Source organism: Eschrichtius robustus, chromosome 1 (assembly GCF_028021215.1).
Source record: "Eschrichtius robustus isolate mEscRob2 chromosome 1, mEscRob2.pri, whole genome shotgun sequence".
NCBI classification, from domain to species: domain Eukaryota; kingdom Metazoa; phylum Chordata; class Mammalia; order Artiodactyla; family Eschrichtiidae; genus Eschrichtius; species Eschrichtius robustus.
In genome coordinates this window covers 171,508,361-172,085,076 of record NC_090824.1, presented here as the reverse complement: position 1 = coordinate 172,085,076, position 576,716 = coordinate 171,508,361, and the positions used below count along the sequence as shown (strand labels likewise).

At 46.8% G+C, this 576,716-nt stretch overlaps 4 protein-coding genes and 1 long non-coding RNA gene across 9 annotated transcripts; 3 read left to right on the top strand and 2 right to left on the bottom strand.

Annotated features, from left to right (window-relative positions):
* Positions 1-100,405: 100,405 nt before the first annotated feature.
* Positions 100,406-473,071, top strand: ADARB2 (adenosine deaminase RNA specific B2 (inactive)). The gene is made up of 10 exons (XM_068538263.1): positions 100,406-100,505; positions 368,007-368,093; positions 376,777-377,660; positions 440,083-440,197; positions 450,316-450,484; positions 452,235-452,386; positions 459,990-460,158; positions 468,338-468,519; positions 471,565-471,743; positions 472,895-473,071. Exons 1-10 carry the CDS (start codon positions 100,406-100,408, stop codon positions 473,069-473,071), a joined length of 2,214 nt encoding a protein of 737 aa, XP_068394364.1.
* A 16,839-nt stretch (positions 473,072-489,910) lies between these two features.
* On the bottom strand, positions 489,911-546,995 carry WDR37 (WD repeat domain 37). 3 transcript variants are annotated; one of them, XM_068559569.1, is made up of 14 exons: positions 546,825-546,995; positions 535,965-536,142; positions 532,154-532,250; positions 528,581-528,676; positions 528,218-528,282; positions 524,766-524,901; positions 523,771-523,842; positions 519,329-519,373; positions 517,066-517,142; positions 508,242-508,482; positions 506,947-507,088; positions 495,884-496,018; positions 495,315-495,429; positions 489,911-492,405 (listed from the first exon to the last, which is right to left on the bottom strand). In XM_068559569.1, exons 2-14 carry the CDS (start codon positions 536,100-536,102, stop codon positions 492,274-492,276), a joined length of 1,491 nt encoding a protein of 496 aa, XP_068415670.1. In that variant the 5' UTR covers positions 536,103-536,142; positions 546,825-546,995; the 3' UTR covers positions 489,911-492,273. The 3 variants fall into 3 exon arrangements, with proteins under 3 accessions (XP_068415670.1, XP_068415669.1, XP_068415671.1); XM_068559568.1 differs by lacking the exon at positions 546,825-546,995 and adding an exon at positions 546,375-546,484; XM_068559570.1 differs by lacking the exon at positions 546,825-546,995 and adding an exon at positions 546,375-546,484 and having other exon boundaries at positions 508,242-508,479.
* LOC137774341 (uncharacterized) lies at positions 546,643-547,359 on the top strand. The gene is made up of 2 exons (XR_011075867.1): positions 546,643-546,752; positions 547,124-547,359. It is a non-coding gene; the product is annotated as an uncharacterized lncRNA (long non-coding RNA).
* A 2,940-nt stretch (positions 547,360-550,299) lies between these two features.
* On the top strand, positions 550,300-553,211 carry IDI1 (isopentenyl-diphosphate delta isomerase 1). Of its 3 annotated transcripts, none has more exons than XM_068559559.1 (5): positions 550,300-550,679; positions 550,993-551,165; positions 551,291-551,383; positions 551,828-551,958; positions 552,630-553,211. In XM_068559559.1, the coding sequence occupies exons 1-5, from the start codon at positions 550,531-550,533 to the stop codon at positions 552,945-552,947; spliced, it is 864 nt and encodes a 287-aa protein (XP_068415660.1). In that variant the 5' UTR covers positions 550,300-550,530; the 3' UTR covers positions 552,948-553,211. The 3 variants fall into 3 exon arrangements, with proteins under 3 accessions (XP_068415660.1, XP_068415668.1, XP_068415667.1); XM_068559567.1 differs by lacking the exon at positions 550,300-550,679 and adding an exon at positions 550,697-550,792; XM_068559566.1 differs by lacking the exon at positions 550,300-550,679 and adding an exon at positions 550,822-550,881.
* A 2,546-nt stretch (positions 553,212-555,757) lies between these two features.
* Positions 555,758-574,508, bottom strand: GTPBP4 (GTP binding protein 4). Its single transcript, XM_068559544.1, has 17 exons — positions 574,410-574,508; positions 573,341-573,511; positions 571,325-571,428; positions 571,104-571,240; positions 569,960-570,060; positions 568,709-568,801; positions 567,899-568,090; positions 567,753-567,818; positions 564,998-565,087; positions 564,389-564,499; positions 562,722-562,799; positions 562,389-562,440; positions 561,832-561,932; positions 559,835-560,032; positions 558,807-558,872; positions 557,284-557,427; positions 555,758-556,388 (listed from the first exon to the last, which is right to left on the bottom strand). Exons 1-17 carry the CDS (start codon positions 574,464-574,466, stop codon positions 556,236-556,238), a joined length of 1,914 nt encoding a protein of 637 aa, XP_068415645.1. The 5' UTR covers positions 574,467-574,508; the 3' UTR covers positions 555,758-556,235.
* Between the last annotated feature and the right edge of the window lie 2,208 nt (positions 574,509-576,716).

Here is a 576,716-nt window from a genome sequence, read left to right as displayed (position 1 = left end):
AGACGGTGAAAGACAAAGGTAGCGTGTGGCTCATGGAGCGTCCCAGGTGAGAGCAACGCAGTGAGGTCTGGTTGACCCCTTCATTTTACACACAAAGAAATTGTCAAAAAAACAAATTATTTTGCACAAATGCTCAAATTTGAATCCTTGAAAGTGAAAACTGGATCCCAATGCTTCAATATTTTTGTAGAATGTTAATTCTGCTACTTTTGAGGGCCACATGGAAGAAAGAGGACGGAAGAAACAAAACCACAGGATAAGTAACTTTAGTTGAAATTCCTGATGTTTATTTACTCAGCATTAGATAATGAATTGAGATACATGGAGGTTTTGCCCTTCTTCTTCACCAGAGAATCTCAGTGCCTGACACAGTGTGTAGGAAATAGTTTTGAATGAATGAACAAGAGCCAACGAATGGGAAGTAAGAAAGCTTGCTGCATGTGGAATGAAATAGTAGAATGTCGTTCAGCTCCTAGGAAAGATCTGTTGAAGAGTTTGCTGGTAGCAAGAACACTGGGAGATTTGTGCACACTGATTAATTGAACATTTAAAAGCTTGTTTTCATGTACAGTTTACTCAATTTATAGATGCAATTACCGAATTTGCATGTACAAATGGATGCAGCTGCAAAGCCTAAGGTATTTTTTTTTTCATTAGATCTACTAAATTTGAATCAGAAAATAGGTTTAAAAGTCGCATAGCTCTCTCTGCTAATGATAAACACAGCCCAGCATCCTGTACTTGAGAAAGGTAATTGGGAAGGTCACTTATATCAAATAAACTAATAGGATTGAAATGCATGAAATCCTGTTTTACAGTTAAAATGCAAGAAGAGAACAAATCTTAATTACTTCCTACCTTGATCAACTTCTAACGCCTGCCTCAACTGTTTTAAATCAGTTATGTAGAAACAGGCCAGAGGAGTTCAGACAGCAACCTGGTGAAATATGTTCACAGCAATGATAATAAAACACAGTTCAAGTTATTATACAAAGTTGATGCTATTTTCTTTTCCATTTTTTTTCTTGATTTCACACGAGAATTTAAAGGATGGACAAGACATTTTAACGCTGTGGTAGGTAACACCATCAAAATTTGATTAGACTCATACTGAGAAATTTTGACTATATTTCCCTAATTTTTCTGAGCTCTTTCTCTGGCACTGACATTTTGCACTGCATAAAAGTGGCTTTATGTGTAAATAAGAAAAAGATGTTATTTTTAAGTACTAATTGCTTCCAGGCAAAGAGAATTTTGTGGCAGATGGGTATGGTCACCTCCAAAATCTTGACCAGGTATTGAATGTACAGGAAGTTTATTAGTAAATTCACATTCTTGGGAGTTTCTTCATGTTTTAAATAGTAAACTAATTCAAGAAGGATCTGTCTGATAAATTTTAATATCATTTGTATACAGACAGGAGTGATGATTTTGGTTTTCATCTGAGGTTTTCTAAATCAAACTGAAATGCTCCAACATTCATATATTTTAAATCATGTCAGTGCATTGTAAGCTGAAAGGCTTGCATCTTCCCGGTTGTAAATCTGACAGAGCCCTTCCATCCCAGATATTTCCGACCTTTTTATCTTCATTAAAGTAGAAGATAACGCTTCAGAAAGTGTTGAGGTGACAATCAGAGACTCCTGAATAGATTAAACAAATCCAATAAATTTCAGCTTGTTTGAGGCATTGCCACAGAACCCAAGCTTCCCACATGAGAATCTATATAAATTGATTTGTTCCTGCAAGCTAACATGGAGGTTCTTGGTTTTCTCGATTTATAAATTTCCTTGGAAATCTTTGACCATGGAGTCCTGCAACCTTGCCTTTAGGACTTCACGAGTTCCATGTTTCCCTTTGATGGCAGCATTTCATATTTAGTGGAATTCAGTGACAACCTACATGCACAGACTGATTTGACATCTCCTGGTAGTCTATCAGTAGACATAATGTTAGTAAGGCTAAATTGATTTCCTTGTGGAAGCACACACTCATACTCTGTGTGTGTGTTAGTATTTCAGTTATGTCACTCAGAATTCTCACTGCCGTTGTTTTTCATAATAGTGGCTAACTGTTTATGGGTGCTCACAGGTGTGCCTGGCTTGTGTGTATTCTCTTCATATAACCTGCAGTACAGCTCTGCAGTATAGGTATTATTATTATCCCCACTTTACAGATGAGAAAATGCAAGTCACTTGCAGGACTCACATCTAATAAATGGCAGATTGACTATCTAGGAAACAGGATTGAAACCCACTTAGCTCAGTGGCATAACTAAAAACAGCTAAGGATTACATTCAGGACTGCTGGGTGTTAAGTCCAACTATTACTGTTAATTAGGTTTCTGGGGTTCGCTTCTGGTTTGTATAGTTTCTTGTATATTAATGTAAAAGTTGGGCTTTTTAACTGCTAAGGTGTGTTCCAACTGAAAAATTATAAATAGAATCTAATAAAAACAATAAAATCGATTAAAAAATTATTTAGGGACTTTATCATTCTGAATTTTAAATCTTACCTTTATTTAGATTAAGAATATGTAACAGATTGGCTTGTATATGATCTATATCGCTCTAAATCTTCTGAAAGTTATGTTGGTTTTAAAAGTGTATATTCTAGGTCTTAATTTACCTTATCAAAAGATTCTCAATTCCATTATTCATAATTAAAATAATCAGTTGAATTCTACGACACAATACCCATACCTGGATTCCAACCACGTATTTTAAAGTCCTTATCTTGTCTTTGCTACACCTCTGTGTAATGAAAGTTGTATCCCAAGGGTCCCTGGGCACCGAGCATCTAGTCAGCAGCCTGGGACAAATGCAGGAAGCTGCAGCCTGTGGGTCCCCTCTGAGGCAGCTCCTGATTTTAGACACAATGTATGTCTGGGATCTACATCCCAACATGTTTTTTAAAATCTTTACTTATTTACTACTGCTTTCGTTTACTTATACCTAGTTTGGCATAAGTAGTCTTGTCATTAGTCTCTTAAAAAAAAAAAGAAAGAAAGAGCAGGATTGTATTAGGCAGTTTAGAAAAAATGAAGGGCTGACATTTGGAACTAAACAATGTGAGGACTATTTGAATATAACTACCTATGACTCTATCCTACCTGTTTCTTCCCTGAAAACCATGGCCTGTGGCTATATCCCTGACCTCAGTCTGACACAATGTCATGATTTTCTTTGCTCCCTGTGGCCACCAAGATGGTTTGCCTAGACTATATCGCAGGTCAGCCACCACTGCTAACTGATGCTGTCCAATAGCAACTCACAAAGTGTTAAGCCTCTGGGAACTAAAACAAGATTTTCCGTGATTCTCCTGATCTTTTGAACCAAATTCCCCTTTGGAAGCAATCTCACCAACTATCCCTGTGATGACTGTGTGTAGAAATGAGCCAGGACCAAGCTTCGTGGAGCCCATCCATTAAATCAGGCATTGAGCAGATAGAGCCATTTCTTCTCTATTGCCTGCAATAGAATATATTCAGAGCACTTCATATTTCACTATAATTATCAGCAAAATGATTTTCATTGAATTTCATTTCTTCTCTTAATAAAAAGAGCCTTCAAAATGAATAATACAAAAATTTCTGCTCATTCTTTATACTTATAATCCACAAAGCATTCACCAGAAAAGAAATGACCCCCAAAAGGAATCACAAAGTTCATTCACTCTAGGGTTAAGATACTTTTTTTCTATTTCTACAAAGGTTTGTGAATTCTTCTATGGATTAAACTGTTCAGACCCCCACAAATTGTTAGTCAGTGCATGAAATGTGGTATCGGTTTTTTTGTTTACAGACCTTTGTGCTGCTTTTGAAGTACAGTTTAGAAAGCTCCGTCATATTTAGTTCATTCGCTTATAAGAAGTCTGTTAAAGTCTTCTCAAGAAGCTTTGTATAAATTGTCAAGTTTGTGTGTTTTCAAAAGCTGTTTGGAGAAGTGAAAGCTGTGACAATTAGATTATTTTAATATGATGTGGTCAATGTGTTTACTCAAATTATATCTGTGAAAGAAAGATTTAAATAATCTCAGAAATATATACAGACACACACACATTGTGTGTGTGTGTGTGTGTGTGTGTGTGTGTGTACACACAGAGAAATAAGCCCCATTTTAGCTGTTCTGACCTGAAATTCTGATTTATATTTTGGGTCATCAACTTCCTGCCATTCCCCTCTCCATTTCTAGTTCCATCAGTAGTTTACTCCTCCCCACTTTCCCAGGTGAGTCCTGGTTCCTTCCCAAGCCGACTCTGTCCTCTGGAGATGCTGGGACTTTAACTTTCTCCTCCAGGTGACTGACAGCTGAATTATTGAAGGTCATGGGGCCTCCATGAGACTGGTAACTAAGTGTATTTCATCACTTGGTTAAGTACTTTATCCCATCATGATTTAATATAGAATACCATTTTATAACTATCAGTTACTGATATGTATACACGTGATTTGATAGTTGGAATTCACTAACTTAAGGATTTTGCTTTGTTTCATTTTCCATTCACATAAAACATCCAGGCTCTACAGTTAGATTGACTGGATTCAAATAAGACTCCCACCACTAGTGCTTTGTGAACCTCGAGAATTTGCTTTCTCTCTGTGCCTCAAATTACACCCATAAATCCAGGATACTGAGAACCTACATGCATGGTTTGAATATTTAAAGATAGGTAGGTAGGTAGGTAGGTAGGTAGATAGATGTTAGGTGACAATGCAGAGAGATAGATAGATAGATCATAATGATGATGAAGATAGATATAAAGATATACTGAATTGTACCAAAGCCATCAATAAATATTAGCTCTTATTATTGTTGCTGTTATCATCATTATCATCATGATAAGCATTTAATTCCAGGTATTCTGAAGAACAAAGTGTTAGACTATTATTCCCTAAATTTGAAGAATGTATTTCAGATCAACTGAACAAGGAAATATATATATATTTATATTAATATATACCATATTATAATGTATCTATTTATTATCTATTTATTATATACACACACATATATATATAAGTTTAATTGAGTTTTTCAAGCCCCTCATTCCTAGGGAAGTCTCCCACCTTTATTTTCGAAGCATCCACCCCTCATGGCCTGCCACATGGATGACCACTCTCAGGGAGCCCTCTGAGGGTGGCACTTCACAGGAGCGCTCTGCTTGCTACCATGGTGTTAAAGTACTTATAAACCAAGGACACCATTTCCCAATACTCCTAAATCTGACAAATCATCAGTGTATAAATATGGCCTTGATTCCCTGAGGTTCACATAGAAAAAGGTAAAATGTCCCTTTTTCCACATTCTTGTGGTCACTAGAGTTGGAATAAGTATGCTCCCGTGTGTCACGAAATCTTTCAGGATCAGAGCTCTCTATCCAGCTCGCGTGACCTTCCTCACGGGCTCAGAAGAAAAGAGGATGCCCAGACCAGCATCCAAGTGAGGCCTTCCTTCTCACCAAACCCAAACCACTCTGCAGTTCTATGCCGGAATTTCATTAATTTCATCAAATGTACTCAAACGTGCTTCATCAGCTGTGTGCAAACATATCAAAATCCTAACTTCAAATCAATTCACCGTTTTCTGCACATTTGAAATACAGCAGATGCTGACTGGGTGCTTTGTGTTATCTTATTATGATTATCTTATTAATCATTCATTCACTTATTCAACAAATGTTTGTTAAGTTGGTGGAGAAGCCAAGTACTGTTTTGAGCACCATGATTCTGGGCACTAGGATAGTGGGGAACTCAGCAAATATGTTACCTGCCATCATGGACTGTCTGATCCCCCTTAGAGACGTGGAGACAAAGGCTGACAGACAGTAAGAAACTGGTGAAGGTGTCACGGTTTCTATCCACACATCTAGGATAGTAGTCGATGCCCAGGCTTTTTAGCCAGGAAAATCTTCTCTGACAAACAAACCAAAATGCACTTGTTTCCTACTGGGACATGGAAACATCTCCAAGGAAGACACCTCTAGTGAAATTCTCATCTTTGTGTCATCTGGGTCTTTTCCCCTAAAATACTGAATATATGAATCATGCTTATCTTAAAGTCTTTATTTTGGAGAGAGAGGGTCTATTGTGGGATTGTTTTGTGTCATCTTTCTTGATCCAGGTCACATGCCTCGCATTGTGTATAAAAACATGATGGCATCTTCCTCCAGCTGGCAGGATTTATCACCTTGACGCAGTAGAAGTGACATGAGTCAGGAAGGCTCACCACTTCCTAGGTCAGAGATGTAGCCCTCCAAACACTTCAACAGTGATCAAGGGGAGGCTTCACATGATCAGGGCAAGGCAGAACCTGAACTCTGAGCTTTATCTCCTCCACAGTTCAAGAATGTGAAAAAAAGGCCATTTTGCTTTTCAAAGCTTTTGGTTTTGTGTTTTAGTCTCCTACCCAATGAAGCTCCAGAATTTAACAAACATCTTGAAAGGAAATCCAGCTGTGTGTACATTTTAATATTTTTTAATCTCTTGAAGGGCCAATATAAAAAAATGAGTGAAAGAAGAACTTCAGACCAAGCATAAAGGATTATGAACAGCAGAGAAAAACATTTCAGTATGAAAACACTTCTCTACTGTATTGTTACGTCAGCTGCAATTAATACTGATATTTACTATGGACTTTAATTCAGTTAATCAAAGATTGACCCAAGCCTTCACCAAAGAGGATGGTCTTCTTTCCTAAAATGGGAAACATATTAGACTGTTATCATCTTTAAGAAACACACAGACTTTTCCAGCTGCAGCATGTGAGGGCACAGAAGACGTGACACCTGTCCTGAAAAGAAGAAGAAGCTGGAAGAACTGAAAGTCATCAGGGCACTGAAGCTGCAGGACAGCCCACCCACCGAGACCAGGGAGACGCAGCCTAGAGCAGCTGCCTGAGCAACAGTCACTATGGACTAGTATAAACACTACTAGTGGATTTTTTGGAGGAGGTCTCAAAACACAACCGCCACCATAGGTTGTCGTCTTGCTTCCCTTTGATTTCTTTGTGCACGCACACCCCTCGCTGGTCTGTCAGCGGGAGCCAAGGACCCCAGGGAAGGAGCCCCAGTGACTGCTTCTCTCTGAGGAGCAGGAAGACTTCGGGGCCAGGGCAGTGTTCACGTGTCTGCGGGTCCCGTGCCCAAAATGTCATCATCTTAATACCAACTCTTATGGCCTCCTCACTTCAAAGCCCCCAAATGAGAGTAAGTGGTTTTTACATTAATGCGTTTTCCCCTGGCAGTAACTTGTAGGGACAGGTTCCAGGTTCACTGCTGAGACCCTCATCATGGCCGTGCTCCCTTCTGTGACAGAGCGCCATCCACGTGAGGCCTTCCAGCACTTCAGTGAGTCTTCGCTCCCTGCACAGAGACGCCTGGCCCTGGCCTCATGTGCCCAGACCTTTGTGTGTGATAGGCGGTGAGTGCACTGAGTGGATTACAGTCATTATGTGCTGACCACGTGTCACCAGCACTGGACAATGAGGTGTCACTTGTTGGACCACATGTAGCCAGCGCTCTGACCATCAGGAGACCATGTTCATCACCGGCTTCCCTATACATCAGCAGTTCCCCACCAGGACATTTCTTATGTAATTTCCTCCAAGAAAGGAGGTGACAGAGGACAGAGAGCCCTTCTAGACCCTTGCTTGTCTCCTCCCTTCCCAGTTTTTCTCAGGAGGCTTCCCTTTTGGGGAAAAGTAGTTCCAGAGCCACTCATTTAGAACATGACAAATTAAGTATGAACTAACCTTGATATTCTCATATTCCTCCTTCAAGTAGACATTGTTGTCCTTCTTCCCTCAAAAAAAAAAAAAAGGAAAAATTCAAAATTGTTTTTATCCCCCAGAAATTGCTTAGTGTCAGTCATTCCAGACTGAAAGCACAGGAGCTCTGCTTCTTGATGCCGGTTGCAGTGGGCATGATGATGGTGATGGAGGTGGTGATGACAGAAGCCAGCTTCACTGAGCACTCATCAGACGCCAAGCACCGCATTCAGAGCGGTATTTTCATTAAGTGGTTTATTCCGTTCAACAACTCTGACACGACTACAACACACTTCTTATGTTACGAATGGAAGAGCCGAAGGCGGAGAGTCTGAGTAAGAAGGACCAGCTCAGGCAGCCAAAAGCCAGGGAGCTAGGACTTGCATTCTTACAGCGTGATTCAGAGGCAGCTCCTGGGGCACAGCCCTTGGACAATGATGATGACATTTTCTGTGAAAAATAAGATGTTATAAATGCAACAGCATTAATGTGGGAGTCTTCCCTATTTAGTTCTCCCTTGGAATCAGAATATTGACTAAAATTCTCAGGCTTTAGGCAGCCCAGAAATCTCTGTCCAATTAACTGGATTCTAGTTTCGAGACTCTTTACACACACAGACAAATCAACACATAACATGAATCACTGGAGAATGATTATGCCTTTGCCAAGAGTTGAAAGCAATATGCTTGAGTGTAAGATGCTCTTTATTCTCCAGCTAGCTCATGTACACTTCGTGGAACAAAGAATAAATGATGTAAAATCAGATTCTGTTTTCATTTCCTCTTCACTAAAGAACTGGTGGAAATTCTTAGGGTTCTTTTGTGTTTTTCTTCCTTTCTGTATGCAGGATGTCTTGCTGTTCCATACTGTTTCATCCTGTTGGATCTACGTTAGGGTGTCACTTCCTTGGTTTCCAGGCTCTTACTCTCAGCCTCAGTTTATGAATTTTCTGAAAGTTTATCTTAAGTACGAGCTTATCAGAGGGTCTCTGTAGAGATTTGCTTTATACAATGCCTTACATTCCTTTGTTATTACTCTGGAAAATGGCCTGATTTTTCTGCTAGATGGTGTCTGATCCCTTCCGCCACCTTTTCCCCCCTTTGTTTTATTCCTGTCCGTTAGGGAGGACAGGAATTCTTCTGCTTCAGCAGAACCTCTCCCCCTCATGTGGACCTGATGCTCCATTTAGGTAGACATTTAGTCCTCATGAAAGCTGCCTGTACATAGTGTATTGAACATCTCATAGGATATGAGGATATAGAGGACTTAGTACTTACCATTTTATGCCCAGTAAATATCATGCAGACCACACTCCTCCAAATGACTGTACCTCGTCCACCACAAACCTGCAGGATTCAGTCACTGTGATTGACAACCGAGTATACGTCCTTACACGTGCATTCCCACCAATAAATACTTCTGAATTATCTAGACTCACTCTGCCAGTTAACAGCTGTTTTTACAGGTCCTAATGTATGTTGGGCACTATTCTGTTGTAGATCCTTAAAATGTTCGTGAAACCGAGTCTTTTGGCTAATACGATTTTCTGATTAACTGAGGTTTACATAGAAATCGTTCCTTGACTTTCATTTACTAGACCATAAACTAATAGAATCATAGAAGTGGAAGGGATTTCAAAGCCCATTCAGTTTGGTGCCCTTAGAAACCTTTGATCAAGGTGCAATGTCAGAGAGCCAACTTGAATTTGGCTGGACTGCAGTGGGTCTTCCAAGATTAAATGGGGAAAAGACAGGATGGACTTTCCCTCAGTAGGGGCTGGAATCTAGGACTTTGTCCATGGTTTCTGCTTCTTTCAGTGGTGAGTTTCTCCCCCTTAGCCGAACTTTTACTTGAGATGGGGAGCTGGCCCTTAAAATCCTGGGCTCCGGGGCTTCCCTGGTGGCACAGTGGTTAAGAATCCGCCTGCCAATGCAGGGGACATGGGTTCAATCCCTGGTCCGGGAAGATCCCACATGCTGGGGAGCAACTAAGCCCGTGAGCCACAATTACTGAGCCTGCGCTCTAGAGCCCACGAACCACAACTACTGAGCCAGCGTGCCACAACTACTGAAGTCTGCGCACCTAGAGCCCGTGCTCCGCAACAAGAGAAGCCACTGAAATGAGATGCCAGCGCACCACAACGAAGAGGAGCCCCACTCGCCGCAACTAGAGAAAGCCCACGCACAGCAACGAAGACACAACACAGCCAAAAATTAAAATAAATGAAATAAATTAATTTTTAAAAAAATCCTGGCCTCCTAATCTTAAGACCTCATGAGCATTAAATAAGAGTCTTTTCCCAGCTCCAGTTTAAAAGAAATCAACCTAGATGAGACCTGGGTCAAGTGCCCACCCTCACACTAGCTTAGGGGGTCGTGATGAATGGGTGCCCAGGAGCTGGTAGCACCCATCTAAACTCTGTGGCCAAAGCAAGGGCAGGATATGTTTCCCCAAAGGAGAAACTGTTGGGTTTAAAAAAAAAGAAACTCCGTTGTTCATTTTTCAATTTGCAGTTGACAGTACTGTGCACAGATATTTAAGAGCCATCTTCTGGGTTTGGCCATTGGTTGCAAAGCTAAGATTAGAATCTAGAGGTCTCCAAGCTCCAGGAAAAATGTGTGTTTCTTGACAAAAATATTTCTACAAGTTCTGACTCCCGTGGGAAGAATTTAAAACGTGTTTGATGACTGGCTGTCATATGTGACCTCAACTGCCCCCATGTAGCCACTTCATAATGGCACATAAGTTAAAGTGTCAAGTTCTTCCACTAATTGAATAGGGCGTGTTCTTTGACATTTAGTAATCTTAGCTACCCAAATGAAATGGAGCTGTTTTTCTATCATTTTATTTCTTCTGTAAAATAATCAGTAGGGGAAAAAAATCAGTTTTATTGTGGATTCTAGTTAGACATTTTAAAAACTTTTTGAAGATCTATAGACCTCATTTGAACTTGGAAGCTCTTTAATAAACAGATGGCATTCTGTTACCTAATAAATAAACTTCGCTTCATCACTTTTCAGCTAATAAGCCTGTAATAGTTTGTCCCTTGTATGAAGAGGAAGACAGGAATAAATAAACACCTAGTGAAAGATGTGTGCTTTTGATGAGTTGATTCGTGTCATCATCTTATTTTTAATGAGAACATTTTAAAGAAGCTAAAAATAAGTCCATAAATGTAATACTATGCATGGTATACACAAATCACTTCCATTCTGGCTAATATCTAACCCCTGTCTTTGAAATGCTAATTATTGGTTCTTAAAAGCAGTTGAGGAGAAATGTACAAAAAGCATCCTTGGGATCTAATATAGGGGATCTAACTGCAAAGCTCAAGCCCCTAAAAATCTTGAAGGCTGTGTAAGTAAAGGCATGTCTGTGCAAGGCTGCTGGAGGGAAACGGGGATGGGGAGCAGCTGTCTGCTTATATCTGGGCGTTCCGTTGCCTTTCTTTTATTCCTAGTCTTTTCTGCCTGTATCAACCAAGTGGTCTTGTCTAGTGCTCCCTAATGACGGCTCTGAATCAAAACCAGCTTTCAGGATAAACTGCCATGTCTATCTCTATATGTGTACATACATGTGTATCATCAGCATTCACTGTACCTCTAGCAGCTGAATAAAACTGCCTTTCTCTGACCTCCCCGCCCAGTCAGGACCCTGGGTCACTGAACCCAGGCTGGGGATTGACATCATGAGACCTGGGCTGGGACAAAAACATATTATACACAATTAATATATTTCTGGTACTTGATACATATATGCAATATAGAATCACTAGAAACATCTAGTGTTGTTCAAATGTGCTCTGAGTAACCAACACGTCCTTCAACATACAGTGTAGGCAGGATATGAGAGAGATGAGGAAGGAGTCGACCCACCTGGCTGGCTGTGTGGGTCAGAGGTCAGCTAGGTATTGCTTCAAAGATAGCAGATACCTCACCAAGCCGTTTGAAAAGAGGACTGCTCTATAAAAAGTAATTGAGGGACTCCCCTGGTGGCACAGTGGTTAAGAATCCGCCTGCCAATGCAGGGGACATGGGTTCGAGCCCTGGTCCGGGAAGATCCCACATGCTGGGGAGCAACTAAGCCCGTGCTCCACAACTACTGAGCCTGCGCTCTAGAGCCCGTGAGCCACAACTACTGAGCCAGCATACCACAACTACTGAAGCCCAAGCACCTAGACCCCGTGCTCTGCAACAAGAAGACCCCGCACCGCAACGAAGACTAGCCCCCACTCACCACAACTAGAGAAAGCCCACGCGCAGCAACAAAGACCAAACACAGCCAAAAATAAAAAAAATTTAAAAATTAAAAACAAATTTTTTTTTTAATTTTAAAAAAAGTAATTGAGATTGCTCTTTTTCATTGCAATCAAGTTGGTAATAATTCCAAACAATGTATAGAAGTTGCTATGAGATCATTGCATATCAACCACATGATAAAACCTGATCTCCTCATTATTTTTTTCCTCTGGAATGTTCCATCAGAACTTTTAAATATGCCCACTCTCTGAAGTTCTCCCTCATACAGCAGCAGACATCTGTCTCCTGAAAGAAGTGTAGCTAAAACATCCATAATGGTTTTAGGAACCACTAGAACAGTCAATGAGGTTTATGTTTTATCCCAAAGTTCTTTACAAAATGCCCCCTGTGTTCTAGAATGTTCCATGTTGTACCAAATATTCCAATCCAGGAAAGAGCAGTTTGTCAATAATCACTGCATCGTACTGGACCCTGCTCATTTGGGCATCTCTAGTATGTACAGTAGAAAAGCCAGGGCTCGGAATCAGACAAAACTCAAATTCCGTTCTTCTAGTTAGTAGTTTTGCAACCATATTAGAGTAACTTAATCTTTCTGTTGTTTCATTTTCTGAACTTTAAAATTTATGTGGGGCAAGATTAACTCTTGTAGTTTGCGTGAAGCACGGCATCCCCCTTGGGTGTTCCATAGACATCAGCCCCTCTCTTCACTGGCCCTGCACCCGCTTCCCTTCATATCCATGGGGCTCCTCCCCTGCAGGCTCCCTGACAGCTGACTTCCAGGAAAGGGAAGCACGGGAGGGAGGTGGAGGGACTCTGGCCTCTGCAGGGACTTCAGCTCATAGGCTCTGAGCACTGCTTCCAGCCTGGGTGTAAGAGCCTCCCTTTGCCTTGCGAGGTCCCAGTTACCTCCACACCCTATTTCTGGCTTGTCAGCCTGTTCTATCACCTGCTTAATCAATGTCTGGCTCAAGTCTCTCCATTACAAAGACCCAGAGTTGCTTCTGTGTTCTTGGCCTATTATCATCTGTTTCTTGTTGTGCCGTACAATTAACATTTGCAGAAGTCCATCCAGCTTCCCAGGGTGTACTGGGCGGGCTCAGTCCGGGTGCCCCTGCCTCCAGAAGCTCCGTGATCTTTCTGGACACAATGGCCTTCCACCCTGGCCTTCACCCTAGAACACTCCTTATCTTCACCACCCCTGGGACATTCAATTTTATACCCTCTACACACTGCCATTTGACTCTTTCATTTATTTTTGTCATTTCTCAAAAACAGTTCCTAGAGGCTACAAATTGTGTTTTACAGTTTTTTCTCCCTCAAAACTACCACAGGCACCTTAATACAATATTAGGGCTTAGCAATGTTGAAAAAGTCTCAGCACCTTGTATTTTAATTGCCGGGATATTAGTAGTAACAACACAAAGAGCCTTATTTAAAGAGGTAGATGGAAAAATGTATAAAATCTTCCAGCTGAAAGAGGCACTATAGGTAATATCATTATGGGAAAGTGGAGATCAAGAAAGGCTAATGAGTGGTGTAACTGATACAAATCTCTTAGGAGAGACTTCCTGCTTCCTAACCTGGTACACATTCCAGCAAAAGAGTGGTGTGTGTCTAGGACTTTACAACGAGGCTGGACATTCAGAAGGAATGATGTTTAGTTATTTGTTTTCATTCTTAAAAGTGAAAATTTATTAATTACTAAAGCAAGCCAGTAGGGCATTAAAATATCTTAATTATATATTATTTCAAAATATCTGACTATCATACTATTTCTGGTAAATGACTGAGAAATAACTAGACAAATTTGAAACATGATTTTGTGTCCTCTGTTCTGTTATTGTTTGAATATTTATATTTTCAAGATAGGTAATTCTGCTGTGTCATATACCTGGTTAATACACTACCATTATTGTTGAAACACTGATTATTGGGAGGGGAAAGTTTCATGACGAGAAATGGGAAAAAAATAAAAACAAAATCACCGGGACCTCTTGGAGTGCTGGCTGTGAATGGGCTACAAGGGCATTCTCAGAGCAAGAGGAATCCTCGAACCTCCACCTTCAGCACAATTGGTGGTGGTATGGGAGAGGGCCAGACTGAGGTGAGCAGACCTAGGATCACTTCCAAGGTGATTCTGCAGTTATGATGGTCCCAGACGGAAGTAAGATGTTGGCATTTTAAAGAAGACATAGGAATCTCAGCTACAGTGTTGAGTACTGATTCCTCTGAAGCACTTCAAGTGTAGCAGGCACAGTACACTTGGGCTCAGAAAACCAGCAGGAGCAGTGCCCTCCCCCTGGACGTGAGGTCCTCGTAGGAGAGGAGAGGAGGAAAGCACTAGGGCGACCAGGGACATCAGTGATACCAGCTGTAACACAGAGCGGGGGCCAGGACCCCCGGTGGGGCAGGGGCTCGCTCGGCATCCTCACGATGCCCTTCAGCTGGCACAGAACCGTGTTTAGGGAGAATAGACGCCCCTCTAGGGCCAGATGGCAGGGGCACGCACTGTCAGCGCTCCATCCAGGACTAGAGGAAGGAGGGTCTCTCAGCTCTTTGTCCAGCCAATCTCCTTTCCATCTAAAAGAGTGAATTTACACAGAAAGAAATATATTTAGTTGTTTAAAAAAAGAGCAGTCCCATTGGTATCACTTCAGATCACAGACAAGCAGATGACTAGCCCTACCAGAGCCCCCGGCAGGCAGACTGCAGCCCAGCACATCAGACTGAGGTGGACAGTGGGCCTTCTTCCCACGCACTAGGGACCCCACCCAACCCTTAAAGCAATTTGTCGGGGCATCTTTTTCCTAGGCAAGAAATGGGACCTGGTCCCCCATGTTGGATTTTAGGAAAATGTTGAAATTATCAACTTTACAATAAGGAAAATGAAAGGAAAACAAAACAAAACATGACTCTAGCCATTTAATTTCTACTGAGGACACTAAAGGCACGAAGCAGAATTCTGTCTCTGAGTAGAAAGAATGTGTTAAAATGAAATCAGCGTTTAGAAGTTTGTCGAGTACAGATATCACTCTGATAGCTTTGGATGTCACTTTTTAATTAGCTGTTGCAACGAGATACCTGTGGAAGCAACTGTTATTTGTGCTCAAAATAGATACTTATTTAACAGTCCACAGATAAAGTAATATCAACATGCCATGTGTAATATAAACAATAAAAGGGATTTTCAAGAAATACCAGGGAAACATGAAAGTTAAAAAATAAAATACTTCACCCATAAAGTTTGTAGGTCTCCTGTGAGGGGACCCGACATAAGAAAGATCTTAGGGAAAATAGCTAATTAAAGTGCAAACTTTAAAAATTTAAGGAGTGGTCGCTGAGCAAATTTTCCATAACACAATCACCCTGTGGTATGTTTCGGTTACACAGAAAACGGGACATTCATTGTATTCTATAGAACTGGTGTGGGAAACAAAGCCCTCCGGGATTGTTTCACTCATGTCTCGACGCAGCTGCCTGGCATGTTCACACCTGTCAGCTGCGACACTCATTGCACCACGCCTCACTCGGAATCACAGCTGCAGGACAGGGTCTAATCCCCTTTCCATAGCTCTGGGTTCCTCAAAACTCGAATTCTCAAAATCGGATGTAGCAAGATGTGACCAGAGCCGAGTGAGAATGGTCCATCTCTTTCACTGCAGTTCTGTCGTGTAAGGAATTACAGGTGTCGTCATAGACCCCAGGGGGATTGTGGAATAACCAGAATATGCAGAGCATTACCTTCCTAACTTATTGCTAAATATGTCTTCTAATTAGAGAACTACCTTTAAAAACATTCATTAACTTTATACAAATCTGGGGAACTTTGAGTTCCGAAACACTCTGGAACCTCTCAGTTTCAGGCAGGTGATTAAGGGCTTGTACACGCAGTGACCCACAGAGCCCTGAAGATGAGACTCACCTCCCACCTGACCTGCTTTTCTCCTCCTCATGAGTCCTCCCTCTTCCTCCAGCTCGCCAGATGTCCTTCTGCCGCAGGGACTTTGCACTTGCTCTTCCCACTACCGGAAAACCACCTTCATCAGATATTTGCATCACTCCCTTCCTCACCACTTAAAGTACTCCCCTAAAACCCAGCTTTCTCAGTAAAGGCTCCCCCCAGTCACACTACTTAAAATTGAAAATATCTTTTTAAAATTTTCTTTCTTTGTGGCATTTATCACTCCTTCACATGCTGTACATTTTACTTGTTTAGTTTCTCCCACACCAGATCTAGGCACCAGATCTAGGCTCCACAAGGACAAGGATTTTTATGATGTCTGTCCCATGACAGGTACTTGATAAATATTTGGTTAATTTCTGTGTGGAACATGCTTGTGTCTGTGTGTGTGTGTGTGTGTGTGTGTGTGTGTGTGTGTAGCGTGTGCTTTCCTTCAATTTCTTCTAAATAGTACATGTAAGTACCACTTTGAGGCATTCCGAACCCAACTTTTTAAGAAAAAGTCATATATCAGGAACTGAATAAGCTAGCTTGTGATTCTTCCTGCTATCTTCCACATTCAGAGGTGAAAATTTGATTCTAGTATAGGATATAGTTACTTTCTCTAGGACAGAAGGCTATCAAATTCCTACTGCTTTCATCTTTTGATTTTCTTTGAGGTGTTGTATTGTTTAAGCTGTAAAAGACCTTGATTTCCAGGAGAGTTTAGAACTTTCAATAGATCATCTCTCAACTCCAGTCACCTGGGATTTGGGGACATGTCAGGAGAGTCACAAGGGACTTATTCAAGGTTCAGCATCCGCTCCTTTTTCATTTTTTTGGACACAATTTGACAGATGTTTACTGAGTGCTGCACATGAGGCTGAAGATACAGCAGTGGGCACGACAGAAGTAATCACTCCTCAGGGAGGGTGCAGGCCATGGGGGAGAAGATGAAAATATATAATCACCACTTCTTATAAACGCAGCGAATTAGAAGAATGGGCTGTGACAAGGCGGGGGGCTTCAGGGAGAGGTGGGCAGGAGCCCGTGTGCATATGGTCCTTGAGCTAACCCTAAGGACGAAATGGCTCCTCGGTCACAAGCCTGGACAAACCCCATGGCTGTGGCCCTGTCGAATCCTATTAGCCTTTGCTTTGTTGACACTCAGCTGTTCAGAGGTGAACCAGCTTTGCTAGGACACCTCTGCAGAAATGGAGGTGCTTCCCTGAAGCTCAAGGGCAGAAAGCGGGTTATGGGTGTTGGACTGTTTGTCGGTGTGGACGCCCACATGTCTCCTCCCCATCTTGTGGCTCCATGTGCTGGGCACCAGCTCTCCAGTCTCCCTGCCCATCTCCACCAGAACGGTCCACTGATGGCCTTTCCCAGAGCCTCTGTCCCTCCAAAAAATGGTTCATAGTTTCAGGTTCCAGGGCTCCCAATCCAGGTTGTTGTGAAGTTTCAAAAAGTGGAAGCTCCATGATGAGTCCAGGAAAGCTGCAGGCACGTAAATGATGAGCAGGAGTGGGTGCGCTAGTGAGGTGGTCTGTGACGTGTGTCCGTCCCTTTTCCAAGGTCGTGACCTACTGTGCATACTCAGAACAAGCCTAAATAATTAAGTTATGTTTTTGTTAGCCTCTCATCTATTCACACCACGTGCAGCCTTCTGTAGCCGTATAACTTAGCCCAGGGATTAGCTGGATGCCCAGTACCTAGCAAAGACTCAGAAAATGCTGGGGTTGTAAATGAGTTAATTTCACACCAGCTGCTCTGTGAGCTCTTCCCTCATTATTGCATCCTAAATTCCATACTTCCACATATAAATACTTCTCTTATTTGTTACTGCCGCCTGTGGGTTTATCTTCCACCTTCAATTAGATTTTAAATTTCTTTGACAGGAACAAATGCACTTTACATTTATGTGATGCCCATAATGTTACTCATCATGCCCAGTGTAGAGTAAGAGTGAAAATACACTACTTTCCATTATCTCAGCTTTTGATTACAAGCGATAGAGCTTATTCTTTCCCAGAGAGAGACTGCATGACATGCAATTGCTGCAAAGCTACGTGAACCACATGTGGCTATTTATATTTAAATTTATTACATTAAATAAAATTAAAAATTCAGTTACTCAGTTACATTGGCCACTTTTCAACCACACAATAGCCACGTGTAACTACCAGCTACTGTCCTGGGTGGAGCTGAGAACCTTTCTACTGTCATAGAGAGTCCTATGGGCAGCACTGCTGGAGGATCCAAAGAAAACCCCTGTAACGTTCTGTGCACTGTAAATGACAAAAGATGTTTCTTTGTCCGTATATTTGGGCCACTTTTCAAGTGCATGTTTCTGGTGTGGCCATTTACAAGCCGCGCCATCCTTTATGCCCCGTTCAAAAAACACAATTCATTGAGGAGGTGGAGCTCCATGTGGGAATTGAATGCAAGATAAGACTAGGAAATCAGAGAGGGATGGGCAGTCCGCAGGCACAAAGGCAAGGATGCGCTGGTTACCTGGGCTCCACATGGTGGAATATCCTTGTGGATCTGGTGTTTTGTGTGAGGAATGGTGAAAGCTAAAGCTGGGAGGGAGCTTGAGGCCAGATAACGAAATGCCTTCAGTACCAGACAGTTACTGGCACTAGAAGCTGTGAGTGTGTGTATTTATGCATGTATTTATGTGTGTCTACTTATGGTCATGTGAATGTGTGTTTATGCATGTGTGTATGTCTGCATGTTTGTGTACATGTGCATGTATGTGTTTATGTATGTGTTTATGCATGTGTATACTTTGTGTGTGTTTACACATGTGTGTTTATTTGCTCATCTCCTCTAGTAAGTGGTAAGCTCTCTGAAGCCTGGGAACGACTTCTGAAAAGCACCTGGCTTCTTGTAGACACACCAATGTATGCTTGCTGGTGAATGTATTCACATTATTGAAGTAGCCCATGCTTAAAGTCATGGAAATCTCATCTTGGAGAATGGAATGGGGGAAAAACAGATGCAAGAAGCTTTATAAAAGAAATGTTGAGTGGGGTTGATGTCACAAGGACCTTTGATGAATAATTTAAAAAATGGTCAGTGGGTGAAAATGCCGCATCTAACAAATGACAAACAGCAAAGGTAGAAAATCAACCAGATTACTGAATAATGAAGGATCATTAAGGAATTTCGTTCCTTGTGACCTTCTCAATATCCTAATTTTGGGGTCAGAGATTAAAAATGATATGGAAATGAAAAATATCATGTATTTCAAAGAATGGTAATGGCTACATCTAAAATAATGTAGCTGCACTTCTTCCAGTGCATCTTTTAATATGTAAACATTTGCAGGTAGTGATTAGCCTGTGTCCTCGCTGTGCGGCCCGTAATTACCACCCTGACAGACCGCGTTCTAGAGGAGCACAGAATGCTGATCTTGAAAGAAATACATCATTCCTCGCAAGTGTTCTAAGTATCATTTTCTGGAAATGCAAGAGCATTTCCAGAAAATTATTGATATATATGTATACTGTCTTTGGACACATTTTCTGTTCTTTATTTCATATTCTTAAGGAAAAGGAGCAAAATTAATTTTGCATATTATTCTTACTTTCAGGTTAACTCATTGCCCCTTTGTTTAGAAAAAATCATATAATTTTGTTGTAAAAACAATATTATAACATGACTTCACTTCCTGTCTTTGGCCCCTACTTACTGTACTAATTATAATGTTGCCTATGCAAATATGAAAAAAATAGTTTTATTGTTTTATAGCAAACCAAAGACACAGCTTTCTGTTCTCTATTGAATTAACAGTACATTTATTTCCTGAGATATGTCTGCTTGTTTTCTTATGAGATTTCCAGTAGAAATCAAGTCATCAGAATTCGATTTGAGATGGCACAATTTACTCATTTTAAAGCTCTTCATTAAAATGTTAACTCTCCAGGGATTATACAGTCAAATGTGCCAGTTAGTATAGACACATTCAAATATATGTGACATAGTTCAGGACCGTTTTCACAGAAAGAGAAGATTTTGGATAATCTCTCCCCAAATGGTTGTTTAAAACAGGCAGGTCCTCACAAAGCTGCACGTTTCCTCATATCAGCTGAGACCATCAGCTCAGAAACTAAGACTTCGAGACAAGCAGCGCCCTCACAGGAGACATACATTTCTTTTGCTTTAATCTGCATTTGTTCTAAAGGGATTTTCTATGCTAACTTTAAATCAGTTATGAATTTAATGACAAATTTTTTAAAGATCCATTAAAGTATATTATGTGAAAAACCAATAGCCGACCATTAGGTGCACACACACAAACACTCAATGAACTGAATGTGTTAATGATAGGACGGATCAGGAATAGCTAATAAATTACCATCAGTAAGACCTCATGGTTGAGAACATGAATATAGCATTGGATATCTTACTTTCTACTCCAGGATTCACCGCTTTCTAGCTGTGTGATCACAGGGCAGCTACCCAACTTCTCTGTTCTTCAGTTTCTTCATAAAAAATGGGCATAATAATTGTATCTATATCACAGAGTTCTTGTGAAAATTATATGGAGATAATGCTTAAAACACAGCAGAATTCCTAGCACCTATTAAGCACTAGCTAAGTATTAGCTATTATTATTGATTAACTCAGCCAAAAATTTGCAAATCATTATTAACCCAAGAAAAATCAAAAACCATATCTCTACAATTATTCAAGAGTAAAGAACATGACAAAGCATTTGTAACTTTTTTGGGAGTCTGGAGACTTAACATGGAATATGTAATTCCTGAGAGTGTTTACATTATTTCCTCTGAATTAACTGTATTTTGAAGTCTACCATGTTCACAGAGTGTCCGTGTGATTTTACGAGTCATCAACCAAAGAGGAACAATATCATCTCCATGGTAACTTTCTCATCCTAACCCTCACCACCACCTCTGGACTGTTGGGACCTCTAGAATGACCTAGAAAAGACAAAGACCAAGCCAGTCATGAGTCATTAGGGAAACTTTCATATCCTAATAAAATAAATATACATCCCAGGAAAGAGCAAAAGGACATTTAAATGGGTTGTGGAAGACTAACGCTGAACTAGGAATGGAGCTCTGAGAAATTCCTTCCCCTCAGCATATAGAAGGAAGGAACATCTGTTGTCCATCAGAAGTTCAAATCCATATTTCCTCTTCCATATTCATGGGGAAAAGTCATCTAGGCATCAACAGTCAAGACTTTCTGGAGCCAAGACCTGCATATGGCACTGATGATTAGTCAGGGAAGGAAAACTGCTTTTACACCGGGGCTGAAAGAGCTCCAGGAGTTTGGAAAGTGACTAGAATAAAATGACATCATGTACCCAGGTGCATGGGCATTCCAATCACTATCAGAAAACAAAGGAGGCCCTCCAAAGATTCCTCTGATGGTAGAAAGTTGTATACCACCATGTTTAAATGGTAAATATTTATAAATGTGATTGATGCTTATCAACATGGATTGTTAAAAAAATTTCCCTTGCTGACTTCTCTGGTTTTAGTCTTTCCTAAACCACACTCCCAGCCTATCAACCCCTTGGTTTCTGTTAAAGTCCCAACTCAAATGCCCCCGTAATATGATCTTAGCAAACGGTGATTCTGACTTTAATTGGCAGTCCCTGGGTAGCAGTGCCACCCACACGGTGCTTATTACATCCCACTGGGTAATAAAGGTATTTGAGTTTCTGTATACAAATGAATGTCTTGACCTCTGTGGTGGACAGTTAATGGCTTGGGAGCAGAAATGTCTGACTTACAGATGTAAACTTCACAACTCCAGCGTAGCATCTGATGTAGACACTGCAGAGTCATGTAAATGCCCTCGTTAGAAGTAGTATATGTATTACTAATTCCCTGAATTTCAGCTGAAAGTGAAGCTCAGGGCTGTTTATGAAAGAGAGAGAAATATTTGATGCCTCATGTTTAGCTGATGATGTGACAAAGTAACAATTTTGGCCAGAACAGAGAAATTGATACAAAGCATTAGACAAAAGTGAAGATGAAATGATACATAGGATGGGGCTGATGAGAATCAAGTAAGAGATTCATTGCTGAAAGAGGCACTCAGTTGATGGTAGGTGAGCTCCACCTCATCACTGTGAACAAGTACCCGGCATGAAATAAAGAATCAGAGTTATTAACAAGGCAGTGAGCTAACAAGCAGAGAAAAATTATGTGCAATGCTTGAGGGGATAATAGGATTGGAAAAGAGAAACTTAAAGTGAATGAGGCTGTGAGGAGCTGTATAAAAATTGTATCTGGAACAGTGTAAGAGGTAACTTTTGCATGTATGCAAGGCAAAAATAGCACGAGGGATTTGGTCTAAACTTTCAAAAGCCGATTCACCTATCAGATTGTCTCTTCAGAGTTGCCTTTTGGGATCTGCACTCGGGCATAGATCAGAGATACAACAGGGAGTAGAGGCACAAGGTCCTATTTAATTTATCTCCTCTGGGAATGAGAACCATCCCACAGGGTCGGGGTTCTGGGCCAAAAATAAACCATGTTACCGAGATGCAAAAAAAAGTGCAGAAGAAGACCAGAGATTACCAATTTTACTTGGAGTTTGGACATTTTCAAGTTTCTGGGCTGTTAAGGACTGAATATTTCCAGATCACCTGGACCCTGACAGCAGGCGGGGCTGGTCCCCCACCCCCTCCCATTGCCCTGCCAGCCGTCCCCGGGGCCCTGACGCTTTCATCCGGCCCTGTGCTCTGGGCACTCAGGTTTTCACACCCTCGGATCTAAAACCAAATCCATCTTTATTTCTGATGATTTGCCTTTTGTTTCTCAGGATTGGGGTCGCCTTGAGCACCCCTCTGTGTAGACATTCGGATCTCCCTGCTTCACCTCAAGCCCGTTGCTTGATGCTCCTCTTTCATGTGCCTAGAGGATCAGCTTGAGGTCACCTCATCTTCCACCCGCTCCTCAGTGGGTCCAGTTTTAGCTGTCAACTGTTCAGACTGAGGGCAGGTTCAGTCCATTCCTGCCCAGATGCGCTCGGAGTTCTCAGCTGGTTAGATTGGTATTTGTAGGGGCTTCAAGGGGTGCTGTACACACCCCCAGCCGTGGGGAGGCAGCAACCATCGTCCAGATTGCTTGTGGCATGAGAGAGCTGCTAATTTCTGAGGTGCCCACAGCCCCTGAGTCCCTCAAAGTCTTCAGGAGGCTTCTGTGCCTCAGCTCCTTCTCCCTGTCTTACAAGGACTGAGTAACCCAGGACGATCTCATCTCAGAATCCTTAATCTAATTACACCTTCAAAGACTTCGTCCACATGAGATAACATTTTTATGTTCCAGGGGTTAGGATGTGGACACATCTTTTTGGGAGGAAGGGTGATGGGATGTATCTTTTCCTCAGCCTACCACACAGTCGATGTTTATTTAAATCTCTTCCATATTTACAAATATCTTCGCTCATACTCATTTTTGGAATCCTAGACTTAGGTTCTAGGGGTAGTTTTCCTTTTCTTGGAGAATATCCTCTATTTGATCTTTTAGTGTAAGTGGTCACTTCTCTCGGATTTAAACCCCTTGATTTTCCCACACTGTTGAAAAACAGCATCACTGAGAATAGAATCCCAGGTTGACAGTGCCTTTTGCCATCTGCCGTGGTCTGTTGTCAGGCTTAGAACACCACTCTTTGGCATCCTGAAGTTTCAGCACACCATTTAGGTATAGTTCCTTTTTATTTACCCTATTTTGGGTTCCTTGTGAACCTTAAATGTGAGGACATTTTTCATTCCCTCTTTCTAGAAAAATAATCATCTCTCTTCCCCCACCTTACCAATTTTCCCCTTCTTAAAATTCTGTTAAAATTCTGTTGGAATCTATTATTATAGCCTCATTACTCTTAATTTCCCTCTAATATTTTTTTTATTTTGTCATTTTTCTTTAAACAATTCTGATAAATTTGCACAGTTCCCACAAATTGCAAATAATCTACTTCCAGTTTAAGAAACAAGAAAAAGAAGAGAAAACTAAATTCAAAGCAATAAGAAGAAAAGGAATAATAAATATTAGAAGGCAATAAAATAATGGAGAATAGAAAAGCAGTAGAGAAAATAAATGAAACCCACTGTTATTTCTTTGAAAATACCAATAAAATGGACAAAACTTTAAGTATTCTGACCAAGAGAAAAGAGAGAGAACTCAAATTAGTAAAATCAAGAATGAAAGAGGATACATTACTACCAACATTACAGAAATACAAAGCATTATATAGGAATACTATGAACCTCTCAATGCCGACAAGTTAGATAATTATAGATAATAGATGAAATGAAAGAACTACCAAACCTGTTTCAGAAGAAATGTAAAAATCATATTAGACCTGTAATACCTAAGAGAAAAATTAATAATCAAAAAGCTACCCACAAAGGAAAATGCAGCTCCAGTTGGCTTCTTTGATGAATTCTACCAAACGCTTAATGAAGAATTAATACCGATTCGTTTCAATCTCTTCAAAAAAAAGAGAATGGATGACATCAACTCATGCTTTGATGCCATTATTATGCTGTTTCCAAAGGTCATCAAAGACATCACAAGAAAACTACAGACCAATATTCCTTATGATTTGGATGAAAAAATTATTGAAAAAATATGGGCAAACCAAATACATCAGCATATAAAAAGGGTTATATACATTATGACTAAAGAGGAATTTGTTGCCAAGTTGGGCCCACATTTGAAAATCAATCACTGTAACACATTAGTATAATTAAGTAAAAAAAAAACACATTATCATCTCAATGGATAAAGAAAAAACATTTGACAAAATTCAACACCACTTTATGATAAAACACTCAACAAACTAGGAATAAAGGTAACTTTTCCAGTCTGCTAAAATGACATTTATGAAAATCTTACAGCTAATGTCCTACTTCATAGTGTAGGACTGAAGGCTTTCCCCTTAAGAACAGCAACAGGAGTAACAGGGTGTGTGCTCCCATCACTCTACCCAAAATGGCTCTGGAGCTTCTGGCCAGAACAGCTAGGAAAGTAAAAGAAATAAAACAGGTCCAGGTTGGAAAGGAAGAAGAAAAATAATCTTTATTTGCAGATGTGATGATCTCATATATGTATAAAAAATCCTGACAGAAAGGGAGGAAATTTAGAATTTATAGATGAGTCAGGAATGTTCAGAGTACAAGATCCACTTACAAAATTTAGTTGTATATTTTATACACTAGCAATAAACCATCTGAAGTAAAATTAAGGAAACAATTCCATTTACAACAGCATCAAAAATCACAAAATACCTGGGAATAAGTATAACCAAAGAAGAGCAAGACTTGTACACTGAAAACTACAGAACATTGATAAGAAAAATTAAAGAATATCCAAACAAATGGAAAGATACTCCATTTCATGGGTTGGAAAACTTAATATGTTAAGATTGCAATACTCTCCCAATTAATGTATAGTTTCAATGCAATCTCTGCTGCCTTATTTTAGAAATGGAGCTGATTCTAAAATGCACATGTAAAGTCAAAGGACCCAAAAATATCAAAGCAGTCTTGAAAAAGAAAACAAAAGTGGAGAATTTACACTTCCCAATTTCAAAATTTAATACAGAGCTACAGTAATTCAGAAAATGTGGCATAAAGATAGACATACAGATTGATGGAATAAAACTAAGAGACAAGATATAAACCCATACATTTTTAATCAATTGATTTTTAGCATGGGAGCCAAGATCTTTAGAAGAGAAAAATAGTCTTTCAACAAATGGTACAGGGACAATTAGATCTACACATACAAAAGAATTAATTTGGACTCCTACCTCACACTGTATACAAAAATTAACTCAAAATGGATGAGAGATTTAAATGTGAGAGCTGAAACTGCAAAACTTTTAGAAGAAAGATAGGTATAAATCTGTTAGTTCCTGAATTAGGCAACAATTTCTTAGTAAAGACTCCAAATATACAAGCAACAAAAGAAAAAAATAAATTGTACTTCATCAAAAAAATTTTTAACAACTCTGTTAAAGGATACTATCAAGAACATAAAAAGAAAAACAACTTACAGAATAGGAAAAAATATTTGCAAATCACATATCTGATAAAAGTCTAGTATCTGGAATATGACAAATACAATAAATTTACAACTCAACAATAAAAGAAAAATAACTCAATTAAAAAATTGCCGTTTCTCCCAAAAAGATACACAAATGGCCAATTAGCACATGAAAAGATGCCAAACGTGATTAGCCATTAGAGAAATGCAAATCAAAACCACAGTGAGATACACTTCACACCAACTAGGATGGCTGTGGTCAGAATAAAATATAAAGATAGTAACCATTGTTGGTGAGGATGTGTAGAAACTGGAACCCTCATATCACTGATGGGAATGTAAAATGGTGCAGCCACTGCAGAAAAGTCTGGCAGCTCCTCAGAAAAGTACACAGAATTATATTGCTGATCAATTCTGGTCTGAGGTATCTGTCCTAAGAATCAGAAACATATGTTCACCCAAAAACTTGTACATAAATGTTAATAACACCACTGTTCATAAATAGCCAAAAAGTGGAAACAATCCAAATTTCCATCAACTGATGAATGGATAAGCAGCAGTTGGACAGCCGGTCCTTGTTATTTACGTTAGTTGTGTCCATACAGAATCACCACGAACAGTGGGTGAGGGAGTAAGGAACCATGGTCCGGGGAGGCCAGGGTCAGGTTCCTTCCAGCCTTTCCTCACTCTTCCATCAATGGGTCCATGCATATTCTTCTTTTATGTGTGTTTCCACTTAAAGACACATTATTTAACATATTTGTCTTACAGATAATTAATTGCACTGTTTTTGAATGGTTTAAACCTGGAGACTTTGGAAGCCATTTGCATTATTCAGGTTCAGTTTCCACCATCCTTTTAAATCAAGTCCATCTCATCAGTGTTGCAAACCCGCTCTTCCACATAAACTTTTCTTGCATCACACTCAGCAGGTATTTTATAGGTTATTCCACATACTTGTGATCTGGCTCAACTGCAGATTTAACATTTTTCTCTATAGCCTTTTGAAAGCATGGGAGCCTGCCAGCACTAGCTGAGAAGGGTTTGGCATTTTCCTGACCCCGGGTAACGTGACCATAAATTTCTTGGACTTTCAGTCTCACAACAGTGCTGTCCACTACACTTTTTATCTGTTGTCATCTCATGGATCCATGAATTTAGTTACTTTTCTATCTTTTCCAGTTTCATCATACACTACAGATGTTTCCAGAGTGGATTCATGCACAGGTCAGCAAACGTCCTCTTCCTTTTTATGTGTGCACCATACTATTGGGTCACTAGCATTGAACTCACTGGCCACAGCACCATAAGTCATGTCTGAACAAAGCTGATCTAACACACATTCTTTCTCCATATGCCCATCACAGCCTCCTTACCTTTAGGAATACTAGATAGGACTCTGTGCATGGGGCCCACTTTAAACGCAAAATCACCAAGAAAAAGCACAAAAACCCAAAAAACTAGGACACTAAATAGGACACTTGTTTGTAGTTTAAGACATGAAAGAAGAAACAGAGCACTGCCTTATTCAACTTCAGATGAGGACATGAGTGCGGTGTGACACAAATTTTTTGCCCCTCTGCATATGTTCACAAATGACCACAAAATCACCACCAGTCTTTTAATTTGGGGATTGCAAATAAAATTCAGTGAGTAGGGGAATTCACAAATAAGAAATCCACAAGTGAAAGTGGCGGGGGGGTGGTGGTGATGGTGGGATGAATTGGGAGATTGGGATTGACATATATACACTAATTTGTATAAAATAGATAACTAATAAGAGCCTGCTGTATAAAAAAATTAATAAAATAAAATTCAAAAAAAAATCCACAAGTAATGAAGATCTACTGTATATCAATACAATGGAATATCATTTGGCCATAAAAAGGATTGAAATGCTGTCACATGCTATAACGTGGATGAGTCTTGAAAACATGATAATTGTGAGAAGCCAGACACAAAAGGACAAATATGAATCTTCTTAGATGTCCAGAATAGGCAAATCCTTTTTTGAGTGTTTTATAGATGACATTTATCAGTTTGAGAAAGTTCCTTTTCATTATTATTTTAACTGTTTTATCTTGAAGTGTGCTGAATTTTGTTAAATGCTTTTTTGTGTCTATTGAGATGATTCTGAGGTTTTTATTTATCTTTTATTCTGTTGATAGCGTGTGCCATATTAATTGATTTTAGGATGCTAATCAAATCTTACATTGCTAAAATAAATCCTTCTAGGTCATGTTATATAATCCATTTATATGCCTCTGGTTGTTTTGTTTGCTATTTTATTAAGGATTTTTGTGTCTATATTCATAAGATATATTGCTCTGTGGTTTGATTTTCTTATTATATGTTTTTCTGGTTCTTGTGATGAGAGTAATACTGGCTTCATAGAATGAACTGTGAAGTGTTTCCTCCTCTTCTGTTTTTTCAAAGAGTTTGAGAAAAATTGGTATTCTTTATTAAATATTTGGTAGAATTTATCAGTGAAGCCAGCTGGGTCTGGGTTTTTCTTTTTTGGTAGCTTTTGATTACTAATTCAATTTCTTTGTTATGTCCATTCAGATTTTCTATTTCCTCTTGAGTCAGTTTCAGTAGTTTGCATCTTTCTTAAAACTTGTCCCATCATCTAAGTTATCTAATTTGTTGGTGTGCAGTTGTTCATAGTAGTCCCTTATGATATGTGTTATTTCTGTAAGATGGGCAAGAAGTTCTCCTCTTTCATTTCTGATTTTAGTAATGAATTTTCTCTCTTTTTTTGCTCCTTCAGTCTAGCTAAAAAGCTATCAATTTTGTTGTTCCTTTCAAATAATTAACTTTTGGTTTGTTGGCTCTCTGTTGTTTTTCTATTCTCTGTTTCATTAATCCCCACTCTAATTTTCACTGTTCTCCTCCTTTGGATTGCCTTGGGTTGAGTTCACTCTCCATTGCCCTGTGTCTTAAGGTAAAACTTTAGGTTATCCATTTAAGATCTTTCTTTTTTTAATGTAAGCATTTATCTATAAATTTCTGTTTACATACTGTTTTGGTTGTATCCTATAATTTTTAGGATGTTGTGCCCTCATTTCATTAATTTCATAGTAATTTGAAGCCATTAGTTTTAAAGTATTTAGAAATTTTTCTAGTGATTTCTTGTTTTATCCATTGGTTATTTAAGAATGTGTTGTTTAATATTCATATATGTGTGAATTTCCCAAAGTTCTTTTTGTTATTAACTTCTGATTTCATGCCATTATGGTCAGAGAAAATACTTTTAAAAATTTCAATATTTTTAATTTATTGAGGCTGGTTTTATGTCCTCCTATGGTCTATCGCTGAGGCTAATGCATATTCTGATGTTGTCAGGTGGAGTTTTCTATAGGTGTCTGCTAGGTAGAGTTGGTAATCAATAAGTTATTATTATTTAATTATTAAGGTCTGTGTATCTCTGGGGGATAATAATGGTGAAGACTGGATCCAAGCTGCAAAGAACTTGTAGTCTAACTGCAGAAGTAAAACATATGAGAAATTGATATACAATAAAGAGTAATATTTGTGTTATAAATTGTGAGTATAGAAAATATTGTTCAGAAGTGTCTGATAAACTGAGAAATATGATATTTGAAGCACGAAAGATTTTAGGGGAAGTGGGGCTTGAGGTGTGGGCATCAAAGATGAGTAGGGCTTGTCTGAGGTATAACCAAAAAAGAAATTGGATGTAAGCCATTAAAAATAATAGGACTAGAAACTGTGTGGTTAGTACAAATCAAACTTGAGAATTATAGACTAATGGAGTTGACAGATGGATTGTGAATAAAAGATAAAAGTGATGGAGAGAGGGTAAGCAGGTAATTTAGAGACAGAGTGAAAATTGTGTGTGTGGTCGGTACTTCAGTCATTTGATGAGCCTACACATCTACCAATCACTTCTTGCTTTGTGGTGCCACATTTTGTTTCATATCTTCTCCCTCATGCCCTCATTTACACCTGTTTGAATAATGCTTAGTTTATTACTTAAAACCTCTGTTACCCACCCAACCTCAAAAGTTACCTGTTTTTAAATAGCGCTATTAAAAAACCCAAGTCCCAACTTCCAGTCTGAGGGAGCATCCACATCCTTTCTCCTATTCCCTTAAATCCATTGACACTGATTTTATTGAATAGCTAGGAAACCACCAATAATTGATCGTTTTGGACTTGTAAACACATTAATTTCACATGGCTCAATTTAATATGCCCTTTTCTTGGGCAATTCCAAAACACAAAGCCCTAAAATGTTCATCCTTGTTGGGGACTGAGCCTTTCCCTGCATTTCTTTACTCATTAGATGGGGAATGCCAAGACACTGCCTGAAGGAACTGTGAAATTTTATTAGTTAAAGGAAATAAAGGCCACACAATCTTGGGTTCTCCTTTCATCCGCATGCCCTGATTTACATTATAGATTCATTCCAAATTGTTTCTATTTGTCTCTCAACACAGCATGCTCCATATGGAGGCCTAATGAACACATTAACGAAACCTGTGGTGATCCATTTGTAAAGGACAAATTGGTTCCTCACTGAAAGAATCATTCCACACATGTATCTACAAGTTCAGATATGCACAGCCCTGTGGATGAATGTGGGCCTTACCCATTTTAGACAGATTTAATGTCTTAAAATCCAAGTTAATATTTTATTTCTCCTTTGATTCTGAATTTACTTACACTTGAAGTAAAGAAGAAAAACTGTTTCTAAAATGTTAGATTCATTACATTGCTTTAGGAACTCCAGTAATTCTAGATATCCCAGGATCCTTTTATGCCATATTATTTATATGTATTATATAATGTATGTATATAATATATACATACTATTTCTTAGATTTCCTCCTGTTGTATATGGTAAGAAAATTTCAACCTATAAATTTGAATGCATGTGCACAGCTACATTTGAATGAATATGTTATCAAAAATGGAATGCTGAGACAGAAATGTATTTTAATGAATGGTCTAACCTAAACTCTTTCTGAAATGACAAGGTAGACAAATCATTTGGCCTGCTCTTAAATTTCTATATACTGAAACCGACAGTACCATTCTAGTCACAAAAACATTATGATTATCCTAGTGTTAAGGGAAAAACAAGAAAACCAGGTTTTAAATCATGCAAAACTAGAGAAAAGTGACTGTCTTTTGCATATTTCCTCAAGGTTACCTCATAGTTTAGAAATTATTCAGCTGCTGTATTGTGAATATATATTACTTAAAATTGTTTTTTTCTATTTGAGCTGCTATGGATGAGTCTAAAAAAGTATCTTGTGTGTAACTTAGGAAAAGTTAGTGAATCTCCACCTTCTACAGAGCTAGTTAACAACAGAGCTGCCTCTAGAATTCTAGGGTCTTCACAGAGCCCTCTCTATCTCTCTCTGTGCCCTCATCAACCCATAGCTATAGCTCTCCCTATACCAGCATCTATATATGGAGATATGAAATGGTGGTTAATTTTCTTGGTCAATTTGATTGGGCCATAGGGTGCCCAGACGTTTGGTCAGACATTATTCTAGGTGTGTCTGGGAGGGTGGTTGTGGGTGAGATGAACAGTTGAATCAGTGGACTGAGTAGAGCAGAGGGCCCTGCTCAGCGTGGGTGGGCCTCATCCAATCTACTGAAGGAAGGCCTGAAGAAAACAAAAAGATTGAGTGAGCAAGAGCTCTGTTTCTGCCTATCTTTGAGCTGAGGTGTTGGTCTTCTTGCCTTTGACTCAGACTCAGACTGAAACTGAAGCGTAGGCTCTCCTGTGCTCCAGCTCACAGAGTGCAGACCCTGGGACTCCCCGCCTCCATGATCACTGAGCCAATTCCGTGTAGTAAATACATTCGATATCTTTGCGTGTGTACCTAATAGGTGTGTCTATAGTGTGTAGGTACGTATGTAAATATTCATACTGTGTGTGCACATGCGTGCGCACACAAACACACACACACAAACACACACAAACACAGAGCCCCTGGGAGTGGTTTAGGATACAGCTGCCTCCATCTTTGCTGGTTCGAGAAGGAAAGCTGTTGGTCGTTATCCACAGGGACCTGGGAGCAATAAATGTGATGGTGAGAGTGTGTCACCCAAGCCTAGAATGTGACACGTGTACTGCTGGCTGGTTTGGGCCTCTGAGCTTTTATAGCAAACATAACTTGAAAGTTAATCTCATATTTTTTCCTTTAAAAAAAAGTCAGCATTTATGACACTCATTTATGCAGTGTTTTCTCTTCGCTGTTGTCACAAATTCTGCCACTCTTCCTGAATCCTGTCTCTGCGCTGTGTTGCTAGGCAATTCCTGACACAGCTGGATTTCAAGAAACATATGGACGAGTGCATGTAATCGCATCCTCCAGAAAAAGCCAGCACCCTTCCACTCACTGTTCACTCCTCACACCATACTGAGGCAACAAAGACCCTTCATTTAGTCACAGCTACTTTGACATATTTGGAGAAGTTATTTTAAAGAATTATATATAGAAACAGTGGTAAGGTTAAAAAAAACGTAAAATATAAAAAAATATATTTCTAATAAAAAATTGAAATTTTGCTAATAGTGATGGCTCATCATATCCCATTCCAAGAAAAATTTTAATGCTGAATCTTCTTTATTAAATTTTATTTACTTTTTTAAATAAAACTGATGTTAATACCTTTAATTGACATTCATCTATTTTAGTAATATTTCATGGGAATGAAATTTCTTACAGTGAATAATATCTAATGTCTTTAGATCTCAGAATTGATTGTTCAAAAATATTTACTAGAGGTGTATGTGAAAGAACTCAGCTAGACATTTTATGGAATACAAAGATAGAGAAAATATAGTTCTTGCTCCAGAAAATTACCGTTGAATCTTGTTATGAATACCATTCTTATTTCACAGAGAACGTAGCTTCATTTTGTGTTTTTTTTTTCTGATTATCTAAATGACATATGCTTGTAATAAAAAGAAAATAAGAAATAGAAATAACGTATAAGGAAGAAAATACTAATCCATAAAAAAATCTGACCCCTGACAGGTCCATCTTTGACTGATGCTTCCATGTCTACGCACACACACATCCATCTAAACGGGTTCACACCATCACACCATTGCATCAAATATGCCTTCCCGCTTTCAGCCCTCTGCTCTCCTCCAGTTACTCTGCCTTCTGTAACCAGTTCACAGACACCTCTACCACGTTGGGTGTCTTTCCAACCTTTCTACTTTTCACTTCCAATAAAGAGACACACAAGTGGATAAAAGAAATAGCAGAGCATAGTTCATGTTTCAAAATACTGTTAAATTTCTCCAGGTCACAAACACCAAGTAAACGTTTAAATTTTTTATAAGTAGAAGTAACATACGGTGCCTTTACCTTGATGTCATAGATCCCCAGAGCAGAATTGCCCGGTAAAAAGAGAGGCATCCTTTCAGCATTTTGGTCTTGCTGACATTGTTGTGGAAGGTGGCTTCTCAGGATGTAACTGATGGTTGTTGTTAAAGTTGTCCTTTGTGGGCTCCAGTCCTCTTTCACTGGAATCATCATTTCTGAGGGTCCAGGTACACTGCTGCCGAGAGCTAACTGGTGGGCAGACAGGCACCTAGAAGAAAGAGTGGATAGAAATGTGTTTGTCCAGGCCTCCATCGTCCGAGCATGGTATCACTTCTTGGTGTTGTTAAAATGTGATCTGAATCCATATCTACACTGGAGATTGTCTTCGACTTCCTTTGCTGTTAGGCCACTGGCTGAGTTTATGGAAGAGGTCATTGTGCCAGCAGTCACCTGAGCCCCTTAGAGTTTGATGCTCAAAGTCTGCTTTGCAAAGGTTATGAGGGTTAGAACCCTGTAAACTGAAAGCTCTCTGCCCCATTTGTTGTGCTGGGGAATGCCCTTAGTGGCAGCTGTCTTATTTGTCAAAGTCTATCCATACATATTGGAAATATTGTTGGTAACAATTCCATTAGTGTAGAAATGAAGAAAATAAAGTGGACGAAAAAGGCCAATATGAAGATAATGAGTGACCTTATATTTTGTCATCACCAACCTGGATCGCAGTCCTTCATAAATGGTTGCTACTTAAACTACCACTGAGACTATGTAGGACCATCAGAGAGGACTATTCTAACAATAAAGGAGGTGAGGGATCGTGTCTCTTGGGAGTCATTCAGTTCTGCCTGGAAGTGGGGTCTCTCTTGCAGGTTTCTCCCAGGCTCTGATGGCAGAGTGTTGTCTAAGGTCAAATCAACTTGATGAATAAGATAAAATAAGAACTCCTTGTATTTTTAAGTGCTGTGCATGTTTCGCAGTGCTTTACTGTACATTAGCTTGTTTAAAAACACAACAGCTCTCCGAAATTGGAACCCTGGAGAGTCTCAACAGGAGCAGAAGTGGAGCCCAACGCCCTCCCTCCTGCTTAGGGAGGCCCATTTCTGGTTTCACTCACCCATGTGCTGTCACAGAGCAGGGAGCTCGGCACTCAGTGACCCTCAAGGAATGTTTGGTGGAGGAGGGACAGATGGAGTGAATGGAAACAATATGATGAACGTCAAGATGTGTATAGACTCAGTCTCACCATCCCTACCCCCAGATACCCACACCCTCCAATTTCTCCAGAAAAGTGTAAGATACTAAGCAATATAAAAACAGTGGCATTCATAAATTTTCATGAGTGGGTGAAATCAAGTTAAAGAAGGAGGAGGCCGCCCTGTGCCCTGGTTATGCCTGTGATAACAGAGATCACACACGATCACAAACAGCCTCCTTTCACTGTCCTGGGGAGGTGGGGGGGAGATGATGTACTATTGTCACACAGCCCACAGGAGAATCCCCTTCTTGGCTTCAGGGGACTCATCCTGGAGTCTGCTCTGGAAGCCTCCTGTGTTTGTCTAGCACCTTAACTTTACTGATCATGGCCTATTGGAAGCATTGGGGGCAGGATGCTTATTCTTTTAGAAGAACACCATAGAAACAAAATACTGTTTGTGACCAGGATAGGTTCACTCGACTCCTACAGAATAGTGTGCAGCACTTCATTGGCGCAGCATGAGGTCTTAGTTATTAGGAGAAAGGTCAATGGAAAAAGATTTTAATCATGAAGTAAAGCCTTTTTTTTCTTTTGGGTTTGTCGTTTCCAAAAAGGAAGTGCACAACAAACTTAGGAAGAATTTATGGGGCATTTCCCACATCATATTTTATGCAAATCGTAATCATTCCATATGTTGTTTGGCTTGTTTATGAAGTTTGAGGGTAACTATGTAGAAAAATGCATGCCTAATGGGATCTGAAAAAACTTATGTTTTTAAAGAGAAACCCATATGTCACTGCTAACAGATACATTTTTCCAAGGTATAGATTCTCTCTGTAAGTAATTTCTTCCTCCATAAATTAATTCTCCTTACCCACCTTGGCTTTGGTTTTATATTAAAAAGGCAAACTATTTCATCGTTTGAAATGGGAGTTAGATTGAGTAGTACATTTGGTTATTCCTTCCTCTCCAAGTTTTTTACAAAAAAATTCTTAGATTGTTTTACCAGTGTTTATCACCAGTTATACTAACATAGGAAATGTTGTGACTTTTAAAGAAAAGCCGACTCTTTATGTATCTGATGTGCCAAACAGCCAAATGTATAGTGAGAATCATAGTGAGACACCCCAGACTCCATCTGCTTTCCAAAGTTGGAAGTGTCTTTTATCATAAATTCATACATTTAGGAGTTGGCAGCCTAGAGGAACAGAGGAGAAATGGTGAAAAGACCGTGAGAACCCCCTTTTGTTCAGTTTCACCATGAGCAGGTCCGTGGGCCTGTGTGGGTTTTGGGCTGATTTAAGGCAGGAACAGGTTGGGGCTGAAGTCATGAAGACCTGAAAATCAAAGATTACATGGTAGAACAATGTCGTTTCTTTGGATGCAGAAGCTGGCAGTCTTGAGGGCTGAGTTGTGTCCCCACACAATTCATATATTTTGTGCTAACCCCCAGGACTCAGAATGTGACTGTGTTTGGAGATGGGTCTTCAAAGAGGTGATGAAGGTAAAATGGGGTCTCTAGAGTGGGCCCTGATCCCACAGGACTGGTGTTCTTATAAGAGGAGGAGATGAGGACCCAGATGTGCACAAAGGGACTACCACATGAAGACACAGGGAGGAGACATGTCTACACGCCCAGGAGAGAGGCCTTGAGAGGAAACAGCCCTTCAGACATCTCAACCATGGACTTCCAGCCTCCAGGACTGGGAGACAATGAATGTCTATTGTCTAAGTTGCCACTCTGGGGAATTTTGCTATGGGAGCCTGAGCTCACTAATACAGGCTTTGAGGGGGTTCTGTGGGCTCAGAGAGATCCTAGTAGGATCAGTCCCATGCAAGGGGTGGCTGGGAGCAGCTTCCTGGTGGGTGACCCACACCCCAGCCTCCAGAGGACCAGCAAGTCCCTCTCTTCTTGGTCCTAGAGAGAGGTTTGCAAACGCGCATGGAGCATAATGCAGGAAGTTCTACTTTCTTTTTAACCTGCACTACCTACTAAACCATAAGAGATGACGTGTCCACAGGAACAGAGAGGAGAACGCTGTGACCGCAACTACAAAGCTGTAATACACCCCTACTGATGCCAGTGTATCTATTTAGAACAAAAATATAGCCTTCCCATGGGGCTCAAAGGTTTTAGTTGTGGCATTGACCGGAAAATAGAAAATATAAATAAATTAGGATTACTATTTTGGGGGTAAATTTTATGCATATTTTTCCCAGGTTGACACTGAACAGACCAATTTTTTCAGTCATAAGCTTTGAAAACATCTTTCGGGATGCCAAGAAGAAGGCAACATTTTATTCTCAGGTGTCAATTAAAATTGCTCCAACTTTTTAGGTATTTTGACTAATATCACAAATATTTTCTAGGCATAGAAAAATATCTCTACACCTCTAGATAGCAACTTTAAGAGCTTCTATAAATGACAGACAAGAAATATGTATTTACCTTCAAATAAATTTTTACAAATGTGAAGCTTTGGTTCTGAGTTTACCTTTTCTTTATTCTAGTGATGAAGAAAGAGAAATAAAGGTTTATGCAATAAATGAGGACCTTCAGCCATGGGATTGCTTATAAAAATGAGTAAGGAGAAGGAATAACATAGAACTTTCAAAATACTTCGTATTTTGAGCAAACGTATTGTTTTCCAATGCTGAGTCACAGTTTCTAAAATCTTGGCAGCTAAAAACAACGTATATTTATTATCTCAAAGTTTCCATGATCAGGAGCCTGCTCGGGGTCTCACGGGACTGCAGCGGAGATGTTGGATAGTCTGTAATTTCACCTGGAACTCGGGATTTTCTTCCAGGCTCACAGGGCTGTCGGCCGAATTCAGTTTCTTGCAGCTGTGGAGATGGAGGCCCTGTTTTTTGCTGGCTGTCACTGGGGAGCTCTCAGCAACGCACGACAGTGACATCCGTCCCCTTTGCTAGAGGCCACGTGGCAGGTCCCACCTGTGCTCATGGGAGTGGACTCCATGAGTACCACCATGATGTCACCTCAACAGGGAAAGGGAATACTGAGGGTTGTGAAAACATATAACACAGCTGAAGGTGAGTTACTGAAGGAACCAGAGGTCATTTAAAAAGAATGTGTTAACTGGACATAACAAGGTGAGGTCTTCGTAAACTAAGGGTGAGAGAGATGTTGACACTTCAGGTACGTGAAGGAGAGAAAGCAGAAGTGAGGGAGAAGAGAAGTAAAAACCTGAAAGATGCAATAGTAACTAAAATCCCTCTGAAATTCGTTACAATGCAGAAGTCATTAAAATGCAAAATTCAATAAGTGACATGAAAAACCATCTTAGAAGAGAAAAAGTACAAAGAGAAGAAAGTATCATGAGGCGATGATAAAAGTGGAAGGCAGAGAGAAAGACCTAATTTGAATATTTAAGACACCTGTGGAAGAACGTGGAAAAACTGGAACAGAGGCCAAGACTAAGGACACAAGATAAAATCCAGAAGTGAAAAAACAACACGGTATACAGATTATTTTTTATTTAAATAAAATAACTACAGAAAAGTAGGGCAAATTTTCACTATAAAACTAAAAAAATGTTGTACAAGCATATTGTTAATTTTAAAAATTCCAAAGAATAAATAAAGATCACAGTAGCCTCCTAATTCCCTCTAGTTCTAATTTCCAAAGGACAATGATGAATCATTTTAGAGTACTTTTAGTAAAAATGAGAACTTGAGAATTTTATAACCAGCCAAGTTTTCATTGACATGTCATGGTACCAAAAATAAAAGTATCAGAAAAAATTTTACGCAAATTATAAATTATTCTCTTGTGTTTCTTGAAAAAAAAAAGAATTTAAACACAATTTCAACTACAAATTTATCAGACAGTAAACATTTTAAAGGTAAACTAATGTGATTTAGGACTAAACTAGGGTGAAAAACATGGAATACAGTAACTGATGATGAACATTGAAAACTGGTAAGCATAAACCTGGGTCACATATTCTAAATGTGATAAATAGGGGTCAATAAATTTTAAATTAGATGATTGTTAAATAAAAATTTTAAAAAGACTAGGTATTCGTCAGTGTGGACATAAGAAGTGGTGTGTGTAATATACATGTATAAGTCCCTCCCCTCCCAGAAGCCAAAATATGTTTTGATAATTAGATAAGTAAAAACAAAAATAATTAAAAGGAATAGTTTTGTATTTTTCCTTCCAAATTACTGACATATACAAATAGAAAGAAAAAAAAAAGGAAGATCGGGGAAAAAATGAAATAAAAACGTAGCGGAAGAAAACAGTAGCTTCCTAAAAGACAGTGAATCTCATACTGAGCCTTAAAAACATTTGAAACAATATCACCAAAATACATGAAACAAACAATTGATAAAAAAAAAACAGAAATTTATAAGGAGTGGAGTATATAGAACCACATCAGCCTTGATATAACAAAGACATAAAAGAGCTTAAAGCACATAAAATTAATATGCAATTAATAAAAATATAAATGTCTCCAGTTGTATTATATACTAAAAACAGACTATCTTTTGAGTGCCCATATTCAAAATTAAGCCTGTATACTAGATCATTCACAAATTCCCGAGTGTAGAAAAATACCAGCCATATTTGTTCGACATAATGTGACACAATAGCAGAATTTTAAACTTATCCCTTGCACATGTGTGGGTATATTTTTTCTTAAATGATAAGTGTCGTTTAGAACATTTGTTTGGGATTTAGCTTTAATTCAGAAGTTCATATCTAATTCACTAAACCGCTGAGCTCTTTGCTTCCATGTCCATGATCAGTTCTGATTGCTGCAGCTGAGCCAATATTCATCAAATTCTGCTCATGAGCAGTCCTTTTTTTTAAATAAACAAGATAATGAATGGTCAAAAGTTGTTCAGTGTTCTAGCCCCAGAAAGTACATCTGGAGTGTTAGTCATGGATTCATTTCTCAAAAGTTAATATATGCCTATTGATAATATCAAAGCCCTGCTCCTTTAGAAAATAAAGTAACTATTAAAGCAGGCAGGCAGAGCATCCCCCAGTACTCCCAGGCTGATCTCTTTGGATGCAAAAGAAACATTTTTCTAAATATTATACAGAATGGCTGTTAAGAAATTTCCATATAAAGGAAACTCTGTCGGGTTCTTCTTCCAGAAGATGAATCGGTTGTCTCCTCCAGATAGGAGTTTCACAGGTATTTTTGAGAATCAGACACTCACTCCTAACTCTACCACAGCTGCCTGATCCACAGAAAAAGCAGTCCTTCTACAAGACGTCTACTTGGTAACTCAACCCTTTCCTTTCCTATCCCACACATTTCCATTTCAAGGTCCAGCCCGCCTCCCAGTGCACTCAGCCAGTACCCGCAGAAGCTGCACAAGGCAGTAGGGCTGAACACTCACTCCTGGGGCCCTCAGACACCACCCTGAAAATAGCTGGGGAAATGCAACGCTGTAGAGGCAGAAAATTATACTTTATCAATTATGCCCAAAGAAAACGCATTTGCAGATACAGATGATAGCTATACTGTTTTTCTTTTGTGGCTTTTAATTCCTATATAGCCCCAACTCTTCAGTGTATTTGTTTAGAATAATGAGAGGACGTATAAATGTGTACATTCATTTACAAGCTTCAAACACAGAAAGAGTAGCTGTGTCGTGCATAAAAAATCATTTGAGTTTGTATAGCATCTTTTACTTAAGTATCAATAAAAAATGTTAACCATTTAACTGATTCTATCTGTAACAAAATATCTTTGGACTTAGGAATGGATTCTGGAATGCATTAACCTTTTCCTTACAGATTGGTCAGTTCAGACTCAAAAATGCCCAGGTTGGCCAAGGATGAAGCTGTCTCTCCACCCCAGCAGATTGCTTAAGGAGCTGTTATCTATCTCTGTTTCTAAAGAGCTTGCTCAGAAGGCTCCTCATTCATGAAGCATATTGACTGAGGGAATCTGTGTGCCAGGAGCTGTTCGGGGTGCTGAAGCCAGAGCAGTAAACTGAGCAGGGGAATCTCCCCTCCCCCAGGGAGTGTTGCTGTGAGAAAAGGCTGAACATGAGCCAACCAGCACAGTGTGCACATGCAGAGTGGTGACAGGTGACAGGAGAGATGGAGAGAAATGCATCAGGAAAGGGGCTGACTCACAGAGAGGATGACTCAGATGGCCTTGCCAAGAAGGGGAGAGGGGGCCAGGCCCAGGCTGGGGGATGTTCCAGGTGGATGTGACAGGGATCAGGGGCTGAAATGTGTGGGGGAGGACAGAGGAACCACAAGGAGAGATGCTGCATGAATGAGTGGCTCAGACCCATTCAGGACATTCAGAGATTATAGGGGAAATGGAGATGGAACTGGGTGGACACAACAGTGAGAAGAAGGGTGGACCCTCGCCTGGCACTGGGAGGGGTTTGGGGGAGGAACCAGCCCCCAGAGGAGCTGTGCCCTTGAGCAGACCCGGTTTCAGCCAGCCTAGAAGAGCAAATAAAGAACAGGCCTGAGAATCGGAGATTTTGCTAATCTTTGACTCGCAGTTCCGGAGGCCAAAGTGGCAGGATTGTAGGAATTGAGGAGTGTGAATTGGGGTCAGGAAAGAGGTCGATGAGAGCATGGGAGGAGGCATGGCCTCAGGTCCTGGTTACTCAGGTACCGGGACTCTAAATGATGGCATTTTACTGACAGCTGGTTATGACTGTTGTGTCACATTTCTGTGGTGCATCCACGGCACAACTCCCTGGTTTATTTATATCCCTTCCCCCTAGAAACCAAGCCCATTCCCTTTTTTTATTCTCAACTTCTGCAAAGAAATCTTCCCCTAGTTCTATCCCAAAGTGATCGCTCTCTTGTATTTTCACAGCGCTCTCTCATATTTTAACTCAATCACATTTCTCCCTTATCTAGTTTCTGTACATGGGTGCATTGTGTCTCTTCCAAGCTCATTGACATCCTCCCTAAAGCTTGCCGTGGTGCCTTTCCAATAGCAAGTGTTTACTGAATTGATTAAATATTGATACTAAAACCTGTCATATGTTTAAATAGGATAATATTGTTAGTATTAAGATGCCATGAAAATGCAACTTGAATTTAGGTTGTCCTCTGCCATAGAGGTTGCCTGGATCCCCCATTTCTCGGCCAGGGGAAACTCGACGGCCCCCTGTCCCCCCCAGTCCCTACTTCTGCATGTTCTCCAAGATTCCTCAGCGTGTCCATACCTGCTTCATGTGGTCCATGGAGTTGACCTAAAGAAAGCATTTGGAGGACTATGCTGACAGCCACGGGGATCTGAGTGTGGTCACGATTCCTACAAGGAACCAATCCATGCCGGACTTTCCTAGTTTCTAAGTTCATACTGGCCACTCCACTTCCTCTCTTTGCCTGCCTGCAGGCAATGCCCGTCACCCATCACACATGCTTTTGCTTGCTCCATGGTCTAACCACCCTCCTCTCTTACCCTTTTCTTCTTTCTGCAGAGCAGTAAGTACATTCAAGTTGGCTGGTCATGCCAAGAAGCATCCCTTTTCCCTGACACCTTGGGGGACCCCAACACCCAGGGTCTTGACTTGATCTGCACTGAGGGTAGAAAATATTTTTCCAAACAATGATTTCCCCCCATCTGATGCCTGATGTGGAACCCCTTCACAAATAAGTGTGAAAGTTGGAGAATGTCAGGGTCACAAAAGTTTTATGTATTTGGTTTAAAGGTGTGATGTAATTCTTAGTATTTCAGTGGTATCTGCACTGAGCAAAATAAAGAAAAATGAAAAACTCATTCTTTCAGATTTTCTGCATTCAAAATTCCAAACAATTATCCTGCATGCTTGCATGATTTTTTAACTGATTTGGTAGAATATGTAAGTTGCTCAGGTATCACATAGAGGCAGTCTGAGACACTCATCTTGATTTCCTTATTCCCCCAGGTACCATTTCCTAATAAATATGTGCACTCCTTAAAATCGATGTCATAAATATAGACAGCTGACTCATAATGCTAACTAACAGGATTTCAGTCTTTTCTCCAAAGAATGTGCAAAGCAATTCAGCTCCAGTCCAAGTGGAAAAAAATTCTCTGAAACTTGTATTTTTAGCAGGCATCTTAACTTCATTATATAAGAATGCTGAGAAAAAGTGTAAACCCATACCTGGTATAGGAAAACCATCCAGGGGGCATGCCCTGCCCTTTTCCCCCGGGTGCTCTGGTTGTACTCATGCTTCTCAAAGAGGTCCTGAAATATTAGTCACAATCAGTAGATTAAGAAACAATTACTGGGGACCTATTCTGTACAGAGCCCTGTACTTGATGCCCTGGGACAAATAATGGGACATAAGACATAGTCTCACGAAGAAATTATGTAATGTTGTTGCAGTCCTAAAATTGACATCAACTTCACAGTGGACTCTGAGGTTATGAGTGGTTTGCAGCAGATTGCATTACAGAAGCTCAGAGAGAGACCAATAGTGAGTTTGTGTGCACCGAGAAGGTAGGGTATGTGCACGTGGGTGTGCATGTGTGCATGCATGTGTGTATGTGTGTTCTGTGCATGTGTGAGGACCAGAAGTCTTCGAGGAAGAAATAGTGCAAGACACATACATTAGCTAATCCAGGGAGCTCATGAAACGGCCATGATAAAGGGCAATGAGCTTGTGGGGAATTATGCTCTGATTTCTAGTAAAAGAGTGAGCTACAAGAGTGATGTAGAATCACCTTGTTTTCATTGGTGGTGGTACTTATGGCAAGGACTGTAGCCCCCCATACAGAGGTTAGTGACTTGTCTGGCCTCTGCATTAGTGGGGTGAATGCAGCAAAATGAAGACAGGGTTGTTTAATCTTGCTTTGATAAATTATTCATCAGAGCAGTGTTTTTTTCCATAGTCTTCCAAGCCCCACAATTATAAACTTCTTCCTTAACCTCCGTTCTTCTTTGTGAAGGCCAGTCTTTCCAGTGACCCTGATTCCGGGTTTTGCATACTCAGAAGTTGATGACATTCAGTGATGCCAATCACGGGGGTGGGAGTTCCTCCAGCCTTGCTCCCAGGAAAGCCTCCCTCAAGCTGGCCACAGTCTGAATTCCCTGCACATTCACTGAATCCTGCACCAACAGTCAGCTCTCTTGCAGGGAACTCCTAGGGAGGAAGAAGGGAAGAGCCCCAGAGTTTCACCTTCTCAGGGGGCTCCCACTGTGGCTGACCCCCTGCCAGCATGTGGGACAGAAGACTCCCCTCCCAGGAAAACACATGGGATGGAGCCCTCCCAGGGAATGAAGGCACTGCCAGGCTCAGATGAGGCTCTAGGAAAACCATACAGTGGCTCCCAGTGGTCAGCAAAGCCACATACGTCATACTGACTGATTACCCTGAACATCTACCCAGGAGTGTAATGAGGTAACAGAAGCATCAGCACCTCCAAAACCAAGAATCAAATTTACTAAAAAGTAGATGCAACTAAAGGAATGTTTACAGGAATATGATTCTGAAAACATACCTCCTATACATACTCAAGCTGTATATAAGTCAAACAAGCAAAACCTAAGAATAATAAACATTAAAAAGAAGAAATTATACAGTAGAAAAAATAGTGATAATCATTAACTCTAGTAAAATTCAGAGTTAGGTCAAAATAATTGTTGATAATATGTCTTATAAAATTTAATTCAGTGGTTTAAATTTTAAGTTAAAGATGCTTAATATCAAAAAACAAAACTAAAAGACCATTAAAAGAAAAACCTCAGATATTTGTAGTAGAGTGGAATTAGGAGAGAAATAAAGGCATATTTATATCAGTGGGAGCCATAGAAATGTTTCTATTCTATAGATGTTGATAAAGACACAAAAGTTTAAATGTATTTATAAAAATTTAGAGGGCTACGACTATTAGGATTATGATATGAGAAACAGTAACATTTCATTAATCAGTATCAGTTAGCAATGGGATATAAGAAAACAACAAAAGTGTATAATAAAGAGAAAATGTAATATATTGTTGCTAGATTAATATAAATAATTTCCATTTTAACAATAAATGTAAATGGGTTATATTCTCCTAATAAAATAATATCAGATTAATGTAAAAAGTATCTCTCAGTCATATACTCATTCAAGGATAAACGTATTTTCAAATAACACAGAAATATTGAGAAAAATGGAACAGCTATGCTTTACTAGCTCATTACAAAGAAAAATAAAAAGGGAGTGAGAATATTGATAACTAAGTTACAAAGAGATATGTACACATGAAAGGACTGAGCTATGTAAAGGATAAGAAGTTATGGGCAAAAGAAAAAGGGAAAGAAAAGAAGCAATTTATCAGTAAATCTAACTGGGAAACAAAGGACTATGGATTATCAAAATTTGAATTCAACAAATATGTGTGTGTGCACTGTAAGCAAGAATGGAACCAAGCATGAAAAAACACTGAAATGAATTTCTTCTTACATTTCTATATTTGACTATGATATACATTGCCAGTTTTTCTCCCTCAAAACAGAAAACTTTGTTGCACAGCAAGGCACATTAAAATAATTATTTTCACCATCCACAAAGTAGAATTCAAGTGACCTATCTTCACTGAAAACCCTTACAGTATGATGGAAAAGAGTAGGGTATATTTATTTTTTTATTGAAGTATAGCTAGTTTACAATGTTCTGTTTCTGTTGTACAGCAAAGTGATTCAGAGATATATATATATTTTTTTCAGATTCTTTTCCACTATAGGTTATTATAAGATACTGAATACAGTTCCTTATCTATTTTATATATAGTAGTGTGTATCTGCTAATCCCAAACTCTTAATTTATCCTTTCCCCTTTGGTAACCATAAGTTTGTTCTCTATTTCCGTGAGTCTGTTTCTGTTCTGTAAATAAGTTCATTTGTATCATATTTTATATTCCACATATAAGTAATATCATATGGTATTTGTCTTTCTCTGTCTGAAAAAGAGTGGGATATAAATCCTTACTCATAAATAGTAAGCATCCCGCCTCTGACTCCAAATGCTATACTAATCTACGTCTCTTTGCTTTATTTAGAGTAGATATAAACTCCATGTACATTCAGTGTTGATGCTCTAGGATTCCAAGTCACTGCATAATTAGGAAAAGCCAAGATTAGGAATGATTTCCAGAATGGTTTTGTGTTTATAATAGGAACTTAATTCATCCTGAATGAAGGGATTGATTTTCATAAAAGAACGTCTTTACGAGAACTCTTGCTCCTACTTAATTTAATTCAGTAAGAAGGTTTCTCTGATTGTCTCCTCATTGCCTGTACACATCCCCCTATGCATTGCTTCTCTCCCACTCTTTATTCCTACACGGTCTCTCCCTCCTTCATCCTGTCTGTCCCCACGTCCTTTTTCAAGTCTGAATTCACATTCCTATAACCTTCTGAGGAGTATATTTTGCACACCAGCCTTGGACTCTATTGATACTTCACCAGAGTACTTAGAGCTATAACATATTTTTGTTTAAAAAATGAACACAAATAGTAAAGAATGACTTGGGGCTATGAGACATGCCTTGGAGGAAATAGCATTGGTTTTAGTGTTTTATAACCAACTGAGTCAGTTCCAAAAGGATGTTCAGAAGATTTAAAAGAACAAGGCCTGGCAAAGTATATGAAAAAAATCAACCCAGTGGAATATCTAGTTACCAAGAAAAGGGGCTAACCAACCCAGAATCCACTATTTGATATTTGATCCTAATTATATCTAAGTAAAATGTGAACATGAGGAGATTTTGATGGAAAAAAAGTCAACCTATTTATAATTAAAATTGGATTTCTTAGTGACTCGGCAGTCAAAGGGCTTAGGAAGCCACTTTGCACCCTGAGTTTATATCTACAACTTTAATATGTGAAACTTCTATTTGAAAAATCTTCAAAGAAAAACATCAGGCTATCTTTCTCTGTTTTTATTTCTGAGCAGACAAATCAACATATACTAGAAACATCATATTGCCTTTTTCTGACATACTGAAAAAGCCATCAACTAATTTTCCAATAATTATATTTTTGGTTTTTATGTTAACATCTGCCAACCAGACCTTCAACGTCTAGCAAAGTCAACCTCCAAGAGCCTTGTCAAAGAGAACAGATGCTGCCTGGCATTGCCATGCTCTGCAGTTTGGAACAAGCAATCAGCTAGGCAGTGCATGTTCACCTGTTTTTAGACTGCAAAGTAAAAGAGTGAAACGGAAATGCGGCAAAAGAGGAAAACCCAATACTTTGCAGAACAAGCTCTTCCCAGGATCACTGATTCTCAAAACAAAATCTGTGTTATAAACAGTTGAGTCTGTCCTGAAACAAAGAAAGGAAACTATTTAACAAAATTAAAAGTGAGTAAATTGGAAGAAATAATAGAAATTGTTACCTGGGGATAAGGGGTTAGGGAGACAGGAAATTTTGGAGGGTGGTGTATATATTTATTATCTTGATTGCAGTAATAGTTTCTTAGGTATATACATATGTCAAAACTCATCAAATTCTACGTTTTAAAATATGTAGATAAATGCATGTCAATTATACCTGAATCAAGTTGTAAAAAAAAAAGTGACAGGAATTATAGCTAAGCAATTCGTGGCAAATGAGTACATTTTTTAAAAAATATATATTTATTTATTTATTTTTGGCTGCGTTGGGTCTTCATTGCAGCACCCGGGACCTTCTCTAGTTGCGGTGAGCAGGGGCTACTCTTTGTTGTGGTGCGTGGGCTTCTCACCGCGGTGGCTTCTCTTGTTGCAGACCACGGGCTCTAGACACGCGGGCTTCAGTAGTTGTGGCATGCAGGCTCTAGAGCACAGGCTCAGTAGTTGTGGCACACGGGCTTAGTTGCTCTGCAGCATGTGGGATCCTCCCAGACCAGGGATCGAACCCATGTCCCCTGCATTGGCAAGCGGATTCTTAACCACTGTGCCACCAGGGAGGTCCCTAATGAGTACATTTTGATGAAGAATCTTTAAAGTAACTTACCCAACAAGGATGAGGTGTGATCCTCAGTGGATGGACCATCATAGCACAGGGAGCATTAAACTGCATGCCCCATTACCAAGCATGAGGTCAGAGAAATAACTTTATCCAGTGAATTATTCATGAGTTCCCTGAAACTTGATTTCTTTGCCTTAATTAGTATAAAACTTTGGACTGTCCCTTTCACCAACACAAACTGATGGGAGTGACAAGATTGACATGAAAAGTTAGTTCTACCAAATATTGAATAAACTGATGTTCTCTTCTTACGAAAATCTTCCCAGGAAGAGCTGAAAGAACATTTCCAATGCATTTCTTTTATGAGGCAAACATAATCTTGAAACCAGTTTCTATTGAAGACTAAAAAAATAAAGGAATATTAAAAGTCAATAATCACTCAGAAAATAAAAGTAAAATGTTAACAAAGTAAAGCATATATATATAATATACTTTATATGTGTATATATATTATATATTCATTTAATATTATATATGTATGTGTATATGCATATATATAAATAATACTTCATTACCAAATCATATTGATCTCAGGAGTGCAAGATTAGTTTGACATTTGGGGGCTAAAATATTACTCAATTATTAATCCCTTCACTGCATAGAACTTATTTTCCAATATAAAAAATTCTCAACTGATGTTAGTATAAAAAATATGTTTACCTTTCCAATTTCAACCCCTCATTTTAATAACATACAGGAGATGTGTTAAATTATATTTTAAATAAATTGGGAGAATATCACACCATTGTAAATAGTGTACAAATCTTGCTGAGTACCAACAAAGGGCTGTGCTTTTTAGATGTTTTCTTGTGCATTATAGCATCATATTCAGTGTAGTCCTTCTGTGACACTTGTCCTGAATGTGCTTCCATATCACCTTTCAAATTTATCATTTATGTGTTTTCCCCTAGAACTGTATGGGTTCAAAAAACACTGAGAAAACATTGAAGAAACAAGTTTACCAAGCTGAATAGTCAGCAGGTGGTTCCACCGCTCTAGGTGTCCAGTGCCCCAGGTGAGGCGATGAGCCCAAGGAGAGAACAGCACATTCTGCATCCTTAGTCTGTTGGTACACATATTTCTCCTTTAAACGGGTCTCTGTGTTAGAGGTAAAGTTGTGTGAATTACTAACTCTGTTGGTCAGGCAATTTTGGCCTCAGGTGTTGCAATGGCTAAGGTATTCCCGGCAGGGAAGGTACACCCACACCTGTAGCATGTGCAATCCCAGTGGGATATATGGCTGCTCCCTCTTATGCAGGTGTAACTGTCCTGCTCTCTCTTGTATGACTTACCCCCCTGCCCCATCAAGGAATGGTGCCATACCCAGAGCTAAGCATCATCTCTGATGCTGGAGTGCTGGACGTTGAGCACTGGCAGTAGCTGGGTACCTGCAGGACCCAGTAGCAGCTAGTGGACAATGCTCTCCAAATGGGGAGTGTTCTCTGCCTCGGAGGGTGTGGTCGTGCCCTACATTCTGGGCAAGGTGTCTCCTGCTGAAGTAGCGCTCACACTTTCCTGCTGAGCGGAAAGCTGAGGTAGTGGGCAGTTCACCCCCCAGTTTCCAGTCTGCAGATCTGCCTTTGAGGGCAAATCACAGTAGCGGTTTTCCTAGTTCTCTCTGCTCCCTAGAAAAGAGAGGGCCAGGCACAGTTTTCACACTAAGACTTGATTAGGAAGTGCAGTTCCAACACGGAAAGACTACAGGGGGTAAAGGGGGTGAAGGTGAGACAAGAAAGGAGAGAAAACATGCAAGGCTGTAAATTGCAGAGGTTGACACAATCTCAGGGAAAACAGCTGCTGCTCAGTCCCCCAGGCAGGTCCCTCTGAGCCTCCCCACCCCTCAGAACAGAGCCCCGGAGGGAGAAGGGAGATGAATGTTTACAACCTCCTTTCTGTCACCCGTGGGCCCGAGGTGTGGCCCTCGGTGTGGATTCCGCCACACTCCCAGATTCCACCGCACGGCTCTGAGTAGGATGTTCAGACCCCACTCCCGTTTCATGACAACTCGTCTGCATTAGGAAGAGGTGGGCGCCCTGATTCCAGGTGGCCCTCAGCATGGCAGGCATGAAGGCTGGGCCTCACCCCGGGGAAGCTGAGACAGTCACACTGTTGGGAGGCAGTGAAGGTGACAGCCTCAGGCTCCACCAGCAGACAGCTGGGCCTGTGGGCAGTTAAGAGCAAGAGCCTGCAAAGGCCTATAATCGAGGTCCATAAAAGCAATACAATCGGGCTTCCCTGGTGACGCAGTGGTTGAGAATCTGCCTGCCAATGCAGGGGACACGGGTTCAAGCCCTGGTCTGGGAAGATCCCACGTGCCGCGGAGCAACTAGGCCAGTGAGCCACAACTACTGAGCCTGCACGTCTGGAGCCTGTGCTCCGCAACAAGAGAGGCCGCGACAGTGAGAGGTCCGCACACCGCGATGGAGAGTGGCCCCCGCTTGCCACAACTAGAGGAAGCCCTCGCACAGAAACGAAGACCCAACACACCCAAAAATAAATAAATAAACAATTAAATTTAAAAAAAAAAAGCAATACAATCATAAAACCCATTTATGAACATTATAAACCATTTTAAATCCATGTTCTGACCGTCAGGCTTACGCTTCTCATTAGGCAAGCCAACATTTTTCCATCTCTGTTTCCATCTGGAACCATAACAGCAGGAAAGAATCATTGCAGGAAAGAATCATGGAAGGAATTTCTTAAAAAGGACAAGGGAGATGGGGCAAGAGTGAGCAGAGTTTGTTGCTGCAGGTCTGCTGTGCACCAGCGATGAGAGGGGAGGGTCTTTCATATACATTACCTCACTTTGCAAGGCATGTGTCTGTATCACTATCGATATTTGCAAATGAAGAAATCAGTGTTGATAGGGATCAAGTGTTACCCGAGTTAAGTTGTACAGCTGACAGTTAACGCTGTTAGCGGCTCCTGTGTCTCTGTGCCATTGGATTGCACCAACCAATCTGAAATTTGGACACCCTCCACTAGGACTGTCACTCTTCCTTCCCTGGACTGTTTTATAGCATATATAAGCATAGTAACGTACCAAATATTGTGGTTGCTTGTTATAGTTTGAGACAGTAAGAACTTTTCAGGGACTGTAAGAGTAAGAATCAGCTAGACTGAAAAGAAGAAAACAAAAAATAGCCCTGTCATCAATCGGGCTTGGAGGATAGACCTAGATCAAGCCAGCTGAAGATTTGAAGAAGGTGGTCTTCCTCCCCGAGTCCTGCAGCAGCTGTAAAATGACCCCTCCTTTGAGTGACTGTTGCTTCTTTCCAATAACCCCCGAGAGCCCCTTGGCTCTTCCCACCCGGAAACTGGATACTTGATTCCTGCACCGCCCTTGCCTCATGGCAGCACCTGATCCCTATGTAATCCTCTTTTCATCAGTCCCCTCAGAAGGGGGGGCCTAGGATCACATCACAGAGACTCAGAAAGGTTGGCTTTCATCCCGACACCCAGAGCCAGGACTAGACACGTGACACGCGGCTTCCAATCCAGTGCCTTTCTGTGAACATATCCGATATCTGGTGTTGGAAGACTTACATGAATCATAAAGATCATTTTAGAATTTCATAAAAGGTAGAATCATATTATCTTTATATTCTGAATAAAAATATGAAGCTGTAGTTTTTAAGCATGATTTAAAGATAGTAAAAAATGTTTGAAAAAGTTCTATATTAAAAATATCTAGTCTCTATTGTGTAATTATCAGGAATGTAACATTGTAAACATAGGAAGATATAGTTTCTTTTGTATTCTTGTTAATCTGAAATTTTCTTGCACTTAACACATCTATCGCATTGTCTATAAAGTTTAATGTAAGATTTTTCTAACATTCATTCTATGAATATAGTGAAATCACAGAACTGTAGATACTGGTAAAAAGTAATACTAAAGGGTCATTTTAATTTTCGTTATTATTAGATTGAAAAAATATGTCTGCTGAAGTCTAATCACTATGAAAAAAAGGCTAGAACTTCATCTATTCAATGGTTATCTTGTTAAACTGAGTCATGAATTAGTGAGGAGCTTTGTCACTTTTCATGATATAAATTAATTTTTAAGCACAGATTAAATATTAAGAAAATGAAAACTTGAAACAGATGGCTAAAGCTTATCATATGAAAGAATCACAATAGAGTTTCTCTGGGTTTTCACAGAACATATTAATTTATATTTTACCTGCTGAGGACTTCCTCTAAGACTTAAGAGTAAAAGTGCAGTGAGAGAATTTCTTCCATAATTTCCAAATGGCAGCTACATTTTCAAGTCCACCCCATTCAACACTTCATGTTCAGAAGGACGTCTGTGTACTCATTTCTCTCTGAAGAACAGTAGTTCTCTGTTTTCTTCCAAAATCTAAACTGTATACCTGCTCATGTGAACTGGAAAAGTTTGACAGAAGACTCCCTGGTCTCTAACTGTGCGGCAGACCCATCCTATCCCTGGGATTTTTTTTCTTTGTTTGTTTCAGGTGTACAGCAAAGTGATTCAGTTCTGTATATATATATATATATATATATATATATATATATATATATACACACACACACATACACACACATATATATATTATATTGTAATATATTTTAGTTTATACTTTATTACAAGATATTGAATATAGTTCCCTGTGCTATACAGTAGATCCTTGTTGTTTATCCATCCTAATAACAGTTTGCGTCTGCTAACTCCAAACTCCCAATTCATCCCTCCCCAACTCCCCTCCCCAGGGCAACCACAAGTCTTTTCTCTATGTCTGTGAGTCTGTTTTTGTTTCATAGATATGTTCATTTGTGTCATATTTTAGATTCCACATGTAAGTGTTATTATATGATATTTGTCTTTGTCTGGATTAGTTCACTTAGTATATAATCTCTAGGTCTCTCCATGTTGCTGCAAATGGAATTATTTCATTCATTTTTATGGCTGAGTAATATTCCATTGTATATATGTACCACAACTTCTTTATCCATTCATCTGTTGGTGGACATTTAGGTTGCATCCATGTCTTGGCTATTGTAAATAGTGCTGTATTGAACATTAGGGTGCATGTATCTTTTCAAATTAGCGTTTTCTCCAGATAGATGCCCAGGAGAGGGATTGCTGGATCGTATGGTAGCTCTATTTTTACCCCTGGAGTCTTACTCCCTCACAGCTCTCATAACCACACATGCACCCACATACATGCATCCACATGCATACTCACACATGCACACATGCATAAACACATGAACACTCATGGATACACACTCATACATGCACATTATATGTGTGCGTACATGCCTGCATGCATGGACACACATGCACACTTGTACATGCATGCACACACAAACACAGACATACATGAATACACATGCACACACTCACACATGCACTCACAGCCTGTGCTCACACCCCACCACACACAGCCCCGATGCACTTGCTCTTCACACCTCTGGCTCCCTCCCCATCTCCACTGGCCATGCAGCCACTTTCTTTTATCCTTTAGCTCAGAAGCCAACTCGCCTGTTAAATGCACAACTCCTTAAACGCACAGAGTGGCTCTCTTTTCTAGGCTCTGGCTAGCTTTTTGAAATTCCTCTAATAACCATACTGATGAGATATGTTATGATTTTCTCTGTATGTCTTTCTTCACTAGAATATCAGCTCTTCCAGAGGCAGGATGACCAGGTCTGAACAATATGATGTTATTCTATGCTGATTTGACGCAACGGGTGTTGCTAAAGTTTCTAAGTGTCTCACCATCTTAAGAACCCTCTCCTCCTGAAATGTTCGTATAGGTCTTCTAAGCCTCTGCTCTCAGACCTTAGATTAGCTTCAAAGGAACACTTCTCTGAAATCTCAAAACTGTATGCACCTTTTGTTTATGTTTTGTTTGCCCTTTTTGACATAATAATTACCCAAGAAGTTAAAGACATCTCCATTGTGATTCTGGATGAGTTCTAATTTTCCGAGTCCTTGGATTTTTCCGTAATACTCTGTGTTGAGCCCTCACATCACCTCCTGTTCATTTAGCGCCCTGTCCATAGTGCTGCCTGGATTTCTCAGAGAGAGCATACATTCCTTAGAAAGAAGAAGCAGAACAAACAGGTGGTAACGTGAGATTTCATCTTCACAGATTTGCAAAGTTTTGGGAAAATAAATAGATTTTCATGCATAACTGTTCCCTTACTAAGTACCTCTTTAGTAGATGCAATCTATAAACTGGTTTTGTCAGTAAATCATTCCACACATCCAAAAAAAAAGGATTGATACAGTCTGCCTTTTTGTAGCATGATGAGAAATACCCACATTGAATCTTCGAATAGATTATTAGATACAGGTAAACAACTATAAAACAGTTTTTTTTAATGTAACCATTTATGGCCCTTAATTAAATAACCAACATCTAAAGAACAAACTAAAACACCGGGTAAACATGATAAAATTATCCACTCTGAATAAGTACATTTAAAATAGGGCCTATTGGACACTGGCCAATGTGTAAGTCCATTAGGAAACAAATCAAAGAAAGGAAAACAATATTAAGTCCCTCTGACTCTCTCACACACACGCACAAAACAAACTCAACAAACTCAGAAAGTTATCTGCTTCAAGAATTACAGAGTTAAGAACCTTAACGTATACTCTTACAAATAAATGATAAAATATGAACAGAAACATAGGAATAAATGCAAATATCTAAAGAGAAAAAAGCTCAATACATATATAAAATGTGTGCAACATTACTAATAAGCAACAAAATGCAAAAATATACTAGATGCCATAATTTACATTTCAAAAGGCCTAAAATGTATCTAAATTAGAGTACTAAATTTTGGCAAAAGCACAGTGAAAAGAGAGCTGTCATGCACTGCTTATGGGAATATTGGTGTTAGAATACTGTAAATTGCTTTGGGATTGTCGATAGAGATCTTTTGGAGTTCAGATCCATTTACTCGTTATTTCTGTATTAGGAATCAGCTTCACCTTCCTAATCAGAGATTCATGCTAAGATCTGTGGAGGTATGTCTGTGATGGCATCATTTATGAAGATGTAAGTTGGAAACAGCCTAAATACGCAACAGGAGAAAAGTGCTTAGCTGAATTACGATACATCCTAAGAATGGACATTCTGGGACAGCCTAGTAAAGTTCCTCTAATGTGTCCTAATCTTCCTCATGAATGTTCCTTTCTGTGGAAAGCAGGTGAATTAGACTATGGACCTTGTCTATATATCTTAAGTTTCATCAAGATCTGTGTATCATTTTATGAAAATATAGATTATACTGTGTAAATTTTTTTAAAGTTCCTCTTTTATTTAAAGTCTCTTTGTTTGAAGATCGTGTGTGCTTGATACTCAGGCTACCGGTTGAGAATTTCAAAACTGTCCTCTCAATGTTTTTAGATGATTGATGATAGATGATAGATAAATACATATACTAGAATGAATTTACCAAATTAAGAAATTCTCATACATAACCCTTGAATCAACAATTAAAAATTAAGTCTCCCCCCCCCCCCCCCGCAAATACCTCAACTTTTCATTTTGTATTGCAATTACGGACTGACTACGCACATTTTCAAGTTCTGTCCAGACTTTATAATTCTTTTGTGATGTTCAACATCTTCATGAATAGAAGTGCAGCAACCTTTATTTTTTCTACTAAGAAAGACAAAGCCATGACAAGATATTTTTAGAGAACTCGACAGAGCACAAGAGTTGAGAGTCTACCCAGATGCTCAGGATGTACTTCTGTTATTTTTTTCTTATTATAAATAAAAACTATATTTATGAATTATTTTCTTAAAATTTCTAAATAAGTATCAAACAACGGAAGTCATTTCTCTAGTTGTAACTATCTCAGATTTATTAAAAATAAGTACACTTTCTACAACAGACCTTCTTTCCGGTTGTGATTTTCCCCTTTCTGAAGCCCGTTTGTTACAGGCTCCTTTGGTGTAGATCTGCTGGAGAAAAACTCTCAGTGTCTGTTTATCAGAAGATATCTGTATTTACTCTTCTTCTTGAAAGATGTTTTTGCTGGTACACAAACCTAAGTTTCGTTCATTTTCTCTCAACATTTTGAAGACCTTTTCTCTCCGTCTTCTGATTTCTACTTTTTTGTAGTTGGGAAGTTCCTTAGCGGACAGTGTGCCTTTCTGTCTGTATTTAAGATCCTTATGTTTTCTTTATTCTGCAGTATCATTATGACATACTGGGATATCTATTTCCTTTTATTTTTTCTCCCAGGTGGTTCTTGTGCTCTCTGTACATGTGATCAGTGTTCCTCTGCAGTTTCACTGACACTTCTGTCCCCTTGGGCTCACTGCTTCCACTGGGAACTGTCTTTACTTCTTGTTAAATACTCTTACTAAAGCCTTCATATCCCTTAACTTCTATCCAGTTTTTTCTGTCACACATTCTGAGTAATTTCCTCAGATTTATCTTGTACTTCATGAATTCTCCCTTCATGTGAGTCAGATCTGATTCTTAATTTGTTCATTGACTTTTAAAATTCAGCCTTTGTAATTTTCATTTCTATTTGTTCCATTTGTTTTCAAACCTGCCTGGCTCTCCTTAATTGTCTTTTGCTGCTTGCTCACTTTTCTGTGGTAATATTTATTTATTTAAATATTTCATACTTAGTTATTTTATAGCCTAGAATTGATAATTCCCGTTTCTGAAATCTTTCAGTGTCTAAATCCGTCACATAATTGCTGCTGTGCAACCCAGACTCTGTTTGAGGTACAGAACCTTGCCACTGCCCGAGAAACTTTCCTCCCAAGTCCACCGGGCTCTCACCACCATGACCACCACCAAAGTAAATGTTCAGATCTTTTATCTCAACATAGAAAGTATTGCCTGCAATATGTAATCTTTTTTATTAATGCACATTTCATTCAGCTCATTTGTTTTTTGAAATTCATTTATGCTATTGCATGTATCAGTAGTTTTTATTTAGTTGCTAATTAGTATCCATTGTAGGGCTGTAAACAGTTTGTTCATATATCCTTGTATTAATTGTCACCTGAGCTATCTGCAGGTTTTGTTTATTACAAATAGAGCTTCATGAATATCCTTGTACAAGTCTTTTTGTGAACTTGCATTTTCACTTCTCGGGTAATATACCCCAGGAGTAGAATTATTGGGCCCTAGACTCTAGGGTTGCATATTTATTTTTATAAGAAACTACTATGTGTTATTTCAAAATGCCTTTAACATTTTTACACTCCGACCAAAAATATATGAGTTCTGGGTGCTTCTCATCCCCACCAATATTCTGTATTTCAGGCTTTTCCACTGCAGCGGTCTAGTCAGCATGCAGCGGTTGCTCATTTTCCTATGGTTACTCTCCACCTGCATGTCTTCCTGTGGGAGGTGTCTCATGCCATCTTTTACCCATTTTTATTGGGCTGCTTGTAATTTTGTTATTGAGTTATAGGAGACCTTTGTACATGCTGGATGCCACTGTTCTTTCAAATATATTTGTTCTTTCAAATATTTGTTCTGTGAACATTCATCCCCACTATGGACCCTCCTTTTCATTTTCTTAATGATGTCTTTTGGAAGAGATTTAAAAACTTTGATGACAACTAATTTATCACTTAACTCTTCTATGGTTATTGCTTGGGTGATCTGTCTAGGGAACATCTGCTCACCCCTGTTGTGAAGATACTCATTTATGTTATTTTCTGAAGATTTATAGTTTTACCTTTTACGTTTATATCCATAATGCATCCCAAACTGATTTCTGTGTATAACATGAGGTCCAGAAGGTGAAGTCTATTTTGAGGTCCATGAAAATAACATTGTTCCAACACCATTTATTGAGGAGATTTCACTTTGCCTGCTGCACGGTTTTGGTGGCGTTTGTTGAAAATCTGTTGTTTATTCAAGTGCAGGTCTGTCTCTGGGTTCTCTGTTCTGTGACTTTATCCATTTGCCAATATTTGTGCCCGTTCTACACTGTCTTGACTACAGTAACATGTGGTGAGTCCTGACAACAGGTAGAATAAGTACTCCACGTTTGTTGTTATTTTTCATGGCTGTTTTTGAAAAGTCTCTGTCCTTTGCACTTTCATATAGATTTTACAGTCAGTTTGTTCATTCTTCAAAACACTCTTCTGAGATTTTGATTTGAAGCACAGTGAACCTATTGTGGGGAACTGACACCTTCAAAATTACTCTTCTGATTCCTGAACATGGTACATCTACCATTTATTCAGGTCTTTAATTCCTCTCAATACTTTACGATTTTCAGTATAAAGATCTTGCACATCTTTTGCTAAACATATTCCCAAGTATTTTGTCTTTTTAGAAAACATTGTAAATGGAATGTTCTGTTTAATTTCATTTATCAAGTTTTGGTGCTCATATGTAAAAATACAATTGACTCTTTTATACTGACCTGGTATTCTGAAGTCTTCTGAATTCAATTATTTGATTATCAAGTTTCTTGTGGATTATTTAGGATTTTCTCTCTGCTTAAAAAAATTCTCTGAAAATAGAGTTAATTCTTCCATTCAAATACTTACGCCCCTTATGGACTTTTCATTATTTATTGTAATGTCATCTAGGACACCTGGTATAATGACTAATAAAAGTGGTAGGAGTAGATATCTTCCTTGTTCCTGGTCTTAGGGAGAAATAACTCATATTTCACATAAAATGTGAGAGTAGCTGCAAATTTTTCATAGATAGCCTTTACCAGGTTAAGTAAATTCCCTGAGAATTTGTTGAGATTCTTATTTTCAACATCAGTGGGTGTTACATTTTGTCAATTTTCTTTGCATCTATTGAAATGATTGTATGTCTTTCCCCCTTCATTTTTTAATATAGTAAATTATATTATTTTATTTCAAAATGTTAAAACAAATGTATTCCTGGATTAACTCCATTAGGTTATGGTATGTTATCTTTTTCATCTATTGATGGATTTGGTTTGGTAATAAATCATTAATGATATTTGCATCTATGCCCATGAGTAATTTTGGTTTTTAGGTCAATGTTCATGAGGAATATACTTCTTAAATTTTCCTTTTTTTGTCTGATTAGGAAGTGTTCCTTTCTGCTCTAATTTTTGAAATACGTAAGATTGTGTTACTCCTCTCTTAGAAAATTCATAGTGAACCCACTTGGGCCTGGAGTTTTCTTTGTGGGAAGGTTTTTGATAATTAATTAAATTACTTTAATTAACATAGGGCTCTTTATATTTGCTATTTCATCTGCATTCAGTTTTGGTTAATTTTACTTTTCTATGAATGTGTCCCTTTTATCTAAGTTGCCTTATCTGTTGACATTAACTTGTTCAGAATGTCATCTCTTTTTCCCCTTAATGTTTATTAAACCTGTAGTAAAATTTTCTTTCATTTCTGGTGCTGGTGGTATAATACAATGCTTACGCAGGAAACACAAATGAATGAGAATATTCTAGAGAGATTAAAGGTAAATAATGAATATAGTTATGCCAGGTGAATGCAAATGAAAACGAAGCAGCTGTCACACCTTGATACGTGACAAATGCTGGCAAGAAGGCAGAGAAGCCCAGACGGTAGAGCATTTAATAGCAAAGAAGGGTCCGCACTTCATAATGCTGAAGGATACAATTAACAATAAAGATCTAGCAGTCATTGAGAAATATAACCAGATAAAACAGCAACATTGTTTATAATGCAGAAACTACAAGCAACACAGAGTTATATAGACAGAGACATAATAATAAGAGACCTTCATATACTTGTCTCACTACAAAACATAGCAAAGATACGAAAAGAATGGTGAGGACATAAACAACAAATCAAGAAGGCATATTGTATTGCTGTAAATCATACTCTAAACCCAGCTAGGTAGTACTGCATTGTATTTGAAGAGCATTTAAGTGCATTTGGAACATTCTCAAAACTTGGAAAAACTTAGGTTATGACCAGAACTTCAGTGTCGGAAAGAAAAATAATAAAACCAACACTCTCTGATCATTATGCAAAAATATTGAAAATTAAAATGGATATCAGGATCTAAAGCAAAAAGACCTTCCTTTAGCTTCTTTTAACTGTGAAGTTAAACCATGGCTGGGAGAGAGGGAGAACTGAACACACACACACAAGCGTGCACACACACACACACACACACACACACACTTGAGTAAGACAAGAAAGTCAAAGCAAAATTTCAGAAACTCTTGAAAGTAATAATGAAAATATATAAGAACTCATGGAATCCAACTAAAACCAAATAGAAGAAAATGTATAGTATACAATAACATTTTAAATAGAAATGACAAAAAGAAGGTAAATGAGTTTATCACCCAACTACAAAAACTAAAAAAGGGCAAGACAAATAAAAAGCAAAAGGAAGGAATTAAGATAAAAGAAGACTTACTGCTTGAGAAAAAGAAGAAAAAATCAATAGAATTTCCAAATAAAACAATGTAATAAATAAGTGAAAAATTCAATAAAATTGGAAAAAAAAAAAAACACCCAGCTAACCTTAAAGAGGGGAAAGGGAGAAAGCACTAATTATCAAGAACAGAAAATACACCTAAAGAAGTAACCATTAAAATAGATTCTTTAAATTATGAGATTAATGTGCACTAAAAAAAATATTTGAAAACCTAATTGAAAAACATAACTTTTCCAAAAAATACAATTTAACAAAATTAATCCCATTAGAGAAAGTCTAACAGATAAACTACCATAAGAAAGAGAAAAATGAAAATTTAAAAAGCACCAGGCCTAGATAGTTTTACAAAGGAATTCTACCATGTTTTTAAGTGTCAGAAAATCACTATGTCACTTAAATTATTTCAGAGCATAGAAAAAGTAAGACCTCGAATTTTTTTCTATGAAGAAAGTAAAATATTGATTCCCCAAGCCTGACAAAATGCTGACAAAAAAAAAACCTACATGCCATTTTCACTTATTAATGTATTGGGTTGGCCAAAAAGTTCATTTGGTTTCAAGTAAAAATAAAAGACACATTTTTCATTTTCACCAAGAACTTTATGGAACAACATATTCATTAACTGAACGAACTTTTTAGCCAACGCAATAAACACATATATCTTATATAACATACAAGCAAACTGAATCTAATGTCCCATTAAGAACTAATACAGCTGAGCAAGGAAGCTTTATTTTAGGGATGCAGGAGTGCTTTAATAATAGGAAATCTATTAACTTTTAACTTACAACTTTTTAGCTCTTAAGAATTAACTCTTTTAACTTAATGTATTATATATCTCATATTAATACAGTTAAGGAGAAATCATATGGTCATCCCTAAGAATTCAGAAAATGTATTTTGCAAAATCAACACATATCACTTATTCAAGTTAAAAACAGTACATTAGAAAGTGACAGCACTTCAAGAATACCTATAGAATCCATATATATGTAAGAAACTTTTTTTTCAATAATTATATTTTGGTTATAGTTTTGCCGTTGTTAATCTCAGATGATTTCTCATTGTTATATATTTTTTCAGTCCAAACGCAAAAACGTTGTACATCCCCTTTTCTTTAGCATTGTGTGGAGATATCCAACAGTGCAGTCACACAATTACACAAGAGAAAGAGTTGGAAAGAAAGATAAAGTCATTCTTACTTGCAGGTGGTATAATTATGTATCAGATACAACCAGAGGAATTGATAGAGGTCCACTACCAAAAAATAAGATAATTTATCAGTAGCATGTTGAAAAATCAACACACAGAACTAATAGCCTTTATATATGCAAATAAATACCACTTACAAGATATAATGGAAGCGAGTAAACTATGATGAATGGATGGAAGGAAGGAAGGGAGGGAGGGAGGGAGATTCAGCAGTGAGCAGAAGTCTTATTACATCAATGCAGTAAAGTAATTGTCAGCCTCATAATAGAAAAACATGGGTGCACTTTGCTGTTATAATTGTTCTGCCAGTTGTTTGTTTCTAGTTTTGTTTTTTGTTTGTGATTCAGTCAGTGGTTTTACTGTGAGCCAGTGCACGCAGCCCCAGACCTGCCTTTGTTGCACTGTTGGGACTCTTGCAGCAGTGAAAGGGTGTTTGAGAGGGACCCCTTCTAGTGGATCCTGCCCACCGAGGACCCTCCCCCTTTGTCTCAGGATCACGCTGCCTGGAGCAGAGCTTGGGCTCAAAGGAAGTGCTGAGTGTGGTGCCCACGGGATTGAACTGAAACGCAGCCTGCTTTTTGCTCTAACATTCGGCTCCCAGTAACATCACGACGGATCTGGCCTGATTAACCACTTATCAGATGTCGGGAAAATCACCAAATACATTTCTTGTGCAAGATTGCTCTATTTGAAAACTCTCAACCTCCCATTACCATGGAAACCACAAAGATTCTACCATGAATTATAGTTTGAGATTTTTTTTTTACTTGGCTGGTTGTGTGTAATTAACTTTTGTTATATCATATTTTTTTGAGACGCCAAGAAAGGCTGCTGTAATACTTGCTGTAATACCAACAAGCCCAAATCTAAGCTTGATTTTGAAAGGAGTAAGCCCTGGATGGGAGACCAGGTTCCTGTTCTAGCTCTACTATGGGCTGTTATTAGCTGCCTGACTTTGAAAAATGTACTTTTTCTTGGCCTAAGTATCCTCACCACATGGTGGCTGGAGCGGGGGCTGGGAGGGTAGGTGAGTGGGTTCAACAATTATTCAGCGTCCTTCCCAGCAGAAAAATTCTGTGATTCTGCAATTGCTTCTCTTTCAGATTAAAACATGGTCAACATTACTGTCTGAGTGCTTGAAATAAATGACCCCACCTCCGCATCCTAAATAGTCTTCTCAGTGAGGTTAACTTGATATTCTAACCAGGGAATATTAAAGGAGTTATTAAAGTAGCTAGTGTTGGACCAGTAGACAAGCCAAAGTCAACAACAATCAGCCTCTTACCCAGTGTAATGATAGTAATAGCAACAATATCTATGATAATAAAAAGCTCGCTACCACTTATGAACATCTGTGTGAGCCAGGCACTGAGCTAGGCTCATCACAGTATTTGATGCAAATAACTCTTGAAAGGTGATTATTACCATCAGTTCTCATAAGGAAAGTTCAAAAAATTAAATAGCCAGCCCACGGCCTCTGAGTTTGTAAATGATAGAACCAGGTCTGAATTCATGTTCGTTCGCCCCATTACTTCCTGTGGAGTCTTTGCAGTGTATTTACCAAGCAGAGTCAGGCATTAGTTCCACCGACATTTTCTAAAATTACTGCCCCACAATTTTCAGATAACCACAACTACATGCAGCCATTTAATTTCTGACCAAAAATTTAGGAATGACATTAAAAGCATACATTTCCACATTTCCAACTTTTTTTCGGTGGTTGCTAATGGCAAAAAAAAATTCCATAGTAAAGTATCTCCCTCCAAAAAAGCTTTGCAAAAAGTCAGTTTTTGTCTGGGAAATATGACATTATCACAAATTTTCAAAGGTATCAAAGATGCTATGAGTAAAATAACCTTTCCATGTATGGTCGCGTGCACCTGTACATATACCTATACATGTGCATGTAGTCAGAGGTTTGTTTCATTTTTTTTTTCATTTTTTTTCTTCCATAATAGAATGGTCTTGGGAGGATTTCATTACACTATTTCAGATTGTGTATAACTGTGTGCTGATTAATACATAACACTCAAAGGCAGTTCTCTCGATCACAAGTTCTGTGGCTTGAACACAATAGAGCAAGAATAGCCAGTAATTGAAAAGCACTATGGCCTTAAATATCCACACACATAGCCCAGCTGAAAACTAAGCTTTTGGTTTAGTTTAAAAGATAACCATATATGACCTAGTTCCCTTTTTTATTATACTTTTTAATTTTAAAATTTAGCTGAATGTCTGTTGGGATCACCCTGTCCTTTGAGTTTTAAGTAAAATTGAATAAAGCCTTCTACCCAAAGTGAATGGGAAGCTTTGTCCCCCGCCCACCAGTGTCCTGAAATCCTCCCTAACTCTTGTCCCTGTGGGATTCCTCAGCTTCCCTGATATCTGACCTCCCTCTTTTCTTGGCAATGATGTCGGGGTACCAAGCACGTGGGACGTTGCAAACTTTAATGAAGTTCTGGAAGCGGGACGGGAGGTGGCATCTCAAGGCAAAGAGCTCAGAGGTCCCAGGAAAACAGTGAAGACTATTTCTCTGGGAGTTTCTCTCTGGCTGATTCCAGCCCTCGGCCACCAAGCTCCTATGAGTCCTTCGCTGCCTCCAGGGCCATCTCAGTCCCTGGTGCCCTGGACCCACCCAGTAACCATTTTCTGTTATTTTGCCACGTGGAGCTGCTTAGCAACTTTTAAATGTTTGCTCTCTCTCTTCCTTTATAAGCTCTTATCTGAAGTGTAATTAACAGTAGATTGATGAAAACAGAAGACAGTTTAGGCCAGGAGTGCCTTAGGTACAGGATCATTTGTAGTTGAATCATTTGCAGTTTTAAATAGCCCTTTTTTCTCTTTCTCTATTTTCTCTCACATCTATTTATATTTTCATGGCTGGAGTCGACCGTCTTCTGAATGGACTAATACACAGGAAGTTATGATTTGCAGTATTTTGGAAATGCCCATAGACATCTGAGTACAAGCATCTAAAACTAACCCGACCCGCTGCTTGCTGTGTTGTAAGCAGCACCATCCAGGCACAAGTAAGTCAAGGAAGACCACCCTGAGGAGCAAGCGAAGGCTGTCTGTCCTGGGCTGTGACGGCAAGAGACCAAAGGCAGGCAGGGCAAGGGGAGAGCACTCCCGGCACGAGAGAAGGGTCCAGGTGTGCCCTGCTGGGGCGGCATCCCACCAGACAGCTTCGGGAGCAGCTTTGACTTTCTCTGCTTGGGCCTGGGTTGGAAGCAGGAGCAGAAATCAGAGGAGCTGCCAGTTATTGGTCCATATCGGCCAGTTGCTGGAGAGGTTGTGGTTCGCCTCCTCCAGCTGGTGGCTGCAGCCCGAGGGTCTGAGTCCGATTGTCTAGGTGGTCTGGCTGTTGTCCGTTTGCATATTAAGCCTCTCGCAGGTGAGGAAGGTCCTATTGCTGTCCACACTTTATAGAGGAGGAGGGCACTGCGGCAGCAAGGGATCCAGCAGCTACTCTCTACTCAACCAGTAAGGGCAGCATCTGAACACCAACAGCCTCTCCAGAGCCCGTCCTCCAGCTGCTACATGACCCTGCCAAACAGGGAACTGATTTGATGTAAAGACTCCACCAAGCAAAGTGTGGAGACTGTGAGAGCAGGGGCCTTAAACAGAGCCAGACACAAATGCGATGTTAGACAAAGACTCACAGAATGAAGGAAGGCCCGGTCCATCTTTTCAGGAGTTCCCTTCAGGGCTTCAGAGCCTCTCTAACCAGCTCCCGCTTCTTCCCACCTCCTCCTTGATAAGATCTGTAAGCATCTGCATTTGTTTTATTTCAAACCCAAAAGCCAGAAGTGAGATTTGCTTTTGACAAGGACTCAGTTGTGATCAGGACTCAGTTGTGACCCCCACGCTCCCCACCCAGAGCCACTCATGGGGGGCCGTGGGGGGGAGGGGCGGGCAGGCCGGTGACATTCCTGGTTTTATCACCACCATCAAATGGCTTAATACCCGGTCTCTCCGTCACCTGTCCACAGGCTCTCCCAGTCTGCTTCCTAATGTCCTATCTTCTTATTATTATTACTTCCATTTATTTTGCAAAGAGCTGTGGATTTTTCTCTTCCTGTTTTTCCCTGATAAGCGTTCTGCTAAATGAAATGCAATGAGGCTATTGGTGCATATTACTGAGTAGATAATGTTGCCTGACATCACGGTCAATGGTGTTGTTAGCAGTGGAAGGTGGTTACATTTAAACAAAAGATTGTTCAAATGAGGGAGCCCACAAGTTACTGGCTGGTCACAGAGGCTAAAATTATAAATATGCTAATATGTCTGGCTCTCATAATATGACTCTGTTGTTAATAAAATATTGAAAAATTATAATTATATCTAAATACAGTAGACACAGTGCTGTTCAAATTCTTATCTGATATTTGACCATATTTTAAATTTTTATTCTGACAGCCATAATTTAGAGAAAAGAAAAAAGAACTCCACAAATAGGACTGATTTTGCTGTCATCTCTTTTAAAGTACAAAACACCTCCTTTTTCAACTTGGGATCTTTTAAGAAAAAACTTTTGAATTCATGACGAAAATCACTCTGGGGTCAGCAAGAGTTTCTCTGTTCATTTTTTTTACTTGATTTTGACTGTAGAATGTACATCCAATTTACAAAGAGGAGAATAGTCTGTATTTTAGAGGTTTATTCATAGGTGGCTGAGATATTATTTACACACTATTTGTATTGGCTAAATATGGTTATTACTCTAAAATACATTAAGTTTTTCTGCTTAATGTCTAAAATTCACAGATTCAACATTTTACACATCACTTTATTTTTTTAAGAGGCTGAGAATTAAAATCCCTGGAGCATATTACCATCCGGTTGTTTCTTAGCCAATTGCCAGGAAAAGGGAGGAGTTGCATGGATCAGGCAATTCACATGGTAAGTGTGACACCTGATTACAGCTATACCTGCAGCTGAAATTGCTTCCTCTCAGTCAATCAAGAAAATTTTATGAAGGGCGAGTGTGAAGGGCCATATATCCATAGCATGGATTGTGACTTTCAAATATTTATAATTAAGAGGGGAGAAGGGATCATCACACTCAAGACAACAGACTACATCGTACAATCAAGTACCAAGCTGTGTGAGGACATCGCAAGTCCTGTGAGCATTCAAAGAGAGGGATGCTTGTGGTGGATCAGCCAGGAGGCTTCTGGGAGAGGGACACCTGGTCTGAAGGGCAAGTACGCTCTAGACAGACAGGAAATGTGTGTTCTGGTTAAGGAAATGGTACCAGTAACGGCAGTGATAGCCACCCTGTCTGGCACCTGCTGTGTGGTAGACACTTGCTTACACACGTCAACTCATTTAACTGCCACAGCAGTTTCTCTCCCAGTTTAATGTGTGGAGATTCAAGGGAGTTAACGGACTTGCCGACTGTCAAACAGCAGTGCCAGAGCCAGGGTCTGAACCTCCATCTGACTTCAAAACCTCTCCTGAAATGAATGGCCCTTGAAGGGAACGCTGATGCAGCATGACTTACAAAAAAAAAGGTTTAGCAGACATGGGGAACAATCTGGGGACATGAACTGAAGGTTTTACTGATCTATAAGCAGGTCTACTCCTGGTGTCCTAACAGCACAGTACAATTTCCATTTTTCAGAAACACTGTTGAATATGCTGTACATGCTCACCTCTCTGCATCAAGTTGGGAATTAATTACCTAATTAAAGAAGAGAAGTCCAAGTAATGTAATAATTATTCAACCTGAATATTGCTGCCAACATATTTGCCAAAGAGAGACCCTGGGGGAGCTGGATCCCCGTGCACATGTTCTTACCTGGGCAGGTGAGCCAGCCCCCCTCTCCCCTCGCTCTGACTGTGAGCTGGTAATGACTCTGCTGCCCCCTTCTCAGACGCCCTTGGCCAACAGAAGCCACCTCTCCAGGGGTGGCCCATAGGCAGGGAAGCCCAGTTGGAAGGGCAAACGCCAGCTGCCTTCTCCCAAGATGGAAACTCCGCAGTTCCCTACACCCCAGAGTCCCTCCTCCTGCCTCAGGCCAGAGCTGGACCCACCTGAGACACATCCTAGCCGCCCCTGCCCCCGCCGACCTGCATGCTTGGACTCCGAGTAGGTTTGCCCCATGGGCAGCACCCCCCCAGCCCCAGACATCACAACCTGTCTCAGCCTCTAGGACCCCACCTGGGGCCTGACCTCCCCTGGAGCTCACGTGCTCAGGGTGGTCCTGGCGCCAGGACAAGGCTTGGGCTTCTCAGAAGTGGATTCAGAGTTCTCACTCTCCATCTCTACTGTCAGTGCTGAACTTGGGCTTCTGGAAACAGCGACATGGAAAGCTCCCACCACTCTGGGTTAACCCCACAGGACTTAGATAAGACTCGCGGTGACCCCGTCTGACCCTGGGACAAAGCCAGGCACAGACCCCCAAACCCTGCTCTCTGCCTCATCGAGGATCAGCTCTGGACAACTTGAACTGAGCCCACCTCAGCCAGGCTTCTCTCCCCCAGGCCCTTGGCCTTGGTTTGAGCTACATCAGAACACAGAAGACCCCTCCAGCAGCCCCTCCAGAATCAGCACCGGCAGACGGAAGCCTGGGCTGCTCCTGCGTGTAGACACCCCGTGGTCACCGATCGCGCTCACTCCTCCCTATTATGGAGAAGTCTGATCTGCTTGACTTTGAGATCCTTAGAGGTGCTAAGGTGGGACCCTGCTCCCCACCGCTTACCTGGGCCCAGGTTTGTTTGTTGTTTGGCACTATTACTCCTTTTAGAGTGGAATAGAAGGAAACAAGGTAGGGGCCTTCAAGTGTCCTCACTCAGATGGGATTAATTAAACAGCCAGAATCCTCTTCTCCCAGCCTCTCCGGACCACAGACAACATGAAAAAAAGGTGTGTGGGGCTTCCCTGGTGGCGCAGTGGTTGAGAGTCTGCCTGCTAATGCAGGGGACACGGGTTCGAGCCCTGGTCTGGGGGGATCCCACATGCCGCGGAGCAACTAGGCCCGTGAGCCACAACTACTGAGCCTGCGCGTCTGGAGCCTGTGCTCCGCAACAAGAGAGGCCGCGATAGTGAGAGGCCCGCGCACCGCGATGAAGAGTGGCCCCCGCTTGCCGCTACTAAAGAAAGCCCTCGCGCAGAAACGAAGACCTAACACAGCCAAAAATAAATAAATAAATAAGTAAATTAAAAAAAAAAAAAAGAATTAAAAAAGGTGTGTGACAAGCTCAGAAGTTCTCTCCAAAGGGCCGTGAGATTAAGTCTAAAAAACTCAGGTCAAATTTGTGCTCATTTCTGTGAACTGGCCCAGGTTAAGTAAAGCTCTGTCTCCACAATTACCTGCGTTTTTCATTTGTTCAGTAGAGCGATGGGTTCAATAAATGCTGGGCGGCCAGGTGCACGTTCAGGAGACATTATAGCTGGGAGGATCCGCTAAGAGATCATTTAGCAAACTTCGCACATTTTATAGCAAAGGACAAAACCTGAGGCCTTAATCATATAATCAGGGGCTGTCAGCAAGTTGGTGGTAGAGGGCAGTCTGAAGCTCTGACTCCAAACAGTATTTTCTTTACCTACCTGGTCATTTACCTGGGACTGCAGGGCTTTGAAGGGACGCTGAGAGCCCAGCTTTATGCAGAAACGCACCTGCAGGAAGACGCCTGGCCCTGCCTGGGGGCGTGGGCAGAGGAGCTCCTCACAAAAGCACTCGTTTCCACTTTCACCTCCCTGCTCAAACCTCTACCCTCTGCGCTCCTGCATGGAACACAAGGGATTTATACTCACAAAATAGGCCCAAGTAGATGGACAAAGAATCATCTTTTTTCAGCAACGCATGGGTCAGTATTCAGTGACAAAAACCGTCTCTGGTATTTCAAGGAAATTTGGATTTATGCAAGCTTTGAAAGGACTGAGAAAGCATGACTTGGAGAAATTCCAGAATTCAGGGATCGACGCTGACTCTAGTCACTGGTTCTCAGGCCCACTGCCAGCCCCCCACCGCTGCCACCAGAGAATCCCTGGCTGGCAAGGAGATGGGGCACATGTAATCCCAGGCTTCCGACGTATCCGGAGGGAGGAGCCGTGCTGGTTTTCCTCCAGAGCAAACAACCCACTTGTATTCTTCACCTCCTCCCAAGAAATCCCCCTCCTGGAGAGCTGGTCCCCTTAATTAAGAAAGTCTTGAATTTATACCCAAATTGGCTCCTTTTGAATGTTTAAACCTTCCTCTCATTCCAGTCTTCTGGAACCACATGGAGCAAAGTGCAGCATCCCCCCTGGGACTGAAAGCAGTTTTCAGGACTGTCCTTTGTGCTTCTTTAGGATGAACCAGACAAGGCCCCTCAGCCACTCTCAGTGGATTGAGCACAGTCCAGCCGACAAGAGCAGTTACTGATTGATTATCCCGCTCGTTCTTCTCTGGATAGATTATAAGTTATCAGTGTCCCTTCCTCAAAGTGTCCCAGACACACCCCCTGTGGTTCCCTTTCACTGGCCCCGCGAACATTCAGCACGTCGCTGTTGATTCCCGTTGAGCTTACTGCCCACTAAAGCTCGCAACTTTCACGCGCGGGTATTGGGCCCAAAGAGGTCTCTCCAGATCTAGATTCAGCAATTGATTTTTTGTTGTTTTCTCTAAATGTGAGCCTTTGCAAAGAGCCCTGTCACTTTCCTTTTCTTGGCCTTGGTCCAGCATTACCGCCCGCTGGATTTCTGAGGGAGGGGAGAGAGACAGATTATGGTATAAAAAATACAGAGGAGACTGTAAGGAAATGCAAGTGAAGTGAGCGCAAAATGAAAAGGTCCCAAATAAATGGGAAACAGTCATTGATTTCAAGGACAGGGTCAAGAGTGAAAGTCACGTGAAACAAAACAGTTCCTGGGATATATAGGGGGATGTTTTCTTCAGCTCTGTTCAGTTGTAAGACGGGTGACGTGTCCACTGAAGTCTTCACTGTAAAAGGCAGAAACACTCACTGTAAAAAGCAGAATATCTCTCAGCAAAGCCATTTGTCTCACGCCTCCAATATAGATTTTTCCGTCGCTTTAGACATGCCAGTCAAGTAGAGGGGACATAAAAATAAACCGATCTTAACGCGTTCTCTGTCCCATATTAGACACTAAAACTGAATTATGTGTCCACATATTCCCAGCTGGCCGATAATCACTTTCAAGCCCTTTATTTATGACATGCATCTAGGAAAGGAGTACAAAATACATAAAGTTCTTAAACAGCAGTAAATAGACTAAAAATTATTAGATTTGCATCATTATTATTACTATAAATTTTTATGTTTCTATTTTAAAGTTTCACGTAAGTCCAAGGGGATTTTTCATTTAATGAATGATCCTGCCCAATAAAGTAATGGGAAAAAAAATCCTCATTCCGAGACATGAATTCTATCCTTTTCTCCTTAGTAACTCAATCTGTGATAGCAGGACCCTCTTGTGACATCCCAGAACTGAAGACTCTCGTATACAAATCCTGATAAGTAAGCATACAAAATCGTTTCATCTCTGACCATAAGTCAACTGTCAATGTAATCAGTACAGTCTCTTCTAAATGCAATGCTCCAAAATGTCGTTATTTATGGGCAGAATGTGTGTGTTTATTTAGTGCCTATCAGCTGTCAGAAACAGCTCTAAGTTCCACAGAATTTGGGTCACGGTGATGGACAAATACCAAGACCTACTTTCTAAGATCTTTCATGTTAATAAATATATTGCACGGATCAATATGATTTTGACATTAACACACTTGAGTAAAAACAGAATTTTAAATAAAAAGCACATTAAATACTCTCTAGTTTCCTTCTCATCAATCATTAAGCAGAACAGTATTAAAATCCATTTGGCTGGGACAGTTCCTACTTACACTCATCAGAAACTGGCTCCTGCTTGACTTGTACTTGAAAACACCAAGATCTGGAGACAAGGGTTTTATGTAGAAGAAATGTGATGGGTATCCTCGTGTGCCAGCTTTCAACATGGTTTTACATTTGATACAAAACTTCTCCAAAGTAACTTCCTGCTCTTTCCCACTATACAGATAGATTTCTGGCGCTTTTACTTTGGGCAGTTAACATTTTACTTCTTCACAGAGTCAGTGCACATTTGTTATTTGATAATTTTTGGTTATGAGCTGTTTTAAAAGCAGCAAATGCCCACCATCCAGTTTTACTAGAGTTGACTGAGCTGACATGGGTAATCAAGTAGATGCTTTCCTTTCTCCCTTACACGGGCATCTCTCCCAGAGCTGTGAGCTTGGTTCCAAAGGAGTGAAGGATCCCTCCTGGGGTCAGGGGGTATGAGAAGGCATGCTGCCCTGGAGGGACACCAAAAAGGTCACAAATGACGCAGCAGAGTTCAGAAGAGCAGTGTCCCTATTTCAGATCCTGTTCCAAAATCTAACCCTCAAGAGTCTGAGTTAACATCCCTCAGGGACTAAGGGTCCTTACTGAAAAATGAAGGCTTGGTTTGCATTCTCTTAAATGTCCCTTCTAGCTCTAAAATTGCATGCACTTAACCTGTGAGGTGACTTAGCTTCCTCACAGCCATGGCTATACCCCAAGACGGAGCGGGGGACAGACACAGCCTGGCACCAGCGCTTGTCTGGTATGTGAGGCAGTCCCGTAACAATGTGGACATGTGGGTGAAGCCAAAAGAAAGATTCATAAGGCTTAGGGAAGATGGTCAAGTATTATAATGTGGACAATAAGTAAAATAACCTCAGAACACTGTTTCATCTATAGCCATCCATATCATTTTATTAGAATTATTGATTTTTGCCCATGATCTTGGTGAATGAAGATGGATTACTAGGTAACAAATTTATAGATAGTAAGTCTTACAGGAAATCACTCAATACACAGAATACATACATAGTCAGAAGGAAGTCGAATCCTGTAAAATACAGTCTAACTTGATGGCGTAGGTATATAAGTAAAGAATAGATCTAATGTAAGCCATTTACATGAAGAAAGAGGAACATCATATTATATATATTATGTATATAATATATCGTATATATTATGTATGTGTACAAATACATATAATGTGTGCATGGATATAAATACATATTTTTAACATAATATAATTTATATAACAGTCAGTCCAGCTGAAGAAGGGAAAGTACCCTTCCTGATGGAGGAATCTGAGGCTCTGGAATCAGACAGAATGGCTTCAAATTCTAGCTCTGTGTCTCTCTCTCTGTGGGACCACAGATGGGTCATTCAACCTGTTTCCTTCCCTGTATATCTATGATAATGTATATCCTTAAATGGATAGCATGCATGGTGATTTGCCCAAGGAAGCTACTTAATGGACAAGTCTTACCATTCAAATAATCAGGTGCCCTGGATAGGTCTCACACTCCTAGACTTTAAAGGGATGGAAGGGACCAGCTGATGCCAACAGTCTGCTCCCAAATGAACTATGAAGATTCATTGAAAACATATCAAAGAGAGGAAAGGGCTCCTCACTTTAGTCTATGGTTGGGGACAAGAGAAGAGAGATTAGTTACAGCTGGTCCCATTGGAGTGGAGGTACTGAGAGAAATACAGTTATCTCTTCTCCAATTAAGAAATAATATTTGTTTCAGGCACTCATCAAATAAAAGCCAATGTATAATTATTAACTTAGGTCTGTAATAGGTTAGCGATCTACCAGAAATAAATATGACCAAAGACTGTCCATGAGAACGCCCTGTCTGTGAAGAGTTAGACATATAATCAAATAAATATGCAATGATACAGATATTTACATAAAGATGAATTACATTAAAAAGTCAGACACACATTTTCCCTCAATTTAGATTTCACATTTCTTTCAGGTTGTGAGTTGGACTTCAATCTTGACAGATTTAAGCACTAATCTGTTATAGTATGAGATGGCATGAAATGTATTTATTGACATTTCAAATTACAGCGTTTTCAATGAGAAAGGTATCTAATTTTGAGCTACTGAAAACAGCATGGTGTAGTCATATATTTCATGTTGAATAGTAATCACCTAGAGATACAGGATTCTTATTTACAACAGGTATCTAGGATGGGAGTGCCATGTACAAAAAAATGATGTTAAGTAGATGAAAAGTTGTCATCATGATTATTAACATGCTGCATTTCTATTTTAAAATGCTAAAGAATCCTATGATATTTCTGCATTTAATAATTGTGCCAGCTCAATAAAAAGAAAAAACACGAAATCACTATTTCCTGACATTAATGAAGTCAACTTTTCCAGCACAATTTGAATAGGCAGTTGAACAACGGGACTCAAAAATGCATTAAAACCAGGTCAGCTGTTCGACATTTCCAACAATATGTCCACAATTCCATGAAGGGTAATCTTAAACCATTTTTCAGAACAGCCTGTACATCTTTATCTTAAAATTCCAAATGTTTCAACAATAGACGATTGTTAGAACTAGACAATTATTTTTCAGCACCCATTGATTAATGACTTAGTCTGTGACACAGGGAGAAACTGTAGAACAAAGGAGTCCATTATAATAATGCACAGGCATTAAACCATCTTCATTAATAGAATCTTCTGAATTCAGTTTAGCATAAAACCAAATATGCCATAAAGAAAGTAGAGAGGTGAGAATTTTAAATATATTTTGGAAACTCACTTGATATAAAAGAAGATTAAATAATGTTACCACCCTCTATTAAAATTCTGTCTCTCTCTGTCCCTCTCTCTCTCTCTTTCTCTCTCTCTCTCTCACACACACACACACACACACACACACACACACAGATTTAATTGGTAACAACTGTCTTAAAACTGCATTTTTAACCCTATAAAAAATTGATAATACTTTTAAATTCATATGCTCACAGTGGTTATTGGCATTACAGAGACCAGTATTTTATGTAACTATAATCTCTTGAATAGCAAATGCAATAATAGAAATAGAGTAGTGATTCTGGCTCTCCTTTCAGAAACCTTATGAGTTATGTAATCAAAGCAGGGAAGACATGGTTTTAGAAAACAAGCTTTTTTTTACATGCTGTTTTGGGGCTAAACTTTGTCAATAAATTTTCTGTTCACAACAACAGTTGCAACAGCTCTGATTATTATCATATCATTTAACTTTTTCTAGTGCCTCTAGGTCAATAGCTCAGCTCACCATCAAGCTGATTCATTCAGGAGCCAGTTGCTTTGCTTCTCACAGTGACCACAAGGGCCAAATCCATAGTGAATCCAAAGACAGCAGCTCAGTCCTCTTCATACCGCACCTTTGGGGAACTCACTGCGTCTGGGTGCTTCCCCTGACAGCTCTATTCAGTCTCCACAGTGGCCCTAGGAAGAGGGCTGCAGATTCTCCCACTTACGGGCAGAGATGCTGGGACTCAGAGAGCTTGAAATTTTCTGTGTGGCTCACATTTGTGACTTGCGTTCTTTCTATTGGGCAGCACTGGTCTAGGCTGTGGTCATTTTGAACTTCTTATTATCACTGGATCAACTTAGTTGATGTTTCTTATTACTTCAAATGAATTAATTATTGTTGCAACTAAGTATCTTTTGAGGACTGTGGTAGGCAGCCTCCAAGATGGTCCTCAAAGACATCTACCTCCTGGTGCTCACACCTGTACCAGGTGTGACCAGGAGCATCTCGAGCAGATGGCAGGGGTTATGGAATGTTACCTCAGAGACTGTTACAAAATATTCAAACTACTGCTGCTTCCATCTTGGGCTCCTGCTCCCTCTCTCTGTCTGTGTCTCTCTCTGTCTGTGTCTCTCTCTCTGTCTCTCTCTGTGACTCTCTCCCTCTCTCTGTCTCTCCCTCTTCCATCACCTGCTCTGGGGAGTCCCACTGCCATGTTGCAGGGACACTAGGGCAGCCTATGGAGAGGTCCACATGGTGATAAACTGAAGTCTCCTCTGGACAGCCACCAAGGACCTGAGGTCGGCCAACACCACCTCAGTGAGTTTGGAAACAGGTCCTCCACCAGTCAGGCCTTTACACAAGGCGGCATCCCTGGCCAAGACCATGAGCCCAGCCCTGAGGCAGAACCAGCCAGTGGAGTGCCTCTGGATGCCTCACCTCAGAGTCTGGGTGAGACAAGGAGTATGTACTATTTTGGGGTGGTTAGTCACTTCCAGTATATGACCAGATGAGGAGGAATGGAGGGGCCGTGCTTCTGAAGGTGAATGCCCAGCACCGTTTGAGAAACACAGACTCCTGGAATCATCTCTGTGAAGCTGGTGTTACCCTCGCCATTCACAGGCCCACCAAGCCCCAGCCCTGAGGAGCCCAGCCTGGGGCCGGGGGCACATTCCAAAAGGCACAGCAGTGTAGTCGGCCCTCCGTATTTTCAGGTTTCACTTCCTCAGATTCAGCCAATCAGGGGTCAAAAATATTTGGAAAAAAAGCTCCAGAAAGTTCCAAAAAGCAAATCTTGTATTTACCATGTGCTGGCAACTATTCACATAGCGTTTACATTGCATTGGGTTTTATAAGTAACCTAGTGGTGATTTAAAGTGTTCAAGAAGCTGTGGGTGGGTTATATGCAAATGCTCCAGCCATTTTATATGAGGGACTTGAGTATGTGTGGATTTTGGTATCTTTGGGGGCTCCTGGAACCAATTCCCCCTGGACACCGAGGGGCAACTATATTTGCCACGGTAAGTCAGTTAGAGATGAACTCAGCTGCAAAGAACAATTTACGTACATATAAAATATATTGAAATAGTTTATATACATATGAAACAAAAACACTTCATTATTATAAATAACAAGGAGACTCCAGGTATGCACTGCTCAGTGTGCTGTCTTCACATCTTTCCACTCTGCTGTGCTTGGTGTTGTTGGTTTTCTACTGTCCCTCCTCCTTATAAAATCTTAAAGCTGCCCGAGTTCCCTGTACTGAAGCCAGGAGGATGGGTATAGGCAGTGCTGGCAGTCTCTCCTGTGTTCCTTTTATCAGGATGTAGAATCCCTTTCCAGAAGCCCCTCTTCCCCTGAGCAGAATTTGTTCATATCTCCTTGGACAGAATTGATATGGGAGCACATTTTGTTGCAAAGGAGGCTGTAGAGATGATCGTCCATCTGTCCTGCTGCCATACGGGGATTCCTTAAGGGGCAGGGGTTGGACATGGACCAGCCGTGTGCCACAGGCAGTACCTTAAAAGTGCACGGTGCTGCTTTGCATGGTGCTGCTTGAAGACTCGTGTGATGATGGTGCAGGTTTCACACTTTAGCAGGAGAGTTCTGAGCGCGTGTGCGCACGGAATTTCTAGTCCAACCATGTAAGTAAATGCCATTTTCTGTACTGCAGGTTTGTTTGAGGAACAATTATAGTGAGGCACCCTAAAACAAGACAACTCTGGAACTGCAGGTGAAGCTGGGGCTGTGGGTGGACTGAAATAGAGGGCCAGCTCATGGATAAGGAGAGTTTGGGGAGAGAAGGGTTGAGGAGACAGGGCATCCTTTGCCCCAGTGCAGGATACGGTGCCTCTACTCAAACAGCAGAAGGTACGTACTCCTGCAGCTCCCCTCACTTTGTCAGAATTGGCCGATTCCTGAGGCTTCCTCAGAGCACACGGCCAGCGCCCACTGCTCTGAGGCCAGCGTCCCTCTGTGTGGGGCACTGCCCCCCTGCAGAGCAGTAGGAGAAGCAAGTCAGGCTGTTTGCTCTGCAGCTGAAGTTGGAAGTGACCAGTGCACACAGAGAATCAGTCTGCGAGCAGAGGGTTTCCTATGGAGCAATTTGGGAAATCCACTTCCATTCACAGTGAGCTCTGAGGTCGGCCACCGAGACTCAATTTTTGTACAAAGAATTGGCAGTTTTAGGGTTTTGTGACATCACACATGCACTGATTTACTGGAGTTGTACAAACATTTGTAACTTATACTACTGTCTAACTAAAAACAAACCAATAAAAGAACAAACAGCAATTATCAATAACAGCAATGAAAGAATCTCACCACTGCAGTAAATTGAATGAACTTCTGAAAGTAACTTTTTACAAGCAGAAGGTTGAAATGTGTGTGTGTACAAGTATATATAAATATATGTGTATACCTACATATACATATGTGAACTTATACAGATATGAAGATATTTCTAAAGAGATCAGGTCTCTGGATGTTTTTAAAGTACCAGGGTGTTTTGGGTTTTTTTTTGGCGGGGGAGCTGGGTAAAGTGGCAGTAATGTAAGTTTTCTGTAGTATCCTGGACCACTTTCTTACCCATTTCAATCTTTTGGACATCAGCTTTTACCAGAGCTGACCTATTCTGACCTCAGGATTAATCATACAGAGTGCAATTAATTAATGAAGTTTTCTGGGCATTTAACCCTGGCAGGCATGAGGCTGCCTTTCTAGGTCTGTTTAAGATGAGTGTCAATCCTGGTTTTCTGGGAACAGAGGAATTAAGATTTCAGGGCAGGCTCGGGCAAGGAGAAGGTTCTTGCTCCCCCCATAAAATAAGAAAACAATACTCAGCTGAAAAGCCACCGTGTTGAAGGTTAGGTGGGGAGAGACGGGGGTGGAGGAAGGATGTGGGTGAAGGGACAGAGGAATGAGTGTATCGGGGGTTTCAGTCAAAAGCTTCTGCATCCCATCCGCAGGCGGCCAGCACTGCCTGGGGTGAATGTGGGATCTTCTGCAAGTTGCTTCTCTTCCTTAGTCTCTGCTTCCTGAAATAGGGGCAGTGATCCCTAACCCCTCCGTCCAGCAACCGTGTGTTCTACTAACAGAACCTTAGGAAAGGCAATGTTTCTCTGGCCTCAGGGCTTTTCAGTGATCCCTCACCCCTCCCTCCAGCAGCCGTGTGTTCTACGAACAGAACCTTAGGAAAGGCAATGTTTCTCTGGCCTCAGGGCTTTTCAATAGCACCCCCTCTTTTGGGGTGCTCCTTGCCCCCATTCCCTCCTTGGTAAGGATCCGTGAGGTCCCTGAAGGGTTGCCTTGCTAAGCGTGTGGTACGGTCTTCACTGAAAACGCAGAAGGAAGGGCTGCGTCTGCCCTGGTCCAGCGACAGCCCCACCTCAGAGCGCAGTGTCAGGCACTCAAGAGGCATTAAAATGGGGTAGCTAAATAAGACAGTTTGCAGATTAAAGAAAGTGATTCTCATTATTCATGGTGGTCATGTTCTATAAATTCGTCGTGAACCCTGAATCAGTGAATATTGAGCCACTGCTTGTAGGGGAAATACAGGGTTAGGTTTCTGCAAGCTTCTGGTCACATTTTACTCAACCAATCAACACCTAACTTTGTTTTCTGTGTGTTTCTGTTTAAAGATAGTTTATTCAATGTGTACTGTTGATCTATTAACATTGAACTCACTGCCAACAGCGTTGTCATTCATGCCTGAAAAAACCTTAGCAAATGGGTGTTTTCTCCATGTAAGCCTTCTTGAGCTTAGGAACAGTGGGCAGCACTTCAGCACTAGGCTGGAGCCACTTTAACAGGAAAATCACCAACAAAAAGCATGAAAATGCAAAAAAGACCTTTACTTGTCATCTGAAACAAGAAGGCAGAGCATTGCCCTGTGGACCCGCAACTGGGAACGTCTGTGATGGGCGACTCAAACTTTGTTGGCTGTGCACATATCCAAGGACAGCCTCCACAGAAGCCTGCCGGTGTTGATTTAGGGATGACTAATACATTTTACCCAGTGGGTGGATTCACAAATAGGAAAACTAAGAGTAATGAGGATAAACATAAATGCTACATTTTAAAATTTTAGCATATGGATCAATAAAGAAATGCTAGTAATACTGTATTATCATTGGAAGATAATAATAGTTCCCAGGGAGGGTGCAGTGAGGTGGAGAAAAGAACCTCTTCCTGCTGAAACAGATAGCTTATTAGACAGCTCGTGCTCTTTCACAGACTTCATAAGAATCTGGGGATGCGTATTGGGGTTTGGAAATAATTCATGCAGGGTTTCCAATAATCATGTTACATCCTTCACCTTAGTCAAGAAAAGCAAGCAAACTAAAAAAACACTGTTTTTCATGAAATATTTCTTTTAATTTTTCATAACATTTAAAAATGTGTATAAGATACAAAACTTGCTTATAGATTATCTGACAAGGACCTATATGGTCCAATGCACAGGAATCACTATGCAACTTGTACATATTTCATCATGCTAATTTGTTGGTCAATGTTTAATAGCAAAATGCTCCAGCATCTCATGATGTTGACTGTACATTGATAAGCAAACCCTACAGCTTCTAAACATATGAAAACTTCCTTTATTATTGGACTCTTCACCCTGAATCAAAACAGAATTAATCAAAATGTATGGCTATAGCAGAACAACCAATTATCTTTGACATTTGTAAAATTTAAAACCATTTTGGCATAAAATTTTTGTTTTTTTCTGGGTATGACTGGTCGCCAATGCAGCCAAGAAACTGCTGTAAAAAGGATACGATAATTCCAGTAGGTCTTATATTCCATCATCAGCATTATTATATTTGAAGACATACCGTAAGTTTCTCTTCATAGCTTAGATTTCAGGCTGTATTTACCACCTTAAGGAACATGAATTCCAACACTTACTATCGTTAAGTTATGGACTTCTACTTACTTTCCTCTGAATTTTCAGATTTCCTCTGGGCTGAGCAGTAAACTCAGAGGCCTCCCTTCAGGCATCATGTCCATAGCATCTTGAATGAAGCAGGGAGAGGGGACGCAAGTCAGAAATCAGAGAATGAAGGGCAGCTGTGGTTTATGGAAAACTGGAGAGCACAGGGCCCCATTTGGAAGGCAATCAAGTTCAAGGTTCTCGAACACCATGAACCACCCCGACAAGATGCTGGCTGATGGGCTCTGACACTGTGTGTTCCCCAATTCCCAACAGAAGAAGACACTTTCCTCCCTACAACCTCCCCACTGCCCAAGCCACAGGAAAGACAAGAAGAAGATAAAGAAAAATCTGGGGAAAGAATCTAATTCACGAAGCAACCCTTCTGTCCAGGTAGGTGGATGTCCATTCTGCTGCCATTATCCACTGCCCCTTCCTGTGATAGGATCATGCTTCTCGTCTCATTGACTTCAGGCTTGGCCATGTTACTTGCTCTGGCCACAGGAGGAGACTGGACGTGATGGATGCCACATCTAGACCAGGCTTTGAAAGCTGTTGGTTCATGGTTCTGCCATTGTTCTTTTCCCTCTACCATGAGCACAGCCATGTCCTTGATTGGAGAAGGCAGAAGACCTTCTGGAGAAGACTCACATCAAGAAGGGACCCTTAGTATTGTAAGCTCTTTAGATTCGGGACTTTGTTACTGCAGTATAACCTACAAAAGATGACCAACACAGTGGCTTACCAGCTTGGGCCAAGTGTTTGCTCTTCAACTCCTCATCAGTTCTGGGAAGCTTCCACTGGGGTGCATTAGAGCCAGGAAAATAGGAGGCGAGTAGAAAAAGATTCCTAAAGATAAAATGAGTACCGCAGAGAGAGTTTTGATGCAGGAGGTCATGACTGTGTTCACAACAGCCAGCCATTCCTTCACTGAAATGTTTTCCATGGCTTCTGTGCAAAATGAAATTCAAAATCTTTATCTTCCTATTAAAAGCCTTTCAGTGACTCTTCTCAGTTTGTCTAGCCATATCTCCTACTATTTCTTATATTCTGTGTAAGCCAGAATGATTTCCTCAGAGTCCCTGGGGGGAAAAAAAAAATCGAGACCATCCCTGTCCCTTTCTGCCTGAAATATCTCTCCAGTCTTCAAATCCATAAATCTGCAATGCCAAGGAAAGCCATTTTTCTACAGCAAGGTTATTATGTGCTCAATAATGTGTACTGGATTAATAAGAACTCACCTACTAAATGAACATTTCTCAGACTGCTAGCATGATGTCTATTCTTAAACCATAATCTCCTCTTGTTTATGTCAAAACTCCCAGAACTTACTTTAAGGTTATTGTGAGTTATTAGTTAGCTTTCGTATCTCAGGATCTTACCCTCTTGCACACTAGACTAAGCAGCTCCCATTGAGCGATCATGATGCACACATCCCACGAAACATCTTGTGGTGCCTTATCTATAGCGGGCGCTCCGGGATCCTTGACTGACTGTCCTTCTGTCCATCACTAATCCAAATTTACATGATTGATAACTCATTCTTGGTAACTGAAAACTCTCAGAAACCTATCTCACCTTTCGGGCCCACGGTGAACCTTCTCTCTCTCTTACTTTAAATAAGAATTAACATGTGCATGTGTTCTCTCCTTCGGGAATGCGGCTGCCCAAGATTAGATATACCCATCAAATTGGTGAACTCTACCCATTCCTTTTGACTCAGTAGATTATACCAGAGAATGAAATAAGACACAATCTTCTCTCACACTTTAGGTTTTAGATTCAGCATGTCAAAATTTTCAATTTCCTTTTACTAAACCAGGCACAATAGTTATTATTATGCTCTTCAAATTTATCCTCTAAACACTATGGCATTATATCCATCCATTGCTGTGGGCTTTTTTTTTTTTTTTTAACTATTCCCTTAGCAATAAAACTTCTTTTTTAAATTCTAAGGTCTAATCCTTTGGCACTTTTTTCTCAGCTCTTTTCTGAGATCTCAACATCTGGGCACTTAGCCACCAAAACTGCTGTTGTACAGCAGCCTCTGTAGAGAAGGAATCTTCACAAGATGATTTATCTGTAAATCTTGTTCCCCTTTATTAAATCCTTGGGAATAGATTCCCCTCAAATATTCTCGCTTCACTAAAAAATCCTATTCTTTATAAAATCATTCTAAGGCAGAGCAAGAGTGTTCCTGACGACTTCGATGCTCTATGACCACAGAAAGACAGGAGGAGGGCTTCCTCTCCTGAGCAGGGACCTGGGCTGCTCTGCAGTGCCCCCCGGTGGCTGCTCGGGGAGACTCGGCTCCGTGTCCCAGTGTCCTGGGGGCTCAGGTTGCTGGTGTGTCTGTGTGTGTCTGAGTGTGTGCATGTGCCTATATGTGTGTGAATGAGTTGGAGAGAACAGGTAGACAGATTTTATGATGAGTTACATTAACCTGAAAGTGTGGCTCTTTGAAAATTGACTCCTACTTCTCAGAACCCAGTAACAGAAAACAGGCAACCTTTGGGACATAGGCTCAGATGATCATGAACATTTAGCATTGAAAATCGTCAGCAAACTGAGGCGCCTTGAGGGGTGAGCTGTGCTGGGGGGACACTGCAGGTGTTACTCCAAGGACACAGAAGAGAACGTGTGTCTTGGCCATGAGGACACATTAGTTATGAAGCACAGGGAAGCAGCTAGCTCACCACATGCACATGATAGGTAACTGCAAACGGACCCTTTTTGTTTCTTCTCTCTTCGTCTCCTCATGTTGTTTTCGGCTGTGTTTGTTTTATTGTGTTGTGCCCTTCTTCCTTGAAATGCTGCCATCTGACTCAAACCCGAAGGCTGCAGCCTCCTTAAATCCAGGCCAGCCTCTGGAGGAGCAGGGTGATTAACCCCCTGTGCACTGGGAGACTGACGTGCGGGAGGAGAGGGGGAACAGAAGCAGAGATCAGAGGAATTCTGGCTTCTTCGCTGCTTGCTCGAGGTTCCAGGAAAGTCTGTGTTTCAGAGGTGAAAGACGCATTCCTCTCCCTCTTCCACGAATATGGAGATAGCATATACTGAGGGTCATTACAACCTCTGTACAGCCACCGGAAGTCGCTCGGTGCTGGTGGAAGCCCTTTCCTCACATCCCAGGACATCTGGTAACAGGATGACCATGTTTGACCCCGCAGCTGGCCCTGGCCCCGCACAGGCAAGCAGGGCTTGAATTATCGCTCTCCTGCAGCATAACGAGGCCATCGTCATGACCCTGTGCTCTGGAAGTGCAGGGGAGCTGTAACTGTCCCTGCTTCTCGCCCGTGGATTATACTTGGCAGACGTCAGCATCAGCAGCATGGCCTCTGCCTCGAACTCCACAAGGGAATCTCTCTTCTCCAGCTCCGCTGATGAAATGTTAAAAGAGTGTCCATGCGGGCCAGGCGTTGGTGACACGGAAAAGAAAATCATCTTTACACTGTGACTTTGTTTTTAGCTGAGGTGACTAGCCCTGCACACCCTCTGCTGACCAAGAGACCCACTTAAAATACCAAAAAATTATTTCTCTTGTAAAAGAGCTTGGTTCCTGCCAACTTACCTTGTGATTCATTTCATGAGACACAGATGATGCAAGAATCCCAAAAAAGCCTTACCTAACTGTCCATGGGGTGTGAAAATTGGAAAGTGTATTTGAATATCTTCACTTTAACACATGTGAAGACACACATGAAGTGCAGCTTTGATGGGATCATTCTTTATTACAGCTTTGATGGCAGATAGACACAAAATCCTTGTGCAATGAGATATCTCTAGCCAAGAAAAACAACAACAAAAATAGAAAAGAGAACCAAAATTTTACATACCTCAAGTAAACACTTAGGAAGCACAGAGCAAAATTTACAGACATCATTTCCTTAAGTTTGAAGATGTGAACTAATGTTAAACACGGAAAGATTTGAAAGTTTTCTTTCATACCTTTTTTCCCACTTTTATCAAAAAAAAAATTTAAAGACAGAGTAGGTAAAAGTAAAAGCATCACATAAATGTGAAATAAACCACTGGGGAATTGAACATTTGGATGTTAATTGAGCTTTAAAAGTCAGCCAGATCCTATTACATGTGCAAGTTGTGAAAATTTCCATCTTGAGTTTTGGGAAAACTATTTAGACTAATGTGCTTAGTAGCCATACCCATGTATAGTTGGAACCAAATCCTATGGGAGCTTTTCCACAAACTGTAGAAATTGTCATATATAATAGTATTGGTTGGAAGCATCTGGTTTTTGTAGAGATGTGGATTTACTATTTTTCCTCACTGCCATTTTTAGACAGCTACCTCCTCTCCTAGCTCTCTGGGACGTCATGTCAAGAGGGATTGTGGCTGTCACATCCTGAACCTTCCCATAAGAAAAAGGCTCCAGTGCGTTTGAAAGCACAGCCGAGGGGGTGGGAGTTCAATGACCTGCTCAGTGGCCACAGCGTTTCTCTTAACGATCTGTGTCCCAGTGGTAACCTGATGACATCATCTGTCCTCAGGGTCTCTCTTAGTAGACACTTAAGTAAATACACAGTGTTTTCCTCTTTCATATCAATAATTTAAGCATGCTCCCCACACACAAATGTTTCAAGGCTGGTAGTAAAGAGAATTGTGTGCGGAAGGATTTTCTTTTTTGGGTGCCTGATGCTTTCAGAGCTCCCCTTCCACTTAATACGTTCTACAAAAATCATTATTTGCCTTCGTTACTGAACATGACTTAAAGGTAAAGACCAGTTAAGTCAAGTTTATATAGAGTATCCAGTGATTAAGAGAGTGTCTATCCCTTAAAATTTACTAAATGCATACCGGTGAACGAATGAGTGACCATCATGGTGACAGTACATGGTGTGGGGCAGGGGTCCTCACTTCCCCTGTAGATGGTGTAGGGCAGAGGTCCTCAAACTTGACTAGACATTCACTGACTTGTGGAGCCTTAAAGATACTAATTCTTGACTCTACCTTTAGAAATCCAATTCCTGTCATATGTGGAGACTTTAACATCTGTTTTTTATTTAACATTATAGTAAGTAACCAAGGTTAAGAATCACTGTGTGAATGTGGATCTATGTAGTGACCTCAGGAAATTTTCTAAAAGATGCTTTGAATTTTTATAAATCTTTGATACTGATTTGTTTTTTCTTTTTTCCCATTTTCTGTGGTTTCCAATTGTTAAGTACTGAAAATTATTGTATCTGACTGAATGCTCTTGTGGTTAGAGCTCCTAGTAAACTTTACTAGTTTAGGGTGCTATGGAAAATGCTATTCCTTGGGTGGCTAGTGTCACCTACCAGCAGTCAAGATAATTAGTGTTACCTAATATTTTTAAATATGTGCCTAATTAGAAATACTTTCATTTTCAAGAGGACTTGATGTCCAATATCATTAAATAATTGGCCTCATCTTAAGCAGAATGACTCTCCTTATAAGAGAGCTTAGAGAATTATGTCCTTTGTCATATAACATTGGTCTATGTTGAAAAAATATCCCTTTCTATAAAGATGTCCTAATTTTTAATCCCATGTGATTTACTCACATATTTTACCTTCTTTTTAGTATCTCTAAAACAGGAACAGTCATTGTACTTGAATATACATTTATCAAATGATCTGGAGTAAGAGATATTTTTAGCTTTTTTATATGATTATAATTAATTGATTTATATTTTAGAGCAGTTTTTTTTCTTTTGGCTCCATCGGGTCTTAGTTGCAGTACGAGGGATCTCTGTTGCGGCATGCGAGATCCTCCACCGTGGCGTGCAGGCTCCTCATTGCAGTGTGCAGGCTTCTCTCTAGTTGCGGCACTCAGGCTCTGTAGTTGTGGCACATGGGCTTAGTTGCCCCGTAGCATGTGGGATCTTAGTTCCCCGACCACGGATCAAACCTGCATACCCTGCACTGGGAGGCGGATTCTTAACCCTTGGACCACCAGGGAAGTCCCGGGAGCAGGTTTATATTTACAGAAAAATTTTGCTGAGAGTTCCTATATAATCACTCCCCTACCCCAGTTTCCCTTATGATTAACATCTTGCATTAGGGTGGTACACAGTTACAATTGAGGAGCCAATATTATTAATTAATTAATAGTTAATTATCATTAACTAAAGCCCATAATTTGCTTTAGGATCCTCTCTTGATGTTGTACATTCTGTGGGTTTGGGAAAATATAACATGACTTATACCACTATTACAGTATCATAGAGAGTAGTTTCACTGCTCTAAAAATCCTCTATGCTCCACCTATTCTTCCCTCCCTCTCCCCAACCTCTAGAAACTACTGATCTTTTTACAGTCTTTAGTCTATAGTTTTTTTTTTCTCCAGAATGTCATATAGTTGGAATCACATAGTATGTATCTTTTTCTCATTGGGTTTTTTTCTTTTAGCAACATGAGATTAAGTTCCCTCTGTGTCTTTTTCATGGCTTGATGGCTCATTTCTTTTTATTGCTGAGTGATATTTCATTGTCTGGATGTACCACAGTTATTTATTTATTATTTACTGAAGCACATCTTGGCTGCTTCCAAGTTCTGGTGATTATGGATAAAGCTGCTATAAATGTCCATGTGCAGGTTTAGGTTTTTGTGTGGACAGAAGTTTTCAGTCCATCTGAGTAAATACCAAGAAGCATGATTGCTGGATGTATGGTGAGAGTATGTTTAATTTGTAAGAAATCACCAAACTGTCTTCCAAATTTGCTGCACCATTTGTGTTCCCACCACTAATGAATGGGAGTTCCTGTTGCTCCACAACCTCACCAGCATCTGGTGATGTCAGTGTTCTCGATTTTGCCCAATCCAGTAGGTGTATAGCGGTATCTCGTTGTTTTAATTTGCAATTCCCTGATGACATGGGACGTTGAACATCTTTTCTTATGCTTATCTGCTATCTGTATATCTTCTCTGGTCAGGTGTCTGTTCAGATATTTTGCCAACTTTTTAGTTAGGTCATTTTCTTATCATGGAGTTTTAAAGTTCTTTGTATATTTCATATACCTATTCTTTATTAGATAAGTGTTTTGCAAATACTTTCTCCCAGTCTGTGGTTTGTCTTCTCATTCTCTTTTTTTTAAAAAATAATTTCTAGTTTGCCTTTATTCCTGGAGGATATTATTATCAGGGGTCCCAAGTGAACACTTGAAGTCTTTTTTTTTTTTTTAATTTTTATTTATTTATTTATGGCTGTGTTGGGTCTTCGTTCCTGTGCAAGGGCTTTCTCTAGTTGCTGTAGGTGGGGGCCACTCTTCATCGTGGTGCGCGGGCCTCTCATTATCGCGGCCTCTCTTGTTGCGGAGCACAGGCTCCAGATGCGCAGGCTCAGTAATTGTGGCTCACGGGTCCAGCTGCTCCGCGGCATGTGGGATCTTCCCAGACCAGGGCTTGAACCCGTGTCCCCTGCATTGGCAGGCAGATTCTCAACCACTGCGCCACCAGAGAAGCCCCTCATTCTCTTTTGAAGGATAATTTTGTTGGATACAGAATTCTAGGTTGGTGAGGTTTTTTTCTTTCTACACTTTAAATATTTCACTTTATTCTCTACTTGTTCACATGGTTTCTGAAAAGAAGTCTAACGTAATTCATGCCTTTGTGCCTCTGTACATAAGGCTTTTTTTTTCTCAGTTTCTTTTAAAACTTTCCGTTTGTCTTTGATTTTCTGAAGTTTAAATATGAGCCTGTGTGTAGATTTTTTGATATTTATGCTAATTGGTGTTCTCTGAGATTCCTGGATCTGTGGTTAGTGTCTGCCATTACTGTGGAAAATTTTGTCAGTATTGTTACAAATATTTCTTCTGTTTATTTCCTTTCCTCCCAGTATTCCTATTACACCTTTTATAATTGTCCAATAGTTCTTAGATATTCTATTGTGTCTTTTTCCTTTTTTTCTCTCTCTCTGTATTTCAGTTTTGGAAGTTTCTCTTAACATTTCTTCAAGCTCACTGATTCTTTCCTCAGCCACAGTCCACTGAAGGCTCATCAAAGGTGCTCTTCATTCAGTTACAGTTTTACTAGCCTTTCCTTCTGGTTCTTTCTTAGAGTTTCCATCTCTCTGTTTACATTACTCATCTGTTCCTGAACATTATCCATGTTCTTCATTACAGCCTTTAGCATATTAATCATAGTTATTTTAAATTCCCCATCTGATAATTCCATCATCTCTGCCAAATCTGAGTCTGGTTCTGATGCTTGGTCTGTCTCTTCAAACTGTGTGGGGTTTTTTTTTGTTGTTTTATTTTTGTCTTTAAGTGTGTGCTTTGTTGTTTAAAGCTGAACATGATGTACTGAATAGAAGGAAATGAGGTGAATAGACTTTTAGTGTGAGGGTTTATGTTTATCTGGCTAGGAGTTAAGCCAGGCTTACTGTTTGCTGTAACTACAGGTATCAGAGGCTAAAGTTAACTGGCTCAGGTTAACTGGTTTCCCGCGAGGCAGGTCTTGTTAAGAAGAACAGAGTGCTCTGTCCCATTTCAGAATGGTTCCTTTCCCGTCCCCCTGCTGGAGCCTCTGGGGACTTTTCTCCAACACCCACTATGAGAACCTAATAGGGCTCCAGGGGGTAAAACTCTCAAGAAGCATGGGACCCCCTATGGCTGGGTCCCCCTGGAGGTTTTAACTCTCAGGCTTGTCTGTACTGAGCCTCCAGCAATTCATCAGCTGTAGTTCTGGTCTCCCAGGGAGGCTCTCCTTGTGGGTTTCTGCTCCTGTGGGTTGTGATGCTCTCTGTCTGCTTGTCTGTCTCTCCAGTTTTCGAGGCAGCAGTTTTCCCTGTGACCTCACTTCTCTGACGGATCCAAGAAGACTTGCTGATTTTCAGTAGGTTCAGCTTTCTTCTGGTAGTAAAAATGAGAGTGAAGATTTTCTTTACATGCCCTGCTGGAAACTGGAAGTCTTATCATTCAAATAGAAAATCAGTATTCTTTTGCTTGATGATCAGGAATTCAAACCGAATTCTCACTTCTGAAAATAAAGGTATTTTAAAATAAAGGTCACCTATCACCTTCCTGTTTCCTGTGGGTGGAGGGAGCTGTGATCCCACGTGATTAACAAACTTCAGCAGCAGGTCCGCTGGAGTGTGCCACCTAGGTTGCGAGGGCATGAAGTGAAGCTTCATAAAAGAAGTTTCAAGTTAATTTTGATAGAAAAATAGATGAATATTTTAGAAACAAGACCATTAGGTGTATCTTCTTGGATGAACTGCTTAGGATCACACAATGAAGGAAATCCCTGGGCTCATTTACTTGACCTTAAGGCCTCAGTTTCCCCATCTGGAAAATGAAGTGGGGTGGAGCAGATTAGTGATGATCACACTGCTCCTCGCAGAGCCTGAGCGTGGCTGTGCCTCCAGGGGCTCCTGGAGAGTGGGGGTGTCCGCTGGTAGAACTCAAGCTGCCCCGAACAGACAGCCCCCTTCTCAGGGACCCCACACACTGACGTCCACAGTCCTATGTGAACAGCAGTGCCCTGGGCTAGAAGAGCTTTGAAACTTCTTACTCAGGTCGGTCACTTAAGGTTTCCCTTCATTCTAACTTTCTATAAAATCCACGGAATGCCAGGATGAGGAAGATCAAATTATTTGGAGAAGAGAGGGAGAAGCAAAATTTACTTAAAATTTTAAATCTGACTTTCCTTTAAAATTGTGCCCAAGGTGGATGGTGTTAATGATGGGCCATGAGCCTGTGCCACCCTTTCCCCAACACCATCTTCCATTCCCGGGGTTACCTTACCTGGATTTATTCTTCTGGATGAACCACAAAATGCCTTCTGAGTCCTGCTTACCTCTGGAAAACTTGGGCCCACACAGGGGCTAATCCTGACAAAACAGATGCTTTTCAACAGGATGCTGATACCACTCAGCTGAAAGTTACATGATGCGTAAACATCATGATGGTCATGACCGATGGATGCAAGACTATTAACCACACTTGTTATTTGAAAAGCAAAGACAAATGGCTGAATAAGTATGTGGATTAAATGTCACGGTCGTTGAAAAAGGACGAGAATGAGAGGGATCTTCCTACTTCCTACACACCCTCACCAGCCACACGTGCTGAGACTCTGAGACTCGGTGCCATGGAGGTTCCTCTTCTTCTAGAGCTAAGGGGCCCCACTTTCTGAAGTGGGAAGCTTGTGTTTGATCTCCATTTACCACTGCAATTATGTATCATGAGAATGTGACCAACCTGAGTGTAGGGACCTCACCCATTTATTTTATTTAAAAAAATTTGTTTTGAAGCATGGTTGATTTATATCATTAGTTTCAGGTGTACAACATAATGATTCAATATTTTTGTAAATTATACTCCACTTATTTTCCTGTGCTATACAATATATCCTGGTTGCTTATTTATTTTATACATAGTAGTTTGTATCTGTTCACCCCCTACCCCTACCTCGCCCCCCCTTCCCTCTCCCCACTGGTAACCACTAGATTGTTCTCTTATCTTTGAGTCTGTTTCTGTTTTGTAACATATATTCGTTTGTTTTATTTTTTTAGATTCCACATGTAAGTGATAACATAGAGTATTTGTCTTTCTCTGACTTATTTCACTAAGCATAATGCTCTCCAAGTCCATCCATGTTGTTGCAAATGCAATATTTCATTCTTTTTTTATGCCTGAGTAGTATTCCATTGTATATATCCACCACATCTTCTTTATCCATTCATCTGTTGATGGGCACTGGGGTTGCTTGCATATCTTGGCTACTGTAAATAATGCTGCTATGAACATTGGGTTGCATGTATTTTTTCAAATTCGTGTTTTTGTTTCCTTCAGATATATACCCAGGAGTGGAATTGCTGGATCACATGGTAGCTCTATTTTTAGTTTTTTGAGGAACCTCCATACTGTTTCCCACTGTGGCTGCACCCGTTTACATTCCCACTAACAGTGCACATGGGTTCCCTTTTCTCTTCATCCTTGCCAACATGTGTTATTCCTTGTCTTTTGGAGTTTGGCCACTCTGACCGGTGTGAGGTGGTACCTCATTGTGGTTTTGATTTGCATTTCTCTAATAATTAGGGATGTTGAGCATCTTTTCATGTGTCTGTTGGCCATCTGTATGTCTTCTTTGGGAAAATGTCTATTCAGGTCTTCTGCCCATTTAATTGGGTTGTTTGCTTTTTTGATATTGAGTTGTATGAGCTGTTTATATATTTCGAAGATTAATCCCTTGTCAGTCACATCATTGCCAAATATTTTCTCCCATTCAGTAGCCACACCCATTTGTTTTGGTGTTTTTAATTTTTTAATACACATATTACTTTTATGACTCAATTAGCAAATGATTTTATTTTTCCATTGCATTTAAAAATTTAAAGAATCTAAAAAGCAATATATTTAATTATCAATACAGCAATTTTCAGAGACATAAATGATCAATTCAGTCATAAAACTGTGAGTCCCTTGTAAAAGTGCAATTATGGCAGCACCTAGTAATATTTTACTATAATTTTTTCAAAAAAACATAGTTTTAGGGAAATAGAAATATATTCACAAATCATAGAATTCAAAAAAACTCACATTTCAAAATTATTAAAATTCAATACTAAAATTATTGAAATACCATTGTACATATGGATTGTAGATGTAAGATTAAATTTTTCAAATTGCATCTCTCAAATTTTCCCTTTTTAAAAGAAATACCATATTAGCATATTTCCCTTCATTTATCACAAACTGTTTCCTGGATACAGAAGAAACTGAAAACATTTTAGTAATAGTCCAAAGTGATTTTCCATTCCAGTCCTTTCCAGGAGAGCCCCGGAATTCATTATTGCTTTAATGATGGGCTTCTTGACTCTGGCCGAGGAGGCTTGATATTTTCTGTGGTGTCTTGTCCACTGGGAGGTGGTCACTGACAGGACAGATAAGCAGCCTGCGCTGCATTGAGATGCAGAACAAATGGGGCTGAGTCCCTCCCCTGCTGCTCTGCGGGCTCTGCTGCCACTAACAATTACCAGGGACAGGGGCACAGACGCACAGCAGGAAGCCTGACCCCAGCGCCGCAGCTCATTTTGCACCCCACTTATCCAATGCTCCCTGCCCTGTAATCTCCCCTGCATTGCTATCTGTGCATTTACACAGTCACACCTTCATTATGTCCCCAGGACCAGCACTGGCTGTTTGTCACATCTATTGATTGCCCTGAAACTGCAGTTTGCGGAGATCGCTTTCCAAGGTCCTGAGAAAGTCCCATTCCCCCTCTGATAGGCTGGCGGCTAGTTGGTAAGGACCAGAGGCCATCACTAGTGTCTGATGGAAACCACCGTGACTTGAAACAGCCCTGTGTCACTTTTGGGACAAAAATGCCAAAGTGCCCTTAGGACTGGACGCTGCTTCAGACAACTGAATTTCACCAAAGCTAGGAAGTATGCTGTATTGAACGTCCTGTTTGCCATGAATCACCAGAACTACGCACAGGAAAAGAACCAAGGCCGTGGATAGCACCGCCCTGTTTTTGTGTAACATGCAGAGATCCCGTAAGTAGTCACAGTGAGCACCTGTTAGTGTGACACTATGGCGAAGTGTCCTCATCGCGAAGCCGTGAAATCGAGATTCATGGGCCCATTTTGCAGATGAGGAAACTGAGGCCAACAGACTTCATGTGATTTGCCCAGATTCCCACAGCCAAACTGTGACTCAAGTAAGATTTGAACTTAGGTCCACTTAGCTTGAAAAACCAGCCCCTTGCCCGTGTTCTGTATGTACCCCCGTGAACCCCTCAGGTACAGCGTCTTAGGGGAGCTGGTTTGGTTTCACTTGTCTTCCCAGCTCTTAGCTTCCCTCACACTCAACCTGTTTCTCCTGGGATGCTTCTGCACTGTCTCCTTCCTGCATCCTGTCTTCTTCAAAGACTGCAATCCTTCTCCCATTACTTCTCCAAAATATCTTTTAAGGATGCTTTGTGGTAAAGAGAAGGATCCTATAAGAGAAGCAGAAATTGAGGAAGTAATGAAGTCAGCATGTTCCCTTAAAGCCCCACCTTATTCTGGATCACAGCTTACCTAGGAAGAGGGAAAGGAGTCCAGGCATCTGCCATCTGTGATACGCAGTGAAGGGCGGGATCTGGAAGGTGGAAGAAAGACGCTTACCTTCCCAAGGCTACAAACCTGGTGTGAAAGTGACCCTCCCACACTGATGTCAGAGTGATGCCAGGAGTGCCCTGGAACTCCCACCGTTATTAACAAGTGCCTGTGCCAGGTGCTGGCCTACTTGCTCTACAGAGTTGATTAGTTCAACTTTACCACAGCCGTAGCGGTGGGCACTGATGGGCTTTGCCTCCTGCCAGGGACGAAAGTGAAGCTGGGCAGGAGGGGAGTCAGGCCAGCTCTGCCGACTGTGCTGTGGACACCATGCCCAGCACTGCCCGGTCCTGGTGGTCCAGGTGCCACAGGTCTGTGGACCAGTGAGGAGTTTGGTGAAACAATACTGGCTTGTGTCAATAACAACACTGTCTTGTATTTGCACACAGCTTTCCACCATTCCAACAACTTTTACAAATCTTAGCCCCTCTCATCTCCACGGTGCTTCCCTGGCACAGAGGTGGCCCCGTCCAGGGGATTGCGCTCCGCAGTGCAGAATGCCCCTCGGGGAATGTCCCTGGGCAGAATGTGGAAAGCAGGATTGCTGTGTAAATAACTTGGTGGGCACTAGAAGTCCGAAGAAGAAAACGTGGGCACAGTTCCTGGAAAGGCAGCTTCGTGCTCAGACGATGTCAGGGCATCCCCAAGACGACCTGTATAGTTGTGAAGCTCAGGGCCAGGATGAAGGCCCAGGTTTTCCAGAGTCAGGCTGAGAAGAATGGCTTCCCTGGAAGAAGGCTTTGATAAGCTTTTTCTCTTTCACTTTGGACCAAGAGGGACCCAGGGAAGGTGTCCATCATCCATGCACTCGGCCGACGGTCTCTGTGGGCACACTCGCAGGGCAATTCCTCACTGTCTTCGGTTCTTCCCGCATCTCTTTTGTGATAGAGTGGGGAGGTGCTGCTGTTCTCCATGGAAGTGAGTGGGGATGAGTGATCTTCCCAGCACCTAGTAGTCCTAAGAGCAAGGGCTGTTCTGTTTGGGCCCAGAGTTTTGATTAATAAAAGAATAATGCTGCGTTTTGTGGAATGTAGCCACGGGACCTTCAAACACATATCTTGCATTGACAGGTGACAACAAAGCTGGCTGGCTGAGGGCGTCAGCTTTGTCACATTCTTGTTTGCTCAGATCTCCTCTAACCAAATTACATTTCTTGCCAATATGTCTAGTCCCCTTTCACAGGGACCATGTCTACTCAGTGATGGGATTATATTAAGTGGTTTCTGCTCATGGTGACACCCCCATCCCTGCCAAGCCGTCGGCTATGACTGCCAACGCTCCTCATATGTAGGCTCAGGAGGGCTCAGAAAGGAGGAGGGGCCTGGGCTGAGGGTCTTCATGATCTTCCGCAGAGCCAGGGCAGGGGTGTCCAGTGTCCTGCGAAATGGCCACCCAGAGCCGTCCATCTCCCCCGTGCCCATCCCTGTTCTAAACCCAATAAGGAGCCCACATTATCTTCCTTCTAGTGTTTTCCTAACTCTTCCTTTCCCTGCCTTGACCAAAAGTAGGGAATTATAGAGCAAGTGTTTAAAAAATACTTCCATAAATGGTCCAAAGATCCTGGTTCAAACCATCTGAAGCATGGGATAGGTCGATGTCCTTTCATTTCTCTGCTTGTGACTATTGTGGGCAGAGGTAAGGAAAAGACCAGGTAAACAGCAAATTAAGATCCGTAATATATGAACAGCCTATGTCCCAGGCACGGGAAGAATCCAGGAAACCAGAGGAGGAAATGAAGTGTTTAGACTTTAAGCATCGGGAAGAGAATCAAAATAAAGCCACAGCATCAGCCCACCCCAATTCAAACACCAGAAATGTATTCCTGACAGGCTCCCTTCCCTTCCTTTCAATTTCTTACATTGATTAACACCCCAAACCATTAATTCCATCTGTGTTTCCTTTTCTTCCTGTCTTCATGCTGTCAAACACAGCACTCTGGGGATATGACATTGTTCGTTCTGAAAATCACTGGTTCCAAGACAAGATTTGGAACATTAAAAAAAAAATTAACTCTTTGAACTGTATTGGTTTAAGACACAAGGGAAAATCTAGGATAGGGTGTGCATTAAGGAAGCTTTAAATAGTGGTAATTCTTTATGATTCAATAAAATATTAAGGTTTCACATTTCTGAAACTAGCAACCAAGGGCATTTTAAATGTAAATGTAAGTTATTGAATCTATCCATAATGTTGAAGAGGATTATTTCAGGTCATTATTTCTCATATCCTGCACAAACATTTAGTGGTAAGATACCATACTTTATCCCAAAGGTCACAGAGATCATAAAACACTGATTCTGGATGCTGTCTTGCAGCTGGCAGCCTGCATCCTAGGAAGAAATGGAATCAACGCTACAGTTAGACCACAGGAAAGATTCATGCCTCAAGGTCACTTGTATGGCATCATAGACAGGGCCTGGGGTGCCCTCGGGACCCACGCAGTGGCAGACCATCTTCTTTTATTGCAAAGACCATCTTGATTTGAATACTTTTCCTGGTCTTGGGAAGTCAGTGGTTAAAATCAATGCACTGTGTGTTGAAAGACAATAAGCGCCTGAAGTGACTTTAGTGTTTCAGGATCCCTTTACAAAGAACTTGGCGTGCTTGTTCTTAATTCGGTGTTCCCAGCAGCTCTGCGGTGTCATTTCCCCTCATTTGACAGAAGAGGCTCAGGAGGGTTAAATGCCTTTTCCAGAAGTAGGCATAGTGCACAGATAAGTAGAATGTGAAGTCTGGTCTGGTGGTAGCAAATTTAGGATCTTTTTTTCTCTTTACCAGTATTTTCCAAGTATCCTTTAAACATTAATACAGAACTCAGGTAAGTTTTAGCTGGAAGATATACTTTGGTAAATTAAAATTTGTGATATTGACCAAGAAAGAAAACTCTGTATGCCAAAATTATTTGACCTAGGAGCTCACATAGAAATAATCAGCAATCAGCAGCACATGGAACTTGGAAAAAGTATCTTTGCAAATCTGCTCTATACCAGGTTCCTTCCGGAAACTGAAAAGAATGCATTTGGTGTTCTCTCAAACCACAGGCATGCCTGGGAGCGAGAAAAAGAACAAAGGAAATGATAATTCTAGTAGCAACATTGTATAAAGAGCATTCTCACATTCAGAGCTCTCTTCTGTGCCCAACCTCTCCACACCCCTCCCCTTCTTGCCAAGTTGCTTCCACACCTTGGATGAGAATAAGTCACAGCAAGTCATCCCGATGTGTTCTTTCCTAGTACTTGCAGGTCTCATGCCCAGCTTCTTTAATGTGAGTTATTTAAATTGAAGAACAATGGCTGAAGATGAAAGAGTAAGAAAGCCCTCTTATGCTATTTCTCTGTTTGTGAAAAGTAATGATTTAGTGTTGTAGATGACGATGTTGTGAGTCAGCAAACATAGATCCCTCCAGGGAACACTTTGTCCTGCTATTTTCTACCTGGGGGAAATTGTCTGATGGGGGAGGGGAGATTAACTGAAATTTGGATTCTAAATAAGTCCAGTTTGTTTCTGTGGGAGTTATTTGTTTTTGGAAACCTGTAAGAAACCAAGTTAACAATACTTTTAACTGACTGGAAATGCAGACGTTGTGATGTATTAAGGAGAGAAGTCATATGTTGGTATCAACTACAGATGCTGAGTCCAGGAGTCTAGAGGGGACGCACAGGAAGGGAAAGAGGACTTGCCTTTAGGTGAGAAGGTGCAGTTACTGTGACCCTGTGTCCTGGCGCAGGCCTCAGGTTCCTCTCCTGCAGAAATGGAAAGTCAGATTGTCCATGTGAGTGTGAGATTTCTGATCTATGTTCTTCCTGGAATACGTTGGAACATTCTAGACGTCTTGAGTCTGCCTCTGTCTAGTGATACAACACTGGCCCAGACTCTGCCGCATGCTGAGCCTCCATGACCTCAGGGGGACACTAGGATGATAAGGTCTTCCATGTCCACACCCCAGGTTTGTTCTGAGAAGGAAAGGTAAACAGGGCCCTTGAGAGCCATCAACACACTCACAGGCCCCTGCGGCTGTACTCAGCACCAGTGGATGTCCCAGGGCCGCCAGCTCCTCACTCACACCCGTGCACATCTGTGTCTGGATGCCCATCTAGAAAGAGGTGTCCAGATACAGATGTAAAGATACACGTATAGAGAGAGAGAGCTGAGTTATTTCTGTATTTATGTATTTATAAATCACACACACATATATGCTCACTGAAGCTCAGAATCACTATTTAACATATTTTCAGCTCTCTCCAAGAAGGCTTGCAGAAGTTCACAAAGTTACTGGGTCTCCAACTCTAGCATAAAAATGAGCAGAGAAAAGTGGTAAAAATCACAGTTGGAATGATCCCATTTAGAGCCTCCTTCTAACCTCGGTTAATTTGGGCAAATTTCCTAAATTTTCTGAGCCTCAGCTTCCTCCTGGGTAAAAGGAGGATTTGCAAAAATCTAACCAGACTCAGTATAAACTCAGTAACGTGTCTTGAACTAGCGGCAGATCCGATCTGGGCTGGCTCCATGTCCCCTACATGTGCTTGGACCACAGACCCGGCACGGGGGTCCCCTCACAGCTCTTAGGGCCTAAGGAGGGAGAGACATTTGAGGAACGAACAAAACCGCCACCCAGAATAGCTATGCAATTACAGTCCTGATAGGACCCAGGATGGAAATCCTGGGGTGCTGGGAACAGCCCACGGGGACCCCATCCAGCCTTGACTGAAGCCACACCTTCCTCGGCACAAAGGCAGTGTCGGCATGAGGATACCGCTTCCCTCCAGGCTCTGTCAGCCCTCCCTTCTGTCCTTGTCCAGCTCCCCCGCAACAGATACATGTGGGTCACATGTGACTGTCTGGGCAGCCCCGAGCCTGCTGGGGCCCCCCACTCCCAGCTCTTTGTTCTGGCTCAGACGGGCTGAAGACACACACCAGCAACATCTCCTGATAGCCAGTAGGGTGACTTGGGCGCCTGATCCTCTTCCAACTTCTGTGCAGCGTTTTAAGCTGCCAAGCTGTGCTGAAGTGATCTAGAAACAGATAAAAGGCAAAAAGGCTCATGGGAAGACTGTGAGCACTGATCACTTCCTGCCATCCTGCGTCAAAAAGTGTGTGATCCTGAGCCTCTTGTTCAAAAGCCTTTCCTCCAAGGAGATACAACTTCATTGCTGCTGCTGGGCCGTAGTGTACCCTGCCTTACCTATTATGCATGATCTTATGCAAAATAAATAAAAAACAGAAAATAGCACCTATTTATGCAAAAATGACGTTTGCATAAATTATACCCCCAAAATAACCAAATTGGAGGGAACTTTAAGAAAGGTAAAGATTAGCCAAGATTTTGATCTTGACCAAGTTTCAAATCAGGATTTAAACTAAGTGCTGAAGTCCAGTTTTAGATTTTGCTGCCTTGACCATCCCCCTCCCCAAGGTTGGAAGCTGGATTCTCCGATAACCACATCCACTCTCCAATAAAGGGGATTCAGTACACCAGAGCCTCGTAGGCAGCATCTTTGATGATGGGATGCGAGGGGACCCTGACCAATGCAGACAGGCTGGAAGGTGCAGCTGTTTGTATTTCTCCCCAAAGCATCTTCCCTTGGCTTCTGAACTCAGGGACTGGTTTTTGGCAAAAGCCTATATAGGGAAACTCTGGGTTAGTACAGGTGTATTGTGGAAGCTCAGAGGTTCCACAGGGGGAGTCCTACAACTGTGTTTCCAGATAACAGTTGATGCTCTCAGATATCTTTTATGCTACAGAGAGTAAGTAGGCGGGCAGTGCACTTTTCCAGCATTCTCTAGAAATTAGCAGCAGCACTGAGCTGTGTTGTCGGTGGAAGGAAACGGCTGAACCTGGCAAATAGAGGGACCCTGGTGTGACTGCATTTAGCAGCCTGAAATGAGCCAGACAGTTAAACTCCTAAATGGAAAATACACAAGCCCCTGCTTTCTGAGCCCGACCTGTAATAATGTGCTCATTCTTTCAAAATTATTTATTGGATTGATTTACTAAATAATCATAAAGTGATTAGTATGCACCAGTCACTGTTTATACTGATTCTCAAGCACGAATGAACCTGTGAGGCAGCTTTGTGATTACCCCCATTTCACAGATGAAGAAACTGAGGCATAGTTTACATCACTTGCCCAAAGTCAGAGCAGTGGGGTTAGGACTTGAAATCAGATGCCCTCCTTTCTCCCTCTCTTCAGTGACAACTGAGCCAGGATCCAGCAGCTCACCACATAGCAACATATCCCAACATCCTGATTGCTTCCAGCGTTCCTTAGAGAGAGTATTGTTACCTCATAGAAAATTATCTGGAAATTTCTAGGTCCATAAGGAGCTTGAAAATGGTGTATGTAAAGTAGGAAATAGAAGTATTTGTGTGTCATTGTCACATCATCGTGTTAATGCTAATGACTTTTAGAGTGGATTTTTTCCCAAACCATTACTATTATAATTAATAGCTTATGTGATTTAAATGCAGAATGCAATGACGATGGCTGGATTATTTTCCTTTTTATATTTTACTTTAGATGTTTAAGGTTGCATAAGCATAGTCTTGAAAAAATAGGATAACCCTGAAAAAACTGTTCAAAACCAGTTCAATTTGCAATCCATCTCCTTGTAAATATTACTTTCTTCCGAATGTTACATTTGGCAATAAAACTATTAGATGAAAGCCCTTTCTGCCTTTCATTTCATTGTTCCCTAAATAGAGCAACCTACTGAAATCCCTCGCTTTAAAAATCAGACTCAGATCCGAACACCTCCGTCTTTATGCAGTATTTCTCTTGTGCAGAGGTAACAGCCAAGGGATATGAAGGAAGAAACAAAACAAGCAAACAGACAAACATGCAGTTTCTGAAAAATGAATACCCCTAAGAGGCTGTCTCCTGGGGAATTGCAAATCTTAGCCCCTTTCTGAGGAAGTGAGAGCTTGGTATTTCTTAGAGAGATATTTCCCCCTTGACACACAAGCATTATAACGGATTAACTAGTTAAAAACTGGTTGGAGATAACAGTCTCTGCATCTTTCTGAGCGCGCAGAGGCGTAATGCCCTGTCCCTTTGGTCTGAGCAGGAAGCCTGGATCCGGGGTAGATTCCTCTGCAAGCTGCCCCTCAGGCTTCTCCCTGAGAAGCTGGCTCGGCCTGCCTGTTCCCTCCCTCCTGTGCAATCTCCTTCCCTCTCCGCGGGTCCTGGGCAGCTCCATCCGTCCAAATGGGAGCTGAGTTTGCAAGCTGACAGGGCATGCACAGGGCTGGTGGTGCTGATGTCAGAGCCAGCAGACAGTTGTGATTGGATCTAATTAGACTTTGCAGCAGCAAATAGACAAGCTCCCTGCGTGATTGGCTTCAAAGTGGCTGGTGCCAAACAACTAGCAGAGGTGCCAAAGTAGAACCCTGCGTTTGGAGCCCAGATCAAGAGAGGCTGCCGGGGCAGGAGGAGGGGGAAGAGGAGGAGGGGGGCCTGGGCCGGGCGCACCTTTCCTTCGCGGTCCCTCCGGCCCTAGAGCGCTTTGGTGCTGGAGCTCAGATCGCGGCTCTCAGCCCAGCTGGAAACAAGTGACAGAGAACAATTAGAGAGGAGGGCGGGCGGGAGAGCGCTTGAGTGCTCAGTCCTAAAAAGTGAACCTGCTCCCTGATTTGCAGGCGCATTTACCGGCGGCGGCGGCGGCGGGCGACAAGAGCAGGCAAGGTGAAATTGTTTAAGAAGGATTCCTGCCCTGTTCCACTTACCGGGTCCCAGCCATGGCGTCGGTCTTGGGGACCAGCAGAGGGTCCGGAGGGCTGAGCAGTCAACTGAAATGCAAGTCCAAGCGGAGGAGGAGGAGGAGGTCCAAGCGGAAAGGTAAGGAGCCGGCTTTCTGCGCTGTCTCCCGCGAACTCTCCGCGCTGCGCCGCCTCCTCTTGTCTGTGGGCTTTGCCTGTTTCCAGCAGCTTCACTTCAGGATGCTGGTGGGATGTCGGTCGGTACAAAGCAGAGCGCTCGGCTCTGGAGTTCAGATCCCTTTGTAAATGCCGGGGCTTCCGCAAGCCCAGAGAGGGTGGCGAACCAACGGAGCAGAGGGCTCCGCAAAAGGCAGAGGAGAGGGGCGGAGGACGGGGCTGTTCCTTTGACCGGAGTACGGGCCTCCCTGGACTCGCACTCCCTGGCCGCTGGCCACCGGCACTGCCTCCGACCCTCGCAGAGGCAACGTTAGCTCGGGGGCCAAAGGAAACCCTCTCTTAAGCCAGCATCCCTAAGAACGAGGGACGGGACCTCGTGCCAGCTTTTCCATCCAAACTGTCTTGGAGGAAGGAGTGGGCAAAACCCGGGAAACAGCGTCCCTTCGTTGGCTGACAGTTTCTATTTAGAGTGGTACCCGTTGTTTTGTAAGCACGGGGACCTGCAGAGAGACCAGGGCTTATCTGGGGGGAATAAGCAGAAATTAATACCTGAAAAGAGAAACAGGCATTACAGCTTGTCAGAGGTGAGAAAAACTGCAAACCAGAAAAGGAGAAAAAGCAGCCGATGACAGGCTGCTCCTGACTCACCGTCGTGTCTGTGCCTGGTTACCGATCTGTTTGGAGAGGAGCCACCTGAAGTTAGTCAGTCCCATCAGTAACCCGGGGCTCCCACAGGGGCTGGTGCACAGCCTGCCGCTGCTCCACGGAGGAGGCCGGTCTTGAAATGCCATCCTAGCCGGTGTCCCTTCCACGGGAGGGTGGAATGAGTCTTCCAGGGCTGCCGGCTCTTCCCCAGAGAGGAACTTGTTATCAGCAGCTCCTTATCATGAGTCTGCAGGAGAAAGTTCAGTTCTTATTATTTGAAATGCGTCGTTTTTGTTTTTTTTTTAAAGTGACCAGAGAGCCATAAAGAACAGTTGAAAAGACACAACTAAAATGTACCAGATTTTCCGGTTTCTCTGCCGGAGGGTGCCAAGTTAGATGTGGTTGAAGTTTTAAGTCCTCTCCCAAGAGGACTTCTGCCCCATCTTTTCCTAACTGCTCTCAAACAGTCCCCGAGTCCTTCCCGACTTCTTCCAATAATAGAAATTAGCCGGGCGGTTTGAAGACATAAATGCCAGTAGCACACAGTCATTAATTATGATTGTATGTCAGGGTGGCAGGGAGCAAGGCGACAACTTCCCAGGAAGGTTTCAGAGCCTTCGGTGTCAAAGGGGGTGATTCTGTAATTCTAGTTTAACTCTTGAGCTGCTAAAATGAATACCAGCTATTCACTTTGTTACCTGAAAATTTCACTCTGAAACAGATCTGTTAATGTCTTCCAAAAATAGCGCTAACAGAAAGTGACAATGATATTGAAAAAAAATCACAGAATTTAATAATGAATATAACTTTTAAAAGAGATAAAAAGGAAACGTTGTCTTGTGTACTTAAAGAGTTCGTGTTTTCCAGTATCTTTATTTAGTATATTTAAATATTTAAAATTGAAAAGCATGGAATAATATTTTACAATAAAGCAAAACCTATAGAAGAAAATATAAGCTGATGAACATTTGTGCCTTTCTCCAAATTCATTTTTTGTACCTTTAAATGTCAGTCATGCCAGCTTATAAGGCATTCGATTTCGGAAAGGAAGACAAGAAATCTGAAGGAGGGCTTCATTGGCTATATACTTAACTATGACAATTCAAAATAAATTTTATATGAAATATTTATAAGCTTTGTTTTCAATATACCAAGTCTCTTAATTTTTATAGCCAAAAGCTGAAGTGGGAAAGGGTAATCAGGATGTGTGTGCTAATTCCTGTTATGCGTAAATTTATCCGTGGGGTGAAATTTCCTATGGCATCTGCCGACAGCTTATCATGGTCTATGAGTCAAATCAAACTGCTAAGTATTCACTTCTAAGGGGAAAGTTAACAGTGTAAGTGTGTGTGGTCAAACGAAAAGAAAACAGCAATGACAGAGCACTTTAAATCTTTATTTGCGTTTTTCTGGGGATAGATCAGTTTGTATATAACTCCCAGTTATTACAGATGCTTTTTTTCCCTCTTCTATCAGGACAATAGTGAATTTAAATTATGTTCTAATATTCATGAATCTTAATAACAGTAATTGAATAGCATAGCCTCAGCTTTTAAGCTTATCTAATAATAAAGCTCTGTATTTGTCACAATTTAAAATCCACATGTGTATGGGTGGCTGTTAAGGAATTTTGGTAAGGCTCTACTTAGTACTAACTAAAGCCACTGATTATGAGCACAAAGAAGGAGTTCTTTCTGTATGTGAATAAATAAATTAAAGTAAATGTTCATTTTTTTGGCCAATAATAAGTGTATTTCCACCTATTCTAATGAACAAGAGTCATTTTGAAGCTGCATCATAACTTTTAGTTTCCTGGAGCTGTCAGCCGAAGTGCTACCGGCTTGCTATAGGTATTCTCTAAAAGTGGCTTTGTTATGATTTCTTTATTATGCTTTTTATTGTCAAAATAATCTATGGGCTCTGAAATAAAAACTCTGTCGCTACAGTATAAGTGTGGAATTGATACCATACTCCCATTGTTATTAACTATGATCCAGAGTCTCGGAAATAAAATTTTTTCCTGTAGGAGGTATTTTTTAGTCACCATACCACACAGAAAGTAGTTTATATCGTTAAAAGTCCAAAAAAACTAAAAATAAAAATAAAACTTAGTCACAGAATATGACTTTGGGTATTACCTAGCCGAGACCTGCATTTGTCTCTCAGATAAACTTTTAAAAGGATACTGAGCAAACCTCCCCACCCACCAATCCTCCTGTTATTTTATTAGGACCCAGTGCTGTCCATTTCTCTCTGTGTGTTATTTTTTAGTTGGGACTTTACCTTAGAAATTATTTATGAATGTTTTACATTTTCTGTACAAACAAGAAATGTCAAATTTTGACGTTTTTATGGGAAAAAAACAGGCAGTTAAAAAAAATCTGTGAAAAGGACACTTTTTTTTTTTTTAACACATGTGGCTAAGGAGTGTTCACCTCCCCTGTAACATGTGAGACCCGTCAGTTTATTCTGCTTCTATTTCATGCAAAGACTTTCAGAAAACCCTGGCAGCTCTTGTAGTTTAGGAGAGTTGACTGCTGCCTGCCCACACAAAATACCCACTTAGCTCATTTCTCTCGGAGAATTCTAGGAGACTGTGCTCTGCTTTACAGTTCTGGGTAAAATTATGTGGGGTGATTGCACACAACCGCGTCTGTTATGTGGTTGTATTAGAGAAATGTCTGCCTGTATTACAAAAGAATTGAATGTGTGAATATTGTAAAAGGTATATATTTTAATCCTAAATAATAAAGGCAAAGGTTGAAGGTTTCTTAAATTAGTATCAGCTCAAGCAGGTAGCACAAGAGGCAGAATCACCAAAACAGTGTAGTATATAAAGATAAGTCACTTAAATTTTTATCAGTTAATCTCTGGACCATTGGATACCTCCAGGGTAATATGCCTGCGGAATTTCATAGGTATATTTTTAATTATTAAAATAGTATATGTATTCTCTTTTGTTTCTCTTGATCTTTCTTTGGTGAGAGTAGTTTTCCAAAAAGAAGCTGTGTATTGGCATGAAATGAATTTTGTAAATAAAATGTTTTTAACATTTGACCCATGAGTATATACAATGTATAAAATGACTGAAATCTCTGGAAATAAAAAAAGATTGCTCTTTCAATACAAACATATTAGGAAATGGATTGGGAACCGATACAAATTCAGTTGGTTCCAGGAGGTAAACAGGAAGACAGGGTTTTAAGTGAAGTGCCTCAATCATTAAAACAGAGAAAGGGAGGGAACTTTGGAGAACTGTTTTAAATGCTGTAGAAACAATCATTTGGTAACTCGGTCCCCTTGAATTCAGCATCAACACACCACCTGTCTTTTTGAGGCATTTGACGGCAAACTAAGTTAATGCTTGAATTTCACGTATTGTTCCAGGGGGATAAGTTACACAGAGTTTTAGAAAATTGAGGGTGAATTTTGGAAGCTAACACACGGGTAAAGCTCTGCAGAAGTAAGCTGATGAATCACGAGGAGGTTGGAGTGGCCGGTTGCTGAACGTGGGGAAATGCAGATAAAAAGTTGGCAAAAGGAACAGGATAAGTAGAGCATATGGACTGCAGACACAGGCTTGTTGTGAAATGGAATTCCGTGCAAAGCTAATGAAATAGAAAGATGGGCCAAGGATGAAGGTGGGAGGCCTGCGGCTGTCAGCCCCCGCAGCGGCAGAGTAGCCGGCGGGGCTCATCCTGGCTGCTGGGGACTTACTCCTGCATCACAGCCGAGCATCCATGCTTGCCGCTTACCTCGCTCGCCCACAGCTCCAGAGGAAGGGCTGGATTTAGTGATAAAATTAAATTGATGAAACTGTTCGCCATCCTCTAATTATGTGAGGGCTTTTTCTTCCTTTCTGTTTTTAAAATTTGTATTAGTAACTCTGGTTTCTAGTGACCCGTGTAATAGCAGTAATTTGAGATTGCTTCAAGGGCATTAGATATGATGAGTGAACTTGAATTTAGAATAAAAATATGAGATTCATGTATCCATAGCTAAATAGTGGTGATTCGGTTACTGCAGAAGTGCTGTCCCAGAAGAACATTATGTAAGGAAATGCAGAATAAGGAAATTGCATTTTTCTTTTCTTGAGGCATGGAGAGACAACTTATGCTTTGAAAGCATTCAATGTTCAATTTAAAAACCATAGGTGCTTGTAGTTGTGTGTGTATACCTATATACATATATACACAGTGAAGACAGCGGAAACATTTGAGCATTTTTTATGTCTGCCTGCTTCTTTTTCTAAAATGCTAAAAATGAAAGCATTGTTTTTGTAATATGGACAGTTTTGAACAACTCATAAACCCAAAAATAATTATACTACTCTGCTCTTCATCATTTAAAAATATTATCTCTAAATGCTGCATTGGTAAATGGAGCTCTTAATTACTAGCAAACAAGATTTCTAAAAGGATAAATTTTCACATGATAAGCAAGATTTTAAAAGCACTTATTTTAGCCATTACTAAACTGAGTAAAGAAAACAAGGTGAATGTCAAGTGAAATATGAAAAGCACGATGTGCTTCACAAAATAGTCAAACTATTGAGTGTTAGCATATCCATGAGCTTATACATCACGAGAAAAAGCCACACAGCCATGTACTGCCTGAGCGCAGCAAAGACCTGTTTCATGTTGTCGAGTCTCTGTAAATAGTGAAGCCAAAACCCGTCTTTTCAGTTAAATGGTTCTCCTGCACTGAAATACAGAAATACATGCTGTGAAATACTGGATTATGCAAAGAGAATTGTTTATTCCTCGCTATTAATATATTATAATTCCCTTAAGAATGTATCACTATCAAAGAAAGGGACATTACTTTCAGAAAGAGGGGAAAACGCCTGCTTAATTCTTGATCCACATGTGAATCTGATACCCTCCTGTGGGACTCCCAGAAACAGAACGGGAGGGCACACTGAGAAATTTAAAACCTAGACTCTTGTACTTGCATATGTGACTGCCTTGGTTCCAAACATCCCTCTTGGGTGATTAAAATTTTATTTCCCTGTTTATTTTATTTAAAAGGAATGGGGGACGGGGGCTATTGCCTCTGATTTCCTGATGTTTAAGCAACATCACAGCAAATGTAGCTCTGAGAGCCCTAAACCTCCATCCACAGATTTGTGAGTGAATCCATTTTCCCAGGAACCATATCCAAGAAATGGCAACCTAGAAGTGGAAATGTTTGCTTTTTAAGATATCAGTAATTTTCCCCAAAATAAACTTGGCCACTTGCAAAGACAGCTGATTTTTTTCTGAAGAATGATAAATATTTGAAAATAAAGAGTTAATCTGAGTGCCTGAGTTCCCTCCATACACTGTGGACATTTAGTCATCTTTTATTATAGTTACAGGTATTAACTATGAAGAGTAGCAAAATAATTTCATTTTATTATTTCATGGATGGGGAATGAATACAACTAGTATCTGGTTTCTGGTAAGAAAGCAGCTAGTAAGTGTCCCTTTGTGTCATAAAACACACACACACACACACAAATTCACTATCATCTGTTTTAAATTATGAAAATTATCAAGTTAATGTTAAAATTTTTTTTAATCTCAAAAAATAGCAAGCAGGTAATATAAATTTTATATTCATACTAAAGAGGGCATTTTATGCTTGATTAGGAAATAGTGTCCAATAAATGGGACACTTATAACGAATGAAGAGTAGCATTTAAGATGGAAGCGACATATCAGGTGACTTTTAGATTTTAAGACCATTTTTTTTGAATCCCTAAGAGATGAAATTTTAAAAGCTTTTTTTAAGCTGTGTTCACGTAAAATCACAGGACTGGAGGTGGCTTCATGTGGCCGCTTTGATGCAGAGAAGGCAGACAGATCAGTCCTGCTTGTATACCTACTAACACAGCCCCAACGTGAATAGTCACAGGGGCTGCCCTGCAGCTAAAATGTTCCAGCTCATGTCCACACCGGCTACCATCAAAACCTCCCACGACTGGAGAGAGAAGCTGGGGTGTAGACAAAAGGTAGAATAAGACAGTTATCATTTCCAGTGTAATTACCTGTTCACTTTAGCTAAAATCTGGTTACATCCGTTCCACCAAGCGCTTTTATAACGGTGCCCACAGAGAACTTTCTCACAAAAGAGATCGAGGCTTCTTTCTGCTGCTGTTTCTCCATTTGAATGATAAATACAGTTAATATTGCTCAGAATATATTAGCCAACCTTCCTTTCTGGACTCTCTACTATATAGAGGTGACTCTTACATCCAAATGTTAGCTCAGGGCTGCCAGGTGATCACACATAATAGAAAGTGTTCCTTTAAATACTTCAACTAGGGTGTGCTTTGGAGACTTTTACAGATTTAATTAATCTTTGCCGCTCCATTTATTTGAGGTGAAATCTCTAATTCTTGTTTCCTACCACCGATAGACAGAAGATCTGCCTCATCATTGTATAATGTCTTAGGTGATTTCTCAAATATGGCATGAAAATAGGACAGAGGGGGACCCAGTTCTCTGAAACTGGAGCCCAAGTCAAATCCTTTCTCTGTTAAAATCAGACAAAAAGTGGGGCGGTTCTGTTTCTCAGAAGCAGGACTTCGGAATCATGATAAAGTAGCTCACAGCGTACACCTAGGACACCAATAATTGATTTAAAAACTATTTTATCTAAGTCCATCGGAAGTACACAGATGTCCTCTCTTAAAAATTAACGCAATATTTCCTAAAAGTTTAATTGCTTTTGGAAAAGTCCAATTTAATAAACGTGACAGAAACGTCAGCAAAATAGATTTTGACCTCCTCTACCCCCAAGTCTGGCTGCGCTCCCTCATCCCTGTCTGGAACAGATGCTCCTCCTGCATTTGGCTTATGGCTGTGGAATCTATGTGTCCTTAAAGGAAACATGCTCTCTTTCTAGTACACTGTGCTCGGACTGAAACATAAAGGTGCACAAGCTCAGAGACTGCCAGTCATGTACAATTTTAAAAGATTTTCTTATGAATTTGGATGTTGTGCAAAACAATATTGCCTTTTACTATTCCTTAGGTGAATAAAATCATGGAAGGCCTACTTTAACCACAGACATAAAGATATTTTATTTGTGTTTTAACTCTAAATATTCACACTGTGGATGAAAGTTTGTAAAGGACCATCCAGATTCTAACAGAATTCTAACAGAAAGTGATTTTTTTAATTCAAAACATATGGTTCAAGGAGAAATTTTTTTAATTCAAATGAGTCCATGCTGCTAATTTTCTTTCTAAAGAAGAAGAGAATTTGAAATAAAAATCATTGCTTTGTCCCTAGGTTAAATAATAGCTTTAAAAATACTCTAAGACAGTAGAACAGGGAATATAGTAACTTTGACAGCCCTTGAACGATACTGAACTGAGAGCAAATACTGTCCGCCTGACGGTGGCTTTGGTGGCAGCAAGTGTGTCACTGCACCAGCCCTTCTCAGAGCTGCAGGGGGGTCTATTCAGGGCTGGTTGAAATCCAGGGAGATATTTTCTTCTTAAGCATTTAGTATGATAAGTTTATTCATTTTAGACCTAAAAAATGTGGAGTTCATGTCATTTTAATTGTTATCACTTGAGAAACAAGTATTTTTTAGTGAAGTTAAATTTATTTGGGACTTTTGTATATAGATAATGAATAGAGTTCAAGTTATTAAAAACTGCACTTTCTGTAGACTGTTAATATATATGTATAATATATACAGATGACAGACTCAAAATTTAAAATACATATAAGCATTTATTGAAATAATGATTTCATTATTTTGAAATATTGAATAATATTGAAATATTAAAAGATTCTCCATCAGCTGTCTGGAACAGCAGAAGTCTAATACTCATTTTTAGAAGAACATTTTAAAAATTAAGTATAGAAAAAATCCTGAGAGCATGAACTCCTTGAGAAATAGTGAAGAAATGAACTTGGTTGATGATCATGCTTTTTAGTGTTGAGAAAAACATCATTTTTTAAATTTTAAAATTTCATAAAGATGTGAAATAAATCTTTTTTGTCTTTTCCTCTAATAAGACTTAATCTATCCCCTTACATCATAAAATGAGAGAAACAGAAACCATGGTGGTATGAAGGGATTTGAACAGAAGGAGAGGGGACAGGAGAGAGAGAATAACTTACAGATCTCTTTCTTCCTGTGCTCTAATCAGAGTTCATCTTCCTGCATATTTTCTGTATCTTCCAAAACAGAGGGCTCTTGATTGAAAAGTAGGGGACGTGAGATCCAGTTCTGCTCTGTTTGCAGTTTGCCTTAAACATTGCATATGTATTCAAACAAGGGCTGTATTGGACCTGTGTGAGTACCTTTTATTCATTTGCAATTGTGTCTCCTCGGGTGCTTACTCTGGACTGGGCAAAGAACTAGGAACTAAAAAGACGCAAGAAAAAAAGTCGACAGGGTCCTCCTTCTCTCTGAGCTTGTATTGGATTTGGGGATATAGACACACAAATGTAAAATCAGGGAACAAAAACAGACCACCAGGACCCCAACATAGTATTAGGTCCTACGGGAATTTTTTTTAATACCCAATACTAGCATATATTTTACAAAATTGAATTTCTCAAGGGGCCAGATGTACTCGGTGTGGTCCCAGAAATTAGCACACAGGCTCTCTCATTGTACACCATCAATAAATGGTTGTTGCAGAGTCGATTTATAAAGGGCACTGACTGACTTATTTTTAAGCCATTGCTAGGGAAATTTGAATGTATTCATTCAACAAACATCTATGGGGCATCTTTATGTGTCAGCCATCGTGCTAAATGGCAGGGATTAAGCAGTCACAGAAGCTCTGGAAAATGTTCTGAAAGAGCCAGACGGCACATCTCAACACGGCCCTGGCTTCTCCATAGTCCATGCTGAAGAGATAGTGCACAGTCCCCCCACCGGAAGCTGGGGAGGCACATTCTGCCATTTGCCAAACCAGCCCCGCCGATGATCGTCACGCTCGTGGGTGTTTGTGTGGATGGGATGAGGTGCAACCCTCAGACCCAGACAAATTCCCAAGGTGCTTCTCAGTGAGACTGGTACCCCCCCACCCTTGACCCTGAGGAGTTCTTCTCCGCCTCTCTGTCCTCTGCCTGCAGCTTGGGCACAGAGGCACACCCCCTCCTGCCTCGTGGGTGCACACGTGTCCTTGAATCGATCCTACCTGCAACCAGCGCCCGGACTCCCCCTTCGAGACAGGACCAGGCACCACCCCAAACTCAGCCACCATCCTGCTTCTCATTTCACAAAATTCCACTCTGTCCTCATGGTTGAGGGTAAACATTGTGTGCATCTGTGTAGTTCAGAAGTCTAGAACCAAGCCTGAGAAAGTGAGTAAACCAGGCGTCTAACTTGTGGGATGGTTGGCATCTCTCTACCTGGAGGTGATGCAAAGTAGGTACAGGGCTCATCCCAGCAGCCATAGGAGGCGTTCCCACCATGTCCACTCAATACTGTGGACACAGGATATGTTGTGGAAAAGATGAGCCATTGATCCTGTCCCTTGTTTTTGTGTAGATAGCATGTTTCTTGGTCTTTCTTATCTCTTACCTATTAGATGACCTTGGAATGATCTCTCTCTCTCTCTATTTCACATACATTAATTAAGCAGGTGACGTGTATATAGCACTAGGAGATAAAATTCTTTAGTGCATGACTTACGTGGTCTGCTCACTTTGGCTACAGGGATGCTGGCTGCACGAGTTAGGACTTGATATTTATCTATAACGATACTTAGGAAAGTCTCCAAACTTGAACATCAGGGAAACAATAAAAAATGCAAGTTGATAAAATTGAAACCATACAATGGATTGAATGCTACATCCCGTTTGTATATATTTGTAATAAAATAAATAGGAACTTGGTGTGAGACACTCCCAGTGTGACATCACTGGACTCCCTGGTCCAGGAGTGGGGGATGTTGAGTTTACCCACATCCCAGGCAAAGTGTATGAACTAAACATTCATGAGCCTGGATGTGTCTATTTTACAGAAAGTTAGCCTCACCCAAAAAGTTAACAAAACACAAGGGAGGACAAGTCCTGAAAGATTCATGTAGTTGATACTCTGCTCTTGAGTTTTCAACAAGATTGTCTTGATTAGTCACTTGTAAATTAGCTCTGCTGAAGCCATTCAACCGACTGTCCATTTGGCCCATAGACAATAAGAACTAAAAATTAGTCACTAATATTTATTGCGCACTTAACACTGTTCTACTCCAGAAATTTCTCTCTGCTGCACCATTTCCTTATCTATAAAGTAGGAACAGTATTTGAACCATAAGATTGTGAGATATATAAATATATATTTCACATACATTCACGTACATATATGTGTGCATATATATACACAGTCATTCAGTGATTAGCAAAACATCCTCATATTTAGGTGACCTATAAATGAACCTTTAAGATAAAATGTAGAATAGAGGAGTTTTTTTGTACTTATTAGTCTAAGTTAACCATACAAAAAAGTCTACATAGAGAGTATATTAGTCAGCTAGGGCTGCTGTAACCAACAGCACAACAGAAATTTATTCTCTCCCAGTGCTAGTGTCTGGAGATGGAGGTCAGGGTGTCATCAGGGCTGGATTGTCCTGAGGCCTGCCTCGCGCTGTGTCTGCACACGGTCTCCCTCTGTGTGTGTCTGTGTCCTCATCTCCTCTTCTTATCAGGACATCAGTCATATGGGATTAGGACCCACTCCAATGACCTCATTTTACTGTAATCACCTCGTTAAAGACCCGTCTCCAAACACAGTCACATTCTGAGTCCTGGGGATTGGGGGCTTCAACGTGTGAATGTGTGGGGGACAGGACTCAGCCCGTAACAGCAGAAAGCACTGTTCTTTTTACATTTAGAGACATTTCCTGAAACTAAAGCACACTGTTGGCTTATCAGTGCCCTCTTTCCAGAAACATTACCTCCACCTCAATAAGGGCCAGAAAATTCATGTTCCATTTTCATCACCATGATATCTCTAGTATATAAACCATAAAATCTCTAGTGGCTGAGAAATGCTTGTAGAATGGGACTAACGTTAGACTTGATTAAATAATGTCCATAATATTTTTTCTTGATTATTTTGTCATGAGTGTTGCCATCTGATCTGATGATGTAAACCTACGTGGATTTTATTTTATTCGGCCTCTTGTGTCGTCCTTTCCTGCCCCGTGAAGATTCCCATTTCTACTTAAAGGTAGCGTGAACCGTGATGTTCTGAGGAGGGTTCTCTTCCACAGTGTAAGTGGTGGGAGGATCACACAGACGCGCGCGCACACACACACCCCACGGAGGACTCTTTCTCCTGCTTGACTAGAATCGTCCTATGCCTTTCTTACTGAGAGGTTAACTAAAAATCCTCTTATTTCTGGATGAGGGGAGTAAGACTCCGAGACAAGTGGCTACTGCCGAGAGCTGGGTCGTGAGAGAACCTGAATTGGATCCTGTGGTTTTCAATCAGATGCTCTTGGTGAGGACCTGCCGTCCTGCTGTGGAGTTGAGCATGCAGGTCCCTGGAAGGACGGGACTTGGAGGGTGAGGTGACGTGGTTTCTGGGAAAGAGGGGCTCATTGCCACTTGGGGACCCCTGAGCAAACATCTCGGAGAACGTCACCAGTGCCCGTGAGTGCCGCGGCACGGAGCGTGACGTGGAGCATGACGTGAGGCACTTGTGGGGTCTGTGCTTCCCGTTTTCACAAAGATGCTGAAGAGCATGAAGCCAGCTCATGATACCGTCGTGTGTGTGAGTGTGTGTGTAAGAACATGTGTTTGTGGGTATGTATTTGCATATATGTAAATACATATAGAGAGAGAAATATTTATACACAACTGTACTTTTATTTGCTTAAATAGCCTCAGCAACACAATTATCTGATTTGAAGGTTAAAGAAACCCTTAGAGATGGTTCAACCAACTCAGACATTTTTCATTTTTATCTTCATTTTTCAGATATCTAAATAATACACATTTGCTCCACAATAAATATTAATTGTTGCACAAGGTAAAAATATTCAACAACTACAATGAATTAATATTAGAGGTGAGGAAATTTTAAATTCTATTTTTAAAAATCAAATACAAAAATAGAAGGCCCGAGTGCCATACATACACAACACCTGCATACACAACCACTGCCTACACAACACCTGCATACACAACCACTGCCTACAGAAAACCTGCCTACACATCTGCATACACACCTGTATACACATCTGCCTACACACTACCTGCATACACAACCTCTGCATACACAACACACACAAAAAAAGTGTATCTAGATGAGCACACAGTTTATAGTGATACTCAAATTAGTTAATATTTTGCAGTGAAAATGAAGCCTATTCTTCACTCAGTGTAACCCTGGAACTAAATCTGAATGCTCTAAAATGTTCTCATCATACTTAAATACGCTTTTTGTTTACTGTGCACCTGGATTTAAAAGGAGAACATCCTGAACTACCTTGTGTGTGTCTGTGCTTGCGCACAGGATATTTTTCATAAACTTTCATGCATAAAGGATACATTTAATGTTCCCATTTCCTGGATTAAACAGCTCAGAGTGTGTGCTGTCTGTACAAAGTCAAAATCAGCTTGAAGCCACAGGTAAACATATAGGTTCTGTTTCAAATTCACTGAGTAAATGGATGAAAAGTGGATTACAAAACAAATTTGGGTAGAGAATAGTCAAATGGGACATCTGAACTCAGCATATGACTACTGATCCTGGAAGTATCAACTTTGAAACAAAGCAGTTAAATAACAGTGACCCTCATAAGTAAACAGACTGTTCCCACAGTGTAACAAAGGAATATTAGCATTAAGGGAATATATGCAACTCCACTGACACAAATGGACTGAAATTGCTCTTCCCATCTGTTCAATGTCTTATTTATAAAATCATTTTACATAAACACACACAGGTAGATTTCTGGGCTTGTAAAATTTCTTTGTAAACAAACCACCAGTTCTTGGTGACATTGTGTTTATAACTGGAGAATGAATCTGGATCCCTTACCTTCAGCAGTGAGAATGAGAGGCTGCCTCGTGCCACTGACCTTGAGAGGAGAGTGACCTGAGCGGATTTCTTTAGACCCCTCCCCGATCATTTTGTGGAACTGACGGAGGCTCCAGACCCCGAGCTGGGTCAAGGGAGGAGCTGAGGGTGGATAAAAGTACAGGCTGTGTCCAATGGAAGGACCTCTGAGCCCCTGGCCCAGAGCAGGTCTGACACGGATGCAGCATTTCAACAGCATCATACATGGGACTCAGGTTACGTGTGGCAGGCAGTGTATGCGGCTTAAACAGGCTTCTGTGAACTTCCCTGCTGATGTACCAACCATGCATAAAGTTCCCTGTTTGCAAAAATATCTTCCAACTCCCAACTGACTTACAATAGAAGTTGTCCCTAATCTGAGTGTCTCCACGTGTGTGCATGTGTGTGTGTGTGAGAGACAGGGTGGGTGCAGTGGTGTGCCTTTGCACACCATGTCACAGATATGGAAAAAGAAAAACCAGGTCACTTAGTATAAGTAGAAGCTTTACAGATAAAAAAATGCATGGGCAGATTTAGAAAGTACTCTGATAATGAGCTTATATTTTCAAAGTTTATTTTCAATACTTGTTCTTTCCTAATTCTTTTACATCAACATTAACATTTGTTGGTCTTAAAACACACAGTAAACTTTCGCCTCTTGCAGTATTTTGATTCCTTTTCTTCTCTTGGTTGCCTTATTTTTTTAAGTGACTTTGCCTTTTTACGCAAGTTGAATGATAATAAATCAGTTACCCTGGACTGGTCAGTCTTGAAGCTGAGGCCCCTCTGAGCTGAAGAAGGTAGAAAACTTGAGCTTGAAATTTAGGTTTGTTCATTAACATCTTCCTGCATTTCATTCATATGGGTGCTGATTTTTCTTCCAGTTATGTTCATTGTTTTCCTTATCAAGTTTCACAAAGGTACTACGCTTTTGGAATCACTTTCACTAAATCAATGGGAAGATCAAATGGATAATGTTCAATGTAGACTCGTTTAAGGAAAATAATGGATGCCTTAAACTTTCTGATAACCTTGCAAATGGAAGCATCCACGGTGAGCAAGTGTTGCCAAGAGACCAGGCACACGTGAGCCAAAAAAGAGCAATCTATAAACTGTTCATCACTCCTCTTCTTTTCATTGCTGTGTTAGCTGCTCTCAAAATGTGTTTTCAGTGGACTGTCAAGCCTTCGCCAACTGTTTGTTAAGGAGGGCACTCGTGTGCCCAGGTGTGCCCAGGTGTTGCCTGTGTACACCTGAGTGTAGGACTGACTAGACATGGTTCCCTGTTTCACTCTTGTAATAAGCATCCCGACTTAAGACGGCTAACCACGCAATCACATGCCCCGTAACTTATGAAACAATGCTAAGTGTTATTATTATCCCACTGATACTCAAAGACCCCCTCAAGACATCCTTCCCTCCTTTGTTACATTTTCCTGAGCTATATATCACCATACATTTGTGGGTGTAATGTTCCTGCTTTATATTTGTCTAATTCTCACTAAACTACAGTGTTTCTCGCACATCACCCTGAATCTGCATCCATGTCAGGAGAGACTGGAACCATTTCTAAGCAGGACTTCAGAGCCGGGGTGCAAGCAGAGAGCCAGTGCAGTGAGCCAAAGTCCCTGGTGGAGGAGAGGAGCGCAAGGCGGGGGGACCACATCCATGACGCCCGCGGTCAGGCGGGTCCACTGCTGGATGCTCAGCTGCCCCTGGTCCGAGAGCTGCCCCTTGTCATACCCCTCGGCAGCCTGACTCAAGGGGCTCCAGTGGCTGGACATCAGGCCCCCACATGTACATGCTGTTGTGGTTTCTGCCCCAAAATCACTGAGAAATGAGACAAATCTTAAATGCAAATGAGAAGAGCTCGGAGATTTTCCAAATAAAAAACCAAAAACAAAACGAATGCAGAAAAGCACACCAAACCCAGGTGGAGGCACAGGAAATGTTGCTGTGTAACACCTGTGTAGTGAGGCCATAAGTAAAGGGTATGAACAGAATCAAAGGAACATGTTTGACAAAACACACACAGTAGGGAATTTTAGGTGTGCTCTCAATTCCGTATGTCCCAGTGTGAGTTTAAAAGACTTGGGTATAGCTTACTGTTATCCAAGGCACACGTGAACTTTGAGGTTATTTTCTAGACTTTAAAAAGTGATTATCATTTTATTATAATATTCTCTACATTTAGATCCTTGACATCCATAAGAGATATATACTCAGAGATTTGTGAATCTTAAGTCTGCCAAAGCAGGTCCTTTCTCCCATGACGCAAAGTAAAATCTCCAAGTGAAGTTCCTTACAACGTGTGAGATGTGTTTTTTTTTTTTTAAGTTTGGGATATTTTGATTTATATAAATGTAGCAGGTTGGTTTGCTGTGAGACTTCTCAGAGTCCAGTGCATTTTGAGAACATCCCAGGCAAGGAGAAGCATACAGTGTTTTCTAAACTTATTTCAACCTTGAAAACTTTGGGGGACAAAACATTAATATCTCACCTAACACCAGCACTCAGTGGGATAAAGCTTAGGGAATGCCCAGATGACTGAACATTACTGAACGTTTCACAGGCACCTTCACAACGGACTCCGCCACTAAGTAATCTGTGTAATGATTTTGAATTTATCTAAAATTTCTATTTTCTTCCTAAGAGCCATACATTTCACGCCTTTATTACTGTCACCAGCCATATTGGACGTATGCTGACCAGATTTAGTGTTCTTGTCTGTACTCCAGCGGGATCTAAGTCGCCTTCCTGGCAGGGAAGCCTGCCTATTTCCGGGACCCTGGCAACAGGACTAGCCTGTGCGCTGGGATGTGACACAGCTCCCAGAACCATGGATCTGCGGCGGCTTCTGCAAAGCAGAATTGGCAGCTGGCCTCCTTGGTGGCCATGTGACTGTCCAGGAAGGTGCCCAGAGCTTGGTCCAGCAGCTGGAGGAGGAGGGAGGGCAGTGGTGAGGGGGGCCTCGACCCAATGTCCAGCCTCCCAGTTCTGAGCCTTCCTGAGCAGTGCCTGGCTTTCTCAGCCCCTGGCCCCGTCCGTTCACTTGTAATAAAGGCTCTTTTTTCTTAAAACTAATGGGTTTAGTTTCAACAGCTTATAAATAAGTACTAGCACATTATTTTCTTTTCAGGACCTTTTTAGAATAATAGAGCAAAGCAAAAATGGAACCCACACTGATGAGAAGTGGCTGTTAAGTCATTGGCCGGGTCGCCTCCAGCTCAGTTGTTTTACTCCTGGTCAGCATTCTTTAGGAGACGATTGAATTTCAACATCGTGATACTTGCATGTTCCTACATTTCCTAGAACTTCGGGGTCAATTTTCACCCACAATTTAAAAAGAATTCCATTATTACATTTACTATGAAATAACCTTGAATGTTTCTCAACCAAGTAATCAAAATCTATTATTCATACAGTAAAAGACACTAAAGTGTATTTAGTGGCTTTAATTTTATTCTTAAACCCTACTTACTTTCAAAAAGAATATTACACAGTCACCATAAAACACAGAGGTACAGTGGACCTTTGCAGATAAAAATATACTTTCAGATTGAAAAGAACAGTCTTGGGAGACAGTATGACTACTTCAACTGAGCATGAGATAAAGTGCTGAGCTTCCTGGTAGCCAAGGCAAAAAGGGAAACAAAGAGTTAGAGACTTCTTTTCTAACAGAAGCAATCAGCTCAGGATGACAAACCACACGAAGAAAAAAAATTAGGTTATTTGACTTGGGAAAAAATGAGAGAAGATATAACATGAAAGTTTCAATGAAGCATCTGGTTTTTAAGTAGCTGATTCCGATGGACTGTCCAGGCAGAGCCAGCTCTAAACATGCACCCAGCATCACTTCATAGGTTTCAGGCTGATAGGGTTGTGTCAGGACCAGAAAAGCAAGAGAGTAAGTACCCAATTGAATAAAATCCAACTCAAGTTATTTAAATAAAAAACATAAAAAGTGGGTTAGGACTCAGACCTAGCTTTTGCATGTAAAGCTGAATTTTGAGGATCCCATTTTACATTCTGAACTGGATGCCCACCCAATAAGCCAGCAATGAGAATCAAAGGCCCAGCAGACTACAAATGCTCATTAGGTGAATTATCTTACTTTTGGTTTTTAAAATGAAACAAAATTAGCAATTTGCTTTTAAAAAATTGTGCCTCAATTCTGTTTGCTCCTCATGCCCATTTCTAGATTGAGGGGCTCACACCTTGCTTATGGAGGTGCTTCATGGTGTCGATCATAAACTCGGCCTGAATTGTGTGACCCCCTCCTCCCAGAGCAAAAGTGACCTGGACCCTGACCTCTGATGCTCTCAAATTCTGGCCTCCAATTGTATATAGAAACTGCTTAAATTTTCATTTTTTTAAAAACTACCGTGATAGCCCAAGGAGAACTTTCCTTCTCTTAAATTTCGTACACACATACTGCTTAGCCATGTCATGTAGTTTTTTAAAGCAGTGGAATATTTTTACATTGAAATCATGTGGATCTCCTTACGCAAAAGAAAGTGCTCAGGTCTGTAAACTCTTAGACGTCTAGGAAACACATTTTGTAAACCACTGGTTGACCAAGCTTTGGACCCTGATGCAACTTGTAAAGTAGTTACCTTTCATAGTGTGTTCCCGTGCTGCATCCCCCAGCTAAGCTGTCTCTATTTTCTTACGGAAGCAAGTAAATATAATATGATGATGGCCAGCTTGAAAATGACAAAGAGCATGACTCTTATCTCTCCTTGTTCCCCACGAGATCTGGAGCCCGGAACTTCACCGATGGGGGGGTGTTCAGTTAATGTGCGTACATTGAATTCTGGTCCACCTCCTTGTGGAACAGACTTCTGCACATAAGATGCTTAGGTTGACCTACAGTCTCTTCACATAAAGCCTCACCTGAAACACTTCATTCTCATTTCTTTTTGGCCAAACAAAAGAGCATTTTTGGCCTTAAAAATGATCTTTTAAACCTGCTAGAAACTGAAGAAAACCTTGTAACACGGTCTCGCTGTGAATATTTACACACATGCAGGACTTGCATGCCTGTGTTTGTATCCATCACTTCTAAGTGCTCTGTTCCTTCACAAGCTTCGTGCTCTGCTACCCACTCGTCAAACTGTAGACATCCCAAGAGCAACGTGGCCTGATGTGATTTTCTTCCCTAATTCTGCACACAGCCAGGAGAGGTCTGTAAGTAGGTGAGTGCTGGTCAGGACCCTGGATATTTTGCTGGGACTCTGTGCTGTTCAGCTCAAAGCTGCTGTGAAACGGATCAGCCAGTGTTGACCTGCATCACCACCTGAGTGACCTGCGACCTCTGCGTGTGTGTCCTCCTCCCAGGTCCCCAGGGTCCGCATGGCCCCCAGATGAGACTCTCACCTGCCTCCTTCAGCTACACATTTTCCTCCAAAGGCCGCTTTCAAAATCTGATGTCACCCAGTTGACACTGGAAATGATGTGATAGACTCTTACAGGGAGTATAAATGAAAAAAAAAGTACAAACAGAAAATGCATTGTCACAAGTAGGGGGCTTGAGTGTTAGCAGGAAGACAGTTTTTGCCCAGTGCACATAGTAATGGTGGTTCTCAGCAGCAGCAGCGGCAAGACTGAGCGAGATCTTTCTGGAAAGGGTGAAGGGGAGCCTTCCCAGTCACACTGGTAGGCAGCCACCAGCTCTGCAGGCAGGAGCCACACGGCATGCTTCCACCAAGGGCTTCTCATGCCCACTTCTTCATGCAAAACATGCACAGAAAATGAAAGGAATGAATCATGTAATACACCTGGTAATTTCTTACCTTTGTATATAGCAGAGTCCATCAAACATATGTAATTTTTGCTTGTATAAGAGCTGTGTGAATTCTTTCCAAATATATTAATTTTTACAAGAGGAGAAAGGGTTGCATTTCTGCTTGGAAAATGGCCAGTTTGCATAAATCAACAGTTTTGAGCACGTGTTGTGTGTCAGGAGCTGTGCAAAGAGTCAGTTACAAATAAGAAGGTAGTCGCTGTCACTTAGGGCTCTGTCCTGGAGGAACTTGGGTGCATGAATTTTAAACATCTGCTTTAAATACGGCTTATAACACTATTGTTCTGTGAATTTTCTTAATGGATCTTAGGCATACATAATTTGGAAATTTCTTTTCTTTTTTTAATGGGTGTATTTTGAGCAACAAAAATCATGGGCAGTTTGAGAATCCTGGGAACCCAGAACTAAACATCAGTCTGACATGAATGGGGGCACCCAGAGAAGGTCTCTAAGCTGGAATTTCTTTTCAGGATGCTTTTGGAGGCACAAAGCACAGCTCAGAGTTGTATGAAATTCTAGGCGGCTGTAAGCAGTCTACCACCACCTGGAATCACCCAGAAATGCCAGAACCACCACTCCTATTCCTTACAAAGGTGGAATCTACACATGTAAATCTGCAATAACCTGGGCAGAGAGGAAGCAGTTATTTTCATGAAAAGAGGATCACACTCATCGGTTTCAGAGCCCTAGCAATTAATGGTCACAGCCCCCAATTATTGGAACCTATAATACAAGACAGAACTGAGTTACTGAGAAATTAAGTAACTTGATTAAGATGATAAACTGGTAAATTAGCTCTAAACGTCTCCAGACTTCTTATCGCTGGCACCTTTCTCCTCTGTCAAGTGTGGGCGGGCACCCTAGTGAAGACTCCCTGTGACGAGGCGTCCTCCATCAGAGAGCAGAGTGACACACACCTGCCGCTTAGCAGTGCTGACAGGTGCTCCCACCACTCCTATGACCTCCCCGGCGATGCCGGCCGGGCCTGGGCTGAGTCCTCTCCAGGGGACCGAGTGTGGCCCCTTCCTGGTGTGAGACCTTGGTGCATCCTTGGCTTCTCACGTTGACAGTGGCAGTGCCAGCTCCCATGGAAAGAACAGGAAGCGGGACAGGCAGATGCAGCTACAGCTCTAAGACGGGAGCCATTTCAGGGACCTGGTGAGCCCTGGACTGGCCAAGGCTCAGATGAGCACACTGCCTCACAGCCGCTGGCTGAAATCTCCCCGAGAGTTTGCGAGAACTGACTTCCAACACCCTGAGATGCTGCACGGAACACAGACATCTTTCCACACTTGGGCCGAGCGTGGTGGTTCCCGACACCGCAGCCTCCCCGGGCCGTCAGTGGAAGAGTCTCGGGAGCGCGTTGAGAGCCCTGCTCTTCTCCACGTGGTCTGAACAGGTTGAGAAACGGTATCAGGAGCAAAGCTGAAGCCCCGATACTCTCCTTATGGCAGAAAAAACAAGGCTGGAGGGAGGAGCAGGTGTGACTGCCAGAGTGGACGGCTGGGGACCGAGGAGGAGGTGGTCGGTGGGCTCGGGTTCTCCTGGGGTCCGGCCCCTGGAAGTGAGGCAGACGATCTCATCACCCCCGAATTCACTGGCTGTGCAGGTCTCCCCTCGTCCCCAGGGCTGGAGTGAATCAGGCTGAAGGGACCTCTCCTACACCCACGTGAAGGTGAAATTTTCTAAATATCATCTTATTTGTACTGATCCAACCTCTCGTCTGCATGCCAATCACAGATACAGTGTTCATGTGATCAGCACCAAACACAGAGATTCATATGTATTTTTCTTCTGAATAGTAACTTTTTAGGAGAAAGGGTGATAATTATCCAAGACCCAGGACGCCCTTGGTGCCTAATTCAGTGCCTTGGGACACTGTCGTGGACAAAGATGCTTAAGACTTATTATTAAGATTCAGAGATGATGAGGAGAAATACAGATGTACGCTTCTGGTCTGAGTACAAAGGACAATAAATACGGTTGACATGGGACAAGTTAATAACTAGTATAAATCAGGGATGACAAAGACACGGACTGCCCAGAAGCCCTCCTGTCTTCCTTCATTTTCTGATGGACGATAAACCTCCATACTCAGGGTGTGAAGGCCCAGGACGTGCTGTCCTCCACCAGACACCTTGGAGGGGAGACGCTCTCAGGAGAGCGGCACGTACATAAAATGACCGGGGAAGGAGAAGGCCGCAACTTCTCAAATTAGCATAATTAGTAATTATCTCTTAATAGCCCCACTTGGCTTCAGAGACTTGGCACTTGAAATTCTGCTTAAAGTTCAGTGAGAAAAAACAAATTTCTTGCTGAAATGTCTCAATAACATAGCTGAGCTGCCAAGGTAATTGTCTGCTTGAGGTAAAGGGAAGGAGATGAACAGGTGCACACCTGGGTCCTCCCCTGTAAGAACCAGGTATGCAATCACACCTTTTTGACAGAAAATACCAAATCCTCAGAATGCCCCCCAGCCTCTCTTCCTGTCTTTGAAGATACTTTCAGAATTTTCTCTCCCCGGGGAGCCCATGTCACCAGCCAGGTGCGAAGAGCCATTCCATCTAATGAAACATAATATCGCTTCGCTTAGATCAAAAGTCTGTCCAAAATACAGCATGGAAAAGAACAAAAAATATGAAGAAAGAAGAAACAAACACATCAATGTCATAGTCAGCAGCTAACAAATCTTACACCTTTCTATTTGCCTGTTGGAACTCAAGTCCAAATAAGAGCTAATAACCCTGAAAGTTAATGTGTCTACAGCAAGGAAACAGATGGATTGTTTCTAATTCTATGAAGACATGTTTGGCAGGAGATAGAAAAGAAATATTTACAGTTTTTCACGGCTAAATAGCATCTTTCTTCAGTCTGGGCAAGGAACACTTTGTGACTTGTCAAAGCAATCTTTTGTTATTAATTAGTTGTAGTCATTTGTAGAAAGTCCACACTGTCACCTTATGAGGTTTGATTGATAAACCACTGGACAGAGGGTTCAGATAGGAAGGTAAGTGGGTCTCCGGTTTGCAGCTGTGGCCGACACTGGTTCAGTACAGGAGCAAGAACCGCCCAAGGGATGCCATTCTTAGGTTAAGAGATCAGTGGTGTCAGGAGGTTGAGGGTGAAAATGATCATCAGGATCTGAGACTGCTTTTTCTCGTTCCTCCATGGTTAACACGTTCCCCTTGACGAGTCCTCCTTCGATAACCTCAGTTCTTTCCTCCATCCACTATTACATGCTCCTTACTCTTATTTTCATGCAACACCCCAGGTCCCGTTCCCAGATTAGCCCACTGTGCTGGGTGTTCTTGCATGTGGCTCACAGGCTGGTGACTTGATTGGACAGGTGACTGTCAAAAGAAGAAAGAAGGAAGGAAGAATTTGATATCTGATGATCACTTACTGCATAGAACATGCTTTCACAGATATCTTCTCATTGAATCCTCACAATGACTCAGTGAGGTAGATATTCTTATTTCTGTTTTGCAGGAAAGGAAAATCAGGTCCTAAAATGATATGGAATATGGCAAAAAGAGGACTTGAACCTAAACTTTTCCCAGGATACCAGACCGCCTCTCAAAGCTCACACCTTCTTCATGAAACACCAAGCAGCTCTATTTTTTGAGGCACCTCCATACTGTTTTCCATAGTGGCTGCACCATTTTGCATTCCCACCAACAGTGTACCACGGCTACCTTTTCTCCACACTTTCACCAACACTTGCTATTCTTTGTTTTTTGTTTTTGTGAAAATAGCCATTCTAACATGAGTGAGGTGATATCTCGTTGTAATTTTGATTTGCTGATAACTAGTGATGTTGAGCACCTTTTCATGTACATGTTGGCCATTTGTATATCTTCTTTGGAGAAATGTCTGTTCAAGTCATTTACCCATTTTTAATCAGTTATTTGGGTTTTGCTATTGAATTGTAAGAGTTGCTTATTATTTTGGAAATTAAGCCCGTCTCAGATATGTGGTTTGTAAATATTTTCTCCCATTCTGTAGGCTATGTTTTCACTTTTGTTGATGGTTTCCTTTGCTGTAGAGAAGCTTTTTAGTTTGATGTAGTCCCACTTGTTTATTTTCACATTTGTAACTTGTGCTTTTGGTATAAATAAGGATTCAAGTTCATTCTTGTTTGTGGGGGTATGTAGTGTTCCCAGCACTGTTTGTTGAACATGGTACTTTGCCTATTGTATTTTCTTGGTGCCCTTGTCAGAGACCAGTTGACCGTATATGCATGAGGGTTTTTCTGTTTGTTTGTTTGTTTTTGTGGGTCTCTCTTCTGTCTCATTGGTCTGTATATCTGTCTTTATGCCAGTGCCCTATCGTTTTAATTACTGTAGTTTTGTGATATATTTTGAAATCTGGATGTCTGATGCCTCCAGCTTTGTTCATTTTTCTCAAAATTGACATGGTTTTAGGGAGTATTTTATGGTTCCACGTGAATTTTAGGATTGTTAAAAATGCTATTGCGATTTTGATGGAGATAGCATTGACTCGGCAGATTGTTTTGGTTTGGACATTTTAACAAATGTTAAAAATGTTAACGTTAAGTCGTTCAATCCATGAACATGGGATGTCTTTCCATTTGTTTATATCTCCTTTAATTTCCTTCATCAATGTTTAGTAGTTTTCAGTGTACAAGTCTTTCAACTCCTTGGTTAAGTTTATTTCTAAATATTTTATTCTTTTTGATGTTATAGTAAATGGGATTGTTTTCTTAATTTCCTTTTCATATGGTTCCGTGCTTGTCTACAGAAGTACAACTGATCTTTGTATGTTGATTTTGTATCCTACAACTTTACTGAATTTGTTTATTAAGTCCAATAATATTTTTGTGGAGTCTTTAAGGTTTTCTAAACATAGGATCATATCATCTGCAAATATAGATCATTTTACTTCTTCCTCTCTAATTTAGATTCCTTTTCATTCTTCTTCTTGCCCAATTTATCTGGCTAAGACTTCCAGTACTGTGTTGAGTACAAGTGGTGACAGTGGGCATCCTTGCCTCGTTCCTGATATTTGAGGAAAAGCTTTTAATTTTTCATCATTCAGTATGTTAGCAATCCTGCTTCTGGGTATTTATCCAAAAGAAATGAAGCCAGGATCTGGAAGAGATATCTGCACTCCCATGTCCATTCCAGCACTGCTCACAGTGACCAAGATATGGAAATTACCCATATCTCAGAATGAGTTGGAATATTATTCAGTCTTAAAAACAGGGAAATCCACCATTTTTGATACCATGGATAATCCTGGAGGACATTATGCTAAGTGAGATGAGTCAGTCACAGAAGGACAAATGCTGCCTGATGCCACATATCTGAGTATCTAGAATAGTCAGACTCTTAGAAGCGGAGATTACAATAATGGTGGCCAGGGGCCGGGGGCATGGGAAATGGGGGGGTGTTTCACAGGTATAAGATTTGTTATTGCAGGAGGAGTAAGTTCTAGAGACCTGCTGTGCAATGTGCCGACATTAACAATGTGTTGTTTTGCACGCAAAAATTGTTAGGAGGGTAAAACTCATGTCGTGTTCTTACCACACACACACACACACACACACACACACACACACCAGAAGGGCACAAGGAAACTTTGGGAGGTGTTGGATGTCTCTTACCCGACTCTGGTGATGCCACCACGGTGTCAGCGCACGTTCACACTCATCAGATTCCACACGTTGAGGATGTGCAGTGGATCAATTATATCTCAGGAAAGCTGTGAAAAACCATCTTGGAAGCCCAGGGAGAAGTACAGTAGAATCCTGCAATCCTTACACATTCTTGGTCACATCTTAAATAAATGAGTCCTTATTCTCAGTGTTTGTGAGCACAGTGCCTCCTGGAGGGTCTGCACAGGAAGGGTTAACACATCCATGCTGCCCTTTTCATATGAAATGAACACTCCTGCAGTCCAGGCCCATTGCTATCACCACTGACCACTGAAATGAACACAGCATTTCATCAGCTTTGAGGGTCTCACTGTGCTTTTCAGACCAAAGCCTGGTTTGGGTAAATTGCAAATCAGTGGTTTGGTTTTGGGATCCAAGTTCCCTTTTCTTCGCCACTTTTTACTTTGTCACTTCACCTCTAACACACAGGATTTTCCCCAGGTTTCTCTAGTCTTCCTCTTTGTACAAGGCTCTGGATGATATGAGTTAAATCAGAATCTCTGCCATCGAGAAGCAGAAATCCCCAGGGTCCCAGGAAGCCCAGACAGAATGGCTGCCAGCCATGTGGTTTCCAGATCATGTATCTGCGGTTCCTTCCCTAATGTGAGCATGAGTCAGTGACACTCCCCTAAAAAGACCCAAGTCTTAAGCTGTAGCGCACTGTGGAATATCGGAGACACTCAATACAGCATTTATCGTGATCAGAAAGGATCTTGGTCGCTAACTCTTTAGAGTCCCTGCCCGTCCTGTGTGTAGACCAGTCTTGGTTCCCACCACAGGTAGAGAATAAATCAGGGAAAAACCTGAATTCCCACTGCTGTAGAAACCAGACCTTTAATCCTAAACTTTAACATGACAGTATCCTGAGTCAAGTGTCTATTTAATTTATAACCAAAAGAGAAGATAAAATGTTTCTTTTGGAAAATTCTGGGGAGGCCAAAACAAGTCCACTGTGCTTCTGTGTGTACTGGCTGGCTCCGTCCATCATTCTCCGGTGACACGTGGCCCTGGGCCTCTGTTCGGCTCCGCTAGCAGGCCAAGCCCGGAACAGGGTTCAAATGCCACTTTAATAAAATAACAAAGTTCACGTCCCAAGTAATCAGAGGTTTGAAGACTGAAGAAAACAGTGTTATGAAACTGAGTCAAAACGATGGTATTTAAAAACAAAACAAAACAAAACAAAGCATGGATACAAGGAGAGCACTATAGTACTCAACAAATTTCTAATCTGAGGTTAAACTGAGACATTGCTGGGTAATGCAAATGTCTACAGAAAGAAGATTCTATGAAATGGGGTCAGTGAGAATTTGAAGACTCCTAGTGCACATCTACATCTTCCTCCCCTTGGGGTCTCCCCTCGGCCCCTCAGAGGAGTAGATATGAAGGGGAAGCAGGAAAGGAGCATCGTGGGGGGAGGTGGACGGCCAGCCAGGGTCGAGCGTGCTGACCTGTGAAATTGTGGAGGAATCTGGGAGTCCTAGAGAAGGCAGCTGTGAGAAAGGGATCCTGCGAGGGAGCACGTCTTTGGAAACAACTTTTGTTTTGATGGAAATAATGTGTATGTCCATTTCATGAAATAAGGACAGCCCTGGCCAGTTTACTGCTTGGTGTCGTTTGTTTGGGGCTGGGTGTGTGCAGAGAAGAGCATGTCAAGAGGCCGCGGTGGGAGCTTTCCCACCTGCCGTCTTAATGCTGCTTCCTCTGGAGGAGAGGGGTTTTTGTCCTGTCTTTGAAGTGGCGACGCTCTGGTTCTGTGCCTGAAGATTTCAGTTTAATAATCTTCCTCATTACAAGTGTCCCTTTAAACTGTCTCTCTCCCTTTCTTGACTCCTCCTGGCCCCTCTTTCCTCGGGAGACCTCACCCTCCCCGCCCCCCTCTCCTTGGCAACCGTGTGTGGCTGGCACCGCCCTTTCCCAACCCCCCACCCCTCCCTCCCAGCGGCTGGTGTTCCTGATCCCCAGCCTGGGCCTTCCTGCAGTGCTGAAGCGAGGACCCTTCCTGTCCAACCGGCCAGCCCTGCCCGCACCTCCTCACCTCAACCATCCCACCAGCAGCTCTTCCAAACCCCGTCCACCCTCCGCAGTCACGGAATCAGCCCAGGACGCGGGCCCCGCGCTTCACAGCACAGCCACTCCCTGGGCCAAAAAGCTTTGAAATCGCCAATTTATTACATCAAGGTGATGGTCATGTCGAAGCCATGCTAACGCTCTAAGTTTGGGACATGAAATTTTAATTAAATAATGGAAAACCCAATCTAATTTTGTCTCTTGATTTTAATGAAATTATGAGATTTTAAGTATAATTTTTCACACCAAATGAAACGATTCAAAAGGATTTCTACCTGCCCTTTTGCCGATGGACGCATGCTCATGGACTGGACACCTCTGCAATTAGGGCTTAGTTGCTGCACACTCAGCTCTCCATTTGTTCTCTTCCCACTCAGACCATGAACCAGTAAGTTAAATAGAAGTGAAAAAAGAGAGGAGATGTGTCAGAACTGGACACGTGAAGGCTGCAGTGTCTGACCAGCTCCCAAAGTGACTGGCCGGTCAGTACCCAAGGGAGTGGGAAGGGCACGTGGGTGTCATCACCAGCTGCTCAGTTGTCTACACGAGAAATCGCAAGCTCCATAAATCCCTTTCTCAGAATTCCCATCGCCAACTTGCTGCTAGGCCCTATCCCTCGAATCCCAAATTACCTGTCAAGCCCGTCCTCCCCACCAGTCCAGTTGCCACTGCTGTGGCCGAGGGTCTCGTTAGTGTCTCACCAGGAGGCCACAGTAGGAAAGACTGTGGATCCCAGGGTCACAGGCTCAGCTCTGAGACCTGCTAGCTGTTTGACCTTGTGAACCTGCTCTTCAGCTGTCAAAGGACCTTGTGGTTGAGATTAAAATAGCACAACACATAAAGGGCTTATGGCCATGCTTACTTCAAATTACAGGAAATGAGGATCAGTCGTTACTATTATTGTATCTGTATCATTGCATCACTTCCTAAATGGAATTCCCACCTAAATAGACACTTTTCCCAAAAGAGCTTGTCCTCTGCACTGTTCATAAGCTTAACCTATTAAAGAGCACAGTTAATCATGTCACTCTGTGGATTCAGAATCCTCAGTGGGTTCCCCTTGCCAACTGATCTGACTCAAACCCTTGTTGGTGGGTCCAGGGCTGCACGATCTGACCCAACCATCCTTCCCCAAGGACATCTCGTCCCCATGTCACCCTTCCTCCATCATACTCAGGCTCTTGGTGCCTAGCGCACTGGTATATTTATCAAATAGATAAGTTTTCAAATGTCCAGTATGTGGCCAGGTTTAGTGGATGCATCAGTGAATAAAACAGAAAAAAAAAAAAATAATCCCAACCCTTTGGTAGTGTTCTGCCTTTTGGAAAATTCTCTTTTCTACCATCTCTTGCCTGACAATCTTGTACCCTCCTCTTGGGGTTTAATCTAATTACTGATTCTTGGTTTAAATATTCCATTGACTCTCCAAGGCCACACATTTAACTAGGACACTGGCTTTATGGGATTAACCACCTTGTGTTCTAATTATTCTTCTGTGTGTGGTCTCCCCACTGGGCTGGGAGTTCCTTCGGATGCTGTATTCTTTCATCACGGTGTTCTCAACGCCCAGCATGGTGCCTGGCAAGGAAGAGACATCTGTACCAATTTCACTTCTTTGTTGGCAAGCAACAGAAATCAAATCTAAGTAACTTAAATGAAGAATTTGTTAGAAATGTTCTGGGCGGGTAGTGAGATCAAAGCTGGAGGCAAACAATCGGAGCTCAATAATAATGACAGCTACCTAAGGCAGCTCCTGGGATGGACCACCAGCCGTCAATTTTGAGTTTCCATCAAGGGCTCTAGATGCTTCCCATTTTTTGGAGAAAGAGTCAGGTTGGTTTAGTGGGATGAAGTACCTACAGAACAAAGGAGTAAGAGCTTGCTGAGGGACGGATGGTGTTCCACCCAGGAAGGAGGGCGCAGAGCAGGCATGAGTCCGGCTCTTCCTACCCCTGAAAATGGCGTTGTCCCACAAAACAGCGTGTGTTGTATTTAGCTCACCAGATAGTATGCTCAGAATAAAAGTCAAAATTATATTATAGTGATTGGGTACTCATCTGTGTTTTAATGTTTCCTTTCTCTCTGCATCAGATATCCATAGCAAAGAGTGGAGCAAAACACAGTCATACACTGCACTGAAAGGTGAAGGATGAGTTACTAAACGTGTGTTACCAAAACACATTTAGATGAAATGTGTTGTAACACCCTCCCCCGCTCACAGCACGCCTTGAGTGTTGGCTGGATGGACCTAGTGACTCCCTCCTACTGGACAGGATGCGATGGAAACCATGGGGGAGGCCTCTTTGAGAGTAGGTGACGAAGCAACTGAGACTCCCACCCCCATGGCCCTCTCAGTCCCGCTCTTTGGCAGATTGGCAGTGGACACAGGAGTGACTTTGGAAGTGGATCTTTCTCGGTCAGGTCTTCAGATAAGCCCTGAGGCAGAGGCCGAGCTGAGCTGCCCTGGGCTGCTGACCTGTGGGAAATGAGACAGGATGAGTGTCCTGCCAGCCCCCGGCCCCCACCATCCTACTGTCTGCCTATGTGGGTTTGACAACCCTAAGTACCTCATCTGAGTGGAATCTTATGGTACTTGTCTTTTTTTTGACCGGCTTCTTTCACTCAGCATAATGTCCTCAAGGTTCATCCATGTTGTAGCCTGTGTCAGAATGTCCTTCATTTTTAAGACTCAATCATATTCTATTGTATGTATGTATCCCATTTTGCTTATCCATTTGTCCGTCAGGGGACACTTGGGTTGCTTCCATGTTTTAGCTGAATAATGCTGCTATGAACACTGGTGTAAAAATATCTCTTCAAGACCCTGCTCTCAGTTCTTTCGGACATTTACCCAGAAGTGGAATTGCTGGATCGTATGGTAATTCTGTGTTTAATTTTTTGAAGAACCGCTATACTGTTTTTCATAATGGCTGTACTATTTTACATTCCCACCAGCAGTATACAAGGGTTCCAGTTTCTCCACATTTTCATCAACACTTGTTATTTTCTGAGGTTTTTTTTTTTTTTTTTTTTTTTGGTAGTAGCCATCCTAATGGATGTGAGGTGGTTTCTCATTGTGGTTTTGATTTGTGTTCCCTTGACGATCAGTGATGTTGAGCATCTTTTCATGTGCTTGTTGGCCATTTGTGTATCTTCTTTGGAGAAACGTCTGTTCAAGTCCTTTGCTTATTTTTTAATCAGTGTTTATTTTTTGTTTTGTTTTTGAGTTGTAGGAGTTCTTTATGTATTCTAGATATTAACTCCTTATTAGCTATGTGATTTGCAAATATTTTCTCCCATTCTGTGGTCTTTTCATTCTCTTGATTGTGTCCTTTGATGCAAAGAAGTTTTTTTTTTTCCTTTGCTCACACCTACTCTTTTATTTTCTTTTTTCCTTTTTTAATATATCCTTATTGGAGTATAATTACTTCACAATACTGTGTTAGTTTCTGTTGCACAACAAAGCGAATCAGCTATATGCATGCACATGTCCCCATATACCCTCCCTCTTGAGCCTCCTTCCCATGCTCCCCATCCCACCCCTCTAGGTAACTGCAAAGCACCGAGCTGATCTCCCTGTGCTATGCTGCTGCTTCCCACCAGCCAACTATTTTGCATTCGGTAGTGTATGTATGTCAATGCTACTCTCATTTCTCCCCAGCTTCACCCTCCCACCCCATGTCCTCAAGTCCATTTTCTATGTCTATCTCTTTATTCCTTTCCTGCAACTAGGTTCATCAGTACCATTTCTTTTTTTTAGATTCCATATATATGTGTTAGCATATGGTATTTGTTTTTCTCTTTCTGACTTACTTCACGCTGTATGACAGACTCTAGGTCTATCCCCCTCACAACAAATAAGTCAATATTGTTTCTTTTTATGGCTGAGTAATATTCCACTGTGTATATATATGCCACATCTTCTTTATCCATTCATCTGTCGATGGACATTTAGGTTGTTTCCATGTCCTAGCTGTAAATAGTGGTACATGTCTCTTTTTGAATTATGGTTTTCTCAAGGTATATGCCCACTAGTGGGTTTGCTGGTTCATATGGTAGTTCTATTTTTAGTTTTTTAAGGAACCTCCCTAATGTTTTCCATAGTGGTTTTATCAATTTACATTCCCACCAACAGTGCAGGAGGGTTCCCTTTTCACCACACCCTTTCCAGCATTTATTGTTTCTAGATTTTTTGATAATGGCCATTCTGACTGGCATGAGGTGATACCTCATTGTAGTTTTGATTTACATTTCTCTAATAATTACTGATGTTGAGCATCTTTTCATGTGCCTCTTGGCCATCTGTATGTCTTCCTTGGTCACATGTCTATTTAGGTCTTCCAGCCATTTTTTAACTGGATTGTTTGTTTTTTTGATATTGAGCTCCATGAGCTGTTTGTATATTTTGGAGAGTAATCCCTTGTCTGTTGTTTCATTTGCAAATATTTTCTCCCATTCTGAGGGTTGTCTTTTTGTCTTGTTTATGGTTTCCTTTGCTGTGCAAAAGCTTTTAAGTTTAATTAAGTCCCATTTGTTTATTTATGTTTTTATTTCTGTTACTCTAGGAGTTGGGTCAAAAAAGATCTTGCTGTGGTTTACATCAAAGAGTGTTTTTCCTATGTTTTCCTCTAAGAGTTTTATAGTGTCTGGTCTTACATTTAAGTCCTTAATCCATTTGGAGTTTATTTTTGTGTACGGTGTTAGGTAGTGTTCTAATTTCATTCTTTTATGTGTGGCTGTCCAGTTTTCCCAGCACCACTTATTGAAGAGGCTGTCTTTTCTCCATTGTATGTCCTTGCCTCCTTTGTCGTAAATTAGGTGCCCATATGTGTGTGGCTTTATCTTTGGGTATTCTATCTTGTACCATTGATCTATATTTCTGTTTTTGTGCCAGTACCATACTGTCTTGATTACTGTAGCTTTGTGGTATAGTTTGAAGTCAAGGAGCCTGATTCCTCCAACTCTGTTCTTCTTTCTCAAGGTTGCTTTGGCTATCCAGGGTCTTTCGTGTTTCCATATGAATTGTAAAATTTTTTGTTCTAATTCTGTGAAGAATGCCATTGATAGTTTGATAGGGATTGCATTGAATCTGTAGATTGCTTTGGGTAGTATAGTCATTTTCACAGTATTGATTTTTCCAGTCCAAAAACATGGCATATTTCTCCATCTGTTTATGTCATCTTTGATTTCTTTCATCAGTGTTTTATAGTTTCCTGAGTACAAGTCTTTTGCCTCCACAGGCAGGTTTATTCCTAGGAATTTTATTCTTTTTGTTGCAATGGTAAATGGGAGTGTTTCCTTCATTTCTCTTTCTGATTTTTTGTTGTTGGTGTATAGGAATGCCAGAGATTTCTGTGCATTAATTTTGTGTCATGCAACCTTACCAAATTCATTGATTAGTTCTAGTAGTTTTCTGGTGGCATCTTTAGGTTTTACTATGTATAGTATCATGTCATCTGCAAACAGTGACAGTTTTACTTCCTCTTTTCCAATTTGTATTCCTTTTATTTATTTTTCTTCTCTGATTGTCGTGGCTAGGACTTCCAAAACTATGTTGAATAAGAGTGGTGAGAGTAGACATCCTTGTCTTGTTCCTGATCTTAGTGGAAATGCTTTCAGTTTTTCACCATTGAGTATGATACTTGCTGTGGGTTTGTCATATATGGCCTTTATTATGTTGAGGTAGGTTCCTTCTATGCCCATTTCTGAGAGTTTTTATCATAAATAGTTGTTGAATTTGGTCAAAAGCTTTTTCTGCATCTACTGAGATGATCATATTGTTTCTGTTCCTTAATTTGTTAACATGGTGTATCACATTGATTGATTTGCGTATATTGAAGAATCCTTCCATCCCTGGGATAAATCCCACTTGATCATGGTGTATGATCCTTTTAATGTGCTGGTGGATTCTGTTTACTAGTATTTTGGTCAGGATTTTTGCATCCATGCTCATCAGTGATATTGGCCGATAATTTTCTTTTTTTGTGATATCTTTTTCTGGTTTTGGTATCAGGGTGATGGTGGCCTCATAGAATGAGTTTGGGAGTGTTCCTTCCTCTGCAATTTTTTGGAAGAGTTTGAGAAGCATGGGTGTTAGCTCTTCTCTGAATGTTTGATAGAATTCACCTGTGAAGCCATCTGGTCCTGGACTTTTGTTTGTTGGAAGATTTTTAATTACGGTTTCAATTTCATTACTTGTGATAGGTCTGTTTATATTTCCTAATTCTTCCTGGTTCAGTCCTGGAAAATTGTACCTTTCCAAGAATATGGCCATTTCTTTGTGGTTGTCCATTTTATTGGCATATAGTTGTTTGTAGTAGTCTCTTATAATGCTTTGTATTTCTGAAGTGTCAGTTGTGATTTCTCCTTTTTCATTTCTAATTTTATTGATTTGCATCCTCTCCCTTTTTTTCTTGATGAGTCTGGCTAAGGGTTTATCAATTTTGTTTATCTTCTCAAAGAACCAGCTTTTAGTTTTATTTATCTTTGCTATTGTTTTCTTCATTTCTATTTCATTTATTTCTGCTCTGATCTTTCTGATTTCTTTCCTTCCACTGACTTTGGGTTTTCTTTGTTCTTCATTCTCTAGTTGTTTTAAGTGTAGGGTTAGATTGTTTATTTGAGATTTTTCTTGTTTCTTGAGGTTAGATTGTATTGCTATAAACTTCCCTCTTAGAACTGCTTTTGCTGTGTCCCGTAGATTTTGGGTCATCGTGTTTTCATTGTCATTTGTTTCTATGTATTTTTTAATTTCTTCTTTGATTTCTTCAGTGATCTCTTGGTTATTTAGTAGTGCACTGTTTAGCCTCCATGTATTTGTGTTTTTTACAATTTTTTTCTGTAATTGATTTCCAGTCTCATAGCGTTGTGGTCAGAAAAGATGCTTGATACAATTTCAGTTTTCTTAAATTTTCCGAGGCTTGATTTGTGACTGAAGATGTGATCTATCCTGGAGAATGTTCCATGTGCACTTGAGAAAAAAGTGTATTCTGCCACTTCTGGGTGGAATGTTCTCTAAATATCAGTTAGTTCTATCTGGTCTGTTGTGTCATTTAAAGCTTGTGTTTCCTTATTTGTTTTCTGTTTGTATGATCTGTCCAGTGGTGTAAGTGGGGTGTTAAAGTCCCCTACTATTATTTTGTTACTGTTGATTTCTCCTTTCATGGTTGTTAGCATTTGCCTTATATATTGAGGTGCTTCTGTGTTGGGTGCATAAACATTTATAATTGTTATATCTTCTTCTTGGATTCATCCTATGATCATTATGTAGTGTCCCTCCTTATCTTCTGTGACAGTCTTTATTTTAAAGTCTATTTTATCTGATACGAGTATTGCTACTCCAGCTTTCTTTTGATTTCCATTTGCATGGAATATCTTTTTCCATCCCTTCACTTTCAGTCTGTATGTGTCTCTAGGTCTGAAGTAGGTCTCTTGTAGACAGCATATATATGGGTCTTGTTTCTGTATCCATTCAGCCAGTCTGTGTCTTTTGGTTGGGCCATTTAATCCATTTACATTCAAGGTTATTATCGATATGTTTGCTCCTATTACCATTTTCTTAATTGTTTTGCATTTGTTTTTGTGGGTCTTTTTCTTCTCTTGTGTTTCCCGCTTAGAGAAGTTTCTTTAGCATTTGTTGTAAACTTGGTTTGGTGGTGCTGAATTCTCTTAGCTTTTGCTTGTCTGAAAAGCTTTTGACTTCTCCATCAAATCTGAATGAGATCTTGCTGGGTAGAGTAATCTTGATTGTAGGTTTTTGTCTTTCATCACTTTAAGTATATCCTACCACTCCCTTCTGGCCTGCATAGTTTCCACTGAAAAATCAGCTGATAACCTTACGGGGATTCTTTTGTATGTTATTTTTTGATTTTCCCTTGCTGCTTTTAATATTTTTTTCTTTGAATTTAATTTTTGTTAGTTTGATTAATATGTGTCTTGGTGTGTTTTTCCTTGGGTTTATCCTGTATGCACTCTCTGTGCTTCCTGGACTTGGGTGACTATTTCCTTTCCCATGTTAGGGAAGCTTTCAACTATAATCTCCTCAAATATTTTCTCAGACTCTTTCTTTTTCTCTTCTTCTCCTGGGACCCCTTTAATTTGAATGTTGGTACGTTTAGTGTTGTCCCAGAGGTCTCTGAGATTGTCTTCAATTCTTTTCATTCTTTTTTCTTTATTCTGATCCTCAGAAGTTATTTCCACCATTTTGTCTTCCACCTCACTTATTTGTTCTTCTGCCTCAGTTATTCTGTTATTGATTCCTTCTAGTGTATTTTTCATTTCAGTTATTGTGTTGTTCATCTCTGTTTGTTTGCTCTTTTAGTTCTTCTAGATCTTTGTTAAACATTTCTTGTATTTTCTCAATCCATGCATCCATTCTATTTCTGAGATTCTGGATCATCTTTACTATCATTACTCTGAATTCTTTTTCAGGTAGATTGCCTATTTCCTCTTCACTTATTTGGTCTTGTATGTTTTTACCTTGCTCCTTCATCTGTGATGTATTTTTTTTGCCATCTCAATTTTTTTTTTTTTTTTTATGAGTGAGACTGTGTTCCTGTCTTACTGGTTGTTTGGTCTGAGATTTCCGACTCTGGGGTTTGTAGGCTATTGGGTAGAGCTGGGTCTTGATGCTGAGATGAGGAACTCCGTGAGACCTCACTCCAGTGAATATTCCTTGGGGCCTGAGGTTCTCTGTTAGCCCAGTGGTTCGGACTTGGAGCTCCCACCGCAGGAGCTTCAGCCTGACCCTGGGCTCATGAACCAAGATCCTGCAAGCTGCTGTTTCACCTTGGGGTTCCTCCCATCTCCTTGGGTGTCAGAGTCCCTCACCAGTGGCCGGCACGCACCCTAGTTGTGGGGAGACGCTAACTCCACATGTTCCCACACCGCCATCTTGGCTCTGCCTCCCCAAAGAAGTTTTTAAGTAGTTCAATTTGTGTAATTTTACTTCTGTTGCCTGCACTTTTGGTGTCATATCCAAGAAATCATTGCCAAATTCAGTGTCCTAAAGTTTTCCCCTATGCTTTCTTCCAAGATTTTTATAGTTTTAGGTCTCATGTTTGGGTCTCTGATCCATTTTGAGTTAATTTTTGCATAAGGCATAAAGTAAGGGTCCAGCTTCATTCTTTCACATGTGGACATCTAATTTTCCCAGCTTCATTTCTTGAAGAGATTGTCCTTTCCCCACTAAGTATTCTTGGCTCCCTTGTTGAAAATCATTTGACCATATATGTGAGGGTTTATTTCTGGGCTCTCTACTTTTTTCCATTGGTCCATATGTCTGTCTTTACGCCGGTACCATACTTCTAGGATTACTGTACCTTTGTAATAGTGTTCGTTTTTAGGCTGCTACATAATTAGTAACACAGGTTATTAGTCACACAGCAGTAGACAGTAAAAAACAAGCAAAATTAATGATGGTTTACTGAGTCCTACCCCCTGGCTGGACACTGCTTCTTGTGGTTGAGTGCCATATGAGATTTCCACTAATGACCCATGCTTGGCCCCACTTAGCAAACTTTGGATCCAGTTGTACACTAGCAAATAACAAACAGTGGTCAAATGATTTTGGTGGACTTAATCTGTCCAAATGCTGCTTTAAATCTAATGCCCCTGGAAACCCTAGCTCGGCCTGCAGCCCTGACCCTTCTTTACTTATCCCTGTGCCTTCAGGGTCTATCCCTGCTCTCCACCCCCTGAAAATTTACCACTCAGACAGGAGGGTTTATCTCTTTTCCTTTTAATTCATGTATCTCAAGAACCTAGAGCGGGTCCTGGCATACAGCAAGTGCTTAATAAATAAGTATAATGAATCAATGAATATATCTGCTTTGCCATGCATTTCACCATCTCATATTCAAAATCACTCTGTATCTGTTTTTTGTTTTATTTTCTCCTTGTTAAAAAATTACTGAAGGTTCTTTGCAGAAATTTATGAAGATACAGAAAAGTACTGAAAAGAAAATTAAAATTAGTTGTCACCCTGACATGTGAAGATAACAGCAGCTAATATTTTACCAAATCTCCTCCCAGTCTTTATTCAAAGCTTATGACTTTGTAACAAGTGTCTCACACCTTGTGGCCTGCATTCAGTCTGCTTTTCAAAATTAACCTTATGTACATTGTCATGATCATGAAATACTCTTCTGAAGGAGCGACAGTCAGAGTGAGTTGAAGTTCAAGCAGATCCTATGGGCGGAGGGAGGGAGGATCAACCAGAACACCACAGGACCAAGTGTTTACTCCCAAGTACAAGCCTGAGGCTAGAGGGAGCCCCGGCAGAATATCTTACAGGGCTTTAGCAGGAGAGGGGTCACCGGTGTTCAGAGAGGTTGGGAATAGAGGAACTGTCTTTGTGGATTAGCAGCCTCTGTTAGGCCAATCTGGATTTTAGTCAAGAGGGCTGGAGAGAGACAAGGAAGGGGTGGCAGCACAGAGGACATTTCTGGGTCCCTCTGGGTCCCACCAACCCCAGGGCCTCAAGAGAGGAAAGAGGTCAGGGTCCCAGGGTCTCCTTCGCTCATTCCCCTGCCCCTGCAGCCTTCGTGTCAGAGAAGAGTTAGAAAACCTGCATGACACTCCAAATCAGGAGACTGATTTATCATCCACTACTGTCCGTAATTCAGTGGACTTCAAACATGCTGCTTTTACAGAGTGCGCTGCAGTAATTAACCACCCATGCTTAGGTCCTTGTGTGTAAAAGCTTGGCTGCTCTTCCAACTCTGGATAGCAGGCAGGTTTATTCTATTAGGTGTTGGATTCTCAGGTCTGATTACCTGGGTGATACCATCTCTCATTCTCAGTTAGAGGAGGGGTGTTCACGGCCGGGTGATGCCTGAGCCCGACGTCTGCTCCCCTCCTCCCTCTCTCCGTCTCTTCCACAGCTTCTTCCTTTCCCCCAGCCGCACACATCCCACTTCACACGATAGAACGTATTAGGAAGTGACTGGTCTTTCAGAGGAATGGGGTCCTTGCATGTTGCAGGTGGCGGTGTATAGATCCCTGACTGATGACATTTCTTGTTTGAAGTTACTCCAGTATCATCCTTGACCAAATGAGGTGTTAAAAAAAGGAAATTTGAGAGGGAGAGAAAGGTCATTTGCCCCTTAAACAATTTTAAACTCCCTCTCTAATTACAATTAAACAAATTTCCTGCTCCACTTTTAACCCTTTCACAGTTGTGCCTTTTTCCAACATTAGAAATTGCTTTATAAATCAAGTTTTTCCTCATACATATAACCATTCCTAACTGCAGTGTTAGCCAGTGGCTGCTCTAGGGCTTTAGGGGGAGAATGTTTGAATCCTGCCACGTTCCACGTTGTGATTCTGACAGGAAATGGGATCCGCACTCCCTGGGAACTGGGAGGGTGAAGCTTGTCTGTTTGCCAAGTGGGCAGCTTCCCCTGAGGCTGGAGGATCACCCAGCCTGCTGGGGAGAAGGTGGCGTCACTGTCGGGCTTCCCTGGGCGCCCCGCCCTCGCTAGGGTGGCCCTGCTCAGAGGAGGGAACCCGGGGGAGGGCCAGCTGCCCCCAGGTAGGTGGGTCCCGCAGACCCTGCTCTTTCAGGGGACAGTGGATTCACGCTCCCCCTGCAGGACTGCTGGCGCCTCCCTTTGCTGATGCAGAGATGGAGGCTCAGGCTCGGGCAGTCGGTAACTCTTCCCAGGGTCCCAGCTTGCTGGAGCTGCCTCCTGACCAGATCTGGTTTTCAGTCTGTGGCACAGAATCCCAGAGGTGCTTTAGCTGACACCCAAAGTCTGTGACCCCGAAAATCCCCTTTGCCCTCACTGCCCTGAGAGTGGAGTGGGCCAGCCGCCCTCCATGTCGCCCCCCATCCCAGCAGCTCACCTGAGAGGGGCCCCCCACGCACACGCTGGTCTGCTGTCCAGCCGCCAGGGGCACATCTGCTGCTTCACCCCCGACTTCACCATCCAGAAGCCCGCTGACCCTCCCCTCACTCTGCCAGACCCCCTCCCGCCAGGGCCGCATCTGCTTTCCAAGATGGGCTGCAGTGTGTGTGCTTGGCCCATTTTTCTGATTGTCCAACACACACCTTTTTTTCAAAATATCCTCAGCAGGACTGGTGGATCTGAGCGTTGATCAAGGTTCTGTACCCTGCAGCCCCACCAGGTAGCACCTCTGCATTCGCCCCCCTGTGCTCTGCAGGCAGGTGAACCCTCCAGGACAGGAAAGTGCAGTAGCCACTGAGGGTGGTCTGTGTGCAGAGTTCATAGGCCACTCGTGTCCAATTAGAGAACAAACAAAAATCAGCGTCCAGGAGACAAAAGAAGCATATACAGCGTTTATACTCCATTGACCCTGCGAAAGATGAATTCTGTATTCCACCTGACAGTTTGCAAGACAGTGAATCAGCTAAATACCATGTTACTCTCATTAATATATGAAACGGTTTGCTATTCACAAGTATGGATTTCAAAAGCTTCATATTTCATACCAAGAAGTGAACCTTATCAATGCTTCCTTGTAGCTAATACCTGCAAGAAAACTGTACAGAATATGGAGAAACACTTACTCTTTGGATTAAATCTGAACAAAAATATAACTGCTCTAAGAATAATCAAATAAATACGGGGAATTTGCATGCTGTGTACCCCTACAAGATGTCCATTAAAGTAAAGGCTCTGAGAAGTCCTTCAGTGAAGAAGGACTTCATCTTCCCAAGGCTCTTTGGCTGAAGAGTCATTTCCCTGTGCAGCTCTGGCTGCCACCATGGATGGGAGCCCCAGGGTATACACCTTGGGAACCATCTAGAGTGGGTGGGTACTACTGCGTCACCAGCCTGCTGAGAGCAGAGCCTCAGCTGATGATCGACTGTTTGAAAATAATTTTGGAAGAATAGAGACACTACACATGCAAGAATTCATTCTTCAAAGGGAATTTCCAAAAATGTATTATTTTAATATTTTATCAATAAAACTAAACATTTGATATGACTTTTAATTTAAGCTTTTACTATTTTTCCTCTGCAGTGATGGTCTCGGGTCAGTATTGCCCAAGGGCCATCATATTAGCACTTTGGCTTTTATCACACGTATGTTCCATGGTACAAAAGTCAAGTACGTTAGTGAATGAATGAATTTCACTCTAATTTATAAGAATTTTATCACCTGTGATTCTGCCAGTATTTCTTACTTGAAAACAATACTGCAGATCGTTCTAAAGTGAAGTAATTCCAAATGGTTTCCAGTAAGAACAATATCTTAAATTATTTGGTTTGCTGGCTTATTGTTTTGAGTTATATTTGTATCCTTTTACTAAATGGGAAAGATGACAAAAGGGAGGGAAGAGAGAATAGGAGGAATTTATGGGAGCAGTTCAGTGGCTTGCAGGTCTTCCTTTGGTGCCCACTTTGCACCATCACGATAGCCGAGCATTTGCCCTGGACCCTGGGCACAGCAGCCTTGAGGAGCCACTATCTCCCCAGACCACAGCTTCTTCATCTGGAAAAGGAAGAGCGGGCATAGGGCACACAGTGTTTCCAAGGCCCCTCGCAGGTTAGAAATCCAAGGCTTTCCTGCTCTCAGGCTCTCCACAGCCTTCAATAGGAGACAAAGCCATTTGCTCTCTAATTAGAGATAAAAGGCTTAGCAAATCCCTGAAGAGCTCGCCCTCGGTGCTGGTGAGTTTCAGCTGAGTCAGCAGTGACACCCAACCCTGCTTCACTAACAGGGGACCTTCCAGAGACTGAGGGCTCTGGGACTCTGACTCCATAGGGTCAGAATGAATGAGAAAGAAAGAGGGGAAATGTACTGACAAGCAGCTTGGTCAGCTCAAGAAGCTGTGGGTGCCTATGTCTTTGGTCTCAACCAACGTACTAACTAAAATATAACTCAGCTGTTTGGGGTGGGCAACTAGAAACTGGAGATAAAATGCTTCAGTTCTGTGACTGCTGTACTTGGGATGTATTTTGGACATTCTTGTCCCAATAGTCCGTTTCATTGTTCTCCATTTCATGTATTTGTTTGTTTGTGTATTTATTTATAGTTTTAAGGGGGGGGGGGGAGAAAAAACTGCGTAGCCCCCAGCAGCCAAGCAGAGGAGCATTTGCTTTAGAGAAGCCTCAGTAGAAAGTCAGATAACTGTGGACACATAAAGTATCTGAGGCGTAGATTTGTCCCAAACCTCTCCCCCTGTCCCCCGCCACCTTTAATTGCTCTCGTGATGTTGAATACATGCTCAGAAGCTGTCAGTGTTTTTATCAAGATCTTCCTACTGGGTCCAAAACCATCCCCACTGGATTTGGGGATCTGGACACAGTCGTGGGGAGTACCTGCTGGCCCAACTCAGAGGTTGTCCGAACGCAAATCCAAGGCCAGGGGACTCAGTAACCCAGCAGATCTGAGCACTCGCCCACCAGCCAGACCTGGCTCGTCTGTGCCAAGGGATTCCCTACTCTGAGTGTTTTGGGGGTCGTGAAAACCAGTGTGGGGGAAATGATCATACAAAGTCATCCCACGTCGCAGATTTAATCGTTCCAGTGGAAAGAGCCGAGTCTCTGCTATTAATCCTAAAAACTGGCACAGAGCTTCACGTGATGCTTTAGAATTCTAACTCTCAGTGGAGTCACTCTTATGCGTTGCCCACCGCTGCCCTCCAGTTACGAAGGCCTTGGCTGCTGAGATCAAAGGGTCAGTCACCGAAAGCTAATGGGGCTCGATTCATTCCTAAGAATATTCTCCTCACAGAGCCTCACTGTCTGCGGGGCCATCTGCGCACTGGGGGTGCAGTCGTGACTGCAAGGTTTCCAGCAGCTGCATTAAGAGGAAGAAGAAAAAAGGAAACTAGTTTCAACAGTACATTTTCTCTAGCCCAATATATACAAAGATTATCCTTTCAACATGCAGTCAATATAAAACATTATAAATGTGATGTTTTATGTTATTTTTCTCATATTAGTCCGTGAGAGCTGTAAGAACAAAGGGTCCGAGGCAGAGACACAGTGAGTTCCAGGACTAAAAGGCCAGTGTCTTAGTGAGCTCGGTGAACATAGCAAATGCCACAGAAGGGGCGTAAATAAGAGAAACGCATTGTCTTCGAGTCCTGGAGGCTGGGGTCTGAGATCAAGGTGTGGGCAGGGCTGGTTCCTCTGAGGCCTCTCTCCTCGGTGTGTAGACACCAACTTCTCCCTGTGTCCTCAAGTGGTCGTTACTCTGTGTGTGTCTGTGTCCTCATCTCCTCTTGTAAGGACACCAGCCGTATGGGATTAGGGTCCATTCTAGTGGGCTCTCAATTTAACTTCATTACCTCCATAAAGGTTCTATCTCCAAATGGTCACCTTCTGAGGTCCTGAAGGTTAGGGCTTCACATATGAACAGGGGATGGGGGGGTGGAGATGCACACAATTCAGCCATAACAGCCAGAGTGTCTGGGGCACATGTACCCGGATGGGAGGGGAGGTAGACGGGGGCCACACGTGCCAGGTTTCATCCGAGAATGTTGAGCAGCCAGGGTCAGATCTGCAGGAAAAGATCCTCTGGCTGCTGCGTGGAGAAAGGCTGATGAAGGTGGGGACTGAGAGGAGGCCGTGGGAGAGACCCCGGAGAGGACGTACCTCTGTGTGTTTGTGGGGGAAGGAGGGATGGCATGTCCAGGAGTGTGGCCGGCGGGCCTGGGTGGCGCCGCAGGTGTGGGGCGTGAGCAATCGGGGTGACGGTCGACGTACGGGGGCAGGACGAGGCACCAGCAGGTGCGCTGCTCCATCCCTCTCCCTCTCCCTTCTGCTTTTCTCTTTCCATTCGTCTCCCACTAGCACTCAGGAAACCCTTGCCTGTTAGAGGGACAGGAAACAAGAAACCATCTCCGATATTCTGACACTCGAGATTGAATCCTGGCATGGGGGCCCTGCAGCTTTCCTCAGGACCCCCAATTTCCACCCCATCTGCACCCACATCCAGGGCCTCTGTGTCTAACACCAAAGCCTTGGATCAGCTGTACCCACCACCCCAGACAAGTTGTGTTTACTGTCCTGAAGCAGACATGTTGTCAGTTGCCAACATCCAAAACAGCTTGTTGGCATTTAATTGGATCTCAAAACAAGGCTTTCCGGTGCTGTTTCTTCTGCAGGAATCACCCCTGTGCTGAGACTCCAGCACTGCTTGTGCGTCCGGGGGCTGGGCCTCATGCTGCAGCGTGGCCCCGTGTGGCGTTCCTGCAACTTCCCAATGGGAGTTAGTCTCTCATTTGGTTTTGCATTTTTGTGGTGCCTTTTGTCCAAGAATAACTAGCATACTCGCATGCAGTGTTTTGTTTCCCTCTCACAGCCACCAACTCCTTGTATCAGTCTTAGGTGAGCAGGCTTTGTAAAGGAAGTTTGTTTCTTCCTAAAATCATTGTTTCTTTAGTAGTGGAGTTTCCAATTGCATTTTTCAAAAAGACACTTCAAAGATGTTAGGAAGGGAGACAAGTACCTAATTGCTGTGAATGTTACTCAGGGGTCAGTTCAACTACAGCAAAACCCCAAATCCACTTAACCTATGACTCAGTCCATCTTGACATGTATGAGCCGTATTTGCACACATGCACATATATGCAACAAAAGGTTTCGAATGAGTGTTTATGGCAGCATTTCTAGTGAGGGCAAAATGCTGCTGAAGACGGCCTGAATGCTGTCAAGAGGAGATTTTGGTGCACCCATAACATGGATTCTGATATACATAGGCCATTATAGCCATATCGTGGATTTTGGTATACACATCCCATTGCGGTACAGCCATACCATAGATTTGGGAAACATATGCCGTTATGGTCTAGTCATACCCTGGATATACATATGCCATTATAGCCATATTGTGGATTTGGGATACATACCCCATTACGGTACAGCCATACCCTGGATTACGACGTGTGTCCCTGAAAACAGCAGGGCAGGTCTACCCATGCTGATGTGGAACATTCTCGTAATGCGTTGTTGAGTGTCTTGTAGGGATGCCTCTTTGTATCACATGTCATGTGACTCTAGATGACCCTGTGTCCTAAAGGACTCCAGGGAGGGGACACGAGACACTGTGGGCATTAGTTCTAGGGTGAGGGGTGCTGAGGATGTGAGGCGCTTACTCTTCTATGTATAGAGATACTTTGATTCTTTGTGAATATGTTTTCAGTTTGCAACTAATACATTTTTTACTTTAAAATAATTTTAAAGAGTTATCCATCCCTCCACGTTGGTAACAGGAGTAGAAATAGCACGAAAGCTTAGAAGAACATTCTGTGATGTGGGAAAGGGCTTGGGAGCCCACGCAGCGAGGTTAAAGTAGAGGCAGTTTCCCTCTCGAGTTGAACCGGTAAATTGGAAGCTGCAGCTTCTCTCCAGCCCGCGTCATCTAATGAGAAATCACCCTCAGTTCTTTTCCATTTGTTCTCCTTGCAGGAGGGGGAAGACTGAGGGAGAAGGGCTGACGGGGAGCCAGCATCGGGGGGAAGGGGGGAGGGTGTGGAAGGTCCCAGCTGCGTCCCTGGCTTTCACACCCCCTGGTCTTCTCGAAGCCCCCAGAACATGCTTCTTCCGAAGGGCATGTGCCTACGAGCCGGGCCCAGGGCTCAGCACCTACGTGTCACCTCAGGGGAGGCTCGGCCTTCAGGGTGCGGAGCGGTTCTGCTGCTCACCCGTCTCCAGCTCAGAACCAGACCCCGCCGGACTGAGCAGCGGGCAGGGCCGAGCGAAGGCGGCAAGGCCACTGGGAGGACCCCGCGGGGTCGCTAGTGGGGAGCCCAGACCAGACCGTGCAGAGGGCGAGCAGGACAGGGCCTTCTGTGGCCAGAGCGCCAACCCCACCGGCCTGCAGCTTCCCCACGGCCGTGTCACCCCAGAATCCCGCATCCTCACATCCTCCCGGCCTCACAGTCGGACAGCCCGGCACCTTAGGGCTTCGTGGCAGTGGGAGTAAGTTACATTGTTCCACTTAAAGTAGGTTTGGCTTTGAGATATTCTTCTACCGCATCTTAGAATCATGACACTAGGAGCAAAGTGCCATCTGCTCAGAGCCTTTTTAAAGCAGGCTGTGAATCTAAATGACACATGTGACATGCAGGCATTTAAACCGTTCCATTTACAACCGTCACTTCATACCCACTAGGAACTTTAATATTTTCTTATTCCAACGTCATTAATCTGGAAAACAGTAGGGGCTGGCTTTTCTGTCACCAAGTGTCACCCACACCCAGGCCCCGAGGCCTCCCATCTCAACTCCCCACCGCCTGGCCACTCATCAACTCCAGGTCCAGCGTGGACCCTGGGGTCTTTACACTCTTGACTGGAGTATCCTTATCACACACAAAAAAATCTTCTTTGACAAAGAGAATGATATTATTATTTAAATTAAAACTTTATACATGTTATGTTGATTATTATAAATTCATTTTATGGCTCAAACCTATAACTTTGCTGTCATAAAAAAATCTATCAAAAAGAATGATACAAATGTTTTGTAGCACCAAAGTTTAAAGCTGAGAACTTTAGCAACTTTATTTTAGTATTATTTATTTTATTTTTATTATTACTTTTTTATCAGCTTTACTCTCATGCAAGCGTTGGCGCCCACTGCATTTTGCTAACTTGTTTCAGCCTCCACCGTGGAGAGAATCCTGAGTCTGTGATACAGAGAGGCAGGTGATGGTGGTGGTTTTGTAGATAACCCAGCCTTCCCGGGACTCTCCCTTTAAACAGATATGGGAGGACCCCTCCTTCTGGAGCCCAAACAGCAGCAGTTCAGGTGGCATTCAGGTGACCAGGCTGGGGGGAGGCGGGGACCCCACCTTGGGTTCAGGTGTGTCAAATGTACATGAAAAGTAGGCAGTAGGGTATTAATGCACATAAAAAATGATAATTTCTTCACTTTAGACTTCGATCATGATGAATTAGCTGGAACTTTCAAATGTCGAAGTCCAGCATATTTATTGTTTTGGATGATCATTGCGAGCTTGAGCAACAATAGCGTGTGTTAATGTTAACATTATATGAATAATGGCATTCTTAATCATCATAATTAATACACAATATTGTCGTGTGCCCACCACATAGAACGGTCTCAGGTAGAACCTCCAACCTTCACGAGGCACAACTCAATTACGGAAATAATCTACCTGCAGAGAGGCTGTGGTGCCCAGGCTTCTGCTCCTAGCGTGGAGCCATGGGACCAGCCACAGGTCGAGCCACGGGCTATTCCCAGGACATGGATGGGCCATCAGCCCCTGCAGCTTTTGTGCCTCAACACTCCGACTCCATCAGACCCTTTCGTGGTTTCGTGCATATTAACTGCTCATCAATCCCGTGATTGCAGAAGCTCGTGCAGCTGCACCTCTCAGACCATCATTTCGTTGAACCTCTTTGGTCCTAACTTCCTGGCATGTGATCCTCCCTTTGTTTGACTCAGTTGAGTCCTTCCCACCAGTTTGTAACCACCCCATTCACCTCACTTAACTCTGTGCCCAGCCCCCGCCGTCTCTGCTGCCCTGTCTCCCACACCTGGGGACCGATGGTGACACAGCATCACTCCAGCTGTGGTCCTGACTGCCTGGCTTCCCTTGTGTCTGTTTGTATTTCTGTAGAGACTATTTTCAGAGGCAGATGAGAAGTCCAGTAGCTAAATGCCAGGTTGATTTCACTTACGAGTGTTTCTCCCTCTCGCCTGATTCTATTAAAATGGAAGAAAGCTGGAGCGGAAACTCCGTGAAGGCTGAGCCGCCTTGAGTGGGTCTGGGGATGTCAGAGCCCACAGGTCCCATGCTGAGGCCACCAGGCTCCTGCCAGCAGTCACGGGGGCCAGCACCCCACGTGCCCCCGGCCAGCCAGTCTCCGGGGTGCAGGGAGGCCCAAGTTGTTTCCTCTGACAATCCCATCAGGAGCCTCGCCCTGGGAAGCAGAGGGCTGTGGGACTTTTACTAAGGAGGTGCAATTGGACTTCCCTGGTGGCGCAGTGGTTAAGAATCTGCCTGCCAACGTAGGGGACACAGGTTCGAGCCCTGGTCCAGGAAGATCCCACATGCCGCGGAACAACTAAGCCCGTGCACCACAACTACTGAGCCTGCGCTCTAGAGCCCGCGAGCCACAACTGCTGAACCCGCACGCCTAGAGCCCGTGCTTCGCAACAAGAGAAGCCACCGCAATGAGAAACCCACGCACCGCAAGGAAGAGTAGCCCCCGCTCGCCGCAACTGGAGAAAGCCCGCGCCCAGCAACAAGAACCCTACACAGCCAAAAAATAAGAAAGAAATTTATTAAAAAAAAAAATTAAAGAGGTGCTGATATTTATAGTTTAAACAACTCAAATCTTCCTCCTGAGTCGCCGCCCTTTCCTCTGCCAAATTCCTGCTGTAGACAGAGGTGAGAAGGTTAGTGCACATTGTAAAATAGAAAGCAAGCCTATAGCAAGCACTTTGAGTTATATATTGGGTTTGGTTTTATAAGGAAATGAGAATGTATTGAAATTCGTTCCAGGTAAAATTTTAAATTTTCTCGAGGATTAGGCACTTTAAGATAAACCTATTCTTTCATTCTAGGGTCTCTTCAGTACATGCGTGTTGTTGAGAAGGATTCTGGGTCCCTAAACTGCAGCATTTTGTCCCCGAGGCTGATGCCGTTTTCTCCCTGTTGTCCTCACGGCCCCACCCGCCTGTCAGCGCAGGAAAGGAGCCTGACTGAGACGCAGAGAGACCTGCTTTCCGGGTCAGCTCTGCTGCTCCTTCACAAAGAATCTCTGTCTGAACTTCCCAGATTGGAAAACCTTTTGGAGAAATCAACCTTTAGTGTTTGCCAAAACCTGACCAGTCCCAACACCATTTAATACCTAAAAACAAAACAAAACAACAGCTTAGGGTTTATAGAGTAATCAGGAGTGTTTGCCATAGGAGTGGTTAGAAGGGGTAAAAAGCTATTCCCATTTGGACAGATACATAAACCTTCAGTTATGGGGCCAAGAGAAATAGGAGATGTAGAACTTTCTTTCTGCAATCAGTTCTGAGTTCTCAAGCTCATTCTTGGTGATTTCACCCAAAGTGTCTTAAGGAAACTGTCCTTATATTCCATTCACTCTTTCCATTGAGGTACACGCGCACACACACACACATGCACGCATACGTGTACGTATATGTATATGCATATGAACACACGTATGTTTTTTCAGCACAAAATTCTACTTTGAATCTTATGACAAATGCTTTGCACTTACTGCTTCTCTGAATCTGGCAAATATTTTTAAGGTTTCTTAGAGCTTCCGGAAGCTTTTTTTTTAAAGCCTTTCCGTAGCTGAGAAGGATGGCTTCAGTTTTTCACTTTCTTCTCAAAAAATATCTTGAGAAGAAGCCTATTTTTCTGTCATAGATTTCAGAGGGACATTCTCTTAGATTCAAGACCTTAGAACAGCACAGAGGGATCTGACCTCTTTGCTTTGAAGAATCATTGAGAAGTTTACTTCTCTATTTAAAGTCATTAAATTACACTCTTCAGGGTCTTAAAATGCTCTTGTTCTCCCTAAAGAGTTGCTTGATTATCAGCTCCTCTTTTTGAGCACAGCCCACGGAGTTCTGGGATTTTGACACGTGGACAGAGGAGCTTCACAGACCTAACTCACTCTGCCTGATCCCTGTAACACAGCCTAGGTCAGAGCAGGGTCCCCTCCCGGGGCAGCAGCCGCCTGCCGCCCTGCAACGCCCCCACGTGCTCCGACAGCCCTGTTCGCCTCCCCCATTTCTCTGCTCGCCCAAACCGAGTCCTCGCCTCCACGCTGCAGTTTCATTAGGGATGGTGTCTTTTTCTCTCTTTTCTCTCCTCCTCTATTTCAAAAAAATGATAGTTGTGTAAAGTTAACCCATCAAAATGTGTTGTTATGCTCTGTCTTGACTCCATGCTTTAAATTGGTGAAGCTTTTCCCCCAACATCTGTGGATCTGAGAACAGACGATCCCCTTCTCGCTTCTGGTCCTGCTGGTCCCACGTGTTGCAGCCAACACCAAGGAGCATCCTGGAGCTGGGGGCCTCTCGGCACTGCATGACCAAAAACAGGTGTCGCCACACTCCAGTGAGGAGGCAAGCTCTGGGTCCAGATGAATGCTCACTCCTTTCCCTTCTTTGCAAACAAATTAGATATCATTAGTGGGGGTCAAGGTACGTTTTCCCTCTTTTGTGTCCTGCTTCTTTCTTCTGGAATCACAACCCAAAGTGCCACCAGCCAGGTCAGTTTGGGTTCCATATGAGAAACAACTTTAATGTTCTCACAAGTAAGTTTAGTTTAGACCCAAGAGATGCATGAGTCATAGTGTAAAAGTGAGTTGTACTTGGGATCAGACGTGCCTCCGTAGGAATTCTCGGGCTGCCTGTCTTGTTATGCGACCCTGAGCAATATCCACTGTCTTCATCTGTGAACTAGGATCTAGTGAAAAACACACAAAATTAAGTATATAGAGTTAATCATCTCTGTTTCCACTCCGATAAACCGACGATTAATTGCAACATTCAATGCTTCTGAGATCCAATTCCGTGGTCCTTTTCCACCCTAAACTGTTGGGCCCACATTTCAAAGAGATGTGCCCATCACTGGCCTCTTCCTCCACTCTCTTTGGAAGGTAATTCTGAGTGCAGAGAAGTCAGTCAGCCTCAAGGCTCCTTCACTGCCCATCGCTCTGAATATCCTTACGTTTTAGTCAACACGTGCAAGTTAGTTTCCAGAATCACGTCTAACGCCCTCAAGCCCTCGGGAGATGCTCTTGGCGGCTGGAGTTGGGAGGTCCCACCTGCCTCCTCCCCGTCAGGCAGGCACGTTCTGAACCCGGAGAAGCAGCCAACTGAAGTGGCTAGGGCTAGGGACCGTGTCGTATTCAAAAATCATGCCTGAGCGTCAACTCCAGACCAGATGGGAGGGGTGACCAGCCTAGACTACCTCATACTGAATGCTTTTTTGGCTTTGGGTCACTTTTTTTGTTTGTGTGATTGGTTGCTTTTTAAGACAGACCTTCAGGTGACACCTTCTGTGTATACTTTCCTCTTGAAAATAGTAATTTCTTGCTGGGCTGCTTCCTTCATTTACTGCTCATTCGGAAAATTCCCTGACTGTCACTTAGCGGCTCTGGGGAAACCCTGAAGGGAAGCCAGGCCCCTTGGCCCTCTTCTCGTGGCTGAGTCTCTGCCGCCTGGCGTGCTCTGAGCTTCGTGCTGGCGTCTGTCCATCTGTGAGGCCCCGTGCTCTTTTTTTAAATTTAATTTAATTTTATTGTGGTAAGAATACTCAACCTGAGACCTACCGTCTTAAATTCCTAAGTGCAGGACCCAGTGCTGGGCAGAGATGACAAAGCTTGCTGGTCTGAGGGGGACCGTGAGCCCGTTGGTTAGAGGACGACCTGTGTTCCTCCGTGCTTCTCCCTCTTCCCACGGTTCCCATCCACTTTTCCACACCTGACTCACCCCCACTCTTCCTTCATGAGTCAGGTGGTCTGGGAGAAGCCTCCGTGAAATCCATTTAAATATCTCTGTACACAAGCACCAGGGTGCCACACGGCACAGAGCCTTTTCTCTGTTGAGAGGAGAGTGAGAGCTTGGTGCCACCACCTCCTGTCCCAAGAAGATCCTGGGGAAACCCGTGCCCCTGGGACGTCCCCACGTGCTCTCACCTGCTGCCCTCTCCCTGGGGTTCGGTGGCGGGGAGGGGTGTTTGCAGGGAAGGCCTCACCCCCAGGCCCTGTGGGTGGGGTTCCTTGCACTGAACATGAGATAAGTGTGATCAGGCACGGTATGAAGGTGGCAGGTGGCCTTTTGAGGTAACAGAAGGCCCTCGTGGAGCCAGGGGGTCTTGGGAGAGGTGACCTCCCTGGAGAACTGCAGGACTGCAGAGCTCGCGGAAACCTTAGGACCACTGGATTCCATCACCTCATTTTGCAGGTGCAGATACGATGACCCTGGGGCCAAACAATTTGCCCAAAGACACAGATAATTTATCATGGTGCAGACCGAGGACTAGAATCTGTGCCCTAAGTCCCTGTCTAAAGGCTGTTGTGGTTTTTGAATTCTGCTACTCTGCCTTTTTAAGTTCTGGACTTTCCTATAGGAGAGAGACATGAAGTAATGACCGTCGTAATGAGATTTCTCGGGGCATTTTCTCGTGCAGGTTGTTGGGGAAAGAACATGAAAAAGTCACAGAATGTGTTTTGTTGTAGGACAGACGGCACTGGGGCGGTGGATGGTGGGGAGATGGGTCTGGTCTGCAGGACTTGGACATGAAGTTCGTTTCATTGCTCGTGTGGGGGGAGGCTTTTCCTCCCTGAGCAAAGCCAAGCAGGGGATTTATTTTTGTAAGTCTGGATGATCAGAAGACCACCCTTCTTACGAGAGGGGGCTGCCAGAGCTTCACAATTTTCCCAGTCAGGTGATGCCATGACATCTGACATTTTCCACTTTCTCTTACGGCATTTTTAAGTCATGATTCCAGAAGGGTCCCTAACCCCTAGTAAATAGACAGCCATCACCGTTTGCATGGGGATACCTTGTTCTTCTAGCAAAAAAAAATAAGATTATTGTATGATCGATGCAGGTACAATCCTCTGTTGTGGAGTTTATGGAGTAGAAAAGTTTTTATTTTTTAAATATATTTGTGTATCCTGAAAACTTGCCCACTGCCTGGTATAACCCAGAAGCACTTGTCATTTTGAGTTACGTCTAGCAAAGCACCCATATTAGTCACTGTACCCTGGCCTGCTCCTCTGGAAGTGCGATGGTCCTGGAGCTGTGGGGGAGGTGATAGGTGGAAGGTGGGCTTTTCTCTAATACAGAGGGGAGGCCTTCACTCGTTCAGTGTGCCTTATGGGGAACCTTTGGCACGGAATGCTGGTGGGAAAATACAGTTGTCTCTGTCCTTGCTTTAGAAAGCGCAGGTACACACACACGGCACAGCGTGTGTAAAGGAAATGGCCTAGGAGTCCTGGCTGGGAAACAGGACCAGCCCTGGTTAAGATTTCAATAGGCAGAGATGGAAATGGGAGGAGGTGGATGAAGGAAAAGCAAGCAGAGTCGGGAGAAGAGCACGGAGACGCGGGTTTTGGAAATGACCCAGCACCAACCACTTTGTCAGATTTATGGATTCCGCACAGGAAAGAAAGCGTAGGTGAATGAGTTTCATGAAAACAGAGAGCGGGGCAGACTGTGGAGGGTCTGCAGAGCTGGGCTCAGCATTTGGGCTGAATGTGGTGTGTTTACTGGATGCCAAGTAGCCCCGTACTCATCGGCCCCTGTGGTGGTTGACAAGGGTGCGGAGGGGGTTCCCACCTTCGAATACCTGAAAGTGGGAGAAAAGTGAAGCTGGGAAAAGAACTGTCCAGCAGAGAATAAAAGTGATAACATTTGAGTAAAGAGAATGCTGCCCTCCTGGGTCTGATTCCCGGGCTGAGCCCAGGTGATAGAGCCGTGCAGGCATTTCTTAAATAATAGATAATCTTAGTGTGACTTACATGCTGCACGTGAGCTAGAGCAATCTGTGGCTCTAAAATCAGCAATTCAGAGTGGCCGGGGTGGAGCGTGAGCCAAGTATTGTAACTGAAACTCTCCCCTCAGTGGCCATAATGAGGCATTAAGATGAAAACGCTGCAATTAACCGGGTCACACAAGATGAGAGTTTAAGGGTCCAGGAGCTGCACTGGGTGATACCCCATCACCTCGACTGTAATCAGCCACTTTGGTCAGGACAGATTTCAAGGAAAAATAATAGCACACGGGTAAATCTCTCATCAGTAATTCCATTTATGCAAAATTCTAATTAGCTCTGCCTGAAAAGACATGTGTGCAGTGATAGGTCGGGGAAGGAAATAAAGCCTCCTTCCTTGCCTGTGGTGACACATGGCACAGGCCTCCTCGGAACAGGGGCTGATGTAATTTATCATCCAAACCAGGACACCCTTGAAAGCGAAGGAGGCCGCTATTAACACTGGTGCCGGAACTACAGGCACAAACGGGGCCCGTCCCAGGCAGCCTGGCCATGCGGTCACCCTGCCTCCCAGGGTCAGCCGCAGCACCTTTCATTTTCCAACGGCCTGAGTTCTCTTTGGGAAGATGAAACAGCAAGTGCCCCATATTTGTTGTTGGGAGCAGCCTCTCTGGAAATGGAGCACAGGACGACCGTTTGCTATTGTTAGACTCGCCCGGATCGTGACTCACAGATGCTCATGGGAGGGTGAGGAGAAGGTAACTGTGTTCAAGCTCAGCGGGTGTAGGAGCGGGAGCCCCACTGGGGCCCTGAGAGGATGTGGGCTCAGTAGGGCCAGGACCAGGGCCAGTGCTGGAGGGGAGGGGTGGGTGGAGAAGACCAGGAGGGAACTGGAGTCCTGGAACACCCAGGGCTGTGGGACCCTGCAGGGAGCAGGTGAGGACGGACAGACGGACACCCACTCTCGGCACTGGAAGCCTCGCCGCCCACAGTTGGATTTTCCTACAGCTGAAGATGCCGCTTAAAAAGAAATGACCCCCCACACACACACCGTGATATGTGTGAATTTGAGAACGTGCAGGAGCCCTTGGGAGGAATTCCAGTGGGGAGAGACCCCCGGGGTGTGCTGTAGGCTCCGAGCCTACAGGGGCTGCAGAGGACAGAAAGGGAGACGCAGAGGAAGAGAGGGAGGCTGGCATCCCCACACCCTCTGCAGTAGCTTCACAAAGAGCTGTGTGGTCTGTGCCTCCGCTCGACTCACGTCACACCTCCCAGGTCACCAGCACTGACCCTGAGACCCCCTGGCCTGCGGTGTCCTCACACCGTCCACCAGCTTGTCCCCTCCCCCGGGTTTCCTGGCTGCCCTTGTCAGAGGCACTTACAGGAGAAAGTGGAGGAAGAGGCAGCCACATTTATAACCACTTGATAGGTACCTGCTGTCTGTGAAAAAACAGACCTGCTTCCTGGAAGCAAAACGTTACATAGAAGTAACAAGTGCCTCTGAGCTGGGACCGCCAGGGAGACCCAGGGAGCTGGTGCACTGGCCACCGGATGAATCTGGGGTATGAGAGAGGCCAGCGGGGGGCCGTGTGGTGGAGAAGGCTGTGGCCCAAGGGCATCCGTGTCCCGTGTGCAGGCACATGGCGACTGTGTGACCCAGAGGCCCCTGAGCACCAGGTGGGCTTCGGGAGTGAGAAATCCACCAGTCACACAGCACTGGCCAAAGCCAGCGCTGTGCCCGGGCATCCCCTGATGTACATCTGGGTCTAATCGGCCGATCATTAGACTCCAAGAAGGCGCATTTGATTCGAGTCTATGGGGACTAAGCTGTCTGAACGCAGCAAAGCGGGAGCTGCTCGGCGCCTGAGCCGCCACTCAAGGTTGTCAGGATGCCTATGCCTTTGATGCCCCTCCTCGGGGAGCGCGGTGGGGGCAGCCTCTCAGCGCAGACACGGGTTGCTGAGGTCAGTGGTCCTTTCCTGATTAATGAGTGCCTATGGCGTGCAAGGACTTGTATCACACGCTGCCGCACGGTCCCTGGACTTAGTGTCACGATGCTCTGGCTGTTACAGACGGGGAAGCAGCTCAGAGCGCGAGGGTGACCAGCCCTGGGCCTGGGTTCTGAGTGGGAGTCACCACGCGTCCCTGAATCCAAACCCAGCGCCTGATGCCAAGGATACCATAGCACAGACGGTTTCGGGGAGCCTTTCTGATTTGAAGGTTCAAGTCACCTTTCCCCAGATCGTTCTAACTGTTGGACTCTCTGGGTCTGTGTTTTGTCTCCTTTACACTGGTCCTGACTTGACCAGTGAGTAGATTGACCTCAGGGACCCATCACGCCCAGGAGCAGTGTCACGGAGCCGCCTGCAGACTGGAGATCAAAACACACGGCCAAGTGCTCGGCACAAATAACTTGAGGCTTTGGGCTACGATTTGGGGGCCCTTTACCAAATCCAAATGTCACCGTTTCACATTAGGTTGTAGCAGCTTTGGGCTCTGACTTTCCACTGCAGGCCACGCAGTCTTGGTGAAACCCACCTGATGCCAGGTGCCACCACTGTAAAGTGGGAGCCACTAAAACCCTCCCAAACCCAGCCACGGGGGCCAGGACCAAGGCAGCAGGCAAATGCTGCGGCCGAATCTAGAGGCTCAGCTTAGCAGCCGCTCTCAGGGAGAACTCAAGGACCCCACCCCGGCAGACATCTAATGATTTTCTGTTACAAATGGGGGAAGGAAGGCCCAGGGAGGTAAGATACCACCTAAGATCACAGCCCTGGACGCAGAGCCGGGGCGCCGTGAGCGCTGCTCCCAGCTCTGCACAGCCAGCTCGGCGAGCGGCAGCAGGTCTGGGCGCACAGGCTTCGACGTTTCTGTTCATATTCTCTGCGGCATGGACGCCGCCTTCTCCCTGTGCAGCTCATCTTACTATCAAGTCAGGCGTCTCCGATGCAGCTTGTGCGGCCAGAGACCTTGCTGCTTCCTTTCTTTGCTGCTAAAACGTCAAGAAATTACTTAGAAATAGTCATCATTTCATGCTTTTTCATGCTGTTGGTTTCACAAATATTTCCCTTAAGAAAAAAATTTATGAACCCTCCCTTGGAATGTTCTAAGTCTCAGATTTTGATAGGGAATTGCTGCTTACAAAGTAGCCATATATATATACACACACTATAAATATATATATATATATTTTTTAAACTAAATACTTTGTAAGTAGCAATTCACTGTATCTACTTCATATATTTTATTTATTAGATATAATAAATATATATTTAAATATATAACATATATAAAATAAATACATGTATGTTTTTAAGCCAAAACATCAACAAATCACTTGTTCTTTATCTGATACATATTCACTGAAAAATATTCACTTTTTCTTTCTAATAGAATTAACGCTTTTAGAATTTAGTTGGGGGCTTCCAGTGCCAAGATGACAGTCCTCTGAAAGTGGCTGGTGGGTGGACTCCTGGCTGGGGATCCTGAGCCCTGGAGAAGCTCCGCCAACAGGAAGCTGCAGTGGCGGCTGCAGGGAGTCCCCGGGTGGGTCTGGCCCCCTCCCTGCAGCTGGTAGCAGCTCTGGACGGTCAGCCGGCACCAAGGGCTGAGCGGCGGGAGGGGAGCCCAAGGTTAAAAGTGGTTCCCCTCCCTGCCTGGTGACCTCCTGGAGTAATCGCTCTGCATTGCTAGCCCTGAGTTTTCTCATTTGTAAAATGATTTGTCTTCAGCAACTTACTTATTTCGTCAAGAAAACCAGACTGGGGCGTGGCTGGATCTGCACCAGCGGGAGGGCAGGGAGGGCCTGGCGCAGAGTCCAGAGGGAGAGACAGGGCCGCGGGCACCCGAGTCCCATCAGAGGCAAGCCCTCCTGGCCGGCAGGGTCTGATTCTCCTCTCAGTTACCTGCTCAGACAGGCCGTCAGTGTAGTCGTAGACCGTTCATTCTAGAAATATTTCTTAAGAGCCTGCGTATCACTTGGGGTGATCTCACTGGGTGCTACAGAACCAGATAGAAGTGACGTGAACGGGAAGGAAGGAAATTTCCCGCTCACATCCAAGTGTGAGGGGGGCGCGGTCAGACCTGGGGGCTCTGGGACGTCATTCAGAGCAAGCCCCCATCTTCCTGCTGCATCAGCTCCTGAGTCAGGCTTCCGTCCTCAAAGTTGGAGCCCCAGCCCTTATGTCAGAGTCCAGGCCTGAGGCCGGGTGCACAGGGAGGCCTGAGACGCCCTCCTGGGTCACTCGGTCCCCTTCAGCATCCTTCACCCGGATCCCAGGTGACGTGCTCCAGTGTCACGTAGGCCATGGGAACGCCGGCTCACAGGAGGCGAAGGCAGTGCACGTGGGGGGCTGAGGAGCGGAGGGCGTGGACGAGGGCCACCACATGCCGTCCCAGCCCGCCCCACCCCGCCAGCGCCACACATGGAGAAAACGCAGAGGCCTCGCCCAAGACCCCGTCCAGTGAAAACAGTTCTAGAGATACCACCACTCCTCTCTGTGCAGCAGAGAGGGAATGAAAACACACTAAGCGTTTCCGTACACGCTTTGGCATCGTAGTACAAAATAACATTAATATTTCGGCAGACGAGCTGCGTTCCTTCCAGTGGGACACCGATTCTTGTGCTTCCCTGATTGCAGGGCACCACTGGGCGCTAATGCGGCTGCAAAGGCTAAATGTATCCTCTGGCCAAGGGCTGTAGTGAGTACCTAAGAACGTGGTTTGACGGTGCACTGATGGCTGCGGCGAAGGTGACAGTGACACCGAGAAGGGCACGGTGATGGGGCAACTGGGCCAGCGAGGCCCTGGGGGCAGGTTCCCACTGCGTGTGGTGAGAGGACCAGGCCAGGTGCAGTGGGCGGCTCATCCCAGCGTTCCCAGTGTGATGACAGACTCACCCAGGCTGGGTTCAACCAGTACTATCAGCTTCATAAACAAGAAGACCCCAAAGCACACCTATACCCTCCCCCAGGGCAAGTGGAGGTGACGCCCCTGGTGGGATTCAGGCGATGGAAGGTCCTTAGGAGGGAGAGAAACAGACACAGACCCCCAGGACCTAAACGTGGGCCTTCCCAGGGCCCTCGTCACCCGGGGCAGGCTGAGTACACAGCAGAGGAGGAAGAGGGAGACATGAGAACCATCTGCTGGCGTGAAAATCGTTTCTGAAATGTGGGTACACGGCAGGAAGATGACATTACCTGGGTGTGACCTTTCTGTTTCTTCCCATATAAAGAACTTGAAATTCCATTTAAGAATCAAAATAAGAAGAAGGCTGAGGTGTGTGGCTGACTCACTCAGCTGCGGGGTAGTAAATGTGGCTCACGTTTATCTGAGGCCCTGACGTCCCCCCCTCCCCATGTCTGTCTCCCATTGTCCGAAAATTGGGTTTTTGCCTCGGCTCCTGCAGGGACACCCCAATTGCCTGCCCGTAGTCATTCTCTTACAGAATCAGACAGGAAGGGTCAGGAAGCAGACATACTGGACAATTTGGGAAAACTGAAATCTGATCCCAGCTCCACTGGGGACCTGGGGACCTGGGGGGTGTCTCCCAGGCATGGAACTTCCCCAAGGGCTGCAACTCAGGCATTACAGGCACTGGACAAATTACAGACGTGGGTGAACCAGGACAGGCGTAGGCGACAGGATGGGAGGGGCTGCAGCAGAGCAGGGCAGGGCGACATGGATCCAGGGCACCAGACCCTCTGGTCTTCCAAGGGACGCCAGTGACCCCAATCTTAACCTAAAAATTCCTGGTTTCCAAACTGACAAAGAAGTTAAATTTTTAAAAATATTGTGGCATAAGCAAAATCCATCTCCTGCCAGATTCAGCCCTCTGATGACCTGGATCAACCTCTGGGAAAGATAGTAAATGTTACGTTACTTCTGAAAGCCCACGTGCTATCAAAGGAGCCTTGATGAACAACCAGTTATGCAAAACCTTCCACATGTCACTGTTGTAACCAAAACGATGTGACCAACACAAGGATGACACCCAAATGTACTGGGTGCTAACAGAAGAAAAAAGCAAGTTTGATGTGGACTGGACCACAGAGACGTTTCCCATCTGTTCTGCGTCTTTAGGGCTGAGGGTTCCCCGTGGCCACACCATCCCTGCTGGAATCCCACAGACGTGCTGGACTCTGAGCCTCTGGGGCTGAACACTGCAGACCCCGTGCTCCTTGCTTCTGTCTGTGCATCTGTGGACTGTGTGTGCCCCCTCCGCATGAGGTGGCGGGTGACGGAGGCCTCCAGGCAGCCTGCCTTAGCAAGTCCTCGGCCTTGGGAGCGGGACCCCCTTTCCCTACTGGAATCCTCTCCAAGGACGCATGTGGCAACCACCCAGAGGGCCTCCCTGGGCCTCCGCATGGTCCCTCATGGGATGAGGAGTTGTCTAGGGACCCAAAGAGGAAGCTGGCTTGTAAGTCACAGAGGGGCTGGCCGACCACACTGAACAGACCTCTGACCCGTGGAGGATGGTCACTCTGGAAGCTTCCTCTCTGGAGCCTGGCTGGTATCATCTAGACCCAGAATACAAGGGCCCGACGGTGGTGCAGCACTCAGGATCCATCCCCCCGCCGGTGGAAGACTGCAGGCAGGCCTGGACTTGCCTCCTCAAAACCCGTCCCCCTCCCACCCCAGAACCTTGCTCAGGATCCACTTCCCTCCAGACTGACACCAAGACAGCAAATAAGCGGGACCCCAGAACAAAGCGAGAGGTGGGCACAGCAAGCAGGTGCTTCCGTGGTTGCGAGGCCCACCCGGGCTTAGAACGCGGTCCGAGGGGAGACAGAACCCCGAGTGTGGGGCCTCTTGTCCATCAGGTCCTGGGAGGGTCACGCCCAGCCCCCCACCACCTCCTGAGACAGTCCTGCTGCCTCACTTTCCTTCCTCACTGTGTTGCCGGGACCGCGCACATCTGGATCTGGGGGCAGAGGACCCCTCTTCCTGTCCCAGTTCCTCCCGGCTGCACTCCAGAGCCATGGGATGGGGGTGGTACTCCCCCGCCACCGCCCGCTACAGTCCCGTCACACGCACCAGACCTGGGCTGCCAGGACCTCTCAGAGATGCGTCTTCCTGAACGTAACAGAACTGTCCCGTTACATCAGAGCTTCCCTCTGTAAACAGCAAAATGGGAGACATCTTCTGACTTTAAAAAATTTAAGAGATTAAAATGCCTTTTGCCCGATGAAAAAGTCTCAGAGACATAAATCAGTCTTTTCTTAGAGAGTCCAAGGTTCATCCTTGGAAAATCAGCTAACAGAAGATGCCGCAGGACCACAGACACTGAACCTCTTAAAGTTTATGATCTTTGTCTCTTTGTCGTGTGGCCCAAATTGCAGTTTGTTATCTGAGTTCTCATCCTGGTTTTTCCTATGCTTTCTGTAACTTTTTTCAACTGTAAATAATCAATCGACACATTTCCCTACTATTAATGTGCCTTGTAGTCTCTGCTGCTTCTAATCAGCAAATTTGAATATACTGAGAGCCTGGAAACCAATAATTCAAGACTTTTCAATGTCTACCTAAAATACAGGTAACTTGTCTCCAGATGTGTATATGAGAGGCTTTCTATTGAACTAACTGAGAAGTTTATTTTAATGTTCTTAATGCCTCATTCAGGATAAATTAAGTCATCATCGTGCAGCTGAATTCTAAAAGCTAGTGTTTTAAGTGTGAAAGGAAATCACACCTGGCCAGCTAAACAGGCAGCAAAGGCTTTATTCAGGACCATCGCAACGGAGAGAGAGATGAACTCACCCCAGTAGGACCGGCCGGTGGGAAGGGGGGCTTTCACGGCGGCTGGGGGATTCTCTATAAACTGGCTCAGCGGGATTCGTGGTAAAGCTGGGCAGGCTTGGCAGGACAAGGCCTGGTCCTGAAGGGGCCCTGAGGAGCTGGAGCGAAGTGTGGGCAAGGGAACCTCGTCCCTCACGAGTCCAGCACACTGCCCACGGCCACAGGGGAGGCCCCAGTCTACTGTGCGGCTTCCGGTTGTCTGTTGAGAGTTTTAGGATTGTTTTTATGAAAGGTCATTAAGCTGGAAAGATGGCTCTTGTGAAGTTCAAGAAGAGGATACAAATGACACTCAGAATTCTATTGTCACATCAGAAGTCACTTGGGATAGCCCAGTGCCTCTAATTGGTGGCTTTTGAAGACAATTGAGCAGCTCTCTCCCTTGTTTATCTAAAGGGCTTGCAACAAATAATTTAGGACCTATTTTGAAGCCTGCTAAATGCGGGCTACTTAAACTGTCAAGTATCTTCCAATTATGGTAAACAACCCTTTGAATATTCAGCGGTGAAAACAAGGATCCCTTGGTTCCAGTGGAGATCAGAAAATTGCTTAGTTGGCTTCTTTTAAGTACTCGCTGTTTATAAATGCATGATTTATTTGCCTGGGACTATCTCCAGCATTATCTACAAAATGAAAACGTTTTTATTAGCTAAGATGTTTACAAAGAATCCCATTTGTAATTTGGCGTGCAGTTTTACTTACCCTGTATGATATATGAGTTCTACTTAAACATACCAAATTTGAATGTCTGTATAGTCCTTAAAAGATAGCTAAATGAAATGTTCACTTGTTTTATAACCCTCATAAAACATGTGCTTCAGCCCTGATTACCTAAAGAAAAGAGAGAGAGTCAGATAGATCTTAGGTCTGAGCTCACAGCACCTGACTAATTATCATGTGACATTTAATTTAATGTCATCATCCTGAACTTTCCAATGAGACAAGATCATGAAACCTCTGGTTTCAAATTAAACTCTGTTTGGGACAGTCTATGCAAATAGTTTTTCACACAAATGTACCTCCTATAAATGCAATAGCACTTCCTGAATTCAGCTGCTAGTACAGATGTTAATTCTATGGTAATAATTGAAAAAAAACCCAAACCCTATGTTTTTAGTAGAGTGCATTAGGGGTCTTTTCAGAGTCCACAGAAATTCTGAAGGTGTGTAAACTCACACATCTTTGCCAAAAATACCCATGTGAGCCTTGAGCAAATGGGTCTTAGCAAAGCTTGAGCATCTCTGAGTCTCAGAGGCTTGAGATATTCCATCAGAACGGTTGATGTTTATTGATAGAACCTGTCTGCCTGTGGATTCATACACTTCCAGTGCTCGGGCGTCTTTGCAGAACAGCAAGCTAAAGAGCAGATTTGGAATGAACGTCAGAAAACGGGGTGTTGTTGAGACTGTTTCCCAAGAAAGAGGGGACAGGTAGGGAAACCCCGAGCATTTCAGGAGGATGATGGTGTGTGGCCCCCTCTGCACATCGGGAAACCTAAGCCATCACTGTTATGTTCCAAGGTTTCAGCAGGTCCCCCCAACTGTCCATCGGCCCAGAACTCACCCTGGACATGGCCTGCCTGGGGTCATCCCTCCCAGGAAACGCCTCACCCCACCACCTCGATCATCTCCTGGGACGCGGTATGTCCCTCCTCCTGTGTGTCCCACAGGTGTGACGCCTGTAACTTGACATCCGCTTTTGCTCTGTCCTGAGTTGTTCTCGTCCTCTCCCCTCCCTGAGTCTGAGTCTGGGGTCTGGGTCATGCCTGGGATTCTGCCAATCTGAGAAGCCCCGAGCGTCAGCGCTGCTGGTCTGAGGCTTCCCTTTCTCTTTGGGAAGCAGAGCCACACACAACAGTATCCTCTTGGGGGACCTTCCCCGAAGAAGGCCCCTCCATCCTGCCCCGCCCCTCTCATCACTCCGCAAGATTCTGCCCTGGATTTCCTCAGCACCAAGGAGTTCAGTTCATCTGTGCTGTTCCAAAGCTGCTGACGCTCTGCTCCATCATGATATGGTCACATGGCACGGGGTGTTCAGGGGGCAGGGGGTGGCATGGACCCAGCCACTCTCCGTGGAGGGGCTGGCCATGCCACGCAGCCTCAGGTGGCTCGTGTGAGGGTGACTCCTGGAGGTCTGCTCCCGCTCCAACAGGGCAGGGAGGTCTGCAGTGTTCCCCTGCCCCCAGGAGCCCCACATCCAAGCCTCATGCTGCTTCGCTGCCCCATCCCCACGGTGATCAGCTGCAGCCCCTGCACGCCACCTCCCTCCGTGTGCTTTGTGAAGTAGCTGGAAACAGCTGTGAAGCTTTTATGTGGACCCTTATGCAGAGTTTTAAATATTAAGGAAAGATCTGGGGCAGTGAGGGAAGAGCCAGGGGAAATCACCAAGGTTAGAGATGCTCAAGCAGTAGTTACAACAACCTAAGCTTTTCCTTGTTTAAATTATGATTCCACTGCTTCCTGTGGAAGACAGGGAGCTCTTAATATGAGTTCTGGCACCTCCAGGGCTTTTCATGACAAAACACCGGGGCTCCTCCCACCGTGCCCATCGAGGTACTCGATGAACCTTGGGTTCCATGACTGCTTTCCCTTTGGCTCTGTGCCCTCCCGAGCGTATCTATTGTCTTCATTTTTCCTCCCCTTCTTCTCCCATCTCATTCTAAGCAGTTAAGCCTACACAGCCCAACTGGGCACAGCACTGCCCTGGACAGTGATGCAGAGGCATTTATGGACATGCTTGTAATGCTGATGTGGGTGGAGAGATCGTCTGGGCGGGAAGAGCCCGGGCTCCAGAGTCAGCAAACCTGAGTCTCAGCTTCCCACCGCTGCTTGCTGGTTGTGATCTTTGTAAAGTTCTGTGGCCTCCCCAGTCTTCAGTTTCTTATCAGCAAAGGACAGAGCATAGAAGGTATGTGCCCAATGGCCCACTGAGATGACTAAAAGAGGTGATGGCTATGGAAATGCCCCGCACAAGGCAGGCACTGAATAGACAGTGACCACTTTTAGTAACTGATTGAAATTCATTAGTAAACGCAGTTCTCTGAGCATGAGCCGTCTTACAGGGAAGCCCTGAGATCAGCTGTGTGCAGGTGCTTAAGCTGGGTCTTTGAAGGATGTGGAGCAACAGGGACTCTCATTCCTGGCTAGTGGGATGCAAAATGGTACAGCCACTTAGGAAGACAGTTTCGTGGTTTCTTACGAAGCTAAACATACTCTTACCATATGATCCAGCAATTATACTCTTTGATATTTACCTGAATAAGCTGAAAATATATCCATACAAAAACCTGCATGCAAATGTTCATAGCATAAACATAACTGCCAAAACTGGGAGGCAATCAAGATGTCCTTCAGTAGGTGGTGGATAAATAAACTGTTGTCCATCCAGACAATGGAATGTTTTTCAGTGCTAAAAAGAAATGAGCCATCAAGCCATGAAGGACATAGAGGAAGTTTAAATGCATGTTACTAAGTGAGAAAGCTGCCTACTGTGTGATTCCAGTCACATGACATCCCGGCAAAACTATGGAGACAGTGAACAGATCAGTGGTTGCCAGGGGCTGGGGCTGGAGAGGGCTTAATAGAGCACAGAGGATTTTTAGGGCCGTGGGAATACTCTGGGTGGTACTCTCATAGCAGACGTGTATTTATCAAATCCCAGGAGACTGTGTAACACAAAGAGTGAGCCCAAATGTAAATTTAGTCGATAATAATGCATCAATATTGCTTCATCCATTGGCACACTGACAAGATGTAAAGAATGGGGGAAAGCGTGTGGGAGGGGAGAGGGAGCATACAGGAACTGTCTGTTCTTCCTGCTCAGTTTTTCCTTAAACCTAAGCTGGCTGCTCGAAAGATAACCTATTGGTTTAAAAATGTCTGATTGCCCACTATAATAATCTATTAACTGAATTGCTCCAGTGTTAAATTGAACATACAACTAATCATGTGCACACTACATGGACGTAATCTCGGCTCTGCCCCAGTACTTCCTGATGCAGAGATGCTGACTGTTCCTCGTGCATCACAGGCCACTCCGTCCAACTGGACCAGCAGTTCCCAGGTCATCGCCAGGGTCCTGCTGACGCTGTCCTTACCTGAACAAAATACCCACCCAGCCGACAGCCAGGACACCTCTATGCCCGGCGAGGGCAAAGGCAGCTGTCCGTCCATTGAGAAAAGCATTGTCTCCTCCCAAACGGAGTGTCTGCTGGGAGGGGGCTGTGCGGCCAGGACCCAGTTCCAGCCCCGGGAATCCCCGTGGTCGTGTGGCTACTCATGGGCAGAAAACGAGCAGAATGATGTGAAGCCCCTCGAGGCTGGGGTCTTCAGAAGAATTTTCTTTCTTCCTTGACCAGCTGGAAGCAATGGATTTCAAGGGGCCATAGGTGACCACACAGCTCAAATCACCGTGAGGAGCTGCCACCCGGATTTGACAGCTTCTTGAGCAAGAAATTGACTTGTTTTAGTCTCAACAGCTGTGGTGAAACTACCACCACTTAGCAGCTTTAAACAAGCCATTCATCACCTCCTGGCTCCATGGTCAGACATCCGGCTCAGTGAGATGGGCTCTGGGCCTCCGTCCCCTTCCCGGCTCATGGGTCTGTGGCTGAATTCAGCTCCTTGAGGCTGTAGGACTGAGCCCCATCCCAGGCTGTCAGCAGGAGGGGGCAGTCTTTGCTCGCAGAGGCTGGGGATGAACCCCTTCTCATGACCCTGTGACCCCTGTAGCGTGCATCTCTCTGCTTCTGTGGGAGAAAGTTCTCTGCTTTGCTGTTACAGGTGGTAGATTGGGCCCAGGTGATCCAGACCTGGGGAGATGAGCTGAGAGGATCTTAGGGCCAGGAAGGAGGGGACAGCCCCCAGGACCTAGGCCGTCTGTGAATACTGGAAATCCACCTGCTCTATAGTGCTGCTGGGGAGCCGGAGGGGAGGTGCCACACTGACCGAGGGGGGACCTGGGTGGGCCGGTGAGACGCAGCTATACCAGGATCCCAAGTTCAAAGCAAAAGTGCCGAGATCAGGAAGCCAGGCAGCCTGGCTGGAGGATGGGGCTGCTGGGTTCCCCCCTCGGGGTCTGCCGTTCCCTGCATGCTCTCATCCGGTAAATTGGATCCAAATGATGGATCTGGGAATCTTGGGGAAAAGCTGTCCTGAGACACCAGCCCCGTCTCGGGCCGCGGCATCAAGCCCCGGAAGAACTTGTCAGGAGGGCTTTGCTGCCATGCCCGTCACACGTAGATCTGTGTGTTGTCCCCCCGGGCTGTGCACCATGTGAGGACAGGACTTTTCCTCTGGGAAGCAGTGGACACTCTTGAGTGCGCTGTGGGAAGGCCAGGAAGCGGGTGGGAGTGAGAGCGTCGTGACGGGGCGGCGGGGACCAGGGTTAGGGTCAGAGAAGGATGGCCCCACCCTCGGAAGGTCTCGAGACCCTGGCACCCAGGTGAAGTGAGAATATGACCCAGTGCAGGGCCGGGCCCTGTGCAGTTGCAGATCTGGTTTCAGTGGGTGAGCTTGCAGAGGACAGAGTGGGGGTCGTACAGAATTTAGAGACCGAGGGCGCCATCCTCCAACCTCCTGTGTCCGCAGGATCTAGCAGGCGGTGACACTGTGGACAAGTGGGAGTTCGGACCAGAAGCAGCAAGTGATGAGCCTCAGGGCTCCAGGATTCTTTCTGGAAAAGAGAGACCTTCCGCTTTTACCGTCTGGATGCGCGTGTCTGTGTGCGTTCAGGTTTCTGCTTTTCTTTTTAATTTTTTTTTTTAAAATTTATTTTTTTATTTTTATTTTGGCTGTGTTGGGTCCTCGTTTCTGTGCGAGGGCTTTCTCTAGTTGCGGCAAGCGGGGGCCACTCTTCATCGCGGTGCACGGGCCTCTCACTATCGTGGCCTCTCTTGTTGCGGAGCACAGGCTCCAGACGCGCAGGCTCAGTAATTGTGGCTCACGGGCCTAGTTGCTCCGCGGCACGTGGGATCTTCCCAGACCAGGGCTCGAACCCGTGTCCTCTGCATTAGCAGGCAGATTCTCAACCATTGCGCCACCAGGGAAGCCCTCTTTTTAATTTTGCGTAGCACCGGGTGTTAAATGTTTTTCTTTAGCCGAGTTGCAGGGGCCTCTGCTCTCTGATGACTGGGGCCAGCTCTCTGTCGAAGGCTCCTCCTCCAGCAGATCTGTCCTGAGTGCTGGCTCTTGCCTTTCACTCTAGACACGATGGGATTTGATAAGCAGGGACACCCTGAGGCCAGCCAGTGACGATGGCCATTATCATTTATTAAGCAGGTGTTGAATGAATTGATCTTTTTATCGCAATGCAGATTTACAGTGCAATAGGCAGGCGATCTGTGCTTCAATGCGCTGTGCTGCGCTGATAAATTAACAGATGTCGATTGATTTTTTCCCTCCAGTCCCCTGTTTACACCTGACGGGCCGTACTTTATAGCTGAGCAGTTATTTGAAGTTATAAACATTATAATTAGCAATTTTTTAATTAGGCTGACAATTAACAGGAGATTTGCAAAGCTGCTAATTTGACATGTCTTACTCTCCGTAGTGTTTATGTTAACCACAACTCGAGTGAATTCAATTGAACAAAACCGTGGTGTCTGGAAAAAAATCAATCTCAGAAGAACCTTTTCTCCCCACTTGGTTGGTATCATGGCACTTCAGACAGAAAAGTGGGAATTCAGTGTGATTTCATAAGATAACAATACAAAGACTACACTGAACATGGAACGGTGGTTGCTCCGTGATGAGCTGAAGGCCAGGGTACCCAGTACAGAAGAGTCCATGTCAGTCCCAGGACCCTCGTCACCGCTGTGTGCTGTGTTGAACTGTCGGAGCCAGAGAGAGACACAGAGAGACAGAGACAGAGACAGAGAGACAGAGTGCGGGGGAGGGGTTGCACCTCTGGGCCCCCTGGGAACTCCCAGGTTCTCTGTCTTTCCATCAATATCTTCCAACCAAAGGGAGCTTTCCTGACTGCGCTCTGATTCTGGAATGCTGAATATTCCACTCAGCGTCAAGCATAAAGTGCACTACATCCTCGGAAGTCTTCTGAGATCTGTCACTGGGTGACCACTTCCAGCCAAGGAGACGTCACCTGCTGTTGGGCCCCTCAACAGACTTTAGAGAAAGGAGCTATATGCCCTGGATGTTGTAGTTTTGGAGGAGACAGGAGAGGCCAGGAGCTGAGGAGCAGGAATTCCTTGAGAATTTTCAGTAAGGTGAAGTGAAAGTGTTGTTTCTATTGTTATTTTAAAAGGAGGAAGGAAATTTTAAGCACAAAAGAATATGAATTTTTCAAGTTCCATGAGTTATTCTTGCTTTCCTTTCCCAGGGCTGAGTCTTACTGCCTATTAGCAATGAGTGCGCCATTAATTAGAATCGGCAGTGCCACCAGAAACGATTTATGGAGGCTGAGAGACACTGTCAGAGTCTGATTAATAGCATTTCACTGCTTTCATGTTTTCTTGAAAGTCTAGATCTGAAGAGACATGCCACCTGGAGACCCCTTTGGATCTCTCGCCGACACTTTACATGGCGCATGGGCTGGAGAATATCACGCGTGGGGCATGGGGCGTGGAGCTGCCCCGTAAGACCCCAGCTTCACCTGCACCTTCGCTCAAAGCAGATTGGATAGAAAGCACTGCTTCAGGGGCACGGGGTTTCTAAATTCTTTCTCCTACAGCATCTTGCTTGTAGCAGGTTGGCTTTGCTTTTCTCTGCCTGACCTGATGCTTGCATGTGGGAGAAACCCCAGTGTCCCTGGGCCAAAGGAGAGCTCTGCCCCAAGCATAATAATACCCCATATGACAAGTGCATTACTTTAAAATTACTAGTTATAATTACTACAATTAACTTGATACCAGAGAGCATATTTGCCTAAAGGAATTTAGTTCTAGTAAAATTCTACACTGATCCCACATTCGGTACTGTCCAGTCCAGATCTCAGGGTCCCAATATCAGGTGTAAAGGCCATTCACAAAGCCAAGTATTTATAATATAGGGAAACAGTTCTGTACAATTGCGCTTGCTCTGTTTCTCTCTCTCCCTCTCTCTCTGTCTCTCTCTGGATCCATGGAGGGGAGGCAGGAGGTGAGCTGAGAGTGATGTCTGCAGAATCCCAGGGTCTGAGACTGACCTTCTGGGACCCTCAGATAAGCATAGATTGTCCTGAACACTCCATTAACCCAAAGGAAATTATTTTAAAATGACTTTCCAAGATATTGATACCCATATGGATGATCACTTGCCTTAAAAATGGCTGAACCACTGTGTGTATTCTCCTTCGAAGGGCAGGCAGTGAGTAAGACATCCCAGAAATATATGAATAAAAATGCTTAAAATTTTCTACAGACCTTACTCTTGCGTGGGCTCATTACAGTTATCTGAAAAAGTAAATCTGTGCTTTATTTTATGGGAGGCAGTAGATTTCACACCTCACAACAAGTGTTCCTGAAACCCACTAATTCATAAGCTCGTATGTAATGTAAACATGAAAAACAGGTCTCTTCCCTCCCCGGAGAGGTCATTCGACACCCACAGGACAACTTAGGAGCGGAGATGCTGCCTACGACACTCGGGACAGGACGAGCCACCCGGGCGCTGACCACGTGAATTCCCTGCTCCGGTCGGCCACGCCTGGGGGAGCATCCGATGAAAAATGCGTCCTCCAGCTTTCACTCTTCTTTAATTTCACTAGTGTTGTTTTCCACATCTGCTCTACAGTTGGTCAAAATGCTGATCTCTCACCCAGAGGACGGAGTATTTGAAAATACAGAGGATTTCGGTGCTCCTCCGTTTTGATGGTTAAACAAGCAGGGCATTCTTGCTGTGGTTTCCTGAGCACAAATGGCTAATCGATAGTGAATTAGTTATAATTAAATGTGCACTGCAGAGGTGTCGGACGCTCACGATGAAGCGCTCACTTCTGATGGGCCCGGTGATCCCCACAAACCAGCCCGTCCACTGTCCCCTGCTACACCCACCCCGTCGGTGCAGGAAGGGGCACTGACAGGCGCCTGCTCTTGCAGGCTGCACCTCGCTTTGGTTTGGAAACCACCCCCCAGTTGCTCTAGGGGGTCCCTCTCAGGACGAGGTGGTCGGATGGAGCAGACAGCCGACGGACGCCCCTGGAGGGAGCCCGTCCCCTGGCCCTCCCACCGCCCACAGTCCCCTCCTGCCACCCATCCTGGTCTTGACCCTCCAGGGATGGAGCCCACTCCGGAGCCCCCTGCCCCCCTCCCCACCCTGGGCGGAGCCCCACACTGAGACTGAATCGGGTCCACGGCTGTCTCGGATCTACCAACACCGTGACATGACATGGGTGATGGCCGTGGACCAGCAAGAGGCCCCAAAGTCGCGGGGTGGAGTTGGACGGCCCTGGGGATGCGGGCGTGTGCACTTGGGGGAGGAAGCAATGAAACAGCATCCTGTTTCAGGAAGCTGAAACAGCCCAGGGCGGCTGGAGAAAGCCGTGTGGAGGGCAATGGGGTCACCTGGGAGGACTGCAGGCCCTGGCCTGGGCACGTCTGACCCAGGTTTCTAAAGGATCCAGTGGCCTTTGTGCTAAGATACAGGGCGGGGGTCAGTGGCTCCAGGGCATGAGGGGCTTGACGTGCAGGGCGCTCTGGATAGGTCTGGAGCTGGGTCCACTTGGCCTTCCCGGTGGGTCTGGGGTGGGGCGTGGAGGGAAGGCGGCCACTGGGGGGAACCCAAGGTCTTGGTGAAGCAGTGGGAGGGTCGGGCCTCCTGAGCGGGGAGGCCGGCACGTGGGCTGATTGGGGGTCGGCTGGTCGGGTTCTCTGAGCACCAGGCACCAGGTAGAGCTTTTTTGTGCAAGGATTTGGGGAGGGGACCACCTGAGGGAGGGGGTCTGCTTCTCCCCGGTAACCACCATCTGCTCCCTGTTACTAGGGAGCTGACTATTCTAGATTCCACATACAAGTGAGATCCAACACCGTTTCCTTTAGACGAGTGTGGACCTGGGCCCGGGGAGCTCAGGAAGAGATGCCCCCAGTGCCCCGGGAGCATCATCGGGGCTGCGGAGGGCGCCCGCCGTCCTGCTTAGCATCTCTGCGAGCCTTGCCGATGCAGACCCACGCACCCACACCCCAGGGCGAGCCTGGAAAGGCCCCTGCCGGCTGCCTGTGGGAGCCTCGTAATGGAGCCGTCACACTCTCCCACGGCCGGGAGTTCAGTCAGGCCCATCTGGAGGGGCCGCAGAGGGGCTGGCGCAGCTCCAGCAGGCAGAGAGGCAATTTGTCATCCTGCGGCGGTGACTGCACAGGCCGCCCCGAGGCCGAGCAGCCAAGCAGCCTGTTCCAAGTGTGACTGTCTGAAAGCCTGGGTCACCTCGGCAGGAGGGAGAAGGGCACGGCTCCCTGATGTCCTTGAGGTGACCTCAACTGGGGGTGGGGGGGCGGGTTCTGAAAGTCAGGCTGGGACTGTCCTGCCGCCCGTCCTGACACGGCGGCACATGCCTGCCCCCATGCACAGCACGTGGGATCTAAGTGGCTGCGTGTCAGCCTTTGCTGGAGGCGTCCCGTGTAAAGGAATACGCCCGTGGTCACTGAACCTTGAACCGCGTGCGTCTTTTCAAGCACGTCGGGTTTTTCCCTCCCTATGGAACAAATGCCAGGCGTGTCTCACTGCAGAGGACAAACAGGGACTAGATATCCCACCTCTGGAAGGGTCTTTGCTGATGGTCAGGGTCGGGAAGGTGCCAGTTTAATTCAGGAGAGTGAAGGACAGAGCAGACTGGACGTGTTATGGGCCAGCAGCACGGATTTGAAACAGGTGGACCAGCAGTCGACTCTTTTATGTTGGGAGGTGATGAAGTCCACAAAGAAGAGACTTGGGGAAACTTCCATTTTCACATTGTTGGTTTTTTCAAATCTGTGCTTCGAGTCTGCTTTCCTGGCTTATCTACAGGGCTGCCTCTGTCCTTCTCCTCCTGGCGTGTCTTTTCCTGCATCGCGACCGCGAAAGCCCTCAGCTTGTCAACATGTGCTCACGGTGTTTCACCCTCTCCTCTCGTGGATGCCGGCTGGAGGAAAAGCCAGCTCCCAGGCACCCCCAGCGTCCTCCTCCCTGAGGGGCCTGGACGGAGGGCGAGTAGACATGTGATCCAGCTGACAGGCCCCCTCTGTGTCCATCTGTCACTTAACCCCGTGCCTCAAAGAATGTGATGGGAAGTGGTGACCGTGGAGGGTCCCTAAGGTATCACAATGCGGGACGCCAGCACATAACTTGGCTTTCATTGTCCACCCACGTTTGATATTGTGAAGATGCTCAGGGAGTCTGTAATTGTGTTTTAACTATGAAAAGGAACAGTATTTCATGGGCAGTTCCCATCCACGTGGGCCCTTGACGCCCTGAGGATTGATGAGAAACACCTCCAGGCCGAGCCCTTAATGCGGGGGTGACCACCACCCCTCAGGACCTCAGCATCCACACGATTTCAGACACTGTCTCAGGTGATTTGGAGAGTAATTATGTGCAAATCACAGATGCAAGAACTTCAGCAGAACCTAATGGGCTATCCTGTCTGTGTCAATATATACTTTTTACGAAGATACAACTGATCCCCAGCAAAACAGTGGCTCAGGGAGCTGGAAAGTGGAGGGGAAACCGGACCCCGGTGACCAGCCACCTCGTCCAGGGGCATCCGACTTCGTCACGCCTGGCTGCCCCAGGGAGCCCAGGCCTCCACGCCATCTGGCAGGCTGACCCTTGTTACAGGATTATTTCTTGCAAAGTAATCAACAAATTAGAATTCCTCCTGCGGGCCTAAGCATGTGAGACACCCACACCACGTGTAAAGAAGCACTTGTAGCTGTAAAATAAATGTAAACGGTACCTGTGGGCGCACGTTAGCCAGCAAGTAAACACTGGAGACAACAGAGAGAGAAGTCATTGTAGATTAGAACAGTCAAGAAAGAGTCAAATGTGGAAGAGGATCGGGGTAGATATGTAGGGGAGGCTAGAAAAGGCTATCTTCTGGAAAAAATTGTGAAACCCAACGCTGGAGAGAGCAAATTAGGAGTCATATAGGACTCAACAAATCTGTAAGTAGCACCAATTTGTAATATGATCTCAAACTAGATACATACTGGGGATGTTTCAAAGACTATAAGAAGAATTCCCCTTTCTCTGAAATGTGTTGCATACAAGCCGGTTAGCTTGATTCAATCAAACATGGATCAAAGGTTCAAGTCGATGTGGTTTGGTTTCAGTCTGAGATTCGGGCCTGTGACTTAGTCGCCGTGTGTCTGGGTGCCGTGTTCAGACTCTCTGAGCTTCATCTGGGCACCTATATTCTCAACATTGCTCTAAGCATCAAATAAAATAATATCCGTGTGAAATGCTGCAGAAAGTCAAACCATGGAGACCTAACCCAGCCTGGGAGAAGAGGTGAAGAGCTGTCTGACGCCTCACAACCTGTTCAGGCTTTCTGAGCCCAAGTCCCTCTGCAGATAGGGTCGCAGCAGTGCCCTCCATGGCACACGGCGCTGACTATATGCCCAATGCATGGAAGATGCTTTTAACACAGAAGGCATGTAAAAAGCACTCAGTGAATGGTTGTCTCTTTTGCACTGAGATACTGGTTTCATTATTACTACTTTGTGAGTGGTTATAACTCTAGACATATCTTCTGAATGTGATGTAAACTTGAAAGGCAACTGAAACAGCATCAGAGGCTGGTCGTGTGGACAGACGCTCCTATCAGGGCTCGAATCTCTAGATTGAAGATCAGTGTGGACCCATTCTTGGGCACACATGTTTTTTCTAGGTTAATAGCTCTCCAGGGAATGCAGCAGTGATTTTAGGCACAGTGTGTTTATTTTGTAAAACTAGAGAAGTAGCATGAGAAAAAGTGGAACAAATATTTCCTAGAAAATAGACTTTTAAAGTAAACTATTCACCAATTCCTAATGTGTCTCTAGGCAAGTGTGAATTAATTCAGTTTATGCAGAGTCCTGGGGTGGCTGGGGAACAGGCTGAAAATAGAGCCTGCTGTGTGGCCCACCCCACGTCCGGGAGCTTCTGGTTGAAGAAAGTCACTTTGTGCCTGGTTTTGTGCAAAAGGGTTAGAGATAAATCCTGCTTTCAAGAGGTCGTTACTGAGGAAGAGGGATTATTTTAGGAAGCAAAGGAAAGAGTGCAGGACAGACAGGATATAAACCTCATATCATAATCTTCAGAAGCTCAAAAGGCCAGAGAAATTTTACACTTTAAAAAAAAAAAAGCAGCAGAAGCTTTTTAAAACTGTAAAAAATATTTTTGTCAGTGTCCTAAGCTTTCTGCTAAAGTGCCTGTGTGTCTTTAAACCCAATCTTGTTGGATTTCCCTAAATTATTCCTTGGAGAGAAGGTATGCACATACTCATTTAGAATTTCCTGCATCAACTTAGTGGAATTTCAGGCTCATATATTAGAACTTCCAGATCTGGATACACCCTAAGTAAATAAAACGAAATATCTTTTTTTTGTTTTCTCCTGGGGCCAGTGGTAGAAGGAACCACAGATAAAGGACGGCAGGTAGCAGCTCCTGCGACCTTGCAGCCCTTTTCTGGGAAGTTTCTACAGACAGCTCCAAAGCACTTCCCTTCTTTCTAATGTTCCTGAAAAGGCAACGAAATGAAAAGGCCTCAAACTATTCATTTATCTTGGCGAGGGTCTCTCCAGTTATTTATCTTTTTTAATTATGCCTCAAAAGGAACGTGGAGCTGCAATAAATAACATTAGTGGTGACAACAGAGGCCACGGGGCGCTGGTGGAACTTGGGTGCAGTTTCCCCTCTGGATTTGCTCCCCCGACATTTTCAGGCACTTTGCATTTCCCCGCCGGCTGTCACTGTGCTTCTAGAATCAGGGCACAGCAGCTTGTCTAAGCCAGCCTGGCGCTGACAGAGGCTGACCACGTGGACTTGGGTGCCCATCGCCACTCAGGGCCCCGTGCAGAACCCTCGCCCTTCACGCACCCCTAGGTCTACACTGAGCCTGGAGCACCTCAAAGGACGCGGCACAGCCCCTCCCAGATATTGAAACAAATGAAGAGGAGGGTGGGGCTGCCTGGAGATGCCAGGCTGATGTGAGCAGAGAATTTAGGAACGGAAAGGACTGCGGCTGGAATTGGGAGGAGTCCAGGGACACGGCCGCCTGGATCCCAGGGCTCTGTTCCCCAGGACTGGAAAGTTCATGTTTCTCTGCCGTGTCTCTCTAAGCTCTGTTGGCCGGCGGGCATCCCCCACCTGAGCCATCTCACCCCCAAGTGGGGACCTACTGTAGGTTCAGAGCCCGTCCAGTCGACTAGGCCAGATGAAGAGCCAGGCGGGCAGGGCATCCACTCAGCGATGAGTCTGTCCTTCTACTGGTCATCTTCTTTAGCATCCGCAAGCATCCAGATTCCATGTGTTGAGATTTTCGCCAAAATACCCGTTTCTTCTACATCCGCTAGGCAGTTGAGGCTCCTACTCGACCAGCAACTGGCGTGTATTCTCCGATCTCGTTTAGGTGTGTTTGCAGGGACGTTATGTGCATTTTCTAAAGTGCCTGTGAAAATTAGTGTGACAGAGTCACACCTGAAGACTCTGGGCATCATCTTTTTGAGAGTGAAGCCGTATGTCCTAAATGTAAATAATAATGAAACAAAATGAAAAATCCCAGACCCCAGAAAGAAGCTTCGATGCCAGCGCAAACTGTCACTTTATCTGAGAGTCTGAAAGGCCTCCTGCTTCTGGAAAGTGTGAGCTGCCGGGCAGGGGACTCCACGGAGCTCCGCTGCTGCGGACAAGAAACCCTGCAGGCTCCCCAGCGCTGCCACCGACTGTCCGCTCCGCGCTGGCACCGGCAGGATGAGACAGAGCTCATGGAACAGCACGTGGGCCGGCCTGCGCGTTTCTCTGTCACTGCCCGCATGTGCTCCTCCTGCATTTTCAAGGAGAAGCCGGTACCTTCCACTCCTCTGCCCTCGCCCCCTGCTCCCTACCAAGCCCACAGCCAGGCCAGGTGATAGATGGAGACAGCTAAAAAGAGTTTGTTTTGCATGTACCATACAAGCAAGTGAATAATTTCCTCTGTAAGCAAGCTGCCCGGGGACAGGCAGAGCTGGTGGCAGCGGCAGCCGGGGGACAGTGATGGAGTGCTGCTCCCCACGCAGTAAATCAGCAGTGGCGTCGTGTGGCACCGCGTGGCATCGTGTGTTGTCACGTGGCTCCCCAAGGCTGCTGCAGCCCAGGAGAGGTACTCAGAGCCCTGGAGAAGTGCCGCCTGCATTTGAAAATTGTGCCGAGCTCCTTGTGGTCGACTCGGAGCTTTGATCCTTGGTCCTCAGCCCGTGTGAGGGGCGTGGTGAATGCTGCCCCACCCCTACCTTTGCAGCGACCTGGCGGGTGGGGTCCCCTGAGCCGCGCCTCTGGTCTCACGTGGTTGGGCCGGTGTGGCCAGTCCGTGGACGGGTTTCCAGACCGCACTGTCTCCCCTGAGTTCCTGGTCATTCTCAGAACAGGGCTGGGATCTGAGTCGGGTTTCTGAAGACCTGGCAAGTTAGCCAAGCGCCTCTCCTCAGCAGAAACTGGGAGACAAGAAAGAGGGTCTCTAAGAGGCCCCAGGGCCTCCCTCCCCAACCTCGTTCACGCACTTCCTCACCTTCTGTGAAGCGGAAGTCACTGGTGCTTTGGAAATAAACTCACAAGGTAAACCAAGGCCCCACTGTGAGCCACCATCCCGGTGACCTGGCTGTGGGGATGACCTGTGGTTTCCGGTCTGGGAATCAGCATGTGGAGCACAAGACCGTTGTAGAGTGAGTGTGTGTGTGTGCGCGCGCGCGTGTGTGTGTGTGCGTGCGGTGGGGTAACAGGATCATTCCCCTTCCATCTCCAGACGGTAACATTTATAGGTTCAAGTGCTTTGTATTAAAATTCTGCAAAGAATACATATATATGTATAACTGAATCACTTTGCGGTACACCTGCAACATTGTAGATCAACTATACTTCCATTAAAAAAAAAAAAAAACTCTGCAAAAGAGAGAGTTTCAAAAACTACTTTTCAAAAATCTTTAATGTCCTGCCTGCAAGATTTTGTTATTTGCTGTTTCCTAGGGCTTATTTTACTTAAGATGTAGTGCATTGGTTAAAGCACACGAGCCAGAGTTTGTCAGGGCTGAGTTTCGAGTTCCAGCTCTGTGGCCTTGGGGTCTGACACCCCAGTCTCCCCATCTGTAAATGGAGATGATGTCCTGGGGTCAGTGCTGCAGCCCGTCTGCCTCTCACGTTTCTCCCAGAAGGTCCGTGAGGCCGCCGGCCACGGGGCTGCGGGTGTGGGAGTGTGTGTCTGTTGGGGATGCCCCTGAGGGGACCTGATGGTTTGAAAACCCAGAGGTAGGAGGCCAACTCTGAGAGATAGCTTTTCCTCTTGCGTTTGTTTATTTTGTATAACTTTTATCAGTGTGGTAGTTTGACTCTGATCAAAAGATCCAATTGGCAAGAATGTACAGTTTGAGAAATGAGAGCTGGGAAAGGCTTAATTGTAACAAATAAATCCTTGAATGCATTGGCCAAAGTAGCCATGTGTGACCTGGAGCCGTTGACCAGTTTCGCCAATATTTAGTCACTCCCCACACACGGAAACTGAAGGAGGCCTGAAATCCTGTGCTCAGGGCCAAGAAGACTCAAAGCTAGAGGGTGTGGGTTCATGGTCCCCATCACTTGCCACATGCCAAGCATTGCTTGGGTGTGTTTGAAACAATATAGACAAAATCCGTGTCCTTTGGGAATTTATGATCTCACGTATGTTCTGACTTTGATTTCCGAGCTTTAGGGCCAGATTCTCAAAAGTGGTCATTAATGACACAAATATGGGGAATGAGAACTTTTGATCTAAAAAATCAAAAACAAACCATAATAAATGTCACATCCACATGGAGGTAAAGTATATAATGATTTACAACCATCTGGAGCAGATTTTTTAAAGATTTATAGAAAAATCACCTTGGCAGGCTGACTGGGGATGCAAAGTGCGGCGGGGTCCTTGGCTGACCACTAGCAGGACGTGTTTGGGTCTGGAGTCTCCCGGCAGCTCTTTCAAAACAGAGATGAGGGAGACACAGGAAACTGCCTGCAAGACGTAGCTCGTGCAGCTCTGCTGACTGTAGACCGTTTCCAGGGTGTAAAACCCAATAGCTTCTATGCTCCAGAAGGAAATGCAGACCTTTTCTTTCCTTTAAAAAAACACAGTGGTTTAAACAACGCTCTGCGTGGGTTTTCAGAACTGATGTCGGGCCGTTTCATCATTTTCTATGAAGTTACAGGAATGGCAGGTCCACATGGGAACAGACCCATTTCCTGGTGTTGCTTTGAGTGAAATCTGCTGGCTTCTTCACCCTTTTGGAGATATTTCATTCCTTGCCAATGCCAACTTAGATTTAAATGCTCCAAGATTATTTTATTGAGCTATTTTATATCAGGCACTAAATAATATAATGAGTTGTTACGTTGGTAACATATGGCTTCCATATTAACTACATGTATTTTTTCCTTTGAATATGTATTTACGATTTATTGAAACTTCTCTTGGATATAGCTAATTCTTATCTTTCAGCAAGAATACCTCAGCATAAGGATAAAAACAATTAGAAACAATCTTTTTTTCCCTAAAAGCCTAACTCTTTCTGGGTTCATAGTATACATTAACTGTAGCCAGGAATAGATTTTAGAATCTTGCTATTTTTTTTTTTTTTTTTTTTGAATCTTGCTATTTTTGCCAGGCAGGAATAAAGGGCAGCTTTTTCCCTGTCAGTGTAAGCTGGGTTTACCAGGCTTTTCATTTGGATATTTCTTCTTTATTCCTTACTTTCTATTACTAAAGTTAGTCTCCCTTTAAAAAAGTAATTTTCTCACTGATACATTTTTCAACTGACATAGACAAGGCAGAAAATAAGAAAGTATTTCTTTTTATAGTTGACTTGTGTTTCAGATCTCCCATAAAAATACATATTGAAAGTACGTTAAGTGTGTGTGTGTGTGTGTGTGTGTGTATGCACATATAAAATAGGCATACACAGAATATTTCGCACAGCTGTATAAGTGTCCCAGGCAACAACAGAATCCACTCTAGGTTGGTCCTTTATCTATAATTTTTGGTTTAGAGCCTCCACAGATTTTTGCTTTTCTCTGTCAAGTGTTTGCCTCACACTTCAAGTCAAAATGCTGATGGTCCACTTGAGTCCCTTTAGCTGTGATAAACTTCGAGGTCTGACACCTGCTTTTAACCTTTACTAAAAGGTAGAATTTTTTGCTCATTTGTCACTTTTCACCCACTTTCTTTTAAACATCTCTAGTGATTATCATACTGAAAGGGAAAAATAATATTCCACCTCTCCCTTCCAGCTTGCCCCCATTAAAGAACTGAGCATTTAGGAGTGAGCTTAGATTTAACCCTGTCAATCTGAGGAGTTAAACTGTGATCATCAACTGTAAATTAGGGAGACAGTAAAGCTGAGAGTCTACAAAAAAAAGTCTCTAACGAATTACCTACAGATAGAATAGAGTTCCTCAGGAGGAACTGGAAACCTGCTTGTTAGGTAGTGAGTTCCCCATCACCAGAGGTGTGTAAGTGTAGCTAATGTGGCCCCTCGGCCAGTGGCATCCGAACATTTGTGAGCAGTGGGGTTCGACCAGTCTTCTGACCCTGCCAACACTGGTGCCCAGTGGGGTCCCAGGTTTCACTCTGAGGTAGAGTTGCGTTGAAGGCCCTGTGTTCCAAGGGCACGTCTGAGGATTTGAGGTGGTGCCGGGGCCCCTAATGTTATGATGTGGGACCTGGACAGAGTCGGTGTGGCAGCTACGGCTTCCTGTTATTAGTGTGGAGCAAATACTTCCTCATCAGCCTCCTCTCAGATGGTCCAGGGAGAAGAGGGGGAGACACAGCTGATAAAAGGTAGCCTGGACCAAAGCTGACGGGTTCCCAGGGGCTCCCCTGTAGCTGGGGGATGGCTCTACAGCCAGTGGCATCCACGGCACAGGCTCTGAGCCCAGCTCCCAAATGGCCAACACGGGCAGAGGGGAGGGAAAGCAGGTTGTTTGTAAGACCACAGTCTTACAAATGGGCTCCTCCCATTCTTCTAGAACTTTCTGACACTATCAGATGTTTTTGGTGTCACTGCTACCTACCCCAGCTGCAAAACCCCTTTGACCCTAATGAGGGATAACAGCCCCGATGTCCCAAAATAGAAACTTACTGAGACTGTCCCTTCCCACCTGGCACACTCTGATCTCAGGGCAGGTGGTGAAAACAAGGACCCAACACTCCCTGCCAGGTGGGTGCAGGCACTGGGAACACAGGAGAACCTGGTGACTGAGTTAACACGTGGAATATGCTCAGACAATGACTGCTTGTCCTGCCTCTCGGCTTAGGGCAGGGCTGAGTGCCACGGCTTGTGGATGCTGAGTCCAGAGAGGAATGCAGCTCCTGGGAGAACTGGGCACCTTCCAGGAAAACCGGCTAGACCAGGAGACACTTGTTTATGGATGTGTCCCCCCAGAAAAAATACTTAATCCAAAAGCTCACTTGCTCCCCTGGAAAAGGATGATAGCACAATGAGCTGCCTCCTGGGGTTGTTGTGAGAACTAGATGATGCACCCAGGGCATAAAAAACAGTGTTTGTCCTGTAGTCGATGCTCGGCAAATGTTAACTTGAAATAGATATCCTTTACTATAATTGGGCTGAAAAAAAAAACACACTAATGAAAGTGGAACAATAGACTGAAGCTTTGTAAGGTCTCAATTGAGTAAAACTGTTTAAGAAAGCGTGCCTTTAGCTACATTCATTATAGCTTTTATAAATGCCATTTTTATATTAATGCTAAAAGATTTGACATCATGTTACTCAAATATATGTACTTTTGGCATTTAAATTAACTTCTTGTCCCAAACTCTAAATGGGGAAATATGTCACCTCTTCTCAAACAATCAAGGCTCATTGTTAATTCAAAAGTTAATGACATTTTGAGGCTATTTCCATATATTGAAGTGTAATATCTACATCTGTCACGCGTCTCTCCTGGAATGATTAAAAGTTGTTTCATTTATATTGCGTGTTGAACTTGACAGGGTAATTCAGGAAATATACTGGGGACTGGTGGGGGCTGGAGAGGAGACTTTTCATTGCTGTAAAGTTTCCTCCAGGTTAAAAACAACCTCCCGTGCAGAGGAGTAGAAACATAATGTTTATTCGTGAAACCTACCACATTATAAACCAGTGTTACTCCAATAAAAAATTTTGAAAATACCCGTTCCCTGCCCAAACCTCAAAGGCTTTGTCCGCTGGTGGGAGGACCCCTGTTTGTCCCTGCTCACACAAAATATTTACTGGTATTCTTTCAAAGCCAGACCCAAACGTTTGTCATTTTAATCTCTATTTTCCCACCTGGCACCCCTGATACAAATATCTTTGGAGAAATGGCCAAAGAGCATCTGGACGCATCCTCACAGAAGGGGTCCTGCTTTGCTTATAGGAAGGTGATCATTTTAAGGGAGAAAATAGTCATTATTGAGAATTTCTGTGACACAATAAGCTTCCAAAATAACTACAATAATCTGATTAAATTCTCACAATTGCTCTTACAGATCGCCATTTAAAATTACATATTCCTCTTTATAAAGGTGTATAAGTAGAGTCACATTTTCCTAGATGGAGTAGCTAGAGGAGAATGGAAAATACTTGCTGTTCCATATTCTCATGTAGTGTTACATTTTACCCAAAACCTCCACCTGGTCAGGAGGTGGGTGACTCACTGAGAGGAGTTACAGCACAGCACCGCTTGGAAACGTAACTCGAGAATGACAGCAAAGTTACATGGTACCCCGTTCTAGGAGGGGGCTGTGAGCTTATCCTAAGGGTCCTCTGGTAGTGGACAGAGGTTATCTTATCGCAATATTTTCCATCCTGCATGGATCCTGTTTAGTTTTTTAGTGTCAAGGAACAAATGAATTAGTTGATGTAAAAGTACTTGAAAACTTTAAATTCTAAGTTGAGTGTAATTACGTAAGAAAAACTCTTCCCCATCTACTCTAGGAAAGCACATTTGGTTTTCAAGAATATGTCGGCTTTCGTTTAGACTTGAGTTTTTCTCCAGGAACCGGGATCCAGGAAGCACTGTGATTACAGCTCTGGCCAGGGAAGAGTGCCGTCCTTAAAGGACGATGCTGTGAGGGCTGCCCAGGTGGAGGTGCCACTCGTGACTCCTCTTTCTTCCTGCTCTGAAACTGGCAAGACATAGAACCTGAAGGTTTCCACAGGAGCAGGGTTTATGTGTCTGATGTTGTCTACAGCAGAGCCATTTGTGAAGGAACCTCAGTATTTTTAAATAAGACGGCTTACTCCGCAGGGACCTGCTCTGCCCAGTCATGTCAGGGACACCTTCTATGAGATTTCAAGCAATAGCCTCTCAATAATGAAAGAGTATTAAGTCATAATGTCATTTTTCAGAAGAAAAAGACCTATTCCTTTAAGTGCCAAAAGTTAAACAAAAGCGACTAAAAATTGTTGGTTGGAAATTCTTTTAAAATATTATATACATGATACACATAATATATGTATATTCAAATTGAACAAGTTCAAATGCTGTGTCTTTAAAGTTTTCTTCGACTGCTTTGATGATCTTCACTCCTCCTAGCACTGTGGATGTGAGCGGAATGTCGCCACGTGAAATAGGCATCGTTTTCTCCTTTGCTTTTTAAGCCACTGAGTCCGCTTTCACCAACTTCTTTTTCAGTTTTTCCCCCAGCCCTGCCGTCACTCGGGCCCCTGGCCCAGCTTCTGATGAGCGTTTCCAGTATGATTTGTGCTGGAAAGTCATCACCTAACGTAAAATTACACCTGAGAAAGGACCGCAATGCTCCAAGCCCGTGTCTCAGAGCCCCCCCGCAGAAGGGCGTGAATTCCACCCGTGAACCTGGAGCAGTTGCCTTTGCACCACCGGGCAGCCTCTGTCTAGTTTTTACTGACTCAGGAGTCTTCACAATGTTCGTGGTCACCCTGTTTGCCAGGCGAGAGGCCTCCCCTGTGGGAAGTAGAGCAGTGCTTTAATAACAGCCCCAGGAATGGTCTAGAGATGAACACAGAGAGGCTTGGAGAGAAGCCGAAGCTGGGTTTGAGGGATGTTTTAGGGAAGATAAGGGGGCCACGATCACCCCACATGACACAGAGGGACCTGGAGAGTCACTTAATGATGGTTTTCAATTCTGGGGGAGGAGTGTGGCCAGCTGATTCTGCCTCCGGAGGACACGTACGTGCACACACTGGGTGGCTCTGAGCTCAAGGTGAGGACTTCCCGAAAGAGGGGATGCCCAGGGTGGGAAGGGTCACAGCAGACCATGTAGGGAGGCTTTTATTTGGAGGTTTTTACAAACTGTGGGCAGAGTCATGTCTGACTTGGACATTTCAGGTTGGGTGCTGTCCACGGGTGAGTCTGACAAGAGGACTTCCTGAGAGGCCGTCCTAGGTGAGGGCCCTTCAGATGCTGCACAGGTTACATGTGACACCCACGAAACGTGCACAGAATGGACCACACTCCCAGGCACCACGCCTGCCAGGGACCACCCCATCCAGAGCTTTGCAAACAGAAGGACTCCAAAATCTCCTAGTGAGTGAATTCACATACGAACATTTCATCTTGAGAAGTGGTTTAAATAATGAATGGAGATGATCCTTCTCAAGATAACCTATTAAAATTATGCATATTTTAACCTTAACGAGCACAGGTGATAGAAGCATTGGTGTACATATAAGATAAACAAAAAACTGTAAAGATTCCATAAATTCTCAGTGTACCTTATGATCTTTTCAGTTTCACAAATACACTTATTTTAGTTAATATGTATTGAATCCGGAGAAATGTTTAAGTTTATACCCGCCTTCAAGGGTTTAAAAAAAATTGACTTCTATAAATACAGATTGGTTTGCTTAACTGCATCCAGCTGTGACAGCAAATTGTCTAGAATGAAAATTGGCCAGAAAAATTAACAAGTGTTTGTTCTGGAAAGTAACTACTGGTTTTTATGAAAAGCTTCTTAGAGCTAGTTAAAGCTGGATTATTAATGAATATTTGCACACTTATATTGCTTTCAGTTAACCAGTATTGGCTGTTCTGGTAATGAAACAAATTCAATTCAAAGTGTTTTTGTTACACGTACATGTACATCTTTAATTGTATCAACTGGAAGAATAGTGTGGGTATTGTGTTGCTTCTAAAGCTCGGAAGTGACCTGAAATGTTACAGGAAACACAAATGAGTGCAGGAATGTCCCTGAGTGTGTGACAGAATTTGGCAGATTCATCTTTTACAACTGGAGTGAGTATAGCCTGCAAACTTCAGAAGAGAGAATGTCTTTCCGGGGTGGGGGACTCAGCCAGGGGAAGAACCTACTAGTTTGGGATCAGGGGCTATGCACTGTCTGATCGTGGGTGGTAACTGGGGGTCCAGCTTAAAGAGTCAGTGTTGAGAACAACCAGATCTCTGAGGTCACTTCTGTGACCTGCTTAAATTAGATGGGGACACAGAGAATTTCAGAGGAGTGGCCCTGTTGTGGTTTGGTTTGGTTTGGTTTTTACCAAACAGCATCTCCATGTGCTGTGTCCGTGCCCTGGTTTCAAAATAAAACATGCTGAAGTCGAATCTTGTCATTATTTGGGTTGAAATTTAAACCGTGCGCATGTGTGTGCACATGTGTGCGTCTGCACACATGTGCGCGTACGTGTCCACTTTTGTGTGCGTTTATGCGGTTGGAAAGCTCTACGTTGTGTTTCTTCATATTTATCATCCAAGTTTATGGCCTGGCCCTAGGAGAAGTGTAGAAGATATTTGCTAAAAATCATTACGTTTCTACGATTTATAACTTTGAAAATCAGTAGCACTTCATTAAAATGCCTTTCAGTCCTACTACTGCAATCTCACTTCTCTCTGCAAAGGGCAGGTGTGTTCCTGGGAGCACACGGGCCGAGACCCTCCCTCGATCACGCTAACCGACCTTTTGGTAGCAGTTTCCGAAGAGGAAAGTGATCATTTTAAGGGAGAAAATAGTCGTTATTTAGAATTTCTGTGACACAATATGCTTCCAAAATAACTACAATAATCTGATTAAATTCTCACAATTGCTCTTACAGATCGCCATTTAAAATTACATATTCCTCTTTATAAAGGTGTATAAGTAGAGTCACATTTTCCTAGATGGAGTAGCTAGAGGAGAATGGAAAATACTTGCTGTTCCATATCCTTGCGTAGCGTTAACATTTTACCGAAAATCCCCGCTAAAACGATATCAAATAACCAGATCTGTCTATCCTTATCTCTCTTCCCATCCATCCATCCATCCTTCGGTCTATAAGCCTATGCATCTGTCTATCCATCCCCCACCTTCCAGCCCAGCTTTGTGCGATTGTTCACTGGAGTTCTGTGCTGAGCAGACGTTGCTGCGTCCTAACACACACATTGACACTGGGATGAGAGGAGCTGGCTCTGAGTCCAGGCCACAAGGTCACTAGGACTGTGGCTCATGGTGGTGTAAGAGCAGCCGAGCATGCAAGGCATCGGAGGCAGGGACCTTGGGTGGTTTGCCCCCTGCTGGGCCCTCAGATTCTGTCTCAGAGGCAGCGGGTGCTCAACAAGCCTGCAGAATAGAGGAAGGAAGAAAGGAAAGAACGGAGTGAGGGAAGAAAGGGTGGATCTGTATGGCACAGCCTGGGACTTATTCTCGAGCTCTGGGTATAGGGTTACGTGCGTCACAAATCTTAGTTTCTTCGTTCTCGGGAATCAAGGTGTCCCTGGGTGGTGTGTGGGTTTACAGACCTTCCTCTTGCTGTGTTTTACAGTGGGAGGTGCCCCCACGGAGGCACAGGCATTTCCCTCGTTTCCTGCACATGCAATTCCCGCAGCGGCCTGTGGAAACACGGGCTGACACGTGCCTTAGAGCATCACCTCCTCTGCCTGAAACCGCAGCTTCTGGATGGCACCCAACACCACCTCCACCGCCAGCTCAGACTTGCTGTCAGCAAGTAAGACCCAGATAGTGAACCTATTTGAGGTAAAGACCAAGGTCGCTTCTTAGGATCCAAAATGTAAATGATCCAGCTCTTCAGGTTGAGGGTCTGCTTTAGCCAAAGCAGAGAGTAAAATGCTCACCTCTGCCAGCTCTCCCACGACACGCGGTGCAGAGGTGAACGATGTCACCAGCAGAGCCGAGCAGCCACCCCAGGCCCCCCATCTTCATTCTCTGTCACTACTTTAGGCCAGGAACATGGAGCTATTTCTGTATCCGCATGTGTATTCGCCCCGCCCTCACCAGAAATGGGCTCCATCAAGGCAGAGCCCTTGTCTGTCTTATTCGAAGACCTGCAATGGCCCTTTGTGAATATTTGCTAAATGCGTGAAGAAAACGGTATCTCCTCTTTCTGGGTTGAAATACTTAATGCCAAACTACCTGGTGATCGGTCATCTCTTATAAATGGACTGAAACTCCAACCAGTAAAACTTAGGACCTCGGCTGTGTGACCCTGGGCATAAAAGTGCCAATAGAAAGGCCGGGAGCTCCGGGGCAGGAGGGTTGGCACAAGAGGCTTCCTTGGGGACGGGTGTAGATCAAATGCACAAAGGAAGGGGTGAGTGAGTGAGGTCAGCTGCTTGTCGCCCACCTCCCTCCCCTCATTCTCTGTGTCTCGCCTCAGTGTCTCTTCCACCCCAGCCTCTCAGGTGAATTTGCTTTATTTTGGTGCTGTTTCATTCGGTGGATTCTCAGTGGGTGCCGTGAGCAGGGCTGCTGTGCTGACCGTGGATTTCAACCCAGTCTTGTCCTGTGGATGCAGCTCCTCTGTCTGCCTTCCTGGGGTTTCCACAAGCACAAGCAGACGAACATCGCCGGGCAGGGTTTCCCCATCTCCTCTCCTGAAGTCACTGAAAAGACAAAACTCTCTGCTGTTTCGTGCTAAGTTGTGTATCTCAGATCACAAGCCTAGAGGGGTTTAGCAAACAGACGGCAACTGGGGACAGAAGAGCTTGAGGAAGATTTGCAGAGGAGGCGGGGTTGAGCCGGCCTTGCGTGGGGTCCGGAAATGCAGGAGGGGACAGGGTAGAAACATCTAGACGTCTGCACAGCTCGTGGAGACAGCGGGGCTACATGGGGTTGGGTTGAATGGGGGCGGAGACGAAGTTGAAGAAAATAAATGCGGATCCAAATGTGGACATCGGAACGCCGTGATGAAGAGATTCCTGTCAATTCTAAGGGAATAGCATTATAAGGAATAAACCCACAGTTGTTTAAGATTTTTAAAAAATGGCAAAACACCATGGGAAGAACTCCAACGTGGGAGATAGAAATCCAAGTTCCAGGCCTGGGGTCCCTGTGGACAAGGCTCTGGAGTCGAGGTCTCAGAGCTCGGTTTTCTTATGTAAATAAAGGGGAAAGGGTTAATCAGGTAACCTCAAAGATCTACACAGAAGCCAAAAATAAAAACGAAAACTAGACTTGCTGAATATAAAGGAACACGTTACTCTTGGACTCTTCGTATGTTTAAGAGACATTTGAAAGAAAATGCTCATGAATAGCTCGAGCCAGTTCTAATTATGTTTCCTTGTGAAGGAACTTCTCCGTTTCAGTGATGACAACTTCCACTGGGTTCATTGTGAAGACTCAGAACATGTAGATTCTGCACTTTTGTCCTGTACTTTGTACTAATCCGAGTCTCCAAGTCCCTCATGAAACAAAATAAAATCCCAGCTCTTTGCCCAGTGCTCGCATGAAACAAAGAAGCACAGGTTGATCTTGAATTAAAGCCCCAGCCTCCAGAAATACCAGTGCAGCACCTTGAACCGTGGACAGCAACACCTGGGTACCTGGGAAGGGGGCACCGGGGCCTGGTGGGAAAGAACTGAGAAAAAAGTCATGGACGTAATTTCATTTTCTCCATATTTATAGAAAGAAACAGACTCACCAATAAACACTCTCTATAACCACCCCAACTCAAGGAAGGGCCAGCAATGAGTGTTTGATTGAGAATGTAAAGATCATGCTGCAGTATCTCAGGATTTGAATCCCTCCCCTTCATTCTGACTTTACTTCATAGGCCCTGAGGGATTCTGTCCCACTTACGTGCAGATTAAAACTGGAATCCAAGGTGAGAGTCATTGCTGACATGCAGTGCAATGTTAGAAACACATTTTTTTGCCAGCAATGGCCTGGGAAGAAAAAACCATAACTAAATTATTTTCATGTTTTAAAATATCTGTTTGTCTTTCTTATGTACAACAGTGGCTTATTAAATCCCTCCCTGTGCCATCACTGTAGTAGAATTCTAAAATGTTTTGAAAACATTCCTTAGAGCCACACAACAATAATTAACAGCCTAGCAAGTGCTGAACAGCAAGCAGCTGATAATAATGCAGCCTAATGTGGACAGAACGCAATTAATCATGGAACTACCCATGGTGCAGAGGATTTACACTTGGCTATCATAAAGCACTGACGAGGCCCCACTGGTCCTTTACGATGTATGTGTTAAGTGCATATTTTCCCCCTAAGCATATCAGGAAAAGCAGAAGGAAGGCTCTGGGAACTCGATTTCCTGGGATGTTTACTCACATCCCATTACGGCCCTGCTCACCAGCGTTCTCCGAGGATGACCATCTCATGGAGAATCAGCAGTGCCTCTGTCTTCCCGCGGCCGTGGCAGCAGATCCAACCCAATCGCAGCGGGACTGACAAACGCCTTCCCAGACCCAGAGCCCCACAGGAGAAAGGGTCCCTGCTGATGCAGGAAGGTGATCAGTCTGCTGGCAGTGTTGCTAGGAAGCTCTGGGCGGGCCGCCAGGCAGTGGGATTTGCTCCTTCTACATAAAGTTTTCTCAGTGTGTGGTTTTATACTTTGGAATCAGGTCTGTGCAAAGACTGAGATTTAAGTGTAAAGTCAAACTGGTGTGTTAGACACTGGGCTCTGCCCTTTAACCTCCAGCAGATGTAAGAAGGAGGTGAGATAGAAAAAAATAATTAAGACACAAAAGCAATCAAGAGAAAGAACAGGGAGGCATTTCTGTCCTTAACTCAATACAACCCTGGACACGCAGACCAGCCCTGCTCTCCAAACGGAATCAAGTGCCTCATGATCTCCAGGGTCCTTTCATGGCTCAGATTCTATGATCCAATCTCCCCAGACTCTAATCTTCAGTAACTTGGGCTAGAACAGCAACCTCTGAATCAATAAATCAATCCACAGCTCAGCTCGTCAACCCCTTCTTGTGCACGTCGAGCTGTTAAAATGTATAAGCTCAGCCTGAGTCCTTGAGGGGCTAACAGTTTACTTGAGAGGTTGCCTGCAGGGCAAGAGGGGAGCCAGTCAGGCGCACACAGCCCGGGCCAGTGAGCACGCACTCGGAGAGGGCACGCGGACAGGACACGGGAGCTGAGCCGTGGTGATGGGAGGAGTGGGCAAGGAGAGAGGAGCAGGGCAGGCAGCGGAAGAGGCGCACGGTGGATTGCGATGAATGAGAACGGACGTAGACAACCAGGGCAGACACTTGAATCTGGTTACACAAAATACATAATCGGGCACATTCAGAATATGTAGGTTAGTTCATGAGCGACTTTCAATCGGTCATAGGAAAGACAGACGTCTAGGATGACCATGGCCACCCCCACCTTACCTGTGGCCCCAGCAAGTCATTCCCATTATTCTTCCCTGTTGAGCCCAGGTGTGGCCTCAAAATACCACGAAAGACAGGCAGTCACTGTTGGTTTTGAGTTGAAGTCAGTCCTCCATATATGGATGGCCGCAAACTCCTGTCTCTGGAGCCAGCTCCATGCAATACACAGAGGAGAACTCCCAGGTGGAAGAGAAGGTCAGGTGGTGAAGGGTCAAGACAGACTGAAGACAGCAGGCCAGGTGCAGAATCTTGTTGGAAGTCCAGTCCAGACCAATATCCACACAAGAGAAAGAACAGGAAAGAGGCATCCAAGACTGAGGGGGGCCGGCATCCCAAGGAGGGGGGCAGGGAACAGCCAGCCAGCTTTGCGGGGACGAGGAGGAAGGCAGCTGGCAGCTAGAGACGAGACGGGGTGGACAGACAGCGGGACGAGACGTTTGACCTGGGCCGTCTGGGCCCCAGGTTCTGAAGGCCATCATCCAAGATTGAGTCTGTTGTCTGCTTTTGACATTTCTTAGTCCCCTGTCCACTGCCAGCCTACTCTTGCTAAATGCCAACTTGATTATGCTGTGAAACTCTCACTGGCTCCCCGATTCCTAAAGAACATAAGCTTAGACTCGTCAGAACACAAACCTGGCACCGACCCCTGTTTCCTTACTGATGCTTGACCCCTGCTGCCAGTGGTCCCTCCAACCCAACAACGGCCAGCAGTCCAGACCACAGTCCCCATAAGCTCATCCCTGCTGGCCCCACCTGCCCTAAACCACCTCACCCACCTGTGAGGGGTCATTTGGTATGGCTTTACATTTACTTCCTATGTCCCAGTTACCCATGGAGAAGGCTCTCTTCGAATGAGGGTAGAGAGGTGACTGAGGTCTCAGTGTAACACTCAGCCCAGCACCTGGAGCCGGGCCTGAGTTAAGTCAGTGCCAAACTCCTTGTCATGTCACAGAAAACAAGCTGTAAAAATGTCTCTTGGGATTGGCTCTCAGGACTCATTAATTCTGAATAACTTATAGAAGTGTTTTGCCAATTCCAAACAGACACAGATAAAGTCACATTTTCCCAGAGAGCTCAAAAAAATAATCTAGCTAAAACAACAGTGGGAATAAAAGAGTTAGAAACCCCTCTACGTGTACATTTTTTAAATCTATTTTTATTGAATTATACATGTGTTTTTAAATTAGTCACTTGCCTCTCCTTAAATAAATATAGCGTGACATCATCTGTCATTTCCGCTTTAGATTTTTTTAAAATTTCAAGTCAAGAAAGATCTCAAGTGCTTACAAAAACCATCCTCTCTTCCTAGCTTACTTCCTCTTAAAGTACTTTTTTACCTTCAAAGACTCTGAGGATGAAATTAGAAGTCATTTTGCTCCTGCATTTTGGTAATGAATAATTATGCTGTCATGCGGTGCATAACTATTAATTACACGACTGCCTTTTTATTTCAAGGAGTTATTTAATAATTTTTTAATAAAGAGTTACATATGTCAGTCTCTTAAAAACATATCAATCAATGTTATTTTCCAAGGTGGAGAATTGGCATAACCTTGTGAGGATATACTGGGTTTGTGATTATAGTCTTCACAGGTATGTGTGCTTTGCTGCTCCAAGAACTGTCAGCTGTGCCTGGAAAAACAGCAATTCCCAGACTATCCTGGGCCTGCATTTGGAAATGGCAAGGACAGGACAGCATGACAACTCATGATTGGCATGATTCAAATCGCCTGTTGAAAAGCCACTGCAGAAAAGCTAGTGGTGCCTGTAATTCCATGAGGAATTATGGGAAGAATCTGAAATAGTCTTTAATGGTTTAAAGTGGAGGCTGTCTGGGTTCTTACCCGTTTCTGACTAGCTGAGTTACCTGGGCAAATCATCTTAACCTTGTTGTCCTTCATTTGCATCGTGCATAGGACGAGCTGAACTGTAGTGTCAATCCCGTGGGGCTGCTTGAGGATTAAATGCTACGTTCATCTAATAGGCTCCGTGAGTATTAGTGAGGGTTAGGACCAGGCTTCATCCTCATGATGGATATGCTATACTCAAGGGGACCTTCCATCTCCCCGAGGAGACGCAGGATCCATACACAAAGCAGGAGACACTTCTCTAAAACGGCACATTATTTAATGACAAGGAAGAGCAAAACAGTACAGACTGCAAGTCCTGGGGGAGACCACTGGCTGTGCACTAGCTCTGCTGGTGGAGAAGCCCGGGAGGGAGAGGGATTTGATGCCAAAGATGGAACTCTTTGGTTAGTAGCAAAAATACAGGCTCAAGTGGGCTTTGTGAAATCTGGTTTTGTAACAAAAATGTTCCCCAAATCACAGTTTATATTCTTTCTGAAGTGAAATAGAGTAAGTGGTACTCCAGCAGTAGACTAGAAACAACCAAATGCAATTCATTTGTTACAGAGTTACTGGATATCATTTATGTATCATGGAAATTCACCCATATTAAGTGTACAGCTCAATGATTTTAGGAAATTTGAAGAGTTGAGCAACCATCACCACCCAATTTTGGAACATTTCCACCACCTCAACAAGTTCCTGCATGCCCACCCTCGGCCCTAAGCAACCACTAACCCACTTTCTGTCTCTGTATTTGCCTCTATGGAAGATTTCATGTAAATAAAATCAGGCGGTAAGGGGTGTTTTGCTTCTAGCTTCTTTCCCTCAGCACATTTTTGGGACTCATCCATGTGTAGCATGTATCAGAAGTCCATCCTTTCGATGGCTGCCTGCTGTTTCGTGGGATAGATAGACATTCCACTTTTGTTTATCCCTCACTGTTGATGGACATCTGTGTTGACCCAGCTCCCATCTGCATGAGTAATGCCAATGAACAGTCCCTTTGGTGCCTGTATGTGGCCCTGTGCTTTCATTCCTCTAGGCAGACCCCTGGGTATGGAATTACTGTGTCATGTGGCAAATGTATGTTTAATGATTTGAGAAACTACTGAACTATTTTCCAGAGTAGCTGTACCATTTTGATTCCCAACAGCAATGTGTGAGAATTCCAGTTTCTCCATATTCTATCAAACACTTGGAATTTTATGTCCTTTGAATTAGAGTTATTCTAGTGGGAGTATAATTATATCTTACTGTGGTTTTATTTGCATTTCCCTAATGACAAATGATGTTAAGCATCTTTTCATGTTCTTATTTGCTTTCTGTGTATCATCTTTGGTGCCATGAATATTCAAAATTTTACTCATTTTTTAACTGGATTTATGTCTTCTTATTATTGAGTTAAAAGATTATAAATTCTGGATACAAGTCTTTTATCAGATGTATAATTTGAAAATATTTTTCCAGTTTGAAGCATATCTTATTTCCTTAATGGTGTTTTTTTTTTTTTTTTAAAGTTATCAAGTTGCACGCTTTTTTTTTTTTTTTTAATTTTATTTATTTATTTATGGCTGTGTTGGGTCTTCGTTTCTGTGCGAGGGCTTTCTCTAGTTGCGGCAAGTGGGGGCCTCTCTTCATCGCGGTGCGCGGGCCTCTCACCATCGCGGCCTCTCTCGTTGCAGAGCACAGGCTCCAGATGCGCAGGCTCAGTAATTGTGGCTCACGGGCCCAGCCGCTCCGCGGCATGTGGGATCTTCCCAGACCAGGGCTCGAACCCGTGTCCCCTGCATTGGCAGGCAGATTCTCAACCACTGCGCCACCAGGGAAGCCCTTAATGGTGTTTTTTGAAGATCAAAAGTTTCAAAATTTGATGAAATATAATTTTTTGATTTTTTTATATATAGTGCTTTTGTGTTGTATTTAAGAATTCTTTGGCAAATTTAAACTAATGAAGATTTTCTCCTATGTTTTCTTCTAGAAATTTTATATTTTTAGCTTATTACCTTTAGGTCTGTAGTCTATCCTGAGTTGATATTTGTGTATGGTGTGAGGTAAGGGTCTCAGTACATTTTTTTGAATACGATTACAGTAGTCCTGGAACCATTTATTGAAAAGACTGTCCTTTACCCATTGAATTGTCTTTGCACCTTTGTAGAAATTAGTTTCTCATAAATGTAAGTATTTATCTCTGAACTCTCAGTTCTGTTCAGTTAATCTAGATTACCTTTATAGTAAGTTTTGAAATCAGATAGTGAAAGTTTTCCAACTTTATTCTTATTTTGCCAGATTGTTTTGGCTATCAGGTCCTTTGTATTTCCATATATTTTTTAGAATCAGGCTGTCATTTTCTACCAAAAAAAAAAAAACGTGTTCCAGGATTTGAATGAGATTGCATTGAATCTGTAGGTCAATTTGGGAAGAACTGCTATCTTGCCATTATTGAGTCTTTTAATCAACAAACATGGAGTGTCTCTTTATTTCCTTAGATCTTCTTTAATTGTTCTCAACAATGTTTTATAGTTTCCAAAATACAAGTCTTGCACTTCTTTTGTTAAATTTATTCCTAATTACTTATTTTTTTGATGCTTTTATGAATGGAACTATTTTCTTACTTTCATTTTCAGCTTGTTACTTGTACATAAAAATACAATTGATGTGTTTATATTAATCTTGTATCCTACAATCTTGCTGAAATCACTTATCATTCTAGTATCTTTTCTATTGATTCCATCAGATTTCCCACGTAGACAGTGATGTCATCTGCAAATAAACACAGTTTCATTTCTTTCTTTTCATAGCTGGTGCCTTTATTTTTTCTTTGTTTTTTAAATTGTATTATCACACTAGCTACACCCAGCAATGTAATGTTGAATTGGCATGTGAAAGTGGATAGCCTTCCCTTTTTCCTGATCTTGTGGGAAAGAACTCAACCATTCACAGTTAAGTATGCCATTAGTTTGGGTGTTTCATGTTTGCCCTTCTTCAGATTGAGGAAGTTCCCTTCTACATTGTTGCTGAGAGATTCTGTCATGAATGGGTTTGGATTTTTGTCAAATATTTTTTCCTGCATTTATTGTGATGATCAGTTGTTGTTGACCTTTATTTGATTGATATGGTGCAGTGCATTAATTGATCTTCATATATTAAGCCAACTTTGCATTACAGGCATAATCTTACTTGGTCTTGATATATACCCTTTTTTTTAAGGTGCTAGACTCAGTTTGCTAATGTTTTGTTCATAGTTTTGCATCCGTACTCATGAGGGATATTGGTCTATAGCTTTCTTTTTTGTCATATCTTTGCGCTTGGAATCAATATAGCATGGGAACTATTGAATGAGGTGGGAGTTGCTTCCCTCTCCTCTATTTTCTGAAAGAGTTTGTGAAAGGTTGTTTTTATTTCTTCTCTAAATGTTTAATGATTCACCAGTGATACCAACTAGGCCTGGACTTTTCTTTGTAGAAAGGTCTTTAATTGTTAACTTAATTTTGTTACTTGTCTATTCAGATTTTCTATTCCTTCTTTAGTCACTTTTGGAAATGTGTGCACTTCCAGAAGCTTCTTCATTTCATTTAAGATGTTTCATTTGTGGGCATACAGATGTTCATAACATTCCCTTATGATTCTTTTAATTTCTGTAGGTTGGTGGTTATGTCCCTTCTTTCATTCCTGATTTTGCTGATTTGTGGCTTTTGTCTTTTCTTTGTCAGTCTACCTAAAGATTTGTCAGTTTTTTTGGTTTTTGTTTATTTTCTATTTCATTAATTTATGCTCTAATCTTTATAATGTCTTACTTTGTTATTTTTTTTTTTAAACTTTGAGTTTTTATTTATTTATTTATTTATTTATTTATTTATTTATTTATGGCTGTGTTGGGTCTTCGTTTCTGTGCGAGGGCTTTCCCCCAGTTGTGGCAAGCGGGGGCCACTCTTCATCGCGGTGCGCGGGCCTCTCATTATCGTGGCCTCTCTTGTTGCGGAGCACAGGCTCCAGACAAGCAGGCTCAGTAACTGTGGCTCACGGGCCCAGTCACTCCGCGGCATGTGGGATCTTCCCAGACCGGGGCTCGTACCCGTGTCCCCTGCATTGGCAGGCAGATTCTCAACCACTGCGCCACCAGGGAAGCCCTACTTTAAGTTATTTTGCTCTGCTTTTTTGACTTTCTTCGGTCAAAGCTTAGGTTATTGATTTGAGACCTTCCTTTTTTCCGATAGAGGTGTTTAAAGCTATGAATTGTCCTGTAAGTAATGTCTTAGCTGCACCCCACAAATTTGGATATGCAATAATTTTGCCTTCATTCAGTTCAAAAGTATTTTCTGATACCCCTTGTGATTTCCTCATTGATCTATGGTTATTTGGAAATTCATTAACTTCTAAATATCTGGGGACTTCCCACATTTCTTCCTTTTGTTGATTTCTAATTTAATTCTATTGTGGTCAGAGAACATACTTTGTATGATTTCAATCCTATTACATTTATTGAAATTTCTTGTATAGCCTAGCATATTGGCTGCCTTGTAAAATGTTCCATTTCTGCTAGAAAAGAATATATACTCCCCAGTTATTATTTGGAATGTCTATATTTGTCAATTATGTTGAGTTGGTTTATGCCATTGTTTAAGTCTTCTAATACTTGCTAATTTTCAGTCTGATTGTTCAATGAATTAGTAATATAGCAAATGTAGCTTTCTTAGGGTTACTGTTTGCATGGTATATATTTTTTCATTCTCTTTACTTTTAACCTATTTGAATCTATGTTGTGTGTCGTGTACACAGCTTATAGTTAAATCCTTTTTTATCTAATCTTATAAACTCTGCCATTTTTATTTGAGTGTTTAGACCGTTTATATATAATGTAATTATTGATATGGCCAGATTTACATTTGCCATTTTGCTATTTGTTTTCCATTTGTCTCCTGCCTTTTTTGTTTCTCAGATCTCTCTTTGAATGACTGTGTTACTTTAATTCCTTTGTTGACTATTTAACATCATCTATTGCTACAAATGAGTGAGCCAGTGAGTACAGCCAAGAGGCTACAGGTCTTCACAGCTTGCCCTAGCCTGGCAGAATCGCCACCAGCTACAGGGAGAGAGGGCATGTTCAGTTTTATAGCTGCTTTTTGAGGAAAGGGTTTGTTGATCTCTTCAATTGTCCATTGCTAGAAGTCCTGCCTGCAATTTATTTTTAGACGTTTTATTTTTTATTGTTGTTGTTGTTGAGCTTGCTGCAATGTTTTCTCTACTAAACAGTGCCTTTATCCTATTTGTTTAATTCATTGAACTACTGTCAGTCAGCAAGTCACAGGTTTTAACCACCTCACTTAAAACTTAGTGACATTGATACCTGGAAAAAATGACTCATTGGCATAAAAATTACTTTGAGAAATTATGACAAAATTTTCTGATTGGACTATATCAGCATTTCCTATAAGTATATGGGTTTTCAGGGTTGATAGAATCTTCTCATTTCCTCTTTAGTTTGTTACTTTTAGAGGATTTGCTCAAAAATTTTGATAAACAATAAATATTATAATATCCATCAAACAATTATTATCTTTAGTTGTTGAATGATAGTAAAGGGGTGATAGTAATGATGGTGGATATGTTTTTTAAAAAGCTAGAATCATAAGTTCTTAAATGAGAAAAAAACTCATACATAAGCCCATTTTTCTTCAAATTTACAGAGAAATTATATGACTGGCCAATAGGCATGTGTTAGAACAAAAACTAGAACTTAGGCACACCAGTGTGGGCAGACAACACATGGCATACTCATAGGGGTAAATAAGGTCATTTAATAGGGACAGTTCTCAGAGGTGTCGGGAACACTAGGGGAACTGAGGTTGTGAAGCCCCAGAAAGGGTAACAGACAGAAGCCCTTGCTTCAGGGAAGGGAGGGCGCTGAATCTGAAGGCAGGGAGGTCTGCCGCCAGGGAGAAGAGCCAGCAGGAGAAGCCTGGTCTCAGAGGGAGGAACCGAGGCTGGACAGACAGCTCCCATGCCCTCCGCCCACCTCTGAAGTAGGTCTGCCTGATGGAAGCTGGATCCAGAGGTGAGACAACCCTGAGGTCAGGCTGCCAGGAGGTGGAGCAGAGCTGGACAGGCAGGTGGGGAGTGCCCAGCCCTGCTCATTCCTTCGGACCCCCATTCATTTCCTTTCTTTTCTTTTCTTGCAAGAAACAGTCAAGTTCCCAACACAAGAGAAACACGAAGTCCCATCAGCAGAGGTTATTTTGAGTGATGATATCACACCCGCACTGGGATCCTCTACTGAAATGTTAGCCACCCTCAGTGTCTTTCCTGTGGTGGCAGGAAATTGGGGAAACATATAATTAATCTGCACAAAATACAGTTGCCACCCTCTTCACTTCGAAGCAGAGTACAGAGCATAACTGTGTAATCTCCCCCCACCCCCGTCTGCCACCGACTTTGTAAAACTTGTGTTCCGCTCTGCCAGCCCCCAGCCGGTTAGACACTGTAATGGGCAGAGTGGCCCAAGTTTTCCTTCCCGCAGGACTCCATCCTGGGTGGTCTGCCTTGTTGGACAGTCACCACGTCAGTGGACATCAGAGTGCTGGAGAATTCTGTGTATCCCCACAGCAGGCCTGCCCCACGGCTGGAAGCACCGGGGACAGTGGCCTCTCTGCCAGGGGGTTTAGGGACCGAGGAGAGGGAAGTGTCCCTGCAGCTCCCTTCGCCTCCCGTTAAGGGAATTGTGGCGTCTTTTCTGGCAGACGGACACTTCTGGTCACTAACAGCTCCAATGACCACGCCCAGGGTTGTGGGTTAGGAGGAAAGACCCTTTATGTGAGGTACAGCGGTGAGAGGGGCTACGCCCACCGCTCCACCCACCCTGGGGACCCTGAAGCCTCTACCCTGTCCTGCTTCCAAGTCAGGTGCCGCTGGGCGATGAGAAGTGAGTGCTGGGGTCTGAGCCCCAGAAGGCACTTCCTCCCAGGAAAACAGCTTCCAGGGTAGCAGGTGGTGCTTGGACAGGCATTCCTGGAGTGCATGCCTGCGGGCGCCGCGGGCCTCGCAGGGCAGGAAGGAAAGCCATCGCCTCCGCTGCAGGGGACAGGGCAGCCCTTAGGGCGGGGAACCCCACGCCGTCTGCTCCCCCCAGAACTCCCCTTCACCTTATTGCACCATTCCAGCTTCACACCATCTTCTAGTAACAAGAAAATAAAACAAAATATTAGGCCTCAGGAAAAAAGTACTTTTATTGTTGCTTGTAACAGCAATCTGCCACTAACCCATCTCGGTAGACGAAGGCTTACAGGGGCCCATCAGCAGCTCTGTTACAAGGCTGCCCGTGAAGGTAAAGAGCTCATCGAACCTAGAGGTCTGCTTGTTTGCCTGACCTGAGAGGAAAAGGATATTTTTATAAAATTCTTCCAAGGAATCCTGCAGTAGACACATTTTCTTCCTGCTGACACACACTGAAGGAACCTGCTCTCCTGATGAGAACTGCACAACAAAAGCCCAATGGCTTTTTCGCTCACTGTAAACCCTCGCAGCAACACTTCAGGTTTTATTAACTTTCAAATGTTGATCCATCATTTAGGAAAATAAAATCATTGCTTTTTTGATATTTTCTGATGTTCCACTTAAAGCCATGGCTGATGTTAAATGTGTTCGTTTTGCCTGGTTTTAAAAATCTCTAGGAGAAAACAATGGTTTAATGATAAAATATTATTTATTTGCTTTTAAGGCTTCAATAAAGTCTATTTTGATATTCTGATAATACAGTATAATCAACTTTTTTTTTTTACTTTACTTGTCCTAAAACAATAGTTTTACCTTTTACCATTTTAAGTTGATGGTATCTGTACAAAAATATTCATTTTCTTCTCGAGAAGATGGAAACACTGTTCTTCCCTCTTTAACAGCTTCACTGCTTTCAAGCCTGAATTAACGTGTCTGTCTGTGTGTTACACTGATGATGGGCATTTAGACTTCAAGGTATAATTTCCAGTAAAGAAAAGTCATTTTATTTCCATCTGAATAAGCACTCTATCATACCAACCAAGTCAAACAAAGTTATTATCTGGCTTTTCGCCAAGGCATGAAAAATAGAAAGGTCATATTTTTAATAGCTTTGTACTCTATAGTAATCAAATTTGTAAGCCTGGAGAAATAAACTGCTTAAGTCTGTGGGTGCTGGTGAGCGTGCTTAACCCCTGGCGGGCTGTTCCTGGCGCCCAGCGCGGGCTGCAGCTTATCTTGGCTGTGAGCTCAGGACACGGGGCCCTCGTGCTCTAATCGTAAAGCAGCAGAAGCCAGCTAATCAGGACATGTCTGCTCTGCTCCACCTTTGAAGACGATGCCAGAAGATAACAACCAGTCCAGTTCCAGCTCGTGGACCAGCAAGATTACAGCGCGTGAACCTGGACACACTTAGGTGTTAATGGATTACTCAAATCAGAATTAATTAAAACGAACACCTGCTTTAAAAGTGACTTTTGTTTCCGGTGGCTGCACTGTGTTCCTTGAGATTCTGAACAAATTACTCCAGAGTGTTGCTGCAGCTGACTTTCAAGTTTCTCTCTGAAATCATGGCTAATCCTGAGGTTTGAAGAACGCCTTTGTGGATGTCAACATCAAAATAGTAATGATAAGAAGAACAGAAAAACGTGTATAGAGGCATCCTGTTGAAGAATCATAAAATTCATATTTTTGCTTAAAAATCTTTTCATGGAGTGATTTTGGGTACGGACACACATTTCAATTATGACCAGTGCTTATTCTGCCCCAGAGGTTTCCAAGAACTGTGTTGCTGCTTTATAGGTTAATTGTAAGTGTCTTTCCCTGCATATTTCTCCTTCCACATATCCCTATTCTTGAGATGTTAGTATAATAGGGAAGTTATTTTTATCTCTGGCGTACACATCCTGAAGAGCTGACATCAGACCCTTTATAATTCCAAAACGCTATAGATTTGCTCAAAGTCATTTAATCAGTATGCGCCGTAATAGGTTAACTCTAAAATTCACTCCTTGTTATCAGTGGCTTTCATCAAAACTTCAGACACCCCTTTAACTTAGAACAAATTTTCTTTCAGCCACCAGCCACTATAGCCCAATAGTTTAAAATAGAGTTCAGCAGATGTTTCCTCAAGGTCAGGTAGTAAACAGCTTTGGGGGTCGAGAGGCAAAATCAGGATATTATGTAGGTATTTACAAAGCCATTTAAAGTACACCCACTTAAAAATGTAAAAACCATTGTTAGCTTACAGGTGATAAAATAAATAGATAAACACACACACACACACACACAAAACAGAACAAAAAACAAAATAATAGCTGGTTGGATTCAGCCTAAGGGCGTAGCTCGCCACCTCTGTTTAAGTAGTCTCGGGCAGGATAACTAAGGGTTAACAGAACAGCCTCTGAATTCAGGCCAACCAGGGCTGCAATATTGCTCCTGATTTGAACAAGTTACTCAGCATCGTTCGGCTCTATTTTTCTCCTCTATAAATGAGGACAATAGTAGTGGCTACCTTGGAGCTGTAAAGATGAATAATGTTAATAGTTGGTGATAGCTACCGGACAACTGCTACCACTGTTGTAAAGTCTTTATTTCAACAAAATTTCATGAGCACCTCCTACTATTTTATGGGTTTTGGCCAATGGCTATTTTGGTGGATGCCTCGCGTACCCCCAGCTGCTGGAAGGTTGGCGGCCGACAGCTCCTGCTCAGTGGACAGCTGCCTTGCCCCAGGGCAGAGAAACGTGAAGATACAGTCCCCACCCTCAATCTGGACAAGCTGGAGGATGCCCCAGCCCGTCCCTTCCTGCCGGCTGCCCCCCACTCCTGCTTCCTTGGTCCCCCCCACTGGTGACCCTCAGAGCCTGCCTCTGGAACCAGCCTGTGGCCAGTGCTACAGATAATCTCAGGCAGAGCAAAGGCCCTGCAGGCCCTCAGGAGGGACTGAGTGATTAAGTCCTGAAAAGGCCTTGCCGTTTCCATAGGCTGGGTTTGAGGAACCTCAGTAAGCCCTGCAGCCCTTTGAGATGTGGCCCTTCTTCATTTCTTGTGATGTTGGAGACAGGCATGGTTCAGCACAGGTGAAAACCGAAAGACAGCGGCCCTCCTGCCCTGTGTGCCGGGCAGGACCCCTTGTGCAGTGATAGGAGGACCAGGCGTTGCCAGGGCTTGTCTTTTTCATTTATCTATTTATTTATTTAAAAGTTTGTGGGGTTTTGGGGGTTTTTTTTGTTTTTTTGTTTTTTTACCAGTGCAAGGATTTCTCCCGGAAGGGAAAGGGTAGATGCGAGAGATACAAAAAAAATCTCATTGCTGGGAAAATATATCAAGTCACCTTGAGCTAAGGTCATCTGGAATGAATCCTATCCTTCTGGGCTGAAATTATACCAAAGGCAAAATTATTTTTTTCTCCCTTCCTTCAGCCTAATGTACGTGTCATATTCCTGTCTTAAGACTGTCACACAAGGACGGCCTTGTTTCCAGGGAGAGGGGGACAGGACAGGGCATGTAGGACAAGCGTGGGGAAGAGGCGACGGAGGCCGAGTCCTACCCTGTGGGCCCTCTGCAAATCCACGTCTGGGGAGTGAGGCGCTCAGGGGATGTGGGTCTTGGTTGGTGACGCTGCGAGAGGAGAAGATCAATTATTGGAGAAAGAATATCATCTAGACAGGCGACTTCCAAAGGAAAGGGTGTGGATTTCCCCCTTGGAGCAAATATACTGTGACTATCTAGGGTCTTAAATTGTTTGTTCTGAGGGTAAGTTGAAAGAGGGACCAGGTGGTACAGGTTTCAGCAGCCCTGGGAGTGCCGGCTGATTTTTGGGCCGCAGGCCCGCTGACAGTCCAGAGGAAAAAGGGAAGTCAGCTCCTTTTAACATGCAGTCGTTATATGTGGGCCTCCAAAGTGGACTGAGTGAGAATCACCAATGTGTGACTTTTCTTAGCCTTTTAGGAGAAGAGCTAGCCCATGGAGAAAAGTTTCCTTTTCCCTCTCCTCCTGTTTTTGGTATTTTTCTGGTAGGTTTTATAACTTTACAAATAAAGGATTCAACTTATTTTTTTGACACATAAAAAGCTGTGCATGTTTAATATATACAACTCGATGATTCTGGGGATAAGTATACACCCATGAAACCATATGATCCCACTTCTGGGTATAGTATCAAAGGAAATCATATCAGTACCTTGAAGAGATATGTGCACCCCCGTGTTTGTTGCACCATTATTTACAGTAGCCAAGGTATGGAAACAACCTAAGTGTTGGTTGACAGGTGAATGGATAAAGAAGTTGTGGGGTATATACAATGGAATACTACTCAGCCATAAAAAAGAAGAAAGTCCTGTCATTTTTGACAACATGGGTGGACCTTGAGCACATTATGCTAAGTGAAATAAGTCAGAGAAAGACAAATACTGCATGATCTCACTTATATGTGGAATATAAAATAGTCAAACTCATAGAAGCCAAGAATAGCATGGTGGTTACCAGGGTCTGGGGGAGGGGAATTGGGGAGATGCTTGTCAAAGGGCACAAAGTTTCCACTGTGCAGAATGAATAAGTTCTGGAGAATCTAACGGACAGCACAGTGACTATCGTTAACAGCATTGTATTGTTCACTTGAAGTTTGCTGAGATAGTGGATCTTATGTTATGTGCTCTTACCACAAAATCATAATAATAATAACGGGGGCTGAGGAAACTCTGGGAGGTGATGGACGTGTCTGTGGCCTTGATGGTTGATGGTTTAACACTCAAGGGATTCTTTGGGTTTATTTATTTATTTATGGCTGTGTTGGGTCTTCGTTTCTGTGCGAGGGCTTTCTCTAGTTGTGGCAAGTGGGGGCCACTCCTCATCGCGGTGCGCGGGCCTCTCATTATCGCGGCCTCTCTCGTTGCGGAGCACAGGCTCCAGACGCGCAGGCTCAGTAATTGTGGCTCACGGGCCCAGTTGCTCCACGGCAGGTGGGATCTTCCCAGACCAGGGCCCTAACCCGTGTTCCCTGCATTGGCAGGCAGATTCTCAACCACTGCGCCACCACGGAAGCCCTCAAGGGATTCTGGAGTGGCTTTATATAGCAGGTGTTTTGTTGTTTTTACCTTTGAATCTTCATTATAAGGTTGGAGGCAATATCCACAAACTGATGGGGACTTAGTATGCCGAGGGACCTTGCTCATACTAGGACACAAATAGAAAGAGCTCTTGACCTCGAGGAGCTTGTGGACCATAGGAGTCCGCCGATCACTGGAAGATGGCGGGGATGGGGCTGCGAGGCTCTGGCTCCTCCTGCTGGTCGCGGCTAGACTAGCAGCATCAGCCACAGCGGACCAGAACCAAGAGTAACTTGAGTAAACTGTTCCAGTTTACAGGCCCCTGGTCTCCTGATACTTTTTTTTTTTTTTTTTAATTTATTTATGGCTGTGTTGGGTCTTCGTTTCTGTGCGAGGGCTTTCTCTAGTTGTGGCAAGCGGGGGCCACTCTTCATCGCGGTGCGCGGGCCTCCCACCATCGCGGCCTCTATTGTTGCGGAGCGCAGGCTCCAGACGCGCAGGCTCAGCAATTGTGGCTCACAGGCCCAGTCGCTCCGCGGCATGTGGGATCCTCCCAGACCAGGGCTCGAACCCGCGTCCCCTGCACTGGCAGGCAGACTCTCAACCACCGCACCACCACGGAAGCCCCTCTCCTGATACTTTTCATCAGCTTATTTTACCCAGAAAAGCAGCACCAACTGCTGAAAATGACCCTCCTCCCCTCCTTTGCAAAGACCTGTGTTGACTGTCCAGGAAAAGCCAAGCACCTGCTGGGGGTGGAGAACAGGGTTGGATGAGGCAGGTTGGGGCCCACACACCAGGAAAGGGGGGGGCATGTGAACACGTTACTGAGAAAGACAGACCCTGTTCTACATGAGCTGTGAGCGTGTGTGCAGACAGAGAACCGTGCTGGGTAGAGGGAGCCGAGTGCGGGCTCCACAGGGGCTGCGGGAGGTGATGGATGAAACTGGCAGAGGAGCCTCGAGGGACCAGCAGGAGTTGGCGGCGAGGAGGGAGGGGCAGGCAGCGCGCGTCCTCCCCAGTTCTCTCTCACTCAACCCCCCGCCCCAGGCCCCCAACCCTAAGGCCTGTCCCAGGAGACGGCCTCACAGAAAGGTAACCCCTCCAAAGAGACTAAGTAAGAGGTTTGGGAAGGCAGATAGAATGGCAGGTTCACTCACTGAGGCACCTCCTCCAGCTTGGCTGGCAGAAGAATTGTGCGAAATCATGGGGACCTTGTTTTAGGGTTTCCTTTATGAATCCCGTGTGAAGCAGCACCTGGCTCCACCCAGACCTCCGTTCAGGCTGCTCAGAGGGACATTCATGAAATGAGTATAAGTGAGGTGCTCATCCGCACAGGGCCGGACTTCCAGAAGGACCACAGCCACAACCCAGCCAGGATGAGCCCTGGTCATTAATCGCTGCGGGTACAGTTCATCACCGTGCAGTGGAATGTCTCTGACCTGTCGGGCCCCTCCTAACAAAACAATCTCAAAAAGGAAAACAGGCAGTAATCATAATAAAAAAAAAAACAGCCATCAGTTCAGCTGATGGCTGCCCAAGCTTGAAGGTCTCCGGGCACCTTCCCTTAAATAGCTAAAAACAAAATGATAATAAATGATTGCATTGCACAGCGCTCTGAAGATGCCTTGCTACACTCATAATGAAAAGGGCAGGTGAAGCAGCGAGCAGCCCTGCTATGAATTACTGGCCTTTCAGCGCTTTCAGTATTTAACCGGACACCTGCAGAGGCTGCTCACTAATTGCACACGTTATAATGACAATAGACACACGAGAGACGAGCTACACAACAGCCCTGCCATCCACACAAGCTAGTGCGTGGATTCCAGCCACACCCCTATGCTTCAGCAGCCAGTGTAGATGAGCAGATCCCAGTGAAGTGTCTTTTTCAGTCACTTTTCACGACTCCAGGCAAAATCCCATGGATTGGCCTTTTAAAGCACACCGTTCAGAGTGCAGGGGGACCCGGGGTGTTAAGTGTGACTATGGATCTCTCCTTTGTGAACCACAGGAAGCTAATACTCTGGCTCCAGACTGGAGATTTCTAATAAGGAGTGAAGTGATATAGTGTTTTTACGAGTGCGAGAGAGGAGAGACCGTGGGGCCAGTGTGCAAGCTTCACAGACTTAGAAGCCAAAGGCGCAGACAGGGCTGGGCTGGTGCCTCCACCCCACTGTTTGTGTCGATGGCAGGGCCCGGCAGCAAACAGTTAACGCGAGACAAAGCCCAGTGCGACCAGCAGGTCTCCTGCAACCATCAGCAGAACTAGCTATTATAGCCAATTTAATAGCTTGAAAATGAACTCATTAGTGCTCTTTTATCAGTGGAAAAAAGTCTATTAAATCCGGATGTGTGAAGCTGCTGCACAGAAGCTCATTTCCATCCCGCCTGTGACCTGAACAAATCCGAGCTGTGCTTTCCTGGGAGCAGCGGGGTCAGCCTCTGAGGGGAGCTGGGATTGCGGGGCCTCCCCGGCCCGCGCCTGCCCCGGAGACACCAAGGCTCCTCAGGATAACACACAGCGAGTGTTTCTGTCCTTGCTTCTGGCCTCCCGTATCATCCACATGCAGCCCAGCAGCTTCCGGGGGCAGCAAAGAAGGGGTGCCGTCACCCAAGTGTGATCTGAAGTTACGTGTAACGGAGGACAGAATCGTCTACAAGGCCACACGGCTCAGGATAATGCAGCTGGAGATGTGGTCAGCCCAGGGCTTTCTGTGGTCCCTCCCTCCCCCTCCTCCTCCTCCCTCTTCCTCCCTCTCCCTCTGCCATCACAACTGGAGAGACTAGGAGGACACTTTTATGCTCTGCTCATTCCCTATTTCCTGCTGGTGATTAGATTTAGATTCTCTTGGACAAACGGTGCAGGCTGAGTGCAGGCGAGCTGGCTTCATTAGCGCTGGGATGGGGACCCGATTAGCATAAATCTATGGGATAAACTGTGGGGCAAATAGGAAATGTCCCCTCCCCCTGTTCCCTCCCCACCATGTCCCACAGACCTTCCAGGCTGTGTGCAGACTTCAGCTCTTAGTTTTAAGCTACACCCTACGTGGGTTGCTTTTCATTTGTACAGTCCTATCTTGTGAGCACGACGACAAATGGTATGATGGCAGAGACTGTTCCACCCTTCTTTTAGAGCTCCCACAACACGGAGATCTGAGATCACCCCAGCTGAGACAGGGTTAGCACCTCAGGAGCTAATGACATTACGTCAGGCTGTCATTACGCTGGTGTCAGCGTGAGTGGCAGATCACAGTGTTTGGAATTACCAGGCAGAAGAGACGGTGGAGCTTACAGTAGCCATCGCTTACCTATTAGAAGCCACTTTTCCACTGAAATCTCACCCAACCCCATAAAGAAGTCAGCGAGGGGTACCAGAGGGGCCAGAGTTATGAAGCTGGAGGCTGTGGTACCCACTGTCCTTTGTCAAAGCGCAAAGACCCACTTTCTGTAATGGATTATCTAATTGCGTATAAATTAAAGATGCAAGCCAGTGGTTACATGTCTTGTATACAGGTTTTATTGTTGTTTTGTGTTGCATGTGTTTTTAAGTTAACAACCCTCACTGCCCCTTGGAAGGTCCTAAGGGGAATACTTCACTCTTTGTCACCCACCACGGTCTGCTTGCCCCACGTTTGTCACAGATACAAACAAAACAACAGGTATAAAATGGTACAAAAGCGCACGTCCTCTCCCTGAGATGGTTGGAGCCTCAGGTCTGACGTGTCCTGCACACATGTGTCGGCTCCTTGGGGCCTGGCTTCCCTCGCTGGCTTCTGCCGGCACCATCCCCTTGGGCTGCTGCCGGGGCACCAAGGCAGCCCCCAGCCGGTCCCATCCCCACCTACCACCCGGAGTCCCTCCTCTCAGCCTCTGATCCAGAGAGAAGCAGGTTCCTGCCGAAAGGACTTGTCCCTTCCTGGCCACCCCGTTCATTCTTGATGTTGTCAGGCTCTGCAGCCGACCCCCCCAGCTATCTCTCTATCTTGGGGTCTTGGGGGGCGGGGGGCTTGGAGCGTCCGTCCCATCACCAGTCTAGAGCCAGCCTCATGCCTAAAAGCTTTGTTTTTTTCACAGACCCCAAACCTCCTCCCCTCCTTCCCTGGGAGCTGTAAGCCCAGCCGTCCCAGACTCTACGGGGAGGAGTGGGCCTAAGAGCCCCTGGCCCCGCTCTGGTGCCTCCAGTCACCTGGAGGACTTGGCGGGCACAGACTGGGGGGCTTCCCCAGGACTCCAGCTCAGGGGTCTGACAAGCTCCCAGGAGACTGTTGAAGACCTCTGCACCCCGAAAGGTGACCACACACAGGGTAAATTTGGCAAATAATGTGCTGTATTCCTCTAGATGTTCCCTAACTTGTCCATAAATTCATGTTCTGGGTCCTTATATATAGAAGCCCTTAAGCATCACCCTTCATGTTACTGAGACATCTCACTAAGCAGGAACCCCAGTCCTCAAGATGAAGGTCCTCCTCAAATTCCAGAATCTCTGGGGTCCTCGTATCACATGGTAGTAGCTGGAGGTTGACCTCATTATTACTTTTCCAGCTTTACCAAGGTATAGTTGGCAGGTAAAAGTTGTATATATTCAAGGTGCACAACGTGATGGCTTGATAAACATACACACTGTGAAGTGATCACCACATCAAGCTGACGAGCATGGCCGCCCTCTCAGTCACCTTTCTTATTTTCTTCGTGTAATGAGAACACTTAGGATCGACTCTCTTGGCAAATTTCAAGAATACAATACAGTATTATTAACCATTGTCCCCATGCTGTACATTAGATTGGGTAGTTTAAGAAAATGCATATAATAAGTGAAAGCTATTATGACTTTAATAAATAAAGTACATTTTCTCTACCCCAATAGAACCTACATAGATTTAAAATAAATTACAAGTCACTGTAGGACTTGTTACTAATTCCAGTTGCAGAGAATTCTTTCTTGCCCAACAAGGGGCACTGTAGGCCACTGGGGGAAGTGACCACCCTAGAGGTTTTACTGAACCCGACTTCCTCAGAGGAATCAGATTCACATGGAAGAAAGGCCAGCAGGTGACATCTGGGCCATCTCCCCGCACCCCTCAATGCTGCTAATATAAGGGACAATGACATAATTAAGGTAGGAGCAGCACGTAATCCAAAAAGCCTGATTAAATTAGTGGCTGCAAACGTCGGAAGTTTCCTCTAACTCACTGAATGATGGGAAAGAGGCTCACGGGGACCCTGAGGTCACAGAGACAAGGTTGGATTTGCCAAGAAAAAGATGGGAAAGGAAAAAATCCGAGGAGCCGATTTCGCCCTGGGAATCTGTCTGGAAACAGCTTCTTGAACCTGGCTTTCTATAGATCAGATTTCCATCATCTCTACATTACTTTCCCAATAGGAAAGCTTAATACACTATTTATTAGTATAACTCCATTATATAAATGGGTTTATTCTGCCATTACAAAAATAATTGCATGGAAAATTTGCCTTCTGAATTCTCTGACCATTCTATTTTGCCCTTTTTCTTATCTCAGTCTTCTGAGTTTTAGCTACGATATTGAGGGCATGGCTGAATGAGCAGATAAAAAATGCCATGCTTCTTCAGGATGGCAGAAATGATAAAATTCGGAGGAAAGTGTAATTTTATTCAGAGCTTGATGCACACAAACTTTCTCACCAAATTTATTACTGGAAATGGTTGGACACCTCTGAATTTAGAACCCAGTGAAATATACCATGTAGTATAGTTGGTTATTAATGTATTATTACATCCTCACTCATTAAGGAGGCATAGACTCAAAGGTGCAGTAAGCTAAAAAGAGGCCAGGATCGATTTATATGTAACAGATCCATGTGGGTTGTTTCCTTCTGATGCTCACAGTAAAGAGAATATACTATGTATTTCTGTATGAAAAAGACAGTTTCACCAACCAACTGCTTAAAAATTAGTATTTCTTGTCACAGTTTTTCACATGCCACCCCCATGCTGTTCCAGAAAGGACATTTGGTGTAAACTGATAAAAAGATGCAGACTTACCCACGGATGGTGCTTGTTTCGTCTCTTTTTCCACACGCGTCCCCGAGGCAATCCCTAAGTGTGCTTTCAGATGCCATTATAAAATTAACTTTTGACCTTTAGTGTTAAAGAGGCGTAAGCGTGTGTGTGTGTGTATGTGTGTGTGTGTGTGTGAAGGAGGAAAAATAAGCTTTTCCTTCTCGCCTAGATTCTCAGCTGGCGTCCCAGTAACTAAAGACAGATTCACAAGTCGAACAGGCAGAAAGGTATTCATGTTTCCCTCATGTGCACGTGGGAGAAGCTCAGGAAAGAGCAGCTCACAAAGGAGGTTAGAACTCAGGCTGCAGGACCACCTGCAGCTACAACCGGAAGACGGGTGAGGGGAGGCCGGTTGAGAGAGGTGACTCGGAAATGTACACCCATGCGGCTAACATTTGTCACGCAGAAGGGAGTGGGCGTCTCCACCGAGACTGGTCCTCCTCCTCCTGGTACACAGGGGAGACACCCTGACAAGTGGAGATTTCCCTCATGATTCCCTCCCAAAGGGTAACTTCTACTCTGTTTTCAGAGTTCCTCTCACGTCTGCTGTTTCTCAAAATAATCCTTATGCCAAAGAGGCACATTCAGGGTGGCATCTCCTGGTCTCCTACAGTGTAAATGCACATATATATGTATACACACACGTATGTACATGTATACATGTGCAAACATATGTATGTGTATGTATATGTGTGTCTCTGATTCCAGCAATTATATTGCCTGACTTTTTTTTTTTAATAAATTTTTTTATTTTTATTTATTTTTTTATTTATGGCTGTGTTGGGTCTTCGTTTCTGTGCGAGGGCTTTCTCTAGTTGCGGCAAGCGGGGGCCACGCTTCATCGCGGTGCGCGGGCCTCTCACTATCGCGGCCTCTCTTGTTGCGGAGCACAGGCTCCAGACGCGCAGGCTCAGTAGTTGTGGCTCACGGGCCTAGTTGCTCCGCGGCATGTGGGATCTTCCTAGACCAGGGCTCGAACCCGTGTCCCCTGCATTGGCAGGCAGGTTCTCAACCACTGCACCACCAGGGAAGCCCTGCCTGACATTTTTTTAACAAGCAAAGCCTAGTGTTTCTTCCTTGTTGTCAAAGCTGAAGAGAACATTGTGCAAAGGGTCTTCCTCCTCGGTCCTGAACAGGACACCCAGAGGGTAGAGAGGTAATTGGGAAACACTGTTTCTCTCTCCCTCCCTCTGTCTCTCTCTCTTTCTCTCTCACGCACACACACAAAATGCAGAATCATTCAGTCTGACATTTGAGTGTAAAATCCTGCACGAGGGCCACTGGTAAACACTTTTGAATAACTTCACAGAATAATGCTAGTGAGAAACAAGTCAGCAGTATCCGAAGTCCCTTTTTTGTATTTCAAACGTTTTCAAAGTGAAACTTCCACGAGGGAGGAGGGCTACTAGAGCCCCAACTATGGGCGGCTGTCGTGCCCCCACTTCTTAGATGACGTGGACAAGCCATGACAGGACCAAACCACAGCACCTGCTTCACAGAAACTGTTCTGAGCTCATGTGCACCGGCCTGCAGGTGTCCTGGGCACATGGAAAGACTCTAAAACATAATTAATCCAAGCTGACTCAAGCAAACTTGTTTTAAAGCTGTAAAACAATTTCAGAGAGTATGCCATACTGCTGTCCAGGTTTCAAGTAGTTCTACGTGCCCTTTTGGTACTAAGATTTACCCCAGACTTCAAAGATTACCTCACAGACTTCCTTGATTACCTGACTCATGGGAAGGGCTTTCAGAGGCCCAAGAGGGTCAGTCCCAAATCCAGACTTAGCCGTGGTTTTCGGGCCATTGTGCCATCTTGATAATTTCGCCTGCCAAGACTCTCTGGTGAGACTGGCGATATCGACTCAAGGAACAATTTCTGTGTGTGATTTCTGCCTTTGAATAATTGCGACCTCTTCAAAAACAGAAAACCTAACAGTGGTCCCTGAAGAGCACTTGTTATGATGAGACCAAAATGCAACCAGACTGTGGGGCTGTGACATTTTCTGGACATTTTCGTGCAAGACTGTGGCTTACCAAAACTACAGCACTGAGGATAGAGGCAGATAGAGGATTCCGAACACTGCAAAACCTGTACTTTTGTGTTTTTCCTCCCAATGGCTTGTGCTAAAGTATTTCTAATTCTAGTGCATGAAAAGAAACTGTGGCCAAGCTAACAAAATAGCATTCAGCCTCACACACTCTCGGTAATTCTCCATTTTCCTTGTCGATAAAGCGTGGGGACCCTGGGCTTTGAGGTCAAAAGTCTCCACCAGCTACTAGCCTGCAACCCTTTCACAGAGAAAGAACTCCAGCCTTCAACATCAGCTGTAGCAGTGAAAGTCAGGTCAATGTGGAAGAACTCTTGTAAGGATTAAAATGAGATCAGAGGAAAAAGGCTGAGGGTGTATACCACTTCCAGAGAAACTACTACTATTGATGCCACTTTATAAAGCCAGTGTCCTGGGAACTGAGGTGGGATTTGTCTCATTCCCATAGTAGTTGACCCAGTGGTATTTATCTGGAAAGTTCAGAATAAATATTGACTAATGGCTGGTTATTTTCATACCATAGTTTGCCACTAAGTCCAAAATTTGGGGATGCACTTTCTTACTGTGTAATTTGAAACAAGTAGAACCACTGATCACAATTCTATAAGTTAATGCAATCACAGAATGTATGACGATTATGCATCCCCCAAAATCAATAAATTTGTGAGTCACAGTGTAAGCTACAAATGTGTAAGTTGTAGTATCAGGATCACGCCCACATGGCACTGGGGAGCTGACAGTATGACACCTGGGCGCTCAGGTTTCCCTTAGAAGCCAAGGAAATCCTTCTAATTTGAATGGTTTTTAGAAGTTGTGGCTAAGACATTAAGGGACTCTGTTTTCACATCCGCATCTAATGGGAGGCCTATAAGGCTGGCCCTGCTGGGAGCATGAAGATTCTGAAGCAGGTAGAATTGAGCTATGGTCTGTGTCCCCACCAAATGCCAAATGCGTGTGTTGAAACCTAACCCCCATTTCTCCATACCCTCTCCAGCATTTATTGTTTGTAGATTTTTTGATGATGGCCATTCTGAACGGTGTGAGGTGATACCTCATTGTAGTTTTGATTTGCATTTCTCTAATGATTAGTGATGTTGAGCATCCTTTCATGTGTTTGTTGGCAATCTGTATATCTTCTTTGGAGAAATGTCTATTTAGGTCTTCTGCCCATTTTTGGATTGGGTTGTTTGTTTTTTCGATATTGAGCTGCATGAGCTGCTTGTATATTTTGGAGATTAATACTTTGTCAGTTGCTTCATTTGCAAATATTTTCTCCCATGTAAACTGATAGAGCCACTATGGAGAACAGTATGGAGGTTCCTTAAAAAACTAAAAATAGAACTACCATACGACCCAGCAATCTGACTACTGGGCCAGATACACTGAGAAAACCATAATTCAAAAAGAGTCAGGTACCACAATGTTCATTGCAGCACTATTTACAGTAGCCAGGACATGGAAGCAACCTAAGTGTCCATCTACAGATGAATGGATAAAGAAGATGTGGCACATTTATACAATGGAATATTACTCAGCCATAAAAAGAAATGACATTGAGTTATCTGTAGTGAGGTGGATGGACCTAGAGACTGTCATACAGAGTGAAGTAACTCAGAAAAACAAATACCATATGCTAACACATATATATGGAATCTAAAAAAGAAAAAAAAAATGGTTCTGTTGAACCTAGGGGCAGGGCAGGAATAAAGATGCAGATGTAGAGAATGGACTTGAGGACACGGGGAGGGAGAAGGGTAAGCTGGGATGAAGTGAGAGAGTGGCATGGACATATATACACTACCAAATGTAAAATAGATAGCTAGTGGGAAGCAGCCACATAGCACAGGGAGATCAGCTCGGTGCTTTGTGACCACCTAGAGGGGTGGGATAGGGAGGGTGGGAGGGAGACGCAAGAGGGAGGGGCTGTCGGGATATATGTATACGTATAGCTGATTCACTTTGTTATATAGCAGAAACTAACACACCATTGTAAAGCAATTATACTCCAATAAAGATGTTAAAAAAAAAAAAAACCTAACCCCCAAAGTAATGGTGTCAGAAGGTGATGAGGTCGTGGGGGCAGAGCCCCCATGGTGGGATCAGTGTCCTTGTAATAGAGACCCCAGAGCCCCCCCAACCCCGTCCCTCCCTCCACGTGAGGACACAGCGAGAAGACGCCTTCTATGAACCAGGAGGAGGGTTCTCACCAGACACCGGATCTGCGGAGGCCTTGATCTTGGACCTCCAGCCTCCAGAGCCGGAGGCATGGAATGAGAGTGTGCTGTTTACAAGCCGCTGGTCTGTGCTGTCTGTTAGGGCAGCCAGAGCGGACTGAGCAGCTTCAGAGCTGGTTTTGCCCCGACGCTGTCTGCTCGCATCCCAAGCTGTCCCCACGCTGACTCGCCTAGAATCGCTCCGCCTTGCGCTGGGCTCCCCAGTTGCCTTACCGTGCAGACAGCTCCTCGAGGCGCCTTCCTGCACGGCAGGGCAGCCATGTGTCCGCTGCGTTATGGAGGTGAGGGAGGCAAAGGGGAGAGAAGGCACCGGCGCCCCCATTCTTCCCAAGGTCTGTCCCTGGGACGGCCGGCTTCTGGAGGGCGTAGGGAAGGAGCTCACGTGGGAAGAAGCACCGGCAAAGCGGAGTGGAGGCTGGGGGACCTGAGACAGTGCCCCCCGGGCCCGGCGCCAACCTTGTGAATGGCCCTCCCAGAGGGAAGCACCGATTAGCAACTGCATCCCCGGGTCTTTGGCAGGGCGCCCGGCACACCTGGACCAGCATCTCACCTGCCAACGGCACGGGGGGGTGGGGAGGGAGGATGGCGCCCCGGCGTCACCCTGGGGCCCTCGGCCGTGTCCCCCAGCTGAGCTGTCTTCTTCCCCAGCTTGTAGGTGAGACCAGCACACAGATCCCGTGAGCTCCCCTGCCAGCGGCTGCCGTGAGATGCCACCCCGAGAGAGGGTGTGCGTGACGCCCAGGCTTCCTCTAAGCCCTGGGTGTCTAAGATGGAAGGGAGCCCTCCCTCGTAATGGGTTTTATTCTTTTCTTTGGCTCCGTTTTCTTTGTAACTGTGATCCGTGAGGATTGCATTAGGGAAGGTTCCTAAAGATGTCTTTGAAATACACCTGGAAGTATCCAAACACAGACAGCAGCCACTGAAGCTGTGTTCGGGGTGGGTGCCCAGGACCAGCCAGCCTGGTCCTCATGAGTTACTGGCTGACTGAGCGCATGTCTGCAGTGTGTGCGCCCAGGCCCAGCAGAGGACACAGGCTCAAGAGGCTGACTGGGAAGGGCTGTGTCAGCGTGTGCGCGTGCACACACACGCAGACACACGAGTCCTCCTGATGACCCCTTGTGACCGATGGTACCGCGATCCCTGGATGACAAGAGCACTGGGGTCTAAGATGCCGGATAGACCCAGAGTCACTCAGCAAGCCAGGGGCCAGGGTCCTGTCCCAGGACTTTAATCCCAAGTCCGTGATCTCAAACTGTGATGCAAAGTAAGATATGCAACATATAATACATAAAATATATGTAACAAATGTAAATGTATATAATGTAAATGTGTATATAATGCAAATATAAAATGTAAAATATATAAATACAGCATAAAATATATAGTATAAAATATGTAAGATAAATATAGATAATGGCAAGAGAAAAATTAAAGATAAACTGTTGTGAGATTTTCAGAAGCAAGAATATTCTTCCAGCCTGGGGGGTAGGTAGGTTAAGAGGTGTTTATGAAGAAAGTAGGCTTTTAATCAGGTTGTTTCAGAAAAACTGAAAGTACCTGGCCAGGGTGGTATGGGGAGATAGATCATTGAGGGCGCAGGGAATGGTGTGAATGAGACCTCAGTGCAAGGAGGCGGGCACGTTGGCAGGAGAATTAGAAGAAAAGGAGGCTTAGCACCAGGTCGCAGAGGATCAGGCTGATGACCTTGGACTTGGTTCAGATAGTCACACATTAATAGCCCCCTGCTACTCACCTGCTACCTACCTGACACTCACCTGATACCCACCTGACATTCACCTATTTTTCACCTGATGCCCACCTGTTACCCACCTAATATCCACCTGTTACCTGCTGCCCATCTGATAGCCACCTATTTCTCACCTGCTACCCACCTGTTACCTACCTGATACTCACCTGTTACCCACCTGTTGACTCACCTGTTACCCACACTGATACCCACCTGGCACCCACCTGATGATACCTACCTGTTTCTTGACAACATTCTCCATTTGGTCATCGATGCCTTGGGCTCAGATGACCACTCACAAGTATAACAAGAATCCATGTGGTGCCCTCACTCAAGTTCAGAACCATGTTTGGTGTCTCTGGAAGTTTGGAACCACATTAGGAGTTTCAGGGAGGAAGGGAACAGGCAAACTGGCTTCCTGCTCTGAGCAGTCAGTCTGTGGGCCAGTGAGCACCTGTGTGATGTTGCTTCCAGGGACTGGAAGAGGCCATTTCTTCCAGTAAAATTGTATTTAGTATTGACCTCTGGGACTAAGATGCTTCCACCGCTGCTGCCGTGACTCTGATGCTGCTGTTACCGTGGCGTCACCACTAGCCGATCTGCTCTGAGGACCGTAGGCTGAGTGCGTCGTGATCATGGTTGCACGTGGTCCTGACAGAAATGGTGACAGAGGAACCATCACCATCACTGGGTTACAGTGAAAAGTAAGATGAAACAAGGCTCTGGAACATGGTGAATTTGCTGAGAGGCACGGTTGTCGGGTGCAGCGCAGCCTGTGATGCGTGGACACACGCGCATTCGTTCAAGCAGGCCATCTGTGCGCTTGCAGCTTGTGTCCGTTTCCTGACTGAACATTCATGTGTATTCGGTGTTCACGCTGACACTGGATGGCGGAGATAGAGGAAGGCAGTGCATCCACCAGGAGTACCGCCCATGCCAGTTCCTGTAGGTCGTGCTGTGAGTTAGTTAATCCACAATTAACCCCTAAGTGCGAGCACATCCTCAAATCTCCACTTCTTCTGCGGAGAGGTCCGTTCATTTCCTGCGGCTCCCGCTTCTGAGCTGCTTTGCCACGTGTGGCCTGCCCGCAGCCGGTCCTCACCCCAGCCCCCTGCTCCTTCCTCCACGTGGCTGCACTAGACCGTCAGCCCCACGCGGGCAAAACTGCAGCACCCGTGCTCCTGGTACACGGGCTGCAGGGCTACGTGTGTGTATGTGTGTGTGTGTAACTGGTGAGTGAGTACATACGTTCCATCACGTAAAGTTCATGGGGCAGCAGCTGTCCAGAAACATAAACCATTAACCAGAAATTGAGGCGCAATTTGTCCCAAATCCAGCACCCCCTTCAGTGACAGGTTTATATCCGCCGCCCTTCCTGCCGCCACCAGCTGTGCTCACTGGTGGGAGGAAGTACAGCAGGAGGCATGTGGGCTTTTCAGTACCTAGACTCATAATTACTGTTGTTGTTATCGTTGGTGACAAAAAACTCAGCAAGACAGCGTGGTGAGTGAGCCCTCTTCCTGCTGTGATTTTCAGGTCAGTTGGGAGGGCCACACCTTCCAAAGAACAGTCTGTTGCGGGACCAAAGCCCACACTATCCAGCACCTTCTACGTCATCTGCAGTGTCGGGGCGTGTGCCTGCGTTACGTACAGGATGGTAGGGAGGTCGTGGTGGTCATAACAGTAACAGTGTCAGTGGCTGGAAGGAGTTATTGTGTGCTTGTGGGTCAGACAGTGCATTCAGCACTTTATAGGTTTTCTCACCTAATTTTCACAATAACTCTGTGGATTGGGATTATTATCTTCCTCATTTTGCAGATTAGCAAACTAAGGCCATATGTGAAGGCCTGATGATACACAGTGAGGTCATCAGTGGCCTTTGAGGTCTGTTTCCCACGTACCCCTCGGTCCTGGGACCTTTGTCAAGCAAGTCGAAGGTAGTGGAGGATTGCCAGAACCAAGTCAGAACCTGAGACGTCTAAGGTGTACTGTCTGCTCATAAAGCACACTTCCTAGATTCATCAACACAGCTTATTTTTGGTGCTTCTGTTATCATCACCCCATAAGTCAGGCTGTTCGCCTGCACAGCTCAGGAAGGAAGCGTGTGTCCAACACGGAGCCCTCGTGTCCCCACTGGGCGGCCATACGGCGGTCAGGCTGTGCCCTTGGGGGCTCACCCCCTTCATTCAGCGTGACCAGCGTGGGTGGCAGGCCAGGAGAGGCGCCGGCTCTGAGGGACGGTGTCCTGGCATCCGACTCCCCGACATGGCTCCCCCATCCCACCCGTGCACCCCGGGCTGACCACCTCCTCCCAGTTGCTCCGTTCCAGCCTGGGGACCCTGCTGTCGCCTCCTGCCCAGGCCACCCTCTGGGGAGGAAGTGATTGCAGAGTGACTGTCGGACTCCAGGGCTCCCCCTGCAGCCGGCTCCCAGGGGTCCCCCTGGACCGGTCTTCCAGGAGTGTCCTGCTCCGTCCTCCGAGGCCCCCATGCCCAGCAGCTTCTGCAGCTACTCAGCATGGAGCTTGCCGCCAGTGCACAGAGGAAACAGGCCCCCACCAACCTGGAGCACCAAGAAATTCACCATAAATCACTCACTTCTAGCTGGGCTCCTTGTCTACTCATGGACTTGCAAGCAAGACAGGGTGATGGGGAATTGCTTTAAAGATGATTTTTTAAAAAAAAAAAGCTTCTTATCACAGTCTCCTAAATATTTGCTTTATTTTTGTTACGTATACATATCAAAAAAGAAGAAGAAAGAAAGAAAAACCCAGAGGGCTTGACTTGAAAGGCTTTATTTTCATTCCATTACTGTCATTTGCAGTTGTGAGCCTTCATGAAGGCTTCCAACTCTTCAAAAGAAAGGCATAAAGTATAATCACTTTACGCTGTTTGCTTATATAATCATAATTCCTTACTACTGTGGTCGGTTCCAGTGAGCATTCGTGGGTCCAGCAGGAGGCGCTGCCGTGGAGACAGTTGCCGTGGTGACAGTCATATCAGGAGCTCCTCCATCACTCAGGTCTAAGTAGACCCCGCTGGCACAAAGATGGGAAGCTGAGTAACAAAGTATAAGGTTTCTGCCCTTCGGTAAATCACGTCTCCCTCCCTGCTGCTCAGTCACTTTCTCTGTTCCCTGAACCACGTGGACATCTCAGCCGTCACAGGAGCTGACAGGGGCCTCTGTCCGGTTGTGCGGTTCCTTGGGCCCTGGCTGACCCTCTCTGTTCCCGGCAGCCATCGCCCCTACCCACACCCCCATCCCCAGTTCCTGGGCCACTGCAGGGCTGGTCCTGGGCTGGCTTCCACGCTGCCGAAAACCCCACCTCTCATGGGTGTCTGCTCGTGCTTCTGCCCAGTTCTTGGCACAAATGTGTTAGTTAAGTGATACCTCCTTCCTGGTGTCAGATTTTCTTCTCCTACCCGCTGGTGTCATGATCAATGTCATTAAATCACTTACAGGACAATAATACTTGCAGGGAGGCAAAACAGATCCCCCTTTATGTACAGACTCGTCCTTTTTTTTTTTTTTTAATTTTAAATTATATACATGGCTTTTATTTATTTATTTATTTATTTATTTATTTATTTATTTATTTATTTTTGGCTGTGTTGGGTCCTCATTTCTGCACGAGGGCTTTCTCTAGTTGCGGCGAGCGGGGGCCACTCTTCATCGCGGTGCGCGGGCCTCTCACTATCGCGGCCTCTCTTGTTGCGGAGCACAGGCTCCAGATGCGCAGGCTCAGTAGTTGTGGCTCACGGGCCCAGTTGCTCCGCGGCATGTGGGATCTTCCCAGACCAGGGCTCGTACCCGTGTCCCCTGCATTGGCAGGCGGATTCTCAACCACTGCACCACCAGGGAAGCCCCAGACTTGTCTTTATACTTGAGCCGTTTTTTCCCCAAACGAGATAGATTCATTGTGTTTTTAACTTTATTTTCCAAGAACATGTGGCATAAGGAAAGTAGCTGTGCTGTTGGAATCCTTGTCTATCACTTTTATTTCTTGTCTAAGAACATCCTTGTCATTGAGTACCGTCTCAGACTGTTATTGTCATTTTCAAGTATGGTTTCGTGGAAGGCAAAAATCCAAAAAAAAATGTGTACACCTCAGCTTGTCCCTGAAATCCAGTCACCGGAACTGCCTGCGCCTAGCAGTCAGTGCCCACGCTGAGCGTTCTTTCCTGTTTCTCTGAACGAATCTTCATGGGGTCCCGTGGAAGTCACAGCTGCGCGTGCAGACAGACCACGCAGCTGCAGACATAAAGGCTCCTACCAAAACATACCTGCTGGAGGCTTCAGAGCCTGTCACCAAGGGCAGCAGGTCCTAGAATCCAGTGAAACGTTCCTGGAGGTTTGCTCATTCCACGTGTAAGGCCCCCAGAAGTCGAGTTTAGACGTTTCAGAACACAGAGTTACTCCAGTCTCCACGGGTATCTCCAACAGCCAACTTCGAAGTCAGTTACCATCAGCGCCAAAATGTTTTAAAAATGCTTCACTTGGGATAATTTTGTCTTCTCAGCTGGACTGTAAACCTTGTGAGGACAGGTGCTGACCTGTACACCCCCTCTCTGTTCCCTCTGGAATCTTCACAGACCCACTGGATCCTGGGGCAGAGCACAGGGAAAACGGCCCTCGGCCAGAGCAGAGGTCAGGCGCCCAGCGCCTGTTTGCACTTTGACAGCCACTCTACGGCCCAGCCTCCCATCCCCAGGGCAGGAATGGCTTCCAGACCCACTCTCTTACCCCCAGTGGCTCCCTGTCAAGCTACCCTCCACACGATTTGTCTAATATAAGTCTAATAGTTCTGATTCCTCCCAAACTTTCTTATAAGATTCATGTTTGGACAAAGCCCAGAGCCCGCATCACGTGCCCAGAGGCTTCCCTCCCCCCCGCCCTGGGAGCCTCAGGCCCTTCTGCCCCCCATGGGTTGTCTCCCAACTAGGGCCCTCCCTTCTCAACGGGATAGGCCAGCGGTCGGCAGGCCAGCCTCCAGAGCATTTCCGGACTTTAAATATCATCTTTCCTCTGAGGGCAAAGTCCATGCTTTTTCCAAAAGCCCTGAGAAGCCTCCCTGCTTTACCAGTGGACGTTACTTCCCAGCTGCAGCTCCCTGAGCCCTCAGACCCCGCTGGGCACCCTGTGTCGTGCGTGCTGAGTGTGTGTGTTTGTGAGCAGTCCCACCCACCCCTGAGGAAGACCGGCTCACACATCCTCAGATTCTTCCCTACACCTGATTCCCAGCAGGTACTGAACAGTCGGCAGGTGCCTCATCGATGTTGGGGAGGAAATGCATAAACCAGCGAAGGGACTAGTCTTGTCACAGGCAGGCCACACGTTTCCCCCCAATACAGTGACGACTGAGCCATGGGATCCCTCATTTTCAGCTTCTGTGACTCTCTTTCACGGGGTTTTCAGGGTCTAAGCTCTGCTGCAGAGTGGCGGAGGCGCTGTAAATGTTTCCCACACTCACTTCATCCTGCTCCAGGGGCTGAAGCTGCTTTAGATGCTAATTTTGGAAAGAAGTCTTCTGATCCACCCAGAGATGAACGAATGTTCCAGTAGCTTCAAAGGAGTTACTTCCAGAGCCTGGACGGGGTAGTGTCTGGCCCACTTGCAGAGTCTGGGCCATTTGATACATAATTAGCAGCATCAGCTCCAGCATTCATGCCAAAATCCTTTCCAACCACACTTGGTGGAAAGCTTCAGCTCTTGGAGGCTGAGATGTAAATGGCCCCGTCCCTGAGGGTTTTAGTGAAAAAGTAAAGAGAAGCAAGTCATGGCTGTGAGACTGAAGCCTGGTGCCTCGGCAGACCGTGCACCAAAGGAGAAACATGCTCATAGTTCAGCAGAAAAGAAACGCTGGCCTTTCAGGTAGCAGGTCGCTGTGCGAGCCCCACGCCCGTGGCGTCCAGCTCCGTGTCCCAAAGCTCTCAGGGCCCCAAGGAGATGGGGTGGCATTTAGGACCTCCTGTAGATGGTCGAGAATACTCTCAGGGACTATTCTTAGGAAGTTTTCCCAAACTGTCCCACCAAGCACTATAGTAGGAAAAAAAAGAGGGAGCAGGTGGAGGTCAAATTTGTGGGAAAAAAATGCACACAGTAAGCTTTCTTGTGAATTCACTCACGTTTGCATGTTGACTTTTCTGAGGAGTCCCACATCAATAAGTGAACAAATAATCAATCAATTTAAAGAAGACTTTTCCAAACTCTTAAAAAGACAGAATCCTCTCCCTTTTTTTTAAAGCTGTCACTTAATATTTCACAGAAATAGTGTACAATGGAACATGCTCTGGAAATTATAATGTTTTAATTATCATCACTATTTTTATTTCTAATTGCAAGTTCCCCAAAGGATGCTTAATGTAAATTAAAGAAATTCAAGACTATCACGTGCCCTGGTGTGCCTGGCTCCATGTTGAAGCAGGAGGGGAAAATGAAAGGACGTAACTGGAAGGGGAGCCGTGCGACAAGACAGGACATCATGGAGGCCGGCCGGTCAGGGCCGCTCCGCTGTGTCAGAGCCAGGGTGGGGGGCTGAGCGCGCGGCTGTTGTGAAGGATGTGACGCCCCTCCCCGGGGGGCCGGTGCTCTCCCCGTCTTCTCCTGAGCCTCCCTAGACAGAATCTCCGTCCCACCATGATTTGAGAATCAGGAGAAGACAAGAAGGTGTGAAACGCAGCATGTGCCAGGTTAGACAGAGAGCAGAACATCCCTCCTGGGGCCTCAGAGGACCCCTTCTCTTGGGCTCATGAATGGGGTGAATAATGTTGGCTGGAGGAATCTGATCTCGTGTTTCCCAGGACTAACTGGCGAGCACATTTTCTTTCATTATAATAATTTATCACTTACAAGATACCAGAGCTACATAGAGATTGCTGAATAATAGATGAAGTTGTGCTGAACCAAGTTTCTGCCCTAAGGGGTTTTCCATGTCGAGGCATCCGTGGAATCATGTCGGACAAGCAAAATGCAATCCTGCTGCCTCGTCAGACAAGATGGGGTGGGATTCCTGGTGAGAGTGTCTGTGGGGGGGGAGCGGGGGGAAGAGACAGAGATCGGAGGTTCGATTAGTACAGAAGAGAAAACAAAACAGAGAGGAGCTCTGCCTATTGTTCAGACACTGAAGGTAGGAAGGGAGCAGAGCCACCCGCATGGGCGTGGGGTAAAGACCCCGCCCCAAATGTAACCCCACTGCCCGAAGCCCTGAACACCTTTGGGTCCCTGCAGTCACCAACAGATGCAAACAGTAGACCCGAATCAGCTGACCCCTGAGCAGCGTTACTAGGAATAGGACTCCGCTGGAGGAGGAGATGCATTTTTAGGAGGGAGAAAGAAGGAAGTAGAACAGCAAACCCCACCCGGAGGCCCCCATGGCTGGAGGGCAGCCCTGACGCGTGGTCAGAGGGTGACGGTTGGAGCCCACATCTTCACGTGGCGTGGCGTGTCTGGAACCCACCACGCTCCCCTTCTGGGCTCACCCGACCCCAGAAAGACTCCCCCCTAACCCCGTGGGGCCTTAGAGACCAGGTTCTCCCCCACCCAACCCAGGCAGTGGTGGAGGAGCCTTTTGAATGGGGTGGGGACCAGCAGACGAGGACGGAGGTTGGGAAGCTTTAAACTCAGGGCGGCCGGTCAGTGCGCATGGAGGGTGTTGCTGGAGTCCACGGGACCTTGAAGCCATGGAAGGAAGCATTTCGAGGGACCCCTGTTCGCTCATCACGGTGGACGGTTGGGCTGATGGCCCACAGGGTCTGGAACGGTGATGTCGGTCCTTACAAATCCCGAGGCTTGGCCCACCAATCCTGTTCCAAGTGCGTTTCAGGATTCAGAGCTTGGGAGATTTTCAGATGTGAAGGAAAGTAAAACAGTGTAGATCAGATGATAGCCCAGTAGAGTTTATGGAATCATATTAATAATTTGTGCATCGGATATGTGAGCATTCTGACCAAGTGGGGTAAACAATGAAGAAAATAGCCTCACATCACTTCAGCTCAGGGTTTGATGCCAGAAGAGTTACGTAAAAGTCAAAGATGTGTGTGACGAAAGAATTTAGTTCAGGGCTGAGGATTTATTAATGGTCCTGCTTCTACTAGGAAGCTCCTTCCTCCAGAGGTGGTTTTATTTCTCCCACAAAACCCCCAGGGGCTCCCCGGTTCCTGGGAAGGAGCCCACCTGTGCTGACCAGACGGGCGCCCACCGCACGTGGGGCTGACCTTGCCCTGGCTCCCAACTGATCTCTGTGGGGTCCCAGCATTTCCAGAAGTCCTGGGCATTGAACTGAGGATGAACCTCCTGGGTTCCTCCCAGCCTGAAGCGGTCTGGGAGTCATTCATCTCTCAGCAGTGCTGTTTTCTGGAAGCCCAGATGCCCAGAGGAGCCCCTCCTGTACCTGCAGGGAGGTGGGTTCTCCATGGCATTTTGGGTGGGATCGGCTGCCCCCCTCCTTCAGCAGTGACCACATCGTGGGCCCCCCCAGCCCCATCTGGCCTCCCACTGCTGTGTGGTTCCTTCCCCAAGTCTCCCGGGTCCTGCTGGACCTGTGCCCACGTGTTTGTTTCCAGGAACTGTGTCCAGACCCGCCACAGAGCCGACAGTTCATCCCCCTGGGCTATCACTGGTGTCCAAGGTCTAGAGTCCAAGCATTTCTGTAGGGCAGGTGGGTGGGCAGGAAAACTGTATCAAAGCAACCCACCGTGCCAAAGGGGACCAGTGGGGATGCTTTGGGACTTTGAAATTGGAAGTCATCATGTTCTTAAAATGATTGTGATTGGAGGAGGCAGGGGAGCTTCTGTCCACAGTCAGCCCTAAATCCCGGAGACATGACAGGGTCTTAAACAGGGAATGGAGACAGCAGGGCCCCAGAGTCCACCAAGGGTCGATTCTGAGCCCGTGTTCAGGTTCAGGACATGAGAGAACCACTCACCTGAGCATTGGAGTCGGCCAGGGATCCCTCCTCAGAAAACCCCAAATCTGCTGTAATTTGGAATTACCAGCTCCAGAATCTGGTCCCACACAGTGTAGAAAGGCAGTTTTAAGTTTTCAGTGTTGAAGGTTTAGAAGAGAAAAGTGAGTCCACTGCCTGACCCGGAGAGAACTGGGGGGCTCCCGGGGGTCTTCATTGTCTGGAAGCTTTAACAGAGACGTGGTTTCACGTCTGCTGGGGACACAGCCACGAACAGTGGATCCTGTGGCGGGAAGAGAGGCGGAACCTGAAACCTACCCCATGCAAAGATCACCAGCCCTGTGGACACAGTGCTTTTCAAATATTTTTCTTTTTTTTTTTCAAAATAAGCAAAAGTCATACATTTAAAACAAATAAAACTGAGCTTTTCTGTTTTCTGGATGAGGGTGAAGTTTCAGCAGTCTCTTCTCTGGCCAAAGGGGTCCAAGGAACTCAATTAATACTCAGGAGTCTTCACCAGAAATCATTAATTTTTTGAGGTCAAAACCATTGCTTAGGAGAAAACCAATTTTACAGCCAAATTATGTGCAAACAAGAAAGGAGATGAGAACCCGTGGTAAAGAAGTTAGTATACTTGCAGTCATGATCATTCTAACCAGAATTTAAGACAAAATCTTTTGAGTGCCAGAAGACAGAAAATTTGCAGTTCCCCAGTGTAATTGCGTATACTTTTATAGACTTCTTTTTTGTTTTGGAAATTAATCCTTCCATAATAGAGCTAAGCTGGTTAATTTAAATTATAATTAAAAACAAACCTAGCTTATATATTGATTTCATTACATTGTATTTCATTTCTGTTTATTGTTTCACATTTTAACAAGTTAATAAAAGAGCCATTTTGTGTATTCCTTTACACCACTTACAAACCCAAAGTACTGCTTGAATAGAAATCGCATTTGTGCAGCACATTTTTTTCTCCACTGTAATAATGACGATGTTGTTTAACTGATATTAAATAATCAAGGAGAAGCCAGGAAGCCAGTATTTGTTCAGAAGGGAGTCTGTTCTCCTGGTTTTCCAGGCAAAGTCGATTCCTGTTTCCATTTGAAAGATGAAGGTCCCGGGGAGGTTTCTAGTCACCTGACAGAGGACGGTGAGTGGATTAATTCCCTGGGACCAGGTGTTTACTTGGGAAGGTGAAATCAGGACAATGGCCCCATTTTAGGGCATTTTCTAAATATCCACCCGTGTTAATCTTCACATGTGAAAGTTCTCACTTCTTTCTGGAGTGTCGCACTTCGTTCCTGACCGTCCCACCAACCTGTCTGAGTTTCTTAAGTCCAAGACTCGGTGGCCCTCAAACTAAGTGGCCGAGCCCACTCCCTGCGGCCGCCCGGTCTCCCATCCCCCCGCCAGGCTCCTGGCTGTCCTCTCTCTCTCGGGACTGAGCAGGAGTGGGGAATCTCAGCCTGCGTGGGGGTCCGGGTTCCTTTGTGACTTGGTTTTTGATCGTGGCGAGTCCTTTATTTCTCTAGGCCTCCGTCCTCCTCTGGGAAATGCCGCTCCACCTCCTGCTGTGTTATTGTCTCGTAAAGACCAATAACAGAGCACATTTGAAAGCCCTTTGTAAGGTGTAAAGCTCTGTAGATGCTTAAGACCATATTTGTGTTATGAAGGCCCTGTCGGGATATGAAACGCGGGACACTTGCCCCATCTCATTGTGAGGCATTTTTCACTTACCTCCCGGGACGCGGACCTTTCAGAGCATTTGAGGTTGAAATGTGACCTCTGCGGAGGTGAGCTTGGTCGCCGGTGTTCTAAGCCGTGAAGCCACAGTTGCTGTAGTTCTGGTGAATCGTTGGGTCTTTCATTAAAACACAACCCAACAATTACTTGGTGGTGATAGGTGGGGTCCAGCAGCCCCAGGGAAACAAGCGACACTGATCATAAGAGGCAAAGTGGTCTGTGGGCCAGAGAAGCAGGCGAGTCCCCAAGCTGGGGCTTTCAAAGGGGGCCCACGCTGAACTTTCATCAAATGACAAGCTCAGCAGAGCAGGGGAGGCTCTGGATCGGACCAGGGGCTTTGTGACTGTAAACCAGCCATGAATTCAAGGGCACTTGGTGCAGCCTGAGTGCCACCCAAGCCTGGGGGCTGCGTTGGGTGAGAGCGGGGCCCTGACGGGAGAGGGGCAGCGCTCGGCTTCAGGGCCATGAAAGCACCATGGGCGTCGTCCTAGAACTCTGTATCGAGAGCAGTGCTCTCCATAAGCGTGTGTGTATATACTCTCTCTATATGTGTATATATGTGTATCTCTCTCGGTACACATATATACATATGTATACATATGTATACACTGTCATCTAAGTGTGTGTGTGTGTGTGTGTGTGTGTGTATGTCTCAATCTCTAGCTAGATCTATGTAGATGTAGAAATATATATATATACACATTTAATACTCAAAGAGATAACCCCTGCAGGAGGTACTATTAAATACTCAGAAACTATCCCCCTGTGCGGTAGGTACTGTTGTTCCATTTTACAGACTCGCCCTGACGTTACTAACCTCTCCAAGGCCACAGTCGTGAAGTGGAGTCACCGGGACCCAGCTTGCTGGCCTGGGGCTCGAAGCCCTTCTGCTCTCAGGGGAGGTAGCTGACATCCCTCTGCGAGTAAATGTAGAAGAAGCCTGGGAATATGAGCACACTGGATGTGTCTGTACCTTCCTCTCAGTTTTGCTGTGAACCTAAAACTGCTCTAAAAAATAAAGTCTTAAAAAAAAAAAAAAGAAGCTTTAAGACAAATTTCCTCATCCCAAAAAGGAATACCAGTGAAAACATGACTGTACCAGACCCAGATATACTTGCTATTTTGGATATATGGCATATAATTTAGGCAATGAGAGTGCATTGTCCGTAATAGATGATTTGCCTGTGCGTCTCGTCTGCCAATTGTAAGTCCTTCGAGAGTGGAGACGGTGTTTTTACAAACAGGGAATGCGAATGTCGCTTAGGTGGTGAGAGAGGCTTTCAGAGGGGAGGTGGCTGCCATCGGTGTCTGGACAGGGTTCCAGGTTCAGGGAGAAGAGTCGGCCACAGGAGACCCATGCAGCCCGCCTGTGCCACCCACACAGGGACTCGGAGATCAGGTACCATGTAGCCGAAGGTGTGGGATAAGGAATACGGGTGATGAGGTTAGAGGTCTGCTGGGGTCAAGGAATTCTCCTTCTGTTGATACTCTTTCCCATATGAGAAACTCAAGACTTAGGTAACCTACTTGCTCTGACTGGAAGTTGTTATCTTATTTTATTCTCTGTGAAGACTTTCTGCTCTGTGTAGACGTTGGATGCAGAGCATTTGGGGTCCCCTTCGAGCCTGTGACTGTATCGAGTGTGACTGAGAAGCATCTGTTCCGTTGAACACAGGCAACATTGTGTGCACTTTGCTGCTGCACAGCAAACTCTCAGATACAGTCGACAAAAAGAGATGATTAACTTCGAGTTATGAATATCCTATAACTTCCCCATGATCATCTTTTTTAATAAAATCCAGAAGTTACATGAATCAGCTGCAAAAATAAGTGTGTGGCCAGACTGTACCCAGGCCCTTGTCTAAGGAAACTGATGTCTGCTTGTGTCTGCTGCCTGGTGTTGCCAGGCTGAGTCTGCAGGCACGTGGTCCCTCTTACCAGGGACAGTGCAGGAATGTGGAGGTGCTCCCTGCCTGACTCACCGGAGGAGCTGGGGAAGGGGCTGGAAGCAGGTGTAAACCGAGGGTCTCCATCGCTCGGCTCGGCCACCGCTCTGCCCTGTGTCGTCCCAGCTCCACCACATCCCTTCTGCGTCCCAGTCACCCTCCTGGCCCCGTTCACCCTCCTCAGCCGGGGTCACGGTTTCCCTACTGTGACTCCCTGACCTCGAGTCTGATCTTGGGTCCGTCGCCGCCTTTCCTTCAGTGGCTGGGACCTGGGTGTGTGTGTGTGTGTACGTGTGTAGGGGGTGCACAGTATGAGAAACAGGGGCACCTTGAGAAAAGCGTTCTTACGAGGGGATCTGGGAGGTTGGCTGCCCCAAAACGTACCCAGCACATCCAGAAAGCTTTTCACTAAGGTCACCCTGGGAAAACCTCGATGGCACACATGCCGCATGCAACCATACGTGTGACCCAATGCAAAACTGTACAGCAATACTGTTTTAACTTCAAGTTGCCCTGAAAAGAAACTCTTCATTTAGGTTTCAGAGACGCTACTAGTAAAGAATTAGTTTTAACATTTCTTACATTTAAAAGTATCACAATACATATTTGTTGAAGAAAAATAAGAAAATTTTAGTAAGAAATATTTTTAAAATATTTATTGAAAACTGGGATAAAAATCTACATATTGTTTTGTAGCTTCCTTCTTCCGCCTCTGGGGCCTGGGATGGAGTCCCCTGGGCCACAGCCCATCTGTCACTCAGGGAAACGCATCATCTTGGTTTGCGTTTGTAGCGGGTGGCAGTTCCCATCCTGCAGAGCTGCTACGAGGAGTAAATGAAGATCTGGAACTTACACTTTACCCGTTGTTTGCCTGAATTCACTTACCATGGGCCTCCTGGTCTTAGTTCGAGGGTGGCGCCTCCAGTGCTGGGCAGGATTGGCCTGCTGGTAGCCTCTTTACTCCTCACTGTTGCTCCAAGTGCTGTTTCCCTGAGGAGCTTTGTAAATCCCAAGGTGGGGAACTTCGGGGTCACGGGGTGACACCCCTCACAGCCCCTGAGTCTATTGAGGGACCCCGAATGAACAGCAATCTCCCAATCTTCTGATTGCCTCCCGCCCGCCCGCCCGCCATGAGGGGGCAGGTGCTGGGCGCTCACCGCCTCCCTTAGGTCTCAGAGGCCGGTGGAGACGCCCCACGGCCTCCGTGTCCCAGAGGAGATGCTGAGAGTTGGGGGAGGTTACGGCCCAGAACCCCCCACAGTGAGGAGCAGAATGGGGCCCGGACGTGTGACCCGGGACATCATTCCACGAGTGCCACGAGCAGCTCATCCCCAAAGACCCACACAGGGACGGGGCCCGGGCCCATGGGCAGACGGCCTCACAAGACACAGGGCAGCATGTGGTCCAGGAAAAGACACACAGTGTGCACCTGCCTGCTCTGGGTCGCCTGGGGGCCCCATGGTTCCCAGATCCGTGCATACACACGGTTCCCTGGTTGTCCCCCGGCACCAACTGGCATCCCAGGACCACCCCCGGGAAATGCCTGGTCTCCCTAAGATCCCAGCACAGCAGTTTTCAGGAGCCCCCAGCACCGCCCAACCTTGGAGCACAGCTCCTGGCGTCTGTGGGGAGGGACCCGAATCGCTCCAGGAAGGTGTGGGGAGGGTACCTCCTGCATAGCGGTGGCTCCTCTAGAAGGATACAGAGATGCCCAGTGCCCAAGTCGGGGCCTTCACCGGGCTGCACAGATGCACGTGACGGATGGGGGTGTCGGAAAGATCCTGGTCTGGACACCAGGTGCGTGAACCCTTCTGGTCCCACCTGTTACCTGGCCGAGGACACCACAGGTGGGAGGAGGTCGGGGAATGAGACCCAGATAGGCCAGCGTCGGGAGCAGAACCCAAATCCAGGACAACTCCAACGCAGGCATTTACAGGTGACCGAGCGCTTGTGACGTGTGTGTCAGGAAAGAGAGAAACAGGTGTCGTAGGGCCTCTCTGATCCAGCAGGTTCTCACTCGGAAGCGCTCTTGCCGTTGTTCTATTTCTCGATGGTCCAGCATCTTCAGGACCTGCATTCCCGTGGTTACCACCTGTGCACAAACGAGTCATCTGTTTCTCCCAGCCAAGGGAGTGATCAGCAGTGAGACGACAGAATCAAACCTCTGGCTTTTAATGAGCCAAGCAGCCTGGCCATTAATTTACAGCAGCTTCTTAAGCAGCCAGGGGAATATATTAGTTTTAATTTTTTTTTAAGAAACAAAACAGCAGAATTGCTCTGCTCATAAAATCCAATCCCAGGCAAGCTGCTTCATGAGGGGTGAATTAATTAGCACTACTTATTAAGGTTTTACTGCTATTGATTCATCCTGCTCTATCAATAATCTTAATTCACCCACAAAACCGATTCAGTTTAATAACTTGTAAAGGGAAATTAGGAAACTGAGGTGCCTGTTAAAATATGACCGCCCAGAGTTTCTCATTTGGGCTCTGTGTTTCTCTCTGTTGGTGCCGGTCCTGCGTCTCCTACACCCCAGAAAACACCCCTCACTCCCCTCTTCCTCGCCACCCTCCCTCCTACCTCATGGCAGGTGTGACAGGCTGAGTTGTGTCCCCACTAAATTCATATGTGGAAGCCCTGCACCCAGGACCTCAGAAGGTGACAGCATTTAGAGGTGGGCCTTTAAAGAGGTGATGAAGGTAAAATGAGGTCACAGGCTGGGGACCTTATCCCATAGGGTTGGTGTCCTTGTAAGAAGAGGAGATTAGGGCACAGACATGTGAGGACACAGGGAGAAGATGGCTGTCTATACCCAAAGTAGAGAGGCCTCAAGAGAAACCAGCCCTGCTCACACCTGACCTCCCACCCAAACCCTGCTGCCACCCCTGTGCCGCACGCCCTCCTCTCACTCAAGACTGGGACATCTCCCTCTCCCCAGACTCACTGTTCATCCCTCTTGAATTCTCTGGTCCCTGCTCACCTCCCTGGAATGTGTCTGGGGAGCACAACTGACCAACACGACTGCACGTTATTTGTCAGGCCTTGCTGGGAGTCTAGTTTCCTTGCACGGACGGTCCTGCCTCCCGGGCCAGAAAGCCCGAATGTCCTCCAGGGCCCAGACAAGCATCCCACTGCTTCCTTCCCAACTCCCAAGTGGTGGCCTCAGCTTCATCCAAGGAAGCAGCACATGGCGGGGCTGGTGTGCCTGGCGGGGCACTCGATCCTGCAGCATTTTAAGCTTGAACAAAGTTGCATTGAGTTGCCAGCCTTCTGGGCTCGTTTCTGATGAATCCTTTGACCCTCAAGGACATCATCTCCCCACTGCCCAGCTGCCCTCTGATGGCCAGACCCTCCCTGGACAGGCCATGTGGAGCCTGCGCCCGCACCCCAGCGAGCATCTGCAGACGGTCCTCCTCCTGATCCCTGATCAGAGAGCTTCCTGGACCAGAGCCAGAGCCCACGCCTGGACCCGCTGTCTGCTCACCATCCGGGGAGGTGGGTGGACGCAGTGGGCACGGGTCTGATCCCCCGCGAGACCCCTGCCTTGGGTTCCCCAGGACCCCAGCAGCCTCCATTGCAGTCGGGACTGGGTTTTGCTGAGTTTACTCTCCTTTTACATAAAGACAGAAGGAGCAGTGGGGCCCACCTCCCTGGCTGCCATGCGCTGTGGACCCACATCTGAAAGCCTCTGAGGTCATGAGGAGCAAAGGAGGAGGTCAGAGCCGGCACGTCCATGCCCGGGCATGCGGGTTCAGGGGCACTGGCCAGGGGCTGCAGCCAGGTCCCCCACAGACGGGGCCCTGACCCCTGCAGTGACCAGAGGGAAGGCAGTGGGAGGAGGAGCTGTCCCCATCCCCGGCTCTGCGGCTTCTCCATAAACGCTCTCGTGCCCCCTGGGCGACACGTCCACGCCCCCTTTAATCCTCAGCAGGAACACAGCTCACATGCCGGTGGCTGTGCTGCTCTGAACAGAATGCGCTGTTTCTCTCTTGTTTCATTTCCTAAACTTACAAAGAGAATATCTGAGAAATCAAACATGACAAATAAATTATAGTATTGCAAGCAAACACTCTGTAAATATTTCCATGAAATTGCAAACAAAATCTGTCGTACAGGCTTTAAAAAAAAAAAAAAAAAAAAAAGCAGATCAAAAGTTGCACTTCCGAACGTACCCTGTTTTACTTAAGTAACAGTTCATTAGGCTCACCGAGCTCTGCTGGGCAAGTGCATCCTCCTCTAGGGTGGACGGGTTTCCAAAGGCGGGATCCACGGGGAAGAAATCTGGGGACCTGTCTTTTCTGTTAAATGTACCTTAGTTGGGGGCGCGTTTGAAGTTGTTCTTAGACACTTGGTTTTTTCACCTTATTCAGTATTTATTTACTGGAATAAAGAAATGGGATTAATTTGAGCGTATTATCTTATAAAACCAGCAGTGGCTTTACATTTTAAGGAAAAAAATGATCTTCTTAGAAAACAATTTCTGTGTCTAGAGAAGGAAGGTAAAGATGGTCAGGTTCATAGGCAATTAAATCCTTATCTGATCTGAAGACATGGCAAATGGATAGACAGGTGCTAAGGCAAAACACTCATCTCCTCAGGCTCCCTCCTCTGCAGCTCCTCGGGGTGGAGTTCAGAGTAAAATCAGAAACTGAAGGGTAGAACGCGTGGGAGCCCGGAGGCCCCTCAGTCGGCCTCGTTACGTGGCAAAGGTGACCGGTGCAGCAGCCCCGTGCCTTCGGGGATGAAGAGGACTGTTGTCCCCCAAGCAGCACTCCCACAGCCCACGGCCCACTCCCCCCACGAGCTGTGAGGCCTGGGCTCTGCGAGGGTGCTGTAGAGGCCGGAACAAGCCATGGTCACTGCAGAGCCCGAGCGGGTCAGCCAGGAGTCCCTGCTCCCTATCTCCCTCCCTTCCTCTCTGTCTCTCTCTCTCTCTGTCTCTTCCTCTGTCTCTGTCTCTCTGTCTCTGTCTCTCTGTCTCTGTGTCTCTGTCTCTGTCCTTCTGTTTTTCTCTCTCCCTCTGTCTCTATCTCTCTGTCTCTGTTGCTCTGTCTCTCTCTGTGTCTCTCTCTGTCTCTCCCTCTCTCTGTCTCTGTCTCTCTGTTTTTCTCTCTCTCTCTGTCTCTGTCTCTCTCTCTCTGTTTCTCCCCCCCGTCTCTGTCTCTGTCTCTGTTTTTCTCTGTCTTTCTGTTTTTCTCTCTCTCTGTCTCTCCCTCTCTCTGTCTCTGTCTTTCTCTCTGTCTCTCCCTCTCTCTGTCTCTGTCTCTCTGTCTCTCCCTCTCTCTGTCTCTCCCTCTCTCTGTCTCTGTCTTTCTGTTTTTCTCTCTCTCTCTGTCTCTGTCTCTCTCTCTGTTTCTCCCCCTCTCCGTCTCTGTCTCTGTCTCTCTGTTTTTCTCTGTCTCTCTGTTTTTCTCTCTCTCTGTCTCTCCCTCTCTCTGTCTCTCCCTTTCTCTGTCTCTTTCTCTCTCTGTCTCTGTCTCTGTCTCCCATCTTGCACGTTAAGGAGCTAATGTGTCCAAAGTTTAAGAGTTGTTGGTAGAAATAATCTAGAAGCACTGGGTTGTGTCAGGTGTTTCTACAGAAGAACTCAGAAGCCCATGCGTGGGTTTTCAGGTCAGACCACCACATTCCAGACGTACACACAAAATTGTCAGCAGGTTTCTTTTTCTAGGGAGAGGACTCACACATTTCATGTGATTGTCAAAAGGATCTTAATCCCCAGCATTTACAGTCACTGGATTTAATGATAGTGTAGAATTCTTCACTTTGTAAAATTCTTCAATTCTCTGTGTCTGCCCTAAAGTCTAAACTAAAGAGAATTCTTACTTGAATTCTATTCCTTTCACCCCAGAAGTTTTATTTTCTTTTCTGAAAGGAGTGTTTTATATTTATGTATCTTCATGTCTGGTTTTCTTATTGCTTTTGAGTCAATTATAGTCACATCATTATATGTTCATAAAAATCACTTTAGCTGCATTTTAGAATTTTAAAAAAAACAGGCTTTTTGGAAGCAATTTTAAAAAAGAACATATAGCATTAATGTAATTTAAGAATTTATCAGTTTAAATGGTTGTATATAGAATATACAAAGTGGTTATATATAGAACGTGTAAAAGTAAATTGTGTATGACTTTGAGCTCTCCGTTTAGAATGCAAATTGCCTTATCTACAAAGTGGCTTTAGTTTTAACTAATGGTTAGAGCTGTGTTTCCTCCAGTTGAATCAGCCATCTGCTGTGGGAAAGTAAACATCACTGAGACACATGACAATCGGTTTACCAGGGACAGATGTGCTTTTCTCTGCCCGAAGGACGTCTCCACTATATTCCCCATTATCTGTTCTTTCTCACGGGCACGGCTACTGAGGGGAGCAGTCGGGACTTCATGGGACCTGGTATTTAGAGTAGCAACTGAGGAAAGAAATCAGGGTCGCCAAAACAAGCAAATTACACAGGCACCAGGGATGTAGACGCGGCCAGTCCCTAGGGAACCAGACAGCCGGTCCCCCTACACACAGGGACCAAGGGTGAGAGCTCAGCGTGAAGGAAACCGACCTTACACATGAACAGTGAACATTTCCAGTGACCTACACACACGTGCACAGGGCCGTTCTTGGCTTTTACCAGACTAATCTCAACCAAGAGGAGAAATAACCATCACAAAAGTATCGAGGTTCTTTAACTCCGTCATTCTTGGACCAACCTGTGCAAGGAGGCTGAAATCCTGGCTTTATCCCTTAGAACAGTTGAGCAGAGATGGAGATGCAAGAGTTGGGGTCATAGAGTCTCAGGGCCGTCACGAGAGTTAACGCACCCCAGCCGTGGAGAAGCCTGTTTAAGATGATGAGCCCTCCAAGGCCAAGACTGAAACCCTCCTTTTGTCCCAGGACAGTCAGACCACCCTGCATTTTTACCAAAAGCACACACGTGGTTCCTTGAGCCAAATGTTTCCCAAACATTATTTGCGCCACTTAAGAAGGACGACTGGGCAGCGAACCGTGTCTACAACGTGCACCTTTTTAGCTGTGTGGTTGAAGTTAACTCAGGAGTGAGAAGCAAGACAGACACAGGACGTGTGCTGAGAGGCACTGGGGGGACATGGCCATCGGGCTCCAAGGAGGCGCTTCCTCCTGGGCCAGGGGCCAGGGTCCCATGGGGTCAGGAGTCAGAGGCACTCGGGTATATGCAGGGGGAGGAGGGAAGGTGTGCAGGTCCCAGTGGGCAGGCTTGGCCGCGGGGCAGAGGGCGGCCAGAGTGGGCGGACGTCTGGGTCCTGCCCTTAAGCGAAAGCTTCGTCTCTATTACCGACTGGGGAAGAGGGGGCATTGGTGGGTCTTGTCAGGGTCCCGACCAGAGAGCAAAGCCCCCCCCCCAAGGATTCAAACAGGGGGCATGAGCGCAGGGAGTTGGTTCTGTGGGCAAGGAAAGGGCCGAGAAGCCACAAGAAAACTGGGCACAGCCGGAAGTCAGAGGGGCCTGAGCTGGGGACAGAGGGGAGCAGGTAGGGTCCCAGAGCCTGGCCACCCCGCAGCGCCCGACCCGGGTCCTATCCTGCAAGACAGAGAGAGGAAGGGAGGGCAGAGGCAGGCCCCGCTGGGCACCCAGGGAGGGGCCAGACCTGCCAGGCGCGCCAGGCCCCTCCCTTCTGAGCCCGCAGAGCCGTCCCCACCCCCAACCGCGTCCCAGCCAGCGCCCCCTTCCCCTCCCTCTCCGGTCATGGGCTGCTGGCAGGCGTGACGCGGCCACCTGTGCCTTCATTTCTGTAATTTCAAAGTTCTCCTGGTCCACAGGGAAATATGGACCTCGTCTGCAGATAGGCTGGGCAGTGGAGCTCGGCTTCCCGGGCACACGAGTGTGGGGACTGGGCGCTCACGCCTCTGATCGCCTCGTGCAGAGAAGGAGAAAGGAGAAACATGTGAGCTTTTCAGCCGGGCTCCAAATGCCTCCTTTCTCCCTACCCCACTACGCCTCCCTCTCAAACGTGTATATTTTTAGGCCTCTGGGTAGAAAGGACTGTGGATTCCTCCAGGAATAGCCTGTTTGAAATCAAACAGAAGGAACGGAGATGTTTCTGAGCAGTGCAGACGCCTCGAGCCCATTAGAGCATCCTTTCTTTTGATTTCCATTTTCCACACAGGAACTGTACTTCCTTTAAGGCTGAAATCACCTCTCTGATTAAAGGTGCTCTTCCTGCTTCCTGAACCCTCCCTCCTGGATCAGGCCAGAGGCTCCTGCGAGGGGCCAGTTCCTCTTGCTCCGCTGACCCCTCGGAATCCAGTGTTTGCATGATCCAGGGCCAGTTCTCAGAGGTGTCAGTGCCAGTGGAGTTTGAACCAAGTCCAAAATGCATGTGCCGTGCGGCTTGGGAAAATGCAGCAATTAAAAGCAGCTAAAACTAAGCAGTTTATGACTTAACAGATGTCAAGTTATGACAGAAATCACTGCATATATTGTACCAGCAAAGTGACATTTATTTGGTAATTAATGATTAAAACAGTAATTTCCCAACGTTACCAGCCACCTGGTGTCTGGTGGCAGTTAGAGAAGCACTCGCCAGCCGGGCTGTGCTCCCTGCAGTGGCGGGAGTGTCCCAACCCGGAACCTCAGTGCTCCAGGCTGGCTGCACCATCTCTACCCAGAACATTCCAGACAGGACGGGCACAGCCTGTGAGGCCTGTGTACAGTTTCTGCCTCAAAACTCCTTGCAGATATTTGCTGAATGCGTGACTACATCAACGAATTAGTAAATGGTTCGATTCCATGGGAAGCAAAAACCAAGCAAACAGAAAATGTAGACCAGCAGCAGTACCCGCAGAGACCGCGGGGTCCCTCCCGTTTCGCTGTGCCAGGCCTGGCTGAGGTCCCAAGCTGGCGCCCCAGGGAGTCTGAAAGTCTGTCCTCCTCCTTCTTTGTAGATTTAGTCACTGGTGTAAGAAAGATGTCCTTTGACCCTTACCTCTGGGACCCCTGACCAAGTGCAGAGCAGACCACCCACTGCTCCCTGCACCGGCTGGGACACCCCCCCCCCCAAGCCAGGGAGGTCCGCATGGGGTGCACAGGTGACATTTGGGGTCTGGCCCCTCGCTCGTTCTCAGAGGGCATCTGTGGGTGTGCTGGCGTGTCCACAGCGATGACCCCCACTGCTCAGAGGAGGGCGAATGTAGGGAGGGGGACCAGGCTGCGCACCCCCATCAGGAGTTACCCTGACTTCTCACATGCTCAGCCTGAGGGAAACATCCTGGTCACTTGCTCACGAGTTTCCCCAGGGTCCTGGTGATGAAGGGCCACATCGAGGGCCAGGGAAGAAGCCCACCAAACTTGTCCTCCCTCGGGGTGTCTGACGCCGTCTGCTCAAGCCTCCTGGCCTGAGGCCGGGGTCTGCTCCCCTGTCCACTCTCTGCTTTGCAGTGATGCTTTCACACCACGTCCACCGACCCAGGTCAGCGCTAGTCTCCTGTCTATTCGGGGCCTGATTCCCTCTAACTACCGGCAGCCCCGTGATCAATTTAGCCCACTCCCCAGCTCTGCTTCTTCCAGGCCTCGTCCACCCCCGACCCAGGGGCTGAAGGAGGTTGGCAAGTGCAGGCTCCTGGGCCCTGGGGAGCCTCGGTGTGTCCCAGGGGCTCCTGCTTTATTTTTTCATCCTGTTCATTGGAAGACAGACTTCTTGCTTTAAAAATGATGATAAAAGTTTAAGAAGTTCCAGAATCTGCCCCTAGTGGAGAATGTAGGCCCAAAGGCATGAGGACAGGGAAGGGCCGAGCAGCCGGGGTCCCAGGAGGACACAGCCAGGCGGGCCCATCACTGGGTCCAAAACACAGAAGGGCAGGGCCCAGCCAGGAGGATGGGGGACGGGCCTCGGCCCCTGCTCCCCTGACTCTGACCGTTCTTCTGTGACAAGCAGTGAGGAATTATTTCAGCTTTTTGTTTTTTTTTAAATAGGACACTCAGCCTTTTTTAAGTCCACCACCAAAGAGAAAATGTCTGCGACACACACGAGGCTGAAGTTCATAGAAAAAGCATGACCAACGGCTACTAACACCCCCAGCTCTGGTGCAGGGGGAGGGAGATGCTGGCTTAAGCGAGGTGTCCCTTCCTTAGAAATGCACAGAAGAGGGAAATCCATTCATTTCTGCTCTCGTTCATGGTCAGACAGCATCAGTTCTAACCCTCACACAGTGCAGTCCATGGAAAGACCAGGTCTCTGAAGCTGACGGTTCCCAGAGCTGAGGTGTGTGGATCTGGCACTTGTCACCATGCATCCAGGGTGTCCGAGTGTCCCCTGACCGGCAGAGGGGCTGCATCAGCACTGATGGGGAGCTGGGCCCTGAGGACCCAGGTCAGTCATCAGTGGACGGGAGGCTTGGGTTTGGCCCTGAGATTCCTCCACGTCTGAGGTCCTGTGATTCTCCGGGTTGAAGAGGTTATCTGACACGGTTGATGTATAACTGGCCCTAACGGCCTTCGGCAAACAGGGTGGCATCTTCCAAAAGCACTCGGTAGTTTGTCCTTTTGGAAGCACGAGAGGCACTCATTCTGCAGTCTCAATGGATAGGAGGAAGATTGTTCTGGATACACAAACCTTCCCTTTCTGTTTTTCAAAAACCAGCCAGGGACAGAAAGACAGTTAGTGGGGGACAGAGAGCGGTGCCGTCGAGAAAGGAAGAGTGAAAAGCACGTTGATTGCTGTGCAGTTTTCCTGACTGTATCCGCCTGCCTTGGCATCTCTTAGGTCATTGAGAAGTAGTCTGGTCGGAAGGATTCCACCCCAGGACCTATCCTGAGTGATGTGCTTTCCTTTCTCAAAGCAAATGGAGCATGTTTTGTGGACCCTGGATCAGTCTGCTCAGACGGCGGTGACACACGGCACAGCCTGGGGGTTTAAGCAGAAGATGTTCATTGTCTCCCAGTCCTGGAGGCTGGAAGTCCAAGGTCGGGATGTCTGCAGGGCTTGTTCCACCTGAGGCCTCTCTCCTGGGCATGTAGACGTGTCTCCTCCCTGTGTCCTCACGTGGTTGTCCCTCTCTGCATGTCTGTGTCCTGATCTCCTCCTCTCATAAGGACACTAGTCCTATGGGATCAGGGCCCACTCTAGGGACCCCATTTTACCTTCATCACCTCTTTGAAGACCCATCTCTAAACACCGTCTCCTTCTGAGTCCTGGGGGTTAGCACATCCCATGTGAACTGTGTGGGGACACAACTCAGACCACAGCACAGCACTTCTCTACTGTTTTCATTTTTTTTTTTTTATTAATTAATTTATTTATTTTTGGCTGTGCTGGGTCTTCGTTTCTGTGCGAGGGCTTTCTCCGTTGCGGCAAGCGGGGGCCACTCTTCATCGCAGTGCGCGGGCCTCTCACTATCGCGGCCTCTCTTTTTTGCGGAGCACAGGCTCCAGACGCGCAGGCTCAGTAGTTGTGGCTCACGGGCCTAGTTGCTCCGCGGCATGTGGGATCTTCCCAGACCAGGGCTCGAACCCGCGTCCCCTGCATTGGCAGGCAGATTCTCAACCACTGCGCCACCAGGGAAGCCCTGTTTTCATATTTTAAAAGCACGATACGTTGAAGTCTCTGAATTCTGCACCACTTCACCCGGTTGTGACCAAAGCGGCTGCCCCGCCCCACGTGGAAAGAGCACGTGACTTCCAATTGGAAGATTGTGGTGGAGGTCATAGCTCTTCAGTCTTCTAGCCTCTTTCTTTCCAAATGAGAGTCCCCTGGGGTCTTGGCTTTCCCATCTGTAGAGTTCAGGTAACTACCAGATGTTCCCCGAAGTCTCCACCACTTCTGTGGACTCTGTAACCGCATTATGCAAACAAGTCATTTAACCCTGTAGCCACACGATCACCTCAAGTGTGTCCCACGGAGGTTGTGTGAGGAGACACACCCGAGGGGACAGACTCGTGTATCCAAATCTCTGGGGAACAGTGGTGTGTTGCCCATTTGAGCCGCTTGGCTTTAATCAGCCAGAGAGCTAATGCCCCTTCCACAAAGTCTTTAGCTGCAAAAATGTCTTGCCGCATTTTTCTTGGTTTTCAAAGACCTGTGGTGCTGCCGAGGTTTCCGGAGCCTGAGAAATTAGTACAACAGCATTGAAACCCTTGAAAGAATGATCTTTCTTGGAAAATAGCTGGCGCTCTCCGTGGGCAGGTCGGAGGGACAGTAAAGAAGGCATCTCGGGGGTACTTTGAGGTCAGCACTTCCAGGAAATTCAGGGAGAACAAAGCAATGAAGAGAAGGGCTTGGAAACTTGGTCAGAAGTGGGAGAGAGGAGAACAATTCCAGTGCTATTGTGTGTGTTCACCGAGTGCAGCCGAGCTCACAGGAAGAGGTGGTGAGGGTGTGGCACACAGAGGAGGGGACGGGCACACCCAAGTCCAAGGGCAGCCACGCAACCTTGGACAGCACCCCCTCGCTTGCCCCGGCAGCAGGGCGTGCTGTCCAGGATCCTGGCTCTCAGCTTCCTTAGACGCAGGAGTGCACTCTGCCGGCGTTCTGTACTCTCGCTGGCGCTGTGGCTGGCATGGCCCACGTGGCCCACATCTTGGCTCCACGTCCTGCTCTTTGGAGCCTGGCCCTTGACCCAGGCCCTACCCTTGACTCGTGGCCTCTGCTGACTCCACCTGGCGGGGGCTGTTGCCTCTTGTGTCCCGACTCTGTGAGGTCCTCTCCAGCACTCTGCTCACACCCACCTCGCGTTGCTGACCAGTCGGCCCCTCTGGGAGCACAGCATTGCCGTGAGGAAGAGCCAGGGCTTATCCAGCTTTGTGGGAGCAACTTGTCAGGGCCCTGCCATCGGCCTGGCTCTCAGCAGGTCCATAACAGGCTCTGGACTCTTTTGACCTCCCAGCATTGTCCCCACCCTGAGCCTGTGCGGTCTCCTCAACCATTTCCTCCTCTGGCTGGAAGGACTCCTCTCCACAGGGATTTTAGCATCCACCGTCATGGCAGAGAGAGACCTTTAAGACATTGCACTCTTGTCTTTGAGGTACGATGCCTGGGACTGGTGACTTGAGGTAGAGAGGACTGGGGGCCTGCTCCCCACCTCTCCTCTGCCAAAGAACAGGACGCAGACACACAGGTTTTCAGACTGTGAGCGGCAAGTGGCAATTCTGGAGCTGGAGAGGGAACTGACCCCTTTCCCCAGTTTGGGAATCCCCTACCACCTGCCCCCTCTGCCTGGGATCAGAAGGGGGAGGAAGGAGAGAGGGGCCGAGGTCAGAATGGGTCTGGGGTTTGAGTGCAGGTTGAGCTCAAGGCTCGGGGACGTCTCCACTCAGTGGGGCTGGGGTACAAATGCAGGATCCGGATCTGGGCCCTGCACAGTTGCCGGCTGTACGTGGCTTAATGTCCCAAGCACACAGGTGCTTCCGGGAGCCGACTGGATGCCCTCAAGTCTGTCCAGAGATGGGCTGTAACTCGAGGACATCACAGGAACCGTGTGGAGCTCAGGCTGGGGGATCCGAGCTTCGGGGGATGCCAGGGTTCCTGCTTTGCCTTTATAAAGGGCAGCGTGGTCGGCATTAGCTCCTCCAGCCCCTCCAAATGCCGCCCCCCCCCCGCCTCAGGAGGTGTAACTTCAGGCTGCTATGGCAACAGGATTTCCATGGATGGAGCAATGTGTCCTGGCTAAGAGCAGTGTCCTCATTAAGGGGAAGGAGGGGAGCAGGAGAGAGAAAAGCGTCAGCCTGAAGGAGGGAAAATTCACACAAGAACATCTGCTTTGCTCTCCACTGTAACTCACAGGAACTTCTTGGTGTAGAAGGAGATCCGTCCTCCTTCTCTGTTCTCTGCGATCTTAGTTTGCTTGTCTTTATGTTACACCCAGAATATCTATCTACTGTTTATTTCAGGGGAGTTGAATATATACCCCAAATGCCCAAAGCTAGTTGATTTCAATCATTTTGAAATATCTTTAAATGTATGAGTGACAGAAAATGGAAGTGAGCTGCAGCACACACAGCCTTCCAGAAGGAGTGGTTAGTCACGGTGACCAGGTCTGGTTCAGGAAGTGTCCCTGTAGCATCACTGAGTATACGCCATCGTACACACTCTTCGAAGTGGACCAGACACCCCAGAATGCAGGTGTACGGAGTCTGGAGGGCACAGAGCTGAGAGCAGTGGGACAGGCAAGGACCGATTTTCCAATTCCGTGATTGAGGGCTCATTAGAAGTTGATTCACCAAGCCTCCCGGACTTCCTAGGGACCACTCAGACTCCTACTCTAAAAATATATATATATCTATATGCATGTATATATATGTTTACTTTATATATACATATATATACACGTATATTGTAAATATATATATTATAAATATATATATGTATACATATATAATATAGAATAATATAGACTCTGCATGTTATGTAGACTTCCTATGTTTTATAAACTCTACATGTTGTGTAACCACTACATGTTACACAGATGCCACATGTCATATAGATGCTACACGTCATCCAGAATCTATGAGCTATGCAGACCCTACACGTCACACAGACTTTCCTTGACACGCACCCTTAAGCATGGCACGTGTCTGTGCACACGGACCTCCAGGCCTTGGCATCACCCTCCCCACCGTGGATGCAGCACCAGCACCCACACAGCCTTGTCCGCACCCCGCTGCTGACCTCCGCCTTTTCCTGTCCCGAGGGCCCCGGGTGGGGTCCAGGGAAGCCAGAGGTGCTGTCCCTGCGGCCGAGCAGCTGGTCACACTGCCCGTCCTCCCCGTGGCTGGTGGTGGTGTTGAATGTACAGGCCGTGGATGAGTCTCCCCGGATGCTGCTGTGAGACACCTGGACCCACTGTGGGCGTCCACGGGCGATACCGCCCCATCCGAAGAGCCCCAAACACCCTGCATCACGCCTGGGCCTATGTGCCACTGGCCCCTGGCCCTGACCACCCAGCCTCTCTCTGATGGTCCTTCACAGCCCAGCGCACCTGGAGGGGGAGCGCCTGGAGTGCACTGAGCTGGGACAGCAGGACCTGCCCCCGATCCGACCCCCCCCCCACCCAGGACCACTCTGCTTGCCTCGTGGAAACCATCCCCTCAGCATCAACTCTGTGCCTTTTCAAGTCTTGCTTTCAACAGGAGCTATTTGTGGACTCCTCAGAAACACCGAGAAGCCCTATTTTGCAAGAGAGACGTTCCTGAAGTAAAGACAAAGTCCACTTGGATGGGACCAACTTGAGCTCTGTGACCCGGGGCCCCGCCTCTGCAGGGAAGCTGTAAATACACTTCTCCACGGTTTGGTCTCATAAGTAACCCGGGCCCCTCTTCCCGCAGGACGGATGGTGAACACGAGCTCCGGGTCATTCAGAGCAATACAGGCACGAATGTTGCCACCACATCATTTGTCAGAGGTACTTTGTACTTCAGAGGCTCCCTTCATCCGTTGAAGAATGAAGTTGGTGACAATTTATCTTCCTTCTGATGCGAATGTTTCTTTTCCTGTGTGAATCTGCTCATCCTCAGAGGGTTTGCGGGAGACGCAAATAGTTCCAAAACAATAAATGCAACTCGCACACGCATTGTCCACGCTGCTGTGATGTCTAAATTGTCCTCCCGTTAAGTATGAGAGGTTTGTGAGAGCTTTAATTGATCTCCTTTTAGATACAATGAGCTATCAAAAATGCAATCTAAATAACAGGCTTTTTGTCTGAGAGCTGCTCAAAGGAGGAGGGAGGGATTTTAAACTGTGCTCCCAGCACTCTGATTGCACCCGGCCCTGGGTTCTGTCTGCAGAGATGCCTCAAGGACACCCTCTAATGGGCCGTTCTTCCAGGGCTTGAAGGACCTGGCGCGGCTGGTGGGAGCTGGGGGGGCTGGAAAGGAGGCTAGAGGACCCTGAGCGTCAGCTTCGCAGGGTCCATACCTGACTCACGTTTCTCAGGCTAAGAATGTGATGGGGCTGCAGGGAGCATTTGTACGTGTGAACCCACCTGCCCCATCGTCCAAGTGGGATGGGACTCCTCACAGCCCCTGCCTAGCCTCGTCTCCACGGCCACAACAGCCCAGGACCAAATGCCAGGCTTGGAAACCCGAGGGCCGGGACACCAGATCTAAACCGTGTCCGGGTCAGGCCCTTCCTCCTAAGACTCACAGGGGAGAATCCCGTCCAACAGAGTGTTTCACAAGGAGGCTCCCAGTGGCATAAACCAATTTTATTGACGATACATTGCCGTCCACATTGGCTCCTGAGACCTCTTCTGTCTCCAGGGATATCCGGGAATGCTCCCTCCCAAATCAGGGCCCACAGACCTGCCCTCAGGACAAGAAAACAGGGCCCAGCCAGGAATGAGGGACGGAAGACAGTCCTCTTCTCATTTTTGTTGAGAACACGGGCCTTGATTCGGTTCTCAGCTTTAAAAAAAAAAGTCAGAGCTGCCACTGTTCAGATAAAATCCAAACTGGCTGCTACACCTCTAATTATCAGCCTGCCTTCCGGATGAAATGGTACTACTCAATTACTGGTTTTTTGTTCACTTGTCAGCCACATTAAAAAAAAAAAAAAAAATTATCACTCCTTTCAAACCAGCTAAAAGAGCAGAAATTCTGCAAATTGCTTTCTCAACCTAGTTACTTCAGACCTAATACCTCTCTGCAGAACGTCAAAAATTGTATAATGCTGTGTTGTCTGCAGGTCGTGTTTAATGTGGCTGTCTCAGTGATTTGGTGTACATTTTGTAATTTTATTGAAATGATTTCTTTTGTCACCGCTTCGTGTGTGGCTCATTCTGACACTCCCCACTCATCACGTAAAATACACATTTGATCCAGGCCCTGTAAATAAGAGCAGAATTATCGCCAGGGCTGGGCGGCCTCACACCTCTTGGCGAGGTGAGGCCAGAGCCGGCTCCCAGTGGTGGGGGACGTGTCTCTGCAGGACCCACAATCCGCGGCCTCCCCACGTCCAGCGCTTCCCCCTTTCAGTTGTGTGTCCTTCCCTCGGTTTGAGAGAAACGGGGCCAGTTCCGTTAGGGTTGTTCTGGTGACTCACATCCTGGCCTCACAGCGGCCAGGCCTGACATCCCGTGAGGTGGAGGCCAGGGGAGCGGGGACATGTCTGCACCAGGCCCGACGGGGCGAGGGGCACATGGCTGCTGGCCAGTGAGCGCGTCCGGCAGTGGGGGGTGGGCGGTGCGTGTGCTGGCGGGGCCTCACCCCGGGGTCAGCTTTTCCATGGAGCACGTGCGGAGCGACAGGGAACAAAAGAGCAGTTTTTAAAAGGTTGAGGTCAGGAACTTGAAGTCACACGCTGGGGTCACGGAGCGGCTTCTGCAGAAGCCACACTCTGTGCCCGCATCCCCCCTCCACCCCCAATTCCATCCTCTGACGTTGTTACCCCTTCGCTGTGACTCTCTGGAGGAAACTGGCCTCAGGAGGCAGAGAGGCCTGTCTGGCCTTGGCCTCACTGCCACGTGGCAGGGTAGTCCCTCCAGGCAGGGCGGTGCCCCTGCCGTACGCGACCCATGCCCGAAAGCTCTGCCGTGCACACTTGCTCTTGCAGTTTCCGTGGGGCTCGGGCTCCCAGGTCTTACGTCCATGGCCTGGTCAGGAGCACGTCCCAAGGCCCTCCTGGCGGCACCTGCGCTTCCAGGACAAAACTCACACCGACGTCCTCACTGCCAATGCCCAGCTCTCTCCTCCCCAGGCCCTCGAGCGTTTGTCCTTTGTCTCTGAGCCTCCCGCGTGGGCACGGAGCCGGGCGTGCCGGGGTCCCGCCGGGTTCCCCGCCTTCTGAGGCGCCCGTCAAGCCTGCACTGACAGCTACAAACACAGAGGGGGAGAAAGACCCTCAGGGGCTGGATCCAGCACAGAGGCCACGTCCTCGGCATCTCACCCTGTCAGTTTAGCCTCCAGTTTCCCAGGGCGGGTAGGGGGGGGAGGTACAGCGGGGGAGGAGTTCTGTTGCTCCTGTGACATACTGGTGCCCTGTCGCGGGGTCAGAGCAGGGATCACACACGACTGCGTCTCACTTGCCCCCCGGGCAGCTACAGTTGGCAGCTCTGAAGCCGCTTCCAGTTTTAAAAAGTTTTAATCTCCTCATTTGCTCAATATAATTTAAGGGGAAAAAAGTTTTATTACCTGGTGTTTAAGGTCAGAGTTCCTTATGAATGAATGCATGATGTAGATGTTACTGTTGTGAATAACCCAAAGGCAGTGCCATCCCTGAGATGGGAGGGAGGTGCCGGGGGACGGGTGTTTCCAGGGGCTCTGCCGCTGGAGCAAAGGCAGGGGCGGCCTGAGGTCCGCAGGACGCTGAGCTGAGAGCAGCCACTGCTGGGACAGAATAGCACAGGTCGGGGGTTAACAGCAGACCTTGTTTCTCATGGTCCTGGAGGCTGGACGTCCATGGTCAAGGTGCCACATGTGGCTCCTGGTGATGGCGCTCTTCTGATTCACAGGCGCATCTTCTCTCTGTGTACTCACCTGGAAGAAGGGGTGAGGGGGCTCTCCGGGGTCTCTTTTATAAGGACACTGATCCCATCATGGGGGCTCCACCCTCACGACCTCATCACCTCCCAGAGGCCCCACCTCCTGACACCACCATTTGGGCTTGGGCGTCTACACTTGGATTTGGGGCCACTGCAGTCTGTGCATTCTCCCACAAGTCCTGGGCCTCAGGGCCCACATTGCTCCATTTGCTTTCTACTCTTCAAGGCCAGGATTCTGAGTCGTCCTGGAAACCGCGAGAGCAGAGTTGGCACTTGCTTCCACTGGGATTAAGGAGACCAGAGGCCATGGCGGGAGGGGTGTGTCCACAGCAGGCGGCCGGGTCCTGTGACCCAGGTTCCACGCCGTCCTCCCCCCAGGACAGATCAGGACTGGTGGGGGCCAGGGTCCGAGACACGGAATTCCAGAAGGTGCCATCCATCCAGCCTGAGGGGAAGTCACACTTCATTAGGAGGCCACAGGTGAGCAGGGCCTGGGCCGGCTCAGAACCCTGGAAAATGTGGCGACAGCTTGACTTATGCTGACAGGCTCCCCTCAAAGGGGAGCAAGTGTCACACGGGAGATGAAACATGCTTCCCTGTCACCTCCGCACAGAACAAATGGACAGCCAAGCAGCCTGCCACCGCCGTCTGGGGAGAAAAGAGAGAGTTGAGTTTGATGTTATAAATCACCGTAATTTGTTACAATTTCCAAAGACAAATATGACAGGGTGGAATTACTTTGCAGGGCTGAGGCAGTCATTTGCAGAAGCCATAAAGTGCCATATAAATCTGGGGACGAGATACATTTAATCTGAGGAAACAGTGTGGCATCAGCTCCGTCTATTGTGTTTACCAAGAGCTCGGGTGCACTGATGCTGAGGGTTTCTCTCACCCGCATCAGGAGAGGTTCGCCGCTCCCGGAGGGAGGCTCCTGGGCACCCCACGCTTGCTCCGGACGGGACGCAAAAGCGGGGCTTCTCTCTGTCCTCCACGTCCCCCAGGACGGCGATGTCGCGGGGCCTCTGGAGCCAGGACAGACTGAGGAGGGAAGAGGAGCGAATCCCCCAAGTGTGCCGTCCCGGGGGGTGGGGACTGGCACTGACTCGCAGCCTTCTCGCTTCCTCTGAGTCACGGGGCCACGTGCCAGAGGACGGGGTGGGACCTCTGGGTGAGGAGCGAGCCGAGAGGGTGCGTCTGCCCTGGAGGTGGTTCAGAAGCACAGAGGAACGAAGGGAGGATGAAACGAAGCTCCTCCCAGGACCGGAAACCCAGTGTTCCCACCGCCAGTGTCAGGATTCACCTCCTGTCCCTGCCGCCTGAACCCTGCCCGCCCCAGCCTCTCCGCGGTGCTACCAGACGGGCCCAGAAGGAATAGCCATGCACGCGTCTGCTGGCTCTCAAAAGACAGGTGATGTCATTACAAACAGAGAAAACAATTCTCGCCACCCTCCCCCAAACCAGGAGTGTGCAGTGCAAGGTCAGAGCAGCTGTGAAGGTAGAAAACGGCAGGTGTAACTCAGAGCCTCCTGAGATCAAGGAGCCTGAGGAGTAGAGGGCGTCTCCTGTCCTCCTGTGGGTCGTGGGGTGGATGGTCCTGGCGGAGGGACCACAACACCTCAGAACAGCTTTGGAGATCCTAGTAACACCTGTGGGCTTTTCCCCAAGAGCTCGTGCCTTCCGGGTGGTTCTCAGCCAGTCCTGGACACGAAACAGCAGCAGGCCTGGCACCTACCTTTGGGCTTCAAACCATCCATGGGGGAACCCCGAGATCTCATGAAACCTGCAATACCCTCGGTGTCTCCAAGGACCCTGGGGTTCTCAGCTCCAGAGCAAACCAAACCCGAGGAGCCAGGAGAGACTCAGCTTAACCAACTGGTCATCAGTCAGGGATCTCTACAGGAGCCATCGCCAAACTTTCTAAAGCTTTTTATCGAAGCGTAAGATTTGAAAAAGGACAAAAATCAGTGTAGTTTCACAGATGTCCACAGATTGAACCTCCTGGTGTGCCAGCACCCCAAGAACCCCTTCCAGTCCTGAGCCCCCTGGATGACCACTAGCCTGACTCCCAGCCACATAGATGAGTTTTGCCTGTTTTTCTCTCCAGACATATGATCACACACCCCATTAGAAAATACTTTTTTTTAGCAAACACTTTATATTTTTGTGTATTTATGTATTTCTGTTACCGACATGTACTATTTTAAATGTATATATATGGTGTAGGTAATAAACATGTACACACAAAAATGAGATGCATAAATGTACAAACAGACATCCTAAGATTTTCTCCCATGTCCCAGTTCATCTGCTGTCACAGACACATGTGCCTTTCAAGACACCTGCTTTATGGGGGGCAGGGGAGGCAAAGGGACATGATAGTAGGGTTCTGATAAATGTTTGTTTGATGCTAATTACCTAGAATTTACCAGCCAAAGAGATTTCGAAGTTTCCATTTCCCAGGGGCAGAAGGACCTTGTCTGTTAGGAATAGGTGGACCCAGGTCAGGAACCCCGTTGGTTGGTTGTAGGAAACACCAAACACAAGAGCCTGCTCCCACAGGACACAGGCCCCCCGTGGTCTCTATGTGACCTTCTGCTGCCTGGTGTCCCATCGGTGCCTCGACAGAGGGCATGGCGTCTCCAAATGCCTGTGGACGGCTAGCGAGGCTTGTAGGGTGATGGGAAACCACACTTACATGCAACATCACACCAGTCACACCCCTGGGAGTCCCCCTCCCCGCCGGTGGTTGTGATGTCAACCGCGGTGTGTGAAGGACACTGACACCAGTGACTGCAGGAGGACCCAGCCGCTCCTCCTGGGCTCCCTCCAGGGACCAAGTTGCCAGTGCAGTCCCAAGAAACCCCCCATCACTGGAGACATTTACTATTTGGTTAACTAAGGCCAGTGAGTCTTTTTTTTTTTAATTAATTAATTTATTTATTTATTTATTTTTTGGCAGTGTTGGGTCTTCATTGCTGCACGTGGGCTTTCTCTAGTTGCGGCGAGCGGGGTCTACCCTTCGTTGCGGTGCACAGCCTTCTCATTGCGGTGGTTTCTCTTGTTGCGGAGCACGGGCTCTAGAGCGCAGGCTCAGCAGTTGTCTTACACAGGCTTAGTTGCTCCGTGGCATGTGGGACCTTCCCAGTCCAGGGCTCGAACCTGTGTCCCCTGCATTGACAGGCGGATTCTTAAACCACTGCGCCACCAGGGAAGCCCCCAGTGAGTCTTTTCTTAAGATGCTTGCCTTTTGAAAAACTTTCCCTTGGGAAGTCAGGTTGCAGGTTGAGGTCACTTTGACCCAAGATCTTCACACAGGCCAGAAGGAGAGGAGGGCTCAGGAGGTGGTGGCATCGGGGCTCCTGGCGTCTTTCCTCCACAAGCTGGGCCCCCCACTCCAGGCACCTGCACAGCAGAGACCCTGCAGGTGCTGTGCGTGCTCACGGCCTGGGCCCACCCTCTACGGCACAGGGTGTCGGGGAGTAGAGAGAGGCCAGCCCTCTGGACGCGCGTCTGTTCAGCCTGTCTCAGCTTCTCCGGACCCTCTGAATCCTGCGCACACCCACAGCACGGCTGCCCTGTTGCCAGTCTCACCACCACACGCTCTTTACCTGCCGACATCCACACGTTTGTCTGCTCCCCTGCTGGGCTGTGAACTCCATAGGGACCAGCCATGTATCTGTCGTGTTTGAGATTTTCCTTTGTGTCCAGTGCACTGCTGGGTCCATAATGGCAGTTTTTTAAAAAGCCGGGTGAGTGGTCAGCGTGAGCATGAGTGGCTTTTAGGGGGAAGGAGCTGGGTGGCACAAAGCGCAGGAGGGGCACACCTGGGAGGCTTCCTTCCCTGAGGCCAAGGCCAGGCCTCTGCAGCCCCTGCCCTTCCTCCCCACGAACTTGACCCTGCGGACGCAAGCTATGGGGGGCGGGAGCCCGGGACGCCTTCACGACTTCACCCCATGATCACCCTGCGTCTCCCCAGCATATCCATCCCCCGCAGGCGGTCCCCTCCACCTGAAATTGCCCCTCAGTCAAACCTCCCCCTGACGGTTCCCACTCTTCCCGGTCACCAGCTCTTCCTGCCTCGACACGGTTCTTAGGAGACCAGGATAGAATCTGCAGGTCCTCCATCCCAACAACCCTTCAGATGCAGAGATCGGCTCCCACCCCACCCAGAGCCCAGACCTGATACTGGCAAGGCCTCCTCGACCCCTTTCCCAAAGCTAAGGGTCAGGTCAGGTCAGGTCCGGAGACTACCAAGGGTCGGCGCTGAAAGCCCAGGGCCTTTGGTTCTGCGAGTCCTTTTCCCCAAGGGCCGCGTCCATTCCCCCACCCTCCCTCCAGGTCTGCTCAGCTCGGTTTTCTCTGTCGGGGTTTCACTGTCAGCTCTAGGCTAGTGGCTCTTGAGCCCAGGGGCCCGGAGGCCTCCATGCGGGCTGCAGGCCGCAACCTTCCAGAACCATAAGGCCCATGCTCGCTCCATGTTGGCTACACGGAGGCTGAGGCCATGTCTCGGGGCCCCACCCAGAAGGTCGAGCTGACTGTCCCCTGAGGTCGTCACCTGTAACTGAGAGCCTGGCCCCTATTCCAGCCTGGACACAGCCCTGGGCACTGGCCCGACCTCCCCGTGGCCTCTCTTTCTATGAGTAACTCCGACCTTGGGAGCCGCGTGCAGCAGACCCCTGGGCACTGTCGTGTGAGCTTCGAGCTTCCTGGCTTTTAGACACTTGCTCTGACATGTGTGTTGACCCCGTCCACCTGGGCTGGTCTGATGGTATCTCCAGGGCTGGCCGCCTCCCTGGACTTGGGACTTGTCCCCCCAGTTTACCCTGCCGCCCACAGACCCTTTGAACTCCACGTGCCTGTCAGCAAATATGACAAAATAACAGGTCAGTTAAGAGCATGGACTCGGGGTGGGAGGCCTGGGCTGGATTCTGAGTCCATCACTTACTAAATGTCGAATCTTGAGCACCGTGTACTTAACTTCTAGACCCCTCGGGTGATATCTCCTAAGATCCTCTTAGGCGGTCTCTGGTGGTTGTCTTTTCCCTCAAATCCTTTGTGCTGACCCTAACCGTAACCCAGAGAAATCTAACCCAGTGTTTATCTGACCACCACTTACCCGCTTAAAATCCCCTCCAAGAGCCCTGCGCCCTGTAATCTGACCCACTGTCCCCTGTGGCATCGCGTGTGCTGAGACCCGGCTCATCCTGGGCTTCTCGCAGGCACCCTGTGCGTCACGCACCCCTGGGCATCACCGTGTCTCATGGGCCTGGAAACCCCATCCCTCTCCTGATCAGGGAGCCCATACTGCCGTGTCTGAGCCTCAGCAGAGCCGCCATCTCCCTCTGGCAGCCTGATGACGACCCTGCGGGCTGGTGGGCCCCGTGCTCCGTGTTTCCAGGACACAGGGTTGGAGGACCTCTCAGACTCTCTATCAAAGCACACGCCGCCTCGAAGTGACCTGCTTAATTGTCCCCTGGAACAGACTTGCTGGTGCCTGGGACCCCATCCGCTTATTCACGTCTGCACCTCAGTCCCTCCAAACTGACACCCAAGCAGCCAGCGCTGGATGATGACACAGAAAGGACAGGGGCAGCTGATGAGGGACATTCAACAGGAAAGAGAAGAGAATTTTGGTCTTTCAGGGAAAGACATCTTCTAGTAATGTTTGTGGAGTGCTCAAGGTCCTCCAGTGAACAGAACCCCCGGGTTATAAATGTGTATTATGAGTATGTCACGTATAGATATAGGGACACAGACAGACCTAGATGCACTTACCCATCCGCGTGTCTGTGGGGCCCCCGGGGGTGGGGTGTGGGTGCAGAGCTGTCAGCCGGCCCCGGTTCCACACCCCTCGGCACCCCAGGGACCCAGGCCCCTTGCACTGGGATGAACCTGAAGTCCAAGAGGCACCGCGAGGGGATGGGCCGCTGCGGATGAGGGTGTCGGGTCCCTGGAACTGCATCCTCCCACCCTGGCCCAGGTGTCAGACCACACTTCCGCCAGGCCCAGGCCTGCCCCCAACAGCCTGACAGCCCCAAACTGCCTCTCAGGGCAGCCCGGGCCTGACAGGCCACTGTCCTGCTCTGGTCTGAGGGCTCCTTGCTCTGTGCCCTCTTGGCGCTGCTGAGGGAGAGAAGTTTCCTCCCAGCCCATGTCCACAGGCAGGGGAGGCGCTGGGGGCAGCACACACGCATTTGTGCACCTGTCTCTATACTCTCTGCCCCAGGCTTTCCCTCCCTGCCAGGGCTGGAGCGCTTTCTGTGAGGTCCGCTCAGACGAACCAGAGCGAGATCCAGCCTGTCTGCTGTTACGCACAATTAATCCGTGTACGTCTCGTGGCCGCTTTAATTTCATGGCAACTCCACAGAGAACTCCAGCCCACTCCCGTTCTGTTTTCGCGTTTGTTCCTTTCGTTGACAGACCATGTGACCTCATCTTTTGTTTGAAAATAATGGGCAACATTTAATATTTTCCTTTGTTTCTCAGAAAAGATGTTCCGCAGGCTTTACATTCCCGTGTTCCGAGCCACGGAGGGGAGGCTGGTCCTCTTCTCTAACATGAGAACAAAAATCACAGGATGATTAGCTTGTGCGTGTTTGTAAAACATCCAGGACGGGGCCCATCGGAGAGCAGGCACCATGTAGTTTAAGATTTCACAGAAAACCATTCAGTACATGGACTCTTTCTCACCAACCTTGTAGGAACCTTGGTTCATATTTGTGCTTTGGAAAAATTGCAGCTCAGGACACGTCAGTGACTGTGGTCCCATGTGAGTGATCAGGGACAGAGGCATGACACGCTACCCTGGAGACGCCGAGCCCCAGCCTCTGTGTGTCCACCCCGGGAAGAGACCACCGACAGCCTGGCTCCAGCATCCTGCCCGCTGGGGCCTCTTCGGGCTTCAGGAACAAGAGCAGCCCATTCCTCACTTCTGGTTCAGAGCAGGTGACAACTAATTGGAGGTCAAAACCAGCAAGCGCATCAGCAAGCCCCAGACGTGTCTAGAGGCCCCTGCCCCACGTGAAAAAGGAAAATGCAGAAATAATCACAGCATCGTCTCAAAAGCCCCCGATCCAGCTTTCAACTGGTATTTCCCCAAGCTCATTGTCAAAGCTGCAGCGTGCTGTTTGGTCAGAGGGGAATTTAGAGAATATGCAGAGAGAATTCCAAGAGTAGTTTGCTTTCCAAGAGTTAATAGCGTGTAACAAGTTCGCACGGTGTGGAGGGGCTGAGACCCAGACCAGACACAGACCCATGGTACCCGTCCCTTGTCATAGTTGGAGGGCGACGTTCATGCTGCCTTCTGCTTGAGGACGTGCGTAAGGTGACAGCTTCTAGCCTTGGGGATTGTGGAAAGAGACGTGGGCCGCATCTCCGTGCATTTACCGGCAGCTCCGTGGGTATCACATGGGGCAGCCCGGTTTCTCCACCAGGAGCCCAGACGCCAAAGACAGGAGGACTGGGCTGCCCAGTGGTCCTCACTACCTCTCCAGGGAGATGCCCCACCCGCCCGAAGAACCAGGATCCTCAGGGAGGCTGGGTCTCAGAACATATGCCGACTTCCCTGACACACACCCCAAACGTGGTCCAACCCCACATTTCTGTCCATGGCAGAGGGCTCAGGGGGCCCAGGGAGCTGCCTGAGTCCACCCACTGAGCTGAAGGGACCAGAGGACTTGCCCCACAGCCTGTGCAAGGGCACCCGTGGCTGAACCACTAGGCTGCAACATCAAGGGCTTTACAATTGAATGCCCAAGTAAGAAAGACACTGGAGGGGGTAGAGAGGCTCACAGGGCCCCCAAGGGCTCGAAGAGGGCTGGACCCGTCGTGTCCTGCTGCTGGACCTGTAGATGTGTGATGTCATCTACACTGGGCCACAGGATGCACAGGCATCTGGTAGAACATTATTTCTGGAAGTGTCTGTGAGGGTGTTTCCTGCGAGATTAGTATTTGAGTACAGCAGATCGCCCTCCCAAGTGTGGTGGGCCTCGTCCAATCAGGTGAAGGCTTGACTAGAACAAAAGGCAGAGCAAGAGAGAGCTCTTTTCTCAGACCAACTGTCTTTGAGCTGAGGCATCCATCTCCTCCTGCCTTCAGAGGCAGGTTCAGACGGGACAATAAGGATGAAGAGCTACTCTCTGATATTGGTTTTGTTGGTTTCCTAAAGGAAAAAAAATAATAGTACAGGGAATCAGAGATTGACATAGTATTTTGGAGGAAAAAACAGAGCATCCACATCATGCTCAAAGGATGATTTGTCTTCAGGGTAAGATGTGCTGCTGATATAAGAAAATGCCTGTGGAAAAAGTAGATGGTGCGGACAGTAATAATTAACTCTTTGGGGACAGTGCCCAGGGATATTTTGCTCTAATTCAAATTGCAGGCATAAAAGTGTTTGAAGTAAGTTTGCAGCCTGAGATGCCTGTGATGGTTTTTGAAAAAAGCAGAAAATACAGAGTGCTGGCAGGAAGTTGAAGCAATATGGGAAATCAGACATGGAATTCTTTCATTCCTTTTTTAGAAAGAAAACTTGGATTTAAAAAGTGCTATTACTGCTTGGCTAGAACAAAAATCAGCTGGTAAAGCTACCACCTCAGTGAATAAAATGCTCACTTGAGCTGCCATCAGTGTGGGATACTGGAAATCTGTGGTCCATTTAGGGCTGGACATGGGACTTTCAGTCTAGGAACCGTGAACAGCCAGAGGCCAGGAAGCACTCAGGTGTGTTCTGCAGGGTCGCTTACACCTTGCACGGGAGGGTCTCTGGGAAGAAGAGTGTGAGACACACACAGATCCTTGTTATTTTTGTCCTGTAAGGTTAGATTTGTAAAATGACCCCTGGTCTCTCAAGAAGAAAAGGCCTGTTGGTTTATTCCTTCGTCCAATGGTCACTGCCTGTGCCCTGCCCATGTGGAGCGCAGTGCCGGCTTCAGCCGGGCCTTGAGTCTGCTTACGATGGGAAGGCCACTAGGAAAGCTTCTAATTCAGGATCTGACCTCCATCTTTCGGGCAGGTCAAGGTGGTCAGGAGGCCTCTCTGAGAAAGTGACAGACGAGCAGGTATAGGCAGGTGGGGAGGAACATGTCGTGAGCACGAGAAGTGAAAAAAGAGGTCCCAGAGAGGCTGGGAGCCTCCAGACTGCAGGGACCATGCAACTCTCATCAGGAGACCTGCGGGAGAGGATGGCAGGCACTGCAGGACCAGGAGTGGGGGCCGCTGGCCCCTGGTTTGTGAAGGGGGAGAGCGCTCTGGCTGCGGCATGAAGGGCGGGTCGGAGGGCAGTTCACGTGACATCATGGGCCAGCCAGGAGCTGATGGGCTGGCCAGGTGAGCTGGCACTGAGAAGGTGATGGAGGGACGGGGGGTGAAGTGGCTTCACTTCACCGGGGTGATTGGAGGGAAAAGGATGCATAAGTGATTATGACTAGACTTTGGCTTCCTAAACCAGGTGAAAAAAAACAAGGAAGACAGTGTTTCAAGAAGGAGGGAAAGGCCGTGCAGTGCGATGCCTTCACTGTAGAGGCCGAGCAAGGCGAGACCTGACTGGGGTTGAGAAGGGGCCGTCAGTGGCCTTGGAGGCCGATGCTTCAGTGGGTGATGGGGCAGGAGGTCGACAGGTGAGCAGGAGATGGTGGGCGCAGGTGGGCACTTAGAACAGCTCCCCAACCTTGTACCATTGGCATTTGGGGCCAGATCATCTTTTGCCATTGGGGCCGTCCTGTGCATTGTGGGATGTTTAACGGCCTCCCTGACCTCTACCCTGGGAGCCCCCATGAGCTTTGACAGCCACGCCTGTCTCCAGACACAGTCAGATGTCCCCTGGGGGAATCCCCCCGCCTCCCATTGAAACTGCTGAGTTAGAGGAAGATGAGGGTCAAATAAAAGACTTGAAAATGTTTACAATCCGGTGGTAAAGATGCAGTTGAGGGACAAAGATGAAGAGGGGAAGAGAGGAGTATCCCACTGGAGGGGGGCTGGGGATTCACAGAGCAGGTGGGCAGGCTGGCTGTCCACAGAGAGATGGGGCAGGCATGGGGCACGTATGGACAGGTATGGACAGGTATGGGCAGGTATGGGCAGGTATGGACAGGTATGGGCAGGTATGGGCAGGTATGGACAGGTACGGGCAGGTACAGGCAGGTATGGACAGGTATGGGCAGGTATGGGCAGGTACGGACAGGTATGGGCAGGTATGGGCAGGTATGGGCAGGCCTGCAATGATGGCGCTGGTGAGGGGGGAGCACAGGGCTCTGCAGACTCTCACCTTCCGCCTCCATCCGAGGGTGAAACTTGGCAGGAGCAGTGGACACGGCACCGTCACCACGTGCTCAGCAGGAAGGCGTAATGGGAGTTTGCTGTGGCGGAGAGCTCACCAGGTGACGCGGGGAGGAGAGCGCAGAGGTCACTCAGCTCCCTGCATCACACACGTCCGCAGAGCGACAGGCTGACCTGAACCAGCGTGAAGCGGAGATCTGGGCCACGGATGCTGAGATGTGAGGGCCCAGGGCAGGGCCGGCCCCTGCAGCTCACATGCTACGCAAGGAAGGAAGAGTCCACGTGAGCCGCGCCACGGGAAACGTGCTTTCCAAATCCCGGCTCCATGGATCTTTGAAACATTAAGGGAACCACTTCCCTCTTGGGCTGTTAGGGCCTCATTCCACCTTCTGTTACTCAGCGTTTCACCAAATGGGACAGCATCTATATATTTTGACTACAGAGGGAGAGCATCCCCGGGCCATGGAAGGACTTTCCTCACCCTAAGGGCACTGATGGGGGAGCCGTGTTAGTGTCTGTAAACAGAAAACCCTGGGGAGGTGGAATGGTGCAGAGCCAGGCCCTGTGGCCTCCCTACAGGCTCAGACAGAGAACTCGCTAAGTCTGTGCCACCGTTTACTAACCCACGAAATGGGGATAAAACGTGAACCTCCTAGAATTGTTGTGCGCCATCCATGAAATAATTTAGCATATGTGTAACTTTTTTTTTTTTGAATTTTTGAATTTTATTTTATTTTTTATACAGCAGGTTCTTATTAGTTATCCATTTTATACATATGAGAGTATATATGTCAACCCCAATCTCCCAATTCATCACACCACCACCACCCCACCACCCCTTTCCCCCCCCTTGGTGTCCATATGTTTGTTCTGTACATCTGTGTCTCTATTTCGGCCCTGCAAACCGGTTCATCTGTACCATTTTTCTAGGTTCCACATATATGCGTTAATATATGATATTTGTTTTTCTCTTTCTGACTTACTTCACTCTGGCATACATGTAACTCTTAACTGAGTGCCTGAGGTGTGGAAAGGACTCAACAGATAATTGCTCACAGGTTGGATACTGTATGTGAAGAAGAGTGAAATGAGGCCAGGCACTGTGAAAAAGAGACTCCAGCGTGGCCCGCAGGGACCCTAAATGGAGGTGCGTTATTCGCTATCGGTTGAAAAACCTGGGCAGGCCAGCGGTTGTAGGAGTGAGCGGCTGTGGACTTGCTCAGACGGAGGCCGATGGTGGTGCAGGCAGGATACAGCCCACCCTGCGGGTCTGACAGGAGGCTGCGTGTGCACCTAGGTTATTCACAGGCACCTCGAGAAGAGAAGGGCCCATAAAGTGCGGGGCTGTTATTGATGGTGGTGTGATTATATGTCTCTTACTGCACAGGTATATCAGTCTGGCACTTTTTCACTTACTCCAGGAGTTTTATAAGGTACAGTTCAATGGCTTGCTTGCTTAGTGAGTAATTTTAATTTGTGCATCCAGAATGGTAGATTTTTGAATGTTAGCGACAGCGAAGACCCGTCACTCATCCACGTCCCCCTGCTGCTGCGGGATCACCCGCTCTGCTCCGTCATCCATCTGATGTTCTCCCCAATACAAGTCGAAATGTCTCAGCTGGGAGGCTTCCCTGCTCCTTTAGTAAAATACGCAATCAACCAGAAGGGAAATTATTCTAATATAATATCACACTCCCATTTTACCAAACCAAATAGCATCACACATTACATTTTTAATTTGTAATCATCCCATATGTATATTGATGGGCTTTATTACCACTGATCTTTACCCCAGAATAGAGTCCTTCCTGCCAGCTGTGTGAAAGGTTTAGTTTTTGTTGATTATTTCACTTGTGTGATTGATTTAAAATGAAAATCAGTGATGAAGAAGTTTTTAAATACCCTGAAACTGTTACGTTGCTGCTTCCTGTACTCTTGGCATCCTTGTTTATTTTAGGATTCTGTCAGTATAGTAAACGCGTCCTGTCCTCGTAGGAGCGCTCTGTCCCTACAATGTGCATCAGTGTCTGCAATGCCCTTTCTCTCAAGGATGAAGCAAGTGCTGCCTAACATTATACTTTGATGATTTTATGAGTTTGCTTATAGTAGCTTAATAAACGTTTGGGGATATTCAAAACCTGTTCATCATGGATTTTCATTTTAAATCAACCACGCAAACATAATTGATGATAACTGAGCCCCTCTGGCTAGGTTCCTGGATTCGATAGTTGGCCGGTGACCCTCTCTTTCTGTGGTCACGGGGTTGATATCACCCCTGAACGTTGAACGTTCCAAAACCTGGGTAGGGTTTGCTTTGGAAATGACAGCTCTGTGCCAATGACCCGTTTTCTGTATCTCATATAATTATTAACAAACGCAGATCCAAACACTCTGGGAGCTTCTATCTGGGACTCGCTGTTGGGGACGGGAGCTGGGACGGGCTTGTCAGCTCCCCTCTGCTCCACGTGGACCGTGGGAAATCCCAAAGCAACTGCTTCACTGGCCGTGCGCCACCCAGGAGGCCACGGCAGGGGACAGAGGGCCACCGTCCTGCTCACCGTAGGCCGGGCCTCCCCTCTCCTCTGCATCCTTCCCGCAGCTCAGAGCACCCTCTCTGGGTGCAGCCCAGGGCTGCCCCACCTCCAGCTGCCTCACCTCCAGCTGCCTCTGCTGCTGACAGGTGTCTCTGAGCCAGCCCGGCGGCTGAGCCCCTTCCCTCACCAGCACTCACCCCACAGCAGGGGAAAGGGCTACGGGCTGAACTGGGGGACAGTCGCATCAGGCTGTTTGAAATACTTTATTCTGTTGTTGTTATTGTTGGTGGTGGTTTTTGTTTGTGTGTTTAAAATACTTTGAATTGAAAGGCCCTCTGTGGAATTGCACCTTTAAGGTAAACTATGCAAAACAGAGATTAAAAGTGTTTCAGAAAAGTAGAAGAAAAATTGGATGAAGGTTTTAGAGTAAAGAGAATTGTAGTAAGTGAAATAAACGTTTTCAGATTTGAGGTCTTCTTCCAGATGGAATTATGAGATTTCTGAAGAAAAGGATAATGGCAATATTTGATCATTTTACTCTGCAGCATTAATTATGATTATTTTAAATTTTCAGGATAATGAGTTCTGTAAGGATGAATCTGTTTGTATCGTGACTTGTACACATTATAAGTAGAACCTGGAATTCCTCCTCCCCCAAAAGTCTCCAAAGGAAAGAAATTATTCAAGCCAGGGTGCTGCCTTTTTCACAGCTATTAGCACATAAAATGTTTCCTGAGGTGATCCCCTGATGTGAAAGTCAGGATTTATAAAATCTAGTCCTTATTGTGAAGTTATCATTATTTTATTACTAAAGCCCAACTCTAAGGCAGGGATGCTTACTTCCATTGGCAGTTAGCTGTGAAAATGGAAGGGTACAAAGAGATGGCACCATGTATTTGTGGATATAAATTACCTTTAAATCTTGAGGCTCAAACATAGATCTGACTCTTCTATTTTCTGTGTATTTCATATCAGCCAGATTGCAATTTCTGAGACTGGAAATATTAAGCATAGAGTTACCAACCTTCACGTTGCCTCTGTCATCCACAGCCGGTGGTTCCCGGAGCCCCACCGTGCACGCACACATCACACGTGGACACATGCATGTGTGAGCACACAAGCACACATGCCCTCGCCCTGACCCCTACACCACCTCCCTCCAGGTGGTCACCCAGCTGCACTGTTCTCTTAATCAAAGGCCAAGAGCAAGGAAGGGGTCTGACTGCAGCAAACACTCACAGAAATAGATTCCCATGAAAACCAAAAAGGCAATAGAAAGGGGAAGTGGGAGATACTAAATTTTTCATTAGATCCACTGCTCCAAAGCTCTTAGGCTGCGGGCTCAGGAACACTGCTTTCTTGCTGACCCATAATCCAGTCTAGTTCAGGGAACTTGGCAAAAACTCAGAACTGCGATGCCAGTGGGTTTGAAAAATTGCCGGAAAGATCAAGGAAATGGATGTATGTTCGTGGTGGAAAAAAGTGATGATTAAGGAACCCTGATAATTTAGGTTTAATTTTATATCTTTGCTGCTGAATTTTAGGAATGAATGGCTGTTACCTCCGTGAAGCTTGTAGTTAGTGATTGTATAAGCATGAAAAGATCTGCTGGGCTTGAGTGCATAGGAATCAAAAACCCAGACCTTGTTTTTGCTCAATTGCACCTAATACATCCGTCGTACTCGAGAATTTGTTCCATCTTAGACGCTCCCGTAGAATTCTGTGAACCGTAAAGATACTGGTATCTACCTATCTTTTTACCTATCATCTGTCTATGTATTTATCATCTATCTATCAATCTATCTATCATCTATCTATCTATCATCTCCATATTCCTCAAACATTGTCTGGAACTTAGTAAGTATGGAATAAATGAATGAAAAGCTTAATAGAAATTAAGGAATAAGTGAACGGATGGATGGCGAGTAAACAAATAAACCAAACCGATTGGGACAGCACAGCAGCCACTCTGTGCATGCTTATAATACACAGGACGGGTGCTTACAGAGAGGAGATTAACCGGAGAATAGACTAGATGTGGAAATACTGAGGATCTGGGATGATGTGGTGATGAGACCGGGATATGGTGCATCTAAAGCAGTTGTAGAGGGGAGGGGATTAAATCCAGATCAAAGCACCTTATTGCTGTGGTCACTGGTGTCACTGGTTGTGTTCGAGAAGGAAAGAGCCACCAGTACGTTGAGAAATACAAAGCTGGAATAAAGCTACCACATTCAGGGAGGCGGGGGATCTAAAGCATCTCTGGTCTGTTGGACCTGGATTACGGTCGAAATGCCAGACTTGTACTAGTAGAGACGGGAGGATCGATGCGAGGAACCAGCCAACTCTGCCGAAGCCCCGACACAGACCCAGTGAGGAGGGAGACAGGTCAGAAAGTGCAGAGACTGTGTCCTCCTTTACCTGCTGGAAGCTGTGTGACGCCGCCATCACCCTCACTTCACGCGCTGGTGTTCGCTCTCAAATCTGTAACATCAGACATTAAGACTACGTCATCTTTTTGCTTACATACTTGAAATTTATGACTTTGATTTAAAATTATAAAATATTATTCAGCTTATCTAACTGGATAATTTGTTATTATTGTTAACTAATTGGCCACCTGATTAAATACATTCATATATAACTGCCGTACTTTGCCCCTGTGAAGAAAGCACAGATCTAAAGCTGACTGATACCCCGGCTGACTTCACATTTGTCCCTTAGCCTATCGGTTTGCCAACAGGCGTGTTAAACAGGGCTCCTGTGAATGAGGGAGGTTGGATGCCATGGAGGGAAAGCCGCACTTTGTCCATCTCAACCCGGCGCTGGCAGGGCCCTGTGGTGGAGGAAGATCAAGATTGGAAACATACCTGAAAAGAGACCGTAAGGGCTCTGTAACCAATAACCGTGGAATCCTCATTCTTAAAGAGCGAGAAGTAGTTCACACTGTGGGGAAAAATCGGCACAAACGAGGCATCTAGTTAAGAGCAGGTGACGGAGGCAGAGCTGCCGGGAGGAGCCCTGCCTGTGTCTCAGGCACACGCTGCCCCCAAGTGCACCATGTAAATGTTCTGAACAGCAGAACTGGAACGTTCCACCGGGCTACAGAAAGCCAGGGTTCAAGCACACTCATTTAGTAACGAATTATGGCAGTTTGAAGGAAGGAGAAAAACATGATTGCTGAAGAAGGGAAATTGTTGTAGGCCTTCACCAGGAGGTAAGAATCCTGTTTTGCAAGGAAACACACATAGAGGAAGAGAAAGGAGCAAATGAGGTTCAAAAACAGGGAACTGGGACTTCCCTGGTGGTCCAGTGGTAAAGAATCCGCCTTCCAGTGCAGGGGACGTCGGTTCGATCCCTGGTCGGGGAACTAAGATCCCACATGCCACGGGGCAATTAAGCCAGTGCACCACAACTACCGAGCTCGCGAGCCTCAACGAGACAGCCCGAGTGCTGCAAACTACAGAGCCCACGCGCTCTGGAGCCGGCGCGCCACAACAAAGATCCCACATGCCACAGCTAAGACCTGACGCAGCCAAAAGAAGAAAAGAAAATTAATTAATTAATTAATTATATAAAATAAATATTTTTTTAAAACTGGGAATTTACACGAGTCGTGGGAAGAGAAGGGGCTTGGAGCTTGAAAATTCTGGAGTGTGTGCTGACAAACTAAACATTTTGGTTTGGATCGTGGTGTTGCCTAATTCTCAGGAATGGAAAAGGTCAAAGAACCATCTGAAAAGCTTGCATCTTGGTGTCGTATACGTAGTAAATACTGAAATATGACTTGATATCCTCATCATGTAGGAAATGGTGTCCTATCCTAAGAAATCCCCGACAATCCATCACCCAGAAATGTGTGATGTAATCTTCCCTTAACTTTCTTTCTGTAGGACGTGATCTATATCCAGCAAAGATGAATGTAGGTTACATTAACTCAAGTGCTTTCAGGCCAGACAAGGTAGTTCTTCCCTCTCTGTGCTGGAACATCACCAAGTAGAGGCCCGCGTGGCAACTGGGGAAAGCTCTCTGCACCCATTCAGCCTGGATGCATTACTTGTTATCATGTGTTGGAAAGGAGTGTAAGACCCACTGGTCTTTCTTCCTTAAATTTAGTACTTTGTCTGGTTTTTAAAAATATAATGTGTGCCCACAGTAAAAATCCAGACAATTCATACAGATACTAAAAATGAAAGTGAAAAATCACCCACAATCCCACCACACAGACTTAAGTGGTTTTATCATTTTGGTTTATGTCCTTCTGGATATATTTTTATGCATACACATATATACAAAGCTATTACAAAAATAGGATCATACAATGATGTTGTTCAATAAGTGAATTTTTAACCTGACAAAAGTTATAGAAATTCCTAAGTAAAATATGTTATCAAGGTAAAATGTTGCATATACTCCCTTGTATGGATACAACCTAATTTAGTTTCTGTTGAATATTTATAGTGCTGATATTTTTTTGATCTTATGAGAAACACTGGCTTGAAAATTCACGCACGTTTGCCAATGTGAACTTATCCAATTACTTTCTTAGGATAAATTCCAGAGTGAATTCTGGGGTCAAAGACAGCATGGGCCCTGATACCAAATAACGTAATCTGTCCAGGGCATTTAAGTGCCAGAGTTGACAGAATGTAGCCTGCATAGCAATTATTTTGAATATTCTAAAATTTCTTTTTCAAGAGACCAAAAGGAGAAAAAAGTTACAAAATACATGTAAGATGGAAACACACTACAAAAAGACCCAAGTCCCAAATGACGTGACCTTTTCATGGGCAAATAATAAAATGAACAAAGATCAACAGAGGAGTCAGTGGAGACCAGAGGAGAAGAACATGGGCTGATGGAGGGGTCGGTGATGCCATCTGAGGTCACTCAGGTCGTAGCAGGACCCTGGAGAAATGATGCTTCTCTTCTGACTCAGCTTCAGGATGACTCCTCCACAGGGCTTTTCAGACACACATAGAGATGTGCAGGTCTTACACCCGAAGATTCTACCCAGTACTTCTTAGGAGAGACTCAGGAATAAGTATTTCTCTCCAGAAGACTTGATGTACAGAATAGAGTTTAAACAGGGTCCTTGCTGAAACATTAAACAAACATGCTTTCAGAGATGCTGTAGGGGTTCCATGGTGTAGGACATACCAATGGATACAAATTTCAAAATAAAATTTAGAACAATCATTAAATAACTTGAAAAGTCATCACTTGTCTTGGAATTAAATCATCTAGTGTTGTTTTGGTTTTTATTTTGTTTTGTTTTTTTGAAGTAAGAATGGTGGTAAAATTAAGTAGTGGATAAATAATAAATGTGAGTTCATCTTTTTGAACCACTGCTTCTGCTTCAGAGGAGCTAAGTTTCCGAAGTTAGTCAACATGACATTTTCTGATTTGGTTGGAAGGATCCTGTATCCATAACTTTCATTGCCAGAGTGATTTTTTTTTAATGGGCTGGTCCTTTACACACAAACTCAATATCACCTGCTCTGTTTCACCTACCGTTTTATCCTTGAATTGACTTTACCTTCTCGCTAAGAAGTTCTGTTTCTTGGTGACTTAGGACTGAAAGGAATGCGAATCACGCCATCCTCAATCACTCAAGAAATACTGAGTAAGCACCTACAGTGTCGCAGGCTCCATCCTCCACACTGAAGCTGCAATTGTGGGGAAAACTACATCCTCATGGAGCTTATAGTCTGGTGATTCAGATGGGGAAACAGAAACCTAATGAAATTAAATAATTTCCCAGTTGGCTAGCAGCAGAGCTGGGACCAATCTCATGATTCTCTTGAGTGTTCTTGTCACTATTCTCTGTCACCATGGGCTGGGCTCCCGGGACCCACGCCATCCTGGGCAAGCAGCTGGGAAGGTTGTGTGCATCCCAGCACAGTTGCTCATTAGGGACCCAGGTAGCTTACGGTGTCAGCAAATTCAGTAGGTGAATGCAGGTAGAATGCAGGTCGGGAAAATGGAAAAGGAAATGCTAAACATAAAAACTTAGATCCCAGTATATGAAAAAGGCCAGCATGTCCCTCTCCTTTCCTGGTCATATCGAGAGCTGATTTACCAAACAAGCAGCTGGATTCAGACCCCTAACACCCAGTGGCACTTTCTACTGACAATAATTGCTTTTCCCCAGAGAAAAGTATAGCATTCCAGGATTCCTCTGCCTCACTTTGCTTTCAGTGAGAGTATAAAGGACAAGTAAAATTTGCTTTTTGATATTAATTTGCTTAAATGATCTGAAGGAGGAAAATGAATTAGAATCATTTCCTGTCCAATTCACCATTTAAGCAAATACTGCCATTTTCCAGTAAAGGACGGCGGAAAGCAAGAGTTCCTTACAGGGGCAGCATCTGAGTGACGTTATCTCTGTCTTGCTCAGCACAGCTGCCTCAAACTTTGAAATTTCCTAATGGAAATCCTCCCTCCAGTGGGCAGGGAGCCTGGCAGCCGGAATCGCTGGGATCAAACATGGCTCCTCAGAGCGAGCGCTCGCTCGGCTGAAAACAGGGAGCACTGACCGGTGTGAGGGGTGACGCCCGATCTCGCCTGCTCCTTGAGATGAATAACGGCTCCTTACACCGCGCACATGTCAGGCTGAGTCACAAACAAATGGGTTTAAAATACACCGCCTGGCAGACCTCCCATTCACTGAGACCTTTAAAATCCAAATGCCTCCAGTGAGGCCACTTGCAACCCTTTTGTCATCGTCCCGTCAATTATTCTCAAGCGTGAACTCACGTCGCCTCATTTCCATCGCGTCACGCTTGGAAGTGTGCAGCGGGGCTCTCGTGAAGGGCGCCGGGGCGAGGCCAGTGTGCAGCCCATTAAATAAGTGTTCCTTTCCTCGTCTTTATCACGGCCTGAAACAGGCTGATGTCAGCATAGGGGCCGGCGCCAACCTTCCTGTTCCGAAGCGTAGACCCATCAACAGAGGTAAATAAGCAGGTGTCCAGAGCGAGGCGCGGGTGTCAAGAACGCGGGCTGGAGCGATGGGCTGGCCGGGGGCAACTGAATCAGGGCTCCATCCACCTCGTGAAAAGGGAGAAGGGAAAGGAAGAAGGAGGAGGTCGCCCCTGCTGAATCGGGGGCCGTTAGCTGCAGCATCCATCAGAGGACCCTGTGGCCGCCTCCACTTCCGCAGGTGGGAGCAGATTCTCAGGCCGGGGCTGGGGTGAGCTGGCAGGACACACAGGCCAGACTGGGGGTGTGGGTCAGACAAGGAAGGAGGGTCAGCCTTTCGGGGCTCATCCTCAAGCCAGAGAGCCTGGGCGGGGGGGTGGTTAGTGCACAGCTGGAGTTCATCCTTCTGGGGAAACCGACGGTTGATTCCATGTCAATTCAGAAGCCTCAGAACCACGCCCCTGGCTGTTCACGCACCAGCCACTCCCGACCCAGCGCCTCCAGGGCTCCTGCCCGGGAGGAAACCCCAGGCAGACGTGGCAGTGCGGGTGGGAGTTCACTTTCCCAGGGAACCAGGAAAGGCAAGCGGCTGAGTCAGAGCCCCACAGTGTCCCCCCCCCTCAGCATGCCCACAGGAGGGATGCCTGGCGTGAGCGTGATGGGGTTTTGCCCCCCCGATCTGAGGCTGGCTCAGGTTCCGGACCCACAACTGTGGGAACAGGGCTCGGGCTTGGAAGAGTCTCGGGGTTGTACATGCAGTGTTTATGGCTAAGGACAAAAGCAAGGGCAATATAGCACAAGCTTTCCCGAAATCTCAGGAAGGAGAGACGTTCTCACCAAGCTCTGAGTGAGAACCATCAGGACCCGGCGGCCCCCTGACTTTCCTAGGACTTGGATAAAGTGGTTTGCATCTCAAGTCACTTCTTCCTGGGCCCTGAGGGGACTCTGGCTGTAGGGGTGGGCGGGGCCTCCGCAGTTAGGAGGGTCTGTCCTTCCACCGTGGAGACGGGCAGAGAGTGGAGGGAAAGCGGGGTCCAGCCAGGGCTTGGAGGGTGTCCAGGTAGAAGCCTCCTGCCCTCTTCCAGCTCTCCAGGGAGCAGGGTCGCCATAAACGTTTGTGTCGGCCGCATGGTAGCCTTGGAAGGACGTCCTTACTGTCCAGTGACAGATGTTTCCCCAGGTGTGAACTGGGATAGAACAGGTCCCAGTGACAGCCGGACACACGGGATTCCCCACGAAACCAACTGGCTCCGTCCTCTCCTGGCCGGTGCTCAGTGGCCGGAGCCCAGGACCCTATCAAAGAACCACGAGGATCCGGTGGGCCCCAGGGCAAGGCTGCAGGGGCATCCGGACCCCCTTCTCGCTGACCGAGGCCACAGCTCTGATGAATCCCGCTGTCCTGCTCCCATTCCCCTCTTTTTCCTGGTCCTGCACTGTCACTGCTACAGCTAAAGTTTAGTTTGAACGTAGAGTTGTTTTTCAGCCTTTATAAAACAAAGGTGTTGAATTCTTGTCAGTGATCAGCCCTTGATCACTCTTATGACCTTTCCATTTTATTCTTTCCCCTCATTCTCTGTTTTCTTTTTCTACCGTGTCCAGGACAGTCATCTCCTGCCTCGAGGTGTGACTTTCCCGAGTTTCCCGAGATCAGTGCTAAAGCCCACACTCTCCCTCTGGCCTCGCCATGAGCATGGCGGGTTCCACCTTTGCCTGCAACATGGTCGAAATGAATAATTTTCCATGTGCTTGGCAAGGTGTCAATACATCTGCAGACAGGACGTCTTACTCTAACTACATCAGACCCATCAGATGCGTGAGTGACTGAACTCGTGAGCTTCTCGGTGGCGTCTTAGACATCTCTCTTAAGTCCTGAGCTGATGCAGGAGCTAATAGCCTCATGCGGCTACTCAAATTTAGTTAACAGTTGAAGAACAACATTCAAAATTCAGTTTCTCAGTCTCACCAGCCACATTTCAAGTGTTCAGTAGCAACGTGTGGCTGGTGGCTGCCGTGTTGGACAATCCAGACCCAGAACATTTCCACTACTGCAGAAAGTTCTGATCGGAGCCCTGGTCCAGACGGAATATTATGCTGCTGAAGGATGAACATTAGCTGGAAGATATTTTCCAGATAATAGACATTAAAAAAAACATATTCAGTAGCACATGGTCATTGGAAGACATTAAAATCCCAAATTCATTTCACATTCAAATAATTGAAAAGCAGTTGGGAGTTAATGGTTGTTCCACTGAAATAGAGAGCTGTACAAATGTGCCGGAGACTAACTCCTTGACTTTTGTTCCCAAACGTTAAGTCCCTCCTTCTGAGCACTCAGGAGCGCTCTGTATCAGCAATAGCAGATATATTTTTATACATTTGTGTATTTTGGTTAGTTTGTTTACACACCATCTCATTCAAAAAATATTTGAGTGGCTAAGCCATAGATGCAAGAGGATAAGAACGGGGCAGGTAGTTGAGGTAGAAGAGTACGAGGGAGCCAGAGAGAGCGGGCAGGACACAGAAGTGTGCTCAGGAGTTAAGGGTTTTGATCACGAATAGAAAGCTTCTCAGCTACCAACGCAGAGGGAGACGTTTGATCAGCGTCGACATGACAAAACGGTTCCATCCCACGGCTCCTCCTCACCAAGCGAATCCAACCATCGCTCTTGCCACCGTGTCTCAACTAGTCACACTGAGCGCGATGCTATAAACTCATTGTGTTCCTCTTGCCAGGGCATCCTGGGTACACACTTTGTAGTGAAAGACTCTCCACTTACTTACAAACCACACCTGGAACAGCCAGAACCAACCAAAGTCCCAAACTCACACAGGCAAAAAAGAGTTCCCGAGCTGAGAGGGAGAAGAAAAGCCACCTTGCCATACCCTTGAACCAGGGCGACCTGCACGGAGGGGCTGCTTCAGGAAGCAGCCTTGGTTTTCATCCGGGACCCATGCAAAGTGACGTAACAGCGAGCCCTCCTCCCCCGCGGAGCACACTGGTGGAGCGTGTTTAGTTGCCTGAGTCATTATCAGTGGGTGTGCTGCAGCTCGGGATGAAACAGGTCCTCGGAACTGGTAAACGCCCAGGTGAGCTGTCAAGTGAATTTTACAGGAATCGATGGGGCGGCTTCCCTTCTGTTCAGCAAGTCCTTGTTGAATGTCCACTGTGCAAAAGGCTCTGCGATGGACACACGGTGAGCACCCCGACGGACCAGCAACGTCTTCCCAGCATAATGGGGGGGGGGGGGGCTCTTCCAGCGTTGCTCGTCTCTAGTCTGTGGCGGGAGGTCCAGCCTGAGAGAAGGTGTCACCAGCCAGTGAGGGGGGAAGCGTGGAGGCAAACCCGGGGCTTCTGAGCCTTGCAGTCTAGAGGCTGCAACCCTAACCCTCTGCTTAACAATGCACGATCTTGATTTCTTCAGAAAGAGCGTCCATTCTTTAGACTGGAGATTTCTTGTCTATGAAATGGACACGGCGACGCCAGCTCTATTCGGCCAAGCTGGGGATCTGACAGCCACAGGGCTACCTGGTCTGGAGCCTCACGTGGGGACCACCTGTGCCATCTGTCCGTTCCCTCCAGGCTCAAAGGCCTCGCCCGAGCCCCAGCCCTCCTGTCCTGTCGGTTTTGCTGTGTCTTCCAAAGGACTTGCTGCACGCACACGCACATGGGCACATGCACACGGGCGCACACACACACACACAATCTGCCTCCTCCAGCTGGAATTCGAGCTACGTGAGGAAAGAGATTCTGACTGTTCTGTTCCCTGTTCCTTCTGCGTGTGACCACAAGGCCCCACCAAAGGGGAGGTGCTCAGTAAACATTTGGTGAATTAATGAAAGTCATTCCCACAAATCATCTCTCTCCTGAAATCAGCTACTCAACTTAACGCTCATGTTCACCAACCTCTTAAGTGCACCTCGAGGACACCCCACCCAACCCCCAGACAACACACACAAGCAAATAGAACAAAACAAGCAAAAGAAAAAAGACCTGGGAATTGAGAGTTCCTTCTATAATGATATTTGATTATCACTGATTTTATGGCAAATGGTTTCAATGTCTAGTGCAGATTTAGGTCAGACTCTAATGAAGAAGTGACTGCTATTATCGATCCAGGATGAGAATAATTATTACAGCATCATAAGGGGCCTTATGGTGGCATCGATTCTACCCTGCATCTCCCAAGATCTCCAGATAGGTTTATTAATAGGAAATTCTAAAGAGAAACTGTTCCCACAGTTAGCACAAGACGTCTCTTAAATGTGAGTTTTAGTTTGAAAATGATCATCTGCCGTGGTTGAAACAATAGAAACCGCTTCCGCGAGTGAGGGGTAGAGATGGCGGGGCTCAGCAGCAATTCGAGGTTGAAGCACAATTTAAAAGGCCCAGCCTCGACTCGGGGAAAGAATAAAAGAGCCGCGCCCGTGGTGCTTCATCCTGGAAAGGGCTCCGGCCAACACCCCTTTGCATCCCTGGTCGGGAGCCTCATTAAATTCCCTTTCCCGTTTCACAGCTGTTACAAAGTTTTCCAAAAAGACTCTGGAGCTTAATTTGGATTTGAGCACTTTCAAGCCCATGAGGACCTAATGAGAAGCTGGGCGTCAGCAGTCTGGTGCCACTTACACATCCTTTCCTCAGACAAATAATCTAATACCTCTTCCTCGAGTCAATGAATTTATTAAAGGCAAATAGTCAGTCCCTCCTGCAAATCCTGCAGAATCCAGCATTTTGACTAAATGACATTTAGCCAAGTTGTAACTCTAATGGCAGAGAAAGCAGTAACGGCTCAGTCCTTAAACCTCCGTCCCAGGGTGGATATCATTTCCAGTATCCTGCACAAATTCTGTGAAGGGTTTGTGCCGGGTGGACCCCAGAGGGCTTCTTCAGGATTAGTTAATAGTGAGAAAGCATCAGGCTAAATTTATTGGTTATGGTCTCCCATGATTGCATAAAAAATAAAATTAAAAGGAAGCCCCCAAAGAATAGTTTATCAAGCGTGGTGATGGTACCTCTCTGACAGGGAGACCATAAAAGCATATCAGCGACCCCCCGATGGGATATGTTTACGGGGAAAGTCAACAAGATTGATCATTTTATCCAGGAACGGCATTTTAGTTCAACATGCTGTTGCCGTGAGCCCGAAAACCACACTAATCATCTAATGCATGGCATGCAATAAAAGCAGGAAACAAGAACCATTATGGGGTCTGTATAGACCTGGCTCCTCACGGCACGTGCTGAAACGAGGCCTGTTTATAGCGGCTCTTCCTTCCAGTCTCTGCACCGCCGGCTCATGGGGAGTCCTCCCCTGAAGGCAGAACAGGGCACGGCCCTCAGCGGAGCCTGGGTTCACAGGGGACTTCTGGGAGCCCTGCAGATCCTGATGTCGCTAAAGGCAGGACAGAGCTCACACGCGCTGCTGCCCCAGAGACCAACCTGACCCAGCGCTGCGTCCATACCGCGTGCAGGGCACGCAGAGACCAGCGTGCCAGGGAGGTGGGCTGGACTTTCCTCACCTTGGAGGTGAGGACACTGAGGCTGGGTGTTCCCAGGGGCAGATCCAGGCCAGGATCAGCCAGCCTCCAATCCCGCCCGCAGCTCCATCGTCCGGGGGACTCTGGCTGAGGCTCTGTAGGTCCCAGAGCTGGAGGGAGTCTCAGCCCCTGCTCGGCCCTCCGTCCTCTAGGGCTCCTGTGACTTTTCTAGTGAATCTAGAGTCAGCGACGTCCTCCAGGGCTCCTGGTTGTGCTGGTCCGGGTGGTTCATGCATGTACAAATGACCCCTCCTGACCTTGAAGAGCATGTGGCATGGGTATTCGTACTTCTCTCCGTTGTGCCGTTTAGATCCCCGAATGGCGACTCCTCGTCTCTCCTGGGCTCACACTTTACTGAATCGTGGGGCCCGGATCAAACGCCTGAGATCCGAGGAAAGCTCCGACCACGGTGCCAAGAGCTGATGGGAACCAGGTCGTCTCCGCCTGCCCGGCCTCCAGGCAGGAGGATACTGGGTCCAGCCCCTCTCCCCGGTGGTCTCCGCCCTTTCCTGCTAATGGCCATCTGCACCCCCGCTCCCCGGGTCTCTGCCGGCCGCCTGTCTGGCCCAGATGACTCACCCCCAGGAGAACCACCCCCCCGCCCCCAGAGACGGTCCTGTCTCCTCACCTGTCTCCCGAGCCAGCTCACGGGGCGGGCGGGGGAGACGGGTCCCTTCCCTGCACGAGCTGATGCTGAAGTGTAAGCTGCACTCATAGGTTAATCCCTGTTGAAAACTGTCACCCTGATCAAGTGTGAACATCGCTGGGAGACACTCAAACTCCAGGGAACGTGGTTGGCAGATTAGCATCAGGAGCCGAGGCGCCGGGAGCAGGTGTCGATCCATGATCTGGAGGGAGGGACCCAGGGGAAGAAGGGAACCAACCCTCTGCCCAGAGGAAACCCTAGGAGGGGTCGCCACCCCACCCTCCTGGGCTGTGTGTGTGTGTGTGTGTCTCCCAGCGGGTCCAGCCTTCCTCCTGCTGACTCCAGCCTCAGCCCCGTCCTTTCGTCCTCTCTCCTCCCCTCCCAGCACCCTGGACCCACGCTCACCAGCACGAGGCCCCTTCCACCATCCCACACACAGATTTAGTTGTCGTGGCTACTTTGCACTGTTGTCTCCTGCCCCTAATATCCGGAAGTCCCTCCATAAGGGCGAGTAAGTGCTTCAGCCCGGGAGAGGGAAGGGGTCAGAACATTCCGGCCTCAGGTGCTTCCCAGCAGTTTCCTTGCTCCTAAGTTCCGTGCTCCTCTTGTATAAAATGGACACAGTGATGAGCTCCAAGCCCAGGGCAGGGGGCGATGACCCAGGGGTGCACAGTAAATGCGCTAGGATTCCCTCGCTCTCAGTTAGCGATGAGGTCTGGTCTCAGACACGGAGACACCCCAGCTAGGGTTCGCCCCTCAGCTCAGAGGGGCTGGACGAGGTGACCTCTCGGCACCTGTAGGCCTGAGACTCGATCATTTGGGACATTCCACAGGCATTCTAGCCTTTCCCCCCAGAAACCATAAATACCGTAGACAGAATTTCTCTATTTCAGAAGGGTTGCTGGAGGTGAACTGGAAATGAGCCACATGACCAAGTTCAAACTTTTATGAACAAATTCATGTGTCATTAAATTTCTTCTTGACCAATAGCACCATATTATTCATCTTTATGTGAAAAATATTCAGAGGATCGTCACAGCAATGAGCACACCTAATTTTATTTTACCCAAAGATGCAGTAATATAGATGATCAGACCAAGCGTTAATGTACGTTATCAGATAGTAAAAGAAATAACTGGTAACAGATAATTATCAGAATGTGTCCTGATTTTGATATCAAGGATGAGAAAAGCCATAAAAAAGGATAAAATTGAAAAATTATTGATTACCTTTTTTTTTTTTAACGTGCCACACATGTACAGAAAGAGATAAAAGGAGAGAGTTTGGGGTCTACTTAATAAAAGAAGATGTCTGTTGACAAACAGATGGTGAGGAAGGAGAGCGCAGAGCTGTGGGGTGCTGTGCGGCGGGGGCCCCAGCCAGCGGGCTCCCTGGGTTAGTAGTCAGAGCAAATGACTCAGGGCTAGAAGGTGCTTGGGTTCTAATTCAAGCAGAACGAGCTTTTCAGCGGGAAGGTGTGTGTGTCAGAGAAGCCACAGGGAGCTCACTTAACCTCCCTGCGATTCAGCTACCCAACCATGAACTTCCCCGGAAAGGAAAGTGGCATGTGAGTCATTTGTTACTGCCCCCAAAGAAAAAAAGACCTGCTTTCATATACTCGCATCAGCCTTGCCTTCACGACCGTGGTACTTCTCAGCTTCATCATCGTTCGCAGACCTTCTGATTGTGCAGAACACGGGCGCAGGTGGAACTAGGTGGGCACAGCTCTGCAGGGAGTGAATTTATTCGTGGTGTGTCGTGTGTGTGTTTTGTAGAACGAGGCTCCCAGGTTTGAGAATTGCACAGTCCAGGACAATTTTTTTTAATGTTGGGCGAGACCTGAGACTGTGACACAATAGTATCTTCTGAGTGGCAAAAATAAACAGTAAAAATACCTTAAAGACCTTTTTAGATATTGAAAAAATGTAGCTCTAAAAAACGTACACAGCTGCACATGTTTGCAAAGAGATAAGCACCAAGATAGTGCCAGAAGTTTCAGAGCCAGATGGGCTGTTTCCCATCAAGCAGGGAGAGAAGTAAGACGTGAGCAGAGTTTTGGAGAAATGAAGGGGCCTGAATTGCTGGGAGAAGTGGTGTAATTTAATTAATGATAGTGGAGATTGGGCATTCTTTTAGTTCTTTCTTGTAAGTTTTATTGTAGAATGTGGATGTTATGTATGCATTTAGGCTTAACCTTACTGCTGTTTTCTAACGTTTTTCCAAAAGTTATTTAAAACAGAATTAAGATAATATGCTCGATTGCAGCAGAAAAAAATAGGAAATGAGTAGAATGGTAAGAGAAAAAGAATGGCACCATACGGTTATGTTATTACCCAGATCTACCCAAAACACAGACATCTTAGCAAGATTTATTGAAAAATCATTCCTTCTTGCTCGCATAAAGATTATTTTTATGCAATAATCAGACACCGTGATCCCATTTTTTTTCCTATTTGACAGGGGTTGTGAGGACCGCTATCAAAATAAATGTTGCATTTATACAGGTTGGGAAGTGGATGATTTCAGCCACCAGGCCTGTCCCCGCATCCCCGGGTAGCGCTCGTGGAAGTGAGGTGACTTCAGACTAGTGCATCTACGGCGTGATGGAGCCCGCGGGAAGCAGGCAGGTGGCCCCAGCGAGCAGCACGGGGCTTGAGGTTTGGGGTGGGTGTGCTGCAGCCTAACTCCTTCGCAGAGACAGATTTAGTAGATTTACTTCTTCCAGGGTTGCCGCGTCTGAGTCTCAGAGTTGGAAAGGGGCGACAGGAAGCCTCGGGGAGAACTTCGCATCTTGAAGGAGGCAGGCGGTGCACACAACCACATTTTCTTCCTCTTGAGAGAATGAGGATGCGTGTGCGCGTGAGCGTGTATACACATGTTTCCCCAGAGCACAGAATTCAATCCTCTTTCTTGGTGTGTTTGCATGAAATAGAAAATTGTTAAATGCGGTGTGAAACATCTCAGGGCTCATGCAAGTGCTGTCGCGGGTGTAGGCGGTGCAGCATCAGGGAACCCCCGGGAACCCCCAGTGGGGGCTGGCGCATGAGCCGAAGTCTTCCTTTGTGAAAACGGTGGAAACGGGGTCAGTTCACAGACACTCCCAAGGAGGTGCCAGCCGCATCCTCTCCTGCCGACCACCCTGGCTGCCAGTGGCCGCCTCAGCTCCAGAATTGCCTCACGATTGCGGGTTTAATTTCCCATCTCACCAGGCTGCTCCCCCAGTGTGGCGTGTATCATTGGCCACCTCAGGTATGGGGGGGGGGGGGAGCGGGTGATGACTATTCAATGCACAGAGTTCTTAGAAAGAAGAGAATAAAATCTGAATCCTGCCCTCGGCCGGCTGATTAACAAATCAAATGGCTTTGTCCTTAGTTGAGACACTGAATTTCTGGCCTCCAGGCTCTTGTCAGTAAAGAAAACCTTGAATTCTGTTTTCTAATCCTCCTGCAATGCCCAGTGGGGAGAAGTGATATTTATGGAGGATTGTCTGAAGGACATGAAGTCCATAAATTCCCCCGGCTAGTTTACATTTACCCTTGGATCCAAACAGGCTGCAGGAGAGCGATATATCTGCGCTGTCTTGATCGGGGCCTCTGTGGAATTGCTTCTTTGTAATCTGTTCTTCACTATTTTTTGTTTTTAACTGAATTAAGGATAGTTTCCAGAAACAGATAATGAGTGAGTTTGGGTACTCACGTGCATGTGAAGAAAAAGTCGCGATGTCGGGAGAGGATTCATGTGGGCCGTTTATTAAAATGCAGGTTCTTGGTCCCCCTCCGGTCATTCTTTTGGGGGCAGAGCCCAGGACCCCAAGTTTATCAGGTCACCACGGTGACTCTGGCACAAGTGGTCTGAGGGACACATTTAGAAAAAGATTGCTTTTGAGAACCTGGAGGAAGCTCTGGACACGTAATGCTACAAAAATTAGTACATACACAACACCAAATTCTGTGCCCAGTTCCAGGAGAATCAAGAGGATCTCCATGGATACCAAACTAAAAACTTTTTGTTGCATACATGTTTAAGCTGACCTACAGGACAGGCTAGAAATCCATCTCCAGGTTTCAGACTCAGCAAAACCAGTGCTTTTCCAGAACAAGCAGTTCGTTTTTATGTTATGATTATTGTGAATCTTGTCAGAGATCATAACTTCTTTGCACTGATGACAAGGAAGCTCGTAGCTAACTGTGCACCCACCTCTAACGGAGGGACAGGATTTTAAGATTATTGCAGTGTGCCTATTTTGACTCCTATTTTATTGGCCTGATCAAATTGTTCCTTGCTACTACGCACCCAAAATTTGTTTTTATCCTCTGTGTTGAAAGTATTTATGAATATAATTAGATATAATTAGTTAAATTTGTTATTTTGAATTAGCAAATACATTAATAGTTAAAACCAGCATAGAGGTATCAAGACTTGGTTTGGGAATTTCCACTGCTTGAGCCATGGAGCCCTTTTTGACAGCTATGGAAATGGAATTTCAACTGGAATCATTACCTCCCAGCAGTGCCAGTTCTACTCCCTATAACTTTCAAAAAAGACAGAAACGCATCAGCACTTTGGTTTACGTAACCTGTAATTAGGTTAAAAACTCTGTAGAGCACAGGAAGAAAACCAAAATAACAAGAGGCACCAGGCGGACAATTAGACATGAGGGGAGGTGGTGGGGGTGTGAATATGGGGCGGGGTGGGGACCCAGGGGACCAGACCTGGGAGGAGTCACTGTTAAGAAGTAGGGAACTGGGAATGACAAATAACCACAGTTTTTCTAAAAAGTCAAAAACCTAGCTTTTTTAGGTAGAACTATCCAAAAATAGCATATGATGCCACATAAAATGTGTCACGAGTGTGGGTTGTCATTTTAAATACCTGCCGAATAAGGGTTAAACAATTCTAGAAGTCACTTCTTAGTGTAGACAGAGAGGCATGAGTGAGTGATGAGAGATCAGAGATGAGAGACAGGAGGCAGGAGAGGAGAACGAGGAGTGAGGGGTGAGGGGTGAGGGCCTGGGATGGAGAGGCTAGGTGGTGATGACTGAGGAGCTAGTGGACCCATGGTCCACAGTGAATCACAGTAATTTATTCTTTTGGATTTTAAAATACAGGTGTTACATGATTTCCTGAATTAATGTTACGCTAAAGTGTTTATTTTGGTTTGGATGGGGTCTTGACCCTGTGATTATACGTACAGTCGAAATCTAAATAATCACACTTACTCGTTAGGTAAATTCTGCAAGAATCACACAGGAGCTATTTGTTGGTTTTTACTGTGGCTGTGCGTGTTCTGAGAAACACTTTGTTAAAGATGTCTCGAAAACTACCAAGAAGAACTCGATTTTCTCATTATTACAAAATAGTCTCTAGGATTTATTTTCTTCCGTTTGCATTTTCATTTTGAAATCAGGACTAGGGAGTTCCATATTTTTTTCTCGATGACTGTTTCTAATGACATTTATACACATTGAAAAGTTTAAATCTAATTTTTTTTCTGGCTCCATTCTATAAATCTTACGCTTTTATTATGAAAGTTTTAAATGTGTATTGGTAGCTAAGAGTTGAGCTTTATTAAAAGCTGATATGGGGAGATAGTGTTACACCTGCTTAGAAGTTGGTTTTGGTTACGGTTCATGGAGATTTGCTGTTGTCACCGTGTGCTGGGGACCCAAGAGGTCTCTTCCCAAAGAAGAAGCCATTGATGAATTTTAATAACGTATCTAAAAATGCATGGTTAATTATGGGATTTTCTTACAGGAGATGAGAAGCAGGGAGATGGCATCCAAAGTTTAGGCACTTTGGCCACATACAGCATCTCCACTCCTGCAGTAGTTACTGAACAAGCAAGAGTGATGAGAAGACTGCTAACTCCAGGCTAGTGGGAAAGGGTGTGTTTGCCAGAAAATTTGACTAAAGTTGTAAGCCATTTGCATAGACATAAAACTAGGTTTGTAAGAACCTACGTAAAGGCATCTTGGATATGCAATTGTGTGTGTGTGTGTGTGTCTGTGTGTCTGTGTTTGTTAGGGGGAGGGTTACTGAGGAGGAGATGAAATTAAGGAAAGTTTTGACAAACGATAGTGATAATGTATCTCGGAGCTCCTCCTGTCCATACATTTACCAATGAAGTTATTAGTCATAGGATGTGTGTAATTTCAGATTTATTAGACAATGTCAAATAGTTTTCCAAAGTATCTACTGATTTCTACCACCACAGCAATGAACAAACATATACACACACATCTGATCTCATGAGACATTTCCATTTTGCCAGTCAGGTCATGTTACTGTTTCCCTATGTCTGGAAACATCCTCACCAGGCTCACTGTCGCCCACGCCAAACTCCATGTCCTGCAGGGAGCCTTCTCCACCTCATCAGCCAACAGTAACCCCTCCTTCAACTTCTATGGAATTTATACTCTGAAACAATTACTTCTTTATTTAGCCAAATTGTACAGGCTTGGATTCTCTAACCAGATATTTTAAGTGTGTATGTGGGATCTCCTCAATTAACTTATAAGCTGTTGAAAGACAAAAATGATATTTATATATAATTTTTTATTTCACACTGAACAAGGTACTTTTGAAAGATGATTCCAGGTTGAAGAGAGAATAAGGAATAGTGTCTGAAAGAGCATAATTAGTGATTATGGGTGTGTGTGTATATATATATCTGTAATTATGTTACATAATTATATATAATATGTATATATAATTTATGAGTAGTTTTCTATCAATTATTTATATGAGAAAGAGGAAAATTAACTGTCTAATAGGACTGAAAGGAACTCAGTGGATGGATAAGAAAACAGCTTATAAATGGACCTTCATTTTAAATGAGCCTGTTCTAAAATCCATCTCAAATAAAAGAGTAAATTTTCTGTGTTATTTCAGCAAACTTACCTGGAAGTTTCTTGCTAGCCTTTAAAGTGCAGATCATCAATAAATGTGCAGTATTCCAAATGATGGAGCCAATATAGGCAATTGGTTAGGCACATGAATTCTCTAAACAGAAAGACCCCAATCCATACTCAGAGTGCGTTAATTGATAGTTGTGATTCCTTGTGTAAGTTCCTTAACCTTAATGAGCTTGGTTTTCTCCTTGCAAAATGGGCATTTTGATATTGTGTGAAATTCTCAACAACTTCTGAAGCAAGTATTATTATTATTACCACATTTCGTCCATGAGACAAATTAGGCTTATGGAGTTTAAGGGGCGTGTCTTAGATCAAAAGCTAGTGACTGCCAGGGTAGGACTAGGTCTGAGGTTCTCTGAGTCTGTGCTCCAAGTCTTTACCACCAGATCATCGTGTTATAAATACTAAATACTATTAATACTATTCTAAAGCTCCTTAATATTTGATTGTTTCTACTACATGTCTCAGTCCAACAAGCCAAAGTACACAATAATGCACCCATTGCTCATAGCCCAGTGTGCATTGCTCTTCATAGGATGAAATTCAGTTACATGATGGTGGTGGTGACATTCATAATAACAGTGATGATGCTGGTGGTAGTGATGATGGTGATGGTGGTGATGGTGGTGATGATGGTGATGACGGTGGTGGTGATGATGTGGATGATGGTGATGGTGGTGATGGTGGTGATGGTGATGACGGTGATGGTGATGGTGGTGATGATGGTGACGGTGATGATGTTGGTGATGGTGGTAATGCTGGTGGTGATGTTGATGGTGATGATGGTGGTGATGGTGATGACAATCATGATGACTAGAAAGGTTTGTAATTTTCTTCAGACCCAAACAGGATGATGGGGTTCTAGTCTCTATTTCTGACTCAGTGACATGGAAAATGTCTAAAGCTCACACATCTTAATGCCTGAAGCCTGCTCCAAATCTTTTGTAAGACTATGTTGTACCCAAATGTAGCACTGGGGCTGGAATTCTCTTCCTCAGTTTAGGTGTGCATGTTCACCATTGCATAGTGGCCCTGGATTGGATTTATTTTTACTTGGCACCATAACCTCTGAGACATTTTCCATTGAATTTGGAAACCATGAGTTCTCCTTTTGTCCTCAGCAAGGTAGAAATTCTCTGGGGGGTTTTATAAATGAACGTAAAAGTGACCTTCTTGATATGAACTTTGCATATTTGACATACAACTTGGATATTGCCTCCAGCATGGAGCTTCCAACTGGTTGCTTTTTACTGATAATTCTCTTAAAGCCACGTGCTGTAACTGAGGAAATATTCTTGCAAGATTGGTTTTGTAGCAAGACTTAAAATAATTCAGATTGCCAATTTCTACTACTTATGCCGAAAAGCAATTTTCAAATCAGCCATATCATGCAAACTGTGGTCTAAAAACTATTTTAACCAAAATCAAACTATTTAAGATTAGTGGGTGGTCCAAGCCTTCCTGTGCAGAAATATACAAGTTATACCTGTAGTTTGGTTGATAATTTAAAATAATAAAAAAGAGAAAGCCTAGAAAATCACTAAATCAGCACAAGTTTGGGGTTTTAACCAAAGATTACTCAAGAATATCAATATAGGAGAGGTTTATAGTTGGGGGGTGGGTAGTAAAGGAAGTGGCTTCTCTTGAAGCTGGACTAACCCACCAGGCATACTTTTTACTAGATTATAAATTTATTTAGCGTGGTTTGGGGCATGCGGTGGGCATTTGGGAGGTCAAAGGCCCCCTCCCACCCCTTGCCTCAGCCTGCATTCTATAGTTAGGAGTTAGAGAGTAAACCTAATTCCGTTTGTGTGTATGGTTATTTAATCATTCTAAAACGACACTTTAATGTGGTCACCTGGCTACAGTAAGGTTGCCGTATTTCAAAAGAAGTGGAGCTGAAGGAGTGGAGCTGCCAGCAGTTGGTGTCCTGCCAAGCTGAAAATAGCATTTAACAGGCTTTTAATCTACTGCCTGGGCTATCGGCCCCATGAGTGCTGTTTTAGTCCACAGATTTTAAAAATTAGAACAAAGGGTTATTTTCCCTTAGCGTTCATAGCTGGCAGTGCTATTACTGCAGTGTTAGTCACGGAGCAGAGGTTCTCTAGCAAGTGCAGGATTTCAGTTTACCACGCACACAAATATGTCCGTATTTAAAGGTAAACAAGAAGCAGGAATCCAGACAGGACACTATTTCAATCAAAGGCAGCTCGTTAACCTCAGGCGCAAAGCTGATTTTCAGGAGACGGCGGCTACTGGCTAAAAAGGTGTGCTTATTCCATCAAGCTTTTAAAGTCTGTTTAGAGGAGAATTTAAAATGGAGTAAAATGCAGACCAAGGGCAGGACCACACCTCTGTTACTGCATTGTCTTCCCCGTACCCAGCACCTCGTAAATACTTGGTAAATGGATGAACAAATTAATCAATTCATGATGATACAGGTCCCGGCAGGTCACTGAGAGGACCACAGGCAGATCACCAGAAAGCGCTACGAGCGTGAATGAAGGTGCCTCTTCCTTCCTTTATGACTTTCTTTGTGACTCGCAGAGACACAGAACATTCTGGCTTTATCCCCCACCCGCTACCGATGCCCCGCACCCCCATGTGTTCATTATCCTGACCTGAATCTATCACGGTCTAAAACTAGGGCATGTGGACTTATTGCAAAAATATACCCAAAGAAAGAAACAAAAGATGGAATAAACCTACCGTCCAGGAATTAGCCAAAAATAAGGAATTTAATTTTTGTCTTTAATGTGCACCACTTAATACTTCATAAATAGGGCGAACACTCCCATTATCAAATAGCAAAAATAAAATACTATGACTGACACTGTTGCCAAAACTGTGAATCCTGAGTTTTTAGCCTGGGGCCAATTTTATTACTTACCTGGCCAAAATGCGCATTCGGTGGTCACTGTGGCCTGGTGTAAAGTTCTGATGAAGCGTTTTTAAATCTGTGTTGTGTCGCACAGCTTGTGGCCTGTCCGAGTCTGTGTTTCACAGCCTCAGCGCATTTCAGGGTGTGTCAGGTGGACTGGCTTGCCCACACGGGCCCGAGTGTCTCCGTTGGGTCTGAGCTCAGTGTCATAAAAACCAGGCTCACAGCCCTCGCTGTGGCCTGTGCACGAAGCTTAAACACTCATCCCATCCTACTTCAGTCCTGGTCCCTTTCTGAAGTCCCCTCCCATGGGCCACAGGGACAGTTGTTCCTGGTTCACAGACTAACCACACCCCCCAGCCCCGTCTAGCCTCAGATGACCCACCGTCACCGTGAGTCACGTCTAGCTGCTCCCAGTTCTGGAGGCCAGGATCCAAAACCAGGGTGTCGGCAGGGCCATGCTCCCTCCGAAGCCCCAGGGGAGGGTCCTTCCCGCAGGCTGGGCAGGGTGGTCTCTGAGTCTCTGTCTTCTTACAAGGACAGCAGTCAGGTTGGCTCAAGGTCCACCTTACCCCACTGTGGTCTCATTCACCCTCACTGATTTCACTTTCAATGACCCTCTTTCCACAGAAGGTCACGTCTGAGCCCCTGGGGGTGGGACCTCCATGTATCTTTTTGGGGGACACGACTCCACCTATAATAACTCCTTCCCTAAAGGACCCAGTCATTCTCATCGACGGCCCTGCTTCACTGCCACCTGCTAAGTCCTGCTCGTTCCCTGCTCGGTTTACTCTCTGTCTCGAGCCACTAAACTATAAGGGCCAAGTGAGAGAGAACCTTTTCTGTCCTGTTCTCCGCTCAGTTCCCAAAACCGAGAAGACGACACTCAATAAACAGTTACAGAATGAACATATATTTATATCACAAAATAAACTATCAATGACATGAAGGGCCAGTGGCATCTTGACAATATACAGAGAAATAACAATAACCCTCCTATTGCAGCATTTTACAGATTAAAAATAGCTTTCTCACGTCTTGTGATTTTTACAACAGTCCAGTGACCCGAGCAGGTGGCGTGTGGTCCAGTTATTAACATGGAAAGCGGAGACTCGGGGAGGCGAAGGCTCAGCCGCGAACAGCACAGGCGTGAGGACGCCCTGGGCTCTGCTTTTCCTCTCTTTTCTGCATTCCTGAATAATGACTTCAAACCAGCTCCTCGCCTTGTGGAGGGCCGTGTGTTAATGTGAAAAGATGAGTGTGGACCATGGGCCCCATGTCCAAGGAGGTCTGAGCAGGTGTCCTCAGGGCTGTGCTGCCTGTTCAGTCTGAGCCTGTTCATTCCATTTCATTCTCTATGAAAACCGCATCTCCGTTGGGAATTTTTACTAGTTGGCCCTGTTCACCGTCAGACAGAATGACAGTTGAGGGAATAAGAAGTTGGACCAAAGGGGTGGGCTTCCTCGGGGGACACACCACGAAGGCTGCCCTTTTTTTCTCGTTATCAGTACTTACTTAACGATTCGAGGGGCAGCACACGACACTAATGGTGGGTGTCTAGGAGATCATAAAACTGGTTAAACCCAAAGGATGCATTTCCTCTGGCTGAATACCCAGAAGTAGGGTTGCTGGGGGGTATGGTAATTCTATTTTTAATTTTTGAGGAATCTCCTTTCTGTTCTCCATAGTGGCTGCACCAATTTATATTCCCACCACAGTGCACGAGGATTCCTTTTCTCCACATCCTCACCAACACTTGTTATTTTCTGTGGTTTTGCTTTTTTTTTCTTTTGGATAAGGGCATCCTAACAGGTGCGAGGTGATATCTCACCGTGGTTTTGATTTGCATTTCCCTGATGATTAAGGATGTCGAGCACCTTTTCAGGTACCTGTTGGCGGGCCATCTGTATGTCTTCTCTAATGTCTATTTAGTTCCTCTGCCCATTGTTTAATCATGTTGTGATAATAGGGTGTGAGTTACCACTACAAAGGCAATCATATTGCAAGATACAAATGTATCAAATCAGCATGTCCTACACCTTAAATTCACACAATGTTACATATCAATTACATCTCATTTTTTTTAAAGAATACAAAATAGTCCTAAAAAGAAGTTGCAAAACTGACGGGACAACAGAAGGCAGTTCTTCCTCACAGATATTCAGCATCCTGCTGTGGGGGAGCTTTCTAGCGCCCATCCCTGAATTCTTGCAGATGTTTACGTTTTAAGCTTGGCCTCCCACCCCTGGCTTCCTGTAAACCCACTTCACAGAGTAGGAGGCGTATCGGCTTTGGAAGCAGAAGAACCAACTTAAGCTCTGGGTTATCTGATTTCAATTTGTACGTAACCTTCGGTGAGCCATCTGACTGGCTATAAAAAAGGAATGATAACCACCTCTCGGGATTTTTATATAGATCATTTGAATTGATGGATTTGGACGTGTCTTGTAAACAATGACGTGCTTACAGATGTAAGGTTATCTTAGCATTTAACTACCAGTTCTTTATAATTATCTCCCTATAATCAGTAGCGCACTGCTGCCCGCTGTTACCGTCTGGTCACTGCTTCTCCTCCTCCGGGGCTGGGTCCTGTCGCAAGTCCAGTGCAGCCTTCCCCCAGTCCCCGTAGAGCAGGTCTCTGCTCGCTGGTGCTCTGATGCTGCTGCCGTTGACAGACTTGCCCCCATCTCCCTGCGTCAGATAATTGGGGGGCTAAAGAAGGGGTGTCCTAGCCATCTTTGCGTCCATAGCAGCGGCTTGTATAGATGGACCTCATCATATGAATGTGATATATATATATATATATATATATAAATATCCTATAGTATTTTCTCTCTGTCTCACAAGGTATCACACTCAAGAAAAAGAAGCCAAGAGACAGCATGTCTGTCACTCCCTCAGTGCCTCTATCCTGAAATGCTGAAATCACCCAGTGTTTCTTCCATACAGACATTGTGCTATAGTGTCTCCTTCCCTAAATATCTTTATTCTGGGCTTTTAAAGGTGCTACTTTGGGAAATTTAGAGTTCATCTCATTTAAGGACTGGTCAGGTTGAAATAGATGTGGTGGTTTTTACCCAAGAATTATTATTCAGAAACATTCTCCATATTTATGTTTTCCTCATGGTTAAAAAAGGCTGAGATTGATGTTGTCTTCCTTCTGCTAATGCAAACAGGAAAATCTAAATTTGTAGATTTACTACTATTCCTGGGCAAACACATTACGTTGGGACTATGAAGATATTTGTTCCTCTGGAATCACAGGAAAAAATGCCGCATTAGAGGAAGCTGAGAAATGTGAAAGGTGCATTAATGTACAAATGCCACCAGATGATGAAGCAGAGCTAGTGCCCTGATGGACAGAAGCTTCCAGGATTACATGGTCACATCCCGCCAAGAGATGCAAGGTCGGATGAATCTGTGGGGCTCCTTAAGTAAGTGAGATGCTAGTCAGGTGTGTCAGAGTTAAAATATCAGGGAATAGTTTTGGCTGAGGAATGAGCAGATTGGGAAACATTTGGCCACGGTAGCTCACACAGCCCAGAGAAATCTGGAAGAAAGCAAACTGCCGATTTGAGCCGCATTCTTGTACCGGCAGGCTTGCTGCTGGGGTCTGTGTGCCGTAAGCAGAGCGACCCATCTGTGAACGGGCAGAGGGTACCTCCCCGTGCTCCTCAAAAGGGGGTGCAAACATCTATCGTGTGACCAGACCCAGAGGATGCTCTGAAATACAGGCCTGTCAGGCAGCATCCTCAAGACCCCAGAAATATTGCAGTCTCTCCCACCTGGTGGAAAGCAGACAAATGCATCCCGGTCAGGACAAGAGGAGGATCAGGAACCGTGGTTCTCACAGTCAGAACCCCGTTAGGGCTGTGAACCCGCAGACAAGGGTGCACGCGTAAGACAGTGATATTTTCAACTCCCCCCCGCCCAGTTTTAACACCTTCCTCCCTGCAGGTCAAGGCTAACTGAAGGGTCCTGCAGGCTGACCCCATTGATGACAACGCGATCTCTGAAGGGAAATGTGTATTCAGTGGGGTCCCACACTGGTGGCAGTTGGGCATTCATCTATTTTTGCACCAGTTTGGTAATGCACCCCTGGAACACTCTTTAGGAAAGGCTTTAATTAAGATTGCTGCCTGGGGCAAAGTGTAGGACCCGCAGTACATCACGTGACAGCAGCCCAGACGCAGATCGTTGCTACTCAGGCCTGCTCATGAGGTGTGAACAAATATTGCCATTTTCATTTTGCTGAGGATCGTTTCTGAATAGGATTTAAAAGGCAGCACCCACCGTAGAATTTTTGAACATCCATTTTTCTCACCAAATCTGAGATAATGTCTGTGTCTTTTAAAAGAAACTACTTGCCTCAAAAGTCTATAATCTCTTATAAATTATGGAATAATCCTACGTTTAAGAGAGATTTTTTATATAGACAAAAAATAGAATGGATATTTCATATTAAATGCTTTCATGAAGCAAAGCAAGAAATAAAAATATGACTCCCTCTTGTAATTTATGTAATTTTTGAAAAATGAGATGACATATTAATATTTATATTAGTACAATGGAAGGATTCCAATCTGCTGTAAATTCAATTAATTCCCTTCCTCCTCTGAACTCACAGCAGTCTCCACTCAAGCTAAGGGCAATCCTTTTCACTCATAGGTGGAGAACCATTGCCCCTGCTTTTATTTCTCTGACCCTTCTCGACTCTGCAGAGACGTGAATCTGTACCTGTTTAGCACAAGCCTGAACGCGTGACTTGAACAACAAACATCTTTTTTGTACATTTTATATTCTTCACATGGATTTCCTAAAGCTTGCCTGTTGCAGTATATATACATGCTTTTTTTTTTTAAGTCTGACTATGTCTTAGCAGTACGTCATATGTCACCACAGGGTCCTATGACCTCCAACTGGTGAAGTTATAGAGCCTGGGGTGTGGGGCGGCAGGGCAGGTGGTCCAAGCCCAGGCTTCCTGTGGCCCCTCCGCCTCCTTCCTCTTGGGAGCTGCAAATAATCCCGCTCCTGAGCTGGACTCTCCCCTTGTTCCCGTGGAGTTGCACCAGCAAGCATTTGCACCCCAGGGTGAGTGTGTGTGTGTGTGTGTGTGTGTGTGTGTGTGTGTGTGTAATGTTTATTTAGTGAGGTGGGTGGGGATTTTTTTTTTTTTTCCTGGTTTAAATCATTTGCAGCCACAGAGCTCAAGCATTTTAAGTGTTGAGTCTTTCTCAACCTCTTACTTTGCATCAGAATCAACCTAGGACTTTGAGGAACTTCCCCCTGAGCCCTGCCCAGTTATCCTGTTTGATTTTCAACGTTTGCTACCCAAGGCCCCAGCGAAGGGAGCCGGAGCTGAAATCCAGCACACCCTGACCCCCTCCTGGGGCTCAGACAGCACCATGCAAGGGCTCTAGCAGTCTCCACAGCGCCCCCTCCCCCCACCCCCACCCCCACCCCCCACCGCACCCTCGGGCATACGGATACACAGCGAGGGTTGGGAGCCGCAGAAGTGCCAGCGAGCAAGGTCTAAGTTGAAAACTGAGGGAACAGTTCTACGTTTTCTCTCTTCCTTCCTCTTCCGGTCCCAAACCAACACACCCATGTTTATAGATCTAAATCCCAGCTACTTTCTTGGCATTTTACATCTGAGAATCCCACGCATACATCTGGATTTCTGGTTTCTCTTGAAATACCTGGCGGTTCTGGCCACACCCTTGTGGTGATAGGCGGCCTCGCTGACCCTTGTTACCCCTCCGTGTGAACTGTCTGTCGTTACTTCTGCGCTGGTACTTTATTGTGAGGTAGATAATGACTCCTGTATACACATATCGCTCTCAAAATAATAGAACAGAACACAAGACCAAGAAGAATACAGTAGAACATCATTGCAGACGAGCAGTCCTGACTGTAGGCAATCAAAGCAAATCTAAATTTCAGACCCAGATACCTACAGACATTTGTGTTTTTAATCCCTTGCCCTAAAGTTTTCAGACGTTTTGTCTACTCAGTTCATCAGATGATTTACTCAACTGTCCATCTAGACTCACCTATTCGGAATAAAACGCTTTGGAATTTTGGGAGAATATCGTGGTATTTCAGAATTCTGCCTGTCACCTCCCAAATGCCAGAAAAGATCTCTGTCAGAGTTACCATCTAGAAAGCAACCATCACATGTGTACTGGTGCTCAGTAAACACACGCGCACACACACACACACACACACACACACACACACACACACACACACACGTTCTCTGGGGCAACAGGCCCAGGGACAAATGTCGGGTGAATGACCAGCTGACATGGCACCTCCAGGAATTGTGCCTTTACTCCCTTGAATAAATAAGGCCTCAGAGGTACCAGAAACACAGCACCTTGGAGCTGAAGTAGATTTTAATTCCTGGCCAAGCTTCTCAGACACTCACCTGCTGAAATCTGATGATGCAGCCAGAAGAGGGGAAAGTCACACATTTTGTTTCTCATCAGGAGAAACCTGAGCGCTTGGGGCCCCGTGTCCTGCTGGAGTTGGACGTGAACAGGCTGTGGTCCCAGCATACATGCTGTCCCAGAACAGGGAGGGCAGGGCCATTGGGTGGACATGGGGCCTGTGGCCACCTGGGTTCTCACATCAGCCGTGTGTGAAATCTTCCCTGTGAGATGCAGCCTCAGTGCAGCCAGGAAGGCAGTGTCCCACTGCATGGGCCAGAGGACCTGGTGCTGCCCCGTCCCCATTGCCAGAAGGCAGCATGAGAGGCTGGCGAGGAGGAGTCAATAATCCCTGCCTGCAGCTGTGCCTACATGGGTGCAAACCCACCTGCACCTGTGCCTACATACATACTTACATATCTATCCAGATACTTATCTACACATGTACCTACATGTGTACATACCTACATACCTACTATCTATCCACATATGTACCTGCATACTTACCTTCACATATACATATGTACATACATGCTTGTGTACCTACATAAATACGTACCTACCTACGTGTCTATTTACATAGTTGTTTACATATGCACCTACATACTTCACACGTACATACATATGTACTTACATATATTCCATACATACCTACCTACATGCCTACCTAAACATGCACCTTGACACATAAAATACATGTGCAGGTGCGCACACCTACCTACCTGATTATGTAGAAAGCTTCCAGGTTTCGAGCTAAGCAGGGTGTGTTCACCTGAGTCCCCACCAACTGAACTGTCAGGAGAATAAACCGCCTAGATGCCCAAGTTTACTTGAAAATTGCACAGCTTGTGTCCATTGAGGTGGTGCCGGGTCTCCCTGGAGCTGCAACTGGGACAGAGCAGGACTTCGCGGGGGATGGGGTGGGGGGGGCTGACATGGCTCCCCCCCTGAGTTTGGGGACGTGAGGGGACTCTGGAGGACCCCCTCGACTCAGCTGTGGAGTGACTCTTCTTAATTTCTCTCACACATGAGGGTTGACAGACGGTGCTTCTTGCAAACACAAGCGTTTAAGGAGAACTCTGCACACCAGGAATTCTAGCCCCGACTTTTCTGTGTGTCACTTTTCAAACCAATTTTCAAGGATTTGTTTCCTTTGCAGCTGAGTAAGAGAAATAAAGTCTGCACATGAGAGATAGTATTGTCCTGGGGAAATATCCAGAGGATTAATGTATTTTGACTGCAGCGAGCAGGAAATTGTGTTTCAGCTGTGCTTATGGGCTTATTGTGAACACGTCACATCAAGAACAATTTGTTAAACAAGAAATATCAGGAGTAGAAATAGGAAGGCAAAATAAATGGGGAGAGAAAGACCTGGAGCAGTTGTGATGTGTATCTGCATCGTCAATAGATGAGAGGCTGCCTCTCACTCAGGAAAAGGCAAATCCCCCGACACCCAGTGGAAGAAGAAGAGATGTTTTCATCACGTTGCTTCCGCGTCATGGCTGAGACTGGAGGGTCAGCAGTTCCCATAGCGGCGATGTGTAAACGCGGTGGGAGCTGAACCCATTCGGACAAGCTCAGTTCTGCCCTGATTAGATGACACCATATCACAGCCGTCTGTGTATTTACCACCTTCTCAAACGCACACATGAGAAAGTGCCTCAAGGAAAGGCAGCAGCAGAGGACGACCCCAAGTCCGGGACAGTGACGACGACAGAGGCATCTTCGGGTCACCGCAGGTCACAATGACATCGGCAGCCCTCAGTGGGCTGCGTTGTTCTCATTTGTTTTCTTTTTTCATTAGTTTCTCCACACTGGAGATGGAAGAAGGCAAGTCATTTTTTTAAAATTTGTTGGTTATCACATAACAGTCAAAATGACTTTCTTATTGTGTAAAGCACACCACTGAGAGATCAGAAAAGCAATGTCTTAGGATGGGAAAGACAAAAGGATCTCTGAGCTTTCCAGACAGACCTTTGTTTCTTCTCAAGCAAAACGCTGTTGAAAATTACTTGCTCACTAGAGAACTAAGTATTGTTTTCTGCAAATATTTGCGTAGCTAGGACAAAAATGACTAAATTTTTCTTGGAATTACTGCCGAATTGTAAGTTGTCACGCAGGTTGCCGCAACTTATTATACCACTAGAATCCTGTTTTTTCAGTGATGGGGATATTTAGATCCCAAAGACCTATGGCTAACAGTGTCCAGAAAAATAACTGACAAAGTAATAACTATGTTGTTTGGAGCAGGAGTGTTGAAAATTCCATTTTGAAATTTATTATTTTTCTCAGTTTTGCTCTTAGCATCATTTGAATCTATAATTTAAATCTTATAAGGTTTTTAGAAATAAGAAAATAGGAGAGAAATTGTCTACATTTAAGTCTAAGGACAATAGCAGCAATGAAGAAGTTCCCTGAAAATTAAACATTGTGTTCTCATCTGAAAGGAGATGCACAGGGTGACGCTTTCTTCTGGCCTCGCTGTGTTCATTTCAAAGTCGACAACCCCAGGTATTTACCTGCTGCTTCTCCTTGTTCTTGGGACCATCGTCACACGGTCAAGGTAACGGTTCTTCCAATAAAGGACTGTAAGCCCCTCCTACCAGAGGAGGAGACCAGGCTGCCCCAGTGCCTGCAGTGGGTGGATACAGAGGCAACACCATCCCGAGGGGCAGTGTTTTCTCAACTGGCAATGAAATGTGTCTTGGGCTCCTGACCGGTGTGCTGGGGAAGCATTCTTGGGAGAATTACTATGATTTGCCCAAGATTACTACTCTTCCACACCTAGGCAGCCCGATACTGTTCTCTCTAATTGTTAAGAGAGGAAACCGCTGTAAGTCGTCCACAACGTGTGACTGGAACACGGCCAGCCACGCCTGGGCCCCGTGGACACAGCCTTTGCCGTTCCATCCACACAACAGGGGCCGAGTATCCAGGACCCTTCCAGGGGTTCCACCCAGCGGACGCAAGCAGGGGTGTGCGCTGTGGCCGCCGCCCCGGCCTCCCCAGGAAGCCGGGCCCTCCTCAACACTCTGCGAAATCCCCTGGGCAGATAGGAGCTCTGGCTGCCAATGGCCTGTCTGATCCGGTAGCCATGGGAACAGCGGTCAGATGGAAGAGGATAAGGTAGGGAAGTTATAAAAAGAAGGCTGTCATTAAAACCTGCACCTTGTCTCCCAATCGTGTGCGTTTCCATGGAAGCAGGAGCAGATCCACTCGCCAGGCGCCATCCCAGCCTCAGCCTCCCGGACTGTCAGTCAGCTTCAGGCCTCCTCTCAGGAGCTGTCAGACCACAAGTTTTATGGGGCCTTCACAACGCGGGACCCCCAAACCACCCAGGCCGGGGCGTGGAGCTCTCCCTCTGTGACACCGCAGGGCCTGAGGCTCCTTCCTGGAGGGTCCTGCTCCGAGTGGGTGCAGCCCAGCAGGAGGGTGGCCAGGCTCCCTGGGGTGACCTGCCCCCCCCATGCTCCCCCACCCCCAGCCCCCGGCCCCCAGCCGCTTCTGTGAGGCCGACCCCTCGAGGCCCCCTGCCCACATTGCTGGTCTCTCTCGTGCTGACCGTAGAGCTTAGCCCATCCTCACCCACACAGAGCTCTGCTCGAGTCTCTGCTCTGACCCCCCTCCCCTCCCCCCCAGGTTGCTGTCCTCCTGCAGAAGTTTCCCTCGAATCACAGGTGACAGTTTCTCACCTTCAAATGCATCTCTTCTGTTGGAGACACATCGTGCTGCCACTGTTCTCAAAGCAACTAGAATGCTCTCTTGGGCGTGTTTAACTGTCTCCAAGACAAATGGTTTTTCACCTAGATTTGGGAGGAAACAAAAATTTGTGTTTAGACTGAACAGACACCGTTCTCTTTTGCCTGACAATTCATGCAATGACCTCCTCGGCTGCCTGGGAGGCGTTCCTGAGACTCACTCCCAGTGGCCTTTACGTCTTGAGATGAAGCACAAACACAAAGGTTAATTGATTTACACATTTTCCTTCCCATTGGTCAGCCCTAACTTCAGCTCCAGATTCATGCAAGATATCCATCGAGCATGAAACAGTCACAGAATCTCCATGTGATTGTCTCTCTCCCACAACCGGAACATAAATGCACAGGAGCAACATCAGGCGAAGTAAACAGGCTTCTGTTTCTGTTTCTAACTTGTCTCCTTCTCCCTTCAGAATTGCTCAGGCCATGGGACAATTCCAAGGGAAATTTCAAAGCCTAGGAGATTCCTGATATATACTTGATTCCTGACAGTGAGGCAGGTGAAATATTATTTTCCCTTTTCACAGATAAGGCAGCTGAGGCCTAGAGATGAGCAACTGGTAGTTTGGGGAGAAAAAGCAGGAGATTAGAACTCAAGTCTCATGCCTTCCATCAAGTAACTTATTGCTTTAAGTAACTGTGTAAGAGAATAAATCAGTGAAGCCCAAGGAAGAAAACTGCTCAGAAAACCTGTGAACCTGCCTGTGGACATGGTTTTCATTTCTCCCCATTGGTTATTTTAAACCCACAGGCCCCTGAGGACAGAGGAGCAGTGACTGCCTGGGCCCTTTGGGGAGGAGATGGGGTCCCCGGGTCCTAATCATGTCACCCTAGCCTCCCTGGGGGGACTGATTCCTTCTCACTGTTCTTTAAAGTGCACGTATCCATCCATTTATCCCACAAGTGCAGACCAAGGCTGTAATTTGGGTAGCAAGCAAATGGGTGTCCCCGCCTGTGGGAGCAGTTACTATCGAGGAGGGCAGGGACGGTGACAAATACACAGTAAACTGCAGAGTAAATGTGCAGGATCCTCCCTCCGGGACGCACAGGACTGGTCATTCTTCTCTCTGAAGCTCTCCCTCCCTGGCTTCCCAGCTCAGCACCTCTGGACACACAGGGTGAATCCAGCTTTCTGAACAGACAAGTCTTACGCTCCTGGAAGGTGTTGACCTCCACCCACCCACCGGGGTGGGGACGTCTGTCCCTCACTTCCCGCCACACCTGGGGTCACAGGTCAGCAGTATCTCCCCAGCCCGTGTGGTCACGGGTACGGGCCCACCAGGTGTCCTCGATTTCCTCCAGTTGTGCCCCCACCCCCGTGGCCTCCTGCAGGGTGATTCAGACCCTTTCCCCTGCCATCCTCTCCCTCCCCACGTCTGGCCCCCAGTCTCTGCAGACCTCCCGACCCCCTCTTTGTTGTGTCCCACACACGCTTCCACCACAGAACCGGTCCCTGGGTTGCAGGTTTTGCCAGTTAGCACCAATGTCACCTCCCTAGACTGTCACCCCCCTGGGACAGGAGCCGAGTTTTACACCCCGTGATTCCCTGGAATTTGCGCAGTGGTGCCCAGAGTTCAAGGTGTGAGAGCAAAATGTGTTTTGTATACAAATACACAAAAGGAGGAGAAGGCATTAATCTGCCGGAGGAAAGGCTGGTGTGATGAGACACAGGCTGAGGTGTTAATACAAAATACAAACACGAGGCCTGCAGAACAGCAGACATCAGTGGACTCGACACAAGGATTCGGCATTGGAAGGCTGCGCCTTGTGTCACCCGGTTTCCCTGGCTCCCGTAAATCATCCCACTACCTGTTTTGTGTTTCCACCTGAGTGACCCACAGGCACTTCAAAGCTCCAACACTGAACTCCCCGTCGTTCCCCGCTCCACAAATTTGCTTCTGTTTTTCCACTTTTTGTCCTGGTGAAAACCACCAGAATCCACTCAAATTGTCTGACCCCAAACCTCTCTCTCCCCTTATCCCATATTTCAAGTCGACAGGTCCTGTAAATTTATGTCCTAATATATCTCGACTCCCTTCCCTCCCCACAAACAAGGCTCTCTCTGATCTGAGGCCCACAGGGTCACACACACACAGCCCACACATGACCCCCCAGCAACACGGATCTCCAGGCCCCTCATCCCATTCCCTTATCTGGATGACGCTTCTCCCTTGTGTTTGGGTAACTCTTACTGATCCTTTAGGAAAGGTTCCATGAACGAGGCCACCATCATGGCCACCTTCTCGCCCAGCCTGTCACCCCATGCATTCTTCTGCCATTGCACTTACTGTAATGTTTGGACCCACTTTCTCAAGTGTAGACATTATATCTTGTTCATCTCAGTGGTCTCATTATCTGGCACACAGGAGATGCCCAATATGTTTGTTGAAATCTTAGACTGAATTGTTTTCGTTGAGGGCAAGATAATGAAGGGTGTATTGAATTATAACATAAATAAACTTGATTTGTAATCATCTAAATGACCACAGGCAAAGACGACTGCTTTGTTCAAATGGTAGTACGCAGAGGCTACCGTTCAGGGAAGAATGATGTCTAATGGGGAGGTGCGGACGCTGTCCTTGGTCCTGCCTTATTCAATATTTTTATTTTTATTAAGTTATTTATTTATTTATTTTTGGCTGTGTCGGGTCTTAGTTTCTGTGCGAGGGCTTTCTCTAGTTGCAGCGAGCGGGGGCCACTCTTCATCGCGGTGCGCGGGCCTCTCACTATCGCGGCCTCTCTTGTTGCGGAGCACAGGCTCCAGACGCGCAGGCTCAGTAGTTGTGGCTCACGGGCCCAGTTGCTCCGCGGCATGTGGGATCTTCCCAGACCAGGGCTCGAACCCGTGTCCCCTGCATTGGCAGGCAGATTCTCAAACACTGTGCCACCAGGGAAGCCCCTATTCAGTATTTTTAGATGTGGAAATAGATCATAAATTTCTGAAGGCACACAGACCTGGAAGCATGGGTAGTGTAGTGGGTGTTAGAACTGGAGGAAATTAAGCAATTGAAAGTTTAAAAAGAAAACATATCTTAGTTTCACACAACCCCCCAAAATGAAAACCAGAATAAGAACAATTAGTTTTCTCCTGATAATTGAAGACATATAGAGATAGAATTCTCTAGCCCTGTGGGGTTTCAGAAGGAGGACAGTGGGTATATTTTACAAGGATGTAGATTATAAGAATGTAAGAAAACCTTTCTGGAGAGCTCTGACTGTGGAATGAAATATTTTGTGGAAAAGTGAGTTCGCATTCTTTGGAGGCTGAAAACTACTCCTTTGGGATCTTTCTGCCGTAGGGTGTGAGTCTGCTAAGAAATGTGAGGGTGTCTTTATGGGTTCTCCTTTCTTTGGCTCTTAGAAGCAATTTACACAATAGATTTTATCTATATTTACATCTGAAGATCACTTACACATAATCTGCCATATGGCATAAAATTTATAAAAAATTGGTGTTCCAGAGTTAATAAAGACTGAAATTATGTGTTTATGATAAATCCTGGCTATTACAAAGCTCCATTACATATATGCACACACAGATAAGTGGGATTCCTGCAGTTTGTGAAAGGAATATATCTTTAATGCTATTTTGAGCGAGTCATGATTTTAAGTTGCTGCTTTTCATTCTAAGTATAAAGTTCTGTTCATTCAGCTTTAACATTTTCAGTTATCTTTGTTACGTGTCATTTGTTAACCCTACAGTGCCTATAGTGTATGGCAGTACATATTTGCATCAACAATATTTTGGCTTATAATTTCCAATCACTGGAGTTGGAAAGATATATGTATTGCATTTCAGATATCAGTAATCAATACCCCTTTTGATAAAGTAGATAAGCACATAATGCCCTTCAGATGTGCTTGTACTGGAAACAGTTGTGGTTATATCTGAGTTATTTTGCTGCAGGCAAACAGAAATGGATTTGGGAGGTGGCTCAGGGTACCTGCCCTGCTAAATGGACTGTGGCTGAGAAAGTCTGAGACAGGGTTTGTGCATCAGGGAGAGAGTTGGCTACATAACCTTGAAGGGACCTTCCAATGCTAAGTCTCCCAGCTCTCTGGCTGCCTTGCCAACATCCAGACTACTCAGACTCACATGCAAGTTCCCACCTCACGTCCATGTGAAGTACATTTGCTTCATCCAAACTAAACTGCTCATCATTCCCCATGCAAGTCCCGTCCATTCTTGTCTCCAAGTGCCATACGATACTGTTTTAACTAATGCAGCTTTGTGATATATTTTGAAATCAAAGTGTAATGCTTCCATGTTTGTTCTTCTTTCTCAAGAAAAGAAAAATGCTTTGGCTATTTGAGTTTTTTGTGGTTCCACATGAATTTTAGGATTTTTAAAAAATTTTCTGTAAAAATGCCATTTTAGATTTTGATAAGGATTGCATTGACTCTGTAGATTACTTTGGCTAGTATGGGTATTTTAACAATATTGTCTTTCAATCCATGAACATGGGATATCTTTCCATTTATCTGTGTCTTCAATTTCTTTCATCAGTGATTTGCAGTTTTCAGTGTACAAGTCTTTTACATACTTGGTTAAGTTTATTCTTAAGTATTTTATTCTTTTTGACATACGTGGCTTTGGTTTTTTAATTTCCTTTTCGGTTAGTTCATTCTTTGTGTACAGAAACACAATAGATATCTGTATGCTGATTTTGTATCCTGCAACTTTACTGAATTTGTTTATTGTTTCTAATTTTTTTCATGGAGTCTTCAGGATTTTCTACATATAAGGTCATGTTATCTCCAAACAGAGAAAATTTTACTGCTTCTCTTCCAATTTGGATGCCTTTTATTTCTTTTTCTTGTCTATTGCTCTGGCTAGGACTTCCAATACTATGTTGAATAGAAGTGGCAAGAGTGGGCATCCTTGCCTTATTCCTGATGTTAGAGGAAAAGCTTTCAACTTTTCACCATTGAATTTGATGTTAGCTGTGCTCTTGTCATATATGACCTTTATTATGTTGAGGTAAATCTCTTCTAAACCTAGTTTGTTGAGCTTTGATCATGAACAGATGTTGAATTCTGTCATATACTTTTTTCTGCATCTATTGAGATGATCATATGATTTTTTTTTAAATTTATTTATTTATTTATATTTATTTTTGGCTGTGTTGGGTCTTCGCTTCTGTGCGAGGGCTTTCTCCGGTTGCGGTGAGCGGGGGCCACTCTTCATCGCGGTGCGCGGGCCTCTCACCATCGCGGCCTCTCTCTTTGCGGAGCACAGGCTCCAGACGCGCAGGCTCAGTAGTTGTGGCTCACGGGCTTAGTCGCTCTGCGGCATGCGGGATCTTCCCAGACCAGGGCTCGAACCCGTGTCCCCTGCATTGGCAGGCAGATTCTTAACCACTGCGCCACCAGGGAAGCCCGATCATATGATTTTTATCCTTCATTCTGTTAATGTGGTGTATCACTGTTATTGATTTGCATATATTGAACCATCCTTGCATCCCAGGGATAAATCCCACTTGATCATGGTGTACATCCTTTTAATGTGCTTTCTTATTCAGTTTGCTAGCATTTTATTAAGAATTTTTACATCTATATTCATCAGGGATATTGGACTATAGTTTTCTTTTCTTGCAGTGTCTTTATCTGGCTTTGGCATTAGGATGATGTTGGCCTCATAAGATTTGCTTGGAGCAGTATTCCTTCTTCATCAGTTTTCTGGGAAGAGTTTAAGATGTTTACTGCAGCATTGTTCACAATAGCCAAGATATAGAAACAATCTAAATGTCCACCGATGGGTTAATGGATAAAGAAAGTGTGCATATACATACAACAGAATCTTATTCAGCCTTTAAAAAGAAGGAAATCCTGCCTTATGCAACAACAGAGATGAATTTTGAAGACATTATGCTGAGTGAAATAAGCTAGTCACAGAAGGACAAATACTGCATGATCCCATTATGTGAGATAGTCAGACTCTTAAAGCAGAGAGTAAAATGGTGGTTTCCAGGGGCTGGGGGTAGTTTTTGTTCAAAAGGTATAAAATTTCAGTTAGGAAAGATGACTTAGTTCTACAGATCTGTGTAGCATAGTGTGTGTATTTACAGTACTGTGTTGTGCACTTAAAAATTGGTTAAGATGGTAGATCTCATGTTAAGTGTTCTTATCACCAAAAATAGGAGGGGAGGAGGGAAACTTGAAGGTGAAGTATGTTTATTATTTTGATGTGGTGATGGTTTCATGGGTATATACGTATCTCCAGACTCATCAGATTGTGTGCATTCAGCAAAGGAAACCATAAACAAGACGAAAAGACAACCCTCAGAATGAGAGAAAATATTTGCAAATGAAGCAACTGACAAAGGATTAATCTCCAAAATTTACAAGCAGCTCACGCAGCTCAATAGCAAAAAAACAAACAACCCAATCCAAAAATGGGCAGAAGACCTAAATAGACATTTCTCCAAAGAAGATATACAGATTGCCAACAAACACATGAAAGAATGCTCAACATCATTTATCATTAGAGAAATGCAAATCAAAACTACAATGAGATATCATCTCATACCGGTCAGAATGGCCATCATCAAAAAATCTACAAACAATAAATGCTGGAGAGGGTGTGGAGAAAAGGGAACCCTCTTGCACTGTTGGTGGGAATGTAAATTGATACAGCCACTATGGAGAACAGTATGGAGGTTCCTTAAAAAACTACAAATAGAACTACCATACGACCCAGCAATCCCACTACTGGGCATATACTCTGAGAAAACCATAATTCAAAAAGAGTCATGTACCAAAATGTTCATTGCAGCTCTATTTACAATAGCCAGGACATGGAAGCAACCTAAGTGTCCATCGACAGATGAATGGATAAAGAAGATGTGGCACATATATACAATGGAATATTACTCAGCCATAAAAAGAAATGAAACTGAGTTATTTATAGTAAGGTGGATGGACCTAGAGCCTGTCATACAGAGTGAAATAAGTCAGAAAGAGAAAAACAAATACAGTATGCTAACACATATATATGGAATCTAAGAAAAAAAAATGGTCATGAAGAACGTAGGGGCAAGATGGGAATAAAGACACAGACCTACTAAAGAATGGACTTGAGGATATGGGGAGGGGGAGGGGTAAGCTGTGACAAAGTGAGAGAGCGGCATGGACATATATACACTACGAAACGTAAAATAGATAGCTAGTGGGAAGCAGCCGCATAGCACAGGGAGATCAGCTCGGTGCTTTGTGACCACCTAGAGGGGTGGGATAGGGAGGGTTGGAGGGAGGGAGACGCAAGAGGGAATAGATATGGGGACATACATATATGTATAACTGATTCACTTTGTTATAAAGCAGAAACTAACACACCATTGTAAAGCAATTATACTCCAATAAAGATGTTAAAAAAAAAAGTGTGCATTAAATATGTCCAGATTTTTCTATATCAGTTATAACCCAATAAAGCTGTTTTTAAAATATGACACATATAGGAATGAATAAATTATCAATTAAGTAACTACTGTCAAACCAATCAGCTCGATAAGTTACATCAGGATTCTCGAGCTAATTATTACCTCACTTGATCACCCTTTTCTTGTTCCATGAATCTATTCTAGAGATCTTCATTCTTTGGGACTTCTCAGTAAGCCCCCAAATTTAACTTTTATAACAGCATAAAAGTGTGGTATTAAAAACTGGTAACCATCCATTAAGTGAAACTTGGAGTATCTAATGGTTTTCAAAACTTTTTGCACTTTTTAAAGACAAATTCTAAGATCAGAATACTAAATAATAATAATTCCAAACCAAGCAAGGGACTAAAGATGGCGTACGTCCAGATGTGACTGCTAAATGTTACCCGAAAACCTTGCATTTTGCCAACAAAAGGAAGGTCATGACATTCAGTGGCCTCGTGCAATTAACAGCACGTTCTAGACACGAGGAGCAGCGAGGGGCCCTCATCTGTACCCTTCTGCCATGGAAGCGCCCAAGATGAACCCAGCCTGCGGTCCTGGCTCTCACAGAAATGCCTCTTTCAGTGTCTGCCTTTAGCTGCAGAGGGAAGAGAGGAGCCGGATGCAGCTGAAGCCACCGGCTGCTCCTAGAGGGCCATCGGGCCAGGCTGGGTGGCAGGGCAGCGCTGCTGCGGCAGAGGAGCATGGCGGTTGGCGATTCAGCCACGGGTTGGCCCAGCTGGGGCCTTGGGCAACAGCTTCATCTTTCCAAGCACCGTCCTCTCGTCTGTGAAATAACACAATTTCAGGAGTCGCTCTCCTGGATTTCATACTCAGTAACTCAGGCAAGCCTAAAGGTGTTTCACTATGACATGGATGTGGGTCTCCTGTGATCGTCCCAGCTCGTTTGGGGTGTCAGCTTTACACGATGGCTACTTCTGCTTGTGAAAAGGAAACTCACTGAAGTTCTGGTTCAGAGAAGCCAGGTCCCTTTTGTCCTGTGATGAGAGCGGGCCGCCGGGGCTGCCGCTTTGCTGGGGCTGAAAGGTCTGCTGGCCTCCATGACCCAGATCCTCTTCCGGCTCCTTAGATGTGGCTGGTATTTCCCCCACAAGCTGCTGGCTGCCTCTCCGTCCTAAAGCATCTGGACGCTGGAGTAGTACCGTGTGCCATGAGATCATCTAGAAGTGGACCCACCCGGATGGGCAGGCGTACGTGAGCTGGGCATGCTTCGTCAGGCGTGGACAGCAGGCGCTGAGCCCCAGTCAACCCACAGCACCAGGGAACAGTTTTGCCCAGAGCAGATGGCAGCTCCCACCGCAGACCTGGAGCGAGAGGCCCGAGTGCCAAGCAGACTCGCCTTCACTCCCCAGGGGTCACTGCCGGACCAGCTCGGGCCTCCGTCTGAAAGCGTTTCCTACAGCGGACGAAATAGGCAACTGGGCCTGACTTTATTTTGCTTGGTGCTGTTTTTCTTTTACTTTTCAGTTTCACGAACACTTGAATTTTCAAGTGATACTGTTATTTTAGAGGGAAAATCTCAGAAAAAAAGGATGGGATTGATCCCGACAACCTTGCTTGGATGACATATTAAAAACATATCCGCTGAGCAACGGCTGTTGTAAATAGCTGGCCTGGTGTGCAGCACGTCAGTGTTAGACTTCCAATTCCACTATAATTATAGAAAGAAGGCTGCCATTCCCGCAGCGGGGAGCACTTAAAATGACAGCAGAGGGAGTAAATTACTGGGCCTCCGTGTCCCAGGCAGACAGACGGCTTTCATTTCATGAAGAGGGGCCCAGCGCTGTGTCAGAGCCAGCTACCCAGTGAGCTTAATGTGCTTTTAAATAAAAAGCTCAAGATGGAATAAAGGAAGTAGAAGGAGACTTTGCCATCCACCAGCACAAACATTTATTTTTATTTTCCCAAAGCACGGAGTGCCGGAACTATGTCAGGAACGCTGACATTATTCATTTTGAGTTTCGCTTGCCATCCCCGGGGAACAAAGCTGACCAGTTAACAGCCAGTGTGTGTTGGTTTCATGGGCACTGTTTCAGCGTGGGTTCAGTGCCCACACGAGGTGTCATGTCACCCTCTAATCCTGCGTCTCCCTCAGGCGCCAGCAGTGGAAGCTCCGTGGCTTTAAAGTCGATGCGGCCCGAACAGAAACGGTTGGAACAGCTCCCGATGTGCCTTCCAAGCTCAGTCTAATTCTCAAGGCCTGAGAAGGAGAAAGTTATTTCTCACAAAGCTGCACAGGCCTTAATTAGTTCTTGAAAACCTAACCAAGCATTTTATTTTTTTTTTTGGTTCACTCAGAAAGATGCTTGCTTTGAAGAACTGACAGGAGCTTGAAAACCAGTGATGCCTTTTTACACAAATGCTCTTCCTGAGTCCTGAGTCTCTCCAGTTGGTAGCGAAGAGCTAAATTGATAAACACTTGAACTGTTAGATACAGACAAAAAGTATTATAACTTTTATGTGGTAGATATAATCCCAGAAGCGGCTCTCCTGGTTTCTGAGAATGGATCATGGGAAAGAGAGAGAAAGAGACAGAGGGAGAAGGAAAGGCCGTAAATAGATTTACAGCCAAGATGCCAAGTCGAGGCTGAGCCTTCAGAACTGGACTGACCCCTGCCTTAGCTTCCTCACTTTTCTTCCTCTTCTTAGAACCCCCTCCATTCTGTTCTCAACCCACAAGGCCTGGGCCTGAACTTGTCTTTCCTCGGTCCCAATTCACATTAAAATCGAATCTGCACCAAAGCCCAGGGCTCGGACAACTGTGCTTATGGACCACAGGCCGTCCACCTCCAGGGACACGAGTCTGGAAAAGTCTGATGAATTCAAAGGGTGGGAATTGTGGTCCCTACAACACAGCCTCATGGAAAATGTTCTCGGAGTGGCTCCTCTGTGGAGAATGGGGGTGGCCTGGATCTATCTGCGGTGCGTGACCTCGGATTCATCAACTTAACCATGAGGATCCCAAGAGAAGCAGGCGGATGTTGTCTTATCCACCTGCATGCGTGGCATTTTCAAAGGATCTAGACCTATTCAGGAAGAACTTACACACCTGTAAACACTTGGATGGAAACAGTGTGCAATTTCTTAGGATGAGGTCTCTCTGGGCCTCGCAGTTGTGCCCAATCCACACCTGGACCACCTGTGTTTCCCTGGTGCCCAGTGTCCCTGGGTACCTGACACACCGACCCCAAGTTATGCCAAGTGCTTTCCAGGGACGGGGACAGCACCACCCCCTCCTGCCACATCCCTGGGAAGCGTCAGTCAGACTTCATGGTGGGGGGGGGGGGGTGGAGGGCGGGCTGTGGCTCCTGGAGCTGGGGGCTCTGGCTGGAGACGGGCTCTGCGGGGGGAGAAGGGAAACCGGAGACAGACGCGCTCCCCGCAGCCTCAGTGCGGCGCCCCACACCCCGCCCTGTCCCCTTCCTCACCATCCTCAGCTCCGGGCACTACCGGCCCTGGGCACCACCTGGCAAAGGACTCTCAGATTTCACCTTGGAGGACACTGACCCCCAAACTTGCCCCCAGCCCCAGCACACGCCCCCCACTCTTCAGGCCCCTCATAGAAGGGGGTCCCACAGGATTTGTCCTCTTGCATCTGGTTTGTCTCACTGAGCAGAACGTGTCGTGGTTCATCCCGGGTATCCCGCTCTCATCACTAAAGATTAACAGGGAACGTGAAGAAGGTGTCTTGTCACTCTCTCTTCTCCATCTGTGTCCAGAACTATCTTTTTGCGGGTTCCCCCCCCGCCTCCGCGCCCAGAGGACACGGTTCTCCTGAGGGTCCCGTGAGGGCGGAGACGGGGATTGTCCAGCCAACAGCAAACCAGACCGTTACCACGGCAGCCGGAGCTTCCGGCCCCCCTGCCCTGAAGCACTCCCACGCCCACAGGGAGGCGGGCACTTCACGCACTTTTTTGAAGTTTTCAAACTAAAAGAAGTCATGCTGCTTCCTCGGCCCCGCGCAAAGTTTTTAAAAACCAGGTCAGTCGAGGTGTAACTAACACACAGGAAACCCACTCTTCTTAGTGCACACGCCTCAGAGTTGTGATGAGCGCAGACGGTCTGCAAAGCACCATCTCCTATAAAATACCCAGAAACACTCCCCTAGCCCCACCCTGATGGAGAACGTGGCAGAAACGACGCCCCGCCTCACGCCGAGGCTGCCCCTCTCTGAGCACAGAGCCCTGGAGTCAGAATCAGGTCTCTCCTTTTTGCTGCTGGTTTTTTTCCGTTCTGTGATGCGCTGTCGCTTATTTATCCTTTCTCACCGACTAGAAATCCTTTGAACTGTGTCCAGTTTGGGGCGATTATGAGTAAAGTGGCTGAAACAGTCACACACAGGTTTTTGTGTGAAGGAATGTTTTCACGTCCTCTGGGTAATTTCTGAGACACGGCATTGCTGGGTCACAGGAACTTGGTCTGCTTTATAAAAAAGTGGCCAACTCTCCGCCAACGTGCCATGTCGTTTTGGACTCACACGGGTGCCATATGAGAGCTCCAGTCTCCTGCATCCTCATCAGCACTTGGTACTGTCAGTTTTGTATATCGTTAGCTGTTCTAATAGGCGTAGAGGCTCCTCATAGTGGCTTTAATTTGCATTTCCAGACAACTCCTGATGTTCACTGATTATCCTCACCTGTATTGGTTTGCCCTCCAGTCTCTTCTTTAGCGAAGTGTCTGTTCAAACCCTTTCTCCGGTTTTTATCTGGTTATTCATTTTCTCTTTTTTTAATATTTATTTATTTATTTGGTTGCACTGGGTCTTAGTTGCGGCTCACGGGCTCCTTAGTTGTGGCATGCAAACTCTTAGTTGTGGCCTGCGTTTGGGATCTAGTTCCCTGACCAGGGTTCGAACCTGGGCCCCCTGCATTGGGAGCACGGAGTGTTATCCACTGCACCACCAGAGAAGTCCCTATTCATTTTCTTACCGTTGCACTGACAGCACTTTGTATATTCTGGACTCTGGTCCTGTGCTGGTTGTGTGAGCTGCAAATACTTTCTCCTTCTGTGACTTGTCTTTTCATTCTCTTAAAAGTGCACCTCGAAAGCACAAGTTGTTAATTGGGATGAAGTCACATTTTAAGGTGGGTCCGTGCCGAAAGCTCTTCCAGGCACTCAAGTTCAGAAAGAATCATTTTGGTCAATTATAAAAAATAAAGCAGAACATTTGTTTATTATCTACGCCAGAAAAGAATGAAGGCATTTCATTAATCAGATGTAAAATGACTCATTACTGATATGAGTATGCACGTTTATGGAGCCCCATTAACTACCTTCAGTGGGAGAGAAATGACATAAACCTGTTAGGACTGTCACTTGTGTCCCTAAGGACAAGGGTCCTTAAGGGGGACAAAGGTCTCTAACCAGGATGAGGGTCCCTAACCAGGACCAAGGTCCCTAGCCAGGGGAGCACCTCCCACTGTTTCCCACTTGCTAATTCACACACTGAGCATTTCTGAGTGCCGTCTCTGTGCCGGGCCCAGAGCTGGGGCAGGTCCAGGCCCTCATGAGGACACACATGGAGGCTGTGTGACAAGTGCTTGAAGGAAGCCATCTCTAAAATGTGACCGTGTCCCCGATCTGCCCATCTCGCCTTAAAGACCCACCCAGCACCATCACACACCCGTTCCTTCAGGGCGGGAGCGGTGTCAGCTGTCCCCAGCACCCCAACCCCACTCACCGCCACATCAAGTCCGTCTCGATGGCTCACAAGCCACCCTGACCCCACCGCAGGCACCCCAGTATAGGCCCTACCCAAGTGCCCTGCCTCCCGCCCAGCCTGGCCCTCACCCCTTTCCCCACACACACTGCTCCCAGATGGTCTCTCCAGCACTGACAGTTCGGTGCCCTGAGGGGCGTCAGGAAGCAGGGCTGCACGGCGTTGCTGTGACCTGCTCGTTACAGACACTCAGACGTCGGCAGGGCGGGCGGTGTTCCATTTCTCATTGTAAATGGTGTTCATGCTTATAAGTTACTTCACTCGGCCTGTATATGAGTAGCTACATTTACACACACACGCACAGATGCGGAGTCACTCTTGCTGCCACAGACCTGCATCCCAGGCTGCAAATCACCATTGTGATTTGGTCAGTCTGTGGCCAGGCTGTGGCCCAAGAGGTTGACAGAGGCTGAGTTTACACGGTCATCCCGGCTCCTGCTGGAAGCCATGATCATTTGTGCAGCGCTACTGTCTGTGTCCACCCATGCAGCTCTAACAAAACACCACAGGCCTGGCAGCTCATCAACAACAGACACTGACTCCTCACGGTCCGGAGGCTGGCGACCAAGATAGGGCACCGGCAGGTTCTGCATCCTCACCTGGAGGAAGGGGTGGGGGCCTCTGTGGGGTCTGTTTTATTAGGGCACTAATCCCATCCTGGGGCCTCCACCCTCATGACCTCCCAGAGGCCCCACCTCCTATTCCCATCACATTGGGGGTGAGGACTCAACACATGGATTTGGGGGATGCAGACACTCCCTTACAGCTCCCGTTTACCAGGAGGTTTTCTGGGGACGTTTACCAATGGGAACCACCACACTTAACACGAGCACACTGACAGAGGCGCCAGCAGAGCCCAAAGGGCAGCCCAGAGGCTGCTGAGGGTGGGGAGAAGGGCCCGGAGGGGACAGGAGCAGATGGAGGAGAAAGGCCCATAGGCCGTGAAACATAGGTCTGAAAAGCTGAAAGAAAACCTGAATAGTTTTGCTTTGGAAAATAGAATCCCAAAGGCAAAATAACTATTAAAATAATTTCAAAATCATCTGTGCTCCTTCAAGGGAAAAAAGATTTAGAAACTCACCTTGGTTCTTAATTGGGACAATTATTTAAAGTCGACCAGAGGCCAGGGAATGCACGAGAGATCCATATCTTTAAAGAATCCCTCTTAAAAACATACTTTTCCTCATCAGGGCAAATATCTTTTAACAATTATATGCAGGGAGAGAATTAGATAAATTGCCCTTGAAATTTCTCCATTCTCATTTGGCGAGAGATAAATCCTCCAACCCCATGATAAAGGGATTATGAGTGAATTCTCATTTCCTCACCCTGGGAAGGGCTATAATTATAGGGACCATATTTTCTGAACCAAACATCAGGACAGCTGACCTGACAAGTACACGTGTATTTATGAAGACAATGGGATGAGATATTTGAAATGGAAAATGGCCCACGAGCACTAGGGCTGTACTGAGCAGCTCTGACACAGAAATAATTTTGTTTTGAGGCCTTCTTCATGATGTCATTGATATAGCATTTTGTTGTCGAGGTTTGAAATGTAAAATTGTTGCTGAAGTGATTTCCTCATAGCCCCATCCATGACACGCAGCAGATTCTGATTTTAAAGGAGCCAATGCAGTTGAGTCAAAAATAACCAGTTTTCTCTGTCTCAGTAAAGATAGTCAAAGCAACACAGTATATAATGTTCAAATTAGTGTTTTAATATGGCCATAAAACCTGTCAGCATATTGTACACAAAATTGCCTTTTTCACATTCGGTCCACTGAATATTGGGGTCTGTCCCACTTTAAGCAAATCTGATGTTAAATTTTAAAAACTATACATTAAGGAGAGATTACGTGTGTTGCTGGACAGCTCTCCATTGCACAAAGCTTTCTCCACGAGGCTGATGGGATGTGGGGTCTCCCATCATTTAAGCGTTTATAGATGATTATCTGCAGAGTGAGGGGAAGGCAGGAAACGGGTGGCAAGGACGCCTGGCCGTGAGCGCAGAGGCAGGGCCAAGGCTACCAGTGTAAGGCTGAGCAGAGAGGACGCCGGACTGTTCAGGAAGGCAGGAGGTGAGGCCCTTGCGACGAGCAGGAACCCTGAGCACAGAGGCAGCCCCTGTGGGTACTGCACAGGGCAGAATCACTCCTGGAGGGCCGACTGTTGGCAGAGCAGCCAGTGTTGGGGGCGGTGCACTCAGAGAGCCCTCCTGGAGGGTGGGGTCAGCTCAGGCACGGTAACAGGTGCCCCAGACGGGCTCAAACAGCCGATGGTCATGGTCTCCAGTCCTGGAGGCTGCGGTCTGAGATCAGGAAGTTGACAGAGCTGGTCCTCCTGAGGCCTCTCCGCTGGGCGTGTAGACGCCGTCTCCTCCTTGCATCCTCACGTGGTGGTCCCTCTGTGGGTGTCTGTGTCCTCATCTCCTCTTATAAGGACCCCAGTCCTATAGGATCAGGGCCCACACACATGGCCTCATTTTACCTTCATCTCACCTTTAAAGACCCATCTCCACATAGGTTCTGGGGTCCCGGGGATTAGGCCTTCAACCTGTGGATCTGGGTCGAGACACTTCATCCCATAACATGGAGTAGAACCAGGCCCGAGAGGAAGCATGTGGAGCGGAAGGGCTGAGCCTGGAGAGGAGACACAGCAGACGTGGTGACGGTGGCAGTGCTGGCGGGGTTGGGGGGCCTCCCAGGATGGGGGCACCGGGTTCGGAACGTCCACGCAAAGAAACACAAGAGTCCATCGTGGGGGGTGGGCCTTCAGTCCTAAGACGGGAGTTTCTCATGGGGACCCTGGGGAAGAAGAGCCCCCATGGTCCTCAGCAGGGCTCCCTTTCCTGCACTGCTTCCATAATCAATAACAACGTCTGCTCAGTTAATACTGAAAAGCAAAGAAGCTAATTTCACAGATTCCCCTTTAAATCAGTGAAGACGTGGTCTGTGTGAGACCCCAGAAGCTCACGTCCAGGGACTTTTACTCACTTACCATCAGTTCACTGCAGCCAGAAGATTCATGGCAACTGCAGTGTGCTTTGCAGATGGGACATATTTGCAGGAAATTTGAATGTAGACATACACTGTTCTTCTACAGAGACTTGCAGAGATTCACACAGCTAGATGTATAAATAGATATATGAATATATACACATCAGAGGCAGAGCAGAGACCCAGGAAGCAGCGTGGTGCCTTTCTGCATGTGGCTAATGCCAGGTATCTCCCATCCCTGGTGGAAGGAGCCTTGCGGTGGCAGCATCAGAAAAGAGACTCTGGCCTGAGAAGTCAGCTTGAAGCTGGGAGAGCCCGTCCTAACTAAAGTTGTCAAGATCTCTCTAGATTTGGGTTTATAAGGGCCACACTCATACTGACACACAACTCTAAGTCCTCCTGGTTATTCATTTTCTGCAGCAAATCTGAATCCTTGTCTCTAAATTTATTTTTACTTCGGTTGCCAGACAATTATTCTCTTTTCTGTAGTTTTCACTGGCTTTATTTCATTCAGGCAAAATGTGTTGTTTAGGGTAAAAACCTGAGATCTCCTGGGAAATCACGAGATGCCATCTCTTCTTAAGAAAAGGAATTGAGCCTTCTCAGGCACTGAAAAGATCCTATTTTTCCTAAAGAAGTCACAAGCTTTCATTTTACCCAAAGTAAAAGGTTAAATAGGTACATGTTGGGGGGAGGCAAGAAAGGGCTCCTGGGGGTGGGGGTCTTTTTACCTCCTGCTGTGTCCTGAGTTCACCTTGATGATTCACTGTATCAGGTGTCACCTCCCCAAAAGGACCTCCCGGAAGATGCTGCTTGTTTGACTCGCTGCAGTAGGGGGTGAGGGGGAAACCTCATCCTGTCCCCGTGGGAATTTAGGGCAGGATATTTATAGGGTTTGGACCTGGGATGGGCAACATTAAAGCAGATTTGCAAGCAGAGAATGGGCGGGGAGAAGGCAGAGCCCAGGACACAGCTTCACGCTGGTGGGCACCTTGAGGTGATGGTCTGGAAACGATCTTGACGAGAAGCTGCTGGAATTGATGAGTCAGCTGTTTAGTTGGCTCCGGGGTTGGGTGTTCCCTGAAGAAACAGCAAGCCTGGCCCAGCTTTGTCCCAGCATTTTTTCAAGTATATCAGGAATGAGAAGGGCTTCTGTTCTCACTGGTGGATGCGACCTGAGAAGTCCTCCAAGCTTTCTCTACAAACAGGTCCCTGGGGAAATTAGATAAAGGGTGCATTTCACTGCTTTGAATATTTGTTTGTGCCTGAAATTATACAACTACTTCGGCTCTGTTGTTGCTTTGCCAGGAATAGGTATACAAATAATTACAACAAAGTTATTTATTCTGAATGTCCTATTATGAATGAAAATTTGCAGCCACTCTTTTATGAATGAGCTGGTCAACTTATGAACCGGTGCAATCCTCTAAGTGATGTGTGTTAAAGAAAAAAGAATTCTTTTAGTGTAAGATTATGTGTTATTTCGTTTGCATTCACGTAACACATGTTTGTGTGGTGGTGGTTGAGAAGGGGAATAGTTTCCATACACAAATATTACTTTCTTTTGGTAAATTCTGTAATTGGATGAACTAGAAATAGATTTGTATCCATTAAGAAATTCAGAAATCGACAATCATAAATGACTCGATTCCCTAAAAAATAGTAGTAAGAATATTAATTTTCAAAGCATTAACAATCCCGATAGAAAAGTTTTTCTGATGCTGTGAAAAAATTGGATCCAACACATTAAAGTTTTTCAGGGAATAAAAAGGCAAACCCCAAACATAGTGTTAGCTCTGATCAGAGCTTAACTTTCCATTTAAAAAAGTCAAATAGTTCTTATCTATGCATTATTGTTCAATCATTGCTTCTGTTTCCTTTTTTAAAAGTTTTTGTTTTTGTTTTTGTCTGCTTAGCTGGTCCACAGACACACAAGTCATTCAGTATTCTCAAAGTCTGAATTAGCCAGCACTCTAAGTTAGTAAATCTCTATTTCCTAATTATTTTGCTCATCATAATCATTATAAATTAACATTTTAAATTCAGATAGTAACTTTTTAAATACGTATCAAACGATTAAACTTCTGCCAGGTGGCGCTTGATTTGCATCTGGCAGAAATCAGGGAAGCATCTGGTCCTTAGCAAGTCGCCTTGTTCTCACCTGCAGTCCCTCCTTACAATCATCTGTCAGCTGCTTGTCCACGGAAGCAGCACGTAAAGTTTGCTTGTAAATAAATTGTACCTGTGAAAATCATGTAGTTCTGGGACAATGGAGTCACTCTTTCCACGGAGGGAAAAAAAAGCCCTTGAAAATTTGATTCCCTTGCTGGGTTTTGTCAGCAAGGTTCTGATGTGATTGAACTCATTTAGAACTTCCTCTGTCGCCGGTCGATATGAAAATGGCAACATGGAACAGTCTGAATTCCTGCAGAATTTTAGGAGACAGGAAGGAATTGCTCTTGAATCTTGGCCTTACAAGGTTCTCATCTCTTTTCTTTTTTAAAAATTGTGATAAAATACACATAACATAAAATTTCCCGTCTTAACCATTCACACGCTGTAGCATTAAGTGCGTTCGCTGCTGTGCATCCATCACTACCATCCGCCCACAGAACTCTTTCATCTTCCCAGACTGAGACTGTCCCCATCACATACACTCCCCTTCAGCACTTGGCAGCCATCATTCTTTGTCTCTGTGATTTTGACTATTACAAGTATATCATATAAGTGTAACTGTGCAGTATTTTTTCCTATTGTGGCTGGCTTACTTCACTTAGAAAAATGTTTTCAAGGATCACCCATGTTGTAGCAGGCGTCAGAATTTCCTTTTTAAGGAATTATATTCCACTGTATGGATATGCAGCATTTTGTTTATCCATTCATCCTTTCATGGGCACTAGGGTTGCCTCCAACTTCTGGCTGTTGTGAATAATGCTGCTATGAACATGATCGTACAAATATTTCATGGAGTCCTTGCTCGCAATTCTATTGAGTTATATTTTATTTGGAGAAACGTCTATTCAAGTCCTTTAGACAAAAGTTCTTTGTTTTAGGGTTTGGTTTTGTTTTTGTTTTTTAGTGTTCAGCAATAGGAGTTCTTTATATATTCTGGATATGAACCCCTTATCACATATATGATTTTCAGATATTTTCTCCCATTCCGTGGATTATCTTTTCATCCCCTTGATTGTGTCTTTTGATGCACAAAAATTTTCATTTTGGTTAGATTCAGTTTATCTATTTTTTTCTTTTTTTTCCTATGCTTTTAGAGTCATATCTAAGAAATCATTGCCAAGTCCAATGTCTTGAAGTTTTTCCCCAATGTTTTCTTCCAAGAGTATAATAGTTTTAGCTCTTACATTTAGGTCATTAGTCCATTTTGAGTTAATTTTCATATATGGTGTTAGGTAAGGATCCAGCTTCCTTTTTGGTATGTCAATATCCAGTTGACCCAGCACCACTTGTTGAATAGACAGTCATTTCCCCCATTGAATAGTCTTGACACCCTTTTCAAAACTAATTTGACCATACATGTGATGGTTTATTTCTGGGATCTCTATTGCATCCCATTGGTCTATATGTCTGTCTTTAGGCCAGTACTGCACTGTTTTGATTATTGTAGTTTTGTAGTAAGTTTTGAAATCAGTTAAGTGTGAGACTTCCACCTTTGTTCTTTTTCAAGATTGTTTTGAATATTCAGAGTTCTCTGAGTTTCCATATGAATTTTAGGATTGATTATTCCATTTATGCGAAAAAGTGTCATTGAGATTTTGATGGGGATTGCATTGAATCTTTCAATCACTTTGGTTAGTATTAACATCTTAACAATATTAAGTCTTCCAATCCACAAACATGGGATGTCTTTCCATTTATTGCAACTTCTTTAATTTCTTTCTACAATGTTTTGTAGTTTTCAGTGTACAAGTCTTTGCCTCCTTGGTTAAGTTTATTCCTGTGTGTTTTATTCTGTTTGCTGCTATTGTAAATTGAATTGTTTTCTCAATATCCTTTTGGATTGTTCATTGTTACTTTATAAAAAGACATTCTGTGTTTCACCATTGAGCATGATGTTAGCTATGAGCTTTTCACAAATGGCCTTTATTAGTTGTTGTACTTTCCTCTTATTCCTAGTTTGTTGAGTGTTTTTATCATGAAAAGGTTTTGAATTTTGTTAAATAATTATTCTGCATCAATTGAAAAACATGTTGGGTTTTTATACCTTTATTTTATTGATGGGGTGTATTTCACCAATTGATTTTCAATGTTGATTCATCCCTGCATTCCAGTGAAAATCCCATTAGGTCATGACATATTATCCTTTTAATGTGTTATTGAATTATGTTCTCCAGTATTTTGTTGAGAATTTTGCATCAATATCATGAGGGATATTAGTCTATGGTTTTCTTTTCTTGTAGTCTTTGTCTGGCTTTGGTATCAGGATAATAGTGGCTTCATATAAGTTAAAAAATATCCCCTCCTTTTCAGTTTTTCAGAAGAGTTTGAGAAGGATTGATACTGTTTCTTTTCTAAATGTTTGGTAGAATTCACCATTCAAAAGTCCTGGGCTTTTCTTTGTTATGAGTTTTTTGACTAATGATTTACTGATCTCCTTACTAACTATAGGTCTGCTCAGATTTTCTGTTTCTTCATTGTGTTAAGTTATGTGTTTCTAGGAATTTTTCTATTTCATATAGATTATCCAAATTGTTTGTGTATAATTGTTCTTAGCTTTTTGTTTATAATCCCTTTATTTCTGTAAGATGAGTAGTAAGATTCCCTTTTATTTCTGATTTTAATTATTTCAATCTTCTCTTTTTTCTTAGTCTAGATAAAAATTTGTCAATTTTGTTGATCCTTTAGAAAAACCAACTCTTGGTTTTATTGATTTTCTCTATGAATTTTACATTCTCTATTTTACCTCTGCTCAAGTTTTTATTATTTCTTTCCTTCTGCTAGCTTTGAGTTTAGTTTATTCTCCTTTCTCTGTTCCTTAAGGTGTAAAGTTAGATTGTTGATTTGAGATCTTTCTTTTTTAATGTACTTGTTTACAGTTGTAAATTTCCCTCTTAGCACTGCTTTCTCGGCATCCCATACATTTTAGTATGTTATGTTTTTATTTTCATGTATCTCAGAATAATTTCTAATTTCCCTTGTGATTTTTTTCTTTCATCTATTGGTTGTTTTAGAGTATGTTGTTTGATTTTTATGTATTTATGGGATTTTATAGTTTCCATCTACTATTGACTTCTAGTTTCATTCTATTGTGATCAAAAACGATAGTTTACATGATTTCAGTCTTCTTAAATTTAATCATATTTGTTTTGTGGTCATTTTGGGAGACTGTTCCATGTGTACTTGAGAAAAATGTGTGCTTTGCTGTTGTTGGGTGGGGTGTTCTGTAATGTGTGTTAGGTCCAGTTGGTCTGTAGTGTTGTTCTGGACCTCTATTTCCTTATTAATCTTCTGTCTGGTTGTCTATCCATTATTGAAAATGGAGTATCAAGGTCTCCCACTGTTATCGTAGAGCTGTCTATTCCTCCCTTCAATTCTGTCAATGTTTGCTTCCTGTATTTAGGAGCTCTGAGGTTTAGTGCATATATGTTTATAATTATTATATCTTCTTGGTGAATTGACCTTTTTGTCATTATATAGTGTCCTCCTTTGCCTCATAACATTTTTTCACTTAAGGTGTATTTTGTCTGGGGTTAGTATAGCCACCCCTGATCCCTTTTGGCTACAACTGACATGGGATATCCTTTTCAGTCCTTTCACTTTCAGTTCATTTTTGTCCTTACTTCTAAAGTGAGTCCCTTATAGACAACATTTAGTTGGATCCTGTTTTTTTATCCATTCTGGCACTCTAGGTCTTTGGGGAGTTTAATCCATTTACATTTAAATTAAGAACTGACAGGGAAAGACTTATTTCTGTCATTTTGCTATTTGCTTTCTGTATGTCTTATTGGGTTTTTTTCCCCTCATTTCCTACGTTACTACATTCCTTTGTGTTTAGTTGATTTTTCAGAGTGACACGTTTTTATTCCCTTCTCACTTCCTTTGGTGTACATTTTATAAGCACTTTGTGGTTACCATGGGAATTACATAAAACATCCTAAAGTCATAACTGTCTATTTTAAACTAACAACTTAACTCCAATGGCATACGAAAACTCTACTCTTACATCACTTTGCCTCCACGCTTTGTTATTGATGTCACAAATTCCATCTTTATTTATTGTGTACTCATTAAGGTAGATTGAATCCTGTAAAAGAATGAAAAGTGGAGATAACAAACCAGAATTACATACTAGTGAGATTTACATTTGTCCATGTACTTATGTTTACTGGTGGACTTTATATTTTCACAAGGTTTTGAGTTACTGCCTAGCATCTTTTATTTCAACCTGAAGTACTCCTTTTAGCATTTATCGCAAGGTCAGTCTACCAGTAAAGAACTTTCTCAGCTTTTATTTTTCTGGGAATGTCTTAATTTCTCCCTCATTTTTGAAGTACAGTTTTGCTGGATATAGAATTATTGGTTGGCAGTTGTCCTGGTTCAGGTGAGACAGAAATCAGCCATTTCCAGACAAGCCAGAGTGTCACAAACAAGTTCCACTCTTTTCCTTCTGTCTGAAAGAGGAACCTGGGATTGGATGGCTTCTTCCCCTCCACACTGTGCTACACGGGGAAGGATGAGACACAAGTGAACAAAAACACCATAAAATTTCCTACTGCTGTGAGCATGACTCTTCCTTGATTGAGCTTTTGCTTGGTTGCTGTGGCCCCTGCCTGGTTTTTGCAGCTCCCACAGAGCTATTTCAGTCGATCTGTTGTTGCTAACTTGGTGTTTCTGAGGGAAAACGGCAAGGGCTCAGAACTTTGTGGTCCCCTGTCTTGCTGACGTTACTCCTCCAAGGTAAAGGCCAAGATACTACAGACAGTAGTTCTCAAAGTGAGGTCCTGACCAGCAATGCCAGCAACACCTGGACTTCCAGAAATGAAGGTTCTTAGATCCCCCCACCAGCCCTACTAAGTCAGATGCTCAGGGCTAACGTTTGAGAGCCACTGCCATCAACTTCCGTTTCTTAGAAATTCTTTAGGCTGAGAAAAAGAACTAGACAGGTACGGAGGGAGAGAAAGCAGACTTTTTTCCCCTCAATTATTCAAACACAGGACACAGACGTGATTTCTATGGAACCACAGACTTAGATTTATAGCAGGTGTCACAATGGACCAGTGCTTTCACATCTATTATCTCCCCAGATTTGCTAAGTCATCATGCCACCAGATTTCTGCAGCTGAAAAGTTATCAGCACACATTAAAGCAAACTTTGTTGTCTGACAGAGGCAGAGATCCTGCCTTTGAAGCAGCCTCTTGTCTGCTTGCAGGCCAGGTACCTGCCTCTGCAGCCAGGGAACAGCCCTCGGCAGGGAGCCTCGGCCTCGGCTCTCTCGCATTGTCTGCGAATCCAGGTTTCTTGTTTCATCCTCTTTTTCATTCATCTGTCCTTTAATGAACAGCTGAGATCATCTGTGACCTCTCTCTGAAAAATAAAAATGCAGACTCATTCTTCTCCATAAGACTGTAAGCAAAAGGCCTAAATCTCCCATCCCTCTCACCTGTGAACAAGAAGAGGGCTGATTCTGCCACGTGTCCTCGTGTAGTGACTACACGTCCTGCTGGGCTATCCATCCACATCTGCTGCACCCTCCTTGTGCACACGTGTTCCCTCCTTGTGCACGTGTGTCCCCCCCCCCTTGTCAGGCACATCCCCTCCTGGCACAGTCGTGGCTCCCAGCCCACGTGTGGACCTAGGAAGCCACTCTGTTTCCACTCAGACTGTGAACCTCCCATGGCCTTGTGAGCGCTAAGGGTCCTTGTGACATGAGGGCCCATGTCACTACTGAGAAGGCCAATATGACCCTCAGTTGTTTTTCTCCATCCCTGGAGGATGACTGTTCCCAAGCATCCCAGGTTTTATGTGTGTCACCATCCTTCACACAAAATGCATTCACCTACCTCATTTCATGAAGCGTCTTATGTAATCTCACCAAGTGCTACCTGAAAAAAGTGTCTATCATGAACTCTTTGCAGAAAATGGTAGTTAAATAAAGTTACACAGGTTAGTGTTTCTTTTCACTGCAGGAGTTCACAAAGCCTTTATTAAGAAAATGTTGAGACTCTCCAAGAGGTGAGAATATAATCATTTTCCAAATTTCATTTGAATACAAATCTTTTTGCTTGTTTGTTTGTTTTTCTAGAACAGTCTCATGAGAACACACTGCAGACACTATCAGCTCCCCCTCTTTCCCTCAGCACTCAGTAACCTCTTCTGTGGGAATGTCTGACTCTGTGTGAATTTTATCTGGGAACAGCCAACTAGAGGCTCAGGTGGTTGGCACCCCTACCCGCTAGCCACCCTTGCCTGTTGGTGGCTGGGGCAGAAGATGACCACCCCACTTCCTGTCTCTCCGGTGGGACGATGGGGAAGGTTCCATGCTGTCTCCCAGGGATCCCGGGGGCTGAGCCCCAGGGCCTTCCCCATCCCCCCACCAGATCTCCTGGGAGCCCCTGCAGAATAAATCTACCTATGCTCAGATCTCGACTCAAAATTCGCTGTTGGGGAAAAATATTTAAGACAGTGGATTCCTGTTCAGTCCCCTTTGTGATCAAATTCAAATAGAGAAGAACCAGAAACACCCAATAAAGGCAGGGTCGGAATCATGGGTCAGAGGACACACATGGGGCAGCCAGGAGCCCACCAGCCTCGAATAGCTCCCAAAGGTTTGGCCGTCGGGGCAGAGGCTCCCTGCCTGCATGTACAAGCCTCCTGCAGCGCAAACAACACACAACCACAGCTACTAAAGAAAAGGCTTCATTTAGGCAGTGGAAAGCAAGGTGGGCAGAGACCTTAGTAATAATTTTCCCAGGATTGTGAAAATCTTTTGGGGGACAATAATTAGATAAAAGAAGATGAATTGTCACCAACTTTTAAGAGCAGGAAAAAATGGGCTCAAAACTGAGGAGGGAGCTCTGCATACGGAGCTCCCCCCTCACGATGAAGAGAAGGGCTCGCCTCTGCTCGCCTCGCCCATGTGCCTGGCGCAGAGGTTCCGTGAAAGCCCGGAGCCCTGTCCCCTTCCACAGCAGGTGGTCCACGGCAGGTGCTCATCACCACCACGCGCCCTCTCTCCTGGCTCAAGTCCTCCGTCAAGGTCAGCAAGACGCAATTAGAATGCAGAGGCCTCCGTGTCCACACCCTTGGCTAATTGAACTCACCCAGATGTTTTCTTTTCTGCTCAGTGAAACGATGACATTATTAGAGGTTAATAGTTAGGGGTTTATCTAAATGAGGGATCTGTAAAGTTCTTAATTTAGCCACTGAGCACCTAATAGAAATGAAATTGGACCCGAGATTCTGACCGTATTTCAATTTCAGGGGAACTACTTTGCCCGAAGCACCCAGGGCTGGGTCACTAAGAAGGCTGGGTCACTCTTTCTATACAATACCTTTCGTGTCTGCTAACAAAGACCTAATTTTATGTGTCTCCGTGAGGCTTCTCCTTTGGGAATTCTCTTTCACTAGGAATCTGATTTCTGCTCTAAGAATCCTTAGCTGTGGATTTGCTGGTGTGGAGGGTCATGGGAGGAGTTAAGTGAGAAGAAACAGAGGTCACAGAAGGGGTTTGGGATAGAAGGGGAGGAGATGGGTAAGATCGTGGATAAGTGACTTTTCCAAATATTTTACTTGGGGATAAAAGAGTAGCTGAACGTATAGATGATGAAGGATGGATGTCAGTATCTGAAGGAGCACAGGGTCCAAGTATGAAAAATGAGGGATGAAAGGAAGCGATGGCTAAGGGCCAAGCATCGGGTGAGCGTGGACAAGTGATGGAGTGCTGTGGGACAGACTGGGCGGTGCGGTGGCGGGTCACACGATGTCACAGCCACGGGTGTCGGTCAGGGAGGGGACAGCCAGGGCCAGGCTGGGGCCGCTGGTGAGCCGAGTAGGGGGCTTCTGGGTGGTCAGGATTTGGGGAGCTGAAAGAACATGGCATCGCTCCCTTAGGATGTATCCCTGGATAACGGGGATTACATGGTTTCTGGGATGCAACGTACTTGCACAGTGGAGATACCACCCTTAGTTCCCGTTTGTTTTTTGTGGTTTCTTTCTGCTGTTCTTTTGGTTTTTTAACTGAAGCATGTAGCTTCCCCGGGAGGAATGCCTGTGCTGTGTCTGGTGGTACGTGGGGGTCACCTGGAGAGGAAGCCTGACTCACAAGGACACACAGAGCCCTTGGTGTGTGGTCAGACCAGTTGTATTTCTGCATCACAGCTCTGGGGTGGGGGCTGGATGCTTGAAACAGGAAAATGAAGTGAAAAGTCGTTCAGTAAACTGAACAGTTTGGCTCCTGGTTTCTACTCTTGGCCATCTTCCTCACTCCAAAAACAATTGTTGTCATCAACTGGGATTAAAAATTGGGCCTCTAGATACCTTAATAGTGTACACATCCGTGTATCTTTCTGATCTGAAGCGAGAGGTACAACCATAACCTTCCCATTCTCGGTAGTCTCTGAGGTCGGGGCACTTCGATCTGTGGTCCCACATCTCAGGAAGATATGTCACCACCCGCTGACCACATCCTCAAGCCTGGTGCCACCAGGGAGACCGTTGGAAGATGACTCCGTTTCACCCCGCCAGACAGGTGCTCCGTGGAACTGAGATGCTCCCAGAGGTCACGGCTTGTGCAGGGCGGGGGGCCCACCGGCCACGGGGACCTTCCGGGAAGGACTCTGAACAGCAGAGGAAAATGAGCTCAGACCCTCCTTGTCTGGGCACAGGTCCAAAGCCAGTTGGCTGCAAATGTAAAGTCTCTTTGAGATCTGCTGCCTCCTAAAAATCCGTGTGACCTTTTCATTCCACTCCATGTTATTTCCATGTTAATTTTACTATTAAGGTAGGGATTTAAATTCCATGATACTTAAATTACTTAAAATGTACCTTCCAAAGACTTGGATGGAATTTGCCCTCCAGGAGGAAGTTTGAATGTCTCCTGGGTCCCCTGGCCCCGCGCCCCAGGGAGGAGGGTGGTCGACACCAGGGCAGCTTCAGGTGGAGCAGCCCCAGAGGGGCTTCCTTCCTTCCTTCCTTCCTTCCTTCCTTCCTTCCTTCCTTCCTTCCTTCCTTCTTCCTTCCTTCCTTCTTCCGTCCAGACCCTTCCAAGTCTGTGATAATATCTTTATTTACACTTGTCTTCTCATCTGGTTCTCATACGCTTTGTCACAAAAAGGCAGTTACAGGTCACACGTATTCAAACATACACATTTTATCCAAAGTAACATTTTGCATCTCATTTTCTCTTACACCCAGTGCTCTGAACTATGTTCCTTTTATCAACTTCATCTTTCTCTTGTTATTCCATATTCCACGCTTTTGACAAGTTCTCTGACCCATTTACACATGCACGTGCCCCACTGCGATGCCTCGCCACCCTTCCATGAGACCCTCCGCACTGTTCTTGGCTGTCTCTCCACCCTGCCTTGTTCTAGCTCTGTGAGCTGGGACCAGCCACACCACCATTCCGAGTTGAATCCTGGCATTTTAAACTGGCTCTGCTCCTAGCTCTTCCCAGCGTTGTGTCCTGAAGAAGACTAACTCTGCGGCAAAGCTGTTATTGCTGTTGATACTGAAATCACTATCGATTGAGCAGCTGTTACTTCCACCCGAGTTGCAAACGCCTGGCGCTGTGCTTGGTCCTTCATGCTCATCGCAGGTGTCAGCTCAGCCCCACCTCTGAGGGTCTGACTGTCATCACCCCCACCTCATAGATGGGAAGACTGAGTCTCAGGAATGTTCATCGAATTTCTCAAGGGAAGGGCAGGATCCTACACGGCTCGGGGTGCCTGCATCCCAGCCACAGACGGCATCCATGTTGAGTGGAAATGATAATAATAATAAAAAAAATAATAATAGTAATAATAGTGAGAAGAGGCCAAGGGAAGGGAATAACAAATTACTGTTTATCTATAGGAATGATGACCCTTCTGGAGAAAAGCAGTGGCTGGCCGCTCAGGTCCTACTGGCCAAGTCAGCCCAGCAACTCTGACAGCCGTGTGCTGGAAGCATGAGTAGTAGCTCCCATAGGGTGCATGTGGGAGTCATTCGGGGAGGTTTTGAAAAATAGAAAAACAAACCTGGACTTGGTGCAGGTTGTGCACACGCGCTCCCCAGGCAGGTGTGGCAACAGCGCTGTCCCGGGCCGCGAGCCCAGCTGCTTCTCCTGTGCAGCCTGCAAGAACCTCAAGACCAGGAGGGGATTAGGGTTGGGGGTCTCGTTTCTTACAGTTCTCTCTCTGAGACTAAAGACTCCTTGTCACATTCTAATACTGCCTTACTACCCCCTTTTTATTATTCATTCCCCTTAATTATTTTTGGAATATCCCCACTCACCACTTTCTTCTCTGTAAGCGCAGACCTTCTTGAACAGCTTCTGTTAAAATATCGGCTGCCTTTCCTCTTGGGTCATGACCCTAGATGTTCATTTTTATCAGTTTCTCCGACACTGCCAGTTGCTCTTTTCTGTCTTCAAAATATTTCATTTAACAAGATAGCCATTTCCCACCAGACTGTTAACATAGCCAAGTTAAATGTGATGGTTGTTAACACAAATGTTGTATTTTCTCTTCCTTAAAATTGAAAACCGAAACGTTACCTAATAAATCATTTCACTTGGGTCATATCTAGATCTTTTTTCCCTCAAAGGGATGTACTTGTGTTACCTTCTGATTAAATGTTACTAGTCATCCTAGGTACTTAAAACAGATTCCCATCTATGAAAGCACACATCCCACCATAAGAAATCATAGGTAAATAAGACAAAGGAAATTATTGGCATCAGAAGCTACTTGATCAGCCCATCTTACTTCCTAATAACTTCCAAATCTTTTATAATTAATTTCTTCTTATGCTACTATTTTTCTCATTTCATTTCCAGTACTCTGTCTCTCGCGGGTATATCGTGAGTATTTTCTGGCCCTGCTTCTTTCTATCTTCTGTACTACTAATTTTCTCATCTTTTGCAATGCTTACTTAGTCCCTTTTTAATTGTTTTATTGTGAAGTATAATATTGGTGCAAAGAAGTTTACTAAAGAATGTTTTTCCTGAAAAATTAATAAAGTGAAAATGTGCCGCCAGGTTGAGAAACAGAACATAGCCGTGCACTTGAAGCCACACATGCTGGCCCTGACTGCATGATGTCCCTTCTCCCAGAGATAAGCACCATCTTGAATTTTTGCTAATATCTCCGTTGCTTTATTTTATGCATCAGAGTGTGGCCCACTGACCTGCGGCATCCGCGTCACCTGGTAACTTAACACGTGCATTTCCTGGGTCCTCACCGTGACCTACTGACTCAGAGACTCTGGGCCCCGTGATCTGAGTGTTGACACACCTTCCGGGTTCTAAGCAGGCTAGTGTTTGAGCACAACGCCCTGAAGGATATCTTTAGTTTCACATATCTTTGACCTTCATATACATGGGATTATTTTATACCAGTGGTAGATGACAGAGGATCCAGTTTGTGTAGAAGCTTGTTTATCCCTTCTAGAGTTCGTGGATATTTATGTTGTTTCCAGTTTTGTGTTAATATCAGCAATGCTATTCAGAATATTCCTCCACATGATTAAAAGAGGCTGTGGGGTGTGACCCTGGAGCAACATTGCTGACGGCAGATGGCAACACGCTCTTCCAAAGTGGTTGTATCATCTACCACCCAGTCAGCATGGAAGACGCCCACTGCCTCTCTCCATGTCAACGCTTTAATTTTCTGTCCGCTCCAGTGAGTTTGCTGCGATTTCTCATTGCATAATGTATGTGACTGTGGATTCCGCGGGTTAGCTGAGGTATAACTGATACACAATCAGCAACACGTCTTTAAGTGCACGACTTAGTAAATGTTGATGGACGCTGAATTCACACACAAAACTCTCACTGTGACCAAGATGACACAACCAGCAGCCCCAGGAGTTTCCTTGAGCCTCTTGAATTCTTCTCTCCTTTCACCCCATGCAGAACACTTCCAGTTCGCCTTTCGCTTTTCCCTTTGCTCCGTGGGTTACTGGGAAGCACGCTGTTCCATCTCCAAATGTCTGGGCTTTTTTCCTCCTGTTGCTGATCCTCGTGCTGCTCCATCGCAGCGAGAGAACCTGCTTGGCTTGCCTTGAGTCCTCGTCAACACCCTGCGACTGGCCGTGTGGACTTGGTCCACGTCCAGCACACGGGGAAGAGTCAAAGGTTGGGTCAAAGGTGGGATCAAAGGTTGTTTCCAGCCGTTCTACGAATTTTTGAGAGATGGGTGTTGAAATCTCAGCCACATCAGTAGATTTGTCTATTTCTCCTGGCAGTGCTGTTAGTTCAAAGCTCTGTTTGCTGCATAAACTTTCAGAATTATGTCCTCATAATGAATTGACATTTTCATCAATAGGAAATGACTTTCTTTATCCCTGGTAATATTTTTTGCTCTGAAATCCACTTCGTCTGATACTAATGTAGAGATTCCAGCTTTCTTCTGCTTAGTGTTCACACGGTATAGCTTTTCCTGTCCTTTTATTTTGAACCTATTTGTGTGTTCATATTAGGTTTGTTTGAGGCAATTGTCTTACTCCATCCAGGCTGCTATAACAGAACCCCACAAACCGGGCTGCTTATAAACAAGGCGTTGATTTCTCACAGTTCTGGAGGCTGGACATCCAAGATCAAGGTACCAGCAGATCCACTATCAGGTGAGGACCTGCTTCCTGGTTCATAGATGGCAGTCTTCACACGTGGAGTGTCCTCTTGTGGAGGAAGGGGTGAGGGAGCTCTCTGGGGTCTCTTTTAGAAGGACACTAATCCCATCATGGGGGCTCCACCCTCATGAGACCTCATCAACCCTCAGAGGCCCCACCTCTTGACACCATCCCCTTGGGGGATGATTTCGGGGGACGCAACATTCAATCCACGGCACGTCCTCTGCAGCCACATCCTTTCTCATCCAGCCTGAGGGCAGGTAGGTTGTTGACTCCCAAGGACCATGAGAGAAAATCATTTGATCCTCACAATACCTTCTGGAAAAAGGTGTAAAAATCCCATCTTACAGAAGGGAAAACTGAAACCCAAAGAGGTTAAGTAACTTTTTCTCCAGCATAATCTCAGATACCCCTAGAGGCAGAACAAGTGTCCCCTTTCCCAGCATCTAACCTGCAGCCTTCCCCTCTAAACTGTCCTCTTCATGCTCCAAGTAGGCTCCTACTGACCTGCTCACCCAGAGATACCGGATTCAATCCCGCCATTAAGACGCGTGGGTAAACCTGGCACACAAAATTACCCACCAGTTTTAGTTAACTAAGAAGTCTCATTCATGTTTTACAATTAAGTGATTAAACAGTCAGTTTTCAAATATTTTCTTGATGAAGCCATGAGTTTCAAGAAACCAAGTGCTGTAATTAAGGCGAAGAATGAAATAGAACATCTGACAACCGCATAGGTTGAATCCTTCTGAGACAAACATCCTTCCCTGAGTAGAAGTCAAGCACTTTGAAAGGAGTATTAGGGAGTGAAAAAAAGATTGCATAAATACACGAGAAAGCAGCATTTATCAAAATCCACCACAAACCCAGCAGTGTAATAGGTGAACCCACACATATTAACATTAAACCCTCACATGAACACTGTAAGAAATCCTCACTTTTGTTTTTTTTCTTTAATTAATTAATTAATTTATTTATTTATTTATTTATTTATTTTTGACTGTGTTGGGTTTTTGTTTCTGTGCGAGGGCTTTCTCTAGTTGCGGCAAGCGGGGGCCACTCTTCATCGCGGTGCGCGGGCCTCTCACTATCGTGGCCTCTCTTGCTGCGGAGCACAGGCTCCAGACGCGCAGGCTCAGTAGTTGTGGCTCACGGGCCCAGTTGCTCCGCGGCATGTGGGATCTTCCCAGACCAGGGCTCGAATCCGTGTCTCCTGCATTGGCAGGCAGATTCTCAACCAGTGCGCCACCAGGGAAGCCCTCACTTTTGTTTTTTAAGCAAAGGACGAACTCGAGCTGCGAGAGTTCAAGTGACTTCCCCTAAGTAGCACAGCATCCAGCTGACAGAGCAGTGCAGGGAACCAGTCCTCCGCCTCCAGGCCCAGAGCTGCCCCCGCAGCCCAGCCCCCCAGGCCGGGACCCCCGCACTCCCATCCCAGCTGTGCAGCCCTGAGGGCGCCGTTCAGCAGCTCCTCCTCGGTTTCTCATCCACTCAGAGATAATCATCATCATCATCATCATAGTTGTAGTAGTATCTACTGCATAGAGCCGTTGTAATGATTAAATAAACACACGCAGAGTCCTTGGAACAATAGCCCACATGTTGTAGGTGCCAGATAAAGACTGGCCATTATTATTCTTCCTGCACCATCACTGTATTTTGTGTGCTGTCTGGATAGTTTGAAAAGTCCTCTCCTATTCTCACAACACTCAGTGGAGAAACACAGGCTCAAAGGGGCCTTTCTGTGCAGAAAGTAGAAGAGCCGGGCACACCCTAGCTGTCTCAGACTCCATGTCCTGTTCCACGACACACAGAGCATTGGTCTGGTCATTTCACATTTTCCTCCCTCCCTCCCTCCCCCACCTGACAGCACTGTCTCAGGGAGCAGCGTGGTGCCTCATTGAGATCCGTCTTCACGCGTGTCATGGAGAATGTCCATCGAAAGGTGCAATCTCACTTCAGGGAGCACAGCATTCAGGTGATGAGAGTTCATGCAGAATAATGTTGGACTATAATGTCCAGAAAATGTTCGTGGGGTTTTGCCAGTTTTATCTTTCTCCTCAAGTTTTGTCAATTACATTTCTGAAGTGTCCTGTCTAAGCAGGCAACCTTACTTCTCCCTCTTAACAGACTTCCTTCCATCAGACTGGTCAGCTTATTGGTCCACAAGCTCTTTCCCTAAGCTCTGAAGTCACCTTTTAGCTGTCTTTTCTCTGACCATCACTATTCTGGGAATTCATACCACTCAAAGGATAGTCTCTTCCATTATTGGTAATTTAATTTTCTCAACTAAAGAAAAAACTCTTTAAGGGCATGGATCTGATTTCCTCACAGTGTGTGACTGACTAGCGAGCATACCCAGTGTGTAAATGATGGATGGGAGGTGGATGGACGGATGGATGAATAACACTTGGATTAACCTGCAGTTATACTGGCAGATCTGTATTCCCCCTTGCTAATTAGGAAAACTTTTTCCACTTCTCCATTTTTTCTAATATTCTCCAAGAAAAAATAACCTACTGATTTTGAGTTTTTATCATCAGTTGACTTCCTTAGTATTCTTAGATAAGTCTCATTTATTGGAGTTTTACTCTTCCCCCTTTGAATCCAATTAAATCTAAGCTGTGAAATCAGCTCAACTCATACTGATATCTGGAAAATGATTAGAAAGTTTCTTACTATTTGCAGTAGTTTTAAAACGTACCACTGTGACTTGAAAAGTGTTGGAATTTTGCATCCCTCTCTGATCCCACACACAAACAATTCCTCTGATAGAGAACCGATTGAAAATTGAAGGGCACGGTTAAACGTGACTGTTGGTTTGGTTTGTTGGGAGAACCAAAGTTGTTGTTATATATGACAGACCCTAAATCATATAGCATTTCACGAATGGGATGTGTTATTAACATGTAAGAATCAATTAGCTTGTACGATAGGGAAGGAAACCCAGAACACAGAATGTATGAGGGGGAGTAAATGGCAAAGGAAGCCCTAGAGCGTGAGTGAGTTTTGGGTTCTGGACTCCATCAAGCCTCCCACGTGAGTCAGAGGAGGGCACTCGTAAGAGGAAATGGGTCCCAGGCAGAGGGCAGAGAGATTGGCTTTGGTTTGGGGGAGTTCTTTTCCCCGGGTCTCTGCCTACTTGGAGGAAAATTTTTAATTAGTTTGCACTTGGCCTCACCTTGGGAAGTTGGGTTTTCCTCTTCCACACGCTTCTCACCAGGCCTTCCCATCATGGGGATTATTTCCACGCGAAGTGTCTTCACCCACTTTGCTGTATTTTTGCCTCATCTGCACAGCTGTCCTCCATCGGCCTGGTCCACTTACTCTCCAGCTGGGCTGGGTGCAGTTGCTCATTTTCCTGGTTGTCCGTTTCAGTTCACGTGGACATTTTCCCCTTGAGCATCTCTCAGTCCATTTCCATTTCACAAGAGATCAGAATTCTCTTTGTTATCCTCCCAAGTTTTGTAAGGAACAAAAACAAAAGAGACAAAGCATTAAACTGAACTTTTCTATTTTCTGTTTTTATCACGTACAATATAATGTTTGACTGGTCTCGCATTGATCTTTTCGGTTAATTTCATAAGGGCTGAGTGTCTCATTCTCAAGAGGGCAGCTACTGGTTCTTTCATTTTATGGAAATATTCGTTGTCGGTCAGCCAGCAAAGGCATGAGCCTAGAATAACACTGTCATCATTTGAACAGTTGCTATTAGATGAAAATGTTTGCTTTTTATCAGTTCAGCTCAAGCACTGCATGGCCCTCCCTACCAAGCCTGCAGTAGGAGCTTAGCGTCTAAAACAGGAAACACTCACAAACAATAAAACAGAGGAAATTTGAAACTTAGATCAAAACATGAAATCAGCACACACTTAGTTGTGAAGGCACAGACAAGACACAACTGGGATGAAACGACAAGAGGACGTCAGCAAACTTGCGACCCCAGAGAGAAGCCCTCAACTCTTATGATCACCTGAGAAGGCTTTGTGGAACACAGCAGGGTACCTGCCAGGCAGGGCAGTAAGGAGATGTATAATGATATGATGTAAATTTCAGTTGCTTAATATAATATCCCCATATAGTATTTAACTTCACAGTTATGAAAAAGCTATGGAAAGATCCTATTTCAAGAATTTTTTTAGTATGCATTGCTTAAAATTGAACCTGCCACTTATTTGAATTTTGTTTCATTTTTTCAATGTTAATGGGGCTGGTGTGTTGAGTATCCACACCATTCACTTATGAATTGACTTGCAATGTAAAATCAAATGAATAATTTCTTGTCATTTCCACAATATAAAAAGAGAATACAGAATAACAGAATTAGCACAAGTTACTAAATTTCTCTGAGCTCAGTCCCTTCATCTGTGTAAAATACAGAGAGTAAAATGCTGTTGTCAATGTCAAATTTGAAAATTAAAGGAGACCATCTGTACAAATCACTTAGCACTCCAACAAATGTTAAAACCCCTTTTGATTATTACAACATTAATAAATTGCCACAGGGGAAAAAAAAGTACAACTTAAATTTTCTTGGAAATAAATACAAATGATTGGCTTTACTTCCTGTGTAATTTTGCATATGTGACGAGTAATACCAACCTAATAATAATTGGATGTGAGGGTTCCCTGAGGTGGTATGTATAAGGAGCTTAGGAAAGTAATGTTAGCTATTATTACCATTATTATTAAAATTGGCCTCAAAAATTAAGAACTATGAAAACAATTTTCTGTAACAACTTTTCTTAGAGAAGTTGCTTCTTTATTCTGAAAGATTAATCACACAAATGCTTCTTCCTTTCAGATGCTAGAAAGCATATGTTAAAAGCAGTGCATATGAAAAAAATAATGAACACAGTAGACAGGAATATTGCTTTCCCAGAAAACAATTTTTTTCAGGCAATTTACCTTGTTGGAGAAAAAATATTTTCTAGAAGTATTTCTTTTCCTATTGTTTTTCCCCCTACGAATCTAAACTATTCCCCTCTGACTGGTTGATAAAAGACAATTCAGGAAGCAGAAGTTATTAACTACCCAATAGCAAATGAAACTAGGCACCTAATGCCTGTGTCCAAGAGCTGACATCTGGTCTACCTGACAGCTGTACTTAGGAATATGATTCAGCTGATACTATCAAGTGAACTGAAAAAATGGTCTGACATTGAACCTAAGAAGAAAGTATAATCACAAAATATTTCTGCAGTTTGCAAGCTATTCATTCCCTTATGTACGGCAATGACTGATAGGCAGTGTATGCACATGAGTTTTCATTGCTGCGTCTTTCACAGCCTCGGCTGAAGCACAAAAAATAGTGTGAGACTTACCTCATTCTCATAGATCATGTTCTCCTGAAGACCCCATTTCTTGATTTAAAACAGAATCCCATTCCTGGTATCCCACTTATTTCTTCCACTGGACTCTGGAAAATACAACAGTTAGTATTTCACCATTAATATTTGGTTCATGGTTTGTTACCTTGGCCTGGAGTGTGGCACACTTTTGATTGATTTACATTTGACAGTAGCCATTTCTTAGGAAATTAGTACAGAGCAGCTTCTAGGATGGGCTACAAATAAATTAGGCTCTGGGAAACTAAAAATTAAAATTGAAAGTAAAATCCATAGCTGTCATTCATCATCATGACACTGAAACTGTGCTATAGTTTGGGGAAATGTTTGCGAGATGATGAGCTCCAAAGAGCAATCTGTGAAGCCAGGAGCTACATATTTTAAAGATGTGTAATATATGCACCAAAAGAAGAAAAAAAAAGGGAAGAAAGAGTAATGTAGATAACTCAAGCATTGGAGAAAATATTATGGAATACTAGAGATATGAGATAGAATATTACATATAGAGTAGATATGATGAAAACCACGAGGATCAGAATGACTGACCCAAGGTCATTCAGCATACAAATGCCCAAGTCCAGTTTGGAATTCAGTCTGTCTTTTTTATTTTGTTTTATGTGGTTTGTTAGTGGTTGCAAACTCTAATGCTCATCAGTGATGTAAATGTGCAGTGAAGACTAGAGGAATCAGAAAGTGGATGATTGCCTCAATCCATCAAAAAAAAAAAAGAAATGGTGAAGACATTCTATGCCCCAAATCCAGAGTTGATATTCATCTGGGTCTCCATGTGCACCTCTGGCATCGCACTGCCCTGCCTTCCCCAGAAAGGAGGGAAGAGGGTCTCAGTCTTAGGGGAGAGAGTGAACGGCAGGGCTGCCTCAGAAATCTCAGTTCTCCTGCGTTGACTGGACCCACCAGGCTGTTGGCATGTGAGTGTGTAAAAAATCAGAGCTCAGGTCAGGAATCTCACATCAAAAATAAAGAAAGATAGAAATTTTGTTCAAAATAAATGGAGTTATTTAGGTTCTTATTTACTTAAAGTATAACATGCATCTTATCTTTGGCTCATTTTAAACTTTTGCCGTTTTCCTGCACATTCTGTGTCCATTTCACCTCCAAGTCTCTGCTCTTGTTGCTGCTCCAGCCTGAAACGCTCGCCTGCTCACAGGACACGCGTCATTGTCCCAGACCCCCTGCTTCCCCCCGGGCCTGTCAAAATCATGTTTCCACGGTAAGGTCTTTCCCAGCGCTCAGAAGTTCAAATTTCTTAAAGACAGGAGATATTTCATATAAGTGTGTTAAAAATGATCAAAGAAGACAATTTAGGTGACGCAAACATACTTCAGGAGGCAGATGGTCTGTTCTCGGAGAACCGTACAGTGGGGTGGGAAGTAGGAAGATTTTACAGGACAAAGAAAAGAACCAGGAAGAGACACTTGACAATATCTGACTGGCTAGGGCCATCAGTGAACCCTGGACGATGGGAAGACTCAGAGCCGCTCGGCCGGTAGGGCCTGGCCGACTGCCCTGCGTTTCTGGTCGAGCAGGGCATTCACAGGGACACAAAGTTCACCTAAGTTTCTGTTTGCTGATGTAGCACCAGGCAGAAGCAGCTCCACCTCGGGCCTAGAAATTACTTCAACACATCTTCAAGATGAACATCTCTTGGATCAGCTCAGTGCTGAGCACGCAAATGCTGCACAGAAAGGCGGCTCGACTCCTATTGCTCATTGCTGGAGAGGGGCTTCTAATGTACAGTATCCACACTCCAAACGTATATATGAGCTATAACCACACAGATACATACTATAAATGTATATGAACTCTTACTGCATATAAACTAAAACAATGTGTATATGTATAAATTACAACTGCATATACATATACCCATGTATATACCCCTACGAATTTGTAGAAAAACGTTTCCTTATTTACATCTTTTACAGAAACAATTTCTAAGAATTTAACAGACTTTATGCATTTTTTTCTAGAAGATTGAAAAAGAATTTGTCGTTGCGGCGAGCAGGGGCTACTCTTTGTTGTGGTGCGCAGGCTTCTCATTGCAGTGGCTTCTTTTGTTGCAGAGCTTGGGCTCTAGGCATGTGGGCTTCAGTAGTTGTGGCACACAGGCTCAGTAGTTGTGGCTCACAGGTTCTAGAGCGCAGGCTCAGTAGTTGTGGCGCACGGGCTTAGTTGCTCCGCGGCATGTGGGATCTTCCCGGACCAGGGCTTGAACCTGTGTCCCCTGCATTGGCAGGTGGATTCTTGACCACTGTGCCACCAGGGAAGCCCAAAATACAAGCGTTCTTGCACGATGTCTTTAGAAGAATAATCTCCTTGGAAGAGAATATAGTCAGTACTAAATCAAAACGCTTCAGAGTTACATGAAGCAGATGAATTTTCATCATAGAAAATGAGACCTTTTTATTTAAATGAAATCATTTGTTTAGCAGAAATTTAAAACTTGAAATGGCAGTTAAGGCAGCTTCTCTCCAAGGGAAATTCAGAGGCATCTGTGTGCATTAACATCTTTTAACATTCAATTCCCTAAAAGCTTCAGAAGGTGGAAATTTTTAGAAAACAAAAATTAAGTGTTCAGGATGTAAATGCTTTTTTTATTATTATGAAAGTGTTTACAATACTGCAAAGCATTACATGAAGAATAAATAACCCAATCCCAATCTTAACACTGTCACATGTCATTATTTTGTAATATCAAAGAGGCTTTTGAATGAAAAGCCAGGCATAATTGCCTTTTAAACCACTGATATTACCAGCTTTTAAGCACAAGAAATAAATGTGTTCACTAAAAATCAGTAAAGAGTTTCTTTAAAACAAAAAGTGATCTGGGCTAATTACAAGAGGAATAAAAAAATAATAGCTGTTAGGAAATTGTAGGCTTCCGTTGTGAAGATGATCTCCATATTGCAAAATTCTAGAAAATGAATAGATGGTTGGTAACGGTGAGTGATTTCTGAGGAGCTGCTACGTATGAATAAGGCTATTTATTCCATACACACACACACACGCACGCACACACACACACGCACACATACACACACACACACACACACACACACGCAGTGAGAACCTTGTCAAAGTGGTTTCTCTTATAAAATGAAGTTACATTGCAGGAGGCGCTGGCTGAGGTCTGACCCTGAAATATCCCCCGATGTCTGAAGTTTGCAGGTCACCCAGTTCGCCTCAGCTGACATTTGTTTGTTAATAAGACAAACATTATCGAGGGGGCACTGGTGGTCCTTAGCGGCATGTCCCAACACAAGTGGCTTTGTTATAAAGGCGTCCTGTGAAATTAAAGCATGATTACACATTTTACTGAATCTCCTAGTATGAATGATGTGAACGGGGACCTTCTCTGCAGCCCGTCCCCGTCCCCATCCGACCGTGAGGGGACGGTGACCACACACTGGCCCAGGGAGCTGGAGGGAAGGGGACTCTGCAGAGGTGCCCTGGCCCTGGTCTTCATGGCAGCAGAGATTGTGGTCTTGAACAAGCTTTCGACCCTTGAAAGAAGCTGAGAGGATTAAAGCTTCAAAAAGTTTGCTCAAGTTAGTTTCACCCAAAGGCAGTGACTCAGATGCCACCATCACCGGCCATGGGCCCAGGCCCTGCTGCCCCTCAAGGACTTCTGCCTGCCATCTCACTGGCCCACCCTGCCTCTCGCCAGAGGCACCCCTGGTCTGGCCCAGGGTGGGCTGCGAGCCCCTCCCCTGTACCCCCGAGGCCTCCGGGGGAGCTCAGGAGTGTTGAGGTTGTGCTTTAACTTCCCGTGGGTCTGACTCTCGCCCCCGATTAAGCCTTGGACCCAGGCAGGCAGAGCAAGGTCTGGGTCATCTGTGAATCACCGGCAGGGGCTGGACCCTGGCACAGAGCAAGCCCTCATGAACGTTTGCTGAATATATTCATTTAAAAAAGATAAAAACAGGGCTTCCCTGGTGGCGCAGTGGTTGAGAGTCTGCCTGCTAATGCAGGGGACACGGGTTCGAGCCCTGGTCTGGGAAGATCCCACATGCCACGGAGCAACTGGGCCCGTGAGCCACAACTACTGAGCCTGCGCGTCTGGAGCCTGTGCTCCGCAACAAGAGAGGCCACGATAGTGAAAGGCCCGCACACCGCGATGAAGAGTGGCCCCCGCTCGCCGCAACTAGAGAAAGCCCTCGCACAGAAACGAAGACCCAACACAGCCAAAAATTAATTAATTAATTAATTAATTAAATAAAAAAAAAAGAATAGTGAGATCTTTTAAAAAAAAAAAAAAGGTAAAAACAGTGAAAAGTAAAACATTTCCAAATTGCATTTAAATGGGAATTTCTGATACCCACCTCTGTTAATATCACCTGTTTATGTCATCTTAAATCTTCTTTCACAACCAATTTACAATCCAGCAGCTTAATCCAAAACATCTTCTTAATAATATTAATGTTTTCTCTCTGATTACAAAAAACTCAGTACCTAAATATTACCGTAGCCATGTTGTATCTGTCCAGTGGGCACTGACTAGTCAAGTGAGTAAACAATTGCACATTCAACCAGGATAATAGTTAACAGAGTAACAGTCACGCTGTAATGTAAGGTAGACTGAGGCTTGTCTGAGTGGAAATTTTTTTCACTTTCCAAATTTCCTTTAGACTTATTTCTATAGAATTACTAAGGTTCTCAAGGAATCCTTTAAATTTGTCAGACATTCTGTGCACATCAATAGAATAGCCCGCTACCCATCCTGTAGTTTATCTCTGCGTTGTATTTCAAACTTCTGTCTTCTTCTCCTTCCGGGAACTTGCCCATCAGTGTGATGGGGCCGCTGCTCTGATGTCAACTCACAGTCCTGGGGGAAGATGTTGAGAGGAAGAGCCGGGCAGAGTTGGGTCAGGACATTTGTCCACCTGTTCTCTCTCCTGGTGAACTTGGTCAAAGGACTTCGGTTCCACATCTGTGAAACAGGAGAAAGGACTTTCTGCACGGAGTGGTTGTAAGAATGACACGACCTGGATGCAGCCGGTTATCTGTGTATTTAATCCATTTCCCTGGTTGCACTGTTTGCTGCCTTTCCCTCTTTTTCTCCTCAAATCACTTAAAAATCCATCACACATATGGTCTCCAATGGGGCTCATTAAGCAATAAGAATAGGACATTTTAAAGCCCTGCATTACCCTCTATGCAAAACATTCTGGGGGACACATAAGGTACATCAATCTTGATTTGACTCAAACTGCCACAATTCAGAGAATGTTGTGATCGTGGTGACCTTGTTTCTCTTTCCTGATGCTCCCCTTTCTCTTGCACAAGTTCTTCCTTTATTCTCTGTTAACTTTACTCCCTCTTTGATTATGATAGTTGCCTTTCTCAAAGCTTACATCAGGGTTGAGATGTCGACTTGAATTCGTTATGGACCAGATGGAAAATAAAAGAATATGTTTTTAAACTTGGGCTGAGTTAGAAAGCAAGGGGCTTTTTTGGTTTGTTTGCTTGTTTCTTTGCTTTTTCTTTTTATGTATGTCTATCAGCCAGCTTCATCCCTACTTAGGAGTACCTTTAAAATGGATTGTTTGCCCGTCTTGCCACTAGGTTCTTCATGACCTTTTTTTTTTTTTTCCTTAGATTCCATACATATGTGTTAGCATACTGTATTTGTTTTTCTCTTTCTGACTTACTTCACTCTGTATGACAGACTCTAACTCCATCCACCTCACTACAAATAACTCAAAGACACAGACCTACTAGAGAATGGACTTGAGGATATGGGGAGGGGGAAGGGTAAGCTGTGACAAAGTGAGAGAGTGGCATGGACATATATACGCTACCAAATGTAAAATAGATAGCTAGTGGGAAGCAACCGCATAGCACAGGGAGATCAGCTCCGTGCTGTGTGACCACCTAGAGGGGTGGGATAGGGAGGGTGGGAGGGAGGGAGATGCAAGAGGGAAGAGATATGGGAACATATGTATATGTATAACTGATTCACTTTGTTATAAAGCAGAAACTAACACACCATTGTAAAGCAATTATACTCCAATAAAGATGTTAAAAAAAAATGGATTGTTTGCTCAGCCATTTATTCATTTTTACAAGAATTTTTATGGAGAGCCACTTGCTGTGCACAAAGGTGAGCATGAGACCCGTCCTTGCCCTTGGGGCTCCTCATGGTCAGCCCAGCCTTTCCTGCCCCAGGACGACTGACTCAGTGAGGACAATAATCAATAACAAAGGAAGACAAAGGAGAAGATGGAATCCTTGGGACCTTTTCATTCACTTCTTTTTTTTTTTTAAAAACGTCTTTATTGGAGTATAATTGCTTTACAATGTTGTGTTAGTTTCTGCTGTATAACAAAGTGAATCAGTTATATGTATACATATATCCCCATATCCCTTCCCTCTTGCATCTCCCTCCCACCCTCCCTATCCCACCCCTCTAGGTGGTCACAAAATTCATTCACTTCTGAGTAAATATTTCTTAAACCTATACTACGAGCCAGAGAGCAAGGTTCTGTCAGACAAAGGAAATAGACTGTGATCTTGACCTTCGTTGGAGAGATTTGGAACTCCGTGTTTTAGGACTTTTCCTTTGGAAAAGTAAGTGAGCACCCAGATCAAATTATACTAAGGAAAAAATATTCCTAGAAAAAGTACAAATGTAAAAATCACAGTCATTAGCTAAGACTTCATGATAAATAAGACAAACTCAGTATTTTGTAAAAATTTGGAGAATTAGGGAGCATATGCTTTGTTCTTACCTCTATTGACTTTTGCTTTGAGTAGCTGGAGTGGCTGATTGTTCTTGGTAGCTAACGTTTGTCAATGACAAAGACATGCAAGTTAAACAAAGTCAGTTTTTATGTTCTCAAGCAATTTCTGAGTGATTAATGTCATTTCTGAGTAACGTAATGTAATGTCATAATGTAAATAAGTCAGTCTAACAGTTATGTTTCTACCATCCAAAGATTTCATTCATTCATTCAGTTAATAGCTAAGCATCTCCCATGAGCTATCAGGCATTATGCTGGGGACACGTAGAAACAAAGTAACATAGTCATGGAATCAACAGGTTTTGAGAAAGAAACTTCAATAAAATAATCATATCAATAAATATAGTATTGTAAATTGTGATAAGCGCTATACAGGAAAAATAGCAGCAGCTATGAGGGCGTAAAGTAAAGGCACCTGACTGAATCTGAGGTATTGTGGGGGGGTGGTGCCTAAATACTTATTTTATGGGGGATTTTACATTATAAATTCATTTCCTTTAATGCTATTCCGTCTTGGTTGAGTTGCTGTAGTTTGTATTTTTCTAGAAACCATTTCTTCCAAGTTGTTGAATTTATGGACATAAAGTTGTTCATAATATTCCCTTATAATCATTTTAATGACTTTTAATGGCTGCAGGATCTGTAGTGATGCCCCAATTTCATTCCTGAGACTGGTGACTTACGTTTTCTCTCTTTTTATCTTTCTCAGTCTTGCAAAATGTTTACCAGCTTTACAGATTTTTTTGAAGTTTGGTTGCATTGATTATCTCTGTTTTCCTGTTTTTTAATTGCATTGATTTCTTCTCTTCTCTTTATTATTCTGTTCCTTTAGTTTGGGTTTTTTCTTCTTTTTCTAGTTTCTTACAATAGAAAGTTATTATTGATTTGAGACCTTTCTTCATTTCTAATGTAAGCATTTAGGGCTATAAAGTTCCCTCTTAGCATGGCTTTAGCCACATCCTACATATTTTGAGATGTTGTATTTTCGTTTTTATTTAATTCAGTGTATTTTATTTTCTTTGATACTTTGTCCTTGATGCAATGATTATTTAGAATTGTGTTGCTTAATTGCCAAGTGTTTAGACACCTTCTTGTTGTCTTTTTAAGTTATTAATTTCTAGTTCAATTCCATTATGTTCAGAGAACACACTCCATATGATTTCAATTCCTTGAAATTTGTTGAGATTTGTTTTATGGCCCAGTATGTGGTCTCTCTTGGTGACCGTGGGCACTTGAAAAATATGTGTGTTCTGTGGTGTTGGCTGAAATATTCTACAAATGTCAGTTAGCTCCTGTTGGTCAACAGTGTGGTTCTGTTCTTCTACATCCTTGTTGATTTTCAGTCTTGTAGTTCTATCAGTTGCTGAGAACGGGGTGTTGATGTTACCAAGAACAACTTTGGATTTGTTTTTCTCATTTCAGATCTGTCAGTTTTTGCTTCATTTATGTCAATGTTTTGCTGTTTGGTGCATATACATTTGGGATCGTTTTGTCTTCCCAGTAGATTGATCCTATTATTATTATGTAATTTCCCTCTTTGTTTATAGTAATTTTCTATGCTATGGAATCTACTTTAGCCTATCTTAATATAGCCACTCCTGACTTTTTTTTTATCATAGTCACATGACATATCCTTTCCCATCCTTTTACTTTTAACCTTCTATGCCATAGTAATTAGAATGAGTTCAAGTAAACAGCATATTGTTGGATCATGGCATTTTGTTGTTTTAATCCACTTTGCTAATCTCCGTCTGTTTGAGTGTGTTTTAGATCATTTATACTTAAGGTAATTATTTATATGTTGGGGCTTAAGTCTGCCATTTTATTATAATTCCATTTTAATTGACCTGGGTTGTACATCTATAAAGAAAGGAATACAACAGGGTGAGCAAATAGCTATAGTTTAGTGCAGTGAAGTGAGGCCATAAGCAAATCATCAACAAAAAAACAGCAAAACCAAACTCCACACACAGAGACACACCGATACCGTGGGATAGAGCTCTGGCTTCCTTGACAAACGTCAAGTATCTGATTGCTGCTAAAGAACAAGGCAGAAATCGTGAGCTCCACACATGAGACAGAGCTTCCTTCCTAGAAGAAAATTCACATAAGGATACAGAACACCCTTTGTGTTAGAGGGAGTGGGGCTGAATGGAAAAAGAGCAGGCTTTGGATTCAAGTGACCTGGGTCTTCTCCCAGCTCAATCACTTATTAGCTGGTGACACTCAACAAATGACTCTCTAGGTCTGTTTTCTCATCTGTAAAATGGGGATAATAATACCTTCCTCACAGGGTTGGCGGGAGGATTCAGCCTGTAGCAGTTACCCTGTTACTGGTAACTCTTACTGTTACGTGGGCAGCAGGAGAGGGCATGCTCAGGGCTCCTGGAGCCTGGAGAGTGGATGGCTGGCCACAGGGGCCAGGAGAGCAGAGCTGGGAGCCCCACGAGGGGCCTCTTGTTACCAGACAGGACTCAGGACAGGAGTTCCTGGGGACTGACCAGGGCTCCAGCTCTTTCTTTACCACCTTTGTTTGCTGGCCACCTCTGTATTTTGTCCAACACAAAACCACCTATTTAAGATTCTTCCCTGGGTCTGGTGGGGGGGGGTGGGTGGGTGCAGAGGGTATTAAAGGGACAGATGGTGTGGGCAGTCAAGCAGCACAGTCTGCCTTCACACCAGCCATGCTGCTTCTCCCGGCCAGACCTCTGATCCTTCTCTTCAGCTCCCACCTCCTTGACCCTGTGTGCCCCTCCACCCGTCTCAGACCTCGGCTCCTTGTGCCCCACATCCCCCACAGTATTAAATGCAATAAACTCAGCCCCTCTCCTCGGGGTGCAGGCTCGGAGCTGAGCTCCTCTCCCTCCCCCCACCCCACAGTGGGCTTTGGGGGAGATGTGGGAGAGCAAGACAGAACCAGAGAGCTTGCAGGGATGGGGGGAGGACAGGAAAGGACTTCCACCTTCATCCCACCTGCGGAAGTGAGTGTGTGTGCAGGCCGAACGCGTAGCTCACCCAGTCACCGTGCAGGAGAGCTCTTCCATTTCACAGCAGCAACAGCAAAGTAAAATAAAATAAAATAAAAACGGAAAGGAGACGCATTTACAAATGTTGATGCCCAGAAGTGGGGTAGACTTTTCCTTGTTTGTTTTTCTGCTGTGAAATACCGGATTCATTCAAAGATGACAGAATTGGTACATCTTGAAGAATCGTTCAGTCCTCACTTAGTGGCTCCGGCACCTGGAAATTTGTTGTCCTGAGGTACTGACCTGTCTGCCACATTACTTCTGACCCGGGAACACAAATACCACCATCTGTTAAACCACAGGCTCTTCTACACGTCAGATCTTGACTCCCATTCTCTGTAGTAGTTTGTTTTGTCATTTCATATCAAATATAAAAACATAAACACCGCCTCCTGACAAACGTAGCACAGCTCACAGGACCTGCCTGGACAGAGGGAGGAAACGATATGGCAGTCCGGCCTTCCTGAGCAGTGCTGCTCTGCGGAGCTCACCCACCCCACTCGGCCCACGTCCAGCCGTCCTCTCCTCCTTCTTTGCACAACTTTCTCTGGCAACAGACTTGCTGTTGGAAGGCTTTGATGTTGGTGGGAGCTGGTGTTTGCTAGTCTGTTCCAGCATGTGCACTACACACCATGAGCATCATGAAAATCAGGTTGCACGTTGACCTGCTGACAAATGGAGAAGGATGAGAAAGGCAGGAACTGAAGGGTTACCAAGTCAAGAGCAAAGCTAGCTGTCGGGGGTGGGCACCGTAGGAGACCTCAGAAGACTGGCAAAGGAAGCCTCTCCTTCTTAGAGACCCCAGCTGTCCTCTACAAGACACAGAGGAGAACGAACATAGTACCTGCCGCACTGTGGTTCTCCACAGGGGCCTGCTGAACGGTGACAGGACAGGAGGACGCAAAGGAATCTTTGGAACGTTGACAGGCAGCCCGTCAGGTATAAACAGATTGGCACACTTCCTACCTTGTTGAAAGATAGAAATTTAAATTAATTCAATCCAAATAACATTTGTTGAGCATCCCTTGTGTTCCAGGACAAAGCATAGTCTCTGTGCCCTGGGAAGATTAGAACTAACTACGGGAGACAGAAATTTAAACAAATGAATGCCATTTAGCATAATATGTCCTGAAGAGCAGGTGGTGACGAGGTGCAGTGGAGTCAGAGGACGGGGAGCCATGACCAGATTATACCATTGTGAAATCAAACGAAGCAACACAATGAAATCTCAATTCTGGTTCCTGCAAATCAAGACAAATTATGGAATGATGCTATGTTTCCTTTGACCAGAAAGCCTTGAAATACCAAGGAGCAAGACAGAGGTCCCATTCTCTTTGAATTCTGACCATCCCATTCTATTGTTTTTCCAGCCAATAATAAGGGTTAGTGCGTGTACACACACGCACACACACGCACACACACCAGAACATGAGGGGAAATAAACTCATTCCCCTGTTACAGTGATGAGCTTTTTTCTTGCAGCTGCTAAATGCCTTTGGAGAGATACGGTTGAAATTTCTGCTTCAAAAATATCACAGTTGATGTTACTTAGAACAGCTGGTGGTTTCTACCACTCCCTGGTGTCCACGGTTCCAATTTGTGGCTAGCCTTGTCTTCAAACATCTCGGGGCAACCGAAATACGACAGGATGACAGATCGTCCTCTCAATGGATACTGACAAACAAATTAGTGCAAAGATGCTTTTCGTAGCAGACCAGATGTGTTGAGTTCTATCATATGGAACAAGCAATGAGAAACTGTCCAGGCCCCATCTGTGCCTTTTTTTTTTTTTATTTATCTCTCTCTCTCTTTCTTTTTTCTATCTCCTGGTGCACTGTTATGAGACACAAAGTGCTGAGTTTACATGTGCACTAAAAGAACACATTGAGAAGCTGGCCTCACTGCCACGTCTGAAACTTTCCTAGGAGATGATCCGAGAAAATTAGACCAGCCAGTGATTGAGCTCTCCAGGGGCATATGAAAGTCATTTGTAAACACCCCACTAGAACATGAAGCTTTATCACAAGTCCGTAAACACCAGGAAGAGTCTGCAGAGTGCTCTGCCTCTCGTGAGGTTTGGAACCACAGCTCTAAATGTAGACCCCACTTGGGACACACAGCATGTCTTCTTGTCCCCAGACAGACAGACAAAGCGTCCACTAGACTAGTAGGTAATTAGGGGAATAACCCTGGACTCCTCTTACTCCCAAGTCACGTGAAAACATTTTAATATTCTCCTATGTTTCTCAGTTAAGATCAGTCAACAGAGTCTTTGAGAACCTACTGTATACTCAGAACCCCACTAGGTATGAAGAAATGTGTAAAAGATAAGTCGAGTGGTCCCCCCTCCCTGGAAAAGCTGAGCATCACCTCGAGGATGGTGAACACCGTGAGAAAGCCCTGCTGGTGCAAAACGTCCTCTGACAAGGCTGGCTGGAGGCTGGAGACCACAAGTGTTTCAGGAGTGAGGAGGATGGAGAGGTGGCTACAAGCTCGTGCAGGTCCTCAGAGAGGACACAGGGATCAGACTAGGTCTTAAGGACGGAGTGGGATCCAGGTGAGCGGGGAAGAGAAAGTGGCAGTAACTGCAGGAGGGGAGGAGATGAGCAATGTGAGCAGTGGCTCGAAGCCAGGGGTACGTGTGTGCGCTGGGGCCTCTAACTTAGGGGGAGGCAGCGGGGGCATGGCTGGAGAGGCAGCCAGAGACAGAGGTGGGGACCTGCCCCTGGAGGCGCAGGATGCTGAGCGGAGAGAGGCCTCGTCCCGGCATCCCCGGCGCTGGCTGGAGGCTCCTGGAAGTCAGGGCACCTCTCTGGGGCTCTGTAAGACGGGGAGACACCCACATTCTGCCCACGGCTCAGGATTGTTTAGCTGCGAGTCTTGTCAGCTGTAGATACCAGAAAGGTGGGTGTTGTTGTCATGTTCCAAGGGCCACACGTCTTCACTCCTCACGGAACCCATGGCTGGGTAAGTGAGTTCACTGCCATATCCCCAGGGCCTGGAATAGTGTCTGGCCCGGAGATGTCAATAAATATTTTTCAATACGTGAATAAAATTCTGTAATCAAAGAGACCCTAGAGAAGACCATGTCCCAACCCCCCATGACCCCCACACTCCCACGGGTTTTAGAAATTGGCCAATTGTTACCCAGAAATATTCAGTGGCTTCCGTGACATCACCGGGTAGCAACCTTGAAATTAAAACCGGGGTCACTTGAGCACCATTACTTTAGTTATGTTGAGCGTAGCTGGAGTTCAGATCCCCAAATCCTAACAAGCCTCCTGACCTGGAAACCAGTATCCCATGCAGATCTGCACAGGAGGCAAAGACTGCGGAACACACGGGCGCAGACGTGTGCTGCTCTTGACCATAAGGCTGTCTTAGTCTGTTTAAGCTGCTGTAACAAAGCACCACAGACAGGAGCTTAAACAACAGGAATCCTTCCTCACAGCTCTGGAGGCAGGGAATCAAAGGTCAAAGTACTGGCAGATTCAGTGTCTGGTGAGGACCCACTTCCTGGTTCACAGAAGGGGTCTTCTCACTGTGTCCTCACCTGGAGGAAGGGACAGGGGTCTCTCTGGGGTCTCTTTATAAGGACACTGATCCCACCATGGAGGCTCCACCCCCATGACCGCATCACCTCCCAAAGCCCCCACCTCCTGACACCATCATACTGAGGGTTAGGTTTCAGCATATGAATTTTTGTAGGACACAGACACTCAGTCCATGGCCGAAGCTTTCTTTCTTTTTTTTTGGCTGGTTCCAATTCTGCCCTTTTTTATTTTTTTTAATTTTATTTATTTATTTATTTATTTCATTTATGGCTGTGTTGGGTCTTCGCTTCTGTGCGAGGGCTTTCTCTAGTTGTGGCAAGTGGGGGCCACTCCTCATCGCGGTGCGCGGGCCTCTCACTGTCGTGGCCTCTCTTGTTGCGGAGCACAGGCTCCAGACGCTCGGGCTCAGTAGTTGTGGCTCACGGGCCCAGCAGCTCCGCGGCATGTGGGATCTTCCCAGACCAGGGCTCGAGCCTGTGTCCCCTGCATTGGCAGGCAGACTCCCAACCACTGCGCCACCAAGGAAGCCCCCATGGCTGAAGCTTTGACTCTCACCTCCATGCAGAAGGTTCCTTTTGTCTGGATTAGATCAAGGCAGGTCCAAGGTGGTGTCCAAGCCCATTCTTTCTCCACCCAGTGTCCCACCCTAGTGACCTGGCCACCATCGTTGGCCTTGACTCTTTTTTTTTTAATGAAGCATAGTGGATTTACAATGTTGTGTTAGTTTCTGCTGTACAGCAAAGTGATTCAATTATACATATATATACGCTTTTTCATAGTCTTTTCCATTATGGTGTATCACATGATATTGAATATTGAATAGTTCCCTGTGCTGTACAATAGGACCTTGTTGTTTATTCATTCTATATATAATAGCTTGCATCTGCTAACCCCAAACTCCCAATCCTTCCCTCCCCCACGCCACCCCTGTGGCAACCACAAGTATGTTTTCTGTGTCTGTGAGTCTGTTTCTGTTTCATAAATAAGTACATTTGTGTCATATTTTAGATTCCACATATAAGCGATATCATATGATATTTGTCTTTCTCTTTCTGACTTACTTCACTCAGTATGACAATCTCTAGGTCCATCCATGTTACTGCAAATGGAGTTATTTAATTCTTTTTTATGGCTGAGTAACAATCCATTGTATATATATACCACATCTTCTTTATCTGTCAATGCACATTTGGGTTGTTTCCATGTCTTGGCTATTGTAAACAGTGCTGCAATGAACATTGGGGTGCATGCATCTTTTTGAATTATAGTTTTGTCCAGTTATATGCCCAGGATTGGGATTGCTGGGTGATACGGTAACTCTATATTTTGTTTTTTAAGGAACCTTGATACTGTTCTCCATAGTGGCTGCAGCAACTTACATTCCCACCAACAGTGTAGGAGGGTTCCCCTTTCTCCACACCCTCTCCAGCATTTATTATTTGTAGATGTTTTGATGATGGCCATTCTGAATGGTGTGAGGTGGTACCTCACTGCAGTTTTGATTTGCCTTGTTCTAATAATTAGCGATGTGGAGCATTTTTCATGTGCCTGTGTCGTTGGCCTTGACTCTTACCAGTGCTTTGACCATAGGTGGAGGGTGTGGGTCTCTGGGTGGCTTCCCTGGCGCAGTGGGTGGAGAGCAGGGGGCGCGGAGCACAGCAAAGCAGAGAGGAAGGCCCTAGGTGGTTCAGGGATGACCAGACTCCCATCCCCATCTCCTCTGCAGACTCACTCAGGGTAGACGCATAATGCAAGCTCCCGGGACGTCATAACTTATAGAGAGGAAACTTCAGTACCGGTCCTTCAGGACTGTATTCTGGTGTGTCTTGGGCGCGGGGCCGTGGTTCTGGACACGGTCCTCCAGGATCGCCGTCTGGCCCTGGTCTCCTTCCTCTGCAGCAGGCGGCCCCCACGTCTGAGAACACCCCACCCCTCTCACTATTTCACTTCCTCTGCCTTTTCTGATGATGCCTCTTTCTGGACAATGAGGACCTGCCATCAGCCATCAGGGATTTTATTCTTCATCGAGAAAAACCATAGCCCAGAGGCCAGCTTCTCTTTGGTAGATAGAGTCAGGAGATCAGCCTAAACTCCAAATCTTATAAACCTCTTATAATGAAATCCCCTCAGATGTAAATGTGCCGTCTCAATAATTAGATAAATACACCGAGCACTGGTTACCAGCCTAGTGACGGATCTAATTATATTATTTCCCATGACTGTGCTGGTCTGACACTCCCTCATCAAACATCTGTCTCTGCCACTTCTTGTCACCCTTACACAGAGCTGTCGATGTAAAAATACTTATAAAAGTAACTGCTCAAACACGAACATCTCCAGGCAGGACCTCATTAAACAGAGAAATGGCGTGAGCTGTGTGTGCTAGGTTAGAACTACAGACAATGTTTCCTGCTAGCGAGTGAGGTACGGGGCCTTTAAACATGATTATTCACATTTAATCATGCACCGAATGCTCCTGCCTAATTGCTAAGTGTTTTCTCTTGTGCTTAAATTCCACACCACAGATTATTAAAAATTGACTTTGCAATATTTATTTTACTTATCTTCTCAAGCCAGACTGGGCTTAGCCCATAGATTTTTGTGAATTATTAATTTTTAAAGGCAATTTGTGGTACATTTTACACTTGGATGATGTCCAGAGAGACACTGATTTCTAGTCCACAACTTACAGAACTGAATCACTTTGATTCATCTTTAATCTAAAGAGTCTTAAAGCGAGTACCAGAGACGGAGGAGCTGATGAATCCCTCCAGCGTTGTGCGAAAGCTAACGAGCATGTACCCAACATGTAGATCTAGTGATGAAAGAGGAAAATTCCCGCTTCAGCAGGCTGTCTGAGCGGTAACCTTGGACAGTGTAATTCACCGGTTATCTAACCAGAGCTGCTTGGAAGGAGCCGTAATGAGAAGTTAACAAAACTGCTGTGCCAACAGTATCCCTGCATGCCCCGTAATTTACTGCGGTGGGTGCTCCACCAACCTTCTGGAGTCGCTCTTCCTTCCAAAGAGCGGCTCTTGGTTTCCCTAGAACTCAGCCCACTTGGGTGAGAGCCCAGATAAACCTCTTATACTGACTCTGTCTTGACTTTTTTAAGTGTATTATAGGGAGGGTCCATTCTCCATACACTAGATTCTAAATTTAAATTATATAGTATATCAAGAGTAGATTCCCAGACGCCAAAAAGGTGAAATGATCAGTAGCCAAATGGTGTTACGTTGCATTTTCGTGTGTATATAAACCCCTGCTTTCGTCTTTTTCTTCTTAAAACCAAGTATGTCTACATGCCCATTTCCTTAACCTCATTATTTGCCCAAAAGCCAGTGGTCAAGGTGAATCTTTTTCTTCCCTGGCTATGTAGTTACACTTACAAAAGGAGCGTATGCATACATGCCTGGTGTGTGGCATAAAGGACATGCAAGAGAAAAGGGAACTTTTCCAAAAAATATTAACAGAAATGAGATGTGGATATTTTTCCCCCAGAGTATCTGAATGATACTAGAAAATAAACAACTGACAATGCCAGCATCCTGTTGGGTTTTTCTGAATGTTTTGAGAAACTTTGGAAGACTTGATATATTTACAGAAATGTGGAATGCTTATTGTGCTTTTTTATTTTTAACTATTTTATCCACGTTGTTCAACCTAAAACTAGCTAGGGCACCGAGTAGGAAGTAATTTGGATCAGCGGCACTATCCCAAACTGCTCTTGTCACACACAGGGCTGAGTCCAACGTCTGTGTGGCACATGATACGGAAAAGAGACCTGCAGCACTGACACTTAGCACTTACCTAGATCCTTCCAGGTTGCAAGGGGCTGTGACATGGGCTACCCTTAAAGCCCCTCAGCCGCTCTTGAGTTTGAACCTGTTATTTCCCATCTTATAGAGCAGGAAACTGAGGTCTGGAGACACTCATTGAGCAGGTTATGATCACACACCTGGTAAGTGATGAAACCAGGCCTGATATCCAGGCTTTCAACACCAGAATAGCCCACACGAGGCCCCATAACATAAGTGCCATTGGAGTTCTATCAACGTCCAGAGACCAGGGACACTACTATTTTAGAGTTAATCAGGAAGGCTGCCTGGAAGAGATGGCATTTAAGGAAGCCATAACTTCTCACATTAACTGACAATTATTTTCTTTTTACCCTTTCATCAACTGAGTCAAGCAAATAACTTTTCCTGGTCTAGTTTTATCCTTACCAGAAATTGAATTATTGTTTTTAATTTTAATAAACACCTAATCCACTCAATTGAAGTGGCTTATTTGCACAAAACCAACTCGATGAAATGGTGAAGGAAAATCCAATCAAACGATCATTTTGTGACATATAAGCAACACACACAAAAAGAGTGATTTAATTCTTAATTGGAAAGTCTCCATATTCCCAAATATATTCTTCCGCTCTGTTGAGGTGTAGTGTCTGTGTGTCTGTCATCCCCATACCCTTCCATGTACCCACCCATCTATTATCCACCCATCTGTTCACCCACCCAAACATCCATCCACCAATCTATCCACACCCCCACCCATCCATTACTCAGCTGACAGAGGAGATGGACAGAAGGACAGGGGATGGAGGATGAGGTGTGGGGTGGAACCCCTGCTCCCCTGGTGACCCATCATGCGTGTTTTCACCAGGAAGCCCACCGTCCTACCTCGTCCCGACTCCATGTGCCCAGCAACCCTCCAAATTGCACAGGGCCCTGCTTGGTCCCCCAGGTTCACTCTGACACCCCCTCCTGACTGTGGCCCCTTGGGGGGAGCAGGGCAGTCTCCGATGCCTCCAGACTGTTCAGCAGTGGGATCTCGGCCAAGCTGCCTGCGGCCTCATCTGCTGAGAATCCAGGGTCTGCGGCCCCAGGGTCCATCCACCCTCTTGTCGGTCACAAGACAGTGAGCAGGTCCCGCTCTCTGCAGCGCGGTCTCAAGTGGGGAGGACGGTGACGGGCTCAGGGGAAAAGGAACAGTCTGTGTCCCCAAATCTCGCCTGCACACTGGACGGCGTTGCCGTATTTGATGTTCATGACAATGCATGAGTAGCTTCTCCTTCTGTAAAAAGGGGAGAAAACTGGGGTTCAGAGGGTGACTGGGTTCAGAGGGCGACTGGCTTGCCAGGACTGAGTGGTCTAGGGGGGACACAGCTCCACAGTAGGACCGAGAGCCGCGCCCGCATCTCATGGGGCCCAGCGGACCCGCCAGACCCTGGAGCCGGGCCCACCCAGCACCCGCTCCTTGGCCAGATTCCATGCCCAAGACTCTTCACATCCTTCCAGCGCTCACGAGTGGATCCCTGAAGTTCTGTCTGGCCACATTCTCTCAGAGAGCGGGATTACTGGGGGCTTCATCATGGGCTCAGAAGAAATACTTTCTGCTGTTTTGGACTTCTTTGAATTTATATAATAGCTCTAAAGAAAAGCGGAGAGCGTTTTTAAAGCAGGAGCAGAGTCGCAAACCCACAGAGCTAAAGCTCAAGTTTAATTGAGATTTGCATGCAGAGATTTTTAAAGCTCCTTTGTTCTGCAAACTCTCCTTTTAGCAAACATTCCTGGACTCCCTTTTCAATACATGCTTCAGGTGGTACAGGCAACAACAGAGAAGCCCAGCTCTTGAGAATGTTTTGCAACTTTCTTTAAAGATCCTAGAGCTGCCCGGGTTTGACCTCCTCGGGTGAGCAGCACCCCCCCGCCCCCGTCTCCAAGCTCGCGGGGGGTGCTGGGCTCAAGGACAGGATGGCCCTCGACCAGGCACCCTCATCTCAATTGTTGCCTTTGCCCCCAAAAGCCTGCCGTGCAGTCCTTGACAGTTTCTCAGAAAACAAGTGCTCTCCTCAAAATTCCTGGTCACTTGGCCAGAGCAAAGCAGAAATTAAGGTATCAGCCCTATTGGAGTCTCCATTGCTGTCGTGTTTTTAAGTCAATTCCAGGTAAAAGTTGTTTTAAACAGAAGTTTTAGAGTATTTACGTAGAGAAATGATACTGACAGAGATGAGGCGACAGCTTCCAAACTTCAGTAGAAAAAGCAGAAAAACAGAACAGCTTCTGCTGCAGAATGGATTTTGTTGAGCACGTAGGTGGCATTTACCGTATGCGGGCACTTTCTCACCCTGTAAGCAGCCTCCCTGCACACAGCAGCCTGTAAGTAGCACGAGCGACACGGGACCCACGCCCAGGCCCAGCTGAGACCGGGGGCAGGGGTGGGGGGGCGGGGGGGCTGCCCCATGCAGCACCGTCCACGACGCCCTCGGTCTGTCCAGGCTGCATTGACCTTGGGTCCCCATTCCCACCTGTCCCATCCCCCAGCCCAGGACTGGACCCTCGGTACCTGAAGACAGTTACTGGAGGGGGAAAAGCATCAAATTCTTGGCTTCAGGTTAAGATATCGAGAGTCCTAGTGTAAGTCAGGTAGGATTTAGGAAAATATTGCACCAGGAAGTACTGATTCTTCCGGAGCCCTTCCCACCTGCCCATCCGGCCTGGAGGTCAAGGAAGGGCAGCTGGTGTTCCTGGCCGCCCAGGTCCATTCAGGGTTGATCCAGCACCCTCCTAGCCAGATACACACAGCATCCTCGGGAAAGGCAGTGAAACCTCCCCCCGGAGGTGCTGGGATGAGGGACCCAGGCGCCCCTTCCAGTGTCGCCTGCAGAAGAGAGGGGACACTACAGGCCATCACCCTGGCTCCCTGGGGGACCGTGAAAGAGGGGACAGTTCAGTCTCAGAGGCTTTCCCGCTGGGCCGGCCAGCACCGTTATGGGAGCAGTACGTCTTTATTTGATGAGGCCTCCCCACTACCCCAGCAGGGACTGACGGGCCTGTTACTGGGTGTTCAGTGGGCTTGGTAAGTGCCTGTGTGAAATGACACATTAATTCAAGGCAGGGTCACAGACACGGATGGGCTTTGTGGACGGGTCCCTGTGTGTCCTCCCAGCCTTCTGAGGGGGTTTCCTTTGGGGGCTCTGGGCTCGCCCGCTGTTTTGCACAGCTTCCCAAACACCCTCTTTGTCCCTCTTCCATCCATCGTCTACTCAAATGAGAGAGCCAGAAACCCATTGTCCAGCCCAGGAGGTGGCAGGATAGGCCCCGGGCTGCAGGGACAGATGGGGCTGACGGGGTGGCAGAAATGGCAGGAGGCTTGGTCTGGTCCCCTGGGGGCCCTGGACTGAGCACAGTTCTTGAACCAGTCACACAGGGTGTTCGCTCTCTGTCCGGCCCGAAGCGTCCTCATTTCAGACAACCCAAGAGAACTGAGCCAGTGCTCTATCCGCATTCCCTGTTCTCATTCTACTTCCCAGCACCCGGCTTGGTCTGCCCTATGTCAACGTGGCCTACAAGCTCAGATTATCTAAGAGTTTCTCTGAAGTTTGAGAGACCCACCGATCCATGGGGGTGGGGAGTCAAGGCCACGTTTATTTCTGGGAACCCCCAGGGTCAGTGTCAGTGGACGGAGTTTGCAGAGATGAACGAGAAGGGGACCTGTAGGAGGACGAGCCTGAGTGGATTTCAGTCACCTTCCCCTCACCTGCCGAGAAGCCCCCCTCGTCCGTTCCCTGTGTCCCGGGAGCGTGTGCTCACGGCTGCAGGATTGAGTTGAAAGCAGGTGTGACCATGTGTCCAGAGGTGTCTGGCAGCCCATGTCCGAGCAGCTGAGGGGGGTCTCAGGCCTGGAAGACAGTGACACACGTCGGCTGATTAGCCCTGAGTGGGAGCCACCGGGATACGGCACCAGGCTCCGGACCACACATTCAGTCCATTCAGCAGGATAAAAATCTATGCCTGTATCAAGGCTGGCGACTTTGAAAAGAGCAAATTGTAATCAGAGTCTATAGGCAGAGGGTCTAATAAACAGGTTCGTTTGAGGCATCGTGAAGTTTGGGTGTGTGACGGTACATTTCCCCAGAGCACACTGACTCTTGGGACCCCGATGAATGGAGGTCTCAATGGAGATGGTTTTTCTGTGGAAGCCGGGAGTCAGAGAACCTGAGTTTGAGGAAATCGCTTAATCCTTCCACGCCTCGGTTTTCTTATTGATGAGAAGGAGGATAATGATAGCAGCTAACTCATAAGATTGCCGTGAGCATCAGTTGAGGTAATACACCAAATTGATGCTTTATACCTTTTCCTTGAGACGTAGTCAATAAGCGATAAACACTCGGATTACCAGCACCGAGCTGATTACAGGCACTGGGCACAGGGAGGATGTGCCGGGCTGTCCTCTCGTCGGCTGGCAGCTGTACCCCAGGTCACCCCAGGGGCTCCGAGGACCTGCTGGGAGCAGGTGGAAGGCTCCCTGGGGATGGAGGAGGTGGGGGGGGGGGTGGTCAGCATCCCAACTCAGCTCTAACACCAGGAATTGTATGTAGGAAGCTTCTAACTGAAATTTAATTTAGTTTAATTTGGAGAAAAAGGGAGGTAGGGTTCCTCAAAGTACGAGTTCTTGAACAATTTTAATGAGAAGAACTAGTAGAAAATATGTGCTCTGGGGCTTAACCCACTGCTTCCTTGGGGATGAGAGAGATGGTCCTAATACGTTTCATTCCAGCTCAAATTTGGGGGATCTCAAAAAGACTGTCCATCACTTAGCCTTTGGGAGTCTGGTCAGCATCCCTTTGGATCCATGGATTTCTCTGAAGCAATGCAAGTCTCTCTTGGGGGGCGGAGCTGGACTCTGGGTCCCGGGCAGCTCACAGCCCACGATGCTGCTGGGCGCCAGGAGAGGAGATGGCCGAATCCTGCAATGACGTGTGTTTTCACCAGGTGCACAGGCGACCAGAGCGGATTCCGTGCGTCCCAAGCCCCCGGGCGTGGCGCTGACCTTGCCGGGCCCACTCTGACACACACCAGCAGAGCAGTGACAGCCCCGCGGATGAGTGGCTCTGCCTTTGCAGAGTTATCGTCTGTCTCGAGACTCAAGGGCAGGCTGTCAGCTCGCCGCCCGGGGACCAGAACGCAGTCCCCATCATCACTCCTGATGCACCTCGCAGAGAGGCAGGGCCTGCGAGAGTCTCAGAGATGTGTCCCCAGAGGCTTGATGGGCCCCGAGGAAGCTCCTGGGCTGAGCCCTCTGCACGCAAACCTCTCACATCTCAAATACAGCATCCGCAAGCTGCGGCTTTCTGCGCGGCCGTGTTCACAGGCTGCTCCCGGCAACACTTGCTTAGTTCAAAGAAAGGATTTGCCTCCTGTGCCTCCTCCTTTTGGACGAAAACACTTATGTTTTAATTAAATAAGACATAGGGCACTCTGGAGCTTGTCATCAGGAAGACATGAACGGAGCGAGAGCCCATTAGCGCGAAGGTACCTCCGTCCTGGTCGGCCTCGGCCTCCAAGCTCTGGAAAGGAAGCTCATGACCCAAGTTCTCTCTGAGCCCTGAGGGTAGCCGCACCCCAAGCTCACAGGCAGCTGGTGCTGTGACACTGCTCCCCTAGCTCGTCTCTGACCAGCTCTGCTGGGATAGGAGCTCCACAGACACACCCGACGACACACCTGACGACACACCTGAGGACACACCTGACAACACACCTGATGACCCACCTGAGGACACACCTGGAGCGTAGGAGCCGACAGACCCGGGGAACCTGGAGGACACAGACAACGGGCAGCCCCGCAGCGGAAGGGCGTCGAGGCGCTGCAGGAGCCTGGGGGAAGGACGCACCCCCAGATACCCCGCAAAATGAACAGGCTGTGGGTGTCAGAGAGGAAACGTGCCAGTCCAAGTGAATCCCCACCTGCCGCTGTGACAACACCCGACCTCTCCAGCTCCCCTGATGGGCCGGGCGGCCGCTTCCCCCCGAAGCCGCCTGAGTCTGTTCACTGTGCCAAGAACAAGCCCCAAGTGGAAGTGGGCCCTCCTGACTGTAGTAGCACAAAGTTCTTTAAAAAAAACACATTCCAATTTCAAGGAGAGTAGCCGGGCTTGCGACTCTCCCTGCATCTCAATCTGCAGTTCTAGCCTCGTCCACAACAGGTGAGGGTGACACCAGCCAGGGTCCTTCTCACACGGACACATGGAAGCCGACAGATGCCCCTGGTGACGATCATCAGGACACGGACATTTCTGACCAATGGACCCCCCGTGGAGCCTCTCACATGCGTGGGTCCTGGGATGAACAGTGACCCAGAGATATAGTGTGGGTCCATCTCACAGGGAAATGAGCCAATAGAAAACGTGTAAATAGGCAGGGGGTGAGTGGGTTTGTAAGTTAGGACGTGTCTGGTTGCAGGGGTCAGACACCCAGCAGTAGCTTATGGGCCTGAGGAGTGGAGTGGTCAGTCTGGCCCGGCCCAGCTGTCCTCCGAGTCCCCCGGCAGCGTGGTGACCACTCCCCCCGCCCCCAGCGCTTTCTTCCCCTGTGAGTCATGCACGGTGGCCTGAGGTCGGGCTCTCCTACGGTCCAGGGGATCAGCTCCAGGCTCAGAGGGAAGGGGGCTGCTCTTGCTCATCAGAGAAACGGGGGTCCTGGCCCAACCCTTCATGGTCATGCAGCCCCACTTGAAAGGCCCGCCCTTGGCTTAATCCTCTGCTGTCTCCATCTGGAAATCATAATGATCCCTGAACAAGGACCCACGTTTCCATTTTGCACTGGGCCCAGCGGATCCCATGGTCCATTCTGGCCAGGAGGGGGGTTCTGCTGATCAGGTAATGAGAGCCCCCCTTGGAGCTGAGAGGGGGGTCAGCCTTACCCAACCTGTAGGCCAGGAGTCAGGAATGGGCGCCCCCCAAGGAAGTCGGGGAAGGAAAATAGGTGCTGAGTGACAATGCACCCTACTAAAGTGGGGGGCCTTTATCTGGCTGGTAGATGCCAGCTCATCTTTCAGCAGATGTCTGTGAAGGATTAATATAGTTTATACTTAATGGTTACATGTAAAGGACACACTATTACAATCATTTCTCAGGTGTGTGTGGATATTAACCTTTGGACCAAAATCTGCATTGCTTGGTTGACAAGGGAAATACGTCTTGAGCTTAAACAGACTGGAGTGTAAGTTCAGAGAGAAAGAACATTCTCTGTCCTGGACTCTCCCACAGACCAGTGCTCAACAGGCGTACGTAGAATGGCTGTTGATGAACAGAACTTCAGAAATAACATGACAAGATCTTCTCTGACTAAATCACATCTTTACTCATTTACACCCACTATTGTACCAAATACAGAATTATTTAGGTTCCTGTTCCCTCCCCCTCCCCCAGGCTCAGAGGTTCCCAGCCGTCACTTAGGAAATACCCATAGGGCTGTCCCAAGGACGTGGTGAGGCTCTGCGGCCCCATCTGTCAGCTCATCTCAGGTTCTGTCTCCTGGAAAGAAGTCCCTGTGATGCTGGGGGAAACGGGCTCCGCAGCTGGGGAGCAGCTGTGCGCTCGTGGCTGAGATTTCCTAGTGACCTTAGCACGTGGCCTTTGAAGTCCTCCGAAGCCCTGCAGTAAAGAAATCTGCTTCACTTGACAGAACTTAGATTCCACTAGTGTATTTGCTCATGGAAATGTTTTGGGGTAATAATACCTGTCTTTGTTTGGCAGAACTGCTGCCCCAGGTCTTACTGCAATTCTCTAAAGACAAACAAGAAAACCAAATGCAACCATATGCTGACTTTGCTCGGAGAAAGGGCGGGCCACATGCAGAAAAGTGAAGGGCAGGTGGGTGGCATCCAGGCCGGCAGGTGGGTCCAGCAAATCGTGATGAAACTTCAACTCTTAGGGATAAATTGAGGACACAACGCTGAATAATGTACAATCTATTTCCCAGAGGCATTTACAATTCAGTGTGGTCGTAGGGTGCCAGCTCAGCTGCCTGGTGGGGGCTGTGTGAGCCCGTGTGCTGATCGGGGAGGATGCTGAGGCTGGAAGGGGAGCTGAGGCGGCTCGTGTGCGGCGCACGCGGCACCATCGCCCGTGAACCATGGTACCCGCGTGGTAGCTGTGCTGCCGAGAGTCACGTCACTTCTCCCCATGCGACTTTCCTCTCCGACGTGGATCGGGGGGCGAGGGGGCGGTGGACATGGGAGGTGGACGGGGCTGCGAAGCAGGACGTGGTGACAATGCCGCAGGTGCCGAGCATGGTGCTTCACCAACGGCGTCCGTCCACCAGGACCCTGGGAAACAACGCCTGTCCCGCTCCCACGCAGAGGGCAAGGTCTGGCCTCCCCCCATCCCCCCTGAAAGCTGAGGCCACATCCCTCCTGCTCCCACGGGCTCGGCACCATTTTCACTGCAACTCGTGGGAAACTAGATAACTGAGGTCCGGGCCCAGCCGGGTGCTGCCTCACCCAGCACCGTGCGGCCCTGTAAGCCTGACGGTCAGCGCTGGTGACACTCCGTGGTGACACTTGGAGCCTGGCAGGGCCTGGGGTCCCAGCAAAGAGTAACGTGGATTCTCCCGTCAGCAGGAGCTGACAGAGTTAGTGCCTGACGAGGCATTATTGGAACCCTCCGACTTTTCAGGTCTTGTCAGAGCCCAAAACGGAGACACTTTCAGTTGAAGAAGCAAAAGTTCCAACCTCCACCCACTCCTGTGTTTAAGTGTCAGCCCCACCCGACCAGACTCAGCCCAGCATGCCCACCCCCGGCACCTCTGCCCCAAACAGTTCTAGCACAGGGACTGACTCGGAAAACACAAAAACACGTCCTCAGGCAAATTAAACACATCCATGTGCCACACCTTATTACCAAACCATGTGGAACGCAAAATAAGAGCATTAAAAATGAGCCTCGCGGTGATGGGGGAGACTCGCGTTGTATCCTGGGCACCGGCCACTGGGAAGATGCGTAACACCGGGTGCGTCTCCTCCAACAGACGCGCACAGAGCCCGCAATAACTCAAGGTATTTTATCACTGTATGTCCGCAGGCCAGGCATCAGATGGGAAGAACACTCTTGAAACAAAATTAAATAGTTTTAGATCTAATTTTACCAGGCTGAACTGGGTTGCAAATTGATTTTCGTGGAATCTAATAGAGAACACACACGTTGCCTCTTATAGAAAATCCACCTACCACGCTGCTTTCTACTCCACTGCTCGCTAGAAGTAATAAGAAACTAATATTTCACAAGGCAGTGTGTCTCGTTCTGTAAACGGCCTCTGGCTCTGAAGGAGCCGGCAGCGGCCTGTCGGGGAGCCCAGCGCCCGAGGCCTGGCCAGCGCAGGGGCCGCCCCGTCCGGCACCCGGAGTGCCCAGCCAGCCTGTGCTCACTGGCCTCACCTCGTCCTCGTCCGGCACACACTCCCTTTTCTGTTCATGTTCTCCCCTTCCTCTTCCTCACACCTGCCTCCAAACACAGGCAGCGTTGGGCTGTGACACAGAATGGGCATCGTCATATCACTGGACGACCTCTGCCCCCTCCTGGAGGGCTCCCTGACCCCTGCTCCCTGGGCAGGCCCCTGCCTAGTTCTCTCTCTATTAAAGCATCCCTTATAGTCCTGGTCACAGGACACAGGGACTCTTCTCTGCTTGGTCACTTCCCCAGTTTCCTCAACAGCAACTGTTAAGACTGGAGCATCTCCAAAACGATACCACAAAACCCCTGAGCAGGTGAATACTGACATTTATTTACAAGGCAGTCTTAGGGCACGATTATCCACACCGCACCACCATGACTCCTGCAGGCTGCCTGCAGCCCCCCCTGGATGCCTGAGCATTCGTTAGCAACTTAGCTAGGAGGCTGAGAGGCGGGGGCCCGAGCCACAGATGTGGACGACCCTGCCAACCGACCAGAGTTCACTCAGAAAGGAGGGAAAGGCTGCACTGTGGTGAAATCCAGGAGCAAAGGAAAAGGACCCTGTTGACCAAAATTCTGTTCAGTCCCATCTGACTAGCGCCCACGCGTCCCATGAAATGGTCCTGTCTGCAGATCACAGGATCTTATCATGAAAGCAAAAGGGAATCCTCACCCGCATGAAGTCCACATTCTAGTCGGGAGAGGTGGGCAGTCAAGCAAGTGTGACACGTAGTGTTGAAGATGCTGATAAAGGCTGTGCAGAAAATACAGCAGGAAGAGGGAGTTCTAGGCTGTTCTAGGCTGTTCTGGAACATTCTAGATCCTGGGGCATAGTAAGTGCTCCATCAATCTTCGCTGAATAAACAGATGACGGAATGAACGACCAACTGTTTCCTCCCTGGGTTCAAGTAGCCAGACTGACCGGGGACAGTACTTGATGTGAAGGACATAGAGACACAGGGGCAGGCGTGATCGGGGACCGGGAGTGAGGGGTCTTCTCAGCACTCTGTAGGACTGATGTTTGTCAATACGTGTGACCCCATTACGTGGGGTAATGAGGAGCATTGTGGATCATTACACACGTCAGAACGGTGGAGGGCTGCTGGGGTCAGCTCCGGAAGGGTGATTAGCAGCCCCCACTTGTCCTGAGACGGTCTGCATGAAGAGACCAGTCCATTAGGGAGCTTCAAATTAATAAAGATCATTTCATACATTAGCCAGGAGCGCCACTCTAAAGAGAAATAATTAAACTTGCAAATTCAGATACTAACACTTTGACCTGCTCTCTAAACAATTACTTATGTGATCAGTTGTTCTATTTTTGGTTATTGGAGTATCTAATTCTTGTAAGAGGTAAGAAATTAGCCACATTCAAACAGCACTGAAGAAGAAAATGGTGTTGACAAGCCGTCTAAACAAAGCCTGCGGAGGACAGGGCGACCTGCGGGGAGGTTCTGTCATGTCTTGTTTCTAGTTTCCAAATGAGCTCAACTCAGTACTTAAGTAACTAAAGTAATATTAGAAAATAAAATAAAAATAATACTGGATCCAGTTGCCTTTGGGAATGTAAGAGGCGACAGCATCCACTCAAAGCCTAGAAAGTTGCAGAGAATGATTGTGTCCTGTGACGTGCTGGATGGTATTAAGGGGCAGAGAAACCTTTTTACAAAATGGAAATAGAAGGAAAAGTATAAAATAGAGGGACGTGTGGTTAGCATGTCTCCAAAGAGAAGAGGGCAGGGAGGCCAGAGGATGCCAACAGAGGAAGCGCCAGACGTGTGAAGAGCCAGCAACATGGAAGGAGGACTCTGGGGACATGAATCGCAGAGCCTGTGCAGGACTCGCCCCTCGCGCAGAGGGTTGTACCTGTCACCGTATCTGCAGGTCACTGGCAACAGTTCTCGGAGGACTTGCGTGGGTCTTTAGGGTCAAATTCTTACCTCCTGAGAATCTCCTGCTTCAAGCTGGTTCTTTAACTCAATTCCTGACCTGAATCACAGGACCATCCCTCGAGGCCTCACGGGTCCTCAGGGCCGGTGAGCAGTGGAGGCTCCTGATTTCAGCCCCAAACTCCCTGCAGTTCAACCTCCCCCTGGAGCCCTTGGTCACCTGCTCTCTCTGACCAGGTGACCAGGAGCACCCTCCGCCCCTAATTTCAGCCCCAAACTCCCTGCAGTTCAACCTCCCCCTGGAGCCCTTGGTCACCTGCTCTCTCTGACCAGGTGACCAGGAGCACCCTCCGCCCCTACCAGGGACCCCTCGGTGGACGCACGACTCACGGTGTCACAGACGAACACAGGAAGCCGCAAGACAACAGGTTGTTCCTCTCGCCTTGGACGTTGGAGCTGACATCAACAGCACCCCCCATCCAGCCGCGAGCGCCAGAAGCCCTGGAACCAGAGGAGACCGTCCCAGACCGAGGGGGCTTCCCACGGCAGACACCTGTGTGAGTGACATGAAGCGAGAACACATCTGTTTTCCTAATTGGAGAAACACATTTCAATCTGGGTAAAAACTTTGCCCAGAAAAGTCTACTCGGCAGTTGCTACCAACCAGGGTGCTGCGGGCCAGGCACTCTGGACAGACAAGGGGCGTTTGCTGAAGGAGTGGCTGGTGGGCCTCGACCACACTGGCCAGAAGGAGGATCAGGAAGATGTCCTGGAAGCAACTCCGGCTTTCCCGGCGGGTCTCGGAGCCTAGAAAGGCCTTGGACAGCGTCGCGCGGAGCTCAGCTTCCCACCTCCCAGGCCATCCGCCACCCGTCCCCAGGTTGGCCTCTCCCCGCCTGATGGAGAAGGTGGCGCACAGCGTGTCCGGCCGCAGGGCCATCGGGTCTGACACCACGCACTGTCCAGCAGGACCACTGTCCTCAGTGTGAGGGACGGAGCCCAAAGTAGCCCTTGCACCCCGAGGTTCATGGGGGACCCGAAAGGAGTCTAGAGAGATGTCTACACTGGCACGTGCACCACTCCCTGTGGAGCATCAGAGGGGAGCGCAGGGCTTCCCAAAGGCCCTGAGCACCCTGGCAAAGTGTGAACACGCACCTTTAGATGCAGATTTTCTGTTGTTTAAATGCACTTTCTGGCAAAGAGTCCCATCCCGTCAGTCATTTGTCAGCCATCCGTGTCTTTGCCTGCTGTTCACGTAGAATGATCTGGTGTGAGCTGGTCTGTTTTTAGCCTCCCACCCCCACTTCCCAAAATAATCCAGGTGTAGCTGGAATGTCTGTGTGGTCCTCAAGGCTGCTCGCAGCACCGGGACCGTGGCCTGGCCAGGTGGCCCACGCTGGCATGGGGAGGTCTTAGCCCATGACTTTGAGGGGAAGCTTCCCAGGAGGAGGACAATGTGCCTGAGAAATTAAACCACGAGGAAATGGTGGATTCCATAAGAGACCTCTTATTGCTCCAACAACTCCTTGAGAGCCATGCTTCTAATTCCCGTGCACTGGAGGTCCTATTTGATACGCATATTTATTAGCCGTCCTCCCAGCGGCAGGAGCCACTGCAACTCTCACTTAGGGGATCTCTTCCTACGAAATTTGGGAGCTTTGAAGAGAAATTCAGGTGTTGGATATTCCTGACTTCCTTTGAGTCTGTAATGGATGAAAAAGTCTCCTCCTCTTCACCCCCCCATCCCAGCCCTGCACGAAGGGTCTCCCGGGTAAGCCCAGGGACCCCCAGCCTCACACCCGGGCCAGGGTGTCGGCTGCAGAGTCCTCACCGGCTCATTTGGAAGTTTCAGCCCCTTGGAGCATAAACACGGACGGTTATTGTGCTTTTTTCTGCTTTTCTTCTTTTAACCTCCTCTGTCCCCTCCTCCTCTTTGTCCCTCAGTGAGTCTCAAGCAGGCTCATAACTTTCTAGTTATTTCCAATCTGTGAAACTCCTCCCAGATGGAAGTTGACCATCTCATAACCGAGTCTGAGCCCATCCAGGGAGATGGAAGGGGAAACATCTCTGTTTAATTGGCCAAAGTCGAGGTGTATCCACTGGATATTTTAACTGGCCCCCGTGTCCCCTCAGCAACAGTTTCCAAATGTCGGGTCTCCCGGGGGCAAGTGTGGGGTGATGCTGGGAACCATGTCTGGGCCTCAGACCCATCTTGGATGAGAGTTTTCTCTCCCCCTCCTTCTTCTTCCCTCCCTCCCTTTCTCTTTCTCCCTCTCCCCCACTCTCCCCTCTCCCACCCTCCCTCCCACTCACCCCTCACAATCCAGAAGGTTTATGTTTGCTGCCCTCCAGCCCCCTGGGGCCCCCTGTTCAGAATCAAGACTCCAGGCCCAGACAGAGCTGCACAGGTGGCCCCGCTGCCGGCCTGGCCTTCCCCTCCCCTAACTTGGGTCATCCCAGACTCACCTTTCAGTGGAAGTACGCTCGGCTCTGGAGCCAGACCTCCTGTGCGTAGTAAGGGGTGGACGGTATTATTAGCTATCAGGTCACCTCCTGCAAGATGCCCCCCCGCCACCGACCTCCCGGGTGCCCCTGGACAGGCCAAGTCCCTCAGCACTGTTCCTTCCTAGCATTAGACTGTGAAATTATTGGTTAGGGGTACAACTAATTTGCATTCGATAAAGATTTGTTGAGTGAGTATATTAGTCTGCTCGGGCTGCCGTGACAAAGGACCACAGACACGGGTTTAAACAACAGACATTTATTTCTCATAGTTCTGGAGGCTGGGAGTCTGAGATCCACGTGTGGGCAGGGCCGGGTCCTCTGAGGCCTCTCCCCTGGGTGTGGACGCCGCCTTCTCCCTGTGTCCTCACGTGGTGGTCCCTCCATGAGTGTCTGGGTCCTCACCTCTTCTTTGAAGTCACATGGGATTACGATCTACCCTGAAGGCATCATTTAACCTTAATCACCTCTTTAAAGACCCATCTCCAAATGCAGTCACATTCTGAGGTCCTGGGGGTCGGACTTGATGTGAATTTTGGGGGAGGACACAGTTCAGCCCATACAAAGAATGAGGAACAGACACAGGCTGGCTGCCGGTTTCAAGACCAAAATCATGAGTTTTATGCACCTGGAAGTTACCAGAAGAGCCTCACTCCTTGTGAGAAGCAGACCCTCTCGTGTTACAGAACTCGGTGCAGACCCAGAGTATTTCTTCGCCTGAATTCCCTTGTTCATAGATGGCAGCCTGAAAATGGCCTCTTAAAACACACATTCCTGAAAATCTGCGAGAAAATATCTTTGCCTGTCCTCCAAAACCTTATTCCTTTCTCCTGCCTGCATGGAGGTTAATTATTTTCTTACTTCCCGAGGTCACCCACCTGTTCAGGCTGATTTGCGTTTGTGTTTGGCTAGAAGCAGCATCCGTTCAAGACATACCTGTGTTGGGGGAGAAGACACAGTCAGGAAGGAAAGTGGGTCAAGCCTGAGGGGGGCCATCTGTCAGAGTGCATTTTGGCAAAAGGAAAACATAAGAAGGGAACGTGTAAAGGAGGCTGGGGTTTGTAGCCCAAAGGTACCGACTGCGCTCGGCGGCTTCCAACTGTCACCTTCTTTCTGTTTCGCGGCTGAGCTGCGCTGGACGGAGCAGCGCCTGGCCCACAGACGCAGAGGACACAAGCACAAAAGCTCACTCCAAACGGTTGAAATAGGGCAGAACCCAAGTGCGCGATTGATCTAATTTTTTAAAAATAACCTGTGAACTATTTAGTGCTTTGCAGTAGAAGATCAAATCCTTAGGTATTTTAGCAATTACGGTTTTTATTAAAATTTCCAGCAAACATGTTATCTCCCATGGACGGATTTTCCGGGTAACTGACATGGGCTCGTGCTGCAAGGCGTTTTTTAAATTTTCATCTTACTTGGTAAAAACTGTTTCATAAATTGTTGATAAACACAACAGTCTGTAAAAGCAAACATGGCTTTCACAAAAGCAGGCTCCAAAACGTCGACATTTTCCAGCTCCTCGTGGGTAAACTGAGTCTCCGCAGCTGCGGAGCATGTGGTGGGGCCTGATGCTTGCAACCTTCCGTGGCCCCCATCCCGCTCACATGAGTTCTCGCTCCCTCTGTTGCCATACGTACAGCTGTCTGGACGTGAGTCCGAGGACCGCTCCAAAGAGCCTTATCTTTGAGAGTCTTCTTAAAGCCTTTTAAATACATTTGAGCTTCCAAATCTATAAAGTAAGCAAAAAAGAAAAAAGAAAAAGACAAACCCAGGTCCCGATAAGGGGGCCTGACTGCACCTACAGTTTACCTGTAGTATCTGTTGTCCTCACTTTTCTCCTTTCTGGAGTAAATAATGCTCTGACGCTTGCTTCACATCATTTCTTTTCTTGTCCAGTCACTTTTTTTATCTTTTAATATTTTTAAATAATTGAGGTATAATTTACATACGGAGAAAAGTACAAAGTGTACTCTTACAGTCCAGTGACAAATGCACACACACGTGTAGCACGCATATCGGTCTAATATAGAAGATTTCGTCCTACCAGAAAGACCCCTCCCACCCCTCCCAGCCAACCTGCACTGACCCTTAGGGGCAGCCCCTGTCTGATCTGTCACCAGAGGGTAGTTTTGCCTCTGCTGGAATTACATGGCGTGTTCTCTTTTCCGCCTAAATTTTTTTGCTCAATATAATGTTCTAGAGAGTCATCCATCTCATTTTTATTTCTGGTAGCCTCCCAGTGTATAAATTTTAAACACTTCATGTACATATTCTTCTGTTAATGGGCATTTGGGATGCTTCTAATTTTGAGCTGTCACGAATAAAATTTCTCTAAACATTCCGGCTCAGGTTTTTTCTTGAACACATATATCTCCTTTGTCTTGGGTAAATGTCTAGGGTGGACTTGGGGATCATAGGATAGGTGTGCCCTTAGCAGCCAAAACATTTTCCAGAGTTATCGTCCCAGTGGACGACTGTTCTGATTTTCCTGTGTCAGTCTTCTTAATCTCAGCCGTTCAAGAGTGTTGATATCTCTCTATGGTTTTAGTTTGCATTTCCTTAACGTGTACCACTGTTGAGTGCTTGGGGATGTGTTTACTGGCTATGTGAATATTTTCCTTTATCAAGTTTCTGTTCAAGTATTTTGCCCATTTTTTTAACTGGAATTTTTTGTCCTTTCTTATTACGTTATAAGAGTTCTTTTTTAAATTTATTTATTTATTTATTTATTTTTGGCTGTATTGGGTCTTCGTTTCTGTGCGAGGGCTTTCTCTAGTTGCTACAAGCGGGGGCCACTCTTCATCGCGGTGCGCTGGCCTCTCACTATCGCGGCCTCTCTTGTTGCGGAGCACAGGCTCCAGACGCGCAGGCTCAGTAGTTGTGGCTCATGGGCCTAGTTGCTCCGCGGCATGTGGGATCTTCCCAGACCAGGACTCGAACCCGTGTCCCCTGCATTGGCAGGCAGATTCTCAACCACTGTGCCACCAGGGAAGCCCCAAGAGTTCTTCTTTTATTCTGGATAAAAATCAGTTGTCCTGATTGTAAATATATTATCCCAATCTGTGGCTTGCTTTTAGTTTTCTTAACAGTGTATTTCATTGAGCTGAAATTTTTAATTTTGATGAAAATTATATTTTCTTTTATGATTGGTGCTTTCTATGTCTAAGAAATCTGCCAACATGGAGACCGTGAAAGTAAGCTCCTATATTTTCTTCTAGGAGTTTTATAGTATTAGATTTTATGATCCATTTAGTGAACATTTTCATTATGATACAAGATAGAGCTCAGAATTCACTTTTTTCCAAGATGGTGTACAGGTTTTCAGCACCGTTTGTTAAAAAGACTTTCTTTCACCTCAGTGTATGACTTTGAGATCTTTGTTGAAAATCGGTTGATCACACAGGTATGATTCCATTTCTGAACCCTCCATTTTGTTCCATTTTTCTGTCTTTATGTCGTTACCAAATTGTGTTTGTTCTTCATTATCAATATTGTCAACCAATGGGATCTCATCCGTTTCCAGGAAACGGCTTCTGCCCCTGAAAGTGCTTCCCCACATGCTCCAGAAGTATATGAAATCACATCAACTTAGGCCAGAGCCATTTATTTTGCAGTGAGCAATAAGGTTTATACAAATGCCCTGGGTCATTCCAAGTAATTCATTAAAAACACCGTTAATATGATGGATGGTGAACAGAACTTCCCTAGAAACAACCCCTGATTGGAGGCCACGCCAGGTGCTCTCCTCACAGGGGCCAGTCCAGGTCAGTGCATCTCACTCAGGCCAACATCCAGCTGGTTCGCAGGGACCCTGGGCCCGAGCTGAGAGCCACAGACACAGCTGCGGGGCAGGGAGCACCCAGCCCTTCCAGCTGCTTTCCCTGGAGGAAGTCCCTCTCCTTCTTCTGACTCTCCAGTGGGAGGCTGGGAGTCCTGTTAACCAGCTGCTTTCAGCGGACCCAAACCAGAACTGCGAGAAAGAAAAGCAGGTCCTCTATTTTCCATCAGTAAGTAACCGGCCTGAAACCAGGTTTTCTAAGGTGACCATGAGAAACACAAAGACCAGAACCAGTTGGCTACTGGGGCTCTGCTCACCTGGAGCCAGTAGACGTAGATACCAAACTGACAGGCGCATGTCAAGGAAACAACTACCGAAAAAGTCATTGACAGCAAATAATTTTTTTTAGAATTTTTCTAAATAGAAAATATAATTCCTCACCCTTTTCCCTAATGACATTCTAAAGACTCGGTCTGGGGGAGTTCCCTGGCGGTCCAGTGGTTAGGACTCTGCACTTTCGCTGCCAAGGGTGCGGGTTTGATCCCTGGTCGGGGAACGAAGATCTCACAAGCCGTGCGCTGCGGCCAAAAATTTATAAATAAATAAATAAAGACTCGGTCTGTCCTTTCTCAAGAACAATTGTTTCTCAGTCAGAGGGTATGTGCCTTCAGGGTTAAACATTCCTCTTTCATGAAGTATCGTGGCAGGAGATGGCAGTTGGAGTTTCAGTTGGGCTGACTCAGCAGCTTTGGTGCTTCCTGCCTGGTTTGTCTGCTGGGTTTAAGCCGGCCCGTGAAATCCAAAACCCACCGAGGAGTGGATGGGGCAAGAAGGGATAGGGTTCACAGAAAAACCACAGGATGTCCAGTCAAATTTGAATTATTTTTTATTTTTTAAATTGTAGTAAAACATACATAACATGAAATGTGTCATATTCACCATTTTTAAGCATGTAGTTCAGTGACATTGAGTACATTTGTATTGTTGTGCAACCATCACCACATCTGTGTCCAGAACTTTCTTATTTCCTCAAACTGAAACTCTGTCTTCACTAAACAACTCTCCCCCTCTCCATCCCCCAGCCCCTGGGAACCACCATTCTCCTTTCTGTATCTATAATTTCTACTTCTCTAGGGACCTCATCTACGTGGATCATACAACATTTGTCTTTTTGTGACTGGCTTATTGAGTTTCGTATAATGTCTTCAAGGTTCATCCGTGTTGTAGCATGTGTCAGAATTCCGTTCCTTTTTAAGGACAAATAATATTCCCTGTGTGTACAGACCACATTTCTTTATCCATCCATCCATCCATCCGTGGACACTTGGGTTGCTTCCACATTTGGCTATTGAGAATCATGCTACTGTGAATGTGGGTGTACAGATAACTCTTTGAGTCCCTACTTCCAGTTCTTTTTGGGTCTATACCCAGAGCGGAGTTGCGGGTTTCACAGTGGTTGAACCATTTTACATTCCCACCAACAGCGCACAAGGGTTCCAATTTCTCCACATTCTCACCAACACTTGTTACTTTCTAGGGTTTTTTTGATAGCAGCCATCCTAATGTGTGTGAGGTGGTGTCTCCCTATAGTTTTTATTTGCATTTCCCTAATGATTAATGATGCTGAATATCTTTTCATGTGCTAATTGGCCATTTGTATATCTTCTTTGTAGAAATGCTTATTCAAGTCCTTTGCCTTAAATTTGAATTTCAGATAAACAATGAATAATTTTTTTAATGTATGTATGTCCCACATGATATTAGAGACGTATATACACAGAAAAGTATCTGTTGTGTATTCAAAACTCAATCTTAACCAGGTGTCTTGAATTTTTATTTGACAAATCTGGCCACCCTAGAAATCCAGAACTCTGATGGATGGAAAACAATCTTTAAGTATTTCACAGTTTGGCTAAGGTGAGCTCTGAATTGTTTTAGTGTGTTTTTGTGGGTGTCTGGCTGGTAACCCTGCTTTATTAGAAAATTGTAATTTCATTTTGAGATGCTTGAGACTAAATCATTTGAGCTTCACACTCTTTCTGGAACATTATTGTTCTCTCTTAATGAAATTATAACTCAAGCAAGAGATTTCATTCTCGTGTAGTAAATTAGCTCGGCCATGAGGGTTTGGGGAACTGGGCCTTCCCTGGGCTTATTCTTCGTGTTCTGCAGAATGAAGAGGTAGCAGGCTTTCTGTATTTGAGTTATTTATTGTTCTCCGAGTGAACATTGTATTGTTCCTCGTCCCTAATGGAAACAACAGCTGTTAACAGGCTCCTGAATGAATTTCAGTGTGAACTCCCCTGGCCTCTGGAAAGCTCGGCTAAAGAGAAAACAGGCTCAGAATTGAAAGAAAAAGAGTAAGTTTCAGGCCTGGGTCTGGAAACCTGGAGGCTGACTGCATAATAAACCGCCAGTTGACGTTTCCAGGAGAGATCACACTTAGATGAGCCCGAAACCGGAGCTCCTTTCCTACGACAGAAGCAGACAAAGGCAGCATGATGCACGGAGCATGTTAGAGTGTCCCTGACGAGGGACCCTGGACAACCCAGCCAAAGGCAGGGCAAGGGCAACCCCATGGCGACCCTGTGACACCATGGATGAGCAACAAGTGTTCTGCCTTCTGCGGTTTTCTAAACATAGTCAAGGTTCACATGGAAAGTCACGAATGCTGCAGCCTCGAGGGGACAGAGCCGTGAGGGGTAGGGGCCTGTGCACAGCGGCTCCGGGGGTGTCGGGGCTGAGTTCTTCTGTGGACTCACTTCTGGTTGGGGTTAAGGTTAGGGTTAGGGGTTAGGTGTTAGGGTTAGGGTTAGGGGTTGGGGATTAGGGTTAGGGGTTAGGGATTAGGGTTGGGTTAGGGGTTTGGGTTAGAGGTTAGGGTTAGGGGTTATGGTTAGGGTTAGGGATTAGGGTTAGGGGCTAGGGGTTAGGGTTGGGTTAAGGGTTTGGGTTAGAGGTTAGGGTTAGGGGTTAGGGGTTAGGGTTGGGTTAAGGGTTTGGGTTAGAGGTTAGGGTTAGGGGTTAGGGATTAGGGTTAGGGGTTAGGGTTGGGTTAAGGGTTAGGGATTAGGGTTGGGTTAGGGGTTTGTGTTAGAGGTTAGGGTTAGGGATTAGGGTTAGGGGTTAGGGTTGGGTTAAGTGTTTGGGTTAGAGGTTAGCATTAGGGGTTAGGGTTAGGGTTAGGGGTTAGGGGTTAGGGTTGGGTTAAGCGTTTGGGTTAGAGGTTAGGGTTAGGGGTTAGGGATTAGGGTTAGGGGTTAGGGTTAGAGGTTAGGGTTAGGGGTTAGGGATTAGGGTTAGGGGTTAGGGTTGGGGTAAGGGTTAGGGATTAGGGTTGGGTTAGGGGTTTGTGTTAGAGGTTAGGGTTAGGGATTAGGGTTAGGGGTTAGGGTTGGGTTAAGTGTTTGGGTTAGAGGTTAGGGTTAGGGGTTAGGGTTAGGGTTAGGGGTTAGGGGTTAGGGTTGGATTAAGCGTTTGGGTTAGAGGTTAGGGTTAGGGGTTAGGGATTAGGGTTAGGGGTTAGGGTTGGGTTAAGGGTTTGGGTTAGAGGTTAGGGTTAGGGGTTATGGTTAGGGGTTATGGGCTAGTGTTAGGGTTAGGGCTCTGATATAAGGAGCTTTCCTTCTGGTCCCTTCAGTAGTCATTCTTTCATTTCTCCCAATTGGGCTTCAACCCACTTGTCCTTCGTCTCTGTTCAGAGGGAAATAGCTGAGCCCGTTGGTCCCAAGCGCCACCTCCTCTCGGGTCCGAGTTCCCCTCTGCGCTGTGCTCAGGAGATCTGCACCCGGGACCGCCCCCGGGGCTGCAGGCAGCGGGTCCCTGGGCTCCTTTCCCACTTCAGTTACCGCCCCCACTTCAGGGGAACCTCTAGGGCCCCTGTCCGTTCCCTCCTCCTGTTCCGTCTACTTTTGCTCAAACAAACAGTAACTATATTTTACAGGTTTCATAAGTCCTTTTTTTTTCATTTTCTCAAGCCCACAAACAGGTTCTCCACTACTGGGGAGAAATAGTCTTGGCTCTGTTTGCAGGACTCTTGTTTCATTGAGGCATTTCCTCACTGGCCTTAGCTCCTCTCTGTGAAACGTCCTTTGTCTGCAGGCCCTGCCCACCCAGCTCCGTGCAGGCTCAGGCTAGGGGGCTGCCCTGCAGATGGTGACTTCCAGTTTTGAGGGACATGGAGATGCCAAAAATAAGAAAAGAAGAAAGATGGAAATCATAAAGTTTAAAGCTGGAGAGCGGAATTTGATAAAATGCTGTCAGAAATTCAATAAAAGACTGAACCAGAACGAAGTGGCTAAAACCAAAAATGACCTTTCAACCTCCCATGTCCAAACCCTCAGTAATAAGAACATATGAAAGCACTGAGTTTTTCTGAAACTCGATGTCAAAAGTGCATTTCCTGTCCTTCTTTTCTTTCCAGACAAAGTGAGCATGCTGTCCGCCTTCATCGCTTCCTTCAAGCACGTGAGCCCCGGGGCCGCGCACACGGAGGATGAGGACAACCTCAGTAAGCAGAGCCCCTTCCCCGAGAGCCCCAGCCCCACGTGCAGAGGGGGACCCCCAAAGGCTGAGACCCTTGGGGTGGTGGGGGGCACCACCTGGGCTTCCCAGAGCAGGAGGACCTGCTCCCACCCCCCTGGGATCACTTCCCCACCTGGATTCCCGTTCCCCCCTCCCCAGGATCCCATCCCTGCCTGGGATCCCATCCCCCCTGGTATCCAATCCCCCTTGGAATCCCATCCCCCATTGAATCCCATTCCCCCCTGGAATCCCATCCCCCCCTAGGATCCCATCCCCACCTGGAATCCCATCCCCCCTGGAATCTCATCCCCCATGGAATCCCATCCCCACCTGGAATCCCATCCCCCCCCACAAGATCTCATCCCCCCTGGAATCCCATCCCCTCCTGGGATCCCATTCCCCGCTAGAATCCTGTCCCTACCCGGGATCCTTTCCCCACCTGGAATCCCACTCCCCCTGTGGAATCTCATCCCCCCGCCATGGAATCCCATCCCCACCTGGAATCCCATCCCCCAGATCCCATCCTCCCTGGAATCCCCTTCCCCACCCTCAGGATCCCATCCCCACCTGGGTGGTAGGAAATATTAGCAGTGACTGTGTGATTGAGAACTCCAGGTTCTGGAGTTCTCAAGAAAAAAACCCAGTTCTCTGGGACCATCCCTTCTCTCTTTCCTTTATTTTTTCCCCTCCAAACCAAAAAGGGGAAAAAAAGAAAAGAAAAAGAAAAATGAGCACAGCTTGTTTGAACAGTTTGTACAATTATTTAACAAGGAAAGAGCTGGACGGGTGCCTGCAGTAGAAACAATGTTTTGGCTCATGAAACCGGAGAGACAACAAAGCCGTGTGGGGTGGGGACTGAAAAGCCGGTTGGGGGTGGATCTGCTGGGAGTGTGGAGGAGACCCCAGAGCAGACGGAGCATGTGTGCCGGTGAGGGAAAGTGCAGGCATGTCTGTCGGGTGGTGCACCTCCCTCTTGCTTGTAGAAGGAATACATGAGGGATGAAACAGTCCAAATGACAGGAACACCTCTTGCATTTCAAAATTACCTGACAGGTGGTTACCTTTGCAGCTGGAGTCAGGCCTGTGCTTGTGGGCAGCGGGAGGCTAGCTTCTGGTCACTGGTTTTTGGTGGGGCCGGGAAGCCACGGCAGGAGGAACTGGCCCTGGAACGTTGTCTACTCAGCCTCAGATTTTAAGAAACACGACAAGCTCTCATGAATATCCCCTTCCCACAAAACACAACCACCAACAAGATGGGAAGCTGAGGCTGTTACCCTGACTGTTCCACGAAATCAAAGTCACAGAACTGAGCAACCTCAGTGACCCTGTGGTTTGAGCCCTTGTTTCCTAGATGGAGGCGAGCGTGGAGGGTGTGGACAGGGTGCCAGTGGGTCAGAGCACGGCCTCCCCACTGCCCACAGGCCCGACCTCGCAGGTCCCGTGAAGCTCCAACGGCTGGTTCTGTTCTCTCCTGACCAAAATTGGAAAGTTTCTAGGACTTAGTTAACTTAGTTAACTTACTTAGTTAACTTAGTTAACTTACTGGTAACTACTTCAGTGATGTGGAACACACATGCACACCTTGTCTTACCACCCTTCTATTTACTGCGCTTCACGGATACTATGCTTCTTACAAATTGAAGGTCTGGGGCCACCCCGCATCGAGCAAGTCTATCAGCACATAGTTTTGTCAGAAGTAATGCCACTGCACACTTAATAGACTGCAGTTGAGTGTAAACATAACGTTTATGCACTGGGAAACTGGAAATCCATGTCATTTGCTTTATTGCAGTGACCTGGAACTGAACCCACCATATCTCTGAGGTGTGCCACATGTACACACACACACACACACACACACACACATTTACTTATATATCTAAAAATACACACGCACCCCCAAGCTGACCTGGACATGTGGACAAAGCTATTTGATAAGCACGTGGAATAGACTCCTTGAGGAAGAAAATCTTACTCTGTTTCATCCTCTTTCCTGCTCGAGCTGCTGGGACCCTGGCTGAGTCTAGTCTCCCTGTAGGAGCCCTCTCTCCCCATCCAAGGGCAGGGGAGCCTGACGGCTGCGACCCCAAGCTCCAGCTTCACAGCCTTGGGCAGTGAATCCATCCCTCAGGGCATCAGTGCCCGTGTGAGGGGCGGGGAGGGTGGCCTGGTGGTAGAGTTGAGGATGGAATCAAGTAGGGGGATGATGCACGAGGACGTTTTAGGCAAAGACCTGGAGAAACAGGGAACGTGGATCAGGTTGGCTGACGCTAGTAATTAAGGCACTTCCCCTAACTCAGCTCACGGCTGAGAGGTGGAAACTTAGAGATGAGAATGATTTTTAATTGTTTATTACATGTTAAAGTGCCTTTGAAACGCTTGGAAAATCTTATTTTCTATCAGTGGATTAGTCATCCCCCTTTGTAATATGTGCTGTTATTGAAGACCCTGTTTTCATACATTATTCAAAGATAAACCTCCAAATTAATGCACTTGTCGTAATACCTCTCATGAGCGTTGCCAATGCAGTGCTATTAATGTGCATCCAGATGCCGTGGACGTCGGGGAAGGGGTGTGTGTGTGGTGTGTGTGTGTGCATGTGTGGTGTGTGTACACATCAGGGAGGAAGGGAGGTGACAGAAGGCAGGGTGATTTCTCCTGGAAGTCTCCTGTTTTATCTTCAGACCCTGAGGGTGGGCGCCTGTGTTTGGTTGAAGTGAAGGCCCTGCCCCTCCCCATGCGGCCTCACCCCTCAGGACCACCGGGTTCACCCCCTGCAGCCTCACGTCCTTGGTCCGCATTCATCTCTGCGTGGCACTGGAGCTTGAGCCCCAGTGTGAAGGGTGGAGCTAGGTCGGGGTCGGGCCGTCAGAGGCTCGGCCTGCAAGAGGATGGTGCCTGCGAGCCCACCCGCGGACCAGCCATCCTCAGGGTGGGTTTCGGCTGAGTCTACGGGAAGATGCAGGTTTTCCATTCTTCTTGTCCAGGAGGGCAACTCTGAATGCGGTCTTCCTTGAATGCTGAGAAGGAGACAGTCACTGCCCCAGCCCATCCCCTCTGTGCCCACCACTGACCCAAGGGCGTGATTGACCGGGTCACATGAGGAGGGGCCGAGAAGCCCACTCCCTGTCAGGCCCGCAGAACAGCACTGGGGTCTGGAGGGAGGGAGGGAGACCCGCCTGCCCCACTGGCCTGGTCCTTCCAGGACGTGTGGGGCCCACCTGGGAGAGAGGCCGTCTCCTGTCTGCTGCCGAGCCTGACCCAGGAGCTGTCGGGGTCAGGCCTGCGCCCGACCACAACGCCAGGACCAGGTGTCCCGAAGCCCGCACGGCCGCAGCTGCCACAGCCATCCCCTGAGCACCACCTCGGACCCTCCTTCCTGAGCCAATGGAGACTCCAGGCCCTGGGCTCCATCCCGCCGGCCAGGCCCATCCGATCTGGACGTGGTGGATCCAATGGCCGGTTCTCTGTATCTCCTACCTGCGGACGTGGTGCCGGGAAGTCTGGCAGCGTGATGACCAGACAGATGCTGGCCCTGAGGGGGCATCGAGGAAGGAGACGCAGCTGGTGACACACAGGCACCTGCACTCACCCGGGGCCTGGCCACCTGGAGGCGACAGCCGAGGACTGGCCCCTGCGTGGCCTGTCCATGTCCAAGCAATGGCAGCGGGAAGCCCACCTTGACTTGGAAGAATGTCTCTCACCTGGAAAGTGAAAGCCCAGCCACAGCCAGGCCAATATAAAAATCTGCTCTTTCCCCACAAAATGCAGTTCTTGTATGTGTTGGACCTTTGACTGTAGCACTGCCTGGGCTGACGCTTTCTGTCAAGCAGGGTGGGTGCTCCCGGGGCTCAGGAGAGGGTCGGGGTGACAGAAGCAGAGGGAAATAATTCCGTTTCACGTTCTCCTCCCGTGTCTCTGACTCAGACGTTCCCCTCTGTGCCTGGCGGTCTTCACTTTGCCAGCGATGGTTCTATTACTGCCGCGGGTGGTATTTATCTCATGTCGTTTGAGGTTATTTGCCTCTTTTTTTCCTGATTTCCACAACAGAAGGACACGTGTGACTGTCTGGAAAACTGAGGCTGCCCACACGGACCTTCGACACGTGTGGTCATGGATGTCTTGTCGGGTTCGGCGAGGACAGGAGAGTTCCCAGGGTCGAGGCCGCAACCGCCCGCGGGGGCACACAAGACACGTGGCCTCCGAGGCTGCCTTGAGGGAAGGCACTTGGCATCCAAGTCAGACGTTTTCTGCGGGGACTGTGGTGTGAGCCCCAGGTGGGGCACAGTGGGCCCCGGACCCCTCACAGCCCCTGTTCGCCTCCTGCAGGGCTGAGGCCCCGCCCTGTGCTTGTACAGAGAGACAGATGGACAGAGACAGACAGAAACAGAGGGGGCGGGGGGGGGCAGGTGAGCCATTAAGGGGACTTCAGTGCACTGCTGACTTTTAATATGTGCCTTCCCCAGGCCGGCCCCTCACACACAGTGGGAGGTGGGTTTCCTGCAGAGCTACTCCCAGCTCTGACATGTATGAGCCTCTGAGCTACGACTGGTGAAAATAACAGTTATTTGGAGAATGAATTCCAGAGTGGGATTAAAGGACCCACTAATTGTTATATCCTCGTATGAACTGTCCACTGGAACTGCTTCCAGTGTACAACGCACACATTTTCAGAATCAGATTGCTTTTATCACACAATAAACATTCTCTGACCAACTCCTGCACCCAGAACCCTGGGAGCATTCCAGCAGCGGGGCCGCCACTCTTCCCTAGGACTTAAAAAGGCAACGGCAGCTGTTCCGTCCTCAGTGGTCATGATCAGTCACCATAACACAAAGCACTCGGTCTGGAGCCTGCGACGTTCACAGATTGCGCTGAAAGTTTTTGTTCATTGTCTCCACTGATCCTGGAAAAGTCCCGTGTGGCCGGTTCTGTTTGTACACCGCTCAGCCGCCAGCACCCGGAGTCCTGCCCACACTTTTCCCTCCCGCCTCTAGGGATGGACCACCTGGTGCAAACACCTTCTGGAGTCGGCAGGGCCTCCGCAGGTGACAGGACAAAACCCACCCCTGGAGAGCTGGGGAAAAGCGTCCCCTGCGAGAACGGGCTCGCAACGACGCGGGATCAGCATGACCTTTGCCCACGTGTGCATGAGAAGGGCGATCTGTCGTGCTGGCCGCTGTGTGAGGCTGCATCCAGTTCCCTTTTGCATGTCCTGAGCAGACACCAGATCAGCCCAGGGTGCCCCCGGCGTACCCAGATAAAGGGTTAAGGTCGGCAACCTGCCCCAGGGGGGCCCAGGGAGCAGCCAGGCCAGGAGGGCAGGCAGAGACTAGGCCCTGCCCTGTCCCCACCTCAGGGTGACCCCAGCATTCGGCCATGGGCTGAGGAGCAGAGCCCTGGTCTGGGAGATGCGTGGGTCCTGCAATGCCCGGACCTGGGGAAGCAGGTGGGGGACAGCTTCCCCAGTCTGCCAGGAGCGAGGCTTCTCAGCCTCTAGACTGTCCACCTCTGGGTTATTCTCTCTGACGCCGGGTGTGTGAAACCTATCGACTCAAGGGAGGAGAAAATGAGAATCATTTCCTGGGTCGGGGAGGGGGCTGCAGAAGAAGGAAACGTGAATTTGTGGGATCAGAGCTACAGTTCTGTAAGAGGATCGCATGGACCTGGCAGGGGCCTGGCGAAGGGGCGTGGGGTCCAGCAGAGCCAGGCTGGCAAACCTCAGTGGCACCAGACCAGCAGGGCAGGGTCTCCCCCTCGCCACCCCTCCTTGGCCCGAGACTGCATCACGAGAGCCCGTGTGTCTCCACCTCTTCTTTCTGGGGGTCCTGGAAGCCCAACTCATGAAATAAGCAGGGAAGTTGGGCCTTGACAAGAAGATGCAGCTTAGAAGTGTCTGCCTCCCTTTTTCCCGCTCTTCTCAAAAATGCAGTTGACTCTCCTCAGTGTCAGGGGTTTTGCTAAGTCCTTTACGGGTGTTCTCTAGCTCAACCTCATAATAAGCCCTAAGGCAAGTGCTAACAAAACCCACATTTATCCTCTTAAGAAAATGGAGTTCAGGCAGGTGGAGGGACTGCCCAAGGTCATACACACCAAGGTCGGGGGAGACTGTGACCTCTCACCTGCTTGACCCCAGAGCCGTGGAGTGACCACTGCCCACCCTGCCGCTTCCCTGACCTCACGCAAACTCAGGAGGCCAGTTAAACGGAGCATCTGGGCCATGTTGTGGGAGCAGAACCCCTAATCTGCTCATTTGCAAAAACCGGCGTGTGACATCACCCCCAGAGAGCATATCAGGATGGAGCCCAGAAGTCTGCACTCCCATCAACTTTTATTAATTACTGATTACCGAGGAAGGGGTCTTCACCCACACTCGGATCTCCGTGGCTCACTTTAGACTTTAAGGATGACAGTCCTAGGATGTCGAAGAGAAGAGTGTGGAAGCAGTTTCAGTGCAAGTGGAGGGGAACCTGGGTCTGCCGGGCTGTTCCCCCAAGATAAACCTTCTCCTCAGAAGGTTCAGAGGGCATCTGACACGCCAGCCACTTTAATTACACTCACAGCCACACTCAATCCCCACGTCGTGGGAAATCAATAAGAAATTAGAGAGCTCCCAGTGCGTTTCTGGGCAATCTGCTGTGGGCTTCTTGGATTGGGTTATTTTTTTTCCATCTTTACCTTCGGTTTGGGAAACTGCACGGTTATTCCCATCTACCACTCCTTGGCCCGAAATACCCCAAATGGCAGAACTCCTTGCTGTGTGTGCACCCAATATGCACAATGACCAAAAAAAGAGGCTGAGACTCAGTGTGGATACTTGGAAGGTAATTATTTCTACCGAAATAGACTGTAAACAAATGTTGCCCACCTCTAACTTATAAAACGCTCAGGTTCACCCCTTTGAACAAAACGACGTCTGCAAACCAACTGTTTTACAGAAGCAAACTGCTGGAGGAATGCTGATAGCCCACCTCGCAACTCAGAGCCACTGAGGTTTCAGCAAACAGCGCTCTGAAGTCGGAGCCTGACGCTTTCCGCGGAGCACACCTGCTGGTGACGACGTGGTCGAGGAGGGCTGGCCCCGAGCTGGAGCCAGGACGCCTCTCGAGGGCGCCGGTCTTCAGCGTGTCCTGCGTGCCTGTGAGACGGTCCTTCTCTCGTGGTGACCATCCAGCAGCTGCACCGTCAGGACCAGGTCACTGACCCAGCGTGTCTTCCCGCTGCCGGCTCTCAGGCTGGGGTGAGGGAGACACGCTCAAAGTCTGCCTACGCGCTGTGGGCTGGCAGTAGAACCCCTCAGGTTTCCACTTGCTGAATGAGTTCCTACGGAGAAATCTGCGGGCATCAAGGTCCTGCGTGGCCCCGAGCCTGGCTGCTTCCTCCCGCGTCCATCCACACTGTCAGCAGAGTTCCCCTCGGCATCCCCCTCTCCCCAGCTCCGTGTCTGTGAAACGGACAAGAAAGTGACCGAGTTGCCGTAAAATCGCCTTCCCAGCCACAGCAGACGTTCCTGAATGCAGTCACACCTCCCCCGATTAACCGACTGTGTGTCCCTGGGGCAGCTGTTTCACCACGTGGGACCCCAGTTTCCTCTCCTAGAAAACAGGGCCATAACCCACCCCGGAGTGCATTTTAGGAGTGAGGGGCCAGAGTGAAGGTGTGAGTGAGGTCAGGGAAGGGTAACCCCCAGCCCAGCACTGTCATCCTCAGAGCCTCTTGGGGAAACCCAAGGGTCGGGCGTTCTAGAAGCACGTCGGCCAGGGCAGCGGGACGCACATCTGTGGCCACGTGGGGACCCACGGCTGAGGTTCCCTAAATGGAACAGCTGTGTTGGAGGAGGGTGGTCCAAGAGGGCCGGACCAGAAAACAAAATTGTCATTACCCGCCTTCCTCTCACACAGTTAGCAAATGCTGATTTTGCTAAATTTGCTTCATACCTTTTTGTGCAAAAGACAGAAAACCTCACAGATACAAACGAAGCCACCCTCTGAGCCTGTGTTCCTCCCTGTGTCCCAAGGGAGTTGGGACGTGTCTGAGCTTTACCACCTGTGTGGAGGCATGAATGCTGTGTAACCTCTGTGTTCTTATAACTTATTAACCATAGCCTCTGTGTATTATTTTGCAAGTTGCTTTTATCATCTAACATTATATTTCAGAGCTTCATCTATGTAGAGGCATCTAGATATAGTTCACTAAGCCTAAGTGCCACCCAGCGTCCAGGGTGTGAGCACACAATTCCCTCACGTTCCACCCCGAGGGCAAGGCCTCCCTGACCTCCGCGTCACCCAAACCCGATGGAGAGAGAGGCCACGTGTTCCTTTGGTTTGGGGGGTCTGGGGGCCTGTGCAGGGACCCGGCGGCACTCAGAGGGCAGCTGGGAACAGCCCCGAGTGGGGACACGCTCCCTGCGTGTGTGTCCACCCCACTCAGTGCACTCCGGGCACCTCACGGGGCGGGGTCCCCTCCTCTGGGCCCTAACCCCCACCTGCAGGGGTGCGGTCAGTTCTGCGGGCCTGTGATCCAAGGTGCTGCCCATGTGGTTTCCCCATGGCCTCCAGAGGGTGCCAGGCCGGCTGGTGTCCGGTGGCCGAGTGTTGCAGGGGGTGACCTGCAACGACGCCCTCGGTTGGGCCACAGCCCCGGGTCACGCTGTTTGTTCTCACCTCCAGGTACCAGCAGCGCCGACGTGAAGGAAAACCGCAACGTGAGCAACCTGGAGACCAGGCTGCCACCCTCCGGGGACAGGGCCCGAGGGGGCGCACCCGGCCTGAAGAGGAAGCGGCCACTGGAGGAGGGCAATGGCGGCCACCTGTGCCAGCTGCGGCTCCTCTGGAGGAGGCTCTCGTGGTCCGTGGCACCCAAGAACGCGCTGGTGCAGCTGCACGAGCTGCGGCCGGGCCTGCAGTTCCGCACGGTGTCGCAGACTGGCCCGGTGCACGCGCCCGTCTTCGCCGTGGCCGTGGATGTGAATGGGCTCACCTTCGAGGGCACCGGGCCCACCAAGAAGAAGGCCAAGATGCGGGCGGCTGAGCTGGCCCTCAGGTCCTTCGTGCAGCTCCCCAACGCCTGCCAGGCCCACCCGGCCCCAGGCGGCACAGCCCCAGACTTCACCTCCGACCAGGCCGACTTCCCAGACTCCCTGTTCCAGCGGTTCGAGCCCACGGCCCCCAGCGAGGGCTTCCCGGGCCGCCGCCCTGCCGCCCCCGAGCGCTTGGCCACGGCCTGCCGGCGGGGCCGGCTACTGGGCCGCCCGCTGGACCTGGACCTGGACCTGGACCTGGGGGGCCCCGCGGCTCCAGGTGCAAGGAACCCAGTGGTGCTGCTGAACGAGCTGCGCTCGGGCCTGCGCTACGTGTGCCTCTCGGAGCCCGAGAAGAGGCGCGCCCAGAGCTTCGTCATGGCCGTGAGCGTGGACGGGAGAACATTCGAAGGCTCAGGACGCAGCAAGAAGCTGGCCAAGGGCCAGGCGGCCCAGGCCGCCCTGCAGGCCCTCTTCGACATCCGGCTGCCCGGCCACGTCCCCAGCAGGAGTAAAAGTCACCTCCTGCCTCAGGTGAGAGCTCTCCGGTAGCTGCTGGCGGGCGGCGTCCTTGGGGTGCGGGGGTGCCTGGGAGCAGGGACGGGGCAGCAGAGGACCCCCTGCTCTCTCCCTGTGAGTGGGAGGCGCCCGCACCCCCCCAGACAAGCCAGGCGCTGCCTCTCCCACTGCAGCGTCGGAGCCGTGTGCCGGCTCTGGGGAGAGAGAGCCTGGAAGCGTGTGAATGGAAAAACTGTTGGTCCCGACTTAGCAGAGGGAAGGGAGAGCTGGGCAACTGGTCACCTTGGTGATGGTGACACCAGCTGTGCGGGGGCAGTGGGGGCAGCAGGGGTTTGGGGCGGCAGGGTTCCTGACCCCAGAGAGGACTGAGGGGCAGGAAGGCCCCTCAGTGACTATCTGCGGCTGGGCCGAGGGAGCCTGTGGTGGGAACGCGAGTTCGGTGCTGGTTTGGGCTGAGTTTCTGGCTCCGGAGGCTGGAGAACGCTGCCTGAGCAGAGGGCCAGGCGGAGGGAGGAGCTCCGGGCTGGGCCTTGCCTCATGCCGCCTCCAGGGCCTCGTCACACAAGAGAACACGCGTGCTTCTCACAGAGCTCACCTCCCTCACTCAGGAAGTATTTCGTGCACCGTCCTTGTGTCGGGAAATATTCTTGTACCACTTTGCAAGCTCTTCCTTCCTATTCTTGTAACTGCTTATTTATGCAAATTATCTTTTCTCTTACCATTTTGAGAACTATCTGTGGGCATCTCTAAGGTATTAGTTACAGGAAGTTATTCTCATTCACTTTTGGCATCAATGGAGGAGAGAAAGGTTTTACAGTTAAAGGCCTTTAGCCCAGCTCAGGATCCGTAGTCAGAACTCGGCACTTGTAAGTCATTGCTCAGATCAGGGCATCTTTACCTCACAGCACCTCACGTAGAATCCACTGTTTGCCTCAGGAGGTCACGTGTCCACTAGAGAAACCAGGGCACCACCCAGATTCAGGCAACTGGAGGGGTTCTGGACAGTGAACCAAACAAATGCACTAGGACAGAACCCTATGTTGAATCAAAACCAGGAGCAAGCATCCACCCATCCACCCATCCATCCATCCATCCATCCATCCTTCCATCCATCCATCCACCTGTCCATCCATCCACCCACCTGTCCATCCATCCACCCATCCATCCATCCATCCACCCATCCACCTGTCTATCCATTCATCCATCCATCCATTCATCCATCCAACAAATATTTATTTGACTCTGGCAGGTGCAGAGCACAAACGGGCACAGCAGACATTGGTCTGGTCCCCACAGCTTGGCCGTATGAAGGTTCCATTGAACAGGGGACCCCATGGCGGGGGGCAGCTGTTTCTCCTGCTACCTCTGCCCCCAATTCATTCATTTATTTTCAAATATTTACTGCACCATCTAGGAGCGGGTTGGAGGGGGGTAGCCCATAACCTCCATGCGTCTTGCCTTTCGACCCACCCTCAGATAATACACAATCCAGGTAAAAGCGGCTGTGTGGTGTTGACATGAGTCCCCGCCAGAAACACTGCAGCCCTGCTGTCCCTTCCCTACTCCTCCAGCCCACCTCTTTTCTTCTCCTCCTCCTTCCTGCCTGGCGTCTCCACCCACCAACCACCGTCTGTAGCTCAAACCCACCAGCAGCTCCCACGGAAGCCCCTTTGCCCCCCGCGGCCTAGATGACCCCAGGCTGCCCTTGGCCCGTGTCCTCCCGCCACCGTCCCTGGAAGGTCCCCCTCCCCGCGGGCTGTGGGCGCCCCCTCCTCCTCTGCCCGATGCTGCTTAGCAAGAAGTGTCCTTCCTCCAGCTCCCACTGCCCCCCCACCCCAATCCCCATGAGTTGAATGATGTCAGTGAGTTCCGGCCATGATGCCTTTTCCTTTCATGTTGTCAACCCTGAGCTCTCACGATGCAGGAACCAGGCGGCACCACTACTTTGTAACAGTCATTTGACCCCAGAATGCAGCACATCAGTTAAAGCCACAGCCACTAAATTATTTTTCCCTGACAGTCCGCTAACACCCAGACTGGATGATGGAGAGAGCGGAGCAGCGGGAGGGCCGCAGCCCGTCCATCACACCAGACCCGTCTTGGAGGCTCATTACCTACTCCCCTCGCCCCTGCAGCAGGGTGGTGGGGCCGGCATGCCGGGCGCTCAGGACCAGGCGCCCTCTGCGGCTTTATTAAATTCGAATCCCACCCTGGACATGGTCTGGATTCAGGGACTGAGCTTCAAAACAAAGATTCCAAGGGTGCCTGTAAATGCTGCTTTGCTTTCCTCCTCTGCACAGCGCCATCTACACCGCATGCTTCCTGCTCACGCAGGTCCTGGTGGCCAGAGGCATGACCTTTGTTACCTGTCTAACTGCGCCATCAGCACCTGTGCCAGGAGACAAGCCAGGCCCCCCAGCCCTGGCAGGGCCCCCCGAACCGCCGTCCACACCCCCAGGAAGGGCAGCTCCCACCACTGAGCTGTGAGGGACCCTGCCCAAGTCCGGGTGGGGTGGGAGGAGAGGCGGGGGGTGGCAGCAGCGGTCACCGCTGAAGCGACACAGCTTCTGGACCTTGGGTCTCAAGCTCAGTATTTAACGCTGTCTGCCCGCAGTCTGGGTTCTGCCCCACAGGGTGGGCTTGGTGTGCAGGACACACCAGGGGTCTGCTTCTAAGGCTCGCTCGCCGGCTCCTGCCGCTGCAGAAGCAAATGAAGAGATGGCGCCTCTGCTCAGGGCTTTGAACCAAAGGCTCAGTCTCCTCTGAGTGAAGTGTCAGAACCATCCCTGGGGGAGCTCCCCTATTTAAGTGATGAAAAATGAGCAAAAATCTTCTAAGGTGTCGGTCGTGGGGGGAGCGTGTATAAAACGCCACTCCGGGCCCGGCTGCCGGAAATCCAGGACGAGGCTCCTGCCGTGCTGATCCCCGCGCAGGTGGGTCAGGACCTGCTCTGTCGGGGGCCCTGGGCTGTTCGGCCTCAGCCACAGAGCAGATCACGGCAGGGCCAGCTCGGTGGGTCGGACGCTCGCCCCGTTGTGGGGACAGCTCTGAGCAACACAGCCCCCCAGACGTCCCTCGGGTCAGACCCCCAAGAACCACCACCCTTGGCGCCCAGACATCACCTTCTGTGGACAAGGGAGGTGTCTGCCCGGCCAGGCTGAGGTAAAAAGTTTCAGCCTCCATTCTAAAACAGTCCTGAAGAATAACATTCTCAATAAAGATTAAAATCACAGGTGTGGATTTCTGCGGTATCAGATTTCCACCATTTCCTCAACCTGGGGGTTTTCTCAGAACCAGGCTGATTCGTTCCTTCAGTTTCATGAGATCTGACTTCAGGTCTCTTTGCTAGAGTGATGAGAACACGACTTTATTAAATTCTCTAACGGCGCAGGCCCAAGCGAATGGACGCTCTACAAACACCAGCTGACAGGGTGAAAGCAGAGCCCAGGGGTTGGCGGGAGAGCCAGCCCTCAGATTTCCTCTAGGTTCACGGGAAACTTGGAAGCAATAACGAGACCATGTCAGAATATAAATGCTCATTACCTGGAACATCCTTGTTATAAAAAAAAAAACAAAAGTAAAATCACAAAATCTAGATCTCTGTGGTCTTCACGTCCCACCCCTAGCAGGAAAAGAGTTAATTAATAAAAGCGTTAAATTCAACCAGAAAGGCTTATCTCTCAGCATTTTGGCTCCGTGGAAACAGAAGAGCTCCCATGTGATGAGAGAAGAAAGAAAGTGACTAAAAGTTACCGTGATGCAGGAAGCGGGAGAGGTGGTGACACATCGCCCCTCGTTTGAAAACTACCAGGTTTATTGTCTTGTTCCTGAGTCTCTCTTCACCCGCAGTGATTCCCTTTTTTTGTTTGTTTTTGTTTTTGTTTTTTTAATTTCCATGTCAGGCTGCAGTGGAACTAACAGTGTCTCAAAGATTTAGTCAAAGCAACTAAAACACTTTCTCCCCGAGAGTAAGAAGGGGATGCCTTTAAAACTAGCCATGAAGCCTGCTTGCTTCTCAAGCCCTTTGCAGGTCCTTCTAGGGAGCGGACACCCCAGGCCTGTCCTGGCCACTTGTCAGGCACTCGGCACACTTAACCCGCACCTACTCTGTTCCCTGGTGGTGCAGCTCTCACTGCTGGGAGGGGGGAACCATGGGGGCATATAACATAATGGAAATGAACAGTGCTTTCAGAGTCCAGCATTTTATAGCAAACTTGGATCAGAGCTCCCGTACGCAATCCATTTCATGGAATCTGCCCCCAGAATTAGCTGCAGAATTAGACCAGGGGCTTGACTGTCACCTCGTTCTCAACAGCTGCACTTTGGGACACAAACAGACCTGCTGTCCTTCTCCCAAAAGCCAGGGTGACCCCCGCCGCCCCGGACACTTCACAGGTTGTTTTTCTAATTTCACAGTCCTGCTGGTCTGTCTCCTTCAACAGAGGCAGCACCTTAACCGCTGTAACACAGAACTGTTAATATTGCTGCCACAAATTAGCGTTGGAGCTGTCTCCAGATTTTAAATGGGCTTGGGTTACAGACAGTGTGGAAATCACACCTACTTGGCTTTGAGACAGTTTAACACTGTCCGAGATGTTCTACCCAAGGACACCCTGAAATTGCAGCAGACGCCTGCGGGGTCCCCCTCATGACCCCAGGGGCCTCACTCTCCCAGACGCTTGGGTCAGCTCTGCCCTGGCCGCATGTCCAGCCCCAGCAATTCCAGAATGACCTCCGAAAGACAGCTGCAGCTTTACAGGTCCTACAAGCAGAAAGGGACAGTCCTGGGTCCTAATTATTTTCCTGAAAAGGGCTGATTTCTTTCTGCCTCAGCAAGGCGTTCCTCATGGCCACAGTTTCTTGGCTGTTTACCTTCTGTTCCCTGGGGGGTTGGGATTAGGACGGGACCCCACCACATCCTGAGACCCACCAGCACAGCAGACCCCGACTTAGAGCGACTCTGGCCACAAAGACCCCAAGCTGAGGAGCTGGGCTCCTGTGCGTCTCTAGACAGAGCGACACACCTGGTCTCTGGGGACCTTCCCTGAGTCCTGCAGGCTTTGGCAGAAGGTGCCGGGGGTCTGGGGGTGGGGTGGTGTACAGAACCCACCTACCTTCCCTGTCCTTCCCCTTTTCCACCCGAATGTGCACCCTCACCACCACGTTGCCCCAAAAGCCCGGGCGTCAGGGAATCGAATGTGTCTCTTCCCTTGGAAATCACTGGACAGGTGATCTCAACACCAGGCTAATTTTGGTGACGCTGGTTATAAAGAACAGGTAGAAATCCATGCAGGCAGCGTGGAGAGGTTGTGGTTGGTGAGAGCCGGGGTGGAGGGTGGCCACTTGCCTGTGAGGATTTCTACTGAATTTGTGGGGAAACAAAGAAACTGTAATATTCATGTTTTACTTTCAATGTGCACAAAGTTGAAATTTAGCAATTCAGGGTTTTTATAAAAGTATATCTCTGTCTTAGTCCAGCCAGGCTGTTATAACAGAACTGCACAGACTGGGTGGCTAATAAACATCAGGCATTGATTCCTCATGGTTCTGGAGGCTGGACATCCACGATCAAAGTGACCGCAGATTCTGTGTCTGGTGAGAGCCTGCTTCCTGGTTCACAGACGCGTCTTCCCGCTGTGTGCTCACCTGGAGGAAGGGGCGGGAGCTCTCTGGGGTCTCCATCATAAGGTCACTAATCCCATCATGGGGGCCCTCCTGGCTCAGGTAGGTACCTGGGGCAGACGCTGGCAGGGCCTGTCTAGGCTGAGCCGGCCTGGACCCCAGTGCCCAGGGTGCAGTTGGCCTAGGGGAAGTTGTTACTTCCCACCAGCAGGCCCTGGGGTGTCCCGCCCCTGCAGCAAGGCTCAGGACTCCAGCTCCAGGTCTAAATCTCTCATGCCGGGGTGCCCGGGTGCCCAGGGTCCCGGCAGCCTGTCCGCCACCCTGTAACTGTTCTGCTGCTCGGCCACGGCCACTCTGCCCCCTGCTCAAGGCGAGGCCGTGATTATTCAGGCAGCCTCCTTCCTTTCAACACCTCAGCTCTGTCTGCGTTCTGTGGCCACACACACCCTCTTGTGGTCCACGAGGAGGGAAAAGCAGCCTTTTACAGAAGGAAGACGCCCACCCGCCCGTCCAGCCAGCCCTGACCTTCCCCACGTCGTCTCCTCAGTAGTGGCACTGATGGCCAAGTGGGAGAGATGGGTCTCCTCACGGCTGCCACACACGGAGGAGTCTCCAAAAATCCCTCTGCAGCAGGGGTGTGGAAGGCTCTGTAGATGCTAGCAATACACTTACTCACTGACACAGTGTCCACACAATATAATTGATACGATACAATTTGTATAATGTGTGCACAATGTATACACAGTACAATTTATATGATACAGTTTATACAATGTACACACAATGCACAATGTAATATATACGAGATAATTTATACAATATACACACAATGTCTGCACAATATAATTTATATGATAAAATTTATAAAATGTACACACAATGTCTACATAATATAATTTACGCAATACAATTTGTACAATGCGTACACAACGTATACACAACTTACACAATTTGTACAATGTACACTCAATATCTACATAATATAATTTATACGTTACAATTTACACAGTGTGCACACAACGTCTACACAGTATAATGTATATGATACAATTTGTACAATGTACACTCAATGTATACAACTCGCACTTATAAACGTACACTTAAACATGATGGATATAATGTACCATATACATTTATACGATAGCCCCCACCATCTGAATTCCTACTAAAAGAAGTTTGGTACAATTTAAGTTAGAAGAGTTAAATATGTATTTAAGCCTATATGTTCCCAATACTGTGCTTGGTGTCTTAGTTAACATGACTGCTGATCAATTAAGCAGAGGCTGTAAACCAAGCTTCCCCAGTTGCCTCATTATTCTACAGCCACGACTAACACTGGTGATGCCGGTGATGATCCATGGTGATACCAGGAGCTGGTATTTATCAGGCACTTACTGTGTCATGTGTTGTTTTACACGCTTTACCTACAATAGCACATCCGGGCCTCACGGAAACCTGGCAGGTGGCACCACTCACATTCCCTGTACAGACAAGGATGCCGAGGGGCAGGAAAGCTCAGCCCTTCGGCCAAAGTTTGGCTGGTGAGTGGTGGAGCCGGGAGGATGGTCCCAAGGGGGGCAGAGACCCTCCCTCAGACCCCAGGCTGCCCTCCCCGTAGGCCCTGGCACTTTTACAGCTTTGTCGAGGAAACGGGGCAGCACGTGGCCCCCAGTGATGGGAGCGACACAGGGGACACAGTGTGGGCAGGAAGCAGGAGGGAGCAGCCGACTTGGAGGGCTGGCAGGGGAAAGGGGGCTCCTGGGGCAAGGGCACCCGCACTGAGGTGGCAGGGTGGCGGGGAGCTCGCCAGCTCCCTCTCGGGAAGACCGCCTTTGTCAGTGCAGAGGCTGCCCTTGGCCGTGTAGACAACAGGCTTTGTCGGGATGGCCAGGTCCCCTCTTCCTTGGGGACACATTGTTACAGTGAAAAGGAGAGACAGCAGAAAAGAGATGACAACTTGGAGAAAGAGGCAGAGGAGGCGAAGAGGAACATCCCGGGGGGGAAGTGCCTCCAGTCCAAGGAGCCGCAGGGTGGGGGGGGAGACCCAGGACGAAGAAGGGGGGCAGGTTCCCCATGGCCGCTTGCCTCTGCACCTGCCCGAGGGACGGACATGCCAGGGGTGGGCGGTGGGAGGGAGCCCTGCAGACCCCATCCCCACACAGATCCAGCTCCGTCGCCCAGCTGTGCCAGGCGGCTGTGCTGTCCTCGCCCTGTAGGGCCTCTGGGGCTGGGCTCACTGGTCCCCTCTGCTCCCCCAGGGTCCCCAGGACTCACACGGGGTGGCTCTTTGTGCTGAGGGCCCTCAGATCGCGGGATGTCGAGGCTCCATGGGTGCCGAGTGTAGACCGCCACACGGCTTCTCTGGCATGGTTGACACGTGGCCTGGAGTGCAAACTGGGTCTGAAAGTTGCCCGTCAGGACCTGGATCCCCACTGTTGCTGCCTCATAGTTGTAACGCCCGCTTCTTCCCAGGTGGGTTTAGGTTGTGCAGCACAGTGATTCACTTATACACACACATATATGCATATAATTTGTTTTCAGATTCTTTTCCATTGTAGGTTATTACAAGATATTGAATATCGGTCCCTGTGCTGTGCTGTAGGACCCTGTTACACTCGGCCGTGTTTTTAAGGCAAATGCAGCGGCTTCCCCAGTTCTCTGCGTTGGGACCTGTGTTCGAAACATCACCATCCTTCATGACACAGGAGGCAGAGAGGCTCTCTCCGTTTGGAGAGAGATGCGCTCACGTCCCCAGACCTCATCGCCTCCCCCCTCCGTCTCATCACCCCTCATCCCCGCATGTTTGAGCCCAAATGGTGCAAGAAAAGAGGAACAATCATTTGTAGCAATAGCTCAACAATTAAACATTTTTTTAAATACGTTTTCTACATTAATGCCCTCTGGGGAATTATGAGTTTACTCAAGTCCTCAAAATTATAAGCCTACAGGACAAAATTTACAAACACCAAGCAGTAGAAACTTCTCTTTAATACAGGGCTGTTTCCCCAAGGTCGTGATTACAGCGAATCAGTGATAAAAGTCATCTTCTGCCAGCGGCGTCAGTCTCTCCGCATCTTAACCATGTTTCATTTGTGACCATTTCAGAAAAAGGACTCTGGGTTGCCTGGTCTAGGGTAGAGGTTTTATTCAGTTACCTAAATGGAGAAATCAGAGAGAATGTGCCTCCGTAAAGCGCACGAGTTGGCCTGCAGCATCCGTGGAATGTCATTTTGGGTTCACAACAGGGTCGTGAAGTGAACAGGCAGGCGGAGGCAGAGGCGCTCGGCAACGTGGCCTTCCTGCCAGCACAGAGTTCGCCCCAGGCATCTAGACAGGAAGAAGACAGGAAGGCAAGCCCGCCCGGATCCCAGCAAAGGCACTTTCTTCCTGCCAGCTCTCGGTCAGGTGTCCAATGGCCTAGCCACGCCAGGCCGTGGGATCCAGGTCCCAGAGCCAGGAACAGCCCCGGGACCAGGAAGCAGGTGCCCGTGGAGGACTCGGCATCACAGCGACAGCAGCAGCTGGGCTGTGAGGACGGTGCAATGGGGCCGTAAGCAGAGCCAGTCGGGGTGGATGGATTCTGATGGAACTCGGGGCGGGGGGGTGGGGGGGAGCCTCTGCAGGGGGGTGGAACCGCAGGAGGACAGTAGGGGGCAGCTGTGTCGCAGCCAAGGAGCCCGAGTTTGCCATGTTTGCGGCTGGAAGGGAGCCAACAGCGGGCCTGGGTGGTTCCTGAACTACAAGCTGTTTCTAGGCTGCCCCCTAGCCTCCCCACCTGCAGCGCCCATGCCAGGGCGTGATGTGTGTGGGGAGTGGCCAGAAATCACGAGTTCGGCTTCAGGCAAAATTTGAGATACACATGGGACAAGCACGTAGGGCTTCCTGCTGCCACCAGAGCCAAGTCAGGATCGGCGGCCTTGAATTTAAGTTCAGCTCCCACCTTTCCAGCTGGGTGCCCTTGGGTGGCTCACTCAAGCCTCTGGTTTCTGGTCTGCAACGTGGGTGGCTTCCCCAATGGAAGGAACTGCCTTGAGCTCCCCCCGGAGTTGAGGGTATGAAATTTTGAGACTCACGTGACCTGGCGTCCGTGAAAGTTCAGTTCATCTTGCTATGACCTTGGGTCTGGGGTGAAGAGGGGCCTCCCCCCAACTGTGGTCAACGTCCACCTGCATCTTTCCAGGCACAGCGGGGAGTAGACAAGCTGTGCACCTTCTCGGTGCCACGGAACCCACCGTCTGTTTCCTCTCTTACCCTGGAAAGGATGAGGGGGGAGTTGGGAACATAGGGGCTGAGTGGAGAGGGCGGCAGGCGGCCCTCTGTCTGGGTCCCAACCTGTCGCTCACCAGCACGACCAAGGGCCAGTGTCCGAGACCCCGTTTCCTCTCGTGAAGCAGGGCTGGTGGCCTTGACCGCACGGGTGATTTGGAGGTGCACAGAATGCACTCGGAGTCTCCTGACCTCCATTCTCTGCCATGTGCCTGGGAAGAAGGCCCATGAAAGTCCTGAAGACCCGTCCACTGGCCTTTCTCCTCTGGAGGTGGAGGTGCACAGACCACCCTGCGGCCTCCCTCCGACACTGGCTGACCAAGTCCAGAGGCGTTCATCTGACCCCCACGGTCACCCTGGTTCCAGGGGTCACTCATGATCGAGGGTGAATCTACTCACTGTTGTTCTTTTGGTTTGGCCGGTAAATCAGATGATTGCAGAATTTTAGAAGTGCTAACCCAGCCCTTATTTTATAGAAATGGTCACCAAACACTTGGAAGCTCGAGTCCTGCCTGAGGAGGCTGGGTTGATGGGAGGAAGGGGACCCAGTGCCCGTCTCATAGCAGGGGTCCTCCTGCCAACTTGGTTTTTATGAGGAAGCTTTCGATGACTGTGCAGTGAGAAGAGCCATCAACTGACTTATGTCTTCCGTGTGGACACCATTTCTCTTAATCCTGGAGTATCTTCTACCCTCGGTTTTACCCTTTGTGCTGTTAGGTTCCAAACAGATCATAACTAACCCTGTGTTTGGATGCCGTGCAGACTATGCCCATGGCAACCTTCTCTGTCCAACCCAAGATCCACAAATTTGAGACCCAAATTCTGACCCATGTCAAGAACACAGCCAACTGAAATCCCGTGTTTGCAAGAACTACAAAAACAAATCTTTCTGATCACACAAGCTTTTAAATTAAAGTTCTAATATTTTCCTCCTATTTTCCAGTGGATGGCTTTGTGGATTCTGTGAATTGGAATCACTTCCCTTCATGAACACAACCAAGACTCTTACTGTTGAGAAAGAGAGAATTTAATTTAAAAAAAAAAAAAAGGCTATTGGAAAAGTCAGAATAACAAATGGTGGGAGAGAAGGGGATTAGTAATGGCAAGATACCTCTTTTCCCACCAACTTCCCATCCACTGAGATACAGGAGCCAGGTAGACGGATCGGGACGTCATCTGGTTACTGATGGGGACATGGGGAGGGCGGCGTGGGTGCCCCGATGCCAGGCTTCCTAACTGGACCCTGCAGACGCCCTTCCAGCCTCGCCAGCCCCAGAGCGTCTGAGAGCGCAGGCCTCTCAGGCCTGGGATCCCAGAGAGCAAGGGGAGACCAGCCCCGGGACCCCCGATCAGGTGAATCATTCTTTCACCAGGAGGTGTTGTGGAGGACACAGGTGGGCAGTGGCCCCACTGCAGCCCATGGTGAGAAGGGAACAGCCCAGGAGTGGGGACAGTTGTGCCCCGAATGACTTTGGATGCCACAACATTTAACGTGAGGGGAGAACGCAGAGCAACAGGCGACGTGGTGACCACCTTTGAGGTCAAACCTTAGAATTTCAGTCCTGGTCCTGCCAGTGACCATTGGTGTGAGTGGACACATTACCTACCTTCCTGTGAAGTGGGATGTTGATAAAGGGGCCACATCGTAGGGCTGTTTTAGTGAATAAATGAGACATCCTGGCAAAGGGTGAGCCTTCACGACACGTTAGATGTTGACTATATATTTTCTCTTTAACAACCATATTTGAGAGTCGGCAGGAGAAACGGAGCACAGAGAACTGGGTCCTGGTGGGAGAGCCCCCCAGATGTGCGGCGTCCTTGGCAAATCTCACTTCCTGTTGCCCGTGGCTATGTAATTCCAGCTAAATTCAGGCCAAAATCTGGCTGAAAGAAGCATGAAGCACCACCTGATCAAGGAGCCTGGGATGCAGACAGCAGGAGGAGCAGTTAGAGGGCGAAGGTGTCACAGGGAAGTAACTGGTTGCAAGAGAGTGACATGTCACCCCCAGAAAGAGTGCTGAGGACAGGTGGTCTTCTGGTTGATGCTAATTGGATTCTAGACCAATTTGGTGCTCAGCCTGTTTTGGGCCACAGAACACGTGAAGGTCAACAGTCACACGTATGACCTGCTCCTTTTCTACTTGGCCATCAACATCCCTGCTTTCTCAGGGGACTCTGTCCTAGAGCAAGACAGCAATCATGGTGCTGCAAGAGCACATCTGAAGCTAACACAATATATGTCAGAAGCGGATCATTCCAAACCTTGCTGTTCTGTGGTTAGGAATACTTTTTAAATGCCACATGTGCGCTCAGGAGGGTGGGCACCTGTCGTAGATGGACTCTCCTTCCCTCTTAGAAAGGACCAGGACACCCTGTGTCGATAGAAAGCCCTCTTTCTTAACGGAAGTGTTGACCTGGAGAATTTTCGAAGTTTGGCATGAATCCACTGTACCCTGGACTGGTTGGTATTTTTGCTTCATTTGGTGGTGTTTGTTTTTAACCCCTTTTGTAATCAAAGCAGATGGGAGGCAAGCAGGAAAGTGAGCAAGAATACAGCCCAGGGGCCGTGTGGGCATCTTCACAAACTGTGAAACAAATGAACAGAGGCTCTGATTGGCTCCCAGAAGAACGTGACCCAACGACACAACCTCCACCTGCTCTCCTGGGTCAGCTCAGCAGCAGGCGTGGCCGTGAGGGCGTGTCCACTCTGCTGCAGACTCGGATCTGGCCCACTTTTCTCCAGGGCAGCAGGGGTGGGATTGGGCTGTCGGGAAAGAGGGACCCTGATGGACAGCAAAGCCATGAGCCTTCCAACCAAAAACCGGAAAGGGTCTCCCGAGGGAACAACATGTCAAATCCAGAACATGGGGCCACAGAGCCCGCCGGTGACTGGACATGAGTCAGGCCTGACGTGGCCATCGGGGTGGGCAGCTGGTGGGCCCGCGGCCTCCAAGCCCTGCAGCCCACCCGCCACTCCCGGGGCGGCTGGCGGGGAGAAGAGAGGAAGGCAGAGTTGTCTGCTTCCAGCCTCGAAACCCCTTGGCTCCACTGCACTGTCCACTCCAGGAAACGTGAGGGAGACATCCCAGAGGCTTGGACCGTCACCAGCTCCCGGGGAGGCCACCCTGAATGGGAAATTCACACAACGTAAAAATTCCACATCATTCTAGACAAGACTTTGGATGACAAGTTGGACCTGATTCTCTTGTTTCAGTATTTTCCCTATGCGGGGCTTTGGGGGGGTGGAGGGGGGAGGGGCGGGAGGGAATGGCTAAAATTGCACATTTTATTTGACAGAGATCTGAAGAAATTGGAAATGGGGAAATGGGGAAAGAATGATAAAAAGAAAAATGTAGTTTATCTGCAATGTCGTTATTAGGAACGAGAAGCAGTGAACTGGGAACAGTCAATTGAAACTCTGCAGCCCAAGATAGCTGAGCTTCTGGCTGAATGAATTTAAATACGTAGGGCTGGACTTCTGAAGGAGTGTTCGGTTAAGTACTTATCAGCTGGCATGGCGGGAAGAGAAATGTCTGTCGCATTTTAATGTGCTTCCTGTTTTTAAGGAAAAGCCCAGGGAGTTGAGAACCGTGGTTCCTCCCCTCCATCCCCTCCAACCCCTCCAACCCCTCTGTCCCCTCTGTGTGGGCTCCAGTGAGTATCTCTCATTTAAAATAGAGGCTTTTGTTTCGGGACATGATGATGCATGCCAGTGAGCCTGATTCACCTCGCAAAGTACCACAGCAAGATTAAATAACAATGATGCCCAAAAATAATAATGCGGAGGCAAAGCACACGTCAGCCCCAGCCCATGTGGGGCCTGTGTAGCTTCACCGCGTGTGTGATTGGCCTGAAGACTGTATGGTGACCCGGGAGGCAAACTCCACAGCCACCCAGCCTTGAGAGTAGGGCGCGCCCCATTGATAGCCAGCCAGTTACCGGGAAAGGTTCTCACTCAACTCCCTTCACTTCTCCTGCTATTAGAAAATAGGAATTGAAACCAATGAAATCAATATAGTAAAATGGCCTGGATAATTGGGATGATTTAAACAAAAGAATGGGTGTCAGATCTCACTCTATCCCTTTCCCTCCCCATCCAGGATAATGTTGAAGAGGTTGGGACAGGGAGTGGGCAGTAAACTCCTGCCCGCAAGCACACGGGTTCAAGGGCATCCCCTAAACTGGGCAGTTCAGAGAACCCAGACCCCTCTGCTGACCCCCAACGCTCAGCCAGCCCACCCAGTTGAGTTGATACAGTTGTGCCTTTAGAGTTTTTAGTTAAGAGTCTGAGTCCTGAGTGAAAATCACTCTGGGTATTTTGTCTTTCCCAATTCTTGATTATTTGAGCAAGTATTGGGATTTATTTTGCAAACGAGTACACAGACACACACACATACACACACACACTCCCCTATACCACGTGCTCATAAAAGTACTACATAAATCTACTTTTTTTCTCTCCCAGTAATTAACTGACTTTGTAAAATCAATTCTTGGTTATATATAAAACTCACAAAACAGATCTTTAAATATAAAAGGGAGATAAATCTCTTGGAATTCCTTCTGAAATCACCCAGCTCCACAGTCTCCTGTCTGCTGCCTCTGGTGTCCTGAGTCTCGCTCTGCTGTCAGGCTACCTGCTCTGTTTCCGTGGGGAATTGGGGGGAACCCGACAGAGAGGGGTGCTGCCGTGCTCGGTTAAGGCCACCACCCCCGAGAACAGCTGATGAAGACCAGAAGTAATGAGCTAAAACTTCCCAAAAGTAATTCTTCCCAGCACTAAGGACAATAATAAAACTCAATTTGACATGGGTAACCCTCCGTGGACTGAAAATGTGTAATTTTTTTCTACAGAGAACTTTTGTGGTCTTCAGAGGGTGAATGGGCTGTAGGAAATGTCTTTTCCACGAGGAACACCTCATAATTCATAAGCAGCCGAGCCTAAATGGAGTTGCAAAGGTCATTCTTATTTTATAACAAGAAGAAATATCCGAGGAACCTGCAAGCCCTTCATTTTCCTTCCACAGCCATGCAGTACCCATACATCATAATATAGAATTATCTGCCTTCCCGAAGCAAGGACATTCATTTAGTAAATACTTTGGGGGGTTCCCACAATGTATTAGGAATCTGAAGGGATACAGTGACGGGCAGGAATCCAATAATGTCCTTTAAATGCTTAGAGCATTAAATAGGCACCAAGTATTTAAGACCTGAATAAACAAAGATAAACATGATAAAATTCATTAAGTCACAGTGAGCATGAGAGACAGACATGAAAATGGTCACAATAAGGAGATAATTGCCTTAATGGAGGTGCTACAGCATTCCATTGGGGTTATGTCTGATTATTAAAGGGAGTAACATTTTAAATGCTTTACAGAATCCCATTGTTTGGAAGCCTCCTCAGTGGATCTTATAGTAAAGCAAAGAATAGTTCTGAAATGAACTGGTGCTGAATTTATGCATTCCATGAATTTGAATGACTGCATATTGGAGTTTCTTAAAATGGGGGGCACATTTAGAAATCACTGGATTTTACAACCAAATTGTTTTTGAATAAGAGCTAATTATGTTTACGTTTGTAATGAAGATATATGGAAACATGCTATGAATGGTCATATTAACCATAACAGCCAAATGTGAAGACCTACTTAGCATTATTCAAATCCAAATTCAGTGTTGGGGCACGGAAGGCAGTTTATTTGTGATGCAAACACATCTCTGACTTGCATGTGCTAAATAGGATAAACCAAGCAATGAGCTAGTTGCAAAAACAGTAAGATAATCAGGATCTGCAAATTCTGCTTAGATGATTTTGAAATCCAAGAAGAGTGACAGAGTTTTTCCTATTTAGGCAGGAACTTATTTATTCTTATTTAAGACATATCAAAATGTTTCTTGAGGTTTAGAAAAGGCATAAATGACTGCCAGCGTTTGTTCATAGTGCCACCAACGGCTTGCCAACAGCAGGCCCACTGGCAAAGACACTGGTTTCCACGTATCCATCTATCTGTCCATCTGTCCATCCATCCATCCGTCCATCCATCTATCTATCCACCCATCCATTCATCCATCATTTTACACATATTTAATGAGCAGTACTCTGCCCCAGGCAATGTGCCAGGTGCTAGGAACACACAGAAGTGTATAAGATAAAGCCCTTGCCCTTGAGAATTACTCACAGCTAGTCGATGGGTTTTCCAAGTTGTGACCCAATAACTCTCTGAGTAAGATTTCCCTGGGCACCATGTTTAAAAACAGATCCTGGGCACTTACTCTAGAATTACCAAATCAGGATATCTCAGGCTGCATTTTTAACAAGTACTCCAAATGATTCTTAGTCCTGCTAAAATTTCAGAATTAAACTCAGGGAAGGGTTTAAATGAGAACAATTACATTTTATCGTGCTGCCGGGGAGATGTGCTAAGAGTTTTGTACAAGCTGAGGAAAGGGGGCTAACTCGGATCCCCCGAAATAAAGACCCTTTGTTAGCGATAGCACAGCTTGCATCCTACACACAGGAGCTGCACAAAGAAAGTCCTCACACCCTGTAAAAACTCCAAACGGTAAAATAAGAAGTTAATTCTAACTAACTCTTTACAACCGTGTTTGGCTTTGTGCAAAAAAACACCTTTCTTATAAAAGGAAAGCTTCCAAATCACAGAAGATGATCCACCTTGAGATCTTAAAGATTCGTCTATTAAGGTTGCAAATCTTAAAATTTTTTTTATTTTTATTTTTGGCTGCATTCGGTCTTCGTTCAGCTTTCTCTAGTTGTGGTGAGCGGGGGCTATTCTTCGTTGTGGTGCTAGGGCTTCTCATTGCGGTGGCTTCTCTTCACAGAGCACGGGCCCTAGAGCGCACAGGCTTCAGTAGTTGTGGTGCATGGGCTCAGTATTTGTGGCTCGCGGGCTCTAGAGCGCAGGTTCAGTAGTTGTGGTGCACAGGCTTAGTTGCTCTGTGGCATGTGGGATCTTCCAGGACGAGGGCTTGAACCCATGTCCCCTGCATTGGCAGGCAGATTCTTAACCACTGCGCCACCAGGGAAGTCCCAAGGTTGCAAATCTTAACCCATATGGAAGTAGCCAGACTGGCAGATGTGAATCCTAACTATAACTATATATATAAACATATATGGAAGATACAAGTTATTTTATATGTGTGTATACACAGGTGCAGGGACACATTCTTCCTTTCCTGAAGCCCATTTCTCTTTAAGAAGCCCTGGGGATTGGTCTCTGAGGCTCACGTGACAGCTTCAGACATTACATTACTGCTCACAGCACCCAAGGCCAGTCTCAGCAATCAAGGCATTTGATAAAGTATTTTCAAATGCCTGACCCAAAAGAGAGCCTGATCTCTTTAATACTACATGTCATTAACTTACTCATCGGTAAGAAACAGAAAAGCAGCCTGCTTGCTGGAGACCCACCGAACAACTGCTCTGTAGCATCACGGCCCTCTTCCCCCAAATATTCCTACTCCACAGCCGACGCAGGAGAGACGAACCCCGCACAGAGATAACTTCTGTTATGCTTCCGTCTACTTGTTACCACTTATTCAAGTGATAAACACGTCCGTTATGAGGTTTATCTGCATTTGTAAAAGGACCGCTGGGCTGCTCGGGGTCCGTTTTTCCTCTTTCACCAGTCGGGTAGCAGAGGCAGGAGGCGTGGTTTTGGGGGTTTGGCTGCCTTTATGCCCCTGCGAATGGGCAGTCGCTGCAGTGCTTGGCTGAGCGTGAGGGAGTGGCAGTTCAGACAGAGGGGACAGACAGAGGGGACAGACAGGGGACAGCTGGCCTCTGACCGCCATCTTCCTATCTCCATCGTCCTGTGCAGACAGCTCAGCCCCCCTCTCTCTGATGAGTCTTACCCTCTGCACTCGGTAACCTGCTTGCATCCCTCCCCTGGCCCAGCCTCCTTCGCTGCACACGTCTGTGCTTTCCTGTGAACTTTTCTCTGTTAAACACACACGTGCTCTACTTGTTCAAAAGTATTAAGTATTACTGGCGTGATGAGAAAAAGCACAGAGATGTGAGGACAGTCACCTCTGAGACCAAAATCAGCCTCAATGATTCCGGGCTCGTCCGCTGTGCAGGGTGCGGGGGTCGGCACGGTGGTCAAGACCGTGGACCCAGGAGCCCGGCCTCCGGGTCTGACTCTTGCTCCGCCCGTTATGCTGTCTGCATGCCCGTAGGCCCTTTGCCCACTCCCGCTGCCCTGGGAGGTAGGGAAAGTAGGGGCTCCCACAGCACGGGGCTTGGTGAGGATAAATCCAGGCGCCTGGTGCACACGGGGACATGAGTGGCAACGCAAGGCTGGTCGGTGGAGTGTTGTATAAAAGGGCAGTGCCAAACTAAGCAATTATGGCACCAAAGTTCATCAAAACCATGGAGAAGGATAGCAAAAATTGAGTAAACTCAGCTAAGCCCGGGGCACGTCTAATGAGCTTGGCAGTGAGATGAGAGACGGAGCCAGCACTTTCCTTAATGAGCTTGAACTTGAGCTCTGAGATGCTCACTTGCTGCTGGGGTGAGGGCCCCCTGCTGCCACCAACAAAAGTGCCTGTGGAAAACCCAAAATCTAGGGAGAGGGAAACAGTAGCTATGTAATCAGATCAATGACTTTCAATCAGTAAATTAGCCAAACAAATCATTTGAAGGTCTGGGATTCTTTCTCAAATAAATTCATTAGTCCTGTTTCAATTCACTAAAGTAACCAGTTGTTTCTGAATTGAACAGATACCATCACAGAACCAAAATCACAAAAATGTATAAAAGAGGGGGCAGGGTGAGTGGAAGGCTTTGGTCCTTAACTGAGTGAATCCTCTGCCTTCAATGGGCAAACACCTGTGCCATCTTAAAGTCCTTCGAATTCCATGTCAAACTATCAAAAATACACCATTCTTGGTTGGAGTATTTTTTCATTAATCAGCAAAAGGTATTTGACATCTATTAGACACCAAAAAGAATGCCACTGGTTTACAAGCATTTCCAGGCTTGCCTGTTTGCAGATTTAGGATTTTAACTCTCAGGGTCCCTACTCTTAATGTTTAAATGTGTTTAAGTAGAGAAACCAGTAAGTGACATTCGAGTCTGATCAAACCACATCTTATGCAGCCTCCTGATGTTGGTGAGGGTAGCTTTTCTGAAAGCAAACAGCCCAAATGGCAACCACCACGTCTCTGGGAAAGGAGATTTCAGAAAAACCCCTAAAAGCTTTGTAAATAATTCCAAATGGATAGGTCTATGGGTCCATAATTGATTAGCACAGTGTGTTGAAGTCCCCAAAGTGTGGAGTGTGTAGATGATTCATTGGATAAAAGAGAGAAGACAATCTAGACCTTTTAGAACTTTGTATTTTAATCTCATCATTTTATAACAATTTTCTTGTGATATAAATCAGATACCATAAAATTCTTCCTTTTCAAGTGGTTTTTAGTATATTCACAGAGTTCTGCAGCCACCACTATCATCTAATTTCAGAACATTTTCATCCTCCCTTAAAACCTATTAGCATTTCCCCCTCCCCAGGCCCCGGCCACCATCCACCTACTTTCTTTCTCTTAGGATTTGCCTGTCCTGGGTGTTTCATGTAAATGGAATCATACAATACGTGACTTTTTTGTCCAGCTTCTTTAACTCAGCCTAATGTTTTCAAGGTCCATCCATGTTGTAGAATGTATCAGTATTTCATTCATTTTTATGCCAAATAATATTCCACTTTTATGGATATACCTGGGTTTATTTATCCATTTGTTAGTTGGTCCATTCAACATTTAGGTTGTTTCCACTTTGGGGCTACTATAAATAATGCACACTATGAACATTTGTGTGCGCCTATCTGTGTGGACATATGTTTTCATTTCTCTTGGGTAGATACCTAGCGGTGGAATTGCTGTTTCAAAATGTACTTAACGTTTTGAGAAACTTCCAAACTCTTCAAATTGGCGGCATCGTTTTGCAATCCCACCAGAAGCGTCTGACGGCTCCGATTTCTCCACAACCTTGTCGTCTTTATTTTAGCCACCCTAGCTGGTGTGAAATGTTATGTCACTGCAGTGTTGACTTGCATTTCCCTCGTGACTAAGGATACTGAGCATCTTTCAATGTGCCATTTGCCGTGTGTATATCTTCTTTGGAGAAATATCTATTCAAATTCTTGGACTGTTTTTATTTGGGTCTTTTTCTTGCTGAGTTTAAGATGTGTCCACAGAAAAATGGGTCTGATATGAGCTGTGGGCTTTTTGTAGATGCTCCTCATCAGGTTGAGGAAGTTCCCTTCGGTCCCCCATTTGTGGAGTGTATCTCATTATTTTTTAATTTGCATATTTGTGTACAAGCTACATGAATAGAGTGGTTTATATCATCTATAAATGAATTAATACGCATATGGGGAGTGAATGGTCAAAACGACTTCAGGCATAATCGTATACGGTCAGAAAGTTTGGAGATCACTGGGTTCAGATACGGCACCTTCAAGGCCATGATGGTGACCAGCCCGCACCAGGGAGGCCGTCTCCAGTCACATGCTTCAGACTATGCCAACCTCTGGTCCAGCGCCTGAGCGGAAACCAAGTGAGCGTGTGGCTGAACAGACCCTACGTGCCCCTCCTGGCTGCAGGACAGAAAAGGATGGGGATAAGATTCAGCGATTATCCAACCATTCCCTACTTTTACCCCAGGGAAATACCCCAAGTAAAAAAGTGCCCTTCCAGGGGCTTCCCTGGTGGCGCAGTGGTTGAGAATCTGCCTGCCAATGCAGGGAACACGGATTCGAGCCCTGGTCTGGGAAGATCCCACATGCCGCGGGGCAACTGGGCCCGTGAGCCACAACTACTGAGCCTGCGCATCTGGAGCCTGTGCTCCGCAACAAGAGAGGCCGCGATAGTAAGAGGCCCGCGCACCGCGATGAAGAGTGGCCCCCACTTGCCACAACTAGAGAAAGCCCTTGCACAGAAACGAAGACCCAACACAGCCATAAATAAATAAATAAATAAATAAAAATCAAACTTTAAAAAAAAAAAAAAAAAGAACCCTGAATTCTAACTCAGGCAAGATGTTTCTTTGTTAAAAAAAAAAAAAAAAAAGGGGGCTTCCTTGGTGGCGCAGTGGTTGAGAATCTGCCTGCCAATGCAGGGGACACGGGTTCGAGCCCTGGTCTGGGATGATCCCACATGCCGCGGAGCAACTAGGCCCGTGAGCCACAACTGCTGAGCCTGCGCGTCTGGAGCCTGTGCTCCGCAACAAGAGAGGCCGTGATAATGAGAGGCCCGCGCACCGCGATGAAGAGTGGCCCCCGCTCGCCACAACTAGAGAGAGCCCTCGTACAGAAACGAAGACCCAACACAGCCAAAAATTAAAAATAAATAAATAAATAAATAAAAGATTACTATTTAAAAAAAAAAAAAAAAAAAAAGTGCCCTTCCAGGGAAGAGACACCGATCATTTCCCTTCAGTCCTGGGAAACACTCCAGTCATATCTACATATGTTTGGGGCAAACAAAAGAAAAAGGTATTTTCTTTGAAGTAGCCTGACAAGTTCTAAGACCCCATGCCACAGGCCTCCATCCTGGGCCTTCTGAACCTTGGACATGCCCAACTCCCCATGCTTGGGAACACTTCTGTCGCATGCCTGGGCTGGCCCATGACACCGAGAGTCTGGGCCAGCAGGTGGCTGGGACGCTCTCTGCCCCAGGCTGCCATGTGTGGATCTCAAAGGGGGCAAAGAGGCGGTGCTCAGGGGGGCAGTCACTGAAGTGCCAGGGGGCGGGGGAGGCACACACTTCCAAGCGAGTGTGCAGAGCAGGGGTTCAGGTGCGAGCTCGGGGGTCAGGAACCACGGCCAGAAGGACAGGGCAGGTGTGGCGTGGAGAATGGGCAGAGGAGAGGCTGGGTCAGTGTGTGGGGTCTTCGCAGAAAACCCTGCTGCCTGGAGCCACCACCTCCCTCACCAAGTCGACAGTGGCTCTCACATTGGAAAATGTCAGGACGTTCTGTTTCCAGTCTGAAATATTTTGAACACATGATACATTTTAATAGATTTAATTTTTTAAACTCTTAAGAATCACTGGAACAGATTTAATAGCAGAGGTTTTCTTATTATTTTACTTACACTTTCATTATCGTGAACACCTGGATTTCCACTTAGAAATAGTCTGACAATTTTTACATCTCAACTGGCAGTAGGCACAAAATATGCGGCAGCTGCCAAGGGCTCTCTGTCACGTTGAAATGCAATATTGCGGCGTTTTGTTAAATCCTTTATCTACAAAGCTGCCACCAGCTGCAGCGTGAGAGTGTGAACTTTGTACCGAATCCAAGCGATGGGTCTGAACTTGACGGGTCATAAATTAGCACAGTGACAACTTCTGGAGCCCCCTTTCTCCGGCGCTCTTTCTTGATAAGCAAAGCGAAATAAGAGTTTTATGTGCAAAGCTCTGTGGGGTGATTTTGACACAGACAATGCAGGGAAAGGTGATAAGACATTCCCCTCATGTTACGAACAATCCAGGAGGAGCCAGGCCCTGCTCCAGGAAGATCTGCAAAAAAGGATGATCACAGTAATCGTTGAAATACATAAGAAGGTTTGAACTGTTCAACAACAGCAACAAAAACACTAGCTGGTCTTGAAGTGAAGAGCTCAGCCTTGCTTGGTTTGTTTACAGAGAGCGTTGCGAGCGCAGGCCTCGCTTTCACGAAGCTCCAACTACTGAAAGGACACAAAGGGTCGGTGCCTGCTGATTCCCTATCAGAACCTGGAACCGTTCTTTGAGGTTGAAGCTGTGTGCAGCCCTCCTTCCTCATCAGGGTTACTGGCATCCATCAAGCCCCGCACTGACTCCTGGGGTCCCCAACCTCACCCCATGAGGGGCAAACCTGTGGCCACAAGGGCTTATCTCCATGTCCGCAACATGGCATCCACTTTTCCGGGGCCCCGGGAACCTGGGTGTGGGTCCCCACCGTTCTCGGACTCAGTTACTGCAGGGCGTCCTTGCTTTCGCCAAACACTGCCGGTCTAATCTTCTAGATCTCACCCTGATTACGTTTCTCACCTGCTCAAAAATCCTTCCGTTTCTCCCTGTTACTCTCATCACAAAGCCGAAGCCTCCCGTGAACGCCGGGCCGGCGGCAATCAGAGCGCGGTGTCTGAACTAGACTGACCATGAATTTGCACGGTAATGAGCCCAGCCCCGTGTCCCCCTGACTCAGACGCAATGCCCAGACACTGCAGGTCCTGTCCCCACCCGGAACTCCTTCCCAACTCCCGACCCGCCTCCTGTCACCTGCCCATCAGCCCGCAAACACCCCCATCGCCCCCAGGACCCCCTCGGCATCCCTTTCTGGTCCTGTGCGTCATCACTACCCGCCTTCCTGCCTGTGTCCTCCGGGCAGGAGGGGGGCTATCTCTCCCACCTCGCCAGCCCACCGTCCGTCACCTTTCTTAGCGTAAATGTGGGCTCAACAGAGGCTCTTCGGGAGGAGGGGATTAAGTCTCCTTTGGTTCTTGTTTTTCTCCTGTTTCTTCTTGCCCTGTTCCTCCTCCTGCTTTCGTGAGAACAGTTCAATTGCACATGTGGAATCCAGAGTACAGAAAAGTACAGTAAAGAGGCTGTAGAAAAGTAGTGACTGAGGTGGAATTAGAACATGCGGTATCTTCATCATGGGTCACCCTCATCATTTTGCCAATGTCTCAGAAGAATAATTCTATTTTTGCCCCTCCATGGGTTCACTTGGGTTATTGGTTAACTTTGGTATTTTTCGAGCGAGGAAACTGAAGCAACTACCAAGAACATCGTTCCAGTCGTGACAATTAATGAATTATGGATTGGTATCTGTTTAGCCTTTCATGTTGAATAGCTCCTAAAAGTGTACTTTTTAACTCAAGGAAGTGATTTATTCTTCTCTGTGGTTTTAATTTTATTCAAGACACCAAATGGGTAAGTTTACCAAGTGGAAAAAGTCAAATTCACTTGCATTCAGTTCCCCAAGATTAGAATTTCTTAACATTTGCATATCTACTGTTTTAACTTTTTATTACCTTTACTGTTCTGATAATTTTCTGGGAGAGATTTCATTGGTAAACTACGTCTTCAAAGCAAACAGTGTAAATTAAACTTACAGAAATCACATTACCTGAGGCTCTAGAAGACTCCACCCTCCACCGGCCTTGTGGAAGGCCCGGTGCTCCTTCCACGAGGAGACGGAAATTCGAGTGGTGTCCCCAGCACAGAGCCAAGTGGGGTTGTCAGAGCCTTTCTCTGGAGGAAGATGCCGGGTTAGTGGCCACAGTGGAGGATGTAGGTGGAGCCCGTGAGGCAAGGGGAGCCCGGGTCCCGTGCTGCTACTGGAATGCACTTTTCTTATTTGTTCTCCTGAATGAGAGAAGTATTTAAATAAACTCAACTTCAGGTTATCACTTCAAATTCTACCCCAGTGATTTGCAGTCATTTTAAGAGGCGGTCCTGCTTGGATGTAATGACATTAGCCCTCAAACTGCTTACAGTTCGGAGGAGAACAGAATGCACTTGGAGGTGGGCTGCGGGATCGACATGCTGGGCTTGTGAGGGGTCGGAGGTCCTCCCAAGAGGCAGTGAAGTCGTCATGTTATGTGGGGCACCGTCACTGCCCTGCCCTCGGGGTTCACGCACCAGGATGGACCCAAGGCTGGAAGGACTCTGCCGGCTGGGCTCCCAGGTGGTCTGAGGGTCAGTGTCCGGCTGGGTCCTTCCACAGGATCCCTGCATAGCAGACGCACACCTGGCTTCACGCCCCAAACACTCAGATGGGATGAGGCCCAGAGTGCGTGCGTGTGTGTGTGTGCTTGTGTTTGTGTGTGAACTCCACTTTGAGTCATAGGCCACGTGCCCTCATAGGAGATGGTCCAGGGGGATTGCAGGTCCCCTCCCCTGGCGTCCCTCAACGATGACGCCTTGCAAAACTACCGTGATGTTGGCCCCGATTCAATCCACCCATCTGGCTCAGGTTTCCCCAGTTTCACTTGTACTTATTTGTGTGTGTTCGGTTTGTGTGATTTTATCACATGTGTGGGTTTTGTCCCCAAGGTTGCAGTCAAGACACAGAACATCCATCAGCACGAAGATCCCTCCTGCTGCCCTTTTAGAGCCACGCCCACCTCGCCTTCATCCTGGCCACCACGAGTCCCGTCCTTGTTTCTATAATTGTATCACGTCATTAATATTCTATAAATGGAATCATGTGGTGTGCATTTGGGATTGTTTTTATCGTTCAGACTAGTTCTTCGGAGACTGAGGCAGGTTGCTGTATCAATAAATCCTTTTTTACTGCTCTTCCTCGGTGTGGATGGACCACAATTTCTTTAACCTTCATCCAGTGAAGGACGTCTGGGTTGATTCCAGTTTGGGACGATTACAAATACAGCTGCTGTAAGCATCAGCACACAGGGTTTTTTGTATGAACATAAATTTGTATTTATCTGCGATAAATGCGCAGGAGTGTCATTGCTGGGTCAGGTGGTAGCCACGTGTTTAGTTTAAAGAAATCCCAAACTGTTTCCCCAAGTGGCTGCCCCATTCTGCATCCCCACCGGCAGCGTACGGGTGATCTGGTTTCTCCACTGCCTCACCAGCATTTGGTGGTGGTGTTATTTCTTAATTTAGCTGCTCTGCTGGATGTGTGGTAATAGTATCGCACATGGTTTTAACTTGCATTTCCCAGAAGTTGCACATCTTATCGTGTGCTCGTTTGCCATCTGTGTATCCTCTTCACTAGAATGTCTCCTAGTGTTTTCTGCCCATTTTCGAATTCAACTGTGTGTTTTAACTGATGAGTTTTGAGAGCCCTTCATATACTCTAGGTACTAGTTCTTTGTCAGATTGCGATTTGCAAATATTTCCTCTCAATTCGTGGCTTGTCTTTCATTCTCTTAAGAGGGCCTTTCACAGGGCAAAGTCTTTCAGTTTTGATGAAATCTAATCCTTCAATTTTTCCTTTTACAGGTGATGCTTTTGATGTCAAGTCTAAGAATTCTTTGTCTTGCTGTAGATCCCCGAAATTTTCTCCTAGGTTTTTCCTAAAAATCTAAGTCTATGATGTACTTTTAGTCAGTTTTTATCCACGGTGTGAGATATGCATTGATGGGTCTGGGGGTCTGGTGGGGGGAGGGGCAGTGCTTATGGAGGTCCAGTTGCTCAAGAACCTTGTGTCGAAAAGGCGATTCTCCCTCCACGGAATTGCTCTGGAACCTTTGTCAAAAAACAGTTGGTCACATTTGTGTGGGTCTCCTTCTGGGCTCTCTATTCTGTTCCACTGATCTATGCATCTGTCCTTTCACCAATACCACACAGTCTTGATTACTATCACTTTCCAGAAAACCTCAATATTGAGTAGTGATTCCTTCCACTTTTTTTTTTTTTTTTTTTTTTTTGGCTGTGCTGGGTCTTCGTTGCTGCGTGGGGACTTTCTCTAGCTGCGGTGAATGGGGGATGCTCTTCGTTGCGGTGCACGGGCTTCTCATTGCAGTGGCTTCTCTTGTTGTGGAGCACGGGCTCTAGGCGCACAGGCTTCAGTAGTTGTGGTACGTGGGCTCAGTAGTTGTGGCTCGCGGGCTCTAGAGAACAGGCTCAGTAGTTGTGGTGCACGGGCTTAGTTGCTCCGTGGCATGTGGGATCTTCCCAGACCAGGACTCCAACCTGTGTCCCCTGCATTGGCAGGTGGATTCTTAACCACTGTGCCACCAGGGAAGCCCCTCCTTCTGCTGTTTATAAAATGGATATGTTAGTTATTCTAGTATGTGTGCCTTTCCATATAAATTTTAGAATAAGCTATGTACCTCTACAAACATGTTTGCTGGTATTACACTGACCTAGAGGTCGGTTTCATGAGAATCAACACTTTCACTGCTTGAGTCTTCCAATCCATAAGCAGCATGTCTTTCCACTAATTTAGGTCTTCCTTGGTTTCTTTCACTAACATTTTATAATTTTCAATGTACAGATCCGAAATATCCTAGAGAATTTGTGAGGTGTGATAAAGATGATGATGACTATATTAACTGATGTTTATATACCACACACAAGGTGCCAAGCCCTCTTCTACATGTATTAGTGTATTAATTCACTTAACAAGACAAAGTAACCTCTGGAAAAGGGCTTCCCTCCTTTACTGACCTTCAATACTTTTTGAAGCCCTGATTTACTTTTTAAACACTGTCCAGCATCAGACCAAACAGACATAGTATTTTCTTGATTCTCACACTATTATGAGTTTAGCAGAGTCTTAACTCTTTCTCTTTGTGCCAAATATGGTCGAGAAAGCTGAATCAAATCTTGGTACTACTGATGCCATCGTATTTATCAACATTATGAAAAAATGAAAAGTTCTACAACACTGAATTTTGAAATAATTGAAAATTATATTTTTAAATGCCAAACTTTTTAAAGTAATTTAGATAGGAATCATTATAAATGCAGTGCCTTTTCTTCTTAAAGGGAGTGTACCAATTATGTTGTTTCTAGAGCTTCCATCCTTTTGGACTTTGAAGATGATATATTCTGTTACAATCCAGTGAAGCTCTCAGGGCTGTTATGATTTGTTTGACTGTTTCTTATTTGCCTGACTGTTTCTTGTGGGACCACAAGGTCCCAAGTGGCTAGATGTGTTAAATTTCCTTGCCTGTTATTTCTTTAACATTTCTTCCTCCTCCCTCAATATTAGCCTAATAAATAACATTGTTCTTTTCTCATCATTCCTCAACTCGGTGAAGCTCCCTAAACTAACTAGAATAATCATTATATTGCCTAAACCAAAAATTTGTGTAGGAAGCAATGAAGAAATCAACTCAAATGCTCAATAGTTTAAAGAATTAGAAAAAGCATAAGCAGACAGAGAGAGAGAGACCGAGAGAGAGACAGAGAGAAAGCGAGAGCAGAATTTGAATTCAAACAAAAGTCCAGCCACTCTGAAGCCCAGGCGTTTTCTTCCACCCTACACTGAGTTTTTTGAAAAAGGCAAAATAGTTTCCAAGACAGTGACTTCCCTGGTGACTCAGTGGTTAAGAATCCACCTGCCAATGCGAGGGACATGGGTTCGAGCCCTGGTCCGGGAAGATCCCACATGCCACAGAACAACTAAGCCTGTGTGCCACAACTATTGAGCCTGCACTCTAGAGCCCGTGAGCTACAACTGCTGAGCCTGAGTGCCACAACTACTGAAGCCCGCGCGCCTAGAGCCCGTGCTCTGCAACAAGAGAAGCCATCTCAATGAGAAGCCTGCATACCGCAACGAAGAGTAGCCCCCGCTCGATGCAACTAGAGAAAGCCCGTGTGCAGCAACAAAGACCCAAAACAGCCAAAAGTAAATAAATAAAAATAAATAAATTTACTTAAAAAAAATAGTTTCCAAGACAGACAGTGTTCACCAAAGTTTTTATCAAATGGGTTTGAGTTCTTTCCACTAGCAAAATGTGAGATTTAGCACCAAACTCAGGAGACCGGGTTTATGGCCCATCCTTAATGATCTCCTCCCATCGCCTCTCCCCACCCGTCAAAGAATCTCATCAAAGAGGCTGAGGGATGCTGGGCTGCACTTTCCTCTGGAACCGAGTTACTTAGAAACATCACCAGGGATCCATTTGAGCCCAGTGCTTGAGCTGCTCTGAGGAGAGAGAGAAACAAAGCAGGAGAGTCTGTTTCTGCTTTGAGCCTTCGTCCCACTTTGTGGGGGACACAGACCCTCTCTCCTCCCCTGCCCGGCGTCCACTCCCACAGCTACACGCTGGATGCAGTCGTGCACAGACTGGAGCTTGGCCCGCAAACCATCCCTGCCCGCTTCCTCTCATGTGGAGCCCTGGGCTTCCCGGCCTGTGCTGTTCTCAAGCCTGGACGAAGGTCCTGGAGGCTGGGAAATTCTCCGGAGAACAGAGTGAGATATTTCTGTTTACAAGGAGGTATTAAAATTGTAGCCCTACCCTGTGTCTGAGAAAGGCAGGTGCCTGAGTCTTTGCTCATGGTGGGACTTTCCAAGCATTGCAGGCTGGGGTGCGGCCTTTGAAATAAGGAAGACACCAGGGCTGGCCCACTGCATGACTGACCCTGACTCCAAGGAAGGATGACTAGGACCCTGCAGACGGGGAAGCGAGAGCCCCACGTGGTCACAGTCACATGGGGAGACCTGTAAAGAGCCAGGGGATGGGTTTCGGTTCCAAATGATTCATGTTGGTTTTTAACTACAGAGCCATGTGACACATCAGTCTGACAGATGGAAGTCGAAATGAAGCCTGTTGTCTAGGGGATGGGATTTTACATTTTTCAGGGTCATTGGAACATTTAACTGTAAAATACGTTCCTACTGAAGAACTAGTCCCATAAGCCTGTGCTGTCACGGCGTCCAATCTCAGGCAGCTCGGTACGCCCGTGGCTGCAACACCGCACCCATGTGCACACTGCCTGCCATCCACGACGCATTACCCCAGTGCCTAAAGTCCCGGACATGGACGCCAGCCCTTCTGTGCCCCGTGTCTCCCTCGGGGAACCGTTTTCCCATCTGTCTCTTGCTCTGCAGTTCACCTGTCATCTTCTCCCGTCACGGAAAAAGGGATGACTGTACAGGACCCAGCAGCCTGTCAGCAGACCTCATCTTATCTGGAAGAAGGACAGTTACAAAGTCAACAACAAAGTGACCAAATATCTCACCGTGAAACCCCCTTCCCAGGCGGTGACTGAGCTGGTATAGTTTTGACAACTAAGAACGGTCAGCTGTACCTGGTCTGGTCGTTCTTCTTGGCCTGAGCGAAGGCCTTCTGCCTTCACTAAGGTCAGTCCGTGCCTGGGCTCCGAGACTGGCCTCGGGGAAAGGCCTCACCCCAAACCAAAATGACACCTGTGCGATGTCATCGGAGAGATGCAGGCACCAGCCCCTGAGTCTGATTTATTTACTTGGACAGATCACTGCCTTCTCTCTTTTAAAATCCAAACACTTCAGGAGCCACACTTTGCTGTGTTAACGACAACATTTACTTATTAACAGACACTTGCTCTGTTCTTCTTGGGGGGTTGGGGGAGGAGACGGAGAGGGAGCCTGCATGGGCCCAGCACCCACCAAGGGTGAGGTGCCCTGTGGTCAATAATCTCAGAGACGTTCATGCACATCCGTGCCGTGATTCCACCCTGGGAATCCATCCAAAGGAGATTATTCATATTGGTGAAGGAAAAGACAAGACGGTTCTATCTAACCAGCCAGGAATTCAACCACACCATTAGATTGTATGTATACTCTAATTCCCAGAAGGGCAGGGACGTGCCAGGAAGCAAGTAAAACAAGTTAAAGATAGGTGCAACGACCAAGCGCAGAGCGGCTTGGTGTTCAAGGCAGAGGGGAAAACGTAGTTGCCAGCGCTCCATAAAGGGAAAAATACTGGTTATCCACTCATCAGAAATAACACGCTTTTCTTATTTATTTATTTATTTATTTATTTATTTATTTATTTATTTATTTATTTAATTTTTGGTTGTGTTGAGTCTTCGTTTCTGTGCGAGGGCTTTCTCTAGTTGCGGCAAGCGGGGACCACTCTTCATCGTGGTGCGCGGGCCTCTCACTATCGCGGCCTCTCTTGTTGCGGAGCACAGGCTCCAGATGCGCAGGCTCAGTAATTGTGGCTCACGGGCCTAGTTGCTCCACGGCATGTGGGATCTTCCCAAACCAGGGCTTGAACCCATGTCCCCTGCATTGGCAGGCAGATTCTCAACCACTGCACCACCAGGGAAGCCCACGCTTTTCTTAAGTCCAGATGTGAGAGGCATTTTTGCAGTGAGTTCTTATCAGCAGAGTTATTATGTTTGTGATCATTTTGTTTGCTAATCCATCGTCATTGGCTGCATACATCTTTTGTTCCAGTTTTTAATTTGATTATGATGAAAGGTTTTTGAAACAGAGAAATGTTTAATTCTCTGTAGTCAATCTGTTGAATGTCTGACTTATTCTTCTGCTTCTCTGCTTTGAAAGATCTTCTCCACCCCACCTCGAGAAGCTTAGTAAACATTCATGGCAGTTTCCTTCTGCTATTTTGATATTTTATTCCACCCACCTGTAATATATTTTGGGGTGTGAGCCAAAGGCAAGATTATGCTTGCTTACCAGTCATCCTAAAAACCTTTATGAATAATCATTTCCTTCCTGTTTCTGATGGTCCTCCCCTCTCATGCATTTTTATACGTAATAAAGTCTGTTCTAGGATAACAGTCCTGGCTTATACGTCTGGGCTTATTCTTGATCTAGTTTCACATTGTTTTAATAGCTATTACTTTATGGGGTGTGTCAGCCTCTGTCCCTCTTTATTCTTAGTTTCTAGGATTTTCTTTCTATTCTTCAACCAGTATTTGGGATGGAGCCATATGGCAGGCATCAGAAGTCAAGGTCACTTGCCATGCTTCTAAGCTGTTAGAGCTGGTCCTGTCCATTCTTGATGATTTTCTGCTAAAATAGGTGTCTGTGGAGGCTGCAGTACCTGTCGGCCACGCTGGGATTGGCAGGGGTGATGGGGAGACTCTTCCGTGGTCAGGGTGGGACCCGGGTTGTCCTCTTCTGCACATGGTAACGGGAGGGTCCCCTCGCTTTGTCCCTCTTTCTGACACTTGGCAACACTTTAGAATCCACAAAAGTCTCTCCCAAAGGGACCAAGCTGCGCGGAGTGAGGGAGCCTGCCCCCCAATCCTGTCGATGGGGGACCGGTGCGGGAGAGGTCCCACCCGCGCTGCTCCTGCCAGGAAAGGTGCCAACACCCAGCAGCCTGGGCGAGTGTGTGCTGAGCTTGCGGTTAATAAGGGGATGGAGGGATGATGAGGCGTCCCACCCACGGCCCTGGAGGCTCTGTTCCCGCCTCACCGCCCGGCCCAAGCACACCGCTCTCCCCTCCTGCGCCGGAGCGGCCGGTACTCGGGCCTCACAGTGGTTGCGGGTTACGGTTTGCTCTCTCGAGGCTGTGGAGATGAGCCAGTGGCCCCGCCTCCTGCCTCTGGCTTTATGTCCCTGGCAACAGCAGCGACTCCACCCCTGCTCTGGGGACGGGTTTGTGTCTGTTCTTTGGCTCCCAGGAAACTCTCACAATACTAAACACTGGAAGGTGACATGCATTTCACTTTGTCTAACAAAATTATGGTATATTCTTCACCGAATTCATTGCCCAGCCAGGCAGAACGCAGACATGTAAGCAGCGAACATTTCAAACCCATTCGGACGGGGTGGGGTCCCCTCCTGATACTCATGTTTTCCCGGATGGGGGTCAGCAGGAAGCCCACACTGTCCTCGGGCTGGTGTAGAGTTTCAGCGTGACAGGCCCTCACCGAGGCGTGGCCAGGACTGGGGAAGCCACGCCACAGGGAGAGCACATTCTGTGGAGGTGGGGATGCCGGGGGTAGGGGGGGAGCTGCAGTGGACGGGATGCTGTCCACCCACGGGGGCCGGAGCCGGGGGAGGAACAGACCCCCTCCTCTTCCAGGCCCCCAGCTCCGCCCGCCCCCACTGCCGAAGCCCCCAGGGGACGGAGGAGGGCAAATGGAAGCCCCCGGCGGTGCTTGGGGACTCAGGTTACCCAGAGGGCACCGAGAACTCCTGTAGAACCCAAATCTGAAGAGGACGCCCAAGAAAGGGACGTTTTCTGAAGGGTGAACTGATTTATACGAAAAGTCTTTCAGAGCCATTAAATCTCAGTCATGTTTACTCAGATTTTTAAATTTTTTTTCCCTGGAAATAATAAAATCATGTGAAATCCCCCCTCTGCTGGAAGCGTCCAGGTTGTGTGCGCACTTCGGAAGCCGGTTGCCTCTAGGTCTGGGCGGTTAGTGATGGTGTGACCGTTAGGACCACGCAAGTGGGTGACCACGGTCAGGTAGTAGGTCTCCAGGCGCTGTCTCATCCCAGGTACACAGGACGTGGTGGGATCATCATTTTTAAATCATGTCTGCCTGCCTCCATTGCCATTTTTCGTAATAAAAGCAGAAAACTAAGATGTAAGCACAAGGAAGAAAAATACAAACTACAAAAATAGGCTCCAGGGAAAAGCAAAGTGGAGCGAGGCAGTCAGCAAAAAATGCTGAGAGGAAGGGACCCGTCCACAGACTTTCTAAAATCGGAATTATTTTATTTTGCCACGGCAATGCCCAGAAAAATGATTTTCCTTCCAGCACAGGAGGAAATGGGCCAGATCTTAGATGGGGGTTTAACAAGGAGAAAAATGGTGAGACTGCACTTTGCACACCAGCGCGCATGCGTGCCCAGACCTGCAGCCTGGGCGTCGGGATGCGGCGCTCAGCATGCCACTCGTCTGCAGCAAAACCACGGGAAAGCTGTCATTTCACTATTTCATTTTCGGGGCTAAATGCAACGAAAATCTAGCTGAGTTTTAGCCAAACAGTGTTTTCATTAATGCAAACTGGAGACTTTTGAAGCCCCCTCCCATAACTTTCTTTGAGCCCAGAGCAGGGTTCACGGGGAACCCCTGGTCCTTGAGGTTTCTGAGGCTTTGTCCTGTTCTGTGATTTAATGAAAGCAGCCCTCTGCTTCCCAAATACAAAGGATCTAAAGGTACAACCAACTTTTAAACACTTCTATTCGGGACAGGAGGAAAATCAATAACTCTCAGAGCAGTTGGGATGATTTTAGATCCTACGGCAAACAGGGGCTCACGCGACAATCCCACTAGCTCAGGGTGTGCACCAGCCTGCTCTCAATGTCTGCCGCTCACCCACGTGTGTCACATGGCAGGCCTGTCTGTTAGGTGAGCAGTGGCCCCCAGCCCCGGGACAGCAAGTCTTCAGAGCCCCTTAACCATCGTGGTCCTGCCTCTGGGAGGGACACAGGAACGGACTCATAAGTGGAAACGGATTCACTTCAGAAATAAAATAACAAGTGAGAGCATCTGTAATTTTCAGTCTGAGCAAGAATGAAATTAAGAACCGCAAAGTTCGTACTCGATTTTTTTTAAAAAATTAAACTTTTAACATTAATTGCTCCTGAACATTTGTGAGTGCCCAAAATCCTGACATAAAAGCTTTAATTTCTATGCAAAGCAGATAGGATGATTGAGTTATAATTAAAATGGTAATTATACCCTTAATGTTCCATATTTGACTTTTCAAAAAAATGTTATGCTCCAAGAAAAGCTATTTAAAGATCAGAGGCAAATGTTTGAAAATGAATGTATTCAAGACATTTTAAATCTTTTAAAATCCAGTTATTGATTTTTACATGCTTTCAAGTGTAGTCTAAAACGTTTTCTTCATTTATTTTGGTCGATGGAAATAATAAAAAATCATTGGGACGTGAAAAGCTTAAACGAAGGCAATATTCTGGAGGTTGATATTTAATGTGATAAATATTTGAAACGTTGGTGGTACCAGGGAGGGGCTCAGGCCTGACCCCCGGCCGCTGGGAACACCACCAATGGCGGGAGAGCCAGCCCCTTCCTGGTTGCAGAGGTGCCCCTCTGGGCTCAGTGCTGCAAATATGACATTTCCTTTGATCCTTCATCGACTACTTAGAATTAAAAAAGAACACCTAAAGCCATAAATCAAATGTCAGGTGGAAGTCTGGTGGAACCATATCAATATTTCATGACATGTTGCTTGCTGGGCGCTGCAGGAACATGGGCCAGGCTGACACTGGTGTCCAGGACACCGCACCCTGGGCGGTGGTCAGCGAGCTTGGAAACCAGGGGACCCTGCGCTCGGGCCAGCCTGACGCCAGCAGAGTCCTTCAGACGGTCCCACCCCCCGCCAGCTCGCGTGTGCGGAGACCCCGTGGGGAGACAGCCAGGACTGCAGGGGGGACCCTCCCAGGAGCAGAGCTGGGCGGGGTTGGTCTGGAGTTTTCCATGTCGTGGGAGCGACTGGTCAGCTCTTGTCAAGGGTGATTTTGACGGATGGGGAGGAGAGGGAGGCTGTCTAAGGAACAGATGTCCTGCAGCCTCCCCGCCTTCATCTTCCTAGGTGGACTTTCCTTTGTCTCTTTTCATCATGAGGAGGAAGAAACCTATTCTAGAAAATTCTACACCAACAGTGAAATATGCAAGTGCAAAGAGGCCCATGAGGTTTACTCTGAGCAGGACAGGGAAGCAGCCCAGGTGTGGATCCCACTGAGGTTTCATTTGTTTTTCCTTGAGAACCTCTGAAACTTTCAAAGATCTGAAGGAATTTCCATAGCTGTTTTCTTGTTTGTGGGTGGACGTCATTCGTCCCCATGGAGTGGGTTATCCACACGTCCAGAGAAGCTCAGGTCAGGTCAGGAGCGGTCTGCACCCTGCACATCTGCGCCTAGAGTTTGCAGCACCGCACCCCGCTCCCCAGGCCTCGCCGCGCAGGGGAGGGTGTCCCGGAAGGAAGGGGGCCGTGACGGGAGGGACGGCGCTGGGGTGGAGGCCTGGTCAGCTGTTCACCCCAATTGTAAGGACTTCCACCCAGGCCTCCCTCGGGGCAGCAGTGGCCTCCAAACGTGGGAACGAGCGGGCTGCAGGCAGGGTGGCACCGGGCGCATAGGGGAGCCATCGCTGTGGAAAGGGGGGGCATCAGAGGAACTGGCTGCTTCTCGGTGCTGCTGAAAGGCTGGACCCCAGTCTGTGACCACACGTGCGATCTTGCAGCGACTGTAGCAGGACCGGAGTGTCGCGTTTGTAATCAGCCCTGAGTCAGCAGCCCCTCATCTGAAGCTCCCCTGAGTCCTTTCCACGCTCACCATCCCTCCTTCCTTCGTCGTGAACTGACTCGAGAAGCTGCCCCGAGGAACATTCCAGACTGCTGGTTCCCAGACCGCCATCTCAGAAACATTACCAGCCAAGGTCGTGCTAGGGTCTTGAGCATTGCCAGGTGGCTGGAGAGGCAGCGGGACCGCTGCGGGGATTTGGAATATCTACAAACCCCGCAAGGAAGTAGACAGCAAGCATGGTTTTGTGAAAGCTTCGCATAAACAAGAGTTTGGCTTCCCCAGCCGAAGGGCCTGGATGGAGCCCCCCCCGTGGTGTCTGCTCCGAGGCCTCCACGCGCGCACCTCCCTGGACCGGCGCCGGAAGGAGGCCCTGCGCTGGGCCGTCACCTGTTTGTCATCTGCTTGTCTTTCTCCTGTTTTCCTAAAAAGCAGTGACGAAAGCCATGGGGAGCGTGTGTCCATCCCGCCTGCTGAAGTGCCCGTGGCCTTTGCTGGACAGCAGGGACCCTGCACCAGGAGGGACGTGTCCAGACGCCACTTCCTACATGTCAACAGGTGACAACTCACTTTAGTGCTTCGTGATGCAGCCAGGAGGGCCTGTGACCATCCCCACCCGCACAAATCCACGTGCCACCAAAGTGACTGATCTCCCAGAGGAACCTCGGGAAAGGGGCTACTGCTGGGTCCCCGGAATCCACGAGCCTGACTGAATGCTTTAGTGCAACTTATCGAGTGTCAACAAAGCTTTGACATCTGATCAGGATTGAAACGGAAATGTGAAGAAGTTAAGAGAAAGGCAGCAGCATAGCCCAGACCTGCCATAGCCCCCCTCCTGCCGTGGCTCCCCCCCCACCATGGCTCCCCTCCTGCCATAGCCCCCCTCCTGCCATAACCATGCTCCTGCCGTGGCCCCCCTCCTGCTGTGGCCCCCCTCCTGCCATACCCCCCCTCCTGCCATGGCTCCCTTCCCACCGTGGCTCCCCTCCTGCCATAGCCTCCCTCCTGCCATAGCCTCGTTCCTGCCGTGGCCCCCCTCCCACCATAGCCCCCTCCTGCCATAGCCCCCTTCCGCCATAGCCCCCTCCTGCCATAGACCCCCTCCTGCCGTGGTCCCCCTCCCGCCATAGCCCCCCTCCCGCTGTGGCCCCCCTCCCACCATAGCCCCCCTCCCGCTGTGGCCCCTGTCTGGAACTGAGAGTTGGCCGGTGCTCCCCCCGGGTGCTGGCGCCTCGGCTCCTGGAAGACGTACTGCGTTGCCTTTGTTTCCACAAAAGCACACAAGCCACAACGCAGAGCCCACATCTGGCAGGAGCTGCCTTCGCCCCTGCGTCCAGGTCACCGTGAAGTCGCCTGCTCGCCACCCGGGCTCTGACAGCTCCGGACAGAAAGCAGAGGTCACCACATCCGTGAAAAGGAGCCGGCAAACAGGAAAGTTATTTTCCTGTTCCATTTCACCTCCAAGTTGAATTATTGATTTCAATACTTTATTTTCACATGAGTTCATTTGAGCAACAGATGCTACTCAGGCAGCGCCCACGAAGAAGAAATGAGATGCTGGTAATTAAGGATTCTGCCTGGCGTCGTGGAGTCGCAGGGTTTAGGCTGCTCGCTGGAGTGAGAACAGACTCTCGGGGGATTAGGACAGTGACTCAATCACTTCTTCCAGTTTCTTAAATTACACTTCAGTTCTCAGGAAGGCTTAAGATCCAGCCCATTGGTTCCAGAAAGAACTTCATTTTAACCACGCTTCCATCATTTTGGGGGAGCAGGGCCCGGGCCAGGGGATGGGGTCCCGGGAGTGGAGGACGCAGGGCAAGTCTTGGGAGACAGGCCTGGGGGGCCATGGGGGTGGGGGGCTGGCTCTCGCTGAGTCCCTGATGTGACTGCAGTGGGTGGGACGGGCCTCCACGGGTTCCTCTCTTCCTCCTCGCATCCGGAAGGAGCTCCGGCTGACCCCTGGCTGAAAAGGGTCTGCCCTCGGCTAAACAGACACCGGTGGCCGTGACTCCCACTCTCCCAGGGACGTTTGCCTGCTGCCCTTCTGGACACGAACCAGGTCAAACCCACACCTCGGGCTCGGAGACCCCCGGGCCTCACTGCCCCACAGCTGCCCTCCATGGCTGGCTCAGCCTGATTCCAGCCTCAGGTAACGGGCTGGCTGCCAGCACCGCGCACTCCGTCCCGGTCACCTGCTGGACCGAGCAGCGAGCGCTGGCGGCAGACTCACCACGTCTGGCGGGAAGCGTGTCTGCAGGGATCCCGGGGCTGAATGTCCACAGTGTGGGCACGAGAATCCTCATCACAAACCACAACTCTGGGCATGACTGCTCTCATCTTCCATGAGCTCCCAGAGGGCTCTCTGACATGCTCTCAGAGAGCAGCTGCAGGAGGGGTGCTGGGCAGACCCCTCCCCTCGCACAGCACGAGGGGCACCTCGGGCCCCAGCCCTTTCCAGCATGAGAGCCCCAGGTCCAGATGCCCGAGTGGGGCGCCAAATCACAGCCGACCCCGGAAACGAAAGCGATGCCACAGCGTGCAGACCAGGTGGGCACTCGGGTGTGTGCGGGGGCAGCTCTACGGAGGGTCCCTGGGCCACACCCTCCAACACGCCCCCCCTTTACAGACTGGGGTTCACATGGGGGACAGCGCCTGCACCTGGCCCACCACCTCAAAGGCAAAGCTTGGGCTTGAGCTCAGATCTTCCGATTCGCCCCACATTTGTCACTTGCCTTACAACGCCTCTGCAGCTTCTTTCTTTCTTTCTTCTTTCTTTCTTCTTCCTCATTTTTCTTTCATTCAAGGAAATTTCTAAGAGCCGTCCACATACGCTCACAGAGACAGTAAGACGTTTTCCCCCCACTGGTCCTTAGACTTTATCAGAAGCGTTTACCCTCCAGTGCAGACAATGCCCTACGTGAGGCTGAGATTGAGGATTGGTGAGTACAAGTATGTGTCAGTGTTTCCATCACTAGGTACCGAGGAAATGGGAACTCGCTCCGCTGCGTAAACGTAAACAGCTTCAAATCTTTCACACAGCCGAACCACCAACCACATCTTATTTCTGTCTGTACCCAGTACCTGGTACAACACTTGGTCCAAAATAAGCCCCAGTAAACACCTGCTTAGAGAATGAATGAGCGACAGAGCCGCAGGAAAACATGGGGTGGGGGGGTTCCTGAAATCAAGACCTGAGAACCAGGTAGACGTTAATGAAGAGACACACTGGGTTCAGACGAGAGCAGACAGGACCACAGTGAAGCGAGGGTGCAAAGGGCAGACGGGCTGGACGAACGGGAGGGATGGTGCGTCCAGTCAGAGCAGCAAGTACCGGCAGAAGGGAGGACCTAGAGGAAGGCCGGGGACGTCAGGAACAGAACAGGAAGACAGGCCTGAAAACAGCAAATGAAAAACACTGAGGGCCAGTGCCTGAAAGGGAAGCAGAGACCACCTCAGACAAGACCTCCCCAGCTGCGCAGCCAAAATCTAGGATGACTGCAAAACACGGCCTGGGTCTGGAGCCCAGGGCCCAGCAGTTCAGCCCACTTCCCACATCCTAAACCGTAAACGCATGTGCCCAGGGAAAAATAACCATCATGTGTCATTTTACCAAAATCCCTGTTGTTGGAACGACAGTCATTGGTCCTGGTACGTTTCAAAAAACTTCTCAAATTTTGAATCTAAGCCAGAAAAAAACCAAAAAAGGAATCGCTACTAAATGCGGCTAATTGTGCCACTGGACCCCAGCACGACCACCCCTGTGAGAGGCTCACGGGCCAGGTTGGCAGATTCTCTGTCTGAGGAGCAGACCCAGGTCCACTACACGTGTCCGGGAACCACAGCGACCTCCACACCCACCCAGCTGAAAACAACCATGACCACAGACAGGTAGGTGGTCTGTGAGCAAAAATAAGACTGAGCAGTCAAGGACCCAGTTGAAATCAACTCCACAGTGCTCGGCAATGACTCCGTTTTTTTCCTACGTTCATTGCTCAGTATCTCCAAAGAGACAGCATTTATTATCACCCTGAACTTCCTAGAGGCAACCTCGGAAACTTCCCCAAACATCTTCCCTCAGTCAAATCCCTACGATCACTAAAACTTTGTTGAGTTTACTACTGTGGGAGAGGGGCAAGTAGTCTAAATCAGTGAAATAACCTAATTTTATAAAAGAATTATTGCCTGTTTTGTTTTTCCCATAGGACATCTCAGTCATGGGCCTGATAGAAATCGATCCTTGCCAAAACCGGCTTATAATAAACCACATCTATTTGTCCTAGAAAACCGCCTTTATAACTTCCCCAGCTGAGAAAATTAAATTGAGAGAAGACTAAGCCTCCCATGCTCTCTCTCTATCCTGCTCTTCCAAAGAGAAAATTAAAGGAGGTGACCCGTGGCTAAAGAGATCACCCACAAAAATAAATGGTATGCTCAAAAATTAGTTACCTGGAAATGCAATTTGAGAGTGAGATACGACCACACACCTATTAGCATGGCCAAAATCTGGGACCCTGACAACACCAAATGCTGACGAGGATGTGGACTTGCTGGTAGGAATGCAAGACGGCACAGCCACTGTCGAAGACAGTTTGGTGGTTTCTTACAAAACTAAGCATACTCTTACCATACGATCCAGCTCCTTTGGTATTTACACAAAGGAGTTGAAAACTTATATCCACCAAAAGAATCTGACATGGATGTTTACATCAGCTTATTCACAATTGTCAAAACTGGGGAGCAACCAAGATGTCCTTCAGTAAGTGATGGATAAATAAATGGTTACATCCAGACAATGGAGCATTAACCTGAGCTAAAGAGAAACGAGCTATCAGCCATGAAAAGACAAGGAGAAAACTCAAATGCATATTACTAAGTGAAAGAAGCCAATCTGAAAAGGCTTCATACTGTATGATTCCAACTCTGTGACATCTGGAAAAAGCAAAACTATGAAGACAGTGAAAGGATCAGTGGTTGCCAGGGACTGGGGAGCACAGAGGATTTTTAGGGCAGTGAAACTACTCTGGACAATACTGTAATGATGGACCCTTGTCATTACACATTTTTCCAAACTCATAGAATGCACAAGGCCAAGAGTGAACCCTGATGTAAACTATGGGCTTTGGGTGACGATGACGTGTCCATGTAGGTTCATCAATTGTAACAGATGCACCATCTGGTGGGGATGGTGATGGTGGGGGAGGAGGGGTACATGGGAAATCTCTGTACCTTCCCCTCAGTTTTGCTGTAAACCTAAAACTCTTCTGGAAAATAAAGTGTATTAAAAAAATGAGGGCTTCCCTGGTGGCACAGTGGTTAAGAATCCCCCTGCCAGTGCAGGGGACATGGATTCGAGCCCTGGTCCAGGACGATTCCACAAGCCGTGGAACAGCTAAGCCCATGAGCCACAACTACTGAAGCCCACGCTCCTAGAGCCCGTGCTCCACAACAAGAGAAACCACCGCAATGAGAAGCCCGCGCACCCCAATGAAGAGTAGCCCCCGCTCACCGCAACTAGAGAAAGCCCGAGCGCAGCAATGACGACACAATGCAGCCAAAAATAAATAAATAAATATTTTAAAAAGAGAAATTCTATCATGATTTCTTAGGGTTACCTGATATTCACTGTAGATTCTAATCAGTCACCCTGGTATTTAATCAGCCAAACTAATGAACCCTGAGGAGAAAGAGAGAGAGAGAGATACAGAGAGACAGAGAGAAACACCAAGAAAAGATGGATCTGCCCATGTCCATGTTAGGTTGTTTGTCTTGATGATTTCATGTTACACGCTGGTATTCTATAGTCTAGAGTTTTTGCCTTAATAACACATGTAAGCTTTTCTCCGTCGTCAGTTTAGGCTCTGCAGCCCGTCTCGTCGACTCTGACTCAGCCTGTGCGGAGAACTATCTCCGTCTGTCGGCAGCCAGAGCTGACAGCTTCTGCTCAGCCACTTAGTTTTGTCCGTGTCCGTGACATTCAGAAGTTAAATAGCTCTGGTTTCAATTTTTAATGCAATTAGATATATAGCTCAGTGCCTTTGTCTTGTGTCTCTAACACCAGCGCAGGGTCTGTAATCTGTGCACCTGGTATGGCTGTGTCATGCAGGGGAAGCGCCTGTGAGCCCTCACGCTGTCACCACCAGGCGTGGGCTTTCCACCAAGTGCTAAGTGTCCTGGGATATGTGCTTTGGACATCAGAGCCAGTGGCTTTTTAAAAATTCTATAGTGCTTTACAATTTTCAAAAGTTTCACACACTTGATTACACATAATCCCATAATAACCCTTTTTTCCCCTACCCCATCATGCCCCTCCCCTTTCCCTGTCCCCACTGATCCCCACTAGTTTGTTCTCTATATCTGTGAACCTGCTTCTTTTTTGTTTTATTCACTAGTTTGTTATATTTTTTAGATTCCACATATAAGTGATATCATACAGTATTTGTCTTTCTCTGTCTGACTCATTTCACTTAGCATAATGCCCTCCAAGTCCATCCATGCTGCAAATGGCAAAATTTCATTCTTTTTTGTGGCTGAGTAGTATTCCACTGTATACATGTGCCACTTCTTCTTTATCCATTCATCTGTTGATGGACATTTAGGTTGCTTCCAGGTCGTGGCTACTGTACATAGTGCTGCTGTGAGCATTGGGGTGCATGTATCTTTTCAAATTAGAGTTTCCTCTGGATAGATGTCCGGGAGTGAGACTGCTGGGTCATATGGTAGTTCTATTTTTAGTTTTTTGAGAAACCTCCATCAGAGCCAGTGGCTTTAAATGGCCTGGGGACCAAGTGGACCTTGGTCTCCACGAGCCCTGATTCCATGGCTCGTCACCCACCCGCCGGCAAGAAGGATTCATGCGTGCGTGTTGCTTTGCCTTCTGCCAAACACCTCTGCCTGTGTCTGTCTCTTTGATCTACTGTCCAGATCAAGGCGGAGGAGATGGGCTGTTACGCACGTTGTGTGGATGAGCAGAAGGGTAAATTTTGTATAAAGCCACAGAGATGGAGCTTGGCAGAGCTGACCAGACCCGGCTGCCTTTTCAACAAATACTGATTTAGGCACCAGGAATTTTTAAAAGAAGACAAAATTGCTGCCCTCGGGGAGGCACCTAAAATAGTATTTTTTAAAATATAGTTCCCTGTGTTATACAGTAAGACCTTGTTGTTTAAAATAGTGTTTTGAATAAGTATTCAGTAAATAGTTATTGAATGAATGAGCAAACCACACGGTCACATGTGATGGGTAACCTAACAACAAAGCTAATTCTTATATGTCGTGGGCACAGTGGAGGGGATTCCTTAGTGGAGGAGGTGGCATCTGTCTGCGCTGGGTCTTCAGGAGGCGAGAGCTGGGTCTGGGGGGGAGGAGAGAGGGGGCCCTGGGCAGAGGCAGGTCTGAGGCTCAGAGTCCAGTGCGTGGCAGGAGCAACCTGACCGGGGGACCTGCTGGAGGGCGGAGGAGCAGCGACCCTGGAGGGACAGGTCACGCAACACCTGCCCCCGGCCCCGACCTCCACCTCCCCCCATGGCCCACAGCTTACCCAGGGACTTTGATCTACAGGCCACATTACACCTGCATCTGAGAATGTTTAATCTTCCAGCAAACCTAAGAGGGCTCAGGAGTCAGATGAGAAGCAGAGAGATGAGTGAAGAGGCTACAGTTAGTATATGCTATTATATCACCACTCTTCTGAGAACAAAAATGAAAATTCCGAGAGACCCAAATGGGGCAGAACCCTCTTTAAACACCTGGCAGGCACAGAGAATGAAAACCCAGCAGGACAGGCAAGATCCCTCCATACAGGACGAGAGGAACCTGGCAAGGTGGCTGGGGAGACGGGAACAGCCACTCTGCATGGTCAGCCTGCGGTGGCACAGCCTGGCAGGAGGGCACTTAGGTCTGTCGTCAGGTGTCACTGGGATCCTGGGGATAAAGGCCACTTGCCAACAGTGCAGGACGGGCAGGGAGGAGGCTCAGGCCCCCCGTGTTCCAGGCAAGAGTCAGATCACGTGCAGTGCGGGGCAGGAGGTGGGGGGATGGACCAAGTGGCAGGGGAGGCAGCAGGGGGAGCCCAGTGGGAAAATGTCCCGAATCAGAGTGGAGAAGGGCGCCCAGGCCAGGGCCCCCAGCAAGGAGGCTGGACGGAGGTGCCTGGGAGAGGCTTGCAGATGCGGGAGCGAGCCGGCCAACTCGGGGCCTGAGTCCTTGACTGCAGCTCCTCTGGGGGTGGAAAATGGTAATGCATCAGCTGTGCTCCAAGTCCAAGGTGGGGAGGGACACTATTCACTATACAGTTTGTTTAGATAAGTATTTTGTGCCGGAGGAAAACAAGAAATGACCACAAAAGATACACAAACAGACAAAATGCCAGAGAGACTGAAGTCAGGAAAGATGGGCATCATTTACATGTGGGGGAGATGGGAGAGGATGGAATCAGAGGACAGGAGACGAGGAGACGAGTGATTTTCTGACAGTGGGGGCGGGGGGCGGGGTAAAGAGGCAGTTTTGATGTAAAATAAGGGGCGTTAGAAACATATGCTTCGTAAGAGTGCTTCTCCATGAAGGAGGCGGCGGGGTCATGAGAATGAGAAAAGCCATCACCTACCCCGTTGGGGAGATTAGCGAGGAACAGGCATCCTAAAAAATCCCAAAGAGTCATTACCCAGAATTTAGTCAAAGTCAGAAAAGCCCGTCTTATTGTGATTTCACCTAGACAAAACAAAACTGAGGCCGAAGACCCCAGGTGACTTGAAAAGTTAGACCCAAAGGACAGCTAAGGTGGTTCTGGATCAGCACTGGGGACCTGTTCCATTCAAGTGGAGCCAACCATCTGGGCACCATGATTTCCTCCGGTTCTGCTTCTCAGCTTGAAACAGAGGTGGTCAGGCACCCTGCTCTCCACCCAGCCATGTAACCCAGGGAGTTTCAACATCATCAGATACGTCGTGAACGGAAAGACGCTAAAAGCAGAAAATCCCAGGCAAACTTGGACAGCTGCCTTGACCTACCCCCCACCATCTGACCGCGGGTCTGACCCTCTGTACCCCAAAAGGCCACAAGAGGACCTCCTTCACTAGACCTGTCATTCAACCCTTCCCCACCCAGTTGGTGTTCCATTTGGGTAGCTGTTTGGAAAGGCACCAAATATACAAAGACTAAGGAGATACCAGTAGCCAGAACCCTTTTGAATCTTTCCTCTGGTAACAGTGTTGCAAGAAGTCTAAATTAATGAATGTCTGTCCCAGAAGAGAGCCAGCCATGGGTGGAAATGTTTAGCTCAACTTGCCAGGGCCTTATGTTATTCCACACTCTGCAGTAGCTAAGCCTGTAGAGACAGATCAGGTTATAAGTCAGTGAGGACTGACTTTCTCCTCCCTCCTCCATGGAAGGAGAATGCTTTCTCAGCCCACTGATGTAGGTCTCATATGTGTATCTTGATGAGGTCAGTGGGATTCTGGGGACCTGATGAGCAGAGACCTGAATTGGTTTGAGCAGCTGGACTAGACTCTTGTCCATCCGCCATCTCTGTGATGAGAACATGTCTCAGACAGCTGCTCACCAAGGAGGATAAGACACATGTGGAGCAGACATGACCCCAGAGCTCATGGAAACCAGGCCCCCAGAGCCCAGCCTCCATCGGTCACTGGAATGAACCATAAATGCTCATTGATTAAGCCACTGAGTTTGGGGATGTTTTGTTACACAGAGAGCACTTACTGATAAACCACACATAAAGCCATTGTTGCTACTAAAGTCTGTGAATTAACCAAGTTTTAAAGAAGCTATAGTTCTCCCATATTAGGTGACACTAGAGATTATTCCTCTGAAGAATATTTTGAAATAACAAAAGAAGCCATTTATCACTGTTCCACATTTTAGAGTCAGGTAACTCTAAAAATCAAAAATTCTTAACGAGCCCCTTCACATACTTTCTGATCTCTGAATAAACCAGAATTCTAGAGACAGAAGCAGCCCTATCAAAGTACTTAGCAGGTGTAGAAGCAAAGGCACCCAGCATCCTGACAACCCAGACCAGTGCGTCCACCCTGTTCATGGTTCTCTTCTGTCTCCTATTTGCATTGTGATCTCTCACACTGTCCCCGCTTTCTTCTAATGAAAGTACAGAACCTTATCTTAGCGTTTCCTAAGTTGTTTTAAGAGGCCAAAAAGTACAAACCAATTCATTTCAGCGTCCTTGACTGGTGTCCAAATGACACGCAATCCCCACCTAGCTTCCTGCTCCAAGCTGCCTCATAGGCTTTTCAAGACTTTGTAACATGCTTGAAGGTCATTTCTTGGTTTTTCATTCTTCTGACTTTTCTCCCTCCTGGATCATATCCATGCCTCCGGCCCCTAGCAATCAGCCAGTCAGCATGGCAGGCGTCCCTGTGTCCGGGCTGCGTCCTACATGTTAAGATGTGACCCCAAACAGGAAGACGTTGTGCTGGCCTTCCTGGGACACTGAGGTGTAAACAGCTGAAAGGAGATGGACACACACAATGAAGACATTCAAAGTGCTTACACTAGAAGCGAACGTGAGCTATTTACATTCCGTATTACATTACGGGCCGCCCGTCCCGCCCTCACCCGTTATAGTCGTGCAGGCTGGGGCCTTGCCCTGGAATGTTTTTAAATCTCCCCAGGAGAACATAATATGCAGACGAGGAGGAGACCCACCGCTTAACACCAGGGTGCACACACGTCGGTCGATCGGGTGGAGCTAATTAGGGTTGGCCGTGGTAGAGGAAACACCCGACAGAGGGCAGGATATGGGCTGGCTGGATGCCATCGGAGCCTTCACAAAGCTTTGAAATTAGGAGTGAGAAAAGAAGAAGGCAAGGAAGCTTTACTCCATGGTATCGCTGCTGGATGGGGTAGCGAGACATTAGTGTAAAGGAGGAAGGCTTCTGGAGATACTGTAGGAAAAGGCACCGCTGGGCCTGGCATCGAGGGAAAGTCACTTAGGAGTTGGCCGCCTTCTTTGGGGCCGTTTCTCCAGCTGCAAAATAGAAGTCAACCCTACAGCGCATCTCTCCAGAGCCAAAGGCCTCATCAGCTAAGTTTGCAAACGATGTCATCCACCCATAATCTGCCAGCTGTGGCCAGCTGAGGACAAGAAGGAAGCGTCATTGGCTCTGCTAACAAGTGGGAGATGGGGAAGCCGGCCCTCCCGCAGCGCCTGGGCCATCTCTGTTGTTCCTGGGCCTCCAGCCCCACACTCACACTGATGATAAATGTCAGCACGGCAGCCTCCAGTGGACGTCGGAAATGAGATCTCCCGCAGCAGACACTGCAGGAACGCGGGTGCAGGGACGCGGCAGACACACTCAGCTGATCCTATCAGCAACGACTCACTTGCAGTGGGAGGGAAGTTCAGCTCTTCCTCATCTCAAATCATCCATTTTTTGGGCCATCTGCAGCTGATTTCAGCCGTCTCCCCCCTCACTCCCCGTCCCACCTGATGGAGTTCTCCTTCGCAGGAGACTGTCTTCTGAGAAGGTCTAAGATCTGTCCTTTGTTTGCTCTTCCCTTCCCAGACAACCGCCAGCCCCTCTGCCCCCAGCCCCTTTGCCCCCAGCCCTGCCTGGAGCACAGATGCTGTCTTTTGTTTTGCATTTATGTTTCAAGAAAGACATTGCCCTGCTGACACTCTGCAAAGCGTCAGTGACTGCAGTCTGTTATCCAGGCTGCAAAGCCATCTGGACTTCCTGCTGAAAAGGTTGGACATGGTTTTAGGCAAGATTTTTATCAGATCTGAGAGGAAAACAAAATCTTGAATGCATAACCATCTTCCAAAGTTGGTGTCAGATTTTTTTCCCTTGTCAGTTGCAAAACAAAGCACAAAAAGATGACAAACCAAAGGAACGGAGAATGAAGATACACATCTCCAGAGGAAGCTTTGTCAAATGCAGTGGAGGATAAACAAAAAATAAATTAGTTCTGGTTTTATCAGAAACTGGACAGACCTCCATTGGCATAATAGTCTGTCTGGCATTTCCAAGCCTTCCCAAGGAGCGCCCTTAAAATGCAAAGGGGAAATCCGAGATGTTCACAACAAAGGCAAGATTGCCCTCCAAAACCTATTAACAGTCCTTTAAATGTGCACAAGAAGAAAGACAGAGGGGAAGAGAATAAAACCGACCCCTCGAAAAGTAAGGCAGCTTTGAAATCTCTCTCTCATTCTCTGTCTCTGTCTCTGTCTCTCTCTCTCTCTGGATGTGACACAGACTTTTTTAAAAAGGTTCAAATTTTCAGTCAAAGAATATTGGTTTCTTAGCAACATACCTGCTCCCAAAAGGCTTTGGGTTTTTTTTCTCCCCACAAGTTATTGAAGAAAATCCAGGATGGGTCCTCGTGTCAGAATCATCCTCTTAACAAGGACCCTTATCTTGGAGAATAGGCTATGGCCCTGGTGCACACCTCGGTCGCTCAGTCCTTTATCTGGGCCCTCGGGTAGCAGACTTGCTGTGAGTGGGCTCACAGCCCGGGGTAGCTGTGGCCAAGACCTCAGGCAGAGGACCTGGGTTGCCTCCCCCCAGGTGCACAATGTCCAGGGGGAGTGACTGAGTTTCACTCTGCAGTGCAGTCACCAGTCCCGTGAGGCTTTGCCACCACCCATTCAAGACGAGCAGAGGCTTCTTCCACGCCTGACGCAACGCAGCACCAACAAACACCCACTTCATCGTATCAGGAAAAAGAGAGAAAACTGCTGGGTTTCGAAGTATGTTATGATTTCAGATGTCTTCACAGAGAAGGACCACAGCCTGGCCTCAGAGCAAAGCACTTTGTCTAATCAGGGGGATAAATAGGCTTCACGGTAAAGTGATGGTTGTTGAAAAAGTAACTTATGTAATGTTTTCCATTTCTTTCTAAACATCTTTCTTTGACATTTGTCTGCTCTGTTCCCAGGCTGTGTGGGAACTAAAAGTGGGGGCCCTGGTGCTCAAGGTTCTCGTAGTTTAGTTGAAATTCCCTCTGGGACAGGTCAGGAATCTCAGGACGGGCAGCGGGTGTGGACGGGAGAGTGGAGTGTGGCCAAGTTTCGGGGCGCAGCTTGGACCCCGTGCTCTGGGCTCAGCGCTCCGACCCGGCAAAGTGTCCCAAGGATGGTGGCCCCAACAAGGAGGCCTGTGGACAGGACCCAGGACCCTGCAGGGTGCTGAGGCCGAGGAGGTGGTGACAGGAGAGGAAGGACACGTCACATCCGGCCAGGACGACGTGGGACTGACTTGCTGCTGTGGGTCCCGCTTCCTGCGGAGAATGGTGGGGTGCTGGTCCAGCACGTGGTCACCCGGCCCGCCTCGCCCCACGTGAGCCTTTCCTGCAGCTGGGCCGGCATCCCCTCTCGGCAGCTCTGCATCCCAGTGAGGGGCGTGACCCTCACTCAGGGCCTCCCCATGTCAGCTGATCATCCGTAAGCAAGGGTCCCCTTGGGGCCCAAGTGGCACCCAGCAGGAAGGTGCAGGTGGACAAGGCCGGAAGCCACCATCGGAGCAGCTCCTGACCCCGGGGGCCCTGGGGCGGCCGGTCTGTGCCCAGGGGAGCAAGGCAAAGGCCGGGCTAAGTGGCTAAGTGTCAGGAAGGCCAACCGCAGGTGCAGCCGGATGCCCTGCGGGGCCTGGACACCTGCCTGGTGGCCAGGCAGCTCGGCGGCCAGGCCAGACCAAGGCAGACACTGATCGTCATGCAGTCTCTCCCCCGGCCCCCACCCTGAGACCCTGACAGCTCAGCCACCCTCCTGAGACGCCCGCCAGGCCTCTGGGGACCCTGGGCCCTTTGTCCCCAGAGCAGCTACCGGACGTCTGCTCTGCTCAGAGGAAGCCTGGAGGGCCCGGACCTCGTCTACAACAAGGGCACTTTATCCTTCCTCCCGATTCTGAGGGACATTCATCCCGCGTGAGGAAGCCGGGGACGTGAAGACAAACTCCCCTTTCACTGCACATAAGAGGCCCTCAGTGGGGGTGTAAGTCCGATTCCTTTCAGAGTCCAGGTGCCTTTGGCCCGAGTGAGCATCCTGCCGGCTCTGTCTCATGCCTCCCTGGGGAGAGAACGGCGGCGAGGCGCCTGGTGGACACCCACCGACCCAGAGGCTTGTCCCGAGGCAGAGGAGCTGATAGCCTTAAAGCAACTGCACAGGGCGGGTCACCCCCACAGTCCCCCACACCTAGACCGACTGGACACCCCTGATGCAGACAAAGTTAAAGTCAGTATAGCACCTGAGACCCACGGCCGCTGAGTGGGGTTGAGCCGGTCCCAGGGGAAGTCAGGGTGGACCGCAGCAAACGCCCCTGTGGACTCAGATTCCGCATCTGTAACAGAAAAGGACGCGGCAGAACCACCGAATAGATTCTAGACAGCTCACAAGTGCTTTCCCTGGAGGTGGGCAGACCCCAGCACCAGCCGTGGGAAACTGTGCCATCCAGGCTAGGGCTTGGGAGGCTCTGCCTGAACAGCTCGGCTTCTCGTCCCCAAAACAGCCCAGCTCCTTGGTCATCTAGGCTGCTCCCCCTCAACCCCTTTCACCTCCCCACGTAAATCTAATAAGAACCTATCTACCATTCACTCCAAAGTGTTATCTTGTGCTTCCCCCAGAATACACCCACTCAAAGGAGCCATCTCCATGCCATGTTTGTTCTAAACAAGTTTGCAATGTCACCTGCCGCTTCTATTGTACATTCCACATGTAAGTGAGATCCGGCCGAGTTTGTCTTTCTGTGTCTGCTTATCTCACTCAGCATAGTGCCCTCCAGGTTCATCCACGTTGTCACAAATGGCAGGATCTCCTCCTTTTTAAAGGCTGAACAGTATTCCAGTGTGTGTGTGTGTGCATGCGTGTGTGTGTGCGTGTATGAATAACTCCTAAGCATTTTTGCAAGGCAGGCCTAGAGGCAGTGCACTCCCTCAGTTTTTGTTTGCCTGGGAAAGACATTCTCTCATCTTCATTTTTAAAGATTGGCCTTTTTCTTTCTTTCAGTACTTTGAATATATCTCTGCTGGCTTGCAAGCTTTCTGCTGAGAAATCCACTGGTAACCTTATAGGTGTTCCCATACATGTGATGAGTCACTTTTCCCTGGCTGCTTTCAAAAGTCTCTGTCTTTGACTTCTACAATATAATTACAGTGTGTCCTGATGTAGACCTCTTCGTGCTTAACCTACTTGAGATCCTTTGCTTCTTGAGTCTGTGTGACGATTTCCTTCCCCAGATTTAGGAAGCTTTTTTATCATTATTTACTTAAATAAGCTTTCTGCCTCTTTTTCTTTCTCTGCTTCTTCCGGACTCCCGTAATGCATCCATCGTTCCTTTAACAGTGTCCCATAAATCCCACTCTTCTTTATTCTTTATTTTTCTCCTCTGCCCGGATAATTTCAAGTGACTTGTCTTTGAGTTCACAGATCCTTCCTTCTGCTCAATGAAGTCTGCTGGCAAAGCTCTCTATTGTATTTTTTTTTCCATCACAGTCATTGTATTCTTCAGCTCCAGAATTTGTTTGGTTTTATTTTATGATTTCTGTCTCTTTGTTAAGCTCCTCATTTTGTTCATAAATTGCTTTCCTGATTTTGTTGAGTTGTCTATCACTGAGCTTCTTTAAAAACAATTGTTTTGAATTCTTTGTCAGGAAATTCATAGATCGCCAATGCTTTAGGGTTGTTTACTGGAAATGTACTTCAGTGGTATCATGTTTCCATGATTTTCATGTTCCTTGTAGCCTTGCATTGGTATCTATGCATTTGAACATTCACCCCTTCCAGACTTTAAGGACTGGCTTCAACGGGAAAAGACCTTCATTTGCTGGTGGCACAGCGTGCCAGTTGGGTGGCATGTGTGGTGACCATTGGTGTGGCACTGGTTCCAGTAGCGAGAAGCACCAGGTCCAGGTCCCAGGTGTGTGCACAGCGGTGCTGAGTCCAAGGCATGGGGGCGATGACTTTCTTGACTGTGGAAGTTCAGCTTAGAGAACAGGCACCTTCCGAGCATCTCTCTCCCATTTGTCACATACAGGAAATGAGCGGTGGCGGATCTCTGGTCTCAGGTCTCCATGAGCTTGAAGAAACGCACAGCAGTGGCCTGGCTGCAGCTTTAGTCAGCGCTGCAGATGCACTGTTTGGAACTATTTAGCAATTTTAACCTACTTTATTTCACCTCTGTGGAAACTCTTTTCAGGGTAAAGAAAGCAGATTGGGGCCAAAGTCATGAGACAAAGGGAGCTGAGAGTTCGTCCTTTATGGCATTTGAGGTATGACGTTGACGTCACTGATAATTTTGCAAAACAGGTGTTAGCATCCCTTATTATTCAGGCAACAGCTAAACAACTGTTCTTGAATTTAACAAAAGCTAAGAAAGTAAATATTACTTCCTTTGAGGAACAACTACGTTACCTATTGAGAGTCTTTCTCTCTAGATGTGCTGAAATGATTCTTCTTGTTTACATCTTTTTAAATCCAGATGAACTCAAACAGCCATGAATCAACCCCAAACAGAGGCCCTCATCTGTGAGCATCTTCGTGTTAGTGCGCTAATGAGAATTTAAAGATTCTAATTAAACCCAGATGCAAAATATCTCCCTGAGTACATCAGAAAGCACCAGTTCAACAAAAAAGACATATCACATTTCCAATGCAGTTTTAGTTCATTATCTACATTTTTATTGTATTCCAATTTGAAATTAATTGTTAAAGCAGTAACTGCTATTAATATGTTTAAACAAACTTGTGGGTATCTAACAATTTGGGTAATTGTGAATAGCTACAAATTTACTTAATCAATGTGTAGATACACAGGTATCTGTGCACACAAACTTCAATTCTCAATTTTTCAAGTTAATGAACATGGGATCTTTATCTTGGGCTTTTTTGAAATCCTCGATTATGAAAAAGCCCTTGGAAGTCACTTTTGACATTGTAGTCAGGAGCCCAAATATTGGAGCTACAATTCAAACATCTGGATGTGAATCCTAACCCTGCCACTGCTGGTTCCCACCGGTGGGTCACCTGTGGGAAGTCGGTTTACCTCTCCCAGCCGGGGTCACCTCTTCCCTGAGGTGCTGGTCCCTCTGGCACCTGGTTCGCAAGGGAGGGGACCCCCTCAGGTCAGCAGTAGCTGCTGGGTTCCCCTCCTTCCCACCTGCACTGCTCCCAGTGACCCAGCGACCCTGAGCCCTCTGGCCCTGCACTCACTCTCTGAGGGAGGAGCCTGAGAGCCTGACGACAGCCAATAGCCGGCTAATTCACCCACAGTCTACACTTGGCGGCCTGCTGGCCCTGGGGCTGTTTCACGAGTCCCGTTTTCCGCAACAGTATTGGGTTGGCCAAAAAGGTTCATTCGGTATTTTCTGTAACATCTTACGGGAAAAAAAACTTATCCAAAAAACCTCTTTTCTTCATTTCCCCTGTTTCCTTTTTTTTTTTTAATATCTATTTATCTATTTATTTACTTATTTGGCTGCGCCGGGTCTTAGTTGCGGCATGAGGGATCTTTGTTGAGGCATGTGGGATCTTTAGTTGCCGCATGTGGGATCTATTCCCTGACCAGGGATCGACCCCGGGCCCCCTGCATCGGGAGCGCGGAGTCTTAGTCCCTCCCCTGTTTCTTTAATGTAACTAATCACGTAGAATTTTTAAATGCCAACAGTACAAGATTTTAAATGCCTTCATGTTGACAAAATTGGAGTTTACGAGTGTGACCAGCTCCCTACCCGTCTTTGTGAATCCATCATAGGTATTGAGGGGCCTCTTGTCCACAGACAAAGGATTCTCCGTTTCACCAAGAAACCCGTAGCTTAGACACCACCCCCCCCCCCGGGGGCGGGGAGACAAGATCGGAGGGAACCTCGCTGTTCTGCTCCAAGATTCATTCGGTGGGTTTCTGCATGTCCAGGGGCAGGAGGGAGGGCAGGGGGCTTCCTCTGAGGGCTGAATTGGGTGGGACTCTCACAGGAGCCCCAGGTGGCGTGAGGCCTGTGTAGACCAAAGGGACAGAGAGAGAAGGGGCCCTAGCCTGGAGCCCAGAAGGGGAGGCCGGCCGGCTGTGTAGGGGCCGCGTGGGGACCGCAGACCAGGGATGACAGCAAGGGCTAAAGTCCCACCACGCACATTCAGCTCAGCACTCTCGCACGGAGGTGTCCGTCTGTCCAGTTTTCTGGCCCCAGGAGGTGCAGGGCAGAGCAACTGGCCTGCCTGTCACCATCACGTGGCCTGTCCCAGCTCCACCGTCCCCACCCACATCTGGCTTCCTGCCCCTCCCCACCCTCCCCCATTGCTGTTTCTGATCCTCGGCAGTTTTTAGACAATGTTAAGGAAAGAAATATTCAGTGTCACTGTTAAAGCACCAACAGGAAGACTTTATTCATGCGGAGGACAGTGGCGGCAGGTAAAGACCCCTGCGATGGCCTTGCAGGGAGGCATGGAGCCCAGCTCAGATCACGGCGTGGCCGGTGGGGCTGCAGCCCAGGGCCGGGTGGGGCAGCGGACGGAAAACCACTAGGAGGGAACAGCAGGTCAGAGGGGTCTGGCTAAGCCGACCCAGCAGGACCCCCACTAAAACCGGACCAAGCAGAGAGGGACGGGGTGGTGGGCCGTGGTGGCTGAAACCAGCTCAGGGACCCTGCGCGATTTGTTCAGGGACAGCATCTTTGTCACATGTTGTCAAATGTGCTGTGTGTTAGAAGCATCTGCGCTCCGGCTGTGCTGCCCGGAAGTCTGATTCAGAGCATCCGCGACAGGCCCTGTGGACCCACAGACGCCCCTGAGCAGCTCTCCTACTGGGAGGGGCCTCCTGCCTCCTCCAGGAAGTCCTCCGTCTCCAATAACCGAGGTCACTTCATGACTTGAGGCAGTCAGGAAACCCAGACTGGTGTAAGGGGCAGCATTTCACCGCCCCCCCCAGCAGCCCTCTGCAGGCAGGACAGTGGCTCCCACCTGCGGGGGGTCCAACCAGACTTGCAGGGAAGTCTACTTCTTCCACCTCAGCTTGTTGGTCTGTGAACAGGGTAGCAACAGTGACCACCGCCGGGACGATGATGTGGATTAAGGCAGTGGTCCCCAGACTTTTTGGCACCAGGGACCGGTTTCGTGGAAGACAATTTTTCCACAGATGGGGTGCGCGGGGATGGTTCAGGCAGTAATGTGAGCGATGGGGAGCGATGGGGGGCGGCAGATGAAGCTTCGCTGGCTCGCCTGCCACTCACCTCCTGCTGTGCGGCCCGGCTCCTAACAGGCCACAGACCAGTACCGGTCCACGGCCTGGGGGCCGGGGACCCTTGGATTAAGGGGACAGGCTGCCCCAGGCACTCAGCACCTGGCGGGCTCCCAGCCCCGGACAGACGTCATGTCACGGGCCTCTCTATACAGAGGACCCTGTCTCATTAGTCTCTGGATTTCACTACTGTCTTGCTCAATAAATTTTGATTGATTCTTTTCCCCAGGGGACAGGTTCAGAGACGAAATAAGAATAGAAATGCTTGAGAAACAGCCTCCACTCGGCCTCTCCCCCGGCTTTTCTACATACAGTGAGGTTTCCATGGCAACAGCTCCAACAGACCCCTTCCCAATCTTTTTCCAGCTTACCTTTTGGGGGGGGGGGTGCTCCAGTGGCCCCAGAGGCAAACGCACACTTTGACTGGGGTGTATGTTGGGGGGGAGGGACACTGCCGTTGCCAGGATGACAGAGACGGGGCTCTGGTCCTCGGGTGTCAGGCTCATGAGCATGATGTTCATCAGTGACCAACCACAGAACACTGTGGCCCGAGGATGAAATCAGGGTGGACTGAAGTCAGAAAAATGAGTGGACAAGCCAGGTAGCCTGCAGTGCGGGTCAACCTGACTCCAAACATTAATGTTCAGATGCATTGTCACTAAAGAGACTGTCTTCCAGATTAAACAATAATAACAAATTTAAAGCTGATAAAAGGTCAAGCAAATAATTTAACTGGTGAGCAACTCCTCACCCAAAATTGTCGTGATTTCACTAAAAAATGACTGCATGAAACATTGACGTGTATGTGATTTCTCCTTAAGATTGGACTTGGATCCAAAGTACACACAGCATCCATGCCCAGGGGTTTAGATTAAGTCAACACGCAGCTTTCCCAGTTCCTCGTTGTTCACCTGTGATCCGGGTTCTTTGAAAGCGTGCCCGGCAGATGGTGCACTGAGGGCTCAGGGTTGGCCAGGCGGGCAGGGAGGGATGGCCCAGGGAAGACACTCGGCACGCGAGAAGTGTTTCGGGAACAGTTGTCTCAACAGACACTGCTCAACGCTGCCTGATGGCATCAAACGTGTCCTTTAAACAGCTTCATGCTGAGCAGACAGTGGTGCAGAGAAGTGCGGAGAGGTATCTCTGTACCGTCTCCCGGAAGCACTGTGTCCGCACAGTTTGGACGATAATAACAAAACACTTAATGCTGGCGGATTCGACACTGAGTTTTCAGTACCAGGTACTATTTTCAGCATCTACTTCTGGGCTCTCGTTTCACCCCATAAAAATCCCATGACCCAGGCGCTATTCCTATTGGAGAGGTGAGAACGTCCAGGCCAAATAATGTTCGCAAAGTCAGGCTGCTGTTAGGTAGCAACGCCAGGAGTGGCCCAATCCAAGCCCTCTGCCAAACTGCCCATCACGGTCTAGCAGCACCTTCGCCACATCTGCTTTAGGCGCTGTCGTTGTGTCACAAACCACACCAAACCCAACAGCTCAAAACCACATCATCATGCGTCTTGCTCTTGCGCTGTCATTTGGGCTGTGCTCCATGGGTCACTGCGGGCCAAGGACCCTCCCAGGGAAGCTCACCCGCGCCCTCTCCATGGGGCTACGCCCAGCTGCGTCCCGAGAGGTCACATCCAGGACCCAGACACAGATGCGGGCGTTCACGGGCCACCGTCCCTCTCACTCTGCGGGTGAGACGTCTCCGAGGAGAGGACGCACTGCCTACTGGATAGGAGGCAGGTGGCAGGTGGAGATCACTGGTGAGAAGAGCCAGCAGCGTGGGAGACAAGGGCACAGCCGTCTTTGGAAAACACTGTCTGCCAGGATGCGGTACCTCCTAGCCTCGGGGCCATCCCACTGAAACACCCGAGCTGGGAACAGCCACAGGACACTGAGGGGCAGTGTCGTGCAGTTACCTCCCTGTTGCCCACGACAGGCGGGGGCCAACCCTGAAGAGGGGTCCTCCAGCCTCCGTGTACTTCCACTTCCACGCAGCCCCTGCCCATGGAGCAACTGCTTCTGGCAACATTGGAAAGAAAACGTCATCCAGAAGTGTTCTAGGCGGATGCTGCAGGCCTGGGTCTCCCCGCTGAGATTCAGGATCGTGGACTTTACAGGTAATTCTTACAGTGCCTCTTTTACAGAAAGGAGACCGAAGGCTCAGAGCTGCTAACTGTCCCGTGGTGGTTGAACAATTCGGAGAGGGTGTGGAGGAACACAAGCCTGTCCTCTGATGCCAAATTCAGAGCTTTTCCCACGATGCCATGGAAGGGGGGATAAAGGGCTTCCATCTTTCATGCCTTCCTTCAAATTTGTTATTGGCCTCTCAGTAATTTGAGATATAGAATAATTGAGTAGTCAGGTAACTTGAGTTATTTAGTGGGACACGTGTTCACCAGTCCCTGACTTTGAAGTTGATTGAGGCTTTATTGCCATTGTCAACAAACAGGAGTCATTACCAAGACCTGGAGATGGGCTTTTCCCCGGACACACGAAGGAGTATTGAGATGGAGGCTGGGGAAGATCCTCTCCCATGCACTGGGATCCCTCTGAGCTGTGGACCGCTGTCCGGTGGCCGGACGACCATCCTACCAGCGTTTCTCCTGCCTTCCCGGTTCTGGCCACGTGGACGGCCAAGAAGGAGCACAAGTTGGCCGTGCTTTATAGAGGATGAGTCCCAACAGCGGGGGCACATGGCCCCACTCCCTAGGCCCCTGGCACATCCACCTCCAGGGCGCCCGCCCACCGTCGTGTGCTGCAGACAAGGCGGACAGGAAGGGCACGGGGTGTCCCAGGTCCCGCCTGGCCCCGTCCATATGCAAATCTAACCTTTCTGATATTTCAGCAGTATAAACCCAAAGACGGGATTTCAACAGGAAAATATTTACTGACGGCTCTCTGCCTCATAATCTATCGATTTTAATATCCTCACCACTTTGGCTGAATGTCAATTTTACCCTGAGGACTGCTACTGCAAATCTGAACACATTTTATTTACTTAAGCCTTTCAAAATATTAGTGTTGGAAATGAGTAGAGTTTGAGTCTTTTGGTGTTCCTATTTAAAGTTTGTTTTCCTATTTAAATAATGCTGTTAATTTGCCGTGGTAATTGGGCCGACAGGCAGCGTGCAGACCACAACACGCAGAAGCCTAGGTAGCCTTGCGTTCCTGTTTTTGTTAAGTACAGTAACACACAGCTCATTAAATGCGGAGCCAACTTGCCCACTTAACCTTTGGAAGCAGAAGCACCTGATTATCACCGTGATTTAACCAGAAGGCAGATTCTGTCTCCTCTGATCATTTCTGGTCCAAATGTCCAGCCTGTGCCAATTTCTGCATGAACAGCATCGACCGATTTCAGACCAAGTCTCGTAGGGCCCCTGCAGGGACTTGGGGCAGCACTGCAGATTCTACGGCCCCTAGTCCCATCCACCCCATCTGTTCCTGCCCTGAGAAAAGCTGGGGTGGGGTCCTGAGGCCTCCAGAGGGAGGGGCCTTCAGGGGATCACACTTCCCCGCCACTTAAGTGCTCGGAGAGGCCATGACCAACTCGTGGAAGACACAATAATGCTCTCCTGCTACCAGGGGACCTTCAGAGGCATTTTCTAAATCGCTAAATCACCAGCAGTAATGAGTACAACTGGATGTCTCTCTTTTTCATATTTAACAAAGTATTTATGTTGCAAATGACACTTCAGCTCATTATTCGGGACTTTTGGAGTGCATCTTTAGAGACTCTCTGCGTAGGGCTTTCGATATAACAAAGCTGGCTTCTCAACTGTCCCCAGGTCCAGCCTCTCCTGCCCCACCCAGGCCCCACCCGGACCCTCCCCTGTTCACTGTCCTGATGGGTGGACCACCCACCCTGAGGTTTCCAGTAGGGGGCTTCACCACCACGACTCTCACTGTGCTTGTGCCCAAGGGCTGACCTAAGCCAGACGTGGGATCTCTGTAGGATCCCTCCTCTCCCACCCAGGACGGACTAGACCAGAAAACAGTGATGCAGGACCGCTCGGCCCGGGGCTCAAAAAATATGCTTTAAACAGTTTGCTGGTAGTTGGGACGCACGTCTCCACCCTAGGAGACTGAAGGAACTCCACACAGCCCACAGACCTGTCCTGGAATTTGAATTTATAAAAATAATTCTCGATGCAAACTTGCTTTTGAGCATTTAGCTGCTTCTATCATAAACCAAGTGCCAGGTGGGGAAAAATCAAATTATCTCAGGGTTTGATTAGTTGGGTTCGCAGTAACCAGAGTTGACTGTATATATTAAATCCCAAGTGATTAAAACATAAAAAATTCCTACTGTTAAATTAGACGGTAAGTTTGCGTCTCCCTACGTGAATTCCAAGTTTCTACCTGGCTTCTAACACCCCATGTAATCAATGACAATGTCACTTACATACACAAATCCAACTTTGAAGAACTACATACAGCTGTAATCATGTATGTGATTTAATTAAAGTCAATCACTGAAAATAGCTGTGGTGCAGTAGATGGGGTGCCGGGGAGAGGCAGGGGAGGGGCGGGCTTTGTTGGGGGAAAGGGAGCCTCAGATCAGAAAAGCTCGCAGACTGCGTTTCTCCAGCCTTTTCCAAAACCAAAAACCGTTCATTTCCCAAAGACTCCAGAAGGTCTGTAAAGGGACAACTCGGGTCCCTGTAATAGAGGAGATGCTCTTTTTCCAATGGAGATGGTTATTCGTGATTCTCTTCCTTTGACTTTCAAACCCAGAAAAGCTAAGGGTCATAGTTCAATATATAAACATTCCATAAAATTCCCCCTGACAAAACTGTAAGCAAGACTTTTCAAAGCAGTCCTAGGAAGTAATACTGGTTAAATACCAGAGATAAATTTTAACCAGCTAAATACCTCTCTACATCTTAATGATTGTCCTTCACCCAAAGTAAGAAAAGTTAAAGAAATCTTTGCTTTTTTCTTTTTCAATTCACCTTTATAAAATGTTAACTGAGAAACATGCTTAACATAAATGTCAAGACCCCTAAAAAAAAGGATAAAGAAAAAAGGATTAAAGGGGAGGAGATGTTTAAAAAAAAAGGTCTTGATGGAGCATGGGTGGTTCAGAGGTGGAGGTGGGCAGCTCTGGCACCCAGCCATGGTCCCCTTAACCTGGGCCCGGGTGGGGCACCAGGGAAGCCCTCGAGGGCGCGGGGCCAGTGGCGCTGGTGGTGGCAGCTCAGACGACTGAGACAGCATGTTAGAGTCAGAAAATACCAGAATGACGGGTGATGAAACATCACTAATTTTTTCCTGAAATGTCTACCCTCCCACCAGCCAGTGTGTGTGTTCTGCCATCCCTGAAAAAGTCGTGGGTGCAGACAGTCATCCATTCGAGATGTGCGTCATCACTGACACACACGGGACCACGCATCCACGGCAGGACGAAGAAAGTGTGAGATGCGTACAAGCCACACCCCTACCTCGAATGTGCGTGGAGTTGGAGCTCCGTCATTAAAAACATGGAGCTGCTGGGGAAGCACAAGATACAGACAAAGCCCCAAACAGATGCTGCACGGGGTTCTAGGACCAGCTCCGTGCCGAGGGCTGTGGTGATGGAAAGCAGTGCCCTCAGCCGAGGACGGTTTTAAGAGACGGGGCACAATGGACTAGATGCAGGCCAGGAGCCCAACCCCAGGGTCAGGCCTGCTGGGACAGGCCAGGGGCCTGACCGGCCGGTGGGGCAGCCCCCCAACCACGGGCACCCCTTGGGGGTGCAGCCCTTTCACGGGAGGTTTGCTAGGTCCGAGGTCATGTCCACTAGCAGAGGTCCTCATCACCCCTGGAGAGACTGGACAACCCAACCCACCTCCGTCCGCTGCCCCACCCGCCTCGCCAGGCGGAGGGAGGGGAGGGACCCTTCATCCATGTAACCGCGAGAGTCAGGAACAAGCTCTGATTTGTTCTGCTTCAACTTTTCCTGGAATGGCTCCACCAGGGCGCCAGGCACCCAGGATGAAGCCGCCTGGTAACACGTCTCCTCACTACCAGTGCTCAGCCCCGACCCCCTGTAGACGGGCTGGTCCCGCTGAACCTCCGCAGGAGAGAGAGCCACTTCCCCAGAAGCAGGGAGTGGGGCTTCGAGAGGCAGGTCTGAGTCAAGGCCGCTGGGTTGACACCCACCCCTGCCATCCCCACCACATCCTGGCAGAGACGTGGCTTCAGTGGTGAGAAGGGTGAGCCTGCACCCCCCAGCAGGCTGAAGCGGGGACAGCGAGAAGGTGGTGCCAGCACCGGGTCTGCTCTGCATCCCTGAGTGAAGCACACTGGCCTCTGGGTTTCCGCATGAAACCGGTTTTTGTGTAGTTTATGTCATTGTTCAGTGATTTGGGGCGTCCTGTTCTGAGGCCCCACAGGGACCCGTGCAATGGACGCAGAGGGATGAGATGTCTCCTCTGTCATGTTGGTCTCATCACCTCCTGCACGTCCAGAAAGTTCATTTTAAAAAGAAGGGAAAGGACCATTGAAGGTGCGGGGGAAGCGCCTGGAAAGTTACTGGAGGAGGAAAGGGCATCAGCTCCGCCCTCGACTCCTGGGGACGGGAGGCGACACGAAGGCGCCAGAACCCGATTCCAGAGCGAAAGATGGAGGCGCCCCGCGGCGCGGCCCGTGGATGCTGGACCACCCTGCCAGGGGGAACGGCGGGGGGGGGGGATGGGTCCCATGCTCACACCGGCAGAAGCGGCCCGATCCTCCACCTGGATGGGGCCCCTGCCCCCCGCCCCCCCAACCCCCGTGTGAGGTCAGAGGATGTGAAACCGGGCCCACGTGGATGCACACCGGGGTCTCTGACTCCAAGCCTGTGAAAGTCGACTGAAAAGCGGTGATGGGGCCACTGCAGGTGCTTCAGCCGTGGGACCAGGAGGAAGGCAGGAGTCGACAGCCTCGCTCTCTGGGGAACACGGGCATGCAAGTCTCACATGTGCTGCTGTTGTAGAAACACGGGTCATTTCAGAAAACTCAACAACCGGGATTACATCACCTTGGTGTTTGTGTGCGTGCACACATCCCATGTATCTTTGTGTGTGTGTGTGTGTGTGTGTGTGTGTGGCATGTGTGTGCCCATGTGTGGCTGTGATGTCTGTATGTGTGCATATTTGTATGCATGTACACACAGGTGTGCATGGGTATGTGTGCCATGTGCATGGGTCTCTCTGTGTGTATGTGTATGTGCACGTGTGTATCATGTGCATGCACGTGTGTGTATGTGTGTGTGTGTTTGTACACATGCACGTGTGCAGAAACTTGAGAGGAGCAGGCTGTGGAGGAGCTGTGGGGAGCGGTCCCTGGACACGGGGGGAGTTTAGAATTGGTTCTCTGACACGGAGAAGAAAGTGGGAACCGATTGCTCGATGTGTGTGTGCAAACCCCCCGCAGGAAGCCTCTGCAAGGCGGGGAGGGATGTAGGGGACGGTCCCCCCACCCGAAGGTTCTGCATGGGCTCAGGCGCTTGTGCCCAGGGGCCACGCCGGGGGCTGAGTCTCAGAATCAAGGCTAAAGATTTGATGTCCCGAGGCCTGGGGGGTCACGGTGCCTGGGTGGCAGGGCACCGCAGGGCAGGGGGACCTCAGACGCCCATGGGGTCGCAGCTTGGAGGAGGGAGGACGTGGCAGCGGCGCAGCCGTCACAGAGGCCTGCTGCTTGTGTCTTGCAGGAATTCGCCGACACGGTGTCCCAACTGGTCACGCAGAAGTTCCACGAGCTGGCCATGGGCCTGGCGTCAGCGCACGCCCGCCACAAGGCACTGGCCGGGATCGTCATGACCCAAGGTAATGCCTCTTGCTTTCCCCTCGGGCACCTCACCCACCAGGAAGGAGTGTAGCCTAGCGTGGGCTTGAGCTTGGGAACCAGGACTCTCTTCCTCACGAAGACACGGAAAAAAAAGCTGAGATAGGACCGAGACTCAGTGACAAAGTAGATGACCAGCCGCCCCAAAGCCGCCTCCACACACACAGAGGACTGAACGCACTCCTTCCTGCCCCCACCCCTAACTGCTCACTGATGGAGTCCCCTTCTCAGGATGACAGAACGGGCAGGAAACAGTCCATCCAACCATCAAGGTCGTGGCCGCTCTTACAAGCCAGGTTGGGAGAAAGTGATGCTTAATTTTAAGCTGTCACTTTTGGTGAAAACACCTCACTACTAACCTACTAATAATAACTAGCTAGCTGGTTATTTGAATTCAGCTGTAACTAGTTCCAAAGTTTGGGGCAAACTGGTAATGACCTACCAGAGAATGATTACTGAAAAAAAATAATTGACTTTTGGGCTAGTTATGTTTCAAAGACACACACTTTCTCTGCCAGTGTAGACCAAGTCTAAGACTTGAAAAAGACCATCTACCTGATGTCCAAAAATATGGATGTTAGAAGTCAACTAACAGCTGGACGACTGGCCCGTTTTTCCCCTTATTCTGGACACCCGGGGGCTCCTGCACTGTCAAGTGCAAGGCCACTGGGGTCAGGACATATGACTTAACCTTTCCACTTTCGGCATCTTAGTAAAATGGAAATAAAAATGCCTCCTCACAGTGTAACTTGGTGCCTAGGATAAAGTACATGAAAAACTTTAAAATGTAAAAATTACTCTATAATGTTCTAAGTCAAAGGCAATTCTGTTCCATCAATGATACTGTTGAATTTGGTGGCAGGCATCCCGCCCGATCCACTCGCGTTCGGTAACACCTGCCCCTTTGTAGAATAAGAAATGTCCCAAATTGAGGGCTAAGGGCCCCCTCAGTCCAGACCACGACTGCTGGAGGCGGCACTCCATCCACGCAGCCACGGCAGCCACTAACCAGACGCGGGCTCCACTCTGCACGCGTAATGGGTGCAGAGGACAGACACGGCCCCCTCTGGGGACATGGTATCCAGGACGCAGTGGGGTGGCACCCGGGGTTGAACCCAGCAACTCCTGTGACTAGCGCTGTGACCGGGCCAGCCGGCCTCTTTGGGGCTCAGTTCCTCACCTTTAAAAGGGGGTGATGGTCAAACCTACCTGGGGGTCGTTGGAAGGTTAAGTGTGCTCGTGTACATAACAGCACTTAGAGAGACGTGCCAGGTCCGTGTCCTCCGTAGATTATGACTGGGCATCTGCCGCGGCCGCAGGCCCTCCTGGCTTCTGGGCAAACAGCAGAGAACAAAACAGATCCAGCGCTGCCTTCCTGACTCTTAGAGTTTAGATCCGATGTGAAAAGAAGTTACGTGCAGGGCTGGAGGATCACAGCCACAAACTTTGGCAAATTTTAAGATTTGGAATGTCACATGCATTTCTCTGCAAGGATTCCAGGATAACGTAGTTTAAATTAGCTTGGGCTGAGTGATGAATGGGAAGGAGAGAAGGAAGGATGGTGGGAGGGAGGGGGCAAAGGCACCAACCAACATTTCTTCTTTGTTGTGCAATGTACTCCAACCCCAAACGCATACGTCAGTAGGATTAGTGAGTAGTTTTTCAATATTTCCCAGCTCTATAGCTGTGATTGTCCAACATCTTTCCACTTTTCTGGGAAATTCAATTCCAGAAAATCTGGAAAGCTACTCTCAGACTTCCCTTGGAAAGCAGTGATGTTTTACAAAGACTGGTGGGGAAACGATACTTAAAAGTGGCCAGTAATACACTGTTTTACGTGCAGGCAATTTATCTAAAGGAACTAAATGTATTGCGTGAAAGTGAGACTTTAAAAGGTAAACTTATAGTAATTGGTAATTTATGAACATGGAAGGATAAATTGCTGAAATTTACTTTCCTGTTATAAAGAGAAGGTTTAATAAACATGTTGATTAAAAAGAGATTAGGGAGGATTGTGCAAAATTACTAATAGAAATATTTTCAAATATTCACTTACTTAAAATTGATGGGCAATTTAATCTTAATTCTTGTTCAGTTAGTCAAGCAAATGCCTAAGAAAGTCTAAGAGGGGGTGATGTGTCTTATTCTAGTTTTTATAATATATATCACAATGTTGTAAAATTAAACCTATCTTGAAGTAAAACATGATTTGTTGCCCCCTTCATTTTTAGGTGGGAAGCCAATTCATCCACATCAAGTAGCTCATGTAAGGTCCTTCTCATGAATGAGGCTAAGACCATGTTGTAGCCGTTCTGAGAAATATGATAGCAAAAATACATACTTGTGAACAGAACAGTTTTTACTTTATGAAAATACTGCAGCCATTGGTAAAAACTCAAACAGAAGAGAACTTACGAACAAAAAGCCATATCTCCACCCTACCCTTGGCCCCGAGCAAACTCAGGAGCAGACATTTTAATCATTTTTAATTTTTGTTCTTGTGACTCTGAATACTATACTGGTTCTATATTTCTAGATTTTCTATTCTAAATATCGATTCGCACTATTAAAATTAGATACTTTTTTATTTTTCGTTATTGTATCTATAGTATACACTTAAGCCTTTGTTTTGAGTGTATACTCACCCTGCCGAGTTTGGACGGTGCATATTCACTTCCTGTTCTGTAAATTAGGGATGGCGGCCGTCAGTCACCCTGGTCTTTCCTAGCCGACTTCTCTGCACGATGAACGTATTTCTATACTGTCATCACCAATGACATTTATACTCAGTTCTGTACCATAACTGTCTTCGCTGTTTGCCGTGAGTCCAAGAGGTGAAACCACCGAGCAGCGTCCACCGCTCAGGACACTGTAAATCGCACGGCAGAGCCAGGTGGTTTCCTGGAAGCACGCGGTTCTCAGTGGCGGGAACGTCTCTGCAGAAAGAGCACGTCCTCCCATGGGGTCATATCTGTCCTCCCTGCCCCCACCACCAGCTCAAACCACGTCACACTGAAGGCGGGTTCAGCAGCTGGACTTTCTTAAACGGCTTTGGGAGGTCACGTGACCTCCAAGCCTTCTCACCCGCGGCGCAGACCAGCTTCCCCCGCTGCTGGAGCCTCTGCCCAGCCGGCCAAGGGGAGCCCACACCTCCCGCCTGGACCACCATCCCCAGCATCCACGCCGTCCTCTTTCTGTCTCTAGAAACACCTTTAAAATGCGCAGGAGAGAAACTGAATGTCCACGTCTCCCTAAGTGTCTTGACTTGGTTCTCTTGCTCCTGGAAGTGTTTGCTGGGGGACGCTGAGCTCAAGCTGACTTGCCCTCAGTATTTTCAAGGGATTTTTCTGTGATCTCTTATCTAGTATCTCTGACTAGAAACATCCTGTCTGACACATTTAGTTGCAGTGGTCGCCCCACCGCTGCCCACGGAAGGAAAGGGTCCTTTTTACTTGAATGCTACATAATTTCATAAGACTGTGTGGATGTCAGCCAGTCACCTTCCCTGACGTTTTTTTCTTTTTGGTTGTGCCGGGCCTTAGTTGTGGCAGGTCTGCTCCTTAGTTGTGGCTCGCCGGCTCCCTAGTTGTGGCATGCGAACTCTTAGTTGTGTCATGTGGGTTCTAGTTCCCTGACCAGAGATCGAACCCGGGCCCCCTGCATTGGGAGCGCAGAGTCTTAACCACTGTGCCACCAGGGAAGTCCTTCCGTGACATATTTAAGCTGTTTATTTGTGCAGTTTTTCCTTATATCATTTATTTGTTAAATTCCTTCCTTCATTCACATTTTTGTCAGATTTTTAATATTCTGAGTTAATCCCCAGGCTTTTACCTTCCTTCCTTGTTGTTAATCTACCTTTTACTCTGTGTTCTTGGGAGGTCGGCCCAGTGGGGCAGCCACTTAATTAAAACGTAACTTGATGAGTCCTGTCTGGGATGCAGGCTCTCGCCTGCCCTTGGCCCTGACTTGGAGCATCACGATTTCTCTGGGACACGAGTAGCCCCTGCGGCAGCTGGTCTGTGCTGGAACTCGGGGCCCCTTTCCACCCTCTGCATTTCACTCCTCTGCACCCCCAGGGCTTCTTCTACAGCAGACTGTGGAAGTCAAGCCACACTCCTCCATCGCGCCAGAGTCACAGATCTGCTCCCTCTGGAACCCTTTCCTTCCCATGGGGGCTGGAAAGGGAGGAGAAGCAAATGACCCTCTCGAACCCAAACCTGGACCACATTATTGAGCCCGTTGTCAAGCGATGGCTCTGACTGCTCCCAGCATTTCCACGAGGAAGCAATTCTTGAGGGGCTGTTAATAATGATTCTTATTTGATATGAAATTTATAATTTTGATAACATTTTCACATACACTAATCAGTTGATTGCTCCTACCCCGAGAAGTGGGAAAGGTGGGAATCTTTATTGTCGATTTTAAGACGTACAGACACCAAGACCAAGAGGCCGGGTGACCCTCACATCTTGGGGGGGCGGCACTAAAATGCAGCTGCAGATACCCGTCCTTCCTGCCCAGGTTGCCTCTGGACATTGCTCCGGGCGTGATACTGAAGATCTGTCCATGTAATTGTTTATTTCTAAGGTTATTAAACAGCCAGAAGAAAAGAGTTTCCTAGTGTATATTTTTAGAAGTTTACATTTAAACCTGTCTTTTGCTAGCCTGGCCTGCAAAACATATGCAGAAGCTATGGTTTGTACAAACACTCTTTCCCTTTTAAGTTAATGTGCAGCTTTAAACATACACAAACATCTGAGATTTATAAGTGCCCTGAAGAAGTGCACCTTCCTTGAAGTCGGGCAGGAGAGAACACAACCCAGAACAACCCCATCCAGAACGCCAGATGCTCTGGGCAGAGTGGTCAGGCCTGTCTTATGGGGGAAAATCGTAAAGTTAATCGTAAAGATTAACTCAGCAGCGGAACATTAGCAAACTTTTCTGAGTCGTGAGTTGTAGGTGTTTGCTGCGTGCGTTTTGCTCAGGTGAGCACGGGAGGTGGAGAATCTCATTTGCAGGGTCCATGCCGGGCTCTGGCTTGAGAAGAACTGGCACTTAAACACTGTTTTCCCACTTGCACTCGATAAATCCTGACAGTTTAAATACAGGTGAAACTTCTTTCAGTTCACCAGGAGCACTCGGGAAAGCCCATCTTCACAGAGCCCTCGCAGAAACAAGATTCAGGGGCTTTATTCCCCATATTCCAAAACTCTTTCTTTCCATCTTCTCCCTGAGTGACTGGCAATTACTTTCATCATAAAATTAAAAGCGGGCTCTTTTATTTATGCCCGGTAGGGCACAGGGAGATAAGCAGCAGCAAATGAACTGGACAGAAATCCTAAATAGAAGCCCTGGCTGTGACGAAAGATGGTAAATTATCATCTGGATTCCAAGGAATTAATCATAATGATTGCTAAGTGGATGCCGAGAAACGTGAAGTTGATGCAGCATCTCCGTGAAGTCACAGGACACAGGCTCAGAAGCATTAAGATCCATGGGGGCTGACGTGCCCCACAATAAGGAGTGTGATGGACAATTGATTTTAAATCTGGGGTTTAAACTGTTAGGTTTAAACCACAAAATGCAGGATAGATTTACCACTGACCCCGCGTAGCACGCATGCTGACTTGTTTATGGTAAATGTCCCTCCTTAAAATAGAGGGGAAAAGAACAATAGGCCCAGCCAGCCCACTCCCGACTCGTGTAGAGATGAACGGTAGTCTAGTCTGGAAGAAATCACCAGGTGCCGATGGGTCAGAGCCCTGACCCTGGGCCACTCCCCCACGGAATGCCTTAGTTCCTCCTTCTCGGGAAGGAGGTGCGTTGTGAGGAAATACATAAAGAAAGGAGGAAGACAGAGTTTGCGCTGCATTCTTTTGAGATCAGGTTCCCCCCATCAAAGCTGCTCAAATGCTCTGCATTTGTATGATCATCAAGACATAACCCAGCATTTAATTGCCCAAAAGATTTCACGGGGTAAAAAAACCCAACACTATTTTATCTCGAGGCCATAAAACTAACCCCATTTTTTTTCCGAACTCTTAAACTACAATCTTTTTTTTTCCCAGTGGAAACATAACACTAAGTTTGTTAGTGAAAGAATAAAAAGGAGACACTAATATGTACTGTTTGTCTTTGTGCCAGGGATTGTTTTGGGGTGTTTAAACCATGTCATCTTATTCAACAAAATAGTCCACATTCTCCCTAATCATGAGCGTCAGGTTGTACATGCTGGTCACGCCTGCCTGTGACAGAGGAGAGAGGGAGGGAGGAAAGAAGGAAGGAAGGAAGGAAGGGAAGGAGGGAGGGAGGGAGGAAGGACAGGAGGAAGGAAGAAGCATGAGCAAAGTTGCTGGCCACAGTCCTGTCCGTTAGCCGAGAATTTAATCAGCTCGGATCGCCCCCCACCCCACATGGCTGCAGGTACGGCAATATTCTGAAGGGTCGGAACTAATTAATGAGCAAATGTGAAGCTGGGTAAAGCTGTACCTTTGACGTGCTTTTGATTTTCAGATACGTGCACTTAGGGTCCTGGTTTATACTCCTTTCTCCCCCAGTTACCCTGTATTTACATTTTCAAGACTCATCCACCTGCTCAGGTGGCCTTGCTGGGACGTAAATCCCGGAGGAGCACTTGGTGTCCTCCCAAGTGGGGGGCTGTCACCGTAAGGAAACCCAGGCCTCGTGGTTTAACGGGGGAAAGCGGGGTCCTGGCTTCTTGCCGATGGCTTGGCCGCCAGCACCACGGCCCCTCCCTGCGGGTCCGCTCAGGGCACCTCTCAACAGTCCTGTGTCCTGCTCTGCTGGGCTTGGCGATCCCCAGGGTTTAGGGCTCTGGACACCCCGCCAGCAGGAGCCTGGGAAAGAGGACGGTCCCCGGAGCTGAGGCAGGTGGAGCTGGGTCAGTCCCAGGTCAGGGACCTCGGGGCGGAAGTTGAGCAGGAAGGTGGCTCCCGCGGATGAAAGGGTTGGGAGAGGGGAGGCGAGGGGGTGCCCATCTCACAGGGGCTCATACCTGCGTCGTCGCCATGAGCGAAAGAGTTTTCACTAACCAACCAGATGGTCAGCAGCCATTGGAGCCAGAAGTAGCTCACGTCCCTCAGTCCAGAAAAGACCAGACCGCATCAGGAGGTTGGCAGCAGGGCACGTGGGGAGAGCCGACTCCCTAGGGCCTGCATGGGGTTCCCTCTGAGCTCCTCATCCACAGGGCAATGCACAAATCCCTACGCATAACTAACTGTCCTCCTAAAATTGGTGCATTTGCAATGGTTAGAGACTGAAAGCCCTGGGACACTGTTGCCTTCCGATTTGTGGAGACGCCATAAATCAAGATCCCAGGGGGAGAAAGTCCCCCACCCCGCATCAAAAGTGAAAATTTTTCCTATCAGTCTCAGTCCTAGCACATCCGTCACAGACCAGACACGTCTGAGCCGGCATTTTTAAATCCTCTTGCTTTCAAACTGACTCGAGGAAATTTGGAGAATAGAAAGCTGAGAAGAGTAGAATATTGAATCTCAGGAAAAGACTGAGAATTAAACACAGACTTGGACCAAATAATGACTAGATGTGAAACTGCAGGAAATTCTCTGCAAATACTCAGGGTGCAAACCACAGCGGGGCTGGGAGCCTGGGTGAGAAGGAAACGGTGCAGGAGCATCGAGTGGACCGTGGAGGAGGGTCTCCTGACGCCGACCCCACACCGTGGAAGAGCCTGGCTTCCCCCAGTGGGTGGTGGAAATGCTAATGCTTGAGTCATTACACTCACTAGACACGGCCCAGAAAACAGAGCGTCAGGACCAATCACACAGCACAACGTCGGGCGGTCTGCACGCAGGGTGAATGCCGTTCCTTTCTGTCTCTAGTTTCTATAGTTTGGGTATTTGTTTCTTTGATACTGGTTGGTATATTTTACCTTCAGCTTTATTCTTAGAAATTTGGTTATCGTTTCCTCCATAGTCAGATGTAGTATTGTGAAAATCTATTCAGAGTTGGAAGAGGCTAAGAATTGCTTAGTCCCGGCTAAACAAATAAGAGTGCATTCCCAGAGATTTCCCAGAGTTGGAGCTGAGGGTGCATGCATGGCGTGGGAGTTCCATGCATCAGGTGTGGGCCCGCTGGAGAGCAAGCCGGCCCAGTCACCTTCGCACGTCCTGGGAGGCAGTTTCCCTGGTGGGGGAGAGAGAGTGGGGTGAGTCCTTTGGGGCAGGAGCACACCAGTCCTCGGGCTGAGGGGGGCAATGCAGGAGGCCAGCCAGAGAGGGGCGGTCACTCTCCCTGGAACGTTTCTTCGGCTGTGTTTGCAGGGAACAGTCTCAAGGGGTGACGTACAGTTTTCCTTTGGGACTTGCTAACCACTGATGACGGAGAGGTGCCGTCCCCAAGTTCAGAGACCCCCGAGCACGGGCAGCACCCGCAAGCCCCCTGCACACACCGCCTGAGACGGGCAAGGGCACCTAAGCAGGCACGAGGCTCTTGCTGCCGGCGGTGCTGCGAGTCACAATGTCCTTTGTCTCCGGTCCGGGGATCGCGTGTCTTCCGTGTCCTCGAGACAGTAAGCGGCTGACTTAGCAGCAGCTGGTGGCGGGCGGGTGGATCCCAGCCCTGACCCACAGCCCTGCCCTTTACAGCACAACGTGGGGTGTACACGCGCTGCTCCACGCCTTGCTTTTTTCACATAACGATACCCCTTAGAAATCTTTCTTTTCCTCCAGAGAAGTTCTCTACAGGGGCCCAGTATACAGATGAACGTACTCCGCTATAAGCAGTCCCCTACTGGTGGGTCAGTATTGGGTCACTCATGTTATTTCACTTGCAAACATTGTGGTAGTGAATCACTTTTACATACATCACTTTCACACACGTGCAGAGATACGACAGCCACACCGAACAGAAGGCCAGTTGCTTCGTTCTCACCACGAACCCGTGAGCTTTGCTAGGAAGCAGCTGTGCACGGCCCTCGAAGGGACCAGAGGGGGATGCGGGGGCATGGCCCCTCCTATGCCCCCCATGGGGTCATAAGGATCTCAGGACGGAAATTGCTGGATGGAAGGGAGGCTGTATTGCCGCTACCTACCTCCCATCTGCCCTGCTGCTCTTTAGGGAAAACGGAGAGCCTGGGCCATCAAATCAGGAAGCTCGACACACTCTCCCCGCTGCTGCCGCTGTTCTCAGGTGTCAGACTGTTTCAGGAGCTCCTGAAATGCGGCCCCAGAAGCGAGGCCGGGGTCCCAGGTGGCTCCCGCTCTGCGCTGGGCCCAGGGAGGGGCCGCCCCACCAGGACTCCCGCACCTCCTGTGAGAGGCGGTTCCAGAGAGGGACACGCTGGCCCTGGCGTCCTGCTGTCCCTGCTGGCCTCTTGGGGGCGTCGAGAGTGGCCCTCGGCCCAGGCTGCACTTTCACAGGAGCCTCAGGGCCCAGCCTGCCTGGTGCCCAGACCCCCTGCTGCTCCACGGCTGGGCCTTGAGTCCAGACGCAGAGACATGCCCCAGCTTCAGGGCAAAGCCGCCAAGGTGAGCGGAGCAGAGAAGCAAGTGTCCCTTCGTGCAGGAATCCGGGGCCTGGTCCGGTGGCTCTGAGGGGCGCTGGCTCCACGCAGGGAAGGTGGCCGACGGTCCTGAGTTTGCCTCAGAGGCATAGGCGGGCGGGCGGGGACTGGCCTGCCGTCTGTCCTCACAGACGTCCTCCCGTCCTGAGCACAAGGCCCTCCCGTCAGAGAATCTTCCAATTAAGGGGCGAATCTTCCTCAACCACAGGCCCGTGTCCCGCCCTGTCTGGGTCACACACACGTGGGGAGACACAGCCCTCAGGTCCATGAGGCCAGGAATCGGGGTTCACACACTCGGGGCCCCACTGGGCTGGGATTGGGGAGTGAACGGAGTTCTGGGCGTGACTCCGGCCTCACAACTGAGCCAGGTGTGCACACGCCACACACACACCCCCCCCCAGTACCTTTTGCCCCACTGGCTGGCTATTTACAGGTGAACTTGAGGCTTGGATGCAGGGTGGCGGGGGGGCGGTGCCGGGTGAGGTGGAGAGCAGACCCACTGCCCCACGGGGAGGGCAGCGGCCGCAGGGCTCTGACGCCTCCTCTGTCCACCAGGCCTGGACATCAGGCAAGCCCAGGTCGTCGTCCTGTCCTCGGGGACCAAGTGCATCAGCGGCGAGTACATCAATGACCAGGGGCTGGTGGTCAACGACTGCCACGCGGAGATCGTGGCCAGGAGGGCGCTGGTCCACTTCCTGTATGCACAGCTGGAGCTGCACCTGAGGTGAGCAGGGATCCCGGGGGGCCATGCAGCCCCCAAGCCTGGTGTCCCTCTATCCCGGCCGACCCTGGACGTGCCAACGGCCACGCCCCGAAAGCACACCAGCCCCTCCCAGACTCCAGGCCGAGTCTGTTTCCCTCCACAGGCCTCGTCCTGGGGCCCCCAGGCTCAACTGCCCGGACGAGCCCAGCCAGCAGCTCTGAGCCCTGTCCTCCTGTGTGGGGCGGGCTCTCCCTGCACCCCGCCCCACAGCCAGAACCCTTCCTGCACCTGGTCCCCAGGCACCGTGACGGAGGCGGCCAGTGATGGGCTCTCTCTCCCCGTTTCTGGCCTCCTCCTCCTCCCTGCATGTTTGCATCTTAAAGGGGGGGGTCTGTAATGAAGACCCTGAGCAACGTGCCCAGATGTGGGATGCCTAGTGCCATTGGGCAGCCATCAGGAAGCAGCAGGCTGTCCCCTGGGGGGCATCTCCCTCTACGACCCCCTGAGCAGTAGCAGAATCACGGGTGGCTGTAGGCACAGCGTGTGTCTCTGCCAGAACCGCTGTCCTTCCACAGCCTCCGGAGCAGCGTTCCTCAAACCCACTAGCAACAGGGGCCTGGGGGCTTCAGGCGGCGACTCCCGCCTGCCCTTGGCGTGTGCAGGGGCCACACAAAGGGAAGGCGGGTCCAGAGGTGCTGAGTAGACTCAGGAAAGCGATGCCTTCATACACTCAGTTAATTTCTGTCCGAGCCCCTGATTTGCAGTTTCTCCTTGGTTCCAGGCTGACGGATGGTGCGGCCAGGGTGGAATGTGGGGAAGGGAGTTGGAAATCTCTCCAAATGTGGGAAGGGTTTCTCTCCCGAATATCCAACTGCCAGGTCAAAAATGTTTCCAAACACCCCTAACTCTGGATGTGTCACCGTGGCCCCAGGCTGACGTTTAGGGCCGGCTGTGTGCTGGCAACAAGCTGCAGGCCGAGGGCACCCAGGCCCCTGCCCTCAGTGGGTCGGGGTTAGGGGACGGAGACCAGCAACGGCTGCAGAAAACCAGGGCCAGGCGTTTGCTCCGAGGTTTTGGGGAGGGGCTGGGGGGCCGGGCAGCAGAAGGAGCAGAGTCAGGGAGGCAGGAAGACTGGTGGGACACCTCGAGGGTTCCCGGGGAGAAAATGTCTGTTCTGCTGCCTGCGTGCTCTCAGAATCCATCACCCGTGGGGCAGAACGTGTAAAAACAGCAAGACTGGCAGGAAGGAGCCGCCCGTGACTGGTGAGAAGAGGTCCGGGAGGGGCCCCAGCTAGGCCCGCTCTGTGCAGGGGGTGCCCCTCACCGCCACTGAGAAGGGGGGCACGGGGTGTCGTGTGGGGAGGACAGCCCCGGGGCACGGCCGAGGCGGAAGAAGAGGGGTCCCTGCGCCGGATTCCTCACTGGGCTGCGGCCGGGCCCTGCCCCTCTATCCCTGTTCTCCGTCTAACAGAGAACCACCTGCCCAGGGCGGCCGTGTAGAGCGCAGCGTCCTTCGGGCACACAGGGAGCATTGTGACCCACAGACGGCCATGTTACAGACGCTCACATTCGGGGTCATGTGTACCGAGGATGCTGGGCTTGTGAAGGATGGGCTTGACCGCGGGCGGCGGGGAGGGCGAGGACGCAGCCTCTGCGGGCCAGTTGCTCTCACCCAGCTGCTCCGCGGCTGGTCCAGAAGGTTTGATGCAGGAAATGGATCGGGCGCCCCGGCCGGCCTCCCGTAGCTGACGGGGCCCCTCTCTGTCCCCAGCAAGCGGCTCGAGGACAGCGAGCGCTCCATCTTCGTGCGGCTGCAGGAGGGCGGCTACCGGCTGAGGGAGGGTGTCCTGTTCCACCTCTACGTGAGCACATCCCCCTGCGGAGACGCGCGGCTCCACTCGCCCTACGAGCTCACCACGGACCGTAAGCGCCCAGCTTTCTGCCTTTGTGTTCGAACAGCCCGAGACTCTCCTCCCTGGTTGGCGGGTCCCGCTGTCCGCTCAGACACCGCCTGCCTGCCTGGGTGGCGCGGCCCTGAGAGGCAGGCGAGCGCATCTGCAACATCGGAATGGCATCCTCTAAAACCTCGGTCCCAGGGCCCACATCTCTGGGGACAGTGTAGCTGGAGACGTGACAGAGGCTCTCTAATTGCTGGGGCCCCTTCGCTGCAGCAGGTCAGGCAGCCTGTGGCCAGGACACAGAACAGGCTGAAGCAGCACAGAGGCGGGCCACGTGGAGGTGGAGCTGACCCCAGGGCTGCGTCTGCCTCCGTCTGCACATGGGGGAGGATAAAGATGTCTCCCCGGGCACCTGGTCTCTCCCACAAAGGTTGTGAAAGCCCTGGGCGGGACCTGCCCTCTCGGGTATTTTAGGAGAGCAGGTGACCACAGACGCAGTCGCGTCCACCCAAGAGGTGACACCATGGTCCTGGGGGGAGGATACCGCAGCCTCCCCTGTGCAGGTCTCAGGGGGTCAGTGTCTCCCCAGGTGCCATTAGGAAAGTCTGTTACTGACGCTACATGTGTGCGTTACACATGCTCGTATACACACCACACACACACCCACGCAGACACACGTGAACCCCTCCAGAAGCAGCATGAGGCAAATCTGACGGGGGCGGGGAAACGGAGTATCTGTGTGTGATGAGGGGTCAGCCCCTGCTTAAGATGCTGAGGCACCCATGGCTCGTTGTGCTCGGAGGGAACCTACAGCAGAAACAGACAACACAGCTACTGAAGGCGTGTTTGGGCCCTGACCCCCCACGGAAGGTCCACTTGTGTTCTAATTACCAAGGGAAGGAGCGATGAGCACTTTCTGAATGCCGGCTGCATCCCGGCTTGCGGTGAGTGCCTCCGCCTAAGATAAGGACGTGCAGGGAAATCACTCTCCTTAAAACCCTGCATGAATTTAACATATTTCTCTAATACTCAGATTGTATGCGGGTCCAAAAAAATGCCTTCTGCTTTTACCCATGTTCCTCCAAGCCCATCGCTTTCCCCTTTGGGGAATGGTTGGACAGAGTCCCCGGTAATAGGGTACCAGTAACATTTTCATTGCTGTCTCAGCACGGGCTGCCTTCCTGAACAGCACAGGCTGGGTGGCTTAGAAACAGCAGACATGGATTCCTCACGGTTCTGGGGGCTGGGAGTCCACGATCAAGGTGCTGGTAGATTCGGTGTCTGGTGAGAACCCGTTTCCTTGTTCACAGACGGCATCTTCTCGCTGTGTCCTCACCTGGAGGGAGGGGCAGGGAGCTGTGTGGGGTCTCTTTATAGGGACACTGATCCCATCATGGGGGCTCCACCCTCACAACCTCATCACCTCCTAGAGGACCCACCTCCTGACACCATCACCTTGGGGGTTAGGTGTCAACATACAGAATCTGGGGACCCACACATTCAGACCATAACACCCACCTCTGGAAAGTCAGTGGGAGAATCAAGTCAAACAGAGAGTCACGAAAGGGAACCTATTCAATGTCAGGGAACTTCCAAGGAGCTGCCCCAGGAGGAGAGCAGGCTGGGGGACCGGCAACGCGAGCAGTGGGCTTGGCCCCTCCAAAGGCCCCTGGGGTTATGCAGTGTTCCTTCTGACCGCGCAGCCTGAGAGAGAGAGAGAGAGAGAGAGAGAGAGAGAGGAGAAAACGTGAGAATTCATTTTCTTGGAGGCGCTCATCAGGCTGGATCTACATGGTACCAACTCCCCACATGAAATTGTGAAATATGGTCCATTAGCTACTTGGAATTATCCTTCCATTTTCTCTCAGAAGACCTGGCATCATGGAGACCCAGCCAGGAGCCCTCCGGTTCCAGGAGGAAAAGTCCCGCAGCACGCTGGGGAGGCCCTGACTCACCAGCTTCCTGCCGGCCCGAGTCGGGGTGGCTGAGTGAGGACGGGGAGCCCGTCCCACCCCGCCCCCCCGAGACTGCGCTCTCTGCCAGGGACGGTTCCAGCTCATCAGCCTCCCCGGCCTTAATTCCAACTTGCAAAGCCGGTGGTTTAGAAAAACAAGCAGATACGTTCTCAGTGCACCCTGGGGATCTCCTCCAGGCACAGATGTCTTTTACTTTGTGGTGTCTTAAGAAGTGGCAGGTGCAGGTAGAAGGGACAAAACAAAGCGTTTTCCTCACATTTTTGCTGCAGATGTGCCTGCAGAAATGAGAAGCTTCTCCTAGGTTATTTCAGCTGGTGTTTCTCCCCAGGGTTCCCACAGGGGCCCCAAGCGGGCACCTGGCGGGTCTGTCCCTCAGACGGCCAGCCAAGTGTCCTGCATCACCTTCCTTACTCGTTGGCCAGGGCAAGAAATCCCGAATGCCTGCCATCCCTCAGGTGGAGGACCTTTACAGGTGGCTCAGCCTTCTCCATTTCCCAAGGCACAAACACCCCGGAATTGTTTAGTTTTAGAGAGAATTGGCTAATGTGGGGACAGGGTGACGCTGCTGGTGGCTCACTCTCAGGGTGCCTCCTTCACTGGACCTCGGAGGAGGGGGTGCGGGTGATGGGGATCCTTAGGGGTCCCCTCCGGGGCAGAGGTGACAGTGACAGGCCCCCTGGAGGCAGGGCCTGCCCGAGAGGCGTTTAGCAGTGATGGGCGCTCCCGCCTCCTGCAAGTCACCCCTGCAGAAGCCCAGCCTCACTGCCCCACGGCCTCAGGGTCCACGCTCCTGAACAGGCCCAGGGCACCCGACCCTGAAGGTCACGGCAATGTCCTCGTGTCCACAGATGCAGAGCATGACATTCTCAATCCTCTCCCCGGAGGGGTCACACCCGGGAGAAGCTCTGGCCCTGGACACTGAGGCCTCTTCAGCTTCTCACCCGCAGCTGCTCCGGGAGCCACCCCTCCACCGGCCAGCATGTCCCCTGCCGGTCCTGGTCACTTTGGCTGGTTTGATTGTCACCCCTTGCTTGGTCTGCAGGAGCCGTTGTACATCTTTCTGCACAACCCACAGCCATGGTGCCGGGGGTCACCCCTCCCTCTCTCACACACAAGTACACACATGAACACAGCACACGGCACACATGCACAACAGGTGCCTGACGTACGGGACCGCGGACATACCTGTTCAGTGATTAGGTCTAAGGGAAGTTCTCAACAGACCTGCCCAGATGGCCCCCTGTCCTTTAAGAGGGAAGGAAGGCAGAGTGAACCCCAGCAGAGAACCAAGTCTGACCCGCCTGAGGCAGAGCCCCCGCTGTCCACCAGGGACTCTGGCCTCAGCTGTCGCCACAGCCCTAAAGGTTCCATGAGTTGCAGGAGCCCCAGACCCCTGAGGCCCAGTTCAGGGGCTCTGCAGCTAAGGGACAACACACAGCCCCACCCCCGGGGACACCTGTGGCTCCAGAAATTCTAAAGTCCCTGGGGTTTTTTTCCCTCAAAAACATTCACCTGGACAGATCGTAGGTTCTCCCTTCCTAGAGTCCTTAGAAATGGACTCAGTGTCCGTTGGCCGAGATGTCTGGGGAGGCGTGCTGCCTGTGAGCAGGTGTGCACAGATTTGGTTGTTTCCAAACACAACTTACCTACAGCACTGCCAGGAAGTTTCTACAAATGCAGGTTCCTGCGCCCACTCTCCCAAGATTCTGGTGCCTCGGGATGGAGTGGGTCTGAGGGGCCGTACTTTTAAAACTTCCCCAGTGATTCTGAGGATCAGCCATGTTCTGAGCCCCCGGGTTCAAAACCCCCTAACCTGTCTCCTGCCCCACTGGTTTCCTATCCTCTCCCACCGGAGGGCGGGCCTGCGCGCAGACGGGAGACTGGTGGAGCGTCTGCAAGACCCGCAGACACGGGGGCGGGGGGGCAGATGCGGAAGGGGTTGCTGGCGGGGCCGGGGCAGATGCGGCTTCCCCGGTGGGGACAGAAGGAGGCCACACATGGGAGAAAGTCCTCTGGCCACAGGCTCTGAGACAGAGGTCGTACCCAACTCAGAGATGCTCCGTCCCAGGGGGTCAGACCCACGGGGATGAGTCCACTTCCAGAGTGGCTCTGGGAGGCCCGAGATAGACCAACGGCAGTTCTGATCAGAACCTAAATGAAGAGATCAATGAAAAGACCCGGGCTGGTCACGATAGCTGGGTGACCGTTCTCCTTCCAACTCACCAACACTCTAATGCAAATTCCTCTTGCTTGGCAGATTCTTTAAATAACCTAGAAAATTCAGTCCTTGCTGCCATTTTACAAGAGTTTAACAACTTAGTTCAAATCTCCGATCTATCTCCCACAAGAAGCCATGAGAAATAGCATGATTACATCACACAGCTATCTTACAAGTGTGAACTGAATGCCTGTACATCTGAGCCAGTTCTATTCTTTGTACATGACGGCAGCTCAAGAGATTGCCCCAAAATCCCATAGGAAGTCAGGGAATCTAAAATACACTTCCTGACGCCCCGTCTTCTGATGTGACTACTGAGCTACAGAGCATGCAACACATGATAAAATCCGTGCATTGTAGGGTCGATGGATTTAAATGGCTTCCTAACTCACATCGTCACTGTCACCATCCTCACCAGGTAGGCCAAGAACACCCACGTGACCACATGACAAATATTGTAGATGTCATTATTACAATAAATGGTAGGCCACATCATGGGTATACCTTCTGGGATATACCTTTTGAAGTTTATTTGGGGTTTAAAAATATTGTCTTCTTTCCTATACTTTTTTCCCATTTCTGCTTCTTTCTCTCCCCTGCACCACTGCAGCAAACATGCATCACATTTTAGATAGACCTTTGCTCCCTCGGTGGACTTCCTCAGTCGCCATCTGATTCTCTCCTGAAAATAGAATATTCACTTGAACAATTTTCTTAAGCATATTACCAGCCATACTTTATCTTGACATCAGGGTCCGAAAGTAAGGGTTTTAGATGAACAAACACTTCACTGAAGAGTCTGATGAGATGGAGTATCGGAATTAGCTGAGAACATTCTTATGGGTTTGGGAGCATTTATGTATCCACGAAGGCAGGGACTTAATGCTCCACACTTCCACTGTCTAGGGCACACGACAAATCCACTGCAGATGATTTAAGGTCAGTTCCCCGCAGTTTCTGGTTGGATTGTCATTTCGTTCTGCTTGAAGCAGCATCTTCAACTCCCTCCTGCCTCTCGCAATTAGGCAAGAAAGAGCCAGGGTAAACGAGCTCTGCAAGATCGTGACGCTCAGAGCCACTGGGACTGGTCACACTGGTGGGGGAGCTGGAGGAGGCAGCCGAGACTCAACACCTCCGAAAATAAACACTCGTCAGGAGCATCTCATGCACCTGGCTCTTCAGGAAAAATTCAGCTACCTGAAAACTTTAGGTTAACTCCTAGAAACCAGTTGTTACTCAAGCCAGGCCTCCGGGTTGTCATGGCCTTAACAGGCTACAAAGTCTGCTTCAGGGAAAGTTAGTTGCACAGAAGCACTGGGTAAGAATTCAGAAGAGCCTTACAATGTAATAGGTGACTTTCCAGGTCTGGAAAATGACACAATAGTTGAAGCATTGGGAGAATGGTGAGGATACTATTGAATATAATTACCAGAAAGAGAGGGACAGCAAGTACCGTATTTCCTAAGAAAGTATTCCCACACAGAAGATTTTAGTTCCTAACATTGTGGTAAATTGTGGAAACTGTTAGCTACGCTGGCCCTCCTTTCCCTCAGTGCCACCTGCCACAGGAAGTTGATGTGTTAAAGACCTCACCTGGACAGTGTAAAAAGTCATGTCAAACCAAAGTTTTGCTCAAGTATTTTTGAGTCAGGTGAAATATTTTATGTTCAATTTATTATCATCACTATCATCATCTTTGTCATCGTCATCATTGTCTCATTGTCATCATCACCATCATGATTGTCTCACCACCATCACCATCATCATCACCATCACCAGAATCATCACCATCATCACCATCACCGTCATAACCATCATTATCATCATCACCATCAGCATCATCAGCATCATCAACACCATCAGCATCACCACCATCACCATCATCACCAGCAGCAGCAGCGTCATTGTCATCCGATTCCTAGTGCCATTTAAATCTGCAAAGAAGAGATTCAGGCTCTACCTAGGGGGAGGGCTGGGCATCCCTTGGCTGTGCCCCTCCCTCCCCCAGGCTCAGTCTCTCAGCTTGGTTCTTCCTTCCATAGATGACTCATAGGCCAGTCCAAACTGGATCTCATCAAGGACCTGGTTAGTAGTACGGTCAATAAGCAATCTAAAACCTCTCAAAAGTTTACTTTCTCCACGGAGTACAGCAATTTTCTTCCCAAGAGATGGCCTCTAGGTAGTATGAATACATAGTAAAGGAACTTCAGTTCTTAGAAATCATGAGAAAATATCCTGGAAATTACTTCGAGATCTGTAAGAGAACGTGCCCATATAAACCCAAATGTTATTAATTATTTGGGTAATAATTTATATTAATAATTTACCCTCACTCCAGTGCAGATAAATGAAGGAGAAACACATTTTCACAAATTCTAAAACTTACATAGAAACCTTTTAAAGAAGGCATTTAGTGTTCATCCCACCAACGTGTGTGTCAATGTTGGTATCACTATGGTAGTTCATATATAATTTGTATGCAAAGCAGTTAAGCATTTCTATAACACATTATAATCCTGACTAAATGTACAGAAATTTTTTTTAAAAAAGAAAAAAATAATAAATTTAATCTTCCTCTCGTTCAAGCTAGCTCTTCAAATAACTGGTGTGTATGGGTGTGGAGGGGACTCCGGAAGGGAAAGGCAGGACAGCAGTAACAGGGCATCAAGGTGCCCCTACCGTGGGCCGGTCTTTGGGCGTAGCAGACGTCCCCTCACCGGGACTCTCGGGAACAGCTCTGGGGTCCCAGGTCCCGTCTCATTTAGTCCCTAAGCCTAGGAGGGAGGCACCACCACTACCCCATTTTCAGATGAGCTAACTGTATCACAGTAGTTTTAAGTAGCTTTTCCAAGGCTACGCAGCTAGGAAACCATAGAGCCAGGACTAAAATCTAGACGAGGTTTGCAGCCCAGCAATTGGGCCAGATCCCACCAGCCGCCTGAGAACTAAGCATGGTTTTTACATTTTTTAATGGCTGGAAAGGGTGAGAAGAACATCTCCTGACACATGAAGGTGACGTGGAACCCAAAACCCGGTGTCTGTAAATGCAGCTCCTTCCCTGGCCCGTCTGTGCTGAGAGCTGGGCCGCAGGTCCAGGGATCAGACCGAGACCAAACGGCTGCAGAGCCTCCGATGGTCACTCTCCAGCCCTTTGCTGTGATGCCGGCTGAGCCTGGACCAGAGGGGTTGCTGTGTCCCAGCTCCTCCCGTGTCTGTACAAGTCCGTCTTGCCCAGCACTTACCTCCAAAGCTGCTTGCTCATCCTGAACGCGGGTGGTGGCACCGGGGTCACTGGAGTTGCTTCCCAAAGAGCTCCCCTCTTCTTCCCCTCCCCTCGGAGCCCCCCCGTGACCACCCTGTGTCCCCCCGCGCCTCATGTGTCCCCCCCCACCGTGTCCCCAGCCCCCCTGTCTCACGCAGCTCTCGTCCCCTAGTGAGCAGCAGCAAGCACCTGGCCAGGAAGTTCCGGGGGCACCTGCGCACGAAGATCGAGTCCGGGGAGGGGACAGTGCCCGTGCGTGGCCCAGGCACGGTGCAGACGTGGGACGGCGTCCTGCTGGGCGAGCAGCTGGTCACCATGTCCTGCACGGACAAGATCGCCAGGTAACGGCCCCTCTGTCCTCTGCACGAGTGCCGCCCGGGGGTGTGTTTGGCGGGGGGAGGGACAGGGACTGTGGTCCCAGAGGGGGGCCTGGCCAGGTGCTGAGGTGCACTCCGAGGTCCCGGACTCCGCCCTGTCGCCCCCGAACTCCACACCCGCCACGGGACGTGGCCGCCCGCTGCCCCACACACAGTTGTGCACCGGCCAGGCGCCTTCTGTACCATCACGGCCTCCCTGGGAAGCCGGACAGAGCCGTCAGAGAGGCAGGTGGGGCCGAGGAGAAGCAGACACCCAGGGACTCGGGAGCCAGGGCAGTGGGGACCCCAGCCCCGACCCCAACCCTGACCCGAGCCTGCATGCGGAGGGGGCCGTGGCCCAGGTGCACTCGATGCCTCTGTGAGGCTCCCTAGGCTACAGGGCAGGTAAAACCTCAGCCCTGGCGAACAGGGATCCGAAATCTCGAGGGAAATTACCAAACAGCTGCAGGAGAAATACGGCCTTTTACTCCCCTGGAGTGACTGCCCCCGGCCTGACTGCAATACAGCAAAGCACTGATTTCTGCATCAAAGGGAACTGCCCGTAGTCGTCAACTAGCTCATCTTTCAGAAGGAAACGTATCCTCCTTTGTAATGTTTTCATCTATTCATGAAGTGGGGAGAAGCAGCAGTTTCCACCTTAACGGAAATTCTCTTGCTCTCCCAGGATCGCGTTGGGTCTCTAAATTAATTCTGACTCCCTAGAAAAGGAAGTGAATGAATGATACAGAAGTTAAGTTTCACTGTCTCTAGGATCTTAAATGTCAATTGACAGAGAATTAAACTTGCTACAAAGCCCGGGTGATGTGGGGCGTCAACAGTTCTGATGCTGAAAGCTCGGCATCTCTGCACCAGTGATGAATCGAATCTCGGAGACAAGAGTTTTAGGTGAAGTAGGAAAGGATGGCTTTATTGCTTTGCCAGGCAAAGAGGGACACAGCGGGCTCCTGCCTCGAAAAACTATGTGTCCCCACCGGTGAGGATCTGATGAGGGGTTTATAACAATCCTTCAAGGGGGGTTGCTGACGAGATTAGGCCACGTGCAGGGTCTTAGGTGGCCGGGTTTCCTAACCTTGATGGGCTCCTCTGGTCCCTTTAATCTCGCCTCGGGTGGTTTCTTGGCTGCTCCTCTCTTGATCAGCAACTGTTCGAATCTGCCCTTTGGCACCCAGGGAAGGTCATGGAGGCTGCAGTCTGTTCCCTAGAGACAAGAAATGGGGGACAGAAAGGCTTTCGTGCCCGGGAGCCCACAGGCCCCCTGGTTTCCTTCCCACCAGTGATGCTCTGTTTAACAAAGTCTACTTAGAAAGCACAGTCCACGTCACGTCCCTGGGCTGAGGAGGATTCTAACTGCTTTTGAGGGGGGACGTGCTGGGGACATTGGGATGCCCGTGGCTCTGGGCAGGCGGGGGGCCGCCCCAAATTCATCCAGGAGTTGATGCAGCTCACGGGTAGCCCTGCCAGTCACCTGTCTAGTCCCCAAATCTGGTGGCCCAGATGGTGGGGGACACAATGGGGCAGGAGGGGCCTGGGGGGCATGGCACCAGGTCCCCTCCCCCCACTCAGTCCCCTGGGAGCCCAGCCCACCTTCCCAGGACTTTCCTCAGGTGTTCCCTGAGCATTCTCCTCACTCTCCTCTGTCTCTGTCTCTCTCTCTGTCTCCCCTGTCCCGCCTTCCTCCCTGAACAAGCCCACCATCTCTGCCTCTCTCCCTGCAACCCCCGTGAGGCCCTCCCCCTCCTCGGCCTCCCCTCCCCCTGCACCCCGTGTCCGGCACTGGAATCCTATTCACCCCCACCATCTGCTTCTGCGTCTAAGGTCTGACCCTCAGGGGATTGCTGGCGCCACTGTGAGGGGTGCGTGTGCAGGTTAGGGTCCCGTCTCTGCAGGTGGGCACCCATCCATCGCCCAACGGGAGGCGGGAGCAGAGAGGTCCAGCTCTGCAGGGGGCCGAGCGAGGCTGGACTGGAGCGGAGATGGGGCAGGCGTGGGGTTTCCTTCGTGATGACGGCCGTGCTCAGAAACGCGGAGTCGGGGCGAGGCTTTCGTGGACGGGGCAGTGGAGGGGTGGCCCCCGACCATGCTGGACAGTGGGCAGGACTCACACAGGCTGAGCGGCTGGGTCAGACCTGGCCCAGGACCCAAGCATGTGGAAGGGGTCGACCCTATGGACGGAAGCTCTGTGCAACGTTCCCACGAGTCCAGTGGTCAGGGTGGCCTCCCAGGGAAAAGGGCTGCGTTACGTGAATGTCATTATCATCAAACTCACTCCAAAGACGTGGGAACCAGGCCCAGGCTGCCCCCCTCCCTAAACCGGGCGCACAGCCGACAGAGTCTGCAAGCGCATGCAGGTCCCCAGGCTCCTGGGGGCACATCACGCTCAGCATCGTGTGCAAGCACACCTGGGGCATCACCGGGAGGTTGGAGAGTCTGACGGACCAGCATCAAAGCCAGGATGCCCAGCACCGCAGACTGGATGCGGGCAGAGCACCCCGGCCGCAGAGAGCTTTCTCCCCCTTCCATGGAAAAAAACACCCAAGGCCGGAAGTGGGGATACACCAGCTACATTTTTTCCCTTTAAAAATAATTTTGATGCTGACATAGCAGAAAACGAAATCTAATTTCGTCTCTTTGGAACAGAGTCGTTGGAATTCCCAGGAAAATTCTTGGGCCATGAAAGTCTTTTGAAAGTGAGATTTTTGGCTGAAAAGGAATTTTAGTTAAAGCCCTGGAGCAAAATACTATCTTGCAGATAAAAGCTGGTTCCAATGCTCAAGGGATAGTGGATACCTCTCCCTTGGGTGAATGGCTTCCATCCAAAACAGAACCAAACCTGAGACTCTGTGGCCACAAGATCCTACATGCACCTAAGGCTACATGTTCTCATGCCTCCAGATAAAGGGAAAGTGTGATGGGACCATCTAGTCACACCGACTGGTGGAAACAGCCCACAGGGAGCGGCATCACACATCTGAAGTTCCCCTCACCCCCCATTAAAACTTAAAAGACAGTAAGAAACATTAGGAGACTTGAAAAGTAAAAAAGACGACCAGCCAGTATCCCAGCCATCACCGAAAACAGCAGGCACCTTGGCTATAATCGCCTTAACCTTTCTCCTAAACGCAGGCTTTTTCCTGTCATCAGGATTTCGCTGCTTCGGGCAGTTTGCTTGCAGTCCATCACTGAACACTATGATCCTGGCTCCTTTCAAAGTCACGGGCATTGAATCCACGTGCAAGGCTGGGGGCACCTCCCTGCTGCTGGATCCCTGGGTGCTCACAAGTGGTTGCTCCGTGCACCATGTTTCCAGAAATATCTCTGTGCGGAAGCGTTTTTCCAAATCTCCGAGTACAGACTTAGGACATACTCCCCAGAGTGGGGTTACGGAGCCCAGGGTATGGGGTAAACAGAAGCAGTGGGGTCTCCTAATGCCCCATAGCAGGTGGCATGGGCCCAACGGTGGCCCCAAAAGATATCCTTGTCCCCAGACCCTAAACCCATGAGTGTGGCCTTACCAGGCAGGATTAAGCCAAGGATGGTGAGAGAAGGTGGCCTCTAAATGCAGCTAGTGTATCCTCGTGAGCGAGGCCTTGGGGACCTGGGGACAGACACCCAGAGCAGGTGCACAGGGGAGGCCACAGAGACGGAGGCGGGGCCCAGGGGGACGCATCCACAAGCCTCTGAGCGCCAGGTGAGCGAGGCCGGGGGGGTGGGGTCTCCCCGGTGCCCCCGGGCTGCCACACCTTCACCTAAGACCTCTGCCTCCAGGACCATGAGTAAATTTCCGATGTTTTAAGCCCTTCCCCACCCACCTCACCCCCTGCCCCGGGAAACCAATATAACCACGTAGGAGACACCACTCACTTGGCTCAACTCACGTGGTCTTTGCAAAATTACAGAACCAAAGTCATAGTGAAATCTATTCCTAAAATGCCACCGCTCATGCCAGGCTGGTGCAGACCCAGGGAAACTGCAGAATGTGGGTTGTTTCACCAGGTCCAGGAAACTCGACCTTCAACCCACGAGTTAAGGTTGGAGGCACCTCAAAGGGTTGGATATTCCTGCAGGGAAAAACAGGAAACAGGAAAACAGGAAAAACAGACCAAGCCCTGCGCCTCTGTGAGCCCAGGACAGATGACAAGTGTCACAGTGAGGCCCATGTTCCCATGGACCTGGCCTGGCTTTCGGGACGTAAGAAGCCGATCTGAACTGTCACTAACAGGAAACACCGGCCACCTGAAAGGACAGGCGAACCAGGGAGGGGTTTTTGCTCTAAGAATCGAGAGGCAAGTAGCATATAAAAATCTAAATCTTCTGGAACTAATGTTCCTTTAGATATGGTTTCTAATTTTAAGCACCAGAGCTTGATTATCGATTGCAATGTGTCTTTAAATGAACAGATTAAAACTTTCTCCATAAAAATGAACTGTAAAGAATTACGGCTGCTCTCCGGAGACCGAGGCCCCATCTGACTCCCTGCACTGAGATCTCAGGCTGCAAGAGTCCCCCCCTCTGAGAGTGGGGACCTGGCTCCGCACCCAGCCCACCTGGCAGCCGGATGGTGTTACCTACAGCTCTGCTGAAATCAGGAGGGAATGTGTCCATGCTTCCAGTCTCCAAATATGGGTCATTTTAAAACCACTGCTCTTACTAAACGCCCAGCCCCAAATGTTCCCAGCTTGGTGTAATAACCACTGCTCTTCCTTTACAGAAGACCGTGGTCACCTTACTGCAGCCTTTAGGGGAAACTTCACCCCATCTCCAGGGGTGAAGGTACAACCGTGTATCTCAGATTGGGACTTGAACCTCGCCAAAACCCACGGTCTTTTAACTGAGATCACACACCTGGTTTCAGGACTTAACAAAGCTCAGGTTCTTAAAGTCTCATCACAGAAAGCATTCAGTGAGAGACAAAGTGATAGGTAACAAGTGGATTTACTTAGAGAGAAACACACTCCACAGACAGAGTGTGGGCCATCTCAGAAGGTGAGAAAGGCACAAGGGTATGGGGTTGTCAGTTTTTACAGGGATGGGTAATTTCATAGGCTAACGAGTGGGAGGAGTATTCCAGCTATTTTGGGGAAGGGGTGGGGATTTCCCAAAATTGGGCCACCACCCACTTTTTGACCTTTATGGTCTGGCCTTGGAACTGTCCTGGCGCCTGTGGGTGTGTCATTTAGCTTGCTGATGTGTTACAGTGAGCATATACTGAGGCTCAAGGTCTAGTGGAAGTCGACGTGTCTGCCATCTTGGACCCATTTGGTTCTAATCAGTTTATGTCATGTCCTTGGGCTATGTCATTCTTTTAAAAGTTGTGCCCTGCCCCTCTCCCTCCTGTTTCAAAGGTAGTGAGTGATAAACTCAGGAATATTCGTCCAACATAAGCGTGGTAACAGTGATGACACGCCGGCATCTGCCGCCTCTGCTACTCCTGCAACAATGCTGAGACGGGGACACAGGTCTGAGGCAGCAGCCACCCCCCGGTCCAGCCCCCTGTCCAGCCCCCAGGACACTGCAAAGGGCTGAGAAGCACCGTTGCTGCAAAACAAACTAGAAATTAGGTGACCAGGAGACATCACGAACATTGAGGGAAAGCAGAAGAGGGGCTAAGTGACAACAAAAGACACGGACGTCACCTGGACCCGGTAGACTGACTCCCAAGTCCATGCTGCCTGCTTTGTGCATCACCCGGCTCATAATGGAACTGCCTGGCACGCTGGAAACGCTGATGCCGGCTGCACCCAGACCAGTTCCATCCCGGCCTTGGGGGTCCTAGCAGCAGGAGGCTCCCGAAGCCCCCCCAGATGAGCCCAGGGCGCATGGCGTTGTACTCACAGCTGTGCCTCAGCCTGAGTCACCCAGCTGCACCGTGACCTTTCCCAGTGGGTGTGATTGTGCCTCCAGGTCACGGGCAAACCTGCCCACCGACAAGGAGGGAAGTGAAGTAAGGATCGATTTGGTGATGTTCAGACCTCACTGTCATGTTGGACCCGCACCTCCTCCCGGCGGCCGTGCCTCGGGGGTGAAAACGGCAGACAGGGACCTCGACCACCCACAGTCCCCGCACCTGTGCCCGCGGTTCTCGGTCTCACGCCCCGGGCGCACGGGCCCGGCCTGTCTTAGGTGGGGCCCATCCTGGGACGGTCCCCGTCAGTCCTCGAGGTACAGAGATTGTCTCTCAGTTAAAGAAAACAGCCTTTTCCCAAGATCTCTCCCTCACTTATCTTTGGTATTTCAGTGATTGACAAACAGACAAAAATATATTTATTTAGGGATTATCTATATTGAAAACTAGACCTGGGACTTTTTTCTCTGTCAACACTGCAGTCATGTCAGCTGTTTGAATAAAAGGAGAGGCACTTTTCCGTTCAATCCGGAATGCTGAAAACTCTCCAGTTTGTATTCACGGCGACATTTGGTTTATTGATGGTGTTGGCTGAATAAGTTAAACTCCTACAGCCAGGCAAGGAGAAGGCTGATTGTCTCTTTATTGTAAAGGTTATTAGGAGGAGACCAGATACAGAATTTGTTTGTCTTTAGACTTCCCTGCAGAGTCAGAGCCATTCAGATACGTTCCAGAAGTTTTGTTCAAAGCCAGTCCATGGACAGCCTGAAGCACAGGGGCGTCCCCTCTGGAATACTCATCTCATGGTTGGAGAAAGGGCTTTGTTATCGATGGGGAATGTCCATTCCCCTGCTTCTCACGCCTCCAGAAATGTGCTCCCCTTCAACACTTTTGGACGCTTACTCTTTGGGAAAATCACACACTAGATCCCAAGGGCAATTCTCTACTCCTTTCTGAGAGACAGGATGTGACTTACAGAAATGACCACAATTATTTTTTTAAGTGAAGTTATGCAAATCTGAGAGACTAAAGTAAACGTTTCATAAAACCAATGACTGTTTAAATTGTAGGACTAAACTGTTTGTATATAAATATTACCTTTTATATTCCACTTGAGTTTTATGTGGGTGAGCACATTACTTTAATGACCCACACTTAACGGAGGGGGAGCCGTTTCTCAATCCTCGCCAGCCAGATGGCTGCCTCTTCTTGCATGAGATTAGAAGATGTTTCTCACTCACCTCAATGCTTCTGAGGCAAATTAATATCGCCAGCTAAATTGCTTGTGTTTTTGGAATAAAATTTAAAGAGAATTTTTTTAAGGCAATTGGTGTCACAGGTTCTCGGAGCAGACTGATCTCTAGGTAGGCCTGCTGGTTTGAGCACTCGGTAATTAATGGAAAGAATTCTGTGTTAATTGACTGCTTCGGGAAAGGGAAATAGAATGACTCCTTATTAATCATGAAAGGAAATGTACGGCATGGAGGCACCACATTAGTTGCTCTAACCGTGGAGAAATGTTAATTAATGAAAAGAATAATGATGTAAGAAATTAACTGCATAATGCTTGTGCTGATGGAGGCTGGATTTTAAGCATGTTATTTAGACTGGAAACCACAAAATGTTGCCGTAAATAACAGATACACGGAAAGTTGTTCCACCCAAATTTACGGGGAAATGTCTGACAAGGCTCCTGTCATCTTTGCTGGCAGAAGCAAACACTCACCCAGAGCCTCATTTATGTCAAGGACCACGGCCTCGTCCTCCGATCAGGGCTCCTGAAGTCAAATCACCCCCAGAGCCAAACGAGGTCGTTCACGTCACCACAGTAGGTCCCGCCCACTGCTGAGTTTGACAAAGGGGTGGGGAGGGAGAGTATTTTCCCCTAAACTGCAATCAATTCAATTTCTGATATTTCCCAGCGAACATAAAGAAAAATTCCGATTCACTTTGGAGACAGAGGGTCTTTTTTTAAATCTGATTTTAAGTCCCTGAGAGAATATGTAGCTTCTCCTTCACCTGACAACTCGTTTTCCAGGAAAAGGATCCACGTTTATTCACACGCAGACCCACCGACACCCGTCCCCCCGACGGCAGAGAGGGGCTCGGGGTCACCAGGGGTCATGAGGCCGAAGCCATGCCCGGTCCACTGTGCTGCGAGCCCCAGGCCAGCTCCCACCCCCCACCGCCAGCTGCATGATGGGGACAGTGACACCTCGGGGACAACGGGGCAGAAAGGCCCCCCGTCCTCCCCCAGGTGAGGCCAGTGAGCCAGGGCGCTGACGCCCCTCTCCCCCCCAGGTGGAACGTGCTGGGGCTGCAGGGTGCGCTGCTCTGCCACTTCATCGAGCCCGTGTACCTGCACAGCATCGTGGTGGGGAGCCTGCACCACACCGGCCACCTCTCCCGGGTCATGAGCCACAGGACCGAGGACATCGGCCAGCTGCCCGCCTCGTACCGGCACAACCGGCCCCTCCTCAGCGGTAAGAACAGGTCCTCAAACGCACACACCCCTCCGTCCACAGGCCCCGAGGCCCCCAAAGCAGGCTCTCCCAGTCTGGCCAATGGCCGTTTAAGACTCAGCGGGCAGAACTGCAGAGATCGGATACTTGAAAGGTCAGCCGGGTGCGGAGCATCTCCAGACGACGTTCCAGAGTGAAGGTGTAACAGGATGAGCCCCTCAGACATCACAGTGTCACTTTCAGGGCAGTGTCTGCGGTGCCCAGAGAAATACAGGCAATAAACACACGTGTCCAACGGGGCAGGGGGGACCCAGGGCCACAGGCCGCCCCCACCTGATCCAGGAGCAAATTCCTGAATGTTCCCCCAGCACCAAACCTGGGAGGGGGATGCCGCCCCCAGGCCACCAGAGCCAGCCTGGGGTCATGAGGACCAGGAGTCACGCAGCCGTGAACCACTCTGGCAGCAGCTAAGCTCTCAGCTCGGCGGGAGGGGGTGTTGGGGAGGTAGCCCCACCCGCTGTGACCCCCGTAATTATCCCCGTAATCCACCGCGGCTCCCTCCTGGGCGGTGCCTTGTCTCTGAAGGGGCTGCAAGCCGTGATCTGCGGTGGGGGGCCCTGGGGGGGTGGGCACGTGTAGACCCACAGCGATTGGCCCGTCCGGGGCTTAGACCAGATCCTCTGAAAGAGGAGAGAGAAGATCAAAGAGCCAGTCAAGGGTTGTGGTGAGAGTCAGGCCTAAGAGTTACTCCCAGGACCCTAAGATTGTCCTCAGTTAGAAAACCAGGGGCAACGATGGTGCCCACGGGGTGGCGGTAACTCGCGGGGACAGCTCTCAGCCAGGCCAGCCCCCAAGAGAACACACCTCCCCACTCCCTCAACCCTCCCACGAGAGTCACCAGCCGAGGGCAGCATCACGGACCCCAAAGCTCAGACAGGGCGGAAGAGGATGCTCCCAGTGGGGCTGGGACCGCCCAGGGCTCAGTGGCTATGCACCAGGTTTCTTTACACACCAGATCCTGTTCCTAAAATCTAAGACCCTCTGCCAAATCCGGGGACCACGTCAGATTCCAGGGGCTCCCAGCATCCAGGGAGGGGACTCAGCAAACTACAGTGAGGCCATGGGAGCAGGGGCCGCAGTGCCCATCCAGGACCACAGCCCCACCTTCCCTTCCCGTGACTCGGGCCGACCTGTCGCGGAGGGGGTTCCCTCACCCCTGTCCTCGCCGTGAACGGTGCCTTCGGATCTGACCCAAAGCTGTGCCCATGGCTGTGGCGCCTTACGGCCTGAGCCCGGCAGGTGATGGCCACGTACAGCCTGTGGGTGGTTCTCCTCGGGGGTGGGTGCCCAGAGACGCCTGGTCTGCATGGTGCAGCTACTCACCCTCCACGAGTCCTCCCCAGAGAACAGTTCCACCATTCAGGGAAGGGACCTAACTAAACCCAGCAGCCACCCCCGTCAACGTCAAGATGAGGCACACACCCTGTCACACCAACCACGACAGCTGCTGTTACCTCCATTTATAAATGTGGAAATAGACTCACAGGAATTTAAGTGTGAAGATGCTCTATTTATCAACATGGAGCAAGGATTTGAACCCCGTTTAACCAGAAGGCCAAGTTCTCCCAACACACCCACTGTGACCCGTGACAACGGCACCATTTCTTAACCACATAAGAATTAACAACACAAACAAGACCAGCTGAAGAGGTGGCGACATCCACCTCGTGGGAGGTGGGGATGGGAGCCTGAGACCCACGCCCGTCTCCGAGGGGCTCAGTCCTGACTCACCATCGTCAAGCAGGGGATGGGAAGCTTTGCCTCAAATTCAACGTCTATGAAACCAGAGTCATTTTCTAAACGGTCAATAATTTCAGTAATTCTGATAAAATATCACTTTGGGCCCAGTTTCAATGTCTTTCTTTCACTTTCCCTTTTCTTCTTTCTCCTTGTTCTTTCTTAAAATGTTGAAGATTAATGACTTCCTGTGGTTGAGCAGCAGAAACAGCTCTGCAGTGGCCCCCAAAGACCTAGAATTCCTGGTGTGGAGCTAAAAGCAAATGTTCAGTTCTTGGGTGTCTAAGTTAAATTTAGTTTCCATCTATGTGGATGAGTCAGGTGACAACTTTTCCATGTGTCCAGCTCCTTGGGTTGCCACTTGCTTCCCAGCACCAGGCTCTGCTTCCCCGTGAGATGCTGCCGGGGCCCCTGGGCCCACCCACCCAGGGCCCTGAGAGGCCCCATCCAGCCGTCCAATCCGTCCACTCGGGAGCAGGAGGCGGGGAAGGAGCAGAGTGTGGATGGGAGCAGCTGCTCAGGGGGCTGGATCCAGGGAAGGCGTCAGGAGGAGCACGGCGGGGTGGGGGGTGGGGGTCCAGGCTGAACATCCTGCAGCACTGTGGCCGTGAACACACATGAGACCAATGTCCTTCTCTGCTCACTCCTGCGTGACCCCAGTGGGAGCCGGGGTTGGGGGTGGAGCCAGCCCGTCAGCTGCGCGGGGAGTCGGGGGGCATGGAGGGCATGTGGCCGAGGCCCCGGGGTCAGCGCCCCTCCTCCCAGGCCACCATCCCGCATGGTTTAGCATCCTCGGCGGCCCCGGGACTTAGAAAGACCCACTCCCGGTTTAACGCTCTGCAGTCCTTAAATTCAAACCAGGGCCCAGTTTCCAGTCCCCACTGGGCTCCAGTCACCTTGCCGGGTCGGCGCCTTGCACCCTCAGAGCTCGCTTGTTTTCACTCCATTTCGTATCTCGTCAGCCAGACTGTGACCCTGGCGTCTGCCCTGTGGGGAGCGGGCAGGCAGCAGGTGCCCCGTAGACGCACGCTCTCAGCTGGCCTTTATGCGGCCCCATCTGTTCACCAGTCCACGCGACAAACATCCAGAGAAAGGGGGAAACGTGGGCAGAGTGTTATTACAGGACAGTCTTGCATTTAAAATCCTTCGAATCCAAGCCCCCGTGATGGCACTCGGGCCGGCCGTCCACCCCGTTCCACCAGCGTGGGGACCGTTGCCCACCCGCCCGGCCAGCAGCGCTCACGCCCGGCGCCCCATCTCTCCCAGCAGGAGTGAGTCAGGCCGAGGCACGGCAGCCTGGGAAGTCGCCCCACTTCAGCGTGAACTGGGTGGTGGGCACGGCGGACGTGGAGGTCATCGATGCCACCACCGGCAAGCGGAGCTGCGGCCGCTCGTCCAGGCTCTGCAAGCACAGGCTCTCGGCCCGGTGGGCGCGGCTCTACGGCAAGGTCAGTGGGGCTGGACACGAGCGGGGCCCAGGGAGCTGCCGCTTGGGCAGAGCCAGGGTGACACGGGACACGCAAACCAGCCCCCGTGTCCCTGCCCACCCCCCCGCCAACCCCAGGTGTGGCCCCTCCAAGTGGGGCCCCCGACCAGCAGCAGGGTCTCATGCTGTGGTCCCAGCAATAGGTGGAAAGGGGCTCACTGGTGAACAGCTGTGGCCAGTGCAGCCCGTGAGAAAGTCCATAGAAACTTCAGAGTCCATGTCATTCCAGTTCAGACGGAAGGAAATGGATGCCCAGAAAAGTTAGGTGTTCCCCCAGTTACACGGCGGTGAGTGTCAGGGACGGACTGGCCGGCCAGTGGCAGGTGCCGCCCCCCGCCAACCACTTCCCCGCTCACCGCACCCCCGACCCTGGCGTGTGGGTGGTGAAGCCAGGCCGGGTCCTGCCCCGCTGGACACAGGGGCCAGTCCCCGTCCTCCCAGTGGGCTAGCAGGCGACTCCGCCTGGGACGCTGCCTTCATTCCCACGGCCCCCTCGGCCTCACCACCCACGCCAATTTGACCCCCTAAACCTCCTCGAAAAAGAAAAAAATTATGCACAGCTTGTGTTGTTAATAGCAGACAAGTTCTGTGTTTATTTTTTTCATTAATCACTCACACTTCTTGTGAAGCAAAGTCTCCCTAATAACTAGGTTTTCCAGGGAATCACAGAATTGCCTGACAGAACTGGGAAATTTCTACTGTTACTGTCTTTCTTTTTTTGGAATTTTATATGAAATTTTATTTATCAATAGATCAAATTAGAGAGAATAGATATTTTTCTTTGTTACTGAGGCATAATTGACATACGAACAGTGTATATATTTAAGGTGCACAACTGGATATTTTGATACGTTGTGAAATGACCCCAGAATTGCACTAACTGACTCACGCAGCCCCTCCCATCATCCATGTGGTGAGAGGACTTAACCTGAGATCCACCCTCTTGGCAAACTCCAAGCCCACGTGATGATCTCGCTGCTTTTCTGTTTAAAGGAAGAGAGAAGGAAAAGTGACCGGCAGGGCCAGTGCCTGCTTGCCAGGCTTGAGCGGTCCTGCTGGTCGGGGCCCGTTCCTGGCGAGGGCTCACCCGTCCTCTCTCGTTCTGTCCCACAGCTGAGCACACGGATCCCAAGCCAGGGAGACACGCCATCCATGTACTGTGAGGCCAAGCGGGGGGCACGCACCTACCAGGCTGTCAAACAGCAGCTGTTCAGAGCATTCCAGAAGGCCGGCCTGGGCACCTGGGTGAGGAAGCCGCCAGAGCAAGACCAGTTCCTACTAACGCTGTGAGGCCCCGGGCTGGCCCCTCGCAGCGGGCGAAGCCGTGTGTGGGTGTGGCATGCCCTGACGGTGCTGATCTGTGCTGTGCATTCGTTTTCCTTTGGTGTTCAGAAACACACGCGTGTCTGAAGCTCAGATGAGCAAATAGCCTTGCGTTAGGGACATGCTGCTTCTCCGACAGCTGCTCCCAAGGTGCCAGGACCGAGATCGCCCACCACACCCGCCTACGCACAAACGGCTCTCCCTCCTCCGTGTGTCCAAGGGAATTTCCATTTGGGCCAGAGGGTCTGAGTGGATGCCTTGAAAAGCAGTGCCGAGGCTTGGCCGGTGAGAACCAACCAGGCTCATCCCCGACGCTTCCCTCCCCGCCACGCACCTCCTGAGCGAGGGGTTCCCACGAGCACAGCGTGTGTGAGACTTCAGGATAAGCCACAAGTGAAGAGAAAAGCCATGGGCTCCTCCCCAAAGAAGCCAGTAAGGACGAGCTATCATATTCATTACTATTTAAGTTTTTCACTCCACCTCCTTTCAAAATGATTTGAGACACATGATATTAAAGAACCCCTAAAAGAGGAACAGAGAGTGAGACCATTCTTGCAGAGAGCAAAGGAACAGTTTCCAAAGCACCCAGGGGCCAAGATTGAGGGCGTGAAGAAACCACTGCTACACGTCCTGGTGACGAGGGTCCCAGATGCACAGCCCCGGGCCCCACGCCCATGGCTTGACGCAGCTGCTTCCCTGGCAGATGATGACCCGACCACATGGACAAGGTCTGAGCTGATAGGGTCCCCCCCCAGGGAATCAATCAGGAAACCAAGTCCCAGACCAAGTCCTGCCTTTTTAACTGAGTTTTATCAGACAGCAAGCACAGAAACTCACAGAACCTTCCCCTTAGGCCTGAGGGGCCTCCAGCTCTCTCATCTCGGTTCTCTGATCTCCATCCTGAACAACAAAAAAATTCACTTAAAGCAGCTGCAAAAGTGCAAGAGGCAGAATTCTGCCCCCTTTAGGTTCCCTCGAGCACACGGGGCATCCGGGGTTGAGTGAGGGGCGGGATCCTGACCTCCTGTCCACGCAGGAGGGTGGCACCCCCATGACATCTTGAGTCCATCATATGCCTTGAATTGTTTCACCGCCGAGGACTCATTTCTGGCTCCATCATGCTGGTTAACCAGCCTCTCGTTCCTCCATCTAAAAGATCCACATCTGAGATTCATCGTCCAGAATATAAATAGCAAAGCTCTGTAGCAGCCTGGGCACCTCACTTAACCCAAGAAAGGCAAGTGCAGCATCACAAAGATCTCATAACAACGGGGCAAAAGCAAAACAAAGTGAGTTGTAGGTATTGTCACAAGAGAACAAGAAGTAGAGATACTAAGTATGGAGAGAAACTTTTCCTGGGATTTAATATAAAGTCAAACTTACTCAAGTTCTTTTATAAGAGAAAACGGGCCGGGTATTTGACAACTTCTCCAGCATAAAGTTTCAAGAGAGATGAAAATGGTTTTGCAAATAGATGACACGTATTAATCTTTCATACAAATCGAGGAAATAAAATCTTAATTCAGTACAAAAGCTAGGATCAAAAGGCCAGTTTATGTTAGTTTCTGATCATTTGACGTGTCATCAGGACAAAGCTCAGAGAACCAGAGGCCTCAGGGCTGGTTGGGACTCAGACGCTCTGAGCCCCGTGTCTGGAGCCCTGCTCTGAAAGTGGGAGACACAGTCCAGTCCTGGCTGGAATCTGTGACCAGAAGCTCAGCTCACAGTACTCTGGGCTGTTGCTTGGAGACGTGGTCCATGCTTTGTAATGAACGAGCTCCTACTACAGGGAGCAGACGGCAGGGAAGATGTGGGGGGGGCCGACCCACAAAGGGGCACAGAGGGCACTGCCCATGGGACCTGGTTCTAGGGGCTTGGAAGGCGCCCACCCACCCATGATGAGCACCCCACAGGGCTCGAGGCACTGGCTCTCCAGAACCACACAAACTTCCTCATGTATAAACATCTGCTCCTGGAGAAAGCCACCCCTAGCGCCCTGGTACCCATTAGCACCGGCGTGGGGACTTGTCTGTCGGGTCAGGAGGGCGCTTCTCGGAGGGAGAGAGGGATGAGAGAAGAGTCCCTAGGGCAGCAGGAAGTCCATTTCAGGGCCTGGAGCTTTGCCGCAAGTGAGTGGGAAACAGAGAGGGAGCTGGGGACGAGGGACCCTGGGCTCCGGGCACAGGCGGGCGGGGACGGGACAGGAGGGCTGGGACGGCCAGAGGAGGGGGCCCCGGGCTCAAACATGGCACCAGGGTAGCTGGAGGGCTTGGCTCAGGGCAGCCCGGAGCTCAGAGGTGCATCTCCCTTTGCTCCAGGCCCCCGGGAGCACCAGCAGCACTTACGCGGGTCCACCTGCATCTTTCGATTAGAAAAATCGGGGGAATTCGAGTCCAGAGGAGCCCGCACACCTCCCCACCTGGGTCTCTGTGAGGAGAACAAACACTTGAGTCGCCCTGAAAGCAGGACGGAGCCAACAAAAGGGCCCCCCACCTGCCGAACCTGCCTCGACCACCATCCTGCGTCTCCGTGCTTCACACTTGCCCTGCTCCGTGTTCACATCCACCCTCCCACAATCTGCCCTCCCACTAACATCCAAATAAAGTCGGCAGCACCTCCATCTGCCTCCCAAGCCCACAGCACTTCCCGTCAGGCAGAAAAACCTAAGCGACTTACAGTTCCCAGCCTGGTCCTCCTGGCAGGACCCAGCCCCAGAGGGTCAGGAGGTCGGTGGCTCCGCTTGTCCCCTCCCAGCACGTGATCCCACAACGTGTGATAGCAAGTTACTGGGTTTAGGATTATCTTTGGGTTTTGTTTTTGCTGAGCAAATGATTTGCGGGTCTATTTTGCAGGTCTATAACTGTTGTTTCCTTTTTGTTCCTTTCTAAGTCTGTATGTACCCATCTGGCCACTACAGTGTCTGATGTCTGCTGTTCCTCAGAAACGTTGACTTGAGTTGCTTTTCAAGGAAACACAGCTCATATTTTTCCCACATAATTTTTTTTCACAGAATTCTGTTCTTATCAATAAAGATAAATGCTTTCTTTCTTTCTTTCTTCCTTTTTTTCTTTGGTATAGTGTTTATCACATCTGGAGAGCCATAAATAGTAAATACACGGTGTATCAATGCCCAGAATAGAATATTTTGATGAAATCCTATTTTTAGATTAAAAATTTCAAGATGTGTCTATAGTATCTTGTTTAAAAAAATTTAAAAAGACATTTGAAACTTAAAGTAGACATTTTTAATTTAGAGAAACTTCTATACCCATTTTTTAAGAAGCCATTCTAATGAAATCATTGAATTGGTCCAAAATACAATAAATAGCACTTTCTAATAAGACCAAAGGAAAGTTAGGAAAATCTCTGTTTATGTACCACGAATCGATGGCTGTGACCTCTTTTGGCAGAAGCCTCGTTAACACCCAGCAAAGCCGGGTGAACCCTGGCTGGTTTCCCCACCGCCCTCCCCATCCAGGAGCAGGGACCCACCGCCCCGCACACGTCGAAAGGCTGTCCCAGCTGAGTCCTTGCGGGGGTCAGGGGTGGGGTGAAATACCAAAAGCTCTGTGATTCAGGAGGGACAGACCTGCGCTCCGAGGCCCCTCTGGGCACAGTGACGGGCGCTCGCGAAGAGGGCGGTGGGGACTTCACGGCTGCCAGGTACCCGCCGCTGTCCGCGGTGCTGACTCACCCCCAGCTGCAGCATGGCTGGTTCTGGGAACGCGGGGACACTGCCGGCTCCTGACAAGACTCCCCCACAAATTCTGAATCAGATCAAGTAAAGGATGGCGGGGGGTGGGGGGATGAGGAAGCAGAAACAAGACAGAAGAAGCAGCCATCGAGGGACGGCTCTGGAAAACTGCAGCGATGGGGCCACCGCTACCACGGCCCCAACCTACCTCTTCTCCCTCTTCTTTCTTGCATTTCCTCTCCCTGCCCTTCCTCCTCCTTTTTTCTTGGCTGACTCCCCATCCTAAACCCCTGGTTCCTGGTACGACCGAGCGTTAAGTCTCAGGCCCGTGTCCGCCCCTGAGCCCCACTTCACTGACCTGAGGTCAGGCCTTTGCTCAGGACTAGAAGGTCCTGGCGTGTTCCTGTGACTTCTTGTCTAGAGGGACCTACAAGTCCCTTCAGACCCCTGGAGCCTGTCCACCGAAAGGGACACTGATGCCACAGCTCTAGAAATTTAGACCAAACAATATCTCTCCTGCAGTGACATGCAGGCAGCATCAATCCCTGGGGAAGGAAATACGTAGCTCCCAACTCATTTCAGAATCAAAGCTGGAGAGATGAAATATCCTCTAAAGATAAAGACAAACGATCTGGATTCTAGGGCCTCTTTTTACACAGGCACTAGATTTCTATCACTCTGCTGTATAAGCATCAGTAAAAAAGGGAGAAAAAAAAACTTCCCCAGCAGTGCCCAGTTAATTTTCAGCATTTTTTTAAGCAAAATGAACTTAATAAATAGTAATTCTTAAGTGAAGGTATGTACATGAAAAGCATGATTGAATGGCAATATTGTACCAATCTATGTATATTTGTAATATTTGTAAAAAAAAAATCCAAAACCTTAAAATATGAATTTACACATGTTAATTTACCTCTAAGTTCTGTAAATTGCACTTCAGTGAAATCTGAGAAGTGAATGTTTCTGTTAAGAGAATAAAAATATCAAGTACAATTGTGCTTTCCTGGGGTGTTGGGCCTTTTTCATCAAGCAGAGTTCTAGGGGTTCAGAGTCCACGGAGGGTCTGCCCCCCACAAGGAAATGGCACAGTCCACTCCAAAACCTTTGTCTCCTTACAATGATTGCGCCTGTGCGTGGATGGCCCAGGTGCTGCCCTTATGGATTTACTGTCAGTGAACTACGGAGAGTATCCCAGGGCCGGGAGTGGAAGATGCCCCCATACCCCGACTCAGCGTCTCAGTCCCTGGGACCTTCCCTCCGTTTTCTCACTGCCGCGTCCTCTTCCCACTGGTGCCCAGGGCCTCCCCTGAAGGGAACCGGGAAAGTTGGAATATTTCAGTGCTTCAAAAAACACTGCACATACTTAAGGTGTTCTGAGCGCTCCCCCCACATCTGCACATGAGTGTAGGCATGGCCATCATTTTCCCGCAGAATACTAAGTCAGGTGGCTATCGGGCATGGGAAACACCTAGGGCATCACCCAGGGGTGTTCACGGTCCCAGTCCTACAGGACTCAGCATGGGCTGGACATCCCAGAGTTCAACTGAGCATCTCCCAACAACATTCTCTGCCCGTCCACGGGCTGGCGGAAGGGACTTCACTATTTCGCTTGTCACCCTAGCGCTGGAGCCAAACACGGGGCTGGTGAGCTGCAGTGTGATGGTCGCAGGTGAGCTTTCGTATCCGAAAGAGCCTCATCCATCCGAGTCTGAAATCCTAACACACGTTCCTCCCGGGCAGGGTGGGGATTTCTTAAAATGTTTTTCCGTCTGTATTTATTTTCCATTAAGCACAGCAAGGGTGTGAGATCTCAGGGTGGAGGCGGAGGTGGGGGCAGAGGTAGGGGAGGACGGGATGTTCTGAAGATTCCTTCATCCTCAGGTTGGGGGTGGGGAGGGCTGGGCAGCTCCTCACTTTTCAAGTCTTATGGTCAGTTGCCCAAATAGAGAGGACACTTAGGGCCACACCTACCAGCCAGGGGTCTCCAGAAAACAGACCCAACTGGACGTGAACATAGAGAGAGATTAACTTTAAGGAAGTGGCTCGTGAGATTGTGAGGGGAGACTCCCCCTGTAATCAGGCTTCAAGCATAGGTCTGGAGGCCCACTCGGTCTGGAGGAAAAACGAGCCAAAGGTGAGGACACATACAGACTAAAGGGGATGACAAATGGCCCCCTGGTTGCCCAGGACCAGGAAGGAGAAAGGCTGGAGGATTGGGGAGGAAGGTGGGTGGGGCTCAGGCTGGAAGCAGAAGGTGACCATCACGGTATCTCAGGTGAGGCCACGAGAGCATCCGTGGCAGGCAGGTGACAGCCTGTCCCTCTGTCCTCTGACACTCTGGGGCCTCACAGAAAAGTTGCCACAGGGGTGCAGATGGAGGCATTACATGGACCACAGGGTGTGGGTCCTTCCCCCAAGGCTGCTGCAGCCGAAGCTGAGCTGGGTGATCACACCTGCCAGCACGAGACCAGCCGGCACCCAGCAGCAAGTGGATCAGGTCAGGGTCATTCTTCCCGGAGAGGCGGCCTGATGAGAGCGTTTAGTCTGGACACTGGTGCCACCCAGGCACTGAGTGCCACATCTCAGACCGAGGGACCCCCCTGACGTCACAGGAGGTAGGACGGTGACTACGTGACCCACCACGGACCAGACCGCGGAGTGGTGAGGTGGCCTGGAAGGGGCAGCAGCGGGAGGCACCCCCAGGTGGAACGCTATCATTCACGACATAGTGCCTACTGTAAACCAACGGAGCCGTGTCCCCATGGGGGGAAAACAGGTTCTGGAAACCAAGGGGGAGGAAGGGGACCCACTTCCACGATTCCCTTAGGCACTCGGAGAATTCGCGTTTCTCAAACCGCCACTTGGGAGGATGCTTCAGCCAGGGCTGTGGTAAGAGCCGCACTGTTCCCAAAGCAACAGCTGTTTCTGGGTCACTGCAGGCTCCCCATGCGGTGGACACGCAGGAAGCGGGAAACCGACCCTTACTGTCGTGACTACGTGATGGGGCGGGAAGGAGGGTCGTCTGCCTCTTGGGTGTCTGCTGGGCATGTCTCGGAGAACCTCCCCTGCCCTAGGGGGAGCCACACTGACAGCCGACAATGCAGAGGTCGGACCAAGGCTGACCCTCTGGCCTTGAGTCCCCGCAGGCTGGGGCTGAGCTGGACTCGCCCTCGGAGACCACACCCCACCCCCCCCACTCGGTCAGCTTTCCTCCATGACCCAGGCGCGCAGCTCCTGGCCTCAGGCTCTGCTTCGGCACAGGACGGGGTGGGCTGCGCAGAGAAGTGGGTTCAGAAACTCGGCAGCCAAAATGAATAAAAATGTCCACTGCACTTGTTATTTACCTGTGGATAAATCTGAGGACTCGTTTGTTGACATTTGAAAAAGGAAACATTCTTTCTGCGTTTGGAATTATTTCTGCATTTGGATTCTCAGCATAGCAGGAGTCACAGACGGATGAATGATCAATTTTGCTGGGACTCAGACACTCGTGTCTGAAAGAGGCCAGGCAGGGACCCTGCGAACTCTCCTTACCAAGCTTTGCCCCGAACTCTGCTTCGGGCTGAGGAACCGAGTGTCAGTTCCGTCCAGCGTGACTTCTGACCTTTGCCCCCGTCCCTGGGAGCTCACAGGGGACAGAGGGGGAGGCAGAAGGGAACTGTAATTGCTATCTTCACTAAAAAGCCTTTGATTTACTCCCTGGGCTGAAGCGGTGAAGCTTTGACGCCCGGGAAACCAAGCCCGGGATGAAGGGGACACTCTTGAGGCCTCCTGGACATGGCCTGGACGTGGCGGAAGGACCACCTGAGGCAGCCAGCGATGAGCCTTCGCACCTTCACAGTGGAAGCAGCTGGGGGCTCCTGTGAACGTTTGCCTGATGCACCAAGCAGCCTTCCCCGACCCCCAAGACGACTGTGAAGGGGCTGCATCTCCCGAATTAGCGGGGTGGAGCCAGAGCTGAGGAGGAAAGCGCGTGGCTGGGAAGGAGGCTACGTTCCAGCTCCGGGATGTAGTGACCTCTGTCCACCTTGGCTGTAATGCCTGGTTTTCATCTCCTTTCCCACAAACATCCAAACCGCACGCTCTCTCTTTGAAGGAGCGCATCGGGCACCTCGTGCAGGGATTTAGCGCCACCCTCGCCCTGCCGGCCACTAAGCTTCTCCACATAAATCCAAAGACTCAAGTCTCAGAACTGCCGGCTCCTTAGCGAGGACTACTTTGCATTTCAAAGAGAAAAGTACTCTGGACACTGAAAGCTCACTGAAAACAAGGGCTGCTTTGCGGACAGCCTGCCCCTGATGAGGTCCTGCCGCTGACCCATCCAGCAAGGGCCCCGGCTGCGTGCCCCACTCCGGGCACCCTGCAGATCCGAGAAGCTCTTTGCCCTGATCTCAGCCCATCTGGGCGCTTGGCTGAGTTGGTTTTCTTAGTGGGTGGAGGCTGTTTTCACAGAGATTTTGGCATCAGAAAGACCCACATTCACCCCACAGCTCTGAGCAAGGCAGCTTCTGCATTTAAACCCCAATCCCTCATCTTTTAACAGAATCATACATGCAGTGAAGGATTGTGATGAGAATTCAATGAGATAAGTATGTAAAGGGGAAAGTGCTTACTTTTGGTAATAACTGGTAATAATGAGTTATTCAAGTCAGGAAGGCTTTTCCATCCTTCCCACCATTACTGGGATTTCAGCCGCTCACTGAGAGGGAGTGTCAAAGTGATCACTCTCTCCAGGTTCTTCAATAAATAATATTTATTGAGACTTGTTATGAGCAAGTCATTGTACTCTATCCACACACGTGCCACGATCTCTGGTCCCAAGGAGCTGACGGGCTAGTTGGTGGAACCGAACACAAAGCAATTTTAAAAGAAATTAAACGGTGTCAACAACAGTTAAGAGTGGTCACCAGGTTGAACATAATTAGCAGCTGGACAGCAGTGCTTTCAATTGGAGCAAGGGGGCCGCAGAGTAGGATGACCTGGCAAACCCAGTGCCCGGGGGACTAAATAACCAGGGGGAGGTAAGGGCACCTGGCAGGGACATGAGGATGGTGTAAAGTCAGAGGCCAAGATCACCCTGGGCAAGGATCCATCAACAGGGAGGGTCAGGAGGTGAGACCACAGCATTTCTGCAGACAGAAAAGGGAAATGCAAGCCATCCTGCCTCAAGGAGAGATGTCAGAAACCCTGATTTATAAACGCTTGTCGTTTCAGATCAGGAGAACTATTTCAAGAGGCAACCACTGGGAGAAGTGCACAGAGATTTGGAGAAAAAGTCACAGACACTGTAAAGGGACCAGACCTGACACATTTACTGCCCTTCTCACCTGTGTTGTGTACCTGCTGCTGGACCCTGGGACAGGGGGGTGCTGTACTGCTCCTGGACACCCCGCAGCTCAGGGGAGACGCCCACAGAACGGCTGTGCCCAGGTTGTAGGTTGGACCCAGCAATGACTGCAGGAACAGCCCATGATGCTCAGGTGTGGTCCCCAGAGCTGGGGGAGGGACACTTCAGGGGGTGGGAAATGTGAAAGTCCTTGGAAGCAAGAGAGAACTTCGAGGGGGGGAGGGCTTCCATGTCTGGCAGCTTCGCAGGGGTACTCTGGGCAGCACAGAGCAGACAGGCCAAGGCAGGGGCAGGAGACATCCCATTTGAGGCCGACGCCACCCACCCTGTCCCCTGGGAGTGACACATGTGGACGTAGTCAGGGAGGAGCTCCGCAGAGCAGGGGTTAGGGATCTGAGCTCGTGCCCGTCAGGACGGGTGTGGGGACCAGGGGCGGCCGGAGGCACGGCTGCAGCCCGGGAGCCCCAGGGGCCAGGTGGGCAGAGACCCGACCCCAGGGTCGGGTTATTAGCGCCGTCAGCACCAACCCCAGAGCTGAACTGTCACAGCCAGAACCTCATTCTTCCTCTTCCGATCTGCAGAGGCACCGGGAAAGGACCAACCCACCTATAAAACGTGTATGATAATCGCACTACTTCCCTGGTGGTCATGAGGCTCAATGAGCAGCTAATACACAAAGCACTCAGGACAGTGCCCGGGACAGGCTGTGCAGCCAATTCCTGCTTCTGCCTCATAGACTGGGACGTTAACTGTTGACACCTCAAGCCGCAGTTTAAGAGGTTTGATTTCCCTGAGGCATCGTGCTGTAAGACCAGTCCACACAGGTATGCAGCTTCTGAGCTGAGCCAAACTTCTGTCAATCCAGCTCAGGTGCCAGACACCCAAGAAGACACCTGCAGATAATTCCAGAGCTCAGTCTTCCAGATATTGCAGAGGAGAAAAAAGTCATCTTTGATACGCCCTTTCTGAACTCCAGACCACAGAATCTATGAGCATAATAAATGATTGTTTTGTACACACACAAACACACTAAATATTCAACTCCACTCTTTTCTTGCTTGGTTTCTGATGGAAAATCTGATGTTATTCTTATCACTGTTCTCTGTAGGTATGGTGTATTTTCTCTGCACCTTTCAAGATTTTGTCTTTGGTGTTCCACAGTTTGAATATGATGTGCTCAAGTGTTGATTTTCTGGCATTTATGCACTTGGTATCCCCTCAGCTTCTTCGATTTGTGGTTTGCTTTGTCATTAATTTTGGAAAATTCTCAACTATTACTAAATCTTTTCCTTGCTCCTTTCTCTCTTCTCCTGGTATTCCCATATGTAGATGTCACACTTTTTGTAATTGTCCCACAACCCCTGGATATTGTTCTGTTTTTCGTTCTTTTTTCTCTTTGCATTCCTGTTTGGGACATTTCTATTGACCCATATTGAAGCTTTCTTGAGGTCCAGTCTACTGAAAGACTCCTCAAAGGCATTTTTCATGTCTGTCCTGGGGGTTTTGATTCTTAGCGTTTCCGCATCTCTGCTTACATTCCCCTCGCTTCTTGCACGCTGTTCACCCTTAGCATGTTAATCACACTTGTTTAAAAATCCTGGCTGGATAACTCTAGCATCTCTGCCATGTCCAAGTCCACTGCTATTTTGCAGGAGCCGGTTGATGTGGTGGTCAGGCCGGGAGATGGGAAGTGTTCTGAAGACCTGTGATTAGGTCCATCTTTCAGTGAGCCTGGGGCCTTGGGCTGTGACCTTCACAAGGGACAGGAGGAATAGAAGGGGCTGGGGCCGAGTCATTCTTCCCCACGTCAGACACGGCTCTGGAGAAGCGTCTCCCTTGGCTAGGAGGTGTCTGTGGTGAAGCTAGCTCTGGGCTTATGACCAAAGGTTAGGGAACTTTCCTCTGATCTTCACGATGGGTACTTGGAGCTCCTGGAAACCTAACCGGTGAAGTGCGGTGGCCCCTGGGGTCTTTATCTCAAGCCAGCCCACTCTCAGCAGTTCATCAGGTTACCACTTAAGGGCCCGACTCGTCCAGCTCCAGAAGCTTCTGCTTCTCAGAAGCTGTGATCCTCTGAATCGCCCGTCTGTCTCTCCAGTTTTCGGAGCAGTGGTTTGCCCTCTGACCCTCAGTCCTCTACGAGACCTAAGAAATATCAATGATTTGTTTGTTCACCTTTTATCTTGCTATGTGGGAAGGAGATACAATCGCTAAGCTCTTTACATGTCAGAGCAGAAACCAGAGTCTCCAGTACAACCACTTCGGAAAACTGCATGGGAGTTTCTTAAAAAGCTAAAAATATTCTAACCATATGGTCCAGCCATTACACTCCTAGGTATTTACCCAAGAAAACTGAAAGTATATGTGAATACAAAGACTTACCATAAATGTTCATACCAGCTTTATTTGTAACAGCTAGAAACTGAATGGATAAACAATGTGACACATTCATACATGAACTACTACTCAGCAATAAAAAGGAATAAATTATTGATACAGGCAATAACACAAAATAATCTCAAAACAATTTTTCTGAATGAAAGGCAAAAATAAGTAAATAAGTACAGACCATGTAACTGCATTTATATAAAATTCTGGGAAATGCAAACCAATCTTCCTTCCTTCCTTCCTACCTTCCTTCCTTCCTTCCTTCCTATTTATCTATGGCTGCATTAGGTCTTCATTGCTGCACACGGGCTTTCTCTCTAGCTGCGGCGAGCGGGGTCTACTCTTCTTTGCGGTGCATGGGCTTCTCATTGCGGTGACTTCTCTTTGCTGCAGAGCACGGGCTCTAGGCGCGTGGGCTTCAGCGGTCGTGGCACGCGGGCTCAGTAGTTGTGGCGCACAGGCTTAGTTGCTCCGCGGCCTGTGGGATCTTTTCCTGGACCAGGGCTCAAACCCGTGTTCCCTGCATTGGCAGGCGGATTCTTAACCACTGCGCCACCAGGGAAGTCCCGCAAACCAATCTTTAGTGACAGAAAGAAGACCAGTGGCTAGAGGGATGGGGGTATGGAGGCACAGGAGGCAGGGAATGCATAGGCATGAGTAAACCTTTTTGGGTTATAACTGCACTACCTTGATTGTGGTGGTGATTTTGTAGAATATGTCAAAATATGTTCAGTGTATTTTACACAGTTAGACCACAATAAAATCTTTTCTAAAAAAAGGAAAATCAGGTTCATATAACACTAGAGACGGATTAGTTATAGAATATATACAATTAATTTTATCACTGAAAAAGAAAATTAAAAGGTCACCAGTAGGACATTTTTATTTATTGAGAATCAATTCAGAGCTAGAAGATATTAGTAATGTATATACATTATATTTATAAACTGATTATATTTCAGCAAATATACCAGAACTTATCCACCTAGCCAAATAAATGCTGCTTTCCCCAAAACACAGACTGTGAGAATAAAAATTCTTATTCTGACATGTGGCCCCTGCTCAACACAATTTTTGGACTGTCTCCTAGATTTGAAATTACCTTCAGTCCCCATTTTATGAGCAACATAAGAAAACTTTTATTGTTTTACGATCACACCTGGTAAATGAAATCCTTATTACATTTCCCACTTTAAAGCCAGGATTTCCAAAATGTATTTGACAACAACCCAATTTTGACAGCATAACACTCTGCCTTTTGACAATTTCCTTGGCGACGGGTTTTTTTCAAGAACATTATCTTGGAACAAAATTGGCTTTGCGTTTCCTCCCATGGAAGGTACACACTGACTGAAAATCAAACATTTTAGAATAAAACTACGTTTGTAAGGGAAAAAAGAAAATAGGGTTATGCAATAAGCTTGAGACTGACACAGTCAAAAATATTACTCCAAATTTCCCCATTTTACCAGCATTCACTTGATCCATCTCTGGAATAGCACACACTGTCTCTTTAGAATTGTTTATATTACTCTTTTGATTATATGATATTAGATACACTATAGGAATATTTGTAGAGATACTTAAGTTATAAGTGTGAAAACTGGAACACACACTTGTGTGTCCACTGTCCAAATCAGGAACTGGACATTGCCAACTCTGGGCTCTTCCTGATCCCACCCTTTCCTCCTACTCCACCCCCTCTACTGGCCTAGAGACGACCATTTGGAACACTGGGTTTTCATCACATGAAATACTTAGCCATGATCACACGCGTGTGGCTGGGCTGACTCGTGCCTCACAAGGTTTCATACATATCAACAGTTGCACGTAGCTGCACGTGGGTCACTCATCTTCTGTTATGTAATATTTTGCTGTGTAGATATACCATGATTTGCTTGCCAGTCCCTGTTGATGTGTGTTGGGTTGTCCCGTGTTTGGTGCTACGACCTTGCATATGTCCCCTGGTGCACAAGTGCAAAAGGTTCTCCAGGACGGCAGCTCTCAAACTGCACAGGAGCTTAAACTAACGAAAGCCTGTGTAAAATGCAGCTTCTTAAATCCTAACCCTAGAGATTCTGAGTCAGTGGCTCTGGGGTTGGACCCAGGAATCTTCATTTCAATAGACAGGCAAGGACTCCCGACATGACACTTTAATAAACTATGTCCCTACTACACACCGAGTGACTGCACATGTCCAGACCTACAAGAGAGTGTTTCTGATTTGCCATATCCTTTCATATCCAAACCAACAATATTTTTGTTTTCTCTCTTGTGACGTACCTATTCACGTCTGCTACCCAGTTCCCCCATTGTCTCGGATTCTGTTGTGCGCTGTCTGGGATGCTAACCCTTTGTGAATTATATGTTGCAACCACTCTGTGGCCTACTGTTTCACCCTTATAAGGAGTCCTTTAACACACAGATCTTTTCATTTTTCGTGTAGTTGAATGTATCAATCTTTTCTGGTATCGTTAATGTATTTTTAGGTAGTTGTTTAATAAACACAAAGTCATGAAAATATTCTTTTTTTTTTAATGTTAGTGTTTTGCCTTTAACATATAATGCTGGAATTGATTTTCTTTTGGTGTGAGGTAGGGATCCAAATTCCTTACCTTCTTCCGCATGAATAACCAGTAGTACTAAAACCATTAATTAAATAGCCACTTTCTCCCCACTGATCTGTGATTATATGAGCTGAAATATTGCAGGTTTTCATATATGCATGAATCGATTTTGATCTCTTTCTGCTCTACTGGTCAATTCCCCATACTTGTGTGAACCCCTCCGTGTATTTACTATAGCCCTGCCGGGCTTGAGGTAAATCATTTTTTTTTTTCTTCTCCTTTCTCACCTCTTTTCTCTTCTTGAGCATCTTGTTAACTCTTGCCCTTGTTCTAATAAATTTAGGAACCAGATTGTCCAATTCTTCAAAAAACCCTGGGGTGATTTGGATTGGAATTGCATTGAATCCACTTGCCAGTATGAGGAGAACTGAAATTTTTACAATATTGACTCTTCCTATCAATGAACATGATGATCTGTCACTGTATTTGTCTTTTTTAATGTCTATGTTAAAGTTTTAAAATATTCCCATGGATGATTTCAAGCCTCTTTTTATTTTTGTCACATTCTTCCCAATAGGTACCTTATGTTTTTGTTGCTAGCATAAAATGGGAACTTTTCAGATACTGGGTGATATATTTCAATGGTTCTGAAATTTTTAAAACTACAAAAAGAAATACGTTAAAAAGTCACTTCTGCCCAGTTCTTATTTACATTTCCCAGCCCCTTACAGTAACTTTTAATCATTTCTTTTTTACCTTTCTAAAGTGTTTTTTTTCTTTGTGGTTACCCTTGAAATGTCTCTATAAATATTTAATAACTTAGAGACTTAATCTTTCAAACCCCCAGCCAAACAAAGATGGACATTTAAACCACAAGCTCCGGTCAGGTGTAATTTGGCACTGATGTCTGCCAGCACACTGGCCCATTTTGAACCATCCTTCATGACTTTTTCTTCTTACGGTTCCTCCTTGAGAAGTTCCCTTAGGGAAGGAGTACTGGTGAAAACTGCTTTTGTTTATTCCCCAAGCCATCATTGCACACACATTCCTCAAGGAAGTCTTGCCGAGCACAGAATTCTAGTTGTTTTCCCTTCACACTCTGAAGCACTTGGCATTATTTTCATGAAGACGAACTACTGGAGAGAGACGGACTTTCTCAGTTCTAGTTCCAAAATTTCCCAGGAGGGATCCTGACGGCCCCGTTTGGGTTAGTGGAGCATAAAACAACGGCTCGCTTGGCACCCAGGTGGGAGGACACGGTTGTGGGGCGGTGGTGACAAGGGGTCCAGCAGTAGGGAGTAACAAACCTCAGTCTCTAAACTGTGGCTGAAATTTCCCAACACATTCCCATACCACTGGGGGTGGGGGTGGGGGATTCTTGTCACTCACTTTAGCGTCCTTTAGGTACTGCGGGATGCCTGTGTGCTCGCAATGATGGGAGCCCATGAATCGCCCTAACTGTGGGATAAAGAGCCCTGCCCTCCCCACCCTGCTGCCCCAGCTCACCCCTCAGCACAAATCCCATGAACTGGACCCCCGCCCCATCATGCCGAAGTGCCTGGCGCATGTGGAGTAAACCCGCTCTTCCCAAGGCCTGTTCAAGGACCTCCATCAGGGGCGCCCTCCCCCACTTGTTCTCGCCCCCCCCCCCTTTCATTTCCTGACACTTTTGTCAAACTTCAGGCTCCAGTTTGAATGTCACCTCTCTGGAAACGCCTCCTGGACCAAACTGCCTGCAGCAGCCCCTTGTGACTCTGCCCCAGCCCACATGGCACACAGCCCTCGGGGCGCCAAAGGGCTGCTCAATCTACTTGCATTTTGACCAAAAGCTGCTTAAAGACCGTTTTAATAAATTTGATTTTAAACTCACAGCATTTTTATGATTTCCTTTTCAGCCTCTTCCCACGATATGGACTACATATCGTATGCTGCATATAAAACAGAGGTGCTCCCAATTTTTGGAATAATTTCCTTGACTTCTAACTTATTAAGGCAAAACAGAACACCTATGGATAATGAGGGCGACAAGTCTTAATGGCATTTTGATGAAATCAAAGCAAGTCTTGCCTTCTTAATTCTTTACACTAACATGCAAACTTTTAAATGTAACTGAAGATATAATTATGAAATCTAGACAACACTCACATGTTTTTGAAGAGTAAGGTAAGGGAGTAATCGTGGAGAATTTCTGCCCTCTGGGGACTGAACGTGCCCCTGAGGCCCATGCAAGGTGGGCAGCGAGGCCTCCTGGTCCAAGGCAGGGCTGGGGCAGGCAAGAAACACCGGGCAGAGCCCTGCCACCTGCCAGGGCTCCCAGCACAGGCACGGCTCCATCCACATGGGTGAGAACAGAACGGTGAACAGGCGGCTGCAGCCAATCCTAATTTGCACTCTCCCATGGAAAACAGGCCTACGTTCTGTTACCGCAATTTTTTTTCAACTTTCAAACAAGCTTAACTGTAGTAAGAACAGGACAAGCGTCTTATGAAACTCTGAGGAACTTTGACAAATGCCTGTATTTTGTCAAATTGTTAACTCCCTTCAGAAATTTTGGGGTGGTGACGCAGGAATGGAGAAGTGTAATGTGGATCATTAAATTATAGCATAACAGATAGAAAATATAACACAATTGAGCTTTTAAGTCTAAAATTAAAACTTTTTAAGTGGGCAATACTATAATTAATTTGTTTACCTTCTACATCATTGTGATGTTCAATAGCCATTAACAATGCTTTACCAAAGCAAAAACATGAAAAAAGGCAAAATAATAAAAAAAGAGACTCCTAATAACAACACTTTTACAACAGCAGTTACAGAACATGGATTTTTAATGAATTTCATACTGCATTGAAGACACTGAACACTTAAAAACAATTACATCAACACAACAAAAACAACTGCTTCTACACAACACTGATAAATGCACACCTTCTCCCCAAAAGAAACTTTTTTCACAGATTTAAGCAACAGATGACTTACATAGGATTCTTCAGATTCCAAAACAGGTACAGAATTTTGGCTCTGCATAAGCTGATGTGCAGTGGTTGAGAAAGGGCGCCCCTTCATCCAACAACATACCTCTCATGAAATTCTCCACCAACACGGTTTTCAGTAACCACCCATCTCTTTCTGTTATTAAATGAAATTCTGGACATGTCGGCACATGGACAAAACCAATTCCACTTCTAAACACCATTTCAGATATGGTCAAGGCAGCTGGTCACACGACTTCATTTCAGGCACACACATGCACAAACCCGCGGACACTCACACGTGCACACACACACACTCACTACCCCCATCTCCTTCACGATGCCTGAACACGTCCCTCTCAGCCATGGTGGCGGGTCCTGCTCCTGAGAAGGGCCAAGCCCTGGGGAAGAACGGGAAGGGGGCAAGGGAGACATGGCTGCGAGCGGAGCCTCGTCTGCACAGGCCACGTGGCCGCACACACATATGTTTACACGCTTCCAATTTTTTAATCCAGCAGAGATCTGGTTCTTAAACCTGGCTTAGCGACCTGCAGACATTTCCCAACGTTTCCAAAAGTAATTCTAAGACACTCAGACGTGAGAGTGAAGGAGAAGAGGAGCCGGCATGTGCGGACAGCCCTGCTGTGGAGACCCCAGAAGGGCAGGCGGCAGCCTGCGCCGTCCTGACCCTGGCATTGGGGAACGTCAGACTCTAACAACCAGCTCTTGAGCTGCTGTTGTTATAAAGCTGCCCTAAAACTCTTGCTGTCTGTCCCTCGCTCTGGTTCTCCCTGGCCCCACCCTCCTACCCGGCCAGGAGTCATCTCAGAACCAGACCCGATGACCCAGGGCAAGAGGCCTGAGATGGTCTACCGCAGGCCCTGAGGCGAAGGAGCCATGGGCGAGGCGCCATCTCTAGGGACACTCTGCCTGCGACACCACAAAACGGAAGCGGTGACCGGGACTGGGTCATCACGATAGTTTCCAATGTCACCCTCCGGTGCCTGTCCCAGCGCTGGCCTCCAAGGGTTACATATGTGAGAGGGGCACTGAGATGTCTCGTTATCAGACTGTAACTCAACAAGAAACATGGCTCACGAACACCAGGTAGAAAGTCCCAAGAAGGCGAGACTGACAGACTCCCTGGTAGAGGGGGCACCGAGAGCCACCTGCCGCCTGGGAGCTGGCAGCTAGTGAGGAAGGAGCCTTTCCTCTTCAGGTACGTGGGCTGCGCTGGCCTCTCCTGCCTTCTGAACGAACTCATGTTCCAGCTCTAGATCAAAAAGTGCATGAACCAGGTAACAGTGACACCCCAAGTTTTCCAAATACTTTGCTTTTGAGGTAGTACTCATTTATTTGCATTATTGGCTCTCAAATACCACCCAGAAAGTGAACCCACTTGGAAACATGCAAACCCAAGGTGTAGAAAATAAATAAGGTTTGTTTTCAGGTAGCAGGGCCTTCTAAAAAGGTCAAGTCACATTCAATGGACAAGTCATTTGAAACTTCTAAAAACTGTTTATAACCATAGCTATAAACTAAAGTGCTTTAAATTTTGCTTAATACCTGGAATCAGTGATTAGAATCATTATATTTTAGAATTTGCTAGCATGAGACTTCAGGAGACTCAAATGATTTTCTATAAAAAGAGCAGAAACTCTTTCTTTTCAAAATAAACTATCCAAATGTTGCAAATTCAACATTCTATGCTTTTTTTTTTTTTAACTTCTAAAATCCAAGTTGACTTTACAGAACTGTAACAGAACACAGACGTGAAGCTGAGTTAACACACGCTGGAACCCCACGCAGACCTGAGCGTGAGGTCCCTGCTCGCTCCTGCCAGGACAAGGCAGAAGCGGATCATCGTTCCAGAAACGTGGAGACCACTGACACCTCCCAGTGAGAACAGGGTTCATGTTTCACTTGCGCAGACACCACGCCCTCCTGTCACCCCAACACACCCAGGGACTCAACACCAACAGCCGCGGGAGGGGCTCCACCTCTACGGCCCGTGATGCCAACACACACAACACAGAAATAAACAACAGGGGCCACTCTGGACGCTTCATGCAGGCTGGGTACAGCTTGGAGAGAGCACACACCTCCCGCTCAGCATCCACCACCCACAGCAACGGCTCCCCAGCGCCAGGCGAGCCGGCAGTCGCAGTCCCTGGCTGCCGAGGAGCCTCAGAGCGGTGCCCTCACTTCTCCTGCAGCAGTGCCGGGATGTTGATGTTCCAGCCGATGGCCTGCCGGTCAAAGCCGCAGGTGAACAGGTTGCACACGGGATGGTCCTCGCTCCAGGCCGAGCCACACACCATCCTCCTGTGGCCCTGCGACCAAGCACACAGCATAGTCAGAGCAGGGCTCCCCAAGCAGGACCAGATGAACCACACACGCCCAAGCGACCCAACGGAAATGAGAGCCGTGAACACAATTAGTCCAAGTGACACCTCCTGTGTTGCTGGTGGAGAAGCCTCCACGAAATGAGGGGTTGGAACACGGATGAACTCAGTGAGGCTCACCAGCGCCTCAGAATTCTTTCTTCAAGAAAAGGAGTCAGGGCTTCCCTGGTGGCGCAGTGGTTAAGAATCCGCCTGCCAATGCAGGGGACACGGGTTCAAGCCCTGGTCCAGGAAGACCCCACATGCCGCGGAGCAACTAAGCCCGTGAGCCACAACCACTGAGTCTGCGCTCTGGAGCCCACGATCCACAACTACTGAGCCCACGCACCACAACTACTGAAGCCCGTGCACCTAGAGCCCGAGCTCCGCGACAAGAGAAGCCACTGCAATGAGAAGCCCGTGCACCGCAACAAAGAGTGGCCCCCACTCACTGCAACTAGAGAAGGCCATGTGCAGCAACAAAGACCCAATGCAGCCAAAAATAAATAGATAAATAAAAAAATTTATTAAAAAAAAAAAAAGGAGTCAGATCACAGTCAACAGGAAGAATACATAAATGGTCACTCTGGAAATTTTTAATGAATAAATGAGGCTGGGTGACATGTGGGAAACAGTAAATAAAATTCACTCGAAGACCCCAAATACCACTTTAATAAATAATCGGCTCAGGTAATAAAGGAGCTAGAAATATACCTTTGGTGCCAAATAAAACAAGGATAAAATAGATGACCTTTCAAGTAGATTCCCGCCACCTTCAGGAATTCAGTTAAATATCAGAATGTTGGAAAAAATATTGCAGATAACTTGGAAAGTTTATAGCAGATACATACACTAACATGTTACTATAATATCATACAACAGGTACAAGAGGTAGGATTCAGAAAAGCTGACAGAAATTCTATAAGTAAAAGAAACTCTCGGGACTTCCCTGGTGGCGCGGTGGTTAAGAATCTGCCTGCCAATCCAGGGGACATGGGTTCGAGCCCTGGTCCGGGAAGATCCCACATGCCATGGAGCAACTAAGCCTGTAAGCCACAACTACTGAGCCTGCGCTCTAGAGCCCGCAAGCCACAACTACTGAGCCCCCGTGCTGCAACTACTGAAGCCCGTGCTCCGCAACAAGAGAAACCACTGCAACGAGAAGCCCGTGCACCGCAACGAAGAGTAGCCCCCGCTCGCCACAACTAGAGAAAGCCCGTGCACAGCAACGAAGACCCAACGCAGCCAAAAAAAAAAAAAAGCTAAATAAATAAATAAATCTATTTCACCTACCACTTTAGGAGGAAATTAATTCAAGCACAAGCGAATTCTACAATTCCTACAAGGCTGAATGTTTACAGACAATTAAAAATGAAACTGTCTCCATGGAATTAGTACCACGAAGAACTGCTTGGAACTCCCTCTTTCTTGAGGAAGAAGATTCTCAAAGCCATGAAGGGACCTGGGCTCCTGGGTCAGAATGCAGACCTCACATGCTGTACAGCTGTTCTATTTAACACTGAGGCCCACCTAAGAGAGAGAATCCTATCTGGTTAAGGTGCAGCTTAGGTGCTGCGTCGGTGATACCCAGCAGTTCGCAAACGTGAAGCTGCCTGGACAAGCAATTCATGGCTTTGTTGGGGTGGTGAAGCTTTCCTGAGTTATTCTAATTTCGTGAGTAGTTTGTCTATGAAGTGCACTCAAAGAAAACAAAGCTCCATAACTAACTTGGGACGGTACACTTAAGAGCTGCAAAAGGGAAGACATGGCTTTGTCTGAAGGACAGAGGACCTCTGGGAAGCTGGTGCCACTTAGAGCAGAGGTGTCTTCCCTATCTACCAATCTACCTGCCCATCTGCCTCCAAAACCGCCCTGGGCCCGCGGCTCAGCAACCGCTGCGAGGTTTTGCCCAGGACAAGGCGGAGGAGCAGCGGAGGAGACTAGGGGGTGCAGACACACTGACTGCAGGGTCAGGCACAGACCCTGTTGGAAACAACAAGGGACTGGCTGACCCACCACACAGCTTCCACTGTGAATGCAGAAAAGGCCAAAGGAAGCCGGGGAGAGAGTGGGTGTGTGTGGGCTCCACGGAGCAGAGCCTGTAGGTGCTGCCCGAAAGCAGGAGCTTCGTCCACTATAGCTCCACCTGCTGCCCGCTGGCGCTGAGGCTGGGCCCTGAACTTGGACTTGCCCAGGTTCCCAGGTGCACCCCGCCCTGATATGCTGACTCCGCAGGTCTGAGCTGGTGCTGCGGAGCCCCAGGCCCCCCCAGCGAGACCGGTTCCTGCACTGCGCGGTCCGAGTTGAACCAGTAGCGACCCCTGCCTCACGAGAAAGTGCATCTAAATGGAGACACGACCGCCACGGAAAGGTGCCTCCAGGACCCACGACCACCACCCCCACAGGACAACGGCACACGCCTGCCTGGCGGCGAGTTCAGCTGCTGTGCCCAGGGAGTTCTGAAACACAGCTGGGAGACCAGGAACTGAAAGACTGATTATCTCAGTTTAAACTTAAAAGCTGCTGCTCAGCTCAGGTATCAGGCAATGTTTCTCGCTTTCAATTTTATGCACTCCAAATACAGACTAAATACTTCCAATGGAAACCCAGCAACCAAAGACTTAGTAAGAAAATGAATGTAAAAATCGTGAATATTTTTCTATTGACTATATGTTGAAATTATGTTATTTCGGATACATTTGGTTAAATAAAATACACTGTTAGAATTAATTTCTCTCTATTGTGAAGGGCTATTGGATCACTGGACACGCCCGGACTGGCTGGGAGTTCCCATCCATCAGTGATGCTGGGCCTGGGACCCCAGGCTCCCTGTGAACAGACTCGGCCCCAGCACGTACCTGCCGACTGCTGCGTGGGAGCCTCGCCAGCCGCACGCCTGACATGTCAAACAGCCTCACCTGGCGGTTGTCATGGGGGAGGGCAATGATTTTTTGGCCAACGCACACATTGATCCTACAAAGAGATAAAGTCAGGTTACATACAAAACAATGACAGCACAAGTTTCTGAGTTTATAGATTACGATGCAGTAAGGGATTTCATACTATTCACACTTCAAGGCAAATCACACCAGCAAACCACAGGTATTATCTGCCTAGGGCATCAGGAAACAGGCCAAGTTACTTACATGTAACTTACACGTATGTACTACTCAGTAACCTTTGGCCATAAATGGCTCATTCTTATTCTTACAAAGCTCAATACACCAACCTGACTTTACACCCAAGTTTCAGTATTTATAGAATACCAGATATGCATTAGAGAATCAATAAAAAATATTTTCCCAGGAGTCTAAACCACTTTTCCCAGGGCTCTACCAAGTAAACACAAATTTACATGAAGCAGACACAAGCCACAAGGCCCCCTTCAAGCCACACTAATGGCTCATGTGAGGAGCACCGCCGTCACCTGTTGATGGCAGAGTCCGTGCGGATGGTCGCGATGGGGGACCTCATGTTCTTCAAGTCCCAGACCTTCACGGTGCGGTCGTCGCTGCCGGAGACCACGTTATCTCCTACGGTGAACACGGCAGAGGTCACGGTGCTGCAAGTAAAGGACACAGGGTCAGAACCTCATCAGGAAGTTCCCGTCCACACTGCGTAACAGACACATGCTCTTGCTGCCAGAGGCCCTGGCAGGTGGGTGGAGATGTGAACGCTGCAAGTCGTGTACCCCGCTCACTGGCCCTCCCACCTAAACCTCCGCAGGGCATGCAGCTGAGCACAGCTGACCTCTCTTACTCAACCTCAACTTCTCCAGGCAACGGAGCAAGGAAAGGCTCCCAGAAGAGATGGACTAGATTAGACAGAACCTGCCAAAATCTATACAGCAGATGATTAAAAAAAAATCCATCCCAACTGCAACTTTCAATCAATTTAATCAGAACACTGGAAAAAATTTCATTCCAACAATAACAAAAACCAATTTTAAAAAAGATATGAACAGACTTCTCCAAGAAAGGTTTACAAATGGCCGATAGGCCCATGAAAATTTGCTCAACATCTTTAATCATCAGGGAAATGCAAATCAAACCACAATGAGCTATCACCTCACACCTGTTAGAATGGCTGTCATCAAAAAGAGATAAGCATTGGGGAGGATGTGGAGAAAAGGGAACCCTTGTGCACCGTTGGCGGGAATGTAATTGGTAAAGCCACTACGGAAAACAGTGCAGAAGTTCCTCAAACAATTAAAGACAGAACTACCATGTGATTCAGCAATTTCACTCCTGGGTATTTATCTGAAAAAAACAGAAACACTAATTCAAAAAGACACATGCACCCCAATGTTCATAGCAGCATAATTTACAATAGCCAGGACATGGAAGCAACCTAAGTGTCCATCAACAGATGAATGGATAAAGAGGATGTGGTATACATATATACAATGGAATGTTACTCAGCCACGAAAAGGAATGAAATCCTGCCACTTCAGACAACGTGGATGGACCTGGAGGGCACTATGTTAAAATCAAAGGCCACGTGCACCACAGGGAGAAAGGCGGAAGTGAGGGTAAACCTGAACAGCAACCTGATAACCCTCCTGAACTCCCCATCTGAAGAACAAGGACACCGTAAGGGCTTGAGCAGAAACGAGGTGTTGCTGCCCCTTAGGGCCGAGGCGCAGCGCTGTCTGAGCAGCTTGGCCATTGGCCAGGCTCTGGGGGCAGATGCCTCTGCTGCCTGTGATTTCCCTGTGGACTCGAGGCCTCAGGAGGTTTGGCCAAGTTAAATTTCAGTTAACATTCTGCTAAATTAGTGGGAAAAAATCCCCACAAAAGCTCGTCTAACTCTATGTTAATGAAATGCTGAAAGACGTCAGGTTTTCAATAAATCACGACCCTGACAGGTATTGTAGGGCATCAAAGGGAGAAGCCAGTGAGGCCATCCTTCTAAAGGCCCCTCCGACGCACGTCCCTCAGGGGCGGGTGGGAAGGCTCGGCTCCGCCAAGCTCCCACTGCCTCATTTATCTTGCTGCCGAGAGCAGCCGAGTGTGTGCCTCCAGCTGACGGCGCGGCACCTACTCACCACACACGCTGCGCAGCCTGGAATGTTCTGCTCCCTCCATGGGCCTCAATCAACAGAGCGCCCAGAGAGCTCGCGCTGCTCTTTAGGACTGACAGCTGTCCCCCCACCACACAGAAACACGGCTGCTTTGTGTAACAATCTGCCGAAATTTTCCAGCAAAGTAAGGAAATACATGATGTGGAAAATGCCAGCCTGGGAGACACGGAGGCAGCGACTCCTCTGGCTCCCCGTTGGGCACCATCTGCAGGGCTCCTACCTCTAATTCTTAGGACATAGCTTCCGACGGAGCAAAGTGACACTTTCCCACCTGAAGTACAAGCCAGAGGAGCAAGCGCTCCAGAAACAGGGACCCAGGCTGAACCTCTGTTGCTCTTCCACCTTTGAGGAGACCCCAGGAGGCGTCGGGTGGCTCTTGCCTGCTTAGGATCGCGGCAGGGCACGTGAAGTGCAGTCCCACAGATGTGACATGACACACGGACCAGAACGCCTTTCCGCACCCGCACACAGGAGACCCGTTGTGACTGGTGCTGCTTGCAGGGGATCGGGCCACTGCCCTCCTTCCTGACCACTGGCTTCCAAGCTGTGCCTTCCAAGCTAAACGTCCCACAGAGTAACAAGTCTTCGGCAACACCCAGGATCTCAGAGAGCACTGCCCTTCCGATCAGGAGTGCTCTTCAGAAGTTAGAGACTCACGTCTCCTGTGTTTCAAGATCTCTGATGCCTGAATGAGAAATAGAAAACTCATCTCCAAATGAAACACACTTCTGGAGAGTCCTTGAGGGCCGGCTCCCAAAAAAGCAGACCCTGAGATAAAAAAACATTCAAAGGAAAAGTCAGTTTTGCATCACACTTAATTTTTCAGGATTTAAAGTCCAACTGCTCCTGGAAGAAAGCAGGGAACGCACATAGCGTGCAGGGCCTCGGTCTCACTTGTTATTTTCTCTCCCAGCCGCCCTCTCCAGGGTCAGTCGAGAGTTTCCCAACTCACCTCGCGACGGGTCTGAACCACAGAACTGCTTCCTCGACAGACTGCACACCTCCCGTGTGCCAGGTCCCACTTCCCACAAGAGAACACACAACAGAGGGGTGCATGACAACGTCCCCACAGCCCACACTGGCGGAGGACACAGGTGCGCTGCAGGGCTGGGCGCTGTCCTAACACCAACACTCCTACCAACGGCACCCATGCCAGAGCTCTGGGGACGTGCCCGCCATGGCCACAGAGAGGGGCTCCAAGGGGGGAGTCAAAACAGCACTGCTATTACTAGGCTAAATTCTCCTCAGCATTTTATTAACCGAATTAATAAGAACCTTTTCCACAGATTATTCAAAGATGACAGGTCCACACAACCTGATTTAAAATGATTACAGAGAAGTTTAAAATCAGTAAGGTTGATACAATAACTTCACACTTGCAGTATCAAGGGTCAAGACTCTGATTTCCTTTCTGTGAAACCTGGTCATGATTTCATTCTTACTAAACAATGTAACAGTCAACCATAAGTCAGATTTGAATGCTGCAATTATATCAATAATTTAAAGAAATCTGAGAGGAACGTATTCCACTTAAATGAGGGGGGGAGTGATCTCCCTCAAGTTTTTTAACGCTCCATCCCCTGGTTTTCTGAGTCCAAGAGTTTATCTGCTTACATGCTCATCAATTAACAGCCAATGTCCCAGTATCAATGTGACGTGATTCTGTGCATAAAAATTTGGAAGTAAAGAATTTCAAAGGTTTATTTTTTAAATCTTCCAAAAGGAAAACATCTGTTCGTAAGTTTTGAAAGTAATATGATATAAACAAGCCCTATTCATAAGATAAAAGTCACAAATATATTAGGAACTACAAGATTTTTACTCTCAAATATGTTAGTAGATTGGCCCTAAATTGCACAGTTGGAGCCAGCGGGCCCGGCCTGGGTCTGTGGGGATGGTCCCGGGGCTGGGAAGGCACCTCTCCTTCACTGGTATGATGAGGAGTCCACCCGAAGCGTCTCTCCCACCAGAGCGTGAGGTGACTCCCCTAACGCTGGACAACAGGTGCTGGAGGGTCCTGACAGCCCGAGGTCGTGTGCAAATGTGCCTCAGAACCGCGTGGAGTTCCCAACAGAAGTGACACAGGCTGCACGGAGTATGACGTGTGTGCAGAAACATATACATGCACATGTAAACGTGTCTGTCCAGAAGTGTTACAGGCTGCACAGACCGTGATGTGTGTGCAGATACATATGCGTGTGTGTGTGTGTAACGTAAGCCAAGACTAACCTCCCGCCGTCACTACCACCTCCCAAAGCCAGGCTCTGCCCGGCAGCTGCCCCCTCCCCACTCTGCTCACTGCTCGCCGTCGCTCAGGGGGTCCTGCCAACACCTGTGTCAGGTCCAGACGTGCCCCGTGTAGGTCTCAGTGAGGCTGTAACGACGCAGTCGGGAAGGTGTCCATCTGTGTGAATAACCTGACGATGCTGCTCTGGGTCACCTCAACGAAAAGTGAAGCAATCAGCTCACAACAAAGAGGCATTTAAATGTACTAATTTCCTTAAGTCCTTATTTTTATTAGTTACTAATCAGCCCTTCTTCAATGAGGAATTTAAAAAGGATAAATGGAGAAATATTAAATCTCCTCTTACTTTTCAAAACTATCTCTTGAATTTCAAACAACTTTTAAATGTATCACCGGGGATCAGTAATTAAATTACTGTATATCCACTACCTACCTCTAAAGCCAAGGTGAGCGAGCAGGAAGGAGGTGGCTCCTCAGCCGCTGACACAGAGACACTCCCAAGATCTTTCCACACAGTGCCCACGTGTGCGAGGTGCACGCGCCCACCCGGCAGCTGCCGCGCACCACCACTCATGCCCTCTGCCCATTTCCACGACAAGACAAACATCCACTGATTCATAACCACTGCGGTCAGATCACATTTCTGAGACCACGGCTGCCACTCCAGTCTCTAGGAATCTGAGCAGTCTTTGGGCGAACAGAGCTGAGAAAATCAGAAACGGGGCAATTTATGGGGAGTTCACGCTGTCAGCCTTGGTTTGATGGTAACCTCAGATATCAACCATCTATTGCCAGAAATTACGTAAGTCTCTACACTTCCCCAAATGAAACTGTTTTCAATCTACCCAAGCAAACAGAAGACAGAGGCAGACTCCCAGGCAGGTGGGGAAGGGGCTGTAAACTGGGGGGAGTTCAGGTTCGGGTTCTGAGGCCCCTGTGGTGCCCCGGGCCTCTCCTTCCTCCAGCAGTCATTGCTATCCCTGTTCCTCCTCCTCATCACGGACGAGGGCTGAAGACCATGACCAGGAATGACAGAGTCTCAGACCAGCGCAGAGGTCTGCCAACCACCCCTACCTGCCGCCCGCCTCTAGCACAGGCCTGCACACACGCTGTGTCGCTGACCAAGCACAGAATTCAACAGTTAAATCGAACCACCACCCAGTTAAAAGTTTCACACTGTCAAAACACTTTTTCTCTTTGAAACTTAGCATAAAGAAAACTGTCAACAGCACGACACAAAATTCAAAGCTACTTTCACCTTCGTAAGCATATGATCTAGAATTTAGATCTCTGGGTATTTGTCAAGAGAAGCATATGAAAATGTCATAACTTTAAAGCAATCATTATAATCTCTATAAACTTTTTAAAAAAAAGTTTTTGTTAGATGTCATGTCTTATTTTCTTTAGGCAAGAAAGTACCTAAGTTCACATTTGGGGGATGAAGTTACAATCATATGAAAAGAATCAAAGCAAAAAAGAAAGAAACAAAAAACTTTGCATTCTCAGATATTTTACCCGTGCTGAGCTAATTTCAGATATTTTCAATGCCAGAATTTATTCGCACGTGTAAATACTGTCAGCTGGGTACAGACTGGAGTCATCGGCCACCCACGGGGGAAGCTTAATGACCAGTGACTGCCTCAACTGTCAGTCCCTTTTAATAGCAATTGAAACAAAACAAAATGAATCTAAAAAACAGGGGGGGTGACGACTCTACCAAGCTCCACAGGAGGCAGCGGTGCTGGGAGGAGAGGGATCAGGAGCCTCCCTTTAGAGCAGCGGTCCCCAACCTTTTTGGCACCAGGGACCAGTTACGTGGAAGACAATTTTTCCACGGGGTGGGGAGGGGGGCGGGTTTGTTCAGGTGGTAACAGGAGCGATGGTTCAGGTAGTAATGTGAGCGATGGGGAGCAGCAGATGAAGCTTTGCTTGTCCCCCGCTCACCTCCTGCTGTGTGGCCCGGTTTCCAACAGGCCGTGGACCCATACCGGTTTGCGGCCCAGGGGTTGGGGACCCCTGCTTTAGAGGACAGTCTACACGGGCATCTCTCAAGAGCAGCAGTGGTTTTAACCTAAGTATAGGTTTTATTATAGTAGAGCCACTTGCAGGAACGTCTCTGTACCCACAGCCCACAAGGTCAAAGTCCAGCCCCACGGATTGCATGCAAGGTACGCAGAGGAGCCGAGGTACTGTCCCCACCAGGCTGTCTTGAAGTGGCCCACTCCCCGAGTTACACTGTCAGGTGGAAAACACATGAATACATAAGGATTTAGCTCATTTCAGATAAAAAGCACTGGATTTCAATTCCAGCTGATGACAGAAATACATGAGACAGAAACTGCCAAGAGTTGAAATTCCTGTGACATTCCAAATTTTTCCAATTAAACATATCTATTATTTCCAAGAACAGTACACACTACAATTCCCACTATTAGGAAAACAGTTTGTTATATAAGGTTTCTAAAATTACTTTTCATGCAAATTGGTACACCTTGGGCCACTAAAAGCTAGTCCAATAATACAGCCCCCCAATTCCACTAAGTAAATCCTGTTGTGTTAAAATACAGAATGAAAATAAACATAACATACCAAAAAAGAAAAGGGCTCATTTTTTGTCTTTTCTAAAAATTTATGAGGAAAACCTTAAAACAGACCTTCCATCTGGGAGCTCTCTCTCTACCCAGCAAAAATAATGCAGCACAAATCTCAAGGGGACCCATTTGGCTACAGATTTTTATCTTACAGTGAAGCGTAACATCTCAAACCCTACTTTCTCAAAAAGGCATAGGGGACTTCCCTGGTGGTCCAGTGGTTAAGACTCCGTGCTCCCAAAGCAGGGGACCCGGGTTCGATCCCTGGTCAGGGAATTAGATCCCACGTGCCGCAACTAAAGATCCCGCACCCAGTAACGAAGACCTGGTAAGAGAAAATGAAAAGGGAAAAATAAACTCTCTCCCAGCTCCCAGAGAAACTGGACTGCAGAACGAAGCCGTAATGTTGAAGCCTATACCGCTACATCTTGCCTTAAGAAAACCCAACACAGAAAATTCAAATTACCCATATAGGTAAGTGAATTATTCACATTATGAAAGATGTGAGAGTCTAACATTCTTTACTAAAGAATTTGTGCTGAGTTCCTATAAATGAAAATATGCCCTAAGATAGGCTTTTCCAAAGTGTGTTCCACATCATAGTAATGTGAAATATGTGGTCACATAATTTTAAGAAATACAGCCTCTGTTTAAGTGATGATCCACTGAAAACATTCCACGTGGACTTTTTAGGGCGACACAAGGAAAGAACAGCAACGCTCCTGAGAACAGCACTTCTGAGTGTTGCTTTTAATGTTCAGAAAAGAATCGGGTTAAAAGGATCAAGAAAACCATCCCAAAAAACTCAGTCACCTCCCAGCCCAGGAGCAAGCTCTGCAGGCATTGAAGTGAGCTCCCGAGAGGACATCTCAACTGTCTCTGGCTGGAAGTGCAGGCAGGACGGCCAACCCTGGGGCCGGGGGACAGATGCGGACAAGCACGGGGGGTCATGGGCATCCCTACAGATGTGAGGGGAGGCAGGAGACCCAGAGCTGCGAGTGATCAAAGTGAACAGCGCTCCCTCTACTCTGGTTTTGATAACGGACGCCTTTTGGTGGGTCCACACTTACATCCCCATGCAAAGGGAGTACATTCCGTGGGTACCACGTGTCATATGGCTCGACCCCAGAAGACCCATGTCAGACACAAAAAGGCAGCAGTCAAGTCAGGGACTAGGAAGAGTCCTTAGCTGAAAGCCTGTAAAATGTCTCACTTCCTGCTTTTCCAAACTGCAGTCATTCCCAGAGGCTTGCAGCTGATGTAATGTGGGATGGTGGTTCCAAAAGGGAGAGAACAGCCTGCAGCCCCACCTGCTGACCACGCGGCCTGGGGCCTCTGCAAGGCCTGTGGGCCCCAGCGCAGCCGCAACCGTGAAGTCGACGGGAAACACAAAAGCCAGCCCCTCACCGGGCCCGCCAATTCACGAAGGATTGAAAAAAGGTAAAGATTCCCCTTCTATGACACTTACTGCAGGAAATTAGTACCAAAGAGAGAACTTTTTAAAATTGATGTTTGTATCTACACATCAACGAAATACACTAGCTCATCCTAACAGAGCAAGAAAAAACGTAAATACTCTAAGAGCGGTACTTTACGTATATTCTATTACCATCCAAAAGCTCCCGAGTCCTCGTAGTAAAAGTGAACGCAAGCATGAACCGACGTCTCAGGTCGGGGTTGGGAGAGGTCCCCAGGGGCGGACCCAGCATCCTGTCAACTCTAAGCCACTCCTGATCCCATTAGAAAAAACAAACCTAAGAAACTGTGTCACACACTGGAAATAAGTCCTTCATCCCCGGTTACACTCCTCTTAAGTATCTCTCTCCAAAACAGCCATCGTTTTACACACCCACCAGCTGCAAAAACAGACCAACAATTAAACAGGTTATTTTAAACATGATACAGTACTTGCTACCCTCCACAGTCAGAGAAGACAGGTGGGAACAGGACACTGCTACCATGCTCTCAAAGCTACACCAGGCTCCTCCATCGACTCCCAGTAAGACAAGCAAGTTCTTGGCTTTTTGTGCAAAACAAAAATAAAAACTTTCAGAAGTTAAATAGAGCAACTGAAAATAGAATGTGACCAAAAGACCCTTCAAATAACACGGAGACAGAGCTCCCTGGAACCAAATTCAGAGTCCGGCAATCTTGAGGACCCTGCTTCGGTTTACCCACAGACGGGGAGTAGGCTGTCAGGACTCACCGAGTCCTCACCGTGCTCCGCACTCACCAGGGGAGCCTCCTGGATTCTGCCCCCACAGGCCTACCCTACCCCGTGCGGCAGAAGAGGCTCAAGCGGACAGGGCAGAGGCCCGTGCGCCACAAGACAGACTGCCTGTCCTCCATGCGAGACTCCTCCACCCGCCCAGGATCTCCGGCCAGATTCCGCTCGGTCCAGGACCACCAGCAGGGCCAGCTCAGTGAGGAGACTGGGGTGGACGGCGCAGGTCGAGTCTGGACAGACGCCTGCTGGGCCAGGGCGGCGAGTTGGCCGAGTGAGGGTCTTGTGGAAGAGGAGCCACGGGGCGCTCGGCAGTGAATCTGGCACAGCCTGAGCATCGCTCATACTCACGGCCACAAAGGCCCATCACCCTTGAGTAGGAGGGTCCGCGAGGCTGCACTAACTCTCAACCATGCCAGTGAATAAAGTGCCAGCTTACGCAGGCAGAAGAAAGGACAGAATCAGCAAAACCATCCCTTCCCAACTCTCGAAGGAGTAATTGATTCAGGCAAGGACCCTCGATGACATCAGACCTTTCACTGGGTGGAAGGTCGCTGAGACCTTTCACTGGGTGGAAGGTCACCTCAACGTGTCAACCCTCACGGCTGTGGGGACACCTGGCAGACACTACCTGTGGTCCAGGCCAGCGGCCCCAGTCGTGCAGTGATGGGTGGGACGCGGCACACACAGCAGTGGCTATGAGACTTCCGGCAGAAAGGAAGCCGCAGAAGAAATGCAGAGGGTGCACGTTCCACAAGAGACTGGCTTGCATTCCACACACAAACTTGACGTCACAAAAAATAACGATAACAAAATGTGCGGAACTGCCCCAGATTAAGAGAGACCAAGGAACATAGTATCTAAACGTAATGAATGAATCTCAATTAAACTTTAAAAAAACAAAAGATTCTCTGGAGACAACAGGGATAAATGTGAACATAGGCTGGATGTCAGATGCTGTCACAGGCTGTTTTTTATTTTTCTCAGGTGGAAACGATACCATGATATTGAGAGAATGTCCTTATTCTCAAAGACTCAGGCTCAGCCAAAGAAAGTACGAGTGCGTGCTGTACATCCAGCCCTTTGCACATGTGTCTGCAGAGACAGAGGCAAATGTGGAGAAACAAAAATGGGTGATTCTAGGAGAAGGGTAATTAGGGATTTGCTGACTATTCTTTCAACTTTTATGTTATGCTTAAACTTTTAAAATGAGAAACTTGGAAAAAAGACGTGCGGACTAAGGAGTAGGGCTGTGCGGGCAGAGTCCTGGCTTGTCCAGCGCACTGACCAAACGGTCCCTTCTGCTCCCTGGGCCCTGAGTGACTTGCCTGAAAAGCAGGGAAGAGCAGCTGCTCCTGGGCCCTTGGGCACCCCAGCAGGGTCCCCCCTCCACAAACAGGACCGGCCCCAGGAGGTAGGGGCTTGGGGGAGCCCGGGGTCCCCCAGGCAGGAGCACACCCCTCCAGCAGATGAGGGCCTTCCCACTGAAGCCCACACTCGGCTGGGCAGGCACTGGGGCTGTACACACCAACTCTCGACCTCGAGGTTCCGGAAGAACATTGTCCTGGCTTCCTTTTGAACATTTATTAATTTTGAATATTAAATCTAAAACTTAGTACCTAACATTAAACACAGAAAATGGATTTGTTTACAGGACTGTATGACAAAGACAGAAAATCGGACTGAAGCAGCCGACAAGCAGGTTCATCTGCCAAGAAGCGTTTGCTGATATGGCCGCGATCCGGCCTTCACGGATGCGCTGCCGTACAGGAGGGACCCCGCGGGACAGCGGGGGCAGGTGACAGGACATGGTCGGGAGCTGCGGGTGACAGGAGTGCCACTGGGGGCTGCACGGGGCCACCGGGAGAGGGCCAGGCTGCAGGCCGAGGAGCTGGGAGGCTGGGCATCACTCACTGGGAAGGTCACACGGGGTGAGAACAAGCATGTGGGGGGCGAGCTGTCAGGATGCAGCTCTGCCCACCAGACAGAGGGTGGGACGTGGGGACTCTCCCGGAACAGCCCTGTGAACACGCGTGATGTCAAGACTAGACAAGAATGAGCCCAGCGCGAGGACGAGGAGGGGCAGGGAACTGCTCTGATGTTCACGCCACGACCCGAGCATTTCCTGGCCCTCCCCCACCTCCTGCCCGCCTCCAGTTTCAGGAGGGGACATCAGTGAAATCTTCCAAAATGAAGCTAAGTGTTTTGGGAAAGAGTAGCCATTCTGAAAAACGGTGGAGTCGGAAATTAACACTGAAAATTAAAATAAGAACTGAGTCTTAACGTCTACCTGCAAAACTTCTTTCTCGAATAGTTAAAAAGAGACATCTAAGCGACTGAGACTCACTCCGTATGGCCCTGGAAAACATTCACGGAGTGGATGGAAGGGTCCCTGAAGTCCCACAGACGGAAAGTCGTGTCGCGGGAGGAGGTCACCACCAGCCGCTGGGTCGGGTGTGTGCAGCAGTGCGTCAGCTCCTGATCGTGCCCTGCGACAGAGACGAAGGGCAGACAGTCACAGGGAGGCAGGCCCCTGCTATGCTGCCGGTAAGAGGAGTCGAGGGAACGGTGTGTGGGGTCGAGGTGGGACCTGTGTCCATTCCCCTCGTGCATTTGGAAGAGCAGGACAAGTGTGGGTGGGACACTCCTGACCCTGATGGCTGGAAGGTCGGGCAGATCTCCAACAGGCCGAGTGTGTAAATAAGTACAGTTCCAAATTCCGCACTTGCAGAATAACCTCTAATAATACATAGGTGGAGCGCTCGGTAGAACACAACCTTTATCACTCAATGAGGAAAGGCACTCACTGATAAACACGCACAAAGGCCTGTGATGGGCAGAGCTCTGAGACAGCCCAGAGATGCCCAGCCCTAGTACACACCCTGCAGGATTCCTGCCCTTGTGTTTGGGCAGAACCTGCAAATGCTCTGGTAATCTTCGTACATTATAAAGCAAAACAGATTTTGCAGATATAACTAAGGCCCCCAAATCACATGGCTTTGAGTTAATCAAAAGAAAGATTGTCCTGGATGGGCCTGACCTAGTCAGGTGGACCCTTCCAAAGGGTCCCGGCAGAGATGCTCTCCTGCTGGCCTGGAAGAAAGCCAACAGCACATGGTGAGATGCCTCTGGAGTGGCCACAGGAGACTGAGAGCAGCCTCTGGATGCTGAGAACTGCCCCCAGCTGACAACAGGCAGGAAAACGGGATCTCAGTCACGGGCCACAAGAAAAGGAATCCTCCCAACGGCAGTAAGAGGACCCCAGGTCTCAGGTGAGAGCACAGCCCCCACCAACACCTTCACTCCACCCATGACACCCTGAGAACTAGAGGGTCAGCGAGAATGTGCCCAGAACTCCTAACCCAGGGGCACAATGTGATAAATTCATGTTATTTCAAGACATTAAGCGTGTGGAAATTTGTTACAAAGCAAAAGAAAACTAATACAACAACCACATTCAAATATCTAGATACTGCATGTATCTAGATGCAATTAACCCCCCCAAAGATAAGATAAATTTAACTGCCAACAGCTCTATTAATCATAAAGGAGCTCTGAAAATCACAGCTGCACCAAGAGAACCAACAGTCCTTCTAGACGAGATGTCGTCTGCACACGACCGGGAATGCAGTGCCTGCACACCTGTCAGGGAGTGAACAAGTTCCGACGTCTCCACGTCATACAGGTTCGCCGTTCTGTCCCACGAGGCCGTCACTGCCTGCTTGCCCCCAACCAGCCAGTCGGCGGCTATGACCACTCCCTGGTGGCTCTTAAGAGATGTCAGTGGCGCCCGGATGGTGGGACAGTCGCTGGATGCGTCCACGTCTGCATCAGGCTCGTCCTTGTCGGAGCACTCCACCTCGTCCTCGCCACAGAGCTGCTGCTGGGGGAGAGCAGAGAGGCGGTTCCCTGGGAATGCTGAGCCTGCCAGACACGGCTGCACAATCGCACTGTTACTGTCTGTCCTTCTAGGACTTAACCACCATTACGACCAACACCAGTGGGTGTCTGGTACTAAGTGGTGCTCAGTGACTGTGTATCAACTTCACCATCTCCTACTTGGCTAAAACCCTGGGCCAAACATAAGAAGAAAAAATGAGGTAGCTACACCATCAAATGAACTACAGTTCATTTCCACTAACCAATAAGGGGGGGGAAAATAAAATGATTTTCAACATTTTAAGTTTTCATCACAGATTAGGAGAAATGTAATAAAACTAAACACAATTGAAAATCAATAATTTGTCACAATAAAAAAAAGGAACATTCAGTTCTCAGAAGCCTATTTAAAACACGTTTAGAATTCTATTGCTATGTTAATAGATATGAGAGTTCACTTTATTTTCCTACATTATCAATAATCTTTTGTCAAAAGCTAAGGATAAAAAAAAAACCTAATAGTCACCCTAGGCTTCAGGTCTTTAAGAAAATACTGTGTATTCATTCAACAAATATTTATCAGGTGCTTACACGGTGCCAGACCACATGCTGGTCACACAGCAGAGAAGGGGAGATGGCCGCTGCCTGGTGTGTCCACGTGGAACCCGTGTAGGAGGTGATGCGGGCCTGGGGCCCCGCCTCACAGAGCGTATGGGCCAGCGGGGGGCAGACACACACGTGGGCACAAGTGCACACACATGGGTATGGAGCAGATGTCATAGGTATGGAAATACATGTCGTGCATACACACACATGGACACACACAGCGCACGGATGTATGTCATGTGTACAAACACAGTAGAGGGATGTGACCTGAGCCAAGACTGGCCAGCAAAGCTTAAGAAAACCAGTGCTGCCCATCCAAGCACAAGGCTCAGGCTGGGCAGTAATGAGGGAGCGCCACCTGGTCTTCCTTTCGTGGCAGATCACGGAGTGGTCCCGGCACCGACCACACCTCAGGTGCATCTCAAATTCAAGCTGGGGCCCCCAGGGAACCCCCAAGTCCTGAGGCAGCAACTTTCAAGCAAGAAAAGTCCCTGCATCCAACGCAAACAAAATCCTAAAGAAAATAAAGTCAACCTTACATTCTAAATAAACTATTAAGTTTTTTAATCTAAGCATTATATGTAATAATCCCTCTGACAAAATTGGTGCTTTTTAAATTCTATTTGGAAAAAGAAATCCATACAATGTAAACTCATCTCCTGAACTTCTTGAGCATCAGTCCTCATGCTCATCTCTGCCCTGTCCTCCCCCAGTGCTCACTGTTTCTTGAGTGAACGCATGCATTAAGCACAGCACTTGACAGTTTGGAAATTCCACGAGGGAAAAATCTCTGTTAAAATAAAATACATAATACACTGAATTAAAAATGAATTGTTAAGACCACTTACCTAAAGAAAACTCATTCTTACTCATTACTGGAATTCATTAATTACTTAACCCATCTCTAAATAGAACAACATTTAAAAGGTTTAAAAAGAGAAAAAGTAAAGGAATATTCACAGGCAGAGATATGAAAACTGGAAGATTACTATAATCCTCTAACAATTACAGCCAAAACGTAAATGGAAACCTAACGTTTGCTCGACTACATGAAATCACTCAGCGCCCTCTGCCTGGCGAAACTTCCCCCCGCTGGAGCAGCACAGGGAAGGGCTGAACATGTGTAGACTCCACAGCAAAGAGCCGCCCTCAACAGAAACTAGGAAGATCAAGTCACCAAAAAGGATAACTAAGACCCCGCATGATTATCCAAAGAAGGTGCATCTGTATCCTCCAGGACAAGCAAGCATGTAACCGAGGGGTTTGTGGTTTAAGCCTGTGGATTCATTCTTCTCAACATGCAACCTCTTTTGTTACAAACATTAAAACTTTACCCACATGAGACATTCACAGAAAGAAAGACAAGATGAAAACTCAGAGGGCTATGTACCAGATGAAGAAACAAGATAAAACCCCAGAAAAACAACTAAATGAAGTGCAGATGGGCAAACTTCCAGAAACAATAACTGAAATGAAAAATACACTAGAAGGAATCAATAGTAGAATAACTGAGGCAGAAGAACGGATAAGTGACCTGGAAGACAGAATGGTGGAATTCACTGCTGTGGAACAGAATAAAGAAAAAAGAATGAAAAGAAATGAAGACAGCCTAAGAGACCTCTGGGACAACATTAAATGCAACAACATTCGCATTATAGGGGCCCCAGAAGGAGAAGAGAGAGAGAAAGGACCAGAGAAAATATTCGAATAGATTAGAGTCGAAAACTTCCCTAACATGGGAAAGGAAATAGCCACCCAAGTCCAGGAAGCGCAGAGAGTCCCATACAGGATAAACCCAAGGACAAACACACTGAGACACATAGTAATCAAATTGGCAAAAATTAAAGACAAAGAAAAATTATTGAAAGCAGCAAGGGAAAAACGACAAATAATATACAAAGGAACTCCCATAAGGTTAACAACTGACTTCTCAGCAGAAACTCTACAAGCCAGAAGGGAGTGGCATGATATACTTAAAGTGATGGAAGGGAAGACCCTACAACCAAGATTACTCTACCTGGCAAGGATCTCATTCAGATTCGATGGAGAAATCAAAAGCTTTACAGACAAGCAAAAGCTAAGAGAATTCAGCACCACCAAACCAGCTCTACAACAAGTGCTAAAGGAACTTCTCTAAGTGGGAAACACAAGAGAAGAAAAGGACCTACAAAAACAAACCCAAAACAATTAAGAAAATGGTCATAGGAACATACATATCGATAATTACGTTAAACGTGAATGGATTAAATGCTCCAACCAAAAGACACAGGGTTGCTGAATGGATACAAAAACAAGACCCATATATATGCTGTCTACAAGAGACCCACTTCAGACCTAGGGACACATTCAGACTGAAAGTGAGGGGATGGAAAGAGATATTCCATGCAAATGGAAATCAAAAGAAAGCTGGAGTAGCAATACTCATATCAGATAAAATAGACTTTAAAATAAAGGATGTTACAAGAGACAAGGAAGGACACTACATAATGATCAAGGGATCAATCCAAGAAGAAAATATAACAATTATAAATATATATGTACCCAACATAGGAGCACCTCAGAACATAAGGCAATTGCTAACAGCTATAAAAGGGGAAATCAACAGTAACACAATAATAGTGGGGGACCTTAACACCTCACTTACACCAATGGACAGATCATCCAAACAGAAAATTAACAAGGAAACACAAGCTTTAAATGACACAATAGACCAGATAGATTTAACTGATATTAATAGGACATTCCATCCAAAAACAGCAGATTACACTTTCTTCTCAAGTGCGCACAGAACATTCTCCAGGATAGATCACACGTTGGGTCACAAATCAAGCCTCAGTAAATTTAACAAAATTGAAATCATATCAAGCATCTTTTCTGACCACAATGCTATGAGATAAAAAACGTAAAAAAGACAAACACATGGAGGCTAAACAATACGTTACTAAATAACCAAGAGATCACTGAAGAAATCAAAGAGGAAATCAAAAAGTACCTAGAGACAAATGACAACGAAAACACGACGATCCAAAACCTATGGGATGCAGCAAAAGCAGTTCTAAGAGGGAGGTTTATAGCAATACAAGCCTACCTCAAAAAACAAGAAAAATCTCAAATAAACAATCCAACCTTACACCTAAAGGAACTAGAGAAAGAAGAACAAACAAAACCCAAAGTTAGCAGAAAGAAAGAAATCATAAAGATCAGAGCAGAAATAAATGAAATAGAAACAAAGAAAACAATAGCTAAGATCAAGAAAACCAAAAGCTGGTTCTTTGAGAAGATAAATAAAATTGATAAACCATTAGCCAGACTCATCAAGAAAAAGAGGGAACCATAAACAAGACCAAAAGACAACCATCAGAATGGGAGAAAATATTTGCAAATGAAGCAACTGACAAAGGATTAATCTCCAAGATTTACAAGCAGCTCATGCAGCTCAATAACAAAAAAACCAACAACCCAATCCAAAAATGGGCAGAAGACCTAAATAGACATTTCTCCAAAGAAGATATACAGATGGCCTACAGACACATGAAAGAATGCTCAACATCATTAATCATTAGAGAAATGCAAATCAAAACTACAATGAGATATCATCTCACACTAGTCAGAATGGCCATCATCAAAAAATCTAGAAACAATAAATGCTGGAGAGGGTGTGGAGGAAATGGAACACTCTTGCACTGTTGGTGGGAATGTAAATTGATACAGCCACTATGGAGAACAGTATGGAGGTTCCTTAAAAAACTACAAATAGAACTACCATACGACCCAGCAATCCCAATACTGGGCATATACCCTGAGAAAACCATAGGTCAAAAAGAGTCATGTACCAAAATGTTCATTGCAGCTCTATTTACAATAGCCAGGACATGGAAGCAACCTAAATGTCCATCGACAGATGAATGGATAAAGAAGATGTGGCACATATATACAATGGAATATTACTCAGCCATAAAAAGAAATGAAATGGAGGTATTTGTAATGAGGTGGATGGAGTTAGAGTCTGTCATACAGAGTGAAGTAAGTCAGAAAGAGAAAAACAAATACAGTATGCTAACACATATATACGGAATCTAAGGGAAAAAAAAAAAAAAAAAAAGGCCATGAAGAACCTAGTGGCAAGACGGGAATAAAGACACAGACCTACTAGAGAATGGACTTGAGGATATGGGGAGGGGGTGGGGTGAGATGTGACAGGGTAAGAGAGTGTCATGGACATATATACACTACCAAATGTAAAATAGATAACTAGTGGGAAGCAGCCGCATAGCACAGGGAGATCAGCTCGGTGCTTTGTGACCACCTAGAGGGGTGGGATGGGGAGGGTGGGAGGGAGGGAGATGCAAGAGGGAAGAGAAATGGGAACATATTGTATATGTATAACTGATTCACTCTGTTATAAAGCAGAAGCTAACACACCATTGTAAGGCAATTATACTTCAATAAAGATGTTTAAAAAAAAAAGAAAAAGAGGGAGAGGACTCAAATCAATAAAATTAGAAATGAAAAAGGAGACATTACAACAGACACCGCACAAATACAAAGCACCCTAAGAGACTACTACAAGCAACTCTATGCCAATAAGATGGGCAACCTGGAAGAAACAGACAAATTCTTAGAAAGGTATAACCTTCCAAGACTGAACCAGGAAGAAATAGAAAATATGAACAGGCCAATCACAAGCCCTGAAATTGAAACTGTGATTAAAAATCTTCCAACAAACAAAAGCCCAGGACCAGATGGCTTCACAGGCAAATTCTATCAAACATTTAGAGAAGAGCTAACACCCATCCTTCTCAAACTCTTCCAAAAAATTGCAGAGGAAGGAACACTCCCAAACTCATTCTATGAGGCCACCATCACCCTCATACCAAAACCAGACAAAGATACTACAAAAAAAGAAAATTACAGACCAATATCACTGATGAATATAGATGCAAAAACCCTCAACAAAATACTAGCAAACAGAATCCAACAACACATTAAAAGGACCATACACCACGATCAACTGGGATTTATCCCAGGGATGCAAGGATTCTTCAATATACACAAATCAATCAATGTGATACACCATATTAACAAATTGAAGAATAAAAACCATATGATCATCTCAATAGATGCAGAAAAAGCTTTTGACAAAATTCAACACCCATTTATGATAAATACCCTCCAGAAAGCGGGCATAGAGGGAACCTACCTCAATATAATAAAGGCCATATACGACAAACCCACAGCAAACATCATTCTCAATGGTGAAAAACTGAAAGCATTTCCTCTAAGATCAGGAACAAGACAAGGATGTCCACTCTCGCCCCTATTATTCAACACAGTTTTGGAAGTCCTAGCCATGGCACTCAGAGAAGAAAAAGAAATAAAAGGAATACAAACTGGAAAAGAAAAAGTAAAACTGTCACTGTTTGGAGATGACATGATACTATACATAGAGAATCCTAAAGATGCCACCAGAAAACTACTAGAGCTTATCAATGAATTTGGTAAAGCTGCAGGATACAAAATTAATGCACAGAAATCTCTTGCATTCCTATACACTAATGATGAAAAACCTGAAAGAGAAATGAAGCAAACACTCCCATTTACCACTGCAACAAAAAGAATAAAATACCTAGGAATAAACCTACCTAGGGAGACAAAAGACTTTTATGCAAAAAACTATAAGACACTGTTGAAAGAAATTAAAGATGATATCAACAGATGAAGAGATATACGATGTTCTTGGATTGGAAGAATCAATACTGTGAAAATGACTATACTACCCAAAGCAATCTACAGATTCAATGCAATCCCTATCAAATTACCAAAGGCATTTTTTACAGAACTAGAACAAAAAATCTTAAAATTTGTATGGAGACACAAAAGACCCTGAATAGCCAAAGCAGTCTTGAGGGAAAAAAACGGAGCAGGAGGAATCAGACTCCCTGACTTCAGACTATACTTCCAAGCTCCAGTAATCAAGACAATATGGTACTGGCACAAAAACAGAAATACAGATCAATGGAACAGGATAGAAAGCCCAGAGATAAACCCATGCACATAAGGTCAACTAACCTCTGACAAAGGAGGCAAGGATATACCATGGAGAAAAGACAGTCTCTTCAATAAGCGGTGCTGGGAAAACTGGACAGCTACATGTAAAAGAATGAAATTAAACACTCCCTAACACCACACACAAAAATAAACTCAAAATGGATTAGAGACCTAAAAGTAAGACCGGACACTATAAAACTCTTAGAGGAAAACACAGGAAGAACATTCTTTGACATAAATCACAAGATCTTTTGTGATCCACCTCCTAGAGTAATGGAAATAAAAACAAAAAATAAACAAATGGGACCTAATGAAACTTAAAAGCTTTTGCAAAGCAAAGGAAACTACAAACAAGACGAAAAGACAACCGTCAGAATGGGAAAAAATATTTGCAAACGAATCAACGGACAAAGGATTAATCTCTAATATATATAAACAGCTCATGCAGCTCAATATTAAAAAAACAAACAACCCAATCCAAAAATGGGCAGAAGACCTAAATAGACATTTCTCCAGAGGACATACATACGGCCAAGAAGCACATGAAAAGCTGCTCAACATCACTCATTATTAGAGAAATGCAACTCAAAACTACAATGAGGTATCACCTCACACCAGTTAGAATGGGCATCATCAGAAAATCTACAAACAACAAATGTTGGAGAGAGTGTGGAGAAAAAGGAACCCTCTTGTACTGCTGGTGGGAATGTAAATTGATACAGCCACTATGGAGAACAGTATGAAGGTTCCTTAAAAAACTAAAAATAGAATTACCATATGACCTAGCAATCCCACTACTGGGCATATACCCAGAGAAAACCATAATTCAAAAAGACACATGCACCCCAATGTTCATGGCTGCGCTATTTACAACAGCCAGGTCACGGAAGCAACCTAAATGCCCATCGACAGACGAATGGATAAAGAAGATGTGGTACATATATACAACGGAATATTACTCAGCCATAAAAAGGAACGAAATTGGGTCATGTGTAGAGATGTGGATGGATCTAGAGACCGTCATACAGAGTGAAGTCAGAAAGAGAAAAACAAATATCGTATATTAACACATATATGTGGAACCTAGAAAAATGGTACAGATGAACCGGTTTGCAGGGCAGAAATAGAGACACACATGTAGAGAGCAAACGTATGGACACCAAGGGGGGAAAGTGGCGGGGGGGGTGGTGGTGTGATGAATTGGGCAATTGGGATTGACATGTATACACTGATGTGTATAAAATGGATGACTAATAAGAACCTGCTGTATAAAAAAATAAATAAAATTAAATTAAAAAAATAAAAGAAGGAAGCAGGCACACACAAAAAAACAAACTTCACCCACATGAAAATGATATCACACACACCAGTGACATACAGGATTTATCTCACATGAAAGACAGACAAGTTGTCTAAAATCAAATACATAAAATATTAAGAAGTATAACTTAGCCATAAAATTTTTAAAAACTAATGTAAATGTTTAACATTTGTGGAAACGAAAGTGAAAGCAAACACACCCGGATATAGACAGAGAAGTTGGCCCTGGTCCGCTCGGCGGCCAGGCTGGGGGCGGCACTCTGGCTGTGTTGAGTGCTGGTGTCCTAGCTGGCAGGTGTCCTCGCGTGGCCTCTCCTCAGTGCGTGCAAGGAGAAGGTACAGGGAGCCCTCAGGTGTCTCTTCTCCTACAAACACTGATCCTACTGGATCAGGGTCCCACCCTTGTGACCTTATTTGACCTTAATGACTTGCTTAGAGGCCCATCTCCAAATACAACCCCATGTGGGCTTAGGACTGTAACCTATGAGTTTTGGGGACACACACATTCGGCCCACAACACAAATTATAAGTTTATCCTAAAACTCACAAGCATCCAGAACCTACCAACATACCCCATTATCGTGCTTTCAGGGTAAGTAAATGTGCTGCTTACACTAGTGTCGGCTGCAGGCTGAGGAGTGGGCAGCTGAACCGCGTACCTCCAGACATGGGCGGTCTGATCTCCAGAAGCTGAGGAGAGAAAGAGGGGAAATTACCCGAGGTGCAAACGTGCGCTGGCTAGGCTCCTGCTAAGTTCTGTACCTGAGGGATTGCAAGTGATTGACTGTACTTAAACAACTACTTCTGAGACTATGTAATGCTACTGAGAATAGCAAAAGTGCACAAAGATAATGATTATCTATAAAAATAACCCCCCTTCATCTTAGGATGGAAAGCTGTAAAGGTTCAGAGAAAATTTACAAGCTGTAGATTTTATTCTCCATCTGGCCAACCTAAGAAAACGGAAACCCAAAACTACAGTAACTCAAGGGCACGTTCCCATCCACTGAACCTGGATGCACCCCACAGCTGGCCATGCAGCCCTTGGTACTGAGACCTTGCTATCACCAGCCAGGCCACAAGGCAATGCTTGGACTTGGGAATGACAGAGGGCAGCTGAGGGGCACAGGCAGGCCCGCAGACGTGCGAAAGGGCCACCTCCACTGCCCCCATGAGAGCACCGTCTTAACCCCACCTTCTCTGCGTGGCTGCACAGCTTCCCCAAAGCAGCAGATGGCGGCACGTGTCTTGTGGCGTCAAACGGATTTACTGCCTGACCTGCCCATCTCCCTCCGAGTCAGCGTCCTGTCCAAACCCCTATCTGGCGCTCCACTCTCCAGGCCACTACTTTATGTTTCCATTTCCCACTGCAGCTTCCTGACGTGTCTCGATTTCATCCCTTCTTTCCAGCCTGGTTGTCACTGGTCTCCGTGTCTTCCCAACCACAAAACAAACGGCCCACATAACTAGGTTAAACTCCTGGCCTCCTTTACTCCCCAGATGTTGATTCAGGCATCCACTAGCTCTGTGGGGGAGGCCTGTTAAAACTGGACCCTCAAAGGACCCTGCCACCTGATCGACTTGAGTGTAAGAGCACTGATTAGTCCCACTTCTGTCCTCTGTCCTGGGGTCAGCAGAACTGGCCCATGGGCCAAATCCAGGCAGCCACCCACCCTGTAAACACAAACAAGGGTCACTGCCCACTGCCATGTCCCCTCATCCGTGCACCATCTCTGCTGCTTCCGTGGCAACGGAGCTGAGCAGCTGTGACTCAGACCATGTGGCCTCAAGATGAAAACAGTTACTTCTGGTCCTTTACAGAAAAGCTTGCTGACCTCTGATCTAGACAAACACTCGTCCTTCAGGTTACCATCCATGTCCCCAAAACACCACGGGGGTCCACAGGTGTCGGACAGTTTTATGGAAAAACTCCTCAATATGATAAGGTGTTATTTTATTTTTTCTTAATTTTTATTTTAATTTATTTACTTATTTATTTTTGGCTGCATTGGGTCTTCGTTGCTGCACACAGGCCTTTTTTAAAAAATTTATTTATTTTATTTATTTTTGGCAGCACTGAGTCTTTGTTGCTGCACACAGGCTTTCTCTAGCTGCGGCGAGCAGGGGCTACTCTTCGTTGGGGTGCATGGGCTTCTCATTGCAGTGGCTTCTCTTGTTGCAGAGCACGGGCTCTAGGTGAATGGGCTTCAGTAGTTGCAGCACACAGGCTCAGCAGTTGTGGTTCACGGGCTCTAGAACACAAGCTCAGTACTTGTGGCGCACGGGCTTAGCTGCTCCCCAGCATGTGGGACCTTCCCGGACCAGGGCTCAAACCTGTGTCCCCTGCACTGGCAGGCAGATTCTTAACCACTGTGCCACCAGGGAAGTCCCTATAATCAAGGTGTTTTTAAACTACGTGAAATGAAAACAAACCCAAGGTACCACAGCTCTTTCCAGGAAAACTGCCTGGGAAGGAGTAAAGATGCGGGCCAGCAGAGAGCCCGACTCAGGGCTGCTGAATTCCTCATCTCTGTGCCGACAGGGCCTCAGAGAAGCGAGCACATTCCCGCGAGCAGGAAGAGCAGGTGGCAGGGATGAGCTTCGTAAAAAGACCTCCAGGAGAACGCGGCCGAGTTCAAACTGACATCAAGTCAAGTTCACCTAATTCGCAATCCACTGCTCATTTTAAAAAAAAGTGCCCCTCAGTGTAGTTTTCTTTATTCATTTCTCATGCATTTTGTAAAATGTCTACTAACCACTAACTTCTGTGAAAGGCGTGGCTAATCCTGATGCTACTGATGAGAAAGGAATGATGACACAGCTGTTTTCAGGTCAGCAATAACTGTTCAATAAATAAAAAAACAAAATCAACATACCGGTGAGAGCCAACTGTTCTGATGGATGAAATTTAATGGAATTTACTGCAAAATAAAAATATTACAGAAACAGGTTTAAAATAAGAACGTATCATCAATATTTATTATAATTACAGCATGTATTACAAAGTTAAATTTAAAAACTAAAGGAACTATGATAGTTCAATATTAAATATCCTAATTCAGTTAAACTATGAATAAACATGTAAGTTAAAGAGAACAGAGGTAGTGCCACGTGCCGTGGCCAAAAAAAAAGAAGAGAGGTACAATACAAAGTAACTAAATATGAACTACCAAACTGCTCAAGAATAGGCTACACAGAAAAAGGATATTAATAATCTATTTTTTATACATAGGGAAGTCACCTAGAGTTAAAAATAAACCAGGATGAAAAAAGAAAACTTAATTATAACAAGCAGAGGCAGATTACAGTGGTGCACACTGTTTATTGCCTACCCAGCTGCCCACAAGCCCACCCTTCCAAAAACCCAGTCTGTTCTGTTCCAGAAGACTCGGGAACTCAGAGAAGGCAAGCCCCTGATGGCCTAGGGATGGTTTGGATCGGAATGGATCGGGACCAGATGAGGACAGTTACGATACCCTCCCAGTCTCCTCTCCAGATGCAGGAATCTGCCCGAGGTGTCCTGGGGAGGCTCTGGCCCCATGACAACGCTGCCCGGAGACTGACCGGTCCTGAGCCTGCCCGCCTGCCGAGGCGCTCTCCTCAGGCAGACAACGAGAGGCTGGAAGGGTGGAGGCCGCTGTTCCTGGTCGGCACCTCCCAGTCACCCCAACACAGGCCGACCCAAGGCACTGGAGAGCCAGCCCACACCCCCCACAGCCCAGACACAGGACGTACAGGGAGCTTCCCAAACCTCAGCAAGTTCTCTCTTCCACTAAGACTCTGCCAGGTACGCCATTAGATCGATACTTTTCTAAGAATCTGAAAAATGCTAGAAGATGCTCTTTTACCATTAACACTAGACCAGAGAGAACTGTGGGAAGAGCTGGTGAAAACTGTAACTGCCTTAAAAATGTTAAATAGAAAATGCCCCAAATAAACACTACTAACAAACCGTATTAATGCTCCCAATTTCAACCTCAATTGTTACTTTCTGGTGTCTATGTGGACTCCAGCAAATTAGTGACGTAAGCAGGAACATTAGTAATAACTCACGGATGAGCACGAGGTTTAAGTGAAGAACACAGGCAACGTGCTTAGCCAAGAATCCGGCAAATGGTGGGCGCCAACGACCACCAGCTGCAGGGCCAGTTTATTCTCAGTACTGTTTACACAGACGTTTAACAGCACAACATCACTACATGGGGTGGGGGAACCCCAGCACGCGTGGGTGTGATGAGGCCTTATAGCCCAAAGTCAGCGGGTTGGGCCAAGCCACAGCCCCACCAGCAGCTTATTCACAGCACAGCTAATGTCACTCACAGCAGCCACATGAGGAATAGAAGAGAGGGGGCCAGAGACCACAGTTCCTTGTAACAAGCTCCAAGATCGTGTGTGTCTAAAAAGACACATGCCCGCCCCCGGCCGGCTCCACTCGGCTCCCCAACGCCAGGGGTTGGGGAGGTGTGTGGGGGGAGAGGGCACAAACCTCGGGCACCTCCTCTCTGGAGGCAGCTCCGCCAGTCCACAGGTGGGCACACTCTGCTCAGAGGACCCAAGAGGAAGGAGGCAGGCGCCAGGCACGTCAACCCACCTGCAGGGAGTTGCGCTGATTAAAAACCCCAGGGCTCCACACTCCCCTCCATTACAGTAACTCAGTCACACAATCAGCACCACCAGGTGGAAAAGGCAAAAGCAGGGCGTAAACACGACAAAGACAGTGCCCAAAGCAGCCTGTGCTCTGTTCTCTCCTCAGACTCCTCTAAGTGCACGACAAGTCCAGAAAGAAACAGGCACAAACTCACAGCAACTGAGACGGAAGACAGTGAGAAGAGGCACCCGGGAAACACCAGGGTGCAAACACACGGGTGACCACAGGGGGCCAACAGGACACAGGGGTGATGGCACCTGAGTGGACATGGGGGTGATGGCAGGTGACTGAGTGGACATGGGGGTACATTTCTAGACTGCCAAGTCCCACAAATGTCCAACACAATGCTTTTTTAAGAAGACCTAAAAGAAAAATCCTAAAGTCTTCAAGAGACAAGTATCCAACTACCTATGAAGGACCAAGATTCAAAAGAGCATTATTAGACTTTTTTTTTTTTTTAATTTTATTTATTTATTTATTTATGGCTGTGTTGGGTCTTCGTTTCTGTGCGAGGGCTTTCTCCAGTTGTGGCAAGTGGGGGCCACTCTTCATCGCGGTGCGCGGGCCTCTCACCATCGTGGCCTCTCTTGTTGCGGAGCACAGGCTCCAGACGCGCAGGCTCAGCAGTTGTGGCTCACGGGCCCAGTTGCTCTGCGGCACGTGGGATCCTCCCAGACCAGGGCTCGAACCTGTGTCCCCTGCATTGGCAGGCAGACTCTCAACCACTGCACCACCAGGGAAGCCCAGCATTATTAGACTTTTAATATCAATCCTGAAAGCTATGAAAAAAACAAGTCAGGGACTTCCCTGGTGGCGCAGTCGTTAAGAATCTGCCTGCCAATGCAGGGGACACAGGTTCAATCCCTGGCCTGGGAAAATCCCACATGCCATGGAGCAACTAATAAGCCCGCGTGCCACAACTACTGAGCCCACATGCCACAACTACTGAAGCCCACATACCTAGATCCCAAGCTCCACAAGAGAAGCCCCTGCTCACCGCAACTAGAGAAAGCCCGCGCGCATCAACAAAGACCCAACACAGCCAAAAATAAATAAATAAATAAGTAAATAAATTTAGAATAGATAAAAAAATTTTTAAAAAGCAAAAAAAAAAAACACGTCAGCAGAGCACTACCTTCAACTTTCAAAGAAAAGTACTTCCTACATAGAAGACTATACTCAGCCAAACTACCCATCAAGTGTAAAAAAGGTAAAATACATTCTTCAAGCATTTTACAGTCTCAAAATTTTTCCTGTAAGACCCTTTAAGAAGGAAGCTACTGAAAGATAGGCTTCCCTGGAGAAAGAGAAAGAACAGGGTCCAGAAGACAGGAGGTAACAGAGGACAGAGGTGGAGAGAAAGCCCAGGAGGACACAGGAGGTAGACTGCAGGCATCTGTGCTACAGTCCTGGGTACCAACTGTCGGAGGGGAGGCTTCAGGGAGGGGCCAGAGTGACAGCAAAGGAACACAGACATTCAGGGAATGCCACATGTCAGGCAGATCTGCACAGAACAAGGCCAAAATAAAAGGCCACTATTCCCTTCAGAGGAAGCCAAACTGGGGATTGCAAGTAAGGTACGTGCTTGGGAGCTGTGAACTATATGGATGCAGCCACAATTAGGTAAAACCTGAACATCCATTTAAATGGAAGTCGAGCTGTAACCATTTCACAATGACAAGGAGCACAGAGGGATGGAGGGAGGAAGCGAGCCAATCTCCTTCTCCTTAATAATAGTCACTTCCTTGTAGAAAACTCCAAAATTAAGAAATAATAAGATAGACTATTTTTTTAAATGGAAGAAAGAAGCAAACTATTTAAAACTGTTAAAAGTGGTTGCCTTTTGAGAAGTGAAAATGAGGAGTGAGGAGGGATGAGCAGGAGACAGGTGTGAATTTTTTATACAGGCTGGCTAACACTTTAATTTTTAGGTTGTCTATTTAGCCTGTCACATCCACTGCAGGCAGCAGCAGCCACCCAGACACAGACCTGGGGGAAGACAGTGGGTCCCAGCTGGAGGGGACGGCAGACAAGGCAGGAGTGTATGTGTGTGTGTGTGGCGGGGGGGCGGACGGACATGTTCCATGTGGGAAGGTAGGAGCTGGCTCTCACGCTGAGGCGACAGGGACAGACGAGAGCAGGTGCCCTAAGAGGAGGAGGAGCCTGGCCACGGCCCTGACGGGACAGCAGGTACTCCCTCCACCAAGAGGCCAGAAGACACGCAGAGGAAGGGGTTTCACCCAAGTCCGTGGGGGACACACCTAACCCTGGAGGTGGAGGGTGGACACCATCGCCAAGCCTGTCTGCAGGGGTGAGGGGTGAGTGAGCCGGGGGCAGCGTGACACATGGCCTGGAGCCGGGGCGCTGGGAGGAAGAGTGACATCTGCCCACCGGTGCCCGCAGGAAAAAGCCCTGCATCCACACCCACCAGGATCCCAGGGGCTGACACACAAAGCACCTCTGCACCCGAGGACCCTCCCAATGGAACACAGTTCATGATGCTAGTGCACATGTTCCAGCTCCAAAGTGTGCACGGGTGGCTGGCTTTCTACGCCGCCCTCGGGACGACGCTGTTCAGGGAGCTGAGCTGCCCCTTCGTGAAGCTCACACAGTCAGAGGCAGAGGCCTGGCCCTCCCTCTGAGAGGACGCCCCGTGATCCCACTGCTCACCTGACCCCACGTGGCCCGTGTACTTGGCGAGGCTCCGCCCCGTCTCGATGCTCCACAGCAGAGCCGTGTGATCTGCAAGATCAAAACGAACATGAGTGAGCTGCTGATGTTATGGTCTTTTTAATAAAAGAGGAAGATAAAAATTCTAAAACTGAGAAGTTACATCACCACCAGTACCTCGTGCAACTGTGCTCAATCTCCTCTGTGATCCAACTGATCCGAGAGGATAGGGGGCCGGTGACCCGTCCGAGGCCACAGAACCGGCAGGGGGAACCTAGAGACCTGAATGCCTAGGCGCTGTGCACTGCCAGCACCAGGCTGGGGACTTGGGACACAGGAGTCACTTGAGTCAAGGGCTCGTTATTTTGTTGAAATATTAAGACTTTTCAGAATATCAAGCTATATTCAAATGCAAGTAGCATCCAAATCCATTTACAAATTATTTGAGATAATACATGCTCTTTGGACCTCTCCTCTCTGGGCACAGTAATACGAAGATAAAAAGGAGACTTAATAAGGGAAACCCGAAACAAAATGCTGATTATCCAAGTGAGATTTCAGAAATATCAGAAAAGGGTCTCTGTATTCTTTTCTTAAACTGTAATTTCCAAAACAATCTGGGGTGCTCACATATGAACACAGTCTTAAACAAAAGAAAGAACTTTCTTCATCATTCTAATGATGTTAGCATTTCCTCTTTCCACTATAAAAGGTAGGAGCTAGTGAGTAACTTTTCACAGGCTGGCAGTCGTTTTCCACAAGTGAGCACATTTTTAATTTTAGAAATTTTTTTCTGAAGGGTTATTAGGTTACGCACCTTAACTAGCTCTCAAAAGCATCTCCTCTCCAGTGAGGAGAAAGGGGGGGTCTCTCTAACGCCACCCTGGGGCTCCTGACGGCGGACTCCTCTACATGCTTAGGTTTCAACGCCGCTCGGCCACTTCCGCTTCCAGGGCAGGCCACGCCCGCCAGCAGTGAGGCTGGTGTGGACTCACCGGCAGACGCGGTCCCCAGCACCACAGGCTGCGTCCTCGCCACACTGACGTCCCAGATGCCATCCCTGTGGCCGATGTACTCCTTCACGAGCTGGCACACTGCCCTGGACGTGGTGGTCTTGAAGCTGGAGACGATCTGAAATTGTGATGGGAATTTACTGAGCAAATGTGTTTAAGTTTAAAAAAAATAAGACAGCATGTCTTGAAGATGCATAAATCACTGAATGGAAAATTTTAAATGTTACAGCAACACAACATAGGTGCAGCTGGATCTCACATAGCAGGAAGGAAGTCCTTACGAAGGCCTCGGAAGAACCCCACGATCCCCCCACTTCCAATGCTTGCCTACCTGTGTACCTTACATGTCCTCCCCACAAATCCAAACCATCAGACAAAATTTCCAAATTTCCAAAAAAAAAAAAAGATGTAGCAGGACACGAAAAAGTTAGGAAGATATACCCCAAACCCTTAACACTAATTATTCTTATTATTTGGGAACTTGTGCTCTTTTATTTTTGGTAATTCATACCAACCACATATTATCAGGAGGAAAAGAGTCCAAGGTAGGGGAGGAATCAAAAGACAACACTTGTAACAAATGAGGTTACTGAGCACGGGCTCGGCACCGGCCCTGCACTAGGAAAGGGCTGTCGCTCTGCTCCTGTATGACACAAACAGCAAATAATTCTCACTTCCTTTTATAAGTGCACGAGGAAGATGCTAATTAAAAACAAAGAGTTTGGTTTCTAAATTGTCTAAGATAAAAGATGGCTTTTCAGCTTTTAATTAAATTAGAATAATGTAAATTAATCAGAATACTGAAACCGTAAAATCAAGTGAAAAAGAAAAATGGGTGGTATTACAGAGCTGTTTTAAACACTGATTTATTAGCAAAGTCCTAAAAATGTATCTAAATTTATTTTTAGTATAAAGGTTTAAAACACAATCCACTGTTCCACCACCTCAGGATGAGCCCTCAAATGATTCCTGATACTGTGAAAGGCTAAAACAGATGAACAATGGAGAGACCCACTCTTCCACCAGTTAAATAAACAGGCTCCACTGACTGGGTTTAAATTTAAAAGGAGGGCAGGATACAATATGAGCTTCCAAAAGAAAGAAGGCCTTGCTCAACCTCACACCCTCACCTTCCTCTTCCTTCTGAAAGCTCATATCCCACCCAACCCGACAACGCAGTCCCTCCACAAGGAAAAGTGCTTTTGTGCCTCCGGTGCCCTTCAGACGCCTTTAGGAGGGGCGAGGGCAAAGCACACGGTGAGCGGTGGGAAGCTTCCCAGACAGCACTGTTACGAGACACGAACCGCCTCGACTCGACCAGCAGAAACTGGGGTCACGGCCAAGACTCGTGCCAACTGCATTTCCAGAGGAGTATGGGGAGAGGGCATGCAGTTGATGATACTGAGCAAACGGTCTCAGGTGCTGCTTCCAGGTGTCCGTCACACTCTGACCACCTATGAACTACTTTAAAAATGTGGACTCAGTCACAACTGCAAAGAGGCCCACAGGACAGACTGAATTACTCCCAGGGAACATTTGTGATGGAAAAGCAGAAGGATGCTTCCGAATTATTCTGTACTGAGATACAATTTAAACTGCTCTAAAAACCCAAAACAGGCTTTTTCACAGCAAAAGATACTTATCTCTATAAAAACCTGTGTGAACAATTTCACAAGTTCCTGTAAAGCGGTTTGCCGGTTAGAATGTGGCGCTGCCCCAACAGGCCTTAGAGCTGCGTCCCAGGCCCCCAGGAAGGGTGGGTCTGCGGGGGAGTGAGAAGCCTGCCCGGCTCCACCATGAGAACCCACGCTGTGGCCAGGGCAGAACACGCCTGGTCTCCATGTTCACCTTCACTCTTTAAGGTGGGTGCACAGTGCTATGAAGATGGTTTCTTCTAACCCAGATGAATTTTTAGTGTCTAAAATGACTGGGGCTTTAAATATGTCTAACACATTCTTTTAAAGCAATTATTGTACATATTTTTACCTTTGCCCAATTCTTAAGTTTTACTACTCATGGTAAGGGGTAACTCTATATAATCCTTTCTTCCTCTACTTCAGAAATTATCACAGGGACTTCCCTGGTGGCGGAGTGGTTAAGAATCCGCCTGCCAACGCAGGGGACACGGGTTCAATCCCTAGTCCAGGAAGATCCCACCTGCCACAGAGCAACTAAGCCTGTGTGCCACAACTACTGAGCCTGTGCTCTAGAGCCCGCGAGCCACAACTACTGAGCCCACATGCTGCAACTATGGAAGCCTGCACGCCTAGAGCCCGTGCTCCTCAACAAGAGAAGCCACCACAATAAGAAGCCCGAGCACCGCAACGAAGACCCAACACACCCAAAAATAAATAAAATTAAAAAAAAAAAAAAAAGAGGCATGATCACGAAGTTTTGGAATTCTAAGACCATACACTGTATACATGAACTGGAATAAACAATATAATTCAAAACAATACAACAAGAAGTCAGATAAGGAAGAACATAACCCCACTTGACATTTTAAAGAAGTAGTTTAATGTTAATTTATTAAAAACTGCAAAACTACTAAGTGTAAGCTAGATAATACAGAACAAAAAAATTTTAATTAGCCACTTACACTCTAGAGTAATCAAAGGAAACAAAAAAATGTCAGCAATATTCAGATTTTTAAAAAACAAAAAATTACCAAAGACTTTCAAATAAGCAGAAATAGCGTAAGACTGAAGCTGCTCCTTGAATTGCAGTTCATCTCGCTGTGGATATAATAAGTAACTTTAAGCTGAAGAGAGCAAATTGGAAAAGTAAAAAGCTAACATTAACTATAGCCTTCACAGCAGACTCACCACAAATTTCAACTTTTTTCTAAGGTTTAGCAAAAGTAATGTACACTCATTAAGGTTAGCTACTTAATTTATCTTTTGTTTATTCCAAATACTCCAAAGTGGTGATGCACACAAAATTACCTCAAAATATTACTTCATAACAGTACTCCCCCATAGATAAATTAATTCCCAAATAATTAAATCTTTGCCACTTTAAGAAGGTCAGAAGAAGATAATTTTTAAAAAAGCAAAATATGACAAATATCTCTATTTGCCTTGGACACAGACCTTCACTTCTTGATCATACTTAGAAAATTAAAGAAGAGGTGAACTAAAATATAACTATAGCTCAGAACGTAACTTCCACTGCTTTATACCCATTTATTAGCTTCTCCAAATTCAGAATCTCCGTATCAAGCCAAATAACAATACAAAATGTACTTTCCCACAAAAAAAACCATAAACCAAAAAAAACACATAATGTATCAGCCGCAATAACACAGGTAACATCCAGGTGTCTATGCACTGTGGCCACTTAACATCGACAATACTCCTTTTAAAAATCAGGTTTCTCTATCGCACATATGTGCACACCCTACATACACGTGACAGGCTGAGAGCCACAAGTACCTTGCTGGTGGAGGCCTTGTAGGTGGTCTTCAGTTTCTGAGAAAGCTGGCTGGTGCTGTGACTGGCTGCAGAGACACAGAACCAACCGTCAAGACAATCACACAACCAAAGCACCATGAACGTCAGAGCTGGGACAGGGAGACAGCTCGCCCCACCTTCTGTTCCACACAGGAGGACAATGCAAGCCAGGGGCGTGGGACACGGGGCTTCCCGAAACCTCCTCTTCCTTCTACACCCACACCCGAATTACGTTATTCCAAGTCCTGATGACTGCAGAAAGGAAGTGAGTCCTGTCCTCCACTAAATTCCAAACTCCCTCTGAGCGTAACATGTAGGGTGAGCCCTGCGGGAAGGCAGCCTTACCTTTGGTTTTGAGTTGGCCCTTACTCAGCTCTGCCCCATCGATTGCTTGTCCTTCGGCAGCTAAACGGTCATTAAGAGTCTCAATTTCTCTGCGCACTGAAAAGTAAAACATGTACTTTTGATGTACATTCACCAAATCCAAAAGTGAGCACATAAGAATGTTATACATTAGTACTGTCTAAACAAACACAGGAATGATATCCCAGTAAACAAGGTCACATTTACAGAGTTCCAAAAAACTCAAGACATCATTCCAAAATTAAAAATCCCACTACACTTCCCACACCAGAAAGACCTTGTGCTATCGTGTCCTCAAGCAGGGCTCTTGGATTTCAATATAGTTTGTGTCCTTTGTACTTTATTCAATGCACTTAAAAATGTTATTCTGACAGTGTCCAAAACTCAATGAAACACTTACAGTCTAGCTGAGAACACTGAAATTGGAGGAAAAAACATACAATAACAAAACCTTACTATTGCTGCCTGGCACCACAGAGCACAGTGAGGATTATATACCTCAAAGATTAAAAATTCAAGGGGGGGAAAAAAAAAAAGAAACAAAAATTAACATTTGGGAGATCCCTGGCGGTCCAGTGGTTAGGACTTGGCACTCTCACTGTCAGGGCCCAGTTCAATCCCTGGTCAGGGAACTGAGATCCCATGAGCCACGCATGCAGCCAGCACTCGGGCTCTGTGCCTGCCGCCGCCCAGGCTGCCCACGGTGTGCTGAGGCTACAGGGAGGGTGGGGAGGGTGGTGTGGAAGGAAGGCCGAGGGCAAAAAGGCTCGGAACAGATCCAGCCTGAGCATTTGGACATGTTCACAAGCAGCAGGAAGCCACTAAAACCGTTAAGCAACTGACAGTGTAAACTCCAAGTACCTCCAGCATTAGTCGTTTGTAACCCTATAGTTTTTCTTGAACAAACTGCATCAACTCATAAAACATAAGGCCTTAGATCACAATGGAAATTCAGTAATACCTGGGTTGCTACAACTCTCATAACAAACCCTTAAAAATCAGATGCAGTACACGGTACCTAATCTTTATTTGATAAAAAGCTGGAATAATTACTCACTCTGTAAATTTTCAAGGTGGACTTATAAGAGAACCCAATATTAAAACACTAAATTTTCCAACAGCAAAGTTTAAATGACACAGGATTACACTGTCTTCACCACTGATTCACACCAATTACTTCCAGAGTGAAAAATATTTTAACAATGCAAATGCTGTTTATTAGTATTCAATTTTTGGAAACAACTTAAAAAACATGAAAATCCTGATTATGGTTACATTTGCATAATATAAATTTTATAAACACAAGCCCTATAAAAATAACAAAAGCTGGACTTTCCTGGTGGTGCAGTGGTTAAGAATCCGCCTGTCAATGCACGGGACACGGGTTCGAGCCCTGGTCCGGGAAGATCCCACATGTCACAGAGCAACTAAGCCTGTACACCACAACTACTGAGCCTGCGCTCTAGAGCCCGCATGCCACAACTACTGAAGCCCGCAAGCCTAGAGTCCGCGCTCCGCAGCAAGAGAAGCCACTGCAATGAGAAGCCCACGCACCACAACGAAGAGTAGCCCCCGCTCACTGCAACTAGAGAAAGCCTACACACAGCAACGAAGACCCAACGCAGCCAAAAATAAATAAATAAATAAATAAATTTTAAAAAATTATTTAAAAAAAAAAACCAAAAACTGAAGATAATGGAACAGTGAGAGGGTAAAGAAAGACAGGTTCATTTCCCGACGCTTGACAGTGAAGCATGAATTCATGTGGCCTAAGGCTGACATGGCTAAAATAGAAGATTATTTAAATTTACAAAAATCATCAAGACCAAGAAGCCAAGGCAGCCCACAGACAGACCCTGCCTTTCTGACCTCTGCTTTCTTAATTGTGGCCGTGGATGCCTGGCTACCAGCGCCAGAGACACATAGAGAAAATTCCCTGTCCCTCCTCTTAGGATTTGATGATCTGGCTGCCAGGACAGGACGACATGCAGAAGAAGGGAAGGAGAGCTGCGTGGGGAAAATCATTTCCAGGCAAAAGCAATTAGAAAAACCTTTCATCAAAAACTGCTATGGTGGGCTTCCCTGGTGGCGCAGCGGTTGAGAATCTGCCTGCCAATGCAGGGGACACGGGTTCGAGCCCTGGTCTGGGAAGATCCCACATGCTGCGGAGCAACTGGGTCCGTGAGCCACAATTACTGAGCCTGCGCATCTGGAGCCTGTGCTCCGCAACAAGAGAGGCCGCAATAATGAGAGGCCCGCGCACTGCGATGAAGAGCGGCCCCCACTTGCCGCAACTAGAGAAAGCCCTCGCACAGAAACGAAGACCCAACACAGCCATCCATAAATAAATAGATAGATAGATAGATAGATAGATAGATAGATAGATAGTGAAAATCTCCACTAATTTCTGTTAAAAAAAAAAAAAAACACTGCTATGGTGAATGACACAGGTAACGGATCAGACGTGCCAGGGACTTCCCAACCTATCCAACTCTAAACTAGCATCCGGGCAGCATCCTTGGATTCAGAGAAAGTGGAAGTCTCTGTATCAAAATCACTGCTTAAGTGTTAAGGCTGGAAAGTTGGAAAGTATGTCCTTGAAACTTAACAGACATTTAAAAAAAGAGGATAAAGTCCAAAACAAAACAAAAATTATCATGAGAAGAACTAAAAGCAAAATATGCAGAAAGTGTTTTCCTTTGCAGTGTGGGATGGGCCTACAGGCAGGGGGTAAAGTTAGATCTTTCCTTCTTACACTGCTTGACTCTTTAAGCAAATGAATGCATTGTTTCTAAAATTAAAAAAAAAAAAAAAAAACTAAAGCCAAGCTAATTAAAAATTCTTTTGATTTACCTTTAATAAGTCAAACAGGTAATACACACATTTTAGGAAATTCTCTAAACACAGTATATTTTAAAGAAATGAATTGTTTTCTTAATTTATAGTATACTTTGTGTAGGAAAAGTTATAAGATGCATTCGTTCTTCGTAAAATCATAATTCAGATTGCCAGGTGTGGTCAGCAGAATACTGCCTGCCCCAAAGATAACCTGTGAACACATGACCTGGTGGCAAAGGTGCCCTGCAGGTGTGACTGAGGTGAAGGACCTCTGATGGGAGATGATGCTGTGTGACCCAGGCGGCCCATCCTTCCCACGTGTCCCTAGGAGTGAGTCAGAGATGAACAAGGAGGACGCTGCCTGCCACTGATGGCTTTGAAGATAAAGAGGAAGGAAGGCCATTGAGCCAAGGACCGGGGGAATGCCAGCAAGATGGGGGCCTCTGTCCTCACACCACAGGGAACTGAGATCACAACCCAAACCAGCAGGAGACACACTCCTCATGCTCTAGAAGGAGCACAGCTCTGCCAACACCCTGACTTGAGTGTGCAGAGCAGGCAGATAATAAACGTGTGCCATCCTGAGCCCTTAAAGTTTGTCAAAGCAGAACAGAAAAGGGATACAAAGGTGAATGTCTACCCACAAATTAAACTCTCAAATATTTGTATGGAGAAGTGAAAAGTTATAAAAGTATTTAAAATAAGAGAGATACTCACATTCTAAGTTTTCAATATAAAGGTTTTCAAATTCTCTTTCTATTTGACCAAACAGTTCCAAAAGAGTACTGCGAACCGAGGAAGGCAGTTTAGAATCCTGCAGAAAAAGAAGATTCTGCTTAAAATGAACGAATGAGTGAACGAGAAACTCTGACACCAAGCACTAATATAATTTTTCCAAAGTGAATTATTTAAACTCTTATTTTACATCTTTACATATTTTATTTCTTATACATAAACACTCAAAGAACTTAAAGTTTCAAATTTCTACAGATGAAACTAAAATCAACTTGTATAAATGGCTACCCAGGATGGCATGAGATTTAAGACCAAGCACGTCTTCAAACATGTAACTTCCTTTCACAAGGAAAGAAACAAGCATACCTTATTCAAAAACTCCCAAATTTGTAGAAAATGAAGTTATAAACAGCCTTTAAGCTCTAGCATATGGTATTATAAATTAATTTTAATAAGCTGTTTACTAATAGAAGATGTACCTTATAGTCCTCATGTTCACTGTGCTTCAAGCAAAATAAACTGGATCATTTCCTGTAACTCTACTCAATACCTAGAAGATTGTTGTAAGCAGGGAAAAGAACTCTCAGCTGTAAGAGCAAAATGTGTATCGGCTAAATGAAAACACCCACGTGGAAGCTCCCAGGCCTTCGCAGGTGCTCTGCCCACCGCCAGCGCGCTGCTCCCACCAGGCGGGAAGTCAAAGGAAGCAGCAACAGCTTCCTTGGCCCGGTGTCCTAGGCACCAACTGTGTTCTCAGGCACTCACTTTCCAGGCACTGCTGGTACTGACAGAGGCTATATTCCACTCCAACCTCTTCAGGGTGCGGCCTAGACAATATTTTGTATGTGCCCCACCCTACCACTTAAGAGTTATTTTCAAACAAAATTCTTAAAAGATATTTCTAAAATAATGTTTCAATGGTTAACTGATGTCAGTGTAATTTTCCAAGTGAGTTTTCAAATTTATATGCAGCATAAACTTTTTGATGTTTAATGAGTTGCAAATACAAAAAAAAAAAAGACATATGTTTATTAAATCCTTTCTCAGATTAACTTCTTAGGAAGACAGGCATTTTAGGCAAAATGATCTGTAATGATACCAACGTTTAGCAACATGTTTTGAAATAATCACAGAACATGAAAGTCAACTTTACAAGCTACTTAAAGATGTGACGCCACTTGTTTAAAAATTCAATCTGGCAGAATTGGTGATAAGCCTCTCTCAACACCCCTCTAAAATACCAATGAAAATCATGAAAAAAAAATGACATCTTAAAATAACAAAGAACGCAAAATAAACCATCACAATTAACGTCTGACACCCTGTCCACCTGCCTGTGGCCTCCCCGCCCGTTCTCCCACACCCCTCATCCACTTAGCCCTCCTCGAGGGGGCGGCACCAGCACCGGTTGAGCCTTTCTGGCCCCTCCCAAGGTCAATCTCCTCTTCTGTGTATCAATTCCTACTCACCTACACTCACAGTATTTAACGTTAAGGTCATTATTCAGCAACTGAAACGTTACCTTTACTTCGAATGGTAAATGCAGCTTCATGTAAGTGTAATCATAAAGGGAGACAATGTCAGCATTAACTTCATTTGATAAAATAAAGACAATCAAGGAGACATGCAGTGAAAGGGGAACTTCTCCACCAGAGGCAAGCGGAGCACAGCCCAGCTCTGTGGTTGCCTCCGAGCTTCCCAACAGTCTGACCTCCGAGCTGCAATCACAGGCGCCCCACCCCCACCCCCAAGTGAGAGGTGCTGAACTTCTGGTATCATTTGAGAAAACTCATGACACAAAAGCTACGATTCAGTAAAGTTCTAAAAGAATCTGTGTTTTGTCACAGCCGACGTGGAAGAGGAGGCAGGAGGCCCCTTTCCCGGCCTCAGTTGGTGCTTCCCGGTGTAGACAGGGGCCTCCCACCTCTGAGTCAAGCACCAGTGCCTCCAATGCTTCTGACTTGTGAATCCAAGACACAAAATTCCCATAAAGACTCCCCAACAACTGAGAGCCTGACTGCAACCCTGTCTAGGGTAATGACCTGTGGCTCCACTCAGATGCCCTGATCATTGGCCTCTCACACCTGAGGTCCGCCCCACGCCTACCATGCCAAGTGCCCATGCACAACGCCGTCATCGCCGTCCTGCTGCCACGGAACCGGGCAGAGCACCCCCACCAGCCCGCAAGGGAGCTCCTCATCCACCAGCAGGCACCAACCCACCCGCAGGGTTCTGAATGACCCTCATAAAGGGTTACCCCAAGATGCAACTACCTGCTGGCTCTACATCACAACGGGGACAGTGCAGAAGGCCCTGAGAACATGGTGTTACCACCAGAAGATGCCAGCAGAGACAGCTGTGGAATTGTCACTGCTGGAAATCTAAGTAAATCTAACAACTTAAAAGTATCTTAGACTACCTGCACTGTCCAAGGGGGTAGCCAACAGCCACATTTGACTAAATTTAAAAGTAAGTTAATTACAATTTTTAAAATTCCTCAGTCCCACTAGCCACATGTGGCTCTTGGTTCCCATATGTGATAGCACAGATCTACAACATTCCATCACAGAAGTTCCACTGCACAGCTCTGATTCAAACATTCCTTATAAGAAGAGATCGGGACACAGACACCCACAGAGGGGAGACCTTGTGAGGACACAGGGAGAAGATGGCATCCACACCCAAGAGAGAGGCCTCAGGAGGACCAACTTGCCCACACCTGGACCTCCAGCTTTCTGCCTCCAGGACAGGGAGTAAGCAGTGTCTGCAGTTTAATCTCCCAGTCTGCGATGCTTTGCTACGGCCATCCGAGCTCACGAAAAACATCAAAGCCATTTTGGAGGCTCCTTAAATCTATGATTTTATTTCCAAATTTAAGTTAAAATGCAACCATTTCATTTATTCATCCAGTCAACACATAAGAGGACACTAAGTGAACATTTACCACGTGCCAGCAAAGGCGGCGCTAGGTTCCAAGCACACACAGCTGCCTCCTGGAAACACATCCTCCACATCCCGGCTTGCTTCTAACAAAGTCAATATGCAAATGAGCCAGTTTCTCAGATTTAAGCCATATTTTCCTTTAACATTATGGCTGATGAATTAGTTCTAATTGCAAAAGAATGATTATAAATTCATATGTATTTTTTTTTTACGTATATACTTAGGCCTATGTAAAGATATAGCAGATGTAGCTATAATTTATTTTATTATAACATGTATTTTATTTAGGCTTCACGACAATGTTCTTTTAAAAATCTAACACATTTTCATCATAAAGGAACTAGAAAAAGTAAAAGCAAACTTATCAATAAAATATTAGATCATTTAATCAAAGGTGGTATCAAATTATCAGAAAGACATAATGTAATAAACAGCAGAGAACACACACAAATACAGCAAACACAGGATAAAGCCAAGAAAAGTTACTGAAAGATCAGATTCCAAAAACTCTGCAGAGAATAGAAAGAGATCATTATACCTGATTCTCTTCTCTTCTGGAGACTCTGAGACAGAAAACCTAAAACTACACTGTCAATTCACCTGTACAAAGAATAAAAACTAGTCCAGACTGTCACACCCACATTTATTATTAAGTACTGTAAACACATTAACCTGGAAACCGAATTCTGTCTCTGTGTAAGCTGTTGTACTTGACAGCAGTTTTAACTGGTTTATGAGGGAGGCTGTGTGTTTTGGCAACCCACACTTTTTCTCTACTTTGGAGACCTGCATATATTTGGCTATTTTTGAAACACTGCAAACATGATCCACATCTTCACCAGACACTCACTTGTCCCTCTAACATGTCTCTTGGCAGGCCAGTCCTCTCCTGCTCTGAGCTGTTAGTTCTTCGTATGGAAAGGCTGTGAGATTTGCGTTTCTGTTTTGCTTGGCGAGCAGTTGAACAACTCCCGCTTTCTGTGGGCATTACTTCTGAAAGGTGATATCCTGGTCACTCCTGCAAGAAGCTAAACAGGAGCAGGAAAAACAAGTACTTTATTTCTGATACAGCAAACTGAAATGAAGGAAAAATAGACAAGACAATTACTTTTCATTGCAAATTTCCTATGTTAACATTTATTATGTAAATTAGAATGTGATAAATTATCATGTTTTAAGGTAGAGACCACAGCCTTTATTAAAGAAGTAACTTTTTATCAAACTTCACTAACATCCTTTAAAAAAATCAAACAGCAAAGAAGGGCTTAAAATAAAGAACAACTCTCCCTTAGCCCACTCTCGGCAGACTCAGCCTACTCCCCAGAGGGAACCAATCCTAATTGCATTTTCCAGGCTACAGATTCTAGAGCAATACCCTCCGAGAGAAATCCAATGCAAGCCACATATGTAATCATAAATTTTCTAGTAGCCACATTAAAAAAAGAACAAGTGAAATTCTAAGGATCTAACCCAATATGTTTAAAATAACAACATTTTCGTCAATGTAAAAAACACAAACGGGGTATTTCAGTTTGTAAGCTCCCTGTTTTCCTTCATACTCACAACGCCTCTTGCTTGGAACCAGCCATGTTCCCAGTACACACCTGTGGTCAGGGTCACCGCTACACAGCATACCTGCACGGCATTCCAATATCCACATAATGCAAACATTTTCCTTTACCCATTTTGGATGTTATCTACTCATTTCCTGCTATTATCAATTCCTCCTCCCAATATAATCACATCACCGTTAGCTTTTTTTTTTTTTTTTTCACTGCACCACGTCTTAGTTGTAGCATGCGGGATCTTTCTTGCCACGTGCAGGATCTTTAGTTGCAGCATGTGGGATCTAGTTCTCTGACCAGGGAACGAACCCGGGCCCCCTGCATTGGGAGTGCAGAGTCTTAGCCACTGGACCACAAGGGAAGTCCCAGCTAGTATGATTCTAAGAAATATATTTACACATGAGATTTTCCTTCTTCAACTGCAGATTTACGTCTTGGACATTACCTACTCATTTTTTGCTCTTATTGGTCCCTCCTTCTCCCAATCTATTTTAGTGCATGTAATTTAAGTATGTACTTATGTTTCTTCCTTCTCCAACTACTGACAGCATCTTTGGGTCCTCACTCTGTAAGGGGTAGAGTATACCACCTTTTCTGGAGCCCACCCCACAGCCATACATCCCCCAACTTTGCTGTCGTAGAATGTTATACAAATGCCAAGCACAGAGTATGTGCCCTCTGGAGATTCTGAGCTTAGCACTCACAGGACCCGCCCCCTTGCCATGTGGGCCAACAGCCACCTCCTTTTGATTGCTGGTGCTGTTCCAGTGTGGATGGAGTACAGTTGTCTTAACTGTGCACCTACTGCAAAAAATTCTGGTGCTTTCCAGTTTCTTACTATTGCAAATAAAGCTACTGTGATAATAACATGCAGGCTTTTGTGTGAACTTAAGTTTCTACTTCTTTTGGATGAAGGCCCAAGAGTGAGATTGCTGTATGTTTAAAGAAAAAAAACTAAAGATTTTTAAAAATCTTTATTGAGATATAATTCACACAAACTCCACTCTGCCAAAACTTTTAAATTTTGATGAAGTCCAACTGATCAATTATTCTTCTTCTAAGAATCATAATTTTAGAGTCATGCCTAAGAAATTTTCACCAGTCCTAAATCCCAAACTTTTTCTATGTTTTCTTCTTAAAATTTGTTTTATAGGTTACATCCAAATTTATGAGCTATTTTTGGGCCGATATTTTTATAAGATGTGAAGTTTAGATCAAGGTTTTTTGGGTTTTGTTTTTGTTTTTTTCTGGTGATATCCAATTATTCTAGCACCATATGCTGAAGACTATCCATCCTACACTAAATTGAGAAAGTTTGGCACCTTGGTCGAAAATCAATTGGCTTTATTCCTATGGGATTATTTCTTGGTTCCCTATTCTGTTCCGTTGTTCTGTGCTGTCTTGAAATTAGTGATTCCTATCACTTACATCTTTTTCAAAATGTCTTAGCTATTCCAGTTCCTTTGCCTTTCCATATAAATTTAGAATAATCTTGTCCATATCTACAAAAATCCTGATAGGATTTTGATAGGAATTGTGTTTAATCTGTTTACCAGTTTGGAGAGAATTGGCATCTTTATTATGCTGAGACTTCCAATCTATGAACACGGCATATAGGTTTTAGATCGTCTTTGATTTCTTTCCTCAGTTTTGTAGTTTTCCCATAAAATTTCTACACGTACATTCTAAAATTACCCTGAAGATTATACTTTTATTTTTGAGCAATTTTAAATGACACTGTATTTTTATTTCCATCTCCACATGTTAATTGCTGGTATACAAAAATACAATTGATTTTTTGTGTACTGGGCTTGTATCCTACGTTCTTGTTGAACTCATTTATTAGTTCGAGATTTTGTTGTAGATTATTTGGCATTTCCTCTGTAGACTATTATGTCATGTAAAAAAAGAACAGTTTACTTCTTCCTTTCTCATCCGTATGCCTTTATTTCCTTTTCTTATCTTATTGATCTGGCTAGAAATTCCAGTACTCTGTTGAATTAGAAAGTGATAGCAAACACCCTTGCGTTATTCTGATCTCAAGGTAAAAATATTCAGTTTTCACCATTAAGTATGATGCTAGCTGTAGGTTTTGGGTAAATATTTTATCAAATTGAGAAAGTCCCCCTCTATTATTCATGTTTTGAGAGTTTCATGAGTGTTAAATTTTGTCATGTTTTTTCTGCAGTACTTAATATGATCACATGGCTTTTTTTTTAAGGTCAATTACACTGATGATTTTCAAATATTGATCTAACCTTGCATCCATGGAATAAATCCCACTTGGGCATAGTGCATAATTCATTCTGTTTGTTCTCTCATTTTGTTTCTTTCTTCTGCCTTCTTGTAGGTTATCTGAACATTTTTTAGAATTTCATTTTGATTTATCTAGTTTTTGAGTTTCTCTCTTTCGTATAACTTTTCTTAGTGGCTGCTCTAGGTTTTCATTATCTCTTCACAACTTAATCACAGTCTGCTGATCATCAACTTCTACCAGTTCATGGTAAAGTGTAGAAGCTTTACTTCCTCTGTGTCCCTTTGCCCTCCCCATTTATAACATAATCATCTTAAGTATTTCCTCTATACACACTAAGAACCACATCAGACGGCTATGGTTCAACCTTCAAACCTAATTTCAGATAAGGAAGTCTACTGAATTTACCAATTTATTTTTTCTTTCCATTGTTTGTTCTTCCTTCCTGGTGTTCCCACATGATTTCCTTTCTGTTTAGAGAATTTCCTCTATCTATTATTTTAGGGTAGGTCTGCTGGTGACAAATCATTTGAAGGATGTTTTCACTTGATAGAGAATTCTGAGTTGATAGTTCTTTTCCTTCAGCACTTGAAAAATGTGCTACTTCCTTCTGGCCTCTGTAGTTTGTGATGAGAAATCCACTATAGGTAAAGGGACATTTCTCTCTCTCGCTGCTTTTTCATCTTTGGTTTCAGAAGCTTGACTATGATGTGTCTTAGCATAGATTTCTTTGAGTTTATCTTGCCTGGATTTCACTAAACTTTTTCAATCTGTAAGTTTATGGCTTGCCAAATTTGGGAGATACTCAGCCAATATTTCTTCAAACATATTTTCAGCCTCACTGTCTTTCTCCTCTCTTTCTGGGACTCTGATGATAAGAAAGATAGGTCTCTTGTTAAAGTCCCACAGGTCCCTGGGGTTCTGTTTACTTTTTTCCAGTCTATTTTCTCTCTATTGTTCAGATTGGATAATTTCTATTGTTTTATCTTCAAGTTCACTGATTCTTTTCCTCTGTCCTCTCCATTCTGCTGTTGGAAGAATGGAAAGGACAGAGGAAAAGAATCAGTGAACTGATTCCACAAGCTCATTTACTGTACTTCTCAGTTCCAAAATTTCCACTTGTTTCTTCTCTATATCCTATATTTTCTTCCTGAGATTTTCTATTTTTCATTTGCCTCTAGTGTTAGTATCTCCTCATTGAAAAACTTTTATGATGGCTGCTTTAAAATACTTACCACTTAAGCCTCAATATTCTGGGCAATGCTATCAGGCGTGGGACCTGGTTTCAGCCTTCTATTACAGCAGGCCTCTTCTGACATTGCCCCAGCAGGCAAACAAGTGTGCAGCCTTGTTTCTGCCAGGTGGATGTAGAAGGTGGAGATGGAAGTGAGGGCTTCCCACTCAGCCTCCACTCATCTGGGTGGAAGTACTCTTCATTAATGCCAGGCAGGGTTAGAGTTCAGCCTCTCCCCTGACCTCTACTCATATCACAGGCACTGAACCAGGGGTGCTTTGTTACTGTGCCCTACATGGCCTCATTACCACGGGTGATGGTAAAACTCCTGAATCTCTGCTAAGTTTCTTCTGAGGCCATCCCAACAGGAAGAAGGAGGGTGTTCTTTGTTACGACCCAACAGAGATGAAAATCCCAGCTCTGCACTGATACCACCCAGCACAAAGTGTTGTCTCAATACAGACTGTCAGGGGTGAAAGTCTAGATTCCCCACCCTGCCTTTGACAGTAAGGGTGAGATGGGGGCTACAGTGTTTTCTAAACATGTCCTGTCTGGCAGGCTGTCTCTTTCCTGGTCTTTTGGCTTTTCTTGGGGCTTGTCTGAGCCCTTTGGTGTTGCTAGGTTGCTGGTTTCTCCAGGCCCAAGGCCAGGATGTATGGGGCAAAAAGAAAACCCAGGAAACTCAGCCCTGCATCATTTCTCAGGTCCCCATACATCTAGCCAGTCTACTTTTTTCTCTCCACTTCTCAGTCTCATATTTCTTCTGTATTTAATGCTCAGTGTTTTTAGCTGTTCTTGGAGAAAGAGGAAAAGTACATCTACTCCAAAGGCAGAGATCTTCTGAGTCTCAAATTAGACATGTATAGACCTTGGTTTAAAATGGCAACAAAAAAGTAAGTCTTGTTTCACAACACACTAAAAACATTCAAACTGGTCAATTCTGTGTGTTTAGGTTTAAAAATTTGAAATCCATTAATCTATTAAAATTATCACTTACTTTTTGTAGCACATTATATAGACAAAATTTAACTCTCAAATCTTTTTAAAAGAACACTTAAAAAAGGAAAAAGGTTGCTTTTTTATCTCTAAAATTCTCATTAAAAAAAAAAAATCTTCCATTCCCCTCACTTTTTTGGATATTCAATTTGTGAAAGCAGGTCACAAGGCCAACCCAGATTCAAGTAGAGGGCAGAGACCACCTCTCGATGGGAGAATGAGAAAGAATTTGTGTAATCCATCACACCTTATTTCACTCACTAGTTTTGGTTACACACTGAATAACATTCTGCTTCCCTAAAGAATAACAGTGACTGGAACTAAATAGTTTTGCACTTCAGATATTTAGTGGAATAACATGGATATAAATAACCCAATTAAGTTAAACATCCACTCAGAATAAAATCCATAGAAGAACCCAATGGTTAAGAACATGAGTTTGAGAGTCATACAAACCTAAGTCCCCTCCACCCCACACCCCAACCCCTCAAAGGGTTGGCTCTTTTCCATCATGAAGCCTCAGCTTGACCGTTACTTCCTCAAAACGGCTTCCCTTGACGACCACTAGTCACAGCACTTCATGATCCTCACCACGTTTGTACTTAGATCTTATTTATAGTTTGCTCACTTAATGAATGTTTCCCCCGCTACACCATCAACACGATAAGGACTGGGACACAGTTAACTGGGGCCACTGCTGTATTTGTTAGGCCTGACATAAACTCATCCTCAAATATTTGTTGAATGTATGCATGAATAGAAATGGATGAATGCTACATCTACCACTGACGGGCTGTGGTGTTACCTTGGTCTAGTTACTTAACCTCCTTCCTAAGGCTTAACTGTGTCATCTTTAAAGCAGAGATAATAACAGCATTATTTCATTAAGTCACTCATCAATAGTCCTCTCATCTGTAGATGAGCTAGGTACTGGGAATGTTGTGAAAAAACAGGCGTGGTCCCTACCCTCAGGTTGCTTAGAGTTGAGTTGGAAGACAGACATTAAACACACAACCTCATAACTTATTACAGAAGTTATAAATTGTGATGAGTGCTTCGAAAGACATATGCAAATATTATGAGGCCAGCTATTAGCTAAAGAGTTACAAAGGTCATTCTGAGAAACTGGCATCTAAATCGAGACTGAAGAATTCCTAAAAGTTAACCATGTGGAAAACAGAGAAGGGAGTAAATATTTTAAGGACAGGAACAGCAATGTGCAAATGTCCTGAGCCAGGAATGAGACTAGTTTATCAGAGATATTAAAAAATAAATACTATAGCTACAACACAGCAAACAATGGAGAGAATGGTGCAAGATAAGTGGAGAAGACAGGCTTAGAGTCTGTTCTTTCGTGTTTATAGTTTATCCTAAAATAAAAAGGAAACTACTTAAAAGTTTTTAAGCAAATAAGCAACACTAGATTGGCTGCTATGTGAAAAATACATGGAAAGATAAGATGACCATGAATGAAGCCAGTTAGTAAGTTACTGAAACAGTCTAGACAATAAATGACAATAGTTAAGATTAGAAGTAGATGAATGGACTGGGGGGGGGGGGGGCGCGCGGTGGCGGGGGGGGGGGGGGAGAGGTATCAAGGATAGCCCTTGTTTCTGAGGCAAGAGGTAGATGAAACGGAGATCAGATTACTGAGATGAGGCAGCAGATATGGAGAAGAAACCAAGACCTAATACTGAATGTATTATGTTTTTGCAATGTCTTTGAATATCTAACATACAAGGAAGCAGGAGGTGTATGGGTCTAGAGATGAAAAGAGAACTAGGCAGCATGCAGAAATCTGGGAAAGGTCTACACAGAAAGTAAAGATGGTCACTTTGACTCCATCATGCCTCCAGGTCCAATGCCTTACCATTATTACGCTTCTTCGCAAGAAGGGAAAAAAAGGTTATATTACTGATAGATATAGACAACAGAAAATAAAACTATCAGTCCCTTACATGATATATGGAAAAATTAATTTTGATTAATTTTTGACAGAACAAATCTTTTTGATGAAATTTATCTGAAAAATTTGAGCTACAGAAATTAGAGACAGTTGAAACAAAGGTATAAAGAAAAACTCACAATGGCAGAATCTGTGGTTGGTAGAATTTTATATACACAAAAAAAGATATTGATATTTAATTTGAAATATTTGAATATAACAAATTTATGTTATTAAGCAACTCCTATGATCCCACTGAAGAGTATTCCAGTAATTTTTTAACGGAAACATTTAGAGACTATTTAAGTATGCCATATACAAAGGTTGACTTGACCAAGAAATCAAACTGATTTAAAGGAATCTTATCCAGAAATTATATTCTTTATAAAAAACAAAAGGAAGGTCGATATAATTCCCTTTTTCAGTGATTATACATATTAAATTACTAACTTCATAAAGCATCTCAGTTGTCAAGATTTTCAACACAGATTTATCATAGTCACCTCACAGTTTATAAGTTATGTTTTTTATAGGAACAAACATATTAACACCCTGTGAAAGCTCAAGAAAAAAGGAGACTATCTTTGGACATTTCAATCAAGCAAATAAAAGAGCAAAGAGCTTCTCTTTCCTCCCTTAAGAACTTCATCAGTGGAAAGTTTATGCATCTCGTAAGCATAAACTGGGAAGTTAATGCATTCCGAAGATTCTACAAATTGGTGATAGGAAGCGTGAAAATTGCAGTATCAACCCTCCTTTCACCTCAACAATTGTTTCCCTTAAGTATCACATCACCGGCATTTCCAGCCTCTGTATCTTCAGTAGGAAATAAGCAGTCTTCTTCACAACTAACTTTTAAAAATCCTCACCTTCTGCCTGTCCCTAAGCCTTTAACTCCTCCCTCAACCCCACGAACCACATGGTGCTGTTCTGGGCTTTGCCTGCTTTTTGCTGGTCACTTCACAAAATAGTCAGTAACACTGGTCATCTTTTCCCACTGATCAATTTCCAACCAAACACATACATTTCAAACAATTATAAATCTGGAAGAGGTTTTGGTTCCCCAAAACCTGGCCTCAAATGATTTTTTTCATACTGATTTTCTCTCTTAGTAACTTTCTAAACTCTGTGAAGTCATATGTCAATATGGGTTCATAACGCCTATGCCACACAGTGTTATTAACATTCAAAGATTATCTGGCTAATTCAAGTTCTGTCTCTTCCTGTAATTTCTTCAACTACACTTTACCATTCTTCCAAAATTAGATCTGTAGTTTTCTCTAGTTCTTCTAACCTCTTTTAAATTTCTTCTTTTTTTTCTGTTAATCTATCACAATCTTTTTCCTGAAACTTTTTAAAAATTTTACTCTTGCCTCTTCATTCACATTCTCCATCTTGTTCCCCACAGTCTTCACTGGTCCCACCACCATTTCCTTCCTTCCTTCCTTCCACAGCTCACCCTGGTGGTGAACAACCCCTTAGCCCAGGAAGGGACATATCTATATAGTGTTCACCTCAGGCCACAGGTCAGCGTTAGCATAAATCTTATTTAAATGTCTGATAACACGTTGAGGGTTTTTGCAGGATGACATCATGGAGAGTGGAGCAGGTTGCAGGTGTTTGTAAAAAGAATACTGAAGTGATGCAGCGTGGAACCTAAGCTAGACAAGAAGGGATGTAAAAAGAATCCTGAAGTGATGTAGCGTGGAACCTAAGCTAGACAAGAAGGGAAATACAGACAAAAGAAATGATGGAGAGATACTGATGGGTGGGGAAGTCTGTGGTGAGGCTCAAATGGATCAGTAACAAGAGTCAATAATGCTCACAACACCTCTGTGAGGTACAGTTCCCAAGTAGTTAACAGACTAAACAGTCAATTGGCCATGGAGCTGTAAAGAGAAAGAAAACTTCCTCACGCAGGTAAGCTGCTTTAACCACTATGCACTGTTTCACCTTAATACAAACTAAAACAGAAGCCCGAAATTCCAAGATAACCATCTTCCTTCAAAATAGTCATACTACCCCAATATCACAGGGCATACGACCACATTAAACAGGTTTATGTAACTAAAAGGTCCTACTGGTTTTTTAAACACATTCAAAAAAGTATAAATAGTCCCTTCCAAAAATCCAACCTCCCTATCCTATCGGTCAAACAAATGAATTTAACATAAACTCTCCTTCTGCCCAACTCATTTGTCCTTGCTATATGCTGCCACACGCCTATTACCCCCACCTACAAAACATTACTCACAATCCAGTGGGATTTTTAAACACTTTTCTTTTAGCAAGAGAAAAACACCTGCCTAAATAGTAAATGTCATGAACGTTTATCATGTGTACAAAACGGTTAAAGGATATAATTTGCATGTGGCATTTAAAAATACAAAACGTGACTGGATTTCCACAAAAAGGTCAGTAGAGTTTTTCACAGCATTTCATTGTGAAAGCACCGTTACTGAATTCCTGGAGGCAAACACCAAACTCAACTGCTGAGCGACATCAACCAGAGGCAGCCCCGCAGTCCACCCTCGGTCAACCCGGGTAAGGTGTCCTGTCGTTGACCCAGTCGAAGGCACGAAACACACGCTCACCAGCTCTGAACATGAGACGGGACTGGGGGCATGTCTAACCGGAAAACAACCAAGACTGTTTAAAGACCTTAACTCTTAAGGTCCTCGAATCGAGAACGAAATTCGTACCTGTTAAGTCTTCTTAGGAAAATCAGGACTAGGGAATTCAGAGGGCTGTCGCTAGCCCTGGGGGAAGGGGCTGGGGTGTCAGCTCAGGGCCAGGGCACAGCAGGTGCGCACGGCTGCCCAGAGCCCTGAGAAGGAAGGACACTCGCTGATGCCTCCGTGCGAGCACTCTGCAGGACGCAAAGCTGGACACGGACCCGCGGCAACTCCTGCCCAAGGTCGCGGCGCCCCTCCCACGGCCCCCGGGCTCCTGCGCGCTCGCGGGCCGGAGACTCCCGGGCGCCTCGAAGGACCCGCCTCACAGGCCGCTCTGGGCGAGGGACGCGCGTTCCAACCACGTCAAGACCCGGCCGGGCTCGGGGTCGGAGAGGGGCGCGGTCCAGGTCGGGGCGCGGGTTCGGGGGAAACACGGTCCAGGTTCGGGGGAGCGCGGTCGGGGTCAGAGGGCACGGGGTCCGAGGGCGCTAGGCCGCCGGCCCCCACAGGCACGCCCCGCCCGGCGCGAGGCCGCTGCCACACACAGTGAGGTGGTCCGTCCCGGGCTGAAGATGGCAGGCTGGCACTCACCTGTCACGCCGCCGCCGAGCCCGCCACCACGCAGTGCCAGCCGGGCCGTGCGCTGCCGCCGGTGGGTTCCCAGCCACGCGGCGCCGGGGACGGACGCGGACGCGCACGCGCAGCCCTAACACCCGGCAGCCCGACGCCCCACACTTCCGGCGCCGGAAGTCCCGGCCCCCCCCTCAGCCACGCGCCGGAAATCCACTACACGCAGGCGCCGCAGGAAGTCCCGCCTCCGCACCAAGCTAGTACCGCCGGAAGCCCAGCCCCGCGAAGAAAGTCTCAAGCGCCGCCAGTGCGGGCAGGGGGCCCCAACGGCGTCGCGGAGATGGCGGAGGCGTGGTGTCGTTGTTCGACCCCGAGACCGCCGGGGCCTCGACCCGCGAGGTCGGCGACCATCTGGAGACGCCGCGGAGGGCCGAGGGGGGGCGGGGGCGCTGAGGGCCCGCGGGTACTCACGGCGGCGGGTTAGTGCGGGCGCCCGGGTCTGGCGCAGGTCGGCGTCCATCGGGACCCAGGTCGGGAATGTGGGAACGGCTGCTCCCAGTCAGAACCGCCGGCTGTGCCGGGAGCAGTTTTCCGGGGCGTCGGGAGCGAGGTGGCTGCGCGCGGAGCCTGGTGGATCTGCGGAGGGTGACTCACCCACTGCAGCCTCCTGTCTGAAATGTGTGTTAGCCATTGGCTGCAGAGAGGAAACAAAGGCAGCCTCTCGCCGCGGAAGGTGGGACCTGATGGATGGCCTTCTTGTCCTTGTCTAGGTTGGGAAAATTACAGGGTGCGCAGGCGGCCTCGGCTCTACGAACAACCAGCTGGGCGTTTAAAGCCTTAAGTAACGACGAAATCAGACGCGTGGGAGCATATTTCTTTTAAACAGTAAAGGTTATCATTCGGAGTCAAGAAGCACTAGTATGATTGTTGCACAAGGAACAAACTTGACGTATTTGGGGATCCAAATAACCAAAAAGTTTGTAGAATAAAACCTGAAGTTACTTCAGCATTGAGTATAATAAAGCTTATTACTAAAATCAATTATATAAGGTGTGGGACTTCCCTGGTGCTGCAGTGGTTAAGAATCCGCCTGCCAATGCAGGGGACAAACCCATGTTCCACAACTACTGAGCCCACGGGCCTAGAGCCTGTGCTCTGCAGTAAGAGAAGCCACTGCAAGGAGAAGCCCAAGCACCACAACTAGAGAAAGACTTTGCACAGCAATGAAGACCCAATGCAGCCAAAAATAAATAAACAAAATTTTTAAAAAATTGTATAAGGGGAACTGAGGATGTCAAACTTGGAGGTTGTGGCTATCGTTCAACAAGAAATTTTATTAAAGACCTAATATGCACAAGGCATTCCTCTGGGTGAGGGAGCACGTAGAATGCCTGATTAACCACAATATTGGCTCCAACTGATTAACGTGCTAATATGTGGTTTTGTTTTGCAGCACAGCATCCACAGTTTGGATGAAACTTAGGGTATTGTTAATTGGGGTAACCTTTTCTCTGATATACTTAGGATTCCATAAAAGTCACTGTAAATAAAATGATTGCATAAAGTGTCACAAAACTAAGACAGGAAAGGAATCAACACTTTGAGGGCCTGTTGCGTGCCAGGCAGTTCACAGATTTGGTAACTCTGATCCTCAAAACAATCCAGTAAAGTAAAAATTATTCTACTTTTAGAGAAATGTAAATCAAAACTGCAACGAGGTATCACCTCACACTGGTCAGAATGACCATCATCAAAAAATCTACAAATAACAAATGCTGGAAAGGGTGTGGAGAAAAGGGAACCCTCCTACACTGTTGATGGGAATGTAAATTGGTACAACCACTATGGAGAATAGTATGGAGGTTCCTTTAAAAACGAAAAATAGAGTTACCATATGATCCTACAATCCCACTCTTGGGCATATATCCGGACAAAACTCTAATTTGAAAAGATACATGCACCCCTATGTTCATAGCAGCACTATTCACAAGAGTCAAAACATGGAATGAACCTAAATGTCCATCGACAAGATGAATGGATAAAGAAAATGTACATGAATACAGTGGAATACTACTCAGCCATAAAAACGAATGAAATAATGCCATTTGCAACATGGATGCACCTAGAGATTATCATACTGAGTGAAAAAAGATAAAAATATATATCATTTATATGTGGGATCTAAAGTACGATACAAATGAACATATTTATAGACCAGAATAGACTCTGATACAGAAAACAAACATGGTTATCAAAGGGGAAAGGTGGGGGGTAGAGATAAATTAGGAGGTTGGGATTAATATATACACACTAATATATATAAATAGATAACAAGGATTTACTGTAAAGCACAGGGAACTATATTCAATATCTTGTAAACCTATACTGTAAAAGAATTGGAAAACTACATGTATAACTGAATCACTTTGCTCTACACCAGAAATTAACACAACTATACTTCAATTTAAAAAAAAGAAATGTGGGGCTTCCCTGGTGGCGCAGTGGTTGAGAGTCTGCCTGCCGATGCAGGGGACAAGGTTTCGAGCCCTGGTCTGGGAAGATCCCACATGCCGCGGAGCAGCTGGGCCTGTGAGCCACGACTGCTGAGAATGCGCGTCTGGAGCCTGTGCTCCACAACAAGAGAGGCCGCGATAGTGAGAGGCCCGCGCAGCGCGATGAGGAGTGGCCCCTGCCTGCCGCAACTGGAGAAAGCCGTCGCACAGAAACGAGGACCCAACAGAGCCAAAAATAAATAATAAATAAAAAATAAATAAATAAATAAAATTAAAAAAAAAAGAAATTATTCTAAATTGAATTCTAATTAAGGGTAAAAATGTTAAAATTACTTGTCAAAAGCAACCTAAGTGTCCATCAACAGATGAATGGATAAAGATGTGGCACATATATACAATGGAATATTACTCAGCCATAAAAAGAAACGAAATTGAGTTATTTGTAGTGAGGTGGATGGACCTAGAGTCTGTCATACAGAGTGAAGTAAGTCAGAAAGAGAAAAACAAATACTGTTTGCTAACACATATATATGGAATCCAAAAAAAAAAAAGGTTCTGAAGAACGTAGGGGCAGGACAGGAATAAAGACACAGACGAAAAGAATGGACTTGAGGACACGGGGAGGGGGAAGGGTAAGCTGGGACGAAGTGAGAGAGTGACATGGACATACATACACTACCAAATGTAAAATAGCTTTTGGGAAGCAGCCGCATAGCACAGGGAGATCAGCTCGGTGCTTTGTGACCACCTAGAGTGGTGGGATAGGGAGGCTGGGAGGGAGATGCAAGAGGGAGGGGATATGGGGATATATGTATATGTATAGCTGATTCACTTTGTTATACAGCAGAAACTAACACACCATTGTAAAGCAATTATACTCCAATAAGGATGTTTAAAAAAATTACTTGTCAGAAGTCGGAGAGCTAGTATGCAATGGAGCAAACATTGGATTAAAATCCAGGTCCACATCAAAGTCCACATTTTCCACAGCGCATTCCTTTGAAGGCTTAAACAACAGAAATTTATTGTCTCAGGTCTGGAGGCTTGAGGTCCAGGATCAAGATGTCAGTGTCACATTTGGTTTGTGTCAGTGTTGGTTCCTTCTGAGACCTGTGATGGGTAATCTATGCCATGCGTCTCTCTCTCTCTCTCTCTCCCCCCCTTAGTTTCTGGTGGCTTGCCAGCAACTCCGAATTGTAGACGTCAAGGTTTCTAATTCCTTTTATTCACAATTTTAAGTCGCTACACTTCGGGTGCAACAGCTCACGCTTACCGACCGATCTCAATTTAGTGCACAGAACGGCCGCGAGCAGGCGCCTCCCCTCGCCTCAGAGCCCGAGCGTGCAGGGACGCCTGACATCAGCACGTCACCAGCGCAGGGCCTCTGGCGCCTCGATTGGCTGGCTCGGCCAGGGCGTGACTGGTGGGCGGCCGCTCTCCCGACCCCCTTCTCTCCTAGCTCACTCCGTCAGGTAGCTCCGCAGTCGAGGAGCACCCCCCCTCCCCCCTCAGCGGCACAGGGAGGACGCCGAAAGCACCTGCGCTTCGGCCTGAGGGCAACTCTACAGCCCACGGCCCTGGGAGAAGACCCCTCGCGCTCCGGGAGTGGCGCCACCGCGCGACCGTGACGTGAGGCGCGGCCGGCGCGCCATTGGCCAGCGGCCATGTGGCGCGTTCTGGAGCGGGCGCGGGCGATTGGGCGCGCGGCGGTGGGAGGCGGGGCTCGGTTCGGGGGCGGGCGCTGCGCTTGGGAGCTAGGCCTGCAGGAGACGCGCGCGGTGGAGTGTCGTCCCGCGGCTGGTCGTCTTCTGAGGTAAGGATGCTGGGTCTCTGAGAGGAGGCGGGCTGGAGTGCCGGGCTCGGCGTCGGGCTCGGCGCGCTGAGGGGCGGGCCCACTGCCTGTTGGTCGTGTCCTGCGAGCTCAGGGTGCTTTTTCCTCTTAACTGTTTTGGGGAGAAGCCAGAGGGCGGAGGTCTATGCGGCGCGAGAAGCGCGTGGGGTCGCCGCCGGGCTGGGTAGGCGCAGGCCGGGAGGACGGCGCGGGGGAGGTGGCGGGGCGGGCGGAGGGAGGGGCGCGGGGCGGCGGGCTCAGCCTCCAACCCCCGGGTCCCCACCTCCCCCGCCAGGTCCCCGGGTCGGCGCGCAGGCTGGGCCGCGATGCCCGAGGTGAGCACTGACGAGCTGGACGCGCGGCAAGTGCAGCTCTTGGCGGAGATGTGCATCCTCATCGACGAGAACGACCGGAGGATCGGGGCGGAGACCAAGAAGAACTGCCATCTGAACGAGAACATCGAGAGAGGTGCCCGCGGGGGCAGTGGGCGGGTTGGGTTCCCGGGCGGGAGCCCCGTTTCCTTCGGACCCCAAAGCGACAGGCAAATAACTGGCCTTTTAAAACTCAATTCATCGTATGTCTTTTGCTTTCAGGATTATTGCATCGAGCTTTTAGTGTTTTCTTATTCAACACTGAAAATAAGCTCCTGCTGCAGCAGAGATCAGACGCTAAAATTACCTTTCCAGGTTAGTGTGCTTTGTGTAGTGTTTTGTTGGCGACTGTATTTAGTTTTTCACGTGGAACTTCTGGTAGCCAAGGTCAAAAAAGAAATCTTGTGAATGACTTAGTTTTATATTTTTCATACGAAAAATTTATATGGCGGATGCAACCTAGTAAGACGTAAGGTTTATCCTAATAAAGGATAAAAACTGCTAAGTATGTGTAGATTCATATGTAACTTTCTAAATTGTATCTAATACACGTTATGATTGTTTTGCTTAAGAAGGCGTTTTTAAAAACTTATCTACACAAGTGTCTTTCACAAAATGGTTGCTGATAGCTCATTATAACATTTAGAAATCCTCAAGAATCATTTTGTTTTTCTGTTACTTTTAACATTTAAAGTTTTCTTAATCTTTCAGACCTGCTTTGAAGAAGAGTTAATGCACATCTATATTAACATGTTCCAGGTTGTTTTACGAATACTTGCTGTAGTCATCCCTTAAATAATCCACGAGAGCTTGAAGAAAACAATGCAATTGGAGTAAGGCGAGCAGCACAGAGGCGTTTAAAGGCCGAATTGGGAATTCCCATGGAAGAGGTAAGCAGCCATACTAGCTGAAATCTAGAACACATTGAAACAATTTTTAGTAAAACATTAAATTTAGGTGTAGCCTTCTGCTTTGTAAATCTCTTGCTTTTTTAGCCCAAGAAAGCCCATTGGATAAAGGTTAAATTTTGATTTCATAATACTTGTCGACTCAGTGCCAAAATGGATTGATCTGTTCACCAGTTTATAAAGTTGACTGTTTTATAATTGATCAGATCAAAGATGAATATTTTCTTGTGAACTACAGATCTGATAGGGTGAATTGAAATAATCTTTTTTTCCCTGGAATTGTCCCCTTTTAATAATACACGAATAAATAATCTCTCATTTAGTTAAAATGGTAAATTTTTTTCTCCCGTAAGTTAATATTAAGATGTGAGGCAGAATGGCACACTTCTAGTTAGAGTGACTGCTTTTCTTTTTTTCTTTAATACAGGATTTTTCAATAAATCTACTTCTGTTTTTGGTCCTATGGGAAAAGTATCAGATACTTGAAACTATTTAATATTATTTAATACTATTTCCATATATTAATAGGAGACTGTTTCAAAAGTTGTCATTATAAAACTAGTTCTGTTGTTCAAGGTATTACTGAAATGTAGTGGGTTGATTTAGATTACTTTATTGTTGGTATTTTGGAGGTTTTTGGTTTTTTGTCCTAGGTTCCTCCAGAAGAAATTAATTATCTAACACGAATCCACTACAAGGCTCAATCTGATGGTATCTGGGGAGAACATGAAATTGATTACATTTTGTTTGTGAAGAAGAACGTGACCTTGAATCCAGATCCCAATGAGATTAAAAGCTATTGTTACGTATCAAAGGAAGAACTAGAAGAACTTCTGGAAAAGGCAGCCCATGGTGAAATTAAGATAACTCCGTGGTTTCAAATTATTGCAGAGACTTTTCTCTTTAGGTGGTGGGATAACTTAAATCATTTGAATCAGTTTGTTGACCATGAGAAAATACACAGAATGTAGATGTGGAGATGAATGATTACTAAAGTACTAAAGAATTTCTCTACTTAGTAAACTTAAGATGAATTTTTTAAAAACCTGGTTCCCCATTAGAACTCTCATTGGAAATACTGATACTTTACAACCAGAATTTGTGTGGAAAAGAATTCTTGATTTGTGTCATACAACCCATATATGTTAACTGCAATTTGTAAAAAATATTTGAGATTATTATAAAGAGAGCAAATAAACTTAATTTAACCTATCTAAACACATGGTTATGACAAATTTGAGTAAGTGAGGTTCTTCATTTTTTTATATATTGTGATAAACATTTTCAGAAGACTTGTAGAGCACTTTGCTGTTTGCCAGGTGCTTGACATATCTTTAAATTTTTATCATAGTCCAGAAAAATGTGCAATGGAAAACTATTTGCTTATCTACTTCAAAACAGTTCAAATTAACTTTTCAGATTGAGATTAATATAGAACAGGTTCAAGGGAATTAAATGGTATATATCCTGATTTCTGTCATTGTTAATTTTGTGTTTTAATCATTCTGGAAGTATTCTGATACTTAAAGTCAAACATTGTTTTTGGTAATGACATTGGCTAGGTTAAGTCATTTAAATAATCATTGCTGATTAGCAAAGTCTGTGGTTTTCAGAGTTACTGGGAACAGACAGGCTATTTGTAAAATGGAACTTGGGTCAGTTGGGTCATACTCTACAACAGGGTATTTTAACCTTGGCACTGCTGATGTTTGGGTTGAATAATTCTTTTGGGGGCTCATCCTTTGTGTTGTAGGATTTAGCAGCATCCCCAGGTTCTACATAAAAAAATGCTGTTGGCACCCCTCCCCCCATGGCAGCCCCAGTGACACCAGATGCCGAATGTCTCCTCCAGGACAGCGTCACCCACAGTTGAGAACCACTGTTTTGCTGAGTCAGGCCGTGTTGTAGGGGGAAAATTATCAAAAAGAAAGGCTAACATTCATGTTAAATAGATTTGGGTTATGGAATATGTGTGTATTCATATTTAAAGTACACTTTGACTAATGTACTTCTTTAAACTCTTGCCATAGACTTCTCAGATTTGAAATCTTAAGACAGCTTTGTTATCTTTGAATGCTGTGTATTAGTAAGTAATAAAGATAAAAATTTGTTTCTTACAAAGCTAAATGTTTTATAAATTCAATAGAAAAATCCATTTGTTAACCCTGAACAGTTAATTTCAGGCAAGACTGTGTAGCTGATAGTAACTTTATTGAAAAATAAAAACAAAACTAAATTACCACATTTTGATACTGTTGTCTAGTTTGTTAAAACTTCAATACAGTAATAGGTCAACCTGCCTATGGTAGCTTAAGTGATAAATGACATAGAGCTTCAAAATGCATTTTTATATTGTTTCTAGTTCTTTAGGAGGAACTTTTAGGCTAAAAGACACATGTAACCAGTTACTGGGTAGCTACAGTGGCTAGTGATGGGCAGTGGCGTCTTAGACTGTTAGTTGCTGGACAAACCACTGACAACAGGTACAGAGCAGAGGGAGCCATCTATAAAACTTTATTCTCTTTATTGATATTCCTGGTTTGTTCACTGTTTTTTCTGACTTTGTCCACGTCTTCCTTTAGCTCCTTGAGCATCTTTAAGGCAGTGTCTAGTAAGTCTGTCATGTCTTCCTGAGGGACAGTTTCTCAGTTTTTTCCTTTAATGGACCACACTTTCCTATTTCTTTGTATGTGAATTTTTAGTTGTTGTTGGGTATCTGTACCACCCGAGGTCTTCAATTCTCTCACTTCCTTTCCAACTGTCTTTCCCTGGACACAGACACGCTGACTTTCTAAATTCCCCTGAGCCAGCCAGCAGTGCTTTCTTAAGTCCTAATCCTCACATCTCTAGCTCTCCAAAGGGGGTAAAAAAGGAAAAATGCAAGGGAAAAAGAAACAGGCACTGACCCTTCAAATTCAGCTGATGGGGATCCATCTCTGTCTTACACCTCTGCCATCATAAGCAGCAACTGTCAATCAAAACAAAATCCTAATATTTGGAGAACAAGGCCCTTAGGGCCCAATCTGAATCCCACAAGCACCTCCAGAAATGCAGGTACAGTGACTGCCACAGGGTTTGGGGTGGGAGGTCAGGCAGTTGCTAAGCCAGCCACAGGGGCTAAAATTGACAAACTGGTTTACCGCAGAGCCTTTCCCTGGAAGAGGTGAGCCTTTAAAGACTCTGGAGTCCCAAATATTCAATAGTTAAAGCAGAGATTCTGCCAGAGCCACTGTAACCTGGGAGGAGAGGGACTCCAGTGCTTCCTACTCCCTCTCACCTGACACTCAATGGGTTTCTCTTTACATAATCTTTCTCAGCATAAACAAATGAAAATTTTACTTTGGATCCCCAAAATGTAATGCAACTTTCAAACACACCTTGAATCACACTGCATGACACTGGAAGACTCCCACACAGGTGCACTTAGAAATGCCGTGAGTCAGCAGAGGGGATGCTTGAAACCACACAAAGCGGTGGCCACGGCAGTTTTGTGGTCGAGAAGTGATGTTTTAAGCACTTAATATTCTAAAATGTTAATTTCCTACATTTTACTGGGCATGTACCTCACAATGATTTCTACTCAAATTAATTTTCAGCAGTGGACACAAGGAGCAGATGCCCACATTTAATTGCTGTAGTAAGTTAGGCAACATTCTGTTCCACTAAAAAGTATTTTTCGCTTTGAAAACAAAACGAATTGCCATTTACTTTCTTTTCCCTTTTCATCTGCCCAAACTGACAGTGATCTGTAACTAAAAAAACAAAAACAAAACCAACTAAATAAAACTGCTTTCTTTTGGAAGTTTATTTTGGATAAAATAGTTGAAGACAGACTACAACAGTACATTGTACAAAAGGACTAGAAGATAACAGTCCTGGCATCCTGACATCTGTAAGCTTTCACCAGCTAAGGACTCTTCCCATGCAGTGAAACAAAAGTTCCCTGTTGCACAAGAGAGTAAGATTTTTCTCCATCAGAAACAACATAGTCACATAAATATATCCTTCCAGCCCTGCAAGTCTGAAGCCACCAAAACTCCGTAAATGAGAAACCACTGCCTGCTCAAAATACCTGTAATATATTATGCAGCAATAAAAATCCCCCACACCTGGACAGTTATCGGGTAACCACAGCTTTCAGCAAAGCAACAAGTGCTTGAGTTATTCCATTGTCATGTTCAGTTTACAGATCATAACTCCAATTCTGTAAAACCAAACCAAGAAGAAGTCGAGCCAAAGCGCTTCAGCTGCGATGGACACTATCTCCTGTCCTTTTTACCAGCTTTCCTCTTTCCCGAGAGCAGGTGCTTGGGTTTCATGTCAAACACATGTCTGTCTGCCTCCCCTTTCCTCCCCAAGCGATTCATCTTCTTCTGAGCGTTCTTCATCATGGTCTTGGCTTTCTTCACCATCTATAAAGCAGAAGAAAAACACGTCAGCTGTGGAAAACCTAATTTCCAAGCAAATTTCCATTACCTGTTAACACTCTGTCTGAACGGTCCGGGTCTGTGCTGTGAAGAGAAACCCTGGTGAGTCTCACTCATACCATGTTCCCATGGATCCACCACAGTACCTGCAGGAGCTCAACCAGTATCTGCAAGATGGAAACTACCCAGATAAGTCTCGTACCTACAGGGACCAGATACACTCAGACCTGGACTTCCTCTCAGACACACGGGGACACTGAGATTCCGGCCCATCAAACTACTCACGACTGACAAGTGTCAATGCTAGTGTTAAATCCAGACTACCAGATGGAGACGGCGTGGTGGAATGGGAAACTCGGGCTCCCAAAAGGGAGACTGCTTGTAAGCTTATACACAAACTTTCTCATCTGAATTTTCAAAATGCTAAAACTAACCATTTTCGTGTTTATTTAAAAAAAAGAAGTTTCAGCAAAAGAGACTATACATCCAAAGTGTCTTTCCCAAAAGACTCCCAAACAGCTCTCTCTGGGCTGGCTCCCCACATGGGCCTGCGGTGGGTGAAGGCCCCATGTCCAGGTTCTGAGCAGGACCGTTTCCTAGCACAGCCCTGAGCGGCTAGGACAGAGGCTCAGGCCGTGGTGCTATTACCACACCCTGCTCTGTCCACCCCAACAAGAAACAACATGCACTGAGGGCAAAGGTCCAGGGACACCCGGCTGTGGCAGGCCCAAGCCCGCCTCTCGGGGTGCAGCACACAGCCAACGCCCACTCCCCCATCTCCCCCCCCGCAGTTCTTGCAGCTCCAAGTGTTTGCCCTGAGCCCTCGTGTGATCAACAGTAGAAGCTACCATTTTATTAATTACACCTTGCAAGGACTAACCTTGACGTCGCGGAGACCAGAGACATCACGTGGGGTCCGAGAGCAACTGCGACTCCGGGCCACAGACGTGGGCGGGACAGAGTCTTCCCGCTTCCTTTTCCTTGTGACGCTCCGAGACCTTCTGGCCTGGACCATATAATGGGCCTGAAACACACAGAAAGCAAACTTCAGTGCCTCAGGGTCCCAGCCTTAGTGACAAACATGAAGTTATTCCAACGAGGAGAGAAGGCACATGGCGGGGTTTTTAGAACCATTGTCAAATAAGTTAAATACATTTAAAATACACATAGTTAACTTCACATTAATTATTGGTCAAATAGTTTTTTTTTTTTTTTGGCTGCATTGGGTCTTTGTGGCTGCGCACAGGCTTTCTCTAGTTGCCGTGAGCGGGAGCTACTCTTCCTTGTGGTGCGCGGGCTTTTCAATTACGGTGGCTTCTCTTGCCGCGGAGCACAGGCTCTGGGCGCGTGGGCTTCAGTAGTTGTGGCTCGCGGGCTCTAGAGCGCAGGCTCAGTAATTGTGGCACACGGGCTTAGTTGCTCCACAGCATGAGGGATCTTCCTGGACCAGGGCTCGAACCTGTGTCCCCTGCATCGGCAGGTGGATGCTTAACCACTGTGCCACCAGGGAAGTCCCAAATACTCTTTTTCACTTTCACAGCTGCTTTAAGTTACAGAGCTGATTTTAACTCCATTTAAAAAACTTTACTTAGAGCTGCCTGTTCAGCCACGTTAGCAGCACAATTTATGTAAAGTGCTGTCTCTCCTTCATGCCCCCCTTCCGGGATCATCCGCCTGAACACAGTGACGGCCGCCTGAAAGCTCAGCCTAGCGGGTGCTGAGATCCAGCTCTGCAAGCCAGCAGCTTGGCACCCCAGCCCGTGGCGCCTGCTCACGTTACTGTTTTGAAATAAGATGACACAATGATGTGAGAGGCAGGCACCCTAGAGCCCAGCACCTGATAAACAATCCAAAGTCAGAAGCCATATGTGAACATTAAAATAACACCCCATGTGAGCAGGATGGGGTGCTCACGCAGCTCACGCACTGCTGATCAAAATCCGAATTAGTCTAACACAATGTCATCCTTTTGTTTCGGTAATTCCACTTCTTGGAATCTGTTTTGAGAAAACAATCCAGAACATGAAGACGTTCTTTCACACAAAGATGTGCATTCTCCAGAGTAATTCATCAAGCAAGAAAAACTGGGATCCTGAAAAAGGTATCTGAAATGCCTTCTAACCTCTGGGCTCCAAGGAACAGCTTTGAGCTATTTACAGCCTACGTTCCTCTCACGCCAAGAAACTCAAGACCACCTCACGTTTACCTGGTGTCTAAACTGAAGCTCTACGTGAAGACATCAGTCACCAAAATCAAAGCTGCAGCTCAAGTCCTAAAAACTGCACACAACAACATAATTCTCAGTACAAACCCCGGCAGTGCTAACTCCTCTGTAACCCGCTCCTGCCCTGGTTCCCAGGATGGCGCCGCCCCACCCACGGATCTGAGGCCGTCTGCACTCACGTTGTCTTTGTTGTCCATGTCGACACCGAGACTGCGCATCTCATCCTCCAAAACCTTCCGCTGAACCTGAAGGCAGAAACGGACATTGTTTTAAGCAAAATTAGTTTGGTAAAATGTTTAAAAAAAATTTCAAGGGAAACCGTACCTTTTACAATGATCCATGATACACTTATTTTAGAAATTCTTTTACTTGGGCTCATGTGTATGTTTTTGGACAACTCATTAAATAACATGAAAATTAACATTTCCTGGGCAATTTTTCTGCGCAGGACAACGTACGTGTTGCCCCTGGATTCCGCTCAGCTCCCCGGGGATTCCCACATGCAGACCCCAGAGGCCAGCACCTCCTCCCAAGCACACGGAGCCCCACGATGGTGGGGATACAGCAATGGCCACGTCTGTCAAGAGACAGTCATTCGCCACCACACAGGAACAGTATTTCGAACACATGAATATCCTCCATGGAGAGGTGCCTGGCATCTGACATTTTCCCTCCTGTCCCATCTCACTCTAACTGCCCCGCACACCATCCTCTTTCCCTGGGGAGCTGTGCCTCCGGACAAGAGCACGGAGCAGGAGGAAGATGCTAAGAAGACGGACCTGAGAACTGGAAGGACCCTGACACCATCTGATCCACTTGTGCCTCAGTGTGAACTTCCCCGTCCTAACCAGTCACAGGGCCCAGTTAAATCACCTTTGGCCCTAAGTTAGATTGGGTTAGTTTTTCTGTAAATTGTAAAAGATGACTCCTAATAAAGAATTAAAGAATGTGTTAATTGATGACTTTACATCTAGAAATTTATGCATAACTCACAATCTTCATTTGTACAGCTACAAAGGGGTTGAATCCAACAGTGAAAGTCACCAAGAAGGGGTATAATACTCAGAATATGAAAGATCAACACTCACCCAACCTCAAAAGTCAACTTATACCAACAAAACAAAGTGAAGCATGTTTAGCATGGACCATACAAGACTCCAATACACAAAGAAATAGGTGACGCTCTTGGACACGACACGACACTTGCCTTCTTGGCTGTCCGAGGCATCCTGGGTCCCTGTGTATCCTTCTCTCTAGACTGCAGAATCTTCAACTTCTTTTTTTCCCTAATCTGTTTTGCCAGCTGTTGGATTTCCACCATTTCTTCATCTTCAGTTTCAGATTCACTGTCATACACTCCAGCAGCTGTTCTTAGCTCTTCTTCTTTTTCTAACTCTTCCAATTTCTTTTAAAAAAGTCATAATTAAACAAAGTCAACAATGAAAAACTCATAAGCAAGTGTAACAATCTTTACAGAAACCAGGTTTCCCCTAAGCCTTTCGGGGTATGATGAACACACGGGTCCAGACTCACGTGGGCCTCGCCCTCTGTGCCAGGGCTCACCTCCCCGCAAACAGGCTCCGTGCGGAGATGAGCACAAAGACTAAACCGACAGCCGCAGACTATTCTGTGCCACTTCTTTTCCTTCTTTAGAAACAACCACTCCCACCTCTGAGGCTAAAACATGTAAAATGTTCCCCTCGCTCCCAGCAGGTACATGAAAGACCCTCCATTCTTGAAGAACTGAGAACATCAATCTGAACTGGCCTTGGACCACGACAGCCCGTGTATCCATCCCAAAGCTGTCCCAAACACAAGCTCGTTGGCCATACAGTTAATAAAATTTTTAAATACATATAACGAATAAACCTCGACAGGAACCCGAGTCAGAGGTACCCCCATCACTACTAGCGTGAAAAGGCATAGGGAGGGAGGTTGGACGGGAAGGCCAGGTCAGGCCATCTCAGCCCAGACTACGGAAACAGGATGTCACAGAGTAAGAGACAAAGCAAGAGGCACAACTGAAGAGATTAAGACATGAAATATAAATCAAGGATGCCATTTGAGAACTGAGGAGTGAATAACAAGGGAAACAAGGAACATAAGTTGCAAGTATTTTATAAAATATTTTTTTTAAAAACTTGGCTGGCAGTTCCTCAAAAAGTGAAACATAAAATTATCTTATGACCCAGTAACTCTACTCCTAGGAATCTGCCCAAAAGTGTTGAAAACGGGCACTCAATACTTATCCATCAATGTTCATAGTAGCACTAATCACAATACCCAAACGGTGGAAACAACCCTATGTCCATCAACGGATGAATGGATAAACAAAATGTGCTACACATATAAAATAGAATATCACTAAGCAATAAAAAGGAATGAAAGCTCTGGCACATGCTACAACATGGGCAAACCTTGAAAATATTATGCTAAGTGGAATAAGATCAACATATTGTAAGTCTCCATTTATATAAAATATACAAAATAGGCAAATCTAGAGAGACAGAAAAGAGATTTGCGGTTGTCTGAGGCTAGGGGGAGGGGAGACTAGGAAGTGATTACTTATCGAGTACTGGGAGTTACTTTGGGGACGATGAAAAGGTTCTGGAACTACACAGAGGTGGTGGTTGCACAACACCATGAAGGTACTAGATGCTACTTAACTGTACACTTTAACACATTTAAAAAAAAAAAAACTTGACTCTGGAGAGAAAGGATAGCAACTAAAGGAGAACACAGGGTCTAAGAAGTTTTTGTTTGCTGTGGACACTCATATATTAAGAAACAGCAAACAAGGAGAGGACTGAAACAGGAGGCAGCTGCGTGTGCCGGGGCAGAACTTGGGGAAGACAAGCAGTCAGGCGGGGAGCAAGCAGCACCTGCAGCCACAGGGGCCCGCATGGGGTGGCGACGAGGGTGTCCACGCCCCGGGGACTCCCTTATGAAGTGAGGCTGCCCCTGAGACCAGCACAAGGAGCTCGGGCAGGTGGTCTGGGAGGAAGGGGAGAGTCTGCACCAGCACCCGGTGCAGGGACATGGTGCTGCGTGTGCAGGGCCCCAGGAGGCAGGGGCCCCAGGGTCTTGGTGGGCGTAGAAGGAACGAGGGCCATGGACAGAGGTGAGTGGAAAGTGGTGTGCATGTCTTTCGGTGGTCGTGTTAAAGAGGAATAAAAGTCAAATAATTTAACTAGTGACACAAACCTGCATGATGTCAGGATCAATGTAGTCGGCTATGTTATGGCCTTCCCAGATCTCAGGTATCTTATCATGTTTCTCAGATGAATTCATTATATCCCAGTACTCTAAAGGTCAAAGAACAAAAAGTTTATAGTTGTTTTTAACATCAACTACCATGTGCCCCAAACGAGCCACCACTTACGCAAGTCCTACACCTGTGAAGACAACAGAGCACTTGTGTTCAACACTAGGTAAGCAATGTAACATGCTCGACCAAAGGATTGCTCCAAGCACATCCCAAGACCCATCAGTACCTCAGGATCAAAGTGTCCAAAGGCATGAACAACAGATTATCAACAATATCAGCCTGGTCCAACACTTACATGCTAGGAAAGTTACAGAAATGATCACTCACAGAAAACTACCTGGGAGGAAGAAATCTCAGAGTCCTGGCAGTATGCAACCTCTCGCCTTCAAGAAATTAAATTAACAAAATGCTGCAAGACTTGCACCCATTAATGCACTTTCACATTTTTCACACAACTGGCATCTGAAAACATCTATCACATTTGAGCCCTTACTTTGAAGATCCAGAATATAATCATCTCCCATTTCCAGCTCAATGTCCCGTTCCTGCAATGAAAACACAGTTTTCATCAGTGCTATTTGACCTTCAGAACCAGAACTGCTGGGCCCCCTCCCTTCCCTGTGGAATCACCCCTTCTCCAACCGAAGAGCCAATCCTTTCAGCACCTGAGGCTCAGCGCCCATTTCTGGTGGGAAAGCTGTTTCTGCCACTGGCGGACCTGGCACCTCCACCCAGGAGGGTGTCCAGGCCCCAGGGGGTTTATGCTCCAAAGCGCTGCCCTGCACATGCTCTCCAGCGCAGGCCCATGGGCGCTCCCGTCACCTACCCGCCTCCTCTTCGGCTCCCTGAGCTCCATTCTCTTTCTGCGTGCCACGACTCCTTCAGGGATGAATGGGGGCCGCCCCTGAGAAGACATGAGTGGAAATACCTAAATGAAATGCCTTGCTAAATCAAAACACAAAGATGAAAAACTACAAGCAAATTCTCCATCTGCATGGGAAACACAAAACCACACCCAGACCAACTAAAAACCAAGATGATCTGGGGGAGAGGGGAAGGTGCAGGGCCAGTCTGGGCAAGGAAGCTGGGAAGGCTCCGTAAGCCGATTCTAAAGTTTATTTAGAAAAAACAAACGGTAAGAGAATCAAGAAAAAGTATGGATGAAGAAAGCAATACAGGAGAAATAAAGCAGATCAATGAACATGAGAAATTCAGACATAAGCCCAAGCACAGAGGGGAATACGATGGGAAGACACATCATCCAGCCATCAGTCCTGAGATAAACGATGAACTGGGTGAAGACCACCACCTGCTTCCCATGAACAAGATAAAACCACAACTAAATGAAGACTTCTATTAAAAAAAAGGTAAAATTTAAAAATTGAACCATCAGAATACAGAAGAAAAAATACCTTGGACAAAAAGAAAACAAATCTACACAACATACAGGAGTCTGATTTCCTTAATATAGAAATTACAAATCAGTAAGAGATAACCTAAAGAAGTGAAAAAGCAAATAAGTATGTCAATACCAAGATACACATCCTGTTCCACATGATGTTCACTAACTGAAAACAATCATGTTGAATAATCACTGAGTGTGACTGCCTGAAACTACAGTGTAGAAATATCACTTCTTATAATGTAATTTCCACTTTACTTTGGGGAAAAAAACTGAAAACTGGTGTAACTCTTTGAGAACAAATATGATAAAAATCATTAACAACATCACTGACAGTGATCTTTACCTGTATTGTTAATGCCTAGACTAGCTACCAAAAATTAGTGTTGAATGAATAAATACATAAGAAACATTAAAATAAATAAAAAGTGGGAATTCCCAGGTGACCTAGTGGTTAGGATTCTGGGCTTTCACCGACATGGTCCTGGGTTCAATCGCCGGTCGGGGAACTGAGATCCCACAAGCTGTGCAGCACAGCAAAAAAAAAAAAAAGAAAAGAAACTCATCACAACAATGGAAGCATCTTTAGTCCGTCACACTGACACAACAGGAAGCGTGCATTCTCAAACCTTCAGGAGTATAAACCTGCAAGGCATTGTTGGAGGACAATGACATTTTCGATGCCATGCCTTAAAATTCACTCTACAGATATATTTGCAATTAAAAACAGAGACCTATGTATGAAAACGTAACCTTGAGCACTAGTTTTTAATAGCAAGAAAATGAAAAACTTGAAAGAAAATATATTCCCGTGTTTAAAGTTTTTAAAAAAAAGCTTATATGCCAAAATGTTTCTGGACAAATAGACAAGCTGAGAGTTATAGTAACAGCCTCTGGTGGGGGAGCAGGTTTAACCTGGCTCTTCATGCTCCTCCTCTCACCGCTTCGATTCTTCCTGACATACATGGCATAACCTTCATTCTGAGGAAGATGCGAGAACACCCGGGAAATCCACTACCGGGGAGGCAGGCGCGCGGGTCCCCACCAGCCACGCAACCCCCTGCCTCAAGGGCCTCCGCAGGCGGCTTTACCTTGTCATCTCTTCTGCTGGGAACAGCCAAATGCAGTCTGTTCAGCACCTCGTTCACTTTATTTCCTTTCATTTTGGTTTCAACTCGATGAGCCAAAAGCCTGTCACAAGCCTAAGAAGGTGAGAAAACGTGGCACCAGGTCACAGGGCACCTGGCACAGCCTCATGTTGCCTTCTGGAAGGAACCAGGAACCAGAGCCCCCATAACCAGAGGACAGTCCCCAGGTTTGGAACCTGCTACGCTTTTCCCTCAGAGGCAGCATCTGATGGCTGAGTGCTGGGACCCCCAAGGTCCAAGTAACTGCCCTGGGGCAGACCTCACGCTCTGGACGGGGGAGGGTGGGCCGGGTGCGGAGGGGACCTCTCTCTTCCTTCCCGGGTCAGGGTCAGGCCCAGCCCGAGGAAGAACCCTGAGGCAGCAGGACTAAGTGAAAATGACCTGTGCTGGGAGTGTGAGCATCTCTTCACATCCCCCCATGTTCACTGGGCGGGTGGGGGCCCCAGGATTCATCTCTCAGGCGGAGCTACTAGTGCTCAGGGTTGTTAACACCCAGAGAGAAACATTCCTGTCAAGGAAAGGGATCAACCCTGCTTGTGAGGAAGCACTGACCTCTGTCTTCACTTTAATAACCCCTTCCTCCGTCAGGGTGCTGGTCTCCACCACAGAAAACCCTTCAGCCTGAAGATCTAGAAATATTTTCTGGGAATACAAAGGACAAATGAGAGCTGCATTTATCCCCAGTTCCCCATGAACAAATCTTACTTCTCCTCAAATGGGTGCTATAAATGCTAATTATAATTAACACATCTGTGGTTTTTTAACTCTTTTGAAGGACATCTCCCCAAAACAGTTATTTATTTTTCCCTAAATTCAGCTGTGATTAAGAAAATACAGGGACTTCCCTGGTGGTGCAGTGGTTAAGAATCTGCCTGCCAATGTAGGGGACGCGGGTTCGAGCCCTGGTCCGGGAAGATCCCGCATGCCGCGGAGCAACTAAGCCCGTGAGCCACAGCTACTGAGCCTGCGCTCTAGAGCTCGCGAGCCACAATTACTGAGCCCGTGTGCCACAACTACTGAAGCCCTTGCGCCTAGAGCCTGTGCTCCGCAACAAGAGAAGCCACCGCAGTGGGAAGCCCACACACCACAACGAAGAGTAGCCCCCACTCATCGCAACTAGAGAAAGCCCGTGCGCAGCAATGAAGATCCAACGCAGCCAAAACTAAACAAATTAAATAAATTTAAAAAAAAAAAGAAAGAAAAGAAAATACAGGACTTCCCTGGTAGTGCAGTGGTTAAGAATCCGCCTGCCAATGCAGGGGACACGGGTTCGAGCCCTGGTCCGGGAAGATCCCACATGCTGCGGAGCAACTAAGCCCATGAGCCACAGCTACTGAGCCTGCACTCTAGAGCCCGCGAGCCACAACTACTGGGGCTGCATGCTACAACTACTGAAGCCTGCGCACCTAGAGCCCGTGCTCCATGACAAGAGAAGACACTGCAACAGAAGCCCACGCACCGCAATGAAGAGTAGCCCCGACTCACCACAACTAGAGAAAACCCGCGCGCAGCAATGAGGACCCAACGCAGCCAAAAATAAATTAATTTTTTTAAAAAAGAAAAGAAAATGTACATTATGGGGAGGATCAAATCAAACTACAGCAAGCAAACCAGAGGCTCTCTGGAACATTCTGTGAGACCTACCCTTCTGAAGAGAATCTTGAGAAAATTAAGATACAGATTTTCATAGAGAATATTCTCAATGCTATTTTTTATAAAATACCTGGCCTCCACAGCCTAAGATAATTCCTTAGAAAATGATACAGCAACGTGTACGAATCCAGCTACGAACGAACCACCAAGACCCCAGGACAAGGGACTTCATTTGCGCCTCCACGAATGCCACCCGACACCTTGCTGCCGGCCTGACCATGTGACAACGCTCAGACACAGGTGGCCAATTCACGACAGTCAAGCTTCTCAGGAATGAGTTCTGCTCCCCCCGCTCCCTGGAAAGACCAACCAACCATACCACCTACCAGCATGACCTGCATAAGACACCGCACCTGCCACCATGTGCCTCGTGCAAGACGGGGCAGAACCTGCACTGCAGCTCAAGAGACATCAGAGTCACTGACCGACACACGGCAGGCCCCACGCGGCGCTGACCAGCGTTCATAGCACCCGCAACCCTGCTTCCCAACCCAGCGATGCAACTGTTCCCACCACTGAAGCTCCATCACAGCTGGCAGTGGGGGCAGGACTTGGGAGCGTCTAACCCCAAGGGCTGAGCTTCCGGCACAACGATCACTCCTGACCTGCCCTCCCCTCCACACTCCAGTGCTCTTAGCCTGAAAAACTGAGATCACCCAATGAGTATCTGATCCTTTCAAAGAAAAGAGAATTCTCTGACATCAGTGTTTACATCATCAGTAACGTAGAGAGTACAAGGCAGTGCCCAGGGACACCAGAATGGCTATTTAAACACACCACGTTCTCACCAAGGGTTAAGTGTCCAAACCACCAGAGAGAGCCAGAGACAAGAGCACAGCCTCCCTAGAGACCCTCTCCTCAGGCCAGACAAGCGCAGCGTCTCTCCCACCAAACGGGGCCTTGCAAACCGGGCTGCTGGGCCTCCCAGAGTCTGACTGCGGAGGCCTGGGGTGTGCCCTGACTTATGATCCATTACCACCGAAAAGCAACGCCAACACTGCTGGTGGGGCCACGAGAGAGAACCACTGGACCAGCGCAGAGCTTCTCGAAGCATTTGTCCTGAGAGATGCCTCCTGGGGACGGATACAGGGTCAAACACCTTGAAAACCTAGGGCTAACGACGTTACCTGCCACTTGGAAAATTACAGCAGACAACAGGGTCACGGTTCTGGAAGGTCTGCAGACACTCCTTTTCCCTCACTCGCTCAGAGTTCACCCACAGAACCTGTGCAGCAGGTACTCCAGTAACACCCGAGAAATGCCTCCCACTAGACACACTCTGCTGCAGGCGCTGCTCCAGAGCAGCCGGCAGCCCAGGCCCAAGGAGCTGGGGCGAACCTTGAGGTGCTTTGCTCGTTTTAAGGCCCCAACACGAGAGGCAGCCCCTTCCGAACAAGCAGTCTCCTGAAGGCTACTGTACCGACCACACGCACGGCCGGCCCCACAGCCTCTGAGAGAGCAGGAACCAGGAAACGTCATGGTCCGTTTGCCATTAACAGGCTTTCCTAAGGTCACGTCGACTCAATCAGTGAGGATATTATCTCACTGCAAAACAAAAACCAGACTAGCATCGCTAACATTCCTTTTCAACTCTGATTGTGTAAGACGAGATTCAGAATTAGTAGGAAATATTGAAAACATCAAGGTGATTTACCTGATCGTCCTCAGAAAGTTCAGCTATTCTCTTCACGTCACATTTGTTTGCTACAATGATAAGAGGCTAGAATGAGAAAGAAAAATAACAAAATTATTACCTTCACGCTGCAGGTTACAAACTAAAACATTGGTCCCCACACTCACCTTGTTGACAAAGAGCGGCCTTATGTTCTGGAAGAGCTCCAGCTGCTCCCCGAGTCCGTGCCCACACTGCTCAGACAAATCCATCACGTAGAGAACCGCGGCTCGCAGGTGAGCCAGTGCCGTGATGGCCTGCATCTCAATGGTGTTGCGATCCTCCAGAGGGTGGTCCAGGATCCCCGGAGTATCCACCACCTAAGGTCAGACTCATTACTCCAGAGCCCATGTCTGCACAAGCTGCTTGCCCAGTACAGGCCGAGGGCGCTCACAAACCCAGACCAGCCCTGACAAAGCTGGTAAAGAAAATGCAGGGCTCCCAACTGACCACGGTAAAGAAGGCAGTGGGGGAAAAGGACAAATTAAGTATGAAAAACGGGGGAGGGGGCTGCAGAGCTCACTGAAGAACGAACTTGCCAACGACCCTGAGAAGGACCCCTCTTTCCATTAGTGACGACGACACAGAAAACAGGGATAACCCCTCCCACGTGCTAGGAATGACATCACCTCTCATAACATTAAATTCAACTGCGTCACGCTTGTAAATGGTTTCTGATGACCGGCCCATCAGAAGCACCACCATTAGCCGAGCGCAGAAGGCTTGCTGGGAGCTGCCGCGTCCCGAGCTTGCCGGGAGCTGCCGCGTCCCCTGAGCTTGCCGGAGCTTGTCCACAGAGACATTCCCGGTGACCCTGCAGCCTTCCCTGTGACCCTGCGTGCACTGGGACGTGGGCAGACACTAACTAGTCTGTGGGAATCCCCAGAATCAAACTCCAGGAACAAGAGCATGACTGTCCCAGCTTAGACAGCTCTCACCTGCCAGCGCAGATACTTGTAATCCATGTGCCCAACAAACAGAGACTTGGTGGTAAAGGCGTAGGGCTGGACGTCCACATCTGCTCTCGTCACCTGGAACAAACCACAAGTCCTGTACCGCGTATCCTCTGCAACAGAGTAAACGCGGCACCTACGTGTTATCGAGACTAACTGCTGCGGTAGGAAAAAAACAAAAAACCCCCACGATTCAACCTCACATGATTGAACTCTGACAGGAGCCAGCACCTCAGCAGGCAGACGGGCCCCTCTTCCTCAGGACCCGGGCCGCAGAGGCGGAGTATGAATCAGGCATCAGGGAGCAAGGAAGGCCCAGCACCTGCAGGGCACCACCCAGCTCCTCCTCTCACCCATCCTGGCCCCAGCGACGCCCCGCAGAACTTCCTGTGATGATGGGAACGCTCGACACCTGCACCTCAACACAGGCCCGTGAGCCACGTGGGGTCCCTGAACTCCGGAAATGTGGTCACAAAACTGAGGACTGAATTTTCTGCTGTTGCTTACTGTTAGTTAATTAAGCGGCCCGTCTCACCCCCAAGGCCTGGCTCACAAGCCCTGGAGAGGTCGGCTGAGACACTGCAGAGCTCAGCTGTCACTGTATCAGTGCCACTTGTGGACAAAACAAAAACCTACAGATCTGCAGGAGTGTTCTTAGTAGCAAAGAGCCCCACATGTAACCATTGTTTTTTTGGCACCTGGGCTGTTGCTGGTTGTGAGCTGACACTTTAAACACTGTTTCTACTCCATTCAGGTCCCTGAGCTCAGCTAAGGTGCTGCGTTAAACAGTTCCTTTAGCTCTGATAATAAACTCACTAAGTAAAGGGCAACCACTTCCCACTACACAAACCAAAGTTTACAGGCAAGTTGACACAGCAACCCGGGTGATATCACCTGAGAAACACCTCTGGAGCCCGGGAAGGTCAGTTCAACAGGCACGGTCTGCACGGTCAACAGTGACTCCCTGGCACTACTGTTCCCGGGACACGCATGTCCATGTGTTAACAGAAACGTATTTAAACATCTCAAATCCCTTAGAAATTCGTAGGACACACACAAAACTCAAAACTAAAATGGTCCCCATAACTGCAATATCCATCCAGGTTCAGGGTCGATCCTCGAGGATGGGAGGAACAATATTTTGGGCCCAGGGCAGTGCTAACTAGAGGACTGACTGCAGCCGCCCTCACCCCACGCAGTCAGGTCCTTGGTCACCGTGCCGTCAGGCGGACCAACCTTATTGATGAAGCTGGACTTGCCAACATTCGGGTATCCACACAGAAGCAGGGTCCTTGTATTCGGGTCAATGGTCGGCAGACGGGACAGATGCTGACGCACTGTGAGAAGTTTACAGTAAACGTGCTTAATTTCATAAGAAAACTTAAGAAACTCAAAGCTGAAGATCTGCTCGACTTAGCTGCGCACTCCAGGACTGTGGTCACATTACCCTCACTCCAACATTTATCATATACGTGACAGAGAGAATACGAATGAACGAAGAAGGGACCAGCTGCAGAGGCACCGGGCATCCAGGCTGTACCAGGAATCCTGCTCCCAGGCCCGACAGCATGGATTCCTATCCAACAGGTACAAGATGGGGCCCAAACCACACAACCCAGACAACTGAGGAAGAGAGACGATGTTTGAAAGAGCATTTTCGAGCGAGTGTGTGTGCCATCACTTCCTGGCTGGGCAGCAGGCTACTTCCATGTAATGAGAAACCCTCAGGAGCCTCGTCTGCTCCAGCGACACCAGTGGGCCACCCTGATGACCTAACGGCTCACTGGAAGCACTGTTAAAGCAGCCCAGTGTTACAATCTTGTCACAAATTATTTGCAAGATGCTGGGAGGGGTGGGGGGGGTCCAAAACCAAATCAGTTAAAAACACTTGAATTGTAAAAATATATGCATGCAAAAAGGCAAAAAATTGTTTCAATAAAAGTCCTACTACATTAATTAAGAAATCATCCTACTGAAAAAAACTACCAGGTAATAAAACTGGAGTAGCAGTTTGATGCTACCATGTTTTACAAAGAAATGCACCATGTTGTCAGTAACAGGTAAAACTATGGGTTACTTTATTTTTATATGTTTTATTACTTCCCCATGATTTATAACGTACATGCCTTACCTATTACACTTGAAAAACGTAAATTTTCTTAATAGTGCTACTAATGTGTAAGCATGTTAAGTGCTAGCTGCTTTTTCAGTAATATCTAACCTGTTAGAATTTCTTACAGGCTAGGCTGGGAAAAATAATTTGATCCTCTTATCTCTAAAATAAAACAAAAATAAACATTTTAAAAATAACTTCTCGACAAGGATCAAGTACGTTAACAGAATGCACTAAAACCTGTTTTTGCTGATGCATAACAAGTACCTTGTTCCAAATATTCCAAACTCTGCTTCTGTCTTTTGATAATAGTACACATTCGCCCAAGGGCCGCACGTTTCAGCTGCTTGCAGCGGTAGAGAGAATCACCATATTTCATAAGCCGCACATAATCTTTAGCAACGCTGAAAGACATAAAAAGAAATGTGTAAGAGTTTTCTCTCTTTTAACAGTAACTTAAAAGATATTATATTAAGAAAATACCTTACTTGTCCACTAAATTTTTGGCAATATTTATTTGTCCTAGAGCCAACTTGTAATGATCCTTGTCATACAGAATGTTCATCAAATCAGCATAAAATGGATGAATATCCTATAACAAGAAAAACAAAGTGGTCATTTTGCTCCAGCAGTTTCTCCTCCCAATATATGAATAACACCTGAAGAATAATTTCCTAGGGAAACAAATCGCACCTCTTACTCTTCCTCACCCCCCCAGGATCTTCTCCCCAGTCCTCTCTCCTGTTCAGTGACTGTTTAGTTCACAGAGAAAAATGGAGTCAGCAGGGCAGCCAGGCCCATCTCCATCTGAGCACCAGAGTCCGCCCCTCACCACTAAAGAACTGAGCTGGAGAAATTCTTCCCTGTCCCATCAACCTTACACTATTATTGCCCCAAAACTTTAAAAAAGTTTTAAAATTCTCTTAAGCCCACAATCCGCCCATCTCTGCTCCTCTTCTTGGCAGATGCTCTCAGCTCCTCAGCTCTGGAGCCACCAGCGCCCTGGCAGCCGTGCTCCCCACCTAGTGCTCTCACCCCCACAGACCAGTCCTCCTTCGAAAGTCAGTCAGAGCAAGGCCAGCGAGGCCGGTCCCAGGCTCCACTGCAAAGGCCGCTACACAAGTTGCCTTGCCCCACCCACACCCTCTCTGACCCGCCTCCTGGACCTTCCTGTTCCCTAAAGACACCACACTCTGGAGCCCGGGGCCTTTGCACTTGCTGTTTCTGTGCCTCAGTGCTCATTCCCCAGGTAGCGCACGGCTCTCGCTTCCTTCAGGGCTCAGATAGCAGCCCTCCCTCGTCTCCATACCCATATGACACACATGTTTTACTACCTCTTCCCCCCACTAGACAAGATAGGGGCTTTAAAAATGACTGCTGAACAGACACAGCAATCGTTTAATGAATGATAATCCACTCCAACCTTTTACTCGAAAATTGTTCTCAGATAACTTTAGTTTGAAAAAAAAAAAGCCAACAGGAATAGAATGTTCATAAACTTGAACCCCTAATGTATATTAAAAAAAAAAAATGATACCAAGGATAAAAAAGATAAATTTTTTTTACAAAGAACAACAAAAATCTGGTGTTGATTAGATCAAAGTATTTTCTGTTTGCTCACATCAGGTGTTTCCTGGTGTCTTCATCTCACTCTTACTGCCTTCTTTATCCCCAGGTACTTCCTGAAGTACCCCCACTTTCCCAAGAAACTACACCCTCATCCAGCCAGTAGTCATTGAGCACCTATCAAGTCCCGGAATTTTATAACAGCAATTTCTGTCACATAAACCAATCTCTTCTCACTGCCTTAACCCACCTTCAGGGACTGTTGTAGGGCAGTGGCACGTTTAGGCTCTCATGCTGTACTGCTGACCCCACATCCATCACCTCCTCAACAACCCTGCAACCGTGTCGCCCCACACAGGGACTCCACAGGCAGTGTCCTCTCTTGCGTCCTACAGCTAAACACACAAGCAAACTGCTCTACGCAGCAGAGCTCCACTTTGGGGGCTCAATGCAGAAGGCGGCTCCCCACGAGACTGCTTCTTGCCCGTGAAGAAACTACACAGACGGTCATTAGCTGATGAAGCAACAACATCACAAACACTGCTGGGACTCAAGCCACTGGCCCAACTTGAGGCCACAGGAAAGGGAGCCTTGGAACGAGGGAAGAGAGAAAGCACACAAGCCGCCAGAAGCTCGGCCTTCTGAATTCAGTCCACAGCTTTCAGAGCTCGGGTTGGCCCATACAAGCCTAGAGGTTACAGAAAAAGCCCGAGTGAGGCATGCTCTGGGCCCTCGTAGATGGAGTTTGACTGGGGGAAAAAAGATACTAAGGACCCAAAACACCTGTACTCTGTTCCCAGTTTTGCCACTAACTCTCAGAGTAAACTTTCACAAGTCAATTATTTCCTCTTTCTTTCATTATCTCTAGACAGACCTGGTTTAACCCTGTCTGAAGGCTCATATTTACATAATCACTTATGTTTCCCAGAATCACTTACATCCAATTTGGGGAAATCCGTCAGAATCTGTGAGAGTCTGTCATGGTAATTCTGCTGAGTAAATTTGACTTTCCTCATATAAAAATGTCTAATGCGATGGATTTGATAATGTTTATGGATAACTGTCGGAGTCTTTCGTTGAGTCTTCGACAATGTCAAGTCAATAAAGTCCTGCAATTAAATAAAGTAAGACACAGTTACACCAAAAACGTCTACTTTCACCCACTTATTTGAAACCATCTTAAAAGACTAATATTTAACAATACAATATATTTTAAACTACAAACACATTTTATAACTAAATCTTCAATATAAAACTTGTTCATCTTTATAGTTTCTGGCCTTTAAGAAACACTCAGCAAATGGCTGCAGAAATAAATTTTATCCTACGCTTTCTTCACGTTATCCTCATTTCCAAATACCTAAGAACCTCTGAAATATAAGTAGCCAGACAACTCAAGCATAAACCAGAAAAAAAAATTTTTTTAATGAGAAACAGTCGTACTGTTTCAGTTTGCGTATCTGTGGCTTTGAAAGTACATAAAATAACAGATAAAACTAAAACCCACTATATACTATTTCCTAAGGAAAGGTGACTAAGGTATGTAAGGTGACTACCAGAGGATACAAAAGACTTTTGCATGAATTCCCCAGTGCAAACGAGCCAAGAAGACAGGTGCCGGCAACACTGTTAGCTCCGGGAGGGACGCCGCGGTCTCGCCTCTGACCGCGACCCCTCTTCCATCTGGCACAATCCACGAACCCTTTGGGGACAGTTCAAAACCTACCTACTTCATAAAGTTTGCCCTGACTCTCCCCCTCTTCTTTAGGGAGGACCCTAACATCTGAGAAGGGACCCTAACCCCGGGCAGCCCTAAGCTCTGAGGAAGGACCCCGACCCTCTGGGGAGACCCCTAACCCGGGGGCCCTAATCTGGAGAGAACATGGTCTAAGACGGGGGCCTGGCGGAGGAGGCGACCCCTCTCAGCCCAGCGTCACAAACCGGACCCTCGATTCCTGCGACCCGGCAGAGAAAAGTGTGGGCGGAAGAGCCCTCGGGGCCGCCTACCTTGGCTGACGGCACCACCGTGATTTTCTTGAAGTTGTAGTGCGCCATGCCTGCCATCAGCCACGAGGGACGGGTGCTCTGACTTCCGCCGGGGGGAAGGGGGGAGGGCCGGCGGGTAGGAGGAACTTCCGTCGAGGTGGACGGGACTTCCGCTAGCTGCGCGTCACTTCCGGGCGCTCCCTGCGTCCCACACGCACGGCCTCGGCGTCGCACAGCGCCCCCGCCCGGCCGGAGGAGGGGTCACGGGGCCGGGGGTGGGGCTGAGGGCGCGCTGAGGGCGGGAGGAAGACCGCGCGGGGGAAGCGGTTTCGAGGTTCAGTCCCTGCCCCGTAAAGGAGAGGGTCCTGAGAGGCCTCCCTGGGGGTCTGTGCTCCCCGCGACGGTCACCGGCTCCAGGGCCCGGCCGCGATCCCCTCCCGGCCCGGGTCAGGAGTCTTAGGAGCCTCGGGGTGTCCGGGTGGTCAGAGGGGCTCGGAAGGCTCCGGGGGCCTCGGGGAGTCTGGGGTCTCTAAGGGCCTGGGGAACTCAGGATCTCAGGAGGCCAGGGGCTCTGGGCTCTCAGGATCGGGGAGTCTTGGGGGCCGTGCGTCGCGGCCGCTGGCGGGGTGGACGGAAGGTAGGGGGGCGCGAGGGTCTGCGCTTTGCGCGCTCACGCCGCCTCTCCATTTGTGAGCGCGATAAATCTTATTAAATAAACGCCGTTGAGGCCGAATCGTCTGCAGAGAAGGGGCCCGTCTCCCTGCGGGCCGGAGTCCGCGCTCGCGACCCCACCCCCGGCCCGGGCAGCGACCCGGGCCCTGGGCCCTGGGCCCCGCCCGACCTGCCAGCCTTCCCCTGACCTGGGCCCTCAGCCGCAGGCCCTTTGTCAGTCATCATTTTCTCTGCTTCCCGTCTTCTCAGAAGACCTTCTCTTCTACCCCGTGGCGTCTGTGACTCTGGCTCTTAGTCTCTCCGCGCCCCTGACCTTGGCTGACTTACCTGCCTAACGAGCTCCACCTGGAGCTTTTGCCCCCGCCCTTTGCTCTGCCTGCCGGGGTCTCACCGAATGCTTGAATGGACCAGACATTTCCAATCAATTGTGTAATGTCCACCTACACGATTCCAGATATGGCAACGCAGCATTTCTGAAAATTAGACTCCAGGTCGGTCCATCCTCACCGCCCTGTGCGGGAGGGCAGCCCCTCCCCCTCCCACTGAGATGCCAGGAGTGTGAAACAGGCCGCGGGTGAGATCAGGCCGAAGGAGATGGCCCCCAAGACCTGCGAAACCCCACGGTGGAGGGGCCGGGGGCTGCAGCCGGCTCCGCACGTGCCCTCTGGAGTGCACTGAGAAGGCGAAGGGGCTGGGGCACTGGAACACTCCCCACCATAATCTCCCCTAACGGTGGCCACTCCCTCAGGGAGCCCAGGACCACATACCGTGGTAAAATGTACCTGCGTGCGTGTGACCAGGTGTGGAGCACTATTGACTAGCCCACATATTAACTCATTTCATCCCTACAGCAACCCTGTGACTGGACGGGGAAACCGAGGCACAGCACGGGGGTAACTAGCCTGGTCACAGCTAACAGGCAGCAGTGGGGCTTGAACCTGGGTGGCCTGGCCCAGCATCTCTGCTGTCCACCAGCAGCTGCTCTGCTTCTCAAGCATCTCGACTTCTTAGATCTTTTTAACAAGTCCTCCCATTCTTACGTGAAAATGCCTCATAAACCTCCCAAATTCCAACACCGAAAATAATTTTGAGTCACGATTCTCTCATCTGTTATTAACTGTACTACCTGTTTTTGTGTCATGGGTTAGAGAAGCATGCCTCCTGTGTCTCTGTGGCACTTCTGAAGGAAGCCTCTGGGGTAATTAGGATTTGCTAGAATCATTTGCTAAACCCCAGACAGCTCTGCGCACCATTCCTGAGATGCACGGAACCGTGCTCACACCCCTCTGTCTTCCTCTGGCACCTGCATGTCCCTCAACCTCTCCCCCTCCCCTCACTCTTATATGGCCTGTTCCTCCTCCTTAAAAAATACAGTATTTAGATAAGTTCAACCAATCCTTTGCTTCAGGCAAGCAACTATCCTTTCTTTAGCTTTTAACTCTAGGCAGTAATTGAACAATTTCTTACATTTGCGTAGGACTTTAACATTTACAAAGTGCTTTACTTTTTAGTATCAATAATATTCTCAACAACTTTGTGGTGCAGCACTAAACCAAGACCAGAGGCTTGCTTCTCCCCAAGGATGCTCCAAGTGGCAAACAGGACCCCAGGCTCTGCTGAGGACCAGCATCTTTTCAGCTGTCCCGTAAACACAAT

Coding starts and splice junctions, on each gene's coding strand:
- ADARB2 (XM_068538263.1), top strand. CDS start 100,406: ATGGCGTCGGTCTTGGGGACCAGCAGAGGGTCCGGAGGGCTGAGCAGT. Junction 452,387..459,989: donor CTACGAGCTCACCACGGACC/GTAAGCGCCCAG, acceptor CTCGTCCCCTAG/TGAGCAGCAGCAAGCACCTG. Junction 468,520..471,564: donor CAACCGGCCCCTCCTCAGCG/GTAAGAACAGGT, acceptor CTCTCCCAGCAG/GAGTGAGTCAGGCCGAGGCA.
- WDR37 (XM_068559569.1), bottom strand. CDS start 536,102: ATGCCCACAGAAAGCGGGAGTTGTTCAACTGCTCGCCAAGCAAAACAG. Junction 528,677..532,153: donor TTATATTGAAAACTTAGAAT/GTGAGTATCTCT, acceptor TTTACTTTTCAG/TGCGCAGAGAAATTGAGACT. Junction 519,374..523,770: donor CACGGGCCACGTGGGGTCAG/GTGAGCAGTGGG, acceptor TTTATTTTGCAG/TAAATTCCATTAAATTTCAT.
- IDI1 (XM_068559559.1), top strand. CDS start 550,531: ATGTGGCGCGTTCTGGAGCGGGCGCGGGCGATTGGGCGCGCGGCGGTG. Junction 550,680..550,992: donor GCGGCTGGTCGTCTTCTGAG/GTAAGGATGCTG, acceptor CTCCCCCGCCAG/GTCCCCGGGTCGGCGCGCAG. Junction 551,166..551,290: donor GAACGAGAACATCGAGAGAG/GTGCCCGCGGGG, acceptor TTTTGCTTTCAG/GATTATTGCATCGAGCTTTT.
- GTPBP4 (XM_068559544.1), bottom strand. CDS start 574,466: ATGGCAGGCATGGCGCACTACAACTTCAAGAAAATCACGGTGGTGCCG. Junction 571,241..571,324: donor GCCAAAAATTTAGTGGACAA/GTAAGGTATTTT, acceptor TATGTCTTTCAG/CGTTGCTAAAGATTATGTGC. Junction 558,873..559,834: donor TGCCTCGGACAGCCAAGAAG/GCAAGTGTCGTG, acceptor TTCTGCCTTCAG/GTTCAGCGGAAGGTTTTGGA.